Below are 576,716 nucleotides of genomic sequence, written 5' to 3' on the forward strand. Positions count from 1 at the left end.
TGAGTTTTTTTTTTTTTTTTTTGCGGTACGCGGGCCTCTCACTGTTGTGGCCTCTCCCGTCGCGGAGCACAGGCTCCGGACATGCAGGCTCAGCGGCCATGGCTCACGGGCCCAGCCACTCTGCGCCATGTGGGATCCTCCCTGACCGGGGCGCGAACCCGTGTCCCCTACATCGGCAGGCGGACTCTCAACCACTGCACCACCAGGGAAGCCCAACAAGACTTTATTTTTAAAGTGGGTTTGTTTCTGCAGATCTAGGATGATATTCTTCAGAAAGAATATATTCCAGGCACTCGACAGCACTAGCAATCTGGTGTTATCTGACCTTGGCACTATTGACATTTCAAGCTGGATAAGTCTTCATTGTGAGAGCACGTCCTGTTTTACAGGATGTTTAGTAGTATCTTAGCCTCTTCCCATTAGACACCCATGACACTTCTTCCCAGTTAAAATACCTCCAGATATTGCCAAATATCCCCTGGTACTTAAACCACCATCTTAACCCAAAACAAGGGAATTTAATCAGGTTTAAACATAGTGGTCCCTGATCTCTACTTTTGTCCCCCTAATTAGAGTATTATCCCGCTTTTACAGTTGTCTTCAGTGGAGACTAGATCCAAATTTGACATGGGGATGTATATGCACACACCCATTCCTGCTGCCTGGAGAGCACCCTGCCATATGTTTAGAATCCCTATACCCATAGTTGCAGGTAAGTCCTATCTGTACTGCATGGTTCTCACATGGGCCATTCTGCCACATAGTAGAGGCTCTTTTTCTTTGCCACACCAGGACCCTTTTTACTATGGAGACATTTATCTTGAAATATGTTTTACAAATCGGTCTTCAGTTCTAAACTTTAATGACCAAGTCTCAAAGATTGAGTGTTGACTATAAATGCCCAGCCATTTTCAGTCAAGGAGTGTTTCCTTCTTGGTATATTGTAGGTCTTGAAGACAAGAGCTTATAGGGTGCTTTCTACGAAAGCTACTCAAAGAATCCTAAACTCTCTGGGATTTATAACTGGGGATCCTAAAAAGCACCTAGTTCATGTAACTATACTGTTGTGGGATAACTAGAACTGAAGAAATGTGTCCCCTCTAGAGGAATGAGAAGGGCCAAAATGAATCCACTCAAGCTCAAACTAGGTAAGGCACTGACAAACCTTGGGTTGAGGAGATGGGACAATTTTTTTTCCTATTGTGAAGTTCAAGAGGGGATGGTCCCAAGAGGAGCAAAAGCAATACTGATCCTTCTTATGAGAGAAGGAAATATTTATTTTTTTATCAATAATTTCTGCATTATTTCATTTTACCTTTGACAAACTTAGGCAGTTAGAGATTTTTTTAATCTCCATTTTTTAGAGGAGGGTCTGAGGTTTAGCGTGCTGTAACTTGCTTCAGGTCATCAGGTTAGTAGGTGGCAGAGCTGTGATAGAAGATTGAGTCTAACCTTAAAGCCAATGATTTTTTAATTTTCTTATGCTTTGCTGCTCCTACGGGTTTCTTAGGGTCATGACTTCTCATCTGGGGGCCTGTAGATTAAAATATGTATTAAAAGGTCATCTAAGTTACCATTGAGTCTTAGGTGGGGATCCAGTGAAAAGAAGGACTCATATCAGAAAGGGCCTCTTTGGTGAGACTGTAAAATAGCCACTGGGAGAGCCTTATGGGGACAATGGTCTCTGACCTGTCACACAAATCAGAAGTAGGAGCTGAACAGCAGGGGTGTGCTGACTTTCTAGGTTAGCACACTCTCTACTTCTTAGGCCCACATTCATCTGTGGGACACATTCCCTTAAATTAAATAAGCCTTCAAAGGTGGCTAAACCATTCTATTATTTGGAACTAGGCTGAAGTCTTGGAAGATCAGATGAAGTAATGGATAATTTGATAACTTTTGATGTCTTCTAGAACCTGAAGTATGAGTAAGGGCATTTTCTTTCTACTTCTGGTTCTGGCCAGCATAAGAAAACTGAGTACAATCATTTATTCATTTGTGGTTCTTTCACTAACAAATACTCTGAACAGGGGGATTTAATTTCACTAGCAAATATCTTCAAAATTACTCTAAATGAGGTCCAATGGGATCTCAATTTGGCCTCAAATCAAGCAGTGGACATACCACAATATTGGTAGAAGGCTCTGGGAAATTCTAGCACTGTATGGTCCAGTTTGTTTAAACAGTCTTTTCTGTGGCTAGGACACTTTAACCTTGTCAGATATATTTCCAGACTGATTCATTGCAAGGTTACTTCAGGGTAACTACTCAGAGGTAGATTAGATGGCCACTTTTCTTCATCTCACAGTATTCCTCATGTGGTTCTCACCAACTCCTATTCATTTTTGCCTTCTGTTATACCCTACTTCATCTCATCTATAGAATTAAGCAAATTCCAGAAGGTGGCTATTAACAGTTCCTTGAAGGTTATATATACAGCACCGTTCAGTTAGTTTCTTTGGCTTTTACAGAAGTGCTATTGTCTCTAATACTCTTCGGTTAGATATGTTACTTTATTGTTAAGTTTGAAAGAGCAGTGATGTATTAAAATCTGTCTACACATCCCCCTTTTTCCTGAATCAGCTAATTCTATCTCTGATTTTAGAGATAGGATAGTGGCTGAGAGTGTTTCTCTGGAGTGTCTGAATTCTGGTTTCTCCACTTAAAATTACATGGGAAATTTAACAACTTCTCCAAGCATTAGTTTTCATCATTGTAAAATATACATAAAACATCATTTTAACCACTTGTAAATGTATAGTTCTGTGGCACTAAGTATATTCATATAGTACAGCCATTGTCACTTTTCATTTCCAGAATGTTTCCATCGTCCCAAACTAAGATTCCATATCCATTAAACAACTACTCCTATTCCCTCCCCTGCCCCAATCAGCTGCCTCGCAACCATCATTCTATACTTTCTTTCTCTATGAATTTGACTTCTATATGTATTTCATATAAGTGGAATCATATGCTATTTGTATTTCTGTGACTGAAGAACACTTAGCATTTTGGGTTTGAGCGTTCATCCATGCTGCATGTCAGAATTTCCTTCCTTTTAAAGGCTGAATAATATTCCATTGTGTTAATACCTACATACTATTATAAGAGTCAGAGCTCTATTCTGGCAACTGAAAAAGTGATTTCATTTACTTGCTAAGACACAGCTTCAGCAGGGGTCAGCATCTCTAGTACTGTAATAGAAAATGCAGGCTTATGCTTTTGGAGTAAATTTCTAGGCTCACCTTTGATTCCTTTTCTCCACCAGTGTTTACAAAGTCTCCCAGTTAGGATCTCCTCATTTTCTTTAAAGGTAAAGAATGCTTGGGGAGGGGGATCAAGATGGTGGAGCTCACCTCCCCTAACCCCCCAGTACCTCAAAAATACCTCTATATGTGGAACAATTCTTATGGAAAACTGGAAACCAGCAGAAATTCTGTACAGCCAATGCTGCAAGAAAGATTTCCTCGTGACCAGGTAGGGTAGGGGGGGAAAAGCCAGTAGGTTGGGACCCATGCCCCTGGGAGGAGACTTAGAGAAAAAGGAAGATCCCAGGGGCAGACCTTCACCCTGGGGAGCGAGTAGGTTGAGCCACGACTGGGCATCCCTGTCCTTTGTGAGGAAGCAAAGCCCCCGTGGCTGCTGCGATAAGCTGTGGGACAGACAGAAGGACTGGAGAAGCCTAGACTCCACTTGAAGAGTGTGAGTGTGCTGGCTTACCAACAGGGCGGTGAGAACACTGCACTGGCACCTGCCACCTTGCCACACTCCCCAGTCCGGGTGGGGTGACCACCCAAGCCCCCACTCACTGCACATCACGGCTTGGCCCAGGATCTAAGGTCCTGGGAAGAGACTCAATCTAGTGATGCAGAGACAGCCAGGGGACCTGGCGTGTGGTCCACATGGGGCGGCAGTGACGACCATTGTTGGTATATGCTCAGGCAGTGCCATCTAAGCAGTGCAGACCTCCGAGAGCAGCACACCACAGTCCCCACTCCCAGCAGAGCTTTCATGGCCCACACCCACTGTCCATGCCACAGCTTTGCCCTGGATCTGAGGCAGAAAAAACTCGATCTAGGGATGGAAAGGGGACTTGAGGTGTGGTTCAGGTGGGGCAGCTGGTGTTGGTGCTTGCTCAAATAGTACCCCAGAGCTCTGATGGCAGCACAGCCACTTTAATTCCTGCAACCACAACACCCCAACTCCCACTCTTAGCCTAACAAATGCTCTGGTTCTGCCCACTGCATGCCACAACCTGACAGTAGATCTGGGCCGACCACAGAAGGGGAAAGGATGCCACTGTGGGCTGATTCTGAGCAGAGCCACAGATGCTTACAAAGGGAGTGCATCCAACCTCTGTGAGCACATGAGCCTCACTTCACCACTCTCCTCCTTTGGGGCAAAGCCCCCAGGGCAGGAACAAGGGAAAACATATATTAAAGGGAACAGAGGCTGCTTGAGCCCGACTGTCAGGACTTCCGTCCCAGCAACTGGGGAGCAGACTTCACTCCTGCCATGGAGTAGAGAGGAAGTCCTGCTTCATACCCTGTGTAGGCTTTAGCCCTTCTTACACCAACCACACCCTCTATCAAGGTGACACTGGCCAGCACACCTGAGGAAAGGCAGGGCTGGCATTCACAACCAATCCAGCCCTCACACCAAAGATAGTAGGCACACACAGTCTACCTAGGAATGCTCCCACATAAAAAAACCAAAAACCCTTCCACACAATAGGTAATTGTTTCACCTACATTCATAGAGACAGAGAAAGTTAAGTAAAATGAAAAGGCAGAAGAATCAGACCCAACTGAAAAAGCAAGAGAAAAACCCCTGAAAAATAATGAAACAAACAGTCTTCCAGATACTGACTTATAAATGTTTAAAAAATGCTAATTGATTTTAAAAAGATTATCAAAATAAACCCACATAATCTTAACAAGGAGCTAGAAACTATAGATGACCCAATCAAAAATAGATAATTCAATTTCTGAGATAAAAAGCAATCTAGAAGCAATGAATAGTTAACTGAATGACACAAAAGAACATGTAAGTGATCTGGAAGATAGAAAAATGGGAATTACATAATCAGAATAGCAGAAAGACAAAAGAAAGACAACATACAAGGTCTATGGGATAATATAAAATGTGCCAACCTATGCATAATAGGGGTTCCAGAAGGAGAAGGGAATTGAAAATGCATTTGAAGAAATTATGGCTGAAAACTTCCCAAACCCAAAGAAGGAAATGAATTTCCAGGTATAGGAAGCACAGAGGGTCCCAAACGGACCCACACCAAAACATATCATAATTAAAATGGCAAAAGTTAAAGACAGATGATCCTGAAGGCAGCGAGAGAAAAATTCATTTACGAGGGAACCCTCATAAGGCTCTCAGCTGATTTCTCTGCAGAAACTTTGCAGGCCAGAAGGGAGTGGCATGATATATTCAAAATTCTGAAAAGGAAAAACCTGTAACCTAGGATACTCTAACCAGCAAGATTATGATTTAGAATAGAAGATAGATAAAGAATTTCTCACACAAGCAAAGATTTCAGCAAATCCTACCCTGGAGAAAATGCTGAAGGGTCTTCTCTAAATGGAAAAGAAGCAAGAATCTATAGAAAAGGGAAACTCCCAATAGGAAAGGCAAAAATATAGTAAGGATTGGAGATCACTTAAATAAGCCAGTGTGTGGATTAAAAAGCAAAAAAAATTTGTAAAAGTGACTATAACTATAATAAACAGTAAAGCGATAAGCATGAAGATGTAAAATAGGACCCCAAAACCATAAAATGTAGATCTTTTAGAATGTGTTTGAACTTAAATGATTATCAGTTTAAAGCAAGTGGATATAGTTATGTGTAAGCGTATATGAATCTCATGGTAACCACAAGTCAAAAACCTAAAATAGATACACAAAAACCAAAAGGAAAGGAACTCAAGCATAATACAAAAGAAAAGCATCAAACCTCAATGGGGAAAACAAAAAGCACCACAAAAAGAACTAGAAAACAAGACATAAAATGGCAATAAGTACATACCTATTAATCATTTTAAATGTCAATGAACTAAATACTGCAATCAAAAGACATAGGGTGGCTGATTGGATTGAAAACACGACCCTTCTATATGCTGTCTACAGGAGACTCACTTCAGGGCAAAAGACACAGATTGAAAGTGAGGGGATGGAAAAAGATATTTCATGCAAATGGAAATGACAAAAAAAGCAGAGGTAGCAATACTCACATCAGAAAAAATTGACTGTAAAACAAAGGCTATACCAAAAAAGGGCATTATATAATGATAAAGGAATCAATACAAGAGGATATTACACTCGTTAACATACGCACCCAATACAGGAGGACCTAAATATATAAAGCAAGTACTAACAGACATAAAGGGAGACATTAATAGGAATACAATAATGGTAGGAGACTTTAACATCCCACTGACATTAATGGACAGATCATCCAGCGAGAAAATCAGTAAGGCAACAGAGGTCCTGAATGACACAATAGACCAGCTGGACTTAGCTGATCTACAGGACACTACATCCTAAAAAAGCAGAATGCGTTCTTTTCAAGTGCCCATGGAATGGTCTCAAAACAAGCCTCAACAAATTTAAGAGAAATTATGTCAAGCATCTTTTCTGACCACAACAGTATAAAATGAGAAATCAACTACAGAAGAAAAACGGGAAGAGAACAAACATGTGGAGACTAAACAACATGCTACTAAAAAACCAATGGGTCAATGATGAAAGTAAAGAGGAAATCAGAAAATATCTTGAGACAAATGAAAAAGAGAACACAGCTTTACAGATCTATGGGGATGCAGCAAAAGCAATTCTAAGAGGGAAGCTCATTGCTACACAGGTCTTCCTCAAGAAACAAGAAAAAAAAAAAACAACCTAACTACCACCTATTGATAAAATAATTAGAAAAAGAAGAACAAAGCCCAAAATCAGCAGACGGAAGGAAATAATAAAGATCAGAGAGGAAATAAATAGTTATCCAAAAAAAAAACAAAAACAAAAAACACCAGTAGAAAAGATCAATGAAACCAAGAGCTGGTTTTTCGAAAAGATAAACAAAATTGATACACCTTTAGCCAGGGTCACCAAGAAGAAAGGAGAGAAGACCTAAATAAAATAAGAAATAGGAGAAATAACAACTGATACCACAGAGATATAAAAAGATCACAAGAGAATACTACAGTTATATGCCAACAAATTGGACAATCTAGAAGAAATGGACATATTTCTAAAACATGGAGCCTGCTAAGACCGAGTCAAAAAGAAACAGACAGTTTGAACAGACTGATCACTAGAAGTTAAATAGAATCTGTAATTTAAAACCTCCCTGCAAAGAAAAGTTCAGGGCTGGATGGCTTCACCAGGGAATTCTACCAAACATATAAAGAAGAACTTATACCTATCCTTCTCAAACTATTCCAAAAAACTGAAGAGGAGAGAACACTCCCAAGCTCATTCTACGAGGCCACCATCACCCTGATATCAAAACCAAAGACACTATAAAAAAAGAAAATTATAGGCCAATATTGTTGATGAATATAGATGCAAAAATCCTCAATAAAATATTAGCAAACCAAATCCAACAATACATAAAGAGGATCATATACCATGATCAACTGGGATTTATTCCAGGGCCACAAGGACGGTTCATCATATGCAAATCAATGAATGTGATATACCACATTAACAAAAGGAAAGACAAAAATGATCATCTCAATAGATGTAGACAAAGCATTTGACAAAATTCAACATCATTCATGATAAAACCTCTCATCAAAGTGGGTATAGAGGGAACACATCTCAATATAATAAAGGCCATTTATGACAAACTGCCAGCCACACTCAGTGGTGAAAAGCTGAAAGCATTCCTGCTAAATTCAGGTACACAAGACAAGGATGCCCCCTCATGCCACTTCTATTTAACGTAGTATTGGAACTCCTAGTCACAGCAATCAGCCAAGAAAAAGAAAAGGTATCCAAAGTGGAAGGGAAGAGGTAAAACTGTCACTATTTGCAGATGACATGATACTCTGTATAGAGAACCCTACAGTCTCCACCCCAAAACTACCAGAACTAATAAATAAATTCAGCAAGGTTGCAGGATACAATATTAATACACAGAAATCTGTTGCATTTCTATACACTAATAAATCCCATTTAAAATTGCATCAGTAAAATAAAATACCTAGGAATAAACTTAACCAAGGTGGTGAAAGACTTATATGCTGAAAACTATAAAACATTGATGAAGGAGATTGAAGATGATTCAAAGAAATGGATGAAGAAATTGAAAGATATCATGTGCTCTTGGATTGGAAAAATTAATAGTATTAAAATGGCCATACTACTCAAAACAATCTATAGATTTAATGCAATCTCTATCAAAATACCCAGGACATTTTTCACAGAACTAGAACAAATAATCCTAAAATTTATATGGAATCACAAGAGACCCCAAATTGCCAAAGCCACCCCGAGAAAAAAGAACAAAGCTCCCAGACTTTAGACTATACTATAAATCTACAGAAATCAAAACTGTGTGGTATTGGCACAAAAACAGACACATAGATTAATGGAACAGAATAGCATGGAAATAAACCCATGCATCTATGGTCAGTTAATCTATGACAAAGGAGGCAAGAATATACAATGGAGAAAAGACAGTCTCTTTAACTAGTGGTGTTGGGAAAACTGAACAGCCACATGTAAAGCAATGAAATTAAAACGTTCCCTCACACCATATACAAAAAGAAACTCAAAATGGTTTAAAGACCTAAATGGAAGAACTGAAACCTAAAACTCCTAGAAGAGAACACAGGCTAAACCCTCTTTGACATAAATTGTAGCAATATATTCTTGGAGCAGTCTCCTAAGGCAAAAGAAATAAAAGCAAAAATAAACAACTGGAACCTAATCAAACTTAAAAGTTTTTGCACAGCAAAGGAACTTCAATAAAATGAAAAGACAACCTACAAAATGGGAGAAAATATTTGCAAATAATGTGACTGACAAGGGACTAATATCCAAAATATACAAACAGATCATACAACTCAATAAAAAATTCTAACAAAAATGGGCCTTAGACTTGAATAGACATTTTTCAAAAAAAGACATACAGATGGTTAACGGGTACATGAAAAACTGCTCAACATTGCTAATTATGAGAAAAATGCAAATCAAAGCAACAGCAACATATCACCTCACACTGGTCAGAATGGCTATCATCAAGGAGTCTGCAAATAACAGATGTTGGGGAGGGTGTGGAGAAAAGGGAACCCTCGTATCCTACACTGTTGGTGGGAAGGTAAATCGGTGCAGCCGCTGTGGAAAACAGTATGGAGTTTCCTTAAAAAACTAAAAATAGAACTGCCATATGATCCAGCAATCCCACTCCTGTGTATATATCAGGAAAAAATGAAAACTCTAATTTGAGAAGGTACATGCACCCCAATGTTCATAGCAGCACTATGTACAATAGCCAAGACATGGAAGCAACCCAAGTGCCCATCAGCAGATGACTGGATTAAATAATACTGCACACAATGGAATATTATTCAACCATAAAAAGAATGAAATACTGCCATTTGCAGCAACGTAGAGGGACCTAGAGAATATTATGCTTAGTGAAATAAGTCCGCTAGAGAAAGACAAATACTGTATGATATCACTTATATGTGGAATCTAAAAAATAATACAAATAAATGTATATATAAAACAGAAACAGACTCACAAACACAGAAAACAAACTTGTGGTTACCAAAGAGGAAAAGGAAGGTGGGGGAGGGAAAAATTAGGGGTATGGAACAAACAGATACAAACTATTGTATATAAAATAGATACACAAAAAGATTAAGGTATTACACATTATCTTGTCATAACCTGTAATAGAATATAATCTGCAAAAATACTGAATCACTATGCCATACACCTGAAACTAATACAATATTGCAAATCAACTATACTTCAATAATAATAAAAAAGAATGCCTGCATTCAGGGGAACAAGACAAACATTTCTGTGCTCTAATATGCAGGCAGAGGGAAAGAAGATTTGGGGCAAACAAGTAGGGAAAAATTTGAAAAAAATCTAAAATTTAGTTTTACAACAAAAATAAGAACAAAACCAGATGGAAAGAACAGGGCAAGTTACAGAGACAGATTGTATTATCCAAAGATAGTTGCACCAATATATTTCTCATCTTACATGCTCTTCTTACAATATGGTTTTGACATTCCTTCATCAGGAGGTGGGTTCTTCTTCCCCATTCCTTCAACTGGGACAGAACTTCGTAAATACAACCAATAGTATACGATGAAAGTGACTTCTAGGCCTTGGTCAAAAAAAGCATTACATGTTTCACTTTGGATCACTCAAGCAGACCTGTGGAGAGAGAGGCACTGAGACCCCCTAGCCTAGAGGGCAGCAACAACTTGCCAGCCAAGTGAGTCAGCCACCTTAGAGGTCCATGTTTCGGCCATCCAGGTGACTGCATACCCAGTGGATATAGCACTAAAACCATATGCGACTCCAAGTGAGAACTGTCCAGTTGAGTTCCTCTCAAACTAACAAAAACCATGAAAAATAAGTGATTATTGTTTAATCAACACCAAATGTGGGGGTATTTTGTTATGTAGCAGTTGATAACTATAAAGTTACCTTATCTTACTGAATACCTTTCATCTTCACGCAATGATGGGCACGAAGCAAACGTTACTTGGAGAGAGACTTGGAGGCATACAAGCATGGCTGGTGCAGGCCAACTTTAAAGTCTTATTTCCATGAATACATCATATCCAGGTGAAAGTAGGCAGGTAGAGTCTACAGGGAAATATTTAGTCTCAGGAATTTATGGCCTGTTAGTTGGACCATCAGCATGTATACTTAAAATTCAACAGGTATCATCACTATGCTCAGCAAGGGAGAGTAAACCTCTGTTAAACCAAAGAGGAGATTCTTCCTAAGGTGGAATATTTTTCCTAGGTCCTCATGATACACAAGCCTCCACCCTCTCCTAGGTGCTTTAATTCAGAGCACAACTCTAATAATGGTTTCTACAAACCCTTAGGAGCATTTGGACCGTACTTTCCAAACAACAGCTCTAGAACATTTCTCCATAAAGGAGTCTTTTAAAGAAAAGAGTTTAACTTGATGAACGAGTTGAGCACTGGGAAGGGCTTTCGCCTTGGGGTCAAGAGATCTGGATTCTAGCCTTGATGTACTTACTAACATTGAGTGTAACTTTCAGCAAGTCCCTTGAATTTCAGTAGTTTTCACTCTGTGAAATGGAGATTTTTATCCAGTGTCTGAAGATTTTTGCAGCTCTATGACTCTGATTTAAAAGATTTCCTAGTGATAAAATGTCTCCCCAGATAATAACTATGTCTGTTCATTAAGTCTGCCTGTACCCACTGAGGCATGTTTCAGCAAACTTCTAGAACTCAACAGTGCATGGCATTCAGGAATACCGAACAAATGAATCAATTAAAAAAACACACAATCCCACTTCTGTTTCACAGAGGAGTGTTTTGCTGAAAGTCTTTTAGTCCTTTCATAGATATCTGCATGTTTCTTACCATTGCTTGAAAAGAATTTGTACCTTGTGCTTAGTGTTAGAATACAACACAATTCTATTTCTGTTCCGTTTCCCTCCTCTTATCATTTACCATCCCATAACATGAAGTCACCAGTCCTTGTGGTTCTCCACCTTGGGCAATTTATATTCAGGCAGTGTTGCTTTTGGGTCAGTATAGCTGAGACCATGCTTGGCTGGGTTTGTCTGTTCGGTGTTAGCCTTGAATGCCTAGCTAGCTTACGCACTGTTGGTGTGCTGGACAGGAGAGAAAGAAGAGAGTGTGAATGATGGACTTACTGAGACCCAGCTCTTGCAGCTCAGTAGTAATACTGCCCTTGAGCAGTAACGAAAGCTAGAAATGACTGGTATTCTCCACGTTAGAGCACTGCTAGGATACTGTCTTAAACACCTCCTGCAAACAAATCTGCACTGCACACCAGACAGACATGAAACCAACATTTATTAAAATTCCCTTAGCATATTTACAATTGGAAGACATGAATGCAGTTCTCTGTAGATTCCAAAAAAATAGAGTTCTATCTCTTAAATTATCAGAGGTATCAACAGATTAGGATAAATATAATCTATCACAGAGATAGAATTCTTTGAATAGACAATCTACATTTTCTAACCAATATATATTATGTACAAAAATACACTTGATGTGGGGACCAAGTAGTGTCAAGGAGGAAAACATATATATATATATATACACACACACACACACACACACACACACACACATTTTCATTATGTACAAATCAATATTGGTTCCTTCACCCTTTCTTTTTAAAAATAAATACTTCATTTGGTTTGCAAATGACATTTACAAATTCAACTAAAGAGCATTTCTCAGCTTTGACAAAATTAAATATGCAAATTAGAAATACATATTTTTAAAAATTTAAAGGGAAAAAAATACCTGAATCCAATTAGCTTATTACCTTAAAAGATATCCAAGAGCGTGTAATGTAAGGTTTCATGTCTCTAAAGTGCCTTCTCATTTCTCAAACTGTCTTCATTATTGCTTAAAATCCTTTAAGATTACATCTACAGTTTGGTTTAATAATTAAACAGAAAAGCCAACTTTTTTCCAGGTCAAATGGTTGACTATTTAAGACATGCTTATACTTTCTTTAAGTGCTTTCAAGAGTGTAACAGTTACTGTTGATCTGAAAATAACCACAAATTGTCAACATCCTGATCCACATTCCTGAAGATGCTTGAATCATTAGTAAGAATTGAGGGGCGATAAAGAGCCTATGATTCAAAATGTTTGCACAGAATTCACTTTGTCCAGCAGCACAGAAAAGTTACTTGAGAGTCAACACTTGAGCCTTAAAACACATCATAGTTGGTGACCTGAACTGATTTACAATTTATCAAAAGAATGGTCCCTAATTAGACAGTTTTAAAGTAAAAATCTCTGAGAAATTAAGAAGGACTGGAACCATGCCTCTCCTCAACCTTCTTAAAATATAAAGTAGAATAAAAAGAGATGTATTTTCCATCTCTTTTATGGATTTTCCCTCTTTGCCTAAGTGATGAGGTGGTGCTGACATTAACAAGAGGCAGTCACAACGCTGTGTCTCTCTTGGTGACAGCAGAGCTCCCTGTCCAAAGGGCTGGGGGATGGAGCACAGGGTGTGAGAGGAGGGAGTGAGGGCTCAGGGGGGACTTTCAGGTGTCTGTGGGGGAAAGGGGTGGAGAAAGCTGGGTCCTGGAGAAACGGTAAAAGTAAAGTGAGGAAAAAAATCGCTGTGGGGTGTGAAGGAAGGGGAGGCTGATGCAGAAGTATTGAAAGGAGAAAAGTGAAATGAAGCTTGATGCCCAAATGACTTTTAAACAGGCATAGAGGAAATAGGAAGGTCCATGGACAACAGACCCCATGGAAATGAATCTGAAATTCATTGGAGTTAGTTCAACAAGCACAGGCCAGTCTCAGTGGGGCGCCTGCTTTTCCAGAACATTGTCAGGCACGGACCAATATGAGATACTGGGCACTCCCATTCCACTGCCCTCATACATATTATGCCCTGAGCTTCCACTGAAAGGCTGCCCATGATACAACCATGGCAACGGTCACCAGCTCCCTAACAATGCATTATATCAGCAAAACATTGCACCCTGGCCTCATTCAAATTTTCCTTCTCCCGTCTCCTGTTTTTCTCCATTATCCCATTGCTTGTAATCTCACAAGGCAAAATGAAGACACATAACTGCATGGATCAAATTAATTTTAGGAAGCAGGGTCGAGGGTGTTGATAAGAAAATTAAACTCTAAAGGACTTGAAATAATTTACATTTCTGTTAGGCCTGATTCCTATTAGGATGCTGACTGACTTCACTTAAGGTTCTGGGCATTCAGGCCAGTACTGTTTTTCCAGGCCAAAGCACTATCCCCCTAAATCAAAGTCCAGGGGCACTCTGCTTCCATGCTAGTCTAAATTAAAATTGAATGAAAGGAAAAGACTATGATGAATCAATGACATGTTTCCTCCAAAGAATCTTAAAAATTATTCAATTTCTAACCTTTAAAAGTTTCTGCCTTTTAAAGAATATCTTCAATTGTTTCTTTAAAGGGAAGCCCTTTTTTTCTTAATGCTTATATTCTTCAAAGATTATATATCCTACTAACAGTAGGGTCATATTATTTGCATCTTGAGGAATTGTAGAATTGTAGAATTGTAAAATTAATACTTGGCATAGACCTATCCCTTTGGTAGATCCCCAAATCCTATGTGTGTCACTCTGGGCAGAGAGAATTGTCACTAGACTTTCCCCCTCACCCACTGATTTGTTTCCAAAGGAAATGAACATCTTTAGAGGATTATGCAGAGGGCAATCTCAGTGGGTTGACACTACCTTCCTTCATGCCTTGGTGGTCAGATCTGAAGAAATAAGATTATAGGTAGGGACAAGTTGCCAAGAGGAAAGGGAAAAAAATAAGCTACTTATAGTTTGCTCAAGCCTATCTAAAATGGAGAGTTTGAATCTCTTAGTCTCTTACTGGGAAGAGTAGTATAATCTTTGTGTGCTATATACCCATTTTTATATACCTCATAGAAACCTGGAATTTGGAATCCATCCCAAGAGTTCCTAGAAAGCTGTGCATTCCTAAATACACCTACCATCCATGTCATGGTGTGGTGGAGAGTAATTTCCCTTATACTCAGTGGTCTATGCGACTAGACTCTTATTTTGGAAAGCTGACGGAGATGAGTAAACAAAAATACGTTCGTTTCTCGAGACAAGAATGGAAGCAAGCCCTAGAAGAGAACAAGGAAGGGAAGTACGTACAACTTTGCCAAAGATGTTGACAAACCACTGGGCATGCATGCCTGAAAACATTAGATTTCTTACTTGATATACTAAATACAACACACAGGCAGCTCACACTATACATGGGGAGAAGTACTCATTCTCTTTTAAGACATTCTTACAGCTTCCAAGACAAAAGAGCCCCTTGGTGTCTGCACAGGTAGAATCTAGGGAAATGCTCAGCCTACAAAACAGCTTAAGGGTGGTAGAAGGTTGTTTACTCCATGGGGAAGAAGGCCAAGCTGCTGTGGGAAATTGTGGGCTCATTTGCATTTTGCTAGCCCAGTGCTATCAGATTTCACACAAAGCATAAAAAAAAATAGCCCACAGAAGTCTATGAATCAGCTTTCTGAAATGGAGATACACTGGAGATTCTTAGTATATTTAAGAGAAGATTAAAAATAGAAAATTATATGTGCATATGGAATGTAGAATAAATTAATGGCTTTAGCTACCACTCTCATTTAAAATATTAAGATTAAATCAGCCTTCCCCAGATTATAGCATGAAGAAGATATTCATGAACAAGTACTTCATAGACATAATATGCCAGAGCTCGTTTGAGCGCTGACTGAAGTGAACCATCATACTAGAGAAGGGAAGACAAGAAGGAAAAGGTCCTCTATGTTACTGTTTATCTCCAGGGTAGTTGGGAGAGGGGCTGGGGGTGGAGAAGAAATGAATTGAGGATAGGATAGGATAGCTTGAGGTTATCCTGTCCTCAAGCTCCATTGAGGACAGGATAACCTACTGAATGAGGCTTGATCTGCTTCCCTAATCTCTTCACTGGTAGAAACTGCATGGGCGCCTTAAGAGAGAGTAAACTTGCTGCCATTTTCATATCTTCACATTTCCAAGTAAGTTGTCAACTACACAAATTTCCCAAATGCTAAGTTTATATCACAGTGTTGATTAAGGGTCTTGGAACAAATAAGGCTACTGAACTGGCTTCCACGTTGACATGTTAATACTCTCTTGAATTTACTACTTCTCAGCAAGCATTGATCTGGGAGGATTTGGTGGATTGCCCACTCCTTGGGAGGGGAAAGGAAGAACTATGAAACTAAAATTAAGTGCCTCTAACAAGGTGCCAACAACTGACAGGTGTGCAGAAATGACACAAAACGAGCCTCTCAGTCACATACAGCTGTGTAACTGAGCCCAGTGTTGCCTGGATTCAATCACTCGTGGACTTATAAATACCGTTATGGGAGTCTAAAGGAGCCAGACCTGCTGAGGCCTGTTCCAAAAGGTGCCTTTAAGTGACTTCTGCACCAATAATAGACAAGGTTCCAAGCAGCCAGATTATCTCTCTCCATAGCTGGAAAATGGAAACAGGTCCTGCAACTTATTTGCATTTTGGAAAGGTTAAACACTGGCCATTTGTTTCAAATACTGTTAAGTCCATCCACACAGACTTGTTTCTCTTGTGTTGCAGATCTCTTTATGATAACAAAGTAGCTGACATGAATGAAAATTCACTTCTTTATTCAATCCACTCTCTTTAGTTGTGTTTCTAAGGTAAAAACCTAACCTATGAAGCGTGGTGTTCATGGGCTTCTGGATGTTCCATACATTTATAAACTGCTTTTATGAGAGAACGAGAGAAAGGAAATTTTCATAGTCTAGCACTTCTTTCACTATATTATACTATTTCTCTTTGTACGTGGCTTTTCCAAAAATAAACTGCTCAGAGCAATACTTGACTCTCTTGAATTCACACTCTAAAACTCGCCTGGTTTAGGCTGAAGTCTCAAGTGGGCAGTTAAGAGCTCTTACTTTGTCCACGCTCATCAGCCCTCATAGCTGTTCAAATCCTTATGTGCTTAGGACTTCTATAACATTGGGTTTCACAATATGTCTGTTTTTTGTTGTTTTTATGTGTGATTCAGGAACTAATTAATTTGTGGATTGCTAAATCTGCTAATGTTTTTTTTCCCCTTCCCCCTTTTGGTCATTCTTTTTCTGATTAGAACATGCAGGATCAAAGAAAAATGAAGCTCAAATCTAACGAGAGTTCTTGTTAGCAATTTTTAGACTATTTAAACTAATATATAAAATTGGATATTTGATATTTGTATCAGGTATTTGGGGGGAAAAAGCTGTATTTTTTGCAGTTCTTCCTTCCCCTTAACATAGAAAGCCCCAAATTGGTTTTATCTTTGTTTGGCGAGGGTGCAGTACTACAAAAGAGATCAATTTAGAATGTCAGGGAATGAAGAGGTTCCCATGTCAACGTTACAGTCTGGGTACTGGAAAAGAGCCTGCAGGTCTGTACTGCTAATTCCCCTTCCTACACTGGCCGTCTGTGTGCTGTTTGCTGTGCTAGTGTATGAAATGATCTGTGTCAGTGACACCAGGCAAGAAAGAAGCAGAAATAGAAATGAGAAAGTATGATGTCCAAGAAAGCAAGAATAGAAGTAAAATGAAAATTCCTCCATACAAGTGGTATAATCTAGAGAGAGATGTGCAATCCCAGTCCAACAAGCAAATCTTTACCAGAAATACACTTACGTCTCTTTTGCTACATCCAATCATGGTCTTGGAAGGACTATACCCATGACTTCTTCATCTTGCTGGAGGTTTCCAATACCACCAAAGAGTTTTATTCCTTCCTTTAGTTCTTCCAGGTTCTCCACCAGCAGCATAGGAGTTTATCATTTAGGGAAATGCCTTTCCTTATAGTACTTATGAGAAAAGGAGGTGCCTAAGGGAGGCGGAGCAGGCGTGCAGCTTCTACTATTCTTACCGGAAAGAAGAGGGGGTCAGAGACCAGAACCCAATCTGGCATTCAGTTCCTCAACGATGTTGCCAATTTGTTTTGGCTAGGACATTTAAAGATGGAAGACCACCACTGGATTTCCTTATTCTACTTCCCAGATTTCAGACCTTCTCTCTTCATAGTTCCTAGGTAGTTGCAGTGAATGTTTAAAGAGGTATCACAGACAACAACCAAAGATTCAAAAGGTAACTGTTGGGCAGCAGGTCCATCATCTGTGACCCCTGGGCCTCGACCATCATCACATCATCCACTTCTTCTTGGCCACCTCTTCCCTTCACCACGCCCCCTCCCATAAGCTGCCTCTTCTTGGGTTAAAAAACCATACAGCACACCTTCTCCTCACTTGATTATTGATACCTCGCAGGCCTATGTTTTTAACTAACGTGTTTATATCATGCTTTCGTGTCATATATGATATACTTGTGTGCTCGATGATTATGCCAGTTACTCATGCAGGAATCTGAACTGCTGTCTGCTGTGTCCTCGGATTTAATGAACCTTGGCTAGGAAGAGATGATGTTGTTATAAGTTAAGGTTTCTCCGAGTCTGACTAGTAGGTCAGGTGTGAGTGTCTGGTTAAACGCAGAGTAGAAATACTGGCCACTGTCCCTCTAGTGCAGGCAGGGCTATGCTTAGAGCAGCCAGAAGTGCGCACCCTGCTAAGTGGTACCCCAACTACTACTTCTCCATGAAAAGTTTAGCGACACCTGTTGGAGTTAATACAATCTCAACTGCGTTTTGGACGGATTGTTCTCAGGGCCTCCAGGTTGTTTTAGGTGGCCCACCTTGAACAAACTCTTGTGAACCTTTACCGAGCATCAAGTCAAGTTAGAAATGAGGGTGCTGTCACAATGCAGTCCACGTGTGGACTTGGGAAGGGTGTCCAGATACCTAATGCAGGATGCAAACCAGGAGAGAATAATACATTGGACTCACTAGGTTTCCCCAACAGAGGTAGGCAAACGTTGCTCTTTAGAAATAGGTATTTGACTGCCAATTTCTAGTCTGTCCACTAGGATGAAATCCAACCTGGGCTGCATTTGTCTAACTCTCAAATTCAGTGTTTCCATTCATTATTCTTCAGCACTGGTTCCCTGAGAGCAATGTTTTTGTAGGGTTATAAAGCGACAGTCCTGCTTACCTCCAGTGATTTTCTTGTGAGCATCCTACTTAGAGACCTGAAGAGGGCTACAGGGACCCCGCTGAGAGCCTCCTGCCGTTCTCTCCCATCAAGTCTTTAAGGAGCCATTAAGGATCTAGACTTCTGTTGTTCTCACTAAACTCAAAGTTGATTCCCAAGGCATGGGCAAAACAGGCGCTTTTTCTTTTGTATGATAATACTAGAAGGACTGTCACAGAGCACAGGGTAGCTGTAAGTAGAATTTGTTTTAAATCGAGGAATTCCTTAGGTCATCTTCACCATTAAGTGAAAATGAAGAGAAACAATCAGTTTCAAAGCAGCATGAAAACAAAGCAGTATGAAAACCTCGCTCACAAGCAACTTCTTTTAGTCATGTAAGTTCTTACCTGCTCTGCTATTTTGCTTGTCTCATCCTTCTATTATTTTGGGAAAAAAACCAAACCATATTATTATATTCCTTTCCTTTGAATTGTTAGAAAAGGTGATTAGCACCTGCATGAATATGGCTTCATGACTTGATTTGATCCTGATAGTGCATTCTTGATTCCCCGAATGGGCATTCTATTAGAATATGGTGCTGCTTTAATTGGCCAAATCTATTGCGGGGTCCCTGAGGGGGCTGATGACTAGCAGGCATGTCCTGGGTAGACACTCAGGCACCTGGGAAGATGGTGGGGTGTAAGGGGCAGGCCACACATGGCAGGCGGATGGGGAAGGGTTTTAAAGTTTCTGCTCATCTCTAGACAGTCCTCCACCAATTGGAGGAGAAAACTTGCGCCTCTCTCCTTTCAAGGCTGAAACCTGATAGGCTTTGATCCTCATCTCAGTTCACCCCAAGTCTCCTCTCTTCTCTCCTCACAAGATAGACTAGAAGAGTGGTGGCTTAAGGAAAAAATTTTAGGAGAGAGGTCCAATCTGGTTTCCCTGTGACTCAAGAGGCAGTGATCACATGAGTTTCCAGGGTCAGAAAAAGCTGCTTATGTACGATATTCCACACAAAGTTCAATATCAATGTAATCACCTTCTTCCCATTTTAATGTAAAGAACTCTTTTTCTGCCCTTAGATTTTTGTGTTTTTTTTTTTTTTTTTTTGAAGTTAAAACCCCCTGCTTCACCATATGTCACATGCCTGTCAGTCAAGGTCATGATAAAGGGCTGCAAGTAGCATCTGCTCTCCTGTCTAGAAACTGCCTCCTGGGGTTGGTGGGAGAGGTCCAGCCACATCCGGTCCCAGAACACAGTGTACAGCTCAGCTGTAGGTTACCAAGTTGTTATCCACGCATAGATGATTTGAGGTGTGAGATGTGCTCTGATACTGGGTCACTTGTCCAAGCAGGTGCTTTGACCCCAAGTCTGTCCCCACTCAGGTATCACAGTTTCTTCTGGGACAGAAGGGGTGGAGAATCCCTAGTGGTCCAGGAAACCCCAATGAACTGATATGAAAACAAAAGAATGGGTCTCACTAAATGGCTGATGCCAACTCCCTGTATCATAATTTGTTCTCCAGGATGAAGTTTATGGCTATTTAACCCCCTTCTCCATCCATGTATATAATTCCATTTTCTGTTCTGTTACATAAAAAAAGCAATGAGGGCTTCCCTGGTGGCGCAGTGGTTGAGAGTCCGCCTGCCGATGCAGGGGACACGAGTTCGTGCCCTGGTCCGGGAAGATCCCACATGCCACGGAGCGGCTGGGCCCGTGAGCCATGGCCGCTGAGCCTGCGCGTCCGGAGCCTGTGCTCCGCAACGGGAGAGGCCACAACAGTGAGAGGCCCACGTACCGCAAAAAAAAAAAAAAAAAAAAAAAAAGCAATGAAAAAAATAACCGTTTTTCGAGTGTGGGAAATAGAGAGTCTTGGACCTCTTAAAGTAGTTTTGGTAAGTTTCAACATTCAACAGCGAGAAGGGTGCTTCAGGATCTTGCTGCAATAGGATCAAAATTAAGATCAATAATCAAACCAGCAGTATGTAAAGACCAAGCCTTGAACTTGCTCAAGGCAACTGTCACAAAACATCCTTCCCTTCTGCTGTCACAAGTTTATATACATCAGGTTTGGGTTAGAAAGCTTGAAACCTCTGCTTTAAAAAAAAAATTGGAAAATCTTGGTAATTTTTCTGGTCTCATAACAGAGTGAACTTTGGACCTCTAGAAGAAACAGTTATCAAATACTTCTTCAGCAGTTTTTCATTGTTCCTATGGCTTAACAAGGGACTTCTTTAAGAAGGCACGGGGTGCTCAGAAAGAGATGAGCAAAATAAACATTTAGTGACATATCTTTCGAGAACTTCTTGCAACACTGGTGTTACAAAGGATCATGCAGAGTGCTACGTCTCACCGTCACTGTTCTCCTGTGTCTCTGTGTTAGTTGGTGCTCACGCTGGCTTCCTTCTGACGCAGTCTTTCTTTCTGTTGTTTGAGAAAAAAATCGAGTTTAGTGTAACTCCTTTTTAAAAATTTTCATCTTTCTCAAATTTTGGTACCTTTCTCAAATGTCAGTCTAGAATGCCAAATAGAGTTGTACCAAATGCCCTAGAAATGAGAGGATTTCTATCCTTTTTCCCAGAAACCCTCAGTTTCCTACCCTTCCCACCCTATCACCTCACAAACACACAAAATAAATAACCAGCTAGTCAACCAACTATATCCATCTAAAACACCGGCCTTTACAATGCCAGGCTGTTCCGTTCTGTTCTCATCTTCTGGGACAAAGGTCCTAACTTCGTAGTGTTACTCAAAGACTCCTCCCATTAGGGAATGCTCAAGAAATAGTTTCTAGGAAGTCTAGATATGAAAAACCACTCTTTCCAAGTCAGGCGTGTCTGCATATGACCAACTTGGCAGGACTGAACAGAGGCTATGCAGAATGGAGGATGATGAGATTTAGTCTCTGCAGAATGGCAGAAGCTCCCATTTTGCCAAGGATGCTCTGCTCTGTTCTTCCTGAGCTTCCTTCCCAGGGACAGCCTTCTAATGACGAAGGACATGAAAGTCTGATGGCAAGATAAACAAGAGTACACAGAACAGAAACACAGACCCTCACTGTTTCTAGGACTTAGAAGTAAATATATTAAGCATAGTAAGACATGTGGGTGTGTCTGGCCTTCAAGGTGGACAAATACATAGAAGGCTAAAAAAGAGATGGAACAAGTACAGTCCTTTGCAGAGAGCAGGTGCAGAGAGATGCCCTTTGAGAACAGGTCCTAAGCTTCTTGTGACCTAGGAGATGTGAAAATGCAATGAATTACTAAATTGGCCTAGATGTAAACTTAAGATAATTTTTAAACACCCATCCTGTTTGGATACCATGCCTGACTTGTGAAATTGAATCAGGAATCAGTTTATGAGCTCTTCCCTAACTTCCACCAAAACAAACAGGCGACAAAACAAACCACCCCAAGAAGCAGAGGCTCACAGCAGAGAGCTTACTCGCCACGGAGGTCACCAATGAAAGAATGCCACGGTCCACCCACTGTTTCCCCTTTGTCTACAGGCCTGAGTCCATTCTCTCTGCCCCTGAAAATAAGGCTTGGCTGTAAAAGTTAGGATAGAGGCCCAGATAGGAGGCCTGGAGAAAAGGGCAGTGTCTAATGAGGGAGGAAGACAGAAATAAGAGTTGAACCCACTGCCAACAGAAGATCACGCACAAATGGGCGCCACAAACACATGGTCAAAGGGGCACAGAGGATGTGTCCATTCAGGTAGGAGCTCTGTGAACTAACCATGGCTGTCCCTGAGCCAGCTGTATGGCCCTGACTTTTCCATTTCTCACTCATCGACTTCACTCAACATTCCTTGAGCTGCTGATGGGGTTGTGATGAGAATATCATGGTCAGTCAATAGAAATAACCTCACTTTTAACTTATACCCCACTTAGATGGTCAAAGGATTTAAAGCAGCCGGCAAAAAAGTACTAGTGGAGAATAAAGAAGCAAAGTAACTTCACTAAGGTTTTACAACTAGTAAGTGGCTGATCTGGGATTTGAATCTCTACATCTAAATGGGTTCCTAACCCATTTAGCTTTTCCAGCTGTAACACGGAGATTCCTTGTAATCCTTACTGAAAATGGGACTGTGGTGGACGACAGTTTCCCCTCACAGCTAGGAAGACAGACTAGCCTGCTTAGCTTCTAGCCCAGGGAGAGCTGTCGGGGGACCCAGAGGCTCGTTCTGGTTTTGGCTATCCATCTGTGAAGTGATCCTAGGTGAGCTGTATCTTTCTGCATCTCAGTTTTACCAACTATCAAAAGAGGACAATCCCTGCCCGTTTCCTTAACAGGGAAAAGGAATTGGTGAGGGTGAGAATACTTAAACATTTCAGGAGAACACTGCTTTGACATGAGGGGGATCATGGCGTGGGGTGCGGTGCAGAAGGGTGTGAAATGGCAAGTGACTACATTTGGTTTATCAGGAAATGACCTTGTTTGAATTTGCTGGAAGAGCGCTCGAGGCTGTGTTTGTTCCTCAGTCTGTCTTCCCTTATATTCTTTCTTACCCATATGCTACTCTGGGATGGGAATTGAGAATCTGGATACTACTCATTTCTCTTGAGTTTTACCCTTTAAATTCTGACCCACTCCTGGGTGCACCTCAGTTATAATGAAAAATCTTGAGGTTGTGAATGAAAAATGCATCTCACCAGACTAGCCGTGGGGTTAATTTTCTTTGTCTCCACTTTCTTCTCTGCTGTTAACTTGCTGACTGATTCCTGAGCCATTTTCAATCTGAAATGGAAACAGGGAGGGGGGAGGGGAGAGGAGGATAAGAAAGGAGAAGAAAAAAGGAAAGAAGAAAGAGGAAGAGGTTAAACAGAAATCCAAATGCTGTTGAATTAACCAGTTAGCAGTTTGAAAATATAAGGAACGGTTTTCAGTGCTTTTCATTACTAAATTCAAACTTTGAGAAGGTGACTCTTCTGGGTTATCAAAGCTGAGTTTCCTTCATTGGCTGAGAGGGTCATCAAGATGTCTTTGGGAAGTCTGTGCTTTTGCAGCCAATGCAGGAGGAGTTTCTGACCTACGGAATACTAGATGGATTCACTGTACTCTTGGGGCACACTTCAAGGCTCTCTGGCTTGTGATACACTCAGTAGGTAAGATGAAGACAATTTTGAAAACTGAAATTTTGGAGAAACATATGAAAACTACAAATATTAAAATTCACCAGTTCACATTAAGAAAGTGAAAAGACAACCCACACAGAATGGGAAAAATATTTGTAAATCATACGTCTGATAAAGGACTTGCATTCAGAATACCTGAGTGACTCTTACAACTCAAATAAAAAGACAAATTACCCAATTTAAAAAACAGGCAAAGGATTTGACTAGACATTTCTCCAAAGACATACAAATGGCCTGTAAGCACATGAAAAGATGCTCGACCTCGTCAGTCATCGGAGAAGTACAAAGCAAAACCACAATGAGATGATCACAGCCACTAGGATGGCTGGAATTAAGAAGAAAGACAGTAACAAGTGTTGGAGGTGAGGATGTGAAGAAATTGGAATCCTCCTACATTGCTGATGGGTCTGGAGAATGGTACAGTCACTTTGGAAAACAGTTTGGCAGCTTTTCAAAATGTTAAACATAGTTAGCACATGACCCAGCCATTCGACTGCTAGGTATATAAATACATGTGTACCCAAGAAAATGAAAATGTATGTCCAGACAAAAAATTTATATATAAATGTTTGTAGCAGCATCATTTAAAATAGCCAAGAGTAGACACAGCCCAAATTTATATTAGCTGCTAGATGGATAAACAAAATGTGGTATATTAACACAATGGAATATTACTGAACCATAAAAAGGAATGAAGTGCTGATACGTGCTACACTGTGGGTGAACCTCAAAACATTAAGGTGAATGGAAGAAGCCAGCCAGTGACAAAAATCCACATGTTATGTGATTCCATTTATATGAAATCCACAGAGACAGAAAGTAGATTAGCAGTGCCAGGTGCCGGGGGTGGGGGGTGGGGGAGAAGGGGTGTGACTGCTAAGGGGTAAGGGGTTTCTCCTAAAACTAGGTAGCAGTGATGGCTGCACATCCTTGTGAATATACCGAAAACCCACAGAACTGTACACCTTTAAAAGGGTAAATTTTACAGTATGAATCATCTCAATAAAGCTGCTATAAAAATTCAATTCCACAACATGATATTATTTCTTATCCAGCTCATCAATTCAACAAAGTAATATTTCTTATCCATCAGACAGGCAAATCAAAGTCAGGCAATATCAACTGTCATTGGGGATATGAGGACATGGGAACTGCCGAACTGTGTATGAGGGTGTGTAAATTGGTACAGCTGGCTTTGGCAGCATCAACTGAAACTGAAAACATACATACCCTGTGAGCTATCAATTCCTCTTCTAGGGAGATACCCCAAAGGAACTTTTATAATTAGACACACCTTTCACTGTGACAATATATGCAATAATGAAAAACTGAAAACAACCTGGTGATCAAATTCAATAGGATAATGGATAGCTGATAAGAGCAAATAGTAATAGCTAACATTTATTGGGTGCTGACTGCATGTCTGGTACTGTTCTACCTGCTTTATTTGAATTAAACCATTTTAATTCTCACAACAACCCTGTGAGATAGAAACTTTCACTACTTGTATTTTACAGGTCTTAAGCACCATGCAATGATGCTTGTATATTATATTCATTTAACGGAATATGGTATAACTGTGAAAAGGAATAAACTAGATCTGAATTCACCAATTATGGATATCAGAAACATGATATTGAGAGAGGGATGAATTCTGCAGAGTGACACAGTGAAGAGGCCATCTAGCCTGGTGGTTAAGTGCTCGGTTCCAGAATCTGACTGAGATGAATTCTCAGCCCCACTACTTATTAGCTGTGTGATCCTGGGAAAGGGACCTCTCTGTGCACCTAAAAAAGAGGATAACAACAATAGTGTGGGCTACACAGAGTCATTGAAAGGACTGAGAAAGTGCTGCTCCAGGCACTGTGTAATCACTCAACATGTGTTCACTACTGTTGTTACTGTGTATGCAACATGCTACCTTGTATATATATTGGGGAATAGTGCCCACAAAACAGTGTTGTTCACAGATGCCTGCACAGTGTATATGAACATACATGTAAACATCTATTTATATTTATATGCAGACTGGAAAGATACTAGTTTCATGATAGAGGTTATCACTAGAAATACAGAAGGGAATGACACTGGGAGGTAGTATGTCTACTAGAATTTCATTTCTATCTATAATACTTCATTTTTCCATTGTAAAATCTTAAAGAATATGTGGCAAAATGTTAACAATTCTAGGTGGTGGGAATATGGGTGTGTGAAATTATCCTTAATATGTTTCTTTATTTTAAAAATGTCTTCAAAAATATTTTTTAAGTACCAAATATTTAAAGACCCACCAAATCACAGACATTTAAAAAAAAAAAAAGAACATGCTTTTTCTTCAGGACCTCAAATACAAACCTTTCACTATATATATATATATATATATATTTTTTTTTTTTTTTTTTTGCGGTACGCGGGCCTCTCACTGTTGTGGCCTCTCCCGTTGCAGAGCACAGGCTCCGGATGCACAGGCTCAGCGGCCATGGCTCACGGGCCCAGCCGCTCCACGGCATGTGGGATCTTCCCAGACTGGGGCATGAACCCGCGTTCCCTGCATTGGCAGGCGGACTCTCAACCACTGTGCCACCAGGGAAGCCCTCACTCAAATTAATCACATACCCGCTTAATATTGAAAAAGTGGCTGAGTGCCTTAGCTCTTTACTTATCTAATTTTGCACAATTTGCTTGAAACACATGCTTCATAATCTAGTCTCCCTGCCCACATGCACAAGTTAGTTCAGTGAATTCAACATGCTGACTTGTGCATCAGAAAAGAAGTAAAAATGAGACAAAGATGAGCAATGATTTATATAACCCAAGAAATACATCTATGAAGCTGCCGTGAGAACGGGCACTTCTGGACAGGGGCATAGGTCTGAGCGTATATACCACACTGCCTACTAAACTTTTCTGCTTGCAGCAGTAACTGTGACTACACCCACACAAGAAAGGAATACGCTAGAAGGATCAAAGCCAGGTCAGACTACATTGGAGACTGACTACTAAGAAATCTGCAAACCAAGATGATGGTGCTGTCAATGAGGCCACAGCTTGTAGCATCTACTTTTCTTGGCGTCTCTCTGGCAAGATTTGTTTTCAGAGAGAGCACTTATTAGTGACCCTTTAATCCATATTCCAATGGAATGGTTTGGAATTACTATTTCTCTCTGGGCTCCCTAACTTTTTTTTTTTTTTTTTTTCAGTACGTGGGCCTCTCACTGTTGTGGTCTCTCCCGTTGCGGAGCACAGGCTCCGGACATGCAGGCTCAGTGGCCATGGCTCACAGGCCCAGCCGCTCCGCGGCACGTGGGATCCTCCCGGACCGGGGCACGAACCCATGTCCCTTGTATCGGCAGGTGGACACTCAACCACTGCGCCACCAGGGAAGCCCTGGGCTCCCTAACTTTTAGGGCACTTTTGGGAGTCTTCTTTTGCTTAAGTAGTTCCTTTTCACCTTAGAATTCTGGTCTCTTCTTCCAGAGTTGGTCTTCTACCACACTCCTGGCTCAGCATCGCCTCCCCCAGTCCCCAATTTCACTTCTCAGAAGCCCTTCAATCACTTCCCACGTTCTCTCAGTATCTGGGGCGATGGTGGTCGGGGATGTGGAGGCCGGGAGCCAACCTAAGGTCCTGTCCACACTGCTAACCTTTTCCTACTGGTCAGTGGCTGTCCCGCAGACTACAGGCTGCCATGCATACCCCAGGCTTCCAAGGACAATTCTGATCTTGGTGACTCCATCCTGCTCTTCTCTAAATGTTCTCATTCAATTATGATGTCTCCCTCTCACAGGATACTCTTGAAAAATCATAAAGGATTGGGAGAAAGCATAGCTTGGTGGCAAGTAGCTTCAGCATCAGCGAGGCTTGATTTTAACTCCAACTCTGCCAGTTACTAGAAAACTTGGAGCAAGTTAATCAACTATCAGTTTCCTTATATATAAAATGGTATGATACATATAGCACATATATATGTATATATATATACACACACAATATTAACTCCGTGGTATTATTGTGAGGATTAAATTAATATATCTAGTAAAACCTCTAGTATAGCTGGTATATAGCAAGTGGTCAATAAAGGATAACAATTATGGAAACTTCCATCACGGATATAAAGGATTACTCCTTAAGAATGCACAACAGTAGTTTCTGACTACAAATAAAACAAATGGAGCTATTAGCTAAGTACTATCTTGTAGTAATACCATTTAGACGTGTCCTGAAGGCAAACCAAATCAACTAATGCTATTACCCCGAGGTTTAGCAAACCAAGGGAACTCAGCTCAGTTTTTCTGATCTGAACACAGACTCTAAAAGTCATAATGAGAAGCTACACTTTGGTGCAGGCATGATGTAAATTTTTCAACCAAATAAATATGAGAAACGATTTCAACTTCAAAAGGAAGATTCCATCTACTTCCTCCCATTTTTCCAGGTTTCTTGGAGGTATCATAAGTAAAATTTAAATTTCAAATAGTATAGAACTTCTGAATACATATATATTTTTCATGTTAACCTTGTTTTTTTCATAACCAAAATAACACTTGTTCCTTATAGGAATATTATATATCTATACACAGAAAGATTATATTTTCAGTTTATATTATATATTTAAAAGTATAAAGAAAAAGTAAGACTCACTGGCCATTTAAATACTTCTCTGAGAATGTAGTTAAGACATAATGGGACCAGTTAACGAAAATTATCACATACAAACCTCTCAGCTAGACAGTAAGATACATGAGGGTAGAGATGGTGGCTATCATTTTTATTGCTGTGTTCCTAGCCCTTGATACAGTAGCTGGCACACATATACATGCCATGAATAAATAGAGACCTAGAGAACAAAATCGAAAAAAAATCCTTTACTTTCCTGAAGTACTGCTCACTTGAATTTCTTGAAAATGCTGAGCCATGAGGCTGCCCGGGCGTGCAACCTGCATGGTCGTGTGGGGCTTCCTGATTTAATGCACTCCCGTCACTGTCTTGAAATTATTAGTATATGTATATATATATTTTTGGCCGCACTGCACGGTATGCAGGATCTTAGTTCCCTGACCAGGGATCGAACCCTGCAGTGGAAGTGCACCTGCAGTGGAAGCACAGAGTCTTAACCACTGGACCGCCAGGGAAGTCCCTTGAAATTCTTAGTTTTTGAACAAGGGGAGCCCCATAAATTATGAGGTTGGTCCTGTCTCAGACTTTCTAGGACATTTAAAGTCATTTTATCATTAAAATGGAACATTTTCCAACCTTGTATTTCCAAGGCACATTTACTACATAAAGAAAGAGAAATCTGGTTGGATAGAGTTCATACCTCCTGCCAAGGTTCATTTATTTCACTGTGTTGTGAACATTTTTATGCACCTGCTTTTTACACTAGACTGGAGCTTCTCAAAAGCAGGGATAGAACTTCACTGTCTTTCTTTTCCTTCGCATTTTGCACAGTAAAATGGCATATAGTATATGACCATAAATAGTAAGTTAATGAATGAATAAATAATTATAAGTGATGAATCTCTAAACTGTAAAAATTCAGGTGTCAAGAATGGTTATGGGGGAAAACACTCATGTCCATTCAGGTGCATGAAAATATTAAGTCACTGACTCTCACCAGAATGAATGCAACATCACCAGTGCTCAAAACTGATCCTGCAAAATACAAACCAGCAAATTCTCACGAGATTCTCTATATGTCCTTAACATTAGAGGGCAAAGCTAATTGTGGCGGGCAAGGCTGTTTGTCAATGGCTTTTGTATCACACAGTACGAAACTTACCCTTGATGAAAGACAAACGCTTAAATATTCTGACAGTCTGGCTACGTTACGTCCATTGTTATGATGGAGCATATAGGCAGGTCTTAAAAACTGCTTTGACCTGAGAGATTGATGGTTGGATGACTGGGTGGTCAGTCCGTCAGTCAATCTGTCTGTCCACCTGTCTCTCAAATGTCCTTCAAAAACCATGGGCAAAGTGTCCTATACCTGCTGAAGAAGCTACAGCAAGCTGCTATGGTTGATCACATTAAATTCACCCAGCATCAGTGTTCTGATAATGATGTGGGAAGAGACTTGCAAAGTAGAGGTCAGCAGTGTGATCACCCTTGGAGGGTTTAAACAGATGTAAATTCAGTTTCCATCAACCACAGGAGGTTTAAATAAATGCGAGCTCCCGTGTGTAAGGCAGAGACTTCACACAAGAATACAAAGTTCTCACCTCCCTTACAAAACCGGAAGGTGTGGCAACACTGAGTGGCATTTCTGTGCGGCAACACCTCAGTCTGCAACACTTGGCATCACTCCCTATCCTGTCCTCAGCCCGAGGCTGTCCAGTGGTACCATCTACCAGCTTGTTTGCACAACTGGTTTTCTTATACCCGGCACACACCACTCGTTTTTGCTGCCCGCCTGGACTCTCTAAGCTTCGGAGTTTTGGCCGGAGACTTGCTGGAAGGCTTCTGTGATAGTTCAGGAGCCCAGGGATGAGGACCCAGACAATGAAGTAGTCTTTGAAATGATCTAGTTCCCTCTGATCCATCCTACTGATGAACATGGTCTCCATTATCAATGCGTAACTCTTAAGAATGTCACCTCCCTTCTCAAAAACTCTCAGTGACTCCCAATCAGCTTCAGCTGGGGTAGCAAAGGTTTCCTATAAAGGGCCAGAGAATCAATATTCTAGACTTTGTGAGCCATATGGCCTCTGGAACTACTCAATGCTGCTGTTGTAGCGTGAAAGGAGCCCTAAAAAATACACAAATGAAGGGCAATGCAATGTCGTGTTCTAAGAAATTTATTTACAAAAACCAGTTGTGGGCTGGATTTGAACTATAGTATAGGATCCAAATTCCTTACTCTGGCAATCAGAACTCCCTGTTTCGAACTTAGTTTACTGGTCTATCTTACCTTTTCAGACCCAGATCTGGTTCAGTACTGTCCTTGGACAAATCACTTAACCCTTCTGAGCCTCAACTCAATTTCAAGTTAAAAGTGGAAATAATACCATACCTAAATAACACAACTGCTATGAAAATAAAAGAAACTTATTATCTGTGATTACTTATCAAGCATCCTTTCCTTCACCTCACTCCACGTGTTCCCCGTCCTGTCCCAACTTCTCACTCTTCTTTCTACCAAGGCTTTTCTCACCCCTGCATCTCGCTCTTACTGTTCCCTCAATGACTTTCTTCCTCATTTCCATGTGTTCAAATTCTTCCCATTCTTCTCGTCTCAGCTTAAGTGCCAGAGTCATGAAAGCTTCCTTCATCTCTCTTAGTCAGAAGTAATTGCTCTTTTCTCAAGTGAAAGGGCACTTTGTGCCTCTCTTATGGCACTTAGGAACTTTTCCTCTTAGGACTGTATAGGTGTCTTATTTCCCTCAAACCACTGGAACCACTTGAGGACAATGATCACGCCTTCTGCATACTGGGTCTTCTCCCTGATCCTACATCTAGCACTGTGCCATGCAGCAGTCAGTTGTTAGCAAATATCTAAGTGAAAGACAAATGACGTGCGTTGACAGCTTTTCTCCGCTTTACCTCAAACAAGCCTAAATGTTTAGTAAATACCCAGAAGCTGTAGGACAATTATCTTTTGCATTTAGCCTTGGGAAAAAAATAAAACGTAAAAGCATGGAAAAAATCTAGCTCCAGTTATTGATTAGCTGGTTGAGTCCTAAATATGGAAAAAGAAAGGGTGCTTAAGGCCACCCAAATGTGCTAAATATTTATGCATGTCAGATTACATACATATTCCAGGATTCCTGAAAGTATCCACATTACTTTGCCCCCAAGGAGACTGAGGCTCAGAGAGGCTATACAACTTTCCCCAAGTCTGGAATTTGCCTCTCTCACTTAGGAGGTAAGAACTTTGTTGCATGCAATCAAAGAGAACTGGTTGGACAATTTCTAGCTACAGCCATGCTCGATCTCTCCCTTGGCTTCATTGCTCATGGACTTGTCTTTGGTTCTGGCCTAGATCTTGGTTCTGTTTTTGTTTCGGGTCTAAATATTTACGCTAGACTCTCACACATAGTTGCTCATGATCACTCATAGGCAAATACCTAGACTTGATTTCAAAGGTTACATCTCATGCCCTCTAAAAAAAAAAATTCTGAAATATAGGGAGGAAGACATACAAGTAAGTTAGAGAAAGAAAATAACTACTTTCAATTTACAAATGCTTTAATAAAAGTGATTTCTGAAAACCTTTTCTTCCTTTCCGTTATAACACATCCCTAGAGAGTTATTAAGGGCCCCAGTAAATTTCAGTTGCTGCCAAAGTCTACTGAGGAAAGACGTGAATATGAGATAGGACAGTGACGTGTGTCCTCAGATGGTCCTGCTTAGTCCTTGTTCTACAGAAATGATTTGCAACCTTGGTTGGTTGAGGAGGGAATTCTGCTTCCAGTTAGAAAGCTACAAGAGAACATTATTCCCATCCTCAATGAAAAGATTGGGATAAGGTACAAAATCACACTTTTTCTTAACCCTTTAGAGAGCTGGGATCACAAGGCAGCTGAGGCAACTGCATCCCAAAGAGTGATACGCCTTTCCATTTAAAGGCTCAGGCTCCCCACATGACAGCCTCCTTTTCTGGGAGATCTGGGCATGCTTTGGGGTTTCTACAGGCTAGATGTGTATTCCTGCAGCTGAATCAAACCAACTCGGAACACAGCCTTCTGTGAGATTGAAGAAATACGATGTCTTTATTCTTTAGACATCCAGTATTTCATTGGCTCATGAGGTACAAGGCAGAATATACTGAAATCATCCTGAACTTTACAATAACAGAAGTGCCTTCATTTTTAACCATAGGGATTGGGCATGCCAGCCAACCAAGAGGTAAGTGAGATATAGGAGGTGGGGTAGAGTGTTCAGGCTGTTTCGTACTCCTTGTCACTAATGGAAAAACCAGTAACTTAGAGCAGCATTTTCAAACTGTCTTCCAAAGAGCCTCAGCAAAGGTGCCTCAGGAAAAGAAGGAAGAGTTAAGGATTCTCTTAACCCCAACATCTGCAAGCCTCCTTCAACCAGAAAAGCTTAATTTAATCTGTTTTATATATTGGGGTTTCATGAATGTTTTCACTTGGATAAAAAAAGCTCTGCTATTTAGGAAAAAAAGTCGGAAAACGCTATGTATGGAACTCAGCAGAACCCACTGAATCTCTTAGGTGGGGAAGAGAAAAAAAATACCCTTCCTGTTCAGGAGAATGAGAGCCAACAGAAGTCTTCTTCCTAAAGAACTGCCCAGGGATATCTGGGAGATGAACAGCTGATTAAGAAGACAAGGCCTCTTAAAAGAATGGTTCTTCTGACAGCCATAGCCACCAGATTTCAGCTCAATTTCAGGGCTCAAATCAAAACACAGCCAGTTCTGCCACTCTCTTCTGCGTGGTACTTTCCAGATATGTTCTAAGCCTGGGAGATGGACAGTCTCTGACAAATACAGACAGGCACCGTGGGGACAGATTCAGAGGAGCCAAAGTGTGGGAAAACTAAGTGCCCAGGGGGGCACCTACTTACTTCCCTGTCCTAAAGTCAGGAATTACCTTACATTTCATTATGGTTCATTTTCTTTGTGATCTTTCTGGGAATTTTAACTGATCTTCCTGATTTGGGTCCTATTCTACTCTCCAATTTCTATTTGCTCTTACTACCCTAGAATGAAGATGAAATGAATCCAATTGATTACACCCTAAGGTTCCTCCCAATTTAATTCTGTGACTGCAATTAACATTTTCTTTGGGTCATCTGTTCTTTCCCTTTTCCTTTCTTTCCCATTCCAAATAACTGTCTGAAGTGTAACAAGACTGTCAACCTGTTAACTTTGGAATAATTCTTAAGTATGAGGCTAGGTTACATTTTTAATGAAAAAAAGTTACACAGGCAACTAACGGATGTCTGGACACAGCGGATCTCAAATCATGGCTCAGGTTGGAATCTATGCTCTAAAGAGTGGGGTTAATTTTAGTATTTAAAAATGAGTAAATGTTCTGGAAAAGGCAGAACTATGGAGACAATAAAAAGATGAGTGACTGTGGGGCAAGGAGAAGACATGACTAGGCAGAGTGCAGAGGAGCTTTAGGGCAGTGGAAATACTCTGTATGATATTATAGTGATGGATTATATTATTACGCAATTTGTCCGAACCCACAGAATGGACAACACTAACAGGGAACCCTAAGGTAAAAACTATGGACTCTGGGTAATTACGGTGTGTCAATAATATTCATCTTTGGTTAAAAAAAGAAAAAAAGTATCATTATGATGAGTGATGTTGATAATGGAGGAGGCTACGCATGTTTGGGGACAAGGAGATACATGGGAATTCTCTGTAGGAAATCCACCTACCTCTCAATTTTGTTGTAAACCTAGAACTGCTCTAAAATAATAAAAAAATATATTTTTTAAAAATGAAAAAAAAACAGGGCTTCCCTGGTGGCGCAGTGGTTGAGAGTCCGCCTGCCGATGCAGGGGACGCGGGTTCGTGCCCCGGTCCGGGAAGATCCCACATGCCGCGAAGCAGCTAGGCCCGTGAGCCATGGCCGCTGAGCCTGCGCGTCCGGAGCCTGTGCTCCGCAACGGGAGAGGCCGCAGCAATGAGAGGCCCGCGTACTGCTAGAAAAAAAAAAAAAAAGAAAAAAAACAGGTAGATGGCCCCCACAAATTACCATTCTGTTTTAAACGCCCGTTGGTTTGTTAGAAATCCTCTAAATGAAAATGACCAATTCATTTCAGCAAGTGGAAAATAGACAATCTGGTTATATTACCAGGGCATACTTGTTAATAAATCACTCAACTCGTGTAATGTTGACAATGGGACTGAGGAAGCAACTTCAGGATTACAGAAGTAAAGTTTTGCCTATAGAGCCACTAGCTTCAAAGAGGAAGCTCTGTTAGCCATCCAGTACAGTGTGACCTAAAAACATTAACCACTGCATGACCCAGACCATGTACACATCTTCACTGAAGATATTCAAAGTCAATGGCTTTGGGAACATCAGTGTCATGAAGGCAAAGAAAAGGGAGGCACTGCACGAATATAGTTCATAAAATGCATGTTGGTAAAAGCATGAAATCTGACCAGCTGTAATGTAAATCTGTTTACAGAAGACTTAATATCAGTCATCGCTAAAGAGGTCAAAATAGTCTAGAAAGGGAACAGGGCAGGCTTCTGTGCACCCGTATGTGTAGTAATGGGCCTCTGAGTCAGCATGCTACAGGGAATAACACCCAAGTTCCCTAAAAAAACAGGATAAATAAAAGCTGAAGGTCCAAATCACTATGTCACTAGGCTTATCCTAAAATTTAAAGACATGTGAACCAGAATCTACCAAGCATGAGAACTCTTCCTTCTGGTGGCTATTCTGAAATACACAGAAGAACATGATCAGCAAAGAAGCATGAGAAAAACATGTCCTTGTCCATGGCCCTGTAAACTGTGGCCTGGGGCCCTTTGAAGGGTAGATAAGGTTTTGTGGGATGGCACCTACTGAAGATCATGCTTGTAAATAAGTAACTTGCCAGTCTGGCTTCCCAATGTGGGTTGACTTTACGAATCATTATTAGGGGCACCTTCTTCTATAAGTAAATGGTACTATTTTTATGGTCTCCCTTTAGGAGAAGAAAATCAGAGGCGGTGTATAAGAAGCTGCAGAGATGAAATACCAACTGACTATCCACTCTTTTCCTGTGATCTCCTTATAGCCTTGAACTAAGTAGCATCAGGTCAAGGAGCAAAGAATACTATCCAAAGAGACTTTGGGGAGGTGTGGGAGTGGCCTTATTGCTTAAGAAAGCTCAATAGCACATGGTTTTTTGTATTTTAGATGGAGAAGGTTGAGGGCAACATCCCAGTATTTTCCTCATTAGGATTCCCTGGTGTTAACATTGTAGGGGTTGTTTTTAACGTTGTGCTTTTAGAAGGTGTAGCTATGTCAGGCTACCCTTCCGGCCATTGCCTAGGAGCCTGGACATTAGAGGGAAGGCGTGTGAGCTTTGTGGGGTTTCTTTGCATCTTTTGATACTCCCAAGCCTCCACAGGTACTGTCCTCAGTTCACTGAGTACATTGAGGTTGTTTCTCCACAGTTGGGGAAAAGGGGGTTAATATCCAGCTTCAGTTCTAAATAAGTAAATGCAATCAGGGAGGCCTGCCAGGGGCCCTGGGAACTGCCCTTATTTCTACCCACCTTGACAACAGTCCCTCACGAGGTATTTCTGAATTCTTGATATAACTACTACACAGCGATAACAGTTATGAAAGCCAATGAAATAAAGTCACTCTTTATTGTCAGTAAAGAACCAACAACGCAATATATGTGTAACTGAATCACTGTGCTGTCCACCTGAAACTAACACAGTGTCGTAAATCAACTATACTTCAATTAAAAAAAAAACCCAACAACACAAAGACTAAATTCATTAACTCCTCAGTGTAAAGGGACATTTCTTCCTCACTGCTACAGCTGATGGAAACATCATGGACTCGTCTATGTGGAATGCTTGCAAAGGGTAAGAAAATAAAACTCAGAGAAGACAGCCATAGACAATATGAAATAATGGGTAGCCTCAAAATCATTTATCTCAGGCAGGCCAGCAGGGCCACAGACTTGGACAGACACACACTCTTCTATGCTTATCCCCTCTTCAGAGTCTGACCCTTGACCTTGACTAACCCTTCCATCCCTGTGTCCCCCAGGCCAGTCTCACTAGCAGCCATGGTAAGACAGACCAGCAGGAAAGTAAGGCAGGTCTTAGACTTAAAAGACTTAGCTCCTTACACATCAGAATCTAGCCTCTCAGTGATTCCATGATAAATTAGCCCATCACTTCCACTTCCTACATTTGACAACTTTCCCTACCTCATTCCTAAGATATTTTTCTATTTACAATGAAGGAAGTCCTCCTAGAGACCACATTTCACCAGCTACACAATCAGCCACTTGATAGCTTTTGCGGGTTATCACTTGTAGTTCCCAAACACACTTTGACTTCAAATGATTAATTGCAGAACAAAGACCGCTTCCGTTTGCAGAGCGTCTCCCCCAGGCCACAGGGGAGTGGAAGTGGTGGTGGGGGGTGGTCCTGGACTTGCCCTGGAATGCATGATCAGTTAAAGCCAATCACTCTGCACTTGGTAGACGAAACACCCTGAGCCGCCCGGGCGATTTAGGTGTGGAGTGAGAGGTAACAGCATTGCGTTTCCTTGTTCGGGGAGAGGCGTCTGGGAGGCAGCCTGGAAACTCAAGCCGGCCCTGGGACATAAATCTGCAAGTTTAATTGCAAGCATTGCTTGTCTTTGGAAGACATTTCCAATCCTGATAATGAAGATATGCACGTGCTTGTAGATGCCAACTCCCGCCCCCGCTTTGGTTTTGAAACCTTTACCACCTACCAAGTCTCACCAAAAACTGGAACTGATCAGAGCCTGTTTGCAGGGGTGACTAAAACGAAAAGGGGGAGGAAGCAGGGGAGATTGGGTGGAGCAGGCAGCCTTTCTGGTGCCCCTCAAATCATACTACCCAGGCAGCCCCCTATTCCATCTATTCTCTGCCCAAGGCAGGAGCTGTCAGGAGTCCCACAGATAAGCAACTTAGAAGTATTCTAGCTGAATGAAGGAGACTTACTTTGGGTTTCCATTGCTGTCTGCCAAGCTAGGGAAAGAGCGCGTGGACGGATGCTCTCAAAGGTTCTTATGTGAGCTCTGAAGAGGTGTGAGGCTTGACACAGCCTGAATCCCAAAGACCTTCACTCCCTTCTTTGTTTCTTTCTTTCTTTCTTTTTTTTTTTTTTTTTTAAGACAAATTGAAACTAATACAGGCAAGAATGGAGAAGGTGATTGTTTTACCCCATTAACTAGTCTTTCTTGTTTTGAACATGTCTATCCTCTTTAACCAAGCTATAAAGATTTTAGATACTTGAGCAAAAGCAACCCATATGGGATATGTTTGGAGAATTCTACCATCAAAGTCTAAATAAATAAGATCTCTCATCTATCAGCAGTAGACAGCAAATTCTGTAATCAATTTCAACGTGGCAAATGAAAACACAGTGACTGTTTATTTGTTCGACAAATATTAATTGAGCACTCACTACGTATAAGGAAACATAAGATGCTAGAGAGAGAACAAAGAAGTATGAGGCATTGCCCTTGTCTTCTACAGCTTATGATTTATTTGAGGGGGAAATGTCTATAAGAAAATGAATGAAAAAGAAATCGCTAATGCCAAAATTAAAGCGATAGTAACCATCTCCCCCTGCCCCAGTTTTGGAGGAAAGATAGCTCACAGAGATTGGGGAAAGCTTTATGAAGGAGGCATTGTGATCACCAGATTAAACTCTTCCAGAATAGGGTCTCATAGCTTGTACAGCACTTAAGAATGAACAGGTATTTTGAAAGTACGTGCTTAAATTAAGCTGATTAAGTGGTGCACATTTATGTTATGGGAATGCAAAATGCAAATGAGATGAGAGACAGTGTGTACTCCGAGGATGCACAGGAAACACAGCAATTAGGCTGGCCCCTGAAATCATACTATGTGATTCCTCCAAAATGTGTATTGAGCCTTCCAAGCCCAGGCCTTTGCCATGTGATCTCCAGGATGTCCTTACCCCTTTCATCTCTAGGTAGCTGAATTCATCTGCTCTGTCAATGTCCAGCTCATTTCCCACCTAAAACCACAGGAAATAAGGGCTGGAAGAGACCTTCACGATCACCTGAGTCTAATAGTTCCTAAACTTGGCTGGACATAGTAAGACTCCCTTGGGAAGATGAACTTCTTCCTCCCATCTCCAAAGCTGACCTGATAGATTTCAGCAAGGGATGAAGCCAAGGTATTTACTGAAGCAACCAAACACAAAATGTAGAATTCTTGCTCATCCTCTCTACAAGGAGCTTTCTAAAACTGCAGATCCCTAGGTTCTAATCCTCTGGGATTCTGATTTAGTAGATCTGACTACTTTTTTACAAAGCTCTCCAGGTGACTTGGAAGATCTGCCAGATTTGGGAGCAGCTGACATCCAACATTCCCATACTGGCTTCTGAATCTCTTCTACAACTTTTGTGGAGGGTGGCCCTGTTTATGGCTAACCATCTTCCCAAAGCCCTCCCTGGCCTCCTCATTCCTTAGGAATCATTTCCTCCTCCAAACTCACACTGCCCAGGATCTTCAGTGCTCAGTATCATTTTGTACTATGTTGTGAAGTCCTTTCTCTATCAGTAAACAATTAGCAGGCTCCGTGCTGGAGAATGCACCATAGAAGATACGATAAGGAATGGGTTTATGTCCTAAAGGTGGAAAAAGACATGTAAAGTGCTAAAGTAACAAGTTGGAAGGAATTAAGTGCAAAAGGATGGTAAGAAAAATATGCTATTCGAGACCAGAGAAAGATGTAATTCTTTTACTTAGGGGTATTTCAGAAGATTTTTAGGGGAGAGGTTTTGGAGGTTGCCCTTAGAAGATGACTGTGTTTTGACCAGCAGGAAATAACTGGGACAATGCAATGTAAAGAAATTACCCAGTGAGAACAACAGGCAAGAATGTGTAGATGTGAGAAACACTGAGTCAATATCATGGGTATGTGGGGGATGAGGATATGGGAAATGAGGTTGGAAAGTGAGTTAAGGCAAGTTTTTGGAGGCTCATGCTCTAATTTGGGAGAAATACAGAATACTTGAAAAAGCTCAAGCTTTAGTGTCACATAAGACCTAGGTCATTATCCCCATTCTGTTGCTTAGGAGTGAAACTGTGATGTTGGTAATTCGTGTACTCTCTCCTCTGCTTATCTGCACAATAGTAATACACTTTTTCAGGGCTGTTGTAAGGCCCCAAAAGTTAATGAATATAAGTACCAATCATGGCTGATTTTCTTCCCTTTATTTCAGAACAGAATATGCTTAAACAGGACATGTTCAAAGAAATAGATGTGATCTAACTTCTGTTTTAGAAAGATAGCTGGATACAATATTAAGGGCCAATGAAGAGGAAATAGAAAAACTATAGGCAGAGAGAACAGTCAGAAGGATGTAGCAATAATCCAGGTGACAGATGAGGTCCCGAACTAGGCAAAGCCACTGAGAAAACAGGATGAAAAAGAATAACCACTAAGGAGGTAAAACTGAGAAGTTAGCCAGGGGTGGAAAGTGAATCTTGGAGCATTAAAGACAGTTCAGGTTTCCAGCCTGCCTTTGGCTACTAGGAGGAGGAGAAGGGTGCAAATGAAATTTAGGGACCCTCAGAGTAGGCATACTGAATTGCAGATGAAAGTTGGGCAGCCGGTGGGAGCGTTTAGCGTGAAGTAGGAGATTTGAGTCTAAGACTTAGAACTAAGAGGTTGTTTCTGGGCAGGAGGACTTGGCAAAGAGGTGACAGGTGAAGCGATGAGAATGGTTGGGATTAACTAGGGATAGAGTACAGAGCAGAAAAGAGGAACAGAGATCTGAACCCTGGGGAAAGTCCACACTTAAGGAATAGAAGAAAAAGACGAGCCGATGAAGGAAATAGAAGAGTGGAGGTCACCTTTGCAGAAGGAAACCCAGAATACCCTCAGAGCATCTTCAAGATGGAAGAAACTATCATCAGTGTCAAAAACTAGTAGTGGCAAGGAGTTAGCTGTCTGATTTCACAAATGGGAAAGGTGGCAAAGTCTGCCACTGGTCTCAACATCCATTTCTTCTGCTCCCTTTAGTAATGGAACCCATGAGTCTTTAGCTGGGCCCATGGCTCCCAGATAAACTTGCATTTCCTGGTCTCCCTTGCATATGGCTGTGAGAGACTAAGTTTTGCTCAACGAAATACGTGTACCTTCCAGGTCCACCCCCCTTTAAAGGAAATGGTGTGCCCTCCCCTTTCTACTGGCAGGAACTCAGCAGCAGTGGCGCTGGCGGACGTGATGTGAGCCATCTTTACACTTGTGAATAAGGACCACACCTAATGATGGTGGCCACAAGAGAAAAGGAATCTGGGTTCTGAACTTCTAAACAATTTATACTCAGATTGTTAGGCAAAAGTAAAATAAATTTTTCTTGTTTAAGCAACAGTTACTTTGGTCTTTGTTATGGCAGCTGAGGCTTTATTCTTACTGATACAGAAAGGAGTGGATGTGTGTTATGGAAAAATAAATGAGGAAATGTATATAAACTCTTCTTTTAAGAAGATGAAAGGAACAGGAGATTGCTAGTTTCCAGAGGAAAGAGGGTCAAAAGAGGTGTTTTAATTTTTAAGAATCAATGATCCCATAATTTTTACCATTTAGAAGTCTACTATCTCCTCTCCTTACTCATGGCATATTTTTTATTTTGCAGAAGTAGTTTTAAATTCATTGCTTGGGAAATAAGCAGGTTTTATTCTTTGTGATTATGATAATCACACATTCTGTTTATAAGTTAACTTGTTGGGACATTTACTGTTTGTGTATTTGTACAGAACTGCCTTCAAATGTGACTTAGGAAAATTCAAAGTTTTGCCGAGTAACTTGGGGGTGATTATTCGTATTATTAAAGGGGTCCTTTAAGATATGAAGCTCCTTAGCAGTTAAGTGTATATAAATCATTTAACCACATAACAGAGGGCTAGGGTAACTTGTTAGACATTACTGTAATGATCATGATTGAATAAATAAAAATTTTAGTTTATGGAACTTTTTCCAGGAATAACTATCATATAAAGAGAGGAATTCCTGCGATGTCTACACTGCAATCAACGGCTTCTTTGTGGGTTGAGTGATGGCCTCTCTAAGTCCCCAGCTCCTGGTCCTAAAGTGACCTGAGCAGTGAGCCCTGAGAACAGCTTTGGGATAACTCCACAACAGCTCTGCTGTCAAGGGTATGGCAGTTGCATAATTAACCATAATAACTGCAAGTAATACACCTAAAACAAAAACTCTGTTGTTATTTAGCTGAACTAAAAAAACCCAAACTAACCATCCATTCCCCCATGGTGTAAATTATAGTTATGTATATAATGAAATGTCTTATTTGCATTTCACATAAAATTCACCAAACTCCTTATTCACTCATTACTTACCCATTATGGGTTTTTAAATGGTACTTTTAAAGTCTGCTTTGGCTCAGGGTTGAATTATTTGCCAAGACTTTATTCCTGGAGTCATGAGCCCCCTAGGACTTCTTTACCTTTTGCAAATTCATAGCTCATTTTGTGGGGAGTAGTCGTTTGGGGCCTCTATGTGTGCATGTGGGGGCATATGTGGGGAGCAGTCTTAACATATTCTAAATAGTGGAAAACTTCATAAGGAAGGGTTGTATATCCCAGAATAATTAAACAGGAAAAAAAAAAAAGAAAAAGAAAAAGCAGAAAATGAGTAAAGAATAGTCAATAAAGGTAGCAGCAAAAATTAGGTTATCTCCTTACAACTGTGCATATACTTGAATAATCTGTTGATTTAATAGGTGGAAGAAATATGTGTTGCAAAAATTCATTGACTGGTTTGGCTGTCAAGAGACACAAATACAAAACTGCATGAAAAGGTAAAATTGAGGCAAAGCTGCCTCTCAGAATAAAAATCTTGATGAACTTCCATAAACCAGTAAATGCAATGTTGGATGCAGATGAAAAGATTTTTGTGTGTATACTTTCAGTTAAAAAAATGTGGTCTTCAAGACCAACCTTAGTATTTTAGGGGAGGAACTGGGAGTGTAAGCCAAGGAAGCTGTAGACATTTACCAAGTCCAAGAGGACAGTGAAAATTCTCCCTGCCCCCAAATCTCTTCCCCACTCACCACCAGACCTTGGCTTGGAACGTCTTTCAGTATAATCCCCTATGAGCTCAAGAGCAAAGGTGAGGGGCGTTATCTCAAAAATAAAAGTTTCTCAAAATATTAAAAAAAAAAAAGTAGTTTCTAGATTCACAGAGATTTTGAGCTAGAAAAGATCTTAGTGAACATTTGGTTCCTGCTTCATCCCAATACATACATTTTACAGATATGATATTTGGGTCCTCCAGGCAATAAGTGACTGGCCCAAGATCACAAAGCAAATTAATGGCATAAAAATGCTGGGTTTCGGGGCTTCCCTGGTGGCACAGTGGTTGAGAGTCTGCCTGCCGATGCAGGGGACACGGGTTTGTGCCCCGGTCCAGGAAGATCCCACATGCCGCGGAGCGGCTGGGCCCGTGAGCCATGGACGCTGGGCCTGCGCGTCCGGAGCCTGTGCTCCGCAGCAAGAGAGGCCACAACAGTGAAAGGCCCGTGTACTGCAAAAAAAAAAAAAAAAAAAAAAATGCTGGGTTTCAACTCTCTCTCTAGAGGTCTTTTTTACACTACTGAGCACTGCCAGTAAGTACTCAGCAGGGGTAAGAGAAGGACCTGGTATACTTCACTGGAGGATGAGTTCTAGTACTAGGGGCACCATGAGGACTGAGTGTGTCACAGACTGAAGGTCGAGGGAGCGAGGTGCTCTGGATTTGGTCCTAGACTCAGAAGTTTTCTATTTTGCTTAATATTGGCATACACAACAGCAAAGTTTCATGCCATTAATATACCATCATACAGTAGCCTGCTCTTCTACTGAGAGTTAATCTGCAGGTAAACCATATCCCCAGTGAAATACTATGTCTATTCTACTCAAATACAGAATTGTGTCCTGATACCAGCTTAATAATAGGGGGTTTATCATTCATTTTCAAAGCACAAGCACACAGGACGTTTTTTATCAGTCACCTGTGTGTTCAGACATCGTTCTGGATCTCATGAGGGGTAGTTGTTACCCTGCTATGGAGCTGCATCATTTCGATTTTGCATCAAGCTAATGTGCATCCATGGAAACCATACTAAGCACAACAAGAAGTAAATATTCTCTATCCCTTAAAATTGACCTCAAGTGACGTAAAGTAGTTTTCAAAACTTCCATTTCATTTGGAAATGAATCTGTCTCTTTGAAAATACTATTACTGATCCTTAATTTTTCTCAATGATTTTTGGGGTTTTAGTTGGCCTTCAAATACCTCTCAAAATCAAGGGGATGAAATTCCTTTGGATGGGATCCCAAAGTATAGTTTTTTTTTCCCCCCTAATAATTACAAGCTATGAGGTTTTCATTTGATTATGAATTTAATTTTTGAGGATGTCTTCATATTATCTAATGCTACCTCCTGACATTTAGTATTGTTGGGATTTGTTGGAGAAGTACAATAAAAAATGACAATATCAAACATCATTAAATATGGGTCAAAACAATTATATTGTTTATCATTTGACTGTAATAGAAGAATTCAATTCACTTATTTCACCACAACGAATATGTGATTCCAATCGTTTAAAAGCTAAAACCCTTAGCAGATAGAGAACAACTGAAAAAAATCCTCACTTCACGAGAAAACCCTGGATATTAACCAGTTTACTGAACTGGATGAACAGTAATATATATAATGCGCTAACATTTCTTAACAAAAAGATTTTTGTAAACAAGCTGCTTCCACAAATACTTTATGAGCCATCATTAACTTTCAGAGATGTTGTTTTAGGTTGGAAACCTTGGTGATCCATCTCACAAAGCACGGCTGGAATGAAGAAACCCCTGAAATTGCTAAATGAGAAGACCTGAAAAGGGTCCTGGGAAGTCATGACCCTTTAAAGGTGTTGGTTTACAGAGTGTGAAGTGGGCAATTCACCAGCTATACCCAGGAAGCAGCACAGCAAGTGCCCATCACTAGGAATCAGAGAACAGGTCATTCTGAAGGGTGGTTGGAACCACCGCAGGCCCACAATGAGTGTGGTCTAACTTCTGTGATAGGGAAAAACTCCTCCATTTGGAATACGGTTCAGGATTTCAATAGAAGATTATTCAAATGAAAAGCAATTCGTTACCATCTCTGTTGGTTTTTTGGGACCATTTTTAGGGCTCCAGCAACAAGGACACATTCACTAAGGGCTAGGATCAAAATCTCAGGTGTGAAATCTTTAGCAAAGGCTGGACATTCAGGGCCCTCTGAGGGGCTCCCTGGCCTTCGGGTGTGGACGTGGAGAGCTGACTGGCCAGCTGCTACCTTGTTAGAGAGAGAGGAACTTGGCTCTGTCACTTTTCCTCTGAGGCTCACAAAACACAGAATGTATTCCACAGAAGCTTATTTTAGCTTAAAGGGCTAAACAAGAGATCGCAGGGTGAGAACAATGAGTGGGATGTCAAGATTTTTAGGGTTTTTTTTTTCATGTTATTATCAACAATCTATTTTCTTAACAATGTCACTTAACTTTTCTCTGCTTCATTTTATCCCTATAATGGATATACTCAGTTTAACTCCCAAGTTCCAAAAGAGTTAATGGTGGGAAGATGTGTTGATAAATATTTTTAAAGCTCTCTGACTTCCTTAGAAAGAAAGCAGGCTTGTGAAAAAATTCCCTGAGAAAATATTTAGAGATTCAGTAAGACTGAGTCAAGAAATCTCTAAATTATGAGCCCTTTAAAGTAGCTTTTTAAGGTAAAACATATTAGTGTACTGCGTGTGTGTGTGTGTCTGTGTGGATATATTATGTGCACACCGTTTCTCTGATTACAAAGTAAAGAGCAAGCATAACTGAATTTTGGAATTTCAGGTTCTCAATGTTTAGTGAGATATAGATGCTACAATTAAACCACTTCCCTTCATTTGCAGAATTTGTCCCCGACTCCACTTTGAATGACACTCTCATACATCTGTTCTGCAGGAGAAGTAGCAAGACCTGTTTGAAGTTGAAATCCATGACACCCTTTGTAGAACAGTGGCAACCTGATCAAAACACCGATCAAGCAGAAATGCTTTTGTGTTCTGATCAACAGAGCCAAATTCAGTCTCTCTCTAAGGAGAACGCACGCGCACGCGCGCGCACACACACACACACACACACACACACACTCTCCCTATGTTCAGGGCTGAGGTTTTCCTTCTACCCCCAACTAATAAAATCAGGAGGCTGCAATGAGGCGAGCGGCACGCAGTTTGATGTCCTCAGCAGGATACGGGGAGTCAGAAGTGGCGCTGTAAATCCAGAGCGGGGCTTCAACACCGTGTTAAGTGTGGCCCGACTCTCAGAGATTTCCCTTTGATGCAAGTTCAGTATATTAATGGGAAAAGCATTCACTTTTATTTGTCTGTACTGTCTGCGACAGCAAGGCTGCCTCATTTAGCCTGGGCCAACATGAAAATACACAGAAAAGCAATCTGCTGCAAATTAGCACAGCTCCCCTTTCATTTACTAGCTAGTAATTGGAAGGGGTTAAGAAAGTGTAATTTATCAGATCACGTGAGTGTATTTGCTTATGCGGACAGCAAGCCTCCCCCCAATTTTCCTATGAACTCTGAGGCAGTAATCCTTCCTCGACATCCACTTGATCTGAAAGGCGATACTGACATGGGTGAGATGCACACACTTCGTTAGGTTTGAGAAGGAGGTTTCCTAGACCCCCGAATGGGGTGTTAATCAATCTATTAGAGCCTTACCTTTCTTTAGATATGTTTTTACTCTCCCGTTTCCAAATTGTCTTGAAGTCACTGCAGAACTCATACCACACCATAAACACGTAGTTGGGTGTGATCTCCTTCTCACCAGACTTTGGCTTCATCCCAAAATATCCTACTGTTGTTTCAAAACTGCAAAAGTAGAGAAAAAAAACAGTGAGGTAGAGGGTGAGAGGCTGTCAACGCTAATACCCATTAGGGGAGGAGAGGGGACACCGGGAGAGTTTCTCCCACACACTTCTCTTCTCTAGCACAGAAGCCCAGGCTTGAGTCACTGCAGCTTATCCTAAGCCTCAGTAAGACCTACGTGTTCAAGCCAATTATCTAAGAAATTTAACATGATTGGGGATACTCCTGGGCACATCTTATCTGTATAAAACCAGCATGTATAATTCCAGGGTGTATGTAGGTAAAACTTTTGGGGTTTGTTCTTCATCTCAAATCCATGTCATTTACCTGCTCTTTGTGTTAGGTTGAATGATTACATGGAACACTAATGACATGTTGGTTCTGTATCACCAGCAGTGGACAGTTAGAGAGCCCACGGGGAATCATCAGTCTGTTGACTGCTCCACAGAAAATCAAGAGACTGTTCTATCTTTATTCTGGCATCTACTGGCTTTATAATCTTGGGTCAGTCATTCAACACTGGGCTCTCAGTTTTTTCAAGGGTAAAATAAGAGACTTAGACCAAATGATGTTTAAGAAAGCTACATTTTAAAGCTTGATGTGATACAGGAGTACAAACCATCAATGTACAAAAATACATATAATTGAGGCTATAGCAAGGATTGGAGGAAAAAGCATTTTTGATCTTAAAAAATGATCTCTAACCCAGTTGGAAAAGAACCCAGGTTTTACAAGGGTGATTCCCAGATATCACTAAGAACCTCCTGACCTACCCCTTGGAGGTTCGTTCCCAGATGACTACCCAGGCCTCCCAAGCAGCCCTTCTTGGAGGCACTAGCTTTGTAGCAATTTATAGCTCTGCCCTCATTCCTTCTCCCCACCCACTCCAAGCCCCACAAGCTCATTTGCCATGAGCAAGAACACTTAAATAAATGGCCCCCTTTTCTAGGGTGTCGGAAACTAATCAAAGCTGGCATGGCTGGCCAGGTTTATTACTCAATGCTCTATCATCTGTTCAGACACAGCGTTGTTTTTTCTTTTTTTTGTGGCCATCCTGAATACTGAGTTTCTAACGGAACGCTATTCAACGGCGATTGTAAAACCCTGAAGCCCCATTACTATTATGGAGCATACTTTCAACTCAGTCTCAGTTATTGGGCACTATGTATCTCATAAGATTTTATCACATTTCACAGATGAACTGTTAATTGATTCCATGGCTATGATTAGGTGAGATCCAAGCTGGAGCTGCAGCTCTGAGTCCCATAAATTCTTTGTGCTTCTGTAAATAATAAATCTGTTTTTAATGCAAATTAAAACTACTGGTCAGGGAATTTTGGCTCCCAGTTATTAAAAGACTAGAAGTGCATAGGTGGAGAAAGGCAATAATTGCAGTAATTTCTTGAGGGACTTCTCTTATAATTCCAAACACACAGATTTTGGAGCAAAACCAGAAAGTAGCAATGTCCACTTTTGCCCAGGCGTGACTCCTAATTTTGTGGCAGTCAAAACGCTGAATACACTTTTTATTTCATTCAAAATGAAAATTACATTGATTGTAGCATGGAAATGCGTAAGCAGAGAGTTCTGTAACCCAAAGGAACAGGCCATGAATTTCTTATGGAGTCACGGGCCTTTAGAACTGGAAGGGACGGACGTGTCAGCCTGTCCAATGTTCCCATCTTACAGCTGAGAAAACAGAGACCCAGAAAGATGGAATGACCTTATTCATCGGCAGAGTTGGGTCCCCTGATTCTCCGTGAAATGCTTTTTCTGCTCTACCCACCCCCTGTTGTTCATACTCACTGACCCAGGCATTTAAGAAATAAAATAGTCATGTTTTGGTCTCTTTCCATGTTAGACACCGTTGCCACCTAAGTCATACGTAATGTGCACTACCCCCAGCAAAGCACATCATTATTCTTCTCTCTTCATTACGTTTACCTTCAACACAGAAACATATTTACTTGTGCAATGAATAGAGAAGAGAAAGTCTTCACTTTTAGTATTCAGAGGAGCAAATTATCTTCCTGATTTCCAGCATGACATAGTGAAGAGCACAGAAACTCCGCTCACTGCTTCAACGCCAACAGTTCTAGCGTTATTTGGAGTGTAGACTGTGAGACCAAGATGTTGCAAGGATGATACAGTTTCAGAGAATGACAGAATTGTTTGGTGGGTTATCACAGAGCTTGAGAAAAGCATGTCATCATCCTGTGGGCCACACTTTTCCCAACTCTGAATTGAATGATGTACCCTCACCACCTCTCCCCCAGGGAGTCTGGGAGGCCCTGCTTGCTAACCCTCAAAGAGTATGAAACCTAAAGGAAATAGTGAATTTCAGCATTTTTCCCCCCTATGTGTTTAAGTGAACCTCTTCAGGAGAATCAAAGCAAACAGAGTTGCAGAGGATGGCCTGGCTTTGGCACTCTGCAAGTTTAACGAAGTCACTCTGAGGATGTGTGCCTTATTGGATTTCAGTGTGATCCCTTTGTTCCAGGAAAAGCCAAAAGCTAGAATATGAACCTACAACTATCTGATAAGGTCTAGACTACGTTCCTCCCCACCCACCCAGTCCCGCTCCAAACACAACTCTCTTCCTTTCAAATTTAATTTTGATTCACAGAAGACTGATTATTGAAAACCTTCTGAAATTTGGGCATGAAAACTGCTGTTATTTGACAACAATATTGGAATTTTCTCCAAGAGACAAAGGGGCAATCGTGCTGTTTGAAATTTCTGTTTCTCAGCAGATAACTAAAATAGCTTTCAACATTGAAAAGATTTATTTCTCATCATATGTTGTGTTCTATAAAACTTTTCTGCTTTACTCTCAACTGTTCCCTGACTCCTTTTCTCTCTGCTATAATTCCTTGTCTGATTTCTATCTTTTCGATTCAGCTAAACATTTTGAGAGTTCAGCCAATGATTATATCAAAGAGCCCACGGCAAAGGGAACGGTTTTACTTTTGCAGTGTTGAGATGCCAGGGCGGAACATATCCGCTTATTGCCCCTCATGCATGCCTTTAGAAAACTGCTGAGGAAAAGCAAATATTCCTTAGCCTCAGAGTAAATTGTTTCTCTTGAGAATACAACATAAGAATTTCCTAAATCTCACTCGAATGTTGCAACACTGACCACCAACCTCCTTCAAGACTGTAACCAAACAACTGTGGTTTCTACGTTAAAGATGGGATCTAACATATTTCATGTATGACATGAAAGCTAGACTACCTTCACCACAAAGTCACGGAAAACGCTGACAACCGAAATTTATGACCCCCCTCAGCATAGCTAATGCACAGCAGCAACTTCGGCCCCTCTCACACGGGGCCCCTTTTCCTGAAGCAAGAATCCTGAAGAAGAATTAGAAATTTGACATGCACCTTAGAAAGTGAAATTTTGTTTGGCCTGATACCCATGTGTTGATGGTCCTTTCTATGCATATGGGATACTTCTATAACACAGACACACCAGCTTTACACACTGACGAAGGGAAGCTTACTACAGGGGTAATGTAAGCTCTATAGGGGATAAGGCCAACAAAGGGGCACAACCTAAAAATCTATAAACAGAATCATGTGATTGTCTTGATTGTCAAAGATTATCATGCAAAGATGATAATCATGATCAAGAACATGTCTGCCCTTAGAAAGATGCAAGATTTGCCCTCGCCTTGCTTCCTTCTGCATATTTATTCTATTGGCACTTACAGCGGGAAGCAGGGCAAGATGTCAGTGTCTGTAGCACTGACTATAGGCTTTCAGTACCCTTGGAAATTGTGGTGAGATGGGAGGAAAAACGTTCATTTCTAGAACTTGTTCACTTGCATTTAATGAACTCCCCTCCTCACACATTTGTAAAGCTCATTTTCCTTTATCTACTGTTTCCTGTCCTTATCTCTTATTTAATTTTCTAGTACTTGTAGAACTGGTCCCAGCAAAATTTACCTCAGTTCTCAGCCCTGAATATGAGAAAGCCTCAGTGTATTCCCTCCTCACCTTTCTAAGAGGGAGGGAGAGCCAAGCTGACTAACCTGGTCAACTGAAAAAAAGAAAGACCCCCATGAGGGATCACAGCCAATGATTACTGGGCTCTACCAGGTGAGGTGGATGGTTCCGCTTGGGTGTCTATTAAGAGAGGGAAGAACGTAGAAGAGGCCTGAGGTAGGTGGGAGGTTGAATAGAAGACCTCTGGGGTCTCTTCCCCTTTTCTGTGCACATAGAGAGGAAAGTCCCTTCTCCCCATTTGTCCCTTGTTTACAATATCCTCCAGGATCTGAGGAAAGACATATGTCTCTTAGGTGTTTGTAATAAATGGTTTAATCTAGTTGTAACACTAAGAAGGATCCCACTGTTCCCAGCATCCGTGAAGTGTTTAGGAGCAGAGTAGTGGAGGAGAGGCAAACAGATGGAAATGGTGTCCTGACTCCTGAGGCAGGTGAGTCACTTCTGGATGATTCCCTGCTTCTTGAGGAAAACTATTCCCAAGTCCTATTCCTGGAGCTTTCACTCTAGCTCTCCCTAGACTCTTATTGCTTCTGGATGCAGAGTCTTAGCAGATGGGGTCCAAAGAATGGCTAGTCATTCATTTTGCTAAGTGAGATAAGCCAATCATAAAAGGGAAAAATTCTGTATGATTCTGCTTACATGAGGTACCTTAGAGCAGTCAAAGTCACAGAGGCAGAAAGTAGAATGGTGGTTGCCAGGGGCTGAAGGAAGGAGAGAGTGGGGGAGTTATGGTTTAATGAGTACAGAGTTTGTCTTCAGAGAAGATGAAAAAGTTCTGGAGATGGTTGGTGTTGATGGTTTGTGATAATAACAAAAGAATAGCTAGGCAAAGAAAGACTTGGCACCAATTCAGATCTGCTTACCTTTTCTGTGCATTCTCCAAGTGACTTTCTTCCATTGTATGCTCTTTTTTGGCTGTGAAAGAAATAATTACGGTTAAAATAGTATTTTCTTCCAGCACATCCTTTGTGTAATCTTCTAACTTTGATTATACCCATTCATTATCAAAATAAATCCGAATTCAGGGGTTGGAAGGCCCTACCACGTATCCTGGCAATTGTACTCAATTTGCTACATCCACTACCACGGCTTTCTTGATAACAGCTATAGCTAATGGTGGCCATATAATTCATGGTTCTCTCTGGGATAGTTTTGAAAGGGGGGACTATTACTAATTACTCTGGGCAAAGGCTTAAATTGTAACATTCCTGGCCAGACTGGATCACATGGTCAGCCTAGCTATACCTGGCCTCTTTGGGAGCCTTGGCACGTGCTCAGCACTCCCCCTTTCCCCACAACAACCACTACCACAAAACAAACCCAGTACCACCTGCAGTAGTTCTGCTCAGATTCAAAGGAATTCACTGTAATCCTTGCATACCCTGTCTCTACACCCATGGTCTAGGGAAGCCTATGGTCTCTTTTCTGAGAATGTTTTTAAATGCATTGAAAAAATACTTTAAATTACTAAGGAAATCAACGATGCTGAGGTAGAATTCTGAATTTACAGATTAAGAACCCACACTCCGTAGGGACCACAGGGAAACTGGGAGGTTTCATTTGGGGGTGGTTCTTTTACATATTCTTCTCTCTGATCAGAAAATAAACATTGGGGTGCATGTGTCTTTTTGAATTATGGTTTTCTCTGGGTATATGCCCAGTAGTGGGATTGCTGGGTCGTATGGTAGTTCTATTTTTAGTTTTTTAAGGAAGCTCCATACTGTTCTCCATAGTGGTTGTATCAATTTACCATTCCCACCAACAGTGCAAGAGGGTTCCCTTTGCTCCACACCCTCTTCAGCATTTATTATTTGTAGATTTTTTGATGATGGCCATTCTGATCAGTGTGAGGTGATACCTCATTGTAGTTTTGATTTCCATTTTTCTAATAATTAGTGATGTTGAGCCTCTTTTCATGTGTTTGTTGGCCACCTGTATGTCTTCTTTGGAGAAATGTCTATTTAGGTCCTCCACCCATTTTTTGATTGGGTTATTTGCTTTTTCGATATTGAGCTGCATGAGCTGTTTCGTCAACAGAGGAATGGATAAAGAATACATGGTACATATATATAATGGAATAGTACTCAGCCACTAAAAGGAACGAAATTGGGTCATTTGTAGAGACGTGGATAGACCTAGAGACAGTCATGCAGAGTGAAGTAAGTCAGAAAGATAAAAACAAATATCGTATACTAATGCATATGTATGGAATCTAAAAAAGTTGTATAGGTGATCTCATTTTCAAAGCAGAAATAGAGACACAGATGTAGAGATATGGATAACAAGGGGGAAGGTGGGGTGGAATGAATTGGGAGATGGGGATTGACATGTGTACACTATTGATACTATGTATAAAATAGGGAACTAGGGGCTTCCTTGGTGGCGCAGTGGTTGAGAGCCCGCCTGCCGATGCAGGGGACACGGGTTCATGCCCTGGTCCGGGAAGATCCCACATGCCGCGGAGCAGCTGGGCCTGTGAGCCATGGCTGCTGAGCCTGCGCATCCGGAGCCTGTGCTCCACAATGGGAGAGGCCACAACAGTGAGAGGCCCGCGTACCGGAAAAAAAAAAAAGGTAACTAGTGAGAACCTACTGTATAGCACAGGGAACTCTACTCAGTGCGCTGTGGTGACCTATATGGGAAGGAAATCCAAAAAAGAGGGGATACATGTATACGTATAGCTGATTCACTTTGCTGTACAGTATAAACTAACACAACATTGTAAAGCAACTATACTCCAATAAAAAAAGTAAAAAAAAGATAATACTGTCATATATGATAATACAACTCTTACACGAGACATCTTAAAAATGTCTAGAAAAATCATCAAGTCATAATCTCTATGAGCCTTAAGATTCCTTTCATTTAGATACCCCATGCTCTTGGGTTGGAAGAATTAATATCATGAAAATGGCCATACTACCCAAAGTAATCTACAGATTTAATGTGACCCCTATCAAACTACCCATGACATTTTTCACAGAATTAGAATAAATAATCCTAAAATTTCTATGGAATCATAAAAGACCCAAAATTGCCAAAGTAATCCTGAGGAAAAAGAACAAAGCAAGAGGCATAACCCTCCCAGACTTCAGACAATACTACAAAGCTACAGTAATTGAAACAGCATGGTATTGGCACAAAAACAGACATATAGATCAATGAAAAAGAATAGAGTCCAGAAATAAACCCACACACCTATGGTCAAATAGTCTTTGACAAAGGAGACAAGGATATACAATGGGAAAAAGTCTCTTCAGCAAGTGGTATCGGGAAAGCTGGACAGCCACATGCAAATCAATGAACTTAGAACACACCCTCACACTATACACAAAAATAAACTCAAAATGGCTTAAAGACTTAAATATAAGACACGATACCATAAAACTCCTAGAAGAGAACATAGGCAAAACATTCCCTGACATAAATTGTACCAATGTTTTCTTAGGTCAGTCTCCCAAGGCAATAGAAATAAAAGCAAAAATGAACAAATGGGACCAAGTCAAACTTACAAGCTTTTGCAAAGTGAAGGAAACCATATACAAAATGAAAAGACAACCTACAGAATGGGAGAAAATACTTGCAAAAGATGTGATCAACAAGGGCTTAATTTCCAAAATATACAAACAGCTCATACAACTCAACAACAAAAAAACAAGTAACCTAATCGAAAAGTGGGCAGAAGACCTAAATAGACATTTCTCCAAAGAAGACATACAGATGGCCAACAGGCACATAAAAGATAAAAACTACAATGAGATCAAAGATCAAAACTACCTCACACGGGCCTCCCTGGTGGTGCAGTGGTTGAGAGTCCGCCTGCCGATGCAGGGGACACGGGTTCGTGCCCCGGTCCGGGAGGATCCCATATGCCGCGGAGCGGCTGGGCCCGTGAGCCATGGCCGCTGAGCCTGCGCATCCGGAGCCTGTGCTCCGCAACGGGAGAGGCCACAACAGTGAGACGCCCGCGTACCGCAAAATAAAAAAAACAAAAAACTACCTCACACCAGTCAGAATGGCCATCACTAAAAAGTATACAAATAACAAATACTAGAGAGGGTGTGGAGAAAAGGGAACCCTCCTACACTGTTGGTGGGAATGTAAGTTGGTGCAGCTATTATGAAAAACAGTATGGAGGTTCCTCAAAAAACTAAAAATAGAGTTGCCATATGATCCAGCAATCCCACTCCTGGGCATATATCTGGACAAAACTATAATTCAAAAACATACATACAACCCCAATGTTCATTGCAGCACTATTCACAGTAGCCAGCACATGGAAGCAACCTAAATATCCATCAACAGATGAATGGATAAAGAAGATATGGTACATATATACAATGGAATATTACTCAGCCATAAAAAGGAATGAAATAATGCCATTTGCAGCAACATGGATGGACCTAGAGATTATCATACTAAGTGAAGTAAGAAAGAGAAAGACAAACACCATATGATATCACATGTGGAATCTAAAATATGACACAAATGAACTTATCTATGAAACAGAAACAGACTCACCGACATAGGGAACAGACATGTGGTTGCCAAGCGGGAAGGGGTATGGAGGAGGGATGGAGGGGGAGTTTGGGATTAGCAGATGCCAACTAGTATATATATAATGGATAAATAACAAGGTCCTCCTATATAGCACACAGAACTATATTCAATATCCTGTGATAAACGTAATGGAAAAGAATATTAAAAAATAAAAAAGAACGTAGGGGAAAAAGCCTGGGCCTGTCTAAGAGGCAAGAGACCATTGTTTCGGGGTGCGCGAGGAGAGGGGACTCAGAGCACTGCCTAAACGCGCTCCAGAGATGAGCGCGAGCCACAGCTATCAGCGCGGACACCAGAGACGGGCATGAAATGCTAAGGCTGCTGCTGCAGCCACCAAGAAGCCTGTGTGCAAGCACAGGTCACTACCCACACCTCCCCTCCTGGGAGCCTGTGCAGCTTGCCACTGCCAGGGTCCCGTGATCCAGCACGCCTCAGGCTGTTGCAACGTCGTGTTGGCCTCTGCCGCCGCAGGCTGGCCCTGCATTCTATAAGCCTCCCACCACCCCGCCCCCCGCCCAGTGAGCCAGAGTTCCCTAATCAGCTGCTACTTTAATAACCCCGTCCTGTCTGGTCCTGTCTGAGCGAAGAACAGACGCCCTCAGGCAACCTACACGCAGAGGCGGGGCCAAATCCAAAGCTGAACCCCAGGAGCTGTGTGAAAAAAGAAGAGAAAGGTAAATCTCTCCCAGCAGCCTCAGGAGCAGCATATTTAATCTCCACAATCAACTTGATGTACCCTGCATCTGTGGAATACCTGAATAGACAACGAATCATCCCATAATTGAGGCGGTGAACATTGGGAACAACAATATGTATTTCTTTTTCCTTTTTCTCTTTTTTTGAGTATGTATGTGTATGCTTCTTTGTGTCATTTTGTCTGTATAGCTTTGCTTTTACCATTTGTCCTAGGGTTCTGTCTGTCCGTTTTTTTTTTTAGTATAGTTTTTAGCACTTGTTATCATTGGTGGATTTGTTTTTTGGTTTGGTTGCTTTCCTCTTTCTTTTCTTTTTTAATTACTTAAAAATCTTTTAATATGTTTAATAATTATTTTTTATTTTAATAACTTTATTTTATTTTTCCTTCCTCCCTCCCTCCCTTCCTTCCTTTCTTTCTTTTTTCTCCCTTTTCCTCTGAGCCGTGTGGCTGACGGGTCTTAGTGCTCCGGGGGGTGTCAGGCCTGTCCATCTGAGGTGGGAGAGCCGAGTTCAGGACATTGGTCCACCAGATATCTCCCAGCTCCGTGTAATATCAAATGGTGAAAACTCTCCCAGAGATCTCCATCTCAATGCTAAGACCCAGCTCCACTCAACGAGGAGCAAGCTACAGTGCTGGACACCCTATGCCAAACAACTAGCAAGACAGGAACACAACCCCACCCATTAGCAGAGAGGTTGCCTAAAATCATAATGAAGTCACAGACATCCCAAAACACACCACCAGACATAGCCCTGCCCACCAGAAAGACAAGATCCAGCCTCATCCACCAGAACACAGGTACTAGTCCACTCCACCAGGAAGCCTACACAACCCACTGAACCAACCTTACCCACTGGGGACAGACACCAAAAACAATGGGAACAACGAACCTGCAGCCTGCGAAAAGGAGATGCCAAACACAGTAAGTTAAGCAAACTGAGAGGACAGAGAACACACAGCAGATGAAGGAGAAAGGTAAAAACCCACCGGACCAAACAAATGAAGAGGAAATAGGCAGTCTACCTGGAAAAGAATTCAGAGTAATGAGGGTAAAGATGATCCAAAATCTTGGAAATAGAATGGAGAAAATACAAGAAACGTTTAACAAGGGCCTAGAAGAACGAAAGAGCAAACAAACAATGATGAACACCACAATAAATGAAATTAAAAATTCTCTAGAAGGAATCAATAGCAGAATAACTGAGGCAGAAGAATGGATAAGTGACCTGGAAGATAAAATAGTGGAAATAACTACTGCAGAGCAGAATAAAGAAAAAAGAATGAAAAGAATTGAGGACAGTCTCAGAGACCTCTGGGACAACATTAAACACAGCGTTTGAATTATTGGGGTGCCAGAAGAAGAAGAGAAAAAGAAAGGGACTGAGAAAATATTTGAAGAGATTATAGTTGAAAACTTCACTGATATGGGAAAGGAAATAGTTAATCAAGTCCAGGAAGCGCAGAGAGTCCCATACAGGATAAATCCAAGAAGAAACATGCCAAGACACATATTAATCAAATTATCAAAAATTAAATACAAAGAAAACATATTAAAAACAGCAAGGGAAAAACAACAAATAACATACATGGGAATCCCCATAAGGTTAACAGCTGATCTTTCAGCAGAAACTCTGCAAGCCAGAAGGGACCGGCAGGACATATTTAAAGTGATGAAAGGGGAAAACCTACAATCAAGAATCAGATTTGATGGAGAAATTAAAACCTTTACAGACAAGCAAAAGCTAAGAGAATTCAGCACCACCAAACCAGCTTTACAACAAATGCTAAAGGAACTCTTCTAGGCAGGAAACAAAAGAGAAGGAAAAGACCTATAATAACAAACCCAAAACAATTAAGAAAATGGTAATAGGAACATAGATATTGATAATTCCCTTAAATGTAAATGGATTAAATGCTCCAACCAAAAGACATAGACTGGCTGAATGGATACAAAAACAAGACCCATATATATGCTGTCTACAAGAGACCCACTACAGACCTAGGGACACATACAGACTGAAAGTGAGGGGATGGAAAAAGATATTCCATGCAAATGGAAATCAAAAGAAAGCTGGGGGCTTCCCTGGTAGTGCAGTGGTTGAGAGTCCGCCTGCCGATGCAGGGGACACGAGTTCGTGCCCCGCTCCGGGAAGATCCCACATGCCGCGGAGCGGCTGGGCCCATGAGCCATGGCTGCTGAGCCTGCAGGTCTGGAGCCTGTGCTCCGCAATGGGAGAGGCCACAACAGTGAGAGGCCCATGTACCGCCAAAAAAAAAAAAAAAAAAAGAAAGACGTTAAAATAAAGACTATTGCAAGAGACAAAGAAGGACACTACATAATGATCAAGGGATCAGTCCAAGAAGAAGATACAACAATTGTAAATATTTATGCACCCAACGTAGGAGCACGTGAATACATAAGGCAAATACTAACAGCCATAAACGGGGGAATCGACAGTAACACAATCATAGTAGGGGACTTTAACCCCCACTTTCACCAATGGATAGATCATCCAAAATGAAAATAAATAAGGAAACACAAGCTTTAAATGATACATTAAACAAGATGGACTTAATTGATATTTACTGGACATTACATCCAAAAAGAACAGAATACACTTTCTTCTCAAGTGCTCATGGAACATTCTCCAGGATAAATCATATCTTGGGTCACAAATCAAGCCTTGGTAAATTTAAGAAAATGTGAAATTGATTCAAGTATTTTTTTTTTGACCACAATGCTATGAGACTAGATATCAGTTATAGGAAAAAAAAATCTGTAAAAAATACAAACACATGGAGGCTAAACAATACATTACTAAATAACCAAGAGATCACTGAAGAAATCAAAGAGGAAATTAAAAAATACCTAGAGACAAATGACAATGAAAACATGACAACCCAAAATCTATGGGATGCAGCAAAAGCAGTTCTAAGAGGGAAGCTCATAGCAATACAATCCTACCTCAAGAAACAAGAAACATCTCAAATAAACAACTTAACCTTACACCTAAAGCAATTAGAGAAAAAAGAACAAAATCCCCCCAAACTTCACAGAAGGAAAGAAATCATAAAGATCAGATCAGAAAAAAATGAAAAAGAAATGAAGGAAACAATAGCAAAGACCAATAAAACTAAAAGCTGGTTCTTTGAGAAGATAAACAAAACTGATAAACCATTAGCCAGACTCATCAAGAAAAAAAGGGAGAAGACTCAAATCATTAGAATTAGAAATGAAAAAGGAGAAGTAACAAGTGACACTGCAGAAATACAAAGGATCATGAGAGATTACTATAAGCAACTACATGTCAATAAAATAGACAACTGGGAAGAAATGAACACATTCTTAGAAAAGCACAACCTTCTGAGACTGAACCAGGAAGAAATAGAAAATATAAACAGACCAATCACAAGCAATGAAATTGAAACTGTGATTAAAAATCTTCCAGCAAGCCAAAGCCCAGGACCAGATGGCTTCACAGGCGAATTCTATCAAACATTTACAGAAGAGCTAACACCTATCCTTCTCAAACTCTTCCAAAATATAGCAGAGGGAGGAACACTCCCAAACTCATTCTACAAGGCCACTATCACCCTGATACCAAAACCTGACAAAGATGTCACAAAGAAAGAAAACTACAGGCCAATATCATGATGAACATAGGTGCAAAAATCCTCAACAAAATACTAGCAAACAGAATCCAACAGCACATTAAAAGGATCATACACCATGATCAAGTGGGGTTTATCCCAGGAATGCAAGGATTCTTCAATATACGCAAATCAATCAATGTGATACACCATATTAACAAACTGAAGGGTAAAAACCATATGATCATCTCTGTTAACAGATGCAGGAAAAGCTGTCGACAAAATTCAACACTGATTTATGATAAAAGCCCTCCAGAAAGTAGGCATAGAGGGAACTTAACTCAACATAATAAAGGTCATATATGACAAACCCACAGCCAACATCATTCTCAATGGTGGAAAACTGAAACCATTTCCACTAAGATCAGGAAAAAGACAAGGTTGCCCACTCTCACCACTATTATTCCACATAGTTTTGGAAGTTTTAGCCATAGCAGTCAGAGAAGAAAAAGAAATAAAAAGAATCAAAATAGGAAAAGAAGAAGTAAAACTGTCACTGTTTGCAAATGACATGATACTATACATAGATAATCCTAAGGATGCCACCAGAAAACTAGTAGAGCTAATCAATGAATTTGGTAAAGTAGCAGGATCCAAAATTAGCAGAACATAGCAGAACATATAGCAGAAAACTATAAGACACTGATGAAAGAAATTAAAGATGATACAAACAGGTGGAGAGATACACCATGTTCTTTGATTGGAAGAATCAACCCTGTGAAAATGACTATACTGCCCAAAGCAATCTACAGATTCAGTGCAATCCCTATCAAACTACCAATGGCATTTTTCACAGAACTAGAACAAAAAATTTCACAATTTGTATGGAAACACTAAAGACTGAATAGCCAAGGCAATCCTGAGAAAGAAAAACGGAGCTGGAGGAATCAGGCTCCCTGACTTCAGACTATACTACAAAGCTACTACAAAGTAATCAAGACAGTATGGTAGTGGCATAAAAACAGAAATATAGATTAGTGGAACAGGATAGAAAGCCCAGAGATAAACCCACACATATATGGTCACCTTATTTTTGATAAATGAGGCAAGCATATACAATGAAGACAGCCTCTTCCATAAGTGGTGCTGGAAAAACTGGACAGCTACATGTAAAAGAATGAAATTAGAACACTCCCTAACAACATGCACAAAAATAAACTCAAAATGGATTAAAGACCTAAACGTATGGCCAGACACTATAAAACTCTTAGAGGAAAACATAGGCAGAACACTCTATGACATAAATCACAGCAAGATCCTTTTTGATCCACCTCCTAGAGAAGTGGAAATAAAAACAAAAATAAACAAATGGGATCTAATGAAACTGAAAGGCTTTTGCACAGCAAAGGAAACCATAAACAGGATGAAAAGACAACCCTCAGAATGGGAGAAAATATTCGCAAATGAAGCAACTGACAAAGGATTAATCTCCAAAATTTACAAGCAGCTCATGCAACTCAATATCAAAAAAACAAACAACCCAAACTAAAAATGGGCAGAAGATCTAAATAGACATTTCTCCAAAGAAGATATACAGTTGCCAACAAACACATGAAAGGATGCTCAATATCAAAATCATTAGAGAAATGCAAATCAAAAGTACAATGAGGTATCACCTCACACCACTCAGAATGGCCATCGTCAAATATCTACAAACAATGAATGCTGGAGAGTGTGTGGAGAAAAGGAAACCCTGTTGGTGGGAATGTAAAGTGATACAGCCACCATGGAGAACAGTATGGAGGTTCCTTAAAAAAACTAAAAATAGAACTACCATACAACCCAGCTATCCCACTCTTTGGCATATACCCTGAGAAAACCATAATTCAAAAAGAGTCATGTACCACAATGTTCATTGCAGCTCTATTTACAATAGCCAGGACATGGAAACAACCTAAGTGTCCATCGACAGATGAATGGATAAAGAAGATGTGGCACACATATACAATGGAATTGTACTGAGCCATAAAAAGAAATGAAATTGAGTTATTTGTAGTGAGGTGGATGGATCTAGAGTCTGTTATACAGAGTGAAATAAGTCAGAAAGAGAAAAACAAATACCGTATGCTAACACATATATATGGAACCTAAAAAAAAAAGAAAAAAAATCGTTATGAAGAACCTAGGGGCAGGACAGGAATAAAGACGCAGACGTAGAGAATGGACTTGAAGACACGGGAAGGGGGAAGTGTAAGCTGGGACGAAGTGAGAGAGTGGCATGGACATATATACACTACCAAATGTAAAACAGATAGCTGGTGGGAAGCAGCTGCATAGCACAGGGAGATCAGCTCGGTGCTTTGTGACCACCTAGAGGGGTGGGATAGGGAGGGTGGGAGGGAGACGCAAGAGGGAAGAGATATGGGGATATATGTATATGTATAGCTGATTCACTTTGTTATAAAGCAGAAACTAACACACCATTGTATAGCAATTATACTCCAATAAAGATATTAAAAAATGTATACATATGTATAATTGAATCACTTTGCTGTAGAGGAGGAGAAAATAACACAACATTGTAAATCAACTATACTTCAATTAAAAAAAGATTCCTTTCATTATGGCTACAATGATGCAAAATGAATGGGAAAAATCAATTGTATCTAGGGCCTATGTTGTGATACTTCATGAAAGGTATTAAAGGATTTTAAAATATCACTTTAATTAAGCCTAGCTCTGCCATGTGCTACCTGTGTGACTAGGCAAGTCACTCATGATCAACTGTGTAGTTACGGCCTCATCTGTCTTCTTAGCATAGCCACAGAGACCACCATCCTACAGCTGTTACAAAGATTAAATGAGACAATACATGTAAAGCCCTTAGCACCTAAGACACGCTCAACAAATGACGTGACAGGTATTACTGGCACCTCATCATCATTCACTTTATCACTGATGATAAAATGTAAATTTTGTCAAGTTACTCCCCTGCTCAGAATAGCTTGCCATCTCTCTTGACATAACCCCTGAAGTCTTCACAGTGGCCCCGAGGCCCTGCCAGTCTAGCCCCTGGCTCCCCTGTGACATTCCTCCTCCTTCCCATGCTCATTCCTTTCCAGTCTGGCTGGCCAGCTGGCTGATGGAGCACACTGAGCACGTGCACTGGGGATCTTTGCACTTGCCTTTCCTCCTCCCTGGGGCACCCTGCCCACAGACTCTGCATGACTGGGTCCCTCACTCCATTAGGTCTCAGCTCAAACATCACCTTCTCTGATTCTGCTAAATTAAAGACCATCCCTTGCCATGTATCCTCCCCACCCTTTTCCCTATAGCCTCTGTCTACTTGACAGACTATGCAGTTACTCATTTGTTTATTATACGACATTGAATGGAAGCTTCAAGACAGCAGCCACTTCACCTGGCCTGTTTTCTTTTGTGCCTTAAACACGGAAAAGTGTCCACATATTAAATAAATTATTTTAGCTAAAAATGTATATATTAGACAATGGTTGCTTAAACAGAGAGATATTAAGTTTCCTAAACATAAAATTTTATATTCAGAATATGAACATAGGCTAAAGAAGAATGTCAGGCTAAAGTTGTATAGTATTATCTCTAAGTCCAGTAAATTTCAACAAAAATATTTTTTATATTAAAATGATTTGGCTTGGATAACGACATCCTTCTCGGTAAAGTCATAGTCATTGCTATCTTTTGTGCTATGATTCCCCCCATCCTCCTAGCAGGAATCTCTGTGAATTAGTTGGGTTCTTAGTCAATCAGATACAGAGAAGTGACTTACGTCTCTCATAGGCTACCAAGTTCCCCCAAATGTGAAACAAACTACTGGTTTGTTCTTATCCAGTGATTATTAATTATGCACATGGCCAAACAAGGGGGAAAATTCCTTTAAGGCATGAGTGATCTTCCTGGAGCACAGCTGTTGTTCTCTGTCACCAGGTGTTTCTAACTGGCTACTTCCACTTTGTGCTAAGCAGACTGTGGTCAACCCGTCATTGCATATAAATTTAGAGAGAAATACCCTCTCCAAACTGAGTTAAGATGAGATTAAGATTGTGCAATAGCTCTATGAATATGGTTATTTGGGAAAAAACAGCATCCAAATGTAAAAAGAGGTATTACTAAGAGGCAGTGCATTCTGCAGAACCTCTGAGGGTTTGGGGGACAAGAGCCTTCAGGAAAAGGAGAAGAACCTAGAGATCTCAAGTCTTCCTAAGCCAAGGGCCTATGTACAGACAGAAAAGGCAGTCACCCCCCTGGTGTGACCTTGAATCTCCACCAGCCTAAAATATTTCTCCTGCCACAATGTGTGAAATTTCCAACCATGTCATTATACATTTTAAGTCCTCAAAACGCTCTGAGCAAAACAAAAAAGACATTACCTAGAAGGAAAATGTTTAAAGACTGGAGTCACAAACTCAAGTTCCAACATCACCAACAAATAAGGTAATTGTAGGCTAAGTGTAAGAACCTTAACATTCCAAAATTCTGTCTCTAACTCTTCAATACTGGAACTGACACAATCCCAGTGCAGGGAAGCCACCAGGGAGTGGGAGAGAAATGGGAAGGCCATGCCCCATTTAAGGGAGGGAAGGCACTAGCCACTGCTAACCGATCTTCCACCTTTTTCAGAGAAGCTAGGTTTTTGGTTTTTTGTTTTTTTTAACATATATATATCTATATATATAATTTATTTATTTATTTATTTGGCTGCGTCAGGTCTTAGTTGCAGCATGCGGGATCTTCATTGCAGCGTGCGGGATCTTTTCATTGCGGTGCAATGGGCTTCTCTCTAGTTGTGGTGTGCGGGCTCAGTAGTTGCAGCGCGTGGGGTTAATTGCCCCGCGGCATGCAGGATCTCAGTTCCCCAACCAGTGATTGGACCCATGTCCCCAGCATTGGAAGGTGGATTTTTAACCACTAGACCACCAGGGAAGTCCCACAGCTAGGATATTTTAAACATACGTTCCCAACTTTAGAAAGATGTTTCAAACATTCTGTAGGAGAAAGATCCCATTCCCACTGGCCGTATCTGGCTCTGCAAGCTCTAGTAGCTACAGACATCATGACATAGGTGGGTCTGTTCTTTCATTCCATGTGCCAGACCCTGTTCTAGGTACGTGGGATCCCCAGTGAAGAAAGCAGACAAATGCCCCTACAGAACTTTCATTCTAGGGGAAGACAGACAATTAAACCTGAGAGAATAAGATGCAGTATAAGTAATTTTCGATCAGGGGTAGCAAAAAAAGAAAAAAATTCCAGAGTACAGATTGTTGCCTATAGAAGGAGACTCTACGTGGGTTACTGAATTAGGGGTGTGTAGGCAGCCAGAGCATGCCACAGAGGTACCTGGCACAAACAGGGAGAAACAATGTTTAAATTGAAGATGGTACGTCTTAGATGGAAACCGTCCTTACCCTACAAATATGACGAGTCGTGGCCCTGAAGCCATGTGTGGAGTTTCCTTAGTTTTTTATGCAACAATCCCATGGATAGAGTATATACGTGCTTCTTTTTCAGTTTAGATTTGGTGCTAGGTGTGGGGTAGGGGGGTGGGTAGGCTTCTAGAAGAGTAAGTTTGGAGGTGTTGTCAGATACTGACACAGCACTAGGGGAGATGGAGAAATAACAGGCATCCCCGACCTTGCTTTTCTCTCTTGTCTTTCTTTCTCAAGAAGCTGTTTCATTGTCTGCAACAAATTATTTTTCAAATCAGGGGAATAAAAGAGTTGCTTAGAATGTTGATAGTCTCACAGTTTAAGGCAGTAAGAAAAACAAACCAGAGTACTAAAATGAGATGTTTCGCTTAACATCAATTCTGTTTTCCCAAGTTCTTTATCAAGTCTAGGTATACACTGTGATGATGGTGATTTACCGGAGGGGCCAGCAGAGAGTGGAATGGTAAGTTTGCTTGGTGACCTACCTACAGCGTACTATAATTTCCCTGTCACTGATAGAACTGTGTTGCTTTTCTTCCATTTTAGTTTTCTCAAAGAACAATATTTCTCACAATTCTGTGTTGCAGGGAGAAAGCAACACAGCTTCTTTAGAAGGTATTTTTTGTTTAAGAGAGATTTATGTGGATTGTACTTAATGCAGCCTTTACTGATAAAGGCCATTTGCTTTTGTGTAAATCTTTAATGCCTTGGCATTTTGTTTCCTGGTTCATTTGATGGCCATTGTCTCATTAGTTATCATAAAATTGCCCCACAATAACAATTCTGAAATTCATAAGTGCTGTGGCCTACCAAGTGAAGCAGAAATGGCCCTTTCTATTCAGTGTTTGTGGCCCCAAAGAATGCAAATCAGAACTCAAGAGACTTAAAGGCTGAGTCTTAAGCCCAGCTCTGCCACTTAAATGTCATGGAGAACTTGCTAGTGTCCTGTGTTCCAGTTTCCTCCTCTGGAAAATAATGATAACACCTACCTCCCACATAGTTATGAGGGCTACATGAAAAGGGCACAGTGCTTGGGTGAATCAGAATCATTGCAGTCAGATCTTTGACGGTTCCTTGTCATGTAGAGGCTGCTGGGGATTCAAGCTTCCACTGGGATGGCTGCTTTGGCCAAGTTAAATACAAGTATAGTCGAGTGGACAGAGCTTGCGTTTTGCGGCAGGTGGACCTGAGTTGAATTTCTGCTGTGCCACTTATTAACTGAAAGACTTTGGGGAAGTCACTTAACTGCACTGAGCCTTGCCCATAAAATTGGAATGATAAGATTTATCTTACAAGGTGGTTGTAACTATTGGACACAATGAACACGAAAGATGAACACAGTGACAAACACACGCCAGGTACCCACGGATGGCTGCCATTTATTACTGATTGGCTAGAAGCAAATGCTAGTAGCCACCACTCCAGCTCTCTGACTTTGGGATGAATAATACAGAATTTCAAGCAAAATGCTCTTTTCTTGCTTAAGAATGTCAACTACCATTCTCAGTAGACAATAATTCTCCCTGTGATCATTTTCATGTCAGATCAGGTGTCCTCTGCTCAAAACCTCACTGTTTTCCCATTTTACTCACAAAGCTGATGTCCTTACCCTAAAGCTTTTTCACAGGAGCTGTTCCTGTGAAACAGAAACACAGGAATGTTCCCTATGTCTGACCTAAAGTTATTTTATTTGTTCTTTCAGCTCATTTTGTTTTATTTACTCCTCAGGAGAAAAAGAGAGAAACTGGTTGATAAGTCTGCACATACTGGGAGTTAAGGGGGTAGGTGTGAGGGGAAAGGTACTTATGATTATTCTCACTTTTTTTTTTTTTTTTTGGCTGCGTTGGGTCTTCGTTGCTGCAAATGGGCTTTCTCTAGTTGTGGCGAGCAGGGGCTACTCTTCATTGTGGTGCGTGGGTTTCTCCTTGCGGTGGCTTCTCTTGTTGCGGAGCGTGGGCTCTAGACGCGCGGGCTTCAGTAGTTGTGGCATGTGGGCTCAGCAGTTGTGGCACACGGGCTCTAGAGCACAGGCTCAGTAGTTGTGGCGCACAGCCTTAGTTGCTCCGAGGCATAAGGGATCTTCCTGGACCAGGGCTCGAACCCGTGTCCCCTGTGCTGGCAGGTGGATTCTTAACCACTGCACCACCAGAGAAGTCCCCTCACCTAATTCTTTTCACACTTAATGATCATAGGTTATGCAATCTTTGATCTGATTAACTGAGTTACTTCTCCAATGCTAAAGGAAAGATAATGATAGGGGTCTGTTTTAACAAGGTAAGTTTTCTGAGAGCAAAGATTCCTTAAGTTCTAGGCTCCATATAGTGACCTGCAGCAGGTTCCCTGCTTGCACAATATATCCAGTTCTCGGCATTGCTACCAGATTGCCAGTTTAAAAGGCAAACTACATTATACCACTGCTCTGCTTAGTGTTCACTAGTGGCTCCTCCCCTCCACGTCTTCTGGGATGCACTTAACTCACAAGGTACAGTAAGCCCTCCACAACCTGGCTCCTGCTGCTTCCACTATGTGCCCCATGCTCCTGTGATGTGGGACTCCTCGCCGTTCCTGGTATTCCTCCTATTTTCTTGTGCCTTTATCATTTGGCATACTGCTTCCTCTGCTGTTTAAATTTTTTAAATTTTTTTATTGAAGTATACTTGATGTGCAACATTGTATAAGTTACAGGTGTACAATACAGTGATTCACAATTTTTAAAGGTTATACTCTTTATAGTTATTATAAAATATTGGCTATATTCCTTGTGTTGTACAATACATCCTTGTAGCTTATTTTATACATAAGAGTCTGTACTTCTTTTTTTTTTTGCGGTACACGGGCCTCTCACTGTTGTGGCCTCTCCTGTTGCGGAGCACAGGCTCCGGACGCACAGGCTCAGCAGCCATGGCTCACGGGCCTAGCCACTCCGCGGCATGTGGGATTTTCCTGGACTGGGGCATGAACCTGTGTCCCCTGCATCGGCAGGCGGACTCTCAACCACTGCACCACCAGGGAAGCCCGAGTCTGTACTTCTTAATCCCCTACCCCTAACACGCCCCTCCCCCGCTTCCCTCTCCCCATTGGTAACCACTAGTTTGTATCTGTGAATCTGTTTCTTTTTGTGTTATATTCATTAGTTTGTTGTATTTTTTAGATTCCACATATAAGTGATAACATAGAGTATTTGTCTTTCTCTGTGTGCCTTACTTCACTAAGCATAATACCCTCCCAAGTCCATCCATGTTGATGCAAATGGCAAAATTTCATTCATTTTTTATGGCTGACTAGTATTCCATTGTATATACATGCCACATCTTCTTTATTCATTAATTTGTTGATGGACACTTAGGTTGCTTCCATATCTTGGCAATTATAAATAATGCTGCTGTGAACACTGGGGTGCATGCATCTTTTCAAATTAGTGTTTTTGATTTTTTCTGGATATATAGCCAGGAGTGGAATTGCTGGGTCATATGGTAGTTCTATATTTAGTTTTTTGAGAAACCTCCGTACTGTTTTCCACAGTGGCTGCACCAATTTACATTCCCACCAACAGTGTAGGAGGGTTCCCTTTTCTCCACATCCTCACCAACATTTGTTATTTGTGGCCTTTTTGACAATAGTCATTCTGACACATGTGAGGTGATATCTGTGTTTTTTTTCTTTTTTTTAAGATTTTCTTTTTTTTTTTTTTGATGTGGACCATTTTTAAAGTCTTTATTGAATTTGTTACAGTATTGCTTCTGTTTTTTTTTTTTTATGTTTTGGTTTTTTGGCCCCGAGCCATGTGGGATCTTAGCTCCCTGACCAGGGATCGAACCCACACCCCCTGCACTGGAAGGTGAAGTCTTAACCACTGGACCACCAGGGAAGTCCCCTCATTGTGGTTTTGATTTGCATTTCTCTGATGATTAGCAATGCTGAGCATCTTCTCATGTGCCTGTTGGCCATCTGCAGGTACTCTTTGGAAAAATGTCTATTCAGGTCTTCTGCCCATTTTTCAATTGGGTTGTTTGTTTTCTTAATGTTGAGCTATATGAGCTGTTTATATATTTTGGATATTAACCCCTTATTGGTCATATCACACTTGCAAATATTTTCTCCCATTCAGTAAGCTGCCTTTTCTTTTTTGTTGATGGTTTCCTTTGCTGTGCAAAAGCTTTTAAGTTTAATTAGGTCCTATTTGTTTATTTTTGCTTTTATTTCCTTTGCTTTGGGGGCTGGATCCAAAAAAATATTGCTACGATTTATGTCAGAGTAGTCTACCTACATTTTCCTCTAGGAGTTTTATGGTTTCTGGTCTTACATTTAGGTCTTTAATCCATTTTGAGTTTATTTTTTAATATTGTGAGAGTAAATGTTCTAATTTCACTCTTTTACAAGTAGATATTAGAAAGAGAAATTAAGGAAACAATCCCATTTACAATCACATCAAAAAGAATAAAATACCTAGGAATAAACCTACTCAAAGGTGTAAAAGATCAGTTCTCAGAAAACTGTAAGACACTGATGAAAGAAACTGAAGATGATACAAACAGATGAGGAAAGATATACCATGTTCTTGGACTGAAAGATTACTATTAAAATGACCATACTATCCAAGGCAATCTACAGATTCAATGCAATCCCTATCAAAAATACCAAGGACATTTTTCACAGAACTAGAACAAATAATTTTAAAATTTGTATGGAAATACAAAAGACCCCAAATAGCCAAAACAATCTTGAGAAGGAAGAACAGAGCTGAAGGAAACATGATCCCTGACTTCAGACAATACTACAAAGCTACAGTAATATACACAGTATGGTACTGGCACAAAAACAGACACAGAGATCAATGAAACCAAATTGAGAACCCAGAAATAAACCCACGCACTTATGGTCAATCAATCTATGACAAAGGAGGCAAGAACATACAATGGAGAAAAGACAGTCTCTTCAATAGATGTGCTGGGAAAACTGTTTCCTCTGCTTTGAATGCTTCCTCCTCCTGCCTTTCTCCTTCCTAAACACTCCCACTGTAAATGTCTTTCCTTTCTTCAAAAACTGAGCTTTACAATGACCTCCCATGTGAAGCCCTCCACGTGGCCCTCTCCTCCATGGAGTGGTGAGCACTCTTTCTGCGGAGCTCCAACAGCACTGTGTTCACAAACGTGGGACACAGTACTGGAATCATTGGCTGGCAGTCTGCTTAACTCTACCAAACTCCGTGCTTCTTGAGGGCAGCGACCTAATCTTTTCCATAGTGTTTCTCTCAAGTAAAACCTAGTAGCTACTCCACTTATCTGACAGATGGATAAACTGACAGCAAGGGACCCAAACTAACAGAATACACTCCCTGCTCACTATCTCCCTATTGAGGGACCAGGGCCCATTTCCTGGCACAGCAATTTCTAATCTTCCATTTTCTTTCTGCAGCAAAATGAAAGAGTCCAGTAGAATCAAAGGGCAAGAAAATACTGTTTTTCATCCTGTTACCATATATCCTGTTTTAGACTGATACATCATTTAGATTGATATATCACAGGCACAAAGAACATAAACCCTTGAGTTTCATTTATATCAGACTGAATTTTCTGAATATAGTAATTACAAAAATGTAAAGTTTTTATAAGTAAAATGACACTTCCAGAAAATAGACTAAGAACATTCATCATCTAGATATACTGAGATATCCAACATTTTATCCCCATGAGTGTGGCATTCATGCACTGAAAGTGGCAGAAGGAGGTCACTCTTCAAAGAAAGTGGGGGTTTTATGCCAAACATAATTAAGTCATATTTATGGATGCCCACCTGGGAGGTAGTAAATTGTGAAATGAGCAGAAGGGACAGAGGTTGGAGTATCTTCCTAGTATTCTTTACACAGTCTATTACACTTTAACATACCATGGTTTATGGACCTGACGTGGTTGGTATAAACCAACAGGACGCACAGTAAAGAAGCTGTTTTTATTACAGCTCTACAAATAGACGAGCTGGTGACACTCACGAGGAAACAGAGGGGCCACACTCCACTTCATGTGGTATCCATCTGATGTGATGAGCATGGCAGCCATTTTTCATTTCTTAGAAAATTGCCCTGTCATGCACTTTTCAGGGGAAAAGAATGCTTTCACCCACGGAGGCAACAGCCCACTGACACTGGAAAAGAGGGATGGCTTTTTAACATTTATTAGAGAGGAGAAAATATAAATATATGGAATCACTAAGTTATGGAGCGGTCTTACCTTTACATTTTTTTCTTTTGGTATGCTTGCCCACAGAGGATGAGATCCTCCTAGTTGGTCTTCCTATTTTATTAGTTTTTTTTTTTTTTTGGCTGTGACTAAACTAGAAGAATGATCATTTTTGGTCTGTCACAGAGTTTACATTTGCAAAGGTCTAGCTGGACAGTAAAGTTGAAGTGCCTAAGAGACCATCTCTGAGATTTTCTGTGTAAACTGGTGTGAGGTTGTACAAAGGCATGGTATCAAGGTTCCCAACGTATGGGTAAAAAAAATTGATTTCCAGGTCACCTGTCTAAGGCTAAAGTGAATTAGAAAACTCAAGCTTTTGATGAAAGTACCAAGTAAAAGACATTGGATCAGAAGACTTTGAAGAGGTCTTGAGCGTCATAAAATCAAAGGGACCCAGATAAAAGGAGTGTGAAAAGTCATCTAGTCTAACCCTCAGGCTTATGTTTGAGCTGGGATCCTCTTGTGTTCAATCAGTCTTGCCAGGGCTCATCATTTTCATCTGCCATTTTCAGTTGCCTTTATAACTAAATCTAAATATTTTTATGGGCATCAAAGGAAAGCAAAATAGTAGTATCACCTAACTTGGGCACCTGGGGCCTTTCTCAACCAAGGTTCTTCATTTGAACTGCAGAACATGGAAATGATTTGAGCAGCTATTTTCTCAGTCTCCCCCCACCAACCCACAACCCTCATACGCACATAAGTGCTACCGTTCTAAGTTCATAGGGATATACAAACTCATTACACACAATGGTGCCCTTAGGGCAATAGGGCTTAATTCTCTCATCAGTGGTTGGAAAAGGGTCAGTCTTGATGAAATCAAGCTTACAGATGACTTATGATCTTAAGTCATTTAAATTTTAGTATTTCTAAACCCAGGCATGATAATATTCAAATACCTCATAAAATATCATAGTGGAATAATAATTTGAATTAGAAAAATCTCCCTGGTTATATAATGGAAAGAATTATACTATTCTTTTATATTCTATGATGACTGTAATAATTATTTGTGTAGGTGATGAGTAAAGTTTAAGGGACCACAATATAAATCTAAGTGTTCATCGGATTATGCATCTGGTTTTTTCTCTAGAGCAACTATTGCAGAAGTAAACATATTATCCATTCACAATTCTAGGAAGTAATCAGGTTATGAGTATCACTTGGGATCTAAATGAAGTAAATTTATCTACCATTCACAAGTCAACCCACTGTGAACACATTATGACACTTTTTTTTTCAATATATCTCCATCTTAGATGAGACTTTTGCCCAATAGGTAAGTCTTTCACCCACTCACAATACTGACACAACACTCAACTTTAGACTTTAGAAGGAATTCTGTTCATTATTTTTAAAGGCAACCATTTAATTAGCTGCTAATATTTTACTACCTTTTTTCCTCTGCTTCTCTGTAGTTCAGTGAAATCTCTAAAGACTGTACAACTGTCTGTACACAGCAATTTTTTTTTGGTTTCAAGGTGATACAGATGCAATTACTTGAGAAAGTTGATAAGACAGTATCACATACAACCTAGCTATAACCTAGTCCAGCAATTTAATTTTATAGAAATGAGAAAATGGATACCTGAGTTGATGAAGTTACTCTGCTGGGTCACGTTAATAGTGGCAGAATCCAGGTCTCTTGACTCATAATCTAATATATTTCCAATGACCCCTGCTGCTTTCCAAGGGGGGTAGTGTTTTTCTCCAGAATTCTCAAACACCAAGGTGGTATATTGGGGCTGTGCTGTACTGCACATTTTCCATAGGAATATATACATCAGAGAGTAAGTGCCAAGACGGAATTTCAGCTTTCACTCTAAAGTTCCTGACTCTTGATGCTTTAAAACAGACGATGGGGGTAAAATTTTAGAATGATCTGTGAGAGGCTCATTAACATTAATGGGAGTCAGGTGGTTGCATTCTCAAACAGGGCCTGAGATTCTCCACGTTACCTCATCTTCTAGGCCCATACATACCTTTAACTTATCAGCATTAATAAAAGTGACATGTCTTTTGCAAAGATGTTTTTTCTTAGTTATTTTTCATAGATAGTTCTAGACAAGTGTATATATAAAATATGATTTTTACTTAGAGAACAATTATACATAAATCCTGTTTCCTATAGTGTCTACCTTTTCTCCCTGCCATCTCAATCCCAATGGGAAGGCTCAGACCTTCTACAATGCTTTAGAATTTTTTAGGGGTCATGGAGGAATAGTGAACTCCATCTATGGGCTCATCATTCATGAAGCAGCCACCAAATGAATCATCATTTAGGAAATATTAGGAATTGCAAAGAATCTAGCTTTGTGAAAAGAGGCTGCCCCATTCTGGTTCATCAAGAATCTTGGTGAGATTTCAAAGACAATGGGGTCCAGAGTCTCAAGGCTCTAAATAAGTATTTGGTGACAAACTGCAGGTATACTAATATTGGAAGAAGATCTCCTTTCCCAAACAACTCTGTCCTATTTTGGTATTAGCACTAGCCTAAAGGTGCATAATTTTGGGAAGATATGGACTGTGTGTGCATTTGTGTTTAACTTTGTATTCAAAATGCTTAGCACTTGAGACTATAAGCTTACTATTAATAAATCAATGGCTTTTTGCTCCATTAATTGGTGAGAATGACTACAAAAGGAGCTGCTAGTTCGAATTTGTAAGGAGGTTCATGAGCAAAGTGGTAACAGGCTCCATGCTCATTTTTCTCTGATTTAAAAGTAGTGCACTCAAAAGCAAGGGCCTCATTTATTTGTTTGTGTATTTCATAGCATTTTAATACTTGGTTTTCAACAAATCTTTCTTTAAGCCCACATTAACAAATCGGGGAAAAAAGTTCACCAGTTGGCTTCTCTGGGTTTCCCATAACTTCCTTTGATGACTATCCATGTACTTAGAGTTGTCACTTGATTCTTTGTACTTCAACTTATCCATCTGTACACTGGATAAAATGAAACCTTACAATTAAGAACCCTGGAGCGACCAGAAACCTAAGAAATTACCTAGTGTAAACCTCTCATGCTATAGTTTAAAAGTGAGCTAAGTTAAACAAGAGGATAATGAATAAATAAATATTGGATTTTATGCTAATAGGACAGTGTACAGGACTGTGACCTCTTCAGCCCCCCAGCCACAGCTAGTGGGACCGAAGGACAGTCAATCCACTGGCTGATCAGCTGCTGAGGAAGCAGTTTAATATAACTGACTGGTGGCAGGGATGATGATGATGATGAACATTCACTGAGGCATATTCAGTTGTGCCAAGGGATTTACACATCATTTAACCTCTTCAGTGAACATGTCAGGTGGGTTCTATATTGTAGATAACAGTGGAGTCAAAGCTTCACACTGTTCTATTACTTATTAGCTGTTGGCCTTGGGCAAATTATTTAACTTGGATAAGAATGAGTTTTCTAATCTATAAATGGAGGTAGTAATAGGACCCATATTAGATAGTTGTTATAATAATTAAATGAGACATTTGTAAGGTACTCAGCCATTGCACCTGGCACATTAGCTCAGTAAATGTCAATTATTACTACAATCATTACTGTCACCACTACAGCAATTATTCGTCCAAATGACGCTTGCTTGTTCAACTTTCCTTGGGTTCCCATGAGACTTGTCTGAATAACTGAACATCCTGTTTTTTCTTTAGTGACATTTGAATTGCCACAATAAACTCCCCAAGACCTGAAGCAAACGTAGTAGATCCAAACACCCAGAATCATGCTTTCAAAGGATATCAAGAGAAAAAGCTATGACGTGGTTACAAGTGAAAAAATTCAGAATATAAAGCAGTAAATATGCTGTGACTAAAATTATATTAAAATGTACATCACAGAAATAAATAACATATCTATTAAAAAATATCAGGAGGTAATACTACAGTCGCTATTTCTGCCTCTCTGGTTGATAGGTTGTGTTTCCTTTGTTTTTTAATTTTTTTTAAAGAATTTGCATCACTTAATATAATCAGATAAAGGAACAATAGATGCTATTTGGAAGCAGCAGCACAGCACACTGAAAATAAGTGACTTGCCTAAGGTCCTACAGCTAGTTTGGGGGAAAAAAGAACGAACTTGTTCCCTTGTTCCAGTTTCCACTATTCCACATTGTTATCCTTCATAGGTTCCTACTTAAAAACTATAAAACTGTCATATCACAACAGAGTGGGAAATTAGAGAAATAAGAAGTTATAACTGAAAAACAAGCATTTGAGTGAATGTTATATTTAAATGCATAGTCACCTATTGTACATTAATGTCACTTATTTATACCTTACACACACACACACACACACACACACACACACACACACACACAGGTGAAATTCTACCATCTCTATAAAGTAACCATCCTACATATTTTTATGAATTGTCCAGAAATATATCCAATATGATGGGTGGTTTTAATCATATTTTAAAGAATAAAACTCAGATAAAAAGCTGTTATGGGGCTTCCCTGGTGGCGCAGTGGTTGAGAGTCCGCCTGCCGATGCAGGGGACGTGGGTTCATGCCCCAGTCTGGGAAGATCCCACATGCCGCAGAGCGGCTGGGCCCGTGAGCCATGGCCACTGAGCCTGTGCGTCCGGAGCCTGTGCTCCGCAACGGGAGAGGCCACAGCAGTGAGAGGCCTGCGTACTGGAAAAAAAAAAAAAAAAAAGCTGTTATGCATGGTCAGAGATCTTAATAGCTTAAGACGGATCTTAACTAATCAAAAACAAAGAGAGGAAAAAAAGCCAAACTCACATATCAGATAAAATATAACGTGGCACCCATACCTTTACAAAAGAAATTTCCTCTTCGTCTAGATTTATTTATATGAAACCTCTGACATCTTTATAGCAAAAAAACAAAAAAACAAAAAGGATGTTTGTTAAATGATAGAAGCTCTCCCTCTAGAAAAATAAGTGCTTAGATGTTTAGCTATGAATATGAATGGACCACCAGAATGTCCAGTTAACCATCATGGAACACCCATTGCTACCGTTAAACCAGTCTTCTTTTAGGACCTTGGCAAAGCTAACTGCACTAGGAAACTGCATTTACAGGGCCACAGTAGCTGATAAAAGGCTCACTTCCCTGATATCTGCTATTGCTTTGAATATCGAAATACTTTCTTATCTACTTTTCTTTCTTGTGGTCAAGAATTTGTTCTAGCTGGGGATTTAAACTGACCCACTAGAAGTGGTCCCCAAGAACTACCATAACTTCAATAGTTGTGATGTTACAAAGAATCTAGGTGCAGGGAAAGTAAGCAATAGTGTTTCTTGGGAGATATTTCCAAGAAGAGAAAATAGTGGGAGAACTGGGATTCCCTAAGAAGATACTGTAGAAGATATCTTTCCATATTAAAGCACATTTAATTTGTTCCGACTGTAAAAGTTACACAGAAGGACCATTAGCTCAGGTGGTCATCATCAGAGTCAGTAAAAGGAAACAAAGAAATGAGGCTAGGTTTTAAGACTGACCACACTGCTTATAAGGCTACTGAGGTGAAAGTGCTGATGGTGAGCTTAACAGAATTCCAGGTGGCTCCTCTGGAGTCATCGTTCAACAATAATTTTCACCCTCCTTTCTGTCGTTTTTATGTTTTCCTCAGATTTTAAATGAATAAATCCTCACTGTAGAACATTTGTATATTTGAGGAAAAAAAGAAATAAGAAAACAAAAATAGTGTGTAAGTCTTTCTCTATGTAATGGCCTCTTGATATTCTGATTCATTTCCATAAATGTAGGTATATATTTATGATCACCTACTCATTTGTGCTTTTTTACATAGTTGAGATGATACTGAATATATAATTCAGTTGCTTGCTTTTTCATTTAATGTGTCAAAGGATAGGTCAACTTTTAAATGAATACTTTTATAGATAATTTGTAATTACTGAAAATAACTGTTGAAAAATAAGCCTTTATTCCAAAGCAGGTATGGAACCTATGCAAATAAAACAAAATAAATTTCTAGAAATGCAAGATAACATTTCAAACTAATTTTCTGACAGTATTTCTTAAGTGAGATCTTGTAGGAGAAAAATGCTTGGTTATGAAGCACTATTAAAATATTACCAAGTATAATTAAAGCAGATTTTTATCTTTTGATTCAACTTGGAAATAATCCATTGTTTTACCCTTTAGTCTTCCTCTTTTTGAGGCTTAGTAGAGAAATGTTTTAGATGGCCACAAGTATGAAAATCATAAATGCTGCAAAATAAGTTAAAATTTCTGTCCACTGTGCTTAAACCTAATATACCTGTTCTGTGTTTGGAAAATACAGGATAAAGAAAATATCCTCAACAGGAAAAAATATTGAGGGTCAGTAAATGCTTGGAAGCAAGTGAGAGACCTCTGAGCATATGACAAGCCACACACACACACATCTCATAGGAAAGAGGTCTCCCTGAACATCTGAGAGAGGGGGAAATATCTGGTCAGTTGGAGAAGTGCCACTGTCTCCCTTAGGTGGGAGCCTGAAGCTAGGCGTGCCAATAGCATGAAGCTGATTTCAGAAAGGAGAAAAAAAAAAGAGAGAGAGAGAGAGAGATCATGAAACCAGAGGCTTGAAATGTTTTACTGGAGAAAAACCATGGCATTACCTCCTCCTGTGGGATGATAACAATGATTTATGAAGCTGAAGTCATTTCTTGTGATTGTGCTTCGGGGAGATTGGTTTCACATGAGCTGGGAAGTCAGGCAATGCAAGCTGAAGAAGAGCCCCACATGTTCAACTGAGGCTGGGATCTGCCCTTTTCAAGGGGATTCCAGAGCCCGGCGGAGGGGGAGGAAAAGCGATTGCTTTCTGATCCATGAACCACCTTCTTCCCTCCCACAAGCTCTTTAGGTAGACACACGGCTCTCTCATTCTCTCTCTCCTTTTAAAAGTATTACTACTTCTACTATGTGGGAGTAGAAGCTCATTGTAAATGCGCAGCAGGATAGTAGCAAAGCCGAGATTAATTCCCCGTGGATTTATAAGGGTCGTTCTCACCCAAGATGACTTGTCCCGTTTCAGAGGTGCTTATGCTGCTGTTTTTATGGCTGGTCACTAACTTTATTCTGGCATATGGTGGCTGGCGCCATGACACGGAGTGAACATTTTATACCTGAATTAAAGTGGATATTTGACAGTTTCTGTCAGAAAGTTCAGAGCAAAGAATTTGTGGGACAAGATTTATTGCATATTTTATATGGGACACATCTGTTTCTTTGCTAGCTTTGTTCCTCCCCTTAAAAAAATTTAAAGAAGTTTTCTAAAGAAATATAACGATGGATAGAAAAAAAGAATTCCAAAAGCTGGAGAAAAATATGGTCAAAAGTTGGGTGTTTAAGAGCTAATTTAAAAAACAAAGCAAAAAACAAAAAAAGAACCACTTCTTATTTGGAGAGGGAAAAATGACTCATGGTCATGAATAAAAGCTCAGTGAAACAATGCTGTTATCATTGGCAATTATTTTATGGTTGGTTTAATGCCATTTATATAATGAAGTTAAAAATATAAGTGCATAACCTACCATTTTCTGCATACTTGAAACAGGACTAGAAAGAATAATCTGGCTTTGATGTACTTTTAAAGATTTCACCATTCCAAATGGTGGACTAAATAATAAAAGTCCAACCACATCGGTGTTGAACAAAAAAATTGCAGATATTTAAACATTTAAAATGGATATGCCTAAAGATAAACGCAGACAATTTCCAACCCAAATCCATCAACACAATGTGAAGGGCATATGTAAACTTCATCGTCATCTAAAAACTCTCCCCATTGTAGCAAGTGAGTGCCATAACAGAGATTTGTGATTACATAAACACTGGGCTCAACCTGGAACCTTGTATTAACAGACAGGCTACTTTTTTTCTTTTAACTGTGACTAGAGAGCTTTTAATTCTGAACACTGCAAAACTGAAAAGAAAACTTCCAGTCCTAAAGGTTTTGAAAAATTAATTTTTAATTGCTTTAGGTAATAAGCATTCTCCTTGTAAAAATATTAAACATCAGAGATAAAGTCCTCTTCCAGAGCCCCCTGCACCCCATCCTCCGTCACTCCCCATCCCTCCCACGCTCGTTACCTCCCGAGACTCAAGTGCTGTTACTGGCCTGAAGTATATCCTTCCAAAACTTTCTTCTGAGTGTCCCTGTGCAAATGGGCAAGATTTTTCTAAGTCAGACAGAGAGAAGAAGACTTGCTCGGCTCATCGGGTATGCAAGGTTTTAATTTTGGCTGAGACTGTCAAACAGTCCTCCACAGAGAGAGTACCATGTTACACTCCTAACAGCCAATAACTCATATTTTCAAACTTTAATTTTTGCAAGTCACACAGATTTGAGTACAAATCCTTATGACATATATTGCAAGCACTTTTTCTTATTCTTTTGCTTGCCTTTTGACTTTGTTTACAATCTTTCATTTATAAATTTAATTCTGAAGTAGTCAAATTAATAAATATTTTCCTCATGTCATTTGCTTTTTAAATCGTTAAAAAAAAAAAAAGGCCTTTGCTACTCCCAAGGTCATAAAGCTGCCTTGTATTTTCTTATATACTTTTTGCCTTTGTCTTTTTAGATTTAGTTCATTAATCATTTGGAATTGTGTGGGGCAGGACTCTTATTTTGGAAATGGATAGGAACCAGTTCAAACAGCACTGATTTCCTAAAAGATAATCAGTGTAATGCAAATAGTGGCAGTTTCAGTCTTGTCCCACGTGTCATTTCTTTTTCCTTGACACTGCCCTCGTTAGAGCTTTCAGCCTCTGGGTAAAGTTGACCCATTCATGTTCATGTTTATGGTGGATTTATCTCTGTCATATTTATTTTAGTACTTTTATTTACCAAACTTTCTAGCTATTTCCTTTTCCCCACTTCCTAACTTTTTTTGTCAGATTCACCAAACTGTCTTTGTCTCATTTTTCCTTTACTGGTCTGTTAACGATTAATTTTAACTTTTTGATTGGTGAATATGTCTAAAAATTTCAACACCCGTAACACAAGTATCTAGAGCTGCTAGGGTTTCTTACAGCTCTGTGCCCTAACTCTGAAAAATGTAAAAGTGGCCTGGCTTTTCCTTTCTCCCCCTGCTAAAACCTTATGGCCACATTCTATGCCACATCCCATGTTGATATCATCTGCAATTTTACTTCCAGATTACCAAAAATAAATTTTTTATAGTTAATATTTAACCATAATTTTACACATTTATTTGTTCATTATACCTTTTGCCACTCCACTTCTTCCTGGATTCATTTTCTTATTGAACAGTGCAGCCTCAAGAGTGGATTTATGAAGAGTAAACTTCCGAGGCCCTGTGTGTCTCAAAAGAATTCACTTTTCTCTTTCACTTTGAGGATGGTTTGGCTAAATGTAGAATTCTAGCTTTAAAATTATTTTCCTTCAGAATTTGAATTTATGGCTTCATTGGCTTTTTTGCATCCAGTGTTGCTGAGAAGTTTGTTGTTTAGCTCTCAGAATTTTTCTAAATCCTTGTTTTTCAAAGTTGCTTATAAAGAGCAAAGGGTGTGTATGTCGGTGTACATTTATCTTTTGTGGCTCTGAAGAGCCCTTTCAGTAAAAAATGCAATGTCTTTCTTCATTTCTAGGGAGTAACCTCACATTGTTTCTTTCTTCCTCTCTTCTCTTGACTTGTATTAAATAGATGTTAGATTAAATAGATGAAATTTCTAAGAACATTTTCTATATCTCAACATTTCTGCATACTTTCCATATATTTCTGTTTATGTTCTACTCTAGAAAAAGTCCTTGATTTGATCTTTCAATTCACTCATTGCTCTTCAGTGATGTCTATTCTACCACTGTGTGCATTCACTGATTTTCAAAAATTCCATCAACCAAAACTTTCATTTCTCTGTTCTCTACTGGATTCCTTTTTATGGAATGATAGCCTTTTCTAATTCTCTGAGATTATAGAGCAGACATGTTCTGAAGACCTGTTCTGCCTACCCGTGTATTTCCTCGGGTGTAAGGTCTTCTACTCGCTGAAAGGCAAAGTTTGTTGCCTTTCCTTAACAGTTGGTTCTAGATTAAAACAAAACAAACAAAACAAAACATTCTCACCACTGGGTGCAAGAGTGGGATATTATGCAGCAACTTGTATTGTAGTTGTTTTGGGGAGATTAGAGGATGGGCAGGGTAAGCCTTCATATCCCGAGACGTCATCAGCTACCCAAGGCACTGCTCTGTCTCTCCTACTCAAGAGCCCCTTTCCTGGCCCTGTCTCAGAGGTACATACTTCCTACTGTGGTTGCCTTTTCCAGGGTGTGGCCAAAGGAGCTGCCTCTACAGAATGAGAAAACTCCTCCAAGGGTTGTAGTTCTGAGCAACTGTTTACACTTCAAAACTCAAAGTTTTATATTTCTTTCCCCATAGCTTTATGACAATAGACTAGTTCATGCATGCTTTTCTTAGATTTTAAAACCAAATAAAACGCCAAAGAAGCAACTAGATTAAAAACAAAAAACAAAAAACATTACAATTATTACCATAAGTAATGATGTGGGGCGTAAATAATCATAATTAACGACTTAAAAAAAATCATACCTATTTCGAAAGAGCTACATGGAAACAAAGCCCCTGAAACAAAGGTGCTATTCCAGCCCTCAACTGGAAGTCTAATCACGAAGATGGTACAGAATGCTTTACCGGTAACTTTGCACATTTGCAAAGCATTCTTCACAGAATGGGCTTACCTGAACTTACAAGAGAGAAGGCACAGAGCCTGGAGCTGTGACATTCTACTGCAAAAACAGTGGAAGGCCGTGTTAGAGCTGTGTGCCCCTGCCAAAAGCCACGTGCTTCCTTTTTTACAGTTCTATAAAATGGCATCTGCGCATAAATAAGATTTCATGTAAGTGCTGGAAGCCACACGCAGTTGGAGAACAAGGGCTTGGGGATGGCAACACACACCGTCGCCAACAGATACCATATTGTAGTTGCAGGAGGACTGGGGTAGAAGTAAGGCAAGAATTAAAAAAAAAAATCCTTGGCCACATTATTATTAATTATATTATTAAATAAACGTGAGCACCATTTGAAAAGGGACATGTCCCATTTTCTTCACCCCATGAAATGCAAGTATCCTTGGATCTGGAGTCCAGCAGTGATGTGCAGAGGCTCAAATTCTTACGTGGTTACCTTAGGTCCAAAATATCATACATTACTGATGCATTAGCTACACACAGGTAATGCTTTATAGTTACCACACATTTTCAGAAACAGTGGTTTTGTTTTGTTTTGTTTTTTAATTATCATGAAAGACAAAGTACTTATCAGTGGCAAGCTAAACAGGTTCGTGTTCAGTATCGGTCAGTATCTCACCCACTCTGATCACTTTTTCCATCCCTTTTGTTGGCTTTTCTTCTTCTTCTTCCTCTTGCACTCTACATATATTCAGCCCCCAAGACTGTCTCTTGGTTCTCCTCTCTTCTATCTTTACATGATTAGCTAGACACACAACTACCTACCATTCTTCTGCTGATGAATCTCAAGTTTATACTGTCAACTCCAAACTACATTCTCGACACCAGTTTTGCATTTCTCCTGCCCTGCTGGACACCATGACATGAATAGCTGTCCGGGAATTCAGATGAGCCCCACCGTAACACAAACCCGTTCCTTTCACAGTCTTCCACCCCTCGGTAAATGGCATCATCGTTCACCAAAATGATCAAAACCTGGGAATTATTTTGGCTCCTCCCTCTGCTTCAACTCCAAGGTTGAAGTTGTTGCCAAATCCCTGTCTTTTCTATTTGCAACACATATCTTGAATTCATCCCTATCTTTCCATCTCAACTTCCACCGCTCTGGACCACAGGACTATTGTTTTTCACCTGAGTTACTTCAGTAATCTCCTTATATATACTCTTGCCCCTTTCATTGATTTTCTAGAGAGCAATCAGAATCATCTTTTAAAACACAAAGGCAGTCATGTCGCTTTCATTTGACAAACTCTTCTAAACCTTCCCACTGAATACTGAATAAAATCCAAATCCCTTCTCATGGCCTCCAGGGTTCTGCATGGGCAGCTTGCCCTAGTTCCAGCTGTACTGGCCCATCTTAGCTTCTCAGTATGCCGTGCTCTTACCCACCCCAGGCTGCCTCCCATGATATTCCTTCTGCTCGTGACAGCTGTACTCCTTCACTTCCCATGACTAGATCCTTCCCTGGCTTAAATGTCACCACTGCAGAGAGTCCTTTACAATCTTTGAAGGTAGGTTTCTTAAAACTCTGCCCCCTATCAAACCTAAACATTTCATAATTTGTAGTATCCACTGGGTTAGTTATTTGCTCTTTTGTCTCTTTCTCTTGTTTATTGTAAGTTTCTTTATTTTGTTCATGACTATACAAACTGTGCCTGGCACAGAACCTGACATACTGTATGCTCTCAACATGGGCTGAATGAATTTGCTATTATTCTATGCATTGCAATTGCCCTATGGTATAGGCATCTGTTCAGGATTGGCTCTCCAGCCTAGGCTATGGGATCTGTAAGCCAGGGAGCTGTCTCTTGTCCTTGCCTGGCACAATATCCAACATACCGTGGGCCTATACAGAGGTATGAAGAGTTACAATTAGGTACTCAGTAATCTTTTTGCAAATTGTATTAGACCTGACATGTGAAATCAACCTGGGAGTTGCTGTTTAGAGTAAGTAGTCTTGAGAGGTAAAAAAAAAACATTGGTAATAAGCAAAGACCAAGGAATTAGTGGATAAGGTCTGTTTGGATAACAAAAGTTGAGTGACGGAAACAAATTTGTAATAGTAGTCAGAAATAACTCAAGGAGAGACCCAAGGGAGCTGACTCTCCCTCTGGATGTCAAAACCTATCACCAGCTTAGCAGTGTGGTCCCTGGAAAAGGAGTGTCTCTCAGAGCATCCCTTCCCTCCTATGTCAAGAGGGCCTGTTGGCTGCTTATTTCACAAGGATAGTGGGAGGAGAAATGAGGTGGCGGAATGTCAAGGGCTTGCAGTGTACTGGAGACAAAGCACTCTAAGGAGAATGGGAGACCCTCAGGGGGCCCTGCTTACTGCAACCTGCGAGGCTAAATGCCAACGGTGAAGATGTTGAACAAGATTGAAGTTGAATTCCCTAGGAAAAAAATGTTTCCCTGATATTAAAAGAAAAAAAGAAAGAAAAAAAAAAAGGAAACAGACCAAGAGGGTATACTCAGAAACTGATGGGAAGAGTTGATGCCATCAGATCAAACTGAAGAAAGGTTTAGTAAAAAGAGAGCAAAAACACAATCAAAGGATCCCAGGGAGACACAGACCAAATTCATGAGAAACAGGGAAGCAGTGAGAAGCACAAGGGTGCTCTCCCCGTTGACATTCTTCCTAATTCACTGTTGAATCCAAATTTCTTGACAATGGACTTCAATACTTTGTTCCACTTCTAAGTCAGGCCAACCTATGAGTTCACTTTGGAATTTTTGTGTAGGAACCAAGAGAGAATGACCTTATATTAGAACACTAGGTGATGAACACAGAATGGTTTCATTGAAATGTTCCAGGTAGTTTCCAGATAGCAATAAGCTGTAGAAATACTATTCTGTATGCCCATCCCAGTCTTCTTAGTGCCAGCTCTTTCCAAAGTTATTCCATTCACTTTGGAATATCCAAAGTATTCCATTCTTATCTCTTTCAACTACTTTCTAGATTGACAAGTTCAGAAAACCCAGATGTCTGACTACAACGGATGCATTTGCCCTGTCCTAAAGCTAAATAAAAGTAAAAAGAGAATGAAAAGAGAGGCTGAAGGGATGGCATTTCCCTCAGGCTTGCTGCCATGTCTCCATTAGGCTCTGGGTTTGTGTTTATTTTTAAAGCTCTCTTTTGTGAGTAAATGGTGTGAGACAGAAGTCTTATTTCCAAGGTTCATTTTACTGAGTGGCCTGTAGTCAGTCTTTCCAAGAAGAAAGATGGAAAATTATGGTCCAAGCAGCATTACTGTCCATCAAGGGACCAAGGAGAATTCTGGACCTCATCCACTCAACTGCTTAAACTATCATTTATAAGCCACAAAATGACTGTCCTTGGGTCTCAGCAGCATTATTTTGGGCTGAGTTTATGGCCCTAAGGCCTAGCTAATCACAATGATCTAATTTTACATTCCCATCACTTTCACATATGGATGATCACTAGTGCATTATTTAAATAGAAAAAAAGAATGCTTGCGGAATCTTGTCCTTCTAAATGGAAAACACAGTATATAAGAAAGTAGAATTAGTTTTAACATTTGCACCACTTCATAACAGAAGAGTCTTAGTCATTCCATGTTATTATCTTGTTTATCCTTCCAAAGTCCCAATGGAGAAGAAGAGATACACAGATTCCTGGCTCTTTTTTATAGTGGAGTTCCAGACTGATGTGACTAATAATGATAGAAAGAGAAAGGGGTGTGGATAAACAAAGCATGGTTCATTCATGCACTGGAAGAGTCCATAGCAGTTAAAAGAATTAAATCCATATTTATTGATATGGATAGATTTTCAGACAATCCTGAGTGAAAACTTAGGATGGAGAATGATAAAACCTAGTATAAGGCATCCTTTCTATTGTACTTTTTTTTTTTTTTTTTTGCGGTATGCGGGCCTCTCACTGTTGTGGCCTCTCCCGTTGCAGAGCACAGGCTCCGGACGCGCAGGCTCAGTGGCCATGGCTCACGGGCCCAGCCGCTCCGTGGCATGTGGGATCTTCCCGGACCGGGGCATGAACCCGTGTCCCTTGCATCGGCAGGCGGACTCTCAACCACTGCGCCACCAGGGAAGCCCTCTATTGTACTTTTTACAGCTTTCCTGAACACAGTCAGGAGTTCTTATTCTTAAATTGGTAAATCTTGATCACTGAAAGTCATCCAAAGGGAATTTCAATTCTCTAACTTTTTATCATTTAGAATTTTCTTTCCACACTGGGTTTTTGCGATCGTGAACAGAGTCTAGTCTGGCTGTAAGATCTAACAAACTGGATAACAGTTCCTCATAGGATCAACTGCATTCTGCAGAGGATGATCCAAAGAGGCTACCAGTCTCCTCTGAGAATGAAAGATAAATATTTGTGGTTACAGTAGTGTCACGATTCTCAGATAAAAGAAGGGATTTAGGTCTACCACTTGGCTCATGTTCTCTCCTAACCAAACCACAATTTTTTCAGTAACCTAATGACATTTTGGGGAGAGAAAGCATGTTCTCTGACTACTAGGAATACTGACACAATAAAGGAACACTTTCATAGTTTTATTTAAGTCTTTTATTTAAAGATTTCAGAATTCCTCCCTATGCTACTTTACGGCATTTCCAGTGAAGAGGGAAATAGGTAAAACATACTATTTCTTGGAAGATGACCTAAGGCAAACCTCTTTATCTGCCGGCACCTTTATACATGTGCTACACATCAAATGCTTTGTCATCCCTTAGAGAAAAGGCCTGGTGGATGGCAAGCATGCTCATAATTGCTTTCTTATAATACGTGATGGCTAGCCACTTGGTCACAAACCCAAGTAACGATTTGTAAGAACACAAAGAGGACAGCAGCCAAACTGAAGAAAACTTCCTTCTTTGCTTCCTCAAGGTTTACTCTAACTTAGCATTGATGTAACTAGCCAAATATCCAAGAACAAAAACTTGTTATGCAACATCCAGTCTAAGACTGTACAACAAGTGATGAGACTATCAATTCTTCCCACTAAGTTAAAAAAGACACTGAGGCAGAAGTTCTGTCAACCTCTGGCTCTTCAGAGCAAAGAACCAGGAGGACTGGACGAGCCATCTTCTACCTTCCAGCTGCTAGTGTTTCTAGATGGTGAATAACACAGGCCCCAGCAAACGGGAGCAGGGAATTGTTTTCTAAGAATGAAAACTTCTTTCCAATTTATATTTTCAGGAATATTAAGAACTCCATACGCAGCTACTGAGGAAGACTGGGTGGGAATCAAGTCAGCAGCCCATGCCTTCTGAGGCCAGTTTCCTGGGACTGGTTTTCTTCTCCCTGTATTGTATGAGCTGAAAGCAGATGGATGCAGTCATATTCCAAGACACCTTATTTGGTGTCGTTATGGACTGGGCCTATTGTCTCAGCTTACAAAAAAAGCAATAAGGATCCTTAGACCCCTGCCAATTCATGTAAATCACCCTTTCATCTGCTTAAAGGCTGGGATCCATGAGTGATGAAAATAGTTAGGACTCTTCTATTGCTGGCATATAAAACCATGTTCTACATCTAGATCCAACTCTCCAAGGTCTGAGACCTCAGTGGTGAGAAGAAAAAGGGATTTAGACAAATACTCCCATAGAAATGAAGGGTGGCACATTTCTCCCAGGAGGCAAAGTTAGGAAGTATTGAATCCAAATCCTGTACTTATGTTGAGACCTGATGCTGACTGAAAAGAAGAAATAACTACATAAGGATAACTTTTCTCTGCAACCCGTTTTAATGTTTTCTTTGTTTTTAAAAGCAACTGGACAAGTGAAGGGAACTTTGACCATTCTCTAGGCAATATAGGTTATCCAAAATTTCAACAAATCTGGAAGGCTAAAGAAATGGACTGCCTAACAAATGACAACAGAAATGAAAACCTCATAATCCTTGTATCTGACTAGGCACTGACCATTAGATAAACACAGATTTAAAAAAAATCACCCTGGCTATACACTCACTGTAGAGGGTAGTGAATGTCTTCCATTCTCATGAGTTTGTTTTTTCTTTTCCCCTTGATAACATTTTTGGCCTTGTTCTTTTGGTTAGATAGTGGTAGGAAGAGTTTGAGTTTCCTTTTCTTTTTAAAATTGAAGTACAGTTGACTTACAATGTTGTTTTAGTTTCTGGTATACAGCCAAGTGATTCAGTTTTATATATATATATATATAAATATAAAACTAAATATATATTATATATATATATTCTTCCCATTATGTTATTACAAGATATTGAATATAATTCCCTGTGCTATACAGTAGGACTTTGTTGTTTATCTATTTTATATATAGTTTGTATCTGTTAATTCCAAACTCCTAAGTTATCCTCCTTCCCCTTTCTACTTTGGTAACCATAAGTTTGTTTTCTATGTCTGTGAGTCTCTTTGTTTTGTAAATAAGTTCATTTGTATCATTTTTTAAGATTCCACAGATAAGTGATATTATCTGATATTTATCTTTCTCTGACTTACTTCACTTAGTATGATAATCTCCATATCCATCCATGTTGCTGCAAATGGCATTATTCCATTCTTTTTTATGGCTGAGTAATATTCCATTATATATATATATATATATATATATATATACCACATCTTCTTTATCCATTCATCTGTCAGTGGACATTTAGGTTGCTACCATGACTTGGCTATTATAAATAGTGCTGCTATAAACATTGAGGTGCATGTATTTTTTCAAATTAGAGTTTTCTCTGGATATATGCCCAGGAATGGGACTGCATGATCATATGGCAACTCTTTTTTTTTTTTTTTTTTTTGCGGTACACAGGCCTCTCACTGTTGTGGCCTCTCCCGTTGCGGAGCACAGGCTCAGCAGCCATGGCTCACGGGCCTAGCCGCTCCGCGGCATGTGGGATCTTCCTGGACCGGGGCACGAACCCGTGTCCCCTGCATCAGCAGGCGGGCTCTCAATCACTGCGCCACCAGGGAAGCCCCCACACTGAATTCTTAACTCGTCCTCACTGGGGTCCTCCTTTGACATCAAACAAAGCTAGCCTGTCTGAGCTCAGTTTCCTCATTTGTAAAATGGAGATAATAACAGTGCTTTCCTCAAGGTCTTTTTGTTTTTGTTTTTTTTTTAATGACAACTAGAAGAGACTATAGTTAATAACATCAAATCTGGCTGACAGCGTTAAATAAATGTTAATACTAATTTAAAACTATTTTTTTTATTCTTAATAATGCATCACAAATATCATAGGAACTTGGGAAGTTTCACTAGGAGAGGTGGGACCTTAGGGCAGTTCTGGGAGGTGTGTGTTAACGTGGGCTAGGAAAAGGGAAACAGCTAGGACTCCAGGCTCAAGCTGATGCTTCTATTTCTCCATGAGCAAGTGCCTAGATGAGGCTGGAGAGGAAGAGTGGCTGGTGGGGGTGTGTTGGTGTGGGTGAGGGATGTTGCAGGGGTCACGGGGACAAGCATGGGACCCGCTAGACTGGAGGAAACATCTTTTGTGGGAAGCTTGGACAAGTGGAATAGAGAGCATGAATATAACCTCTCAGAGAGTGCGGCAAATAATCCACTCATGCAAATAATCCCCAAGAATGCAGCATTCTTTTTACTGACTTCTGATTCCCTGGGGTGGGAGGGTGAAGAAGGAAGGGATGCTTGTTCCTGGTGTCAGTAAATAAAATCTTCTGGTGGGGAAGTGTTTCGAATATATTTGCAAGAGAAGTTCAATGCTCTCCAAAGTGGACAAAACCAGCACCAGAGATTTCCACGTACCTGCCTGGAAATACCGGGCTTCAATTTATGGCCAACTTGAATCTTTGCAACTCTTTAAAACAACATCACTCCTGAGGGATTTCGGGCTCTGCTGAAAAAGTTTTTTCTGTTCCATAGGTTAGCCTAACAATACTGAGTTCATGAGACCACTTACCATTTAAAACACAAACTCAGCTTTTGCATGTTTTTAAAACATCCCTATAACTATGGGTTGTTTAAAAATAGCTATACCCCAAAGAGTTTATTTCCAACATCTGACATGATTGCATTTCGCAGTGATTTGTTATGTAAATAATGGTAGCGGAGGAGAAATATGAAAAAACATTGCCTCTTCTCAAAGCCCGATGGATTTAATGCTTTTGTTAACTCTGGATTGCAAGTCTGGGGGTTGTTTGTTTGTGGTGTGTAAAATAAAATACTATATGCCTGCCTCAGCTTTTCTTCTGATGTACAGCAATTTGTAAAGGAACTGTTGTTCCTCTATGGCTTCCCTAAATTTTCTTCATTGTGCTCCAGTGTGGAGAGGGCTTTCAATGTGGTGGCTGTTGAGATGATAATGTGAGTATTGTCAAAGCAAAGGGGAGAGCTTTTTAAGATGACTCACGCTGTGTTTGAAACTGCCGATAATTCAAGGCTTGATGGTAGGTATGTAAGTCATTTGCTGAAGATTCTATTTCTCCATCTCTGACTCACAGTTTCCTGAATATGGTATGCTTTGTGTATGTGTGTGTGTGTGTGTGTGTGTGTGTGTGTGTGTGAAAAGCAGGAGGTAAAGCAACTTATTACTCTTAGATTAGTCAATGGGAGAAAAAGCAAGGGACATATTGTTTTGCCTCGACTCTGTTTTTCTTCTAGAATATTATCTTTGTTGTCCCTCTAAGGGCTGCTACCCCTTCTAGAACAATCCTACTCTCTAATTCTTCTCTTAGGGTATAAGTAGGAAAGACATAGTGAGGAAAAAAGAAGTTTTAGTCTTCAGCTAGTGTAACGGATGGTGATGACAGGGTTTGGGTTATGGGAATGGCTTTTGAAACAATGGCTGTTTTGTGAGAGGCTCATCTGGAGAAGTGGGACATATCCCATATTGATGAGGGAGAAGGCCCACAGAAAGCCAACTGCACCAAAACAGCCTCAAAAGCCAAGGGCAGAGGAAGTGAACCTTCTGATCCAGGTCATCCAATACGCCCCGAAATTAGCCCATAGAGGAGATGATGCCATAGCCCAGGGAATGGTTTGCCACCCACATCAATGACCCAAAAGTGTAATGGACTTTGCTTCATAATTATAACTGAGTTAAAGGGATTAACAAGTTTGACTATTTCTCTGAAACCTGATGAATTATCTGAGCATCTCTTTTCTGAAGGTCTGCAGACCTTCTTTATGGAAGTTAGTGGAAAATGGTATTTTCATACTTCTCCCTGTAATATGATAAAGCAACTGCTTAAAAAAAAACTTTTAGTGAATAATCTTAGATTTTAAACATTATTACAGGCCTAACTCAAGTTCCATCTCTGAAATCAGTAAGGAAGGGAACGTGGGCATCTTCATTGAATTAAATATGAACTTTCTTACTCCATTCTCATTTTGAGTTCCTTCATAAGCCCAGATCTTATACTAAAAAGCAGATACTTCTCATGCTGTAGAAGCATTTTGAGAGTGAAAGACCTCTATAATCTCCACTCTGACCTTTCCCATGTTTTTCTGGTTCTCAGAACCTCCTGAGATTTATTTCCAACCCAGTTCTATCTCTGTTAGTTGAGCCCAGACTCCAACATGCCTGTTTTGCCATACTCTGATGAAAACCAAATTAAACCCTTGGATGGTAAACTCCTCTTTTTAAGTTCCTATTGTTTTTCCTTCAGGACAACTAGAAAAATTATATTTATACCATATCAACCATGATTTCGAGTTCAGCTCAGGAATCTCTGACCCTTGACCAACATGCTGATGAAACTGCCTAACTCATCTGAATCAGTCTCCTCCTCCCACATGGCTTTTCGTCTCCCTTGGGGTTTGGTAGTTGCAAACTGAAGAAGTAAGACCTTAATCATATACAGATATGTTTCACATTCTATGTTAACTCTGCTCCCTTGCCCTTTTTTTCAGACTGCCTCAAGGAGAAGAAACCTACAAAACAAACAAACAAACATACACTGAGGCCAAAGGCCCAAATCAAGACTATTATTAGTTACCCCAGACAAAGAAACCCAACTGCCATTACTTGGGCTCTACTCAGCTGGTCCGCCCTCTCCCCCAAAGGTGGCTGAAATTCACTTCCCTCGTAACCCTCTCCCACTCCCACCATTATTATTTTCAGCCATTTTTTCTTACCTTTTTTTTTTTTTCTTTCAAGAAAAGGCAGCAGGACTTCCCTGGTGGCGCAGTGGTTAAGAATCCGCCTGCTAATGCAGGGGACATGGGTTCGAGCCCCGGTCCGGGAAGATCCCACATGCCGCGGAGCAACTAAGCCCATGTGCCACAACTACTGAGCCTGCGCTCTAGAGCCCACGAGCCACAACTACTGAAGCCCGTGCACCTAGAGCCCGTGCTCTGCAACAAGAGAAGCCACCGCAATGAGAAGCCTGTGCACCGCAACGAAGAGTAGCCCCCGCTCGCCACTACTAGAGAAAGCCCACATGCAGCAATGAAGACCCGACGCAGCCATAAGTAAGTAAGTAAATAAATAAATAAATAAGAAAAGGCAGCAGTATGAGCAGATAAGGTAATCCAGGTAGCACCTTTCTCTGAAAAAACACTCTTTCATCTTTTTCTTATTTCTACTGATCCTGTAAATGGAATCACCATTCAAAGGGGGAGCCCCTGGTCATCACTGATCACCTTGGTTAATTTTAGGACAGATGTTTCATAGTCACTGCATAGAAAAGTCTAAGGCTTTTACTCATTTAAACCCTTCAAAATGCTAACACTGTGATCCCAAAAATACTCAAAGTTTTGCCATAAACAAAATTGCCATGCAGTTGGCATTGTGGCTTTTGGGCATCCTCAGGGGAAAGGCATTACCTTTGTTCAGGCCTGAGAATTTGAATTATGTAGGATTGATTTGGAAGCAGAGTGGCATCAGGGAATCCAGTCCCTTTCTTCCTACAATCCCATGGCCGCTGGAAAGGCCATGAGGAGAGGGCAGGACGCACGGATGTCACCCAGCCTGCCTGGGATGCGTGTCAGTTCCTGACCACGTAATCACAGACACTCAAGCACAAGGGAAAGCAAATCATTCAGATAAAATGAAAACTGACTGACTTTAAATAAAAGGCATCCCTTCTTTCAGTTTATTTTTTCTAAATCATGACTCTAAAACAGTAAACTTAGAATTATTTCTCTCTTCCAAACTGAAATATCACTTTCCTTCCTGGCTCAGACCACCAACCAGGTTTCTGCCACTGGAAGTGGGGAAAGTACTGAAGAGCTTGTGAGGAAGGCTGATCGAATGGAATGCCCTATTCTTCCAATTTCCAAACCAAAGTCACTTGGAGACGCAGACACATTTTGTTTGCGCGGTCTAAATTGCAACCTCAATAAACTTGGCAGTTTTCTCATCATGGGCTGTGATTTCCATGATGTGATGATTTGCAAGGGTTTTGTTTTCAAACAGATGTTATGGGTAATTCCATGGGACTCCTATTTCAATCCCCTTGAATTGATAACCTTTCCTTCTTAAGTGTGACCTTGGTGTTCAGATAACCTTGGGACACAGACAAGGAGGATTCCCAGTGGTAAAAGTCTGTCTGGTGCAAAGGGGGAAGGAAGAAAGTGAAACTTTCAAAATGATGGAAAGAAAAAACAAAGCTTTTCACAAGCTGTCCTGTTCACTGCCTTTTTTTTTTTTTTTTTTTTTTTTTGAGGAGTATAGTAATGTTCACGTCCTCTCCCATTTCACTGGTTCTATTTATTGTAATTTATAGCAACAGTAATTCATACTCTTAGTTTTACTTCAGCAACTCTTTCCCCCTTACCTTTGGATTCAATATTAAAAATGACCAGATGCTCTTTCCCCAGAACCAAGTCCTTCACATTTTTTTATCTAAACTATATATATACCTCACAGACTTTGCACTTAATGAAAATAAAACTATCCCCCTCGTTTGGTGAAGAAGATGACACACCCATTATCCGAGCACATGTCTCCCTTGGTCTCTTTATTGTAGACTTAATAAGAAAGTCTCAAGCTTTTATCCACCTCAGAAACACTGATGAACAACTGAACAGACATTTTTCCAAAGAGGAAATGCAGATGGCCAAGAGGCACCCAAGAAGATGTTCAACATCACTAATCATCAGAGAAATGCAAATCAAAACCACAATGAGATATCACCTCACACCTGTCAGAATGGCTATCATCAGAAAGAACACAAAAAAGGACTTCAGTGAAGCAACATGAGAAAAAGAAGAACTGTGTAGGTCCTGCTATGATAGGGCCTTCTGGGGACAGGATGAACAATGACAGGGTGAAGCTTATGCCCAGGCTGCAGGGCGACACTCCAGAACACGTCGTGCCTTTCTAATCCTCTCCTAAGCCCCTCACAGAAGAGTGCACTCACAAAACTAAATCAAACGGCAACTTGGTTTGCTCTCTCCACAACCCCCCTGCCCCGGGCTGGAAAATAACGCAACAGTAGTAGACAAATGCTTTAACGTCGTAAAAAGTCCGTGTTGAGATTTATTTCTCTCTTCAAGTGGAGAGAGAGTCTTCTGGGCAAGTTTGGGTCTGAGATAAACATGCAGTTGACCAGGATACACGAGAATGGCTATGGAACTAGTAAGGAATGATGTGATTTAAACACAGAGGTCAGACTCCTCCTCGAGCTGCTTTCAGTCCTGCAGTGGCAAGTCTGTCACCCCAGGGCCACTTCTGGTCCCCAGTCTCCAATCTCTTTATGTGTAGTTTAGCTTTCTCTTCAGCCTCTTTACAATAGTTCACACTGCTGATATCAGCTCCTTGGAATTCTCTTCCTTAGCTTTAGTGCCATGTACTACTTTAGGTCTTATCCTTTTTTTTCTTCCCCCTTACGGTATGTTGCCTGCCCTCTCTCAGTTCCCTCCACTGCTTTCTTCTTCCTCTCCTCTCATTCTCCATTTTCAGTTTCATTATAGCTTCACCACTCATTGCCTTGTGGCTGTTTCCCAACGAAGAGCGCTAGACTCGAGTATCCATCACCTGTTAGACACATTATTCAGGTATATTCCCAGTATGTTCCAGAGTGAAGTCAAGATCTTACAGTCCATGTTCATCTTCCAGTGCTCACTTTTTCTTTTAATGGTACTCTGTTCTTTCTGTCACTAAAGCTCTGAGTCTCACTGTCATCTTAACCTCCCACATCTCATGACTCATATTCATTCCTGGAAAAATATTTAGTGTGTACCCACTGTGTGCCAAGCGCTGGGATTACAGCAGTGAATACAACTGAGGTGGTCTCTGCTCTGCCTTCATGGAGCTTACATTCAATCAGCACCAAAATCCTGGAGACTTGGCCTCTGTAATGTCATCCATATTCAACTTCTCATATCTTTTCCCATAAAATGCATCCTAATTCAGATTCTTGTCACTTTTCTCTTAAATTACTGCATGGCTTCTTAAATCATCACTTGGAGTCACTGTCCCTCCTGCCACAAGGTCACTGTACATGTGGCCGGTATCATCTTTTTATTTTATAGCTCTTATCACATCACTTTCCTGCTCAAATCTTCAATGGCCCCCTAGCACATAGAGAATAAAATACAGACCTTTCGGCTTAGCATTCTAGATTCTTCACAATCTCCACACATTTTTCCATCTCCTCCTACTTTTCAAAACTTCCCAACTTTGTTTCCTGCTACTCGTAGATATACAGAATGTTGAAACCTGATAGGACCTTTGGGATCCCAATACTTTCACTTTGTAGAGAAACAGAGGCCCAGAGAAGTCAAGTGCCTAAGTGAATCAGTGGAAGGAAAGCCCAATGTGGAATGGAACTCAGAGGTGGTGTTGATGGGCAGAACTTTGGTAGATGGAAGACTCCTGGTCAATCCAGCTGTAGTGCATAATTTTTGAATGTTCAGTTTTTAGACTATATGACTACAAACCATCTCTACCAGGTGATGCGATCTTCAATGCCTCTCTTCATCTACTTCCTCTGTATCTTCCTCACACGTTCCCCAAAGTGATTCTGCAGATGACTGTACCAAGAACACTTCCCAGTTCCACCAGCAGCCTCTCACCTTGTTACCTTCCTCCAGGTCTAGCACAGGCTCATCAGAAATCTGATCTAAGCAAGATAAGTGCACCTAGGGCAGGGTGGTCAGGGGCACAGATAGAATTGCATCGCCTCCTGATCTCTCCTGGGCAACTGGGGCACTGGGTATAGAATGCACCAGCTACAATGAATCTATTTACTGCAATTTGTATATGCTCCTTGGAGTCAATTCAATTCCCTTGGAATATTCTTCACATTCCACACATCAACCCTTAGCTCATAATCCACCTTCTTTCCTGATTTGTCTCACCTCTGAGTTACATGGCACCTTTTATGCATATCCTTGAAAGCACCTCTTTTGTTCATTCATTCATTCAAAAATATTCATACGGTGCCTACAGGCAGCACTGTTAAGTAGTGAGCAGGACAGAATCCCTGACCTCAAGAAACATACATTTTATGGGAGCAAACAGAAAACAATGAAACGCATGCTATTTCAAATGGAAATAAGTTCTAGGAAGCTACATAAAGCAGAGAAATGAGAAGAGAGAAGAGCAGAATCTGAAGAGCTGTTATTTTATCAGGATGTTCTCTTTAAAATTTTAGCAAGGACCAGAAATAAGTGAGGAAGGCAGGGCTTCCCTGGTGGTGCAGTGGTTAAGAATCTGCCTGCCAATGCAGGGGACATGGGTTCGAGGCCTGGTCCGCAACTAAGCCCGTGCGCCACAACTACTGAGCCTGCGCTCTAGAGCCCGCAAACCACAACTGCTGAGCCCGTGTGCCACAAGTACTGAAGCCCACGTGCTTAGAGCCTGTGCTCCCAGCAAGAGAAGCCACCGCAGTGAGAAGCCCGCGCACCACAAGGAAGAGTAGCCCCCACTCGCCGCAACCAGAGAAAAGCCCGCGTGCAGCAACGAAGACCCAAAGCCGCCAAAAATTAAATTAATTAATTAAAAAAAAAAAAAAGAAGTGAGGGAGGCAAGCCATGTGAATATTTGGAGAAAGTGCATTCTGACGGGAGGAAGAACCAGTATACTTCCTGCAGCCCAAGAGAGTGGCCAGGCTCAAGATCAGCAGGAAGAACTGAAAGATCAAGGCAAGGAATGGTAAAAACTGAGGACACTGAGGTGGCTGGAGTCAGATGATATAGGGTTTAATAAGGACCCTGAGTGACAATCTTCCATTAATTTTAAACGGATGTGAGTGGCAAGGCTGGAAGGACTGTTACACCAGTCCAGGAGAGAAAGGATGATGCTTGAACCAGTGCTGTAGCAGAAAAAGTAGAGAGGAGTTGTCAGATTCTGGATATATTCTGAAGGAAGAGGGGACAGGATTCGCTGATGGATTGGTTGTTCAGTGAGAGATCAAAAAGAGTCTAAGTGTCCAAGATTTCTGGCTCGAGCATCTTGAAGAATGACGGTTCCATTTATTAGGGGAAAGCAGATGTGTGAGGGCGATGGGGCGGAGTGGGAAATCAAAGTTTGGTTTTGGACACTAACTTTGAGACACTTATCTGGCAGCCAAGTGAAGACGTCAACAAGCAGTTAACCATGCAAATCTGGTGTCCAGAGGAGGGGTGTGGGCTAGAGATATAAATTTGGGAGCGGTCAGAATAAAGGTAACAGTTATTTAAAGGCTTGATGAGATCAGCTGGTACCAGTGAGCAGAGCTAGAGAGAGAAGATGTCCCTTTGAAGTTTAGAGATCAGGAAGATGAGGAGCCAGCAGAGAAGACTCAGGAGCATTCGTGAAGTAGAAAGAGGGCAAAAGAGAATGCTGGCTGTAAGCTAAAAAAATAAGGAGTTTTCTAAGGGGTGGGTTGCTCAGTTCTACCCAATGCTGCTGAAAGGTCGAGTGAGAGTTTCTGTCAAAGCTACAGGGTCCTTGAGGCTGGAATTCATACCTGATTCATCATTTTTTCTCAGGGCCTCACACACAATAGGTGGCTTATCAATGCTGAACAACTGGAAAAAAAAATAGTCATGATCGGTCACAGAGAACTTCCTAGTCCATGAGCAGATGCCCAGGGCAAAACGGGGAAAAGATGACCACTTCCACAGCTGTCATGCTTGAAAGCATCACCTAGCGCTCCTGCCCCATCTACCTGGCATGACCCAGAGACAGCCCTAGTCTGAAGAACTTCAAAGGTTCTAGGAGGTGGTGTGGAGGGTTGAGAAAGGAATGAATGAAAGAGGCAACGTGGTGAGAAAAAAGAAAAAAAAGACCAGAATGGTTGAATGACCCTCGGCCAAGACAGGGATTCTTGGATAAGAAAGAATCTGGAGAGCGTGTTACCAGAAACCAAAAACATAAGGGGGGAGGGGGATGCAGAGAGAAAACAGAAAGCTATGAAAGAAGGCAGAGAAAACTGAGGTAAGAGGGGAAAGAAAATTAAAAGCAGAAGGAGAGAAAGAAAAAAAAAAAAACCTGAGGAGGTGATGCCAATGTCTGGGGGAAGAACAAAGGAAATACAACGCCATCGGCTTATGCTGAGGACAGCCTGGGTACCGAGGGACTGGTGTCTGATTTCTGTGCACCTCAAGAAGAGACAAATGGTAAACTGTGGGGCGGGGGGGCAGGGGAGGCCGTCCGCAAAGCCTCTGGGCATTTTAAGCCCAAGAAGAAACACACTGGCCAAAGGGAAATGCTCAAGTAAACACAAACGACAGCAGCCCCGGGGTTGCAAGTGACCTGACTGCATGTTTGACAAGGCCACGGGCGGCCAAGCAGCCCAGGAGGCTCCAGCCCGTTCCTGCACGGCCCCCCGCCCCCCAAGTCTGCGTGCATCACACACACATGGCGGCTTCAAGGGGCAAGGAGTAAACGCTCTCAACTGGGTGACCTCTCTGTCAGCATTTGGCTAATTAAGGAAAGATATTACCTACAGATCTCTATGTCTTGGTCCTATTTCCTGCTCATTAAAAAATGGTTTAATGAGAAAAAAAAAATCAAGGCAACGGAATCTAAATTTTTCTTTTTTTTCCCCCCCAAATGAGCTGAATGGCAGCAGTTGCTGTTGCCAAAAGTGCTTGAACAATAGGATTTTGACACGAAGACTGAAATCTAAACAGCATGAAGAAATCTCGAAAGCCGGGCAGTCCCCATTATCTCATGCTCGCATGACTGTCGTCCAAGAGATGAGGGATGGTTCTCTATTGGTGCCAGCGGTGCGGCGGGTCAAAGCCTGACAGAGCCACTAATTGCCCATCTGCTTGTTTACACAGCCTGTAGATGGTGACTGGACGAACAGCTCATTTCCCTTGAAATGGGACCAAACTGGGGGGGAGCCTGTCATATGTGACAGAGGAGGAGCAGGCAGAACTCTCATGGGAACGCGACTCCAGATCAAAGCCAGGGGCCAGTGAGCCCGGTTCGGGCAGCGGGCTTTCCCTGAGTAGCGTCAGAACCACGGCTTTCTTGTTTTCTTATGTTTTAATTGAAGTATAGTTGATTTGCAATGTTGTTTTAGTTTCAGGTGTACAGCAAAGTGATTCAGTTTTTTATACACACACACACACACACACACACACACACACACACACACACATATATTCTGTAAGATGTTACGGAAAAACCCGAACAATTTGGCAAATCCAAAATATGTGTGTGTGTATATATATATATATACACACACACATACACACACACACACACATATATATGTAATATGTATATATATGTGTGTGTGTGTATATATAGATATATTCTTTTTCAGATTCTTTTCCCTTCTAGGTTATTACAAAATATTGAGTACAGTTCCCTGTGCTCTACAGTTAAGTCCTTGTTGGTTATCTATTTTATATATAGCAGTGTGTTTATGTTAATCCCAACCTCCTCTTTCTGCATCCTATTCCCCCACATCACCACTCCCTGGGGTCAGGAGATGTGGAGATACTCAGATGCAAGAATCAATTGGAGAGAGTCAACTGCAAGCAAAGTTTCAAGGCTTCTGCAGCTAAGATAAGTCTGTTCCAGTGAACTTCTTGGCCCTTTCGGACTGAGCATTGGCCACACTGGAGAAGTGCTCACCATTTCAGTGTCCTCCTAGATCCTGAATTGGACTGTGAGCTACTTGAGGTCCAGGACCAAAAGCGCCATGGACTCCACAGCAGGACACATCACACGTGAAGAGCCAAAAGCTGGGAAACACCATGGTGGTGAATAATGATGAGCAACTCCTAGCATGGTTTATGCATTCTTCTCTTTGCCTCCATCAGAAGGTTGGCCTCTTGAGACAAGAGACCCAGACCTCTAGTTGTGCCCTCGGCTGACTGTGGAAATCGGTAACGCCTAGTGCCTATCAGGGTTCCAGAAACAGGACTGAGAGGATTCTCTTGAGAACTTATTTCTCCTCAAAATGAGAATGAGCTTAAGAAATAATCTATCTCAGGCTTCCCTGGTGGCACAGTGGTTAAGAATCCGCCTGCCAGTGCAGGGGACGCGGGTTCGTGCCCCGGTCCGGGAAGATCCCACATGCCGTGGAGTGGCTGGGCCCGTGCACCACAACTACTGAGCCTGCGCGTCTGGAGCCTGTGCTCCGCTACGGGAGAGGCCGCAATAGTGAGAGGCCTGCGCACTGCGATGAAGAGTGGCCCCCGCTCTCCGCAACTGGAGAAAGCCCTTGCACAGAAACGAGGACCCAACACAGCCAAAAATAAATATAAAAAATAAATGCTGAGACTTTCCTAATGAATTAAATAATAATAATAATAATAATCTATCTCCTTACTGCCCAGCCCTAGGTTTCATTCTAACGTGCAGCGATATGGCCATGAAGTGGGAAGCAGCGATGAAAAATGTTGCCCCTAATTATACAGAACTTTCCATAGGTACACGGAGGACTGTAGGTTTGGATGGGGGGAGACCTACATTGGTAAGTCAACCAAATTTCAGATTTTGCCCTCTGAGCATTCAGAGCAACACATCTTAGAAACTTGACAGACTAGTGTTGAACTAATCTGAGAAGGGACCAGTCCCCCGAGGGAGGAGGACCAGAGCCCTGGCGTCCAAAGTAGATGGGCGGTGGGGGTGAGTGACAACCTGAGGTCTGTGGGCAAAACTTAGGGTCCCAGCCTAGATGGGTCCCACACACCCATCTCCTCGGCCTTCTGCTTGTCACTGCTGCGGCCCAGCCCTTGGTGAGAGTCCCTGTGGCTCAGACTCTACACCGGGGTGGCTGTGGCCATGGGGAAGGGGGTAGAGAACAGCTAGAAGAGGAGATACATCTCTTCCTGAGAGGGCTGAGGACTAGGTCATTTTTAGGATTAGCATATGCTCAAGAGGAACAGTGAGACTGTTTGAAAATCTAGCTGGCAGTAGCTCTCTTTTTCCCAGATCACCAGTAGAAGGGTGGGAACATTTGGTACCATCACCTTAAAAATTCTACTAAGGAGTTAACAGCATGGTGGCAGCCTCCAATTTCTGCAGATAATTACGTGCAAATGACTAAAACCATTTTGCCTCAAAAGTTATAGTAGCCATGTGAAAGGCATTTTAGATCATGTGGGATTTGACATGCAGCAAGTTATAGGAATTCCGGAGGCTTGGTTATTTCATTCAGCACCAAGGCAAAGATGGCTGCTTGCGGGGAGAGGCAGACGTGGGGAGTAGAGAAACCCTTGGGATGACTAGGAGGTGGGATGTATAAACACAGTACAAACACGAGGGGCAGTTGTGCCAGTGGGTTTGCGTGTCCCACGCATACAGAGCAATAAGCGGACAGTCACTTGTACAACTGGAGTACTGGAAAGAGAATGCACACAACTGGTTAAGTTCTAAACAGTGTGAGAAATAGTTGTTTAAAGAAGAAAAGATGACTCCTCACTCCACCCTCCCCAGTCTTTGGAAGATACACATAGACAGGAGTGTCACACAGTACAAAGGGCTTGCATTACACAGAAACTGTTGCTCAAAGAGGCACTTACACATAGGAACAAAATTTAAAAACAAAACACCACCATTTATCACAGTTTATCCAGCCAGTGGTTTTCTTTATCCCTTTGGCTATTACTTGAGATATTTCTGCTTGGAATGTTTGTTTCCTGTTTCCCGACAGCTCATTGATCTTGGTTGAGTTTGGATTATCACAGTTTGTGGGAAACAATCTAGGCTACTTTTTTAGCTTGGTCCTCCTTAGATGCCTCTTGGATGTTGTCCATTTAATATTTATGAGAAATACACACACACACACACACACACACACACACACACATATATGGTATTCTAATCTCACAGTATACATAGCGTGTCCCTGGAGAAGAGGTTATATCAATTCAGGGGAACAATGTCATTATTTTAAATTAAGACAGGTGGTGTTGCAAATCAATCCACCTGGAACACGTAGTCAAAACTCATAAACTTGAACATAAATTTCAGATTTTGGTTTCTCATCTATATTTTCAGGAACAGAAAACTGGTAGATAAAATAGCAATTGAAAAAAATATTTGCAATGTGATTTAGGAGTGGCTCTTAATATATATTCCATCCCATCTCAATCAGAAAGCATTTTTTATAATTTTTTTTTTTTTTTTTTTTTTTTTTTGCGGTACGCAGGCCTCTCACTGTTGTGGCCTCTCCTGTTGCGGAGCACAGGCTCCGGACGCGCAGGCACAGCAGCCATGCTCATGCGCCCAGCCACTCCGCGGCATGTGGGATCTTCCCGGACCGGGGCACGAACCCATGTCTCCTGCATCAGCAGGTGGACTCTCAACCACTGCGCCACCAGGGAAGCCCCAGAAAGCATTTTTAAGCATATCTATGCAGACTGCAATTGGTCACATGTACTTTCTCTGTTATTCAGTGGTTCATAGTTAAGATGGTTAACGACGGCAGCCCTGACAAGCACAGAAAGAACTCATATGAGTACAAAGGACAAATCCTGATCCCACGTGACCACAATTACCTGCTGTAGCTAAGGAAAGTCTTCATAGGTCTGTCTTTAAAAGATTCTTAACCCTCTTAGGGAAAAAGCTCAACTCTATGGATTCATATTAGATTAAAATATTCCAGCAGATGCTCTTCTGGTAGTGGAGGACCGCTTGATCTTCTGTCAGAGGGAGCATTGCTAACCTGGCCACTGAGGGACCAGAGAGCAAAACATAACCCACTAGAGAAAGGCATACAGAACCTATCACTGGGCTTTTAGAGTGGACAATTTTAATGAAGGCAAGAGTACAGGAATGGAAACACCCAACTTCCCAATTTTGTCAAATTTCTGATAATTTATTCTTTAAAAGGTATAAAATAGTTAAATCCAGACCTTAAATCAAGCAGCATTTATACTGACAATAAGAATGTGGCAGCTTCAACTTTTTTCCTCTCTCATGTCTGTGCTGGGGAAGTTAACTTTCGTGGTTTTTATTTTAGTGCACTGAATGATATTTAAAAAAAAAAGATTATAAGGTTGTAGGAAAGGGCCTAGGAGAGTAGGTTATAGGCCATTTGTCCCTGGGAAAAGGAGGGAGGAAAGTCTTTACCGCATCAAGAGCACGAAGCGTTGAGTTCTCAGGGGACTGATGTGTTAGGGCTCCAATTCCAAGGAGAATATCGCAGAAGAAGCGGAGTAGAAACTGCAGCAAATGGGAATTGATATTGAGTCCCAGGAAATATACCCTGATAGTGATGGTTCTTATGTGCTAAAATAGGTGCATGAACATGTGAATCACTTGGTAAGGTGGGTTTGTGAGGCTACTATTTTTGAGGCTGTTTATTTCTTCCCTCATAGTGACACAGAGAAATAAGGCCGTTTCCTCAGAGGGAGGTTGAGGAGAGAGATGAAATCTCATTCCCTGGAAAGATCATCTGTCCTGAAGAATTAAAAGGACCAGAGCAAACACATTTCTATTTTGCCATCTGTCTGACCCCTAAAGGCAATATTGATCCCTGTTCCTAGGGCAAGCACTAATGGTCAGCTTTGCAGATCTTGGTGGACTAAGTTAACTAGTAGGTACTGGCTTTTGCTTCAGAGTCTAGATATCAAGGGACATGAAACTGAGGAACAGTCAATTACACTCTGTGGTCACTTGCCTCCAGAATGGCCACCATCAATTCTTTCCTTCCCCATACATAAGCACTGCTCTCCATTGAGAGGTGGGGTCTATTGCTTCACTCTCTTGAAAATGGCCTGGCTTGGGACTTTTTTGACCAAAAGTGACATGATGTCTTATCCCTAACCTTTAAGAGGATTAGTAGTTTCTGGGTTTTTTTGAGGGGGAACATTTGCTCTGGAAAGAGCCAGCCACTACGTAGGAAATCTAACCACCCCAAGACTACCATGCTGTGTGGAGGCCCAGGCCATGTGGAGAGATTGCATGGACTAGGAGATGTCCAGCTATCCTCCACCTGTGTTATCCATCCCAGCCCAGGATCCAGACATGTGTGTGAAGAAGTCATCAGGTGATTCCAAATCTAACCATCTTCTGACTCCAGCCTCATGGGAAACTCAGAGCAAGAAGCACCCAGTTGAGTCTAGTCAACCCACAGAACTGTGACAGGCAGTAATAAACTGGCATTTGAGGCTACTAAGTTTTGAGGTGGTTGGTTATACAGTAACAGATAACCAGAATATACCGTGTGGATTTCTAATGCCAAAAGGCTATAATCTCTACTTGCAGATATAAATTCCAGAAGCAAAGACTGTGCTCATCTTGCTCATCATTGAATCACCAGCAAGTAGCACAGTGCCTAGAACATAGTAAGACCTTATCATTGAATGAACAATTTGAACAGCTACTATATCTGCACTAGTAGGACAAAAAAAAACAACAAAAAAAGGGAGCCCATTATCAACAAAGAATCTTAGATGGAACTGAATCTGACTCTGCTTAAGACAGGTAAGTCACAGCAAAACACAAGGGAACATAAGGGGACGATTATGGGAAGGCAGAGAGCAAATATTTATGTATATTACTGTGTTAGATATTGTACTAGGTGGCTGACATATGTTAGCTGATTTGATCATTACAGTAACCTTATGGTATTGGTGTTACTACCTCTATCTTTGAGATGAGAGAACTCAGCCTCGTTTGGATGAAATAAGTTTCCCAAGGACAGACAGGGAAGGGATCTGAACTCAGGTTTGTGTAATTTTAAAGCCAGCCCCCTTTTCACTACAGTCTCCTGGGAGACTACCACAGAAACAACAAGAAAACAATTCGAAAGAGATGCAAAACCCATCCCTTGAATCTTACCCAGGGCTAACTAGCTCCATTAATTGCTGTCAACATGTTGGAACCTATTTCATCACACGAAGCTCAGACCAATTACCGTTAATGCCACAGCCATGACTACAAACTGGAAACCAATGCCAGAGGAAGCTTAAGTTTAAGAAAGCAGATGATCATGCACATATATTATGTTAGCAATTAGGCTTAATCCTAGAATCATGAAACCAAAGGGACAATATTAAGGAAAAAATAGCAATTTCAAATAATATTTTTAGTGGATTCCTGCATTCAACCTACTTGAATATATTATACTCCCTTAGAATTATTACATTACCATTACTCATCCCACATTTCATTTATTTCAGCTAGGAACTGGGATGGGGTGATGAGCTCAGTAGGCAGATGGTTTGTTCATTTCAATGAATAATTTGAATGTCAACAAGTCGGTAGATGATAAGGAGAGAGGGACAGAGGGGAAGTGGTAAATAAAAAAGGTCCTGGTGAGATGGAGTGAGGATATGCTATCACGGACCAGCACTTCAAGAAGCTAAGCACTTAGCTTTTGATAATTTTATTAAAGGACATAAACTGACACTGCATATTTCCTATAGTGGAAAAGCCATTGTTTATCTCTGTTGAAAACAGTTATGACCCACTCAGATACGCATTTTTTATTTTCAGAAGAAAACTAGTAGAAATCAATCAAAACTTGAATATAAAAGCTGGTGGAGAAAGGTAGATATAGCTCTTCTCAATTCAAAAGATTAATAAAAGGATTAAGGAATTAAATGATCACATTTTCTAGCTTCAGCTTGCAAACTTTCAAAGTCTCATCTTTCTCCCACCTGCTAGAGAGCAGAGTTTGAATGTTCCGATAATTAACAGTGATCAAGGATAGTTAAAGTCGTTTACTCTAGTGGTGCTCAGTGTCATTTTCAATCACTTTAGCCGCTGAAACAAGGCACTCAGACTCTTTGTGAGTCGCAAGGATCATGTGTTTGCAGTTCAACTCAGTGGCCACTAGGTGGTAATATTGTTGATTTGGGTAGCCAGGAAGTTAGATCCGTAAGGCATGTCATCTTTAATGGAACTATGTAAATACTTTTTATCGTTAAGGTATAACTCTAGACATTACAATTATACTATAAAATAAAATATTTTAATAGTAAAAGAATACAGTCCTGTAGAAAAGCTCATGCGTATCTGGTACCTTTTAACTTCTGCTACCTTTTAACTTCTGCTAACTCTACTTACCTGATTCTTCCTCTGATTACATACATAATGATCTACAAATTATAACAACAACAGAAAAAGCTTCAGGTCCTAGGGAAATCCAGCTCATAGTCAATGCTTTTGACTTACTTTTAGAGAAGAGGACAAGATGAACATGATTTTCCTTCTGATACATAAGACCTTTTGCTGTAATTATTTATTATTTGCCATTTGAATTTGGAACTGCTGCTATTCTCACCATTGGGAAGTAACACTTCTGTGATTGATTTCCTGAGCTCCACCCTCCGAACCATTTGATAAAATTGTGATGAAATGCCTAATATAGCGGTAGCCGACATAAATAGTGCCAGGCTCTGTGCTAAGTTCTCCGCATACATTATCTCATTCAGTCCTGGGTTCCTACTACTGCTGCCACAATTCTTCTAAAGCAAAATGAACTGAGCTGAAGAAACAGACCTGTATTATTTGAAAGAATGAAGAGACCTTTCCAGAGTTGTGATTATCTGCAAAACCACATATTATATAATATGTATTCTGCACAGTAACTCCCAGAAGGCAGTATAGGTGTTAGGTTCTTCCAGCATGAAGATAGTAACTGAGTAATTCAAAGAGAAGTCATCTGATAACAGTTGCAATCAATCACTGATGAAAACCTCAATGATAGGTTGTCAAGAATCCAAAGAGGAAGGGCTGGCTGAGCTGACAATTACACAAAGCAATTTATCATGAAAACAACTATTATGCACGAATGCGGAGCTCAATACTGATTCCACAAAATACTGAACTACTTTTTTTATTGTCACTTTTAAAACTACTTTTATTGTCACCACAATTCTTTCCAGAGTACGAATGAAACTTCTGTTGTTACTGCTGGGGAGGTGAAATGGGGTCTCCATTAGGACTCCAGGAATTGGAGTTGCTGCTGTTAAGCTATAGTGGACAAGTTTGCTACGCTCACGTTTTTCTCATTTAGATGGTAAGAGAAAATGCTTATTTCTAGTTAGCCACCACGGTCTTGGGACACAGAAAAAAGAAGTTATTTCCCAAGTTATTAGGATGGCATAGTACCAACATGGGGATTAAGATCACACTGACCTTGAGTAAGTTATGAAATTCTCAGACTCAGTTTCCTTATCTGGAAAGTTAGGGATAATATCAATAAAATCAGTATCAAAGGATTGCTGCAAAGATTAAATGAAGCACTGTGATTTAACTGTTGAAGTCAAGAAGCATTCTGAAGACCAATCAAGATGGTGGAGTAAAAGGACAGGGAATTCATCTCCCGCCACGTGCACATCAAAAATACACCTACATGTGAAACAATTCTCACTGAAAACTAACTGGAAACTGGGAGAAGGACTCCTGCACAGCCAAGGCTGAAAGAAAGATACACATGTAGCTGGGTAGGAAGGGAAGAAAAGTGATTGGGTTGGAACCTGTACCCTTGGAAGGGGACACAGAGGAAAAAGGGAGATTTCACAGGTGGACACCCACCCTGGGAAGTGAGTGGGTCAAGCCACAGACTGGATGCCCCAGTCCTAGGATCCTACCAAGGGAGATGAGTCCGTTTGGCTCACTGGAGGACTGTTGGGATAACAGCAGCTTGGTGCTGAATCTGGGGCAGCCACAATGGGGAAGACTTGACTGTGGGGCGTGGAGGCAGCCTGGTTCTGGGGGCGGAGCCTGGGTGGGGTGGTGGCAGCTAACTCAAGCAGTGCATCAGAAGCAGCTCAGATCCCTGATGGCAGACGCTCCACCACAGCTCACCCTCTGACAATACACACTGAGAGTCCACTGTGGGCCCCAGCCTGCCCGCAGTATGGCTCCACAACAGGGTGGCAGAGACTAGGGGCAGTGACTGGCTGTGAGGGACAAAGGCGACTTGCACCCGAGGCTGCGTCTGAGTGGAGTGAGGGAAACAATTCAGGGCGCTGACACAGGCACAGCATCAGAGATAGCTCGGACCTCTGTCTGCGGCTGACATGAGCTGAGAGCCTGCATGGGCTCCACTTGCTTCAGCACTGCTTCTCTCTGGGGCAAGGGACTCGGTGCAGGGAGAGGGGAAAACACACACTTAAAAGGAACAGAGACAGCTTGGGCCTGAACCTCGGGGCTTCTGCTCCAGCAACTTGGGATCAGACCCTGTCCCTGATAGGGAAGTGATGGCCACTGAGCAGAGGAGAAGTCCTGCCTCATACCCTGCTCCAGCTCTAGCCCCTCCATCTCCAGCCCCATTCCCTACCAAGGTGATAGCTACCAGCACACGCTGAGGAAAGATGTGACTTGTGTCCATGCACATGCAGTCGGTATAGGGATGTTCCCACATAAGAACACATCTTCAAGACTGCCACACGTAACTGTTTCACCTAAATTCATAGAGGCAGAGAAAGTTAAGTAAAATGAAAAGGCAGAGGAACTGCTCTCAACTGAAAGAGCAAGGAAAAAATAAAATAAAACCCGAGGGCTTCCCTGGTGGCGCAGTGATTGAGAGTCCGCCTGCCGATGCAGGGGACACAGGTTCGTGCCCCGGTCCGGGAAGATCCCACATGCCGCGGAGAGGCTGGGCTCGTGAGCCACGGCCACTAAGCCTGCGTGTCCGGAGCCTGTGCTCCGCAATGGGAGAGGCCACAACAGTGAGAGGCCCGTGTACTGCCAAAAAAAAAAAACAAACAAACCTGAAAAAAATAATGAAACAGAAATAAACAATTTACCAGAAAAAGAATTCCAAGCATTGGTAATAAAACTGTTGGCTGAATTAGGGAAAGAACAGATGTACAATGTGAAAATTTTAACAAGGAACTAGGAAATATAAAAAGGCCTGATCAGAAGTGAAGAATTCAATAGGTGAATTGAAAAACACACTAGAAACAATGAATAGCAGACTAAGTGATACAGAAGAATGCACAAGTGATCTGGAAGATAGAATAAAGAAAATCGCCCAATCAGAACAGCAGAAGGAAAAACAAATTTAAAAAAATGAAAACAGTTTAAGAGATCTCTGGGATTACGTTAAGCATACCAACATTCGCATTACAGGGGTTCCAGAAGGTGGCCAGAGAGAGAAAGAGATTGAAAAAGTATTGGATAAAATTATGGTTGAAAACTTCCCAAAACCAAAGAAGGAAACAGACACCCAGGTACAGGAAGCACAGAGGGTCCCAAACAAGATGAACCTAAATAGATCCACACCAAGACATATCATAATTAAAATGGCAAAAGTTAAAGAGAGAATTCTAAAGGCAGCAAGAGAAAAACAAAAAGCCATACACAACGGAATCCCCGTAAAGCTATCAGCTAATTTCATTTTTTATAATTTATTTATTTTTTTATTTTTGGCTGTGTTGGGTCTTTGTTGCTGTGCGTGGGCTTTCTCTAGTTGCGGCGAACAGGGACTACTCTTCATTGCGGTGCGCGAGCTTCTCATTGTGGTGGCTTCTCTTGCTGTGGAGCACGGGCTCTAGGCGCATGGGCTTCAGTAGTTGTGGCTCACAGGCTCTAGAGCGCAGGATCAGTAGTTGCGGCACACCGGCTTAGCTGCTCCGCGGCAGGTGGGATCTTCCCAGACCAGAGCTCGAACCCATGTCGCCTGCATTGGCAGGTGGATTCTCAACCACTGTGCCACCAGGGAAGCCCTATCAGCTAATTTCCGAGTTGCATGATATATTAAAAGTGCTGAAAGGGAAAACCTGCAACCTAGGATATTCTACCCAGCAAGACTATCATTCAGAATACAAGGAGAGATAAAATCTTCTCATCAAGGAAAAACTAAAGGAGTTCATCAATACTAAACCTACCCAATGTTCACTGCAGCACTATATACAATAGCCAGGACATGGAAGCAACCTAAATGTCCATCAACAGAGGAATAGATAAAGAAAATGTGGTACATATATACAATAGAATACTACTCAGCCATAAAAAAGAACAAAATAATGCCATTTGCAGCAACATGGATGGACCTAGGGATTGTCACACTGAGTGAAGTAAGTCAGACACAGAAAAGCAAATATATGATATCACTTATATATGGAATCCAAAAAAAAGGGTACAACTGAACTTATTTACAAAACAGAAGCAGAGTCACAGATGTAGAAAACAAACTTATCGTTACTAGGGAATCAGGGGGGCAGGGATAAATTGGGAGATTGGGATTGACATATACACATTACTATATATAAAACAGATAACTAATAAGAACCTATTATATAGCACAGGGAACTCTACTCAGTACTCTGTAATAGCCTATATGGGAAAAGAATCTGAAAAAAGAGTGAATATATATATATGTATAACTGATTCACTTTGCTGTGCACCTGAAACTAACACAACACTGTAAATCAGCTATACGCCAATAAAAATTAAAAAAAAAATACTAAACCTACCCTAAAAGAAATGTTGAAGGGTCTTCTCTAAGTGGAAAAGAAGAATCTATAGGAAAGGGAAAATCCCACTAGGAAAGGCAAATGTATAGTAAGGACTGAGGATCAACCACTTAAATAAGCCAGCACAAAGATTAAAAGACAAAAAAAATTGTGAAAGCAACTATAACTACAACAAACAAATAGGGGATAAACATGAAGATGTAAAATATGACACCAAAACCACAAAATGTGGGGTAGGGGAGTAAAAGTAGATCTTTCAGAATGTGTTTGAACTTAAATGACTCCCAGTTTAAAACAAGTAGATATAGTTATAGGTCAACATATGTGAACCCCATAGTAACCCCAAATCAAAATCCTACAATAGATACACAAAAAATAAAAAGAAAGGAACACACGCATACTACCGAAGAAAACCATCAAACCAAAAGAAGAATCCTTCCAACTGCCTGTCTGAACTGAAAACCCAAGGGAGAGTAGTTTCAACCAATTGGTGTTTCTCACAGAGGGTGGTGGTGGGATAATAACCACACTGTAAAAATAACACAATATATTTATCAATGCTTTATAGTTCCTATGGTGGTTTCACATGTACGCTGTCTCATTTAATCTTCATAATGATGCTATACAGTAGATATTATTATTATTATTATTATTTTATTTATTTATTTATTTATTTTTTGCGGTACGCAGGCCCCTCACTGTTGTGGCCTCTCCCATTGCGGAGCACAGGCTCCAGATGCGCAGGCTCAGCAGCCATGGCTCACGGGCCCAGCCGCTCCGTGGCATGTGGGATCTTCCCGGACCGGGGCACGAACCCGTGTCCCCTTCATTGGCAGGCGGACGCTCAACCACTGTGCCACCAGGGAAGCCTCTACAGGAGATATTATTATTACCACTTTACAGACAAGAAAGAAAAAGGTGAAGAGAAATTTAAAAACTTGCCCCAAAACACACAGAGAAGTGGTGAAGCTAGTGTTCAAACCTAGGTCTTCTAACTTCAAGCACGATGCTCTTTCTGCTACATTCAGAACACTTTAAAAACAAAAAGCAAACAGTTTTAACCAAAAAGGGTATATGAAGCCATGATAGGAAGATTAAATAGTGTGATTATGGCTCAGTATCATAAATGAAACTTCAGAAGTTACTAAACCCTGCTGCTGGGGGATACAACTTAGTCTACTTCAAGTTTTTCTAAAACAAGCCAGTGAAATATGGAAAGAGAATTCACAAGTGGACAAGTTGGTCTAAACACAGAAAGAGCCTGGCTCACTCGGCTCCATTCCCTACTTCTACGTGGGGCTGCTTCTCATCAGCAAAGAGTTATTCTAATTGTGGCTCCATAATCTCAAAGGATCTTGGATTCTGCCACAATGAAACGGAAAGGAAGGGATCACATCAACACCAACAATACCATCATGAGATGGGCCCTAGTGATGCTATAATACTTAATAGTTAAAGGCCCTACTCAAGGTTGTAAGAATTTTAAGGTACGGTTCCTGTTCCACTAAAGCACCTTTGTCTCATAAGCTTAGAGCTGTTGTTGTCATGTGTGCACACATACACGTGTGTGTTCCTAAATATCTGCTGCTCTAGAGAAGACCTATATAAGTAAGAGTTAATAATACTTACCCCACACTTCCGTCCAAATCCAACCACCACCATCTCTCTTTTACCTGTATGTAGCTCAGAGACATTGCTTAAAAATAGGAGACGAAGCCTTTCTTTCCAAATACCCACAGGAGAGGTCATATCCTGATAATGGTCTTGAGACAGAAATGCCTGATAACTCGTCCTACTTTGGTGTTAGGTTTAGAAGATGGTCTGTGCCAGGGTAATCTGAGATATAGATTCTTACTCTCTCATCCTGTATGTTTAGGAAAGGGTACATCAAGACACCTAAGACATCTATATACTGAAGAAGTAAGAGGACCCAAACGAACTGGAGAATGCATTATGGCTCAGGGAACAAAAGATGAGGAAAAGATCCAACACCCTCCATATTAGAGCAAAGAGGTTTCTTCATGGACACTTCAGTTACAGGCATCACAAAAGAGTGACAGAACCATGAGCAAGATGAGAGGAGGCAATGTAAGGCCAGGAGAAAGAATTTGAGGGACTGTGTGTGTGTGTCTGCTGTGGAGGGGTGCTGAGGAGGAGGACCGCAAGGAAAGAAAGCAAGGTACTAGCTCATAGATCGGGCTCTCCATTCACAAGAGCAGGAAAATACAAGAGGCCCTCAAATGTCCTTCTAAGTCAACCAGTCCAGCACCCAAAGGAGGGAAACAGGCTGTGAGTGGGAGCATTTAATTTCCAGTTCTTTGGAAATTGAACAGAAAGGGCTAGGTTCAGTGGGCTTAGGGACCACAAATGGTACCACAATGGGGAAACCCTAAAAGGGGAAGCAGTCTTGAGAGAAAAAATTTAATTGCAAAGTACCATACAGCTGTTTGTTTAAAAAAATTATTTAATTTATTTTGAAGAGGAACACGGTGATTAAATACCAAGATTTATAAAAAGTCTACATAGTACCTTTGAACCCCATCCATCCATTTTCTATCCACTAGAATATGGATAGAAATGAATCTGTTTGATTATTTTCAGGAGTAATATTCTAAATATTTACCAACAGACTGAACAACTATAGTGAGACTGGTCTGTAGTTTTCTTTCTTTTTTGGGGGCAGGCAATCTTTTTCAGGTATTTATATCAGTAAAAAGAATTTAGACATTTTTCTTCTTTTTGCAAAACTTTTCATTGGAGAGAAAGGAAAAGAAAAAGAGAACAAAAGTTACTGAAAAGACAACTTATTGGATGCTTGGCCAAAAAGAAAAATTGAGTAGATCGGTGCTTTGTGACCACCTAGAGGGGTGCGATAGGGAGGGTGGGAGGGAGGGAGACGCAAGAGGGAGGAGATATGGGGATATATGTATATGTATAGTGGTTCACTTTGTTATAAAGCAGAAACTAACACACCATTGTAAAGCAATTATACTCCAATAAAGATGTAAAAAAAAAAAAGATTTAAAGGGGGTTGAGTAGAAGGGAGAAGAGAGAAAAGGGGGGAGAAGCAGAGAGGGAAAAGGGGAGGGAGAGGAGAGAAAGGGGGAGGAAAGGGACAGAGGGAGGAGGGAGGAGGGAAGGAGGGGAAGTGAGTGGGAGAGGAGAAGATAGAGAACTGATGGGGGGGCAAATATGTGCTCTTGACAGAAATTTCTGGAAAAAAAAAACTGATTCAAACTAAATCCTTTCAGATAAGAGTCTACTTAAGAAGCCTCTGATAAGATGGCTTTCTCCACTTTCCAAGTATTACTGCTCTGTTACTTCAGTGACCTGGAAATCACAACAGATTATCTTAACTCTTGGCCATCTGATGTTATCTGGAGCCATCCCTGCTGGCACTTTTTTGAGTAGTGATGTATATAAGAACTCATTTTGGCCCATGTAGAGTGTGTGTTCCCCCAGCCACAGTTCTTCCTTCCACAAGTCCTGTAAAGAATGTAAGAATTATTTCCTTTCACAGGTCACACTGTCCAGATCAATGACCTGTCCTGATCTCTGTAATCTTAAGGCGTGAATACGGTGACTCAGATGGTTTTCTTTCTACATTCTGGGGGTTGAAGTGATTACCTAATAACCTGCTCTTATTCTACAGTTTATAGAGGTTCAATTACAGCCTTTATCAATCTACTCTGAGCTAAGTATTTATGAAGAATGGATTTATGTATATCTGCAACATAGAAAGATGCTTTGATATCCAGGAGACCTGACCACAGGCATGCACTGTAGACCAAAGATGCATCTTACCAGATTCTGGCACAAGTTACCAATACTAAAAAGGATTTAAACAGGAAACCCATGTGGGGCGGGTGGGGGGAAGCCTGCAGGCACTTTACAAGACTCAGGTTGTTTGTTCATTAATTTAAAAAATAATTATTAACACCGATTATGGGCCAGGCTAAGCCTATATTATGTTGAGACAAGAAAATGCATAGGACCAGACTGACACAGTCCCAGCTATCACGAGGTATGCAGCTACATAGATAATTCTTTTTGCATTCAATGTGCAAAACCAGAGTTATTGTTTTTTTTTAAGCTTGGTAAATTTATCTACTCACTTTTTACTAGAAAACAGTTTCCTGATGTTAAGAATATCTTTAATCTCAGCCGGTCAAAGAACCTCAGAAGATAGTTGGATAAATTAGGACTAACATGGCTTATTCAGATTTACTTTGATTTGGATCCACTCACGGATGCTAAGTAAAACTAACGGAGAATGAGATAAGGCCAAGTGTGGGACAGTGTTGGTATTAGCACCAGGTTAGGTTCCAGCCCTCCCTGCCAAAGCTATAAATACAAATGACCAATTTAACAGCATGAAAAGACCACCCTAAAGATCTATACCTGGGATCTAATCAGTTGTTCTGTGCCTTCTCTCAATTACAGGATCCCTGCCACGTTTATGGGGACTTTTAATGTGAGCATCCCATTTTTGAAGGCCATATCATTATGACCATGTTTGATCTGAGGGTGGAAAAACATGAGCTCAAATAATGCCTGCACAAGGTCACTCTGAACGGAGCTGTAAACTGGAATCAATAAGAGACTACTGTGGAAAAGAAAAACCATGTCAGGGAAAGCGCTCAGATGCCACGGAGACTGCAACTCTGAAAAGGGGTGCCGTTAAAATTACTTTCGATTCTGCGCGGAAAGTGAAATTAGTTAAGAACAAGTTTTGTTAAATAACACTATTTAAGGGCCTTTGGAGAAGGGAAGGACGATAAAAGACAGAAGGACAGGCACATCATCGCCGCTTGAGCGTGGCAACAGGATATGATTTACATAAGAAAATTAAATCATCATGATGGTTAGAAGAACTGAACTGCAGCTCATATGAAAATTAGCCTAACCATGAATCAGCTGAGTCACAACGCATGTGTATGACTTCTCAGGCATGAAGAAGGCAATTGCTTAAGACTTTACGAGTGATGGACCCCTAATTGAAAACTGGCTTTCCTGCCAAATACTACAGAAGTACAGAAGTATCTTTTCTCATTTATGATTACTATATTGTACCCTGTGCTCAGATACTCCACAACTTCTCCTTCTCTACCCCTTCTTTGGGGTGTCTCATTCACTCCTATGACTTAAACTGCTATCCTCTATAAAGTCTCACCCAGCACTCTCCTATGAGCCCAGTATTCTACCTGTGTGTCTCAAATGTATGTCCAATCAACATGTCCAAAGTTTATGTCATTGTATTCCATCCCAAATGGGTCCTCCACATCAGTATCCAGCCAGTTATTTGAGCAAGGAAAAGGAGAGTTATCCTTTTCTCCTCTGTTTTTTTACTTCTCATAGGTCATCTAGTCCTGTAACTCCCAAAAGCCTTACTGATATGTCCCTTCCTTTCTTATTTTTACTGTGAGTGCTTTTGCTCAAGTTCTTACCATCATTTGCCTGGACTGCTGGAGAACAGCTTGACGGACTGGATTCCAGTCTTTTACTGTCCCAACTCTTCCTTATATTGCTCTTAGTTATAATGTATTTCTTTTTCTAAGTGTATTTTTATTTATTTATTTTGTTTTATTTTTGGCTGTGCTGCACGGCTTGCAGGATTTTAGGTCCCCGACCAGGGATCGAACCTGCGCCGTTGGCAGTGACAGTGTGGAGTCCTTCCTAACCACTGGACTGCCAGGGAATTCCCTATAATGTATTTCTTTTTTTTTGGGGGGGGTGGTACGCGGGCCTCTCACTGTTGTGGCCTCTCCCGTTGCAGAGCACAGGCTCCGGATGCGCAGGCTCAGCGGCCATGGCTCATGGGCCCAGCCGCTCCGCGGCATGTGGGATCTTCCCAGACCGGGGCACGAACCCGTGGTCCCCTGCATCGGCAGGCGGACTCTCAACCACTGTGCCACCAGGGAAGCCCTAATGTATTTCTTAACAACAACAAAAAGCAAAATGATCCCAACACACCAACATCACAACAAACAAATCCAACATGACCATGTCGCTCCCATACATACTATTTTTCAAAGGCTCTCAGTGGCCCGTAAGACAAAGTTCAGATTCTTTAGCAAGTCACATTGTGACTTGCTCCTTTTGGATCTTGTGTTCTTTCCATACGCCCTGTGATATAGCTACACCAAGTCTCTTGCCATTCCCCAAACACGTCATGTCTTTCATCCTGAGATTTTCAGTGTTTTACTCTGCCTGGAATGCCCTTTATAACTCGTCTGCTGAGAATTCCTAATCTTAAATTTCCTCATCTGGACAACAGGGTGATAATAGTGTTTACTTCAGAGAGTTGTCATGAAGACAAAGTAAAATGATCTGTTCCCCACGGTGCCTGGTATATAGAAGCAACCACCAAATGTTAGCAGTCATTGTCTCTGCTTGTCATTGACATCACTGTCATCTTTGGTTTTTTCAGATCTGAACAAAAACATCTCCTTTGCTCAAAATATTCCCCCACTTACCTGGAAGTGTTAGTCATCCCTCCTCTCTGCTCCTATATGCCCAATTACAGTACCATCTTACATCAATTTCAAAATTGATGGAATTTTCATATTTTAGCATCTCTGATACTGGGGTACCTCGTGTCATCTATGACATGTCATGGTTTAATCGGCAGCAATTTTTGTTTCTTAGTAGTACTTGGAATAATGGTGTTTCTTATGAGTGGCATATTAGATGATACCTACACTTATGATAACTGCCGTAAATACTTGATCATCCAGAGTGGATAATGCACATCTATAGTAGATGAGAAATCTCACATTTTCTATGAATCTGTGAACCATCTCCATAAAAAAAGGGACTACTACTTGGAACTCTACAGTAGCCAAGAGATATTTCATTTGTATATACTGTAGTGTAGCAAGGCACCGCCTCCTGAACCACAGAGGGGTAGCCTGATGAAGTAACATGCTGTCACCTCCTTCAGTTAAGCACCCCTACCTGAGAGCCAAACAATGGCCAGACCCAGAGCAAAAGTGGGGAGAGGCTAGCTTGTGATACTGGGTCCAAATAACCTAGGATTTAAGCTGAGAAGGTAAAACAATAACGTGGAGAGGAAAGTGAAGGAATGTGATGGGAAAGGCCAAGGGATCTTACTTCTAGATAGCCCTGTCCAATAGAGCTACAATGCAAGCCACAGATATAATTTTAAATGTTCTAGTGGCCATGCTTAAAAATGAAAAGAAACAGGTCAAGATTAATATTATATTTTACTTATTTAACCCAATATATTAAAAATACTATTTTACCATGTAACCAATATAAAAAAAGCAGAAATAAAATATTTTGCATGTTTTTTGGTACTGTCTTCAAAATCTGGTGTGTGTTTGATTTGTGAAGCACCTCTCAGTCTGGATTAGCCACGTTTCAACTGCTCAGCAGCTGCATGTGGCCAGTGCCTGACACACTGAGCGGCACAATTCTAGACTGTTCTTTGACCAATTCAGTTAACTAATGAGGCAACAGTAACACAGGTATTTCAACAGTGGCTCTTTTCACCACATGACATTGGCAATGTTTAAGATTTATTTTTATATTTTAAAGTTCATTTTAGAATAGTAATTTTCCTCCAAATTCTTTGTGTCTCATTTTGGCTGACTTTGTTTTAACCATAATTTGAGGCTATTCCTATGTCCTTCCCATCTTCCCTTCCCTCTGTTGGTTAAAGGAGAGGTCACTCTTTTATTCAATTACAGACCTTTCCCCAGTAAGATGGTCCTTGAGAGAGGGACGAGGGGTCTATGGCTTATCTTAGGATCTCCAGCATCTGTCACAGTGCCTGACACATAGTGGGCTCTGACGAAATACCTTTGAATACCCATTAAGAGGTGAACTAAGCTTGACAATAGTGGTTCTCAACCTGGGCTGCACACTGGGATTACGTGGGGAGTGAAAAAAAAGAAATGCTGATACCTGGTCCCACCCCTAGAGATGCTAGTGGTAGGTCTGGAATTTGGCCCGGTGTTGAAATTTTTAAAATCTCCCCCAGGTGATCCTAGTATGCAGCCAGGGTTGAGAACCACTGCTCTAGGGCATTCTTAGAATAGCTTATTGTGGCCACATCCTTGCTTTCCTGACTCAAGGTCCAGTTTGCCTCAACACAATTCCCTCTCTCAGAACAGATCACAGTTTTCTTAAGAAACCTGGTAGAGAAGAAGCTAAAACAGAACTCCCAAGAGTGATTTGCAAATTCCTTTTCCAAGGCATCAAAGAAGATTTTCAGTGTTCTAAATCTTTTCATATTTATCTTCTCCCAACAAAAAGAAAAAAATTCACAACATAAGTGTTTTAAAATGCTAGCTAATTTGAAGAGAAAGGATCCTAAGGCCATTACAGTATATGAGCCAATAATACCCAGACATACTCATTGCAGAATTTTCTAGATATAGAATAATAGCAATTAAATATAGAAATGGATAGCTGAGATATGGAAGCAACCTAGATGTCCATTGACAGATGAATGGATAAAGAAGATGTGGTACATATATACAGTGGAATGGAATATTACTGAGCCATAAAGAAGAATGAAATAATGCCACTTGCAGTAACATGGATGGACCTAGAGATTATCATACTAAGTGAAGTAAGCCGAAGACAAATATCATATATTGCTTATATGTGGAATCTAAAAAAATGATACAAATGAACTTATTTACAAAACAGAAAGAGACTCACAGACATAGAAAACAAACTTACGATTACCAAAGGAGAAAAACAGGGGGGAGAGGGATAAATTAGCAGTTTGGGTTTAACATATAACAAAATAGATAAACAACAAGGACCTACTGTATAGCACAGGGAACTATACTCAATCTTTGGTAATAGACTATAAGGGAAAAGAATCTGAAAAGGGATATATATATATATATTCACCATGTTTTATATTCACTGAAACTAACACAATATTGTAAATCAACTGGACTTCAATAAAAATAAAAAAAATTTTAAATTTAAACAAATAGAAATGGGAAAAAGAAAGGAATGGAATTGAAATACACATGAGCCTCATTTCAAGTTCCCTATGCATATGTCAAAAGTAGAAATTATTAATTGGGGGTCAGCAAAGGGAAATATTTCGTGCTCTTCTTTAGGCCATTTAGGTTATATTTACATAAAATAATCATAAAGCAATGCATCTACTTTAATAAATCACATATAAAACCTAAGTTTAGCCACATAACCCGTAAGTGTTGGTATTACTATCTGCTCTCAAAATGATACTTGGCCTGATGGCATTATGGCACTACTTCCATCATATATAAGGTTCAGCTATGGCCAAGACAGAATTCTGACTTCTGCTTCAACACAAATGAGACCTCATCCAGGAGGAGGGAGCAATGAACTCTGCACCAAGAGACCAGCTGGAATGAAGTTTCTCTGACTCATGGACTGAGAATTTCCCTGCCAATTTCCAAGGTGGTTTGGCCATACTTTATGGATCTACCCTGCTTAATGGTCTTTTGTTGATGGTGTGATATCATGTAGCCTTAGTAATAAATAGAAACAGCATGCTGATATACCCCTAAAGGTTCCTACCTGCATTTCCTCTGGCTTTCTAGCAAAGACAAAAGACCCCTCTAACTACCCCACACTTTTTTTTTCTTTATTGAGATAGTATTGACATATAGCATTAGATTAGTTTCAGGTGTACAACATAATGATTCCATGTACGTATATATGGTGAAATGATCATCACAATAAGTCTAGTTAACATCTGTCAGCATGCAGAGTTACACATTTTTTCTTATAATGAGAACTTTTAAGATCTACTCTCTTAGCAACTTTCAAATATACAATACAGTATTATTAACTACAGTCACCATCCTGTAAATCACGTTCCCCATGACCTATTATTTTATAATTGGAAACTGTGCCCCACCCTTATTTTTGTTTTATATCTAGGCTGAATTTGAGAAACCAGAATAGGAAATATCCAAAAGGCGTTAAACCTTCACGTTCACTACCAGGGCTCAACAAAAGTTCCCTAGTCCTGCCAAAACCATGGAGGAAGGGATATAACTCGGTAAGATTTTTAAGTCAGTACTGGGTCTCATGCATATCACTTCCACCCACTAACCCCAGAGGGTTGATGGTTGCCAAGTGATTGGATGTGTGACATTCACCTGGCCCCAATTTTCCTTTCTGAAAAGAATGGAAAATACAACACAAGTTTCCAAGTTGCTATACTCGTAAAACCAGAAAGATAATCACCATCCGCCTGCACAACTGCATAAGCCTTGCATGGACATCGTCTGTCAGTTAACAGGGACTGAGGATCCTCTGGGGATCCATGAAGAGACAAAGAGAGAAAGCCTTCTCTCGCAAAGTTTATAGAAACAGGAGTGACGTTAAAGGATTTAAAATCCACAGCAGATTTAAAAGGTGATATAAAGGTTACAGGACAACTCCATCTAAGTTGAGTACGGCTCCACCATGGGAAGATGGTCTAATGGAATCATCGGAGCTGCCGGTGCTCAGGCGGGATGCACAGGGCAGTAGGTGTCAGAGAAACATGGAGAAAGGAAGGACGTTTCAGAACGTCACACCTCCTACCTTTCTGGAAGAACTCTTTGAGTCTGTCCTTGAACGGCTGCAGATACTCCTTTGGTGACTCCTTACACACCACTGCCATCTGTTTCTCACTTGCTGTGAAGAGAAGGTGGCAATTAGACTTCCTCGAGAACACGGATTTGCTGAACTTGTGCTCTGTGTTCTGCGCTTGGGTATTAATAGTGCAAAATCCTTATCCATCATGGTTTATCCAAATTACAGGGGAGAGAGCAGAAACAAACAAATAATTAGCTCACTTTACACCTTTCTTCAGGCAGGGAAATGCATCACCTTCAAGTTTTTTTTTTATTTTTTTTAGAGACACGGCAAAACCTCTGACTTGGGACAGGTGAATTACTCCACTTTTGGTCTCTCCAAAATAGAGGCAAGAACTACTCAAGGACTAGTTCTAGGGAATTAAGGGCCCAGACCCTCTTCAGATTCATACTCTAAAAGTGGAGCTTAAAATAGATGTTGCAGAAATTTTCACCAAACTGGCGATTCCTCAAGGTGACACCCACATCCCAGCACGAGAACTAACCCCAGGTTAGGGAGGACCGAATCTCTCTTCTCTGCCGTTCACCTCCCCTTCCCATTAACACATGTGAAACATTTTATACGTAATTTACTTCAGACAGGTTATCTGGAATTTACAAGAGGTTGCTCTTTTTGATAATCAAGGCCCCTCAAATTAGACAGTTCTGACTTGGTGACATGGAGACCACAATAAACCATAGTTCACCATCATAAAAAGCAGTTAACCCAGGCAAGAGGCATTTTCTCAAGGTTTCTGTATGTTTGTGCCAGTGGCAGAAATGCATTGGGTAAAAAAAAGGCTTCATTTCTCCAAAGCTAGAGCTGAGTCATGATCACTTCTGTCTGTTGATCATGGCCAGAAATTACTGACATGTCCTTATTCAAGAGAATCTATTAAAGCATTAGATTTTCGCCTGGAAATCATGCCACCTGGTTCAAAAAATAGAGAGAGATATATTCTTGGAGGAATTTACAGAAGCACAGAGGTAAGGCATTTTGGACGAAGATGGTTAGAAAGGATTCCTTTATTTATGTTGGGAAATTTGTATACAAGAACTTGGTGTTTCCAAAACTAGCACCCCAGAATGTTTACTATGTAAGGCAATCCACAAGCACATCAGCACTGAAGCACAAAAAAGGCAAAAGAGGTCACTCAAGGGTCCCTCGAAATTAGCTGCCTGACACTTTCTCTTACAATATTGCCAACTAGATGGCTGAAATACTAGGCAACTCTAGGAGACTACCAGATTGTGCTCACGATGAAAGCATGATGTGAGGGAACTCTGTCAAGTTCAGCATCAGCTACATTCCCAGAATCAGCTCCAGGGATCCCCACCTGAGATCATGAGGCCGATCACAGGACACAAGGGCCTAAGTTTAGGCTCTTCCTATTGACAATGTTATTTTCTAAAAGTTCTTAATAGAGTTTATTTTGAATATCTGTGATTAGTTATTCTGATAACCATACCAGTGCTATCTAGGAAACCCTGTCCATTGGGACACAAAGACTCATTTCTTTTTTAAAAATGATCTATCTTACCTGGAACAAATTCCTAAAAACCAGCCGAAACCATCATTTCAAAACACTCCTTTTCCCCCCCCTACATTTTTACCTTTATTTTTCAGTGTATTTGTCCTCTCTACAATGACTACTTAATAATTTTCTACTATTATCAGATTTCCCTTTACCTCTTTCCTAGTAGATGGGCCTGTGGCCAAATGATAAGTACCTCCCTTCCCACCACTATTCTGTTCTCAAAATAATGGCTTTGGGCTAGAGTGATGTCAGGGACAGAGAGAAGAGGGACAGGGTATATAGAGCTGGAATATATTTCGGAGGTAGAACAAATTGCTGTTGCAGTCGATGTAAAGTTGAGGGAGAGGAAGGATGAGCAAGGTGTGGCTGGAAGTGCCATTTACTGAGATGGGGGAGAGGTGAGTGTATTATTTCTTTTGTTCTGTTCTTTTCTTTTGTTTTAAGGGAGAGGAGATCAAAAGTTAACTTTGAAACTTGTTTTCCCTGGTCTCTGTGAATTACAAGGCAAGATCATCCACTGAAAACAAAGAGGGAAAGTTACACAAAAAAGATGAAACTCTTAATGGGTTCTTGTTGCTCATTCAACTGAATTCAAACTCCCAGGCCTGAGATTTAAGGCCTTTTCCATGATGGTACCATTCTACCTTTCAGTTCTATTTCCCCATATATTTGACCAATGAAATCAAAATTATGCAATGTTTCCAACTTATATAAACCAGTGTTCCCAGTTCCATGCCCTCATTCATGTGGTTCTCTGCCCATCCTGCTCTCATCCCAAACATACCTTCTACCACATTTGGCAAAGTCCTGTTCATCCTAAAAAAGTTTCTCTGAGAGGCTGCCACCACCATAAAACCTTTCCAATCCAAAGATTTTGCATCTTTCAAACATCTACCTTCCAGAGAGCATTTATGTTTTACCTTTAATTATATTTAGTTGTGTATTTCTATTAATCCCTGCAAAGCCATCGTGCAGGATTCATTTACTCATCTCCAAACATCTCCAGAGACCTCCATGCATACCTGGCCAAAGCATCAGATCTCCTCCCCTTAACTAGCTTCTTGTGCAGAGGAAAGTGGAAAAAAAATTAGCAAAGCTGACCCAGACTCCGAGTGGGCTCTCCAGGGGTGCAGTATGACCTCCTTGTCTCTTTACTCTTTTCCTTCCTTCCCAGGAAGGTACATCAAGGGGTCCTAGTCTCTTCATTCACAAACCCTGTGACTGTCCCAAGCTGATGTGAAAGGGCTCAGTGTATTTTAAAGACCCTCCCCACCCCCAAAACATCCACCACTTCAAGCTGTAAGGCACAAGAAGGTAGTAAAGATCATTCTCCTGACTGAGCGGTTATGACAGCCGGCCTAGAAGCAGGAGATTGGTCAGACACACTTTGGAAGAGGCCTGCTTTCAAGAATCTACATTTTTCAACGAACTTTCATGACCACATAAGCTTTTCTGATGATATCCAGCCATGATTCTGAGAACACAGGAAGCCATATTTATTCTCACAATATAAATTGGGAGAGGCTTTTAAATTCTTTAGTCCTCTACTACATTCAAATTCCAACAATTCCATTTATAGAGAACTATTTTTCACGAACACAAATAATATATGGTGAGGCCTGCATTTTGGTAAGAGGACATACTTGAAGCCGTGACAGTAATTTCTTCAAGGTTATTTCTCCCTAGCAAACGCAGAGCCCAAGGCAGAGCTTCTTTTCCTAAATACACAAGCAAAGCCTCCATCTCTGCCTGAATTAAAAGGGCTGATCACTGCAGCTCTCCCTTTGTCCTATCTGTGCTGACAGAGCCCATGGGGTCCATCAAACTGCCCAGATTTTATGAGGCCAGGTAGTGGTATGGCAAAGGGCTCGTGCTTGGATCGAGACCTACCTGAGTGCAGGTGGGCTATAGCTTTTCTCATCTGCAAAATGGGGACCCCTTTCCTCATAGGCAAGATATACGAATTGTGAGATAATGCATGTAAAGTGGTTTGCAAAATGCCTGGCACTAGCAAGTGGCCTCGTATTCATTATTTGTCACTTTTATGCCTTTGGTTGAAACATGTCATAGCCAGAACAGCAAGAGAGTCATGGCTAGGGATTATGTGCTACAAATTCTACACTCTATTTACAAAAATATGCCCCAGTGCAAATCTTCTGTTTGGAACAAAGAGATAATGATTTTCCCTTGCTGATGTTCCACCACCCACTATGAGAATTCAAGGAAGAAACTGCTGGAGAAAGATGAAGCAAAATGTGAAGCAAGTGCCCTGGGCCTCCGAGCTTCATGGTTTTGAAATAAGAAACACTGAAACCAGCGCAAAGGAGAGCAGCTCCCCTGCTGTGCCCGAGGCCCTCTCTGCACCCCAGTGGGCACAGCCTCCCATGTGGCCTGTTAGAATTAAACTTCTCCACACGATCAAAGCAGAGGGCTGCCCTCTGACTGACTGAGCACAGTCGCACATTCAATGGCCAGGCAGCTTGCCCGCTCCAACTTATTAACTTGGCTTATCCAGGATGCATTCTAGCAGACAAACAGGAGACCTGAAGACTAATTAACAATGACACTGGAGACTGGCAGTGCATAAAGGAAAGAGGTCCCTGACAAATTCCCAATGTCATTAATTGTCCAACCAGAAGATGCTTATGCAATATTGCTAGACCACCAAGGTTGCCTCAGACACAGGCTGTGCCAGGAGTTCCAATGTTAAAAGCCAAAGTCACCCAGGTTCTTTCTCTCTCTCTCCTTTTTCTATTAAATTTGACAGAATTAAAGTACATATTAATTCCTGAAGTTAGTTACTAATAGGTGATCATTGTGAGAGATGAAATATTGAAAACCAATACATAATAAAATAATTGACACTAAATTGAGAGTATTCTCATTTAAAGGCTAAGAGCTTGTGAAGCATTTCAAATATAAAATACAGCATATAAAATATAGCCAATACTTTATAATAACTATAAATGGAGTATAATCTTTAAAATTGTGGGTCACTACATTGTATACCTGAAACTTATATAACATTGTACATCAACTATACCTCAATGAAAAAATTAAAAAAATAGGTTAAGTGCTTGTGAAGCATTTTAGAGAAAGATACAGCTTTGAATGTTTTAAGATTTCAGATACTAGACTGGTTAGGTCATAAGTGGTTGTCTGTTTTTTTGGTTTTTGACCTTTAAGAACAAGGAATAAAGTTTATTGAGTAACTGAAAAAGCATGGGTAGGTTATAAGGATACAGAGGCAAGGCCCAGATATAATTCATCAAAATGTAATACATGTTTAATCATTTTAACAGCTCAAATGTATATGCGCATTTTTAGGAATATATGGCGCATTTCTCTTGCTGTATGAGTTGAAGGACCTATGGGCTTGGTAATGAAGTCAGAATACATTTTTAGAGAAAAGGAAAGATGTATCTAGGCTCTGCTTTTTAACTCTGGGATTCTCTCTTTTCTCTTCTGTTGACCTAATTCCTACCCAACCCCTCCATGGTTCTGTGCCAGTTCTACCTGTTCTTCAGTTTTATAAGAACTGTCCTTTCCCCGAGCACCATGCTCAAAGGACCACCATAGAGGATTGCTGAAGCAACATAAAGAACTGAGAGACTATGAACAACTATATGCCAATAAAACGGACAACCTAGAAAAAATGGACAAATTTCTAGAAATGTACAATCTCCCAAGACTGAACCAGGAAGAAACAGAAAATATGAACAGACCAATTACCAGTAATGAAAGTAAGACAATAATAAAAAATAATTCCCAGCAAACAGAAGTCCAGGACCAAATAGCTTCACAGATGAATTCTACCAAACATTTAGAGAAGAGCTAACATCTATCCTTCTCTATTACCCAACCCCCCCAAAAAAATGCAGAGGAAGGAATCTTTCCAAACTCATTCTACAAGGTTAGCATCACTCAGATATCAAAACCAGACAAAGATATAACACACACACAAAAATTACAGGCCAGTATCACTGATAAATATAGATGCAAAAATCCTCAACAAAATATTAGCAAACTGAATCCAACAATACATGAAAAGGATCATTCACCATGATCAAGTGGGATTTATCTCAGGGCAAGGATTTTTCACTATTTGCAGAGTGATCAATATGATACACCACATTAACAAATTCACGAATAAAAACTATATCATTATTTCAACAGATGCAGAAAAAGCTTTTGACAAAATTCAACACCAATTTATGATAAAAAAAACTCTCCAGAAAGTGGATATAGAGGGAACATACTTCAACATAATAAAGGCCATATACTGACAAGCCTACAGCTAACATCATACTCAATGGTGAAAAGCTGAAAGTACTTCCTCCAATATCAGAAACAAGACAAGGATGCCCACTCTCAACACTTTTACTCAATATATTATTGGAAGTCCTCACCACAGCTATTGGGCAAGAAAAGGAAATAAAAGGAATCAAAATTGGAAAGGAAGAAGTAAAGCTGTCACTGTTTGCAGATGACATGATACTCTACACAGAAAATCCTAAAGACACCACCAGAAAACTACCAGAGCTCATCAATGAATTTGGTAAAGTTTCAAGATACAAATTTGATACACAGAAATCTACTAAATTTCTACACACTAACAGTAAACTCTCAGAAAGAGAAATTAAGGAAACAATTCCATTTACAATCACATGGAAAAGAATAAAATACCTAGGAATAAACCTACCTAAGGAGGTAAAAGACCTGTACCGAGAAAACTATAAGACACTGATGAAGAAATTGAAGACAACACAACAGATAGAAAGATATACTGTGTTCATGAACTAGAAGAATTCATGTTAAAACAATCACACTACCCAAGGCAATCTATAGACTCAATGTAATCCCTAAAAAAAGGGCACTTCCCACAGAACTAGAACAATAACTTTAAAATTTGTATGGAAACAGAAAAGACCCCAAATAGCCAAAACAATCTTGAGAAAGAAGAACAGAGCTGGAGGAATCATGCTCTCAGACTATACTGCAAAGCTACAGTAATCAAGACAGTATGGTACTGGCACAAAAACAGAAATATAGATCAATGGAACAGGATAGAAAGCCCAGAGATAAATCCATGCACATGTGGTCAACTTATCTTTGATAAAGGAGGCAAGAGTATACAATGGAGAAAGGACAGTCTCTTCAATAAGTGGTGCTGGGAAAACTGGACAGCTACATATAAAAGAATGAAACTAGAACATTCTCTAACACCATATACAAAAATAAACTCAAAATGGATTAAAGACCTAAATGTAAGACTGGAAACCATAAAACTCCTAGAAGAAAACATAGGCAGAACATTCCTTGACATAAATTGTAGCAATATTTTTTGGATCTGTCTCCTAAAGCAAAGACATTAAATGCAAAAATAAACAAATGGAACCTAATTAAAAGGTTTTGCACAGCAAGGGAAACCACTGACAAAACAAAAAGACAACCTACTGAATGGGAGAAAAATATTTGCCAGTGATATGACTGATAAAGGGTTAATATCTAAAATATATAAACAGCTCATACAACATCACAAAACCAAACAACTCAATTTAAAAAATGGGCAGAAGACCTGAATAGACATTCTTCCAAAGAAGAAATACAGATGGCCAACAGGCATATGAAAAGATGCTCAACATTGTTAAGCATCAGAGAAATGCAAATTAAAACCACAATGAGATATTCCCTCACACTTGTCAGAATGGCAATCATCAAAAAGACCATAAATAACAAATGTTGGTGAAGATGTAGAAAAAAGGGAACCCTCATACTGTTGGTGGGAATGTAAATTGGTGCAGCCACTATGGAAAACAATATGAAGGTTCCTCAAAAAACTAAAAATAGAACTACCATATGACCCACCAATTCCACCCCTGGGTATTTATCTGAAAAAAACAAGAACACTTATTCTAAAAGATACACGCACCACAATGTTCATAGCAGCATTATTTACAACTGCCAAGATGTGAAAGCAACCTAAGTGTCCATCAACAGACAGATGGATGAAGAAGATGTAGTATATATACAATGGGATTCAACACAGCCATAAAAAGAATAAAGTTTTGAAATTATGCCATTTGCAGGGTATTATGTTAAGTGAATTAAGTCAGACAGAGAAAGACAAATATACAATATGATATCATTTATATGTGGAATCTAAAAATATAAAACCACCTAGTGAAGATAACAAAAAAAAGAAACAGACTCACAGATATGGAAAACAAGCTAGTGGTTACCAGTGGGGAGAGGGAAGAGGGGAGGGGCAAAATAGGGGAAGGGGATTTAGAGGCACAAACTACTATGTATAAAATAAATAAGCTGCAAGGATATATATATATATATATATATATATATATATATATATATATATATACACACACACACACACACACACACACACAGAGAGAGAGTACAATATAGGGGATATAACCTTTAAAGATTGTGAATCACTATGTTGTACACCTGAAACTTATATAATATTGTACATCAAGTACAGTTCAATAAAAAGAAAGTGATTTAAAAAAAAGAACTAAGAGACTAACACAAACTAAAGCAAATGTTTGTGGTAACATCAATGGGGTTTATGTGAGAGATACAAATCAGGGTTAGATTATAAAGGGCATAGAACGCTAGGAGTTCATTCTAAAGAAATTCATTCAATAAATATATCAATTCACCAAATAGCTATTGCATGCCAACTATGTGCCACAAACTGTACTCGGTACTGGGGATACATCAGTGAAAAAAAAAAAGACTAAAACCTATGCCCTCAGACATTGTAGTGAATAGGTCACCAACAAAATTTCTCAATGGGAATGGCACATAGTAATTATTGTTTTTCGGAATTTGAACTGCACGCAAACACGTGAATTATATCCTTTCATACTGTATTTCAAGGCCTGTCTTTAGTAACAGCAGGACAGTATAGTGTTCTTCCTAGTGCTTTTCACATCAAGCAACATACACATACATACACACACACACACACACACGCACAGAGCTTTAAGTTTTCTGGACCAAAACATACGTTTAACAAAATAAATTTTAAAACAAATTCAGAAATCAAAATAGCAGTATTAGCATGATGAACCTACACAATGTTTTTTCATGGTACTGGCCTTGAACTGAATGGTTAGGGGATTACATTAAATCCAATGTATTAAAATAGAAATAAAAAGGCGTTGATCTGGCTGCAATTTGGGGACTTCTATGGAGGGGGAAAATCATACATAAAATCAGTAAAATATTAGGAATTTTAAAAATTTGCTTGTTAAAGGTTTGGTACAAATGAGAATGCTACTTTGTGGCTATATTTTGTATGTTCATTTTTTTTTAAGGCTACAAAAAGGAAGATTTCAACTCAATTTAAGTCAAAAACAAATGACAAAAACTGGAAATAGAAAGTGCCTATTTCATGTTCTTGGGTTCTGATGCTGGATATGGGGGGCATTTATGGCTGAGCATGGTGGGGTCATGAGTGGTGTTATAGGAAATTCTGGGGCTAGGGTGGGGTGCAGGGCAAACAGAAAATCTACCCTAAAAAAGAATTCTGTATAGATTAGATTTCAAAGGGAACCAACTGCTAGATTCATTTTCTGCTAAATAGACCCCCAAAAACCCAAATTTCTGGGCTGAAATCAGACAAATGTGCATTAATGACCCTTGTGTGGACAACCTGTATGTAATCAAAGGTGCCTTCGCCCATTATCCTTTGTTTGGGGATTCCGTTGATATAATTACCATGTCCAAATTATTCCTCCTAGTGACTCTATGCATCCAAAGGCAAAGATCTGTATCCAAAGTAGTCAAAAATCTTGAATGGGCAACTGGGTATTAGGAGTAAAGATAGAGACCTTAGATGCATGGTACCTGGGTTAGAATGTTACCTCAGAATAATGTAGAGGCATAGATGGATTTACACACACTAGTGCTACTTTGTATCTGTACATGCACTGTGTCTATGCCTCAAAAGTCAATTAGAACATTATGCTAAGTGAAAGAAACCAGTCACAGAGGACCACACACTGTATGACTCCATTTGTACAACATGTGCAGAATAGGTAAATCTATAAGATAAAAAGTAGAGTATGGGGTTGCCCAGGACTGGGGGAAAGAGGGGTAGAGAGATTAGGGGGCTAAGCGGTATGAGGCTTCTTTCTGGGTTAATGAAAATTTTCTAAAATTGAGTGTAGTGATGGTTGCACAGCCCTGTGAATATAACAAAAATCACTGAATTGTACACCTTAAAAGGGTGAATTATATGGAATGTGCTTTTATCTCAATAAAGCTGTTAAAAAAAGCTAATTCAAAACTCTGAGCCTTAAACTGGAACTATATGAGCAGGTAAGTTAAGAATGTCCTATCTGCTTCTTTTATAAGGTAGAATCATTTTTCAAATCTTAGGTGCAGCTATGTCTTCGTTATAACAGTTATAATATTTATTAAGCCATAATGTGAAGTGGAAAATGAGTTTTGAATACACCTGTACTTGAGAAATCAAATATATCAGTTTTCAGAAGGTACCAATAAACGTTATCAAAATAGAAGACCTAGTAGACAAATAATTGGACTTAAGAGAAATACAAGCAAGGCACTGAAAGAATTTGTTAACTTTTAATAAATTAAAACAAGAGCTTTGGTATATTTTTAATTGTGGAAGACAACTATATATATAGTATATAATATATACACATATAGATCGAAAATTAATACATTAGAAAAATTTTCTCTTTGAACTACTCTTAATCTAAAGATACATTTATTTATTCTTAGTTTTCCATACTCTTTACGGCTTGGAAAGTTATTTAATACCTCTCTGACTCTTAGTTCCTTGATGTATAAAATTTCATGAGGACTAAATGAGAGGTACATGAAAAAGCACTTTGTATACTGAGCAGTAAAATGCTACCCAAAATATTCTTTATCCATTTAAAATATTCAAACAGTGCTAAGCCTAGCTAGATAACATACTGTACATGGCTTTATTCTTCCCGTTTCGTTTCCGAGAACAACGAAACAATAACAACCCCACAAATTCTTTGAACAAGTTGACTTTCCTAATATTTATGTGTTTAGTAAACAACAAATCACTATGCTATAAATAGTCTAATCTATTTCACAGCCAAACCATCTTTAAGAAATTGCCCATACTCACTTTTTCCATTTCTCATTCACTACTTAATCCTGGACGCATTGAAATTTACTTCACCCCCATTCTGACATGGAAAAAAACACCCTCAAGTCAACATTGAATCTACCCTATTGTCACTGTCTTTTTTTTAAAGAAAAAAAATCTCATTTTAGTTCACTGCCCAGCAGGATTCCACTCTGTCAACCACTTTCCCTTCCTGAAACAGTCTGTCCCCTGGCTCTGGGTCCTGCATCCCTGGCTTTTCTCCTACCTCTGACTGCTCTGTCTCCTTTGCAGCCTCATCCTTCTCTACTCTGCCACTAAATTTTAAAGTTCTTGACTATTTCTTCTCTTCTCATGCTATGTCCTCTAGCTAGACAATTTCCAGGTAAACATTTCAGTCACCACCTCTAGGACTATAACTCCTAAGTGTACATGTCTAGCCCATAGTTTCACCTCCAAAAGAGCTCTTGAGTCCATCACTCTCACCAGACTGCTGAGACACCTTCTTAGCTGTTCTTCCCACATCCACCCTTGCCTCCTCCTGATCTGTCCTCCACACTGGAGTCAAAGTCATCTTTATAACACACACACCTCTGATTATGCCAATCCCCTGCTTAAACCCACCAGGGGCTTCCACTGCTCTTAGAGACTGGCCCTTCCCTACACTCACTCCCTTCCCCCGCCACACTCTGCTCCAGTGGCCCTCTCTCAGATCCTCAAACATCATCAATTTCTTCCCATCATCAGGGCGTTTTTTAGCCAGTGATATTGTCCTCCATGCCCTGAGTAACCAGGGCCTGGTTAGTGGTTAGTCATCATTTTCATCTCAGCTCAAAGGTCACTTCATTGGGACTGCTTTTTGACCCTCCACTCTATACGAATGAGGTCTCCCCCATTATAGTCTCACAGCGTGGCATACTTTGCCTTCGTAACTATACGATAATCTTCACGATTATTTGAATGTCTCCCTCATTAGGCAGAAGCAGTGTACTTTGCTTACTGTAACTTCCCTGGCATCTACTATGATGTCTAGCCCACACAAGGTACTCAATGAATATTTGCTAAATAAATGAACAAACTACCAAATGAATACACTTACATGCACGCAGTACAGATATTAGTGTCTTGATAGAATCTGTCTCTAGTATATACATCCACAGATACACAAAAATGCATCTTTATATGTAAAATGCACCTAGATAGATAGAGGCAGCAGCCGGGGAAAACACACGTAGACTGAATACCATGTCATTTTCATTCACATTCATTCAATCATTCAGATATGAGATACATGTTTTTAAAAAAAATTCAAAACCTCAATTCAGAATTCTTGGAAAGGGGATAGTCATTATTGGAAACAAAAATCTTTGATAAGTTCTTGGAGCCAAACATCCCAAGAGCTCCAGATGAGGGCTTCAGGGAAATGAGATGTTGTTGTCTTTCGTAACAGAAGAAGAGGAGTTTGGATCTCTCTCAGAAGGAGAGATGGATACAGACATTTATGGGTAGGATGAGAGTATAATTGAATTGGAGAAGTCTGGCTTCTGGGTCATCCCCGCAGCTTCAGTAGAGCCCCACTGAGCTCACAGTGCTTGCTGTTGTGAGTGAGTGTGGCCTGTGAATAATGAGGAGGGGCTGAATTTTACACAAAGTTTGGACCTAGTGCAGAACAAAGACACCTCACAAGAAGGCATCCCTCTAATCCCCTTCCCTTCAAATCCTATGGACATCTTTGTTTTTCCACAGAGATGGGATTTTGGAGTAAGCTGCTCTTAGATCACAGGAGACAGGGTGGCTTCTAGCCCTACTATGCATCTTTACAGGTTATACATTCATGTATAGTCATACATTCAAAATATTGAGTATCTGCACTATGCAACTGGTAAACACTGGGGACAAATATTTAACCACACCTATCGGTCACCTGTCCTTTCAAAATGTTCATAAGAGTCTAATAACACAGAGAGACAGGGAAATCAACAAACTGTAATACAGGATAGTGTCATGGGACACCAGGTAGGAGCTTCCCTTTCAGATTGGAATTGGGAGGTGGTGCCCAGGGAAGGTTCTCCAAAAGAGATAACTTATGAGTTGAATTGCAAAGGTCAAGGAGGAGTCAGCCAGCCAGCCCAGCATAATGAAGGAAGAAGGAAGTCGTTTCAGAAAGAGGAAATATGAGGAGGAAAAGTAAAGCATTACAGAAATGCATGGGTCATTTGGGATAAGCTAAATGGTAATAGGATGACTGGACCTCAGAGACACAGATCTTCTCTTTCCTGGATCTCTAGTGTTCTGATTCAGAGGAACTGGATTCAAGGAACTGGATTAAAAGGAACTGGAACCACCTTGACTAGGGAAAGGAGGACAGAAAATGCCGTAGACGTAGGAGGCTTGAAATTTTATGTAAAGTGATCAGGAAAAGTCTCACTGTGAAGACATTTGACTGGAGACTTGACCAGAGTAATGGAGGGAGCCAAAGTAAGTCTGAGGAGGAAAATCAAGAGTGTGGATTTAGGACATGTTAAGTCTGAGATGTCAATGAGACACCCACATTATATATAAAAGTCTGCAGGCCAGGCTGCATGGCTGGGATAGAAATACACTCCAGGAAATCACAGGCATTAACACTGGTATTTAAAGCCATGGAAGCAGATGAATTGCTAGGGAAAGAAGAGAAGAGGTTGCTGCAAGCAGTGGAGGAGAGGCCAGCAAAGGACAGAGGGTGAAACCGAGCAGGACCCTGCAGGGTTCCTGGGCATGGAAGCCTTTCTGTCTCCGTCCAGCCTCCATGACCTTCCCTGAGTTCGGAAGGGCAGATTTGAACAGGTGCTAAGCAGGGAAGGGGAAGGATGCAGAGACAAGGGAGGGGCAGCCAAGAAACAATAGTGCAGCCTTGGGGCAAGGTCCTGGTCCCTCAAGGGATGCACATAACAATGTCTTTAAACTCTTTAAGATGTCAGCACTCTTCATACCAGAGAAAGACCACCTGAGGCTACATTAAAGGAACCAGAGAAGCTCATCAAGAAGATTACCTGAGACCAGATTAGAGGAGTGCAGGCCCTGTACATACCCTAATCTTATTAACTCATCAAATCCTCCCTGGTTGGGACATACAATTTTGGGGGGCATGAGCTGCTTTGTCCCCCTTTGCCTGGCAAAGCAATAAAGCTATTCTTTTCTACTTCACCCAAAACCCTGTCTCTGAGATTCGATTAGGCACCAGTGTACAGAGGCTGAAATTTTGGCAGCAAGAATGAGCAGGAAAGTAGAAAATCAGGAGTGTGGAGTCACAAGATCCGAGAGGAAACCATTACTGCAAGAAAAAGCAGTCAGCTCTGCGCAATACTGTTGAAAGGTCAAGTTGAAGACAGAGAAGGGACCACTGATTCTAGCAACAGGGAGGTCACTGGTCGTCTCAGAAGCAGTTTCAGGGAGTCGGGGGTGGAGGGAGGAAGCTAAATTGGAGAGAGGTGAGGTAAGTGAAGACAGATTCTATAGCCACTGGTTTATGAAGTTAAGCTAGAGAAAAGAAAAAAAAATAGCAAAACGGGGAAGATCCTTCCATCCAAGAAGATAGTCTCTAGCGCTTCTCTGATCAAGAGTGGGTGCCCCTTTCCCCAGAGAAATGTTGTGTAAAAATAAACCCACCAGGAAGCTTGGGTCGAGGGGAATCCCATGATGCTGATTCACTTCACAGAGGGAGGCTGTCCAAGATCAAATTTACCTTAATGTCCCATGATCATGAGTACTCTCCATGAAAAAATTTAAGCAGAAGTGACAAGGCCAAGTGAGGACATGCCAACATGCTTTAGGACTTTTGGAAAGACTTGCAAAGCTGGGCCACTGACTACAGCCTTTGCACGGAATTGTCTCAAGCACTATTCAAAGGTCCCTCCTATCGAACATCACAGCTGAGTCAGAATTTCCACTGTGATGATTATGTGGTCATAGATGCTGCCTTGGCCTGTGAGACATTAGCATGAAAAATATTCATTAATCACCTACCCATGACTAGGCCTAAATATAGATGGATTGGGCGTGCTTTGATTTATAGAGTGTTAAGTGATCCATCCATTTATTTGAAAACATCCCTTCCCGTGGCCCCCATGAAAATCGCCACCATTAGAAGCCTTCCCTTGAACTAAAGATGCTACCTCCAGAAGATCTCTTTAGAAATGCATATATATATTAGCTGAGAAAGCAAACAATATCAAACAAAAAAGGGTAGATTTCAAACAAGAGACAGGGAAATTGCATTATAATGGAAGAAAAAGACACGATCAGCAAGGTTCTGATCTCTAAGTAGATGGTCTAGTGGGAAGCCTCGGGCAGGCAGCAAACATGAAGTTTCTGAGCATCTGAAGGGGAAGGGAACTCATCCTGGGGAGGAGACCAGCAATTAACTTCTCTTAAGTATTATGAAGGTAATACACATAAAGAAACGCAAAACACACTTACAAAAAAAAGTAATAGGCAAAGCGAAAGAGCGGCATGGACATATATACACTACCAAACGTAAGGTAGATAGCTAGTGGGAAGCAGCCGCATAGCACAGGGAGATCAGCTCGGTGCTTTGTGACCGCCTGGAGGGGTGGGATAGGGAGGGTGGGAGGGAGATGCAAAAGGGAGGGGATATGGGAACATATGTATATGTATGTATAACTGATTAAATTTGTTATAAAGTAGAAAAAAAAAGTAATAGGAAAAAAATCATTCATGGTACCATGACCAGAACAGCCACCATTTAATACTTTGGTACCTTCTTTTTAGTGTCTCAGCCTCTGCATCACCACCGCCCCCCCCCAACCTCCATAATTTTATGGAGGTTGCTTTTATATGTTATTTTTATATACTTTTATTTGATAGAGAAATTTATGTACCTTTATTCTTTCTATTAAACATATCAGGCACACTTTCTCATATTATTTCACAAAATTCACAAGCACTGTGTTTAACAGCCATATAAAATTTCATCAAGTGGATATGCCTTAGTTCATGTAACAGTGCCCCTGCAGTTGAATACCGAAGTCCTTTCTACCTTATTCTTATAGTGAATTATTCAGGCTTTAAGTAACATCTGTGCCCATAAAAACTTATTCTGAGTTTAAGATTAGTTCTTTAGGATAGATTTTACAAGTGGAATTAAGGGTAAAAATTAAAAAAAAATTTTTTTTAAGTCCTTGATACATAGTGGCCAAGCTGCTTTTGGTACAACATGGATTGTACCAAAATGGGAAAGAAGAAGGAGAGAGATTTTTGAAAATAAAATTGTACCTTCTCTACCACTCTGCAGAGGTGGCTGGCTACATAGGAGCTAGAATTGTGCCTGTCACTGTAATATAAGGACTATGGTCCTTGCAATTGAAGTGATTATATTCTAGGATGGAAAACAGTGAGATGACCATCCATGCATTGAGGTAATTTACTCAAAGGTGAAGATAACTGGTGACCTACAGAAGTTAATACAAAATAATCTAGAATTAACCACAGCATAAGACTGGGTTTGAGGCCTTTCCCTGACAGCAGTTTTGAAAAGTCCTATGTATCACATTTATTCTGAATGTCAATTATACTATTGTCAGTGCCAGTGGAGCAATCTGAATTTAGGGGGTGTCTACAGGCAAAATTAAAATTTGCCTCAAACACTCGTATTTTTTGAGAAACATACATTTATGTAATTATGAACACATAAATTTAAGATGCTCGGACCTGTAGATCAAGAATATCACATAATGATCTGGACACTTGATTACAATTTAAGCAATTTGTGGAGAATAGACGGAACCTATGTTTTGGGGCAACCAAGTGAGTATTGCTTTAAGGAGTAACTTTAAGTGAAAATCAGTGGATGAAAAGTAAGAGGTTGCTGATGGGATCAGCAAAGGCAGAGCCAGGCCCTGTTGGGTAGGATGCCTCCTTCTCACAGCAGTGACACTTTAGATAAAGCCATCCATCTTACCCGGTGCCCAAATCAGGAAAATGCTTTTCCGTAGAAATGCTTAAATTAAAGATACTTCCTCTGGAGCCAAAATGCTGATTTCATGCAATTTTCATTAAAATTAAGTGATGAATTCACTCACACATATAAATCTTTGAAGGCAACAGCAATTCAAGGGGATCAGTATGTGAAAGAGGTAGCAGTGCAGATCTTAGGACTGTTTCCTCCCAGCAGTGCAACAGCTGGCTACGAAGAGACCAGGGATTGTGATAAATAAGCCCATTAGCAAAGAGGAACCTGTCTCCACGTTGCTCAATCAGGACAGCTGTGAGCCTTCCGCAGCCTCTCTGACCTCCAGGCCCACGTTCCCGTCTCAGCCTTCACTAGTTAGTCACACTAACTGTAATTTTCTACTCTGCAAAGTGTTTACATCTAAATAAATCTTGAAGAAATAAAAGAGAAAAGATGGAAAGGCATAAGGAGAAGGGAGAAAGGGATGGAAAGTTATTTTAAAACATACAACCTCAACTGGTGGATGGATTCTGGTATCTAATCTTGGCTACGGGAATCATTGGCAAAGCATGAAGTTGGCAACTACTGCTAATCAGTTTGCCACTGTCTTCAGATTTAATGCAATATCTGGCTCAGACGTTTAAAAAAAAAATCCCCTATTCCAGCTAAAATATTTACACAGTCCTATGTGTCTCACTTAATGCCAGTTAAGCAATCGTCTTTTAAAACTCCGCAGACACTTGTAAATCTGTCGGGAGAATTGTGGCCTATAAACAAGGCTTCATATAAAGAGGGCTGCATTGTCAATTTGCTGGGAGTCAAGATTTCTTAGGACGTGTTTGAAATTAAAGTTGAAAATCAGAAATAGTTTAGAGTGGGTAACAAAGTGGCCAATCGTCTCGCTGGCGGGATGCTGTTAGTAGTATTAACGGGAAGCCTCCAGACACTGACCTCAGCTATTTAAAGCCCTGCTCTCCTATAAACCTGTCATTGATCCTACCTCTCTGTTGAGTTATGGTACAGGGAAAGTTACTGGTCCAGCAGTTCTGGTCGTCTGCATCCTAGGGCCTGTCAGGTTAGAGAAGGTGAGTTGGTGAGGTCTGACACAGGAGGCTACTATATGGTTACATGTGACATGAGTGTGTATTAAGTGGGGAAGGATGGGGGACTCTCAGAGGAAAAGGGAAATTCTGGGTACGGCTGATGCAGGGAAGAACAAGACAGCTGAATGGTGACAAATAAATAGTATCCCCTGGGAGAGGCAAAGTAAAACAGGTTCTAAAATGTCTATTGAACTCCCCTACATCTTCAGCCCTGATGTTAATGAGCCTAAGTGATAAAATTTAAAGGCGAGGGAGGCCCATCTGAGCTATCTCCTGCTGGCCTGGGGGAGCCGCAGCATCTTAACCCTCTCTTCAAGATGAGTCAGGTACCTGTGATAAGACTTTGAGCAAAGTGAACAATCATTTAATTCCTCCTATTAGATTAAATACCTTTTTACTCCACGTCACTGACTTGAACATGTCACTGATTATGACTCACACTTTTATAACAGCTTTAAAGAAGAAAGATAATACATTAAAAGTACATATCAGTTTAAAAACCTAGACCCAGGGAGAGGGTTCAAGATGGCCGTGAGGGAAGAACTTGAATTCACCTCCTCCCATGGATATAACAAATCTACAACTGTATGTGGGAGAATTCCCTCAGAAAAGGACATGAAAATTGGATGAACAGAGCCTCCACAACAAAGGATTAAAGGACAGTATCAAGACAGTATCTTTTACCTGAGGAGCGAGGGATTCAAGCTCCACGTCAGGCATTCCAACCTCTAGATCCTGCATAGGACAGACAAGCCCCCAAACACCTGGCTTTGAAAACCAATGGGGAACAGTCCAAAAAAACGACAGGACTGCATGGAATGAGGAAACCTACTGTTAAAGGATTTGCATGCAGACTCACTGGACCTGAAAATCAGTGCAAACACACCAGACTTATTAACAGCACATGGACCACAGGTGAAGGTAACGCACTTACTAATCTTAAAGTGTCTGCCAGATAGACAGGAACCAGTTTCAATGCTCCCCTGGGACTGAGACACTGGCAGAAGCCATTTTTGTGAACTCAGGCGATGATGCTGATGCCAGTGCTGGTGGGTACCATTTGGAATTCTCCCTCTAACCTGTTAGCACCAGTGGGTGCACCCTGCTGAGGCCTGAGACGGACCTCACAGCTGGCTGGGTGATAACCCTGCCCACCAGTGCCCCACAGCAGCCACAGTCTGACCACAACAGAAGGGTACATGAAGCCCACATAAGGGATACCCCTTGAGTGCCAATCTATGGTGGCTGGGTGGGATTGTGCTTCTGAGCTCCACAGGACATCTCCTAAATAAGGCTACTCCTTCAAGACTGGGAGAGACAGATGATACACCCAGTACAAAGAAACAAATACAGAGTATTAGGCAAAATGAGGAGATAAAGGAATATGTTTCAATCAAAAGATTAAGATAAAACCTCAGAAAAAAACCTAAATGAAACAGAGACGAGCAATCTACCCAATAAAGAGTTCCAAGTAATAAAAAGGCTTACGGAACTCAGGAGAAGAATGTATGAACACAGTGAGAACGTCAACAAAGAGATAAAAAGTATTATCCCAACAGAAGTTTTAGCTGAACTGAAAAATACACTAGAGGAGTTCAACAATAGACTGGGTGAGGCAGAAGAACGAATCAGTGAGCTGTAAGACAAAGCAATGGATAAAGGTTAAAAGACACTTACAAAGCAAGCATGAAGGTTAAAAGACAAAAGTAGTAAAATTAACTAAAATTACAAAAATTAGTTAAGGGATGCATAAAGAGGCATAAAATGTGTCATCAAAAGTATAAAATGTGTGTGTGGGGGAGAGTAAAAAGTTAAAGCTTTAACAGGTGTTCAAATTTAAGTTGCTACCAACTTAAGACAGGCTACTACTTGGATGTTATAGGTGAACCCCACTATTACCACAGGAAAAAAACTTACAGTAAATACACAAAAGAAAATGAGAAAGAAATCTAAACATAACACTAAGGAAAAACACAAAGGAAAAGAGAGAAGAAGAAAGGAAGAGAGAAGAACTACAAAAACCAGAAAACAAATAACAAAATGTCAAAAGTGTAACTGTACTTACTGTACTGTATTGTAAAAGTATCAATAATTACTTTAAATGGACTAAATTTACCAATCAAGATAAAAAGAGTGGCTGAATGAATTAAAAAACAAGACCCATTCATACGCAGCCTATGTGAGCCTCACTTCAGAAGAAAGTACACACACAGACCTAAAGTGAAGGGATGGAAAGAGATATTTCATGCAAATAGAAATGAAAAGAAAGCTGGAGTAGCTATACTCATATCAGAAAAAAAAAGACTTTATAACAAAAACTAATAAAAGACAAATAAGGACATTACGTAATAATCAATGGGTCAATCGAACAAGAGACTGCAACATTTGTAAATATTTATGCACCCACCATAGGAGCATCTAAACATACAGAACGGGCTTCCCTGGTGGCGCAGTGGTTGAGAGTCCGCCTGCCAACGCAGGGGACACGGGTTTGTGCCCCGGTCCAGGAAGATCCCACATGCTGCGGAGCAGCTGGGCCCATGAGCCATGGCCACTGAGCCTGCGCGTCTGGAGCCTGTGCTCCGCAACGGGAGAGGCCACAACAGTGAGAGGCCCGCGTACCGCAAAAAAAAAAAAAAAACAAAAAAAAAACTTTAGCCAGATTTATCAAGGAAAAAAGAGAGAGGGCCCAAATCAATAAAATCAGAAATGAAAGAGGAGAAGCTAAAACTGATACCACGAAATACAAAGGATCATAAGAGATTACACCAACAAACTGGACAAGATAGAAGAAATGGATAAAACCTAAAAACATACAATCTTCTAAGACTGAATCATGAAGAAACAGAAAATCTGAACAGACTGTTTTCTAGTAAAGAGATTGAAACAGTAATCAAAAATCTCCCAACAAACAAAAGCCCAAGACAACACAGCTTCACAGGTGAATTCAACAAAACATTCAAATAAGATTTAATGGCCATCCTTCTCAAACTCTTCCAAAAAATCAAAGAGGAGGGAAACCCTCCAAACACATTTTATGAAACCAGCATTACCCTGATACCCAAACCAGACAAGGACACCATACAAAAAAAGAGAAAATTACAGGTCAATATCCTTGATGAACACAGATGCAAAAATCCTCAACAAAATTCATCAAACTGAATACAATATGTTAAAAGGATCATACACTGTGATCAAGTGGAATTTATTCCAGGGATACAAGATGGTTCAACATTTGCAATTCAATCAACATGATACATCAACATGAACAAACTGAAGGATAAAAACCATATCATCACCGCAATAGATGCAGAAAAAGCATTTGACAACATTTAATATCCATTCATGATAAAACCTCTCAACAAAGTGGGTATAGAGAGAATGTACCTTAACATAATAAAGCCCATATATGACAGATCCACAGGTAACATCCTACTCAGATGTGAAAAGCTGAAAGCATTTCCTCTAAGATCAGGAACAAGACAAGGATACCCACTCTCACCACTTTTACCCAACATCATACTGGAAGTCCAACCCACAGCAATCAGACAAGAAAAGGAAATGAAAGGAATCAAAATTGGAAAGGAAGAGGTGAAACTGTCACTGTTTGTAGATGACACGATACTCTACATGGAAAATTCTAAAGACACCACCAGAAAACTACTAGAGCTTATCAATGAATTTGGTAAAGTTGCAGGATACAAAAATAATTAATATACAGAAATCTGTTGCATTTCTATACACTAACAACCAACTATGGGAAAGAGAAATTAAGGAAATAATCTCATTTACAATCACATCAAAAAGAATCAAATACCTAGGAATAAACCTACCTAAGGAGGTAAAATACCTGTATTCGAAAAACTATAAGGCACCGATGAAAGAAACTGAAGACAATACAAACAGATGGAAAGATATACTGTGTTCATAGTTGGGAAGAATATTGTTAAAATGACCATACTACCCAAGGCAATCTACATATTCAATGCAATCCCTATTAAAATACCAAGGGTGCTTTTCACAGAACTAGAACAAAAAATTCTAAAATTTGCATAGAACTACAAAAAACCCTGAGAGCCAAAACAATCTTGAGAAAGAAGAACAAAGTTGGAGATGACATGCTTCCTGATTTCAAACTATAGTACAAAGCTACAGTAATCAAAACAGTATGGTATTGGCAGAAAGACAGCTACATAGATCAATGTAACAGAATTGAGAGCCCAGAAGTAAATACACATATGTGGACAATTAATTTACAACAAAGAAGCAAATAACACAAATAGAGAAAGGATGGTCTCTTCAATAAATGGTGTTAGGAAAACAGAACAGCCACGTGCAAAAGAATGAAACTTGTCTCTTATACCATGTACAAAAATTAATTCAAACAAAACTGAAGACTTGAATGTTAAGACCTGAAACCATAAAATACCTAGAAGAAAACATAGGTGGTAACTTCACTGACACTGGTCTTAATTATGTTTTGTAGATCTGACTCCAAAGGCAAGGGGGACAAAAATAAAAATAAAGAAATGGGATTACATCAAACCAAAGGCTTTGTACAGCAAAGGAAATGATCATCAAAATGAAAAGGCAACCTACTAAATGGGAGAAGATATTTGCAAATCAAATATCTGATAAGGGATTAATAGCCAAAATATAGAGAACTCATACTACTTAACAATAAGAAAACAAACAACTTAATTAAAAATGGGCAGAGATTCTGAACAGACATTTTTCCAAAAAAGAGATGCAGATAGCCAACAGGCACATGAAAAGATGTTCAACATCACTAATTACTAGGGAAATACAAATCAAAACCACAATGAGATACACTTTACACCTGTTAAAATGGCTGTTTTGGAAAAAATAAGAAATAACAAATGTTGGAGAGGATGTGGAGATAAGAGAAGTTTGTACACTGTTGGTGGGACTGTAAACTGGTGTAGGCACTGTGGAAAATGGTTTGGAGACTCTGTATGGAGAATCAAAAAATTAAGAATAGAAATACCATATGACCCAGGTATTCCACTTCTGGGTGTTTATCTGAAGAACACAAAAACATTAATTGAAAAAGATAAATGTACCCCTATGTTCACTGTAGCATTATTTACAACAGCTGAGATATGGAAGCAGCCTAAGTGTCCATCAATGAATGAATGGATAAAGAAGATGTAACACACACACACACACACACACACACACACACACACAATGGAATACTACTCAGCCATAAAAAAGAATGAAATTCTGCCATTTGAGACAACATGGATGGACCTTGAGGGTATCACACTAAGTAAAAAAAAGTCAGGGAGAGACAAAGACCATATGATTTCACTCATATGTGGAATCTTAAAAAAACAAAACAAATGAACAAACAAAATCAAATAAAAACAAATTCATAATACAGAGATTAGATTACTGGTTACCAAAGGGGAAGGAGGTTGGGAGTAGGGGAGACAAATGAAGGGGATCAACAATATGGTGATGGATGGTAACTAGATTTGTGATGGTAATCACTGTGTAGTGTATACAGATATTGAATTACAGTGCTGTGTACCTGAAACTTACATAATTTAAAAAAACCTCACCCCCAGCTTAAAACACTCAATTTTGGGGGTAGGGGTAGGGGATTAGCGGGAAGTATTTCTTGGATTGAAGCAACAAATGAGGTATTTGTAATTCCAAGGTATAATGCCTTGAACAGAAGGTAGCAAATATCTGTTGATTCTTTTTACAATATCACAATCAGGAAGGGCTTTGCAAATGTTTTTGTGAATCTGGAACACCAAATTCTGCTCACTTTTCACTCCTATCAGATAGTGGGAAAGTTTAATCACTGTTCTTAGGGGCAGATTCCTGCTCCTGGGCAGAAGAGAAATCCAAAGAGTAAGTAGGAATAAATTTCTCCCCTAGAAAATGAGGGTAACACTTGTTCTTAAAATGTGTTTACAGATGACTTGATATTTCAGTGAGTTTATTTAAAATCAGCAGCTAACTCAGTGCTTTGAATAAATATTTGCTGAACAAATGAACTGATTGAAAAGGTCAAACAAGGTCCTTCTCACATTTTCAAGAATTTTTTTCTTTTGGATACCCGGAGATTTTATGAGGTTTTTAAAGGCTATCAAAATAGTCAAGAAAAAGTGTTAAAACACAGTAAAATTAGCTGGTTTAGCATATTAGCCATTATAGCTTTTCCTTGGGTTTTCCTCTTTCTGTAAGTTATGGCACAGGGAAAACGACTGGTCTAACAGTGCCTGGTTGTCTACACTGAGTCGGACATAATTGTCTTTTATCTCTGCACCCAATAGTCTGTGAAAACTATCAACCTCTCAACCTGCATGATGGAAAACAAATGGCCCTTAATGGCCAAGAGTGTCTTGAACCTCGGCCTGTTTCATGCGTGTTATCTCATTATATTCTCATAAGAACTCTATGAGCTTGGTCCTGCCATTACTGCTTTTTATTTAGGTGAGGGTGGGTAAAGTCATACAAATATTAAGTGGCTGAGCCAGAATTTGAAACCAGGGGTGTCAGACCTGCTGGCCTCATGCTATCCTGTCTCCTACCCCAACCATCTACAGGCAGACCTCAGAGATGTTGCAGGTTCGGTTCCAGACCGCTGCAGTAAAGCAAGTATCACAATAAAGTGAGTCACAAAAATGTTTTGGTTTCCCAGTGCAAACGTCAGTTATGTTTACACAGTATACTATAGTCTTTTATGTGTGGAATAGCACTATGTCTAAAACGATTTCTCTGCAGCCGGCAGTGTTGTTTGATAGCATTTTACCCAGAGTAGAACTGTTTTCAAAATTGGAGTCAATCCTCTGAAACCACACTGCTACTTTGTCAACTAAGTTTGTGTCATACTGTAAATCCTTTGTTGTCATTTCAACAGTCTTCACAGCATCTTCACCGGGAGTAGACTCCATCTCAAGAAACCACTTTCTTTGCTCATCCAGAAGAAGAAAACTTTAACTCTTCATCTGTTCAACTTTTATCATGAGATTGCAGCCATTCAGTCACATCTTCAGGCTCCACTTCTAATTCTAGTTCTCCTGCTAGAATTTCCACCACATCTGCAGTGACTTCCTCTACTGAAGTCTTGAAACCCTCAAAGTCATCCATGAGGGTTGGAATCAACTCTTCCAAACTCCTGCTCATGTTGACATTTTGTCCTTTTACCACGAGTCACCATGTTCTTTATGGCATCTAGAATGGTGAATCCTTTCCAGAGGGTTTTCAACTGACTATGCCCAGATCCATCAGAGGAATCACTATCTATGGCAGCTATAACCTTACGAAATCTATTTCTTAAATGGTAAGACTTGCAAGTTGAAATTACTCCTTGATCCATGGGCTGCAGAATGGATGCTGTGTTAGAGGTATGAAAACAACATGAATCTCATTGTACATCTCCATCAGAGCTCTTGGGTGACCAGGCGCACTGTTTATGAACAGTAATATTTTGAAAGAAATCTTTTTTTCTGAGGGTAGGTCTCAAAAGTGGGCTTCAAATATTCATTAAACCATGTTAGAAACAGATGTGCGATCATCAGGGCTTCGTTGTTCCACTCACAGAGCACAAGTAGAGCAGAATTAGCACAATTCTTAAGGGCCCTAGGATTTGGGGAATGGTAAATAAGCACTGGCTTCAAATTAAAGTCATCAACTGTATTAGCCCTTAACAAGAGAGTCAGCTTGTCCATTGAAGTTTTTTTTTTTTTTTCCCCATTGACTTCTCTCTAGCTATGAAAGTCCTAGATGACATCTTCTTCAAATAGAAGGCTGTTCTGTGTACACTGAAAATCTGTTAGTTAGTGAAGCCACCTTCATTCATTATCTTAGCTAGGTCTTCTGGATAACTTGCTGCAGCTTCTACATCAGCACATGCTACTCACCTTGCAATTTTATGTTATAGAGATGGCTTCTTTCCTCATGAACCAACCCCTACTAGCTTCAAAGTTTTCTTCTGTAGCAGCCTCCTCACCTCTCTGATTTCCTAGAATTGAAAAGAGTTAGGTCTTTGCTCTGGATTAGGCTTTGGTTTAAGGGAATGTTGAGGCTGGTTTGATCTTCTATCCAGACCACTAAAACTTTCTCCCTATCAGCAATAAGGCTGTTTCACATTCTTATCATCTGTGTGTTCACTGGAGCAGCACTTTCAATTTCCTTCAAGAAATTTTCCTTTGCATTTATAACTTGGCTGTTTGGTGCAAGAGGCCTAGCTTTGGGCCGATCTCGGCTTTCAACAAGCCTTCCTCACTAAGCTTAATCATTCCTAGCTTTTGAGTTAGAGAGACTCTTCCTCTCACCTGAACACTCACAGGATATTGTGGGGTCACTAACTGGCCTAATTTCAATATTGCTGTGTCTCAGGGAATAGGGAAGCCAGAGGAGAGGGAGAGAGAAGAGGAAGAGCTAGTTGGAGCAGTGAGAACACACACACATTTACTGACTAAGTTCATGTCTTATATGGGCATGGTTCATGGTGCCCCAAACAGTTGCACTAGTAACATCCAAAATCACTGATCAAAGATCACCACAAGAAATACAATAATAATGAAAAAGTTTGAAATATTGTGGGAACTACCAAAATGTGACACAGAGACATGAAGGGAGCAAATGCTGTTGGAAAAATGGCGCCAATAGACTTGCATGACCCACAAACCTTCAATGTGCAAAAAGCACAATATCTGCAAAGCACAATAAAGAGAAGTGTAAAACAAGGTATGCTGGTGTAGGGAAGTTCTAGAAACAATGTGGAGTACCTATGAAAATGCTTTGTAAAAGGTAAGGAACAAGACAGTGAAAGCTAAAACTCACCCGTCCCAAAGCTTCATTTTGAATGGAGAAACAGAAGGCCAGGGGAGGTGAGGCGGAGGTTAGGTTATTAAGTGGCACAGAGGGGACATCAACCAGGGCTGCTGATTCCTGGGTCGGTGGGGGGAGCGGGGGGGTCACTGATCTTTCCATGGTTACCTAAAAGGTAGAGTCCACGACCTCTGTCCATCTAAGAGCCACCCCGAGGTCCAGAAATCTGGGAAAGATAAGGACGTTGGCAAAAATTCCAATCCCCTTTACTGGGGCTAAAGAGGTCTCCCTCTAACTTCACTCATTTGGATGTCTGACACAAAAAGAATCCACTTGTGGACTGTGAGTCTTCCACAGGGTCCAAGATACACAATTTACTTGGGCAGGAAAATATTGTGACACTCACAAAACCACCCACAAATCTATTTCTGTAAAGAAAATGTTTTGACCTGACATTAGGTTTATGGTAACGTAGTTTGAGCGCTGGCTTGGCAATCAAAAGACTCAAGTTCCATGCCTGGCTGGGAGATCCTGGCCACACTGCTTCCTATCGTGGAGATCTGTTCTCTCTACTACATAGGCCTGCCCTACCCACTCCAAAGGATGGAGCTCTACACACAGGTAAGGTATCGGCATTATATTAATTTTGTTTTCTTTTTTTGAATGGGAAATATAAAAAGCATTCCAGGGCTTCCCTGGTGGTGCAGTGGTTGAGAGCCTGCCTGCCGATGCAGGGGACACGGGTTCATGCCCCGGTTCAGGAGGATCCCACATGCCGCGGAGCAGCTGGGCCCGTGAGCCATGGCTGCTGAGCCTGCGTGTCCGGAGCCTGTGCTCTGCAACGGGAGAGGCCACAACAGTGAGAGGCCCGCGTAAGGCAAAAAAACCCAAAACAAACAAACAAAAAAAATTCCATTAATGGACTTGCCAAATCAGTGCTCTTTTCTATTCCTCCTCCCTGATTCCTACAGCACACAGTCGCAGCTGGAAGGCTATTCTCTGGTTTCTCTGGGCAATTCTCCCCACCACTGAGTAGAATCCTTATAAAGAATAGTTGTGTTGTTTCCAAACCTGTTTATGCTAGTTGTTCTCTTCACTGTAATTACATAATTTAATCACTTGATGGTAAATTGTAGAAATACGACTGAGAAAAAGTATTATTTCTAAAGATTAAAGTGGAAGAAGCCAAAATATTGCTGTTAAATATAGGTGTGGGAGACCAGTGGAGATTGGGCAGTTATAGTACCTAAGTGCAATGTGGAACTCAGGGCTGGACTCTGGAACACAAAGAGGACAGTAATGGAAATACTGATGAAGTCCAAATAAATACTAGAGTTTAGTTAACAGAAATGTATCAGTGCCAGTTTCTTAGTTTTGATGAATTTATCACTATAATTTAAGATGTTAATAATGGGGAAACTGGAGAAGGGCTATATGGAAACTCTCCATGCTATCTTTGCAACTTTTCTGTAAATCTAAAATTATACCAAAAAGAAAATGTTCATTTTTAAAAAGGTGTCGGCAAGACAGTTTTAAAAGATTGAGAACAATTATAAGTATCTAGAAAGATTTGGTGGTGATATTTTCAAGAGCCATGACTCCACTTAAAACATATGAAAGGGAAAAAAATATGAAAGGGAAATCACAGGTGATCTCTTTATAGATGTGGCATATGTAGGAAGACCCACAAAACTTTATTGAACAGATCTGTAATTCAAGAAGAGGCCTCAGCCCTGCATCAATAGACAAATGATGCTATATTTAGCTTGTTTTAAATGAAAGGTTAAGGGATGCAAGTATCATTTTCTGTCATTCCTGATTTGGGCCATCTTTTCTCCATTAACTAACCACATTGGATAAGAGTTCTACTGTATAAAGCTTACTTCTAGGTGGTATCGATGCTAGAATTTTTGAGGCATGGATTAAGGCGAGAGCAGATCCTTGAGAGCCATTTAGACAGAGAATACCTGAGACCTCAACCTGATATAATTTTACAGTTGACTTTTATATCCTATAAATGGTCAGAAGTCCAGGGACTTTTAGCTGTCTTAATGAAGTCTAGGGAAGAACTTAATAACCCTTACTGAATAAGGAGAACAGCAGAATGCACTGAAATAGCATAGTAATACTCATTATCTTAGAAACTCCGAGTTGGAATGTACTTTCAAAATCATGTAGTATAAACCCTTTCTAACGGCACCTATCCTACCCATTTATCATAACAGAGTCTTCCAGTTGGAAGTGTGTGAGGGACCCACTACCTCATCAGTTCTCCCTTTGAGTAGCTTTAAAATGTTTCCCTAAAGCTTCTGCCTTTTTATGATTGTTTGACATCTTTGCCCTTAAAGAAATCATCTAATTCCTCTCTTACAGCAAGGTCAGCAATTAACTGAGTGAGCTGAATCTTTTCTACCATTCATTCATTTGCTCATTCGCCCACTCAACAATTATTGGCTGAGCAACAACTATATGGTAGGTACTGATCATCACAGTAGATATAAACACCAAAAAGGCCTCTTCTATTTACAAAGAAATAGAAGATAATAAATTGGGCGCTGTAACAGAGAGGGACTATTCAAAGTGGCTGCTGTAGTTTGGGTGGTCAGTGAAGGCCCACGCATGGGAACCTTCAGAGGAAGGGCATTCTAGGCAGAAGGAAAAGCTACTGCAAAGGTCCTAAAGCAGAGACAAGCTTATTGGGCTCGAACACAAAGAAAGCCTGTGAGGCTGGAGTTTAGTGGGCAGGCAGGGATGGGGTGGCATGAAATGAGACAGGAGAGGTAGAAGTGGTTGAATCTTGGAGAAACTTGTGAGGCACAGCTACAAGTTTTGAGGCTGGATTTTATTCCAAGAGCAACGGCTATGAAAAAACAAAGTGGCCTGACCCGTCTGGTGTTCGGAGGCTGGATTAAAGGGAGGGCAGGCGTGGAAGCAGGGAAACCTGTTAGGAATCTGTTGGTCTGGCCCATGTGAGAGAAGGGGGTAGAGTTTGGACTAGAAATGTGGTGTGGAGACAGAGAGCATTAAACGGATTCAAGGCACGTTTTGAAGGCAGAGTCAACTGGATTTGCTCGTGGACTGGATATTGGATATGAGGGCATGAAAGGAACCAGGAATAAGCATTATATATCTTGCTTATACGCTGGGGACTTCCTTCATAGAATCCTGATTAATGCTCTCAAGCAACCAGTGTGGAAGGCTGGGATACCCTCCTCCTTACACAAGGATACGGAGACGGGGAGGGATGAAGCCAGCCAAGGATTACACAGCTTGTGAAGCAAGGATTTGAATTCAGGACTTGTGACACAGACTTTTCCATGAGGCTAGCTTTTCTTTCAATGTTTTGTTTCTTGCCCAAGAAAAAAATAATAAATTCTATTAACTGTGTTGACTTATAAATAAAGGGTAGAAACAGAGTGAAAACTGAGAAGAAGAAATCAGGACAACATAACTCATGCTTCCCACCTAGAGATGTCACAATCAAAGGACAACACAAACGTCTTCCATTAATTAAACGGATGAATCAGGTTTCGGTTTCCACATCCTCTCTCCTTCCGCAGAACTTGTCTTTGAAGGCATTTCATTTGGGAAATGTGTGACCTTTACCCACGGTGCTGCACTTAATTGAATGCTTTGCATCAAAAGTCGCTACGCTGATCAACATCTTACACCCACTGCCCTTCTGAAATCCTTACCCCAGTTCCTGGGTCTGTTTGGTTGAAATCATTTTACAAAAATAAATCATATCAAAGTTTTTCTTTTATTATTTCGAACACTTTGCTTGCAAAACTAAATATTTTTAACACCATGGCAACACGGCCAGGACTCTGGCTAATGTATCCAGGGCCGTACCAGAGTCCAGACTTAGCAAACTCCTGCTGCAGACAAATGGGCTTTGAAGGAGAAAGAGCTAATAAATTAGGCATGGTCAATAATCGTTCCAGTCGCGTCTTCTGGAGCTTCCTAAAGAGTGATAAATTAGCCAGGCTTGTCCTAATGGATCAATTCCCTCTCTCCCTTCTAGGACACACCAGCGCGAACTGAGCAAACTGCAAACTGCACGGCTTCTCAATGAGTTCAGATATTACCTCCCACACCTTCCCAAGTACTTGCTCATCCGCCTGCTTGTCTGACCCTTCCGATTTCACTGAGTTGGACAGGCTGGGATGATCAGCTCTGCTTTTTTCCAGCGGAGGCTCACAGAGGTTAAGTGATTTTTGTCAAAGTTGCACGGCTGATCACGTGGTTAGGAAGAGGCAGAACTACATTTTTCAACTGCATCTCCTAAATCCCGGCCAGGACTACCGGCCAGAGGCCAGTACACATCAGCCTCTGCTGTGGAAATTTAAACTATCACTTACAAATGTTTTGGTTTATTGTTATTTTTTGGTTTTGGTTTTGTACGTTTATCGAAGTTACACATGCACATAGTTAAAAGAATAAATGTATTCTACGCATTCTATGAACCAACAGCCCAACAACTTCACCCAATTCTTCCTTCCCAGAGGCAACCATTTATACCAATTTTACCTGCTGAATCCAGCACTTAATTGCATGTCTCTAACAAGCTTCGATCGGCACCTTTTGATTTTTCTCTTTACGCCCTAAAAATGATGGCACTCTTCCCTCCCCTCACACCCACCATACATGAGCTGCCTCTCAACATAGCACTACCATGACTTGCTTAGACCAGTACTCAGTGTTGCCATTATTATGACTTGGCAAAAACAACTCCAGCCCCAGCTGACATATGTCAATTTTGATTAGCCTGTCCTAAACATCCCCCCCGCCCCTGCAAACTCCCTCACCTTCAGAATGAATGATTTTTTCCCCCTAATTTGCTGTTTTCTATGTACTTATTACTAAAGGAATGCCAAACTTGTTGCTAGCTGTGTAAATCTTGTCAAAACATTCAGATATAGCAGACGCGTTAACTGTATATTCCTCAAGAATCTTCACCACGATTCTTTTGATCTAATTAATCTGGAATGTTTGCTCTCCATGCCTGGCTGGCATCTTGGGCTCTCTGCCTATCCTGGAGGATCCCTTCACTTCTCTTCTCTGTTGGATTTTCCATTTCCTGTCACCGTCGCATTCCTAATTCATGGTAATGCACATTCTCTAGTAGCATCCTGAAGATGGATGCATGGGAAATATGTTTTTCTTTTAGAATTTACATGTCTGAAAGCATTTTTATTCTGCCCTCATATTGGATAGATAATTTGGTGAATATAAGATTCTGGATTGGGAATAATTTTCCATCAGAATTCTATTTCTAGCTTCTAGCATTGCCGTTGTAAAGTCTGAAGCCATTCTTCTCCCTGATTCTCTGAGTCATTTGCTCCCACATCCCACTCTCTACCTCCTCCCCTTCTAGAAGTGTGTAAGCTTTCTTTCTATCCTGAGGATTCTGAAATGTTCATACAATGGTATGGATCTGTGCTAACATCTCTTTGGGCCTTTTAAAATTAGGAACTTGTATCCATCATTTGGGGAAATTTTCAAAAATGATTTCATTGATTTACTTATGAATATATATGAATGTTTATGGATATATATATGGATTTATGTATAAATCTGTGGTGTGTATGGATATTGTGGGAAAAACTGGCTTGCTTCTCACCTTTCTCCACTCCTGGGTTAGAATTCAGCTGTCTTGTTTGGCTAATTCATTTACCACTTGTCCACCTACTTTTTTAGCTTCAGAAATTTTGTAGTTATGGTTTTCTCTCTCATTCTGTACTCTTGAGTTTATGTTTTAAAAGAACTCTCTATACTATTATTTTAGTAATTTTCAAGAGGAACTGAATTCCAATGTGAGTGTTCAATCCAAATGAATGTTCAGTTGGCCATCTTTCCTCAGAAGCCCTCCAAAAGGTTTCCAGTCTTTCTTTGCTCCTTACTACAGCCATATTGCCTATGGACCACGCTTAAATGAGTAATAAATATTCACTCTCATGATGAGATCTAGTTTTCTCTTTTTCTCTTAAAGAATATTATATGGAGAGAAAGCCATTTGATAATGCTCAGTGGCAGAAGTCATTTATCCTGCAGAGTCAGGGCTGGTCCCAAACACAGAAGCAACAGTCTGCTTTGCTGTGTGAGTTGACAAGTCCTGGAAGTTCCCTCACCTTCTCATCTATGTCAGAACCCTGCTCCATGCAATGTCCACAAGTGGAAGAGACAGTAATGGAGTCCAAACCACACAGTGCCTTGGGATGGCCCTGTAGTACCCTGTTATTCGTCTGGCTAACCACATCAGACTTGTCTGCTTATCTTCTAGGTCGTGAAGGGATAAAACATAGGCTAGGTAATTAACTGCCAAAGAGAGAGACAGAGAGTGTCAGAGGAACCGAAAGAGACTGAGAAATCAAAAGAGACAGGGAGGAGACAGGAGGATAGAAACTACAACAGGTAGATGAGTTGAGTGGTTATGAGTAGAGATAAGAAAAAGCCTAAATTCAAACTTCAAGCTTTACCACTCCGATCGTATTGTCAGTGCCTACAAACAGTAAAAGAAAGAACGGTACAGTGAAAAGGGTATAAGCTTTGTAATCAGATAAACCTGCTTCAGATCTCACTTCTGTCATCAGTAGCAAAGCTGCTTTAACTTCCTTACTGTTAAAATGTAGGTAGGACTTACATCAAAGTAGTTTAAGAAACAGAAATGATGTAAGCAAATATGCTGGTATTTAGTAAGTGCCCATTAAGTGGTAACTGCTGTCGTTAGTGATGGTGGAAAAGGCCATGCACCATATCCTTGGACATGTTTACTGCACCTGTGTCCACGGTCCACCCTTGCAGGGAAAAGGACTTGATCACTGAGATTAATACTGCCAGCACATCATGGTAATAAAAAGTGAGCTAAAAACTAAAACTACAGTGACGTACCACCTCACACCGGTCAGAGTGGCTATCATTAAGAGTCTACAAATAACAAATGCTAGAGAGGGTGTGGATAAAAGAGAACCCCCAATGTAAACTGGGGCAGCCACTATGGAAAACAATATGGAGGTTTCTCAAAAAACTAAAAATAGAGTTGCCATATGATCCAGCAATCCCATTCCTGGGCATATATCTGGACAAAACTATAATTCGAAAAGATACACGCACCCCTATGTTCATAGCAGCACTCTTTACAATAGCCAAGACATGGAAGCAACCTAAATGTCCACCGACAGATGAATGGATAAAGAAAATGTGGTGCGTGTATATATATACATATATACAATGGAATATTACTCAGCCATAAAAAGAATGAAATAACGCCATTTGTAGCAACACGGATGGACCCAGAGATTAATATAGTAAGCAAAGTAAGTCAGTAAGAGAAAGACAAATACCATATGATATCACTCACATGTGGAATCTAAAATATGACACAAATGAACATATCTATGAAACAGAAACAGACACACAGACATAGAGAACAGACTTGCGGTTGCCAAGGGGAAGGGGGAGGTGGGTGGGGAAGGGAAGGGTTGGGAGTTTGGGATTAGCAGAGGCAAACTATTATATATAGGATGGATAAAAAACAAGGCCCTACTGTATAGCACAGGGAACTATATTCAATATCCTGTGATAAACCACAACAGAAAAGAATATGAAAAAGAATATATATATGTATAACTGAATGAATTTGTTGTACAGCAGAAATTAACACAACATTGTAAATCAACTATACTTCAATAAAGTTAAAAAAATAGCTAACTTTTAGCTGGTTTTATTATTGCTTTTAAATTCTGTACAGAAATGCCAGATAAAAGATGGGATACCAAGTTAAGTGTGAATTTGACATAAACAAGGAATATTTTTTTTTAGTATAAGCATGTCCTGTGCATTATTTAAAACACAGTTTTAAAAAGTCTTGTTTGTCTGAAATTCAGATTTAACTGGGCCTCCTGGATTTTATTTACTAGATCTGACAATGCTAAGGGCACCCCCATATAGCATGCACTGGGGGTGGAATACTCCACTAAAGGCCCCTTCCCCCCACTGCTTGGTACTTCCCAACTGTGTCTACTGCAAATTCAAAGGAATAGCCACTACAGGCCTTCTTTAAATGGTCTCTTTTGCTTCCTGAGGTAATATCAATAGGCCATCACTTTTCTTAAGTTCTGTTTGGGGCTCAACAGTACTGACTGACTAAATCTGCAGAAGGGCATACTTTCATCCAAGTGGTGGACAGATCCGGACCGGGGAGGCACCAACATGGCTGTGAGGGAGACAGTACAAGAGGATGGTGGCGCGGTGTGAACTTGCATTAAAGACCTGGGCAGTGGAGCCTGGACAGGACCCCTCCTCCTCCCCGCAGTGGAACAAACTTGAATACTCATTAGTAGATCAGCAATACCAGTTATTAGCATTTCTCCTCACTTCTCACAGTCAACTCTTGATTAACTACAGTAATAGGAAGCAGGAAGGATACCACACATAATCCCAAATCAAGGGCAAGATGAAGTGCAAGTTCTGCTAACCAGCCCTCTGCCCTCCCTCCATCGCTGGAGATACCAACACTCCTGTAGGCAGCTTCCCTTCCCGACGCCATCAGCGCTCAGAGTCCCAAACCCACCTCACCCTTCATCACCTCACTAATACTATCGCATCAATGTATTTGCCCAGACACTTAATTTGTTCATTAAGTACCTAAAGATGAGGACTGTTTCCACCTTGCAGAAGAAACAGTAGGTAGTCTACTGCTTATCATGCAGTTTCAAATAGGAGAGGTTTTCCAACATGTAAATAGCATAGCTGACTCATACTGATTAATGTGAAAACTAACGCATTAATTTTTTAAAGACTATCACTATTCCGTGACCTCGCTAATCTAGCAACCTACAGTTGAGAGTTGACTATAACTTATGTTTTTGAACTTAGTTTTAATTGTATGATTTCATATGCATATCCAAATCACTGAACTATTGCCCCCACACCAGTCCCTGCCCAGGGCCATGAGAAACCACCACGTAAAAATGTTCTCATTTCCTGTTTTTGTATGTGTAGGTGTATGGTTCCCTCCCTAATTCCTCCTCTTTCAGCTGCATTATATTGGTATTGACTGTGTGCCTCTAAATAAGATAAATGTTCATTTTTCTGTGGGCTTTTAGAAAGGAGTGGAGCTAAATGAATAAGTTCAGTCTGCCATCTTCATCTGGAAGACAGACTGATTACAGTTTTAAAAAAGCTACCAAAAAAACCCTCCCGATCTCTTTCTTGAACTGTTACTTTCATGTATGTATCTTGCAACTTAGATTTGAAGGTAGAATATTTAGGTACAAAAGAGGTTCATTTGGATCCTTCTGGGCTAATCTGGTCACTCCACTAAAATAAGGACGTGGGGACCGACTTATGCCTAAAGAGGTGACGGGTGTACTTCAATGTCGAGTTAGAGATGTTACTACTATTCAAACTTAGAATGAAGAGTTCAAGGTTTATTGGATGCCAGGACTGTGCATTTCACATAGCATCTCATTTATAGAAGGCTTATAAGAGTTAACATTGCAGGATAAACATTTGAAGGATAAACATTTATGGAGTGATAACAGATATCAGAAAAGTCAACAGAGACTCCTTGTCTTTCCAAAACTGTGTAAGTGTATTCCCAAATATTTCTAAATGGTACATAAGAAAGGACATGTTCGAATATATAGTCTTAAATATTTAGAGAAAAGAACATCATCAGAATTACCTTAAAACACACACACACACACACACACACACACTTGCATCTCTGCCAACATTCTCAAAGAAGTTTGATTATCTTACACTGAGGGTTAACTACTGATTACATTTTCCCAATTCATATATGCAATAACAGGGCCAATAATGCATCATTTTCAAGGCAAGACTTAGTATACAGCTAGCTGATTAAATATCCTACCCTTAATGATATGGGATACTAAATAAGTCTCGTTAGCTACTAAGGGCAATTTATTTTAATCTTTAAACTTTTCACAATAGGCTGACTTCTCAACACCTATCTGAAGAGTTCCTGTCATTTCCAATGAAAAAATTCCGCTTTCCTGCTTGGAAACCCAGAAGGAATTTTTCATAATGAAATACAGTCACAGGATCATGTTATACAAATGTGGATTTGGGAGCAGTGTTACTAGAGTAACTGTAACACTAAAGTTGTTCATTTTGGCTTTGAAGCCTCAAGACATCAGAGAGAATGTGACCTATTGTACTGCATTTGTTTACGTGGATAACAAACCCAGTTAGGACAATGCAGCCAGGGAGTATGAAGAGAACTATTATAGAGCAAAGACCATACCTATTCATCACAGTTACTCCTATTAAGGTCACCCAGGAATGACCATTTAACCAACAACTGTGTTCTTTATATTAAAAATCAACCGTAATATCAACATGCCTTCTTCTTAAACAATATTTTACAGAATGCATATTCTACAACAACATACTACGTAAAGTATATTCAGTGCAAGAAAAAAAGACAATGTTTCATGTTTTGAGAAATCCTGGTTTAAACGGTTAAAACCGTTTCGTTGTTTTTTACTACAGGACTTCCCAGAGCCTTTAATAAGCTCATATGCACTGTGTCCCTGTGATTTGTTTTTAGTATAGAGCATTCCCAGGTTTATCAAACTACAGACTCTTTTTTCAGAGAGCACCAATTCACATTTCATGCAATACTGGTGAATGCCACTAGTTGGCAAATCCTACACCTACAGCCTCGGCAATGGGGTGCACGTGCGTGCATAACTGGTATTAACTGGCCCAATCAGAAAGGATGCATTGCATGCTGTGTTTGTTTCTTATTGCTATTATGACAAATTACCACAGACTTAAATGGCTTAAAACGGTACAAATATATTACCTCATAGTTCTGTATGTTAGAAGTCTGACATGGGTCTCATTGAGCTGAAATCAGGGTGTTGACAGGGCTGCATTCCCTTCTGGAGGCTCTAGGGAAAATCTGTTCCTTGCCTTTTCCAGTTTTAGAGGCTTCCGACATTCCTTGGTTCACTGCCCGCTTCCTCCATCTTCAAAGCCAGCAACACTGCATCTCTCTGACCATTCTACTGTACTATCTCCCGCTGACCACAGAGAAAGTCGTCAGCTTTTAAAGATTCATTTTAAAGATTTGCGTGATTAGATTAGGCCCACTTGGATAGTCCAGGATAATCTCCCCATCTCAATGTCGGCAAAGTCCCTTTTTGCCATGTAAGGTAACATATTCACAGATGCCAGGGGTCAGGGGTCGGACATCTTTGGGAGCCATTACTCTGCCTACCACACATGAGCTGGTAAGAGTACCTTCAAAGTTCTGGCTAGCAAACAAGGTCAAAGAATGAGAAAGGGAGCAGCTGTTGCTGTTATTTGCTCTCAGATATTACTTATAGCATCAAAGCATCAAGGAAATCCAAATTATTGTCTGCTTAAGGGATGCAGAACAGTAAACAAGATATGGAACACATTCCTAAGCACCAAGGGTTTGGTTTGTAGTGCTCTGGAAATTAGCTTCTCCACAAACACAGCCAGCTGGCCCCTCAACAATATGGGCCTGATTCTACAAGGTGTCTGTTTTCCAGTAAAAGGTATATACCCCTAATCAGCTTTATGGAAGCTTTCCTTACTAAGGGACTGTGCATTCATTACCTCCTATGATGTTGGTGTTATAACTGCCCTATTTTACAGGTGAGATAATACTTTTTATGGTTATGTTACTTGACAAGATCTTGCTTGCTTTCACCAAACCAGTAGAAAGTACATATCTGACTCCAAAGCCTGAGTTCTTAATCCTGTGCAGTACTATTCACTTTGATAATCCATCTCTCTTAGGTCTCCCCACTCCCCATACCCCACACACAAACTAAATTCTTTCCTAAGTCCCTATCTGATCTGAGGGTCTACATATATGGGCTCTAGGCAGTGTGTGTGCACGCCCTTGCACTCATGCGCACACATTCACTAACTCTTTCTGTCATTTGTATCCTCACGAGGCTTTATGCCTTGAATAGGTATCTCTCTGTTGTGATCTCTGATCAGATACGGAGACTTCTGGGCCAGCAACAGGGCAAGTTGTGAGTACACGCCTTAGAGTCATATCTAGTTTCAAAATGAGGCTAGGTCACCATCTGTGAGGTAACTTGGCAGGTCACCTGAGCACCATGAACTTCAGTTTCCTCCTCTTGTAAGAGCTGTATAGCAATATCTGCTTCACGGGGTCATTGTAAGGATTGAAAGAGATGGTCTGTGTAAAGCACCTGATAATAATCACGCAATAAATTGTAGCAGATACAATTATCCTCAATTCCTTGCTATGTTTATCTACATAAAAGTGCCGTTAGAAGTTCTGGTCTCTAGGAAAGATGCTCATTGACAACCTCTACTGCTGTTGGTGACATCTATACAGCCAACAACCATCGTTTAATTCCCACCTGATTGTTAAGGTGTGGTCCTTCCTACCCCAAATGATTTTCTTTTAAAGGACTATGCCTGCCTGGAGATTTAGGGCCTGAGCCTTCTTGAAATTTGCTAATCACATCTGGTTTAGCTTTAGACATTTTCTGGGGTTTTGCCAGCAGCCACGACACTTTAATGGCTACAATAAACCTCAAAGCCTCATCAAATCTTTGCTGTATGTGTGAAAATTATGTCCACTTCAATTAAACATTCCATCTCAGCTCACACCCAGGCCTTGTGGAAATGGAGCTGAAGACTGAACAGGGAAGTGAGATGAAACGGGCCGCCACGACTCTGGCCATCTCGCCAGATGGGATTTGGAAGGACAAGAAATTCATTAGAGAACCCATGGTCTGTATTTTCTTTAAATATTTACTAGGTACCTTTCATGTATTAAAAACACGGGCATCTCTAAAGATTAGCAGGGCATTTTTTTGTTTAAATATTCAATGTGTGTGGGACAGCGCCGGTTTCCTCATTTGCCTTGGTGGTACACTTCACGTCTTTGTGGTGACGTCCCACGCAAAGAAGAAAAATAACTGAGGTAGCGTTCAGTCTTCCTTCATAAGGCAGCTCCTCCAGCTTCAGAAGGTCTTGTATTTCCTTAAAATTGACTGGGGAAAGTGTCAGTTGAGTACTCAAGAGATCTGGAATGATACCATGGATCTCCCTAGAGAAAATAACGTACATCCAGTGCAGAGGTTTGGGGGCACCCCTGCCTCTACACGGTCCTTTGAATTCACTCTTCTTATCCCTTTGTTATTTATCATCAAACACACAGGGATAGCAAAGGGAGTGGGCTGAGCCAGGATGCCTGAGAAAGGCAGCCGTGGAGTGAAGGCAGGCAAAGAGGAAAGATCCAACATAGATCAGGTTTCTGCTCGAAAGACCATACGAGAGGGTCTCACAAGGACCAAGGGACGAGAGAGGATGGGCATTCAGGGATGGTGGCCAGGGACCGGACAAGCACAGGTCTTCTCTGCTACTGCAAAAGCCACCCTGAGGACTGGCCTGGCCCGAATTCTGCCACTGGAGAGGGGTAGAAAAAAACTGCGACATGATGCTACTCCGCTTTCTTAGAATAAAAATCAAGCTCCGCAACTCAGTCAAGGATAAAACTGCCCCTTTTTGAGGAGAGGGAAAAGAATGATCACGAGTTCACGTATCACATTCCTGAACGAAGCATTCATTTAAATTCACGCTCTCGACCACATCGACAGGAGGGGAAAAAAACCCCTGCATGTTCCTTTAAAAATAATTTACAAGGTAAAAATATTCACTTGTAACCACTATCCTTATTTAAGCAAGTTCTATGCCCAAAGTAAAAATAAATGGCTCTCCCTGCCACCAGGAGCAGATCTTTCCCACTTTACTTCCATTTCCAAGCTGTCCTCTAAGACTTAGATTTCTGAGCACTCTTTCACAATAAACATTTTTAAAATGTTTATTTTATGTCTTGGTGTAAAAATATTCCTGGTGCAAGCTCTTCATTTCCTCAAGCTCTGCTTTTGGCGTGCTGGGCTCCATTTCCACATTAACACGCTCCCTAAATCCTCCACAGAGCTCTTCAATTGGAGTTATACAAGCTCCAAGGCGAGTATTTATATTCTTGGACAAGGAGATGTCTCCACAGTGAAAACACAAGACTCTAGAAATGCCAAAGGAAAATTCCTGCCCAACAGAGACATATTTTCACCTTTTAAAAAAGCCAAAAAGGGCTTTCAGCATTTTGCTTTGGATAATTAAAAATGTAAATTAAACTAAAACAGACTGTTTACTACGGGTCTTACCATCATTAATAGACTCATATACATAAACGAAATATATAGGGATGTGTGTGTGTGGGGGGGGCGTGCACGCCACAGGGAGAGCAAGAGCAAGAGTGAGAGACAGAAAGGTAAGGCAGCACATAGTAAACTAGCTTAGAAAATGCAATGCATGAGATCTTCTAATCAGACCCGATCTGCCTCTCACTGGCTGTGCGAATATAGCTTCTCAAAGCCTCATTTTTCTCATCTATAAAATGGAGTTAGTGTAGTTCCTGCTTATTCGGGTCATTAGAAGAACTGTATGAGAACACAGTAAGAATTCAAAAAAAGGGTTGTTATTATTTTTATTAAAATTATATCTATTACATGTTGGAAAATGTAGATATAACTATATATATATGTATTATATAATAAGCACTAATTTACACTAATGAAAGAGAGAGATGTGTAAATACACTGCCTCCAAATTGTGCACAGAGATGGAAAGTGTCCTGAGGTAGTGTACCATAACTGAACTCTCACCATTCCACTCCCCGAGCCATACAGAAATCATCCCCTTAAATCATTTTTTAAAATCCTGTCTATTATCATAACAACAGAACAGTGTGCCTGTTACCTTCTAGTTGCCTCTTCAGTTTTCTCAAATCTTTTATAAGGTCTTCAAATTTGACTTGGGAGGCCAGAAAGAAATCTTGTGGTTCGGGCAGGGGGAAAACACTCTTTTCTGTTCCTGCTTCCTAGAATATACGGTAAACAAAAGTACATTATACTTCCCAATTGTCACTTTCAGTTGAAATTCAAAGCATCTTTTTCCGGATGGTTGGATAAGAATCACAGCAATGCTCCCCTGCTATTCCTAACTCTGGACTTGTTGCTTTGAAGTGCTTGCGTGTCTTTCACGCTATCATTTTGGTCTTATTGGCACTGAGGTTGGCTATGGCTGTAGCTATGGCATGGGCTGGGCTCTATTTTGCCTCCTGAATCAAAGAGAAAATGGTCAGGTATGTCCTAATCGTAGACCCTCTACTCCCATGGAAAAATGGCACAGGAAGAACACGTGAAAGTACTTAAACTGAAAGTCCCTGTTGAGTTTCGCATGGGAGCAATTAGATAACTCATCTTTGGGGTATGCCAAAGGGTGTGAATTGGAACGTACTGGATAAGGCAGCACTGAGGTGGGAGAAACAATCACCATCACTTATGCCCTTACCTACCTTTCTCTGCAGCTTAAAGCTCGTGGGCACGCGCGCGCGCATGTGTGCGCGCACGTGTGTACGTGATCAAATTCTTCACGTTTGTAAAGATTCTCTTAATGTTGTTTGGCTTATCTTAGCAGATATTTACGAGGGCATGGTTGGGTTGGGTTTTGACAAGCTCCACAACTGTACCTAATAGAGGATCTCAGCTGAGAAACATCCAGAGGGACACGAACTGTAGGCACATGGGGAGACCAGCAGAGCCTCAACTGTCTTTTCCAGTCCAGCTTGCTTTCTCCCCGAGTTGTTTAATACAAGCTTTGTGTCTTGCATGTCTCAGGCCATCTTCGCTTATTCTTCTCTCCACACAGGCTACTTTGCCAGCTTTCCTTCACATTCCATCTTCCCTACTGCCATTAGGACCAATTCCAAACTCTAAAACTGCTTTACAAGGCACTTTCTGATCTGGCCTCTGTCTCCATCTCCAGCCTGATTTCTCCCTTCCCCTATCGCTAACTCCCTCTCCTAAACTTTCATAAAATAAAAGAACAGGCCACAGTCTCTTGCTTCTAGGCTTTTGTCTACAAACCTGTCCCTTTCAAAAACTCTTCCCCAGCCCCTCCTCACACCTCCTTGTTCATACTCCTCTTTCTAGTCTCAAAACAGGTAACACTTCCTTAAAGACCTCCCTCCCCTAAGCTCAGCACCTGGGTGTTTCCAAGAGTTCCCTGCTAATTCCTGTTATCACAGCACTTTTCAACATTAATTTAAAAATTGCCTTGTTAGCTTGTGTGTCTTCCCCACTAGACTATAAACATTTTGAAGGCAGGAACTGTGCCTTGTTCTCGGTCAAGTACACACCATCTGGCCTACCAATAAAATCTGGTTGGCACCACTAACAGAGAGCTTATAAAATGCTATTCTGGGGCTTCCCAGGTGGCGCAGTGGTTGAGAGTCCGCCTGCCGATTCAGGGGACATGGGTTCATGCCCCGGTCCGGGAAGATCCCACATGCCGCGGAGCGGCTGGGCCTGTGAGCCATGGCCGCTGAGCCTGCGCGTCCGGAGCCTGTGCTCTGCAACGGGAGAGGCCCGCGTACCGCAAAAACAAACAAACAAACAAAAAAACACGCTATTCTGGGAAGTGTGCACCTTGGGCAGGAGTCATCTATCTTATCGTCCTGTTTTCTTGTGGTTTTGAGAATTCCCTGGACCCTACCCCCCTTCCTTTAAGACCTTTGGCCTCAAAGAGAAGGTGGTTTTCCTCATTTGATCAGAACAACATTTTACGTGATCAGTGTACTAGTTTTCACCTTCCTCTACTTATTTTACTGTTTTTTTTAACAAACCATGGAAGCAGTACCCTCCTTTGAACGCCAAGATGGAACAACATCTAAGATGCTTGTCACAAAACTCCATAGTAATCTATGGAAGAACTCATGCATATTTCTTTCTATTTTCCAAAACTTTTTATCGGATTCAGTCCTGGCTTCATCTTTTTTTTTTTTTTTTTTTTTTAAGCTAGAAAAAGAGAAAATGCTACTGAGCAAATCGGCCTGGTAGTAGCTCTTGTGAAAGCCGCTCAATTAGAGTTCACAAGACATGGCCCTAGAAGGGTTTCTTTGAACTTTACATAGACCTAGACTTGGACCAAAAACCAGGCATGAGTGGAAGGAAGCTTGGAGCAAGAGTCACCTTTCTTCCGCTAATTGCTCATCATCACTAACCACAAAAATCATCACTTATGCTCCTAAGAGGGAAGGGATCATTTACTAAATCACGTAATTCTGTACTCTTGTTGAGTGAAATTCATTTTACACAGTGAAAAACTGGGAGAGCACCACACAAATGTTGACTTCTTCTTTTTCCTAAACTGGACCATCCCGTGTTTGAAATTAATCTTACTTTGAGATTCCCCTCTGTGAAGTCGATTCCACTGGGTTCAGCCCTCTTCAGTAGGAGTCAAACTCCATCGGCAAATTTCATCCTTCCTACACGGTGCATCTGTGTAGCAAGGATGGTTGAGGCAGAGACTACGAGTAAATCTGCTTATGCCAGCCTTGAATTTGAACTGTCACCTCAAGATCCTTCAGGATAACTCTTCTGCCACCCCGGTACCTGCCTTCAGAACTTTGGGTGCACGCATATTGCCTGAAGCTCAACACACCTACCCTGCTCTACCAGAAAGTAGCTCTCGCCTCATTGCATCTTGTTTGTTACAGATGCTACTTATTACATGCTTGTGGATATTTACAGTACGTTCAACTCAGCAAGTATTTATCAAGCACCTACATTACAAACATGAAAAAAGAGACAACAAAGAGTTCTGGACCTCAAGGAGCAATGCCGGGAAGCTAGGTAATTGCTCAGTGATATCTATATATAGGGGAATAATAAACCTGGTGGTAGATACATTGACAACAGTTAGGTAAACCCACCAGGAGGGTAGGAGAGATGACTAAAGACTTCATCAGTGCTTAACTTGTCTTCTGCATGAAACTGTAGGCCTTTTGAAAATGAGGCCCTGGAATCTTTACTTTTCTTCCCTTGGTACCTAGGAAAAACTCTGCTTATGTGGATAGTTAAGCGGGACTCCTGACAACATTTTCCTGAGACTTTTTCCATTTATTGACTGCTAGGTTTCTCAACAACTTATAATAGTACCTCTTTCTTCTCAAAGCTAGGACTCCTTGTTCTCGATTTAATTAGAAGGAATAAAACACAGAAAATTGCGCTCAGGTGGATTCTCACAGAAATTTTTATTTCTAATGGCCCAATGTAATCTAAGCAGAGAAGATGGATTTCAAATTCCACGTCTTTAACTTGTTCATAGATGAACACTGCTGATAAAGTATTCGGTATTATTGCATCTTAAGTTCCTAACTTTTGGTCTGCATCCCAGAATCTAGTTTCAAATATAACCAATTACTGAATGGATATGGGTTTCACAGAGACCCTCACAATCTGGTCAGAAGGCACTGAGATGACCGGGGGTCTCTTTGAAGCTGTGTTATACAGTGGATTAAGAGTCAGTAGACTTGTGCCACTGAATAATGCTTCTCTTTACAAGAGTCAACTAAACTCTCTTGGCTCCAGTGTTCCCATCTGTAAACCAAGGAAGCTGGAGAGCTCTCAAATTCTATGTTGGACTTGAAATTCATCCATCCATCCATCATCCAATTTCTGAATGCCAGCAATGTGCAGGAGCTGAAACCCCATTAGTGTAGTTTTCCACATAACGCTATTTCTTACCTGATCATAGTAACGCAGGTAATATTTCACAACATAGTCCACCAGATTAATCCCATTATCCTAGGTTTAAAAGAGAAGTTTAAATGAATACCATTCACATGAGACTCTGCCATATTAGATAGTCAAAGAGCTGAAATCTCACTCTGTAACTCTAACACTTTTAATTTGTGATACCTGGTCCTAATTCTGTTTGAGACTGGCGAGACTGTCCTCTTTCCTCCTTGTCCCATTCATTTTTATGGCATCTATACAAAGAAATGACACTACATTCTTCCTTGTGGGGTGGAGGGGGAACCCAAAGAGGTAATCCATAAGGCCTCTGAGGTAATGGCTAAGACAAGCACCAGCCAACCAAAAGACTGTCTCCATACTTTCAGGCATAAAGCCAAGAAGGGAGGGGGTAGGGGAGTGCTAAAGGGAACCAGAGAGTAGAACAGAAGACCATCCCTCCCTTCCCACCTTTCAAAAAATGTGTGTTCTTACTGGCGTGAAAAACAATCAAGGCGGCTTAAAAGGAACACCCTGCCACTTTATGACCCTGGGACTCCAGGGGAGAGCAGGCCCTCCCACAAGGCAGCCTTTGTGTCTTGTTCACGTGGGTCTAATTCTAATTTGCCTGTGTGTTTCCCCTCCCTCCACTCCCCCTGCCCCCCCAGGGGATGCCTAGATATGGGCTGGTTGTTTCTAAAGAGGTAGCTCTGCAGGGTGTGGAGCCAAGTGATAATCAGGCTCAGGGGGTTTGACAGTAGACCCCCAGCCCAATTGTTGTGGACCAGAGAATAATTCAAACGCTCAGCTCCCTTGGTGAGTCAGCATTGCTCTCTACTTAGGAGTGAGTAAATTACAAGTAGCTAACACCAAATTCAAGCAGAATCAAGCCTTGTGCTATGGTGAATACTGTATGCTATCTGCTTTATTCTCTCACGGCAGTTCAACATCTAACTGTGTGCTTTCGAGCAAATGAACGTTGGGGATTTTGTCATCAAAAGAAGATGAAACATGAAAAACCTGTCTTTATTCAAAAGAAAGCAAAGAAAAAAAATGTACTGTTGGGGGAAGATAGAGATGAATGGAGCAACTGGGAACACTTTTTTTAAAATTGAAGGTATACAAGGAAAATAATGACAGATCACAGACCTTCGTTATGAAAAATAAATAAATACCCGACTTTTGACGTCCTTGAGTTTGGGCAGAATTTCTAAGCTATATCCATCTGCTTGTCCCCGAGTCCTATTTCCTCCATTCATATAGTTTCCAAAAGCCAGAATGAGAGCCAAAATATCCTTCACACTCTTCATTTGCAGCAAGCCCTGGGAAGGCAAACACCAATTATTATGCGGCTGAACTCCAAATGCACCTATGTTCATTCAACAACAAATATTCACTGAGCACTTGATAGGCTGTTTGCTGGCCTGTTACCAACTGGATTTATAGTTGGTGAAATGGAAAATACACTTCACTAAGCCATAAGTGTCTTAAAAAATATGTTAACAGCCATCATTTTTTTATCCTTTCAATGAATTACAAACTGTGCATGTTCTAATACTGAATATTAAATATTAGTTTTTATATTTCTATTTGAGCCGGTTTTATTTTTTAAATACTTATTTTAAAGAATTTAGAAATTGAAAAAAGACAGTTGTTACAGTTAGGCTTTGTATTTGACGGCTTCTAAGTAAGAAGGGGTTTAAGATCATTTGAGGATCTGGTTTTGGACTATGTATCTACATAAACAGCACAGTTAAATGTAGGGTAGATACAATAGCAAGCCTATACTTCCTTATCCCTGGAAATAATCCTCAGAGGTGAACTACAGAATCCTCAGAGGTGAATACAATAATGTATTTCAAGGTCATAGGCTATGTTTATTAAGTGTTTGCTGATTTGTCTATTAACTTTTACTATTTGTCTATTAACTTCAAGCTGCTTCGGGTTTTCTTCAGCTCCCCATCTCATTTGTTTTTCCTCTCTCTCTCATTCTTTTGCTCCAAGTGCAAATTTTCAAACTGATACTTTTCCCCTTCTCTACAGTTTTAGTCGACTTTATTTTCCTTGATTTTAGGGTAAAGAAAGAAAACCAAGTGCAGCTCTAGGACGACCTCTGCTCCTGCCTTGTAGGGCGTTATTAGAGGGTGTATATTATATACCTTGGTAATATTTATGCTTTCTTTAGTGAAATCTTTTATATTTTAGAAGGAAAAAACCCCATGCCTTCAGATAAGCAACTAAACATTACAGTATTTGTGGGGGATCATCATGTGGAGAAGGACGTGCGTCATTGGGAGAAAAAGCCACGTTCAAGAATTTAACTTTATAGCGAACACCAGTGTGGTAAAGCCAACAAAAACTTATCGGCCCATCACTCATTATCATAATCATTGATTTCATTTATCAAGTCTCTAGAATATTTTTATTTTACTATGTAAACACATTTCAGATGATCCAGTGCATTGGTCTAAGGCAAATCTCTTTTTGCAATCTAGACAGTCAGAATGGAAAACACACTATACTATTTAGGTTGGTTTTAAGTGGCCAGAATGTACATTGGGAGGTATTTGGAATATGTGAGAAGAAATCTGTAAAAGTGTCGTTTTTTTCTCCCTCTTTCTCCTCTGTCAATCTGCATCTCCTTCTTTCTTACTCACTCACCTGCATGCACGCTCACACGGGATAATCATCACAGTTATACTCAGGAAAACACACAATCTTAAGTCCACAATATTTCTGCAGAGGGACTCGAGTTGATCTTTCCCACTCCCCACTCCCTCCTTTACCCCCAAGGAGGGCAAAGCTGTCTTTGAATTAGACAGCAAACATACCTTAGAAGCTCGTGTGATGATCTCTACCTTTCGGTGCACGGCAGTAATGCCCTCAGAAAAGACAGATCTGAAGATTATACACTGGGCACGTTCAGCAAAATTAGGGATCTGGGCTAACTCGTGTAAAAATCTGTAAAAATTAAGAATGAATCATCTGACTTCACATATAATCGCAAGGAAAATAAAAAGACAGCAAAAAGAGATTCATCATGAGAGCGTTCCTTGTTTGACAATGTTAACTGAACAATTATAAAAGGCATCAAACAGGCAAACTCAGGGGACTCCAAGGGTATGTGCTCTACTGTTGACAACAAAGCCACTTTTAAAAATGGGCTTCCATATATCACCTCACACCTGTCAGAATGGCTATCATTAAAAAGAACACAAATAACAAATGTTGGCGAGGATGTGCAGAAAAGGGAACCCTCGTACACTATTGGTGGGAATGTAAATGGGTGCAGCCACTGCGGAAAACAGTACGGAGGTTTCTCAAAAACAACCTAAATATAGAGCTACTATATGACCCAGCAACTCCACTCCAAAAAAAAAATAAAACAATATCCAAAAAAACAAAAACATGAATTTGGAAAGATACATGCACCCCAACAGTCACAGCAGCATTATTTACAACTGCCAAGATATGGAAGCAATCTAAACATCCATTGACAGATGAGTGGATAAAGAAGATGTGGTATATGTATATATACATACACACACATACATATACATACACAATGGAATACTACTCAGCCATAAAAAAGAATGAAATTTGCAGCAACATGGATGGACTTGGAGGGCATTAGGCTAAGTGAAGTAAGTCAGACAAAGACAAATACTATATGATATCACTTATATGTGGAATCTAAAAAATACACCAAAATAGTGAATATAACAAAAAAGAAGCAGACTCACAGATACAGAGAATTAGTGGTTACCAGTCATGGCGGGAGGGGCCATATAAGGGTAGGGGAGTGGAAGCTACAAACTACTGGGTATAAGATAGGCTCAAAGATATACTGTACAATGCAGGGGATATAGCCAACATTTTGTAATACCTGTAAATGGAAAATAACCTTTAAAAATTGTATAAAAAATTTTAAAAATTAAAAAAAAATAAAATGGGTTTCTATAATGGTGAGCAAGCATATGGTGTATAAACTAAGAACAGAAAGTTAATGCAAGCATACTGAACCATGTGAAGCTATCTGTCTCTTGCTACCCAAGTAAGACTAAACCGAAATGGAAAGCATTAATCTTTAGTGTTTGGGGAAAAAAAAAAACACAATAGACTCCCTTTATAATGCAGCATTCTCTAATGGTGTATTAACACGGGCTAAGTAAGGGGAAGACTTGAGACACATGTCTATAGACAAGTGAAAAAATAATCTCTTTCTGAAGTTAGATTACTACTTTTTGTTGTTGTTGTTCAAACAATTATAATAATCTATAATGATTCTATTCTGCAGGTATGTGTTTACTTTTCCACAACAACTTACCTACACAGACAGGACTTCATAGCTCCATGCTTGGAACAAAGGAGGCACTCATTAAGTGGGCACAATCTAAAGTTTCTTAAAAACTATGGCAAGACAGATCTTAAAAGCTAAAGTTGAGTACTGACCTACACACAGAAGCTCACTGTCTGAGCAGCTGGGCACTGGTGCCCTTTGCAAAATTAAGTTGGAAGAGCTACATATCCTCTAGGCCAACCACCCGAGGTAGGGGTATACACTAAAATGGGTGGAAAGAGTTGGACATGAATTCAGAAAAGGAGAGAATCCACTGAAAGCTTTTAAATCCATTTGGGGGTTGAAACGATGATTAACTGATAGTTCTGAAAGTCTTGGTCAAACCATAACATCATTACCTTGACATTCTGTAACCTCTTACCAAGGATGCTTTTACCTAGGAGCAAAGGTGGAGCCCCCTTCTTTCTATAACCAAAGAAATTTCCTTAGCTAATACTCTGTGCCTCTTTTAGGGACACTTGGGCTTTAATAAGATTCTAATAATCAGCTGTTTTTCTTACTTATCCTACAACCAGATCATAATCCTTTTTTTTTTTTTCCTAAATGACACTGAGAGGAAGCAAAGAATGTCCATAAAAGAAAACATACCTTTGCTTTAAGGTTCTGTAACTCTGATTATTATGAAAACCATGTGATGGGACATAAAAGTGGAAACCCAAAGGAATTCTGAATTAGGACAAGATGAAAAAATTACACTCTATATGTGAATTGTTTCTTTGTAAAATTAGTATTAAACCACTGATTCATTTATGACTGAAATCAGGGGTATCACCAAGTTCTCACAAACATGAGCAGTAAAAAGCCTGTGGGACTGGAGGCATTGGGTCCTGTAGTGAGTCTTGGGAAGTTTTACTTATTCAGATGCTGCTGAGAGCTACCTCAAGTGTAGCACCCTGCATTTCTCCCTTTCCAAATGCAACCATGAAATACTATTCCCTAAATAGGACCCAGATCCCTGAATGGGTACACTTCCTCGTTTAAATGAACACAGCGAGTGAAGAATTGATGGAGAGAATATACGGATCAACACCCCGGCTTACCAGCAAGATCTTAGATGAGAAGAAGGAAATGCTATATAAGCAATTACTTATAACTCGTCTCCAAAAAAGGAGGTTTAGGACCAACATGAGGAGATGAGCCCCTAGGCTCAAGCAATCTGTGTTACCCAGAAAAAAGAGTAAAATAGAACTACAAGGTTCCCTGGGATCAAAGCTTTACTGGAACTAGGGTTTGCACTAGGAAGGCTCTCCGAGAATCTTAAAGACCCAGTGTTCTGTGTATGGAGAAGGGGCCGAAGCACATATCCAGAGTGGGAGGGAGGAGGGAAATTCAGATATTTCCCAATACTTTTGGATAGAACTGTAGGGAATGTGTCACCCAAAATACCAGTGCATCAGTCACCAAGAATTTTAGTATCTTTAGATGTGTATGAAGCATTTACAGTGTGTCAGGCACCACGCTAAGACCTGAGAACAGAATTTAACTTCAACACAATTCCTTCTTGATCACCTGAGAAATAAATCCACAGTTACCACGGGTGTGATGAGTGCTCTCGGTGATGGGGCCTAAAATAGGAGCTATGGAAGCCATACGCAGGGCATCAAAGTCAGAGCCCTGGAGGGCCCATGTCAGCCAAGGTCTCCGGGAGCCCTCTGGTCCTTCTTACACATGTAAGAAACTGCCAGCGAGAGGCTGGACAGGCTGATAATATTCGTGGGTAAAGGTGAGAAGAAGCTAAAATGGGGCTTTGTGTTCTAAAATAAAGAGTTCAAGCTTTTTCTGAATGAATGAAGGGTTTTAAACAGAGGAGTGAAACTTTCAGCTTTTTGTTTTAGAAAATCGCCCTTGCGATGGCTCGGCTGATTGATTGGAAGTGATAGCAGATCTGAGGCTGGGAGCAGCTGGAATATTCTAAGGGGGAACGGGAGAGGGCCTGCAGTGTGGATGCTGAGGGGCAAATGGTGAGAAAGCGACTGAGGCTGCCAGACCCAATGTAGCTGACCCATCCCACGGGATGCTGAGAAGAGTCCAGGATGACTTGTGGGTTTTGGGCCTGGTCACCTAGTAGAAGGTGAAGATACAAAACACTAGAGAAGCAAATTTGGGAAAAACAAAGTCTCGAGGAAAGCACCATTTCCCATTTATCTGAGAAAGTACCAGAAGTACAGGTTACCTCAAAGGCTATGAAGTATCTAATATCTTATCTCCCACATGTGGGTTTTATACTCTACCCATAAGGGCAGGGGTAAGCACTCTTTTACACATCCCCAAGGAGAGGGTCTTGGGCATTATTAGGCCATGGTACTTATGAATATTTAGGGACTGATTTCCTTTTGGACTAGTCTAACTTTATACCCTAGGGCCAGAGATAGAAAGGACTAAATACCCTCAAGAGCCACAGACCAGGGACCTTCCTCTTCTTTCCTTAAGGCGGGCTGATCTTCCTAGGATGGACTGTGACTACAGCCGGTACATAGCAGAAACATTCTGCACCTCACAGTATGTGGGTCACACATCCACAGCAACTCGGCTATCAGGTGGATTGATGCAATGGGCCCACTGTTTTCAAGGGACTAAGATGTGGTTTATCACTCCTCAAAGCCCTGAATGATATCATGTCAGGTGTCTGTGCATGCTGTAGCCTATGTTCCTCCATAGAGAAGGATGCTAACAGAGCCTTGTTTCAACGTCAATATGTCTTCTTTTGGGGGATCCCAAGGCAGCTGTGGGCCTCAGTGGAGCATCCCAATAGGATGCTCACTTTAGGCCACAAAAAGCACACATCAGGCCTAATCAAACCCAGTAGAGCCTCCCCTCGCCTCACCACCATCCCAAGGAGAGTGTGAACAGACTTGAGGACCATTGCTGAAGGGAATGGTTCTCAGACAGCCTGGTCCCAAGCAGATGACACCTCTGTGGGAAACGACTTTCTAAATCTGGCCCTGCGGCTCAAGAAAGCTGATGAGGTAAGTGAGGAGGGCAGCCTCTCCGGGCTCTGATTTAAAGCCTGGGCACCACAGGAATCTTAGGCAACTGCAATGCTGAAACTATAAATGATTCATATTTTCCAGTATGCAAAACATGCTTATAGTCAACTCACTTGGAACTCATGGCAAATCAGTTGCCAGAAAATCAGACTCTGGCATGAATCAAACAAATGCTACACTGTGCAGGAGGTCAGGAGTAAAGGTGAAAATCACTCAGCCCTGGAGGCCCTACCTCTCTGGGCCTCACCTTCTAGCAGCTGAGCCCAAGCATATCACCAGGACAACAAGACCATCTTCTTTGCTGTCACTAAGAGCTTAGCATGTTCAGGAAGCCCTTACAATGACCATTTACAAACTTTAAAAACACTCTTCCATCCAGATCATCAGTAGAGAAAGCAGGAGAACTTTAATAAGTCATCTGTTAATTACCTGCTGCCATTATTCTGTGTCCTGGCAATTAATCTCGAAAAATAATGCTAGAAAGGCATTAACACAGGAAGGAAAAGGGGAACCCTTTCAGGAGCAGGGACCCACGGTTCATTTTACCAAGGGGGACATTCCATAGTTTAGAGCAGGGGTTGGTGAATTACAGTCCCCAGGCCAAATTCAGCCCATTATTTGTTTTTGTATGGCCCATCAGCTAAGAATGGTTTTCACATTTTTAAATGGTTGAAAAAAACCAACCATTTAAACATTAATATTAATAATATTAATCAAATACTAACCAGAATATTTTGTGACATGTAAAATGATATGAAATTCAAATTTCAGCGCCCATAAACTGTGACTGGCGCACAGCCACGCCCATTTGTTTATGCATTGTCTGTGCTTGCTTCTGTACAACAACGGTTGACTTGAGTAGTTCCAGCAGATTGTAATGGCTCACAAAGTCTAAAGTACTTACTACTGGGTCCTTTATAGGAAAAGTTTACCAACTCTGGGCTTGGAATATCATTGCTTAACATGGCATAGTTGGCACTACCCAAATGCTTGATATGCCCTCTTGTCCCTGTTATGGACTGAATGTTTGTATCCACCCCCCCCCAAATCCCTAGGTTGAAATCCTAACCCCCAAAGTGATGGTAATAAGAAGTAGGGCCTTTAGGAAGTAATTAGGTCATGAGGGATGAGCCCTCATGAGTGGGGTTAGTGCCCTTCGGAGAAGAGACACAAGCGCTTACTTCCCCTCTCTGCTCTCTGCCACGTGAAGATACAAAGGGAAGTCTGCAGCCTGGAAGAGGGTGCTCACTAGAACCCAACCATGCTGGCACCTGGATCTCAGACTTCTAGCCTCAGGAACTGTGAGAAATAAAATTCTGCTGTTGAGAAGTCACCCAGTTTAGGATACTTTGTTATAGCAGCCCAAACTGACTAAGACAGTCCTCAAATACTCCTCATGGCCTTGTGTCTAAATATCCCATTATTAGTCACTTCATTTTTGGTTGTCAGCACCTTAGTGGGAATGAATTTATTATATTAGGAAACAAGACTTGGCAGTGGACCACAGGATGGGTCGGGGTGAGGGTTGGTAAGGACGGGGGGCTCAAGTCGATGGAACAGAAGGGCAGGGAAGCCCATCTGCATTGATTCACAATATTCCTAGGCTTCATGAACTAACTTTGGGTGTGTGCTGGGGGGAGAGCCCTGGCATATGCTCCATGTGACAGCCAGTCATCTAAGGGTCCCCAAGTTATCATAAAGGTTTGTCAATAACTGAGTAAACCTAGAAATTCCTCACCCAGTCACTGAAAGATGTTTTTTCTGGACCTGAATACCCTGGCTTCCAAGGGGAGTGGGGCATTTTAGAGGAACCAAGGGCAAGGCGTGAAGGTTTCAGTATAAGCGACTGACCCTTGAATGTCTCTGGGGCTTTGTTACCCTAAACCCAGTCAATTTCCTCTGTTTCCTATTCCTTGCCTCATCTCCAGGCTGAGAAGCACAGCCTGCATTGAGCAGGAAGCACTCAAGGTAGCCACAAGCTAAGCAGCCCTCTGTCCACTCGGGACCCATCCCACATTCTCACAGAGTCCTCAGGGCTGCAGAGCCCCAGAAGGTTATCTATGGTTTGCAGACCCCAAGAGCCCAGCCAAGGACAAGAGTCATTCAGTTATGCACTAGAGTTCTGGGCTTTCAAAGTGTGTGGAACACCCCAAACTAGAGAGCAGACACCTCCAGATAGTGACTGGAGAGAAGCACAAGCACAAGCACATGCAAAGGGAGGATGAAAAAGTCACATCTAAATTGGGCAGAGCAGGTAGAGGATTTGGGGAGAAAGCTGGCACATTCAGGCTACATTTACTGGATACAATATTTAGGAAAATCAATTTGAATTCTGTGACTCTGACATCATCCCTTTTAACTGCATCAGCAGAACCTTAAACAGAGCAGTAACCTCTCCCTTCCTCAGTTACCCTTTGGGCCAGAATGTTTAGTCTAGGAGGAATTAACAAGTTGCTAGGACAAGAAAAGGGGAGTCATGAGGGGTGGGGTGAGGGGTTGAGACATGATATCCAGCAGCACAAATCTCCCGGCTGCCGTTCCCGGCAGTCAGGTCATTCTGCTGCATGCAATAGGTCACAGGAATGACGCTGCTGTGACTTAGATTGGCACAGTTGAGATTTGGTTATTCAGAGCTAGGAAGATAGGGACAGCCCTTCTCCTTTTGTTAACAGAAAAGTGTTTAAGCATCCTTACTGCTCAGGTTTATCCAGTAGCTTCAATTCTTCCTCTTTGGATGTCTCATAATACTTTCTTATTCTAACGAGTTCATCCTCTTGGGCTCTCTGTGTTGAAATAGAAACAAAACACACACAAAAAGTGAGCAATGAGAATCTGTCTAAAGCAGTGTGTCTCAGAGTGTGGTCTCTGGACGAGCAGCATCAGCACCACCTGTCGCTAGTTACAAATGCCCCTTGTTGGCCCTACCCCGGATATAAGACACTCCAGAGGTAGGGCTCAGCAAGCCCTCCAGGTGATTCTGAGACATGCTAATGTTTGGGAATTACTGGCTAAACTAAATGATCATAACAAGTGAACTTAGCTGGATACAGAAGCCAGGACATTTGATTGCTAACCTTTGAATCCCCTGTGCCTTTCCCTGTAAGATAGGATAAGGGTCAAGTTGTCCTTAGCATGTGCTTTCTTCATCCTCAGAACCAAACAGCCCTCCTAACTTATGTAGGCTCCTGATTTTTAAATTTCTGGTCAGCAGGTTCTCTCTTTCTGAATTTTCTAAGCATTCGTTGTCTGCACCACTGATTTTGGCATTTAGTCCCATACTTTCTCAATTTGCGCAACTATGTCAGTTGTATGTAACTTACCTCTACTGTTAGCTAACAAGTACCAATCATGTGCACAGTCCTGAGCCCGAGGCAACAACTAAAAGCATCCTAGAAGGCACTTTGCCTTTTACAAAGTCCTCCGACATCAAGTATTGCATCCTTGTTTCAAAGATGACTCCACCGAGGCTTACACTAAGTACCTGGCAAAGAGCCTGACTTGGAACACCTTTCTTCCACAATACCATGATGCCTTCCAGGTATTCAACAAATGTGCCATTAGCTCCCGATGGCCTAGGATTTGTGCACCTTCTTTATTAACAAAAGCCTTCCTGATAGAAACATGGGAAGTTCCCACCCAGTGGTACCAAACAGTTCCTGATATATACAAAGGATGTAGAAATGTGAAGGGAACTGGCAATCCCGCTAGGCTGGATTATCACACTATGGAAATTTTCTCTGAGACACTTAAGGTCCCAGGGGACCTAAGTATTGAAATGAAATCGTTTTTTGAGCTCGGTAATCATAGCATGTTATAGAGCTCCGGGTAGCTTCCTGGGAAACAGCATTACTTCAGTAAAGAGAATCTGTTTCAGTCTATGTTTTCAAATCCTAACAGAGTCAGTGAACCAGAACAGTTAACAATTATGGGAATTGTGACTCTCCTGTGTCATCTTCTCAAGAAAGCCTGATAATTATGCTGGTTATCTCCACATATAATCCACATTTGAAGACCATATATGTGTACAGCGCTGTTTATTTTCAAAATACACTGCTACTGGGGGCTTCCCTGGTGGCGCAGTGGTTGGGAGTCCGCCTGCCGACGCAGGGGACATGGGTTCGTGCCCCGGTCCGGGAGGATTCCACATGCCACGTAGCGCCTGGGCCCGTGAGCCATGGCCGCTGAGCCTGCGCGTCTGGAGCCTGTGCTCCGCAACGGGAGAGGCCACAACAGTGAGAGGCCCACATACCGCAAAAAACAAAACAAACAAACAAAAAACACTGCTACTGCTGCATATATTGAATTCTCTTTTAATACTCACAAAAATCATGTCGAGCCCATTATCATCCCCATTGTACTGATAAACAGGTTTAAGGAATTTAACTGGCCTGAGGCCACTCAGCAGTAAATGGTAGAGCTCGACCTCAAACCTGAGAGTATCTCACTCTAAATCCAAAACACACACCCACCATCCTATACTATTTCCCACGATCAATGCCATCAGTTCACTTGGGCTAAAAGTAATCATCCAAGCTGGTAACAGCATCCCCATTCCTCAGAGGATGACTCTGGTGTACACCAGTGTTAAGCTGGTAACTTAGCTTCATGCACTCTGATTGCAAGCCACAGGGTTGGCCTGGGTTCCACGGCACAGAAGCGGCCTCCACGTTGAACTGCCTTCCCTTGCAAAAGAAATCTACTAACCCAGATACCACAGTGGGCGGTCAAGAACCTAGTGTTTTCCTCACGGTCACTCTCACTTGAGTTTGCATTTCTGTGCCTTAATCTCTTCCATGCAAAGTCACAATTCCCACTGCCAAAGAACATGAATGGCTCAGTGACTTTTCAGGTGGAAGGAGTCACATATAACCATTTTCTAGACATTAACTTTTTTTTAAGTTAGTTAAGATACAAAAATCTGGAAACTCTGGCTCTGTAGGTGTTTGATACTCACGTTTTCATATAAGGCCGCCAGGGTTTCCAGATCAACCACAGAATCATCCACGTTAAAAATGGCTGCCGAGCCCCCAAAGAGAAAAAAAAAAAGGATAAGAGGTTAGATTGGACTCCCCTGCACTCACATTGACTCCATGTCTAGCTTCCAAGCAATGTAACATTGCCCCCTCTTACACAGGTTGTCTTTCAGCTCCCTTTCCTTTTGCACCAGGGGCCCCCGAGAAAGAAACCGAAATGGTTCCGATCACTGGCCTGAGCCTTGGCCCTGCCTGGTTTAATTCCTCAAGCCCTGCATCCTTTCTGCAGTTTAATTTAGGCTCCACAGGAGAAGTGTTTGTGCTTTAAAACTAAATCAGTTTGTAGGTTTGAAACACAAGGTTAAATCTTTCTTCCCGGCTGGTAATTGAAGAGATTTAGTACCTGATGCACCAGAACTGACTCTTGCCCATTACCAGGAAGAGAGAGAGAGAAAAAAAGACGATGTTGGCAAATTAAATGAATTCAGGCATGTGATTTCAGGCACCTTTCCATGGCCGCTGCAAACATCTTGTTTGGATTAAAGAGACAAGAAAAAGCAATAATTGCATCAATGGCAAATTAAGATTATGGAAACCTCCCATGAGCCAGTTTTAAGGCAAGTTCTCATTCCCATGGTTTTATTTGGATCCTACTTGCTGTTCTGTATGTTAAATAAGTTATTTAGCTGTTAACTAATATGCCTGTGATTTCATCTAGAGAGATTCCTTCCCATATATACCAGCAAACAAACATTGAGATTTTAAAGCCTTAATGGATTTGGCAATCAAAGTGCTTGAAATAGGCAGCTCCACATCTTTAAATAATTATTCAAAACTAATAAGGTTTGTTCCCTCAACCCCACCTCCCTTCTCTGACTTTACATTGTGAAATTAACCAGCACGCTAGTAAATTTTCTCCGTGGCAGGCTAATTAATTTTATTAAACCAACCAGTAATATTTAGAATGCCTTAAAATTCTGCTCGTCAACCACTGTTCTGTTCGTTGGCACTACACCGCGGTTTTTGGAGAAGGTAGGGATCAAGGTAAAGGGCAGGTTGCTTTCAAATTGTTTTGCTTCTTCTGTGGTTTAGAATCACATGATCCCCTTTATACAATTTTAATAAACTTAATTAACGGAGCTAAGATCATGTAACTTCACAGAACACCGAGAAATGTACTTAAAATTCCTTCATAGGCCACCTTCTCTAACTTAGAGGAATTAATCATCAAGCTATTCCTCAGCTACGTGGGGTAGTGAGAAAAGAGGAGGTTAATATGCTAGTGACAAAGTCAGTCGTCTCAGATTCCACCAAGACAAAGGAAAATTACCCTTCTGAAAAGTCCAATCTGAAACCACAAAAGAAAAATGTCGTTTGAGCAAAGAAGGCAAGAATTTACCCTCCCAGGAACACTGTGGGGGGGATAATATGAATTCACTAACTTATTAGATGGACCAAGCATTTTTCAATGTCTGATGCTTTAAAAAAACAAAAAAATGGCCAGGAACAATGTCTAGTTTATGTAAATTCTAATAGTCTCCTATAAAAATCAGCCAACAGGAATGCGATAAGAAAAGGTAAAATTCTAAAAAGAATTTATCAGAAACGTTCACTCCTAAACTAGGTACTGCACATGAACTGCAAGCTTACATATAATCAAGTAATCTTACCTAATGGGAAAGAGAATGATCTGTTGGCTTCCTTTCCTAGTGAGTAAATATTTGAGTTTCAGAAGTTAATCAGTCTGGGTCCCAGATACACAGTTTGATGGGTTATACCCTCAGCCAATTCCCCTGCAGTATGCCAGGAAGCAGAGGAAAACACGTAGGGAGGATGGGACTGGAGAACAAGCATGGGCTCTGGCGACATTCATTCGTTCATTCACCCATCCCTTGAATAAATGCTTGTTAAACGTGCACCAAGTTCTAGGAACGGTTCTAAAATGCTGTTGATTACACAAATCAAATGTGTGTCTGACACGTTCAAAGCACTTGATCTCATGAGATTTAGACTCTACCTTAGGGGACAGAAAATAAACAAATAAACAGTTACAGATAATGATATGAAGAAAGCAGAGAAATGAGCAACATGACAGAGGTTAAGGCTTCTTTGAAGAGGTGACATTTAAGCTAAGAGCTGAGCAGGTCAGTTCTGTGAGTGTCTGGGAGAAAAGCCTTCCAGGGAGAGAGGTAATGCAGAAGAATATTTCTAATCCTGATGAAGGAACAAGCTCAAGGTTCAGAAAAAGACCGAGATGACTGCTGTGGAGGGAGCAAAACTTACTACATGACCCTGGCAGGTTCAGCTCTATGAACCTCAGCATCTCCATAGAATGGGTCTAATTTCACTTACTGAAAACATTAAGTGAGGTTAAGATGTATGCTTGGCCCAGAGTATAAAGCATGGTGTGAAATCAGAATGGTACCTACAAACTGACTATTGTGATGTTAAATATACACACTGTGGATGTGTTTTAATGCTTGTTAATGCCTTATCTCCTTTAACATCTGGAAAGCATCAGAGAAAGAAGACTGCCATTACTGAGTAGTTTGTGTTATAAGTGAAACTTTCTAGAATTCTGGAGTGTTTCAGATAGGAGCAGTTGCAATTTAAACCCTTTTGGTCCTTCAAAACCCTGCTGCTGGACACCCAACTTCAGGAAGCATTAATAGAAAATTTACATGCACAAAAACTCTAATTACAAAAAATAATGTATCCAATGTCTTAAGGGAAATATAAAAAGCTAACCTTCGGGTCCATTTAGAAAGCTAACCTATCTTTACCTCTCATTTCCATCTTTCCCACCAATCCACGCTTCATCGTACCACCCAAGTTTTTTTTTTTTTTTTTAAACACAGGTCTCAAAATTTTACTTGATGTTTAAAATACCTCAGATGTCTTCCTTTAAATATTGGGTGAAGTCCTAAGGCCTTGGCCTGATTTTTAAGCCCATTCCTTTCCTAGCCCCGAGCTACACTTCCAATCTCATCTTTGGGGGAGGAATGGGGGAGAGGAAGAAGTAGATTGAGAGATTAATTTAGGGCCAACGCCAAGTATTCCACTGAGATTTCTCCTCTTCCACGAGGCTCTTAAAAGTAAAATAAAACTCAGTGGTGGAAGCAGCACTATGAAAAGATCATCTGGTTGAGCCCAAGAGCTTAAGGAAATTAAATGATTTCTATTATTTCTATCTTATAGGGTGGCCAGGGAAGGTTAGGTTATTGGCCAAAGGGTTGAAATGTAAAAAGAGCCTAAGTCCTGTGACTCACAGGAGAGCTGTCTTGCATGTACATAAATCCTGCCTCCTATTTACCATGAATAGTTTAAGTTCATACATAGGGCCAGAATCCATACCTGAGCATGCTATTCCCCAAATATGGGACAGTGTATTAGAGAATTGATTCTTTTTTAAAATTTATTTAATTAATTAATTTATTTATTTTTGGCTGCGTTGGGTCTTCATTGCTGTGCGCAGGCTTTCTCTAGTTGTGGCGAGCAGGGGCTACTCTTCATTGCAGTGGCTTCTCTTGTTGCAGAGCACGGGCTCTAGGCTTCAGTAGTTGCGGGGCATGGGCTTAGTTGCTCTGCAGCATGTGGGATCTTCCTGGACCAGGGATCGAACTCGTGTCCCCTGCATTGGCAGGTGGATTCTTAACCACCGCACCACCAAGGAAGTCCCTAGAGAATTGATTCTTGAAGGCGCTCACCATCAAACTTAGAAGCATCCCATGAACACATTTAGTTAATTGAAGATTGCGTTGTAGAAAGAAATCAGTCCTTTATTAAAATTTTTTTGGAGTTACCTAGGATCAGGTAGCCCCCTCCACTTCGCACTTGTAAACACACACTCTCTCTGTTTCTCTTTCTCTCACACACACTCACAAACACCCTCTTTACTGTAAAAGTTGAATAAGCAAATACCAGCCTACACAATTCTCCAGTGCGCCTCAAAGCTCTGATACAGTAATTCCAAGCACTTCTAGCTGTTGCTTCCATCTGTATGGGTCTCATTACACCGACACTCCTGCAGGTGGTGTCAGAAAGGTGAAGTGCCAAATCCACAAAGGGGAGACCCCCAACGATTCATTGCTTCTGCAGTATCAATCATGGCTGGTGGTTTTTACTTTTATCTCCCTCTCTCCTTAGTTATCCCCACTCCCACTGTCAGTTAAGTTAGAATATTTCACCTACACTTCACAATATGTCGAAAGGAAGTAGACACACGCTGTGAAAAGCTGGTAATTTTATTGGGTTCCTTTACCTTTAAAAATCTGTTACTTGGGCAAGTCTGGTTTCTGGGCTCCTTTTTTGCAGGGAAATTGAGGCAAACGTTTTTATGTGGTCCTCTGGTGCCTGCTCTGTACTCCGAGAATTATATACACAAGGATCATTAGAGTAGGGTTTCGCCCATTAAGATATAATAACCGTCAGCAGGGACAAAAAGCAGATCAGTATCACAAATTCAAACTAACAGGCGCACATAAAAACTATGTGTCTGCTTAAGGCACAGGCACGGGGTCAGGGTCTTACACAATAGGTAAATTCCCTCTCTGGTTTGGAGACAGCTTTTCACAAGACCAGGGTAAGGAGAAAGAACTGGCAAGAATTCTTGCAGCCCTCCAGGCATTTTTAACCCTGAATGCTTTTCTATCCCCAAGTGCACCTCATCCAAATAAACACAGGACAGCGTTTGCTGTTTTGAAGGACTTCTAATTAGCACAAAACAAGTACTTACTTAAGGGCACTGTTCTTATTGACAGAGGAGCATCTCTGGGCAAGAAACACGTGGCAGACTGAAGTAGGAGAGGCACACTCCTCAGTCTGTTAGATTAGCCAAAGTAAACCTGGTCATCCAAGGTGCAGAAGATGTCACCGAAAGATGGCTGCTTTACCAGGCTTTGGCTGATGTTGGTTTTAAAAATAGCCTCTACTAGCCCATTGTACGTTTCTTTCTGTGTCCTTCAGTAGTTGACATGACACCTATTCACAAGTGGGTGTATAAAAATCCTTTGCAAATGGGCTAGATTTATTCTCAGCCCAAGAAAGCAAAGATGCTTATTGGATTATCAATAGAAATTATTTTGTTAGGGCTTCCCTGGTGGTGCAGGGGTTAAGAATCCGCCTGCCAATGCAGGGGACATGGGTTCGAGCTCTGGTCCGGGAAGATCCCACATGCCGCGGAGCAACTAAGCCTGTGCGCCACAACTACTGAGCCTGTGCTCTACAGCCCGCGAGCCACAACTACTGAGCCTGTGCCCTACGGCCCGCGAGCCATGACTACTGAGCCCGTGTGCCACAACTACTGAAGCCCACGTGCCTACACAGCTCGTGCTCTGCAACAAAAGAAGCCACTGCAATGAGAAGCCCGCGCACTGCAACGAAGAGTAGCCCCTGCTCGCCACAACCAGAGAAAGCCCACGCACAACAACGAGGACCCAATGCAACCAAAACTAAAAAAATAAATAAGTTTATGAAAAAAAAAGAAAAAGAAATTATTTTGTTAACATGGTTAGCTCCCAAGTAGCCAACATAAAACTCACCTGTTTCGACCAAATGACTGATATTTTTAGGGTATGATAAATAATTTGTAAGGAAAAGAGAATGGAATGGGAAAAGTAATATGGAAGGCCTTGGGTTTTTTATTTTATTTCTTTTTTTTTTTGGCCACACCATGCGGCATACAGGATCTTAGTTCCCCGACCAGGGATAGGATCAACCCGTGCCCCTGTATTGGGAAGCATGGAGTCTTAACCACTGGACCACCATGGAAGTCCCAGGCCTTGGGTTTTTTAAACTCTCAGGTAATCTACCCCTCAAAACTGCCACAAACCAACTCCTCTGACCTCTCTCAAGAGAAAGGCAAGGATGTGGGGTCATGGAAGGAAGGAGGTTGTGGTACAATCTGAAAGCTGAGGGAAGGCAGAGCAGGAATATCTCCCCACAGCCTCACCTCCCAACAACGAGGCCACCACTGAGAATGAAGACCAAGCTTGTGATGAAACTGGGCAAGAGGTGAAAAGAAGGGGGCTGGGCAGAGAGGAGTGTGGAGGGTGGAAGAACCACACAGAGGCCAGGACAAGAGCTGCACAGAACCTGCCCCACTGAATGCTCTGTACCCAAATCTCTTCATGATGGTCATAGCTCTCCTACAGCCCTTCCTCAATACACCTCACTCTTTCCCTACTGACCACCATGTTCCTCCTCCGAATGGCACCAGGCACACCTGTGCAGACACAGGTACGGGCCAAGCCTCATTCCATGCACGTATCCAGATGAAATGCTGAGGGCAGCAATTATTAAGCAGCTTAAAGGCATCTTCTGTGCACTCTACCAGAGGGTGGGAAAGTAGGCAGACCATACTGGAGATGAATACTTCATCACTTAGTAGCTAGCCTTTATCGGGTGCTTCCTGTGAGTCAGGCATTACTCTAAGTGTTTTACATTTAATCATATGAGGTGGCTGCTACTGCTGTCCCAAGTTTTATAGGTAATGAAACTAAGGCACGAAGCCACAAAGCATGATTTCCTAAGCTCAGTTTCATAACCAATGACGGGACTATGATTGTACTTCTTTTAGCCTTTATAAGTGTTAGACTAGAAATACTCACTCCACCTAAAATTCTCACCACCTTAAAAAAAAAAAATCAGTGAACCAACTACCCACAACAGTCCATACAGAAACCTTTGCCTCTGAATGGCGTCACATGCTTTTTACATCAATCAGCAGTCTCCCAGTGGGAACCACAGACAGCCCATGCCACAAAAATGTCGTTTGTGTATTGTACAATCCATAACCTCACCATTATTTAATTATTGCTGATATTTAGTTCGATTCTAGTATGCTACCTTAATATATACTTCAATCTTTGTTAACTATTCACAGTTATTGACAATAATCAATACTGTGGTTCCCATGGCAAAAAAGAATTTCTAGAACACGGAAAAAGAAACCCGGAACTTGAAAAGGCATTATCTTAGAAGAAAATCTACGGTAATATAAAGTCCAATTTTCTTGAAAAGATATTAATAATTGCAATTTTATACTGCATGCCAGAACCAACTAAAAAGGGAAGTGAAGGCACAGAGAATGAAGAAACACAAACAAAAGTTGCCTCCAGACACATAAAGAATAGCAACTATAGAGGGAATACATTTTATGATCTTATCTACATTGCCAAATGCTTGTTAGTGTGTCGTGTTAGTTGGTACAGACCTTTACTCGAGCTTTGATGGAAACAGGAGGCAAGTGTAAATGACACAGTAAACAGGAGCTGGCTGGCAGGTGAAAGAAATGACAATCCCAAAAGGGACACATCTAATCTGTTCCCAAAGCTCCAAATCACTCAATCTTATAAAGCAAAAACCCCAATTCTTGCCTAAGTCCAGGCATGTACTCTGCTGCAAGGTGCCATTTTATAGGTGCAATTAAAATTGTCCATGGTTCAAACCTCAAAGAAGGGCACAGGCGAAGAATTCACAGAACTTCCCCTCCGTCGTCCCCTCTATTCTCTGTAGGGCAGTGGAATGAGAAACAGTTTGGGTTAAGCTGCTTCTGTTCTTCCATTAGTTCTGGTTCTTTTAAGCCAAAATTACATTCCAGGCAGATTGGATGGTCTCAGCCAGTTGCCTGAAGGTAAAGTACAAAGAAATGCCACCCTCTGCTTTCTGGATTCAGCTCTGAGAGTGAAGGAATGCACAGGGGTTCAGAGAGAGGTGGGTGGGAACCCTGCTGCTCAGGTGTTTTAGACTTGGTGGGAGAAAGAGAAAGCTGGGAAAGGAAATACAGTAGCGTTAGAACTACTGTTTATATTCATCCAAAAACTGATCTCTGCCAGTGCTTAATAAGTTGCTTGACCCTGGCGCCTTCCTTTGGTATGACAGTAGGTCGTGACCACCTGTCACCTTTGGTGGGTAAACTCCTTCACACGTACCTTCCTCAACTTGTTCTTTTACTTTCAACATACCGGGATTTGGTGGCGATGGTGAGAGGGCAATTAACTAACGTTTTCTGATTCTAAAATCTGGCTTTAACTAAACTTGACAAAATAAACAAGGTGGCTTCAAAAGATTCCTGCAGAGAAACCCCAGACTGAAGATAATCCATCAACGGTAAGAAAAATGGCAGAGCAGAGGCTCTGATTGCTAGTACAAGTCCTTCATCCGTCATGGAATGAATTAGAAGCAAGAACAGTTGAACCGGATTTGCCAAGATGTTGACCTCCATAAATTATAATAGAATTTATCCATAGACTGTTTGAAATGTGGGTTTAAGTCCACGATTTTTAATAATAAGCCTCACCCTATTTATATACTGAGCCTTGAGATATTAGCTGTTGAGAACTTAAAGCCATCAAAATCAGTAAGATAGTTAGAAATATTAATCTCATTTTAATTTATATCATTGCATACATTTTATAATGTGAATATTAGTTCTGTCACACATTTACATGATGTACACGTTCTTTAAAACATATCTTGAGAAGCATGCTCTAAAACTTTTTACTGGCAGGGGTGCACGATAAAAATTTTGGTCTCTGAGTATAGGTCTTCCAGGCTAGAATTAGAATATTCCTCAGGAAAGTCCTAGACAATTCATGGTGAACTTCAGATGCCTGGTGAAATTCATTATGTTTTAGACAATTGGCATAAACCTTGACAGAGATTTCCAGAAATTATTAGGCAAAAGGGAGCAAAGTCCAGTGGGCATTCTCAGATCTGGGTTTTAGACTCTGGGCATACAACTAACTGAAATCCTCTTACATTTTGATTTGAGATTTCCAAACAGAAAGATAGTCTTTGATGCAGCTGAACCTCCAAACTGAGATTCTGGACTAGTAGGAACTAAAGTGAAAAATGTTTTATTTTCATGTTAGATTAAATATTATAAATATGAATTCTGAGTGTACGGGAAATTCCAAATAGATGCCAGGAGGTTTCTGGCACTTAGTCTGTTGCAATGCATACGGAGGTTTATATCAAGAATAGTCAACAGCAATTTTCCATCTCCCCTGGGAAAAGAATAAGAGGAAATCACTAACGTGGAATGAAGACACTAATTTGCAATCATGTAGGCAGTCACTGTGTCCAAGGATGCCAAATGCTTTAAAATATAAGTCATCCAGTTTAGCAGATGGAAAACCAGCAAGAAGTAAATCACTTATTCGGAATCGCTCCTGGACCAAATACAAGTGCAGTGGTATTATGATCAGTGTCCTGAAACTATTCTTCCTCCACAACCAAGGTCTTGCCTTTAGTCACGCAGTGCTTTTAAACTTCAGTCAGTACAGGGATTTGGCTTTCTCCCACAAGATGTTCCACAACATTTGGGTAGAGAGAAACAGGTGAGGGTGGCTACCTTTGGGGGGATGTTCTATCTCTAACTCAGCCCTATCTACTTAGCGTCAGGCTAGAATTTTCGGATGCTCACTGAAAACTTTTGCTGAGGGCTTCCCTGGTGGCGCAGTGGTTGAGAGTCTGCCTGCCGATGCAGGGGACGCAGGTTCATGCCCCGGTCCGGGAAGATCCCACATGCCGCGGAGTGGCTAGGCCCGTGAGCCATGGCCTCTGAGCCTGCGCGTCCTGAGCCTGTGCTCCGCAACAGGAGAGGCCACAACAGTGACAGGCCCGCGTACCGCAAAAAAAAAAATAAAAGAAAACTTTTGCTGAAATGTCGCCAGTCATCTCAGACTCAAATCATCCAAAACAGAATTGACCTTTTTGCTTCTACCCATGCTTTCTCCCCTGTATTTCCATTTTATGTTTTTGGCACCATTATTCACATTCTTGTTGAAACCAGCAATCCAAGGTACATGTAAGACTTCTCCATCACTGTGTGAATCTGATGGGACTAACCGTAGCAATCCTCCCTCCAAATATCCCTTGTATATGGTCTCCTCTACATTTCCACAGATACAACCTTAGTTCTGGCCTTCGTCATTTATTATGTCAACAATCACCGCCCCTTTCTAACAGATCTAGCCACCTTCAGGACTATTTTTGTTTATTCATTCAACAGACCCTTGATGATCCTCACCTAGGTGCCCGGCACAACAAGGTGCTAGGGACACATCAGTGAGCAATCTCCATCTTGGAGCTTACATTCTGGTGGTGGTGGATGTAAGTGAGAAGTAGATGAACAAATAAAATATTAGCTGCTGTGCAGAAAATAAGAGAATTAACTTAGGGTGACTTAAATTAGGGAAGAGGATCTGGGAGGGCCTCTTTGAGGTGTGTGGCTGAACCCCAGCAAAGAGAAGGAGCAAGCTATAAAGAGTGGGGTGGAAAAGCATGCTGTGCCTTCAAAGACACAGAGGAAGGAAAGCACTTGGCCTGTTTAAGGAACCAGAGGACCACTGTGGCTAGAGTGCAGGGAGAGAGGAAGGGAGCACGGCCAAGTGCAGGAGGAGGTACGGCTGTGGCCAGAGCATGAAAGGGCTTGGGGGCCAGTCTTCCATGGCCTCAGAGATATCTCTGCACTCAAAATCAGATCACAGCACTGTCCCTTTTAAATCTGAAATTCTGTCTCCCTGTTACTGATGGGATAATGTTCAAATTTCGTCTGATGATATTCAGGGCCCTTCCTGGTCTGGATGTTACTTGCCTTTCCAGCACTTTGCCCTGAAACAAGCCACATTCACATGTAACGTATATACTCTAGCTGTGCCTCTTTCCACATGTCTTCTTTCCTCAGTTGGAAAAGCTCCTTCTCTATGTGACGACCGCCATTTCATCCTCTAAGACTCATCTTAAGTTTTACAGGAGGAGCCAATATATTGCTGTTATTTCACAGGAAACTCTATACTGTGATCTTGTGATACTTTGTACATCTCTCCCACCATCCTGTGAACTCTTGAGAATGTGAGAGTCTGGATCTTATGTGTTGTGGCAGCCATAGTGTCTGAAACAGAACTGGCATTCAGTACATGTTTACTGAGGGAGGGTGGGAGGGAAGGAAGAGGGAGGGAGGGAGGGAGGGAAGGAGGGAGGGAGGGAGGGAGGGAGAGAGGGAAAGAAGAATGAAGAAGTTTTGCCCAAATGCACTGGAATGGAATTCATGACATTCTGATTTCATCTAGTCTAAGGTTTAGTCTATTCTTTAAAATCAAATTAAAATCAAAAATCACTTACTGAATGACATTTACATATGATACATTAGCCCACTTATTGGTAAATGATGCTTAATTATCAGAGAAATTCTGAGCAAAGAAATGCTACATGTCATAAAGGAACAAGCACTGGCTCTGCTACTTGCTAACAGTTAAGGCCTTGAGGTACTGCACCCCCAAATTCCACTTTGAATATACATTATAGGCAGTGTCTAATGGACAACAGAGAAGTGCCCACCTTACAAATGAAGAAAATAAGGTTGCTTTTTAGGAGCTGAACAAGTAAAAACTGGATTATCCATCTGTGGGAGGTAACTGTGGGCTGAAACACCCAAAACTATTTTCAAGGTGACCAGCAAAAGGGAAAAAGGCATAAGCAAATATCTAATGCCAAGTAGAGACAAGTGACATGGACATAACAATGAACAGATACGATAAACATTTTTGTCATGACAATGGAAAATTCTCTGATCTTCTCTGAGTGAATATACTAGCTTTCCAGTTTATACATCAGCTCCATGTAAGTTTGCAGTAAAGTGCAAGTTAGTGCACCTACCTCTGCACACTGACAAAGATGAATATATGACCAGAAGGCTGAAGACCAGTCTCCCAACTGTGGTCACCTCACCATGGTTGACATGCTGTATGACCTTGCCTGGCTGCCAGCTGGCCTGCCCCAATCAGATCTCACGACAGCTACCCCTCTTACGTTAAAACAAACGTTTAGGTCAAGGTCAGCACAGGGAGTCCTTTCATCAGGATGACAACACAAGGCCAAGTGCATTCCATTCACGACCAGACATGGATTCAGAATGAAATGTACCTGACACAGCCTGGGCTCCTAAGTGACCTTCAGATGCCAGTGTCAGTCAAATGATTCTAAAGAGAAATTAAGCTCAATTTATATTGCTATATTCATCTGGAATGCATTACTAAATGAAGACATGAAATGGAGATAATTTTTTTTAACTTAGGAGCCAACTCTGTGGTGGATAACAGAGATGCCCTGAAGCAAGAGAAAGAATTAAAGTGGTGTCCATGAGTCCTAGAAGTCTGTGATGCTACAATCAACATTTCCAGTGCTAAAATGTAAGGTCACGTCTACTTCATATAAACATGTTCTTGTCCAGAGTAGAATATTGGAAAAGGGCTCGGTGAACTAATCTCTTATTCAAGTCACCATGAACATTCAACCCAACAAGGTTGGAGTGCCATGGGAAGAAGGTTTACAGTCCTGAGATGGTAACTGGAATAGCACATGGCCGGAATGAGTCTGATCCATATGGCAATCTGATGTGTACTACAACAGGACATGACTAAAAAGAAATGAATAAAGTCCAAGGTGCTGTTGACATTGTAAAGCTCATATCCATAGTGCTACCTGTCATGGTGATGAAACCAAGCATACTTGATTTTTACCAGGCTTATAAACAGTACCGTGGTTTAGGACAAGACTCTGCCACTATACCTGAAAAACTCCTTTCTATTTCAATGATTGCATCAAAAAAGTGACTCTCCTTGACAAAAGATTATAAACTTCCCTACCGATATTTTTTTGGTTTTATTTTTTCATTTGTGTCAGCATCACAGTTTTCTGGGTGAATTTCAGAAATTCCATTCTAGAAGATCTAATACCTAAAGCCACTGAAGAATTCTTTTCTAATTTTGATGGTGGACCTTGCCAGCCACCCTCTGCCCCAAACTCAAATCAACTAGTGCAACATTGTCTGAGGTTTAATATTCACACTTATGTATTCAGTTCTACTATTAAGCTTAAATATTAAAAACAGACAAGCTTATTTGAATACTCTGTGACTGTCATCTGATTCAGGATATGTTTAGTTTTATGTGGAATTTTAAATGTTTGTAATAAAGCAAAATTTTAAGCCCTTAACAAAGCTTTTTTCAGAGGAAAAATAATGTATGAAAGTTTCTTAAGTGCCTTTCAGTTCGGGACCTACGGGTCTTCTGCTGTGTCTCAGAATAAAATAACTTTGAGGCAACACCAACTAAAACCTGAAAGGAAGTGTGGTTTCAGAGTGTCTCCTGTTACACCCAAGCTAAATTCTACTGAAACCATCTATGAGAGATTGTATTACCACTCAGAAAATATTATCAGTGACATGTCAAAATGAAGATTTACATTTAACTGATGACCGAGAAAGGGGGAGCGTTGTCTTCATGCAAGACGCGGATTTCAAAAACCTCAGAAGGTTTTTGGGTTTACTTTTCTAGGGCCTAAGAAAAATATATACAAGTAAAATTCCCTCTCTAAATGTCTTACTTCAAACTGAGCCAAAGGAAACCAAGTTGAAATCGCATCATTTGAAAAAGAATAGGGGATTAAGAAACAGTGACATAACTGAGTGGATGAAGGAGAGTGTTTCTCCATAGAAGCATTCCTGCTAATGAAGAAGAAATGAGGGAATTAGGAGATCATTATTCAGCAAACTTCTAATGAAATAATGAATCTAGGCAAAGATCATTAGTGCCCACCAACATCATAGAGAGACACCAGATATTATGTACCTCTTGACAGAGTATACAATAGCATCTGTGAAGTACTCTTCCTCCACTCAGATTAACTCTCTAGATCAAACTAACAGTCTGCAGGAACCACAGGGGACAGAAGAACATAATAAAAAATAGGCAACGCAAACAGCAAAATCTAAAATGTGGGAAATTCTACAGGATATTCTTCTTTTTTGAAGAAACTGGCTTCTTCAAAAAAATAATTACGAAAAAAAACAAAAATAGAGGATAGAAACCTCTAGATCAAAAGAAACCCCTAAGAGGGGACTTCCCTGGTGGCACAGTGGTTAAGAATCTGCCTGCCAATGCAGGGGACACGGGTTCAATCACTGGTCTGGGAAAATCCCACATGCTGCAGAGCAACTAAGCCTGTGTGCCACAACTACTGAGCCTGCGCTCTAGAGCCTGCACGCTGCAACTACTGAGACCACGCACCACAACTACTGAAGCCCGCGAGCTCTACGACCTGTGTGCTGCAACTACTGAGCCCATGGGCTGCAAATACTGAAGTCCGTGTGCTGCAACTACTGAAGCCCGCGTGCCTAGAGCCCACGCTCTGAAACAAGAAAAGCCACCACAATGAGAAGCTCACGCACCGCAACGAATAGGAGCTCCCACTCACTGCATCTAGAGAAAAGTCGGCGCACAGCAACGAGAACCCAATGCAGCCAAAAAAAAAAAAAAAAAAAGAAACCCCTGAGAGATGGACACATCTAAGGCAATGCATGAAATCTGTTTGGATCCTCATTCAAACTAACTGTAAATGAATGGACGAATTTACAGACAATCAGTGCTATTAGAACTACGTACTTGATGACATTGAGAAATTATCGCAAATGTTTTTAAATGCATGATGATGGCACTGGAGTTACGCTTAAACTATCCATATCTTTTCGTGGTGTGTTACCATTTTAAAGGATGAATTATAAACTGTCTGAGATTTGCTTCATAGTAATCTAATGGAAGGAAGGTGCTTTAGATGAAACAAGAGTGGATTAATGGTTTTGTAGCTAGGTACAGGGTACATGGGATTCACCGCAGCATTCTAATTTTGTATATGTTTGACATTTTTCACAATAAAAGCTGGAAAATTTTAAAGTTGGGAAAAAAACGATGAATAAGACTTACCCTGCTGGATATCCTTCATTTCTAAATGCAAACTAGATATCAAGATTCCCACAGTTTGAGATCGTTTTCCATCCAATAACTTGATGATCTGGAATTTAAAAAAATTAACACAAGCTCAAACAACCAGGCAATCTTTCAGAAGCACACCGAAAACCTTCGTAGTTTTAGATAGTCTGGTAAACTAAACTGATGCTACAGTCACTCTATTTTAATACTTTAATTTGAATATAACTTATCCACAAGTATAGATATTTTAGAAAATAAAGGAAAAACACCACCCCAAATTCCACCAATCTAATACGAGCACTCAAATCTTTATTTTACTCTGATCTTTTTTATCCAAACACATCTTAACTAAGTTGTAATTGCAACACATGTACAAGTTTTTATCCAGCTTTTCCACTTATCATTGGCCTGTTTCCACGTTGGACTTCGTAAGTCACTTCACAGCCTCCAGCCTCCTTGGCTGTAGTGCAGCATCATCTGCTGAGTGGTTTAGGGGAAATATCATTGAGATCTCTGACTCCACTGTTTACCAGTGATATGGCCTCGGAAAAGTGACTTAACCTCTAGGAATTCAACTTTTTCATGAAGTAGGGCTGACTGTACTTAGTTTGTACATTTATTCTAGAAATTAAATGGCATAATATAGGTAAAGCACCTAAAACAGTTCCTGACACAGACTTATTATTTAAATAAAATTGCCCTAGTCAGGATGGTGAGGTTGCTTTGTATTTGTGCTATGATTAATATAAATAATACTTTGTACATACAGATTTAATTTGAAATTATTTAGAAGTGGTCTTTTATAATAATGTATGTATACAGAAACTTTTATAATCCTTTTAGAAACTCCAAATACCTCATTGCCAATAATTTCAACCCCTATGAATATTCCATGGAGAGCTCATCACAGTTTTGTCTCTCTCTAAACCAAATCAGCCCCAAAGAATGTATTGCACAATGGCCACTAAGGGAAAAAATTTATCTTTTTTTTCTCTCTTGTGGCAGGGCTACAAAAATCAATAGGAAATATGCACAAAACATCACCAAATCTTATGTTTTTAATGAACTTTTCTGGGTAAAATACAATCTAAAGAGCTATGCTTCCTCTCCCACCTATGTACACACAAACTTACCAAAAATGTAGTGAAGACAAGATTAAACAGTAACACCTACATTTATATTGATACTAACTAGCTGAGCTGCTTGCTGGTTGAACAATAAGGGATAACAGGAGCTTGCTCCAACCAAGACTGTCTATTTGTCCAACTGTCTAATTACCTATTGATTGATGCTGAATCAATTATCGCCAGCCCTTTATCTTTCTCTGCTCAGCATGGCTACTCTTATCTTACTGTTAGGCCGAAAGTACAGTAAACACTAAGCTTTCATCAGGATAAAAGGAAAATCTGATTTTCAGCCTAATGTGTTTAATCATTTCAACATTAGCCTTAAAGAAAGATTCTTGGAGGATACAGAATTGCAGTTTTTAAAAGAAATAAAGAAGGTACTTGGTATTTTTATTTATTTTTTATACAAAAGCAAAGGAACAAGATATTATGTATATCAAATATCTTCTTAAAAAATGCAATTTCTAGCTTTTCCTTAGAGAACACAAATTTAAAGTGAAACAATTTTTAAAGTCCAATACAAAATTAAGAAAAACCTACCGAAGCTTCGTGTAAATATTCAGACATGCATTCATTCATTAACAAATATCTGCTGTGCATCTGTTACATGCCTGGCACTGCTCTGGACTCATGCCCTTGACGTCATAAATTTTGTAGAATTTAATGATTTTAAATTGCTGAGAAGAACTAAAAAGGCAAATAAAACCATGACTTGAACTAACTGCAAAGCAAATTCAAAATAAGAAAAGCTTTGGGAATTGACTAGATTTATCCTTAAAAGACCAAGATAATGACTGAGATGCAAGCTTGGTCATGGCATACACATCAACGTCAAGGAGACAGGCACAGGAATCAAATTTATGACAAGAGGAAAACTGGGCTGCAAAAATGTCTTCAAACCAATATTCACCATGCTATCCAGTTAGGGTTCTGAAAACCCTGGGTAACACATTCTACCTACAGGAAAAACAAGGTTCAAATTCAAGGTTTTCTAATAGCTAATTAAAAGAAAGCAAGAGAGGGCTTCCCTGGTGGCACAGTGGTTGAGAGTCCGCCTGCCGATGCAGGGGACATGGGTTCGTGCCCCGGTCTGGGAGGATCCCACATGCCGCGGAGCAGCTGGGCCCGTGAGCCATGGCCGCTGAGCCTGCGCGTCTGGAGCCTGTGCTCCACAACGGGAGAGGCCACAGCAGTGAGAGGTCCGCGTACCGCAAAAAAAAAAAAAAAAAAGAAAGCAAGAGAGTAACCACAAGAGAACAGAGAGAGAGGGAGGGACTGAAATTGAGATTGAGGTTCTGTCTGTCATTGGATAAAAGCAAGCAGTCATCATCAAAAAGTCTACAAACAATAAATGCTGGAGAGGGTGTGAAGAAAAGCGAACCCTCTTACACTGTTGGTAGGAATGTAAATTGGTACAGCCACTATAGAGAACAGTATGGAGGTTCCTTAAAAAAAACTAAAGATAGAACTACCATATGGCCCAGCAACCCCACTCCTGGGCATACATCTGGAGAAAACCATACTTCGAAAAGATACATACACCCCAATGTTCATTGCAGCACTATCCACAGTAGCCAAGACATGGAAGCAACCTAAGTGTCCACTGACAGAGGAATGGATGAAGAAGATGTGGTACATATACACAATGGAATATTACTCAGCCATAAAAAAGAATGAAATTCTACCATTTGCAGCAACATGGATGGACCTAGAGATTACCATACTAAGTGAAGTAAGTCAGACAGAGAAAGACAACATATATCGCTTACATGTAGAATCTAAAATGATACAAATGAACTTATTTATAAAACAGACATGGACTCAAAGACTTCGGAAACAAACTTATGGTCACCAAAGGGGAAAGGTTGGGGGGAGGGATAAATTAGAAGCTTGGGGTTAACATATACACACTACTATAATATAAAATAGATAACCAACAGGGACCTACTGTATAGAACAGGGAACTCTACTCACTATTCCGTAATAACCTATATGGGAAAAGAATCTGAAAAAGAATGGATATATGTGTATGTATAACTGAATCACTTTGCTGTACACCTGATACTAACACAATATTGTAAATCAACTATACTCCAATATAAAATAAAGATTAAAAAAAAACTAAAAATAAAAACAAGCAAATCCATCCCCACTTCATTGTTCAACCAGGCTGCCCTGTGGAAAGGATGTTACCATCCTTACAATTCTGTTTAATAACCTGGCACGGCAAGTGTTTGGAAAGAAAGTGTCTGTTATCTTCGGCTGGACTGAAACCTTAAGAGTTTTCTGAAATGCAGTGCTACTTCCTAAAAAGGGGATAGGCAGTGCTCAAGTCAGAGCATTTGTATTCTCTTCCCTATTTGTGTCAAATTCTCTGTCTACCTCTAACTAGACCTGTAAAAAGAGTCTCTCTTCAATTGTGGAATAACACCAGGTTTCTCAAAACCAGCTAAAATGGTAGGAACACAATGGACACGGAATGGATATATGCCCTAAGCCCTCGTCGTTTCTTTTGTTTTCATGACTGAAAGGTTTAGTTTTTTTCTTTTACTACAGTAGAAAAAAAAAAAAAAGAGAGAGAGAGAGAGAGGAAAACATGAAATCTACCATATTAACAACATTTTAAATGTACAGTACATCACTGTTAACTATATGCACACTGTTGTACAGCAGATGTCTAGAAGTTTTTCATCCTACATGTTGGAAACTCTATACGCCTTGAACAGCTATACTCCATTTCCTTCTCCCCCCAGCCCCTGGACAGCTTTCTGCTTCTACAAGTTTGACTGCTTTAGATACCTCAAGTAAACAGAATCATGCAGTATTTGTCCTTTTGTGACTGGCTGATTTCACTTAGAATAACATCTTCGAGGTTCATACATGTTGTAGCATGTGATAGAATCTCCTTCCTAAGGCTGAATAATATTCCATTGTGTTTGTGTGTATATATATATGTGCGCATATACATATGTGTATATATGTATTCCGTTGTGTTTGTGTATATATATGTGCATATTGTACGTGTGTGTGCATATATATAAATATATCCATCAATGAACATTTAGCTTAATTCTACTTCTTAGCTACTGTGAATAATGCTGCAGTGAACAGGGGAGTGCAAATATCTCTTTGAAATCTTATTTTCAATTCTTTTGTATAAATACCTAGAAGTGGGATTGCTGGAGAATGTGGTAGTTCTATTTTTCTAATTTCTCAGCATCTTTACCAACTCTTGTTATGTTTTTATTTTTGATAACAGCCATCCTGCTAGGTGGGTTTTTTTTTTTTTTTTTTTTTTGCGGTATGCGGGCCTCTCACTGCTGTGGCCTCTCCTGTTGCGGAGCACAGGCTCCAGACGCGCAGGCTCAGCGGCCATGGCTCACGGGCCCAGCCGCTCCGCGGCATGTGGGACCTTCCTGGACCGGGGCATGAACCCATGTCCCCTGCATCGGCAGGTGGACTCTCAACCACTGCGCCACCAGGGAAGCCCAAGGTGTGGTTTTGATTTGCATTTCCCTGATGTTAGTGATGTTGAACGTCCTTTCACATACCTGTTGGCCGTGTGTAGGTCTTCTTTGGAGAAATGTCTATACATGTCCTTGCCCATTTTTAAATTAGGTTTATAAAAACTGAGTTGTAGGAGTTCTTTACATATTTTGAGATACTAACCCTTTACCAGACATACGGTTTGCAAATATTTTCTCCCATTCCATACATATCCTTTTCATTCTGTTGATTGTTTCTTTTCCTGTGTAGATGCTTCTTAATTTGATATAGTTCCACTCGTCTATTTTTGCTTTTGTTGCCTGTGGTTTGGTGTCATTTCCAGGAAATAACTAGCAAGACCAATGTTATGAAGCTTTTCTCATGTTTTCTCACAGGAATTTTACACTTTCAGATCTTACATTTAAGTCTTGAATCTATTTTGAATTGATTTTTGTTTATGCTGAAAGATAACAGTCCAATTTCATTCTTTTGCATTTGGATATCCAGTTTTCCCTGCACCATTTGTTGAAGAGACTATCCTTTCCCCATTTTTTAGTCTTGGCACTCCTGTTGATGATCATTTGACCACATTCATGTGGGTTTATTTCTGAGCTCTCTCCTCTGTTCTGTTGGTCTATGTCTGTCTTTATACCAGTAACATCCTGTTTTGCACACTGTACAACAGGCATACCTCGGAGATACTGCAGGTTTGGCTCCAGATCACTGCAATGAAGTGAATATCGCAATAAAGTGAGTCACACAGATTCTTTGCTTCCCAGTGCATATAAAAGTTATGTTTACACTATGCTGTAGTCTATTAAATGTGCAAGAGTATTATGTCTAAAAAAGCAATGTATATACCTTAATTAAAAATAGTTTATTACTAAAAAATGCTATCACCTGAGCCCTTCAGCAGGTGGTAATATTTTTGTTGGTGGAGGGTCTTGCCTCAGTGTCGATGGCTTCTGACCGGTCATGGTGGTAGCTGCTGAAGATTGGGGTGGCTACAGCAATTTCTTAAAATAAGACAGGAATAAAATCTGCCACATCCATTGACTCTTCCTTTCACAGATAACTTCTCTGCAGCCAGCAGTGCTGTTTGATAGCACTTTACCCAGAGTAGAGCTTCTTTCAAAATTGGAGTCAATCCTCTCACACCACGCTGCTACTCTGGCAACTAAGTTTGTGTCATATTGTAAATCCTTTGTTGTCATTTCAACAGTCTTCACAGCATCTTCACGAGGAGTAGACTCCATCTCAAGAAACCACTTTCTTTGCTCATCCAGAAGAAGCAACTCCTCATCTGTTCAAGTTTTATCATGAGATTGCAGCAGTTCAGTCACCTCTTCAGGCTCCATTTCTAATTCTAGTTCTCCTGCAATTTCTACCACATCTGCAGTGATCTCCTCAAAGTTATCCATGAGGGTTGAAATCAACTTCTTACAAACTCCTGCTCATGTTGATATTTTGACCTCTTAGCATGAGTCACCAATGTTCTTAATAGCATCTAGAATGGTGAATCCTTTCCAGAAGGTTTTCAATTGACTTTTCCCAGATCCATCAGAGGAATCACTATCTATGGCAGCTATAGCCTTACAAAATGTATTCCTTAAAGAATAAGACTTGAAAGTCAACATTACTCCTTGATCCATGGGCTGAAGAATGGATGCTCTGTTAGCAGGCATGAAAACAACATGAATCTCATTGTACATCTTCATCAGAGCTCTTGGGTGACCAGGTGCACTGTCCATGAGCAGTAATATTTTGAAAGGAATCTTTTTCCTGAGCAGTAGGTCCCAAACGTGGGCTTAAAATATTCAGTTAACCATGTTGTAAACAGATGTGCTGTGATCCAGGCTTTGTTGTTCCATTTATAGAGCACAGGAAGAGTAGAATTAGCACAATTCTTAAGGGCCCTAGGATTTTTGGAATGGTGAATAAGCACTGGCTTCAACTTCAAGTCACCAGATGCATTAGCCCCTAACAAGAAAGTCATCCTGTCCTTTGAAGCTTTGAAGCCAGGCTTTGACTTCTCCTTCTCGAGCTATGAAAGTCCTAGATGGGATCTTCTTCCAGCAGAAGGCTGTTTCAGCTACACTAGAAATCTGTTTAGTGTAGCCACCTTTATGAATTATCTTAGCTAGATCTTCTGGATAACTTGCTACTTCACCTTGCACTTTTACCTTATAGAGATGGCTTCTTTCCTTAACCTTCATGAACCAACCCCTGCTAGCTTCAAACTCTTCTTCTGCAGCTTTCCCACCTCTCTCAGCCTTCAAAGAATTGATGAGAGTTAGGGCCTTGCTCTGGATTAGGCTTTGGCTTAAGGGAATGCTGCAGCTGATTTGATCTACCTAGACCACTAAAACTTTCACCGTTTCACTTTCTTATCATCTGTGTGTTCACTGGAATAGCACTTTTAATTTCCTCCAAAAATTTTTCCTTTGCATTCGCAACTTGGCTAACTGGTGCAAAAGGCCTTAGCTTTGGGCATATCTCGGCTTTCGACATGCCTTCCTCAGTAAGCTTAATCATTTCTAGCTCCTGATTTAAAGTGAGAGATGTGTGAATCTTCCTTTCACTTGAACACTTAGAGGACATTGTGCGGTTCTTAATTGGCCTAATTTCAATATTGTTGAGTCTTAGGGAAGAGGGAGGTCTGAGGAGAGGGAGAGAGATGGGGGAATGGCTGGTTGGTGGAGCAGTCAGAATACACCCAACGTTGATTCAGTTCCCCATCTTACGTGAGCGTGGTTCATGGTGTCCCAAAACAATGACAATAGTTACATCAAAGATCACTGATCGCAGATCACCATAACAAATATAATAATAATGAAAAAGTTTGAAATATTGTGAGAATTACCAAAATTGGACATGAAATGAGTAATGCTGTTGAATGGCACCAATAGAAATGAGCAATGCTGAGACATGAAATGAGCAATACTGTTGGGAAAAATGGCACCAATAGACTTGCTCAACACAGGGTTGCCACAAACCTTCAATTTGTAAAAATCACAGTATCTGCAAAGCACAATAGATCAAGGGTGCCTGTAGTTTGTAAAGCTTCTAATTTAGGAAGTGGAGGACACTACCAAACAAATTACAAGAAAAAAATCAGAAGTAAAAAAGGGGCTAAAAAGCCCATAAAGAGTAGAATACATATTTTAAAATATTCTTAAGTCCAATATGCAAAATGACTAAAAAAACAAACAAACAAACAAACAAAAAACACGGAGGAAAACAACACATTAGACTTAATAAACAGACTCAGTGGGAGTTCAGTCAGCTAGTAAGTCCCGTCCAAGACTTCGGTATATATTCAGATCATTTCTGAGGTCGCTTGAGGTTGTATTTCTATAGGACAGACTTATAGAAATGGTTCAAAGAGCATGTCCATTTTACATTCTGATAAATATTGTCAAATTGTTTCTGATAGGTGCCATCAATTTATACTCCTGCCAAGTATTTGAGAGTGACAGTTTTCCTGTTCCCTCACCCACTCTGAGTATTATCAATTTTCAAAATGTTGGACAATATGATAGGTAAAATGTTTTTTCACTATTTGGCATTTTTAACGATTTAATAGTAAGGCTAACCATCTGATTACTGGTCACATGTTCTTGTGAACTGTCTTTGTATCCTTTTTGCTGTTTTCCAATGACTATCTATTGGGCTGGTTCAATGCAAAGAAATTTAAATAATGACATAGTTGAACAGCAGGAAGAGAGACTTACACAGAGACTGCTGTGGATAAGAGGCATTTTCTAAGGGAAGAAGGGGGAAGGGAACTACCTTTTACTGCGCCCCTACTAAGGTTTTATGTGCCTCTGCACACGAGCCAATCCAAATGGAGAGTTGTGAATTGGGGGCAGTGAGCACCATGATATTGTAAACTTTTATTCCTTTAGTGGCCCCCTGTGGATTTCCAGAAAGGTAACAATACTATAGGCTCAGGAGTCCTGTAAAGTCAGTGCAGTCACCTCACTGCTAGGGCATTAAAGCAAGGGGCACAGAACTAGAAGCACACTTTGTTCTAACCCAATTCTCTTTTCTGATATTTGTGATCAAATGTCATTACTCCTTACCTAGATTTTTACCTATTATCTGAGGCATTTACCTTCACAGCAGAGTAGGTAGGAAGAAAACATAGAGGAAAAAAGACAAGATTGAGAAAACTGATGGAGAGAACAAACAAGGAAAAGAAAGAGGGAGGACAAAGGTTTTTTGTTTTTTTTTAAAGATGTTCAGTTAGTTATCAACCAATAATTATTATACTGCTTTTAAAATATTCTTTTTTAGAATCATGGTCAAGTTTCGAATAACCAGATGCAATTTATGGAGAACCTTCCACTAACGGAAAATTCCTCTTGTTTTTCTTTTATTGTATCATACGCATTCTTGCTAAGCTAACTTCTAGACAGATAAACTCAACTTCAAAATTCCTCTCTGAAGAGAAAGAAAATATGAGAGGAAGATAAACTAATCTTGGGTATTCTTCCCAATTCACTAGCTTCTCTAAAATATCATGGGCTTGAAAGAAATCACAGTCAACTATACCTTCCCTATTTGCATTACTGAACAGTGAAGACTGGAGATCATAATGATTATCTGGAAAACTTTTAGAATCCTAAATTGCCCGAGGCTGCCAGATATTTAATAGCCTGCCTTTTTTATAGTAGGAACTTTTCTATTGAATACATTTAAAAAATAACCACAGGACTTTAAATACAAAAAAACCCATAACATATCAAATCATTTATTAACTAAAAATTTAATTAATCAGCACCAACCCATTCTTTAAGCATTCTGGTTGTTATTATCCTGTGGGTTTTTTTTTTTTGTTTTTTTTGTGTGTGTGTGGTACGCGGGCCTCTCACTGTTGTGGCCTCTCCCGTTGCGGAGCACAGGCTCCAGACGCGCAGGCTCAGCGGCCATGGCTCACGGGCCCAGCCGCTCCACGGCATGTGGGATCTTCCCGGACCGGGGCACGAACCCGTGTCCCCTGCATCGGCAGGCGGGCTCTCAACCACTGCGCCACCAGAGAAGCCCTATCCTGTGTTATTTTAACAAATGTTTAAAGTTGTCTGGCCCAAGTCAAAGGTTCCCAGCAATGCAACAATCTAAGTAGAAATACAAATAAAACTAAGAACCAGAGCCATAAATACAACAGTCCTGCCCTCTAGCTTTTAGCTTGAGCCTTCTGGGCTGTCATATTCCCTTGACCAGCTATGGACAGTGACAGGCATCATCATCTGGTGACTGGTCATTAAGAGAAAAATCAGGAGACCAGCCTTCTATTTCTAGGCCTGCCCTATCATCCCACACCAATGCTGAGACACAAGTCAGTCCAATTCAGCAACACTCACAATATGCAAACTCCGATGTTGGTGCACTGCAGGGCTATAAAGATTAAAAATAACATATATATACACACACACAAACACATACACGTATGTATGTATATGTACATATATATACATCCTTGTTCAATGGGAGTTCAAAGACCGGTTTATTTATATGAGAGAACTCCACATAAATAAGTCTGACATAAGGGAGCTATTTACAGGGATCAGCTAACATGGAGAGTTTCTAATTGTTCTTAGGTATATGTTACCTAAAAAATGCCAGGATGCATTGAAAGTGGGGATTTTAAGTGAAATGGCTGTTTCGGGCAGAGTCTTCCTCTGGGTAACCTGAAAGCATTTCCAGAAGCGTTACACTCAGTGCTTTTTTCCTGAAACGAAAGTCCAGGTCTCACCTCTGGAAAACCTCTCCACGAGGGAGAGTTGAGAGATGAGAAGCTCTGCAGACCAGGACCTGCAACCAACACTATAACCTAAGCTCCTCTTACCCACGCAGAAAGGGCTCCTTCCATGCCACGTGGCCACTGGGGCCACTGGGGGTGAAGGTTCTGCATCAGGCATTACGACCAGCCAGCAGGAGGGGCTTTCACACTGCAGACCCTCAGGCCAGTCCTCCACATTTGACTGTTGGATATTGGTAGAATTCCTGACTTTATTAGTCCATAGCTTCATAATGTGAATGTCAAATTCATGGTTTTCCACATGGATGTGGAACAGGTAGGCAGAATTATGCCTTGAAGCTCTCAATGTGACCTCCTTCCAAGTGGGTCCGGGGAATAAAATGCCCATTTCAGTCTGTTCGAGAAAGATATTTCAGAAAACATTTATGAGAGAGTATGAGTACTTATAAAAGTTTGCTCATCTACTGAATATTCTGTTTTAAGTGGACTTTAGAATCACTTAGCTGTTAGCGTTGAAGAAACCTGCAGATGTTGCCTGACTTACCCTCTTCCTTTGGAATGGCCCAGATATTTAAGGATGGACCTTACTTTAGAAGAAAGCTCACACTTTAAGAAATTATTACAGTTACAGGCATATAACAGACACATATGTATAGCCATTTTCCATCAAACAAATAAAACGCAATCCTACCTCAGCTAATTGTAAACACAACCTAAATTTTTCATCCTATTCCTACTCTATGACTGCTCCCCATACCCGTTTTTCATTCTTCTTTGTCTTTAGCTGCATATTACTTGATTTGTTATAATCCTTAAAATCATTTTCTAGTATTAAGTAGCTTTTGGCACCAAAGCATTTCACTTTATGTCTGACTGGAATTCCTCATGCTTCCATTTCAAACAATCTTGTTCTGCTCTCAGGGAAGGCAGACAATGGCTGGTCTCACCATCCTCTACACAAAGCTCCTTCATAAACCTCAAGCCCATCTTTTTTTTTTTTTTTTTTTTTTAAACAAGCGATGCTTTATATCAAAGCCTTAAAAATCAGTTTTTGAGAAGCATTAGCAAGCCCTCAGTTTATCTTGGTCCTATCTGGAGTCAGCTGAACTTGGCAACACATGGCCTTCTCCTAGGTATAATTACAGTCTGGAGGAGAATGCAATTTGTGCAGCATTCCACTGACCTACAAGCTGACCTTGTGCAGGGGCAAATTCACAGGTTGTGTGAAACCCTATTAGACATGCCTAGTTTAAGGCAAAGCCTTTCCAGACCCCCGCCGCATGCTAGGATTAGGGCCTGTCACACATGCGCACTATTACATCGCCTAAGGACCTCTCGCCATGCCTTCCAGAGAGGGGAAGGCAGGCCCACACCCCACCCTGTCTAAACCTGCACCTTGAGCCCGTGCATCCAAATCATTATTATTTCTTACATATGTGGATTTTTAGAAAAATCTGCCTCGTTGAATAAGAATGAAGACAGGAATGGGAAGACAGATTTGCTCCAGTGGAAAAACCACACCCTGACTGCTCAACTAGAAAAGTCCTGCCAGACAGACCAAGAAAGAATTCCTGCCAGGTCCAGTGGGATTTTCACATCTTCATAAAATCCATATATATCTTTAGCTTTCTGCCTGAGCTTGGCAGACGTGGCCAGAAATAAAAATAAAAATAAATGGTCTGGATAGGCCATGAATGCTGGAAGCACGCTTGGCCAAGTGAGTTCGGCACAGCTACAAAATAAAGAGAATCACAGAAGCCTTCTTCTTCCAGGGAGCCCTCCCTGTCTGAAAAAGAGGAGTCATTTCCACACTCATACCTAAGCTAAACACCAAACACATTGAAACCTAAAGCAGATCAGGTGGGTATTCTGTTCTTCAGCTTAGGCCACACATTTGAACTTTCTCAGTTTCAGTTGCGGGATTTCCATCTCCAGTGAAGTCGGTTTTATCACAGAGCCTGGAGGACAGGCCCCACGTCTAGTTAAATACAGCCTCATGTGTTATCTCCAAGGAACATCTTTCGGTCACTTCAGGCAAATTAAGTACATGTGAAATTTGCTGCCTTTGCCTTCCTCCACCAAAAACAAATAAATGAAGCATCTACATACATGGGTAGATATTTACTTTCGAGACAGTGATATGTATCACATCTCCACGGGCAGGACATTTTCGACTATAGAGAACAAATGAGTCCATGGCTTGCCTCTCTCAGGGAGATCAAACAACACAGTGGAGAATACACAGAAAGGAGACAATCTGACTCTCCAAAGCAAAACTCTGAAAAACACTATTTCTATTTTTGTGCCTTCAGACTGGCCATATCTTTTGCTTATGCTTCATATCAACACTCACCAAATTCCACTACTTGGCAAAACTACAGACATTCGGAGGCTGGCACAAAGCACATGTGCTACTGATGACAAGTCAGCTTGCCTCCTTAACAGTAATCCTTTGCATTTCTAAGGCACTAGCTTCCACACGGACCAAGGTACTTTCATAATGACTGCTGCATTTATCTTGAAGACATTCGCATGGACTAGGTTGAAAAGCAGGTAGAATCCTATGGTGGAGATGTAGAAATGGATGCACCTATCCTAAGGGCTTTAAGCTTGGGTGACTGAGCTGATAATATGCTCTGGGTTCCTCCAAATCACGAATATAAATCAGTATGGAGGCTGGATTAGAAGGCGGTATCTTCTGGGGATGAGATGTATATATCAGGGAACCCCTAGGTTTTAACTTTTACTGTCATTTAACTCTCACCCATTCACATACTCCCCAAATTAGAAATCCTTATTTTATAAGTAATAGAAATCTAATTTGGAAGACAGAGTGTTTCCCAATGGACATTCCAAGATGTAACACAAGATGATACACGGTCATGAGGCATATGGCAGCCCGTGGATGTAGGCCGTATAAGCACCCTCTCCCCTCTCCCGAAAAGAAAATCATGGAAATAAGCAACTGACACAATCCCACTTCACAGCTGTGGCCAGCCTTGTGCCCTCCCTGACACTGCTAATGTGATGGTGACTGGAGATGAGACAGGTAAGCAACTACTTTTCCCAGCCAGTACCAAGAGCTAGGGCCAGCTGGAGGGGAATAGCAGGACCAGAGTTGGCAGCCATCTTGCTCTCTCCTCAGGGAGAATGTGCGTTCCCTTGGAAACATGCATTTGTTTCTTGGTAGGTGCCCAGGAAAATAAATGCTGACTCAGGTTCCTTGTCCCTTCTTCTCCTGCACTCCACCCCCTGCCACTCTTTGGCATCACGCCCAGAGGAGCTGGTTGGCGGGCTCCATGGTGCCATATTATGAAATGTCACCTGACTTGGTGTAAACAAGCCCTGGCCACTGATGGCCAGCGTGGGTGGGTATCCTTCTGGGTAGTGGCCTGCATCAACTGGCCTGATAAATGTCATTAAAATAAGCTTTCCACACGCAGCCTGATATCTGTGCCACCAAATGTTTCAAGGGAAACTAAGCTGCACTGTTCTGTCAAACCGTTAGGTCTGAATCTCTTCCATGGCCTTATTTTTGGGGACACGTAAAATTGCTCAGATGAAATTTACTTTAAGGATTTAGGCTCTTCACCAAGAAATGTGAAAAGGCAAATTGTCATCCTGTCCTGCGTCTGAGAACATATTTGGCATCCCATTCCCTTACTGATGAGACAGAAAAACCCTTTTATTGCTTTTTGGGCTAGTGAATTCTGTTCAGAAAGCAAATGGAGAGAGAAGGCCACAGCAGGTGAAGGCTGCGGTGGGGCAGGAAGTGAAGGGCACAGTGGGATTGGGGGGCGGGTGTGGGCAGGAGGTACCTGTGCTGGTTTTGGAGTTTTCCTGTTATGTAGAGAACAAACTCCAAAAACAAAATCACATGCATTTACTCTTGCTCAGCGACTCAGGAGAGACATCAGTGCATTAACTGTCCTGTCTGCAGACAGGACCAAAACTACTGTCACACCAAGGTACAGATGAGAAACGTCGTCCTATGATTTCTTAGTGCTCAGGTCCCCTTAAAGAGTGCTTGCCTTAATAAATATGAAACAATTCTAAAACTGACAACTAACCTGGTGAGAAGTAACTAGACAGAGGGCTATACAGCAGAAAAGAAGAAAAAAGAGAATAGAAGAGTATGAAGATATCAACTTCTAGTGAAACATAAAACAAAAACACAAAAATATTCAAGACTCTGATGATGTGAATACTAAGCTTTGGTGGTCAGAAAGTGAGAGGAAACAGGGACTCTCTTTGGGACAGATGTTAATGTCAGGACAACCTGGGAAAGCTCAATTCCATACCTTCAGGTGGGCTCCTGTCATCATGGCTCAACTTTCTCAAAGCCAGGAACTTATTCCATACATGTAACTCACCCTTTAACAGCAGGAAGAAAAATTTATTTCCTCTGTTTTAGGAGGGATGGGAGCACAGTGGTTCATTACTCCTGATACACCAGAGGCATGATGCCACAGGACCTTTGAGTCATGTTTTACTTGTTTTTTTGTTTTCATTTCTTTATTACAATCTCACTTCAAATTCCTGTCTCAATAACCAATCTGCATGCCTAGCAAAGACTGGGAGAGTAAATGTTCCTTCTCTTCCCCCTTCCCACCCTACTGGAACTAGCACTGAAGAGCAAAGGGAAAGCTTTCTCTCCATGACTCCTAAGTTGCATGGGAAACATCTCCATCCTATATACCTCTATATCCTGTAGGCAAAGCCCTTAGAGAAGTTTGGTGGAGACACTAAAAAACTGTCTGTGGTATAAGGCAATTAACAACCTCTGGGATATCCTCTAGAAGTTTAGGGTGCCTGTGAATTAACAGGGACATCCTGAAAAATACAAAATCTCATTCACCAGGTATGGATGAGACCTGTTTTGGATGGAACTGTATTCCCCTTAAAAAAGATATGTTGAAGTCCCAACCCCTAACACCTCACAATGTGACCTGATTTGGAAATAGGGTCATTGCAGATGTAATTAAGATGAGGTCCACACTGGAGGACAGTATACTTCTAATCCAATATGACTGGCATCCTTTTAAGGAGATGGCCATGTGAAGACACAGAGACACACCAGGAGAAGGTCAAGTGTTGATGAAGGCAGCTGTATGCCAGGGAATGCCAAAGATTGCCAGCAAACCACCAGAAGATAGGAAGCGGGGGGAGAAGGATTCCCCTACTGGTTTCAGAGAGAGCATGGCTCGGCCAACACCTTGATTTCAGACTTGTAGTCTCTGGCACCGTGGAGACAATAAATTTTCGTTGCTTTAAGTCACCCAGTTCATGGTAGTTTAAGTTGGCCCTAGGAAACTAATACAAGGAGTCAGAATGTTTTATTTATAATAAGCTTCCAGGTGATACTTATGCTGCTGGTCCATGGATAACACACTTTGAGTAGCCAGGTGACTGCAAATGAATGAATGAATGAATGAATGAAGTATTTTGTTTACTATCACTGGCACTCAGCACAGAGCCTGATATATGTTTGTACATTTATATAATCCCTAATTCCTAGAGTTTTTTTTCCTGCTAACTAACTACTTGGAAATGTACCCCTTCCTCTATCAATTTCCATGGAGTCCTCTTTCAAAGCTACCTGCTCAGTCAAGGAGCACGGCTTTCTCAGATAAGGCAAATCCCAGGTACACAGACAGCCATACTGCCCTCCAAAGGATTATAAATAACAAAGTTTATAAGACCTTTGGGCTTCCTGCCTTATTTATATAATTTTTCACTTGATATTAAGACACTGAATCTAGTCTCATACATATTCTTGGTGGCTCAAATAGGGCTTTTCTCTCAAAAATCTAGAGTGTTAGGCTTTTGAAAAGAACACATGCTAATAATTACTCCAAGCTGGTTAGAGATAATGGGCAACAGAAAAGTTATTATCTTCAATGTCATCGTATGTCTTTGATATGATAATCATTGCATTCAAGGTATCAGAAATGATGGATGGTCTTTGATTTCGAGTGTACCATGATGCAAATTACCTGGCTCTTTCTCACTCCTGCTTGGAAGGTGAAGAGCTAGTGACAGTGGGCACTCCTAGCTTCAGGGCCTCCAGCCACTAGACAGCAAAATCTGTGACAAAACTCAAAGAGAAACACTTCCTCTTTAAAGATACCTAGGGCTACTTTCCTTTTTCCTTTTATGGACATACTTCATCTAGAACAACCTCGCACATAGTTCTAATTTGCAGCTATTGCTGTAACATGCACTATTTACTACCTAAGTCATTTTACCCTGTTAACTTTCTGGGTAACAACAGATGACAGAAGCACCGCATTGTTTCTAAGGAGGCTCCCTGAGTTCCTTCTATAAACATAAAATGACGATTCCAGGAAATGTTAGTAAGAAAGGAAAGATGAAAGAGCATGGTATACACATATTTTAAAACTGCTACAAATTTTGGTTAAGGCTTACAGTCTATAACCCAGCACATTTCGCCTAAAATTAGTCTTTATCATCCTCCCTACTCTCACGGCCCATCTGTCACGGAAAGAAAACACATTATATTCTTCAGTCATCCATGGGAATGGAGTAACATCACGATCCAAAATATTTATTTGCCATCATCCATGAAGAGTGAGCCTCTATATCTATCTTGGCTAGAATCATGAATATATGTTCCCTGAGGTTCCCTCATATGGACAGGTCACCTTCTGATAGTATGAGTGCAACAAGCACACAGTAGGGGATTTGTCCAGGGTCCTCCAGATGTCCTACTTCTACTCCTGTGTTCTTTCCCTAGCAATACATCTCATTCCAGCAAGGATGTGCATGCCTCATCCATCATGTTGAACAAGGCAATAGCCTCTAAGATGTGAAAATCACAGCTACTTTGAGTTTTAAGGTAGCAGAGTAAAGGCCTGTCCACTTCCCTTTCTCTTATAAAATCAACCCCAAATGATAAGACTGAGGATCAGAAACACACAATCTACCTCCAGTGAAACTAGCAGACCCCCCTGATTTCCAAACAGAAACATGGAGGCAAAAGTATTTGAAAGAGGGCTTCCCTGGTGGCGCAGTGGTTGGGAGTCCGCCTGCCGATGCAGGGGACACGGGTTCGTGCCCCGGTCCAGGAAGATCCCACATGCCGTGGAGCGGCTGGGCCCGTGAGCCATGGCCGCTGAGCCTCCGCATCCAGAGCCTGTGCTCCGCAACGGGAGAGGCCACAGCAGTGAGAGGCCCGCGTACCGCCAAAAAAAAAAAAAAAAGTAGTTGAAAGAATGGTAAATTCCATGGCAGAGTGACAGAAGGACAAACCTAACTGTCTGCAGAGGAAGGCAGAATCTTGGACATGCATGAATTAGAGGCACCACATGCTGGGGAAGGGTGAGGTAGGGAGCTAAAAATAAGGGGATTATTTAAAAGTTAGTATATGGTGCAACTAGGTGCCAGGTGTATAACCCCATTTATCATTATCTGGAAGTATAGTTTCTAGACAAATTCAACCAGACAGACTTGGGACTTGTGGACATCAGGCACAGGAGAAGTTGGGATTGAGGTCTTGTACTGGAATGTAGTCACTTTCAGAATTCCACATCCTTTCTTGGATTCTCTCTCAGAAAACTGGCAGTCAGGCTGACACCCCAGCCCCCAGAGTCAGGTGCCTGGAGAAATTCCACCTGGAAAAATGGATCAGTCTAAGAGCAAAGATAAACAGATCCTGTCATTCAGGGCCCACCCAAATGAAATGGCTGGTCTGCAACTGTTTACCCTACTGTGAGACCCGTCATTGGGCAAACCTCATCCATTCATACTGAGCTTCCATCCAGGTTTATCATGCCTTGATCTTATACATAAAATAGCAGCCAAGGATCACCAATTATTTGAGATAATCCTCTAATGTGAAATACAGAGGTCACAAACAAAAAAATGTAAAAAAAGAAGCTTGGAAGAAGGGACAGATGGAAAGTAAAAAGCAAAGGAAAATGTGAAGAAACTATAATTTATAAATTCAGAAAGGTAACTGTATTCTTTAAAAAATGAGCTTCTATAAATTCAAATAGAATTCCGAAACACAAAAACCCTTGTCTACCAAAATAGGAAGTCCATGGTGACTGTTTAAAATTGTATTCACAAGAGACAGCAGAATACCAGACAGATGGCCAGAGAGGGCATTGAAAACTGGTGCCCCTGGGGTGCAAGGTGGGAGCGGAATGGGGGGCAACAGCAAATGTTTTTTTTAACAATTTTAAAAGCTGTGAAATATTATAGAAAAGAGTAGCATGTGCACATTTATGTATAAAGGACAACAAAAGTAAACCATGTACAGGCGTACACCTTACCAAACAGAGAACTGTTAACACCTTCAAAGGCCCTCTATCTTCCCCTACAATTCACCTCCAAAGGGACCATGTTTTCTAAATTGTATATTTATTCTTCCCTTGCTTTAGAAAAATGGTTTTGCCACAAATGTATGATTTCATAAAATTTTTTGACTTTTTATGTTTTTAACTTCAGACCAATGGAATCATTCTTTTGTGACTTGCTTTCTCCATTGAACATCGTGTTTAAGAATCATCAGTGTGGGGCTTCCCTGGTGGCACAGTGGTTGAGAGTCCGCCTGCCGATGCAGGGCACACGGGTTCGTGCCCCAGTCCAGGAAGATCCCACATGCCGCGGAGCGGCTGGGTCTGTGAGCCATGGTCGCTGAGCCTGCGCGTCCGGAGCCTGTGCTCCGCAACGGGAGAGGCCACAGCAGTGAGGGGCCCGCGTACCACAAAAAAAAAAAAAAAAAAAAAAAGAATCATCAGTGTGGATGCATGTGGCTGTAGTTGAGTCTTTTTTATAAAAGCTGTGTAGTATTCTGTGATACTCCTCCACTCTAATGTTGATGGCCATTGTTGTCATTTTCAGATTTTTGCTATTATAAACTATGCTTTTACGAACACTCTCACGTGTCTGCTGGTACAAAGTTGCAAAAGTTTGAGCAGAGGCTGTACATGAGTTCACGTGAACTAGACAGAGCCAAACTGTTTTCCAAGCATATAGAACAGCTGACCTTCCCATTAGCAGCAATCAGAGTTCTTACTGCTTCACACCCTCCCAACATTTCACAGTTATACTTTTTGATTTCTGTCTAGCTGGTGGGCCTAAAATGGTATCTCTGCATTTCCCTAGTTGTTGACTTGTTGATCATCTTTTCATTTATTTAGTGACCATTCACTCCATGACAAGCCTGGTCATATCTTTTGCCCATTGTTCTATTGGAAGGTAACCATTTTATTACTGACTGGTAAGAATTCTACATATATTTTGGGTAGTAATTCTTCTTCAGTTAAATATGTTACAAATGTCTTCTCCAAGCTTGTGGCTTATCTTTTCATACTCTTTGTGGTACCTTTTGGGGAGCAAGAGTTTAAAAATTTTTAATGTAATTTTATTTAATGTACTTATTTCTTATTTGATATGCTTTTTGTGTCTTTTCCATGTGAGGTTAAAAAATATGCTCCTATATTCTTTTTTTTTTTAAAAACTATTAACTTTTTCCTTTCTCATTTATGTGCTTGATACATCTGGAATTGATCTTTATTCATGACATGAGGGAGGGAATCTACTTTCTTTGGAGAGATATATTTTTTTTCCAATTTTTAAAGTACTTTTTTTAATAGTCACTTTTGCCCACTGATCTGAGAGACCACATTTGTCATATATTAGTTTCCAGATATGCATGGATCTGCCTCTGAACCCTCAATTCTTTCCATTGATCTTTGTTTTTTTTCTGTGCCAATTATTACCACACTATAGCTACCTTACTGCCTATTGCTTTATTTTTCTTGATATGAGGTAGAATAAGCATCCTAACTGGTTTTTCTTTGTCAGAATTTTTAAATTTTTTTGAATTTTATGTTTACTGTTCCCTTGCTTTTTAAAAAACAGTTTGCCACAAATGTATGATTCCATAAAATTCTTTGGCTTTTTATGTTTTTAACTTCAGGCTAATGGAACCATTTTTCTGTGACTTGCTTTTTTCACAAAACATCATGTGTAAGATTATTTTGAAACTCTGCTCTTCTATACAAATTTTTAGAATAAGCTTGTCAAATTCCAAATAATCCTACTTAGATTTTGATTGGAATTACTTTGAAACTAGAAATCAACTTGGGGCTAACTGACAACTTTATATTGGTCTTCCTATTCATGAAAAGACTATGTCTCTCCTTTTATTCAGGTCTACTTCAATACTTTCACTATAATAATTTTTTATTCATTGCTGGATTCCATTTACTAATACACTGTTTAGGATCTCCACATCTATATGAGAGAAATTGACCTGTAACTTTTCTTTCACTTCCTGTCCTTGTCTGGTAGTGCTATCAAGACTATATTCTAGCTTTGATCGTAACATTCTCTATTCTCTCAAGTATTTTGTGTAAGAAGAAAATGCTTCGTGTAATAAAACCATCTGGGCCTGGAACTTTCTTCATAAGAAGATTTTAAACTATGGACCCAATTTCCTTAATATTTATAGAACATTCCAGTGTTCTATTTCTTCTTGACTCTGTTTTGGTAATTTATATTTTTCAAGAAAGTTTAAAATTTTATGTTATTTTCATTTATTGCCAAAAGTTTGGTCATGGTATTCTCTTATACATTTCGATCGCATCTATGGTTACATTCACTTTTACTTTCCTAGTATCTTTATTTATGTTTGTTTGTTTTGCTCAATCATGCCTAAAGTTACCACATTTTGGTTTCAAAGAATAAACTTTTGACTTTACTGATCTTCTACATTGTATTAAATTTTTTTTAAAAATTTCCATTCTGATCTTAAAATGCATTAGGTTGAACCATATGAAATTCTAAATATTTGATCACATTTGACCTGCAAAAATGGCCTTTCCTGTTGTTCAACCTAATTTTTCCTTCAAATTTCTTTGGTTTGTTTTTCTTTTTCTAGCTGTTAATTTTGGATGCTTTATTTTTGACCTATCTTTCTTTTCTAATATAAACACTCATGACCATACATTTTAGTGGTATCCTTTGAGTCTTAAAAACCAGTATTGTTTGAATTATAAGGGTTTTCTGAACCCCATTATAACTTCTTTCTTGATCCGTGAGTTATTTTCAGGTGTGAATGTAAATGTTAAAAGGCAAGGAGGTTTTTGTTACTGACATATTTAAATTATCTTTTTGTTATTGGTAAATTATTTCTAACTTAATTTCATTTTGGCCAGAGGATGGTCTGTACGAAAAATGGAGTGAAATTTGTTGAGGTTTTCAGGACCTTTGTTTTTCTTAGGTCTTTTAATATTGCTCGACTCTTAAAATTAATCCATGCATTATGCTGTTGGAAATAAACTATAAGTCAATTCAATCTGATTATTAATATAGAAACCAACCTAAAATATCACACTTTAAAGAGCATCATCATCACCTAAATCAGTGATTCTAGACATGATTTTATTTATTTATTTATAGCCTATCATGTTCTAAAAGGAGTTAAGGAAGCACCCTTATGTTGCCTCCCAACAGCCGCCATACTTAAAAATTGTACTTCCAACATAGATTACTATGAAAGCCAAATAAAAATAGTACTGGAAAACGCTGACAAATTTTATCATCTTTTTGTTGTACTGTGTGGTTTTCTCTTGGCACACCTTGAGGATGTTCATCTCTGAGCATCTAGCTTAAATTCATTTGTTTTAATTACACAGCTGTGTCCCAATGGGACACAGACAGACAAATGAGAGGGTGAGATGGATCTCTGCTAGCCCTCTGGGGGTTCAGGAGTCATCCCTGCATAAGAGATGAAGCTTCTGGTTGGAATCCAACCTCCCGTTCTCTTTTAGGGGTGACACTAAGGGATTTTTCATTGTCCTTATTCCTACTCCTGATGGTCATGACGATGGTGGCAATAGTGTGGTTGAACCAGCAAATATTTATGCATCAGACACGCAGCTAAACACTTCACAGATTATTTTAACTCTCACAATCACCCTTTGAAATACGTACTATTATTATTCTCACTTTACAGATGAGGGAGTGGTACGGAGGAGCCTTAGAAAGATGAAGGGACTTACCCCATGGATAAAGTGATGACTCAAAGAAAAAGCCAGGCTTGTGTGGTTTCCAGAAAGCCCTGCTGAACCACGATGCTACCACCTTCCATACTTAGACTAGTCGTGACTCTTGGTGCCCTGGGTGTGCAGGAGGAAGCAGCTGATTGGAAGCCTTGAAACTGGCTTCCTGGTGGCTCTGAGGCAAACACACACCAAGATCTTAGTCAATTGGTGTGAACTCCCTGTGCTGGCCTGTGAGTCTTACTTTCTCTTCCACATACCTTCAGCCTCAGAAGCTCATCCCTTCCACTGGTGGCAACTGAACGGCTGTGTCCTACAGAGCTGAACTGTTCAGATACCTCCACATCCCAAGAGCATAAGTAATACACAACAAAAACATCACATGGCCCAGTTTCTCCAATGTCTTACTAAATCATTCTAAACATCTCGTATGCTTTAGGCATTTTGCTGCTTTTCTGAACTACATTCTTCTCTAAGCAACCATCTCAGTGTCTCATTTTTTCCATTAGTAAGATGATTATAGTACAGAGTGAACTATTTATAATGAGGCCCAGCTCAGGCACTGTGGCTTTCAGTTGGCTACATTTTAAATCCATCTTTCTTTGTTAATTAATGTGCCTTACCCAGTGTTGTAAGTAACACTCATTTATGTTCCTGAATTGAGCAGGGAGGAAAAGAACCACACCCAGAGTGAAAGATCCAAGGTCTTCAGAATCAGTACGAATGCCATGACAACTTGAAAGCAAAATTTAAAAGTTAGTTTTTGTGTTTGTTGTAAACTAAGGAAGTTGTACAAGAGAGTCTACAAGACAGTCAAAAGTGATGTGATAACTGAGTCCTGAATTAACCCCCTGGTCCTTGCAGCTCTACGCTATGTTTAAAGACCACGCCCCCACCTCCTAGGACATTTTGCACATGCAAAATGTCTAATGTGACTAATAAGGTACCTAGCATAAAAGTTAATGAATGAAAATGAAAACACTAAAACTCAGGTTATTTAGTAACCAGGGCCTGGAGCCAGGTCCCAATTAAACCACTCTGGTGGTGAAGGGAGGGATGAAAATGCCCAATAGGTTCCATCTGGCTGCTCCTGTGGGTCAGTCTAGAGCCTCACGGCCCTTTCAAATCAGCCTCCCCACCTTCTCCTCTCCCTTACGATTGAGGGGCTAAGGGCAGTCCTCCTCACAGGGTACTGGGGAAGTCCATGTAAAAAGGGCTTGGCAGCGAAGGAATCCAGCTGCAAGCAAGCACCACTCCCCAGCTCTTCCCAGCCCAATCCCTTTTGTCATTCATTTCTCTGGAGGGCCCCTAACCCTCCAATCCCATTTGTACCCCACCGAGGAGATCTGATAATGGTCCTGGCAGAGCTGTGGCTTTTCAAAACTTCTGGCAGGGGCCTCGCTGACCCATAACTTGCCTACACACATGACTTCTTCTCATACTGTCTTTGTAAATTGACCATGGCTAACCTTGCTGCCCTAATCAGATCAATCAGAATAACATTTCTTTAGCTGCTGCATGCTGGCAGCCTCCTGGGCTGAGGCGTGACTCTGAGTCAGGCTCAGATACTGAAGGCGGATTTTGGAGTTTCCAATGGTCTCAGGTTTCCTCAGCTTTTATCACAGTTGGTGAGCTTTGTTGGGCCCGTGTTTACAGCCATGCAAATTAGCCTCAGCTGGAGAGAAACCAGGTCAGGCCTAAAGGAAATCAAGCTCTGGGCTAAAAGGTACTTTATCAAAAATTGTAAGTGTAGCCATAGTACTGGGGGCAAGCCAGACTGTCCTAGGAAACACGTGGACGGCTGTGTCTGGTGAAACCTGAACTCTTGGCTTGGCCTCTGGACCCTGGAAACGTTATGGAGAGATGGAGGGGAGAGTGCCACACCAGCAGAATGGGGCTGGCCAACTCGGCCATTGGCTGATGCCGCCAAAGACATTTTCTGTTAAGTAGAGACAAGTGTGAGGAGGGAAATATTGCATCTTTGGGGGAAGCAACATTGTGTTTGTGAGGCTGGTTTGCAGTATATCCCACATTACTCACTGACGAAGCAAGGTCCCAATCTGAGGTTGCATTCTACTCACACACTCGTATACACTGAGTTTTAAAATGCGTGTGTGAAGGTGTCCACGTACAGATATGATCTGATACTCTGCATCTGGAAAGCATCTTTAGAAACATCCGCTCCAGAGGCCATGACAGTTACAGAAACTAAGGCCAGAGAGGTTACATGACTGGACACACAACTGCTAACTAGTTACCTTCAAGACCAGACCTCTGGCGCCTTTCCATTGCAGGTTTCCCCATCAGATTCCAGCCCTTCAATACCCCAGTACATAGAGAAACTTGGCTTATTTTAAAATAATCCTCCAATACGTTTATGTCTCTTAAGACTAGGGGATTATTAAAATCCTAACAATTACTCCCTGAGCTCCCACATACCTGTGACTCATACACCGTGGTGCTGATGGTGTCAGGCAGTCTGATCTATGGGTCTGAGCGCAGAGATGTTGGTCCACATGTGACGCCTCTGTCTAACTGCCCTCTAATAAATAAGACAAAAGCTGGTGGATCTTGAGTGTCCCCATTTGCAAAGTAGAAGTGATGACCCTATCCCTGGAATTCATCTAATTAAAGTTTACCTTTTGACAGATGAGAGATCTGAGACCCAGAGAATTTAAAGAACTTGCCCAAGATTCAACAGTTGGCTAAGGTCAGAGCCATAAGTAGAAACCGGGTCTACAGACACCAAAGCCAGAGCTCTTTTCACTAAACAATGACCAGGAAATAAAATTCAGACTTCTCCAAGTGAATATAAAGTCAGGACTTGTAGTTAAATTCAGCCCAACAGACCATTTGTCAAGTGATTAAGAACACAGATTCTGGGGTTGTTGCTGGATTCATCTCCTTGCTCTGCCACTTAAGAGCTGTATGATGCTGGGCAAGTTACATAACCCCTCTGAGTTCCAGCTTCCTCATCTAAAAAATGGCAATAATCATAGAACCATCTCACTGGGTTCTTGTGACGACTGGATAAATTTTTTTTTTTTTTTTTTTTTTTTTGCGGTACGCGGGCCTCTCATTGTTGTGGTCTCTCCCGTTGCGGAGCACAGGCTCCGGACGCGCAGGCTCAGCGGCCATGGCTCACGGGCCTAGCCGCTCCGCGGCATGTGGGATCTTCCTGGACCGGGGCATGAACCCGTGTCCCCTGCCTCGGCAGGCGGACTCTCAACCACTGTGCCACCAGGGAAGCCCCACGACTGGATAAATTAATACATGCTAGGCACTTAGCCAAAAACTGCTCACCTAGCATTAACCATTATTATTGCTACTGAAATCTTGTTGTCATCTTCACTTGAAAGAGTCTACATAAATACAAGGTTATTAAGACTTCTGTTCATGTTAAGCACATACCTATGGATGCACGTGTATGTGTATGGGGCTGTTTTGATCTTTGTGTATACTGGAGATGTGTGCACTCTGCAAGGCATTTATGAGTTCATTTTGGAAGCACCCATGTGACCTGGGTTTGTGACTTAAATAAACATATAAGATCTTTGGTCGTTCTTATTTCCTCACATACTTCTAGCTTAAAACTGGAGGCCAGAGAAGTCACTGCCACCACCAAGGTCCCTGCACTGGCACTCAGCCTCAAACCATTGTCTACCTCTGGCCAGTCATAGTCTTAGAAAACATCCTGAATTAAGCATAAATGAATGAGGTCCAGGAAAATATAGGTGAGATTTCCAAAATTTTACTCAACTAGGAGTAAAGAATAAAATACATTAAAAAACCCCCAAATATTTAGAATTGTTGTCTCATAGGATATCTTGTAATATCTAATCAAACTTCTTTATTTTCCAATTAGAGAACCCCAAATCTATATTCAAATACATCTTCCCTCCCTTTAGACATGGACAATTAAAAAAAACCTCGTGTGTGTGTGTGTGTGTGTGTGTGTGTGTGTGCGCGTGCGTGTAGTGGGGAGGTGATTCCAGAATCAGTCCCAAAGGGGCTAAGTCTAATACTTCATAAATTTTTATATTGCAGTCATTCATTCTAAGCAGTGGAACTATGCCTACTAATGATTTCTATTCTACTAATACCTACAAGCCTTTCTAATATTCCTTTGGCTCCCAATACTTTGAGTGGATAATTTGCTGTGAAATTTGGCCCCATGGTCCACAATAAAGAGATTTTACAAGACGGAAGAGGATACTCGAGGGGTAGTTACACTCTTGTAGGCTCCATTGCTCCGGCTCTAGGACAGAGGCTAATTTAGCTCTGCAGAGCTCAGCATTCGAAGGTGTCCTCTTGTGGTATGGGTAGGAACTGAGCACCGTATGATCCTGCAGCTGGCTTGCGGTACAAGTCCAGATTAAGTTACTGTTTAACAGCCAACAAGAGAAACATAGTCTAACTCCAAGAATAATATTCAGATTCAACATTCTGAAAGAATCATTGATATCCATACTTGACAAGCTCTAATGACTTATTTTTTTAAAAAAATAAGTAAATAAAGTGAAAGTACAACTTAACTTTTTGGGCTGTCTTATTTCCACATAAAATTTACAAGGCAGAATTTTTGTAAGTTGGTGCTTGTCATGGAGTAGAAGCTCCCGTTTGCTTTCAGTAGATTTGGCCAGTCAGGGGCCTTTAAAACCAAAGAACAGGAAAGCCCAGATCATTCCAGATATCACTCAAGGAATCTGGACATAGCACCAATGACCTCAAGGTCATATATTGGTGCAAACAACACACGGGCAAGTGATTTCACTCACTGCCATAAATGATAACCCCTAACCTCACTGCTCATTTTTCAAACAAATGAGTAATAGAAAGGGCTTGGAAAATGCATTCCCATTCCTGGGGAAAAAAAAAAATAATGCACATACCTTACCAGGGCGGCCCAGAGAAATTATCTTTGTACACAAAAGCTGAAATTATATAAACTTGGAAGGCAACAGATTATGAAAACCCTATAAATTTATGTTCTCCTTCCACTCATCTCCCCTCCCCACTAAACTGAGACACCAAGTCTGGGATTTGAGAGTTACAGCTATGATCCTGGCCAAAGTGACCCAATTACAACTGAAAGCTTTTGGCTCCAGGAAGTTTCAATAGACCAGTGTCTGTGGGACCATCACCACCCCTCCCTACCCCCACTCCCACCAAGTGCTCAGGGAATAGCCATTATGTCATTAATTCTTAAGAAATATCTATTAAAAAGGCCAAGGGAGTGGAGTAATTTTATGTATCTTACAGAGGAGGGAACAAGCACGGACATTATTCATAATTTCAAGAGAGGAAGAATATTGGCAGGCCATGCTGATTTTCTGAACGTTGTCAGGCAAGTTTAGAAAGCAACTGGAAAGTTTATTGGAGTAGCTACTTCTCTGACAGGCACCAGGACAAAGAATCTCAGACAGATTCTGTCTGATGAAGGCAGATTTCTGGCTCCTCGTCAAGGCACTGATCTACCTTTCCCTGGAACAAATGTAACTTAGAGATAGTAGAAATATGGGCATATTGACAGTGAAAACTCTTATTTTACAGTGCAAAAAGACTATATAAACCAAGGTAAGATGAACTACTAGGTGTCTGTATATGCTGTTAAAGGAGCTGGAAAACAGGAATGGTCTAGAGATGACCATTTGCAAACAGTTTCAGGAAGGGACACACTCATGTTTGAAGACCCTCAACAAGCTTGTGGGAATAAGCGATGTTCAAGAATTTCTTTGCAAAGCTTTCATGTCTGTTCATAAACGAAGAGATTAATACATAGTTCTAGAGAATACTTCAAGTACTTTCACAATCATGATTTCATTTTATCCTTGTAATGACCCTGTAAAGGGTTGTTACTCCCTATTGGGTAGAGAAAGAATCTGTGTGGAAAAGTTAAACGACTTGCCCTGAAGGTTATCAGAGGGCAAAAAAAATAGGAGGTAGTACTAAGTGCTGCTGGTACAGACAAGAGCTGATGTTTTGAGTTCTGGTTCTCAATTTGGTGAATGTTATGTCTGTGGTGGCAGAGTGGTCTCATGCCACAAATGAAGATGGCACAGGCCTGAGTATGCAATACGAATCTGTCATAGTTAGTATTTAACTTATAGCTAATATTTAAAATGATTGATGGGGGTCAAAGGAAAACAGCTCCAAATCTACATATTGTTTCATATTATTTCGTACTTGGAGTTATACATAGTATCTTTTTATTCAAAGATTTGGATTCCTACTGGAAGATCCTGAAGAAGACTTTGGATAATTTCACAAGGTAGGACATATTTTGGATTTGCACAAGTGTAGCTGGATTTTGTTGCTGATTCTAAGAATGGCTACTCTCATTTATAAATGTTAAAATCAATCATCCCAGTAAAAGCTGTTACCAACATTAAGTGCAGCCAATTCCTGTTTAAATTCAGGGGAAGTGAAGACATATGCTGAGGCTCTTCTACATCCTCTCAAGTGTCCGTCATTATCAATGTCTTCCTAGCTAAAAGCGTACAAACCCTAGAAGTCATCTTCATCTTTCTAGGTCTTGTTTCTCATGTGCCACATGAGGGCACTGAATTAGATGATCAGGAAGGTTTCTTCTAATTCTTAGACTGTATCATACTAGAAAACAGGATCCCAGCCCAGTTTAAGAAGATATGTATCTGTTTGCTTTAAATCAGTGCCAGTGATGGGAACTTTAAATGCTGTTATAGAAGATGAAACTAGAAACTTGTATCTGAGTTCAGCAGAACGGTAACAATTCCGACAGTTCTGACAAGGAATGTGGGACGTGCAGAGGGATGCGGACCAGCTCCACTTAAGAGATGCTTGCGGGGTTTCCCTGGTGGCGCAGTGGTTGAGAGTCCGCCTGCCAATGAAGGGGACGCGGGTTTGTGCCCTGGTCCGGGAGGATCCCACATGCCGCGTAGCGGCTAGGCCCGTGAGCCATGGCCACTGAGCCTGCGCGTCCAGAGCCTGTGCTCCGCAATGGGAGAGGCCACAACAGAGAGAGGCCCGCATACCACAAAAAAAAAAAAAAAAAAAAGAGAGATGCTCACGTCTGTCTCAATGCTGGCAGAGTCCCTGCGGCCAAGATTCAGAATGCTGGATTTTTAAATCTCTGACATATACTCCACTTCAGTCACCATAAAAAGATCTATCTGGCAAGTGTTTCCTGGTCACCTTGTATGGGAACCATTCTGTGGTTAGGCTAACAAAGCTGGCCTCCAGGGCTGAAACTCCTCAGTTGCTCACAATCACTAAAATTCACTTTCATCTTCATTCTCAGAGAAAAGAAAATAAACATCTGACTTTCAGAAGAGACCAAGGGATCCATCTTGATATTGGAAATCTGGCCACGGGCACAGAAGGAAGGCGCATAGGAGGCAGGTTCAGAGTTTTCTGGCATTGACTCAATTCGTTTTTTTCTTTTTTTCTTTAAAACTTAGAATCTCAGCTCTAGGACACAAGCTCACTGCAAACTCCAAGCACCCTCAAGACTGCTACCCTTAAAGAAAAAAAATAGAGACTACACGTGTGCACAGAGTCTTTGGGGTAACAGCAACCTCACTGTTCAGAAAGATTAAAGAGTTTGAATAAAGGATATTTTCCCCCTCAGACAGAGAAACAAACACATCAAGTACTAACTGCCTCAGTGAAAATCCTTTGTTGAAGAGGCAAATAATTATGAGATAAGAAATAAGAATAAACTACCAAATGCTTTGATGTTTTAAAAACAAATACTTCAATGTTTTAAAAATGCTCATTCACCAAAACAGAAACAATTAGCTTTATGAGTAAATAACATGTAACCAAGCATCCAGAGAGAGAAACACAAGGAGTAATAACAATTTTAAAAGAAAAAGAGAATGAAAGTAAGTTTAATATGATATTGGGTAAGAAAACATTCAGAGGATTTCCTTGATGGTCAGAGAAGGCTTCCTGAAAGAGGCAAAATGAGGCCACTTTTGGAATACAGAGATTCTGCTTTTGCCTTTTGTATAGAAACAATTAGTCTTCTGTTCCTATAGATGGCATTTAAAAAGCCAGCTGGCCAGCAAAACCCTTATTTCCATCTCATAGGAATCTAACTGCACATGAATATATTCTATAGTCTATCAGTTTACTTCTTGCCGTAACTCAATTGTTTCATGCGATACGTCCTCTTAAAAGATTTGCTCTGATATTTAATCATTATTGGCATCACATTTTTCAATCAGGAAAACACAATTCCAATGAACTTGTGAAAAACCTTGACCATGATTTCCATGTATAATTTAAGTCAGTGGGCAAACGTGATTTGATTCACAGAAAACTGCATCCGGACTTTTGCCATTTCCCCCCCACAAGGCACAGCTCATTTCACAATCATGTTACTTGAGATATGAACCAATGGATGAACCTCACTATATAATATAAGAATGAAGAGTTGATGAAACTATCATTCAGTATTACACACCTTTCAAAACACTTCTTCAAACCCTCTTAGATTTGAATTTCACAGCATCCTGGTGGGTCAGGTAGACTCAGATATTGTTAATCTTGTTTTATAGGGAAGAGAAAATATGGCCTGGAGAAGTGAGATGACCAGCCCAGGATCACATCGCAAATCAACAGCAGAACCAAGTACTATACGGTTGACCCTTGAACAACTAGGGGTTAATGTGCATATAGCTTAGAGTCAGCTTCTGTATCCGTGGTTCCTCAGCATCTGCGGATTCAATCAATCACGGGCTGTTTCGTACTGTAGTGTTTACTATTGAAAAATATCTGCGTGTAAGTGGACCCATGCAGTTTGAACCCGTGATGTTCAAGGGCCAACTGTTTTTCCCTAATACCATCTATGCTATTATCACAACACTAATGCAGAGAAATAGCAGCAGTGGCAGCAACAGTAGCAAAATGAGAGCAGCAATTACTTGCTGAGGTTTGACTGGGTGCCAGGCACTATGGTAGCACATATATATATATATATATATATATATGATGTCATTTGATCATTACTCAGAGCAATATGGATGGATGTCATCTCATGTGACACTGAGGGGACCAAGGCAGACTGAAGGAACTTTGACTTGGGGCATGCAGCCAGTGCATGGCACCGTGGCGACTCACCTCCACATCTGTCTGATGGCTTGTGAATCCTGACCTTGTCCTCTGATGGCTTGCTGGTGGCCTCAGATTTCTAGCCCTCAAGTCTGCTCAGAAGTCACTTTCTCAATGAGGACTACCTTGAATACTGCGTTCAAACCTGTAGCCCCCATCCCTCCCTCACCCCAAAAAAGTTGATCCTCCTTACTCTGCTCTACCACATGATTTGATTTTTAGTTTCTGATGTTTATTGTTAATAGAAGCTCCAGAGGGCAAGGATCTGTTTTCTCGTTTGTTTGCTTTTCTTCACCAACATACCCCAGGTGCTCAGACAGTGCTATCCACGAGAACTTTTTGTAACGATGGAAACGTTTTATATCTGTGCTATATTGTAGCCACTAGACAGAAGAATAAAACTGAAAAGTGGCTGGTGCCACTGAAGAGCTGAATTTTTAAGTTTATCACAAATAGTCACATGTGGCTAAGGGCTCCCCGACCGGATAGCGTGTGCCTAAAACAAAATCTAGCACAGATAGACTCCCAATAAATATTTGTTCAATGAATGAAGTTCTAAATAAGTGAAGAAGACATTTTCCATATAGCCTACAGACTACTTTTCACTAAATTTTATGCATTTTTTCAATAGAATTAGTGGCTGAAAAAAGTCCAGATGAAGAAAACAGTTTGAAAATTCAGACAGCGTGACCAAAATAGCAAGCACAGATTTCTCAAACTATTGGCTCCTTTCTGTCATCTGTGACTCAAAACCTTTCAAAACATTTTTTGAAAACAGAGGGGAAGGAAACCAGCAGCACATAATAAATTCCCATGTATGACAAATATATATACATATATATATATATAATTACAAAGATTACTGTAGTCACTCAGTACCTTTTTGATCTTGTTTTTTTTCTCATAGGACTCTGACAGAGGTTTCTTCTTCTGCTGAGGTGTGTCTTTGGAGAATAAATACTCAAATTCGCTAGTATCCCGAATATCAGGTTCTTCTAAGGAATCCCACAAGGTTGGTGTAGAATTTTGGCTTAAAAGAGAAAATGGCAAGTTAAACTTAAGAAACAAAAGAGAATAGAATACAGTGAAATCCTTGATTCATTTTTTTAACTCCTTAAAAAACTCTAATAACGCTTGAAGAAAAGCTTTTTACAACTACAGATTTTTTAAGTCAAAATATACTAAGTATTAAAGCAAACACACATTTCCGAAACAGAATGGTCCTTAGATATAACCAAAGAGAGAGAACCAAAGAAACCCCGTGGGATCAGAACTCCTGGGATTCAGATTGTTGAGGCATGGAAACTGCCCCTCCCTCCCTTTGTGTCATTTCCATGACGGGTAGAAATGGGCATCGTATAAAGATTGAAACAATAACCAATTCTGAGACATTCATAGGATAATTCTTAAACAGAATGAAAATGGAGTGCTTGGGTGAAGATGTGCCCTCTTCTGAATTTTTTTCTATTCATTTTAAATATGGTTCTCAGGTTTAGCTTGGGTTAACTCAGCGTAGGACCCATATACATGAACAGGCTGTGCTCATTTAGAAATACCTGATTTTATAATACACCACCCAACAACAGGATTAACAATAAAAACAAAGCAAAACCCCTACTGCACCAGCCCCCGCAGAGATTTCAGCAAAAGCAGCCATGGGCAGACTGTGTTTTGTTTGTTTGATTGGTTTTTTTTCTCTCTCTAAAAACAGGGATACCCTAGTTTTGAAACAAAGAAAGGGAAGAAGATATGGGAAATCAGGTTCAGAACAACTGCCTCGGAGAGCAGCCTTAGATGGTTTACTATCCAGGCTCCTTTCAGCCAGAACACATTTTCTCCCAAATGTCTACTTTCTTAACTTACTTTCTCGTCTTATTTTTAAACACTTTTAATGCTCATAGACATTTAATAAAAAGTCTCATCTACACAGCAAACATACACATCAAATGTGTGTGTATGTTATGATCCATAATATCTACAAGTACTTATCTTTGTTTCGATATGCATTTTCCCAATGAAAACTAAAAGAACTATTACTACATGGGGTGGGCCACACAAATTTTTTGATACTAAAAGACAACTTTTCTTTTTTTTTTTAATTTTTTAATTTAATTTTATTTATTTTTTTATACAGCAGGTCCTTATTAGTCATCCATTTTATACACATCAGTGTATACATGTCAATCCCAATCACCCAATTCATCACACCACCATCCCCACCTGCCCACCGCTTTGACAATTTTTCATATTTGAAACAGTTGGCAACACTGGCTTTTCAGATCTGAGTGTTCACATTTTGCTATGTGCCTGCTTTTGCTGTGAAATATGACATTTGGGTTCTGGCCCATAACAAAACTGAACATTTGCTTCTCTCCACTTTTTTTTAAATTATGATTTTTCTAATATAATATTTGAGGCATTTAAGAACATATATGTGACATATGTAAGTTATAATGTATAATAGTATAATGAATACCTGTGAAATCGTCACCCAAGGGCTAGAACATTTCCAGTGAGGTACATCCATCTATGTGCTCCTTCCTCAGCACCGCCCCCTCCCTCCCCCCCGCCCCCCTTAACTTCAATTCGAAACATGAACACCTTTAATGTTAAATGCTTTTCTCAGCTGCGCTTGGGAAAGGGGATATTGGTGGGAGAAGAGAGCCAGGAAATTCTGGAGCATGCAGCCTCAGGGCTGCTGGTCTGGGCCTCAGGAAGGTTCTGGGAAGCTGAGGAGAGGATGCCTAGAGGGAGGTGATGTGACCCACAAAGCCGATTATTCAGACCCATCCCCCCATCTCCTGCACCTGTACTGCTTGGCTCCCCCTCCAAGGACTCTGAGCTCAGGTCAGTATGACTAGTGCTATAACCCACTTATAGTCTGAAGTAAATAGGCTTTGGCAGTCAGGTTGAACACCTCATCACCATCTAAAACATTGTTTCTATGGGAAAAGGCATTTCCAAATATGAGTAACAGAATTTTGGAATACCACCTCTCAGCGGGTTGGGGGCAACTGGGCTGGTGGGGCAGTAGCAAGGACTTGCTCACAATGGACCGTCTGCCATCATGGCCAGCTCTTTTCTGACCACTGAACACACAGTTTGAGCTCAAAAGAAGAGGAAGAGGAAGGCAGGAGGAGGTGGGGGAGGAAGAAGTGGGGAGGGGACAGATGAGGGAGTAAGCAGGGAGGAGGGTGCAGGGGGCGGAGGAGAAGACACTTTCTCGCCAGGAAGATACTTATTAGGAAGCCGAAAAGGTAGACAGATGAGGATTTCTTTCTTCCTTTTTTATTTTTTTAAACTAAATGGCTTTTCCCTATTCTAGATACCAGAAAACAGACATCAAAGAAAGCAAAATGGCAAAAGTTAAAAACCATGTTAGTAGTGAAAAGCAATCTAAGTGGATGAGAGGCAGTGTGTATATACTAGAGAAAATTCATATTTTATTCTTAGTTCCCCAGAAGACCAAGACCAAAATTGATTACGTGCTCATTACACGAAGTGCTTACCCCTCTGGCTGTACAAAATATCATCTCCTGTCAAAGAACACATTCCATATAATTTTACTTTTGTCCATAATGAATAGTACACAGGGTCTTCAGACCATTTCAGTTTAAGAGACGTATTCATGCTCTGAGGTACAAAAACATTTTAAGGGACCCATAATAAGAGAGACTAAACCCCTGCGCTTGGAACTCAGGCTCGAGGCTGACATGTTCACCAAGCAGGGCTCTCCTGATGTCCCAGGTCAGGGAAGTTGGAACATTCATCTACTTTTCATTTTGCTCAAAACGCAATCCCTGGTGGTGGCACGACTCCAAACTCCACATGCCGTTCTCCCTCCACCCCTGGCAGTGTCCACATTTCCCCTTTTTATAAGAACACCAGTCATTTTGGATTAGAGGTCCGCCCTACTCCAGTCTGAGGTCATCTCAACCTAACTAATCACATCTGCAATAGCCCTATTTCCAAATAAGGTCACAGTATGAGGTACTGGGGATTAGAGCACTGGCAAATCAATTTGCGGGGAGGCAATTCAACCCATCGCAAAATTGAAGCCCTACACTTATTGCGAAACTAATAAGAGCTTGAGCATTCAATTGTCCTCTTTCTCAAAATGGCCAACTATGTAAGGAGAGAAAAGTACTATGATTATCTCCAGCTTGTCTTTGTTGTTTTAAACAGTGGATGAAGGGCCCACATCTCCCAGTGGTTACTGTTACACCACTGGTATGGTCTAGGTTATTGTTAGCCCATGAAGTCTTATGGGAATGAAGCTGAGGCAGGCTAGGGAGACCCAGGTGTGGGACAGCTCTGTGTGCCCTCAGAACACATACTGCCAGGGCTGACAGGTGGGCTTCATCACCCTGGAATGGCTGCACATTAATTTGAGAACACTAATAAGGGAACATGGCTGCAAATAAATATACTGAGAAATTATTTCTTAGGAAATGTCATCTGAGTCTTGAATGGGAGTACTAGTACTTTAGTTAATGGTACGAGCTATTTCAGGACCATCTGGAATGGTTTTTTAACCACTCGTTTGGGAAATGTAAATATAGAGTATTATATTTAAGTATAATAAATAAATAAATTTATTAAATAAATAAATTTGCCCTTAATCTTTGGTGAGAGGAAAGGGACCAAATATGAAGTATACAATCAATTTAGTTCACCATATGCTTAGTGTCAAGGTGTGCCCCACCCCTCCTAGAGTGATTTCTAGTTGCTTTCTCACTGTGAATTGCAGTTTATTTTGTTCAGTATACTGCCTTCCCCAAGCGAAATGTTATAGAAATAGAAAAATTCACCACCACATCTTGAGTTGGGGAATTAAGTTCAAAAATTTAAGTGTAAAAATCTGTTCTATATTTGCTGTTCTTTGCAAACAATGAACTTCGCACCTAGAGAGTAGTCAAGAAGCAACTCAACATCTTTCTCGTTGTCCTTTTGATGCTTTCCAAAATGGGGCAGAAGAAATCTGATCAGATCTGTTTGAATGGAAATTTCCAAGCAACCATCTCTTGCTGCCTTACAGACCCACTTTAACAACCTATGCAAATGGAAGATGCTTTTTAGCTACCTACCCACTGGCACTTTCTCTGGAGGGCAACAAGGTATAAAGATGTGAGGGCACTCAGCAGCGAGGGGTAACAGAGTTCAAGCAGAGGGAGCTGATATTTTAAGACTCCTCTCTGACCTAAAGAGCTAATGATTCAGCTATGTCCACTTCTTTTAATAAAAATTGAAAAATTACACCTACCTGTTGAATATACACATTATAGGGTTGATGATACCATCTAAAGACAAGACAAATAATCTAAAACTCTTCAGTGAACCTGAAGTATGGAATCAGGCTCAATGTCTTTGTGATTACTCACTAATTGCAGAGATGTTGGAGAGCCCTGGGCTCTTCTCTAGTCTGGGAAATGGAATATATACCTTCGAGAAGGGTCTGACACAGAACACGTCGTTTCTCCCAGCGTCAATCCATACAGAACACAGAGAAGACCTAGTGGAGACATTCTCCTCAAAACATTCCAGCCTTGTTTACCCAAGGCATTCACTACCACATCTGAGAACGAGTGCCACACTACAAAGATACTGAACCAACAGGAATACAACATCGCTTGTCCAAAATCCTGCAAATTCACAAGCTTCTCGAATGGGCCAGGGGAGTTGAGCTTACCTCTTATCACTTATTTGTATCCTAGTCCAGTACAGAGGCTTCATGGGACAACTGGGTTCGACGGCTGGCTTCCGAGGACACTGGCTAGCAGAAGGGTTGACTCCGAAGAAGAGTCCAGGAGGAGGTGGAGGCGCAGGTCCTGGGGGTGGCGGAGCAGAAGGAGGCCCCCCACTGTTGGGCGGAGCGGTGGAGTGAGGAAGTGGGGGGGGTGGCGGAGGTGGGGGAGGTCCAGTATTCACAGGTGGTGGTGGAGGTGCCAGTGGCAAAGGTCCAAGTGCGGGTGGGAGGGGAGGAGGGGGAGGGATGGCTGCCAGTAGGGGTGGTGCGGGAGGGGGAGGGGGAGGGGGAGGGGGAGGCGTTGCCTTCTGCTGACTCGATGAGATGCTTTCCGCAGATTGAAGTGGTACACTGGTGTCTCTGCTGTCATTTGGGGGAGAGAGTTGGCTTAAAGAGGAGATACTCAGCTTTTTGGGTATTATTTGGTTACTTCTGGTTGTCCTGTCTTCACCTTCGCAGGGTTTGAGGAAAGTCTCTCTGTCTGTCTGGATGCACACATTTCTGAAAGTCTTTGGAGCGCAGTCATCGTCGGTGGAGACACACACATCCCTCATCTCTTCACATCCTCCTCGCCATCGGTGTTCTATCTCGTATTTGAGATTTTCAATGGTTTCTTCTAGTCTCGCTGTTATCACCGCATGCTCACCCCGGATATGAAAGGCTTGAAGTTCGAACTGAGCCTGTAGAGATATCAGTGGGAAAGAGAGCAAAAAATTTATCAAAAACAATTATCAGAAATAAAATATTCAATAGCATCCCCACACCACCATAGCACAAGGCCACATAAACACAGGGAAAGACAGAGACGTTCTTCTGCGAATCCAACAGGGTGTGAATTCCACCTTGTGAATTTTCCAAGGACTTAAACAGTTGGAGTAGAAGCATAATTTCATCCAATCTGAGCTCACAGGGAACAATAACCATGGATTAAGGGTAAAAGTAAAACTGTCATCTAAGAATTTTCATTGGTTTTAATATCAAATGCAAAACAAACTTTTAATAAAGATTTGAACATGCCTAGATATATCTGTTATGACTTTTGGTTTTGGAAAAAGAACAAAAAAAAAAGGTTTGGAGATACTTTTGGCTAGGAGCTGCAGTTCTCACAGTTTTCCACAGAATGTCTCACCTCTGGGGTTTCCAGGCCAACACAGCAGAAAGAAAAAATTCCAGAAGAAGCTATGATGTGTGTGCATTTTTTTTCAAGTTTCCATATCAAAGCTGCCCATGATCAGTATTTGAGTTTGTTTTATAATCATTCATAATTTAGTAATAAATGCATAGAAAATGAGCTTATTAAGGTTTGCTTTTTTCTTTTCCACATACTCTATATTTTCAACTATAGTTTATATGAAGCCAGCCTTTTTAATGCTCATCTTCTCAGTTATGTCAATACCTCGAGTCTACAGTTTTTCACTTACCAGCACAAACTGGCATACTCTTGGCTATTAACTAGTCCATTTCCCAGCATTCAAAGCCATTTAGCTTACTAAAGTTAACTGGGAGGTAGTCAAATTTACAATTTTATATTTGAGTTTTTCCAAAATCCAATTTAGCAGTAATTAAACATTTTTGGTGAATTTATTTAATTTCTGCCTTCCCCATCAGACTACAAACTCCACAAGAAGAAATCAGGGACAGTATCTGCCTTTATTTCTGTATCCCAGCAGCTAAAACGGCAAGTACCCACTACTGATGAGATGGATGGATAAAAACCACTGCAACAGGGCTTCCCTGGTGGCGCAGTGGTTAAGAATCTGCCTGCCAATGCAGGGGACATAGATTCGAGCCCTGGTCTGGGAAGATCCCACATGCCGCGGAGCAACTAAGCCCGTGCGCCACAACTACTGAGGCTGTGCTCCAGAGCTTGCGAACCACAACTACTGAGCCCGTATGACACAACTACTGAAGCCTGCGCGCCTGCAGCCCATGCTCCACAACAAGAGAAGCCACCACAATGAGAAGCCCACGCACCACAATGAAGATTAGCCCCCTCTCGCTTCAACTAAAGAAAGCCTGCGCGCAGCAACTGAAGGCCCAATGCAGCCATAAATAAATTTATTTAAAAAGAAAACTGCAATAGTTGTATTCCATCATTGTCCCAAGAGTCTTCCCTATGGCTAATAAGACTTTCTTCACTGTAATTTCAGACCACAAATGTCTAGAACACCAACGGGTATATAAGTACAGATCCGTTTTACATTAAAAAGGTAAAGAAATATTTTCAGTGGCCTAAGTCAGTCAAGGTCATGACACAGGAAAATTCTCCATCTTCATTAAGATAACTTTTAACTGTATTTTTACTAGTTTCACCTTTTGCTTCCTAAACCAAACCCCAAATAACTGTGGTCAGAAGAACTAGAGACAGGTTTTTCTAAAGCTGAACTTCTCATATGTGGACACGGCAGCTGCAATCCAACTCTGAAAAAATTGGCAAGTTCAGGGTACCATCTATTTCTTTGCAACACAGAGGGTTAAGCAGCACCTGAGTTCTGGATTCAAACCACCTGGTTCACATCCTGGTTTAGCCTCTTGCTAGCTCTATGTCCTTAGGCAGGGAACACTGTGTCTTCAAGCCTGAGTTTCCTCAAGTGTATAATAAGGAAAGTAGCAGACCATCTCTAGGGTTTTTATAAAGGTAAAATGAAATAGTTCCTATAAAGTGGCAGGCATTATGCCGGGAACACTAGTTCTGAATAAATATTACTGTTGGTTACTGTTGCTAAGGATAATATTAGAGTAAGAGACTAACAGGTTTCTAAACATTCTTCAAAATTTCCAAACAATGTCACCTTTGTGGAGTGACAGGCATAAAACTAGGAAAAGCTTAAGCAGTCAGGACGAACAACGTACTACAAATACAAACGTTTACCCAAACTTTCACGAGTTCTACTATCAAATGGCTGAAAGTACTTTCATGCTTCATTCAACCCTGAGATCAAGATGACCTTTGTTTGGATGCCCTACCCATCTCCATCGCCCTCTGCCTCCCCTGCCCACCTCCAGCCACATTCCAGCCCTGATTCCCACCTTGGATTATCACGCATATTTAAATTTCATTTTAGCGACTAGTTTAGTTCTGCCACAGCAAACTAAATCTTGAATGTTGTTCCTGACTAACCTTCTTCCAAGCAGGTTAACAGTCAGGTAATATTGATGAGCCAATAATTGCACTTAATCTTCAACTTCTCAATAATATGAAAAAGTTGCAAAGACATGTTCCACAGAAAAACTTTCCTTTTATCACACAACTGGACTGTATCTACACAAAGCACCCCACCTCTCAACCAATGACCTTCTGAATCTGCTGAATCTGATGTATACATCTATATATACCATTCTGGTGGCTCTGTAATTTATTGTTTAGTGTGGTGGGTAAAGCACCAATTGGTTAGGTTACTTAACCTCTCTAGACCTCAGTTTTCTTATAAGGAAAATGGGGGTAATAACAGAACCTACCCTGCAAGGCAGTTACGCAAAGTAGATGAGTTAATACATGTAAAACTACACATAGAGGAGTGTTTAGAACACAGGAGGTGCTATAGAAGTTTGCTGCCATTGTTATTTTGTCTCTTGGCTGCCTGACACATCACCTGCTTTCGGCTCTCAGCATGTTCCCCAGCACCAGGCTCTATCCATCTAAAGCAAAAATAAAGATGTCAAAATCCATTTTTAATCCCTTCTAGCTGTCGCCCTTTCTTTCTCACACTACCTCTTTTTCTTCACAGCAGAGTTTTGTCTCGTTTTGTTTTTTTAAGAAAACACACAACTCTTGCTGCATCTATTTTCTTATCCATGCTTCCTTTAACCAATGACAATTGGTTTCTGCCCCCACTACCTTCTTAAAACTCCATGATTTGAGTGTTACGTCTGCTCAGCACTTTTCAGGGATTTCCGCCCTCTCAGCTGCATTGTTAAACTTGACTGCTGCCTTGCCTTGAAATTCTCTGCTTCCCTGAACTTCGATACTCTCTCCACCCACCGCAATTTTCTTCCTATTTCTTGGCTCTCTCCAGGCAATCTGTGGACTCCTTTTCCTCCAGTCATCCCTCAAATGTTGTTCTCCAGGTATGTCCCTTGACATTTCATCCTCACACTACACAATCTCTCTCGGTCATCTTGTGTACTCATGAGGTAAATTACACTCATTGACTATATACTGCAACTTCCAAATTGGTATCTTAAAACCATAATAATTCCAACTATCCTCTGGAACTGTTCTACCTGAATATTCTTAATCAGCCACCTCAGACTCAACACGTCTGAAAACGAACTCATAATTGTCAAACCTCAATTGCCTCCTCCTCTGAAATTCTTCTTTGCAATTAATAGCATCATCATCCTCCCAACCCATCACATCCAGAAACCTGGATATCATGCTGGATTCCTTGCTCTCTCTCATTCCCAACATATTACTTATCAATGAGTTTCATTAATTTCTCTGATTCATTCCTTTCCGTCTACCCCCACTGCCTCAACTCTTCACTGGGTCCTTCTCTACCTGGACAGTGGCACAAGCCACCTCACTAATTTTCCTGATTCCAGTTTAGCCACATTGGTTCCATGATGATTTTTTTTTTTTTTTTTCCGGTACGCGGGCCTCTCACTGCTGTGGCCTCTCCCGTTGCGGAGCACAGGCTCCGGACGCGCAGGCTCAGCGGCCATGGCTCACGGGCCCAGCCGCTCCGCGGCACGTGGGATCTTCCCAGACCGGGGCACGAACCTGTGTCCCCTGCATCGGCAGGTGGACTCTCAACCACTGCACCACCAGGGAAGCCCCCCTCATTCATTCTTTATCTGTCCATATGTAACAGGGAAGAACAAATCTGACTTCATATTAGATCTATTCCTTTTGCTTTCACCTTTGGGCTTTGTTGCACATGCTTAGTCATGCTGGCTCTGCACCTTTTATAAAAGAGTGTGGCCTATAGCCTGAAATATACAGGATAGCCTATTCTCAGGGCTCTAACCTTTAAGAGTCCATTCATGTGGAGATAAAATTTTCAGAACAGAGAACGGCATTTGTCTGTTGGAGGTTTACAGGAACATCATGACCTGACCTACATGGACAGCTGCAAGAACAAAGGATTCCGATACCAAGGAGTTTGCAACAACTAATCATGCCCCTCCCTCATCTTGCCTTTAAAAGTGCTTTGCTGAAACCCTTTGGAGAGTTTGGGGCTTTTGGGGCACAAGCCACCCATCTCCTTGCATGTCCCTGCAATAAACCTTTCTCTGCTCCAAACTTGTTTGGCACCACTGTGTGTCGGACACACTAACTTGCGTTCAGTAACACATATCTTGTCAATTATTTCAAATTGTTCCTGGCTCTATTACAAATAGGCATCTCAAATCTGCACATATCATGAATCAAGCCTTCAGGAAAGTTATTTTTTAACACTATTTTACACTCCACTTCCTGTTAAGTGCCACTTCTACTTTGCACATGGAAATCATATATTGTTTTCCCTCCTTTGTCTAGAGCCATAACTAGAAGGACTGTTAACGACTTGATGAATAAAACACAGAGAGTAGAACTTTCTGTTGAATAATCACGTACCCCCAGGCAGGACCCTGGAAATCTTTATGGAATGTCAAGCCCAGACCCTCACAGCCGAAATTACAGATAAGGCTGAATCAAGGGAACATAATGCTTTTAAACCCTATTGACTTTCTTTTCAGTTTCCTTTACTTTCACATTGAACATGGTGCTTGTACACGGTATACAAAACAATTTACAAACCTTCCGATCATTTTTAGATAAACGTTCTTTAGGACATATGAAACATTATGAGTTTCCCTCTCCCCAAACCTCCCTGCTAAAAATCTGTTTTTCTGCATTCACCCCAACATATCATTTGAAAGGAGACAGGTCTAAAGTTTTGACATCTTTCCAGCCTGCCCCAAGCTTTATCTCCAGACTTCATCTAAATTTTATCTATCTCCCTTTAGTTTTAACTTGATTGCTTCTATTGCTTTCATTTTTAATCACATCCTCTTCCCACCTGCAATAGTCTGTCTATAGTCTATATCTATCTCCTTCTAAGCAATATGCAAATTCACAGTCTTTAAGAGAGCAATCACAATTAAACCACTCTGTTCCAATCACCCTTTTCCTTGATTGACACTGTCTTTATCTGTTTAATGTAGTGGTTCTCAGCCTGTTCCCCATCAGAAACACCTACAGCACTTTGTAGAAAATATTGACGGGCAGGACCATCTCAAAAGATAATCATTCAATTGGTCTGAGATGGTGGTGCCCTTGCACTGGTATCCTTAAAGCTCCCCAAGGGATTCCAATGGGTAGCCAGAGTTGAAACCAACAGTAACTGTTCTTAATCTTTATTCTGCTCCAAACACAGCTGAGATAGTATGGCACTACAATATTGGTAGAATTTTTTTGGCAACGACTTTTAACTTGGGTCATTCCAGAATCGCCAAAGGAACATGTGTTATTTGAAAAAGGCCCTTGCTAATTCTGATATATCCCTATGAGGGAAATATCCCTTCATTACCCATATTGAGAACAGTTGTTTCATGCAGCAGAGAAGCCTACATTCTTTTCATGGTACTCATGGCTCTTCAAAATCTTCCCTCTGCTTACTTTTCCAGATACTTCTTTACACTTTCCCTGTGTTGCACCAGTACAGATTCAAACATCCCATCAACTCCCACATCTTTATGTTTTTGCACATGCTGTTTCCTCTCTGTAAAACACCCTTTCTCTCCATTTTCACCTAGTGAAAGCCCCGAAGGAAAACTCACTCCATCGCAATTGAGCCTTCTGGCTTAAACTTTCCTTGATTCTTCTTGACAAAAGTTTTCCTTTGACTTTGTTGCCAGAGAACTTTCTAGGTTTACGTTGCATTACAGTCATTTATGTTTATCTTCTTTGCAAATCTAAAAGCTCCAGGCAGTTGGGGACCATGGCTTCTTCGTGTTTGAACTTCCAGAACACTGCACTCTGCTTAGTTAGTGATCCACAAATGCTTATTGAATTCTTTCTTTAGCTTTAAATATTAAGACTTCCTTGTGCCTCTGTATTACCCACCCAACTAGACTCAAAGTTCCAAGAAAATGTAAAACAGAGAGACATGTGGTCCCCTTCCTCTTTGATAGGCCTAAGCACAACATGGACTATGAAATTTCATTGTTGTTATTACCTAGAAAATTCAGTGTGGGTATTTCTATAAATTAATGTTGATCCTTAAATTTTAACAATTTTAAAATATTTGGTGTGGATAAGTGTTCTCTCCACAATAAGCTTAAAGGCTATTCCCATAAGCATAGTAAACTATGCAGTAGGACTGAACCATATTTGTGATCCTAATCTGATTAGGAATTGGGCTCTAGGAAACTCCTGCAGCCTCCTCAGGGGCTGGTGCTCCCTTCCCCTACAAAATCCTCATTATTTTTTAATATCCTCCACATTACCACTGCTCAGAGATATCATCGCAGGAACACATTGTCCTGAAGCCCAAGGAATAGATGGAGACTTTGCTTGTCTGGTCCCCACAAATATGCCTGTTGAAAAGAAGGTGGAAAAGTGCCTACTGATGAAAGACAGCATACCAGTGCCAAGCACTGTGCAAAAAATCACCCACCAGCATTTTGTTGCTACGAACAGTCTCTCCCAGTGGTGCTGCCAGGGGCCATTAAAAATTCAGGTTATCTGCTGTACAACTTGAGTAAGTCAACCTTTTCCAGGGACTCTTCCAAATTCTAAATTCTTAGGTTGGGGAAAGCAAGACAATTCCAGGGGACTCACTTCAGGAAAGTTCTAAAATGCTAATAATTACCACACCCAAGACTTTACCATATCTCTTTCTCTTCAACTTCCTAGAATACAGACAGCTCTGCTCATGAAAGCTTCATAAGGACGCAAAGCATAGTATCATCTAAGCCATGTGAAGAAAGTCCTAGCTCTCATTATGAATGCAAATCAACACAGGTCAAACAGACTCATTAAGGTACTCTGAAAACACACCAGTGGTTCAGTATGCAGTTCAGATAAAGTTGGGCATTACTTCTGAAATGTGATACTTATTCCAAGGATTCTGAAATATACTTCAAAAATAAGCAAATATAATTATGGACAGTCATCCAAGGAAATAGTGGGGAAGTAAAAGAGATAAATACTGAGATTCCTAGCTGGGAAACAAAACAACACCTGAGGGTGGCCAGAGTGCTTTTGTGACACAGAAGAAATAAAATCATGGAGGATTCTGATAATGTTTTATTTCTAAGTTATTAATATCACTAAATTTAGTGTGAGTCAGAGAATGGATATACCTTGGGATATCTATGGAAATGATTTTCAGGCTTTATTTTTTCCAGAAAGTAATTCGAAACCTAATAAGCAAACCCAAGACTGCATACTTTTAGGCAAAGAGCCAACATACTAATTCCTTCTCTATTAAGAGAGAGGACTTGGCATTTTATGTTGTATTGTTATTGTCACTACTGAAGCTACAGCTAGTCCAGTGAGGTATGTACGACCTATTCTAGAGTACACGTGAGCTTAGAAGCAACAGATGGTAAGACCTGGCCCTTAATACTGTGACAAACTGAGGTTCTTCAAGTAATCACAGCAATCACTTTACTACTTCTTTCTCAATTTACTCACTGTCTATGAGGGGTCACCATCCTATGGCCAAGGCCCATCTGTACACTACCATCATTCTGGAAACTGTCAAGCAGATTCCCCAATTAGGTTTGCTTCACGTATTCCCAACTTTGTCTTTTTCTTTTTTTTAATTGAAAAGGGGTAGGAAATGAAAAAAATATTAGATAATTTAAATAGCATCATCAAATAGGAGCAAGTGTCAGGGGCTAGTTGTTGAGTTCTTTCAGGTGTTAAAAGCGAAATTTATGTCTAAGACTCTAGGATTATTGATTAGAAAAATAGTCTCCACATCTTTACCAATGAAACAGAAAGCTCTCTGCTCACAAGAAGAGGTTCAGGGGAATGATTGTGACAAATATCCTACTTGTAGGCTTACTCTGCATAGGGACATTGTCTGAACCAGATAGACACTGAACGAGTCTTCTCTATATCAAAGTGAGATGAGACTCTGGTCTCTCTACCATCTAATAGTCAAACAAGTTTTAATGAGCATCTACAATGCACCTGATCTTGCAAATGCATATAAAGAAACAATCCATACTTTGAGAGGCTCATGTTCCAGCTGAGAAGAGGTATTTGTGAGTTGTTTCTAATTTTCAGAACAGCTAAGCTGCTGTGGATTTTATACTCTTACTCATACATGACTTTTTCATTGACTACTGAAGAAAACCAAGGACCATACAGGCCGATTTGTCCAGCAAAGATATCCCCGGTTGTCTGTGCTTTCATCATCCACTAATGAGCCACTCCAGGCCCACTCATAGCTAACCTCCCTGAATATATTTTCATTAGTAAGCAAGGAGGTATTTGGCTTCCTACCTTAATATTTCAACAAGTGACCGATGATGTGTGCCTAGGTCACAATCACCTTCTCCCGGCCACTTCTAGTCTTCCCAGGGATTAGTCACTTGATAAATCTGCCATTGAATGGGTTTTAAATTATAGGCTAATCAACAGGGAAAACAAACAAGAGGTTTACGTGTTTTTCATTAAGATCTGGACTCTGGCCTAGGACGCCTCCTTTGGAGGAAGCTAGAAATTTCCAAAAATTGCTCACCTCAGCCAAGAGGCATACTCATTATACAAGACATAAGTTGAGATGCCAGAAAAGGGCTCACAAAATTGAGTATAATCTTCATTTCTCTAAGTAATGGACCCAAGGAGAAATATTTTCTGCTCCAATTGGAGAGGCTAGGTCAAGTTAATGGAAAAAAACACTAAAATAGTAATCAGAATGACTGGGTTTAGTTCAGCATAAGACTTCTGTATGACCTTAAATTTGCTTCTTATCTATGGCTATTTTCTTCATTTGTAAAACAAACAGGTCAGAAAAAGATCAGGAGGCTTACTAACCAGGTTTCTAAGGATCCATGGAGGTGTGAGCAGTTCTGCAAAGACTTAGTTTTGTTATTTTAAAGGTATGTTTAACCTTATAAACAACGAATTAAAAAAAATACATATGGTTACACCAAAACCTACATATTTGGATACCACCAGCACACCTAGTACTAAGGCACTTAATTTTGGGGATTTCTTTGTTTTTTAGTCTTTGAAATATAAAGTTTTCTCTGACATCTTTCTGAATCTATTCAGATGTTTTGAAAATGGTTTCACTGATCAGGAAAGTTGTAACTCTGCACTGGTCTCTTTCCTTCCTTCCTTCCTTCCTCCCTCCCTCCCTCCCTCCCTTCATCCCTCCCTCCCTCCCTTCCTCCCTCTCCCTCCATCTGTCCCTCCGTCCATCCATCTGTCCCTCCCTCCTTCCCTCCCTCCCTTCCTTTCTTGTTTAAATTCAGGTTTGTACATATACATGTAAGTATATTCTACAGCACATGTGCACCATATTCAACTGTGCACAGCCAAGGCTCAGGCTAATCTGCTCTGTGCAGGGCCCTACCCTGGCAAAACAGTCCATTGTTCAATAACAAGCACATGAATGGGCAGAGTAACAGATGATTTTAACATTTAATTTTATACTTGGTGCTTTTTGACAGAGTGATGTTTATGATTAAAACTAATTCCAGCAGTTCTTAATTGTTAACTGATTCAACTGTAAAGTAAAAATTTCCTACAATTCATGTTTCAATCTTCACAATTATTTTAATTGAATACAGCCCTAGGATAGTAAGGGAAAATTTTTTTTTCCAAAAACTGATTCCATTTTTAACTAGTTTGTAAAATGTGATTTTTGAGACTTTTCTGTTAGTAAAATAAAATTTAGAAAGTAATGAGATGCTGTGGCTAATATAAGACTCAACATTGAAAACCCCGAAATTCAAATTCGTGTTCAAATTTTTGCGATAAATATCTGCAAACTACGTATCTGACAAAACACTTGTACCCAGAACATAGAACTCCGTTAAAATGAAAATAAGAAAACAACCTCCCCCTTCCAAAATGGGCAGAAGATTTGAATGGACAGTTCATGAAAGAAGATACACAGATAACACATAAGCTCATAAAAAGATGCTCAACGTGATTAGTCATTAGAGAAATGCAAGTTAAACCTCAATGCGATACCACTTCATACTTATTGGAAGGGAGAGAGGGAGGAAGGAAGGAGAGAGGGAGAGGAAAACTGACCCATCTGACAACGCCAACTGCTGGGGAGGATGTGGAGCAACTGGAACCCTCGGTTCGCAAATGGGAATGTAAAATGGTACAGCTACTCTGGAAAACAGTTTGGCTGTTTCTTAGAAAGTTAGATATACACTTGTCATATGACCCAGCAATCTCACTGCTAAGTATTTACCCAAGTGAAATAAAACCGTATGTTAACATGAAAATCCATATGCTAATTTTTTTAGCAGGCTTATTTTTAATCAACTGTGATAGTTAATTTTACTGGGATGTGGGGTGCTCAGATATTTGGGCAAATATTATTCTAGGTGTCTCTGTGAGGGTGTTTTTAGATGAGATTAACAACTGAATCAGTAGCCTGAGTAAAGCAGATTTGTTCTCCCTAATGCAGGTAGGTTTTATCCAATCAGTTAAAGACCTGAAAAGAACAAAAAGGCTGACTCTCCTCCTAAGAAAAAATTCCTCTTGCCTAAACGCCTTTGAACTGAGGAATTGGCTTCTTCCTGCCTTGGGACTGAAACATCAGCATTGGCTCTTCCTGGGTCTCAAGCCTGCCGACTCACCCTGCAGATCTTGAGAATTGTCAGGCTCCATACCTGTGTGAGCCATGCCTTATAATAAATCTCTTTCTTATATGTACACCCTATTAGCTCAATTCCTATGGAGAACACTGACTGATAATACATTGCCCCAAACTGAAAGCCACCCAAATGTTCTTCAACTGCTTAAAGGATCAACAAACTGTGGCACGTGCACAAAGTGGAATTCTAATCAGAAACAAAGGGAATGGACCACTGGTAGATGCAACAACATGGACGAATCTCAAATGTATTACGTTAAGTGCAAGGAGCTGGACTCAAAAGGCTACATACTGTATGATTCCCTTTATATGACATTCTGGGAAAGTCAAAGCTATAGGGGCAGAAAAAGCATCAGTGGATGCCAGGGTTCTGAGTTCAAGAAAGGAGTTGTCGGACTTCCCTGGTGGTGCAGTGGTTAAGAATCCGCCTGCCAGTGCAGGGGATGCGGGTTCGAGCCCTGGTCCAGGAAGATCTCACATGCCGCAGAGCAACTAAGCCCGTGAGCCACAACTACTGAGCCTGTGCTCTAGAGCCCGTGTGCCACAACTACTGAAGCCCGCGTGCCTAGAGCCCGTGCTCCGCAACAAGAGAAGCCACTGCAATGAGAAGCCCCCGCTCGCTGCAACTAGAGAAAGCTCGCGCGCAGCCAAGAAGACCCAACACAGCCAAATATAAATAAATAAATAAATTTTTAAAAGTAATTAGTTAATTTTAAAAAGAGAGGAATTGTCTTCCAAAGGATACAGGGGCATTTTCTATGGTGATGGGAACGTTCTATGTCTTGATTGTGATTTGGTTATGTGACTGCATGCGTTTGTCAAAACTCATACACTAAAGAGTGATTTTTATTGTATGTAAAATTCTATCTCAATGAAAAAAAGCATCTTGAAGATTGACATAATAAGTCATATGCACACATTTCTACAAATTTAAAACTGCAAAATAAATACATTATAAACAAAATGTCACTTATCAGTTGGACTTCCAAGCAACATTTTGTTTATAACAAAATGTTTCTCTTTTGAGAAAACACATGTCAACAGACAGTAGAGTGAAATGAGTCTCTGAAACACCCAAAGAGGTGCCTAGGTCTTAACAAGACACATACGTCCAAATTCCCGAAGATAAAAGTCTAACTTTTCTCATCGATGTTATACAATTTTCACCTCTGTGGCCCAATTTCCAGAGCTTTCTCTCCCTAGGTCAGGCGATGGGATGGGGTGAGTGGTGGTCATCCAAGATGGCACGGCCACGTTCAGCAGCATTCTAACCTTGTAGCTGCGTGAGAACGCGGCCAGAGGAGAGTAAATGACTGAAAGTTCACAGCGTTAGGTAGGATGTTACGGTGCCTTGAATACTGTGATGTCTCGTTTCTGCCCCTTTCTCCTGGTCTACCTTCTATCCCATTACTTACTTATAAGAGTCTGATTTTCTCATTACAGTTCATTAATAAGCACTTCCAAGGGAACAGGGTTCTAAATTTTTACTTCTGTAAGGAAAAAGGACTTAGCATCTTCTATTCCCAGGCCAACATGAAGAGTTTTCTTTATGAGTGTTTTTCATGAGCCAGTCTCCAAAGCAAGGATGAGAGTATTGGGTTAAAAGTGTTGCCTTGGATTTTCATTTTCTTTTAAGCAATAGATTGATCTATTTTCTTCTTTAGTTGCAGAGATACCACCTATCAAAAAGAGAGTCTGTTCCACAGTGCAATTAGAACAGTTTCCTCCTATACTTACTGGGTCTCCAAGACACAGGAGGCCTATTATTCCATCAATGTTTGTAAGCTGAAGATCACCCTTCAGGTTCCTATTCTGTAAAATGAGGATGATATTACCTGTCTTGCTTCCTAATATATTTTTCACGGGAAGTGAAAGAAACTCAGAATAATGTGTTCAGAACAAATTAAGAAATACTCTGACTAAAAAACATTACAGAGTTTATATAACATAAGATAGAACTAACAGCAACTAGTTGGGTTTACAGCGCACTGTCAGCTGGAAACTACTAACATAACCCATACGTCTCCCCATGTATAAGTTTATATGTACGTTTAGACGGTGGCCTTAGAGAACAGAGTGTACATGATGTGGTTAAATAAAAGTCAACCTTTCTTCTTAATAAACTGCATTAAGTGGGATCCATCTACCACAAGAATAAACATCAAAATAAACTAGTATTGTATCATACAACAAAAATTAGGCTATCACTTATGTATTAATACAAGACACACTGATGTTTATGCCAAGATTTTTCTCAATTTTTTTTAACATATTCATTGATAGGTACCTCTTTTGCCTTTTTACCCCTACCTGAAAAGTGCTCAAGTACTCCTCTGTTTTCACATCTACCCAATCCCCTCCAACAAAAATCAGAATAATTGCCTTAAGTCTGCCCCCTCCTGAAGAAAAAAACTCCTATTGTGTTCACTGACAAACAATGCTCTAAAAGCTTTGCAGCTACCTGCTGTCTTTACATCTTTGTCATACTCTTTGTGTAATTTGTCAAAAACCTGGTTTAGGTTGCCACCATTTTACTGAAAATGCTCACAAAAATCACTAAGGGCTTCCTAGGTTACCCAGTTCAGTGGATTTGTCCTCGTTCTTCCTTTGTGACTCTCCAGCTGAACTTAAAAATGGCCTCTCTTGAGCTTCCCTGGTGGCGCAGCGGTTGAGAGTCCGCCTGCCGATGCAGGGAACATGGGTTCGTGACCCGGTCCGGGAAGATCCCACATGCCGCGGAGCGGCTAGGCCCGTGAGCCATGGCCACTGAGCCTGCGCGTCCGGAGCCTGTGCTCCACAACGGGAGAGGCCACAGCAGTGAGAGGCCCGTGTACCGCAAAAAAAAAAAAAAAAAAAAAAAAAAGGCCTCTCTTGCCTTCTCTGACTATACAGCTCCCTGGTCCTCTTTCTACCTTTGCAATTATTATGCCTACCATGCTACCTTCTCTCCCTCTTTCATCTTCTAAATGTGTCAATTTTATGAGGACTCATGTTTTTGTCTCTCTTGTTCACCAGTACACTCCTAGAACCATGAGTACTGCCTGGCCTGTGGCACTCAGATAGCTGTTGAGTGAATGAATGAATGACTTTTTCAGGATCCCTAACTGACTCTTAGAAGTCCCTAAAGCCATTGTGCCTATGACAGCTACATTCAGTGAGCAAAAGGGAGACAAGGCGGAGGAACTATTGAGTAGTACCTAGGCAGAGCCTGTTACGTATATGACGAAAAACTCTCTGATTTGTATAATTATTGCTATTACCCCTCAGCAATGTTCTAGCTGATAAGGGCACAGCTGATGGAGACCACGTTCTTTCCAACAAACCTCATGAAATCCTAGCACTCATAAGTCTGACATTACAGGTCCATCTCCGTTCAAACCTGGTAACTTTGTTTCATTCAGTGGACCTCCAGACTGTTATCATATAATACACACAGGGCCTAGATGAGAGCTGACAAACAAACTGACCCCAAATCAGTCAAAACAAACATTCTACACCAAAGGCATTCATAATGCTATCACTGTGAATACCCATACTATTATTGGTAAGGGTTTTTATAGCTCCAAACAAATCTCCATTTCGAAATAATTGAGGAACCCACAAACATGTTTTATTCCATGTGTATCCAAGAGTTATGAGTTATTTTCTAATCTTCCTTCACTGGGACACACACCAAAATGGATGGAACAGGGTCCATAGAAATCCCTTGATCAACAAAAAGAACCTTGAAATAGCATCCATAATAATGTGGGTGACCAGTTTATTCTTTATAATGGCTAGGCTTTTTTTTTTTTTTTTTGAGTTTCTGTCTATATTCGGCCCTCTGTATCTGCTCATGGATATGGAGGGCTGAGTGTACTATCCCAGTTTCTACAAGGGACTTGAGCATCTGCAGATTTTGGTATTTTCAGGGGGTCCTGGAACCAATCCCTCAGTTACTAAGGGTTGACTGTATAAGCAGTCAGGCTTGCAGAACATCTCCAGTCACAGATCTATCTAGAAAGCAGCAGATATTTCTAGAGCTGTGCTTTCTTCATTTGGAACATGTGCAGTTGAGGATGTAGATGGGCTGACAGCCGTATGAGTGACAAAGTTCATCCGTAGCATCTAAGCTCATAACCTTGAGAGCAGAGAGACCCAAAATAATGGTCCTTTTGAGTAACTAGAGAATTCTAAAACTCCACACAGGAGGTTTCCTGACCACAGGGCATCAATACCCATCATTTTTGGAAAGCTTTGGCAAAGTATCGCACTGATTTATTTGAACTCACAAAGATCTGATGTAATATTTAAAAACAGATCTCTTCTTCGTGTAAACACGAATTAAGAAAAATGTAAATCCCCCATCTAGGTTTATTTTTTTAATATGGATTTTAATTATATATTTAGAAATCTGGAGCGCTCAAAGCCTTAAACAGTTAAGATAATAAATGGAATTTGGCAGAACATTTGTTCTGATTACTAGATGTTTAATGATACTTGGAACGTCAAGATGCATGTGAAATTACACTCAAGTATGATGCACACAAAATAGCTTGGAAAGGATCAGATCTCATTTTGACTTGATTCTTTTCTCCTGGAATACAGACAAACCACATTCTTGTTTTCTTCCTGCATTCTCCCCCTTAGATTAAACTGTATTACTTTTGACTGATACTCATCTCTGTAATTTGCGCTTTTTGAAAGGATAATTGTTACAAGAATTACATTTTCAGTTTTTTCCAGTAATTGGAAGATGTAACTTTAAATCAGTAGTCTTATTTCCTAGCTGATCAAACATGGAATGTAATTCATGAATCGTTTTCAAAATAAATGTTTAACTCCTCCATGCAAAGTTTAAATGTCACTTCGAATTTAGTTTGACTCAGGTTTATAGATGGTATAATTTTCTCTCTCTAAGAATTTTTCTATTTTAAATGTTACAGCTGTCCATATTAAATGTGTGAAAAGACAGAGGCACTATTACCTAAAAAACACATACATAATTTCTACACAAGTCATTCCAAAGTTAAATACTAAATATGAAGGTTAATGATGATACAGGGCCAGCTATATAACGTCTGTAACAGACCACATGACTGCTGCAGTGTTTCATACCATGAACATGCTGCTGTCTCATGGAATCTATCTGCTACGAGAGCTTACACATGCCAATTTTGTGCCATGCACCCTTTGTGAAAAAAAATGAACTGGCTCAAGTATCTACGCCAGTCATCCATTCTAAATAATTACAAACTACTCACATTCTAAATATTTAGATTACTAGGAATCTCAGTGTTAGACCATCACCTTTCCCTCACTGCACTTCAGAGCAGTAGAAGGCTTTCTGATTGCATGTCCTTGAACACAATATTAATACACATATGAAATGGATTAGAATGGCTGAGGTGTTTGAAAGGAAGGAATTTTGATTTTTATAGAGATTGACGCGAAGATCATTTTTCTTGGTCCAAATTTACTTTGTTAAACATACCCCAATCTCAGCTTGCCAAGTGTAAAAGCAAAAGCCTATTTTCTTTCAAATCATTTTCTTTTTCGTACTTTTTCTCTCATGTGTTTTTCAGATTTCCCTATCAACACAGCACAGGTAAGATTAAAAGTAGAATTAAATCCAAATATGATGTACCTATAAGGAAAACAGTTAACAGGCCAGTACTAAAAAATTGGGGCTCATAAAGAAGGAAATATTTAACTTTATTTCTGTGTGTGATTGGTTTCAAAAGCTGATGGGTGGCGGGGGGTTGTTAGCCATGCCAAACCCTCTAAGCAACACTTACAGTTTCCAGTCACAGTAATGGTGTTTTTAAAAGTCCTTTGGTATGGGTGGTGCTTGGTTGCAGGGTTTAGGGATAAAATGTAAAATCACTCCAAGAGGTATTTCTGACAGCTGGCAGCCTCTGTGTCTCTACCTTTATCATTATCATCATCATTATTATTATTTTGGTAATTAGGCTGCTACTGAGCAAGGAGTGAGTGATGCTGTAGGAGTCCAATGTTTGGGTCTAGGTTATAATAATTGAACAGAGTCCATCTGCACACACTGATCCATAATAGCTCACAAACCTAGAAAATCTCACCTGAGAATAATAAAATACTCTCTCAAGCTCCTATTCATAAATCCTGAATGCAATTCTTAATCTTGCAGAGATAAAGAATGAGCACAGGAGAAAAAAGTATTAGATAACCTTCTGACCTTAAAAAGCAATAACTTAAAAAAGTTGAAATTTAATTAAATATTTGGAAGAGGTGGCCTTACTTTCCTCCAACTGATCTGTACATTCCTAAAAGAACCATGTTTAATTTTGTTCATGTGCCTTAAGATTTTGGTTTTAAACAAGCTATGTTAAATCTCAGGTAGCATATGCTCGATACCACATACCATTATGGAATACATGAGGGTTTTTCTGCCCATCTCTTAAATTGCAATGAACACTTTCTCTGCCCTCAGCAGAGCAATCTCTGTATGGCTTAAGTGACAGAGCATTGGACTGGGAAAAGACCTGACTTCCAGCCAAGGTACATCTATCAGCTGCCTTCATGGGCTTGGGCTCTATTATTGCTAGTAAGTAGTAACCAGAAGGTGAGTCTCAATGGGTGGTCAGCTTCCTTGGCTATAAGGAACCCTGTCCTGTTGGGAGCATGTTGCTTCCCTTAAGCGCATTAGGAAAGAAAAGGATGAGAAGCATTAAGCTTGATTCAAAGATCAACTCCTTCAGCCTTTCAGTCTCATCCATAAAAGGAAAGGGTTTACAAATTACCAAAAACTCAAATGAATCCATGTTGCTTTCACTTAAACTATTACAAACGATCAATCACCATAACCTGTCTAGACATACAAAGTCTGATAAATGTTCATTTAAGACAATGAGAAATAAACACCATTCTCCCAGTAGAGAGTCATAAACTTTCCAAACTGGCTTAAAAAAACCTCCCGGGAACATAGTTTTCCAACTATAGTTCTCCTACATCTCTGAATTTGAAAAATACTGCCTGTATAATCCCCCTCATTTAAATCCAGTTTCCACTACAGAGAAAGAAAAAGAGAAAACCAACCAGTGGTTAATTTATGCACTAATGCATGCATCACTGTGATGGAAGATTCAACTGTTTGCTATTCATTGAAGGTTTACGTCTATCACGTGCTTTGGCACTGGGGGTTGGAAGGAAGGAAGGGGCTATAACCTCTGCTTTCATGATTATAATAGGAGAGTCTGATAATTGCCTAAGTCAGGGCTAAAGACCCTAAGGTTTCAGAGGAGGAAGCCTTGGGAAGTCAGAGATGGTTTCATGTATAATAGGGAACACTTGCTGGGCCATAAAGGAATGGCAAGGCAGAGGGGCAGATTGTGAGCAATCGAAGCAAAAGAAAAAGGCAGAGTGATGGGAAAGTATTGGGAAAAAGCAGAAGAGAAGCCTAAAGTTGTATGTTTGAATCTGATTTTAGAAAGTCTTAAATACCACCACCAAGGACTTGAACTCAATCTGATGGACAATAATAGTAGGCTATTAAAGGTGTGTAAGAGAGAGGAACAACAATCTTTAAGCAATTTATAACACAGCTTGAATATAGGAAAGATGTGATGAATTAGGATGACAGTGGCAGGGTGCCAAGGCATGAGCGTATATAAGGGACCATGGAGCTAAAATTAGCATCATTTGGCAATCAACTACACGCAAAAGCTGAGGGTACAGGAGTTGCCAAAGATGCATCAGAGATTTCTAGTCCAGACTTTGAGAAGGTGGATCCTTTAATTAGGGCAGCTAAGAAAAGACTGTTTTGTGTTGTGTTTATATTGTGTAGGGGGAGGTCAGAAGGAGACAAGGAGATGAGTCCTTTCAACCCTGGGGTTCTTTGCATTTTTGATGCTGAGGCTTTGGAAATTTTAAATGTGAGATATTAAAGACATTTCCCAGTCTAGGTTTTCCAGCAAAAACTAGAACTTTCCTGGAGCTGGAACTCAGGAAAACAGTTGAATCTGAATAAATAGGTGTGAAAAGCCTTTACATAGATACATCCTTGCAGCAATAAGTGAAATCTCTCAACACAACATACAGGAAGCCAGGGAACTCAAGGCCACCTTTTGGAGAGTCGCACTTGAGGGTGCTGCAGAGGCAGGGCTGATGGGCAGCAAAGGAGATGAAGAAACACTCAGAGGAGGAGGCATAACGGAGAATTCAGCGTCTTAGATGCTGGGGGAAGAGATCAAGCATTTCAGCACTGACATTCTAGAATCAAGGCCAGTGGAGACCCAGAGGGAAACAGCAGCACTTGATGATTACTTATCTGTGGTCTCAGCTGCTTCAGTACAGGTAGCAGAAGGCAAGTGGTAGGAGAATCTGAAACACGTAACTAATGTTTGAGAACTTGGCCGTTGAGAGGACGGATGGAAACTTCAAGAAGCAGGAGTCAAGTGGAGGGATTTTAAAGTAGAGAAGAGCTGAATATACTATTACAAATAGGGGAAGGCACCTGCCAAAAAGGGAACAACGAATGAGAGAAAGCGGAAGAGGTGGTAGAGGGTGACATGGAAGAGACTGGGAAGGAAAATATCAGGTGTCTCTGTTTCTTTCCCTATGTACAGCGGCCAAAGTAAAAAAAAAAAAAAAAAAAAAAAGAGGCAAAGAAATAAGGGCATTAATAGCCTAGACACAAAGGCACTCATTCTCTATTTTCTTCTTATCTTAAAAGAAGTGCCTCCCTTTTCCCCCAGAGCTAATTCAACCTCTTGGGTCCCTGATTTCACCCTCTTCCACATGCTCGGGAACATTTTCTCATCACTTTGCTGCTCTCCAGCCAGGCTCCCTCCCCTGTACCTACTCAGGTCTCCTGTTGAAAATGCAGGGCTGCTTGGGCTGGTTCCCCATACAGTCGATGCCTAGCGCATATCTGTTCTTACTGCAGGAGAACAGCTCCACAAATATTCCCCTATAGAATCAGAGCATCACTGTGGTGAAGGTAGGATCCCCATTTTACGGGTTGTCCCAAGTCAGAGTTGTACAAAGTAGCCGGGCTGTGCCTTAAGACTGGGTCCCACTCTCAAGCCTCGTGTTCTTTCTGCCGTGCAGAGCTGTCTCTAGACACTTGTCAAGATGCCGGCGGTAGACTCTGTTTCTGTCTAAACATTACAAAGTACCTGGCTTGCTGTCAGAGGCCAAACTTTAAATGGCTGAAATAGCTTGATAGATTGTGTGAAAATTTTATGGTCCTTCCGTCAGACACCATAATTTATTGTCACATAATACACAGTTAGAAGAACCGAAAGAAACCATCCCACAAGGGCAAACAATGCGGAGGCAGTGGCCCTTTGACACGCTAAGGCCACAGGCATTATATGGATCCAATAAGAAAGCTGCTTCTATGACCGAGAAAACAACCTCTTGATCTTGCAAAATGTTTTTGGACACCTAAAGGCTCTTTTATGACTGTGGCTGATTAAAATGAAAAGCCTAAACGACTGAAATGTTCTTTTTGATGAGTTTTTGCCATGAACTATGGACCTTGTAGTCCAGTGAGATTTGAGCCCTTTGATCCTGGGCGCTCACATAAATTTAGTCATAAAACAACATTGGATTTGATTTTACTAGTGTGGCCAATGTTGCCAGATTTGTAATGCAATCTTGTTTTCTCCCCTCCTCAGTTTTAAGCCCATCCACCATTGTTTTATAGCAGAAGCAAAGGACTTTCCATTTGATTTTGGCAATCAAGCCTCAAAATTGAGCCGCTACTCTAGAATGTGGGAATTCCACAGAGAAAATAATGATGCTGTACTATATTAATCAACTTTGGAATCAATGTTATTTTATGCGCTGAGAATATCAAAAAGGAAAACCCTTTTTTTGCATGAAAATAATTACAGATTTTTACTACTTAAAAGGGTTAGGAGATGATGTGGTTGAGAACTGTAAGTATGAAGCAGGAAAAATAGGATCAGACTTAGCATCCATAAATTTCCAGCAGGACTAACTGAAAATTAATTTTTAAAAAATCAAAAGACCCTCCAGGTTACTTATTGAACAGCGGACCATATCTCAGCTTTCAAATTTCGTTTACCTAAAAAAAACTGGTACCTGTGGGAAAAGTAAAGATTCAACAAAACATTTGTTTAACAAAAAGACATGCAATCAATATAATGCAGAGGTTTAATTCATGTCCTTTGCTAATGTTCTAATTATTTGCCTTTGTATGTGTCTGTACCACAATATAATATTCCTGTAACTTCTAATTTTAGAAGTGAAAGTTTTACTATGAAAGGTCTCTGAGGAAACCAAAATACAAATTATTTTATAAAGACCTGTATTACAGAGGCCAACATGATCAATAGTGGGGCAGCATTATTCATTTTTTATGGACTTAAACATAGAACAGTTTGGGCTCACTTAGGAAGAACCATGAAATATTTAGTCTGTTCACTAGACCAGGAAATACTAATTAAAGTCGGATAAACAGTTTTCAGTAATTTTTTATTCATAGATTGCCTGAAGGCCGGGAAATTGCTCACCAAGATTATTCTGTAATTGACATGGGACACAAGAGTCATGAGAGGTCTCAACAATAAGGTCTAACTTAAAATGGTTACCGTAGAGTATACAGGTCACTATCCTTTGGGCAATGCCTCAGGGCATTCTCAGTTGTAGTCTCTCAATCCCTGCCTGACCCCAATGAGCATCTCAGGATATGGTCCATCCGGAGGAATGTAATTCCAGCACATGTTCACTGCCTTGCCTTTTGGTGCTAATATACTGGATTAAGCCATATGAAATTGCTGTTTTAGAACCAAAATAGGTCAAATATCAACAATTTCATAAGACTCAACTTATAAACCCCATCCAAATTTGAATAAAGACCCTCTTTATTCTATGTTTTCTCAATTTTGTGAGAAAACTTTAAATTATGTATATTATATCTATTTGCAACAGAAAGGGGTCATGCCATATGTAGTATTAAAAAACAGAACTATATTATATACATACCCACTAACAGCTTCCAAAGACTGTATAAGAAATTGTCACCTACTTGTCGAGAAAAGTAATTGTCCTGGTGGTGTGTATATATTCAGTTATGATGAGAGAAGGGTATGCAGATACCAAGAAAGAACTTTCTCATTTCACACTCAAAAGGGTAGTATAGTGTCAGCACCTTCTTCCTCCCTATTAATTAATTCATTCAACAAATATTTACTGTGTACTTATTATGTTCAAGTAGTGGTCTAGGTACCCAAGGAAAAAAATTAAGCTATGCAAAACAGAGAAGCAACAGTGGTAGTTTTAGTAGTTCCAGTTTCAGCAGAAGCAACCATCAGCACTGGTAGAAAGTCAGTGCTTTTTGTCAGAGAGTGTGAATTCTCCCACCCATGCCCCTGCCTTAGTCAAAGCCAGTATCACCACCTACCCGCAAGACGGCCATGCTTCCCAACTGTCCTGTCCACTTCCACTCCGGCTCCCCTACTATTTATCCCGTGCAACAGCAGCCAGGGGGGTCTTTTGAAAACACAAATCTATCCTATTCATATCACACACTTCTCTGCTCAGACTTAGTAGATTCCCACTCTTCTGAGGATGAAATTGGAAAGCCTTAAGAAGACCAACAAGACCCTTCCAGAATCTGGCCTCTTGTTCCCCTCCACAGCCATGGTTTTCAAACTGTGGTCTGTGATCCATGAGTGGGTTAACAAATTAATGTATGCCTTATCGCCAGCATTTTTAAAATAAGAGAGTTGAATATACCAGAATACATCACATGAAATAATGTCTGCTTAACAGAACCCTTATTTCACACACACACAAACATGTAATCTGAGTTTTGATGTAAAATTTATTTCTTAGTCCAGGATGCAGTTTAAAAACTTTGAAAAATCCTACTCCAGAGCTTCTCCCCCAGACTCTCTCGTATTTGATACTGCCCTCTGGGCACACTGGCCTCTCCACAGTCCTCAAACCAACCACACTCCTCTTCACCCTTTGCGCCTCTGCTTAAATGTCACTTCCTAAAAGTATCCTTCCCTGACCCCTCAAATCTAAATTATAGTCTATCCATAGCACCTCGTTCTGTATTTTTCCTCACAGCACTCATCATATTAACTGATTATTTTAACAACATCTGTCTCTGACTGGACTACAGGCTCCCTGCAAGAAAGTAGGGATCATGTCTGTTCTGTTACCTCCAGCACCTAGCACAGTGCCTGACACCTAGTCAGCAGTTTAACATATAGTGAATGAACGAATAATAGAGAGACCTCTAATTTCTTTTCGATGAGTCCTTTCTCAGAGGAAACACAGATGCTCAATCTCAAAAGGCACTGCTTTTTTGGTGGCTCTTTGTCTTCTGTCATATAGAATGTGCATGTATATTTATGGCCATAAACATAACACATACGGCTTCTGTTATTACATTAAGCATTATGCCTATGAGTATAGAGCTATCCATACATATTTGTGTATGCTGTTCTGTGAAAAAAAACTAAGAGCGATTTTCTTTTTCATGTGTTGAAGGCAAAGCTCTAAACTGGAAAGCTCCTTTAATCATCAACAGAAAACTTGGAGCTTTATTAAGAGAAAAAGAGTTAAGGTGACCTCCAGTGGTGAGACTGGGGGATGGCTTCCAAAATAATTGTAATACACAGATAACCGATCACACAGATCTATCTATGCAATACCTTTCTCAATTAATACTTTGAATTATGCATATCATATCTATTTTCAACAGGTAGGGGGTCACTGCACACAGAGTGTTAAAAGAAAATAAGCGGAACTGTATTACAGACACACGGCAGCTTTTTTTTTCTTTTTTTTTTTTTTGCAGGAACCCCCTAAGTTTTAGTGTTTAACAGCTCAACTGACCAAGGTCCAAGATGTGAAGTTACCATGTTCAGGAAACAGGGTGGGCAGGGGAGGGAAATCACTCTATAAACTAACTCTATAGTATGTGGTAAGAAGAATGCACACTTTATAATTGCCACTCATAAATAATTAAAGAAATTGCCACCCATTTAAGGCAATCAGAACATCTGAGACTTGAGAATTCTCTTAGCTGAGATCTAAGATCGGAAATTTGCAAATTCCATTGAAAGGAGATAATTTTAAAATGCTAACACTGCATAGTCTTTCCCTTCATTAGCCTCTGAGTAATATGAGGGACTCAGTTTACGCTGCCTGTTATTCAGCCTTAACTGTACATTTTGTTCTTTTAACTAAACAGTAAATCCTCTGAGAACATAATCCATGTGGGGATTAAACAAAATAATCCAGGGTATGTGCTAAGTAGAATATCTGGCATATGGTAATATGCAATAAGTGTTAGCTTCTATTATTAAGTGATGGTTTGTTTGTTTGTTTTAATAAATTTACTTATTTACTTATTTATGGCTGTGGTGGGTCTTCATTGCTGCGCGCGGGCTTTCTCTAGTTGCGGCGAGCGGGGGCTACTCTTCGTTGTGGTGCGCGGGCTTCTCATTGCAGTGATTTCTCTTGTTTGTGGAGCACGGGCTCTAGGCGAGCGGGCTTCAGTCGTTGTGGCACGTGGGCTCAGTAGTTGTGGCTCGCGGGCTCTAGAGTGCAGGCTCAGTAGTTGTGGCGCACAGGCTTAGTTGCTCCGTGGCATGTGGGATCTTCCCGGACCGGGGCTCAAACCCGTGTCCCCTGCATCAGCAGGCAGATTCTTAACCACTGCGCCACCAGGGAAGTCCCCTTAAGTGATGTTTTATCTCTAGCACATTTCATATTTGACAGGTGCTCAATGAGTATTTTTATAAAAAAAGATAAACTATAAAAAGCAGAGTTATATATATAAAATTGTATTTTAAGGAGTTTATCCTTAGAGCAAGAACAATTTTGAAATGCAATACCTTATAGCAGAGACTTGGGGGGCCCTAACTCTTGGGGTGCTTTCACATATTCAGATATTTCTTTCATAAAATCATGGCAGTAGTAATATTTCCTTTAACAGGCAGTAATGGAAACGAGAGCATCACACTTATATCACAAAAATATTAAAAGCAATGCTCTTTGGAACATTAGGTATAACATTAATCACAGAATTTTTTTATATATATATATAGGTGCATGGTTTATATTGAGTAAACGTTACTGCCAAAGAATACACATCAACAGCCACTGGCTTAAAGTGAACCGAACAGGCTGCTCCTTAGAACAAATAAATAGTTATTTATCAGTCATCTACCACTGCCATTGTACCTCCAGTCCCATACTTAGCAATCACAACAGATGCAATCAGCATCATATCAACCAAGTTACAATGTCACCATGAGCACAGTTTCAGATGAGAAACCGAAGCTCCGAAAGGTTAGATCATTTAAGACCACGCACCTAGCTGGTAATGGAGATAGGATTCAACCCAAGGAAGATTCCACACCTGTGTTTCTACTCAGTTGTCCTGCCTAGAGTTGTGTAACATTTCATCCAATGAGTGGTTAGTTGACTTCATTATGTGGGTTTATTTTTCAGCAATTTCTGCTGCTAAGGTCCATCATTCTTAAGGCCTGATATTCTACCCAAGGAGAGATCAAAGGCAAGGGTCAGTCCAGAACCAAGGTCATGGTACAAATCCTCTCTAGGCAAAGACCTTCAAGGTGGAAGAACTTTCAGAGGCTCGGTGTAGAGGTTGAGCGCCACTTCACAGGGTTGGTGTAAGAACTCATTCAATCCTCATACAAAAAGACTGGAACATTGTAAGTGCTCACTAAATATCAGCTATTATCACTCCTTCAATAGAAGCAGCTGCAGTGAAATGATCAAAGCACACACACACACACACAAAGACATCATAAATTCACACTCTAGATTCCAAAGCCCACATGAGGCTGGACTTGTTAGAAGAAGCACAGGTGCCCATTTATCACATGTGGGCACATCCTACAAATAGGTGACAGCACAGGGAAGAGCCACATCGCCCATCTGCTTAAGGACTCAGTAATGCTGGAGCTCCGCTGGAGAAGATAGGTTTGAGAACAGCTGAGGAACTCCTATATTCAAATTGCAGAAATCAACGAACTGAGTAGCTGGCAAGATGCAGAGAAGTTTTGCCATTGTATTTTCTTACTTAATTTATGGTCTCAGAAATTGATTTCTCTGAGATTCAGGTTTCAAATCTCTAAGGTGAATACAGACACATATCAAGATTATGGTGACAAATACTAGAGGCTCTTCCTCAAGCTGGGCTCAGGACCAGCTACGAGAAATGCAGTTCTAGGTGCTCTTTTCTTCTATCCTTAGGTAGGAAGAACAGCTCGTCATTTCTGAACCCAGTGAAATAAGAGGTCTCTGTTGCTCTTTTTTCTTTCTTTATAAACATCACATAAATGTCTCCATTTTTTTGTTTTTTTTACCATATAAAGAGCTTGTACAGGATAAAAATAAGGGATGATCTGCAGAAGTCTTTGCCACAGGATGAGGGGAAGAGGGAAAATGAAAAGTTAGAAAACCATTATACTAGAGAAAGTGCGTCAAATCAGTTGACAAGTGGACAGTGGAAACAGAGTAGATTGAGAAACCAGACAGATCTGGTTAGGAGATCTTGCCATTCCACCAGCCAGCCATGGAAACGCAGGATAGCACTTAACTTCTGAGCCTCACTTGTTTAGAAATTATGTATATAAAGCACCAAGTAGAATGCCTGGCAGTTTGTACTTCATATTCAACAATTATGGTCCTAACCATCTCCAATTAAGTCAGAAAGCAAAGGGTACTCAGCATTTAAACTCTGAAAATCAAACAAAGTTTCTCCCTACTGCTTCCTAAAAATGTAGTAGAACACCAACCATACCCAAGTTTTTGCACGAAGAGCTATCTCTTGCTCACCCTTCCAACACAGCTACCCTCTCTATTCCATCAATAGCCCTTTCAAGGAAGGACAGGAGGAAGAAAGAAAGGGAATAAGGAAGGAAGGAAAAAGGAAGAGAAAAGAAATGTAAAAGCCCACAAAGGTCTAAAAGCTCAAAGGATGTTTGCTTTGGTACGCATGAAACCATGGAGAAAAGAGGGTGAGGACTTTCTTACTTAGCCTCTCCAAGCTCTATACCGGGAGTCACCAACGTGGATGTCTACAGGGCCTGGCAATCAACATCAGCAAGACAACAGGGAACTGGGGAAGAGTTGTGGCAAATTAAGAGTACACGTGCTCATTTAAATTGATTCAAGGGTGACTTTTTAAATGACATTATGATGAGCAAACTCACTCCTTTGGATTGTGTTTGATGGTGCCATAAAGTTAAGAACTCTTTGGCTCTCCTAATGCTACCTCTAAAACAACTTTCTACTGAAATACCTTGAGTCATGAAGAAATTTCTAGCAACGTCCAGTCATACTGCTCAGCAACTATTCATCGTATTATGACTCACTGCCCAGCACTGCTGCAGGTAATGTGGGACCAGGGGACCTCAAAGACTTCTGGGATGAGTTGAGACAGACACACGGGCCCACTCTTCCCAGGCCAGAAATAATTGAACTTCAGAAGGAAATGTAGACTACCTGGTCCTATACTCTTACTTTATGGGTAAAAAACCTATTACTCACCCAATGGTACACGACTGTACAAAACACACAGCATTATGAAGCAAGGCAGGACAAGTGTGGGGAGAAGGAAGCACTCCCCACAGGCTCAATGTACTCCATTCACTTCCTCCTTTCTCATGAAGAGTCAAAAAAGCAAAAGCCTATACCAGAAACTAACACAACATTGTAAATCAACTATACTTCAATTTAAAAATTTTTTTTAAAAAGCAAAGGCCAACATTCAAAAAGTCACTGGTCCAACATCAGCCTGTCCCCTAAAGTAAAAACTATTGAAAACAGAATAACTATCTGGGCCCACATGAGTGACTCAAGTTCAGAGTTTAAGACTTGGTGGGGTTTACAGCAGCACTATTCACAACAGCCAAAACATGGAAACAACCTAAATGCCCATCAACAGATGAATGGGTAAAGAAGACGTGGTACACGTATACAATGGAATACTACTCAGCCATGAAAAAGAATGAAATAATGCCATCTGCAACAACATGGATGCAACTAGAAATTATCACACTAAGTGAAGTAAGTCAGAAAAAGACAAATACCACTTGATATCACTTATATGTGGAATCTAAAATACGGCACATATGAACCTATCTACAAAACAGAAACAGACTCAACTCACAGACATAGAGATCAGACTTGTGCTTGCCAAGGGGGAGGTGGGTGGGAGAGGGATGGACTGGGAATTTGGGGTTGCAAACTAAATATTACATTTAGAATGGATAAACAACAAGGTCTTACTGTATAGCACAGGGAACTAAATTCAATCTCCTGGGATAAACCATAATGAAAAAGAATATTTAAAAAAAGAATGTGTGTGTGTGTGTGTGTGTGTGTGTGTGTGTGTGTGTGTGTAAAACTGAGTCACTTTGCTGTACAGCAGAGATTGGCACAACATGGTAAATCAACTATACTTCAATTTTAAAAAAAAGAAGACTCAGTGGGGATGTTTGGAGTCCATGGCCTCTGAAGGAGGTAAACAAAGCCAGCATCAGCCTCAATGATACAAATGAAAGTAAAGCACACACTCTTCATTCTACAACCAGTTTCCCTCTATCAGCAAATGCAGCTTGAAAAAATAATGGAGTTATATGGGGCAAGACAGCATCTTGAAGGCTGAGACAAAGGGCTCCTGGGCTAAGTCAGCTAGGGAATTAATTGCTTTGTGTTTTCCATCAAAGTTCAACTCCAAATATACCTGCAAGCTTTTAGGTAGCCAAGGCCCAAGAAGCATCTCAACACCAGCAAACCAGCAAATCTACTAAACTCCTAGCATTGTACTGTATATACACAATGAAACAATAAATTAAAATATTTCCCAACACTTTATCTTCTTTCCTGGCATCTCAGTAATGAAATATCAGCACTTAGGGGAATACCATAATGGTTTAATGAAATCATCATATTTGCAAAAGTTTTATCAATCTACAAATTACTCCCCTTCCCTCAAAGTATTCTCCATAAATTAATAGATTTAAATGTGTTGTGTTGATAACAAAGAACATAACAGATGGGAAAGGCTCAGGATGTACGTGTCTTTATAAATTTAGCTGTATCGGCTCAAGTTTGTACTCAATTTTGTTTCAACAGCAGTGTGTTTACTATTAGAAATGGACCAGTGGGGTGGGTTGGAGAGAGAAAAGTAAGGAAGTCTACAAGTTCCTCTTAGTGGAGGCCAACATATCATTTGGTTCTCTGGGGGACCACGAGGTAGATGCAAGTTAATTTCTAGTTTGGCGCCCATCCCTGGATCATTTCACAGTAGGAGTTACCAGATTAGAAATGTGCCTGTGTTGCACAATGAGCAGGGGCCTGCCAGAGGCCATTGCTCAGTCAAGTTTCCCCTTAGTGAAGGACTGTGCCTGTGATGAATGGGGTAAATAGAAAAGGTTCCCGTAAAGGAAATGTGACTGTTGGCTAGTTCTTTTTCTTCTGTCCCACAACCCAAAGAACATTAGTTAAAAACAGATAAAACAATGTGTCATTTCCATGGCACTTACTTCCAAACTGCCGAAAGTGCTGGTCAAAAACAATATTCTTATATTATCCAATCTCCTCAAAAGCCAGATGTGAGGCATGCATTGTTTTTTTTTCAACTTTCAAAATGGAGGAAGTCAAGAGCCAAAGAAGTCCTACCCATATGCCTCATGCTTTTCTCCTGTCAGAAAGAAGAACTGGCCCTCCTAAAGAAGCTGCATTTACCATTCTGAGAGCTGCATCCCCTCACTGACTCAGGCATCCTAATTAGCACTGGGACACTCGAGGGCAGAGTGTCACTGAACACCCAAACAGTGTCCCACGGAAGCAAGCAGAGCTGAGAAGAGACACCCGGGTTAGAAAGGGGAACCTCCGGAAGAAGCTAAAAGGAAAACAGGGGAGGGGGGTGTAAACAACAGGGCTTTGGAGACTCTGAGTTACATAACCCTGAGGCTGAAAGGACACTGTGGTGGACAAATTGAAATTTTTTAAAAAGTATGCTTGGGCCAATAATAAAAATTCAAAGGTACTATTAGTATATGGCCTGGTCCGTCCCTTATTTTATAAATTAGGAAACTGAGTCCAAAAAACTGCCTGAAGTTCACATTGTTCTTCGTCCCCAAAGTAAGACCTCAGTCCAGCCCTTCTGTTTCTAGATCCAACATTCTTTCCATTAATGTTGCATTGATTAATAGAAAGAGCATCGGCTTCAAAGTCAGACAGATCTAGGTGGATTCAAATTCAGGTTCCCCCACTTACTAATCTAGGACTTCTGACAATTCATGGTCTCTGGGAGCCTCAGGTTTTGTCATCTATAAAATGGGGACAAATCTATTACTTTGCTTATATTTCTACATTTACTCTTTATGATACAAACACCAAATGCATATAGCACAGGGAGATCAGCTCGGTGCTTTGTGACCGCGTGGAGGGGTGGGATAGGGAGGGTGGGAGGGAGGGAGACGCAAGAGGGAAGAGATATGGGAACATATGTATATGTATAACTGATTCACTTTGTTATAAAGCAGAAACTAACACACCATTGTAAAGCAATTATACTCCAATAAAGATGTTAAAAAAAAAAAAGAAAGAAAGAAAAAGAAAACCACAATAACGTCCCTAAAAGTGGAACTAGTTTGGGCCACATTTTTTACCATGATGCAATGAAACAAAGATTTAATAAGAATGAGTAAGTGAAATAAAACAAATGACTTGAAAATTAAAAAAAAAACAAACCACCAAATGCATAGAACAAAGGTCGGCACACAGTGAGGATTTGATTACATTTAGGTGCTAATGTTTCTGAATCATAGGTTGTTAGATATTTCAAAGAAATATCTATGTATCATCTATGTGCCAAGCACTTTGCTGGGTTCTTTCAAAGACAGAAAAATAAAAAAACTGCTCCCCCCAGGTGCCTACAATCAGATTAATAAGCAGGGCCTTGATAGCATGAAAAGGTGATGAGACCACTCAAAGGATTTCACTTGAACTCAGAATGTGCCTTGTACATTGAGATAAGATTATACGAATCAACTTAGAGCAGTTCAGAAACATCAGTTACTTGGAGGAAAAAAGGAATTATGTGAGAAACAAGCTATACATTCCTCCATCCCACATCCCCCTCCATTCTTCTCTATTCATGGTAAAGCTCTAACAGGGGAACAAGATATTTTTCAAATTTATTTGACCATGAAATACTTTTGTCAAGGAGCATTTCAGAGGCTCACCATTGATTAGAATGAGCTTTGGGAAAGCACGGCTTAGACCCCCTGATATAGAGCACAGATGCCGAAGAACAGCTGTAAGATCATGGAAAAGTCACCCTCAAAGAATAAGTCAAAGTCCCAGGGAAGTCCTCAACCAAAAGAGCCTGAGGACCACTCTAAACTCAAGCTGCCTAATTACAAGGAGACCTGTTCAGGGCAAAAGGAATGAGAAATAGTATTTACTGAGCATGTGTTGGTAACCGGGTATACGTCATATTGAACAATCCTAGAAGGGAGGCATCATCAAATTATCATAATTTTTAAAATTTTTTTAATTGAGCTATAGTTGATATACTATATTTTATAAGTTACAGATGTACAACGCAGTGATTCACAATTTTTAAAGGTTATACTCCATTTATAGTTATTGTAAAATATTGGTTATATTCCCTGTGCTGTACTATATACCCTTGTAGCTTATTTATTTATTTATATTTTTTTAGTATATAAAATTGAATTATTTATATAGATTATATTGCTTTATTGAGGTTTTTTTTAATTATAAAACGAGTACATATGCATGTTGAAAATTCAAGGAATTCAGAACTGCCTAATTAACAAAGAAAAAAATCCTAACCTGGCAACCACTGTAAACATTATGGGAAATAAAATTTTCAAATCACTATTTATGAGCCCACACTGGCACACACACACAATTTTTATGATAGGAATCATACCGCTAATAGACAACTTGATTTTTTTTTACTCAATAATGTTTAATCTATCTTAAATATCAGTACTACATTCTACAGTGTAGTGAGCATCTGTTGTTTTTTTTTTTAAACATCTTTATTGGAGTATAATTGCTTTACAACGGTGTGTTAATTTCTGCTTTATAACAAAGTGAATCAGCTATACATATACATATATCCCCATATCTCCTCCCTCTTGCGTCTCCCTCCCACCCTCCCTATCCCATCCCTCTAGGTGGTCACAAAGCACTGAGCTGATCTCCCTGTGCTATGTGGCTGCTTCCCACTAGCTTATTTATTTTATACATAATAGTTTGTACCTCTTAATCCCTTACCCCTATCTTGCCCCTTCCCCTCTTCCCTTTCCCCACTAGTAACCACTAGTTTGTTCTCTATATCTGTGAGTCTATTTTGTTAGATTCACTAGCTTGTCTTATTTTTTTAGGTTCCACATATAAATGATATCATACAGTAATTGTCTTTCTCTGTCTGACTTATTTCACTTAGGATAACACCCTCTAAGTCCATCCATGTTGTTGCAAATGGCCAAATTTCATTCTTTTCTATGGCTGAGTAGTATTCCACTGTATGTATATGTGCGTGTGTGTGTGTGTGTGTGTGTGTATATCACATCATCTTTATCCATTCATCTGTTGATGGACAGTTAGGTTGCTTCCATATCTTGGTAACTGTAAACAATGCTGCTATGTACAGTGGGGGGTGCATGTATTTTTGAATTAGTGTTTTCGTTTTTTTCAGATATACACCCAGGAGCGGAACTGCTGGGTCATATGGCAGTTCTGGTTTTAGTTTTTTGAGAAACCTCCATACTGTTTTCCACAGTGGCTGCACCAATTTACATTCCCACCAACAGTGTAGGAGGGTTCCATTTTCTCCACATCCTTGCCAACATCTGTTATTTGTGCATTAATATGATTATTATTGCAAATGCTGAAACTGAGAGAAGTTCCAGAGACGTTGATTAATTTTCTAATGTCACAGTGCAAGGAGTTGAACTGAATCCTGACTCAAAAACCTGAGTTCTTTCATACTCTCGTCACGCATAAAATAGTATCACACCTGGTTCTCTGACTATGATAAGACAAAGATCAACTATGTAGAGAAAGATTTTCCACAAGAGCTGTGATAGTGACTGTCAAACCTTGCTCCTAGACAATCCTGAAGGAAAAACTCTTCATTTATGCCGTGGTAGAATTAGTTTTATCACATGCCTTAAAAGGACAGGTGTGAACTATGTTTCTACCCAATGGCCATGAACTTGTTATGCAATGGCTACCACAAGCAAAAATTTCTCAAATAAGTATCTGTAAATGTAAGGTGCCACTTTTTCAAAAATAAAATCAGTAACGCAGAATTACTCAAAACTGAAAACTGAACTAGATGATACTGGATATCATGAAGTGATCATATACTCTCTAAGACAGAGTTTGCTAAGTAAAGGGCATATTGAGGAAAATTTAAGAATTTTGCTGGTTATAATCATAAATGACATGAAATAGTCAAGCTATGGAAAATGTCTGACCTGCCACCACTCTCCTGCTGGAGCTTTCAGTAGAAAAGTCAGCCAAGTGCTTTGAGTTGAAGGTATATATAAATTGATGGAATTTGGAAATGGATTCATTCAAGTCATCAATAATTTCTTGCTTTTGAACTACAGGGAGACTATGTATATAAGTTGCTACACGTTTTGCAAAGCTGGTCTCAGGACCAAGCCCTTTCTAGAGCGCAGCCTTCCACAAATGTGGGCTACAGAGCATGCATGAGATTAAAACTCCAGACTCCCCACTTACAAGCCTTGGGACTCTGGGCTGAAAGTTTCAACTTCCAATCAAATCACTTAAAGTGATAAGGATTCTATTTTCCAGATAGGGGAATTGAACAATTAAATGACTTCCCTACAAATCTATGGTCTAAAACAGAATAGCAAACTGAGTTTAGGTTCTCTGTTGAACCATGCTGTTTCTTTAAAGTCTATGAAAACAGTCTCAAAAGACTAAATGTCATACATATCAAATCTTGTATATGGTGATAGAATGGATCACTTTTCTTGTATCCTTTAAGCATGGAATCTTACTTATTCTAGAAAGGCATTTTGAAGAAGTCCTGAAACACGTCTGACTTCTCCGTGACCTGTTAAGTGGAGAAAGAAAATCTAACAGGCAATGAAGGCTGCAAGTGGAAATCCATATAAAGAAATGAGTAAGGAAACAGCTGCTCATCAATTATCTTTAACCAGTCCTGTGACAGGAGATGTGACTTTGTTACTTTGTGGAATAAAACAGGTGGAGATGCTATTATTCAGCAAGTACCCCAAGAGAACAGCCAGGCTGGGTTGTTGTTTTACAGATTTGTGTCTGTTCTGACTGGTTGGTGTTGCTACCCACCTAGTTATTTTCTACGTCTCCCAGAGAACAGAGGTTCATGACAGCATAACGGAGCCAGGCAGGGAAAACGACCCACAATGGGACAGTGGCAAACCAGAGAACACGTGTCCTCGTTGAAGTGACGTCTGCCCCTTAACCCCAGCAGGTTAAAGCCATACAGGAAAATAAGCCCAACACTGCCAGCTTTTCCCATTTTTTTTTAAGAAGCAGCTAGAAATCTCTCCATATTGAAACTATTCCTAATTGAATCTTTAAAATTCTCTGTTTGCCAACAAGACACTTCTCTAGGTCAGATGAGGAATAAGAGTTGCCAGCTTCCTATCGAGAGCTGTCAGACTGCTGGACTAGTTTCCAACTACAGTTCAGCGTACAGATGGGGTACACTGCCCCATCTGTACGCTGATGGCAATAGCGTGCCATTTCCACAGGGTTTCAGCAACTTGGTATAAGTCATCAATATGGGACTTTTTTTTTTTTTTTAGTTTACTAACAGCATTACAAGAACATAATTATTTCAGAGATACTTAAAACTGAAGGTATAATTAGGAACATTTTTTAACGTTTACTACTATCAATCATATCTTGGTCTAACCTTTATTTTAAGTGGAGATCATGATCCCAATACTTCTTCCCCCTTCCATTTACTCTTCTCTTCCCCTTCTCCAACCTTCTCCTACTTTGAGATGTGAGATCATGGGACTTTTGTGGAGATGAAAAGACATGAAATAATGCACAGAACATGCCTAGAAAAATGCCCAGCAAAAAGGAAGAACCCGGAGATTTTAAGTACCTGGGGTTCCTGTGAATATTATTTAGCTGTCAAAGTCCTCCCAGGGCTGGTCTACAACTTGAGGAAGGTACTGTTAACTCTTATAGCTGAGCTGTTAAAAAAACTTCTCACAGAATCACTTCTGTACCACCCTCTTTAGCAATCTGCCACTTAAATAAATCCCTACTTCAGCTTCTCTGAGACAGCTGAGAATCTTTTGCACACCAGAACAAAGGAAAAAAGCAAGGTCTCTGTAGAACATTTGGCAACAAAGGAGATAAGGGCCTCCCCCTCTCTTTGTCCCCTAGGAGTCAGAGGTACTTTTCCACTTTTTTGTTTCTTTGTGAAATGGACTCATTCTCTCCTCCAAACTACTCAAACCAAGCTGGAGAGGGGTGGCCTGTATTCATACCCCATATGACTTATTTAATGATCTTTTTGCTACCTGCAGTGACTTCACATACAATCCAGTACACCATCACAGTTATTTTAAAAAGGATATTATCACTTAATGGAAAGAAGAATATTTGATCCACACACTCACTGACTTAGCATGTAATGAGTTAAGCACTATACAACTACCAGGTTTGATTTGAATTTCGCTAATATTCTCTCCTGAGATATGGGGTCAACCTCAGCCATCAGTAAACTAGAATCCGAACCTGATTCAATATTTAGTTATGTGAAATTAAGACTCTGAAACTTCCTGTTACAGGCACAGCAAGCAAATACCAAACATAGGGAATGATAATGAGTGGGACAAAGGAAATGATCCCTCAGACTTTCTGGGATTCACAAAGGAGATCAAGTCAGCAACTTCCAAGCATTCCCTGGGGATATGGAATGGCTGGCCCAGCACAACTCTTCCTCCTACTAGGGCCACTTCCTTAAGTGCTTTAATCTGCTTGACATCACACTGCAGACATATGCTAAGCGACAGACAGATACGAACACATGGCTGGGAGGATGCCCAACAAACTAATTCGCATTGTGCGCAGGAAACAATTTTTCAAAGCCTTCTTATAAACAGTAAAAGTCTAAATACTCTTATCTTCTTGCCTGCTTTCCAAATAAAACCATCATTTTCTCCAATCAAATCCTTTTCCCAAATGCATTTGTGGTATTTTTTTTTTTTAAATAGGAATTGAATTCTATTAAAAATGGAGTTCAAGGCTTTCGTCCCCAGGATAAACTCAAGGCCCAGTGGCAGGTGCAAGGTGCAGATGCTGTCTAGGTAAATATGTCAACAAAAGCAGAGTATTTACTTCAGCACATGAGAAAACCGAGTATCAGTCTCAAATAACCAGTTCAGTAGAATCAAAGAGATATACCTGTAGGTTTTCAATTTCTTCTTTGTGCTCCCTCTTCAAGTGTAAAATAGCAGCTTGGTATTCTGTAAGATCACAAAAGAAGCCAATTACAAAGAAGCATAAAATTATGCACAAAATTCAAGTGAATATTTCCAAGATTCCAGAGGCCCTCCTACAAGTCAACTGAGTAAATAAATACCATAGTTTGACATTAACCTGATAAGAGATGATGAAAACGGGGGCAAAACAGAGCAAGAAGCTCAGAATAGAAGGGAGATTTACTCCGATTTAGCAAATCCTGAATTATGAGACGTCCCAAATTAAGCAGATCGGATAGGGTTAAGAAAAAAAAAGGTATAATAAGTGTTCCAAATAAAGACAGGGCCCCGTGTTTGTCTTTAAGGAGGAGTTAAAGCCCCACAAAGAACAAATACAGTCATGTTAAGAGCAGACACAGAGGAAATAAAAGAAAACTTCTCTACGTGAGATTACAGAACTCTATTTTTAACTGTTTCCAAAAAAAAAAAAAAAAGAAAGAAAGAAATCTCCATTTGAATAAGCAAGCACCCAGGGCTGATTTTAATCTTTAGATCACTTCAGAAAGTCAAGACCATTTGTCACGTGGATGAGAGACTCTAGGGTGAGTTGAGGTTGAAAGGAGGACAAAAATAAATTTCTGGTCCAATTTTCGTCTGAGTCTAATAATGTTTATTCCAACAATAAGTCGTAAGTGTACACAGGAACTTCTGCCAACCACTAAAACTACCATCCCGCTGGCAAAGCATGAAGCACCCGGGACGACTTTATTTCCAGCAGGACAACTAAGAATGTGGGGTCGGTCACAGCACTATACAGGCTGCAGAGAACCACAAATCAAAATGCTAGAAGAAAAAGTTGCTGTGGGATAAGTCACTTTTTTTTTTTTTTTTTAAACACAAATGTGTTTGGGGCTGTGATTATGAGTAAGAAAGAAGTCATTTAGATGTCATTTAAAAATGTATGAGAAGGCATGCTATTTCTTCAGATGGATTCCAGGAATTCAGGCATGAAAGTTTAGCTTTCAATTCAAAAGCCGATGACACACTACTATATATAAAATAGATAACTAATAAGAACCTACTGTATAGCACAGAGAACTTGTCTCAATACTCTGTAATGGCCTATATGGGAAAAGAATCTAAAAAAGAGTGGATATATGTATATGTATAACTGATTCACTTTGCTGTACAGCAGAAACACAACCCTGTAAATCAACTATATTCCAATAATTTTTTTTTAAAAAAGTGGATGAGGAAAATCTCTGGGAAAGCTGTGAGAGAGAGAGGAGTGTTGCTGTTGATAACTATGACTAACCACACCACTACTCTGATAGGAAATGTGTTCCACTGAACTATGACCCCTCAGCAAGTTCTGTGGGCTCTACATCCAAACCCTACCTTCAATCAAACCACTTCTCACCAACCCCACAACCACCACTATGGTCCAAACCACCACCATCTTTTCCCTGGACCACCGCGGTAATATGCTTTCATTCCCACCACCACCATTAACTCATTCTCCTCACCAAAGCCTGAATGATCTATTAAAGGCATGAATTGGACCATGTCTCATTCCTGGCTTTCCACTTGGAGTAAAATCAAAACTCCCTGTGGCAGTCCATAAGGCCTTTCATGACCTTACACCTGCATACCTTCTACATGCCACCTTCCCCTCTCATTACATGCCAGGCTCATTGGCTTTCTTGCTATTCCTTGTTTTCTACCTCAAAATCTTTACTAATATTGGGGACAATAATGATGGATTGCATTTACTGAGCACTTACTATATATCAGGGCTTATCTAAGTATTTCATATATATTAACTCATTTTGTCCCCACAATAACCCTATGATGTAGGTACATTATCCCCATTACAGATGAAGAAACTGATGCATGGAGAAGCAGCTTATCCAAAGAAGCTGAATAAGCTGCAGAGCTAAAATCATGCATAATTCAATGGGTGAATGTATAAATAAACTGTGGTATATCCATAGAATGCAATACTCCTCAGCAATAATAAGGAATGAACTACTGATACATCAACAAAGATGAATATCAAAGGCATTATGCAGAGTGAAGGAAGTCAGTCTCAGAAGGTTAACTATTGTTTAATTTCATTTATATAACATTCTGGAAAAGGCAAAACCATAGGGATGAAGAACAGATCAGAGAAGCAGTGGCCAGAAGTTAGAGATGGGGGGAAGGTTTGACTACAAAGGGGCAGCATACAAAGGAATTTTGAAGGTGATGTAACTATTCTCCGTCCAGATTATGGTGGTGGTTACATGAATCTATACATTGGGTTAAAACTCGGAATCAGAATTTTCATACCAAAAAGAAAAAAGTTAACTCTATAGTATGTTAATTTTAAAATATTACAAGTATTTAACTTTTCAATGTTTTCCCTAAGAGATTCAGCATAACACAAGAATACCTGTTACTACCACTTCTATTCACTGTTTTCCTAAGGGCACTAGCAGATGCAGTAGGACAAGAAAAAAAAGAGAAACACATGTGCATACACACATATTTTTATATATAATAAAGGAAAAAATAAAGCCATTATTCACTATGATTGTGTATTTAGAAAATTCCAAAAGATTCTGCAGATAAAATGTTAGAATTAATATGTGAGTTTAGTAGAGTTGCTGGATATTAAATCAGTATACAACAATCCTGATATTAGCAACAGTTTAACAAAGAACACTTGACACAGTACCTCTAAAAGCATAAAGTGCTTAGAACTTTACCAAAAATATGTAAGACTTCATATGAGAAAATAGAAACACTATATTGAAATATATTACCAAGAAAGACACAGAAAGTGAGCAAGCCATGTTTTTGATAACTCAATATTGTAAAGATGTTTATTTTTTCCAAATTGATCTACAGATTCAATGCAATCCCATTCAACATTTCTAAGGGTTTTTGTTTTGTTCAAACTTAAGGAGCTCATTCTAAAATGCTTATTGAAGCACAAACGTGCAAAAAGCCAGTAAGGGCCAAGAAACTCCAAGTAAATATCAAAGTAAGACAACTTGCCTTACCATCTAAAAAGAATTACCTTTCCATATCACAACCTAATTAAGGTGGTGTGGTACTAAAAGAGGAATAAGAGACAGACAAATAGACTAGAGAGCCCAGAAATATAACATAAATTTATGGTCACTAGATATGACAGAAGCAGCACAAAAGATCTTTCTTTAGAGTAAGAGTAGTCTTTTCAATAACTATTGGCTGGAAAAAGTGGATATTCACATGAAAACTGGATCCCAACTTTATACCATGTAATGAGCTAAACTGTAAAAAATGGAACTGTAAGTATTTTATAAGATAACATAGCATAATATGTTTATAGCTTCAGGGCAGGAAGGAATTTAGGATTCAAAAAAGCATCACATATAAAGGAAAAAAAACTAATAAACGACTATATTAAAATTAAGAACGTCTTTCCATCAAAATATGCCATAAAGAGAGAGAAAAGACAAGCCATGGAGTGGGAGAATATACTTGGAACAAATAAAGATCTAGTATAAATATATGTAAATAGCTCCTAAAAAACTATGGAAAATGAAAAATAGACAAAAATGTCAATAGACACTCTAAAAAGAGGACATACAAGTAACAGATGAATTGAATGGTGCTCATTCTCAATAGTAATCAGGAATCAAGCTGGACAAAACTGACTGCTGGTGAAGATGTGGAACAATGGAAACTCTCATACCCTTGTGGCAGGAGTGCAAAGTGGTACAATCACTATGGAAAATGTTTGACATTTTCTAATAAAATTGAAGATATTCATACCTCCTTACTCAACAATCCTAGCCCTAGGTACACAAATGAAAAAACTATACAAGGAAAGCAAATACTATTAACAAAAGTCAGGATAATGGTGGCATCCAGGAGAGGAGGAATTGAGTTGGGCTATGATGGAACAAGCGTGTTCACTGAAAAACTATCCTTTAACCTCTAGGCCTTCTGTACCATTTTCTTTATGTATACCTAAGATAAAAAGATAAGAAAAAAAGGTCACCCTGGTTATAATAATTTTCTCATATATCATATAAAGAATATCATATAGGCATAAGAGAGTCTCTAGATGGATCAAATAAGAATAAAACAATTTAGTAAGTGTGCGTCTTGTAAACATATTGAGTTCTAACCTATATGATGATCAATATTTAAACCTTAATCAATTCCAAGTCTCTACAAAGTAAACAAAGGAAGCTTAGCTAAACCAACCTTCCGGCAAAACTGATGCCCCTCGGGAATAACGTCTACAGCCTAAACAGAAATCACATAGAATATATTTGGAAATGATTCATTTTGTGTAAATTGTACCCGTAAGCGTGTGACAGATACAGTTATGACTAATCAACAGACTGATGAAGATCACTGCAAAGCTAACACCCAGGAAATCCTGATTCATCTCCTCCTCAAACAAGTATTTGTGCCAACAGTCCCAGTGTGACCGGTGGCAAGAAAACACACCTCCATTCTTGACAAGGATGACAAAATACAATCTCTGGGCAGCACACAGAAGGAGGAAGTTAACGCCCTCACTAGTGGAATGCTCACTTTAAGGGTTCATAAGAGAATGGTAAGAGAATATAAAGGTTACAGAATAACGAATCATAGTTGGTTGGTAGTTTTCAGTTGTGTCTTGTTCGTGGCCGTCCCCTCCTCCCTCCACATTTTTTGGGTTTGCAAATGCCTTGGAGTGGACCAAGGCAAATCCTCCCTGTCTCTTGGGGGTGAAGATGGGGAGGCAGAGGTCTCCACTCAACACGAAGGATGTTTTTGTTTCTTAAAAAGAGAACTTGGTAATTCCCTTGCAGTCCAGTGGTTAGGACTCCGTGCTTCCACGGTAGGGGCCACGGGTTCAATCCCTGGTCAGGGAACTAAGATACCGCATATCATGTTGCATGGCCAAAAAAAAGAGAGAGAGAGAGAGAGAACTCAACCCTGAAATTCAGTAGTTTGGGGATTCTATGAATGTGTGAAAAGGAGGAATAGAGATTTGGACTATCAGGGCTTGAAAAAGGCAGACTTCTTTGAAGCCTCATTAGCCCCAATGGAAACTAACAAATGGATTCAGATAATCTAGCCCACAAAAAAGAAGTCTGAAGAATGTCTTTTAAGAAAATACTATATAATATGGAAAGACAGAAAAAGGAAAAGGGATCCTGACTGACAGGATTCAACATTTTGGAGGAAAATAAGTAAGAACTTCCCTCCACAAAAATATAGTTCTTTCTAGTCAGGTACTTGATCTAAATGGTAGTGACCCTTTTTATTGTACAAACCTTTGTTTTTGATCAGCTCACAACAACAAAATGTCCTTTCTGCCAGATACCATTACAGGGTTGTGTTCTCCACCTCACCAAGGGCAAAGTTAAAGATGATCTGTCTAACGTGGGGGCATGTGGGAACCACTGCTGCAGTTTATCACTGACTGAATGAGCTTCTCTTAATTACTTAAGAGTATAGATAACGTTACTGAGTGCTGTTTCTCAGGAACTGTTGTAAGCACTTTACAGAGGTTAACTCATGCCATTTTCACATCACACAAGGTGGATCTTATATCAAGGCCCATTTTACAGACGGGGAGACTGAGGTGCACAGGTTGAACAACTTCCCCCCCAAACCACATACGAGTCAGTATCAATGATGTCATTCAAGCCCAAAGAACCTGTGCTATTGCCTCCACAGAGTTTTTGCTTGCTTGTTTCCTTTATTTGTGAGTTACTGCTGTTCTTATGGTTGGGTAAGCATCATCAGGTATAAACAAAACTCAAAATGCCTAAGAACTTTAAAGGTTGTTGGCTTTATCCAATTAGTAGAAGCACTTGTAAACTGGGAAATTTTTCCCTAACTCTTTAAAAGGGGCATGGGGTATTTTTAATCACAGGGAGGTTTGATAAGTCTGAGGTCAACATGAACAGTGTGAGTCATGATGGATGGTTCCAGCAAGTTATGTGACTATGATTTGTCCATCTTCTCCATGGAGACTTCCAGGCCTGTAGTCACCAGTTTGTGGTTAAATCTGGTTTTCATTTATACTCTCTCTTTACACACACATCCTATATATCCCAGTCCCTCCCTACCATACACACATGACACTGGCAAAACTAGATTATGCACACAGCTGGGGAATTAGAGAATTTCTGATTTCCCCCCAAAATGAAAACCGCAGCTCTATTCCTGCCCACGGACTCTAACGTGTGCACTGTGTGTGTCTCACATCAGCTTCACCCACTGCCTTATATTGTTCAGAAACACGTTCAAGTATGTACCTTCAGTTTTAAAGGACGCTTCCTCTGAATTATATTTGGAGACTACTCAGTGTTTCCAAAGTTTTGCATGCACACTAGTGAGGTCATTTTTTTTTGGTAATAGACAGCTGGACTTTAACAGCTGAATATTTATTTTATGTGCATTAGAAAAAAGTCAAACTAGCACATAAAACTCAAGCTATCATGAGTATTACTGCTATAAGACAGTGTTGATAAGACACTGCTATAAGATAGAGCTTAGTCCCTGGACTAGCAGCATCAGCATCACCTGGAACTTCTTAGAGATGCTAATTCTTAGGCCTACCCCAGATCTACTCATTAAGAAACTTGGAAGATGCTTTAACGAGCCCTCCAAGTGATGAGGCACACTAAAGTTTGAGAATCACTGCTTTAAGATAAGGTTAATTTTATTTAAGTAAAAACAAAGCAAAAAAATCAATTGGTTTAAAGAAGAAATTAAAAAATAATAAAAGTAGTGTAAGTATATGCCCCAAATTAAGGAGCTGGTGAGACAGGCTGAGACGTGGGACCCTTTGCTGCAGTGCTTGTACCTGGACAAACGTCTCCTCAAGCAACAGAATACAAAGAAACTATAAGTGACTAAAAATAACTGCATACATGCACAGTTGGGGCAAATTATGAACAAGATACCAAAAGACCAAAAACCCAGTGGCCACTTCTAAGGAGTCGGGAGCAAAAGCAGGGTATTGCACATGCACCCTGCACACAGCACCACCAAGGGGTGGGTAGACCACCAAGGCCACTCCTCCAGCCTGACCCACCAATCCACCCCTACTCTCACCCCATTTAAGGGCCAAGCTCATCCTCCCTCAGGGAGCAAGGGAATCTGTTACTTGTTTTCCCTCCCTCATGCTGCAGCAGAAGTCCCAGTAAAGCCTTGCCTGAGTTTCTCATCTGGCCTCTGATCAATTTCTATTGATAAAGGAGGCCAAGACCCCTGGTCAGTAACACTGGTACATAATAAATGACATTTCCGAAAACATGCCAGTTACTGACAGATGAATAAACACACAAACAAACTCATCCATGAATGAATGCAGGAACTTCCTCCAGCCATCTCTAACATTAATGAAAACTGCGCTGGTCATGGAAGGCAAAGTCATCACAGACCATTTGCTCCCATATCTAAGAAAAAAGTCACATGTGAGCCCTCATATTTAATAAGCAAAGTAGGCGGCCTGGTCTGGGTGCACAGTAGCTTCTCCACATCAGTTTCCTCACTGGATGCCCATCAACAACACACTTCACAGTAACTGTACCATCTGGAAAAGGGATGGCTGTCTTGGTACCCATCAGAAACAGCAGAAACCAAGAGAACAAAGTGGGGTGAAATCAAAGTCAGCAGCTGCCAGCCAGTCCGCACAACAATACAATGTCAATACAGCACCTGCTATCAGCGGGCCTTCAACAATCACACACGTGCTGGGAAACGTTTAATAAGGAGTCTAACTTCATTTTCTGATCTTTGCTGACAGCTTCTTAAGCTTCACCTCTACCTTTTCCCCTGTGCCCCACATCTGGGCAATCTGATTAGAAAGCCTTTGACACTAGCAAGAAATTCGAACACACAAGCCACTGCCCGCAAGCAGAATCCTCAGCCCAGCCCTAACCGTCTCCGCCCCGTGAACACCATAAAACCCCACGCCACTCTCCTACCCTTCCTCTCTCAAGGCATCTTCCAGCTAGCTTGAGAGGCCTGCCCTGCTCTCCTCTGAAGTTTCATTATGCTAGAGATAAACCTTCCGTGTGTGTGTGTGTGTGTGTGTGTGTGTGAGTGTGTGTGTGTGTGAGAGAGAGAGAGAGAGTGAGAGTGAGAGAGAGAGAGAGGGAGGATAGTCAATTTTGGCATCTGAATCAAATTTTGGGCAGAAGGTCCATCCTGCCTCTTCCAAAAGGATGAGGCCATGTAGAAGTTACGTAAATCAATGCATCTACGTACTACGTTGTTCTATATACGTATAGAAGGGAGATGACTAGTTCCCATATCAGAAAAATACAAGATTTGACACTAGAAGGGAGAAATCCCATGAACTTAGGAATTATCATATTTCAACATCTCTCCTTGTTCAAGAACATTTAGGATGTTTTCAGGCAGAAATATAAAAATGCCAATATTAAAAGATGGGAGAAAATCCCAATCCTTCAAGGCCACCAGGTTTGCTTGGTAGCTCTTTCATCCATGTGTTTAGTATCTCTATAAGCCCGGCACTGAACTAAGCACTGGGTATGAGAAAGTAAATGGCACACACTTCTAGCCTTAAAAAGCTTCTCAAGGCGTACATCTTTGAAATGTCTAAGAAGCTTCTGGCACTTATAACTTCGGTATTCGTGCATTAAGACTTTATTTTCTTAAACGACTTCATCTGAGTTCATTCAATTATTTTATATGTAGGTGTGGAAAATTAGGGCACCATTCGCAAATATGCATCCACTTCCACCTCCCCTTTCTGCTTGGGATGTAATAGAATACTTCCTATGGCTTTTGGCTTTGGCAAGCAGAATGTGAAATGACACAATGTAAGGAGCATTTACATTTGCTTGCACACAGTCTGGCTTGCTTCCTGCACTCCTGCTATTTCACAAGAGAAGCACTCCTGCTATTTCACAAGAGAAGGACATACCCTAGGCAGCTACTACTGACTCAGCCTGGGTCCCAGAGAGAGAGCTGTGCAGACCTAAACCCTCGCCAGAGTCGGCAGCCAAGCCCAGTCTATGCACAGCCTTAAAGAGGCCAGTCTAGCTTAGCTGAACCACACTGGACCTTTATACCCATGCAAATAAATGCCTATTATTGAAAACTACTGGATCTTAGCATGGTTTGTCACACAGCATTATTGCAGCAATAGCTGATAAACACATATGTTGCTTCCAGCCAAGTTTACTATTTAGAGGCTCATACCATTTTGGAAGCTTTAAATAACTGGAATGGAGTCTCCCCAACCCATATAGACAGAACAGGGCTTGGGGGAGAAGATAAATGGAGGGGGAAAAACACAACACATTTATACCCTTTAATACTCATAAAATGAGCTCAGAACAACAATTTGAGTCTCTTTGTCTTTGGGTGATGATGTAAAATATGTACAAAGGTCAGCGAATTCATGGCTATGTTTCTTTGACATTTACCTGGGTTCCCAAGGTAGGTATTCAGGACCCGGCAGCATTTAATGGACAGCTCGCCATGGGGGAAACCAGTCATTAAATCAAATTCTAGACGCCAACGCTTGGATAACCTGCCTTTTCACTTTGCCCTCTTCTCTTCCCCTTATTTTCTGTTCTGTTAAAACGGAGATACTAAGCCATTTTGAACTCCAGGAATACAAGCTCAGTAAACTTTATTTCTCCCTTTCTATCTTTGTAGTTTTATTTTTTTATTATTTTTTTATTCAGTTACACATATATACATTCTTTTTTTGAACTTTTTATTTTATATTGGAGTATAGCCAATTAACAATGTTGGGATAGTTTTGGGTGCACAGCAAAGTATACATGTATCCATTCTCCCCCAAACTCCCTTCCCATCCAGGCTGCCACATAACATTGAGCAGAGTTCCCTGTGTTATACAGTAGGTCCTTGTTGGTTATCCATTTTAAATCTATCTTTGTAGTTTTGAAAGCTACAAAACAAATCTACAGAGGCACACAACTTGTCAGTATAAAATTTAGGCTGCAACTGAAAGTACCCAATGCCTGCCACTAGGTGGCAGTCATTATAGTTCATATTGAAACTCGAAACTTGCTACCAAGTGGCACAGTAATAATGCCTTAAAGATTTGGAGGCGGGGGCGGGGGGGGCAGGGAGGAGGAGGATGGGCCAAAGCTGTGAAATGAACATTTTTTCTTTGCTATGAAAGATGGACTAGTATGGCTATGGTAGCTATATGAGAAAAATTAGAACAAGTAAGGGGCATTTCCAACCAGGTTTCCAAAAAAGTTGTGACCCAACAGACTTCAGTTGTTATAGGTTCACATTTTTTAGTTCCCTCCTTAACCTGCATAGCAATGACATTCTAAAGTAAAAAGCAAGAAAGTTAAGAGTCACAGGTGAGTACTAAAACAGTATAACATCTTGGAGAAACAAGAAATGGACTAGAGCAGCAAAGTGGTGCTCTGGGCCTGAAGTTCTGGGTCTGCTGAGCCCCAGCTCCAGAGGCGGGCAGGATGGCCTGGAGTTAGGTGACTGCAGAGCAGCAGGGCTAACAGGGCTCTCTGTGGAGCAGGAACACAGTGCTAGGCTAGGCTTGCTGCTTAGAAAAAGGGACCAGGTGGGGTTCCTGGATGGTAAAAGGAACCTAGAAGTAGTTGCTGTCGACTGCTGCCTGGGGGCTTAAACGGGAGGCTATAGGCAGGGATTGAGACCAGACTCCAAGCCCTGTCCATCCCTGTCCCCAGTGACTAGAGCTTCAAGTCCCTATCACCACCTTGGGCTGGGAACCCCAAAACACCATTGTTGGACCAACTTCTGGTCCGGGAGTCTTGTAAGGACCAGGTGAGCCACGTGTAAAACAGACAAGTGTAAAGAGGAAGGGAAAATTTCCTTTTAGAAAAGCATCCTATATACCATGAGCCTTCAAACGAAACTTCCAACACATATGAAGAAACCCTAAATATCAAGACAGGCAACAAAATCAACAATTTGAAGGGAAAATTATACAAATTTTAAATGTTAAACATTTAAAATATTTTAGTAATGTTTAAAATCCTTACCAAGATGAAAGGGTAACAACCATTATAAACAATAATAGCATAGTAAGAAAAAATATATAAAAAGAAGTAACAATAGGTAACTACAAATTTAGAAATAACAGAAATGTAAAATATAGTCATTGAAAAGTTTAAGAGCTGGATAAACCCCGGCACAGTCAAGAATTTGTGAATAAAAGATAATACTAAATAATTAACTAAAAATGCAGCATGAAACAAAAAAAGGATAATAAGAAAGAATTGCAATTAAGAAACTCTGGTCCTGATTAATATATAACAAGGTAGACCATAAAACAGTACAGAAAAGAAAGTGTGTAAATAGAGACATGCACATATGGAAACTAAATGTGAGAACTGTGGGTGTACTGAAATTTGTGAGGGAAGGATAGACTATTTCTAAATCCAAATTTAAGAAAAATATTTATCTTTTAAACCATACATAAGAATCAATTCCAGTGGATTGAAAATCTAAATGTGAAAAGCATGACAGAAAACACTTTGGAAGAACAGAGTATCTTTATGACATTGAAATTCAAAAAGATTTCTTAAGCAAGACTTTTTTTAAAAAAAGGAAAACATGTTTTAAATTCAGTTTCACTAAAATTACCAAAACTATGTATGTTAAAAGATGCCCCTAGAAAGTGATAAGCCACACACATGGAGAAGACATTTGCAAAACATAAGAAGTACAAAAGATTAGCATCCAGGATAAACAAGTACTAGAAAGAAATGAGAAAAGCAACAAATAGAAAAATGGGCAAATGGATAGTACATTCATGGAAGAAGAACTCCAAATGACTTTTTATAAACATATAAACAGACACACAATCTCACCTGTTCTCAGGACAATGCAAATTAAAACTACAATGGGATGCCATTTCACACCTAACAAACTCGAAAATATTAAAAAGTCTGCTAATACTAACTACTGGTGAACAAGAATGAGAATTCCACACTGCTGATGGAAGTATTAACTGTTACAATCACTTGAAAATTCATTTTGACAACATCTACTAAATTGAAAGTTACACAATAAATAAAATAAATAAAACCAGAAATTCTACTCCAAAATTTAACCCAAATGGGGTGTTTACCATGAACACAAATGTTTAAAAGAACACTTGAGGAAGCACCATTTTTAGTAGTGAAAAATAGAAATAAATTTCCATCACAGCAGTACCGATAAACAAATATTGAGTGATATATACACTCAAAGTAATACTATGCAGACATTAAAATGAATGACCTGGAGCTATACATACCAACACAGATTAATCTAGCAAATATAATTTTGAGAGAAAAAGTTGCCAAAAAATACACACAGTTGGATGCCACTTTTAGACTTTTAAAACACATAATTGTATTATACATTATTTAGGGATTTTATTCCTAAGTATAAAGAAGTACATGGGATTAATAAACAGTTTTACATAAGGGGAAGGTAGAAGGCACACAGGAGGCTGCAAATGTATTTCTAATGTTTTATTTCTTAACAGAGGTGTTGGGTATGATCATGATCTTGAATGTAACTAACATCTTAGCCTTGAAATACATAAAGCAAAAACTGACAAAATAAGTTAAATGGTAGGAGATAAGTAATACCCCTCTATTAGAAATTGTAGATAAGCAAATAAAAACATAGTGACTGACACAAGTAACAACCTTGACTATCTATGTCCCAGAACCCAACAAAAACAACACATCCCCTTTTCAGACACATGATATATTTGCAAAAACTGATGATTCATAGAGAAAATCTCTCAAAAAATTTCAAAGTAATATTATTATACAGACCATGTTCACTTTCTATAATACAATTTAATTAAAATCAATAAGAGGATAGACTAAAAAGTAAACCTAAAATTAGCAAATCTAATTAACCAACTTGTGAAAATAAACCAGGTAACTAAGCAGGGTTTATTCTAAGAATGCAAGAATTATATATCATCTGAAAATTTATCTGTGATATCTAACACACTAATACACTAAAGGAGAAAAACCATCATATCTCAAAATCTCAAAATCTCAAAATGATACAGAATGACACAGAAAAGTATCATGATAAAGCTCAACAGTCATCCTTGATTTTAAAAAGAGAAAGAAAAAAACTCTGAGCTAATTTAGAATAGAAGGAAATCAAATTCAGGACATCAAGAATTTTCCAGCACACTTCATATGTAATAGTGAAACTTCAGGAAGCAAGATTAAGAATATCCATGGCCACTCACATTTTCCTGCATGTACTACAGGTCTGGGGCTATGCAGTTAGAAGAGAATGAGACATAAAAACTGGAAAGGAACAGACAATACTAGTATTATTTTTAATGATATGACTGTCAAAGTTTATATGGTAATACCATTTGTACCGGGTTTAGAAAACCCATGCTATACACTGTCTAGGAATACACAGATGACACCATTCACAAGTGACCTTCCTGTAGTTGTGCATGGTGGTCAGCCCCACAAAAACCTTGGGAGAGTGGCTGGGGAGATGGGCAGAGAAATTGGATTAAGGGGGGTTACAAAAGCGGTCTCAACCCTGGCTTCACAAGTCTGAAGAAAATATGGCAAAATGTTTAAGTATAGATGATTAATATACAAGAGCTCATTCTACTTCCCTATTTTTCTATTCGTTCAAAATTATGCAGGATTCTCTTCTACAAAAGATAATGGATGTGTTCAAAAATCTCATATATATATATATATATATGTACTTTTTTCTACATAAAACTTGGTTTAAAGTCAGTGAGAAAAATTGCCTACCTCAAACAGAATGCATAACCAAAGTCCTAGTAAAAATACATTCCTCATGGGGCATGTACAAGCATTAGATGATTTGACTGAAAACTTTGGGTGAAGTTCTCCAGGCTTTAGTTTGTTCGCCAATAGGTTCTCCACTCTGTAACTGACAGAGCCCTTTAAGGCCAACAAAAGGAAACTCAGGAGAAGGGGAGGTGAAGGTCAGTCTCTGGAGAGGCAGGTGAAAGCCAGCCAGCTTTAACTTGACTGAAAGTGGAATTTTCTAGTAAACCAGGCCAGACAAGTACCCAAGAGGGCAGGGCACCTGCCCAGGTTTCTAAGGACAACAGGACACTTGTGTCTCCCACATGGTGGAAAAGTACTCCAAAATACAACATACTACACCTGCCACTGGGCTTAAGTGCCTTAAGTATAAGGTCTTGATTTGCATTGCTTCTACCAGTCAGAATTTAAGAACTGCTTTTTCATGTCTGTATCTATTTTCAAGTCTCTCTCAATTCTAACACCAAAGATGAGAAAACCTATTAGACATATAGGAAAAACAACAAAATAAGAGTTTGGGATGGAAACTGAGTGGCAGCTTCTCTGCAGGAATATGGTAAGAAGCAAGGTCACAGTGAGACCCAGCCCAGAAAAACTGGACAGCGCGACAGCGCGACAGCCCTAGAGTCTAGCCCATACCTCCACAGGGTTGCCAGATTTAGAAAATAAAAATGCAAGATGCTCAGTTAAAAGTGAACTTCAGATAAACAGATCATTTTTTAGTGTCAGTGTGTCTCATGAAATATTTGGTACTTATACTAAATAGTTATTGTTTATCTGAAGGTCACATTTAACTGGACATCCTATATTTTATCTGGCAACCCTAGTCAGGATCTTTCGGCCCTCTTAAGGGGAACTGTACACAACAGGCCAGGAATTTCTAAAAATTGGAGACTACGTGTACACACAGGTAGAAAGAGAGTCACACTAGCATCTTTTAGCTAGCCAGAAACACTGGTTCTAGACATTTCAGTCTGGCTTGCCTTCTTTAAAATCTCCTGAATTTTGTTGTTTTAGTTTTACAATGGAAGTGTGAGTTTTGTTTTCTTCCCAAGTAATCTGATCTTTTCAAATGATTTTTCACTGAAAGTTACAAGAAAATCAATTACCTGCTTTTCAAAGTGAACACAATGAACAGTGACACCAAATGAAGTGGACACAACACACACAACGCTAATGCACACATTACCTACCTTCCCTTCTTGTAGAGAGTGAGGAATACCATTGGTAAGAGCATATGAAGACAAGCACACACTGATTCACAGGCAAAACACAGTTGCCCCTCAAACACACACTTCTGAAAAAGCAGTCACACCCAGCTGACTACCTCTGATCTTGCTACAGTGTTACTACAGTCAAAAATCAGCCAAGATAAAGCAAAGACACAACCAGCTCGCTTGTGAAAGCCAAACTTCTACATCAGCCAACCAACTTAACCCTTCCCGATAAAGTCTCTAGTCGATGGTTCTCAGCCTCGCCTACATGTTACAAGCACCTGCGGAGGCTTCAAAACTACTGAAGCATAGATCTCAGCCCAGAGGTAGATTTAATTGGTATAAGATGCATGTTAGGCACTGGAATTTTTAACAGCTTTCCAGTTGATTCTGATAGACAGCCAAGGCTGAGAACCACGGCTACTGTTAGCATGATCCTCAAACAATGATGTCTGGTGAGGCTAGAAGGTGATGCCTATATCTAGACTGTAAAAAGCATGCCCCTCCATCTGCTGCTAACTCCAAGTTCTCCTCCATCCAAGCTGATGCACCGAGAGCCAATGCACAAGACTTGGGCTCTTCCTTGCCCTCCTGTAGTTCCCCTGAAATTTTAGCATCCAGAAATAATGTTCAAAGGGCAAGATTATATAGAAGAGACTGCAGATGGAAATAAAAATGGCAAGATCTTCTGGTCAATCCCATTTTACTGGTAAACCCCAAAGTAACCTGCCAGATTATCATTCTAGAAATGCACCATCTGGGCAGCATGCAAAGGATATCAGCTCAATTCACAGAAATGTGCAGTTTTTTAATTGAAGTATAGTTGATTTATAATACTGTGTCAGTTTCAGGTGTACAGCAAAGTCATTCAGTTGTATAAACATATACACACATATTTTTTCAGATTATATATATACACACACATATATCTTCAGATTATTTTCCATTATAGGCTATTACAAGATATTGAATATAGTTCCCTGTGCTATACAGTAAATCCTTGTTGCTTATCTATTTTATGTATAGTAGTTTGTATCTTTACTCCCATACTCCTAATTTATCCCTTCCCCTTTCCCCCTTTGGCAACCATGAGTTTGTTTTCTATGTCTGAGTCTGTTTCTGTTTTGTATGTACATTCATTTGTATTATTTTTAGATTCCACATATAAGTGATATCATATAACATTAGTCTTTCTCTGTCTGACTTATTTCACTTAGTATGATATTCTCTAGGTCCATCCATGTTGCTGCAAATGGTATCATTTCATTCCTTTTTATGGCTGAGTAATATTCCATTATATATATACACCACATCTTCTTAAACCAATTATCTGTTTATGGACACTTGGGTCGTTTCCATGTCTTGGCTACTGTATTGTAAATAGTGCTGCTATGAACACTGGAGTACATGTATCTTTTCAAATTAGAGTTTTCATCTTCTTTGGATATATGCCCAGGATTGGGATTGCTGGATCATGTGGTAGCTTTGTTTTTAGTTTTTTGGTTTTTGTTGTTGCTTTTTTTTAACATCTTTATTAGAGTATAATTGCTTTACAATGGTGTATCAGTTTCTGCTTTATAACAAAGTGAATCAATTATACACATACATATGTCCCCACATCTCTTCCCTCTTGCATCTCCCTCCCTCCGACCCTCCCTATCCCACCCCTCTAGGTGGTCACAAAGCACCAAGGTGATCTCCCTGGGCTATGAGGCTGCTTCCCACTAGCTATCTATTTTACGTTTGGTAATGTATATATGTCCATGCCACTCGCTCACTTTGTCCCAGCTTACCCTTCCCCCTCCCCGTATCCTCAAGTCCATTCTCTAGTAGGTCTGCATCTTTATTCCCGTCTTGCCCCTGGGTTCTTCTGACCATCTTCTTTTTTTCAGATTCCATATATATGTATTAGCATACGGTATTTGTTTTTCTCTTTCTGACTTACTTCACTCTGTATGACAGACTCTAGGTCCATCCACCTCACTACAAATAACTCAATTTCGTTTCTTTTTATGGCTGAGTAATATTCCATTGTATATATGTGCCACATCTTCTTTATCCATTCATCTGTTGATGGACACTTAGGTTGCTTCCATGTCCTGGCTATTGTAAATAGAGCTGCAATGAAGATTTTGGTACATGACTCTTTTTGAATTATGGTTTTATCAGGGTATATGCCCAGTAGTGGGATTGCTGGGTGGTATGGTAGTTCTGTTTTTAGTTTTCTAAGGAACCTCCATACTGTTCTCCATAGTGGCTGTATCAATTTACATTCCCACCAACAGTGCAAGAGGGTTCCCTTTTCTCCACACCCTCTCCAGCATTTATTGTTTGTAGACGTTTTGACGATGGCCATTCTGACCGGTGTGAGATGATACTTCATTGTAGTTTTGATTTGCATTTCTCTAATAATTAGCAATATTCAGCATCTTTTCATGTGCCTGTTGGCCATCTGTATGTCTTCTTTGGAGAAATGTCTATTTAGGTTTTCTGCCCATTTCTTGATTGGGTTGTTAGTTTTTTTTGATATTGAGCTGTATGAGCTGTTTGCATATTTTGGATATTAACCCCTTGTCATTTACATTATTTGCAAATATTTAGAAATGGGCAGTTTAGTCTGGCAGCAAAGCTTCAGGTGCTACTGGCTGATACACCCAACCCACTCTTCAGAGTGAAACCTGGTCAGGAAACATACATCCTTCATCCCCAGAAGCCCCAGTCAGAGGTACAAGGCAAAGTCTTGATTAACTCTATTACAGAAATGAGATACTCCTTAAGTTTCTCTTCCTTCCTACTGATAATATGATAGACCAGGGCTTCCCTGGTGGCGCAGTGGTTGAGAATCTGCCATCCAATGCAAGGAACATGGGTTCGAGCCCTGGTCTGTGAAGATCCCACATGCCGCGGAGCAACTAGGCCCGTGAGCCACAACTACTGAGCCTGCACGTCTGGAGCCTGTGCTCCGCAACAAGAGAGGCCGCAATAGTGAGAGGCCCGCGCACCGTGATGAAGAGTGGCCCCCGCTCGCCGCAACCAGGGAAAGCCCTCGCACAGAAACGAAGGCCCAACACACCCAAAAATAAATTAATTAAGTAATTAATTTAAAAAAAGAAATGATAGACCAAACCACAGGAAGTCATTTTCACTAGTTCAAAACTAAAATAGGAAAAGGATAAATTTGCCATCATAAAAGGTAACATGCCTTCCAGGTTTCTATGACAAATGAGAATTTTCTTGTTTTACTGAGGAAATGACATTATCAGAAATAGTCTCTTCCTGCAAATTAAAGCTGGTTCAGAAAACCATACAAAACTTAAATCATAAAATCATGGAATTTTTAAAATTTTTATACAATTTTAAAGGTTACTTTCCATTTACCGTTATTACAAATTATTGGCTACACTCCCCGTGTTGTACAATACATCCTTGAGCCTGTCACACACAAGAGTTTGTACCTCCCCCATCCCTACATTGCCCCTCTCCCTTCACTGGTAACCACTAGTTTGTCCTCTATACCTGTGAGTAAAATTACAGAAACTTTTTTTTTTTTTTTTTTTTTTTTTTTTTTTTTTTTTTTTTTTTTTTTTTCAGTACACGGGCCTCTCACTGTTGTGGCCTCTCCCGTTGCGGAGCACAGGCTCTGGACGCGCAGGCTCAGTGGCCAGGGCTCTCGGGCCCAGCCGCTCCGCGGCATGTGGGATCCTCCTCCCAGACCAGGGCATGAACCCGTGTCCCCTGCAGCGGCAGGCGGACTCTCAACCACTGCACCACTAGGGAAGTCCTGCTGCCAATTTTGATTGTAAAATGTCAATTGTAAAATTGCAATTTTAGATGTGGATACTGTGTATCATACATTAGGTGAAATACATTTTGAACTCATTGAATTCTTATAAAAGTTTTATGTATTTTATGTGGGATGTATTGTTATTATTGCCCCCATATTAGAGATAAACTGAGACCCAGAGAGATGATGTCCTTGCTCATGTTCACATGGTTAAATAAGGGGGCTCTGAACCCAGGAAGCCTGGCTACAGGATCTCCTCTGAATACTAGCCCAGTTCCATCAGTATTCATTGACGAGGCCCAACAAAAAATCATGGTAACACCACCCCAAGCTTTCCACTCTCACTACCAGAAGGAGCCAGCATTCTGGAGGGTCTGCAGCTGATGCAGCCTGAGGGCTTGGACTTCCTCACAGGACTCACATCCCACAGAACAGATGTGACTCAGGCCCAGTCCTCTGCAGAGGATCTACCCCAATTAGCAGTTTCCTGAAATTCATCCCTCATGGTACCAGCGAGTCAGCACCAACTCATCCCCACACGTTAACAGGTTTTTTCCACTTGGCCGTTACCATATCCATTCATCTTTAGTAATATTTACTCTTCCTCTTCCAACTGTCATCATGTGCCTCATTTCGTGAGGGTGACTCCTAGAGCCCCATTCACAGCTGCTCCTAATAGAGAAGCCACAGCTGAACAAGTACCCAGATGCATCCAGCCCTCGGATTACACAGCCTCCGGCTGCTCTGCCCCTTTGGCTCTCTCAGCCAGCAAGCTGGGAGCCAGGCTCGTGGATTCACGCACTCCCGTCATAGCTCACTGCCTTAGTTACTATGGTAACAGATGTCAAAGAAATACAAAGTCAGAGTCACTGTTTCCATGTCCTGTAAACATAGGAACAAGCCGTTCAACCTTGCTGGTAATCAAAGAAATATTAATAGTGTGTAAGATACTGTTTCTGTTCCTCTATTTGGAAACCATTTTTAAATCATGAAACCCAATGTTTAAAAAGCAATCAATAGAATCATGAAGTGTTAACATCGTCATCAACAGAAATGGACTGCTGCTAGAACCAGCTAGTATGAACATTTACTGACTGTCTTCTATGAATTGGGCATTGTGCTAAGAGGTTTGCCTTATGTACTCTAATCCTTAGAGGGAGACACGATAGTATTCCATCTTGTAGGACGCTGGGGGTCACTGGTTAAGAAAATAAAATGGGGCTTCCCTGGTGGCGCAGTGGTTGAGAGTCCGCCTGCCGATGCAGGGGACACGGGTTTGTGCCCCGGTCCGGGAAGATCCCACATGCCGCGGAGTGGCTGGGCCCATGAGCCATGGCCGCTGAGCCTGCACGTCCGGAGCCTGTGCTCCGCAACGGGAGAGGCCACAACAGTGAGAGGTCCGCGTACCGCAAAAAAAAAAAAAAAAAAAAAGAAAAGAAAATGCGTACTATCTTTGAGAAGGTCAGTTTGGCTGTAGGTATCCTCTCGTAACTGAGACAGCAGACTCCGGACCCAGGAGGCCTGGTTTGCATCCTAGCTCTGCCACTTACAAGTAGTGGGATCTGGCTTGAGTTATTTCACACCTTCTGTGCCTGTTTTCTCACCCTTAAGTAAGGGTAATGATAATTCCTACCTCACGAGGCTGTTGTAAAGATGAGTTAATATTTGTACAGCACTTAGAGCAGTGCCTGGCACATAGGTGTATGATACATATTTTTAGCTGTTAGTGCTATTCTTATTTCATCTTCACTCTTAACTGATAACTTTGCTTCCTACTTCCTACTTTGCTTCACTGAAAAACTGAAGCAGCCAGAAGAACCTCTGCATCCTCCCACCTACCAGCATTGATACCCATATTCTCTGCCCTTGGGTCTGTTACTAGAGATGACTTTTCATGCTCTTGGATCTGTTCACTAGAGATAACTGTTCATGCTCTTGGATCTGTTACAACAGATGACTTTTCATGTATTATCAAAGCCAACCCCTCTGCTAGTATATAAGATCTCTATCCTAATCATTCTCTTAAAGAGATCATTCCAGGAAGTCTGCCTTCTTCCTACCTCAGATTTCCCCTTTCTGTTGGAACCTTCTCTCTGGCATACAAAAGAGCTATTATGTCTCCCATCTTAATCAGAACAAAATGAAACCTTTCTTTTGATCCCACATGCCCCACCAGCTACTACTCCCACTTTAGTTCCTTTTGCAAAACTTTTCAAAAAAGTGGTCTCCATACTGTGTCCAACTGCCATTCTCTTAAAGCCACTCCGAATTAGACTTTTGCCCCTAACCCCTTCCACCAGTGCCCTCTATGCTTCTAAATTCAGTGGTCAATTCTCAGTCCTTACTTTTCCTGCTCTACCATTTGACACACTCCCTCCCCCCCACCCCCACTCCTTGATACACTTTGTCTACTTAGCATCCAGAACTCCACCATCTCTTGCTTTTCCTGCTGCCTCACTGCATACTCTTTCTCAGTTTACTTTGCTGATTCCTCCTCTTCACCTCAATCTCCTCCTGCTGGAGCTCCCCAGGGTCACTCACTCCTGGTTCCCCTTTTCTATCTACACTCAGCGTCTCACCAGTCTGAGTTTTAAATATCAACTTTTCTATGCACAAATGACTCCCTGATATATATCTGCAGCTCAGAAGCCCTCCTCCCCAACTCCACACTCATATAGCATCCAAATGCCTGCAAACACTTCCTTGTATATGTCAGATCGACACCTCAAGTTTCACACATCAGGAATAATGCCTGGTCTTCCCCCTACCAGCCACAGTCCTCTCCTCCAGTCAATGGCCATTCCATCCTTCCATGGCTCAAATCAAAAACTCTGCTGTCTTCCCTGACTGTTCTCCCGCACATCCAACCTATCAGGAAATCCCGATGGTTCTGCCTCCAAAACAAATCCAGAATCTGATTATTTTTTACTGCCTCCTTTGCTATACCCATAGTCCATGCCACCATCCCCTGAGCAAGCACAATTTCTTGCCTGGATCACCATAATGATCTAATAACTGTGATGTGGGTCTGCCTGGCCCCAGACTCCCCTTCCCCGTGCCCCAGTCCCTAATTCAACACAGCAGCCAGAGTGGGGTTTTCCAGACAAAAAGAAAATCAAGCCTCTGCTCAAAATTCTCTCACAGCTCCTGCCATTTCACTCTCAGCACAAATGCCAACATCAAACAAGATTCCACACAGGCCTGCAACACTGCCTGTCAGGGGTTCCTTCATCTGTTTTGTGCCATGGACCCCTTTGGCAGTTGGCCGTGTCTATGGATCCCTTCTCCAAATAATATTTTTAGATGTATAAAATGAAATACAATGGACTACAGAGGAAACCAACTCAGTTTTAATTTTAATTGTGATATAGTGACACATGTACTCCCTTTATTAATACATTAAATAAGGGGATCTAGTGGCAGGTCTAATCACTAATATAATTTTGATGTGATGTGGTGATGAACACAACCATATTTTAAGATATCTGCAACACCTATCATGTGATATGATAATATCTATGAGTTCTATTGCTGACAAGGTCATTGGTTCTACTAAGTTATTCTAGGTTTATGGTCTGCTGAAAAATGTTAAATTTCAGTTAGATGTTATTGTTAAAAATAAAAGTGAAAATTTTTCCCACCCAAATTAATAGACCCCTGAATTCTATCCCTGGACTCCTTAGAGGTCCTTAGACCCCAGGTTAAGAAGAGATGACTCTACATTTCTTCTCAAATCTCCTTTTCTGGCTAATTGCTTAACAGCTGCAGTTACCCAGACCACACAACACCCATTCTGTACTCAGAGCCTTTGGACTGGAGCTTCCCTTCCCCTGCATTCCCTTAACTCTTTCTCTTTTCTTATTTCTTTGCTCAAATGTCACAGTCTTAAGGAGTCCTACCATGACCACACTATTTAAAACTGTAACCAACCCTTCCACTACAATCCCAATGCCTCTCATCTGGCTCTTCTTTTCCATAGCATTTATCGCCATCTAATCTACAATTTATTTACTTTATTTCTTTATTATCTCTATTTACCACTATCGTCCTCCCCCACTCCCTTAGAAGGCAAGCTCCTATAAAGCCGGAATTGTTTTCTTCTTGATTCACTGATGTATTCAAATGCCTTGAACAAGTCCTGGCATATAGGAGGTGTTCAGGCAATACTACTTAAATAAATGATGCATTTCAAATAAAATTACTGTTGAATGTATATTATGTGAATTATTTCCTCTATACACAATTCCATGTAAGAACACATTATAGCATTTTATCCTTTCATCATCCCTCCATATCCAATATTTCTTTCTATTCATTCCAAAGTGGATCCTCATTTCAGTTCTTAGAAATGTCCCTATATTTACTGAAAAAGGATGGGGCATGGTGTGAGCTGGTGTAAGGTGACATGCCTATCAGTTTAACGGTGCAAAACCAAGGTTCAAATATTGGCTTCTCTCTTTACTAGCTTTGCAAAGCCCAAGAAAAGTATATAATTTTTTCTAAGCTGCAGTACCCTCTTTAGTAAACTATGAATAATTATCTACCTCATAATATTACACTAAGGATTACAGTTATTTAATCCATGTATAACATTTAGTTCATTTCCATAGGACCTGACAGATGTAAAACACAGATTCGTTATTAGTTATTATCACTGAGAAAGGAAAATACCCTCTTGGAGTACAAGCAGCAGAGTATCTATTTATGCCATTTATGAGTGTCTGGCATCCCCTCCTCTCAGAAAGGATAATTTAGAAGAGATTTCTAAATTGTAAAAGCAATATAAGCATGTTTATATTTAAGAATTGGAATTCAGAAAACATGAAAAATCCACCCAAGACGCCACTGTTAGTATTTTGCTGTACTTCTTTCTGTTCTCTGTCCTACACATCTTATCAGGGTTGTAACCATTCACACCTAGTTTTTGTTTTGTTTTTTAACATCTTTATTGGAGTATAATTGCTTTACAAAGGTGTGTTAGTTTCTGCTTTATAACAAAGGGAATCAGCTATACATATAAAAAATATGGAACACGTCACGCATTTGCACATCATCCTTGCGCAGGGGCCATGCTAATCTTCTCTGTATCGTTCCAATTTTAGTATATGTGCTGCCGAAGCAAGCACCACATCTAGTTTTTAAAATGACTTTGAACTCTGTAGTAACTGACTTATTTCTGATCCTTATTAAGAATCCTGAATAGCCAAAACAAACTTGAGAAAGAAGAATGGAGCTGGAGGAATCACTGTCCCTGACTTCAGACTATATTACAAAGCTATGATAATCAAAACTGTATGGCACTGGCACCAAAAACAGACACATAGATCAATGTAACAGGATAGAGAGCCCAGGTATAAACCCACACACTTACAGTCAATGAATCTAAAACAAAGGAGGCAAGAACATACAATGGAGAAAAGACAGTCTCTTCAATAAGTGGTGCTGGGAAAACAGGACAGCTACATGTAAAAGAATGAAATTATAACATTCTCTAACACCATATACAAAAATAAACTCAAAATGGATTAAAGACCTAAATGAAAGACCAGCTACTATAAAACTCCGACAGGAAAACATAGGCAGAACACTCCTTGTTATAAATCGCAGCAATATATTTTTGGAACTGCCGCCTAGAGTAATGGAAATAAAAACAAAAATAAACAAATGGGACCTAATTAAACTTAAAAGCTTTTGCACAGCAAAGGAAACCATTAACAAAATGAAAAGACAAAATGTGGAATGGGAGAAAATATTTGCAAACAATGTGACTGACAAGGAATTAATTTCCAAAATATACAAACACCTCATACAGCTCCATATCAAATAACAAGCAATCCAATCAAACAATAGGCAGAAGACCTGAATAGACATTTCTCCAAAGAAGACATACAGATGGCCAACAGGCACATGAAAAGATGCTCAATATCATTAATTATTAGAGAAATGCAAATCAAAACTGCAATGAGGTATCACCTCATTATCACACATCAGTCAAAATGTCTATCATCAAAATGTCTACAAATAATGAATGCTGGAGAGGGCGTGGAGAAAAGGGAACCCTCCTACACTGTTGGTAGGGATGTAAATTGGTGCAGCCATTATGGAGAACAGTATGGAGGGTCCTTAAAAAAGTAAAAATAGAGCTACTGTATGATCCAGCAATCCCAATCCTGGGCATATGTCCAGAATAGATGAAAACTCTTAATTCAAAAAGATATATGCACCCCAATGTTCACAGCAGCACTATTTACAATAGCCAAGACATGGAAACAACCCACGTACACATAAGCAGATGATCAGTTTAAGAAGATATATATACATATATATGTGATGGAATATTACTCAGCCATAAAAAAGAATGAAATATTGCCATTTGCAGCAACATGGATGGACCTAGAGAATAAGTGAAGTCAGACAGAGAAAGACAAATGTTATATGATATCACTTATATGTGGAATCTAAAAAATAATACAAATAAATGTATATACAAAATAGAAACAGACTCAAAGACACAGAAAACTTATGGTTACCAAAGGGGAAACAGGGGGGAGGGATAAATTACGAGTTTTGGATTAACAGATACACACGACTATACATAAAATAGATAAACAACAAGGTCCTACTGTATAGCACAGGGAACTGTATTTAATATCTTGTAATAACCTATAACGGAAATAATCTGAAAAATGTACACATATATATATATATACACACACACACATATACCTGAATCACTTTGCTGTATACCTGAAACTAACACAACATTTTAAATCAACTATACTCCAAAAAAATTTTTTTAAATAAATAAAGACATTGATTCACTTTAGAGAAAGAAAAGAACAAAGCAAGACAGAAACCACACTCCCATCTCACTGACCTCCCAGAGACGCAGCTCAGAGTTCTGGATGACCAGCTCATACCTGACACAGAAGCAGGATGGTCCTCCAGGTACAGCACAACAGGACAGAATGTCTTTGTTCCTGGTAGTGACACTGACATTCCCACTCTCCTTCAAACACCCTACAGCTGATCTGAGTTTGGGTGAGGAGGGGAAAGAAAGTGTGAGGAGGTTGGGGGAAGAGTCTAGAAGCTTCTTCCCTGAGACTCTAGAGAGATGGGCTGACTCCACAGATGCGGGGGTGGGAAGGGAAGGGAGCAAGTACTCTGAGAAGGCTCATACCTGAGGGAATTGGCTGGTTCCTTTATAACTTTAGGCTCCGGTTCTAGCCACTAAGAACCAGGCAGTAAGCCACAGGGAAAGGAGCTCTGCGATGCCCTCGGTAAAGGCAAACAGCATTGACACGTTTTGCAGAAATGAATCTGCCACTTTCAGTTTCTTTGGCACACAGAACTAAATAAATGTCAGCTATTATCACACACATGATCATGCCCGGATCACATCCAGTGAGCTACATTTTTAACATGGTCACAGGTGATTCTGAGGCAGCAGTTTTCAAAGTACAAACCAGAACAGTGCTCTTCAAACTTACACTCATACACCCACTACAATTTTTCTAAAAAAATACCATACTCCTCACACATTTTTAAATTGGCATCTGAAATTTGTCACTGTAAGTTTAAACAGTTGCAAAAACAAATTCTGGACAATTTATGAATACTGATCTTAAAAATGTAACGATTACTCTTTTAAATGTAGTTCATAGACTCTAATAATACCATATTTGCCATTCAGCATTATCTGTTTAAAAAGGCTGTGAACAAATGGCTTTAACATTCAGGAATTTTACCTGGTTCCTTTTCCTCCTTTTAAACATTTCAATTTCTTTTCTTTTTAACAGAATTTATCCAAAAGTAATAGTTTTATGCTTCAATGCCTATTATTCACCTTCTCATAATTTCCAAGGAATACAAATGTAAAAATGATTTTTAAAAATTTTCTCTGATCACAAAAGTAGTTCTGGGCTGAGTTATAAAAATATTTTATTAGCACCTAACGTATGAAAACATATTGAAATGTGATAATTATTAAAAATTAAAATTTAATTGGAAATGTATCTTATTGGAATGGATAGGATCAATTTTTTGGTCCTCTAATAAAGGCTTCCCAGATACCATTATTTGAAATTATCCTTTCTTTGACACCCTGGAGGTTTTTACATCTGAGCAAGGTAGAGCAAGATTTGCAATAGGTGAGATACCTTCCCTTTATAAATTGGGTAGGCGATCCATTTAAATTAAGAGAGTACTAATGAAAGCTGAGGATCTGGAAGGTAATTTGCTCAAAATTATCCATGCCTCTACCCCTTGGAGGGTCCTTCTGCATCCCCCAGTTTAAAGACTATTGATCTAGCACTATATCCAAAATACCTATGCATCTTGTGAAAAAGGCAGATTCATGGACCCTACTCCAGATACCTGAATTAATAGGATCCTCAGATTACTTTTCCCCTCACTAAAGATTGAGAGACGAATTGGGATATAAAACAAACACATAAAATGTTAAATGATGTACAATTTAAATAAAAATTCAACAATAGACAACCTATCATAGGTAGTACCTGATGGCCAAAGGATTCGGAGACACTCATGAGAGGGTGGGATAGTCAAAGGCTTTTTTTTTTCTTTTTTAAAGGCTTTCTAAAGGAAGCAACGCTGGAACTGGGGGAAGGATGGGTAGAATGTGAAAGATAAAGAGGCAGAGGTAAATGGTTTACCAAGTTTGAAATGTAAGGTATTGACTTTGTTGACTAGGAAGGAGCAATTAATGCCCTCAAAAAGTGACTCATCACAGAGACTCCCTGGTGGGACGGCACTGGGTTATTGCGCCTGAGTGGTGCAAACATAATTACTTACTGTTGAAGACAGAAATACGTTGAGAATATTAATTTAGTGAAATTGGTTTTAGACAACTTGTTTCATGTGAGTTTGTTTCAGGCAAATTGATCTAGAGTTGAACACATATTTTATCTATGGATTGGGTAATCCATAAACATAAGGATAACTATATATCACTATTAAGTCCCACGTTCATTCCAGGCTGGGCAAAAAAAAATGAGTTCAAATTCAAATTATTTTATTCTTCTAGTAGCCCTGGCAATAGGCTTAGCAAAAGGTATAAGCCATCACCGAAAATGAAACCAAGAGCACCTAGGCTTTTTATTAACTCCGATTCCGTTATCACTGAGTATCACAAAGATTTTTTAAAACGCATCTGTTCACAGGAAAGTAGAAATCACTGACTGCCCCTATCATCTATCCTTTGGACCACTATAAGGACGACTCCAAATTGGTCTTCCTACTTCTCCACAGCAGCCACTCACCTCCCTGCCAGATCCATACTCATCCTCAATACCTCTAAAGCAGTCTGACAACACCTGTATTTGGTTCTGTTACTCTCCTGCCTAAAACCTTCACGCCATATAATTTCTCTCTCTCCTGAAGACCTGACGTCCTCAAAGTCTACAGACATAATGCCTTTGCATATCATTCCCCTTGCCTCTTATCTATCAGTCATAATAAACTACCTGCTATTCTTCAAACAAGTCCTGCTCCATCCTTCCTCTGCCTGTTTGGTCTAGCTTGCCTCCACCTGACTTATCCAGCCTACTATCTTCCATGTCTGCTCAGGAGGCCTGTCCTAGTTCCCCCAAATAGGATTGATCACACTCTCCTTTGTGTTCTATGATATGCAATACATTCTTCAATAAGAGTATTAGACCATTTTATTGCACTTATCTGTGTACATTTCATCTCTCTCTCCCCCATGCTACTCTCTGTCACCTATCTACTACCCTGCCACCAAAAAAAAAAAACAAACAAAAAGAACCAAGTTGCTTGAGTGAAAGGATCTTGCCTGATACATCTCTGAATTCTAAGCATCTATCAAACTTACCCATATGTAGTAGATGCTCAGTAATTATTTGCTAAATGAATGCATGAACATATTATTATTTGTAATACTGGAATTAATAATCAATGAATTAGACACTAATAATGCGCTAGATGTTACTAAATAAGAGGTAGGTATGATCTAGAAGCAACAGTAACTCTGATGTCACCACCATTTACCTGCAACTTCTAAGATTACAACACAAGATAGAATGAATATGTGTTCTAACTAAGTCAAGGGAAATCCCCTAGGAGTCGCCCTCACTATGCCATGTAACTCAACACACAATAGCAACTGTTTTTCAAGGTTCATTTCCACTTATCTTGATTGGTGCTACACTGAAGAAGAAATCTTAACGCTGAGGAAAAAAATAACATCAGAGAACACAGGGGGCAGACCTAAAAACCATTTGGTTGTTGTTTCCATTTTAACAAATCCAGTGCTCCACTGTGGAGTCACTGTATACCTTGCTATTAAAATGTCCCCATAGTTTCCCTTATCTTGAATTCACAAAATTCATTATATTTGTCTAAGATCTTTCCTTATTTAAAATGACCAGAAAATCAGCAAATCAAATTCAGCATTTCATCATGATGAAATAATGCAGAGATGGTTGCACACTAATGAATCTAAAATGCAATTACTGGATAATCAGATTAAAGAAAATCACATGAATCACACAGTCATTTCAGTAAATATATCCCTCATACATTAAACTCAAACTAATTTTTGTGACATCAACACTTAGAAGCCCAGATATATAAAGAATGTTCCTTAACTTGATAAAGATAATTGACCAAAAAAAATCTCTGACCAACATAATTTTTAACTGGAAAACATTAGAAGGAAGCCTATAAAATCAGGAATAGCACAAGGAACTCTACTAATCACCACTTTTCTAGCTTTGTTTTGGAGGCCCTAGGCAGTAGAAAAGGTCTACTAAAAAAAGATGGGTAACGATTTGTGTTTTATTTTCTAGTGTTAAAAACCTGATTAAAAATGGGCAAAGGATTTGAATAGATATTTTTCCATAGAAGATACACCAGTGGCCAAAAGGCACCTGAAAAGACACACAACATCACTAATAATTAGAGAAATGCAAATCAAAACCCAATGAGACACCACACTGATTAGCGTGGCTTATATTAAACAAATAAAAACTCAGAAAATAACAAGTGTTGACATGGTGGAGAAATTGGAACTTTCTCACTGTAGTGGGAATGTATCACTATACATTCAGCAGCTATGAAGAACAATATGGAGACTCCTCAAAAAATAAAGATAACATTGCCATATGATCCAGCAATCCCACATCTGGGTATACACCCAAAGGAATTCAAAGCAGGGTCCCAAGGAAATATTTGTACATCCATGGTGATAGCAGCATTATTCACAATAGCTCAAAAGTGGAAGCAACCCAAGTGTCTGTTGACGGATGGATGAACAAAATGTGGTACAGACCATAGAGTGGAATATTATTCAGCCTTAAAAAGGAAGAAACTCTGATATATGTTACAACATGGATGAATCTTGGGGACATTACGCTAAGTGAAATAAGCCAGTCACACAAATACTGTAGGGTTCCACTTACATGAGGTACACAGAGTAGTCAGATTCATAGAAATAAAAAATAGAATAGTGGTTGCCAGAGTTTGGGAAGAGAGGAGAAATGAAGAGTTGTTTAATGAGTATAGTTTCGGTTGTGCAAGACAAAAGAGTTCTGAAAATCTGTCACACAAACATGAATATACTTAACACTACTGAACTCTACTTAAAAATGGCTAACACCGGGCTTCCCTGGTGGCGCAGTGGTTGGGAGTCTGCCTGCCGATGCAGGGGACACAGGTTTGTGCCCCGGTCCGGGAAGATCCCACATGCTGCGGAGCGGCTGGGCCCGTGAGCCATGGCCGCTGAGCCTGCGCATCCAGAGCCTGTGCTCTGCGGCGGGGGAGGCCACAGCAGTGAGAGGCCCATGTACCGCAAAAAAAAAAAAAAAAAAAAAAAAAAAGGCTAACATCTATTCACCTATTATGTAAACCATTATGTGCTACATATACAAAGTGTTAATAAATGTTTTCAATGAGTAAAATAATAAAGACTTTTCATGGTTAAGATGATAAATTTTACTTTATGTACATTTTACAATAAAAAACACAAGCTGTCATGATTTGTCTACAAAAATTCCAAGGCTCTCAACTGAAAAAACTAGTAGAACTAACATGAGTATAAAATCAGAATTAGAAACATGAAAATCGCTTTGTTATACCAACAAAACCATTTTAAAACATGACAGATGAATCTTATTTTTAATTAAGTTTGCAAAAATTAACTTAAATGGCATGAGCTATAAGAAAACTGTAGAGCTTTACTGAAGAACATAAATGAAATTCTGAATAGCCAGAGAGATAAATTATGTTCCTGGATAGGAAGACTCAGTATTACCAGGCCTCTCATATTGATCTATGATTTAATATAATCCCAATGGAAATTCCAACCTCATTATTTCATAGATCTTGAGAAACTGACTTTCAAGTTCATACATAAGAGTCTATGTCTACAACTACCCAAACAAAATTTAGAAGGAAAAAAAGAATTGAGGTAATTTGAAATGCCAGATATTTAAATAACTTTAAAACTATATCAACTTCAAAGACACAAAATTGGCACAAGGTCTAGATAAACATAAACAAAAAATATTAAAGGATCTAGAAATAAATCAGCATATAGAAAGGCATTTATATATGTGAGAGTTAGCACTCCATATCTGCCAAGCAAGAACCAACTATTTATTAAATGTTGGGGCAAATAGTTATCAATCTGGGAAAGACAAAACTAACAGTAGCTTACATTATTTTGGTTCCACAATGAGCCGGGCACTGTGCTAAGGTCCCTAAATGCATTATTTCATTGACCACCAAAAACAATTTTTTACAACAATAAGGAACCTAAGCACAAATAAATAGGAATCATCTTGCCCAGAAAAAAGTAATTAACTTGCTTCAGTAACTGCTGAAGCCTAAAATTTGACTCCATGACATCAGATTCCATAACCTAAGCTCCCTACAGCACAGTGCCACCCTTAACAACACATCCTTATGTATGCCACACACAGAAACAAATTCTAGACTGAATAAAAATCTAAACATATATGCATATTAGTTAAAAGATACATATTGTTCAACTTTAGGTTAGGGAAGGCTTCCTTCAGACCAACAACAATAACAACAACTCCAGAAAAGATATAACTACATAAAACATAAAATTTCCATATAATGAATGAAGGCAAAAGGTAAAACACATGGCAAGCTAAAGACTGGGATTGCGATATATACAACAAAGGACTAAGTGCCTTAATATATGAAAACCTGCTTTCAAATCAATAAGAATAGAGATTAATGACCCAATTTACAAAAGGGGAAATACAAGAAAACAAGTTACAAAAGAAGACAAAATGAAAAGATGTCCAACTATGCTACTATTGAGAAATACAAATTAAAAACAGTAATATGCAATTTTTAACCTTAGATTGGCATAAACTAAATGAGTGTTGGTGAAGTGTGAGTAATGGACATTCTTGTGTTAGTTGAGTATATTTAGTGGGTTCAGTATTTTGAGAGGGCAACTGTGTAGTATCTACCAGTGGTTAAAATGAGTAGCAACTCAAAAAAAAAATGAGTAGGAACCCTAACACACAATTCTGCTTCTATCTTATCAAAGTACTCACAGGTAGGCACAAAATAGATGTATAATAATTTCATTAAAGTATTGTTTGCAACACTGAAAGATTCTAAGTGATTAAAAGGTTCGTAAATCAGGAAACAGTTCAATAACTTATATTTATTCTTTTATTGAAGAGAGATTCTATCTAACAAAAAAGTCAGAAAATGGAATTTTAAAAAACATGTGCACAACTGCATCAAAATTTTAGAATACTTGGGAATAAATTTAAATTTAAGGGAAGCTAAAACCTTCACAAAGAAAACTAAACAGACATCGAAAAGACTATATTCAAATAAGTATTTAGGGAAAGATACATATTATGTTTGTGGAATTAAAAACTCATTGTAACGATGTTGATGCAATCAAAACAATAACGTCAAAATTGATAAAGTAACTCCCAAACGCATATGGAAATGCAAACAGCTGAGAATAACCAAGGTAAAAGGACACACTAGTAGATCACGACTTATTATAGTTGTGTCATTAAGACAGTGTTACCAAAAAAAAAAAAAAAAAAAAAGACAGTGTTACAATGTTAGATAAACCTAGAGAATACTGGAACAGAAGAAAGAGTCCAGGGGAAGAAGGTGGGTTTTTTAGTTAATAATTCCAGATAATTTTAATATAGGAAAAACAAACTTGATCCCCACCTCAACTCATACACAAAAATCAATGCCCAGTATATTGCAGGTCTAAATGACAAATAAAGAGCACTAATTCCTTCTTAAGATAATTTAAGGGAATATTTTCATGACTGAGTTAGGAAAGGATTATTTTAATAAGGCTCAAAATGCCCTAGCCATAGGACAAGAATGATTATAGTAAAAATGAGAATTTCTGTTCATCAAAAGGCACCATTAAGAGAGTGAAAAGCCAACCCACAGAGTAAGAGAAAATATTTCCAACACAATTAACCAAAGGGCTCATATCCAGCATATAAAAAGAACTTCTCTACAAAATAATAAAAGATAGTCTACTGCTTAAAAAATGGACAAGTGATCTGAACATGCACTTCACAAAAGAGGATATCCAATGGCCAATAAACATATAAAAAAGTGCTTGACTGGGGAAACACCAATTAACAACAGATTGGCTCGAATTAGAAAGACCAATCAAACCAAATGTTGGCAAAGATGTGGTGCAACCAGAACTGTGATGTTTTGGTGATGGCAGTATAAATTGATACCATCACTTTGGAAGAGTGTTTGGTATCATCTACTGACACTGAATACAGATACACCCTATGATCGGCAATTCCACTCCCAAGTATATACCAAGGAGAAATGTGTTCCTTTGTGTACCAAAACACGCGTACAAGAAAGTGAACAGCAGCATACTCATAACAGCCCAAAACTGAGGACAACACGGATGTCCTTAGGGTGGATAAATACACTGTGATATATTCATACAATGGAGTAGTACAGAGCAATGAAAACAAACGGATTACAGGTACATGCAATAACGTGTTTGGTTCTCACAAGCATAATGTTGAAGCAAAGCAGCCAGACACGAAATGAATCCATTCATGTTAAGTTCAAAAGCACTGAAACTAATCTATAGTGTTAGAAGTCAGAACTATGGTTTCTTTGGAGGAAAACGGTAATTGTGGTGATAGGAAGGGGGCAAGACAGGGGCTTCCAGGGTGTAGGCAAGGTACTGGGTTGACCAAAAAGTTCGTTCAGGTTTTTCTGTAACATGTTATGGAAAAACCCGAAGGAACTTTTTGGCCAACCCAATACTATTTCTTGATTTGCATAGTGGTTACAAGAGTACGTTCACTTTGTTATAATTCATAGAGCTATACATCTGTGATGAAATAAAAATTTGTATTCTAAGGCAAGTTAAGGAAAATTTACACATAAAATTTTTTCTTTGAGCTCTGGCCTCCTCTCTCCCCTCTACTGTGCACTGTGTATCTGCATTATGCATTGACCAAAACTTCCCATCTACAGAAACACCTGCTCAACCATAAAAAGCAACCTTCTCCTAGCATCAACAAGATTACTCCTCTGAAAACACCCTTCCTTCTTCATCTTGTAGGAGGTTATGATGACTCATGACCCACCACTCGCTTTGTACACATAGATCTGGATTGTGTAAACTGTCAGTAATACATCATTTAATGTACAGCCCTATGTCTCAAAAACATACATAACTGTACTTTTACCTCAAACGGGCAAAACAGTTCTCAGAGCTTTCTGAGAGTCTGTTCCTGGGTTATAAGCCTCAATTTGGCTCAAATAAAATTTTCCATTTCTTTCTTAGATTGAGTGATTAATTTTTTCATCAACCCTTATAATATGAGCAATTTTCCACATGTATGTTACACTTCAATATAAACTGTTTTTTAAAAAGCCAATTGTGGGGGGCTTCCCTGGTGGCACAGTGGTTAAGAATCTGCCTGCCAATGCAGGGGACATGGGTTCGATCCCTGGTCCAGGAAGATCCCACATGCCGTGGAGCAATTCAGCCTGTGCGCCACAACTACTGAGCCTGCGAGCCACAACTATTAAGCCCACATGCCTAGAGCCCATGCTCCGCAACGAGAAGCCACAGCAATGAGAAGCCCGTGCACCGCAACGAAGAGTTGCCCCTGCTTGCCACAACTAAAGAAAGGCCACGTGCAGCAACAAAGACCCCACATAGCCAAAAATAAATAAATAAATAAAAATAAGAATTAAAAAAAAAAAAAAGCCAATTGTGGGAATTCCCTGGCGGTCCAGTGGTTAGGACTCCATGTTTTCACTGCTGTGGGCCCAGGTTCAGTCCCTGGTTGGGGAACTAAGATCCCACAAGCTGCTTGGTGCAGTCAAAAGATAAATAAATTTTAAAAATAATAAAATAAGGGCTTCCCTGGTGGCACAGTGGTTGAGAGTCTGCCTGCCGATGCAGGGGACACGGGTTCATGCCCCGGTCTGGGAAGATCCCACATGCCGCAGAGCGGATGGGCCCATGAGCCATGGCCACTGAGCCTGCGCGTCCGGAGCCTGTGCTCCGCAACAGGAGAGGCCACAACAGTGAGAGGCCCACGTACCGCAAAAAAATAATAATAATAATAATAATAAAATAAGATAAAAAGCTAATTGTGATGCCATCGAACTTCATATATTATCTCATTTTATCTTTACAATAATTATTTTAAATTATCATCATTGTCCTTTTTTATAAAGAGGGATATCAACTCAGGTCACAGCTAGTACACGGCAGAGCCAAACTTCAAACTCAAGTCTATTTGATGCTCAAACCCATGAAACCCAAAGTAAAGGAAATCCCAAAGTTAAGCATGTCCCTAAGATTTCCCTAGTTCAATTTTCCTTTCTCTCTGAGACAGTCTTCTACCTTTCCCATCTTATGTTCTCATCCTTCATCTGGGGAGGAATGCTCAAGAGTTTAGCTATTGAAACTTCGCCTTTAGTTATTTCTCAGAAATACGGTCATTTGTTCTTTCTACCAAAGAGAAAAGCATTTACAATGTCCCAGCTGCCGTCTCTGGCGGAGGGATCTGAAGGAGTGAGTGCCCTTTCTTTGCTGAGCCAGTGGGAAGGTCCAGCACAGTAAAGGTAGATCAGTGGAAGGAATTCAATGGGCTGCAAGTGAAAAGGTGTGGCAGGGCAGGAGGGGAGGGTGCTGAGGCTGGAACTGTAGAGTGGCTGCTTGGTGGAGGATCCAGAGAACAAGCACCGGGCAGCTGGCGACAGATGAAGATTTGAGGGAGAGAAGAAAAATGGGGCCACCTGGATAGAAATTCTGAGGAAGAAAAATACTGAAAGGAGGTATCTGTGAAAATGTGGCATAGGATATGGCATATCAAATTTCAGCCTCATCTCCCCAAAAGAAGCTTCAAAGTGGATTTTAGTACTCATTTTCTCTAAAACAATAAAACTACTGAAATACACAACCGTTAAAATAAAAATATTTGTTCATGTATCTCCTAAAATCAAATACATATGCACCCTGCCCTTCAGCACACAAACTGGGCCCAGCAAAGAGCCCCACCTGAACTTTGCAAGAATCCACAAACCAGAAGCATTTTTATTTGCGTTACATTGCTTAAGTGAGCCTCAAAAGCATTAAAGATACCATTAAAATTCCCCTTTTCTATTTTTATGAGTCAAAAAGCAGCATGAAATGACCCAGACAATTTCTGTGGATGTGTCTGGTGAGCTGGTATGGTACTCATATGCTCTCCTTTATTATTCAGATGGACTCAGTGCGGTCTCATAATTCTTTGTTTTATAATAAGCAACATAATTCTTAAATGCTCCTGTTCCCGTGTGCTTTCCTTGCTGGAGCTTTAACTGTCAGTATATTGGCAGAAAAAAACAAACAAACAAAAATCCATCACCCTCCAATGCCCGCCCCCAATGACTTCCAATTGTCATTTCAGCTCTCTTATTAATTACGTGTATCTTTCAGCAAGTCATAACCTCTTTGGCTCTCATTTGTAAAACCAATAGGATGAATTACATGATTTCTAAGATGTCTGCAGCTCTAAATTTTTAATATTCTAAAATTTCAGATTCTATATTTTAATCTCTTAAAATATAGAATTTTTCATCTCTCTTTTAATCTCTTTTCCTCTGAGCTAAAGATCTTTACTAATACTTCCTGGAATACAGCATATGATTCCTGAGTCGCTGGTCCATACTTCGGGATTCCCTCTGCGTAATATCAAGCCTTAGTTCCCATTGGTGTTGGGGAAGTCAATCTCCCTCCTCACAGCTCCCAGATATACAGTAAGTAGAAGCCTGACACACTCGTGTCGCCTCTGGTTTCCCAGTACGACCTCTTTCTACAGCTATAAGATGCAAGGTTTTCCTGGTCTTTAATCTGTACAGCTTCCAATTTCTGGGCCATCATCATAACTCCATGCAAGTGATGGTAACATACCACAAAGTCCTGTGAAATATACAATGACTAAACCTATAGCCTAGACTGTGAAAGAAGACACTTAGGATAATCTGTCTAGACACATGACATTAAAGGCAAGTCCATTCATGGCTAATGCAGCCTGTTAGCTGTGAATGAATAGGTTTTTTAAAGGTACTGTAGGCCAATAAAATATGCCAAGATATTTATAGCTCTCCCTGGCTGGTGAGGCAAGAATGTCTGACTCACCAGGGAGGGTGGCACACAGCTCTATCACTTTTACCAAGGGAACCTAAATTAGACACAAACCAGAAAGTAGGCAGATCTTTATTAAGTTGAGGGATGGGTTACCTAAAATACTCTAACTAGGGATGTCCCTGAGCCACTCCAAGTTTCGAGGCGGTGTGAGTTATCCCCAAGAGATGCCACACACAGTGACAGCTTGCCTGCTCACAGTAACCACGATGCCTCAACCTAGGTTCTCTTTACTACCAAAGCCGCAGCGCTCGCCCTAAGTAGGGTGGCCCATGTGCCAGCCCCTAGTCCAGCTCTGATGTGCAGCCAGTGGTGAGAAGGGCTTTTCCAGATGCATGCTGAAAGTTCATTTTTGTTTTGGAAAACATGAGAGCTTTCCTTCTTTGCCCTTTTTTCTTTTTCTTTCTTTTCCCCATGGGTAATTAAGTCACTGCCAGTTTCCCAAATGGTGCCATTTTAATCTCACAAACATTAGCTTCATCTCCTCTCAGGATGCTGAGGCACAAATCATGATGGTATATTTTTTAAATATCCTAATAAATAAGGAGATGTTTCAGGCCATTCGTTGTAACACAAAATAGGAGATGAAGAGGAAAGGAAGCCCAGCTCTAGGTTGAGCGTTTGCAGCAAAGGTTCTTCATCTACACCTGAGGAGGTGGCAGGAGATGGGGGGATGTGTCCACAAATGATTATGGGGTGGGGGGAGGGTCTGAAATACTGTAGATGCAAAATTAACTGCAGGGTCTTCTTCCACAGCTTTCTATCATCATTAGGTTTTTTAAGGAGCCTGAGAACACTAAGAATCACTAACCAGAGTAAAACTGAGGGACGGACCCCTGAGATCAGTTGGTCCAAATGTGCCCTTCACTCAGTCTAGCCCTGACCTCAGGAGGGAAATCTACAGAGTATCTAGCATGCATGAGTCACTAGATTCTAAGGAATGCATTTGACTTTTAGGAAAAATAAATCACAAGATACAATTTCATATCATGTATTTTTTAAAAAAAGAATATGCCTGGGAGTACATTTAGAAAAAATACAAGATATATATCTATATCCATACACCTGTGTATCTAGTTTATTAAGTGAGAAAAGAAAACTTGAATAGTTTTATAAGATATGTTCCTGCGTAGAAGTACTAAGCATTTTAAAGATCTCAATTCTCATTCCCACCTTCACATTAATTTCTAAATTAATGCAATTCCAATAAAAGTCCCAAAGCAATCCTTCTGAAACTTGACCAAGGAGGCTAAGGCTTTCTGGAAGAATAAATAAGAGGAAAGCTAAAAACATATTTTTAAAAGTATGCTTGAGAACTTGAACAGATTCTGAGATGTATTATAATGCTGCAATAATTAAGATACTGGTACAAAACACAAAAAGGGAACAGAAAGCCCAAGACAGTCCTAAACTTATCATGGAGAGGAATAATTACTCCAGAAGCCTGCTGTACAATTAGCTACTTAGAAAAACAGAAGCTGTCTTAGCTCCCTACCTCGGGCTAGGCACCGAAGTAAGTTTTCAACATGAAATGGAAAACAAGAAGACAAGGAAGGAAGAGGTGGAAAGAAATCACTTAAGAAATTTAAACATAGAGCTGATCTTTGAGTAGGGGAGGTCCTCTTAAGCCAAAAGAAAAGTTATACAATAAAATGAGGGTAGATTTGACTACATAAATATTTAAAACTTCTATACCAGAAAATACAAGTAAAATAAAAAGCAAATGATAAGAGGGAAAAACATTTTCAGTGTTTTAAAAGTACTGATTTCATACTGAATAACTTTAGATAAAAAATTAAGTTTGGCAATTAATATGCACCAAAAACCTGAAAAAGGCATATACACTTATATATAGCAATTCCACAAGGAATGTGTTCTAATTAAAGGAAAACACCTATGAACAAAAACATTTATAGTATTGTTATTTTCATTATTATACATAATAACTTGAAAAAAATGAAATCTCTATAAATATAATTATTGTTCAAATGTAGTAAAAATCAAAGATAGTCACATTTTCAAGTATAAAAAGCAGTCTGTACAGTGTGATAAAAATTTTAAGTATGGGACTTCCCTGTTGGCACACTGGTTAAGAACCCGCCTGCCAATGCAGGGGACACGGGTTCGAGCCCTGGTCCGGGAAGATCCCACATGCCACGGAGCGACTACAACTACTGAGCTTGCGCTCTAGAGCCCATGAGCCACAACTACTGAGCCCGCGTGCCACAACTACTGAAGCCTGCACGCCTAGAGCCCGTGCTCCGCAACGAGAGAAGTCACCGCCAATGAGAAGCCCACACACCCAATGAAGAGTAGCCCCCGCTCGCTGCAACTAGAGAAAGCCCACGCCCAGCAACGAAGACCCAACACAGCCAAAAATAAATTAGTTAATTTAAAAAAAAAATTTTTTTTTAATTTTAAGTATTAAATTCACATAGGCCTATCATAATTCAAAATGGTGGCAATGGGGGCTTCCCTGGTGGCGCAGTGGTTGAGAGTCCGCCTGCCAATGCAGGGGACACAGGTTCGTGCCCCGGTCTGGGAGGAGCCCACATGCCGCGGAGCGGCTGGGCCCGTGAGCCATGGCCGTTGAGCCTACGCGTCCGGAGCCTGTGCTCCGCAGCGGGAGAGGCCACAACAGTGAGAGGCCAACATACCGCAAAAAATAAATAAATTAATTAATTAACTAATTTAAAAAAAAAGTTCTTTAAAAAAAAATGGTGGCAATGATCTCTCTATGAAACACATTATAGAGAGTTTGTTTTGCTCTGTGATATTTCTGGATATTTCCAAATTTATTTTATTTTGTAATATTGGGAAACGTTGAAAGCATATGGAAGATTTTCTGAGATCAGTAAACAAAGCCTTTACACTAAGGTGAAGCAGGTGTGCAAAGAGCAAGGCTCTCGAGGATAGCCATTATATTTTCTATGAACTGACTGCAGTAGAAAACATAACCCTCCCACGGGATACAAAGCAGGAGTTTTTCTTTGTGCCCTTGTATCAGACGCCTGTGTGGTCAGGTGCCAATTCTTCGCACAGACTGATGGGCTTTAGAACCTTCTTACACCGCCAACTGACTCCAGGTCAAACTGTGCTGAGTATCTTCTATTTGCCTCCTAGATCCACTCTCCCCCTTTCTGGGTCCTTTTCTGGGCTCTGTTGTGTGGCCTAAAGTGGATCCCGGTCCTCTGACTTCTCTTTGGATTTGGTGAAGGGCAGAGATGGCAGGAGACCAGAGAGCAGGAGAAGGAAGTCAGGGCATTTATGCCCACAATTTCCTCCGGCCGCCAGGTCACCGTGGATTGGATGCATCCCTCCACTGAAGGCCACCGCTCCCGTCTGGCAGCCCTCTCCACACCACTCGGCCTCCCTCTGACATTCTGGGTTTTCCAGTAGCTTCTCCTGGCCCTGCCCCTTCAGGTCTAGGGCTGCAAACACCTCCCGTGATTACTAGCCCCAGAGAGCTCCTTCATCTCTCACTGCTTTCCCCAAACCCTGTCCACACCTTTGTGGACAAACTCTCAAACAAATCATCTTCACCTGATCCCTGACAGGACCCTGGCTGATATGGTAATAGTATAATTATCCAAAGAAAAAATAAATATGGCTAAGTGCATTTATTCTTCACAAAGCAAAAAGAAAAAAGTGACCTAATATGGTTTAGAAAATTCTTTTATTCAAGTTTGAGATAAAAGTTTAACCCATGTTACCTCTATGATTATTCTATGATACCTAGATCTTTATAATTTCCAGTCCTTTTTTTTTTTTTTTAAAGACTTTGGGCATGTTACTAACCCTTATATAACCTGACCACGTACAAGACAGCATGTTAGAGGACGAACAGATCACTGGTTCTCTGTTTCTCATGAGATAAATTGCTTTTGCAGCATTAAATTTAAAGGCAGACATTTACATTTTTCTTTTAGATTCCCTTGTATTGTTTCATAGCACACCTTTTCCCTTGGCTGTGATTGGGTTTTACTTGGCCCCAGGCTTCACAAGGTAATCAAGTTTACTCCATTCAGATGTTTCTGGTCTGCAGCACAAGAAAGTGGCAGGGACTCAGCTGAGTTGATTAACCATTTAAGGACGCAAGGAGGGGCTTCCCTGGTGGTGCAGTGGTTGAGAGCCCGCCTGCCGATGCAGGGGACACGGGTTCGTGTCCCGGTCCGGGAAGATCCCACATGCCGCGGAGTGGCTGGGCCCATGAGCCATGGCCGCTGAGCCTGGGCGTCCAGAGCCTGTGCTCCGCAACGGGAGAGGCCACAACAGTGAGAGGCCCGCGTACCGCAAAAAAAAGAAAAAAAAAAGGACGCAAGGAGCCCACTAAAAGATTCTTCCTAGAAAAGCAAGACTATCCCCCAAGCTTGTTTCGAGAGCAAGCTCCTATACCTAGAGGAGGAAAGACAATTCTGAGAACAAGGAGTCTGTCACTCAGATTGTCCCCAGCCCAATTCCAAGGAATAGAGGGAAATGCTCTTTTCACTCGTAATAGCTGTGAGGCATCCCAAACACAAAGCAGAACTGCATTGATAATAATGTATGAAAGCACGGCACAGGACTTGGGAGAAAGTAATTCTTTCTCATTTGAGCAGAGCAATTCAAGTACAGTGTAAATGAACACAGGGGACCCTCCCTGCATGGTAGAAGTCAACTCCAGCACCTGTGCAAGTCCCTTGAGTGACAGCTCTAGTGAGCCCTAGTGCCTCTCAACTGGCACATCACCAAGGCTCCAAGAGCTCACAGAATGGCAGTGGAAGTGCCCTTAGTGGTGGACACACTATCATCAGAATGGCATCAGAGGCTCTAGTGGAAGCCGAAGGCTTTAGCTGCCAAGAGAGTTAGTTGCAGCGTCAGCAGCTATAGATGATGCTGATGACTTTGGCAGTGGCAGGAGTGTGCATCCTAGGCAGTGGGCACCAGCAACAGTGGTCAGCTACCCTCACATGGCAAAGAGGACTCCAGAAGCCATAGTTTAAAGGGACAGCTTCCCTTAGGTCAGCTCTTTCTTTTTTATCCTTGAACAAAAGTGAGTTTACAGTATTAGGTGATCTCCTAGGCCCTCAGAAAAAGATCATCGAATGATAAACTCTGAATAGAGGGAAACACAAGCAGTGGCACATCCAAAGCAGCCGAGGGCAACACAAGGACAGTGAGAGACTCATGATGAAAATCACCATCTCTTTGCCAGCCCTGCCAAGGACTGGGCTTCGATGTCAACAGCACAGAACTCCAATAGCACACTTGAAATATAAATAGTCATGCTCTCCCCTTTCACTAATTTAATGAATTATACATGCCAGGAAAAATTAAGAGCACTGACGATGTAAAAGCATAAGACTTCAAACACCTTGAAATATTTTGGAACGAATTTTTCTGTCTCTGTGCTCCCTACAGAGTGGCAATTTTAATCTACTTCCCTAAGGGCAGGGAAACCAATGGAAATACCACAAAATATGTTAAGTTATAAACCAAATGCTTATAAGACTCCAGATTAAAATATGTTAAGCTACAAACCAAATGCTTATAAGACTCCAGATTTCTCAACAACAGAGCTCAAGAAAATCACAAGGAAAATGTTAACTTCCTAAAGATTAGCAGTAAATGGTAAGACAACCATATGTTGGCTGAGTAATGGGGTAAAAAGAAGTTTCCTACAGGCATGGAGTATCTTCTTTGATAACCTCCAGAGTGTATCAGCAGAGTGATTAGCGCTACAAGACTCTCAAGACAATGAGCACCAGACCTGGCTGGGAGCACGGTAAGTAAGACACAGTATTGCCACCCATGGGAACTGGCTGGGGACCTAGGTGCCTTCTCCAGACAACAGCCAGCCTTCTCTCTGTCGCAAGCTGTCATCGTGCCATCAGAACGAACCCAAGAGAACTGTCATTATTCATCAATTCCTCCCTCCTTTTTTCCCCATCTCATCCGAGACCTTAGACAGCTTGGAGAACACGCATTTCATTACAAAAAAAAGAGAGAGACTGGGAGAGCTACTGACTTTGAGTGTAATGATAGCACTCCTCTGAGCTTCTGGAAATGGAAGGGGACAGAAGCAAAGACTAAGGAGTCTCTGTAGAGTATAAATGCCCCCAAATATGACTTGAAGTAGATTGAAAAGCTGTTTATGCCACTTCCTTCTCTACTCAGCAAATGCTCATCGTCACAAAGAAGATGGCCACCCCAATATAAACTAGGAATAAGAACTTATAGGATTCCGGTTTTTCATTAAAGCGAACTTCAGGACTTTTCACTGTTCAAACTGTGCCAGATCATAGGAAAGACAACTTGGTAGGTGGTACAATATTGCAGTCATAAGCAATCCGATTTTGGAAAAATCAAATGTAGAGAAGAAGAATGCAACGCTATGTACATTTTCACCAAGGCTGTAATAGCTTTCTTTCTGTAATTCAAGCAGGTCAGAAAAAAATGTCATGAAGTAGTTGATGTCTTGGGGTAGTCAGAAGTTTGCAATTGTGTAAATGGAGGCTAAAGCAATCAGGGTGTAGAACTGAGATTCATCTGTGTTCTCAATCACTGACTGTAATTTTATCGTCTTACAAAAAAACCTGTGTATTACTAAACCACCCAAACTTTGATCCACTTATGTCATCAACCAATAAGAACTGAAAGAAGTATTTCTGTATAACCATACAGACTGGTAATATACACACATACTTAAGACAACCAGCAAAATCTAAGTCTGTGTTACGTAATCTTCAAATATCAGGAAGAAGACAAAGAGGTTTCATCAGAGATACATAGAGACACACATATATACAATTAAGATATATCCTCCTCTCATTCTTTTTTTTTTTTTTTAGATTTCACATGAACCCTTCACTTAAAGAGTAAAAATATCTAGATTCCCATTCTACTTAAATATATTCAAGCAAAGCTCCTGGGAAGGTTTCCAGGGAGTCAGATTGCTTTGAAATTGGCCATGCATTAAATAAAGCTTTGTCTAACAGAAGTGAAAGAGTAACTGATATGGTATCTGTACGTTCACTCTGCACAAGGTTCCTGTGGCTCAAAAGCATTACTCAAAGACAAAGAACAAATCAGATTACAGCTCTGGAGTCTCGTACTCTACCTGTGCCAGCAACCCTGCCAGCTTACATGACATTCTGTGAGGGCCAACCACCTGCTTCCTGAGGAATCTGTAATCTACCTTCTCCATTAGTTCCCCCGAGGTTCTCCTCCTTTACACATGTGCCCCCCTTCACTCATTCCACGGCGTTCACCTTTCATCTCTAAGAGATTCATTAGTGATAAGTGTGCAAGGGTTCACTTTAACAGCAAAACCAAAAAGAAAAGCCTTCAGCATTACATTTTATAATGAAACAAAAACTTAAATTCTGTGAGTCTACTGAGCTAGAACTAAAAGCCATTGCAGCAAGAGATTCATTCCTGGTACCTGGCTTCTTTTCCCATTACCTGCTTCAGTGTACTTCAATCCCACTTTTTCTTCTGTGTCTTTTGTCTTTGGGGGTGGCCAGACAGCTTGGAGTCTGCCAGGAGTCCTATCGTCCTGCTCGGTGGGGCTGTGGTCAGGCTGTTGGAAAAGTGGGCAAACAAAAGAGTAGGTTAAATGAAATGTGGCCAGAGCCAATTAATCCCTGAGAACAACTGTGCTAACTCTGAAATTAATTTTAATGGCACATTGCTCTCATTCACTGTAACTGAAACATCTCACTCCAACACGATCCTTTTCTAGAAATGTCAAGTGATCAGTTGGGGTGGAAAGAGAAGTAACTCAAGGCCAAGTATTACACAACCTTCAATAGTTGATTTTTAGCATATAACTTTTTTTAAAATCACAAGTACACTTTGATCTGAAGATACAAATATACTATAATAGGCTACATTTATAGGGATGTTTAGAAATATATTCCAAACTCCAGTTATTTATAATATAAAAACTAGTTTTGCATTTTCTGTGAACATTACCTGTAGGCCAAGATACACTTCTCTAAGATGTCCACATTGATCATTTCTTTTTTTTCTTTCCCACACACACACAAAAATGAATGAGCTGGCTTTCACATTCAAGCTATTTTTATAGAGGTTGATTTTTACAACTAGGAGAATGCTATGTTGTATTTAGTTTTTAACTGCAACCTAAGATAGTTTTTCCAAAGACCTTTAAATTTAACTGATGTATGAGGGAATGATAATTGTATGTCAAATTGATACTAAGCAAGAAATTCTATTTGTTGTCTTTATGAATTTTAAGATCCACAGGACAAGTGCTTGCTAGTCCTTACAAATTACCTGAATAGTTTTTTAATAATAGTAACAGCTTTCACTAATTAGATGGTTACTAAGTGCTAACTTCATTTAATCTTCGCAACAACCAAATAAAGGTTATTTCCTTCATTTTGCTGATCAAGGTCACCCAGCCAGTAATTGGCAGCTAGAATTAAAACCCAAGTCTCACACTAACCCAGTGCGCAATCAAGATGCCTTGTAACCAACACAGAACATTTTAATCACATCACAAACAGGTATTTCGCCAAGTGGCAGACTTTCAAAGGAAAAATACATTTTTCGCAGAGGTATAACTAAGTGGGGAGGAAATCTGGGCTATAGTTCTAGATTTGCATTGATTCCTCATGCTGCTTGGTTTTTAGAAGCACATTTCCCATTAATGTTTAAACTCAGAGTGACGGTTCGCTTTCTGACCTGCACATCTTTACTTATACCTCTCTTACAACAACCCAGAAAAATATAAGGAAGAAAGAAAACGCTTCTGTCCAACTCCATACTCCTTACAAGGACAACTGGACTATAATCATCTTTCACCTAGAAGAGGGTCACTAAGATCGGTATATGAGATGCTCTTTGATAGGAAACCTGAAAAGAAATATAGCAGCATCACATTTTATGACAAAACCCAAAACCCAACGCTACGTACGCTTTTGGAATCCGAGGGGCCATCTGCTGGCCTTGACCTCGACCGCTCAAACACAGCTCTTAGGGACTCCTTCTCATGCCTCATCTTGCGCTTGAGAGCTTCCAGCTCAGAGGTGTCAGCTGTGGTCCCCTTTTTGGGGGGACGGATGAATAAGGCTTTAAAGGCCTCCAAGGCAGTCTCTGGCGGCTTTGGCTTGACCTCTCCTCCCTGGGTCTGGGCTTCTCCGGGGCCGCTCTGGCTCTCCTGGGGGGTACTGCCACTCATCTCTTCCCCCCTGGGCTGTTCAGGGTCTTCTGCCTTCAATTCGGCTTTGGGGACGTCAATGTTGAGCAGCTGAGAGAGCTGCTCCAGGAGAGTGGGAGCGGCCTTTGGATCATTTGTTTTCTCTCCCATCTTCACCGTCTGAGGCCCTGCCTGTGCTAGGGACCTCTGGACAGGCTGGGTCAACTTAAGCAAAGCCAGGTCCCCGTCCTTTGGTTTAATTTCAGTGATGGTCTCCCCAACCTCGGCTGGGGCTCCCTTCTTCAGCACACGAAGCCCACTAAAAAAAGCTGGAAGCTGGAAGGACTTCTCTCCAGGGACTTCTTTTTTAGAAGGGGTATTCTCAGTGACACCAACACTTGAGTTCTGGTCTGTTACCACAGGTAGAACTTTGGAACCTCCTTCTCCAGCTTGTCGCTGGCCGGGGCTGTGCTCTGTCTGAAGGCCCCCATCGTCGGGTTCCAATTTGCAGTTTATCTCCTGCAGAGTCCTTTGAGGACCTTCTCCACTGGGCTCTGCATCGCCCCTTTCTCCAGTGGCAGTATTTTCCCTCCCATCTCCTGGCTTTTCTTGGGGCTGCTCAGATAAAACACCACCAGGGGACTTTGGGCCATTGGTGTTGCTTCCCTCTTCTGGCTCCTGGCCTCCATCATCAGAGTCAGAATCACTGGTGGTGTTCACCAGGGTCCCGCGAACCAAAATGACATTGTCTCTGCACACACTCAAAGCAGCCAGTGGAAGCAGCTCTTGACCAGGCAGAGAAATCCCTGCCTCTGCTTCTCCCCGGCTTCCCTCCAACCCCGTCTCTGTCTCCACCCTTGGAGTCTTCCCATCATTTCCGAGGTCAGGTGGAACCTGAGTCTCTGCCTCCGGCAGATCCAAGCCACTGCTGGGCTCCTCCAGCTGAGGCGTGGGATCCACCACTAAACTGCGGAAGGCTTTGAGCACCGCATCTTCCTCTTCAGGGTTCACAGATTCCAATTTACTCGTAAACCCAAACAGGGATTTCATAGAGAACTTGGTCAGGATCGACTGGGCCACGTCAAGTTCGGCTTCGGGTTGTCCTGGTTCTGAGCCATCACTGCCATTCGGAGCATTACCCACGTCCTCCATGTCCCAGCCGTGCCCTGGGCGGCAGATTCTCACTTCTGCGACCTTCCCCTGCTCTCTCAGTTTCTCCACTCCACCGGCTCTTAACTTCCAGGACAGAGAACGGCAGAACCCACCAGTGGGACTCAGCCGCGGAGCGAGCACACTTGGCCGGGCTCTGGTCCCTCCCGAGCCCTCCTTCCGGTTTCCGCGGTGATGGGGCGTCCGGGGCAACTATAAAAAGTCCGCGGAGCTTTATGCCCAGAGGCAGCCGAGGCTGCGCACCTTACTACACACGGACTGGGGAGGCTGCTCCTCTGGGACTTCCGTATTTATTCCCGGGGACAAAAGGCTTTTTGTCGTAGGGAAAGTCAGCCTGCCCCCACTCACCCCAGCCCAGGACTTTGCCACGAGCTCCGCCCCAGTGCCGGCCGTTCTCCTGGTCGCTTTCAACTTCCTCATTGGTGAGCAAGTGAGGCTCCAGAAAGTGCTGAGCCGGCAAGCTGATCCTGACGGCCTTCAACCACCCCCGGAGCAGCGGAAGAAATTTAAAAGTGAATCAGCAGCAAATGACTGAAATACTTCTTACGGGCTCTCTTTTGCCATCTAAATCACGGTCAGAAGCTTGTGCCATCCAGGCCAAAAAAAAAAAAAACCCAAAAACAAAAAACTAGCAGTGCACACAGACCAACAGCCACTCACAAAGCCCAAAGCAAAAAAAGAAAAGAAAGAAACAGATCATCTCAGGATGCCCAGGACTCTCAAAAGCAGTTAATTTACTGCCCTTGAAGCTTGCTTTTCTTTTCTTTTTTAAAGTGCTTTCTTCCGCTTCCCTGCAGGTTTCATCTGGAATGCAGATTTTAGCTGCCCCAGCCGGAGAAGGAAAACCAACTCGACTGGTTTCAGATTACTGCTGTTTTAGCTCTACCCTGGTGTCTCAGTGTTCTACAAACAGGTACCTAGGCAAGCACACCCACCACGCCCACTGTCCACCAGCCTTAGGGTGGCAGAGTAAACAGCCCCAGCCAGCCTGGCAGGAACGATTACCCTCCACACTCTCTGTGCCAACCTTGGGCTTCTGCTCAGCAGCTCTGACTTCCTGGCTTCCTTATGAATCCTGCGGGCCAAAGCCTCTGTGCTTCAGCCATCCAACCAACAAATTGAAACCTGGGGTGATACAAAGTAACACACAACCTGCCTTGTTAGGTAAAGCAATTCACTGAAGGTCCCCAAGGAGCCCCGTTCCCCTAAAGGGAAAAACACCTGAAAGGTCTCTAGCAGGTCTCTGTCACAGACCCAATTTGCCTAAAACAAAAACAGGAAAGACAAAACCACCACCAAACATCAGCTCAATGTAGTTTCCAATGGTGATTATATGCTGAGAACCTGGCAATGAAGAACATGGAAAAATTGCAGCTCTGTTTCCCAGCAGCATACCTGCTGCCTCTTGGGGCAGCTTCCTGTCGTACCTGAAGGTCTCAGTGTTTTTCAAATCCCATCCAGTCAGCAGGCATTTAGTAAGCACCTGGGATGGATAAGGTACTGTGCTGGATCAGAAGAACCAAACTGGCTTAATAGTCATCATGGTTTAATAGTAATCACCGGCTCTCTGAACAAAGCTTCGAGAAGATTGAGCCCAAGTGTTAAACGCAAACAAATTCTGCAAAACAGAAGCTGTAGCCACAAGCAAAACAACTGTCTTGCTTTATCCGCAGCAGGGAATGGCTGTGGCTTCCTCACTGCTAACTTGAATTGTGTTCCCCACTAAGTATTAATACTAAGAAATTCTGATCACAATGATAAATTTCTAGCATGATGCGTTCAAAAGAAACCCTCACACAAAAAGGGTACATACGATTATAACCCATCAACTCCTATTGGAAAGTTAAGACAGTACTTCCTAATCCCTGATTTGACCTTGTATCTAAACGGATACTTTCCTGTTTGCTCCTGATCCCAGTATATTTGGGGATTATTAACTAGGGTACAGTTAATCAAAAGGCCACCACAACACACAGGAAAATTCATTGGTGACATGTATGTCTCAGAACAAGCTTCCTGTCTCAAGGAAATGCCCGTTGATAAAATCATACTTCTGCTTCTTCAAGACAGAAAAAAAAGGAATCATCACATCAGATCATAAGATCAGTCTTCTGAAGAACTATGTAGAACAGCCAATATACAGGTGAGGGGAGGAGACATGGCACATATTTGGTGTTCTTCAACTGAGAAAGCTCCATTTTCTCAGACATAGTTATTGATTTCCAGATTTCCAGAATAAGTTTCTAAGCACTTTCAGCAGATTTGGGCAAAATGGGACATAAACTGGAAGGGGCTGATGGCTCTTCTACAGTACAGCATGGAGCAGAATTACAAAGTTTTAGCATCCTCTCAATACCCACGGACACCAATACAATGTCATGGAAAGTGTGGGAAGTCTTGGGTCCCAGGGAGATGATTTGATCCCAGTCCCTTGACTCGAGTTAGGTAAGGTATTATTAGGTTTGTTTTAAAAGTGAAGCAACCATGGTCAAGAGAACACAACCAAGCCAAGGTTCACAGCTAGTAAGTGGAGGATACTAATAATACCTAACATTTATTGGGTGTTTATAAGCACTGTTCTAGGTGCTCCATGTGTATTAACTGATTGGTACATCTAGCTATGAGGCTGTTATTATTTTCTTTTTCATGTTTAGAAACTGAGGAGCAGAAAGATGATGTAGCTTGCCCGTGTTCACAGGTGGAACTGGAACTTGAATCCAGGCAATCAGGCCCCAGAATCCACAATCACTCTTCCAAAACCCTGAGCTCTGCATCCTGCCGTAATAGGACTCCACACACGCCTGCATCTTGAAATGTGCAAGAGTGTCAGCCCAGTTAGTTGGTGGTCTCTCACTAGGACATGTATTGTACTTTACCCTTTGAGATGATACAGAAGGTTGACTTCACAAAAAGAAAAAACAATATGAGAATGACCATTCTTTTCCCTCGTTGTAATTTAGGGGGGAAATCTAGAGGGGGTGCTTAGAAAAATCAAGCAAAAATTCCTAGCTGGCTTGTCTACTGGTCACAGACAAGACATACAATCCTCGGGACTCAAACCTATCAAGAGGCTTTCCATCTTACCCGTACAATTCTCCTTCATTTAGGAAGCTTAACTACCACAAAGATGCATTCATCCAACAATCATTGTTAAGCACAAGGCTCTGGGGATATAAAGATTAAAAAACTTCAGCCCTCCACCTTCATGAAACATGAAGTTTAATACAGGAAATCAGCCAAGAAAGAGGTGATTCCTGTTCATAGACTGTAACTGAGTACTTTATACCCCAGACTCAGTCTAAACAGCAATAGGTGGACATAAGACAATTCTGAATGAAAGAAGCAGTGACCATAAAAATATGAAGATGAGTAAGAAAGAGAAGCATGGTAGTTTACAGAGATCTTTGAATATTGACTCTTTCAGGCCACTGGTTCTCATGGCCATGAGAAATGTTACAACATCTGGTCATTTAGGGAATGGAAAAATGTTTCAGACCATAGTGTTCAAATAAGCAGCCTACAAATTTGATCTTAGTTGGGTGGTCTTGAAAAATGAATCCATTTAAGGCTTTAACATTCTCGGGGTGGTGGGGGGAGAGAATAACTTCTCTTGCACATTATTTCTCTCTGTCTTGTCCTGTGATGCATACTTATTAAGTACCTACTACACAAAACCAGTGACATCCAAGACTTTCTCCTTTTCAACCTCACCTGACTCTCTTTTGTTCTAACCTCAAAACACTTAAGCTCTCTAACAGCTACACCTGTGCAAAAGGCAGATTAAAAATAATCTGCCTTGGACAACTAGTTGAAACAGGCATGATGAATATTAGGTAGGATTTAACCCACGTGTTGCTCTTTGTAACTACTTGTTAAAAACAATCACTACCCAGCTACTTGAAAATTGAACACTATTTGTGTGCAGAATTTACTACCAATGAATTCTCTGTGTTCCTCCAATCTCACCATCTTCTCAGATAGAGGCTGGAGCTAATTTTACCTCATGGCAATGGGAACATTAGTCCAACAAACAATCCCTAGTGAGCTAAGCCTAAAAAAATGGTTGCAAAAACAACAACAAAAAGGGCATATCATCTCCTGGAAGCAGTAGAACCTAGCTTCTTGATTCTAATAACAACTAGAGGAATGAGCATTAAAATTTTTTAAGTCAATTTGCAGAAATTGGACACTGCCTAAAAGAAAAACTTCCTAAAGCCCCCCACCTCACACACTTACTCTTTGCAGCCCTCTGCCATGTCACTCAGCTTAGAGAATGCCTTCTCACATTCTCATAAAATCCCAGAAAGGCAAGGGAAAAGTAAAGCAAGTGAGATTAATTTCACGGTGTTGGGCTAAATGATTCTCGTGTTTCTCCTTATCCAGTATACTTCAAGTTCCCGGCCTGCATTTAATGACTAACGGCTTCCAGCTTCTAGGGGTTCAACTAGGTTCATGTGACGATTGCTTGAAAAAAATAGAAAACAGTTAAAATTAATAAGAGTAAGTAAGATTGTGGAAACTATTTCTGTGGAAGGAAAGAGTTCAGAGCAATGGGCTGAGTAAAGTAAGTAAACTATGAAGATATAAGTGGGGTTATGGACAGAGATGGGTTTTTTGGGTTCCAGAAGTGTGTTTTAACTAAGTGAAGTCTGATATAAATGGTGACAACTGGGGCTTCCCTGGTGGCGCAGTGGTTGAGAGTCCGCCTGCCGATGCAGGGGACGTGGGTTAGTGCCCCGGTCCGGGAGGATCCCGCATGCCACGGAGTGGCTGGGCCCGTGGGCCATGGCCGCTGAGCCTGCGCGTCCGGAGCCTGTGCTCCGCGGCGGGAGGGGCCACAACAGTGAGAGGCCCACGTACCACAGGAAAAAAAAAAAAATCCTTTAAATGGTGAGAACTGAGGACATGATGACCACACAAGTACTCAAAGAGACATTTGTTAAATGAATGAGGTGTCAGATGAGAGGAGTATAAGATTATGGAAGAAGCTGGGTAGAATCAAATTGTTAGGAGGCTGAAGAGGTCTTTAGAAGGACTAGAAGTCAACCAGCCCAACATTCTTCTTCTAAAGATGGAGACATTTGAAGTCAAGAGAAGCTAAGTAACTGGTACCAGCTCACGCAGCTCAAGTGCAGCCATTAAGGTGGGAAAAGAGGCGTCCCAACTCCTGTCCACCCCGTGTCACATCCCCCTACTGCCTTGGTATTTGATCTTACCTTCTTCCTGATCAGCATCTTCTTTAAGCTCATTTTCCACATCTTCAAAATGGAGTTATGAGGCCAAATGAAAGACAGGGCCGGAGACCTCGCTAGGCTTCTCCTTCTATTTCAGGCAGTGCTTTCCCTGCCTTCACGGTGTGGATTCCCCCAGCCAACTACTGCAACCCTCAAAACAGCCCCTCTGGCTCAGCCTCGGAGAAGCCAGCAGCTGTTTTTACTGATTGATTCAAAAGAAAACAGGCTGCACCTGCCAATGGCAAGGCCAGGGCTCAGTGATTAAGGCCTTTTTCCATCGAGCAGACTTAGTGCAAAATGTTTCTAAGACTGGTTCCCCTGAGCTGTATTCAAAACTTCTGTGGAAGTGGGTTGAATGTCGGTAACAAACTAGAAGACTCTGAAAGGGAAGAGGGGAGGCCGAGGCACACTCGTGAAGCTGAAGAAGAGAAGAGAGCAGTGGGTACATCATCTTGCAATGATCAAGGAATGAGGGCAGTGCGCACAGTTAAGAACCTGGCCCTGGGGCTTCCCTGGTGGCGCGGTGGTTGAGAGTCTGCCTGCGATGCAGGGGACGCGGGTTCCTGCCCCGGTCCGGGAAGATCCCACATGCCGTGGAGTGGCTAGGCCTGTGAGCCATGGCCGCTGAGCCTGTGCGTCTGGAGCCTGTGCTCCGCAACGGGAGAGGCCACAACAGTGAGAGGCCCGCGTACCGCAAAAACAAAACAAAACAAAACAAAAGAACCTGGCCCTGGGGCCTGGGCTAACACCCTACTCTGCTCCTGCAAGAAACTTGACCTTGGACAAGTTACATAAGCAACCTGTGTCTCAGCTTCCTCACCTAGAAACTTGGAATAAGCAAAGTACCTACTTCGTGGGTTATTAGAAGCATTAAATAAACTAATATGTTTCACACTCTCATCAATGCCTGGCACGTAGTAAGTACCATATGGATATGACATGTTTTCATAGCAAAGGAATAACTTTCTTAGGGACATCAACCAGCAACCAACAGAATTTTTTTTAACCTTGTCAATATGAAGCAAGTATTTACCGATGAAGTGACGGCCCAAGAAGGAAGCTGCCCTCCCAGTTCCCTCACATATGCTCTTGGACAGAGGAGCCATTTGGTCTGAGCAGGATTGTTCCTTATAGATAGGCCTACTAAATACAACGGCTCCCCATGCCACATCTGTGCCATGAGTGAATTGAGCTCCAAAGAAAATTCTTTCAAGGGGTCCCTTTGGGTGTTTCAGGGCCAGTGCTCTCTGGATTATTGTTTTCCATCTGTATCACCTGAAGAGAGCAATTAGCTTAAAGAGTTCCCAGGTGGCTACTGTAGATGGTGACAGAGTTCACCTGTTCTTTATTACTTTCCCGCGTTCCAAGATGATTTTTAAACCAACTCAATCATTTCAGAAAAAAAAAAAAAATCCATGAATTTGGATTTTCTCCAGAAAATCCTTTTCTCAAGAGTCTGTTGACATATGCTGACGATGTGTGGTCCCTTAGCACTGAGACTTTCCCTCCCTTTGGGGAAGGAGGTTCCCAGATGATGACTGGCCTGGGAGAGAGCCCAGGGCGTTAACAGCAGAGCAAGGACCACTTTTTGTTGTTGTTTTCAGGCCAACTCATTATACTTCAAAGGTGTACGCACTTCACTTAAAATGTCCTTACTCTTACAAATACGAAAATCAAGCTTGAAATAGTTATTACATTACTGCTTAGGGTCTTACTGGCAGATATTTCTAAGACTGATTCCATCAAGCAGTATCAAAGAGTCCTTGGAAATGGATTCAATGTCCATGACAAAATAAAATATTGTAAGAGGAAAAAAGGAAAGGCTTTGACTTACTTGTGAAGCTGAAGAAGAGGAGGGAAAATAGGAGCATTCTTTAAGGTACAGAATTTCCTGGGACATGTTTTTGAAGAGTTTTGAGCTTTTCCCAAATGAGTAATAGTGATGTCCCACAGAAATAACCACTACAGAAGGCACGGAGTCCATGGAGAAAGCATTTCATTGTGGCTAAAGTTGCTCATGATGAAAGTTGTAGATGAAGATCTGGAATCTCAGAAACTGTATATATCTCTTGCTGTCTACACTCTTGTTCTTCCTGAGTGGTGAAACTAGACAGCCACTGGCTCCGCTGTAACTGGACATCTTTATTTGTCCTTCCTTAATTTTTTTTTTTTTTTTTTTTTTTTTTTTTTTTGTGGTATGCGGGCCTCTCACCGCTGTGGCCTCTCCCGTCGCGGAGCACAGGCTCCGGACGCGCAGGCCCAGCAGCCATGGCTCACGGGCCCAGCCGCCCCGCGGCACATGGGATCCTCCCAGACCGGGGCACGAACCCGTATCCCCTGCATCGGCAGGCGGACTCTCAACCACTGCGCCACCAGGGAGGCCCTAATTTTTTTTTAAGTAAAAGTTATCTTGAGAATATGAGTTCCAACACCAAAGATATAGTTATCATTGTTAAATACTTTTAAATTTAAAGGAGGCAAAAGAAAAATTAGGGAAGATGAGGATTTACCTAAAACAAAATGAAGGTGGATGATAAGAACATGCATGAGAGGAGAGAAGGGGGAGATCTAGCATTTTTTTAGGGTGTCATTGTTGTCCCAAGTAGGTACCATGCAAGTTTTCTAATACCTTAATCCTCCCCATAACTCTATGAGAAAGGTGTCATTGACCCCATTTTATTAGTGCTGTTCAGTGCAAGTTTCTGTAATGGTGGAAATGTATCTGTGTCATGCAATCCAGTGCCACAGGTGGCCTCTGAGTGCTTAAAATGTGCCCAATGTAACTGAGGAATTAAATTTTAAATTTTATTTAGTCTTAATTAATAGCCATAGGTGGCTAGTGACTACTGTTTGGCCACTGCTTTAGATGTTAATACTGAAGTTCAGAGACATTAGGGCAATTCAAAGATTACACAACCAATGAGTGGCATTAGCCAGGATCTGCCCTGGATCAACCTGATTCTAAATGTACCTTCTTTTCATTATAATAAATCAAAGAGCTATAGAATTTTGTAACAGTTCTCTTTCACATTGAAACATCAGTATGGGGGCAAAATAGATGATCACCTGGTTACCGGAACCAAATGGCCACTGCAGTTAGAAGGAATTGGCAGAGAGCAGAAAGGACACAAATTAGGAGCCCTGATTTGATCAGTAATGATTCCTTGAAGTTAATACTCACATCATTAGTCACGTTAAAAGAAAAATATGGAAACCAATGTAAAGGCATTAAAATTACAAAGTAGAAAGTAAGCTAGGCATTGTCACAACTATGGCCCTATTCTTTTTTTTTTAATATTTATTTATTTACTTATTTGGCTGCACTGGGTCTTAGCTGAGGCACACTGGATCCTCGCTGCTGCGTGCGGGATCTTCGTTGTGGCATGTGGGCTCTTAGTTCCCTGACTGGGGTCAAACCCGGGCCCCCTGCATTGGGGGCATAGAGTGTCAACCACTGGACCACCAGGGAAGTCCCTGTGATCCTATTCTTTTTTTTTGCAGTACGCGGGCCTCTCACTGTTGTGGCCTCTCCTGTTGCGGAGCATAGGCTCCGGACGCGCAGGCTCAGCGGCCATGGCTCACGGGCCCAGCCGCTCTGCGGCATGTGGGATCTTCCCGGACCAGGGCACGAACCCGTGTCCCCTACATCGGCAGGCAGACTCCCAACCACTGTGCCACCAGGGAAGCCCAATCCTATTCTTAAACACAGTTAAAGAGAGGGCAAAGAAAAAGAGGAGAGGCCAGAGTTATGGCTTTGAAGTGAGATGTATTTGGGTTCACTATGGGATATTACTTACTAGTTACACGCTAGATGTGTCACTTAGGCAAGTTCCTTAACTTCTATGAACCAGTATTTATGTGTATAAAATAGGGAAAATAATAACTCATAGGATTGTTCTAAGAATTAAATGTGCTAATATTCCTAACCCGGTGCTTGCTTGATTCACCACAGACACCCAATAAATAGTAAGCATACTTTATGAAGCATGTATAGTTACAGGCATCAATGAAGTGGGAGAGAGGAATCACGTTTCCATAATTTTGAAATATATTCACTATTGCCTCCATTTTGTCCATCATTTTACTTTGAGATTTAAACAAAACAAGTATACACAGCGCTACTGTCATTTTCAACCCTTTAAAAAGTATCATGAAATATTCTGTAGAAATGTTATAATAGTTCCTAGAATCACAGTCACTTACTTTCTATAGCTGGAAAGGGATGTTTATAATGTTCCTACACAGGACATTTATGTAGTAGTTGTAGTTCGTAATGCAATTCAGAAGGAATAATAATCATAAATCAAGATGGCTTAATTAAAACATGTAAAAATCAAAAGGCAAGAGAAAAATAACTGGGCAGTAAAAACTGGAGCCTTATGTTAGCATAGAAGTGCTCTCAAACATTCCCTAGGCAAAGGCTGCTGCATTTCAAATTTTAAATGGGTCATATGGGATGTAATTTTAACCACAAATTCCCATTTTTATCCTGGAGAGAAAAGAAAGAAAATACTTTTCTGAATATGCACATGGAACATAATGGTATATGTAGAAAGAGATCAGCATTTAAAGAACTAATGTGAAGCTCACAGTCTAAGCAATGCACACAGAACTGCAGTTTTTGAGACAGAAAAGGGAGGCTGAAAAAAATGAAACTCATTCAAAGGGAGCAAAAAAGCAAACAGTTGAATTTTAGAGAAGCCAAATAAAATACTTCAGTGCAATATTCTAATTCATTTAAATAAAATTCATAGACAAATTTCTCACCAATTTTATAAAAGTTCTAATCTGTGGTTTCTCAGACTCTGAAAGCATAATATAAAGTTTTCTTTATGTAGATGCTTCAAGAGTCCAAATTTTACATGAACAGCTATTCTGTTTCATGTCAGAATAGACAGGGGAAATGAGGACAGTAAGTGTTATCAAGATCAAAGAAAAGTGAATTTCACAGTTCCATTAACCATTAAGGTGTTCAATGGTTAAGACAAGCTTATTATTCTTTTTGTTTTATAAAGAAATCTGGGATGTTACTAGATTTGTCATGATCTTGCAGTTTATAGAGAGGACAAGTAGATGTCAAGGGAAGTGTGAGAAATGGCCTAAGAACTGAGCTTTATGATTGGCATAAATTTAGGTTTCTATTTACATGTGATAACAAGCTTCCACACCAATTGCAAAATTGGAACTAATTTGAGAGAGATAACTGGTTACATTTCATGGGCTTTAGGAATAAAACTAGATGACTTTTTTTCAACTGCTTTATCGTGACTTAAAGTGGTGAGGAGTTTGTGAGGAAAAAAAGGCGATTTTCCAGTTCTATCAATAATTCATCCCTCCCCACTGTTCTTTTTACCTGAATCATTTCTTGATCATTTATCATACAGCCAACAGACACACAATCTCTGTCTCTTTCTCTTTCACACACGCACACATATGTACTCATATATACAAATAAACACATGCCTTCAGAAAACAAGCTAGCTTGATATTTCTAAATTCACTTCACTTGCAAATACAAACCCCATTGTCTAGAATATGCTAATGATGTGGGGAAGTCCACCTGCGGCCTTTAGCTTTAAGCTCTCATTGGCTTCCATGAAAACAAAACAAGGATGTGGCCCTTTCCATGTACTTCAGAGGCACTGTGTCTGAGAGCCCTCTGCATCCATCCTTTGCTGTCAAAGTCAATTGATGCCACAGAGTTTGCCTTTTAGAAGTGAAGGAACGTGAGGGCCTGAAATCTGCTCGTGTTCCCATCAGTGTTTCCCCATCAACTGTAAAGACCCAAGGTCTGAGGCATCCAGTGTCCCAGGTGAGCAGTTGCAGAATCTTCACTGGATTGTTCTGTGGGGTGATTTTGGTTGTGGTTCTAGCTTTCTAATTCTGAGCCTGGTTCTCAATCCTTCTCACTGATTATGAGAGCTAACTCATATCCATGAAATGAATTTGGTCCTTCAATTAAAAGCAAAACAAAAACAAACAAACAAATCAGAAAAGCATCCAAACTAGTGGAGAGGTAGAGGGGCTTAACATTTAAGCACCCAGGTCCAGACTCGGACAGACCTGGGTTCAGATCCTTGCACCTGACTTTACTGAAACTCTCTCCTTATTTGTATCAATACAATAGGTATAATAATACTTCAAAGAATGGTGCCTGGCATTGAGGAAGTGATCAATTCATGGCAGTTTTGTTATTGGTTTATGACACTTAAGGTTTGGTGTGGACTTGGTAATTATATCTTTCCGTTCATAAGATGTAATTACTTGGAACCCAATGCAGTGTCCTCCACAGACAATTAAGCTAATTCAATAAGGAGCATCCCGGGACCCATGGGTGGGGTGATGGAGATGATCCTTGGAAACCAGCATCACCAAGAAGAGTTCAGGGCTTGTGTTTTAAAAGCTGCGTGCAAAATCCTACTTTCAGAATTCATGCAACCGATATAGAATTCTGACGACTGCTTACCTTTTCTGCTTTGCATACCTTTTGTCCATCTCAGGCCACACCTCTTTTAGCGTTTTTTTTCTATCCTGCCCAGGTCCCTTATTTACAGACATTTTACAAACTATCCTCCATGGTGAATAGTCATCTCAAATGGAATCTTTAAGAAACTGCACTTGTTGTAAGAAGTTAGGCCCCATTTGCTCTCTGGTCTGTCCAGATTCAGTGGCCTTGACATGTCTGGCTCAAAGTGCACTGGCAACTGAGGAGCATGGCTAATGACAGTTTCTAATAATGGAATATAAGAAACTGCCCTTTAAGGCTAACTGTGTAATGTTCATGCTCTGAATGGGCACTCTAGGGTGACTGAGGGTTTATCACATATAGATGCTACCCCAAGGCAATTCACACATTTGGTGCATTTGGATGTTGCTCCCAAACTGACACCTAGGATTGCCAGATTTATTAAATAGAATACAGGATAACCAGTTAAATTTGAATTTCAGAAAAACAACAAATTATTTTTCACTGAATATGTCCTATGTAATATTTAGCAACCTCATGACCTAAAAGTGGAACTGACTGAGCATTGGGTTCTTTCAAGAACTTTCTAGGTCACCCAGAATGGTCTACGGGATTTGCTAGAGCAGGATGATCACCCAAACAGAACCTCTCTACATAGCAGTCTGGCGGACATTCAGCCAAGGGGCATCAAGACAGCAGCACTGGTTGCTTAAACACTGAAATATATACTGGTTGGTAAACAGATGCTGCTCGGAGCCTCCCTGGTGTCTACCTTCCACCAGCTCCACCTCCTGCCATTCCTCCAAGGAACCCTTGGACCTTCTCACAGTTCAGTAACTAAAAGATGAATGTAACATGCAACAACATGGATGGACTGCAAGAGCATTATGCTAAGTAGAATAAGTCAGACAGAGAAAGACGAATACTGTTATGTTCTCACTTATAAGTGGAATCTAAAAAAACCCAAATTCATAGAAACAGAAAAGAGACTGGTGGTTGCCAGATGTGGGGAGATGAAGACAGAGGAAAATGGGTGAAAGGCAGTCAGAAGGTACAGACTTCCAGTTGTAAGACTGATAAGTCCTGGGGATGTAATGTACAGGATGGTAGCTATAGTTAACAATGCTGTACTGCATGTTTGAAAGTTGCTAAGAGAGTAGATCTTGAAAGTTCTCATCCCAAGAAAAAAAAAACTTGTAACTATGTGAGGTGATGGATGTGAAATGAATTTACTGTGGTGATCATTTCACAGTATATACATGTACCAAATCATTATGTTGTACACTTGAAACTTAAACAATATTGTATGTTAATTACACCTCAATAAAACCAGGGAAGAAAAAAAGGATTGCACTGGAGAAACAGAAAGAAATGATATAAGCCTTCAAATAGAGTTAGGAGCTGATAAATTTTGGTCTCACTATCAGAGTTGTGACATTGTTCCTCGTATTAAAACAAAGATTCATGTTGAGAATATTAAGATGTATTTGTTTTTCTTTGAACTAATTTCCATCTTTTTCTTTGAATTTCTTGTATTTCTTTGTATTTCTTTTAAGTAATTTTCATTCCTCACACACCACACTGCTTGGGTTGACTTATGCTCCTTTAATAGAATCAGGAAATGTAATATTATAGCTAAAAGGAACACTGTTTCATCTGTTCGTGTTGCTCCCATCCTGTCAGCACACACTTGTTAAAGAAACTGAGGCCCACCGAAATTAACCAGTGCCCAGAATCCCACAGCTAGCTAGTGGTTGAGCCAGCAGTGGAAGTGAAGTGAAGGAGACCTCCACCTCTTGTTCTAGACCAGAGTGGGCCAGATCTGACCCACTGCCTATTTTTGAGTGATTCCTTTAAGAATGATCTTTACATTTTTTAATGGTGGGAAAAAAATCAAAGATGAATAATGTTTTTGATAGGTGAAAATAATATGAAATTCAAATTTCAGTGCCTATAGACTTTTTTTTTTTTTTTTTTTTGGCGGTACGCAGCCTCTCACTGTTGTGGCCTCTCCTGTTGCGGAGCACAGGCTCTGGACGCACAGGCTCAGCAGCCATGGCTCACAGGCCCAGCCGCTCCACGGCATGTGGGATCCTCCTGGACCGGGGCACGAACCCGTGTCCTCTGCATCGGCAGGCAGACTCTCAACCACTGTGCCACCAGGGAAGCCCTGTCTATAGACTTTTATGGGAACACAGGCACACTTATTCATGTATGTATTCTCTACAGCTGCTTTTGTTAACAGGGTTGATTGGTTACAACAGAGACTGTATGGTCCCAAAGCCTAAAATATTTCCTCTCTGGCTCTTGACAAAAATAAATAACTAAATAAAAATTAATGCACAGCTAAATAAGGGGCCTTAATAGCACCCTCAGCCCTAATGCCTGGGGCCATTCCAATTTGTGGATGCCAAATTCCCCCCAATTATTAAATGTTTTAGCTATCACCCCTACATACTAATGAAATGCTGCATGTCCACAGAAAAAGACTGATTAAAGTAACTTCTTGGGTGGACCTTCAAGATGGTGGAGAAGTAAGACGTGGAGATCACCTTCCTTCCCACAAATACATCAAAAATACATCTACATGTGGAACAACTCCTACAGAACACTACTGAACACTGGCAAAAGACCTCAGACCTCCCAAAAGGCAAGAAACTCCCCCCATGTACCTGGGTAGGGCAAAAGAAAAAAGAAAAAGCAGAGACAAAAGAATAGGGATGGGACCTGTACCTCTGGGAGGGAGGTGTGAAGGAAGAAAGGTTTCCACACACTAGGAAGCCCCTTCACTGGCGGAGATGGGGGAGGATTGGGGGGAAGCTTAGGAGCCACGGAGGAGAGCCCAGCAACAGGGGTGCAGAGGGCAAAGCGGAGAGATTCCCGCACAGAGGATCCGTGCCGACCATTACTCACCAGCCCGAGAGGCTTGTCTGCTCACCCACCAGGGGAGGTGGGGGCTGGGAGCTGAGGCTCGGGCTTCGGTCGGAGCGCAGGGAGAGGACTGGGGTTGGCTGCGTGAACACAGCCTGCAGGGGGTTAGTGCGCCACAGCTAGCCGGGAGGGAGTCCGGGAAAAATTCTGGAACTGCCTAAGAGGCAAGGGACCATTTTTTCGGGGTGCACGAGGAGAGGGGATTCAGAGCACCACCTAAACGAGCTTCAGAGACGGGCATGAGCTACGGCTATCAGCTTGGACACCAGAAACGGGCATGAAATGCTAACGCTGCTGCTGCAGCCACCAAGAAAACTTTGTGCAAGTGCAGGTCACTATCCACACACCCCCAGGGGCCTGTGCAACCCGCCACCGCCAGGGTCCCGTGATCCAGCGACAACTTCCCCGGGAAAACACTTGGTGCACCTCAGGCAGTTGCAAAGTCATGTTGGCCTCTGCCGCCGCAGGCTCACGCCACATTCCAATTATAACTACCGTGCCCCTCCCTCACCCAGGCCTGAGTGAGCCAGAGCCCCCTAATCAGCTGCTGCTTTAAAACTGTCCTGTCTGGGTGGGAACAGAAACCTGAGGGCAACCTACATGCAGATATTGGACCAAAACCAAAGCTGAATCCCAGGAGCTGTGTGAAAAAAGAAGAGAAAGGGAAATTTCTCCGTGCAGCCTCAGGAGCAGCGGATTAAATCCCCACAATCAACTTGATGTACCCTGCATCTGTGGAATACCTGAATAGACAACGAATCATCCCAAAACTGAGGTGGTGGGCTTTGGGAACAACTGTAGACTTGAGGTTTGCTGTCTGTGGCTGACTTGTTTCTGATTTTTATGTTTATCTTAGTATGGTTTTTAGCGATTGTTATCACTGGTGGATTTGTTTATTGGTTTGGTTGCTCTCTTTTTTTAATTACTTTTTTATTTTTTTATTTTAATAATTTTTAAATTTTAATTAATTAATTAATTAATTTTTATTCATTATTTTCTTTCTTTTTTTCTCCCTTTTCTTCTGAGCCATGTGGCTGACAGGGTCTTGGTGCTCCAGGTTGCTGTCAGGCCTGAGCCTCTGAGGTGGGAGAGCTGAGTCCAGGACACTGGACCACCAGGCACCTCCCGGCCCCATATAATATCAATCAGCAAGAGCTCTCCCAGAGATCTCCATCTCAAAACTAAGACCCAGCTCCACTCAACGACCAGCAAGCTCCAGTGCTGGATGCCCCATGCCAAACAACTAGCAAGATAGGAACACAACCCCACCCATGAGCAGAGAGGCTGCCTAAAGTCATACTAAGATCATGGACACTCCAAAACACACCACCAGCTGCAGCCCTGCCCACCAGAAAGACAAGATCCAGCCCCACGCACCAGAACACAGGCACCAGTCCCCTCTACCAGGAAGCTTACACAACCCACTAAAACAACCTTACCCACTGAGGGCAGACACCAGAAACAACAGAAACTACGAACCTGAAGCCTGCGAAAAGGAGACCCCAAACACAGTAAGTTAAGCAAAATAGGAAGACAGAGAAATATGCAGTAGATGAAGGAGCAAAGTAAAAACCCACCAGACCAAACATATGAAAAGGAAATAGGCAGTCTACCTGAAAAAGAATTCAGAGTAATGATAGAAAAGATATCCAAAATCTTGGAAATAGAATGGAGATTATACAAGAAATGTTTAACAAGGACACAGAAGAACTAAAGAGCAAACAAACAATGATGAACAACACAATAAATGAAATTAAAAATTCTCTAGAAGGAATCAATAACAGATTACCCGAGGCAGAAGAACAGATAAGTGACCTGGAAGATAAAATAGTGGAAATAGCTAACACAGAGCAGAATAAAGAAAAAAGAATGAAAAGAATTGGGGACAGTCTCAGAGACTTCTGGGACAACATTAAACACACCAACATTCGAATTATAGGGGTCCCAGAAGAAGAAGAGAAAAAGAAAGGGTCTGAGAAAATATTTGAAGACATTATAGTTGAAAATTTCCCTAACATGGGAAAGGAAATAATCAAGTCCAGGAAGCACAGAGAGTCCCATAAAGGATAAATCCAAGGAGAAACACACCAAGACACATATTAATCAAACCATCAAAAATTAAATACAAAGAAAAAATATTAAAAGCAGCAAGGGAAAAGCAACAAATAACATACAAGGGAATCCCCTTAAGGTTAACACCTGATCTTTCAGCACAAACTCTGCAAGCCAGAATGGAGTGGCAGGACATATTTAAAGTCATGAAAGGGAAAAACCTACAACCAAGATTACTCTACCCAGCAAGGAGCTCATTCAGATTTGATGGAGAAATTAAAACTTTTGCAGACAAGTAAAAGTTAGGAGAATTCAGCACCACCAAACCAGCTTTAGAACAAATGCTAAAGGAACTTCTCTAGGCAGGAAACACAAGAGAAGGAAAAGACCTACAAAAACAAAAGCAAAACAACTAAGAAAATGGTAATAGGAACATACATATCAATAATTACCTTAAATGTAAATGGATTAAATGCTCCAACCAAAAGACATAGACTGGCTGAATGGATACAAAAAGAAGACCCATATGTATGCTGTCTATAAGAGACCCACTTCAGACCTAGGAACACATACAGACTGAAAGTGAGGGGATGGAAAAAGGTATTCCATGCAAATGGAAATCAAAAGAAAGCTGGAGTAGCAATTCTCATATAAGACAAAATAGACTTTAAAATAAAGACTATTACAAGAGACAAAGAAGGACACTATATAATGATCAAGGGATCAATCCATGAAGAAGATATAACAATTATAAATATATGTGCTCCCAACATAGGAGCACCTCAATACATAAGGCAAATGCTATGTAACAGCCATAAAAGGGGAAATTGACAGTTACACAATCATATTAGGGGACTTAAACACCCCACTTTCATCAATGGACAGAGCATCCAGAATGAAAATAAATAAGGAAACACATGCTTTAAATGACACATTAGACAAGATGGACTTAATTGATATTTATAGGACATTCCATCCAAAAACAACAGAATACACCTTCTTCTCAAGGGCTCATATGAGGAACATTCTCCAGGATAGATCATATCTTAGGTCACAAATCAACCCTTGGTAAATTTAAGAAAATTGAAATCGTATCAAGTATCTTTTCTGACCACAACGCTATGAGACTAGATATCAATTACAGGAAAAAAACTGAAAAAAATACAAACAGGTGGAGGCTAAACAATACATTACTTAATAACCCAGAGATCACTGAAGAAATCAAAGAGGAAATCAAAAAATACCTAGAAACAAATGACAATGAAAACACAATGACCCAAAACCTATGGGATGCAGCAAAAGCAGCTATAAGAGGGACGTTTATAGCAATATAATCCTACCTCAAGAAACAAGAAACATCTCAAATAAACAACCTAAACTTACACCTAAAGCAATTAGAGGAAGAACAAAAAGACCCCCCCAAAGTTAGCAGAAGGAAAGAAATCATAAAGATCAGATCAGAAATAAAAGAAAAAGAAATAAAGGAAACGATAGCAAAGATCAATAAAACTAAAAGCTGCAACAAAAAGAATAAAATACCTAGGAATAAACCTACCTAAGGAGTCAAAACACCTGTATGCAGAAAACTATAAGACACTGATGAAAGAAATTAAAGATGATACCAACAGATGGAGAGATATACCATGTTCTTGGATTAGAAGAATCAACATTGTGAAAATGACTATACTACCCAAAGCAATCTACAGATTCAATGCAATCCCTGTCAAAGTACCAATGGCATTTTTCAGAGAACTAGAAGAAAAAGTTTTACACTTTGTATGGAAACACAAAGACCCCGAATAGCCAAAGCAACCTTGAGAAAGAAAAATGGAGCTGGAGGAATCAGGCTCCCTGACTTCACACTATACTACAAAGCTACAGTAATCAAGACAGCATGGTACTGGCACAAAAACAGAAATACAGATCAATGGAACAGGATAGAAAGCCCAGAGATAGACCTATGCACATATGGTCACCTTCTGTTTGATAAAGGAGGCAAGAATATACAATGGAAAAAGGACAGCCTCTTCAATGAGTGGTGCTGGGAAAACTGGACAGCTACATGTAAAAGAATGAAATTAGAACACTCCCTAACACCATACACAAAAATCAACTCAAAATGGATTAAAGACCTAAATATAAGGCCAGACACTATCAAACTCTTAGAGTAAAGCATAGGCAGAACACTCTATGACATAAATCACAGCAAGATCCTTTTTGATCCATCTCCTAGAGAAATGGAAATAAAAGCTAAAATAAACAAATGGGACCTAATGAAAATTGAAAGCTTTTGCACAGCAACAGAAAACATAAATAAGATGAAAAGACAACCCTCAGAATGGGAGAAAATATTTACAAATGAAGCAACTGACAAAGGATTAATCTCCAAAATTTACAAGGAGCTCATTCAGCTCAATATCAAAAAAACAGACAACCCAATCCAAAAATGGACAGAAGACCTAAACAGACATTTCTCCTAAAAAGACATACAGATGGCCAACAAATGCATGAAAAGATGCTCACCATCACTAATCATTAGAGAAGTTCATATCAAAACTACAGTGAGGTATCACCTCACACCAGTCAGAATGGCCATCATCAAAAAATCTACAAACAATAAATGCTGGAGAGGGTGTGGAGAAAAGGGAACCCTCTTGCACCGTTGGTGGGAATGTAAATTGATACAGCCACTATGGAGAACAGTATGAAGGTTCCTTAAAAAACTATAAAGAGAACTACCATATGACCCAGCAATCCCACTACTGGGCATATACCATGAGAAAACCATAATTCAAAAAGAGTCATGTACCACAATGTTCATTGCAGCAATAGCCAGGACATGGAAGCAACCTAAGTGTCAATTGACAGATAAATCGATAAAGAAGATGTGGCACATATATACAATGGAATATTACTCAGCCATAAAAAGAAACTAAATTGAGTTATTTGTAGTGAGGTGGATGGACCTAGAGTGTGTCACACAGAGTGAAGTAAGTCAGAAAGAGAAAAACAAATACCATATGCTAATACATATATATGGAACCAAAAAAAAAAAAAAAAGTTCTGAGCAGGACAGGAATAAAGACGCAGACGTAGAGAATGGACTTGAGGACACAGGGAGGGGGAAGGGTAAGCTGGGACGAAGTGAGAGAGTGGCATGGACATATATACACTACCAAATATAAAACAGATAGCTAGTGGAAAGCAGCTGCATAGCACAGGGAGATCAACTCCATGCTTTGTGACCACCTAGAGGGGTGGGATAGGGAGGGTGGGAAGGAGACGCAAGAGGGAAGAGATATGAGGATATATGTATATGTGTAGCAGATTCACTTTGTTATACAGCAGAAATTAACACACCATTGTAAAGCAATTATACTCCAATAAAGATGTTAAAAAAGAAAAGTAACTTCTTAATGATGACCCTGCAAATCAGGTTCAAAACTGAAAACGAGCAGTCCTCTCCAACATTTAAGGCTGATCAAAGTATCATAAAGTGATACACGTCTCCCTGAGCTTAGCGTTCACAGCCCCCCAGAGGAAAGAAGTCCTTGCAAGCTGGTGTGGTGATCAGTAACAGGATGCAAACTTTTACTAATCAGTAGAACCCTCCCAAGCAGACATCTTAGAATAACAATATTCAGAACACAGGAGACAAATTGTAGCTTCTGAAGAGGGGGTAGGGCTTGCAGGTGAGGAGTCTTAGGGACCAAGCTATAAAACGACTGATGTAGAAAATAATCTAAAGAAAGTACCCCAGTTTTTAAAAATTATAATTAATGGAAAACTAAGAAAGATGTAAACATTTATATATATTTTATTGTATATTTATGTAAATTATATATAAACATATATTATTTATACATCATATATATGTAATATATAAATATTATATTTGTTATACATATATTGTATATAATATATATAATTTATATACGTGTGCATAAACACACAGACACACACACCATTAAAGGCTGGTTCAGGAAATAGACCTTGTTTATGTGATATATTTCAAAAGCCTAAAAATACTTATAGACAATAAATCAAAGTTTATCCTAAATATTGGAGGGGAGGGGTATAAGAAAAATTATTTATGTGGTAGTGCTATTTATTTCCAAATTGTAGTACTATCCCAAAATAAAAAACAACTTTAGGGAATTCCCTGGCAGTCCAGTGATTAGGACTCTGCACTTCCACTGCAGGGGGCACAGGTTCGATAGCTGGTCAGGGAACTAAGATCCTGCATTTTGGCCATGACCTTGGCCAAAAAAAAAAATTTTAACATCCAATAACAGAGAAATGGTTAAATAAATTTTGAGATACAATGTAGAGGAACATTATTCATTCACTGAAAATATATCCAGGAGGAATTTGTAGCAACATGGACAAGCAATGTAAAAGTAATAGGTAAAGAAAAAAAAAAAGAAAGTAATAAGGATATAAAACCTATGCTTATAAGTTAAAAAAAAAAAGTTCCTCGCTGAAAATCCGTCATACACAGTGAAAAATAGAAAGAAAATTTATCAAAACTTTACAGTTGTTGTCTGTGGTTGCTGAGATTATGAGTTATTACTTTCCTTTCAATTTAACTACATATTTCAAATTTTGCAAAAGGATTGTATATGATTTCTATAACTGAAATAAAGTAAAATTAGGAAATAATTTAATTCACCGAGTAAAAGGAAAACCAGAAATACATAGTTTAGTCAATGTGCTAAAAAACACATAAACCCAGAATTTTTTAAAAACACAGAAGAAAAAGAAAGTGGTCTTTCAAAATCCATTTCAGCACTGTGACACTCCAGGCCTCCTGCTGCGGCAAACTCAACTTAATCTGGACGGTAGATGTCGCTGTTACACTTCTTACTTTGAGCACATCTCAATATGCACAGTTTGCTTTTTCGGGAGAGGCATGTAAACAAAAACTACAAATTTCCATTTCATCTCTTGAAGGGCTGTAGATTTTACATCTTACAGCTTCATTCTAAACCTCCTTTTACAATAACTGAGATGTCGAATGCTTTTCTAAAATGACATACAATGACTATGGTTTTTGAAAAGTGCAAGATTCTTCTGCTCTTGGTTGCTTGAGAAAATTGCTACCCATATGAACCTTACAGGCCACACTCATCAAAAACATACTTTCAGGCTTGAAAATAACGAATTGGAAGTCATTCAAAGAAATCAGGGACACAAGACTATCAACAGGCATTAAAGTTAATAGAGCAAAAAAAAAAGAAAAGTGCCTGTTAGATTCCTAATGCTCACCCCCATCTCTGACTGGAAATGGCGAGGTGAGGAGGGGCGGTGACAATTGTGACAGTCTGGTCAATCCTATCAGGCCACCTATGGTGTGGAAGTAGCTAAAACCCAGCCCACTGCTTTGTACAGATCAGTCAAGGCCTCTGTGTCAATGAATCCATGAATGAATGGGAAAGAGAAGGCTGTTTTTCTAATGGCTCATCCTCTATTCCGCAGATTTCCTGCCAAATTGTTCACCTGTTATTTGAGCAGCTGCAGAGAAAGAAACGTTTAGGAATGTGGAAGACAGGCTATTTGAATTTCACTGGAGGATCCAGATCCTATCAGTCAGCTACCACATGTTCTCGAATTTTTAGAAAAATGATATTAAGAGCAGCAAATGGGTTCTCCCACAATGAGGTTTAGGCAGCAAACTGATGTAAGCAGAGTACTCTGTAAATGCTCAGATAAACTGTAAACACAGTCACTTTCTAGCGCACAAATTTCAGCTCACCGATATATAACTGTTTTCTGCAACTGATTGATGTTTAGACGACACTCACACAAAATGTAGCTTCAGCCGCTTTACAAACACACTTTACATTAAATGCATATTAAGTGAGCTTCGGTCAATTGCAAAGAATCATAGCACAAACACAAAGATTTCTACTTACATGGAGATCCAAGTACAATTTGCTTCTGTTGGGCTTCTCTTTTTCTTCATGGAGCAGAAATGGACAGGCTGGTCCTGCTCTGTAGGCCAGGACCCATGCACCTCCATCCCTGCTGGGAAGGTCTTTAGCTGCTGTCTGCTCACTGAAGCAGTCCCGGGGGAAGCCCTCAGAAGGGATGCCTAGACCAAACAGAGCAGACCATTAGTGACACAGTGGTGACCAATACATCAAGCCAGCCATATCTGGGGACTCCTACCTGGGCCACTTCATACCACCCATTACTTCCCTTTCTAGTTAATATTTTTAGAGTTTGCTTTTCTCCAAAAGTGTTTCTCTTGATTACTTTTTCTGTCTCACACTAACAATGAATTCAAATATATGCCCTCATATCCAATTGAAAAAATATGTCTACTGGCTGTACTCCATGCTCCCTCTTCTTGCTTACCCATCGGGCTCTACAGATCATTCTCTTTCAGAACAGAATCAGAGGAATGAGCTGCAGGACGGAAGTCAGGAGTCCTGACTTGGACTTTACTACTGTAAAGTTGGCTGTTGGCTTTACTACTAAAAGGTCTCACCTGAGCCAAGTCACTAGTGTGTGTTCTTCCAGGGCAGGAACTGCCCCAAGTTCATCTTCATTTCTGGGGATAGAATTGCCATGCACGATGCATGCAAGTGCATACTGGAGCTTGGTCAGTGTGTTGAATGAGTGACACTGCATGAGTATACTACTTGGAACACACTACTTGGAACTCACTTTCTCATCTCCAGAATGAGGGCATCAGGCTAGTCCTTATCTGAACTATGTTATGATGATAATAGTCAAGTATGTGCCAGGCACTCTTCTTAGCCCTGTTCTTCGGTTTTAAAAAGAACTCTATAGATAGGTATCGTTAGCGTCCCCATTTTAGTTGGGGAAATTGAAGTCCAAAGAAGTGAAGCGAATTGCTCAAGATCATAAGATCAGTAAATGGTAAAGCCAGGAATTGAACCCAGGCAGCTAAACACTAGAGGGCGTGCTCTTAATGACTAGATTCCATGGCCTCTGCCTGGCATTCTCAAGATGGCGGTACCTGTTCTACAATAAAAGGACTTCGTGGTCAAGTGAGTGTGAGAAAAGCTACATGTCATATCCCCAGAGCCACGATTCATGTTAGCATATTAAAGACCTGGAGATGTCCTTTACTAAAGAAACTTAGCTCTGTATAAGAGTGTTTTCCAAACTTACATGACCACAGAATCCATTTAAAGGGACACCCGTTAAACACGTTGCAAGCCACCAGCGTTCCACTTGAATATAGTTTGGAAACCATGAGATGACCTCTAAAGTCCCATAGAGCAGTTGGCTCCATAGCTCAGGGGTTAGAGCACTGGTCTTGTAAAGTCCCATAGAGCTCTCAGGTTCCTAGACCTTTTCTAATTCCTGGTAAGCAACCTTGGCAAAATATTAAGCAACCAGGCAGAAGTTAAGGGTTTAGGCTCAGTGCACTTCTGCAACAGAGATAACTGTTGGATATATGATAGGGTGTTTATTATACCTAATCCTTGTAATAGTGTCTCTTTGGCAGGGACCCAAAACCAGCCAACGACTTCCGCCACGTGGAACACCTGACTTACAAGTAACTTGAGCTGAGAGTAAGTCCGCTAACAAACGGACTGTGGGATAACACGCTTCTCCTTTATATTAGAGTAGCATTTCAGAAGAAAGAAAAATTGAAAACAGCCAAGGTTTTGCTTTTTGTTTGCCTGTTCCGTGGGTTGGTTTCTAATCACACTTTAAAGTTGAAAGGTGATGCAGGTCACAGTATCTCTACAGTTGCCCTCTGGCAGGCTGTCCACAAAACACTTTGCTGTGATCACTGAGAAAATGAAGGTCCAGGGCCTTGGGCATCAACTCTGCAGACATGGGCCCCAGAAGGTTACAACCAGGCTCTTTCTTCACCCAAGTGAGATGTCTTAGAATGAGGGTCTTTTCAGGAACTTGGCCTCATTTTTTCCATATGCCCCTTTCTAACTACTCTTCTCCAGACAGACTTTCTTCTGGGCTTTTGTTTAGGGCCTCATGTGCTACAGAGTGCCCCCACTCCTGCTCAGAAGACATAGAAAAGGACTAATGCCTAAAGAACCTCGGAGAGGAGGGAGACTGCTAAGTGCTTATCCTCCACTGTGACTTCATGGCGACCCCAAGAGGAGGGCAGTGCTGGCCATGCTTTAAGAGATGAAGAGATTAAAGCTCGGACCCCTCTTAACTTCCATCTATAAAGCTTATCCCCCTCCTAGAATATTTCTGTTCAGATAACTTCCATTTATATAGCTCATCCTCCCTCTTAGACCATTTCTATTTATCTTTGGCAAGAAAAGAGGAAATAAGCCTTTTAAAATTTATGGTGTACTCTCACCAGGTACCTCATCTTCAGAAATGTATTAATTACTAATCACATCCCTCGTTTTAAATCCCTCCACTTTCCACTTTTATTTCGGAATAGCTGCTGGCTTTGGGTACAGTTTACACAGATTGATAAAACAACATAAAACATGCTACATACATCACAGAGAACATGCTGTATAACACCTAAGGTAAGATATCTAGATCATCAAAGGCACATTGTCTGGCGAGTAGAAGTTCATCATTTAGGTATAAGAGAGTGGTGAAGCCCCACAATTACAAGGATCTTGTGTCCTTAGATAAAATACAGACGCACATGCAAACGTACCCACACACCTGCCGTGGCTGTCCACCACTGCATGAACAGGTGTGGGATGCAATCCAGCTCACTTTATGCAGAGGAAAGACAACGTGAAGTTTAGAAATGATGAAAAGTCACTTCAGTTTAGAAGTAGTCTTAATTTTCAAGAATCAGTTTCTAATACCTAATTTTAACCAGACAATATCCCTATGAAGCAAACACGCAAGGTAAAGCCATGATGCGTAGTAATTTGGGGAAGGATCGTTAGGACGGGAAAGACCAAGGGCAGAAATAAGTAACAAAACTGTTCTTCTCAAAAGTCTGACGAAGTAGGTGAGGGCACTGGACAAATTCACCATTACAAAGGACATAAACTCATAAAGTAAGTCTTTTTAAATTAATTTTTTAATTGAAGTATAGTTGATTTACAATGTTGTGTTAATTTCTGCTGTACAGCAAAGCGAACATGTATATATACATACATATATATACATTCTTTTTTTATATTCTTTTGCATTATGGTTTATCATAGGATATTGAATATAGTTCTCTGTGCTATACAGTAGGACCTTGTTGTGTATCCATTCTATACATAAAGGAGTGGAAAGTTGGGGTTAGCAGATGTAAGCTATTATGTATAGAATGGATATACAAGGTCCTACTGTATAGCACAGAGAACTATATTCAATATCCTATGATAAACCATAATATAAAAGAATATAAAAAAGAATATATATATTCTTTTGTATTCTTACTACATATACATATATATATGTATATATAGTAAAAGTCTTTGAATGGAGAGTTTTAATAATACCAACTCAAGTTTTTTGAACAGTCAAAAATAAAGCACATGTCTATGTCTATTAAAATAGGTAGTGGCCACACTGCTCTCTTCAACTGAATACATTTAATAAAGAGAGATAAAAATTACCTGAAGTTAGGTAAGTCTATTCTGTCAGAACAGTCAAATGTCATTTAATTTTCTGATGCAAATAGATTTTGAGGTGTTAGATTTTCATTGAACATTTTATGGAAAGCTTAAAACAGTCTTATCAACTTAATCATGTCTTCCCCTTTCATGTGCCTATACTATAAATCTAATTTTTCTTGAATATTTATTAGTTATTTTGTTTCTCAAAAACATTTCAACAGCTTGATGGACCACACATACATACACAGGTTAATTCCACAGCTGACCACCTGTTAATACAACATACAGCACAGTCACAGTACAGGAAGGGCAACTTACCTCAAGACCACTTTGAAAGTCTGTGCTTTTCCCAGATGAGCTGCACTTCCTGATGCTAACCTACAACATCAGACTAGGATTTTGCTGTCAATTATCAATACAATGGAAGCAGACAGAAAGGAAAGGTGATGTACCATTTAAAACTGGAGGCAGTCTCCATAGCTCATCTTCCCCCAATGGAATAAGTCTCCCTACCTGAGGCACATTGGTTTATCGTTCCCATGTCTTCACTTCCTTCCTACATTGTGATTATGCACCAAAGGCCTTTTCCAGTTGCCTTTGTAGCTCCTCCCACTGGCACAGATGTTGTATATTTCCCCGGGTCCATGGACATTGGGTCCATGGATGTTGGATCTGGCCCTGTGACTGGCTTTGGCCAATTGAATGTGGGCAGTGTGACAGTGTGCCAGTTCTGAGCCAAGACCTTAAGAGGTATTGTGTGATCTTACACCCTGCCTTGTGTTTCTACCATCACCACAAGACATGCACGTCCTAGGGAGCCTGGACTTAAGACACATAGAGCAGACCCAAACCCAGTCCTGCGGCCTGGAGCCAGACACAGCTGAGCCCAGATCAGATCAAGTGAACCTTGCCAACTCTTAGACCAATGAATGAGAACAATAAATGTTTGCTATGAGCCGTCAAGATTTGGGTTTTATTTGTTCAAATAGCTGCCTTATATACTCCATCATCTGCCCCCACCAGAAACACTATACCTATAAAAACTTTAAACCATTTAACCTGAGAGCACTTAAAGGCTACAATAGTTTTATTTTATAATTTGTACTAAAAAGTTATTTACTATATTAGGTTTTGAAAAAAATCAGGTGAAAATTCACAGCATACCCATTTCCTCATTCATACCACAATCCACACACAAACTACATTTCATTAAAAATAATAACCTTATTTACCAGGCACTTGCTTTAATTATCACACACACACACACACCAACTTCCAAAGAGAAGTTTGCAAACATACTATATAATCAGATTTGGACAAAAGTCCCTAAGGAACAAAATTATGTGGATTTCAGCCTTTCTTCTCTGATTTTCCCATCATACTGAGCCCTCACTTGACAGCAGTGATGGAGTGTTATGCCTCCAAAAGAAGAAGAGGGAAAAAAAAAAACCCTCAGCCTGAAACTCTCATGAGTTTTTGTTCCTATGCTGTAGCTCTCAAGGCCATCCATCATACCTGACTTAAATCCAAAGAGGTGAAGTTTTCTCAACTGTGAATATCAGAACTGATATGTAAAGGGAGACAGGTTGTCTTCCATTATGTTATTCAAACATGTACTTACAAGCAAGAGAGACAGCAATCTAGATGTGTAGCTAATGGAAAGTGACATTGTTAAGTACTTGTAAAGAGGGTGTGTGCTTGTGTGTAATTATTCATGTCTATATCTAGGAAGACAGAGCTTTGGCAAAAGTAAATTCTCATGGCTGCTATCTGTCAGTTAGAGATCAACCCTCAGCAATCCCACCGTCCCCATTTCCATTCTTTGTGATATTTAATGATATAATGTTACTAAACCAGCTAGGTAGCTATAACTCTGAGAAAACATCTTATCTATCCAACCCAGCCTCTAACTCTCCTCGTGAGAAGTATGTAGAGAGAGAAATTATGAGCAAGGACAGACAGGTGGAAGGTGTACAGAGGTGTGGAGGGCTGTGGGTAGATCCAGCAATAGGACAGACAGGGGGAGTAGGCATGTCAATGTCAGAGCCTATGAAGAAAGCATTCAATTCCATCAAACAAATGCAGTGTTATTTGAATTTCTAAAATGATGGGCAAATTCAAATAAAATACAATAGAATTTAGAGTTACAAGGATCTTATGTATCTCCCCACCTACTGCCCATTTTATAGTTGAGGGAACAGAAATCCAGGAAGATTGCGATAGTTGCAACATACCCAGCTAGCGGCAAAGGCAGAACGAAAATCCAGGTTCCAGGGAAATCTTTCATGCTATTTAGAGAAGGACATTACTGCCAATTCCCAGATAGGAATATTGAGGCCTGAGGAAGTAGGAGATGTGAACCATTTGACAGGTGGGATGGATTCCTAACTGTGACCTTTACTAATTGTTTGACCTTAGTGGAATTACTAAACTTCCCTGAATCATTTCCTCATTAATAAAATGAACATAATAAGAATATGCCTGATATTTAGCTGTGCTCAAAACTGTTTTCCTCCAGAAAACTTTTCCTGGAGTGGGTGTGATGAATTGACGGGGTATGTAAAAAAAAGAGAAAGCTGTTTACAGTGAGGGCATATTACACACCACATACTCATGTTAAGGACTATTTTCTTGTCAAAGAAGATACAGAGGAGAAAAATTAAGCTCATAAGAATTCACAGCAGCACTCCAGTGCAGCAGATCCCAAATCTGTTCAAGTCCTAAAAATAGAATTCACATCATCAAATGCAATAGCCCCCAGTAAGTGGCTGATCATCTCCAAAAAGTACAGCTCCTCAGGGAACTTCATAGACATCCTATGACACATCTTCCCCAAAGGTCAAACACAGGAGCCTAGAGCATGAATGAAACTATTTATAGGCATAGCTGTAAATGAAATCGCTTTTTAAAGAGGTACATCAATATCTATTTTTATGATTATTACATTAACCTCTTTCCATGATCTTTTCCTATAAAGAATACAAATGTTAGATGAGAGGCAAATAGTACTCAAGCCAGGAAACTGAACTGTGACTATAGTTATACTGGATATTTTAACACCTGAAAACAGGGGCATGTACTTAAAGTAGCACAAATGCTGCTGAGTCACTCTGCCTTAGAAAGGATACAAGGTAGGAGCAGGTGCACCTAAGTAAGGTTTGGTGCAGAAAAGATCAAGAAAGGATCAGATCTGGAAGGTTGTAATGTTCACTGAGACATTAAGAACCTCTGTCCATTCACAGATAGTAAATGCTGAAGAAATTGATATTGGTACTTCAAATGCCTAGGTTATCAACACATTTTGGTAAGTTTGGTCATGAGGAATATGCTTGCTTATTAACAAAAAATACTGAAGAACAAGAATGAAAACATTTCTTATAGTATTCACTATAAATAAATTTGAATAGCCTTTTTTTCTTTTCATGTCACATTGTTCCAGTTATTATGGGGATAGTTGCACCAATGGGGAACCCAACTCTTGAAGAGATTTGACATAATTACCAATTATATTAATAGCTAAGGCAGTACAAAATACTAAGGCTTGAATAATAAAATATATAATAAACAATTTTTTAAAAATCTCTTTCCAAAAAGAAATGATCTTAAGAAATTCACCAAAAAATGAATATACATAACAAGACTGATACAAAGAAAAAAAGAAGGCACATATGCCAATGTTAAGGGTAAACATTTAAGAGATTAAGAACAAAATATGGCTTTGAGTGTCCTTATAAAGCAAGAATGAAAGAGCATTTAGTTATTTCACCCCTATTATCAGAAGGAAGAAACACTGATTCTACAGGCTGACAAAGGTTTTTCTAATATTAAATTCTGAGAGAAATTGCTATATTACAGAGTTAGTTCCTACCTGAGCCTTAGCCCCATCCCAGCTGTTTGACCAACAGTTGACTTCACAGAGCCAATGGGGCTGGTCTAGTTGTCTATCAGTGACCTTTGTCCTTCTAACCAGAAAGGTTTGGCGATTACCTTGACCACTTAGTGATTTGGAACTGAAGTGATGAGTTCTTCAGCAGACTAGCTAAGTAGTGGCATCCTAGAAACAGCAAGTTTTTAAAATGAACCCTTCTGCCAAGGTGTCTTAGGCAACATAGGCAACAGAGTTTTTCTATCTCCCTTCTTCCCCCAGGCATTAGTACTGAAGAGGAGCCTGGCACTTTATCCCAACAACCTTAGCTGAGGCCTGATTATCACTTTCTCTCTCCACAAATTCATTTTCTTAAGGGTAAGTAACATGCTACAAATGGGACATTTATTATGCATCACACACTTTATATATGTTACATATTACTAAGAATCTTCAGGATAGTCCTGCAAGTTAGGTGTAAAGTATTAAAGATGAGAAAACTAATGAAATAGAGACATTAACTTTGCCCAGGGTCAAACTGTAAGTAGGAGAATTAGGTTCTGAACCCAGAGCCTGGAATTAACCTCCTGTCATAAACAACTGAAAACTAAACAAAATATAGGAAACAACTATTTTTAGATATTTGATAGCAAACAACGCAGTATTATAATCCTGGAAAGAGGTACAACAAATGAAGTGAGCCTCGTAAATTGCCTTGGTTTCCAGCTAAGAGGTGATTTCTGGACTGAAAATAATTAATAGGGCCCCAGTGGCCTATGGGGCATTGTCAAGCAGTCTAATATATTGAAAATTAGAAGCAGGGGTCTAAGAGAGACAGAAAAATATTTAAAGAAAAACTGGCTGAAAATTTTTCAAATTTGATAAAAATTACAAGCCCCTAGATCAAAGAAGCTCTATGAACCTAAAGGTAGATAAACACAAAAGAAAACCATAATAAGTAAAATTGCTAAAAACAAGTGATGAAAAATATTGTAAAAAAGAAAAAAATTATGTTTAGAAAACCAAAGAAAAGAATAATTACAGACTTCTTGTCAAAACATGCAAGCATTAAGAAAATGAAATGACAACTTTAAAGTGAAGAAAGGTAAAAAGTGCTGAATGATAAGAGATTTTTAAAAAGTCAACCTAGAATTTTATATCCAGTGAAAATATCTTCCAAGATGAAAGAAAAATAAAGTCTTTTTCAGAAAATTAAAACCTAGACAATTTATCTCCAGCTGACTTAGACCACAGGAAGTGTTAATACATTTTTTCAGGCAAAGGGGGAAAAAATCAGAAGAAAATTTGGAAAACACCAAAAATGATAAACATGTGAGTAAATACACAAGATGTTTTTCTCATTATTGAAGTTATTTAAAGATATAATTAACTAAGCAAAATAATATATTCTGGGGTTTATAACATATGTAGATATAAAATGTTGACAACAGCACAATATCTAAGAGAGAGAAATGGAAATATTCTGTTTTAAGAGTCATACATTTATATGAAGTGGCATAATAATATTTAAAATAGATTGTGTTAAATTAAAGTTACATATTATGAACTCTACAGCAACCAGTTTTTTAAAATGGTATCTCCAACAGTGGACATGGACACAAAGTGGAATCCTAGAAGTACTTGATCCAAAAGAAGACAGAAAGATATGTAAAAGGGAAACAAAAAAACGGAAGGTAGACTAAAACTCAACCACACTGATAGCTACATTAAATATAAATCACTTAAACTCTCCAATTTAATGCCAGAGTTTATCAAACTGGATAAAAAAAGCAAGACTCAACTATATGCTATCTATAAGAAACTCATTTTAAATGTAAAATTATAAATAGGTTAACAATAGAAGGATGGGAAAAGCTGTATCATGCAAACATTAATCACAGAAAGCTTGAGTAGTTATATTAATATCAGACAAAAATAAACTTCAAAGTAAGATATATTACCAGGGATAAAGAGAGAAATTTTATAATGATAAAGGAGACAGTTCATCAAAAAAAGATATTAACAGTCCTAAATTTCTTTGTACCTAGCCATAGAACTTCAAAATACATAAAGTAAAACTATCAGAACTGAACTGAGAAATATATATATATTCACAATTAAATTTGGAGATTTCAACACTCCTCTCTTAGTAATTAACAGGACAGGTTGACAGGAAATTGACAGGAATATAGAAGAATTAAACAACACTGCCACTGATTTTACTTAACTGATATTTATAAGATACTCCATCCTATAACTACAGTATACATTTTCTTTTCAAGTGCATATGGAATTTACCAAAACAGTCCACATACTGGGCCATAAAATAAGGCAATACATTTAAAAGAATCAAAATATATATTCACTGACCACAGTGGAATTAAATTAGATACTAATAACAGAAGGCTATCTGGAAAATCCCAAATATTTGGAAATTAGACACCATACTTCAAAATAACTTCATAGGTCAAAGAATCACAAGGGAAATTAGAAAATATTGGGGATGCAGCCAAAGCAGTGATCAGAAGGCAATTTATAGCCTTACTTACCAACAAGTGACTGCCCCTCTCCCACTTTGGTCAACATCTTAACATTTATTCTCTGGACTGGGGGATATCAGGCAGAATTGATGTATGGTTAACTCACAGAAAACAGAGAACTGCGTAACCATCTGCTTCTTAAATGCTAAATGCTAAGGTTTTAGCTTTTTTCACCCCACTAGGCTTCAAGAAAACTGTTAGTTTCTAGGGCTAGGCAGGTACTGGAATATTATTCTAGGAGAAACATGACTAGCTTAAGAGAAAGAACATGGAGATAGTAATATTGGAGGTTCCTTGATAAACAGCTATCCCATATCATCCTAGAGTGAAGCTCAAATCCAGTATCCTTTCATGGGCACTCAGAGCTTCCAAAAAGCTTTTTGATCTCCAGACCTTAAGCATGTACAACCAATGACTATGAGACAGCTGAGGAGAACATCTCACATAAAAAGCAAGAAAGTGGACAGCAAAAGAAGAAAGAGGTTGTGTCACTTCAGGCCTGCTGGATCAAGATTTTTAAAGGTGGCTTCTTTTTTAGCAACCGTATCTTTGCCACCTGGCCCTGTTCCATACCTCCAGTTCTTGCCAGCTTCCTGTAATACTGTCTCTGCCCTTTCCCCCTTCAGGCCTAGGGCTGGTAATGACTTTTTGCTGCTGCTAGTTTCTGGGAACCTCACAAACTCACACTGGTTTTCTTAATTGGTCTGGACATAATCTATTCATTAAGTTATTTTCAGTTTAAACCCTTTTGAATATACCACCTATTTTCTGCCAGGACTCTGACTGATAGAGTAATTGGAATCAGGAATGGGGTTTATTTCATACCTTTTAGCATGCTTTTGTATTATTAAGGCATTTGGGGTACTTGCTATCTGATGCTTCCCATACCCAGTTAGCATAATAGCAGCAATGTAATAGGCCAGTATAATATTTTAAGAGCTATCAAAATGATCAAACTCCTTTCGATTTTATGACAGAGAAAAGGTAAACTGTCATACATTAAAGTAAGCCAGTGACAAGTATACTGCCGTCCCTTCCAGATGAAGATGAATTGATTGGTATGAAAATAAAGCATTTCTGTATCAATAAATGCATATCAGCTCTCAGGGGCTGTGCTGATATACTCAGGAAGTATACCATATCTGACACAGTGCTTGCAATTTGCATCCCCATGTAATTAAGCTTAGAATAATACAGACATTCTCTGAAAGCCATCTGTTTTCTCACTAGCCAAAAGAGAATTTAAATGGGAGTATGGTATGAATCACCATCCCTGCATCTTTCAAATCTCTGATGGTGTCACAAATCTCTGCAATTACCCCAAAGATACAGTATATGCTTACAACTAGAAGGAAAAATTTGGTGCTCATTCTCCCAGAATACACAGGTCTGCGGACCAAAAGTAGAAGTGAGAGAGGCCCCCTCACACTACTACACCTAATTAATCACTTGCATAATTTTTACTTCCTATCCTTGCAACCTTGGGCTTGGTGGGTTCAGAGATCTTAGTGACCAGAGGAGGGAGGCTTCCACTAGGGAACTTAGTCATGGTTCATGAGACAGGAAGCTGAGAGTGCTTCCTGACCATTTTAAGTTCTCACACATTAGAAATGGATTTATTTGATTTCAGTGCCTCACCAAATGAATGTCTTTTTTTTTTTTTTTTTTTTTTTTTTTTGCGGTACGCGGGCCTCTCACTGTTGTGACCTCTCCCGCTGCGGAGCACAGGCTCTGGATGCGCAGGCCCAGCGGCCATGGCCCACGGGCCCAGCCGCTCCTTGGCATGTGGGATCCTCCCGGACCGGGGCACGAACCCGCGTCCCCTGCATCGGCAGGCGGGCTCTCAACCACTGTGCCACCAGGGAAGCCCCAAATGAATGTCTTTAGTGGAATATTTTGAACTGGACCTAGAGTATTAAACTTCCGCAACCAAAGAAACAGTAATAAATGTTAAAATTGCACATTTTGAAAAATAATCTAGAATGAATGTCCTCATATAAATATTAAAACAATACAAGGAAACTACTGTGAAATAAATACTCTCAAAGATTCCTGGTGAGAGAATAAGTTGGTATACATCCTTGAAAAGCTATTTGGCAATATATATCTGAAACAGGGATTGACAACTATGGCCCAGCAGCCAGATACAGCACACAGCCTGTTTTTGTACAGTCCGTGAGCTAAGGATGGTTTTTGCATTTTTTCCATTTTTGAAGGAGGGAAAAAAGGAGAAAGAGGCGGCGGCGGGGGGCGGGGATCAGGAGGGGAATAGGGAAGGACAGGCAGAGGGGGAGGAGGAAGAAGCCACAGAGACCCTATGGTCTACAAAGTCAAAAATATTTACCCTTTGGCTCTTCACAGAAAAAGTTTGCTGACACCTATTCTAAAATGTTAAATATGTTCTTACCCCCTTTTTTTTTTTTTTTTTTTTTTTTTTTTTTTTTTTTTTTGCAGTACGTGGGCCTCTCACTGTTGTGGCCTCTCCCGTTGTGGAGCACAGGCTCCGGGCGCGTAGGCTCAGCGGCCATAGCTCACGGGCCCAGCCGCTCCACGGCATGTGGGATCTTCCCGGACGGGGCACGAACCCACGTCCCCTGCATCGGCAGGCAGATTCTCAACCACTGCGCCACCAGGGAAGCCCTGTTTTTGCCCTTTAACCAATAAAAATGGACTTGTGTGACTCTATCCTAGAAGAATAATCATTTTGTTATTCAAGATCTATTACAAAGATATATTACAAGATGCCCATCAAAGTATAATTTATAGTTTAAACAGTGGGAAACTAAATACCATAAACACTATATACACCCTTGCTGTTAGAGTTATTACTCTTTATTCGGTGCTGAATTAGATCCTGTGGAAGGCAAAAAGAAACTTCATTTCTCCAAAGGGTTCACTTTCAAGTTCAAATTAACAGTTCAATAATATGTTCTCATATTCTATTTGATTCATTTTGAAATATTTCAGTTGTTTCTCATTCTCCCTTCAGCAAGTATATCTCCAAAGGAAAAAAAAGAAGAGAAAAAAGCAAACAAAACCTAAGCCACCAAAAAGAATTTCATGTTTTCCTGCCATAAAGTATTAGAGGACACAGGGTCTTTTCAGAATGTTTTGTTCAGCTAAGTTATCATGGTTTCTTCTCCTTTATACTTTGAATCCATTTAGTCAAACATAAAATTAACCCTAATCATCTTCAATTTAATAACTTGTTTTTACATTTTATCACTATCTGAAAATTGCCTTTTTTTCTCCCCCATGAGGGGACTGCTATAATCTCAAATGTGATTTTACTATGTGTTGGAGCTACTGTCTACCAGAAAACACAGCTCCAATTTAAAATGCATGTCAGTAGAAACATCAATTTACTAGAAGGAAATTAACTTCATAGGCAAATCTTTCAGGAAAGCAATTGATCCATAAAGTGAGCTAAATCTATACTAAGAATAGAATTGAGTTCATCAGATATTTTTCAGCCCAGAAGAACTTATCAATACACTCAAGTTCATGATAAATATTCCCTGGAATGATTCCACCAAACAAATAATAGAATAGGAACCTCTGAGTCTAGCATTGCTGAGAAATTATAAATAAGCACAAGACTGTCAATAATGGCTTCACAAGAACAAAGAGGATTAGTCTGAACTGTATTGTGCTGACCAGTATTTCAGGTGTAAGGTTTTTACTGTGGGTCTACATATGATTTACATACATAGATGTGGATTTTCTTGACAAATGTTCACAATTCATCATTTAAAATATTAGCCTGAGGCACTGCAGTGACTCGTTGCTAATGAAGGGATGCACCAAATCATTTATTTTCTCTTCCTTTATTTGAAATGACAGTCATGTCTATCAATGACAGCAAGGCAGAAAATTCCTAAGGAGAGCCACGACCACCCTGGTATGAGGTTAGAGGAAATGATATATTAGAGAATGCAGCACAATTAAAACATGAGATGTACCCAAGATGGTTCTACTGAGAACGAGAGGAAATGAAAACACAATTACTCGGGAAGCTGGTAATATGCAGCAGCACATTACCATTACCATTACCACTCCTGCAGCAATGTCTTCCAGCTAACTGTATTCTAAAATAGTTCTATAATTTGCCATGGAATCAAGGATAGTGTGAATTAACTGAAAGGAGAAAACAGTAAAGGAAAGTTGGATAATTTGATGTAGATTAATAAAGGTGTTACTTTGCTGAAGGGATTTGAGGCCGTTTTCTTTGCCGAAATTTAAAAAATTATTTCTATTTTTAAACCAATGCTATTTTGAATCTTAGTATTTGCTCCACTAAAAGAAAAAACAACAAGAGTGTTGAAATCTCACTGTGATGGCTTCCGTGTTAAGCAGAGTTAGACTGACCCTCTCCGAGGATTCTGAGAGACAGTGGAGGTGCCCTGTGAGCCAGCACTTTGTAAGCTGGGGAGCTCTCCAAAACATGAAGTCCATGTTCTATTCTGGTGATCAATAAATGATGCTATCTGTCTCACTGCCTGTACAGGGGACTAGAAACTGAAGGGTTAAGAGTAAATGAGTGTAGGACCAGTGGTCTGGGTGCTCAGGATGTTTCATTGCCAAATGCACTGGGCAGGGGTCGGGGGCAGGAGTCATCTCTCAGAATTGGAAACAGATTTCCTCTGGGCTAGTCTGAGCTCCTCCCAGCAGGAAAAGAACAGGCAAAAAAAAAGGGGGGGCAGGGGTTTTGATTAATAGCTAGCATGATTTATCCTATCAGAGGGAAATAGGATTGTTGGGGATTCTGTGGGTATGAGAGGAATCTGGAGGCCAGGTTAGCAGGAGACTCTCATAATGTTATCTAGGCTGGACTGGTGAAGGTTGAGACCCCTCAGAAATAAAGGTTCAGACACCAGAGGAATTTAGACCCACTGAAATGCTGGCTAAAGGCAAGAACAACTTGAAATGGGTAATGAATGGGGAAAGACTCAGTGTAGTTTATAACCTTGCGATTAGGTAAACAGGGAATCTTGACTAAACCTGTATTTTCTTACATACTCTTGGGATATCTAGAGATTGATGAATTCTTCCTATTTATTCTTTCAATTAATACTATTAACTTTTTCTCTTTCTGCCCCCTCCTTGTTTAGGGGTTCTCACTAACATATAGGGTATATTAATTGCAATAAAAATATTCATTTGATTTATAAGTTGCAAAATATTTAAATGGATCATGATGGGACAAGAGGAGAAATGAACACTATTCAGCGACTGTGAACTCAAAGAACAGGGTCCCCATGATATCACTTTTGGATCCAGTAACTGTACAAGTGTGTTATCTCCTATAAAGGAAGAAGGGTTGTGGTTATACATGGTAAAATTAGAGCAAAGTTATTGAGGACCTGCTTGGATGTACAGATATAGGATAAAGGAGTAAAATCTCTAGTAGCATCTCTAGAATGTTGGCCTGTCCCTTCACTGTTCTCGCTTTTCTGGGAACTGCTCTGAGAACCTAAGGCAGCAGGGAGGGTGGGGGGAGCTCTGAGCAGCAAATGTGATCTGGACTTTTCAAAAGAGATGGGTCAGGCTTCCTTGGCGGCGCAGTGGTAAAGAGTCTGCCTGCCAATGCAGGGGACACGGGTTCGAGCCCTGGTCTGGGAAGATCCCACATGCCGCAGAGCAACTAAGCCCATGCACCGCAGCTACTGAACCTGTACATTAGAGCCCGCAAGCCGCAACTACGGAGCCCGTGAGCCTAGAGCCCATGCTCCGCAACAAGAGAAGCCACCGCGATGAGAAGCCCGGACTGCGATGAAGAGTAGCCCCTGCTCGCCACAACTAGAGAAAAGCCTGCGCGCAGCAACGAAGACCCAATGCAGCCAAAAATAAATAAATTTTAATTAATTGATTAATTAAAAGGGTATCATTAAAAAAAAAAGAAGGGACTGGTCATAAAATAGCTATCTGACCCAAGCTAATGCTAATGTATTTTTTTGCATAAATAAATAAATAAAACAGGAAAAAGAGACTGAGAGTCAATTGTATCCAGGTCATGTAAATGATAGAAAAGGTCCATGAAATCTTGCTTATGAGCAGAGATTTATGGTTGCCACCCGGCCCAACACTCAATTAATCAATTTTTCCTTAACTTCATAAAAATACCATAGTATTTTACAAATAAATTCCTGTTTTGATTAAGCTAACCAGAGTCAGTTAGTTGAAATCAGTACTTCACAAAGGCTAAACAATAAAAATACCAAAAATTTCATTTGGTATTGCCTCTGTGGCTGAAAAAACAAAAAGTGGGGGTCAGCTTTCTTTAACAAGTACTTGATTTTAGGAAAATGTATAAATCTCATCATTTGACTATATTAGCCTTCAAAGGAATCTTGAATCCTACGGATGCATCCCCAAATCCTCTATCTTACTGAACCCAGTGATCAATTCTCAGTCTTCCTCTCATGCAACTTCTCAGTAGCATCAGGCAGAGGGGAACACACATTTTTGTCAGTTTTGAAATTCCTTTCTAGAAATCCCATCCTTAGCACTCTTCCAATTTTCATCCTAGTTCACTAGTCACTCTTGCTGGCTCCTTGCCCTCCCTACTTCTACATCAACATTCTTAACCTTAGTACTATCGACATTTGAGGTCAGATCATTCTACATTATGTGATGATGATCTGTGCATTGTAAGATATTTAGTAGCATCTCTGGCCACTAACCACTAGTTACCAGTAGCGCCCTGCCCTCCTCCCCCCATCAACTGTAACAACTAAGAATGTCTCCAGACATTGCTAGATGTTACCCAGTTGAGAGCCACAGCTCTCAATGTTTCAACACCCCAAAGATCTGTACTGCACCCTCTTCTCCATCTTCACCCACTCCCTTGGTCATCTCATTCAGCCCCCAAATTTTACATACCACCTAAATTCTAATGGCTCCCAAGTTCATGTATCCAGCCAGACCTCTCCCTGTCCTGTCTCACACAGGCACTGACGATTCACTACATGACTAATACAATCCTAAACTTGTGATTCTCCTCCAAACCTTGCTCCTTCCTCAGTCTTTCTCACTTCACCAAATGGCATCAGTGTTCACTCAGTTTCTAAGATTAAGAACCTGCTTCATCCCTGGGACTCCCCTGGTGGTCCGGTGGTTAGGACTCGGTGCCTTCACTGTTGTGGCCCCGGGTTCAATCCCTGGTCAGGGAACTCAGATCCTGCAAGCCACACACCCCACCCCCACCCCGCAAAAGAACCTGCTTCATCCTCGAGTCCTCTCTCTCTCTCACATTCCACACTGTTAAGAACAAGACCTATTTGATGAAACACCAAATGGTATCCTGCATCTGATCACTTCGTATGTCATTACCACCCAGTCTAAGCCACTATCTATTCTCATCTGGGCAACTGAAATAACCTCCCAGCTCGCCTCACTTTTCCACTCCTGCCCCCCTAATATTATCCCAAAGCATCCAAGGGATCTTTTAAAATGTCGCACAATTCCTCAAATCAAAATCCTCCAATGGCTTCCCATAAAAGTTAAAAAAAAAAAAAAAAAAAAAAGGCAAACTCCTGGCCTTAAAGGACCTCACCTGACCTGACCCGTCTACCTCTTTCTCTCCATCTCCCTTATTCACTTCATTCATTCTGCCACCTCAACCTTCTTGTCGTTCTGTAAGCTAATCTCACTTGGTGAGATTTATACTTGGTGTTTCTTCTGCTGGAATTCTGTCCCCCAGATCATCATGTAACTGATTTCCTCACATCATTCAGGTTTCTGCTCACATATCCTTCCAGCAGAGAAGCCGTCTTGTCACTGCCCCTCTGCCAACATTTTCTCTCTGAAATATTTTATCCATAACACTTATCATTACCTGAAACATATAACTAAGTCTCAGACAAAGTTGGCTATAGCAATGCCAGTTATCAAATCAGATTTTCTTCTCTACAGATGGCACTATGGTAGTCCCTCTTTTAAGAGAAAGAAAAGAAAAATGTTAGTATACTACAGATATTACTTCTCAATTATAGTTAACTCTTAAAGCCCCGGAGGTATGTTTGTATATGTTACATTAAGAAAATAAAATAGGTTTCAGCTTGGATGCCCTGATACTGGGAGGGAATGGCCAGAATGCAACATTGCCAAGAATTCTGAGGCCATGTTCAGGCTCAGTAGGAGTCTTGTGATTGAATAGCACTATTTTCCCTGACACGGTGGGGGGGGGTGGGGAGAGTAGTGGTACGTGTGCCATGTTTTTGCCCATCCTTTGACTAAGCCCTCTGATTCTTCTTTTGTCGGCTCACTTTTTGGCAGTTTTTACTCATTGGCATCCTCGTCAACTTAACGAAACAGGTAACATATGAAACCCAACCTTTGGTAAAAGATTTGATGGCGGGGGGTGGGGGGAACACATAAGGCTAAAAGATATGCTGAAATTATCAGTAGGTGTGAATCATCTCTATATCTTTTAACTCCTGTTAAGTAGAGAAAGTAGATAATACCATACAAGAGAAAAGGAAATGAATTCAAAGATCTTTTCACAAGAGAATGGGATTATTTTACTTTCCTAGCTGTTCAAGAAAAGATAGATTCAAGGATGAAATTATGAGATACAATGATGAATAATTAAGCAAGGACAGGCCTAAAGAAACTGAAGATAAGGAGAAAAAGGGAAAAAAAGTGAAAGGATAAGAAAGGTCACTCTACAACAAAAACTTCCCAATTATCCAAACTCCTCTCCCCATGCTTAAGAAAGGTCAACTGATAGCCCTTGGCTTATGACATGTAACTGTATCCCATTCCTCTTTTGATCTTCTCACCGAGAGGGATTTAATTGCCCTTTCCTTGATTCATTAGATGGTCACTTCAAAGAGACCCCAAAGAGGCATCATTTGCCCAAACAACTCCCCGGTCTTAGTAAATCCAGACAAAAATCCAAAAGCAATTTATCCTAAATTTCACACATTATTGTCTTCGGCCCCTGTCAGTGACCTCAGCCTACAATATTCATTACCACTCTGCCTTCCAATATGAATCCTTCAGATGATCAATCAGTTCCCAGAACAGGGAAAGAGTTATCCAGTCTAATACTGAAGATGTCCTAAGATCCACAATTAGCCCAAGAAGAAACCAAATAACCTAGTAAACTCACCATAACTTTAATACCATTTACATCTCATTTCTTACCTCCAAAGTCAAGAAGGGGTCATTCAAGGAGTACTAATACTCTGTCTAAAGAGGGCTTTAAGCCTCTGTTCAAGATGAAGATGGGTACTTGGTTTAGCAGCAAAAGTACTAAAACATTTTATTGAATTAAGAAATGTCTCAGGCTTCCTTGGTGGTGCAGTGGTTAAGAATCCGCCTGCCAATGCAGGAGACACAGGTTCGAGCCCTGGTCCGGGAAGATCCCACATGCCGCTGAGCAACTAAGCCCATGCGCCACAATTATGGAGCCTGCACTCTAGAGCTCGCGAGCCACAACTACTGATCCCGCGTGCCACAACTACTGAAGCCTGCACACCTAGAGCCCATGCTCTGCAACGAGAAGCCACTGCAATGAGAAGCCCACGCACCACAACGAAGAGTAGCCCCTGCTCGCCGCAACTAGAGAAAGTCCACATGCAGCAACGAAGACCCAACGCAGCCATAAATAAATAAACAAACAAACAAATAAATACCAAATAAACCCCAAATGTCTCTAATCACTCTAACATGTAAATAAGATTTGTGAGGTCCCTGTGAAAAGATAACATGCAAATCCATGAGTTTCCATGTACTTTTTTTTAAGACTTTAATGGATAAATGGGCAAAGGGCAAATATGATAAATGACCACTGAATACGGAGAAATGTTCAACATCGCTAGTAATGAAAGAAATGCAAGTTAAAAGAGCAATAAAATATAACATTCCCAAATCAAGTCAGAAAGATAAAACTGAAAATATGCAATGCTGGTAATAGAGCAGTAAAATTGGCACTCCTCTCTTAAAAAACAGCATAGTGCCTATCATATTCAATAGGTCAGCCCCAGCAGTTGACATGGTGCCTGGACACAGCAAGTTTCCGTTAAATATTTGTTGAATAAATAAATGAAATAAGTCCATAGTTACTCTGCTGGTGGGAGCATACTGAACAAAATTTGGAGGAATAATTTGATCATAAATATTAAAATGCAGATAACAGTCATCCTTTTGACACTGTAATTCTCATAGGAATCCACTATAAAGAAATTCTTTAAAAATGCAAACATCCTATGCAAAAATGTTTGTCACATTATTAAAACATTGAAAGATTATAAACAAGCCAAACATCCAAAATTAGGTAAATGATAGAAAATGGATGGCCCAATTCTCTACACAGAATAGTTCACAATAATTGAAACAATATTTATGAAGTGTTAGAAAATATAGGAAAAGGTTCAAAACATGTTAAGCCAAAAAAATTATGTATCAAGTGTAGGAATTTTATTTAAGTATAACAGAAAAATTGAACAGAAATGTAAATTTTAACAGTAATTTTTCTATGGGTTATGATGATGGAAGGTTTTCTTCTATCCTTATAAATCTTTCAATATTTTTCAATAATGATTATAGAATATTTTTATAATTAAAAAAATGAAAATTCTGTATTAACAGAATAGGAAGATCACTGCTTTCTGAAGAGGGTTATCCTGTCACACACCCCACATGACATCTATAGGACAGGTACCCAAAGCCCTTCACATCGCTTCTCGTCATCTCTTTTTCATTTTAATGTTTGATTATATTCAGGATAGATTTTTATAAGTGCACATCAATAAGGCATTTTGATGATTAACAAGTCGTTTATTTTAAAATTTATTAAATCTCAATCAAAATCCTTCTGCTACTCATTTAGCCATTTTCTATTTGCCATTAATGAATATAGAGACAACCTGTCAGTACTTTCAGTCAATTAAAATTGTCTACATTAAAATAATTTTAATGTCTTGGTATATAGTATATTTTTATTAACCTTAATGAAGTTCTAGAAACAACTCCTTTGTATTTTCTTAAAGTTGTCTTTGTATAGCACCTAAAATAATAGTTATTCAGAGTAGATGAGATAATACGTGTGAATAAGTGGTATATAATTATAAACTGCTATTAAAATGATAGTTTTAAATTTCTTATGGCATGACATTTCTTACCTTATATGTATTTTTTTTCAGGGAAGATAGATGCTTTTTATTTTATTTTGTTTTGTTTTTTATACATCTTTATTGGAGTGTAATCACTTTACAATGTTGTGTTAGTTTCTACTGTAGAACAAAGTGAATCAGCTATATGTATACATATATTCCCACATCCCCTCCCTCTAGGTGTTCACAAAGCACCGAGCTGATCTCCCTGTGCTATGTAGCTGCTTCCCACTAGCCATCTATTTTACATTTGGTAGTGTATATATGTCAGTGCCACTCTCTCACTTTGTCCCAGCTTACCCTTTTCCCTCCCCGTGTCCTCAAGTCCATTCTTTATGTCTGTGTCTTTATTCCTGCCCTGCCACTAGGTCCATCAGTACCACTTTTCTAGACTCCACATATATGTGTTAGCATACGGTATTTGTTTTTCTCTTTCTGACTTACTTCACTCTGTATGACAGACTCTAGGTCCATCCACCTCACTACAAGTAACTCAATTTTGTTCCTTTTTATGGCTGAGTCATATTCCATTGTATATATGTGCCACATCTTCTTTATCCATTCATCTGTTGATGGACACTTAGGTTTCTTCCATGTCCTGGCTATCGTAAATAGTGCTGCAGTGAACATTGGGGTACATGTATCTGTTTGAATTATGGTTTTCTCAGGGTATATGCCCAGTAGTGGGATTGCTGGGTCATATGGTAGTTTTATTTTTAGTTTTTTAAGGAATCTCCATACTGTTCTCCATAGTGGCTGTATCAATTTACATTCCCACTTCCCTTTTCTCCATACCCTCTCCCGCATTTCTGTTTCTAGATTTTTTGATGATGGCCATTCTGACAGGTGTGAGGTGATATCTCATTGTGGTTTTGATTTGCATTTCTCTAATGATTAGTGATGTTGAGCATCTTTTCAAGTGTTTGTTGGCAATCTGTATCTCTTCATTGGAGAAATGTCTATCTAGGTCTTCTGTCCATTTTTGGATTGGGTTGTTTATTTTTTTGATATTGAGCTGCATGAGCTGCTTGTATATTTTGGAGATTAATCCCTTGTCCGTTGCTTTGTTTTCAAATATTTTCTCCCATTCTGAGGGATGTCTTTTCATCTTGTTTATGGTTTTCATTGATGTGCAAAAGCTTTCAATTTTCATTAGGTCCCATTTGTTTATTTTTGTTTTTGTTTCCATTATGCTAGGAGGTGGGTCAGAAAGAATCTTTCTGTGATTCATGTTATAGGGTGTTCTGCCTATGTTTTCCTCTAAGAGTTTTATAGTGTCTCAGCTTACATTTAGGTCTTTAATCCATTTTGAGTTTATTTTTGAGTATGGTGTTAGGGAGTGTTCTAACTTCATTCTTTTACATGTAGCTGTCCAGTTTTCCCAGCACCAATTATTGAAGAGGCTGTCTTTTCTCCATTGTATACTCTTGACTCCTTTATCAAAAATAAGGTGACCATATGTGCATGGGTTTACCTCTGTGCTTTCTATCCTGTTGCATTGATCTATATTTCTGTTTTTGAGCCAGTACCATACTGTCTTGATTACTGTAGCTCTGTAATATAGTCTGAAGTCAGGGAGCCTGATTCCTCCAGCTCTGTTTTTCTTTCTCAAGATTGCTTTGGCTATTCCTGGTCTTTTGTGTTTTCATACAAAGTGTAAAAATTTTTTTTCTAGTTCTGTGAAAAATGCCATTGGTAATTTGATAGGGATTGCATTGAATCTGTAGACTGCTTTGGGTAGTATAGTCATTTTCACAATGTTGATTCTTCCAATCCAAGAACATGGTATATCTCTCCATCTGTTTGTATCATCTTTGATATCTTTCATCAGTGTCTTACAGCTTTCTGCATACAGGTCTTTTGACTCCTTAGGTAGGTTTATTCCTAGGTATTTTATTCTTTTTTTTGCAATGGTAAATGGGAGTGTTTCCTTAATTTCTCTTTCTGATTTTTTGTTGTTAGTGTATAGGAATGCAAGAGATTTCTGTGCATTTATTTTGTATCCTGCTACTTTACCAAATTCATTGATTAGCTCTAGTAGTTTTCTGGTGGTATCTTTAGGATGTTCTATGTATAGTATCATGTCATCTGCAAACAGTGACAGTTTTATTTCTTTTCCACTTTGGCTTCCTTTTGTTTATTTCTCTTCTCTGATTGCCATGGCTAAAACTTCCAAAACTATGTTGAATAACAGTGGTGAGAGTGGGCACCCTTGTCATTTTCCTGATCTTAGAGGAAATGCTTTCAGTTTTATGTATTTCTGATGGGATATTTCCCTCCCAATCTATGAGCTGTTTCATTTATGTACGTTTTCCATGATGTCTGCATGGTGTATGCCCTCTACAAATTATATTGATTTTTTTTTTTAGTATATGTTGTAAAATGCTTTAAACACTACACAGGTAATTTAAAATACCAAAAGATGTTAATGGACCCTGTGAAATGCAAACCAAAACCACAGTGAAATATCATTTCACATCCACTTGGGTAGCTATAATAAAAAAGACAGATAATAACAAGTGTTGGCAACGATGTGGAAAAATTGATACTCATACATTGCTGGTGGGAATGTAAAATGGTGCATCAGCCAGATATTTCCTCAAAAGGTGAAATAAAGAATTACAATATGACCCAGCAATTCCACTCCTATATATCCAAGAGAAATGAAAAATATGTCCACACAAAAGCTTGTACAAAATGTACTTGTTATGTACAAAATGTTCATAACAGCATTATTAATAATAGCTAAAAGGTAGAAAACAACCCAAACATCCCCTACTTATGAATAGATAAACAAAACGTGTTAAATTTATACAATGACTGTTATTTGGCAATCAAAAGGGTAAATCTTGGAAACATTATGCTAAGTGAAAGACGCCAGCTACAAAGACCACATGTTGAATGATCTCATTTATATAACATTTCCAGGCAGGAAAATCTACACAGGCAGAAAGTAAATTAGTGGTAACCTAAGGCTGAAGGGAATTGTGGGGAGAATGACTGGTAACGAGTATTGGGTTTTGGCGGAATGGTGAAATGCTCTGAAATTGATTGTGGTGATAGTTGCACATCTCTGTGAATATACTAAAAACTGTTGAATTGTATACTTTAAATAGGGGCATCATATGGCATGTTATTACCTCTCAATAAAGCTGTTTTTTAAAAAAGACTGTGAGTTACCATTTTCTATGAATTGGTAGTATATGTTAGTGTAATTCTGGGGAAAGAACTGTGGCAGTAACAAGATATTCATATCTTTTTACTAATACTTCTATGAATTTACATTAAAGAAAGCATTTAATGGAACTGAAAAGCTATGTGAAGAAAGATGTTAACCACAATATTTTCTATTTGCTTCAACTTGGAAACAATTTAAATATCTAACAAGGGATTTAGTATTATGGTTTATCTACATGATAAAATATAATCATCCATTAAAATTATAAAGCTATAATTAATAATACTGTATATAAATATCAAAAGTTCAAAATAATTTTAGGTAAATATGGAAGTATACAAAATATTAAATAAATAAACTTGGTCATGTAAAAAGACCTATCTCTATGAAAAGAGTTGAGGTGGTTGGATTATGGAAGATTTTTATCATTGTCTTTGTTTACTGTAGTATTTTTCTTTTTTTAAAATTTTATTTATTTTATACAGCAGGTTATTAGTTATCTATTTTATACATATTAGTGTATATATGTCAATCCCAATCTCCCAATTCATCCCACCACCACCACACCCCTGTAGTAGTTTTCTTATATAATCCTTTCAATTTAAAAAAAAATCAAAATTGTTATTGCTCCATTAAACCAGTGGTAAGCGCAGCAACCCAATAAAATTAAAAGGTTCCCTGGAGACGCCTAATGAAAGACCACTGGGTACGTGTTGGGGAGAATTTCAGGCACCAGTGTTTAATTTAAACTCTGTCACAAAAAGCAATCCAGTGATATTAGAGGCAACCAGGTGGTTACGAAAACTCCAGTTCATTAAGTGACCAGCACATATTGTAGCTGTACATCTGGTATCTTTTTTCCAGTATTTTTCTGGACTGTTTCCAGTACATGGTAACAGTCATCACTCCTCAATCACTAGAAGCTTAAGATGTCATCCTTGTTCTCCTAGAGCTCACACCTGAAAGTTAAGTAATAGCATAAAACTTAATTAATACTTAAGTAATACGAGTGTGCACACAGATGCCATGAACGTGGTTTGCCAGGAAGTGGTAGGAAATGAAGGGCACTCAGAGCAGAGGTACACCAACCTCAAAGGCTATTGCGACTGTGTTTACCCTGTCAGAAAGGTTTAGCTTCCTCATCACAGCTGCCCTCAGCAGGTGTACGGCAGGCTGTACAAGGAATCAGCTGAACGCAGAGTTACACTAATGGAACCTTTGCTTTTTCGGCACGTTGACAACAGAGATATAAGTATTCACAGTGCCTCAGAGCGTGCAAGGCACAAGGGAACAAAATTCTTACGGGTAAAGTACAATCAAAATGTTTAGCACCCCCAAGGCACATGTACCCCTAAATATGCTATGTTTCTAATGCCTACATTCACTAGTGTACATGCCTCAGTCCCAAAGCTTGTCCTGTATCCTGTGCAATCATTTGTTAATGGATTACTTACTTTCTGATATAATCTGCCCCAAAGGACAGGTGGCTCCTTGACATGGATTCAATCAACTTCCACATAGGAATTGAACAAAACGAGTATTCCCATGGTTTGTGACTTAGGTCCACTACAAACTTTGAATTGTCTATTGTTTTGAACTACCCAAGCGTCTTATCCTTTCAATTAATAGTTAATAAAAATGAAGCAAAACTGTGAAGCCAGTCAAATTTAAGATCCCTCCCAACTACCCTTTTCAAAATGTACTGTTTTATTCATTATCAAGGTAGAATTTGCTTATATTGAAGATTTAGAAAGTATCTATGAGTAGAAGGAAAAACAGGCAGTCACAGTCACCCTATTCAGAGATGACTATCACACTATCTCGGTGGATTTTCTTCTAGTCTTTCTTTCTATGCATAATTTCTGTTGGTATTCTGTTTATTTCTCTAGGCAACTTGGCTAGGAACATAAGTATACACACTTATGAAGCCTCCCGTCTCCAACGACAGCTTGCATCTCCATGAAGCACAGCCCTGCTCTCCCACCTCCAGTCAACACCTGGGCTCCTGCAGAAAATAGAAAATTCTATCACCCTGAGGGACCTTCCTCCACAGCCCATGCCCCACTCCAACTTAAATAGCACCACTGCCCACCTGCCGTTATTCCTCTCCCCCTTCTATCCAAGGAGCCCCTTGGATAATGACACAAGCCACAATCAAACCCAGTTGTGCCACACCATGCTGGACACTGCCTACAGCCCCACCACCAGGTCAGTCCCTCTAGCCTGGACTCCTTCCAGACCATCTCCCTGAGGTACCACCTTCCTTCAAAGCAGAGCCTTCTTTAATAATAAAACCCTCACTGAAAACTGCTTCTACTGTCTGTTTAATGATTCTCATTACGCTTTGACCGACAAGGGTGAGAAATCAGATAAATAGCCACCTGCCTGCTCCTGAGCTCAGGAATTGCTCCAGGCTTGGCCCTGTGAGGACCAAGTCCAGCTCCTCCCTGAATGCTCTGCGTGAATGGTCTCCTCAACTGGTTTCCAACTTCCCTTGTCTTCTTGCAGTTCTGTTTTAGAATGTCAACCTGGTTTCACTCTGTACCTGGAGGTCCTGCGGGACACCACTGCTGGTGCCTGCCCTTCGGCTCGATGCTCTGCAAGTGTGGACAGGAGGCTCCACACGCTCTGCCCAGGGCAGGCCTGCAGAGTATTACTACTGTGAGCCCCTGCTTGTCTGAGGAGGAGGAATCAAGCAGCCCAGGGTGTTAAGTAAAGCACCGTAAGAGCCTGACACCAGGGCGATGACATAAGAAGGAATAACTGCTCTCTGGCTTCCTGGACATTTGAACCTCAATATAAATATACAGAAATCACGAAAATCTGAATATTTTCCAAGAACTGTTCAGAAAAGAGTTGAACACGTAATGTGTGGTCCTTGATCCCCAGACACCTGTCTCTGTCACATCTGTGCCTTTTCTGGAACAAGTCATTGTTGGTTGAACCTTTTGAATCATCTGACTGCTTGTGTGCACCCCAAGGACACCACGCAAACGTGAGTCCCTCCTTGTCTCATGAGGAAAGCACTTACGGTTCCCTTCCCTGACACATGACCAACAATGTTCCCTTTCTTGGACGCAGCTAGTAAATAAAGAGTAATGGCTGCTGCAGTGTCTGACCTACACTACCAAGTCTATATTTCTCATCACCTGACTGAACGCACATCCCAAATACCTGTAAAGCACCACAATTAAAAGAATGAAAATGATCCTACTTTAGCTGATAAAGGGAAGATCTTTCACTTCTGCAAATTATCCTTTTTGTCTCTCCCTTAATTTGCCATCCGTGTTTGATTAAAAAGATGCAAATCTCTACAGCTACCATTCAACCAGCCACTGAAAAGTTTAGGGGTCTGGTGGCTGAACATACCTTGGAAGGTAAGTGACTCACACTCATCTTTAATTCAATGTAGGATCAGTGTATCGATTTCACAAGTAATGTGTATACCGTCATCGAAACAATAACCCATTCAGTCAAAATACTGATTAAGCACCTACGGAATCTTGTGATACAAAGATAACTAAGGCAAGTCCTTGCCTTCAAGGAGTCCAATATCCCATAGGGAAAATAAAGAAGTAAATAAATCCTTGGAATGTGTAAGCATTAAAAGGAGGGTACTAAGGGAATTAAGGTGATCCTAAAGGGCTGTGGAGGGCGGGGGCAGTCCTCAGGGATGGGCTACTTTTCAGGGGAAATAATACTTGATACTTGAGGAATGAAAAAGATTTAACCTAACAAACCAGAAGGCACAGTGTACATAAAATAACATACGTGCTCAGTAGATGGCACGTTTCAATATGACTAGAAGATTTGCCACTTGTGGAAGAGACAGGCAAGGACCAGGTGGAAAAGGCCCTTGTGCAGAGCCTTGCTCAGGAGATTGAATTTCATTCGCAAGTCATGAAAATAAGTTGATCAGGGAGAAACTTGTTTGGCCAGCCCTCCTCACCACCTCACCTCCGCCTTTTATTTGCAAAATGGTTCTCCCACAAGCCACAATGCACTGAGCACCTGTATCAGGTAATTGTCTGGAACTGCTTACCTGTTTCCTCCAGACCTGTTGTTCTTCCTCACCCTTCCTTGCCTCTTAGATCGCCAAACTATTCTCAGCTTCCACTTTGCTGCTTCTGGCCATGCTTTTAGGTACCAATTAGGAGTTCCCTTTCTGCATGACCGCTTTACTCTTTTCTTTTTTTAACTGAACTATGGTTGATTTACAACATTCTGTTAGTTCAGGTGTACAACATAGTGATTCAGTATTTTTGCAGAATATATTCTATTATAGATTATTACAAGGTAGTGGGTATAATCCCCTGTGCTATACAATATATCCTTGTTGCTTATCTATTTTATAAATAGTAGTTTGTATCTGTTAATCGCATACCCCTTATTTGTCCCTCCCCCCTTCCTTCACCCCTTTGGTAACCACATGTGTGTATGGAGGCTCCTTAAAAAACTATAAATAGAACCACCAGATGATACAGCAATATCATTTCTGAGTATATATCCAGAAAAAATGAAAACACTAATTCTAAAAGATACACGCATCCCAATGTTTATACGCAGCACTATTTTTTTTGAATTAATTTATTTTATTTACTCTTTTATTTTTGGCTGTGTTGGGTCTTTGTTGCCGCGCACAGGCTTTCTCTAGTTGCGGCGAGCAGGGGCTACTCTTCGTTGCGGTGTGCGGGCTTCTCATTGTGGTGGCTTCTCTTGTTGTGGAGCTCGGGCTCTAGGACCATGGGCTTCAGTAGTTGTGGCACTCGGGCTCAGTAGTTGTAGTTCACAGGCTCTAGAGCGCAGGCTCAGTAGTTGTGGCGCACGGGCTTAGTTGCTCCGCGGCATGTAGGATCTTCCCGGACCAGGGCTTGAACCCATATCCCCTGCATTAGCAGGTGGGTTCTTAACCACTGTACCACCAGGGAAGCCCAGCAGCACTGTTTATAATAGCAAAGATGTGGAAGCAACCCAAGTGCCCATTAACAGACAATTAGACTAAGAAGATGTATTATATACACAAGAGAATATTCCTCAGGCATAAAAAAGAATGAAATATTGCCATTTGCAGAAGTGTGGATGGACTTAGAGAATACTATGCTTAGTGAAACAAGCCAGACAGAAAAAAACAAATACTATATGGTATCACTTATGCATGGAATCTAAAAAATAATACAAATGAATGTACATACAAAACAGAAACAGACTCACAGATATAGAAAACAAACTTGTGGTTGCTCTTAGCTCATTGTGTGCAGGTGATTTTATCCACCCTAGCTTCAGGGTACAGGCATCCCCACCACCTTAACCTGGGGCCCTCAACCAGCAGATCCATCTGCATTGTTACCCATTTCAACTGAATTTTCTCACACACTGCTTGTAATAATAATATCAATAAGCTTCTTCGGTGGCTTTGGGGTATGTTAAAGAGCTTTCTTGGGGTGAATGGGGATTACAGTCTCACATTAAAGGCATATTCAGGAAGACTAAAGATCTAACCATAAAAATGGGGATCCCAAATTTTAGCTATGGCCCTGGTGTCTAGTTAGTGCTATGATCTTCCTTAGCCCTATTAGTAGTCATTTCAATCCCCATTTTATAGAGGAAAAAATGGAGAGCTAGGACAACTTTCTCACTGGAGTTCAACCTATAGACTAGGAAGCCTAATTTTCTACTTTACATCTGGTTGGGAAAACCCTCTACCTATACTAAAGTATCCTTGGCTCACACCAATTCTTGCTTCACCCACGGACAAAACTTGGAAAAACCTAGATATGCATTCAGTCTCCCAGGATTAAATTATTTCTGCTCATTATTTGGCACTGCATTCCAACCTCTCCCAGCAAAACTGCCTGTGATAAAGCAGTTATAGATGGAGAATTCATATTGAAGACTAAATAGGATTATAAGCTGCAAAGACAAATAATACCAGGTATGATTTTTTTCTCACATAGAATAATGAGAAAAGTACAGACCTTGGACTCAAAAAGGTTACTATCCATCCATTTGGGTAGGCCCTTCATCTGCAAAATGGAGATAACAGAGATTCCCCAAGAGTTTTGTGAGGATTAAACAAGAGGAAACATTTAAAGTATTTTATAGAGCCCTCAATAAATGGTTGTTCATACTTTTATTACCATCAATCCTACTACTATTACTTTTACTACCACAACAAAATATGGCACTAAAGTCAATGACCCAACTATAAGATGAGCTAATGGATGGTACCACAGGGACTGAGAAATAATCTTTTTGAAATTAAAGATAGTTTCAGATCCAGGTATATCACTTATACCTGGAGGAGTAAGTACAGTCTAAGGAGAAAATAAAAGATCTAATTTGGGGACTATTCCAGCACTCAAAGGGGACAGGTCTTTATTAGTAGAGTTTCTGGATGGCTAATACATGAAAAATGTTTTAACTATTGAATGCTGGCAAAGAACTTACTACCCTCCACCAGCTCTCACCAGCCCCCACCCCATATTCCCAAAGAGAGAGAAAGAAAACAAACCCAGGTGCCACTGCTGGAAGCTATATGCCCTCAGATTCTGGCAGTAACAACAAAAGCTTTTGTAATTTCCTGCCATAAAGGAGACAATGCAGAATCCTCCATCTACTTTAGTGAAGTTTAAAATCTGGAGGTTATAGAAATCACAGCTGCATTTTGATTACTGGCATTCTGAGAAATACAGGGGCTGTGAGAAGCACAAGGTGCATTCAATTCTTGGAGTACTTTTTTTTTTTTTTTTTGTGCGGTTCGCGGGCCTCTCACTGTTCTGGCCTTTCCCGTTGCGGAGCACAGGCTCCGGACGCGCAGGCTCAGCGGCCATGGCTCACGGGCCCAGCCGCTCCGTGGCATGTGGGATCTTCCCGGACCGGGGCACGAACCCGCGTCCCCTGAATCGGCAGGCATACTCTCAACCACTGCGCCACCAGGGAAGCCCTGGAGTACTCTTATTTAACTAGGATATGCTATTGAACATCTTTTCTCCAAAACAAAGTATTTTACCTTGACAATTGCTGTTGGAAAATCTCAACTACAGATTGAGCTGTTTGCTCCTTGTACCTTGGGAAATTTATTAAGTCCCCTTCAGAGACTGAAATTTATAGATACATAGAAAAAGAAATTAATCAATGTTTTGCAAGTGATTCCAATAAGTAAACAACCTTAATTTCTGATGTGTGTTTCATCTACATCTACTAGAGACAGTCATCACACTGTAAACAGCACAGCATTCTTGCAACATTTTGATGAGATAGGACACACTTTATGTCTTTAAAGGAAGAACCACTAAAGCAAACAATGGTTATAAAACATACTCAGGGCCATATAGCAAATCAGTGTTTGAATTAGAAATAAAATTTGGATTTACCCTGCATTCCAATGCCTATCCTTCATCTATTCTAGGTTATTGGTGCTGAGATGGTCGTAGGGAAGGGGAATGAAAAATACTCCTTCCTGTTACTAAAAAGAAAATCTTTGTTGTCCTAAATCAAAATGATATAACACGTTGTGAATTTGGACAGACTTTTTCTAAAACTGATTCTGATTTTGTCCTAAGATGAAATCATACGAGTTCTGAGTAAATGGGAATACATGTGTATGTATCTCTTTAAGAAATGCTTAGCTCACAAAACATAGCTTGCAAATTTAAATTATTTGATTCATTTATCCTGTATGGGAAACTTTAGTTTTTCTGTTTTAATTATCAGTTCACACTAAGCAATTATAACTAAAGAATTTTCTCATTTGCTTTATTAACAACTTTCCTCATAGTTCAGTACCAACTCCATTTGGAATGATTGGTGATCCCCAATCTAAACACAGAGATTCTCAAGGGCAAACTAAGAAGTCCATCTAAAAGATTAGAACAAACCAGAAAAACAGGGATTATGATGTCAACTAAGCAAGCACCAGCAGACAGAAAGAAACAGAAGAGCAAAAAAATGTCAATATCTCCCTTAAGGCTGAAATTATTTTACATAACTTATCTTTCCTAGGTAATTTCTCTAATTTGAATATAAAATTAGGAAGTATTTACCTCATTGCCACAAAACTTGTTTGATAGGAAAGAGGGACAGTTCTTGTAGAATGAAGAAATCCAAAACCTCTCACATCTTAATGTCTATATTCGATATTAAATGCAAAGGGTATTATTTAAACAATGTCCACGTTAAGGATTAGATACAAAGTGTTTTCATCTACCTTGGCTAAATAATACAGATTAAATTTTTCTTGATATTGATACAGCATTTTATTACAGCAACCCATCTTTAAAGAACCTGTATAAAATCTTCATATTTCAAAAATACAAATTCTCACATTTATACTCCAAAGTCCTTATGATAAAAATAACCTATCTAGAGGAAGACTATTTTTAAACCTTCCTTTACTAAGTAAATTTAAAAATAAACAAAAAAAGGTGCTAATCCTTAGTTTTGTTCAACATAATTAAATCAATATATTCAGATTTTATATAGATATTTAAAATTCAGATGGTATGATTTTAAAAATTTGAGATCAGCAGCTCTGCAGGTTACAATTGGAAGATACCTGAACCAACTTGTCATGTGCCAAACCATGACCTTTCATCAAAAATTCTTCTTTCATAGTTCAGCCCGTAAAAATGAGCAAATTAAAAGCACCTATTAAGAAAAACTTCAATTCTGATCATCTAAATAAATTTCTCTCTTTCCCCACCTGCAACCAAAAACGTGGACTCTTGCTTTCAAGCTTACCTTCCTCTGGGGTTACTGACGTCCAGTGTCGGCACTTCCAAATCTTGGGGACTGAAATTGACTGCCTGTGTCTTGGGTTATAGTGGTAGCAGGCACCCATGGTGCCAAAGGGTGGGGACCCTTCAGCAAACATGATGGGTTCTCAGGAGAGCTGGAGAAGAAGGACCAGGTAGGTAGAGGGTGTACTTCCCCTGCTCCATCGTAGGAGCAACTAGTACAGAGCTACAGGAAGAAACTCTGCCCAGCATAAATAAGTCAAACTTCCTTGCACACAGTGGGCCAGACAGGTCTCACCACTTTACAGTCCTATGAATGATACAACTTTTTTACAAAACCAGCAATATTCTTGAAGAGTTTCATTTTACTTTCTTCTTTTAGGACATAGGAGAAGTAATCCTTTTGCTTTTCAAAATATGGTTCCAGTTAAACATAGAAACAACACTTTTTTTTTTTTTTTTACTTTCAAGTTTTGATTCAAAACAAAGTCCTCCTCTTCTAAGAACTAGTGATTCTACTGTATCTGTCTTCAGCATGTGTTAGGGATTTTATTTTCAGATTTTGAAAGCTAATCTCCTTTCCGGCCCCCAAAAAATGACCTTCATCACTACATTTAGCCTTGGATGTAAACCTGAACTATGAAAAAATTGCTGTATAATTATCTTAATGAGACTTTGTGTTTATATCTTTTATCTAAAGAGCTCAAAGCATTTTGCTAACATGATTTTACTAAGCTTCACAACACCCTACTCAGGAATGTGATGGTAAGGATTAATACTATCAAATTTAACAGGTGGGGAAACTGAGAGATTACCAATTAAATGACACAATTTGAGGTCACAATGCTAGCTGAAGGCAGAGTTTGATTCAAGACTCTGACTTCGCTTTCCAAGGACATATCAGACTGACTAACAGAGAGCTTCATGGTGAAATGAAAACTCAATTTCACTTCTCAGAATCTGTTCTTTTGTTCTAAGGCTTTACAGAACATAAAAATAAGGCAAATAAATTTTATTTTATCTTTGCAAATTTTGGCACAGGTGTGAAAAATAGGTGTGCTAACTCCATTCACTTTATTCCCCTCCTTACCCTTTCCAAGGGCCACCACCATCTTCCCCATCAATGGACTAGGCCACACACTGGTGCTCATACAGAATGTTTATTTAGCCAGTGCACTTTTTTCCATGCACTGGGGGAAAGAAGTTTTCAACGTTGGCCATCCTGTGCATGTTCACTGTGACACAGTCAAACAGTATGGAATTGTACAATGTGAAAGTAAAAAAATCTCATATTGGTACTCCCAGAGGTTACCATTGTTATATGTGGGGATACATGAATATACACATGTAGTGATAACCAGACATAATTGTTCTACAGCTTGTTTGGCTTTTTTTTTTCTATTTCCTTTTATCTTTTTTCCTTTTATTATTTTTTAACATCTTTATTGGTGTATAATTGCTTTAGAATGGTGTGTTAGTTTCTGTGTTATAACAAAGTGAATCAGCTATACATATACATATGTTCCCATATCACCTCCCTCTTGCTTCTCCCTTCCACTCTCCCTATCTGCCCCTCTAGGTGGTCAATTTCCCAATATTCCTCGGTCATCACTCTTTTGTCAGTTTGTGTATATTTACACCATTCTTTTAAGTGGCTACATATCCATTTTTATGGATATATGTACAAGAATACACAATAATTCATTTTACTCAATCCCCTTTTACTGGACATTTGGGTATTTCCTTTGTTTTTCCTTTGTTTTTGTTGTTTTATAAACTGCAATAAATATCCTTGTGTGTTTAACTTCATGTGTTTTTTAAATATCTCTTTTGGATCTACTACCTACTTTTCATATGATCCAGAACTCTTGCTTATGAAAATATACCTGTCACTCTATACGCTGAGTTGCTGATTGAATTGTGAGCCTGCAGCCTTGAATGGAAAACTCAGTTCCCCTCTTTCTTCCCATCACTGCTTGGCAGAGGTTTTGGCTTTATCTGCAGGATACTTCCCTGCCTTTACCCATATGACCCAGAAAAGTGAACTGGAAAACATTCCACACGGGACAGATGGAAGGAGAGCCATTACAATGACCCATCTCTGATTCACAGCCTGATTTCTCCAAGGCCTTACTTAGTTCAACAGAAATTTAAATCCTGGCTTTTGACCAATAGACAGAGTAGTGGTAGGTCCTATGTCTTGGAGCAAAAAGTATATATTTTATGAATAAGACTTAGATCATATGCCTAAGTCTGAGTTTGAGTGGTCACAAGACTGAATACTTCATGCCTCTGTTCCCTCAGATCACATGGGAAATTCAATGTCACATTCAATTCAATACTGATATCATTTCAATGTTTTGGACTGTCTGTAAAGTGAGAGCCCAAAGGGAGTGCTTTATTCCTTCACTTCTAGTGGAGTTTACACCAGTATCACATATATTTCCACGTGGATATCCTGTGTCTATTATCTTACTTCCCAATAAAGCATTATAGTTGACAAGCATTACTTTTCTATTTTAAAAACTGAAAAAGGAAAAGAAAGCAATAGACTTAGAGCCACAACAAGACAAATCTAGAACAAGACAAATCTAGAATATAACTAGATCACCATCGTTTTTCCTATGAATTCATTTATTTGTTCACTTACTATGTATTGCAAGCAAACAATGTGAATAAGACACAATCCCTGCTTTCGAGGAGCTGACAGTATAGTCAGGGCCATAGACTAAAGAAAATAGGCAAAAAAAATGACTAATATTCTGGAAGTTCAGGAAAGGATTCCTGGAAACTTTTATAGCTAACTACACAAAGTAACAAACAACAACAACAAAAACACCAAAAAAACTGCCTTGCCAACAGAATGAAATGCAATGTTCTTGGTCATATGAATCCTAAAAGATTCTGAAAGCCCTTAGCTCTCATCACCAAAAAAGTGGATAAGCTGAGAAGTCTTATTCTTGTCATATTCCAATTCTATTTGTTTCCATCGCTTCTTAAAATATTGTTGTGTTCTCTAAGTTCAAGTAACCAAATAACTGTGCTCTTCAAGAAGAAAAAAAATAATTTAAATTCAGTTATTTATTAACAATTTTCTCCCCCAAAGGTACATACAATAGTAGGAAGGTAAGGTAGTTCAGAATAGGTTTTATAAAATTAATACGGGCTTTAGACTATGCACACACATTAGGCTCACTCTTTAAATGCTTATTCCACAGTAAATTTCATGCATGCCTTCTGGGCATCCTGAGTTTATAAAACACAACAAGATAAAAAACCAGGTCAAAAGTCCTGATACCACCTAAATAGTTCCACTTGATAATCCAGCAATATTCGAATCTAAGGGCCACTAGTAATATAAACAATGTGTGAGAGAGAAACCTTAACGTCTGTGTGAAATCCACGAATGCTGAATTGACTCCTGCTGGCCTGTCCAGCAAGTATGCTCCTCCAAAGGGCTGAGAATCAGGGTCTTGGTTTCAATTGCTGCCATGATTTTGCTATGTAATCTAAAAGAAGAGGGAACCACTTATATTTCTTATATGTAGGGGTGGTAAAAGATTGGCATAGTACAAGCTCTCCAATCTTTTTTTTTTTTTTTTTTTTTTTTTTAAGATTTAATTAATTGTTTAATTAATTGCTACTTCTCCTTCCAAAGGTCTAAGCCACATGGAAGGACCATATTGCTCCCTTGAAAGAACTGTTTCAAGCTCTCCAATCTTAATAAAGGAAACTAACATTTATTTAGCATGTACTACGTACCAGACACTGAGCTAAATGCTTTACAGATGTTGCTCAAAACTCAAGACCCAGGAGATCAGCCTCATCCTTACCACAAAAAGTGAGAAAGTAAGAGGTGGGTCTGCAAAGGAAAAGTGGGTACTATTACCAGACAGGGGAAATGGATGCCATGTGGGAAAACATATTGAAACCCACTGTAAAAGTTCTCATGTACAGACATGAGACAGAGGTAGTCAGCTTCTTGCTTTGCTATTACAGCTTCTCTGTGCCATTCATGGCTTTTGACCAATGAGGGGGGCCCCTCGGCACATTTCACCCGCCCCTGTCATTCTGCTTCTTCATCAGCAATGCTTTCCATGGCCCTACCACTGGGCAGGAGGAGGCAGCTGTAGTGGCCTTTTGACACACCACCTGAGACTGAGCATTGGGATTTCTTTAAAGCTTCCAAGTGATCCTAATGTGTAGCCAGGGTTGAGAATCACTGGAGTAGAAAAGCCCGTGGTCTTCACCATGGACACATACAAATATTACTTAACTCTTATAGTATCTGTTTTGCCTAGTCTGATAATCTGTGTTCTGGAAGACAGATCTGAGACGGTTGCTTTCATTTTTAGAAACTGACCCACAAAGTTTGGAGGGAGAGGGAGTAATATCCATAAATCAGACACTAGACTCAACAGCAGTCTTTTGCCCCCCTCATTATGTTCTTTGCACAAGATCAATTCAGTACTAGATGGGGAGAGAAGGGCAAAAGTGGGCTTAATTTTTATTTCTCAGATTTTGGGGGATGGGGGTGGGGAGGAGAAACAAATAACAGAGACTTGCTTGCCACGAGGGAAAATGTTAAAGGTCCTACATGCCACTCTCATCTACTGAGGCTCTGCCTTCTTTGAAATCTGAAGTGATGCAATGAGCTTTTATCTCTGGAATATACCAAATGCCTTCTCAAGCCCACTTCTACCCTGTCATAGAATTCTGAGATAATTTAAAGGGATCATCGAGTTTCTCTGTGTCACCCATCTCTCTAAAATAGCATGACAGCATGATGTCATACAATAAGATTACATCCAGGGAGGCCATATGATATGGTGGAATGCAGAGTTTGAATCTCTGATCCAATACTTACTAGCTGTGGGTACTCAGCTTAAGAAAGTTAACCTAAATCCAATTTTTATCATGCATAAAACAGAGGCAATAAATAACCTTTCTCAAACACTCCTGAAGGGGTTAGAAATAATACACAGAAAGCATCTGACACATAATAAGCTGTCAATAATTGTTAGCTATTATCATTTAGGAAAGAAATTTTGTTTTACAATCCAATCTTGAAGATTAGTTCTAAATGAAGAAAGTCAGATTCTTCCTGGATTACAAAGACAAAGACACTAGGACAATACATGTAAATGATTACTCAAAGGAAATATTAAATGAGGTTTACAAATTAGTAATGTTTGCTGGTCAAACAAATACTTCTCGAATTTAAATATCTAAATTAGAGTTAATTGAGTATAAGATAGGCTCAAGGATGTATTATAACAATACAACGCGGGGAATACAGCCAATATTTTGTATAACTGTAAATGGAAAGTAACCTTTAAAAATTATATAAAAATAAAAATTTTTTAAAAAGAAAAGCTGTTAACTGTTAGAGGCAAATTGACAATCATAAAAAGCACAGAGGATTTTTAGAGCAGAGAAATTATTCTGTATGATACTATAATGGTGGATATGATGGTGTCATTATACATGTGTCCAAACCCACAACATGTACACCACCAAGGGTGAACTAATGTAATCTGTGGATTCTGGATGATCATGATGTGTCAGTGCAGGTTCGTCAATTGTAGCAAATGTCCCCATCCAGCGGGGGATGCTGACAGGTGGGGAAGATCTTGGCTGTACATGTGGGAGGGCAGGGATTAAAGAGAAATCTCTGTATCTTCCCCTTGATTTTAATGTGAACCTAAAACTGCTCTAAAAAACAGTCTGGAAAAAAAATTGAGTACTAAAAGCTGTTACATGTTAGAGGCAAATATACAATAAATAAATAAATAAATAAATTACAGTTAAAAAAATACAAACATGGTTCATTAAATGGCCAACTTTGTAGGTGAAATTTTCGTAAAAGCTCCCACAGTTTTGGTGACTGAAGCTTTCTTATCTTCACATGAGTTTATCAAGGAAGTGCTTCATTACAATTAAATGTCTATATGTTTAACTTCTTAAGTGTGATTGACTGGTTATTTATAACCCATTGAAAAATGCAAAATTTCTTGCTAAAAAACATCTCTTTCTTCTTTTTTTAAATATTTTAAGTGTTGATTTTCACTTTTTTTTTTTTTTTTTTTTTTGGCTGCACCATGCGGCATGCAGGATCTTAGTTCCCTAACCAGGGATCAAACCCGTGCTCCCTACAGTGGAAGCATGGATTCTTAACCACTGGACCACCAGGGAAGTCCCAAAATCCATCTATTTTTAATAATTCATGGTTAAAGGCTCTCCTTTGCAATAAATCACTAAGCTGGGACAGTGGCTTCTGAAGATCTGCATACAAGATAATAATCATCATCATAATAATACCAACATCACAGTGCAATTCTGAAAAGCAGAGGAGATAACATAGATGAAAGGGCTTTACAAATGCTAAAGCCCTGTGTAAATGTTATGTTTTTGCAGCTGCGGCTGCCACAGCTGCTGGCTAAAAGTTCATCCCTGGTCATAAGGAGCATCCGTCCTCATTGGAGACACTGGGTGTGATTAAGCACCAAGGAGAAATACAAAGAGTTCTAGATTCAGAGGAGGACGAGAAGGCAGAGTGATCAAGGAGGTAACACCTTGAAGGAGACAGGAGACAGGTTCCGCCTCACCAATGGGCAAGAGCTGGATGGAGAAGAAGCTGACACATACCATGGGCAGGCGGTCTGAGAAGCAGCACGGAGTATTCAGAAACAGAGCGCCTTGAGGCACAGAGTCTGTGCAGGGGAGCCGAGTGTGAGATAAAGCTAGAAAGGATGGTGGGTGCAGATGGTGGAGAGTCGATTCCTAAGACGTCCAGAATTTTTTCAAGACAAACCAACCCTACATCTACTCTTATTATTCGCTGAGTATGTATATTACTTACATTCAATGTTATTATATATCAACCTCCAAAACTCATTAAAAAGGCCCATGGATTTGGCTGAGGGTTCTTACGCTTCTGCTCGTTCTGCGGCAGGCCAGAGAGAGAAAGGGAAGAGAGCCGCAGACCCTGGCAGCACGCCGGAGGGGAGACGGTTCAGCAGACAGGAAGAGAGGGCAAGAGAGGAGCCACGTAGGCTACAGGCCGGTTGGAGCAAGAACCAGGGAAAGGAAGGAAGACAAATGGCAAAACCGCCGATTTGCAGGGCCGTGAAACCTGAACTCTCCTGGATCCGCCTTCCTGGAGAGTCCTCTGGCTCCGGAACTTTGGGAAGGAAAACTGATACCCATAAATAAGTGGCTGTGTAACCACAGAGTGGGATAGATGCTTCATCTTGATTAAAGGCAAAGTGGTTTTTCTGACAAAGAAAAACTGTGGCTGGGTGATTCTGCAGAGAGGTTACCTGCACGGTTACACGTGGGAGTTTGAGAAAATCGCAAGATGCATGTTGCAAAAAGATACATGGAGGTTAGGAGCTGGGTGGGGAGAGGTAAACAAGATGGAGTGCTGTCAGCAAGGAGCAAGGAGGAGATTTCACATTTTATGTTCCCTCAAACAGACAGGAGGTCAGGCTGGAGCTGCTTTCCCTTGGGACTATGGTCTCAAAATAAATCAGATTGTTGGCTGGATCATCTTTACCCAACCACAGATATCCACTGTTTTCAGTAATGCCATGGTTAATGCTCATCTGGGTCCAACCCGGACCCTAAGACCCTCTAACAACTCGATTCTGTCCTCCACTTAACCACAGTCTCAAAGGATGGACCAGAACAACTAATAAGTTGAATTAATAAGTGAATGCAGATCTGTCAACAAAACAATAAAAATAAATCAGATTGCTTACTAAATGAAATCCAGTGTAACTGTCTCTATAAATGGAATAAAGATTTTTTAAGTACTCGTGAACCTTTTAAAACAGAAGTCAAATCTGCAAGCGTCCTAAAGCTACTCGACCAGGATAAAAGTTGAAGGAAAAATGTTTTCAAATCAAACCCAGCTCCATTCCAACCAAAGCTCCCTTCTCATTCACTTGATCAAGCTCCTTATTGGGGCTATGAAGCTTCCTCCTCAGGTCTAGGCTCTGCCAAGCCCAGGAGATGATTTCAGGAAGGTTTTATTGTAGTGATGCTTACAAGGATGCTGCTGCTATGTCCACTAGCAGCCTCTGTGGAGAAGTAGGTGCCACAAATCCAAGACCCTCTCCCAGGTCTCCCTGAAGGTTAATAAGAATGTGCTGCTGGGCTTCCCTGGTGGCGCAGTGGTTGAGAGTCCGCCTGCCGAGGCAGGGGACACGGGTTCGTGCCCCAGTCTGGGAGGATCCCACATGCCGCAGAGCGGCTGGGCTCGTGAGCCATGGCCACTGAACCTGCGCATCCGGAGCCTGTGCTCCGCAACGGGAGAGGCCACAACAGTGAGAGGCCCGCGTACCGCTAAAAAAAAAAAAAAAAAGAATGTGTCACTGAGGGACCTCACACCTCTGCTCATTCTACAGGAGGATTTGGAGGGAGAAGGGGAAGAGGCAGCAACAGGACAGGAGAGAGAGAGAGAGAGAGAGAGAGAGAGAGAGAGAGAGAGAGAGAGAGAGAGAATGAGAGAGGAGAGATCATGGCAGAATGTCTAGACACGGGGGCAGGTCAGGAGACAGAAGAAAGGTCAATGAGGACAGATGGAGGCTGCAGGCTTATTGGAACAGAATCCAGGAATGAGGCAGGAGGAAGAAGGAAAAGGAGGGCATGGTGATGGGACCAGGAGAGGAGCATAACTGAAGTAGAATGGAGCAACAAAGAAAGCAAACAACGTGCCCTGGAAAAAGAGAGTAAAAGGCAGATTAGTGAACAACCAAAGACCATCGTTTCTAACATCCTCAGACACGGGCGATGAGATGCAGATCAAGTGAAAATTTGGTTCATGACTGTTGCTCAGACAAGACCAGCAATGAGGGCTCTGACTCTGGGCCACTGGTTTTTGAAGGGTCCTAAAGATTCACCAGCCTCTGTCCGTGCTCTCATAGTCTGCCGTTTGTGCATCAGTGAAAATGCTCTTTCTACCTCCTAAACGGAGAATTTATATTCCTACGACATTTCAAGGTCCATTTATAAAACATCTCACTGAAGTTATCATGGTCATTACATGGAGGCATCATGGTATTTTATGTAAGGACATATTTTAAAGCTCGAGTAACACAACTCTCAGTGCAAACAGCAATTAGGCAACACCACAGTGTGATCAGCTACTAGAATTTTGGAGCAAGAATTGAAATTACTTAGTGAAATCTGGAAGCTGTTGGTTATAAATAATTGCTTTACACATAAATAATGTCATTTTTTTTTCAAATGAAAAAATATTAGTAAACCACTCATCTTAACTGAGCTGAAATAAATCTGAGGCTGGAATAGCAGTGTGTATGAATAACCATGGTGAGATCACCGAAACCCTGTTTAAAACTCAGTAACTTCCAGAGTTTTGTCAGTAGCTGTGCCCTCCCTCACAGCTAAATTGAAATACTTCTTATTTCTAACATACCTTTCAATTGACAGGTCGAACGAGCATTTTCCGATGTCTACTTCATTACACGTATTATTCGAGACACACCCACGTGCATGATCTCATCTAGTCTCACAACTGTACTGCAGTAGGTGTTATTATCCCAATTTTCCAGATGAGGGGACTGACGCTGGGGGTGGTTAAAGTCACACAGCTGGGAACTGGCAGAGCCAGGATGTGGACCCGGGGCTCCGACCCCAAGTCTGGCACCTCCTGTAAGATACCAGACTGCCTCCGTTCCTATGTCTGGTCAGAAAGGACTTGACTAGCACCCAGAAGGTGGGATGCCAGAATATAAATGTTATCTTCTTATTCATCTACAAACATGTCAAGTATTTCACAATAAAACATATGTATGGAGTAATGTAATGGACTGAATTATGTTCCTCTAAATTCATATGTTGAAGCCCTGACCCCCGCCCCCAGTACCCTCAGAATGGGATTGTATTTAGAGATGGGACCTTTAGGGACTTCCCTGGCAGCCCAGTGGTTAAGACTCCACGCTTCCACTGCAGGGGGTGCAGGTTGGATCCCTGGTTGGGGAACTAAGATCCCACATGCCGCGCAGTACAGCCAAAGAGTGAAAAAAAAAAAAAAAGAGAGATGGGACCTTTAAGAGGTGATTAAGTTTAAATGAGGCCATTAGGGTGGGCCCTAATGCAATCTGATTGGTGTTCTTATAAGAAGAGATTAGGACACACCAGGGGCACAGAGGGACGACCATGTAAAGATGGCAGTCACCTGCAAACCGTGGAGAGAGGCCTGAATACCCTCCCTGCCAGCACCTTGATCTTGGCTTCCAGACTCCAGAACTGTGAGAAAATAACTGTCTGTTGTTTAAGCCACACAGCCTGTGGCATTTTGTTATGGCAGCTGAAGCAGACTAATACAAGTTCCTATGATGTGCCACACACTGTGCTGAGTGCAAGAATGTTACAGTAAGTAAGACAGGGTCCCCATTCTCAAGAGCTTGCAGTCTTGTAGGGGCTTCTCAGAAGCAAGCAGGCAATTAGAATGAACACGCACGGTAAGTGCTACAAACGGGCAGGTGTTGAGTGCTGGGGAGCACGTGAGAAGCTCGTGTCATCTGATATATGGTATGTATATGGGAGAGGATGTCTGGCAAAACTTTAAAGAAGGTGATGTCTATGCTGAGATCTAAAAAGATTTCTCCCTTACACCTGGAAGAGCCTCCAATTTCCATTGACCAAATAGCTTTCTCTTCTTATTCCAATTCCCCCAAATTCAGAAAACATTCCTCTTATGCCAGTCAGCTACTGCTCTGCTAGCATTTTGTTTCTACTTCAAAAACTAAATATATATACGCTTTTTTAAATGCTTAGGTCTAGGAATTGGTTTCATGAAAGCATTTAGAAATGTAAACAAAATTTTAGATGAAAAGTTGTGTGCTGCACTAGTCTCTGATAACAAAGGTTGACACAACCTAAGAATGTAAGAATAGAATAGTTTAAAAAATTATGCTGAATTTATTCAGTGGAATATATGTGAACATTAAAATTGATTTTAAGAATATTTAATGGCATGGGAAAATGCTGTGATATAATATAAAGCCATTATAATTTTTGTTAATATAGATATGCAGTTTTAAAAGTTCAAAATATTAAGTGGTTATTTCAGGCTTATAGAATTGGACAGTTTCTATGTATTAGTTTTTAAAATAATTTCTATGTTTCCAAAGTTCTCTAGAATTATAAATATAATTACTATAATTATATATATATATAGACACACACACACACACACACACACACACACACACACACACACACACACACATTTATTTATTTTTTTTTGCTGTACGCGGGCCTCTCACCGTTGTGGCCTCTCCCGTGGCGGAGCACAGGCTCTGGACGCGCAGGCTCAGCGGCCATGGCTCACGGGCCCAGCCGCTCCGCGGCATGTGGGATCTTCCCGGACGGGGGCACGCACCCGTGTCCCCGGCATCGGTAAGCGGACTCTCAACCACTGCGCCACCAGGGAAGCCCCACACGCACACATATTTTTAATGAGAGAAAAGAAATGTTATTTTTCTAGAAGGCTTGGGAAATTATCTGATTCTTTCAACCATACTGTAGTTCTTCTAGTTTTTAGAACCAAACTACCTGCATTAGCTTTATCATACATCAATAAGCTGTTATCAGTTTAAAAAATTATACTTGTACTAAGAAAACCTAGATCTGAGTTTTAGTTCCACCTCTTACTAGCTGTATTTCTCAAGTGTAAGTTACTTAAATTCTGGGCCTCAATTTCTTCTTCTTTAAAGCAAACAATAATTGCGATGACCATCATAGGGCAGGTGGGAGGATCAAATCAGATGTCTGGGAGAGTGCACTGCAAACTATAAAGAGCTATAGTAAAATGAGGATGAGGATGGTTATTATTTTTATTGACTTATATGGTGCTCTTTTGAACAAGTCAATGTCAGTTGAAGATGAAAATAGGTTTTGAAAAACCTCTAATCATAACTGGTCATCAATATAAATATTTGTTCGTTCTGTGTCAGTGTGGCCCAGACCATGTTAGGTAGGCTCCTATGGGGCAGGGATCACATATATTCAAGATGATTTCTCATAGATTGTGAATGGAATGCCCAATGCCAAGTGCCTACCTCAGAAAATATCCTTCATAGACACACGACCAATGTGAGCTTTATACAGGCAGCTGATAAGTCATTGTAGGCCACCTCCTCAAAGCCACTGCCTGAGTGGCCAGGAGGCCAGGCTAACAGGAAATCCACGAGGGTGGCAGGTCAGAACATGGAAAAGTGGGAAAAATGCAGTCGACACTTACTAGGTAAAAGCCCCCTGGCAGTGATCCAGCCTCAAGTGACAGAAACACCTCTACCTTGACACTAAGTGTTATTTAAATAGATGTGAGAAAAGCTCTTTCAGATCCTGGGAGAAAGATACTGATCCGATCACATGCAGCATGTTATCAAGATTTTCCCACACCTGCCTAGACCCTCTCCGCAAGAAACAAAGGTTGAAGGTAAGGACACGCAGGTCCTCGGAAGTACCTGAGATGACTTCTGCCCCCCAGGGCAGTCGTTCAGACCAGGTAGGAAAGGACCTGAAATCATATTTTCCACAGCTGGGTCAGAAGAAAGAAGTCTAGAATTTTCTTTTTCTTCTTTTCTCCCCGCCCCACCCCACTATCTCTCTAACTCCCAAACTTGCCCCTCCTTCCTTTTCTTCCTATCCCCATCTCCTTCCTTCCTGGCTGTAAATGTTTGTCTCAACTCTGATAGTCCAAAATGTGGAGCAGCTGAATACTTTCAATAAAACGGCATTTCTCCAAAATTGTTCTATACCTTCAGCTTCTCGAGCTAAGACTATAACATCTTTTTCTTTCTGCTCTTCCATACTCTGTTTAGGAGAAGTGGGTATTTCATTTTTTTCTTGAGACTCTATCTACCTTGATCCACAGCAGTCTACCATCTCAAGTAAAGAGGAAAGAATCAGCGGGTCTTTCTATCTCTTCCTAAGGCAGCCTCATTGTGTCATTTGTAAAAGGAAGCATAGACCAGGACTGGCATGATATGCATACAAATACACCCAGGGTACTCATCACACTTAAGAGTAGAGGATAACATGGCAACAGGAACATCCAAACTTGCAGCTTTTCAGTCTATCATTCTTCTTGGTGTGGCCTTAACCTAAAAAGAATTTCTGGGGCCCTGGCAATCTATTTTCTAGGGCAACCTTTAAATTCCTTAGCTAATTCCAAGCAGCACAGCCACCTGAACTTCTCCACCACTGTCTTCCTCTCCTCCCACGTGGTGTCTTGCCCAGATCTGCATCTCTTTCACGACACCCTAGAGGTGTCTTCACAATAACCCAACCTGGAGGAGTCCAGGGGGCTGTTGGTCTGTGAGCACACACCCCCCTCTACTGGACAAAACACAAAGACATGTACATGGCTGGGAAGGGACCACAGAATTCCCCAACAGGAACATCTAATTCACTGTCCTCACTTTGTACAAGAGAAAGACATGCCATAAATCAACAGATTCACAGAAGGAATTGGAGGCAGAAGCTCTAGCTCTGTCTTTCATGGTAAGTGCCATCATTACTCTGTGTTCTTCAATAGCTTGACTCACAAGAAGAGAGGACTATATGACTGAGTTCATGGGGGGGTGGGTCTCTAGGTTCTGAGTTAAAACACTCTCCAAGGTGCAGCCATCGATGAGGAAGCAAGGTGTTGGTCGAAAGAGCCCTGGGCTGGGAGTCAGAGGACATGGTCTCTAGTCCCAGTTCTAGCACCGATGACCTCTGTGATTCTGGGCAAGACACATAAAAGTCTCTGGGCCTCCCTGTCCTCATGTGTGAAGTGAAAGAGTTAGAAGAGATGAGCCTCTAAGGGAGCTTCTCACAATATGAACCCATGAGGTCTATGACTGTACATGAGCAGATGAAAGAGGGCAAAAAGGAAAAGGAAAGGAAAGCACATTAACTGGAATGCTGGAGACCCCATCCCAATCCTGGCTCTGGAAGCAACTAGCTACTTGACCTTAGGAGAGTCACTTCATCTCTCTGGAACTCTGTCTTCTGCAAAGGGATGAAGCTAGATGATCTTGGGAAGAAGATTATAGCTTCTCAATCCCTAAGTTTCTACAATTATGAGTAATGATAACTATGGGCACCGATGCTGTCTTCAAAGGATCCTGAAGCCACAGGGGCATGTTTATACATCTTTGGGCAAAGTAGGGAGCCATTAACCTTCCTACTTGTTTTATAGTAAGTATAACTAAGAATAAATACATCAAACTACTTGCTTAAGAGTTCATAAGAGCTCAAGCAGATGTGCTTCCTTCCAACCTGTGTGACGGACAAGACATTAGTCCAAGGCACTACCATCAAACCACAAAGCTTATGTAAGCCATGCTACAAAACAGCCAGGAAGCCACTGCTTTCTGTGAATTAATAAGTAGACCTAACAAATTACTAAACTAGATCACTAATTCTACTCATTTTAAATGGGGTTGTAGGAATTGACACGAAGTTTAAAAGAAGAGTTGAAACCAAACAATGGCAATGTTTGTTGCCAATGTTGGGTGGCCTACGTATGGCTCTGGAAGCAGTGGGAAAGGGTGGCGCTGAGCTAACAGTTCCAGCCCACCTCACCCCAAACTAGATTTTTATTTAGATTATGCAATCAATAATCTAAATAAAAAGAGTGCTCTTGCCATGCAAAGGCAGTTTCAAAACAAGTTCTCTAGCTGCACCAGCATCCCACTTTATACCTGGCTCCTCTTATCCAGGCTTTCAGGATCCACTGCAGACATTAGGGGAAACAGCAGTGGATGGGGAGAGCTTCATGACCAACGGTTGGATTGTCAGCCACAAGGTCAAGTGGAAGGGCACTGAAAGGAAAAAAGAAAACTGTGACCCTGGAAGAATTGTTTAATAACCCCTCCGACATTCAGCTATCCTGTCTTTCCTTAAAAAAACTTAGAAAGTAAATACATTTGAGTCACAATGTTCTGCACTAAAATAAAGACAGCCTATGCATTTGAAATACCTTGTTTACTGAGTTTCTCCCTTCAAATTATCTTCTGATGCACCTCCCCTCCTCTATTTGATCCTCCGAGGAATTTTAAGTATTAAAATCCAAAGGATGTGCTGGTTGACCTGCACACACCAAGCCCAATAAGCACTTTAGATGTTAAAGAGACAACTGTTTGAGGACCTTATCCCAGAAGTTTTTCAACATAATTTTTATTTTAAAAGGCCAGTGACAAGTTTTGAGAATCTTCAGAATTGCAGTCCCTACCCTTAAGTCCTCTCTTGTAGGGCTGTGTCCTTGAAAATCAGAATATTGATTTTAAATTGTGGTACAAACTGAACACCAATGGGAAGATCTCACGAGAAGATAAGCAGAGCACAGAATAACCCAGTTAGAGAGGAGAATGTGTGCTCTGTCCGTCGGCCTTCCCTGGTGCTGCTTCTCGCTGGCATCAAGTAGGAAAGATTCCTTTCACACCTGACACAAGTATGCACTGTCCTCCTGAAATATGAGAATGCAATCCCCTGAGGAACAAGGAGGCCTCTTGGCAGTGGTGGGTGAAGCTCAGAAACCGAAAAACTTAGCTGGCAAGGCCTGCCGTAAGAAGTGACTCTCTGTGGAATGCCATTGCAATCGGCTAGTTTATCTTCCCAGGGTGATGCAATATTCTAAAATATATTACTTAAAACCGGATAGAATTATCATTGTGCATTACATACCAATACTAAGTTCCTCTTCTATGGACCATAAAACCACGGAACAGACTTAGGCACCACCTATTCCTGAACTGCCTTGTTTTTGCCCTTCACACATATGCCCTGCGAACATAGTATAGAACCTACCGATAACTTTATATTTTGGTCCTCATCTCTCTAGGTTGGATGTGAGCTCTATGAGGACAGGGATCAGCCTTTATTTTTGGTCTGTTTTGTCTATCGCTGTGTCCACTCTACCTAGAATGGTGATGAATCCATCATAGGTATTCAATCAATATTATTAAGTGAAGAAATGAGTTTTGTGTGCCTCACAGATATAAATACAAATAATCACAGTGACAGAGCTGTGTTCACTGTTACAGTTCAGAGAAGATGGGTCCATGGCCACAGGTGATTCAACATCAGTCTTGCACAATTTCAAATAGGAATTGAAGGTAAGTGCCTACTTCTCAGCCTCTGGGAATAGTTCTTAAACTGCTGCTACCTAATTGCATACCGTGATAGTTCAGGAAGGCCACGTCTAAGCAAGTGATTTCCTTGACGAACAATTTATAGTTATTTCCTTCTGAAAACAGAGCAAGGGTCATGTTAAGGGCTCCACAGTGTTTTGCATCCAAAATTGGGGAAGGTCAATACAACCCTATCAAAAGAATGCTTTCTCTCTAATTCTTAGCACCTATGTTGAATGCAGTTTATCTGCTATACTGAATGGGAGTCCGTTAAATCCTTCCTGGAAGAAGCTAGGAAACAGACAATTAAATAAGTAAATGATATAAAAAAATAGGTAGAAATATACCCACCCATCTCATGGGGGCTTTTACGAGGCTCTGACGATAACGCATGTGGATATTCTGTGTAAGCAATCCCATGTACCCGCAGACGTGACTTCAGTTGGTGATTCCTGTCCACGGTTTTCTTTAGCTGACACCACGCTCGCCTTGCCCGTACCCTGCTGCAGCGAGACCCTTCACTGTCGCCACCACCCTGCACCTAAGCCGCTCCCGCACATTTGCCTCTCCTGGTTGAGAGGCAGAGACAGGCAGGGTAGGAGTTTCGGAAGCATTCTGGAATTCTACCTTCTTTCCCTCTGCCCATTTTGGATGAGAGGGGTAGCTCTGTATTTCAAAGAAGAAAAAAGAAACCTACATGATTCTGAACTAATGTCGTTCCCAAGGAGCATGACGCTGGTCAGAAAAGTCCTCCATTCATGAGCCAGTGTTTACTGGTATTACCAAGGACATGTCCTGGTATCCACATTTCTTCCCAGGGAGGCTTCTGGTTTTTGGTCATAGTTCACTCAATAAATGAATGTTCCTACCGAAAGTGGACAATGTATGTCCTTCCCAGGTACCATGTGAGATGCTTGCACATTTCTTTATACTGAGGAATGGCTTCTCTATGGGATCACGGGTCTTAGGGAAACTAGGGGAGCCCCAGGTACTGCAGCCTCTTAAAGGGCCCCCACCACGGGGCCCACTCAACAGGTTACCCTACTGCTCTGATTCCAGTGTTTCAGTCCCTTCCCTGCCACCAATGACAGAAGGGCCAGGGATGAGGGAGGGCGATCAGGGACATTTGCAGCTGGTCAGACCTGGGCTTGAGTCTGGGCTCTGCCACTTCCTGGCTGGGTGCCTCTGCAATTGGCTTCCCTTCCCTGACTTTCTGTCCCTCATCTGTAAAATGCGGATAACAGCTATTGCAGAGACTGTGGTTTTAATTAAGTGTAATATTTATCAAGTATCCAATTCAGTGGCTGATGCATAAGTGTTCAACAAACAGCCGCTGTTGCAGTTACTGTTGTTTTTAGCCAGTGTCCATGTTCTCTTTGCTACGGCCCAGGAAGGGCCAAGATCACTAGAGGAAAATGAAAGGAATGAAGGAACATGAGAAGAGAAAATAAGCAAGTGCCAACACTCAGAAAAGGCCTCCAGGAATGGCTCAGGCGGTGGGAACACTATCATTGATCACCCGCACTGCAGAATTAGGTTTCTATCAGGCAATCAATCTAAAAAGGAGAAGATAGAGGATGCATCACCGCCTGCTGGCGGCTGGACTCTGCAGCTGTTGCTCTTTCCCCCCACAAGCTGCCTCCTGTTTCATTCTTCTTCACTCTTGCCAATGCAACGTGCAGCCTATGCACACATTATGCTCCTATATCCCCATCACTTCCTCCTTTGCCATCCTCTCCTCAAGACGAACACGTGTGCCCCCCGCCAAAGCCTTGCCCAGGGCCATACTGCCTTCCTCTTGTCTCGTCCCTCCATGTGAACACAGAGAGCTTGAAATAGCCTGGAAATTCTGCATTTTCATGGTTTACTAGCATGACTCCTCCTAGCAGTGAGGATACCATTGCTGTCTGTCAAACTGGATACACGGCTTTGATGATTCTAATCAACAAGAGTTCTTGAAGTATGAGATCTACGAATTAGGGCTCCCGAACCCACTCAGAATTTACCCCGCTATGTCTATGTCCCTCCCTGTATGAGGAGGTCATGGGCATAGCAGTGAGGGAGGCAAGAGAACGGGCTCAGGGGCAACACCAGGAGTGCAGGTCCCAAACTCTGCTGGGGGCCTTCGCCATCTCTCACCTAACCTGAAAGGCACCTCTCATCGCAAGTCCCCAGAGATCTTCTTCAGGAAATGTCACACTCTACTCTACTCTGTTGGAGGGTGAGGTGCTTGGGCTTCAGTCATCCCGGAGAATGTCGCAGTCCTCTGAGGTGGCAAATGGATGGAAGCCAGAGAAAAAGGGACGGAGCGGGGGCGGGGGGCAGGAAGAGAGAGCTCACCGTCAGAGCGCACTCCAGACTCGAGAAATGCTGCCGAGAGCCTGACCACTCACCTGAACGCTCAGACCATCAAGAAGAGCAGGGTTGGGCTTCCCTGGTGGCGCAGTGGTCGGGAGTCCGCCTGCCGATGCAGGGGACACGGGTTCGTGCCCCGGTCTGGGAAGATCCCACATGCCGCAGAGCGGCTGGGCCCGTGAGCCACGGCCGCTGAGCCTGCGCGTCCGGAGCCTGTGCTCCGCAACGGGAGAGGCCACAACAGTGAGAGGCCCGTGTACCGCAAAAAAAATGGATATTTTCTTACACCAGTGATTCTCATAGTTTTGCTGGTCCCCACCCCCCAGAGTTTCTTATTTAGTCGGTTGTGGGTGGGGCTGAGGATTTTCATTTCTAACGTATTCCTGGGTGATGCTGGTGACGCTAGTCCGAAGCCACGCCATGAGAACCACTGTCTTATATACTCACAATGCCATTATCATACCTAACAGGTTTAGCAGTACACCTCAGTATTATCAAATATCTATCTATATTCAGTTTTCCTGCTTGCCTCAGAAACGTCTTTTTACAGATGGCTTATTTCAATCATTTTTCAAAGTCCATACATTACATTTGGTTGCTATGTCTCTTAAGTTTCTTATATATATTTGCAGACCAATCAGTCTCCCCTCCCCTTCTTAACCTGTCTCTTTTGTTTACTGCCTTATAAACTTATCAAAGTTGCTAAGAGACTAGATCTTAATTGTTCTCACCACAAAAAAGAAACAATAATTATATGATGTGATAGAGGTGTTAGCTAATACGGTGCTGGTAATCATGCTGTAGTATATAAATGTATCAAATCAACATAATGTACACCTTAAACATACACAATTTTCTAGGTCAATTATATCTCAATAAAAAAAAAGAAAGAACCCAGTACAGTCCCACCTACATATGGACTTAGCTGTTTGCTTGCTCATGGTGTTGCTTCATTTATCCCTCTAGTTTCCATATGTCCTGTGAACTGGAAGGTAGCCCTGAATGTCTGATTACCTATAGATTCAGCTCTTTGGTAAGAACTCTCCATAGCCCCACAGACAGGGCTGTGTGTGGTAAAATCAAGGTTTAAATCTTAAACTCAGATCTGAAACATACATTTCTATATGTTTGGAACATACATTTTAAAAATCTCACCTTAACTATTTTTAAACCACTTTGAAATAATTCATAATGCTCTTTATGCTAAAGCAGATCTTCCTCCCTTGAAACTTTATGGATCCCTCTTTTTTCCAAAAGAAAGAAATAATTTCTCAGATTCCTCAGTAAGCCACACACCTGGGACCCAGTTCTTTTTTTTTTTTTTTTTTTTTTTTTTTTTTTTTTTTTTTTTTTTTTTTGGGACCCAGTTCTTGATCACACTGGTCAGTTTAAACATTCAATCCAACGATAATAAAACCCTACCTAAGTTAACATTTATTCCATGAAACACCTGCAATCTGATGAGGAAAATCATTTAGTTTCTAAACAACCAAGGATGCTATTTGTAGCTACTACTGTCTTGAAACCCACCTCTAAGCTACTCAGGTGCCACCAGAAGTGTCCTCTGGCACACACCAAACAGGAGAAGACTGCCTCTCAAACCAACAGGCGGCATACCGGTGAGCAGAGGAAAAAAGAAAACAGGCTGTTTGGGGATGAAATGGGATCTGATGGATAAAACTGACAAGAATGAGCCAGCAGTAGAATTCTTCTTGAGAATAAATTCCAATTCCTAACATCTAACAAGCATATATAGCATTCTAAGGCATTTAGGCAGATTAGACTTTTATCAAAATGGTTTATATTGACAAAATGACCTTCTCAGTCATGAAAGAACACTTACCTAATTGAGCAATTTTTTAAAAATTCAAAGGATAAATACAAAGAAGACATACTATACTGTCCTGGAGCTGTATCTTCACCTAATCCCATTGCTTTTCACACACAGGTGTGAGACGGTGGGAAAAGCACAGACTCCTAAGGGTTAAATGAAATTCCGTGTAATTAGCCTAGCACAGCTGGGGATGCTGTAATTAATGTTAATTCCTCATGTCTCATTCACTCTATTTTATGAACCTTATTGTTGGATTTTCTAGAATTCTATGCCTAGGGAAGGGAGTAAAGAAGAACTGGGTTCTGGCAGTCAATTGATTATTGAAGAATAGATTCTTCTCATCTCTTCCTTCTCCTGTTTAAATGGAGGAATAAGAAAGGTGAGAGGACGCATCAGTCAATGTAAATAGAGATACAATAAACTGTGTACACTGGAGGAAGTTTTGCAGTCATTTAAAAAAAAACTTTAAGTTATAATAATCAACTGTGACCAGTAGTGGGGCATTGATCAAAAACTTCATTTTAAATAAGAATTTTCATGGGCAGGAATGAAATGCTTCAGTAAGGCAAGGTCATATTTGTTGAACCAGTAAACAGTACTGCTGGAGAAAAAAATATTTTGCTATCAGCATTTTTTTAATATTCTTATATTCGTAAAAAAACTTTGGTATTGATGTAATGCACAACACACTTGGCTGGAAATAATCCTTATTAAAGCAGCATTCTGTAAGAGCTACCGTTTATGCTGGTTTCACTTGTCCTAGGCATCAAAATATTATTTACAATAATTAGGTAAGGTCTCTTAATCTGTTATAACATTGCCCAGGGCAGGGACTATTCTTTAAGCTATGAATTCAAAGTGACAATAAAATAATTAATTGACAATGAAGAACTATATCCAATTCAGTTGCATAAATACATGCAACACATTATAAATGATAAATGATACAGTGGGTTTTGATGGAAAGTTCTAAATCTTCTTTATAAAAAACTAATTGAAAACCCATTGCCAGTGTGTCTATGAGAACAGTCTCAGTTAAGGTCAAAGCTAGTGAAGAGTCTACTTTATCCATTGTTCAGGTACTGTGATCATCCCTTGCTGTGGTCCCATGCCAGCCTTTACTGGTTTTAGTTGCTCCTTTGTACGAGAAACATTATAAATATGGGCAGAAAATGATCAGTTTCTCCTTTTGAAATTGATTAAAGTTCCTGTTAAGTACCAAATCTTTACCATAATTTGGAAGGAGGTTTTCTCCCTCCCATATGCTCTATAAAATGCTCGCTCACTACCAAATTTATTCACTACTGGATTTATTCATGCTGGTTGGGTACTGGGAATGCAAACATGAAAAAGACAGAGCCTGTACTAAAGAGATTCGTAGTCTCCTGATTCCAGCTTCTAGAGAATCTGCCCATTTTGCTATGCTGTTTCTATAAAGAAGAGTACTGGGGAAAAAAAGGCAGAAGAATTTGTTGTGGAAATGAGAAACATACTCTCCTATCTTCACTGGCACATCAAATTATGACCAACTGTTTTGAATATACAATCAAAAAGTAAGTTTTTTAAAGCACATACTGCAGGACAGTAACAGCAAGGTACTTAAAGCTTCAATTAGATCAATAGGAAACGTAGATGTCAGCACCAAAAAGAAAAATTTTATTAGCTGTCACAGTTTCTTTTGGCATACCCCAGTGACATGGTGGCTTACAGTGTGCCTGACTGTGCCTGGCACCTTATTTATTCTTCATAAGAACCCTATGAGGTACATTTTGTTATTATTCACAATGCAGAGCAGAGCAAACTGAGACTAAGAGAGGTTGTATAACTTGCATTGGACCATAGCAGCAGAGTTCAGGCTCAAGCATAGATGTGACTACCCATGTTCTTCCACGATGCCTCCTTCAAACTGTGCATCCATTCAATCAAGTATCACATGGTTTGAACAACTATAATTTATTTAGTTTCTATAAATCATAGTCTTAGCAAGTATGTGAAGGAGAGAGAACACATATATGCAGATTAATGAATGAGATTCCCAGGAACCTTTCAGAAAGACAAGACAGCATTTTAGTCATAGATCACTTTTCAAAAAAAAAAATGAAGAAAACCTTCTTTGTTAAGCAATACTTCAAGCATCAGTTAACTTTGCAAGACAAGCAAAGTCTGGGTGAATTCTCAGGGAATCAAAATATTTAGAGGTAAAAGATCCTCAAAGATTTATTGTCCTCAGAGATTTGTTCTATGTTATTCATTTTTACCAATGAGCAAATGGAACTCCTGGGATACTACTAATTATATTTCAATTATCATATAAGATTATTACATGTAACAAATTCTTTATTATGTTACTTAATTAGCAAGTAAATTTTTAATTTATTTTTCAAACTTTTACCTCTTACTCCATATTGACCATAAGCCTAAATAATTATAGTGCTCTGGAATTAAGTTGCTTTATCCCTTTGAGTCTAGGTGCTAATGAAAGTTAATTATTGATGGAACAAAGGCCACCAGGCAATTGCTTATTGGGGAAATTTCAAGGGCTCCAAAGTAAATACCTAAGTAGGGATTGTAACAGAAATGCCCTGAAAATCCAAATAAGTTTCTTGTTACCTTCAAATTGGTGGTGGGGACAATATAGGGAGAGAAGAAAAGAACCAAAATCGAAGTTAGAAGATCTGGACTATTCTATCACTAAACAGTTACAACTCTTCAGATGGAACCTCACTTCCCTTACCTGTACCATGAAGGCACTAGGCCAAAGGATCCTTCCCAACTTTAATATTTTATAATCACTGTTTAGAGGTGACAAATACCAACTAAGTCATATACTCTCTTGTGGAGTTTGTAGAACTGCTCCTGGTTTTTAAAAATGAAAGAAGAAAATTTTCAAATGCCTTGAGGTCATATGATTCCAAAGACTTAGATTTCCTGAGGGAGATAATTTATTTTTTAAAATATGTCAACATATTTTATCTCTCTAGGCAAAGTATACTTCTTTCATTTTTTCAGGATTAAAAATAAATCCTGGGGCTTCCCTGGTGGCACAGTGGTCAAGAATCCACCTGCTAATGCAGGAGACACGGGTTTGAGCCCTGGTCCGGGAAGATCCCACATGCTGCGGAGCAACTAAGCCCATGTGCCACAACTACTGAGCCTGCACTCTAGAGCCCACGAGCCACAACTATTGAGCCCACGTGCCACAACTACTGAAGCCTGTGTGCCCTAGAGCCCATGCTCCGCAACAAGAGAAGCCACCGCAATGAGAGGCCTATGCACCGCAACGAAGAGTAGCTCCCACTCTCCACAGCTAGAGAAAGCCCGCACGCAGCAACAAAGACCCGACACAGCCAAAAATAAATTAATTAATTAATTTTAAAAATAAATAAATAAATAATTCCTGATAATACCACTAAAGCAGCAATATGCCAGGAAGAAAAGCAATAAGAAACAAAGGAAAATAACATTTAGTTCGTCCCTATGCAACTTTCTACCTATGGTAAAAAGAACCAGCTTATCTGCTATCCTCTTTTTTTTTTTTTTTTCGGTACGCGGGCCTCTCACCGTTGCGGCCTCTCCTGTTGTGGAGCACAGTCTCCGGACGCGCAGGCTCAGCGGCCATGGCTCACAGGCCCAGCCGCTCCGCGGCACGTGGGACCTTCCCGGACCGGGGCACGAACCCGTGTCCCCTGAATCGGCAAGCAGACTCTCAACCACTGCGCCACCAGGGAAGCCCTGCTATCCTCTTTAATTAAATTGAGGGTGAGGACCACATTTAACCATATGCTCCACTGCAGGTAATGAGAAATTAAAAACTCTTTTCAAAAGTAGAGTTTATCTGGAATGCATTTTAGTGGATACATCAAAAAGAAAGCAAAACAACCATTGCAGAGCATTTGACTTTTCAGCCCTCATTTTGAGGGGGTCTGATCTTCAGAAAAAGCCACTGGGGCAAGGAACTTGTTCATTTGTCTGTCTAATACATATTTACTAGTCAAGTGCCAGATACTACAATAAATGCCAGAGGCACGCAGAGAAACATCCTATGACTCCTGCCATCCAGGGGCTCATAATCTAGTTAGCGCCAGAGACTCACATGCAAATAAATAATTATGACAATGCTAAGTGTTCTGAAATGAAAGAAGCACAGAGTACTATATGGAATATATAAGAGGAAATGCTGAACTCTAATTAGGAAGGTTAGGAGAGCTTCTTGGAAAAGATGACATTTGTGCTAGGTCTTAATGGATGAGTAGGTAGTTTCTCACGGAAACAGCACGTGCAAAGGCATAGAAGCAAAGAAAGGAAGGGAGGAAGGAAAAGGGAAGGAAAAGTATCATAAAATAAATTTAAAATAGTTTTTTCCAATCGGACGTGTCTGAAATAGGATCTTACTTTCATTGTCATTTTCCTAATTGCTTCTGAGGCTAAGCATATTTTCACTCATTCATAAACTCACTCATCATTCAATTTTAAGTGAATTGACTATTTTCTTCTCCTGGGTAGTTTGCCTTTTATTTACTAATTTATATGAATTCTTTATCTAGTCTCTTTGTTAGCCATAAGTGCTGCAAATATCTTCTCCCAGCTTTCCTTATTACTCTTTAAAATTGGTATCATTTGTCATAGTCAAATGATTTTAAATTTCAGATTATTTTAATACAGACAAATTGACCAATAATCTTCCTTATGGTTTGTGCTTTTAAGCAACCCTTTCCTAATCCTTGCATATTTTCTACTAAAAGCTATCAAGTTTTGCTTTTCACATCTCAGTTCTAGATCCACCTGAAATAGATTTTGTGCATGGAGGTTTATTTTTTTCTTTCCATATGGCTAACCAATTGGCCCAGCATCGTTTATTGAATAATTTATCCTTTCGCAGTCTTTGTAACGTCAGCTGTTGCAGGCAGGAATCCCGGGGTAATGAACTGAGAGGAGATTTCCATGCAGAAGGTTTGGCGGAGGGTGCTCTTGGGCACACACCTATTAGAGAGTGAGGGATGCAGGGCTGGGCAGAAGGAGATGCAGCCACAACAGATGCCTAGGCTGATCACACATGGAGCACTGAAGCTGGGATGGCTCTTCAGAGATGTTTCCTGCCCAAGTTAAGGATTGGGCTTTGGATCCCTCACACACAGACTGGTCATTGGATAGGGCTGCCCCTGAGAAGTGGGTGGAATCTCTGGTGAGGCAGCTCCCTAAGGCAGAGGGCATGGCCTGGGGAGGGACTCAGCTGTCAGCCACCAGCCAGCAAGACAGCTAGGTAGCTGAGGGAACTAGGGCTTTGATCTTGACAGGGGGATCTGCGTGTCACACACAGCATTCACTACACGGCCTCTGTCAGGTACCCCCTTTCCAATTTACTGTCTCACTATTCTTTTGGATTCTTTTTCCTATGAAAAAATTTGCAGATAGGTCTCCATCCTGGTCGCCTGCATGTAATCCAATGTGTCAACAGCCCCCTTCAAATGCGTACCTCTAATTACACCAAAACCTCCAGATTTGTCAGACTGTATAGAGTACAGTAGCACATTTTCTCCCTTGATATGAATATCTATCGCTAATGTAGCCTGGCTTTTTATTTTAAACAGCCCCCTTACCCAACTGGCTCAAAATCAATATGTTGTCAGCTAAGGCTGAAGCCGAATTCGCCTATGTCCTTTACTTGTAAATGGATATTTTAAACTAAATGCAGGATGTTTCCAGTATCCTCTTGACTTGAATCTTGTTCCGTTTAGCATAGGAAGAATTTAGCACGCCTTGCTCTGTCACCGAACACCTCTCTCCACCTCAGTTTTTCTCCAAAGTTGATTAAGAATGCCAGCAAGACATTGAAGAGAAAAGATCTGGACAGGACAGGGGGCGGTGATGAGTCTGTGACATGCCAGTGCCAGTGATTCCCTTCTATATTTTGACACAGGTCCATTCATCAGCACTCTATGACTGGTCGCAGACCCAGCATGTTTCCCAGTCACTTGGGGCAGGAACATGCCGGTGATCCTTGACTCTGTTTTCTCCTTCAACTGCACATCCAACCAAATTTGTCTAGTTTTGAGTCCACAGTATTTTGGAATATACCCCTCGTTGCCATGAGCACCAAGACCATCACAGAGCTGTTTGATTCTTAGCTCTGTTTTCAGCTGATCACGTTCTCACCACTGCCAAACCTAGTTGCCTTGAAATACAAAGCTGAGAAAGTTATGACCTTTTACTGGTTCCCCACCTGGAAGAGATGACAGTAAATAGTGTCCCCGGGGGATGAGGAAATAAATGCAGCTTCTCAGGATGTCATCTGCAGAGAATGTCCATTTAACTTTGGGCCTCTTTGGCATAGAGACTATTAGTATGGCTAAAAATAACTGAAAAGTGATTTCTCTTTTCAAGGCTGCTATCTGTAATCATAAAAGGAATTCCTTATATTTGTAAAGCACTCTGATGTATGTTTTCTCATTTAATTCTCACAGCAACTCTGAAAGACTGATGTTATTAATCCATCGTTAAGTATGAGACTTGATGAGGTGGTATCTTACAGTCACATTGCTAGTAACTGACAGAGGCAGGATCTGAACTTGGGTTTCCTGATTTCAAGGCAGGGTCTTCTTCCCCCACCCAGCTCAACTGAACAGTTGTGTGAATGATGGTCTATTTAGCCTGAGAAGGAAAAAAGGTATCTAAAGGCAGGTGAGTTCTGAAAGGGCAGCCTCCAAATCTCTAAAAGAAAAATACTGCTCAAAGGACAGAAGGAAGTGATTTTCCTCCAGTAACACGGAGGCTAAGATTTAACAGCTTCTGCAGCAAAGAGGCAAATGATTTCCTGATTCAGGCTCTTTGTGAGATTAGTCATACATTATCGTATGATTTTCTAAGATATTTGCTCTTAAAGGAATTAGAAAGATGGCAACACAATAGTAGCGGTGCTCTTTAGAATAAAGCTGCAGATGCGTGATTGTAATATCTTAATTACTTAGTAGATGAAATCCTGTAACTCCACCAATATTTGCTGATAACATAAAACTGGTAACAAAAGCTATATACTGAAAGCCTAATGGATGCTCAAATACAATTTGGAGAAGTAGCATCTTAGACCACATGACAGCAGCTGGCACTTGGCAGGCATCAAGAGTTATTTGAAGACATCTGTATTGAGGCAAGAATGGCTCATATTATGATTAATAGAAAAAAAGTTGTAATCACAGCAACAAATGTCAGACAGGGAAATATTCAAGGATAGCATTCTATCTTCCTGCATGAAATCAATGTGCAAGAATTGGTTGGAAGAACGCTAATAAAAAAAATTAAGAAACTTTTCCATGTTTATAGATCCCTATATCTGATACATTCTATAATAATTATTCAAAATCATCATAGAAATGGCTAAGTGGGAATTCAATTATTTCTCAAGGATAACTCATCTATATCATTTCCCTCTAATAAGTATTTCCCTCTAAAAGATTCTGAATTCATCTAATGTAGCTAAACATCAGTATAACAATTTGTTTTTAATCTTGGTCATCACTAAAGTGGTTAAGCACAGACAGCTTGGCCTCCAACCTCGGAATTTCTGATTCAGCAGGTCTGGGGGATGGGGCCCAAGAAACAGCATTTTAACAAGTTTCCAGTTGTGGCTAATAATGCTGCTTGCTCAAGGACCACACTTTGATAACCACTGTTTCTACACCACACTGACTCTCCCATAAGTTCCTATCGTCACACCTAATTTTGCCATTGGTGAATTTCTTGTGTACAATAAACAAAAATTCATTCAAGAATTAGTTATTGAGCCAGCATTTATGTAATACGTGCTGTAAGTGATACCAGATGTGATGCCATATATTAGAGATACAAAGATGAATAAAGCTTAGTCTTTGCATCCGTGGAGTTTATATTCTAGAAAGACACATAAACGAATAATACGATATAATGTGATAAACATCATGTGTAAAGTTCTATGAGAGTAGAATGAAAGTATTCATTCTACAATGAGAGGAATCAGAAGGCTTTATAATGGAGATAACATTTAGGACTTTTTAAAAACTTTTTAGTTTCCAATAATTTTCGACTTATAGAAAAGTTAAAAAATAGAGTTCCCTATACTATTCATTCAGTTTCCCAGTATTATGCAAACATTGACGTTTTGCATAACCAAGGTTAGGATGAATTTTGAAGGATGCATGGGAACTTATCAGGGTATCCCATATATAGAAATAATATATGAATAAAACCATTGAGACAGGATATACTAAAAATGATATCTAAACATTTTTGGAGAATTATATGCTAGACACTCTGCCAAGCCCTTTAAATGTTTTATTTCACTTAATTCTTAACAACCCATATCTACTATGTGGATACTATTATCACTCCCTCTATAAATGAGGTAATTGAGGCCATTGCCAATCTTCTAGTAGGTAACAAAACTGGGATTTAACACTAAAATGTTGAACTTTAGCACACACACTCTTAAGCAATATACTATGATTATTATGATCTGGAAATGAAAACAGTCTATTATGGATTAGGTTCCATTAGGGAAAGTTATAGGGACAGGATTCTGATAGTGGAAGCAGAAGACAAGACCAGAAAGTGAATGGAAACTCCTAGATAATGGAAGGATACGGTGGTAGGCAGAATTCTACAATAGTCTTCTTGATTTCCATCTCCTGGAGGAACACGCCCAGAATAATCCCCTCTCCTTGAATGAGGGCAGAACCTATGAATATGATGGCATATCATCATGTCCATGACTCAGTTAAGTTATATGGCAAAGGCAAAGGAATTTGCTGACGTAATTAAGGTCCCTGGTGTTATCACACTGCCCACTGGTTCAGGGCCTCAAATTCTCATGCCATTACCTAGGCCTGCCCATTCCTTTCCTGGCCTTGACTTCTGCATCCACTCTTGGAACCCTGTTCCATAACTCATTCTTTAAGGTTCCTGCTCTGCTAGGTAATAACAGGAGCTTTATCGGTGAATTAATACGACTTGAGTTTTGTGCACAGATTTTGGAAATCAATCACCTGGCCTCAATTTATATGTGTATTATACACAACTATTCCAACAACAATGCTTTCACTATTTGAAGCTTGAAGGCAAACTTCAATGGTGGGCATCAGGCACCTAGCAGGTGAGCCTTTTCAGACCCCCTGAATCACAGCCTAGAAGAGTTAAATGTTACCTGCCCAGCCTTCTAGTTCACCAGTGTGTTGGGTCATAAAGTGTATCTTGGTGCAAGTGTGCTGGTCTTTGATCATGCACCATGAAACATGGTTAATCTGTGACCAGCAAAACACATGAAACAGTAAGCTGCCTCTGGCTTCCATTTCAAATTTGATCACTTGACCACCCCTGAGTGACTGGCTTTGAGAAAAGTTAAGCCTCATTTAAGGTTAAAAAAAAAAAAAAAAGGTCTGTTCTGGTAAAAATTGATAATGTTGTAAAGTTATTTCAATGAAAAGAACAGTCTACTTGTTCACAAAAACACTTGGCTTTGAGGACCCAGGTTTCATTTAATATCATTCCCATCCTCTGGGTACATTCAGATTCCTAAACCTATGCAGAGATTAATAGTTTTAAGGTTACTTTTTAAAAAAATAAAGTAACCTTAAATAAATAAAAATTTTCTACCCAAAACATGATAGTAATCACAAAATAGGGCATGAAACCAGTTTCATTCTGTTTAACTTGGGAAAAAATTGCTCCTGTTACCAGTTTGCAGACCAAGTTTTCTCATCTTTCATCCATCCATTTATTCACCCATTCAATAAAAACATTCACTGAATACATGCCATATGTCATTTACTAAACCTGATTCCAGGGACATAATGATGAATGTGACACCATTCCTGAATCTGAGAGGCCTTTTTCAAAAATAAAAATAAGGAAATGTCTATTTTAATTCTGACATGTTCTATCATCAGCAGAAACAGGTTCCAAATGCAGATGAGACACCAAGAGAATGGCAGGGACAAACCCACTCCACTCTGCTGTATGATGTGGCACACCAGCTTAAGGAATTTCCCACCATTCTGTCTAACTCGTCTTAGCGCAATTTGTCACTAACAGTCACTGCCTTGTCACTTGTACATTGAAGGCTGTTTTTAATTAAAGTCAACAACCATAAAAATCTACCTAAACCAATACATATTGACTACCTGGTGGCATGCTACTTAAGGAGCTGCAAATCTTCCAACCAGAATATAAGGCAGGAAAAATCTTGATGGGAACTCAAGATTGACAGGCAGAACAATGAAAGAATATTCTTTCTTTGAAATGAAAGAATATGGAAAATATGTACTAACATAATAAGATGCAAATAATCGAGGTTCAAGACCCAGCGTCTTGACAAAAATATGATATAGTAATCAGGAGAGAAATTGACAAAGCTTTGTAGAGAGAAGCTACGACTTCAGGTGGTTCAGAAATAATTTGTAGAAAGAAAGGGGACCTTTATTTTTCTTTTATTTTGCTATATCATTCTTTTTTTTTAAATTCACCAATTCTGATAAGTCTTTTTTTTTTTTAAGATTTTTGCTTTATTTATTTATTTTTTGGCTGTGTTGGGTCTTTGTTGCTACGCGCAAGCCTTCTCTAGTTGAGGTGAGCGGGGGCTACTCTTCGCTGTGGTGCATGGGTTTCTCATTGCGGTGGCTTCTCTTGTTGTGGAGCATGGGCTCTAGGCAAGTGGGCTTCAGTAGCTGTGGCACACAGGTTCAGTAGTTGTGGCCCACGGGCTCTAGAGTGCAGGCTCAGTAGTTGTTGCGCATGGGCTTAGTTGCTCCGCGGCATGTGGGATCTTCCCGGACCAGGGCTTGAACCCGTGTCCCCTGCACTGGCAGGCGGACTCTTCACCACTGTGCCACCAGGGAAGCCCACTATATCATTCTTTAATTTACAGTTTCATATTGGAATGACATTAGTATTAGAAATGAAATTCCAATTTCTTTTTAATTACTTTAATTAAAAAAAAAAAAACTCCCCTGATCCAAAAGCTATTGAGTGGACTAGTTTTAAGCTATATTCTGGAGAGTGCATCAGACATATCATGTATGATCACCATCTTCAACTTTTTTACAAATTAGGTGAAAAATCCAAAATTAACCTACATAAAACAATAAGAGACTGGAGGAGTGGCCAAGATGGCAGAGTTGGAAGACCCTGAGCTCACCTCCTCCCATGGGCACACCAAACTTATAACTATTTATTTACAGAGCAACTGTTGATGAGAAAGGCCAGAAGCCTACAACTAAAGATAAAAAGAAGGAACCACAATGAGATGGGCAGGAGGCGTGAAGATTTGGTATAGTTAAGACCTGTACCCCCCGGTGGGTGACACACAAATGGGAGGATAGTTACAACTGCAGAGGTTCTCTCCAAGGAATGAGGAGTCTGAGGCCCACATTGGGCTCCCCATCCTGAGAGTCCTGCACCAGGAAGATGAACCCCTAGAATATTTGGTTTGAAGGCCAGTGGGGCTTGCTTTGGGGAGAGACAGAGGGCTGTAAGAAATAGAGACTTCACTCTTAAAGGGCACACACAAAATCCACATGCTCTGGGACCCAGGGAAGAAGCAGTAATTTGAAAGGAGCCTGGGTCAGACCCACCTGCTGATCTTTGAGTCTCCTGGAGAGGCAGAAGGCACCTGGAGCTTACCCTGAGGACACAGACACTGGTGGCAGCCATTTGGGGGAGCCTGTTCTACCATGTGGACACTGGTGCTGACAAGTGCCATTGTGGAGTCCTCCCTCCTCTAGCTTGTTAGCTCTGAGACCTGACCCTGCCCACCAGCCTGTTGGCACCAACACTGGGGCATCTCAGGCCAAGCAACTAGCCAGGGAGAGACAGAGCCCCACCTACCAGCAGGCCTATTATCTTAAGACTCTCTGAGCCCACAGAAACCCCTGGATCCAGCCCTGTCCACCAGAGGACCCAGGACCTGACCCCACACACCAGTGTGCTGGCACCAGCCCTGGGATCCTCTGGACTCTGGTCCCACCCACCAGCAGGCCAGTGCAAGCCTTGGGACCCTCAGGGTCCCTGTTGCAGAGACCAGAGAACCCGATTCCACCCATCAGTGAGCAGGCACTAACTCTGGAACCTCCCCCAGCTCCACACACACACACCCTGGCCCCATACATCAGCAGGCTGACAGTAGATCCAGGAACACCAGCCCCACAACCACCTACCCCAGAACCTGATTCTGCCCACCAATGGGCCAGCACTAGCCCTGGGACCCCCCCAGGGCTCAGCAGTTAGCTGCCTCATGACCCAGCCCTGCCACCACCAGCAGCCTCCATACAAGGCAGGGCCTGGCAACCAACCAAACCAGGAGGCCAGAGAGGCCTACCAGATGACCCACAGTAGTCAGTCCACCACATCAGAAGGACCCGCATAGCCCACATAGGGGGCACCCCTGGATCTTATAGCTCTAGAGACCAGAGGGGAGTGTGCTGCTGGGCCCCATAGGACATCTACAAAAGATCACTTCTCCAAGGTCGGGAAACATAATCAACCTACCAAATACACAGAAATAAAAATAGCAAATCAGGCAAAATGAGGCAACAGAGGAATATGTTCCAAATAAAGGAGCAAGATAAAAACCTCAGAAGAACTAAGTGACGTGGAGATAGGCAATCTACCTGATAAAGAGTTGAAGACAGTGATTGTAAAGATGTTCAAAGAACTCTCGGAAGAAGACTGAATGAACAGAGCCAGAAGTTAGAAGTTTTCAACAAAGAATTAGGAAATACAAAGAAGAACTGAACAGAGACAAAGAATACAATCAATGAAATGAAAAATACACTAGGAGGAATCAACAGTAAATTAGATGATACAAAGGAATGGATCAGTGAGCTGGAAGACAGAGTAGTGGAAATCATTGAAGTTAAACAGAAAAAAGAATAAAAAGAAATGAGGACAGCTTAAGAGACCTCTGGGATAACATCAAGTGTACTAACACCACATTATAGGGTTCCCAGAGGGAGAAGACAGAGAGAAAGGGGTAGAGAACATACCTGAAGACATAGTAACTGAAAATTTCCCTAACCTGGGAAAGAAAGCAGACATCCAAGCTCAGGAAGCACAGAGTCCCAAGCAGGATCAACCCAAAAAGGACCACACCAAGACATATTCTAATTAAAATGGCAAAAATCAAAGAGAAAGAGAGAATATTAAAAGCAGCAAGGGAGGGGCTTCCCTGGTGGCGCAGTGGTTGAGAGTCCGCCTGCCGATGCAGGGGATGCGGGTTCGTGCCCCAGTCCGGGAAGATCCCACATGCCGTGGAGCGGCTGGGCCCGTGAGCCATGGCCGCTGAGCCTGCGCGTCCGGAGCCTGCGCTCCGCAGCGGGAAAGGCCACAACAGTGAGAGGCCCACGTACAGCAAAAAAAAAAAAAAAAAGGCAGCAAGGGAAAAGCAACAAGGGAACTCCCATAAGACTATCAGCTGACTTTTCAGCAGAAACTGCAGGCCAGAAGGGAGTGGCACAATATATTGAAAGTGATGAAAATGGAAAACCTACAACCAAGAATAATCTACCTGGCAAGGCTTTCATTCAGATTTGATGAAGAAAGCAAAAGCTTTACAGATAAGCAAAAGCTAAAAGAGTTCAGCATCACGAAACCAGCTTTACAAAAAGTGTTAAAGGAATTACTTTAAGTGAAAAAGAAAAGGCCACAACTAGAAACATGAAAAAAATCAAAGGAAAAATCTCACTGGTAAAGGCAAATATACAGTAAACATAGTAAATCAACCACCTACAAAGCTAGTAGGAAGGTCAAAAGACAAAAGTAATAAAATCGTGTATATCCACAATAAGTAGTTAAGGGATACACAAAACAATTAGATGTAAAATATATTGTCAGAAACAGTAAACGTGCTGTGAGGGAAGTAAAAATGCATCATATAGGTAGATAGATAGATAACATAGATCAACAGATAGCTATATATAAACCTCATGATAACCACACACCAAAAATCTGTAATAGACACACAAAAGAGAGAAAGGAATCCAACAAACAAAACAAAACAGAAACAGAGTTATAGATACAGAGAACAAACAAGTGGTTACCAAGGGGAGGGGGATGTGGGAGGAAATAAATAGGTGAGGGAGATTAGAGATACAAAATAATGAGCCCAGGGGTATGAAGTGTACAGTGTGGGGAATATAGTTAATAACTATGTAACATCTTTGCATGGTGACAGATCGTAACTCATGCTGATCAGTTTGAAGTGTATAGATATATTGAATTGCTATGCTGTGTAACAGGAAACAACATAGTGTTGTAGGTCAATTATACTTCAAAAATAAACTAACAAACAAACTCAGAGTAAGGGGCATGGAGGAATTGGATAAAGGCAGTCAAAAAGTCAAAACTTCCAGTTATAAGATAAATAAGTACTAGGGATATTATGTACAACACGATAAATATAATTAACACTGCTGTATGTTATATATGAAAATTGTTAAGAGAATAAATCCTGAGCTCTCGTCACAGGAAGAAAATTCTTTTTTCTATTTCTTTAACATTGCATAGATGTTCACTAAACTCACTGTGATAATTTCATGATTTATGTAAATCAAATCATTATGCTGCACACCTTAAACTTACACAGTGATGTATGTCAATTATATCTCAGTGAACCTGGAAGGAAAAAAAAAAACCAATAAGAGACTAATGTCACTTCAAAAATAGCAAGTGACTTAACAGAAGCAAATATAGAAGCTTTGAGAGCAAATCAAGAAATTCACAATAACCAGTTGTGGCCTATTATTTGTAGCATCATTTCATCACTGGAAAACACCAAAAAGAGTAGATTATTAAAATCCTTTCTGGGGACTTCCCTGGTGGTCCAGTGGTTAACAATCCACCTGCCAATGTAGGGGATGCAGGCTCGATCCCTGGTCGGGGAACTAAGATCCCACATGCTGCAGGGCAACTAAGCCCACGCGCTGCAACTAAGACCCGATGCAGCCAAAAATAAATAAATAAATATTAAAAAGAGAATCCTTTCTGACCCAATGAGCCAATAATGATCTGTAATTATAATAAAGCTAACATTTTCTAACGTGTTCGGAAGCATTTTTCGTTGACATTATTTTATTTGATACTCAAAACAACCCTGTGAATTTGATCCTCCTAGCAAATGCAGTCAGGGGAGTAATAACATGGTGCAAAATCAGAATTTCTCTGGCTCTACCAATTTGGGGGCTTCCCTCCCCCTACACACCAATTTCTCCAGATCATTCCAGGAAGCACGTGATCACATGGATCCAATCCTCTTCATCCCTCATCAACACTGCTGTCCTCACTTATCTGGCTGCTGAAGGTGTCTCTGGATGCTGCTAGAATTGTCAGCGGGTTGCTGCAGCTAAGGTACCAGGTGCGTTGCTTAGGCACTACTGACTACCTTCCCCACCTCCCCTCTCCTCTCTGGGATGAGGTCAAATCCGGTTCCCTCCACCGTGTGCCCTGTCGCATCCTGCCCCGGCAGCACCTGAAGCGGGACCCCTTCACCCACAAGTTTGTTACACTCTACTATGCAGACCCCGCCTTCACTCTCTTAAGGACATTTTAGTCAAATTACTCTTTAAATTTTCACACTGCTTTCCTACTGCTCTCCTCTCTTCCTACCATCCAGACACGAGTCAGCAGAAAATCAGGAGGACACAACTTAGGCCATTTTCAGTGTCCTCCCTCCCACCCCGACCCCAAAGGTCTGGTAACCTCTCCTGTGCCCCAAATCCTGCTTTCCTCTGGAGGGGCTCTGCCTGCTGACCATCCTCTGGGCACTCGAGCAAAAGACTCATGACAGGTCTAACCATTTAATTCACCGGATATGCCCAGACCTGTCTGAATCCTGGGGAGACCGTGCTGAGGCTCAAGCCTCACGTGGTGTTTATTCTCTCCTCAATTTCTCTGGGCTAAACTCGAAACCAACAGCTTTCATCAGCCATAGGATTATTTTGGGGTTCTCCCTCCAAATGCAAAACTCAACCTTAAAACTTTAACCTAGGTTTCAAACAAACAAAAAACCCATATCAGAATATTTTAGGAAAAATATGTGAAACCTGGATGATCCAACTTACTGCCTCAGAGTGAGTAAAACTGTGTCACACACTACATGAAAATCTGAACCTCAATGTCTGAAGCCCACCCTCACTTGCCTGGCATGAAGTCCAGTCTTTTCTCAGGCTCTTCCTCCCCAGTTATGCCTCCAGGGGTCCCTCAAGGTTTCTGCGCTCGAGAGCCTGCTGCTCTGGCTACCCTTCTGCTCTGTGCCTCTGTCACTCTGTGGCCACTGGGTTGCTAATGACTTGGGACCACGGAGGCTGGGGCTGTGCCCTGCTTCTGGCTAGCAAGAAAGTTTCTACTTCTCCTCAGACTCAAAGACATAGAGAACAGATTTGTGGTTGCCAAGGTGGACAGGGGGAGGGATGGATTGGGAGTCTGGGATTAGCAGATGCAATGTATTGTATATAGAATGGATAAACAACAAGGTCCTACTGTATTCAATATCCAGTGATAAACCATAATGGAAAGAATATGAAAAAGAATGTGTGTGTGTGTATATATATATACATATATATACATATATATATATATATATATAAAACTGAATCACTTTGCTGTACAGCAGAAATCAATACATTGTGAATCAACTGTACTTCAGTAGAATAAGAATATTTCTGTTACCCTTGAACAGCTCTTCCACACTGCAAAACTGTTGGGCATCTGATGACAAAGTTCTTCCTTCCCTTCATGCTAAAGCCCCTTCTCCTTAGAGCTTAAGGGCCCTCTCAGGAGGACGAGAAAATGTGCACAGACTTTTGGCCCAGGCTTGCTGTCTCGTGATACTTCTCCTTCCATTGTCCACTGTTCCTCCCTAAGGTTCAATAGCCTTCAAGGTCCCCACAAGTCCCTCTACATCCTATACATATCTGAATCCCAATTCTAGTTCAAGTTCTGTCCTGTAAGGCTCTGGGCCAGAAAGAAAGCATCTGGTTCAATGTAGTAGAACAATCCATGACTGGGAAAACCTGCTAGGTCCTTCTGTGAGAGGGAATGAACTCCAGAACTTGCTACGGCAGGAGGGTGAGATGCCAAGGCACACAGAGGAACTCTAGGGGGATGGTATGGCCTAATATCACAGCCCAGAGGCCACGAAAATATATTAAATATGGCTTTATGCCCATTTAAGAACTATCTAACAGAAGCTACTTTCTTGTAAGTGATCAGAAAGAGGATGAAGTAAGATAAGCAGTAACAGTCATTTACCTGATACCGTAAAAGCCAGCAAGAGGGAGACAGTGGCCCCAGGGTGGAGTTTGCTGTTTTCAAAATGCACCCTCTTCCAGGAAAGCCCAGGAGGAATGAAATAAAACACACAATCTCAATATTCAGTACTTTGCTCTATCAATTTGATAAAATGCTTCTAATCCAATTACAACTAAAAGTTTGAGTCTTTTTTTTATACCTCAACCAATGATGCTATGAGCCCGAATGGTTGAGTTATGTAAATAAAGTATGCGATAAATTTTTCTTCAAAATTTAATACGTATTTATAAAATGTTTTTCTCTTTTAAGATTTTTCAGTAGCTATAACTTTTAATCGCAGTGTTAATTCTGCCGTTTCTGTGTCTTTGGAATTACTTTAGATTGATGGATATGGCCTAGGGCCATAGACTGCCACCCGTGCTTTAAATCTTGTGCTCTGACTCCAAGAATAGAAAAGAAACAAGTAAAAACCATTTCCAAGAAGGTGCTATCCTCAAAGCACAATTGGACATTAATTTGGGAAAAAATTCACATATGTAGAACTGGCTTGGAGTTTCAAAACATCAGATTGTGGTCATGGTCCTGGCCTTTGAAACATATTCCCTTTCAAAAAACAAAATGTGAATGAGAGAAACACTCACCATTTATTTAGATGGAAACTGACCTCAAAATACAAATTGTTCATTAGTAGAAAATCTATTTCATATTTCATATGCTAATTAGTTATTCTTAATTTGAGATAATTGTGGAAGATATTTTAAAATTCTTTTTGTGCTTTTCACAAAAAGCAATCGAGTACAATGTGCTATCAATCACTGTTAAATATAAGAGCTTTGTTTTTAAAAACTAGATAATTTTTTCTGAATCCACAGGCTGAAAACTATCACAAGATCTCCCAATTATTTCTTTTACTTCCTCAAGTTTGTACTTTTAGCAATAAAAGAGACAGTCAACCAAATTAAATTTAGAGGTAGAACGGTCATACGACAAAGAAACGAAACACTGCAATAATCATTTATTATCAAGATAACCACTGTTCAGTATCAAAACACACCGCACATACACATTCTTTGTTACCCTGTCACTCTTTTAAAATACCACTCTTTCTACATTTCTTGTTCTTCGTGGCTCAGCCTATCTGTTCCTCTTATACCTCCAAATCTACTCTGACCCTTCTCCATCCTTCCCTGGGCCCTGGAAGGCTGAGCTTGGAGACATCTACCCACTCCCTTTTACTCTGCCTTTTGGCTGGTTCAGTTCGAGAAAGCTTCCAGGCAGAAGACCAAAGGAGAGTGAAGCCAGGGTATTTATTCCCACAGCTTCCTCTCTGATAAGGGCCTCTACCACAAGCCACCGTTCCTGCCCTGTGGTCCTCTCCTTTAAGCTCCCCTGTTTGGGTTCCACTGACCCCTGCTTCCCTTGCTCCTTCAGGCCTGGGTGCTTGTTCCCTGTCAGGACACTGTCTAACCCAGGAGCCTTTCTTTTCTTTTAATTTCTTTTATTTATTTTAACAACATTGTGTTAATTTCTGCTGTACAGCTAAGTGATTCAGTTATACATATGTATACATTCTTTTTCATATACATATATATATATGTTCTTTTCCATTATGGTTTATTACAAGATATTGAACACAGTCCCCTGTGCTATACAGTAGGATCTTGTTGTTTATCCATTCTCTATATAATAGTTTGCATCGGCTAATTCCAAACTCTCAGTCCATCCCTCTCCCACCCCACCCACCCCTTGGCAACCACAAGTCTGTTGTCTACATCTCTGAGTCTGTTTCTGCTTTGTAGATAAGTTCATTTGTGTCATATTTTAGATTCCAAACATAAGTGATATCATATGGTATTTGTCTTTCTCTTTCTGATTTACTTCATTTCATATGATAATCTCTAGGTCCATCTATGTTGCTGCAGATGGCATTATTTCATTCTTTTTTATGGCTGAGTAATATTCCATTGTATATATGTACCACAGCTTTTTTATCCATCTATCTGTCGATGGACATTTAGGTTGCTAGCCACGTCTTGACTATTGTAAATAGTGCTGCTATGAACATAGGGGTGCATGTATCTTTTCAAATTATAGTTTTGTCTGGATATATGCCCAGGAGTGGGATTGCTGGATCATATGGCAACTCTAGTTTTAGTTTTTTGAGGAATCTCCATACTGTTTTCCATAGTGGCTATACCAATTTACATTCCTACCAACAGTGTAGGAGGGTCAGAAGCCTTTCTTAACTGCCTTCTTCTCTTGGTCTCTGGATACTGCTCCCTCCTTATATAATCCTGCTTCCCTGACTTGTCCTTCTTGGGTGCTGCTTTTATAGCTCTCTAGCAACCTACATACCCCTTTGTAATAATGCTCTAGTCTCAATACTGAGCTTCTTGCTTCATTAAAGGACATGGGAAAGACACAGAAAACTGTGGTTCAGCTATAATCCTACACCCCCCAACACCCATACACACACACAACCCCTCTAGGTGGGGTATTTATTTTTTTCTTTAAAATGTAGTTCATTAACTCTTTAAAAATCACAAAACTGACACATTTACCACAACCAGTGAAACAATGTAAAAATATGTAAAGGAAAGAAGTTAATGCTCTTCCCGAGTGCTTTTGTTTTTTTGTTTGTTTGTATTGGGGGTTTTTGTTGTTTTTTTTTTTTGGATCCTTCCCCTTCACCTTATTCCCCACCTTCACCCTGTCTTGCCCTAGATAAAGAATGTGAACAGCCTGGCCTGTCTTTCTTTACACCTGCCTCCATGACATTCAAACTTTCAAACCCATACCAAACATATATACTCATATATAGAGAGGGGTGAAACTTGTCTTTACAAAAACAGAGCATATTCTACATTATTTTGTAACTTGCTAGATATCCAGTTCCATACTTTAAATAGCCTCATAATATTACGGAGACTAAATATACTCTAATTTATGTAGCCATTTCTCTACTGATTGACACTCCATTTTTTTTCCAGCTGCTTTGACCACTATACACAATGCTGCAGTAAACAACCTTATGCATATATTTTTACTAGTGCATCTATTTATGTGACCTAAATTCCTAAAATAAGGTTGCTAGGTCAAAGTTACATATAGTTTCAATGACAATCCCCTTACTTTCTCAAAAGTGTGCAGCAATGTATTTCCTGTCAATTTAAGTCCTATATATGTTTTATATGGATATACTATGGTATATGCAATTTTTTTTTCTTTTTTTTTGCGGTACACGGGCCTCTCACCGTTGTGGCCTCTCCCGTTGCGGAGCACAGGCTCCGGACGCGCAGGCTCAGCGGCCATGGCTCACGGGACCAGCCGCTCCGCGGCATGTGAGATCTTCCCAGATTGGGGCACGAACCCGTGTCCCCTGCATCGGCAGGCGGACTCTCAACCACTGCACCACCAGGGAAGCCTGGTATATTCAATTTTTAATCTTTTTTTCTTAACATGAATTACAGATAATTGTCTACACACTATATACTTTCTGTAGTAATCTTAAATGGCTGGGTATAGCCATTAAAGTTGTGGAGCTTCTTTAAAATTTGGGGGGGATTGTCTCAAACCTCAGTATTAATATAGGGAGAATTTCTATCTACTCCCCATAATACATGCCCAAAGACAAATCAAAGCTTTGACAGCAGCATTAGATATAATAAAATCTGTTACAAATATGCCTTTCAACCCTTAATCAGTTGACATTAACTACATCTTTTGATGGGCACAAGCACTGATAACATGATTCACAATATCAAGAGGAACTATGCCTGGGGCACATGCCTCCATCACCACCTCAGTGACTTCAAAGGGGAAAGATCATGAGATTGCTGAGGAGCACACTGAAGCACTGGGGATCTTCCTGAGTATGGTGAGCCCAGTTACATGTGATTCTTTTGGCATTAAAAGGGTCTATTTCAGGGCTTCCCTGGTGGCGCAGTGGTTGAGAGTCCACCTGCCGATGCAGGGGACACAGGTTCGTGCCCCAGTCCAGGAAGATCCCACATGCCGCGGAGCGGCTGGGCCCATGAGCCATGGCCGCTGAGCCTGCGCGTCCGGAGCCTGTGCTCCACAACGGGAGAGGCCACAACAGTGAGAGGCCCGCGTACCGCAAAAAAAAAAAAAAAAAAAAAAAAAAAAAAGGGTCTATTTCAGATCAAAGGTAAAAGAAGGCCAGAAAAACAGAAGGGAATCCCAGACCCAAGGACACTGCTATTCAGGTTAGCACAACTAGATTCCTTCAGGCTTGAGAAAATACCACATTCCACAAAGGCTTGGGAACATCCTACAGCTGTTTTCATAAAACCAAGGTGATGGTCAGGGTGGGGATGGGGAACTGGGGAGAGGAGGGCCATGAGAAGACAAATCTGGCCACCATTCATTGTTAGCATATTCTCTGTTTGATCACATCACCACCAGACAAGAAATTCCTGTGCATAGACCTTGGAAAGAAGAGTTAGGAAAATTACAAAGCCAACAGGAGGTAGACCAATAGCCTTCATGCTGTTTCCTGTGTGGATGGTAGTGTTGGCTTTCACTGCTTGGTCCTGTGAGCAGGAGAAGCGGATTTTACTCTTTGCTGGGAATTACTACTTGCCCATAACGCTAAAGAGTCTTCCAACTGGAAATGGATCTGATTATTTTTGCCAGACTTAATCTCTTACTTGGGCAGTTAATGAGTGCTTTCAATAATCTTAATCACCATCACTTCAATAAAATACCTAGACGTTATTTCCACAGGAAATAAATGTTCATAGACTGTAAACTCAACCTGGTTAATAGCTAACGTGGGAGAAAGGTGGGAATTGGACTCAGATAAAGGGCTACTGTTGGGTGATGGTAAATGAATGATCCACCCTTCGTCTGGGGATGCGGGATGTGGAGGGAGGAGAAATGAAGTGAAAGACAAAGGCAGCTGGAAGTAGCAAAATTCTCCCTGTGTGGACTCATCAGCTGCAGGAAGTCACTGAAGGATCCAGAATATGATGAGGACTCGTGGCCACAGAGAAGGGGGATTAAAGGAAAAGCAGGAGACAGGAACACAAGATACAGATCAAAGATACTATCTGGAGAACTCCCTCCCTTCATGCTTTTCAAAGAGGGATGATGATAAGAGATAACGTTTGAACATTCCTGGAGGAAGGTCCCAGCAAAAGAGAACTTATCCATGACGGAAAAAAAGGCTTCTCCCTGCTCCTATTTCCCCCTTTCCAATGCCTTCTTTTGTAACGTTAGAAGCACAGGCAGTCTCCCTATCAAGGAATCCATGTGATTCTAATGACTGACTGGCTCTTAAAATGCTACAAAGATCCCAATGGAAGGCTGGGGCCAAAGTAAAGGGAACGGTTCTGCGCAGTGGTGTGGAGAGGTCATGGGAAAAGGGTGACCATCTGTTGAACATGCCCCTCAGTGAGCTTAAGGTCAGTCATCAGAGAAACTGAATGTCCTCTGTGTGCCTACCTTGAGTCAGATACAATGGAGCTTTTATAATATTGTTTTTGGGTTTTTTTTTTAATAGAAAAAGGACAATAAAATAAAAAGATAATTCTAAATCGGGGCGGTGGGGGTGGGGAGAAAAGATTTACTGAAGCTCAATGTATTATTTAATGCACAGTTTCTGGAGGAGCGGCACACCAAGTCGTAGGATTTAGTGTGACTTCTAAAAAGAGCTTTCAGAATTGAGGCAGCTCTTGCATGCCCATCTCTCCAGAAGTCTCTATCTAATCGTTGCAGAGAGCTTCCTTTCGAAGTATTTTGAAGGCTTCAGCATTCACAGGGAGAAAGGATTTTCATCACTAGGATTCTATGACACATGATATAAAATCTACAATTCTATGACTTTCCTGATGAAGCAGTTTGGTTATATTAGGAAGTAGCAAGTCTCATCAAACTAAGAGCAATACTTACAAACACAAAATGAAGAGCATTTACCACATTTTTAAAAGAAACACACCCTGGATCAATGATATAGAGAAATTTATAAAATGGCAAGAGTTCAAAATAAACAGAAGCTTTTGAAATTCCTCTTTCCCAGACAGATATTTTTATCTTAAAAATTGCACATGATGTTTTCTCTAAACTTTAAGAGACTATATATCGTATTACGAGCCTAGACAAAGCATTGACCATATGCTGTGAAAGGACCACTGAAAAAGAACCTAATACCTACACAATGGCATACATGACCCTAAACATCTGGCCACGCTGGCCTGGAAAATGTAGTGAATACAGGAGTGGCACTTTTATACACCATCTTTTTTAGTCTTATTGATCCTAATTATAGAACCACCAAAATTATTTTCATATAAAATTTTAAATCACATGAAACATACGAGCCAAACTGGCTCTTTAGTACCTTTTGCATAAGACATGATGTTATACCAGTAACAGCAGAAACCCATACATAAAACATAACTTCAGAATAAACATTACTTCGTGTTTGTTTGGGAAATAAAAAACTGTTAAAGAAAGAAAATCTGAACCAAGTTTCTTCAAGTTAGAAGGAATTCATCGCTCTTCTAGTATTAAAAAAAAAAAGTTTTTGTCATAAAATAAGGGTGCTTATGAAAGTGATTACTAAAAAAACCCCCACAAAAACCCAAAACCTCTAACAACAGACAGATGAGCAAAGACACAGCATGCTTCTGCTCTTCTGCTTACAGGATCCCAACAAATCCAAGCCACCCCAGCAGCATGAACAGCAGAATTTAGGTCAAGGGGCCACTTAGCATCAAAGGCAGTGACAAGTTACTACTTCTCTCTGCCCAGTCCTGTTTCCTTTGAGAGTCCTGTATTAAGCAACCATGGAGGAAGCTTTAGAGCATTCCAAAACAAAAAATTTAAAAAGACATTTACAAAGTATTGCTTCTGGAAGCAAATACAGCCCTGACCCCATAAGTCAACACCATCCTCACCATCTCCACACTCTTGTATACGACTCCCAGCTGTCCTGTTACAAGGTGAATTAACTACCAGGCCGAGGAATTTTGATTCATCCTTAATTAGCCAGTGTCTGAATAGCACGAGCAGACTGACAGTTTGGGGTCGCCCAGGAACACATGTAAAGCATTTTAAACGGGGACTAACCTGGAGGTGACCGGTGCTGGGGCTGAGCTGCGGTCCTCCCAGGCCCCAAGCTCTTTTCCAAAGGTTCCCCAGGCACCAACCGAGGTTGGCCCGCTCTGAGGGAGGTCGCGTTGGCTCCTTTGGTCTCCGTGACCTTTGCAGAGAGTGGTGGCTCCAAGGTGTCAGCAGAGGGTGACCCAGAGAAAGCACGGCTCTTTCTACCAAGAGAGTCATCAAGAGCGGCTTCCCTCTCAGCAGGCAGTGAAGGGGGCCGGAGGATCCTGTGATGCTGCTGAGGGCTGGGGAGCCTTGGAGAGAGAGGCAAGGGAACAGGTGACATCCATTTGTGCGTGCTGGATGGAAAGGATGAATTATTAAGTACCGTGCCGAGAGCTGCCAGTGCTGGGGGCGGTGGCCTCTTCTCATCACCTCCAGGGTCCACACCGCGGGGCAGATCCAGAAACAAGGTTTTGTGGCCACTCAGAAGCACCCCAGCTCCCCTCTTGCTGCTGGTTTCTGGGAGGGTATGGGTGGCTGTCGTCCCGAAGGGAAATCCCAGCCGTTTCCCCTCGATGGCTTCATCTAATTTCTCGCTCTCTATCACCTTCAGGAGGACCTTGTTCACAGCCCCCTCAATGCTGGCTAGGGGACACTCCTCAGCTGATGGCTGCCATGACCTGTCCCCTCTCTGCTCCTTGCCCCAGCAGCTGGCACCCCAAGCCCCAGCCTCAGCTTCCGGGAGGGTGAGCAAGTCTGCACTGGGTATGAACTCAGTTTGGGCTGTTGGGCAAACGGCAACCCTTTCCTCACCCTCAGGATGCGTTTTAACTACTCGCTGCACCTGAGCAGACAGATCCTGGACTTTGGCCACCACTTTGGAAATAGGCTTCTTCCTGCAAGTCCGTTCAGCAGCCTTCTCTGTCCGGCCCCCCTCTGCCTCTGGATGTTTCTCGGGCTCCTTGTGACTTTCGGTTGAACCTGTTTGCAGGTGCGCCAGCCTGCGAGGGCCCCTCTTTGGCCCCCCGGCACCATCATCTCCTGGCTCTGTGGAACTGCATTCAGGGGGCAGCCCGCCTTTTCCATGCCCCGCAACCTCAGAAGCCTTCTTGGAGCTCCCCAAGGCAGAGTCAGCATCCAGTGTCCTGGGGGTCTCTGGGGTGAAGCTCCCTCTCCTCTGTAGGGAAGAGGTAAGTGCTCCATTCGGAAGCAAGCTGCCTCTCTCCTCTAGGAGCCAAAGATGAGGCCTTGTCTGAGAAAGAGGAAGGGCATTGCTGGAACAGATCTGGTCCTTCCCCATCAGAGGAGGCAATCCCTGGCCCCCATGCCCCTTTCGTCTTGTCCTCTTCTGCAGGGAGTTTTGAGAGAGCCCCTCAAAGCTCTCTCTCCTTCCACCAAACCTCCAGGCCTTTTTGTTCCCGTGGGAGCTCCTCTTATTGAGACAGCCCACGGCGGGCTCCCCCAGCCAGTGGCCAGCACTCTGGAAACAGTCGTCCTCGGAGGCCAGGCTCACAGAGAGCTCCGGCAGCTTCCCCTCCTGGTTCCCCATCGTAATGCCCAGGATGTGGTCTGAGCTCAGCATATTGGCCAGCAGTCTCTCCCTCTCGGCCGTGAGTTTGTACAGCTCAGTTAGAATGTCTTTCGTGGGAGTTGGCTTGAAAAATATGTCGCCTGGATGTTCGTTCGGCTGCCAGCTGAGGCTGTTGATGTCGGACCCCTCCCTGACGTGGTAGCAGTTATGAAACCCTTTACTGGATCTGTCTAGAGTTATGGTGCCCTTGTATGAAAATCCTCTGACTTCCCCCCTCGGAAGATAGAAGCTGATGTAGCAGAGTTCGGTAATGGGCTTACGCAATTGGAGGGTGCAGTGAGTGCCTTCCATTATGCCTACCTAATTATTCATGCCTCGGAGATGCTGGTCTGTGGTCAGGCTTCCCAGGCTCCGGTGGTGGGCCATGTGATGGTGGCTATGCAGGGAAAGCATCTGACAGTCATCTCCAGCAACGAGACGGCCTGTTAGAGGAACGGGGGAAGAAAGCAGCTAGTCTGACGGAGTGCATGAATCACACAGCAACATAAATCAAAGCATAACCTGGACTTATCCTTCCTCTCTGGCTGACCTCAAGCAACTCAAGGCATCAGCCAGGAGGCTGATTGCAACCTCCTCCCCACTCCCAGCTCACCCTTGACTAGCAAAGCTTTGACACAGCTGAGAATGGGAGAGTGCTCTAATTTTAGCCCCAAGACAAAAGTCCCTTCTCCCCACATGGGAACTTGATGTATACCCTAAGCAGGGTCTCTTGACTTCTCAAGGCTTCAGTTTAGGTTCTTCTATAAAACAGAGCTAACATACCTCCCAGAAATCCTGAGCAAAGGGGACTTTGAGATCCTTAGAAAACATTACTCTCCAAGAAGTACCTTCTAAGATTTGAGATTAATTATCTATTTAACTTAAAGCAGTGGGGGAGGGGGGGAAGATATTAGGTCACAAATTTTGAGTCTCTTCTGGACACAATTCATATATTTTGCCAAAAGAGTGAAAAGTGAAAATTTTAAATTCTGAAATTTAAAGAAGTAACCCAGAAGCCTTAATCAAGTTTTTTTGTTTGTTTTCCTACTTCTTGCCTATCTGAAGCCAAATGGAATGGCAGAGAAAAAGGAAAAAGCTGTAAGCCACTGCTGGTCCTGTATGGATTTCCAATGTCTTCACCATCAAAGTGGCTGAAGTGTCACATGGGCAGTGAAGGTGTCCGCTCCCTCGTATGATGTGAAGTATCCCAGGGGTGTCTCTGTGGCTAACATCCCTCCACACAATCATGAGCTTAGAATGCTATAATATGATACTTCATTTCTTAAATGAAGGCATTGCCCAGTCTTCAATATTTCCAAGCTTAAAAGAAAATTCCCTGGGAAGGGTAACACAATAACCATTTATTAACCATTGATTTCTCTAGTGATATCTCAGGTCTTTCCTAAATGGGTCTAAATAGTAAAAAGCTACATAAAAGAACATTTTGAGTGAAGGAAGAGAGAAAGGAGGAAGATTTTTTTTTTTTTTTGCGGTACGCGGGCCTCTCACTGCTGTGGCCTCTCCCGTTGCGGAGCACAGGCTCCGAACGCGCAGGCTCAGCAACCATGGCTCACGGGCCCAGCCGCTCCGCGGCATGTGGGATCTTCCCGGACCGGGGCACGCACCCGTGTCCCCTGCATCGGTAAGCGGACTCTCAACCACTGCACCACCAGGGAAGCCCAGAGGAAGCTTTTTAATAGAAACTTCTTAACAAAGACAGATGAAGATAAAAGTAATAGAAGGTAAAAAGAAAAACATGCAAAAATCCGGTCAACCCAGAAGTTCCAGGAGGGCTCAGGGTACTCACAGAAAGGGTTAGAAGGGCATGAAGAGAGGAAGCACAGAGGAGATGGGAGGCCAGCAGAGGCCCTGCCTCTTTCATAATTTTCTGTGGGATTGTTCTCATTCAACTAGCCTATCTCTAAAACTTTTCTAAAACGCTCATTCCTTGCCTTTCCTAAAGACACACATGTATATAGATACCTAATACTTATTGGTACAAACTCTCTGAATATATCCAAGAACTCACTTTGGAGGTGGTTTTTTATTGGGGGTGGTTTTATAACAACCAGTTATAAAAGCAATTGCACAGCTGCCAATATCCACTGTTCATGAAGCCAAGCATCACCAGTTCAATTTAGGGATTGTCAAAAAAGCTGAAGTGAAGCTGCAGAAGTGCTATTTTAAGTTGCAGAAAGATGGGAGAGGCCTAGTTTTGCCTTCAAGCATCACTCTCCTGTAGTTTTTCTTATCTTCTCAATTTCCCTGGATTAGGAGAAGTGCATGATGTGGGAGAAGGGGAAGAGTTAACGTTTTTTATAATCTGTCCAAAGTAGCAGCACGAAGTTGATGCCATGATTTCAGCTGAAAACATGATTGCTTATTCTAAAAGCTTATTCTCGGGCTTCCCTGGTGGCGCAGTGGTTGGGAGTCCGCCTGCCGATGCAGGGGACGTGGGTTCGTGCCCCGGTCTGGGAGGATCCCACGTTCCGCGGAGCGGCTGGGCCCATGAGCCATGGCCGCTGGGCCTGCGCGTCCGGAGCCTGTGCTCCGCAGCGGGAGAGGCCATAACAGTCAGAGGCCTGCGTACCGCAAAAAAAAAAAAAAAAAAAAACACTTATTCCCTAAGAGAGGGAATTTTTAATGTATTGAACATATACATGTGCACACTTTTATTTTGTTATCTCATTTAATAAACACATCTCCCTTTTACGATGAAGAGATCTAAATTCAGAAACATCAAGGATCTGGTCTAAGGTCATATGGCTCAGAAGAAGCAAGGATAAAAATCCAGGTCTGTCTCATTTCATGGCTTTGTACGTAAAGTGGCTCCTCATCTACTGCCTTCTACTGATGAACTAGTTTTCCAAGAAATCTGAATAGAAGAGTTCTTTTATTTTGCTAGCTTGGTGTTACACTGTTTCTTCAAATATGTCTCACATCTTGCTATTTTTACCACTCATTGGTTAGTTTCGGCACCTCTGATCAGACAAAATGCTTTTCTCTAAGGCTGTCCCTTAAACAACATAATCTAGGGTCAGGGAACCAGAAATTCATTACATCTGTACCTGTCAAGCAGAACTCAATGAAAATTCTAATACAGAAAATAAAGAGAAGGAGACTCATATGAAGGCTATACCTTTTGTGAAGATTATAGACATATAGTGCTCTGCTATAGGGTTAACTACTTTTTTCTCCTTGTCTTTATAAGTCTTGATTATATACATGGAGAAAATGTCATGGTTAGTATTAGGTATGTTAGTCATGGTTGGGAAACTAAAGTCAAAGTTTAGGAAATTATGAGATTGGATTTTACAGCAATAAAGCCACAATTCAAGGCATGAAACTACTATTAAGAAAAAACCACTTCACTGTATTGCGTCTTCCACACATAAACTTTAATACAAAATGCTCTTTCTGGTGCCATGTCTGGGACCAGGGAGGGGCAGAAGTGAGAGAGAGAGAAAAAAAAAGAAACAGGGGTTTGCTCCATGCTCTTAGGACTAAATTTTCTCTGATCAGGGCACTGGGGACCAGAAGTATGGTAAGAGACTGTACTGAACACAGGCTAAGGAGCTTGAACATCCCAGGAGCCATGGGGAATCACTGAAGAATCCTAGGCAAGGCATGCTGTTTATTTCGATTTGTATTATAGAAAGATCACTCCAGAAGCAATGTAGAGACTAGACCAATAGGGGATAAGACTAGGTTATAGGTCACTAAAAGACCCTTTCAGTATTTCAGAAAGAATTGTTAATAGTCAGAACCAGGGCATTGGTAATGTGGATGGAGAAGAGAAAATCAATTTAAGAAGATAGAATTGAGGGCTTCCCTGGTGGCGCAGTGGTTGGGAGTCTGCCTGCCGATGCAGGGTACTCAGGTTCGTGCCCCGGTCCGGGAGGATTCCGCATGCCGCGGAGCGGCTGGGCCCGTGGGCCGTGGCCGCTGAGCCTGCGCGTCCGGAGCCTGTGCTCCGCGGCGGGAGAGGCCGCGGTAGTGGGAGGCCTGCGTACCGCAAAAAAAAAAAAAAAAAAAAGAAGATAGAATTGATAGAACCTAGTGATTAACTGGATATGTGTAGTAGAAAAGAGTTTATTTCCATGATTTTAGATAGGTGATTGGGTAGAAATATGGTGCCATTCCCAAAGATAAGAAATGCAAGATGGCTTTGGGGGAAGATGATTAATTCAGTTTTGGAAATTTTGAATTTTAACATTCAAGCACATGTGCATGAAACTGCTAGATGCAACATGGTAGGGCTTAGGAAGGAGACATAGACTAGAGTTACAGATTTAGGAGTAACCATATAATATATAAGGAGTTCCAGTTCTAAGTAAGATAAAGTAAACACACTCCATCCTGTCTCAATCACTGAATACAGCTTAAACACCTGTACAGAATGCACGGAGCAGTTATTTGAGTACTCTGAAAAGTAAATAGTAGCAAGCCAATTGGAAAAGAGGACCAAACTTTGAAGTGTCACCCAACAGTAAAGCAGTTAAATTTGCCCATTTTCTCTCCAGTAGTCCCCTAGCCTGGACTCAAATCATCCTGAAAGATGGAAGTGAGTGTCAGCACAAACAGAGAAAGTTCTAGGGGAAACCTTCTAGTTCAGAATCAGAAGTAGAAAAGACATCTCCTGCCAGTGACAGCAGCAGAAGTAGGAGCCTGTTGGCAACTAAAACTCTAAGAGATGAGAATGTTCCTCTTTGATCAGAGGAACTGTAGTCCCAATACAGTGGGGCAAACCCTGTTCCTTTTTTCGTCTCTTTGTTCTGCCCCTCCTTAGCCCCGGATGTCAGCACAGTTGCAGGAAGTTTGAAGCAGAGGTGGATAAATGAAGTCTCAGATTTATGGCTAGAGGACTGAAGAGCCCCAGAGAGCCCCAAAATATGCAAAGCTTAGTAAGTGACCCAATCAGTTGTTTATAAACTCCTGAATTCACCCCCAAGCTGTGTATGTGTGGACCTGATCCAAAGCAGCATTCAAAAGACTTTGAAAAAAAACTAACAGATGGACCTTAGGACTAAGAGATAGACCTCCTACAATGGCAACTAGGTGGCACATGAATGAGACAGCTCCAAAGAACCCAGCAAAAGCTTTGAAAATGGAACTGATATTAAAACCACAACAGGGCCTCCCTGGTGGCGCAGTGGTTGAGAGTCCGCCTGCCGATGCAGGGGATACGGGTTCGTGCCCCGGTCTGGGAGGATCCCATATGCCGCGGAGCGGCTGGGCCCGTGAGCCATGGCTGCTGAGCCTGCGCATCCGGAGCCTGTGCTCCGCAACGGGAGAGGCCACAACAGTGAGAGGCCCGCATACCACAAAAAAAAAAAAAAAAAAAAAAAAAAAAAAAAAAAAAAAAAACCACAACAAACAGAAGGCTCATCGGAACTTTCAGCCTGAACTAAACCAAGTTGGCTGCCTGAAAAAAGGGAAAATGAGAATTATCTGACGAAGACTTAGAGCAGCTGTAACAGAAGTGCTCCAGCAAGTAAGAGTTAACACTCTTGAAATGAGTGGAAAGAGAGAAATTCTCAGCAAAGAAACTGAAGACATAAAAGAGAATCAAATGGAAATTTTAGAACTTAAAAATACAGTAATGAAATGAAAAAACTTATTGGGTAGGCTCAATAGCAGAATGGAGATGTAGAGGAAAGAGTCAGTAAACCTGAAGATAGATCAATAGAAATTACCCAATCTGAACAACAGGGACAGAGAAGACTGAAAAAGTGAATAATCAGAGCCTCAAGGACCCATGCTACAAAAAAAATGACCACCATTTATCTCACCAGAGTCCTAGAAGGAGAAGAGAAAGAGCCTAGGACAGAAAATATATTTGAAAAAATATTGGTGAAACACATAAACCTACAGATTTAAGAAGCTCAGTGAGCCCCAAGCAGAATATACCCAAATCAGTTTATCCCCAGACCCAACATTCAAACTGCTGGAACCTAAAGACGAAGAAAAAAAATCTTGAAACAGCCAGAGAAAAATGATGCATTGCTTATAGAGAAATGACTTAAGTGACTGCAGATTTCTCATCAGAAACCATCAGGGCCAAAAGGAAGTGTAACATTTTTAAAGTGCTGAGGAAAAAAAGACCTGTCAACCCAGAATTTTATACCCAGAGAAAAATTCTTCAAGAATGAAGATGAAATAAAGATGAAGGAGAAGTAAGAGAATAAGTTGCCGACAGACCTGCTCTAAAAGAATTGCTAAAGGAAGCTCTTCAGACAGAAGAAAAATGTTACCAGAAAGAAACTTGTAACATCAAGAATGAAGAAAGAATAATAGAAATGGTAAACATCTGTGTAAATATAATATTGTTTTTCTCTTGAGTTCTTTAAAAGATGTTTGACAGTTGAAAGCAAAAAAATATGATATCATTCAGTGGGGTTGCAATGTATGTACATATAATATACAAGACAACTACAACATAAGAGAGTGGTTAACAGAACCTCCATGGTATGAAGTAAAAGAGTATTTTAATTCTAAGTACACTGTAAAGAGTTCAGCATGTATATTGTAATCCCTAGAGAAAACATTTTTAAAAATATACAAAGATATAATCAAAAATACAACTGGTATATTAAAACAGAATAATATTAAATAACTAAAAATGAGAAAAAAGAAATGAAAGAGAGGAACAAAAAAGGCAACAAACAAAAGTAAAAACAAATGGAAAAAATTGGTAAACCTAAATCTAAACATGTCAACAATTACATTAAATGTAGATGGTCTAAACACAACATTAAAAGACAGATTATCAGAATGCAAACAATACAGAGTTAAAGTCACTGAGTTGGGTGAAGTTACTCAAGAAGAGTATGCAGCCTGAGGAAATCAAAGGTTACAGAGTATAGTACTGGATATTCAAGGATATAGTACAGGTATTCAAGGAATAAATGGAGGAAAGAGAGACTTCAAAAGAAACTGAGAAAGAAAAAGGTAGTAAGATAATTCCCCATTTTTGTATCAAAATAAATTAAGGTTAAATAGTTTAATTTCTTATTATGTTTTTATTATAAGTCTGTAAACCCTAGATCTAAAATCTTTCAGTGTAGTCAAACTGAGGCCATGGTTCAGCAGTTCATGTTAGATTAAAAAATAGGTCTTCCATAATACTAGCAGGCCTTTCTTCCTCCCTCCCCTTAGAGTAACAGGAGTCACATACCCAGTTATATCCTTAAAGTCTTAGCTTCAGCTTTATCCATCAACCCTTCTTAAAGACCTGTTACATTTTCCTTCTATGATTTTCTTTGCTACATTTTCTTTGTCAGAGAAATACTGAAAAAATAGTGAAAGTCACAACCGTGGTATCATACCATGATGAAGACCATGTCAACTAGGGATCAAACCATAGGGTATAAAAGATGAAAAGTGTGACTTTGGGGTCATAGATATCAACATCGGCCGTGTGGTTTGTGGCAGGATACTTGGCAAAAATAAGTCCCCATTCTTAGAATCCTGAAAATTTTTTTTAAATGTCACAGAGGTTTCTCTGCTTCCAAGATGAACTATTCTACCAGATTCTGGGGGTCCAAATCCAGATGCAAATGTTCATGCCATGTGTTCATAATTTCTGAGTTTCCAATGATCATATAAACAAATAAAGAAGGTACTCCTAGTATCTCTTTCACTGGGCTTTATCATTTAACAAAAAATTTCAAGCAAAAACATTATCTGCAGTGGAAGGTAGGAATTGAGAATTGTAGTTTAATTATAAGGTAGTGTCAGTTGAAAAGAACAAGTTTCTCCTTTGAATGCACAAGAATACAGGTTTTGATACACGAGTGACACAAAGACAATCCAACTGGCTCGAATTTGGCAACCACAGTGCATCTTATAGGAAACTTATGGAAAAGAAAAGATAATTTCATGTTTTCTGGTCCTAGGATGGGTTTTAGAATCATTTGACCAACAAATTTAAGACAGATTACTGCAAAGAAATACAAACATTTTCAAACTTACTTCCCCATTCTCTTCCACAGTTTGAAATTATTTTTATCAAAATATCTCATTGTGTACATCCTCCACTATCATCAATGAATAATTATAGCACTGCCTCTGGAGCATGCAATAACTATCCATGGTTCTTCCCAAATCTCCCTCTCTCAACCAAAGACAGATTGTCAGAATTCAGCCATCAGTCTAGCATCCCCGCCAGTATCTGTATCTGGATAAACACACCTCATGTACTTTCGTCCTTCAAATTTCAGCTCCTTTGTGACATGAGAAATTTAATCTCTAAGTTTCCAATCCACTAATTCAAAATACTACTTGTTGATACCTACTAGATGGCCAAGGAACTATAAAACTCCTCCTCTTTGAAGAAGTCTGCCCTGAGCAATGAACTTCAACTTCAGCACTCCAGTGTGCTCCACATCAAAAGAAGGCTTCAGAGAAGGGCAAACACTTCTCTGTGACAATCCACTAGCAAGTCAGAGTGCAGTACAGTGCTGAATCATTGCACCTGTTTTCCATCTAAGAAACCAGAGGAAAAAGAATTGTAAGTCTTAGGAGGAAAAAAAAAAAAGCAAAATAACAAGGAAAGCACTATGGTGTGGGGTTAAATATAATTCTATGCTGAGTTCACAGGACTATTTCAAGCAGCACTGCCTCACTCTGCTTTGACTAAAATGCAGCAGCTCTGCAGGTGCCACATACTAAATTATACATCTTAATTTGCTCTACCAAGTGACCTTCTCTGGTTGTGCTCAGTGTCAAAGCACTTTGTTTCCTGGGAAGTCTTCAGGTCTTTCATTTCCTCTTGCAAACTCCAGACAGACATTCTCTCCAAGACAACACTGCTGGGGTGATTTCTTCTCCGACTCTTTTTCCAATAAGCAAGCACATGATTTTGCTCTATCCCAAATGGAAAGATCTGTTGTGCCTCACCATAATAGGAAATTATTGCCTTTAGCAGATGCTATTCAATACTCATAACATATTTCACCAATGCCTAAAATAAGATCCAAGAATTAGCTGCAGTCATTCTATCTGCTTACTACAGATTTCCTAATTGATTCTGGACCTAAAAGGCCAATGAAAAGCTTTTTTTGCTCAGCCATTGGCACGGCCATGCCCTGTGACTCCATCTGAGCCCAATACTGCTAAGATAGATTATCTATAACTTCCTTTTTTTTTTTTTTTTTTTTTGTGGTATGCAGGCCTCTCACTGCTGTGGCTCTCCCGTTGTGGAGCACAGGCTTTGGACGTGCAGGCTCAGTGGCCATGGCTCACGGGCCCAGCCACTCCGTGGCATGTGGGATCTTCCCGGACCGGGGCACGAACCCGTGTCCCCTGCATTGGCAGGCGGACTCTCAACCACTGCACCACCAGGGAAGCCCTATAACTTCCATTATTTAACGGGAAATTGTCCATTTGTCCATTCAGATTCACACTCTACCCTTCTGCACATCACTAAGCACTAGGAGACAGACTTTTTTGGACTCAGTCAAGATCAACAAGCTCCCCTGCAATCTGGCTTCTACTGGGTTTAGCCACTGGAAAACACTAGCAGCAGATCAGAAGGTAGAATGGGAAAAGGGTCAGGATATTTACTCCCTGGCCCCCTCCCTCCTCGGCTATGGTTTTGCCATAGGTGTGTCCTCTACTAATGAAGACCACAGCTCCTCTTGGGGAGCCCTCCTCCAGCTACAGTTACTTCTTCTGGGTACCAGTTACTGCTCCCTCCCATTGCTCATCCAGGCCTAGGTAGCTTTGAATTCTGCCTCTTACGTGTGATTTTGGACACATTAGTGTCAGCCTGTCTTCCTCCCACCCACCCTAGGATAGAGTGCAGTGTTACTGTTCTTCAGATAGAAGATATAAACACAAACGTAGGTCTGCAGTAGCTTTCTAGCTCTTCTCCCTCTGAAGGATTTTTTCTCCAAAGAATCTACACACTGCAGGAGTAGCAGTACAGAAGTAATAACTAAATTACTACAATACAAAGCAGAAAGAGACCCATTCAACAGACATCAAACAAAAAATCAGAAAACGTTAAAGAAAGGAGAGAGTACATCATATTTGTAGGATCAGGAAATCCTTCAGGAAAAGCATTTGAAATTGCCCCTCACTAAAGGGTAAGATTTCAACAGGTAGAGATTAAGAAAAGGGAATTCCAGGGCTTCCCTGGTGGCGCAGTGGTTGAGAGTCCGCCTGACGATGCAGGGGACACGGGTTCGTGCCCCGGTCCGGGAGGATCCCATGTGCCGTGGAGCAGCTGGGCCCGTGAGCCATGGCCGCTGAGCCTGCGTGTCTGGAACCTGTGCTCCGCAACGGGAGAAGCTGCAACAGTGAGAGGCCCGTGTACCACAAAAAAAAAAAAAGGGAATTCCAAGAGGAAGAGCATTATACAAGACTGCAAAATAAGATAAAGTGATGTCACGTTGTAAAAAAAATTTGAATCCAGGTTGGTGGGAAATTCATGCTTACTTCATAGAAAAAAAACCCATTGATGGGTTTTGATCAGGAAAGTAATATGTTCACAACTAAACTTAAGGAAGATGAATTTAGCAATAATATCAGAACAGAATGGAGTAGAAAGAGATCAGAAAGAGCATCAGTGAGGAACTCAGGAAAACAGCAAATTCTGCAAAGAGATTGAAAAAGAAACAAATTAGAAGGGGAGATTAGAGGAACAGTTTTAGATAGGAATTTTAGCAAAGTAATAGAACACTAAAATATATTGCAAAGAGCAAGAGAAAAGGCAGACAGTTAAGAGAAGGTAATGAGTAATAACCTGTACTGGTATCAAGGCTTTGACTTTGCTATTAATTTTGTCTTGTTTTTCAAGACAAAGGAAACCTAAGCATGTTTTTATGCTAAGAAGTAGTGAAGAGGGAGATATTGATGATACAAGTGAAAGATGGGATAAAATATGGGACAATAGATAAAGGAAGGCCCCAAAGGATGAAGACATGGGCTCAAGATCAAATGAGGAGGGTCAGCCTTGAAAAGGAGAGTTGTTGCATGGTCAAAGACTAGGGTTAGATAAAGAGAAGAAGACAATTATAAGCAGAAAGTAGTGAAATTGAGAGAGTTTACCACAATGATTTTTGTTTTCTTCATAAAGACTATTATTTTATGATTTTCTTTGTATTCCTACAATGTCACAAGAAGGAAGCAAAATACTGCAGAAGCAAAATTTCTGCCTTTAAAACTCTGATTTGACTATGAGTCAAAAGCACACCAAGCTGGGCCTTATTATAACATACTGGCGAATCACTAACATAATTAAATAGAGGCCAAAGATTGGTCAACAGAATTATTTTGGTCAATAAATTTCTAGCCAAAGTCACAGCTGGTTTTCAAAGAATAAGAAAAATGGCTCCTTTTTGCATTTGTTTCTTTTTTTGACCCCTAAACCAACCCACTCATATACCCAGATATAGTACAAGGTATGAGCATTGAAGATTCCCCCAAAGACTTCAGAGAATCCTTTCTTCACCTCTCCCTTACCTCTTCCAAACTTCACTACATAAAGATAAACAAATATCAGCTTACCACATGATCTCCATGAGAATATAACATATTGAGATCCTCAACGCATCTCTGGGCTCATATCACTATCTGGTTTATATAATAATCTATGGGAGATATAGGAGTATACAGAGAGAATAAACTCCTTCCTCATGATTATAAAAAAGAATCTGTACATATGAGATTCTTACTCATTGAATGCTTAAGCTTCAAAGGTCAGTGTTTGATTGCACAGCATCCCTCAAAAATGGGCTTGGTACATTCTTGGTAAGACAGATAGCTTCCTTTTCAAAAATTAGGAGTGTCTTTTTAAATATGTGAACCCAATTTGTGGAGTTTCCTTTTATGAGAACTTTAAATCAGGAACAATCATCGCATATGTTAAGTTGAATCTGCATTTCCAAATTAAGGACTCTGCTCTTTAACAATGACTTTCCAGTTATGCAGAATAAGGGATTTAAATAGGCTTTTACATTTTATAGAGGAGTAAGGACCCAGGCAGGGTGCTTTGAGGGCACTCTCTTGTTTAAAGATCCATCACAGAGCACAGCCCTCATGAAAGAAGGGAGGAGCATGATGACTGTCAGAGATGAAGCTACTCTGCTGTCTCTCCCTTTCTCCTATAGTCCCTCTGTTGGAAAAAAAAAAAAAAAACTTAACTGTCTCACATTATGCGTTCTAATTTTATAAAATGCCCCAAATACTTTCATACGTCACCATAATACGAGATTTGTATAAAACTTCCGCAAGAGAAGTCGTGTGGCTCCAACTTCCTTTTGAGACATACAAACACTCTCTAAGGCCGGTATGACAGATGTTGTCATTGTCACTTACATACAGAGAGGCTAAAGGAGACCAGAAAGTTCCAAGTGGCTTGCCCCTGGTCACACAGCTAGTGATCAACAGAAGTGGGACTCAAATCCAGGTTTCTGGATTCCTAGTTTGGTGCTCTTTCTACTACCCTACTACAGCTGAAAACCATTAAAAAAAAAAAAAAGACTAAAGAAACAAAATGCCATAAAAAATTTATTGTTGGATAGAATTTTAAATGCACTGTAGTACTACATAGAATTAAGCAAGTGGGCTCAAAGCCACTCTTTGGTAAGGGTTTCTCATGTAAATATGATCTTTAGAAGAATTCTATGTCTGATTAAATATTCAGAATCCTACAGAGGAGTATAATTTATAGGCAATGGTTTCATAAGATGCATCTGCTTCCTTTCTGTGTTGTTGCTTTCGTTGAGGAAGACATATTGGTATCAAAGTTTCACAAATCCTAATGCTTACCATGGGAATCAAGGAAGGCCCTTATTCATCTTAATCTAGTATCATTTCATAAAATCTGCCATATGAGTTAGTTATTTTGAGATGAGTTTTGCATCATACCAGTAATTCTCTATGTAGCAATGTTTAAACAAAAGGCTCTCCCAAGAAAGGGACAGGGTAACCCAGCACAGCATTCCAACCCAGTGTTTATGTCTGTTTCAGCAAAGACAGCTGGCATCATCACTGCTGTCTGGCAAGCTCATTTTCCTTAGTTGACTAATGAAGAGGCAGGAAGATAACACTTTGCGGACAAGCAGTAAAAATCCACAAAAATTAAAAATAGAGGTGTGGGGCTTCCCTGGTGGTGCAGTGGTTGAGAGTCCGCCTGCCGATGCAGGGGACACGGGTTCGTGCCCCGGTCCGGGAAGATCCCACATGCCGCAGAGCGGCTGGGCCATGGCCGCTGAGCCTGCGCGTCTGGAGTCTGTGCTCTGCAACGGGAGAGGCCACAACAGTGAGAGGCCCGCGTACGGCAAAAAAAAAAAAAAAAAAAAAAAATAGAGGTGTGGTAATAAGATAGGTAGATTCATACTCAGTCGAGAAGGAGGAAGAAAAGGAAGGGGAGGAGGAGGAAGATGAGATAAGCCAACATTTCATGAGTTCTAACCCAGTGCTAGGCCCTAGTTAAGTGCTTCTATGCCTCATTCATTTAATTCTCACAGATCTATGAGATCTACAGATCTATGAGAGTACTAACAATACTCCCTCTATACCCATGAGAACCACGTAAGCTTAAGGAACTTACCCAAAGTCTCAAGAATTGCAAATTGAATCCAAGCCTGAATGTCTTAAAGGTTTGCATGTAGAAGTTACAAAATACTGCATTTTCCAAAACTTCATGGAGAGATGATGAATCTGTTATGGGACACTCGCAGGAGACCTCTAACACCTCTACATAAGGATTACTTCTCTTCTCTTTGTTAAAAGATGGTTAAGAGATTACGGCGATCATGCAAGTTAACGCCATGCCCCTCAGCCAGAATGTTAATTATCCATCTGGCAGAAAGGAAAAAGAGCATGTAATGTTTGCAAAATTCCTACTGAGAATTCTTCTTTGTCCTAAAAGTATGCTAGTGTTCATGGTCTAATGCTTCTATTAGGGCCTAGAGAAAGACTTATCCCACAATGCCCCAGAGAAGGTGAGGAAGGTTAAAATTGGACATCACCATTAAATTTGCCTCAGGTGAAGTTAAGAGAATTGCGATTGAATGTCAGTAAGTTCTGACTGCAGGAGGTGTAATAAAAAATGTCAGAGCACCCCCAGACTTTGAAGCAGTCCCGCTTGTGATTAGGAGCTTAGCTGTGGGTATGGAAACTTGGAACTATGTCTGCTCAAACATTTAAACCAATCCCACCTTTGGCAGAAGGCTGGAAACTTCTAATGGGAATATTTAAACAATATCTAACTAGTCCCTATCTTCTGACTCCTGAATTTAAAAGAATTAAAGTGTCATCCCTAATTTCAACAGGTCCTAAGACAGAGATTTTCCACATCACAGCAGCTACAGTTGGACCCAAAGGTTTGGCAATGGGAAAAGTACCATCTTGGGCTCAAAACATATCTTCCTTTAATAAACTGTGTGGCTCTGAGAATTCCCCATTTGATTGCCACTCAGAATTTCACTACTTTATGCAAAAATCTCATGGCCACAGTTCCTACAGCTGGATGTCACACAGGGGTCTAACAGTTTTCACACCATTTGCATATAATTGTAAAAGCATTTCAGGATGATTCCACAAGTTCATTCTCAACAATCTGTCAACTGACCTCAATTGAAAGGCAGAAACATAAAAAGCATATTACTGTATCAGTAGTCAAAGACTGCACCTATCCAAATGGCAGGCTTAGAGAGAATAAAGGTGAAGATAAGTATATACTTATGAAACTGATGGAAAGCTGAAGTTTTGAGGTATAGATGGTTGCCCAAAATAACTTGTTACAGCAGTCTCATGCTGCTTCTAGAAATCTCCTGTGTTCCTGGAATTCAAGTAACATGCAAAAAAAAAAAAATCCTTTGAAAAACATAAAACAACTTAATAAGACCATTTCTGAATTTGAGATGGCTAAAACTTCAAGGCTGAACAAATAAATGTATGCCATAAAAAACAGAAATTGAATGTTGGGACAAATGGCTAGCGTTCTGATGGGAGTGTTTATGGTTTCATAGTCAAATCAGAGTTTTAAAGGCAGAAATGTTGCTTCTGCAGTGTAGACTAGCTTAGTGCTTTCCTTCTGACATTGTGACATTGTAGGAATACATAGAAAATCATAAAATTATAGTCTTCATGAAGAAAACAAGAAATCTCTCAATTTCACTGCTTTCTATCTAACAGAAAGAGTGATAGATCCCTCCGCCTTACCAGCACACAAGGAAACCCCTGGGAACTGAAGGACTCTGAGCACAGTTCTAATGTCAGAAAGAGTTTACATTGTCTGTGACAAGTTTCAAAAACAATTTGAAATAAAAGCAAATATATAATAAGCATGGCAAATAGGTCTGTGATGGTAATAAGAATGTAGAATTAGAAGGACACAAACGCCTGGAGTTCCATAATTTTTTTTTGTAGCCTTTTATAAAAAGTTGCAATTAGCCCAAATTTCTATCTCACAAATTGCAGAGTAAATCTGTGAATCAGATGAGGCCACCAGGGAGCACACTATTAAATACTCTTTTATCATCAGATTAAGTAAAAATGTTCTCTAAAGTGGGCATGTACTTGCATGATAAATCAGTTTTCCAGTTGGGGGAATTCTGTATGGATTAAGAAGATCAGCATTTACCAAGAAAATCCTTCTTGGGCTTCGCTGGTGGCGCAGTGGTTGAGAGTCCACCTGCCGATGCAGGGGACACGGGTTCGTGCCCCAGTCCAGGAAGATCCCACATGCCGCAGGGCGGCTGGGCCCGTGAGCCATGGCCACTGAGCCTGTGCGTCCGGAGCCCGTGCTCCACAGCGGGAGAGGCCACAACAGTGAGAGGCCCACGTACCGCAAAAAAAAAAAAAAAAAAAGAAAATCCTTCTTGGGCCTGACATCATCATGAGAAACATCCGCTGGCTGCATTGGGGGCCTATTTGAGACAAACGGATTTACAGCATTTGAGTTATTCTTCTAAAAAGTATGTTTTGGAACATGAAATATTTCAGTAAATACCAACATTTTATAATATAAATAACTTCTGGGCATGTAAATTTAATTCCACCAATGGGTCTTGGAATCTAATTATTAATGAAGGGAAAATGAACTATGGGGTTTTCTTAAATCTTGATGTTGGGAGACAGGATGCAACATTTCCCCATTCCTTTTCTTCAGTTGCAACTGCATTCCCAGACCCAAAATGTCACTCTTATAACCATAATTACAGTTAGTTCTTCTTCAATTCTAAGGTGTTTCAGTAAAATCTGTACAATGAACACATTCACAAATGCAGTTAGAAGGGTGGTCGTTTATACAATTGTGTGTTTATATCACTAGCTGTCATCATAATGCATGGATATGTATAGTGTGCAAAGCATAATGATTCAAATGGGAGACGCGTATGATGCATCTAAGGTGCTCACAGATTTTACAGTATCAGTGAAAATTTGACACCACTGCCAAGGTACAAAGAGGTGGAACGTATGGATTTATGACTAAATGATCAGTGCACATACTAACTCGAGGTTCCATGGTGAACTTAGTGCAGAGGCCACTGTATACTTAGTAGCCTGGAAGCAGGATGGCAAGATGAGGAAAGCACACTACATATCGTGGGAGTGTTATGAGGATTAGCATGCAGTGATGGGCCACAGCCAGTGTACAACAAAATGCAACTTGTCACCAAGCGATGGGAAGGAAAAGGGAAGGAGAGGAGACTGACTCTGGTTATGTGGTTTGACACTGAGTTAGAAAGTCTGCCTTGGTTATCTCATTTAACTCTAGCAATTACCTTCTGCCTCATAAGGTTGTTATTTTCATTTTATACATCATAATAAATGAAGTTCACAGAAGGACGTGGTAGAGTTGGGCTTCAATGCAAGGTCAGTGTAACCCCAAAGTCCACAGTCCTTTCAGTACAGAAAATTCGAGTAGGAGGGGCTTGAAGACTGGCTCTCAATACTCTAGCTTATTAGAAAGGATTTTAAACGTTGGGAAATGGAAAAGAGAAAGCAAATCATTTCAATAAAGCTGGAGGAAAATATAAAGGATGGAGAATGAAGGAATGTGACCTTGAGGAGGAAGAGAATAGGGTGGGCGCAGGGAGCCATATCACTGAAATAATGCAGTTAGTACAAGGATGACCTTCCCAGAGATTTTCCAGTAAAAGAGCAACACCACACATCCCACAGGAAAACGATGGAGCAGCTGAAAAACATCAGTCTAAAGCTGTCGTGTAGCAGAGTGACCAACCTGCGGCTGGCCTGGGATATCCAGTCCACCTTTTTGTGAAACTGACAGACCAGGAATCCCTCATGAGTTTATTATATGAGTGGATATACAGAAGAGGTTTGGGGGGTCAGAGGGACAAGAGGCATGAAGGGGACATATTTAGTTATAGGAATCTGGAGAGAGAAGGGAAATTGTAGGTAAGGGACAGGGGGAGAGGGAGAGAAAGATGAGGACAACAGACAGAAAGGGACAATATCTGACCCACAGAGGAAAGGAGGTAGGAAAATCCTTTGTGTTCATAAAAGACTTTGTAAGACTATGAAACCAAGCAGTGCTGCTTCAGGGCCCAGGTGAGAGAGCGTGGCCAGGGTTGGAAAAGGAGCCATTCTTTCCCATGCACCATCTCCTTCGGTGCCCTGAGAACTCCAGGCGGCCATCACAGAAGCCTGTTGTGCTCAGCAGGGTGTCTTTTTAACAGAGGGGACCAGCAGAAGAGGCCAGGACAAGGGGCAGCGAGGACAAGGCTGTGGGACAGTATGACTAGTCTGATGGCCGAGCACATATGAGGCTCCAGGAAATAACTGGGGATGTTTTAAGAGGTGGAAGAAGTCCTATGTAAACAGGAAAAACTAAGATTTACCATATTTAAGTGTTATTATTGTGGCCTCACTTCAACCCATAAACAAGTGATTGCTGGGTTATTAAGTCCACATAGGGTGAAGAAGAAGGAAATGATACAGAAAAGGATAAGGAAGAGAAGAAACTCAATGATAAATATGGCTCCCACCCAAAAGAAGGGAAAATCAAAGTCATCCAAATGGAGTGGGTTTCTTTGGAAGGCTTGCTATAATTGGACATTTTTAAGTGCATGTTGTTGACTATTTGATAGAGATTCTGAGGAAATTAAACCATTATAAATCCAGTACCACAGACCTATTAGTCTACCTTAATATCTACCCCTTCTCAGAGTTCAATCCATTACCTGGTCTTCTTGGTTTTACCTCCATGACGACTGGGTACTTGGATGAGTTGGACTTCAGAATACTCCCATCCTGAGCTAGTATTATTTTTTGTATATGTACCATAAGAATATTATGGTACATGTTCTTCTTGGAAAGGCAAAGAGATTTTGCTCTTTTAAGCTATATTCCATAATATTCCACATCATAAAATTTTCATTTCCAACAGAAATAGTAGATCCCAATAATCATTAAAATGTTCTTGGTTCAGTTCATTAGACCACTGAATTCCATAAAACCCAGAATTTGATCTACTGGTATTTGAGGGATCAATCTAGTATATCTAGATTCCTGTGAGGCATGAGATCAAATGAGCAAATATCATGTAGTTTTGCATGTTCCCAACTCTCATACTATATGAACGTTACCAATGGCAATATCCCTGTGTATGGCTAACTGACCCATATTTGGACTTACAGAATGGTTGGGCAATCAGAAACATTTCCACATTCCGCACTGTAGTGCTTCAAAAAGCAAACTGTAACGGTTCGACTGTGTCATGATTTCTGTTTCAAAATCTAGGAACGGACCCATGGGGCTAGATCAGGAGCCTGTGAAACTGAGCAGATCTTTCAGATGGAGAGAATTTTTCCTACCACATACTTGCTTTAATTAATAAAACTAGATTCCTTTCAGAGGAAAGAACTATTTTTTAAGAACTAGAGTCTCAATCATAGAGATTGTCTAGGTTATTTCTAGGGAGGGAATTGACATTATAGAAGAAAATTCCTCAATCTTCTAAGTGCTTTATATTTCCTTCTTTCATTACTTCTTTTCATAAGAAATTCAAGAAGGCAGGTAGCCCTTATTTTTCCATATCTTCTCCTCTTTCCTTTGTTTTTAAATGAAGAAATGAGTCCTCAAAAGCTAAGCTTAGAACACTTCACATCGTGCTTGCTGTGGCCTGGGAACTAGAAACCAGAAGATAAGTATGGCCCCAGTGAGGTCAAAATTTAGTTCACATCAAAGCAGAGAGGCCCTGGAAATACCTACCTGCCTACCCCAAACACATATACTCAGCCGTATTCTCCCATAGATGTCAAAAGCATCAAGAAATTCTTACCCGTATAGCATCCCCCTCAAATGAGAGGTCCTGCCCCAATTGGAATGTTTATTTATTATTGTCAGAGTTGAGCTGAGGCTACAGTGCCTTAAAATCCCACAGCACCTTATACTTTTTCAAAGAATCTCACATGCATAATCTTATTTAAATAAGCAACTTATCTGATCAGATGTGAGAGATAAGTGGGCTTCGCTGAGGGAGGTTTGAGAGAACTACCTGGCTGGAGGGTCCCCAAAACAAATGGCACATTTTCCATTTAAAAAATCATTCCTTGGAGGCCAACTATATGTCAGACATTTTCCTCTACACTATTCTGGATGGAGACTTTGTCTTTGGCACCTCTAACCAGCCTCCTTCTGCTTCCCTTCCCCTTGCTCGTAATATATTTTCTTTCTTGTCCCTAAGAAAAGTCACTTTCAAAATATGAACAGATACAAATCATTCAGCTTTTGACTACATGAGTTAGCCAACACAGTATTTTCATTTGCAGGCTTGCCCTGTCAAAGGTAATGACAGGCTGTAGAGCCAACTTAGGGAATTCAGCTTCACTTAAATAGAAGTGGTATTGATTCAGTCAGAGGTCTTCCCAGCACTGACAAAATCCTAATGCTTCTGCCTGCAGCTAAGACACAACTTAGGGGTACCAAGAGTGTTTGTAAGCTTTGGTTCTCAAGCAAAAGCTTTAGATACCTAAGGTAAATAGCTTTAGCTCTTTCAATAGCTAATTACTATTAAAAAGTTAATTAAATAGGTAATTACTTGTTCAGTGATCACTCACCATGTGCTGGGCACTCTTCTTAGGGCTTTATCTGTTTTAATACATTTATTTTCACACAGGCAAAAAAGTCTATGAGGTAGGTACTATTATTTATCCCTGTTCTTGTAATGAAGAAACTGAGGCACAGAGAAGGTAGGTAATTTTCTTAAGGTCTCACAGCTGGTAAGTGGCTGAGCTGGAATTTGAACCCAGATGGTTTGCCCCAGAGCCCTAGCTCTGAAAATCCCTTACAGGGCTGACCAGGGACACCAAGCCTCATTCAGAAGACCACTCATTCACTAATTCCTCTTCTTTTAGTCATAGAATATGGAGCACTCACCCCATGGTACAACGGGTCCAGGACTGATCAATCTTCATGTGAGAGAGTTTCCGCCCGGGCAGCGCAGACCGAAGAAAAAACAATGAATCCACAGTCAGAAGGTTTGGGCTCAAATCCAGCTTTGCCAGTTGCTAACAGAATGATCTTCTGTAAGTCACTTAAACCTCTCTTCACCTCAGGGTCTTCATCTGTAAAATAGCTTTTTATTCTCCCTATTTTCAGTGCAATTTCATAATCCCCCTGCAGAGAAATGGAGCCCACTCTCCAAATTACTTTTCTAGGTAGAATAAACTCAGGGCACATGTGGAATCAGAACCTAGACATCTAGAGACAAAAGATACCACAGGACGGTAAGGAGTGGAAGTAAGCAAAGGAAATAGCGTAAGAAATTTACAAGTAGGGGGGAAAACCATACTTTTGTCAGTCATGCAAGAACCAGAAGGAAAGCAAGGGAAGGGTGGGAAACAAGTAGGACTGAATGTAAAATTAACATGGGTGAAAAATAGAGGAATTAATCAAGGCTTATTATTTCCACCTCTATTATAAAAGAAAATTCATTATTAGCTTGAGTGAGACCCAGGACACAGTGATATCTCCACCCAGAGCTTATAAAGCCTTTTCTCCTTTGGTCCAAACCCTTTATTCGGCATTTAACATGTACCAGCTGAAGAGGTGCTTTTTTTTTTTTTTTTTTTTTTTTTTTGCAGTACACGGGCCTCTCACTGTTGTGGTCTCTCCCGTTGCTGAGCACAGGCTCCAGACGCGCAGGCTCAGCGGCCATGGCTCACGGGCCCAGCCGCTCCGCGGCATGTGGGATCTTCCCGGACCGGGGCACGAACCCGTGTCCCCCGCATTGGCAGGCAGACTCTCAACCACTGCGCCACCAGGGAAGCCCTGAAGAGGTGCTTTAATTGCTCTCTCCTGGCCCATGCACAAAGGCAAAACTCTTCAACTTGAGGCCCTTCTCGGGCTCTTACCAGACTACGATGTATCCATGTCCTGCAGTGGGGCTCAAATCTGTTTGGCTTTCTCTGTTAGAATGTTTGGCTTAATCACAATGGTGCCCATGAACTCAGACTTCAGATGTCCTTAGGTTCCTCGCCTCACAGCTCTAAGTTTCAAGGCATCCCTCCCTTAGCACAGCTTTAGGACCGATACTGCCTTGCTTCAAATCCCAGCTCTTCCACTCAGCATGGTAACCTTAGCTATGTACTATGTGTTTCAATTTCTCATCCCTAAAGTACAGGTAATAATGACACCTGGTAGACCCACTGGCATTGAGAACCTAGTGTCTGATACTTGGTAGGCACTATAAAAGTAATTGCTATTATTATTTTGTGATTCAGACCCACGTTACCCAGGAATAGACTCCCAACGCACCCTGTCTCTAATGGCCAATTAACCTTCTGTGACTTATTTTTCCTGTTTGATCAAAAGCTCTCTAAGGGAAGGGACTGTCATCATCACCATCTTTGTATTTCTTACAGCACATGCCTTAAAGATGGCAGATATTCAGTAAATAGTGGACTAAAGTATCATTATCTGAAGACATAGGTCCAACCTGTGTCTCTGCCTGGAAATTCAAGCACATTATTATTTGTAGCCAGATAATGATCAATGATGGCTTGAGCTTTGCTTTCCAAAAACACGATTAAAGTGGACAAAAAAATCATTATCAGGAACAAAACTGGCTTTCCATCATTAAAATGTGTATCAAGCAGAGAAAAATATGAAAAATACAAAAAGTCAGATTAGAGAGTAAAAGACTAGATTAATACCAAAATTTCCATTAAAGATCAAAGTGACAGTTGGAAATATAAAAAGTGAAGAAAAGAGATTTTTTTTTTGATGCTCCAAGATTTTAAACAAGGGGGGAAATGAATTTATGAAACCTTGACTAGTACCTGAGAGAAGAATGAAAGGTATGATTTCAGGATTCCACCATAAACCATATGTGTGTGTGTGCATGTGTGTGTGTGTGTGTGCATATATATATATATTTTGTTGTTCCCTTTGCCTGAAATTTTCCAGAATCTTTATGACTCAGTCTCTGGCTGCCTCCGGGTATCTGCTCAAATGACAACTCATGAAAAGGCTTCCTAGGTGACTCGACACGAAAAAGTGCCCACGGCCAATGTCACTCTCCAGCCCTCACCCAGATACGTCTCTCCCATGGAACTTACCATCTGCCACATTACACATCCATCAATTACTCAGTCTCTCCCCACATACTGTAGAACAAAACCACCATGAAAGAGGAGTTTGCTCCCGGCTATGTCCTAGCCTTGGGCGGTTAACTAGAAAATCATGGGTATTCAATAAAGGTCTGTCCAATGAGTGATCCATTTATTAATACAAATATTAATAACTACATATATAGAGTGTTTAAGAACAGTGCCTGGCACATAGTGGGCCCAGTTAGCTATTTATAGTGGGAGTAGCAGTAGCAACATTCCTCCCTCAATTCTTTTGGATGGTTTAGTAGCAAACATCTTCTGCCTCCAGGGGCTAGAAGAAAGTGGGAAGGGTGAGATAAGGGGGTGGGGGGAGCAGCTCTGAAATCTAAGCATGGAGCTCTTTACTTTCTTTAGGGGGCAACTGGGGACCACGAAAGTGCTCTGCAGTACAGCATGGTCAGAGAGCAAGCTTTAGTGGGGTTGGGGGGCTAACAGCATGCGTGGGAAAGCAAGGCTAGAACCAGGAAACTGCGGGTGAAGAGACGGTGTAGAAGCCCAGGGAAAGGGTACAGCTTGACAGTGAGCAGAGGTTCCAGGTGTGGCAGTGACTTAGCCCCACTTCTTACCTAGATTGACCTTCTCTTGGGCAGGCTCCAGGCTTTGAGATGTCAAAAACGTGATGCCACTCAGCCTGTATAGGAAAAATAATCGAGGCTTACCTAAAGCAATTTGCACATTAGGGAAGTGTGTGTGTGTGTGTGTGTGTGTGTGTGTGTGTGTGTGTGTGTGTATTGCTGTGTTGCCCGTATATTTGGGGAGGCCAATTCTAAGGGGCTTTCAGAAATAGGGATTCATGGTGCTGACCTTTTCTCTTCTGATGTGAGTCTAGGGAAGAGAAGATCCTGCATCTTTCATGAGACACCCGTTATCTCTCACCTGAACAACTGCCCAGCACTGCGTGACCAGCTGGGTGGGCTTGCCCATGAATGGGGGAGTTTCTTGGATGCAAGCCTTTCAGTGCTAAACCCAGCCAGGTACCCAGGAAAACCAGCACCAGTTGGCCACCCTCCCACTGCAGTGCCTCCCAACTGGTCTATGCTCACACTGCAACCAGAGCAATCTTTTGAAAACAAAATCTGACCTTGTCTCCTCCTCAACTAGTCACGCAGTCAAAACCCTTCAGTGGCAATCTTGCTCTTAAGACAGACTGCAGCCCTTAACATGGCCGGACAGGCCCTGTGCGAAGAGGACCCCACCTGTTTCTACAACATCATTTCATACCCTGCTGCAGCCACAGTTCCCTTCCAGTGGCTCACGTGCTGCACACTCCCTCCCACTGGGTGGGCTCTGCACATGCTGTTCCCTCTGCTCAGACCCTGAATGACATCCCTCTTTCACCCAGTTAACACATAATCATCTTTCATATCATGGTTCCATCACTGTCACTTGTTCAGAGAAGTCTCTCCTGACTTTGATGAGCACACAAATCCCCTTCTCTGTGCCCTCCAGTGTGGTAGCCACTGCTCACCCATATCCTTACCCACACCCTCTCAGCGGTCATCCCCACACCCCAAGAGCTCCTTGCTGCAAAACCCTGTGACTTTCTGCCTGTTGGCTTTTGTCTGTCCGTGAGCGTCCTCCCCCGCACTCGGAGACTGGAGTGCGAGGCAGGAACAGATCAGGTAGACCTTGGGGGCTGTGATATAGAGTCCAAATTTTATTCTTAGTCCAATGGGAAGGTATTTGAGAATTTTAAGCAGGGGACAGACATGATCTAATTACATTTTTAAAAGGTCACCCGGGCTGCTATAATATGGAAAATTGACTGTGAAAGGGCAGGTGAGGAAGCAGAGAGAGAGACGAGTTGGGAAGCTGGTGCCGTAGGGATCGCTGCGGAAGTGCAACTGAAAGCATAATGAAAATTACAGCAGTTAGAGCCTTCAAGTTCAGGGTCAGCTCCAGACCAGCAGCTTACCTGAGAAGGCCCTCTGAAGTCTGTTTCACACAAGTTGGTTCTTGGGGAGAGGGTCAAAGATCTTACTCTTTTTACGTATGAAGTAGGGATGAACACATACTAATATATAACCAGATATGCAGTTATCTGTGCTATTAACATGTCATGGCAGGGGTGGAGAGAGCAATTAGAGAAAAGTCTAAAAGAGAAGGACAATGAAAACAAGGCTGAGGAGCACTGTTCTGGAATATCAGACAGGTGGCAGGCTTCTTCTGAGGACCAACAGGTGCTCTTAAGTTGGCCTGGAATGGCCCCTGGCCTCCTGGACCAATAGCCCTAAAACTTCCCTGTCACCTCACATTTCCTCAGAGCTGTACAGACACTGACTAATTCACCTTCTCAATGGGAAGATGGTCCAGTAAGATACAATGGACTATTTGTAAGTCAGCCTTTCTAAACACAGATACTCCTATTTGGACACTCCTGAGACGTACAAGTGAAGGAAGGAAGTTTCAGGAATTGAATAGGGTAATGCAAATACTGGGCAGGATCTCCAGTCCTATGTTTAATGTTTCTCTTTCTTCCAAGACTCCGCCTACCTCTCCCCCAATGAATTCCTATGCTGCCAGCACACCCAAGCACAAGTGTCCCCTCCCCTGAAAATCCAGGGGGAAAAAAAAATGATTCATTCCTTTGAGCTTCCAGAGCACTTTGTAAACATAATATGAAAGGCTACTCTTTCTCAAGCACTTGTGGCAAGTATTACACTATACATTTTACCTGAATCATTTCATTTAATATTCCCACTCTTAATCCCATTTTACAGATAGGAAACAGAGGCTCAGAGAAGGGAAGGAGCTTGCTCGATGTCATACAGCAAATAGATGGTAGAGTGGAGATTCACCACCAAGCAGCATCTTAACCTCTGGACTGTATATACACTATTATATTACTCATCCCACTGTATTATAATCAGTAGTTCATATGCCTCTTTCCTCTATGACTTCCAACATAAATGACCAGGTGTCATGAAAAAAGAATGAGTTTTACAATTAAATCCTGTTGTATAACTTTGGGATATTACTGACTGTGACTCAGCTTCCTCGTCTATAAAATGGAGACAATAAATTCCTACCTAATAGATTTGTTGTCAAGACAAAATTAGATATAACTTTTAACTCACCACAGTTCCTGGCACATAAAGTCCCATTTAACTGAACAAGTATTAATTGCGGGCCTATGGCATACCAGGCTGGGCTCTGAGGTTAAAGAAGTAATAGAAGCACTTTCAAGGAGCCAACACTCTAGGACTTTAAAATACTTTGGCTGCTCTCAGTTCTTGAGGGCAGGGAATATGGGCTCCTCAACCCTGAATTTTCAGCATTCAGCAATGCCTACCACCAAATGGTACTCAACAACTTTTTGGGGATGAGTGATAATGGTTTACACAGCTTTGGAGACCCTAAGTATTGGGGATGATGAATGATTGTGTCCAGTTAGTGGGTGTCATTTATCAGACAGTAGATAAAATAACTGAACTGAAAGTAAAGCACAAAGATATCACTCCCAGGACTTCCCTGGTGGCGCAGTGGTTAAGAATCCGCCCGCCAATGCAGGGGACACGGGTTCGATCCCTGGTCCGGGAAGATCCCACATGCCGTGGAGCAACTAAGCCCATGTGCCACAACTACTAGAGCTCATGCTCCGCTACAAAAGAAGCCACCGCAATGGGAAGCCCGTGTACCACAATGAAGAGTAGCCCCCGCTCGCCGCAACTAAAGAAGGCCTGCGCGCAGCAATGAAGACCCAAAGCAGCCAATAAATAAATAAATAAAATTTAAAAAGAAAAAAATATCACTCCCAGAGCCTGTATGCATTCAATCATTTAAGCACAAAACAATTCTCAAAATACATTCCCATAGCAAAATGGAATCTATAACCTGAACAATATAGAAATAATAATAACACTCTGGAGGTGAGGAAGGGAGGAACTTTCAGAAGTGTTAACCTTTCAAAAAAGGAAGTCAACTGATACTGTCTGAGGAAGAAAGCTCATTAAATGGTAATATAATTAATAACAAAGACTCCAATTTCTTAATAGTTTTCATGATACTTTAGCCATAGAGAGATTTTTTAAAAGAAATAATGTATTTTGAAAATGGGTAAACTTATTTGAAGCTTGACCATCTTTAGTTTTAATTGTTTCTTTTAATTGCTTGAAAAATTTTTTTAATTAATCATTTTGTTATAAATAGCATCTCTATTCATCTTTATAAAAGTATTTCTACCTAAATATCCATCCATTCTAATAGATAGATCAATAGATAGATATCTGAAATGATATTCACTAAGGTTAATGATGGGAATTGTAATATTGGAGATGAGTTTTTAAAACTGTCATCTTTGTAACTTTCTGCCTTATTTGAAATCTTAATAATCAACATATATGATATTTTTTAGTGTGTTTCCTAAAACAGGGGGAGAGAATATACCGAGTGTAGTTAATTCTTCCTGGTGGGAATATGGATCATTGTTATCTTCTTCTTGGTACCTTTTGTATTTTTTACATTTCCAAAAATGAGTTTTAAAAGAGTTGCACAACAGAGTCTGCGTTCATGATTATGTTTCTTTCCTTTTAAATTAGACTCTAAAATAGGTAGAAAGCATATTTTTTACTTATGTTGGAAACGGTGTCTTTAAAATGACTTGAGAATCCAATTTGCAAAGAGAAAAGACTGGATTCTTTTGAATGCTCTTTATAAATGTAATCCATTTAAATAAACAGAGTACAGCGCTAATGAATGGTTATATGTGTGTTTACATTTTCAAAGGTTTTTATATGAAGAGTAAGAGATTATGAAAGAGATTATGAAAAGCTTCATGATGTCAGACTATGTCTGATGGAGTCTGTAAGACCAGGATTTCAAACTAAGTGGCTTTCCTTGTCCCTTCTTGTTTAAGACATGATTACTGAATGTCAACATCTGCTGGCTATGGTAAATGATAAACTAGAATAACCCAGTTCTTACCCTCTAGTTAAGAATAATAATCTAAAATACACAAAGGGTCACAGAGTTGTGAAAGGGACTAGATTATATGAGTGTTGTGGAGCGTGGTGGATAAAATCTGAGCTGTTTAGGTTTAACAGAATGTGCTATGGTAACATTTTTTTCATTTCTAAAGGTTTGGGGGGGAAAGAGTTGGGATTCTGATTTATTCCCTAAAATAACACAAGGAATCTACTCAGTTTTTTATAGCTTAGAAATTTAGAGACAATGCAATTCAGTATTCCCTGGGTTTTGTATGATTATGTTAATATCACAGAGAGTTTTTTTCAATTCAGTGAAGCACCTGGCTGTGAAACCGTTAATCACTGTCAATTCCAATTTAGAGAAGAGAAAATACATTTTCGTTTCTCTTACTTTTTGGAAATGTCTTCCTTCAATGACAGCTTGTAGCCTATAGGGTTTTTTTTTAATAAAGGAAGGAAGAAAATTTTCATAAAAACTATATTTGCAAAGTGCTTTAAATCCTATTGCATTCTGTCAAAATGTGGGTTGGCATTTTTCAAGCCGAGGAGTTAATAATATTTATATGGAAAATGATGGAATCTTGGATTTAAAGGAAATTTAGAAGTTATCCATTCCATCCCAATTCTGGTTTCTCTCTTTCATCGTAACCTTTGTGAACGGCCATCTGATCTCAGCTTGAATTCTTCTATGGCAAATTGTTCTCTACCCTACAAGGAAATCTCATAGCATGCCAGACAGCTCTAAATGTTAAAAAAAAAAAAAAAATCCCCTTATTCTGAGTTAAAATCCATTTCCATTAATACCCTTCTGTGGATGCTTGTTCTTACTTCCAGAGCTGAAATGAGTAAATTCAACTTCTATTCCAATAGTCCTTTAAGCACCTGAAAGCCAGTCCTGTTTCCTGAGACATCTCACCCTGACTAAACCACCCTAGTCTCTTCAAGAAGCCCTCAGGGGTTCCCTGGTGGCGCAGTGGTTGAGAGTCCACCTGCCGATGCAGGGGACACAGGTTCGTGCCCTGGTCCAGGAAGATCCCACATGCCACGGAGCGGCTGGGCCCGTGAGCCGTGGCCGCTGAGCCTGCGCGTCCGGAGCCTGTGCTCCGCAACGTGGGAGAGGCCACAACAGTGAGAGGCCCGCGTACGGCAAAAAAAAAAAAAAAAAAAGAATCCCTCAAAAGGAAACGCTTTCATCCTTGAAAACCTTGCATACCATCTGACTGTTCTTTAGTGTGCCAAAGGTTCCACTACAGAGCCGTGCACGCAGTTAAAAACGGCTCCTCAAAAAATGCCGAAAGTTGTTCCGGGATTACAAATGTTAATTCTTGCAACGGTCACTTTAAATCATTAGATGAACACATCTTAAATATCTAGATTCTATCTTATCTCTTTGTCTATCTTGAGCTTCAGTTTCCCCTTCACCATGTTTCTCTGCCTCTGCAATTTTGAAGAGCACTCTTAAATTACTCCTGGTTGCAAGCAACTGAAACTGATTTTGGCTACCTTAACAAAAAGAGAAGCATATCCAATTTCATGAAATTCATGGGCAATTTCATGAAATCAGAGAAAGAGTAGAAAAGCCAAGAGCAGGAAGAACAGGAAGCAGAGCCTTCCAACATCCACTGGGACAGCGCTCAAGGGCCATCCCTGGAGCACTTCTCTGTGACTTAAATCCACCCACTCCTAGTCAGTGCCACCCTTCAATCCTAAACTCTAATTCTTGGGGAAGAGACTCCAACTGGGCCAGCTTGGATCAGATTTCTATCCCTGATTTAAGCAGTCCTGACCAGGGACATGGTCTTGTGTATACGGAGCCCATGCTTGTATATTCATTGGGGTCATTTTCAGAGAAAGGAAAATGAATGAGAACAAGACAGATACCCCAAATTACTGTCCTTCTAAAGGAAAGTAATATTCAGAGATATTAATCTATGTTCCTTTTTCTTTTCTCCTTATATTTTCCCCTTTTGCTTGACCTCCCCCAGTAAGGCAGGTATCAGAATTGGGGTTCATTGCATCAGGAGAGGCACGTGGCAAGGAGAACAAGAGAAATAGCCTTAGAATACTTCTGGATTTTGTTTTCCAAAATCCCAAACACTTAAAAGAACATAGGGAATTGCTTGAAGGAGGTTAAAAGGAATGAGGCTTATGGACATGGAGAATCTGGAAGAAACATGGAGGATTAGCCCTGATGGCTGTTGGCAAAGGAGAGAGGTAGGCTTATGCATCCTGAAGGAGGAGGGATCCAGGCCCTGCTTCCTGGCAGTGTCCCCAGGGAGGTCACAAGCCCCTGAGTTGTGTGTGGTACACCTAGGCAGAAGGAACCATAGGATTGTCACCAAAATAATTCTGCGGACTAAAGATGACCTGGGCAACAGCAACTGAGAGAACCACATGAGCAGAAACAATGGGTGCTACAGTGTAACCTGTGTGGTCAGGTGCCTCAGTGACCAGAGGGTCCCCTCTCCCTATGCTGCCCCACTGTCATCCCCCAGGAGCCTTGACACAACTCTGGGAATATGTGTCTAGGACCCTAAGAAGGACTGAGAATAAGTCTTTCACCTTCCCAGAAGGAAGAGGCATGAAACAGACAGGAATATGGTTTGTAAAAAAAAAATAAAGAGATGAGATATTTTTTATACCTGTCTTTGTAGATGGAGATTCCCATCCGCTACACTTGAATGGAAAAGACAGGAGCAAAATGAGAATTGAGTAGCTCTGTTTCCTCCCTCTCTGTGAAGTCTGACCTCATCTTATTCAAGCAGCAGGATCTACACATCATGCACTGACTGCAATGTTAAAAACCTTCTCTCCTAAAAATTGCCATAGCAATTTTTTTCAATCCTCGTGTTCATGACCTTGGTTTTCCTGATGCTGTTCTCTTGGGTTCATGCCATACCTCTACATGTGTTGTCTTAGACAACATAGCCCTTCTCTCCTCTTCTGTATATTTCTTCCTTCTCAGATGTGGTTTGAGCACAAGCTCCCTAGCAACCACTTTGGAGTCTTCAGCTACCTCCCCCTTTTGCTTTGTCATTTGCCCAATTTGTGACTATGATACCAGAACTTTGTTTATCTTTTTACAATATTTTCTTTATTTTGATAAGAATACAACGTGAGATCTACCCTCTTAAATTGTTAAGTGTACAATACAGTATTATTGACCACAGATACAGAATTTTGTTTTTCTTAACTAATTCTGCCTTAGTTAAGATCCTAAATCTTGCTAACAGTGCTGCAAGTTAGCAGTTATTGATGTATGTTTTAACCCAAAATAATATTTTAAAAAAGACCAAGCCCCCAAAACTGAGTCCGAGAGTTGACTATCCTTTCATTTTTGAGGTTGGCAGGGCTATTTCTTCCTGAAGAGAGGTGGAGTGATGTAATGAACAAAGCCCAGGGAGTCAGGTGACCTGGATCTATTCTTGGCTGTGCGACTGACCATAAGTGACCTTGGCCAAGTCACTTTTTTATCTCCCTATCTCAGTTTTCTCCACTGTACAACTAGAAAAATATCTTGTCAACCACCTAGAGAACAACTTGGGTACAAGATTTGTAGAGTAAGAAAGAAGAGAATGCTGCTTGAGGAAACAGTAAGTTTATTTTTTTCCATCTGTCAATTTCCTTAACGACACTAGGGTATCATGGAGTTTCGGTTCTTCAAATCATCGTGAAAATTCAAATTAACCTATGTTTTCAGAGCTTAAAAGAAATCAGGACCAGCTTAAGACAAATCAGAAAGTGACCTTAACACAAGGATAATGCCCCTTATTACATGTGATGTACTCTATTCATATTTATTTGGGGGTTGGGTCGGTAGGAAAGAGTGGATTCATAGGCCCAGTTGATCTCCTGTAGTAGAAGATGCTACCTCAGAAACAGAGATAAAAGGATATGAGGACACTGGCAAATGGGGACAGGATGGATGCCAATTCTGCAGATGAATTCTGTTTTCTGCAGACCTGTGGGCTTTTAAAAAATTATGTGCAAAGCTTTCCAAATATGAACTAGGCTTAGAAAATTTTCTAAAGTGGCTGCCTTTATCTAAAAAGAGAAAGGGTAATCATTTTAATGCCTAAAAACAGCAACCCTCACTTTTTACTAAATCCATACCCAGAATACTGCACTATACTTATGGTGTATTCTGCTTGGAAAGTTTGAAAAATTCTAAAGCCAGGAATGTTCTTTGTGGCTTATGAGGGCACAGACAGAAGGTGGAATGCAAGTCCAGCAGGTAGAGTAAATAGTACCCAGGTTCCATTTACAGCCATACCCGTAAGCAAGCATGGTAACCTCTCCTAGCCCTGATTCACTCATCTAGCCAAGAGGCATAGTACCACGTACCTACTGCACAGAGGTAACCAAGGGAAGGAGCTTAAATCCCCTGTATTAAGCACAGGATGGACACAGAGAAGCACATTCATATTCACCGCCTGCTCTTCGAACAGACTTTGAGAACAGTTTTCTCAGAATAGAGCATCAACCAGCTATATGGCTCCATGGGGTAATGGTGAGACATTGACTTCCTTATACTCAACGGGGCTCAGACCATAGGGATGAGCTTTCAGTCCGTCAGCAGGTCAGAGCTGCAATGTACCCGTTGAAAACACTGACAAAGATTTTAGTTACTGCATCCTAGGGACTGAACACATTCCATGTAATTACATTTGCCCCGCTGTAATTCTCACAGAAGAAAAAGATCATTCAACGTTAAGACAGCGACTGTCATTCCAAAATACTTTCCGCATCCTAGCTCAGCAATCTCTACAACAATGAAGAGCAAAAAAGCAGCTCTGTAATACTCAGAGAAACCGAAAACACCGGAAAGAGCTCTCAGGGAGCACGAGGCGGCACCGTGATCATCTATGTGCTGCTCAGAAGGGTTTTCTCTTGGCCACAGGTGATGCCGTTCTTTCAGAGAATTTCACTGGAACTTCTTTTGTGCAAATGTCAGAGCTCGGGGAACTGGATGGTTTACCAAAATTACCATGCTGAGTGGATCCCTGGGGTGAGCTTCTACCCATAAGTAGACAGTTTCTCCCTCTCTCTGAAACATCCATCTTTTTCCTTCTGTTTCACAGAGGAAATCACTGAAGAAAGCATCTGAGCATGGATGAGTGTGGACAGACACTCCTGTGGGCAAAAACAAGGCAACCACAGCAAAAGAAGAGCAGCCACACCCTGCTCTGTTGGTTGGATCGCTAACTACTGCTCTGCAGGTCATCTCGTGTTCTCTGTGCTTCTTTCACAAAAACATGCACTACAGCGCTCCTACTGGGATGTTGGTATTAATACCTTGACAGTAGCAACATAATGGTGTCTCCTGCCCTACATTTACAGACTTAGCTACCCCCTGCCCCTCAGTCAGCCTTCTGACTGCATCTGCTACTTATCCTTTAATGCCTACATTCTGATGACCCACGTGAATATTAAAAAGTCCTGCCTAGGCAACTTTCATTCCAGTTGCTGGATAGGACACTCAGAATGTTCAATGGAAAACCCAATGCCATCACCAGAGACACTGAAACTGTAAACTAGGAAATTCATCAAATTGCCACTGCCTGTCCTCACTCCACCATCAAGGAGGATTTGAGCGCAGCATCTAGAAATCTTCTTGACCAACTGCCCGCTGGACTCAAAACCGGGGTCTGTAGTTTGTTCTCACCATTAATCTTTGTTTTCTTTTTGTTCCCAGTGAAATGCCCATTACTAAGTGCCTCATTTCTCACACCACAGGGAGGCCTAACTTAGGGGGCACCTTATTCCCATCTATACCATCAACCCCTGAAATGAGACACAGCTGCTTAACTGGACTGACCTGTTTCAAGACTGAGAGGCTGATTCAATGAGCTAGGGCAATGGCTGAAATCTGTCCTTCGCTGCTTTCTCGCAGATTGTCCCAATCTATGGTGTTGTTTTTGCTTTCTCTCTCCCTTTGTAGATGTCTTATCTTACAAACCCTAACCAGAATCTCTCTACAGCTACCTGCTCGATTTTGAGATATAAAACTTCCTGGAAAAAGGGAAGTTTCAAAGGGCAGAATGAGCGGTACCAGAATATGCTACTACAAAATATGCCTCTTGGGCATATGGATTATTTTGAGTTAAATACCACTGAGTAGCAGCAGATGCAGAAAAGCTCTAAAAACAGTGCACAAGTTTTCCTTTTGTAAAGGGAATTTACATTTATAAAAGAAATTTCTATTTGTAAAAGCCGTCTCCTTCTCCCATGCCCTAAAGAGAACTCTTAACTGTTACCAATGGAGAAGTCACAGACTGAAATCCACATAACAAACCTTACTAAACAACCCTTGTTTACCATACCTTTCCGGGTCACTTTCCCATAACGTGCCTCCTGCACCCAGAAGCCCCAAACTCCTCTTCCTTTAGCCGAAAATGATTTTAAGCCCAGCTTCTAACCACCGCTTGGAGCTACTCATGTCTGGGGTGCTCCCACATGTAAGCTCCACGCACATGCTAATAAACTTGTTTGTTTTTCTCTCGTTAAAAAAAAAAAGTTCTGTCTACCTCCAAAATATTTCCCCCAATAGCCTGTGACTCAGAAGACCAAGGTAAAAAGTGCTTAATTTGAAAAATGCTCGTCTTTAACAATGGTCTATGACACTTGAGAAAGGAGAAATAGATACAGCCCTAACAAGATGGAATACAATACAGGTCAGTTTTAATTAAGGTAAGGAAATAGATGAATTGGTTTTTTTTTTTTTTTTTTTTTTTAAAAAGTAAGAACAGAAAACCTAGCCAGTAGCCCGCTTCTTGCAGCAGTGAATTACAGAGGGCATTTCAGGAAAGTGGTGAGTTGAAGCGGCCTAAAGAGAGACCAACTCTCGCCCCTCCCCAACCCCCACAGGTAACTATGGTATTAGACATTCAAAGCCTAAAGAAATACAGAAATTCAGATTATTCAGGGACTTGTTATGCATCTAGCCAGACATCTTGAGAAACCTAAGTGGGAGGGAATGGTCCATTTCCCAGAGGCTTGATTTCATATGTTGACAAGGTAAGGTGGTTTGTAGCCTCCTTCCCATCTTCCCACTTTAGTAATTATATTACAGGGCATACAAATGACTGCTTTGTCAGCACTTCTGTGCAGACACTAAACACAGGGATGTTTCAATTCCCTCCCAAGGCCAGCCTGTTGGTGCAAGCTCATATTTGCTCCATGAGGATACAATTCCCATGGTTTAGCATCTCTACAAGATCAAGCAAATCAGATTAGTGCCTATAACTTTAAGAACCCACAGGCTGGGACGTGCTGAGAATAAAGCTGATTTTTAACACAGTGACTCTAAAAATAATGGCTCCTGTTAAACAAAGTCCCAACGAGAGGTTATGAGTAATCCCCAAACATGACCTAACAACAGTGGAATCACTGCATATTATTAAATATCCCTGATAAATTTTCACAATCATACACGTAAGGTTTGAATAGGAAAACCATTAAAGCAAGATCATCTAAAATACCACTGCCTGGGATGACACGCATGAGACCAAAGCTTTAACATAAAATGACTGAAGCACCGTATGTGAGGTAGGAGAGGAGTGTTTCTGAATCTTCTGTCAAGGACGTTTACCATTATCACATCAAGTTCCAGTCTGCTCCCATTCCACCCATATTCCTCCTTTGGAGACAGCTCTACCAATTTTATGTCTAAAGAGGAAGGAAGGCTAGGATAGGAGGTCCACCCCCAGACAACCATAGGACCCAAGGGACCCCATCCCCTTAGCCAAAACCTTCATTCTAAACAGAGTTAATCAAGTCTGTGACCAAGGACTGATGGATCACAGTTCTTCCCTGGGGTTCACTTTGGAAATAGAGAAGAAGGGGGTTATCCTTAGGTTACAGAGCTAGATGGATATGAATCTAGAGCTTATGAAGGCACTAAGAGGACAAGGTCTGTGATGGGAAGGAATAAGGCTAAGACAGAGAAAGAAGAGCAGAAATTAAAGAATCAAAAGAGATAGAGACAAAGAGACAGAAAACAAGCTAGCAACAAGAAAAGCTTCTGAATCTCAGGAGCTGGGGCAGACCAGCTTCCTCACTAAGACTTTAGAGTCTGGTTGTGGCTCCGTTATATTAGCCAAAAATGCTCATTTTTGCTTAGAATTCTTTCTGCTGGGTTTCCATCCTGCACAACAAAAAATACCATAGCTAATATAATTGACAATACACTCTAAATTTCAAAGCATCCCAAAGAGCAGATAAGACTGTTAACCTCTCCTTCTATATAAGAAAACTGAACCACATTGATATTCAGTGACTGCTTGCTGTTTTCTACATGGGCAAAGAAAAACATATTATTCTTAGAGAATAAAAATATTGTAAAACACGAATTCTTCCATGCTGGCAAGCTAGAGTTTCTTCAATTACCAGGGGCATTTTTGATGTAGTTTTGCTTCTCCTGGGCAGAAGCCAATGCATTCACTAGCGATTCTGTAAAAAGCACAATTTACCAAGTCAGTGCACTGAACACCCACGGAGAAAGGAGCAGCCTAGGACAGGCCCAGAGGTCCAGAAACCTTCTCTAAAGCTACATCTTTAATGTATTTTAATAGAGCTTGCTAAGCATCTGCTCAAGCTGGTGAGAGAAATATCTGTCCAAACACATGCCACCTCTCTAAGATAGAGTCTTAGGAGGACCCCAAAGACTACCATCCCCCACTGGGATCACCTTTGAGACTTAAAAAGGAGGGAGAAAGATAATGGGGTAAAAACGTACATTTTAAGGACAAAACACTGGCCTTTATTATCTTTGTTGGCAAGTGTTATTAATAAGAGTTACCATTCATTCTCCACTTACTATGTGCCAGGAACTACTGAGCATTTCAGCAACAACCTCCCCTATGAGGCACGTAATATTATCCCCAATTTATAGACAAGAAGTTAAAATTCAAAAGGGTAAGTGATTTGCCAAAACCCACTCAGCTAGTAAGTGGCTGATCCAGGACTTGAACCCATGTGACAGGTTTATGAGTTTAACCATTATGATATATCGCCCTCTGACTTTTATCCATTGTTTCCCTCCAGTGAAGCCACTGCTCCTTTGTTCCTGCAGATATCTAAAGGCATTTAATTCATGGGTCCTACTGCACTATAAACACAACTGAGAAAAAGGAGACTAATGGTTAGATATCATTGACCAAGAAGACCTGGGACTTTTATATACTTTTAAGGTACTTCCTTGCATAATGACAGTCAACCTGATATGCAACTCTCAACCTTACTGTTTTCCCTCCTGAATAAGGGTTAATAAGCCTGTGATCCAAATGATCTTGTAGTAAGCCCTAAGAACAGCTGAGCAACGGCTGTTGAATACCAACGGTGTGCCCATAAGATGCTACTTGGTGTAGACAACACAACCTAATTCTCTCTCCAGGAACTTAGATTCCCCCAAGAAGGCACACAGCACATGATGGCACATACCCCATATGCAAACATGGATCACGCTTTAGTACAAATAGAGCCACTGTGGAATAAAGTCAGATGTTAAACTACTTGACCTGGTCCTCTTAAAGGCTTGGGTCGGGACATTCACCTCTCCATAACTGAAGCACCCATACTGCACAGGGCTGTACCACTGGTCCTGGACTCTGCATTCTGCCCATCCGGAGTGTATGAATGCCAGTGTCAAATGCTTCAGGAGTCAGCTAGCAGCAGTGTGAATGATTAAAACAAAGGGTTTTCTGTGGCAATCTCAACAGCAAAGGGGGATAAGGAAACTCCTCCCATTCACACCCTGCTCCCAGCTACTTGTGCTTGAGTCAAAGGAGGACTTGGCTCCGGCCTCAGGGGGGCAAGGTCATTGCTTATTATTTGGGGGTCAGCACTTACATGCCTGAACAGAGACTGCTTTTGCAGAACTTGGAGAGCTCTGATGGAGGAAGAGAAATGTTGATGGTGATGGTCGTGGTGTTGTTGATGATGATGATGATGATGAAAGAAGAAAACAGTGATGGTGAATGCCACCTATAAATATAAGCACAAAGCAGCAACAGATATCCTTCTGGTCACCGCCAGTCATAACCATGAAGCAGCTTCCGTTCCCAAACCAAGCCCACTGAAGTATTCCCCCTCAGAACTAAACACATCCAGCTTCAAAATAAAGCGCTGCATCCCTCCCTCCCCCACCCGCCCTTCCACCCTCCCTGTGCCAAGCTGCGAATGAGACAGCCCCAGCGGGTCAAGAGGGCTGGGAGTTAACAGACAGTTCTGCAGTGAGGAGCTTTAGGAAGACCCGGCTGGGGGGACCAACAACGCACTTCGGAACCTCTTAGTTGTGGAGCTGGAGGAAGGGACGCAGAAGGGGAGGAAGATAAGGTAGCCGGGCAAAACAGATTCGACGCCTCTTTCCGAGAGCCCTGAAGCCCCAGGAGGCGGAGCAGGCAACCTTTGGTCGGGAAGGAGAAGAGGCGGGGCACACCGCCAGCAGGACAGACAAGGTTCTCTTTACCTGACCAGGTGCAGCAGCGGTAGCGGCTGCAGCGAGGATGCTGCGCTCGAGTCCAAAGCCTGAGCCTGAAGCCGCCGCCGCGCCGGCCTCCGTCGAGGCCCCGCCCCAGCCCCACCCACAACCACGAGGCCCCGCCTCCCTAGCACGCGCCGGCCAGACGGGCTGTTTAGGGGAGGCAAGCTGTGGACTGATCGGCAGGGCTGACGACCAATGGGAATGCACAGCGGCTCCTGGGCGGGCGGATGGCAAAGTGGGGTGGGAGGTGACCGCGCTCAGTCAGCAGAGCGGCTGAGCCTGGCTAGGGCGGGGTGAGGTTATTGGGCAACGCAAATCCAAGCAGCCGGGTAGGAGGTGGTGGTCGCAAGGCTAGGTCTAAGGTAGACAGCCAAGGCAACAGCCAATCCCCGGCCCCAGGCCCCGAGCTTGCCTGCTCCCGGGCGCCTCTCAGAGCACACGCCTTGGACTGCTTCGAAGCGATGGGGGGAAAGGCAGCAGGTCCGTGGCACCCACGGTTCCTGAGATTCCCACGCCTCGGAGACGCCGCAAAGTTGTGCCACTCCCGTGGTCAGGTCAACAGCCTCTACCCTTGCACCCCCAGCCTAGCCATTTTCGATCATAAGTGCTAAAAGGAGCCAAGGAGGAAAACTCAGGAAACAGAAGCCACACGTAAACACAAACTCTTATGTTAGTCTCCCTCACGCTCCCAATTCCGCTCCACATAGCTCTTTAGCCAGAACCTATGGCAGGTAAATTACTTTGACTACTTGCAGTTAAGAGCTAAACAGGTTTGAGCGAAAGTGTGAGCTAGGGCCTTGGTGAACCGGGAAAGGAGGTTTGAGTCCAGATGTCAAGAGGCCTGGGCCTCACAATGGAAGCTACCTGCTTGCTGGAAAACCTTGGCGTTCAAGATCTGGTTGCCACTGTTGCTGTGCAGTTAATCGGTGTACAGTTTGATGCCAGGGTAAACTTTTTCCCCTAAGTAAGTGTGTAATCGTTACTGGAATGAACTACCTTCAAACGTTTCATAAGAGGATTTGAGGCCTTAATGATACAGTGATTTGGTCTGTGATTTGGGTGGCATTTCTGTCTGTTCCAAGTAGGTAGGCAAGAAAGGGCATTGCCTTCAATCTACTTCCTGATAAATGCAAAATTTATCATCCTTCTGACACGTAAGAAGAGAAATCTATCCTGAACAGATTCTGTACAAATAATATTCTGTTAAAATCATAAATAAATGTGAAAAAAATGGGTAGATATTTTAAAGTGACTTTTTCCTCAATTTTTTTTCTAGATAATAGTTTATGGACACTTTGATATATTCTTACTCATATTAGCCAAACACTAATAGGCACTTTATATATAGTTGTCTCCTTCAAGCCACACATCTATCTCATGTAAATTCCACCTTTTAGATGAGAACACTGAGGCTCAGAGAGGGCAAATAATTGTTCCAGGTTCATATAATTAGTTAGGAATAGAGTCAATACTACATCAATATTTCTGTTTAAAACCCGTTATTATCAATTAGAAGAAGAACAAAGAGCATTAAGACAACTCATTACTTTGAAGCTTTTGTTTTGTTTTGGTTTTTTTACCTGAAAAACTATACTAGAGGGACCCAATTCTCACACTTCTTGAAACTGCGACTTCAGAAGCACTTCCAAGAGTGAAGCATCGCCTCTGAAATGTGTTAGGAGCAATTGCAGGTCAGCTTTGCTCATAGAAAAGAGATGTGATTTGATATTGATGGGTAGGAAGTAAATTTTTCCAGGGCTTGAGTCTAACTAGATTTTAACAGAAGTAGGAATCTTTAAAAATAAACCAATAAAATAACATCATGGCCATAAGAGTTTAGTCCTAGAAAGAAAAAAGAGGGTATAACCCAAAGTCTTATTTTAGCATTGTTTCTAAAGCTTTCTGAAGAGATTCATATTCCTCTTCTAACCTTCTAATCAAACTTGGAAATATGTAATCGCTCTAAGTTTGGGAGGGAGGGGTGTGTAGGAAGTGGCTTAAAGAGAAAGAGAAGAAAAATATTTTTCCAAAAAGGTTATTTTTTTTCAAAAAGGTTATTTATAAAGACAAAATATAAGTAAGTTAAAGGTCATAGATAATAGATAGGTGTATACTAATTAACAGGTTACTGATATAGACATTTAGAGTTGTACATGCTCCCCTGGTTTAATAAACAATTACTAAGTGCCTAATATGTGTTAGTGGCTGTACTAGACTCTGGGGATATCCATTTCAATAAAACCCATTTCATGACCTCGATGAAACACAACTTAGTTGAGGACACACAATTTGGATTAGGCTTGAAGAGATCACTTTGTAAATATCATCACTAGTCTTCACAGCCACCCAGCAGGGTAGGTATTACCCTCATTCCAAAGATGAGAAACTGAGATTAGAGAGAATGATAACTCACTTGAGGTTACATAGTTGAGAAAGTCTTCATCGCAAATTCTTCTGACTCAGAGGCCCACATTTTTACAGTACACCATTCTGCCTTCCTAAGGGAAGAAACTAGCTCTAATAATCCCCATAGAATGCACCCCTCTCTGAAATATGGGGTATGAATTTTTAAATACTGAATTTGGTCAGTTTGTTTATCAAAGCACTCTACTTTCTAAATGGAACCAAGAAAATATAAAAGACAATTCCTGCCTACTTGGGCTTCATGTAATATTTACATGTCCTCTTTTTAAGCCCTTAGTGGTATGTAGAAGATTTTCATGTAACTCCCCATCTATTCCCAAACTCTCTTTATTACCTCTTAGTTCACTTCTAGTGAAATGAGATAGTGACATTCACTCCAATATGTGGTCAGTAGACCAACAGGATCAACCTCACCTCAAAGCTTATTGAAAATGCAGACTCTCAGGACCACCCCAGACTTACTGAATTAGAATCTGCACTGTAATAAAATATCCCAGGTGATTCCTGTGCACTCAAGTATTGTTTAGCTTGTGTGAAATGCGTTTAATAACTCCATCAGCTTACTGCCCGAAGAGGACTGCTCCTGACCTTGGACTGGGGAGGGGAACATCTGCAATGCACACGTTCACTTATGCTTCTACCATGACCTCTAGCAGCAAGAAACATTACTAGTGCTCACAGATCATTAACTCTCAACTCCTCTCAAAAGATTAAACCATCCTTTTCCTACAAGAAAGGGAGAAAGAGAAACTTAAGCCAGGCTCTAGACTTAGATGGATCCTCCATATACCTGCAGCTTCTCAGTCCTACTGCTGTGACTTTCTACAGCCAATGAAAACCACAGATATCGGTTCAACCACTAACTGCTTCCCTTCAAAGAATGAAACAAACAGGTCCTTCCTCCATTAAGCTCCAGCTCACAAGCCACTTCCTCCCTGAAGCCTTCCCTCCTCCCCTGTCAGAGTTCATTTCCAGCTTTGGGCTTCTGTAGCATGTTGTTTGTACTTCTTTTATCCCCTTGTCCCTCGTAAAGGGCTGCAGATATGTTTGTTTCCTCCTTTGGGTTCAAAGCGACTTGAGGGAGAGGATTGGCTGTGGTTTACCACTTTATCCCCATAAAGCCTTGCATAAAATAAGTGATCTGCTGTGTTTAATTGCATCTCTGCCCTTCCCTGAAGTAGGTGATTTCAATGTCAAAGAAAAAGCAGAAGAGGTGTTTGAAAAAGAAACAAAGAAGCCAGACACAGAGAAAAGGACACAGACATTTTGGTGTTCCCTTTGGAAGGACTCCAATCCAGGCAGGGAACAAAGAGATGAGATGTAGTAGGTGGCATCATCTGTGGCCTCAAGAGTCCCACCTTCCCATTATGTGACCAGACGGGAGCAAGGAGTTTCTTCTACCCAAGAGCTGATGTCAGGGAATGGACATCTGTAGAACCCATGTATGGATATGCCAAGGGGAGACCAGCTGGAACGAACATGGGAACTAGACACCACAAGTGAATTCTGGGAGCTGTGATGAGAACATGGATAGGAAGAGCCCCCCAGTGAGCACTCCCAGGGGAGTGGACTTGCCCTCCCACAGAGAAGGACTGTGCTCTGTCAGGATACGACAGCATAACAGATAATTCTAGAAAGGATCCAATATTTCCTTACACTGTGTGGCCCAAATCACGTTAACCAATCTGGACCTCATTGTCACGGACAGGGGATGACACAGTCATCCCAGAGTGTCTGCCATAGGACCACTAATTTTAATGTTGTTCTTTGTCCTGACTGAGCTAAATTTCTACATGCAACATTCTCCAGGATAGATTTTGTGTTTATTTCAACCCGGGGCAAAGCTGTCCACAGGAAACGTTAAACCAATGATCGCATCCCTCTGAAATGTAGGACACAGGGAGCAAACCTAATCTCCAAGATGTTTCCACCTCATTTGCCCTGGGCTGTGTAATCAGCTTTTCAACTCAACACCGGATAAATGCATTTTGCCCTCTGCCACATTCATCCTAATATAGATGCTATTATTTTGTCAATCAGTAATTACTCATCACCCCCAAATTTCCTGAAACTACTTAGTGCTGCTAAGATGCCAGTCTCCCTAGCATATCCAGGGATCTAAGACACAGAAAAACAAGGCTTTGTGCTGCAACTTTGTTACTTAATATGGATTCACAGTCTGAGAAAAGATTAATCAGAGCATGGGAAAGCCCAGAACTCAGATAACAATTGAATGTTACTTAGACACCTGTTCAGACCACCAGAATGATAGCTATTCAGACTGAGTGGGCTCTGTCCCTTCTGATGCATCATCCGTATTTATTTATTCTCCAACTCATTCCGAAAAGGATTTGAAATGACAAATTATCCTTGGAATGTTGCAATGTGTAGGTGAGCATTGTGGAGGCTGGTAAGATGTTTGCAGACTGGCAAGATTTTTTTTAACTTGCCTACAGAAATATTAAAAATATCTCAAATGCCACCTGAAGTGCCATATGGAGAAATTACTCTCACTAAGATACAACCATTATTGCATTTATGCTGTCAGCTGGTAGGAAGAAAGTAAGAGCTTGAGTCTCAAGCTGAAACCATTAAATCTCTTGTATTAATTCCATGGGAAAACTCAGGCTTGACTCAACAGGACAAGTCATAATGACTATAGTTCTTCTGAATAAAGGGAAGTGGAGTGATGTGTGATTGTTTCATGCCAAGAGATACAGCCTCAGGGGGCTTCCCTGGTGGCGCAGTGGTTGAGAGTCCGCCTGCCGATGCAGGGGACACGGGTTCGTGCCCCGGTCCGGGAAGATCCCACATGCCGCGGAGCGGCTGGGCCCGTGAGCCACGGCCGCTGAGCCTGCGCATCCGGAGCCTGTGCTCCACAACGGGAGGGGCCGCAACAATGAGAGGCCTGCGTACCGCAAAAAAAAAAAAAAAAAAAAAAAAAAAAAAAAAGAGATACAGCCTCAGACACTATAGCAGAACTTGCACTCAGTAAAATCCCACTGTCTCATCATTACCTGGCAAAACAGGCTTACTACACTGCTTTGTCCAAGAGTCATCTGCTGAGTCATGGAAGCCACCAAGCTGTACCTCTGAGGGCAGGAGAGAGATAACAGCAGGAATCCAAATCCACTGCTTTGTGCCCAGTAACCCAAAGGTGGTGGGCTGGGAAGACTGTCCCTAGCTGGGGCAGAATTTCAGACAATGTAGCATAATCCTGTTCCATTGCTCAGGCTAGCCTAGAACAGTAGCATTCAGAGAAATCAGTGCCAAAGGCAGCAGGCTCTGCAGAGAACAGCTGTAGGCTCAAAGGAAAGGAAAAGCTTTTTAAAAGTGACTTTGTTTTTATTATAAAAGTATCACATGATTGTTGAAATTTGAAAAATACAAGAAAGCCCAAAGGAGAAAATTAAAATGGATTATAATCTCATCATTCATTTATTTAATTCAGCGAGTATTTATTCATATATTTAATCCACAAGTATTTCTTGAGCCCCTTCTAAATACCAGGTCCTTTTCTAGGCACTGGGGATGGAAAGGTGAACACAAACCTGCTCTTTTTGAGTGTATAGTTCATGAAGGGAGACAGATGAATAATATAACCACACAAAGGAGACTATCAGGACTTACTAGGCTAAGTAGCACAAGGAAAGGAATACAGTCCTTAAAAGCAGATTATAAGAGAGTCTGTCCAGACTTTGGGGGATTGGGGGAGAGGAGTGGTGGTCTGAGAAGGCTTCCTGGGGAAGTGACTCTTAAACTGAGGTGCGCAGGATGGCAGGAAATGATTAGTGAAAAGAAGGATGAAGAACCACGCAGGCAGAAAGAATAACATGTGGGAAGGAACATGAGGTGTTTTGCAGAACTGAGAGAAGCCTGTGTGGATAGACTCAGAGCTGGAAGGAGATGGGGACATGAGACTGGAGAGGCAGGCAGGGTCAGACCCCACAGGTCACTGTTGACCTTCATCTAAGTTCTTCAAATAGTTTATTTATGCGTATATATATGTATATGTGTATATGTGTACACATATGCATGTGTATACATGTATGTGTATGTATATACACATATATGTGTATACGTATATATACATATACACAACATATGTGTATATGTGTGTGCACATGTGCCCGCGTGCGTGCGCGCGTGTGTGTGTGTGGTTTAATCATCACCATCAAATTGCCAAACTTCCTTCCATAATGTATGCATCAGTTTATTCTCTTGCACTGGATATGACTGTCAATTTCACTTCATCTTCAGCAACATGCACTATCTTTTTTTTACCTTCAACATTTGATAAGCAAAAAGTATATCATTGAAGTTTTCCTTTAACAGTGAACAAATATTTATTGCCTTCCTCTCAGTGAAATAAGTATGCTATTGTCAATGTCAGTCAAAGGGAGCAGGAATAGCCCCTCTGTTGGAGATATCTCTTGCAAACGTTCAGCCTGGGTACCTAATGGACCCTCATCAGTCATCCTTGAGCAAAGGAATTAAAATGTGAAAGCAATCCATCAAATTAGTGTTTCCCATTAGTCTTAGAACGAATGAAAGCATGAGATTAATTTCCTCCTGGCCAATCACATAGGACAGCCCTGAGGGAAAGAGGGAAATCAGTTAAGACCTGTTGAGAGGAGAGAAGAGGCAGGTCTGGACTTGACGGGGAATGAGCCAATCTGAAGGAGGGAAAGGAATAGTGGGAATAAAGGGCCCCACGAGGAGGCTGCATGCCAAGGAGAAAAGGATGGCCAGTAGGAGAGTGGGGCAGCAGAGAGAAGCGATTTGAACACACGTTTGACAGCTTTGCCATTCTGCCTGGGGATCATTACATTCATTAGCATGCATCACATGCGAAGACCCACTGGCCTCCCTTCTATCCCTAAGTCCCTTCTGCACAGACAGGTCTTGATCTGGGAAGATCAAGACTGTGATTGAGGGTGTGTGAGGGCTGCAGGGGCTTATACCTAAATCAGATGTAACATATGTGGCATCTTCTGGGACTGAAATCGCACAGTATGGCTGGCAAAAACCACAGCTGTGGGAGAGGACCAGGGAGGTATAGGGGGGAGGCAGGGAAGTTGACTTATTTTCACCCCCTGGGACACCAGAATCTTGATAGCTGTTGGTCAGGAGGGACTCAATCCAGAGGACCCAATACAGCAACACTGGAATAGTTGTTTAACTTAAGAACTTTATGAAACAATAAGAAGAGAAATTGAAATTTTTTGTAAGTGAAGTTGCCTTTATTTTGTATTTATTTTATTTTTTAATATTTTCAGCTGCGCCGCCTGGCTTGCTAAACAGGTGAGCTCCTGGTGGGCTCGGATTCTGTCTGATGCCATGTCAGAGGGGTTTTACTTTTTTTTGAGTGTGTGTCTGCGGTGGTGGAGTGGTAAATAATCCTGCCTCTCTCCCTCTGAGCTCAGAACTGATAGAGGAAATAAGCAAAGGTGCCAGCCAGGCTCCTGGGAGGCACCAGTGGGGCTGGGGATGAGGCAGTGTAAGAGTGGGAGCCCTGGCACACCTGGTCCTCCCTGGCAGGTCCCCTCCTCTCACCTTCTCACTCTGGCCTGTTGCTCCAGGTGCAACAAGTATCTGAATGTCATGCTCTCACCCAAGACTGGCCCTGTGCCACAGCAGCGCAGTGGCATTACTGGTTAATTATTTCATACCCCAAATGTGTAAGCTCAGACACAGAAGCTTTATTTAAAACACACACATGGGCATGTGCATACTCACACACACCTACACATACACACACACATACAGAGAAATAAATAAAAATAGATCAAACTAGGGACCAAAAATGAGCAACCAGAAGTGTTTCAGTGGGAGTGTACCAAAATGCATAAAAATTAAGATGGATGGGTGGGTGGGTGGGTAGAGGGATGGTGGCTGGATAGACATGCGATAAAGCAAAAAAGCCAAAAGTTTCCTGTAGAAACTGGGTGATGAGTGTAAGAGTATTCACTGCATAATTCTTTCTTCTTTTCTGTACATTAAAAAATTAAACTAAAATGTGGTCAAGGGGAGTGTAACTTGTCATATTTTGTTTGCATGCGTAGTCTGCTGAAAATCAGGGGATGTAGTAAAATCCAGATTTTTAGCTTTCTGTAAACAAATCTAAACTCTGGTAATACTGAACCTACTTGCCAAGTGGTGGGCTGAGGAGCATCTGCCTTTTCCAGGGCTGTGAGCTCACCAGGTCTCCGCACCCTTACCATTTCCATTGCCTTATGTCCCCCCTGAGTCACTCAGTTAGGTTTCCTGCCCAATCCTCAGAGGTAGCTGAGTAGCAGTCCCTGTCACAAATAGACACAGCAGTGGATTGATTATGTAAGGATTATTCACTTCATCAAAGTGTTCTTCCCACAATTCCTCGAGATTTTTGACATGAAGACTTTAAGGGTCTCCTAGAAGTATCTATAAATTTCCTGAAATTATATGTGTCTGAAAAATAGCATGCCTATATCCTTATTTTCATTTTTCTGGAGAGATTGTTCATAGCTTTTTATTAGGTCCTCAAAGAGATTCATGACTCAAACATAATTAAGAATTTACAAAGGCATTCTATGAGTATATTTTAAATGATTCAAATTTAAAAATGCCTTCTACACAGACCCAATCAGGTACACTGTTACCTTGGGACCCCTGTTATCCTGGGTAATAAAGTACCTGTGTACCCCTTCCTGAACCAGAATGGGTCAGGGATCTGTGTGTATGGGTGTGAGGGAGTGAGGGAATGAGTGTCTAGAGGTAAGGTGAGATTTATTGAAGAGGAAGGACAGCACATAAAGAGTCCCGAAATACTGTGATCCCAGCATTTGAAGTCTACTTTCATGTGCATTCTTAAGGGCTGGTGATCTCCAGGAAGTTCTGCATCTTATGTGTACATAGTTCCAGTAGAACAAATTAATTTGGTGAATTGTTTCTTGGATATTAACAATTTTAAAACTTTCTCCTTTTCCTCTTCAAGTCCTTTCTCTAAGAACAGCCAACAGTACCTTGCTTCCCCTCCAAAACTTGACACCAGGATTTCTTGGATTTGTATAGACAGTGATAGTTTATTATTCTAAGTCACTGCTTGCTCACTCATCTCTCCTTCCCTGCAAGAATGTGAGAAGAGACAGTTGTAGAAAAAGTTCCTTTTTACACTCAATGATTCTTCCATCAACTTGCCTGATCTTTCCATAATTCTGACTGAACACAAACCACAAACACAAGTTAGAAATGGATTTCATGGGCTTCCATGGTGGCGCAGTGGTTGAGAGTCCGCCTGCTGATGCAGGGGACACGGGTTCGTGCCCCGGGACGGGAAGATCCCACGTGCCGCGGAGCGGCTGGGCCCGTGAGCCATGGCCGCTGAGCCTGCGCGTCCGGAGCCTGTGCTCCGCAACGGGAGAGGCCACAATAGTGAGAGGCCCACATACCGCAAAAAAAAAAAAAAAAAAAAAAATTGGATTTCATAAAAAAAAACATGTGTTGTGGGCCTACCATATTTCAGGTAATGTGCTAGTCTCTAGCACTAACAGCAAATATGACTCAGTCCCTACATTCAAGGAACATTTGCTATGAACACTATTGCCTTGTTTTTTGTATAAGTTACAAGACATAAAAGTCCTTAAGACTATATATCTATTTGATATATAGCTTCTTGCTGAGAGTTCTTATATGGATTATCAAAATTTAGTTTTACTATCCTGAGGTTTTGCCTTTCAGAACTCTCCCTAGTCCCTTTTTCTTCAGGGTTGGTCACTCTGAACTTGATCTCATGAACATCCTTCCCAGCCAAGGGGGTGTTCAGGCAGCTGTGACTGTTTCCTGGATCCTAGGCTTGGTGACTATGGGTACAGGGGGAGGCAAGGCACAAGTGATGCATCCAGGGCAAAGAAAACATTGGAGCCAAGTAGAGGTCTAGTAGGGGCATCAGTCAACGGTCATCAGTCAATGGATGGGGAGTATAAATGGAAATCTAGAGAAATTCTTATAGGTATTGTACTTGAGAAGCTTCTCATAGGGAAAAGGATTTGTGGCATATTTACACTTAGATCTCTTATATAAACAATTCTCTATGCCTTTGGGTACCCCTCAATCAATCATTAATATTTGTCTTCTCTCCATTTCTACTTTTTTGTATATTAAGCTCTTCAATTCTGTCACTGACAATCTTCTGAATAATTCCATCTCATGGATTCTAGCTTCATTGCATCTGAGCACATCTATAAAAGTCAGAGTCTGGAATCACATGTAGATGAGTTCCCAAAAAAGGATATTGACTTTTCCAAAATTCTTCCAGTGACAGACCAAGATAAGAACTTACATCATAAATTTAAACATAACTTTTAACTTTTTATTTTATATTGGAGCATAGTTGATTATCAATGTTGTAATGGTTTCAGGTGTACAGCAAAGTGATTCAGTTATACATATACATGTATCTATTCTTTTTCAAATTCTTTTCCCATTTAGGTTGTTACAAAATATTAAGCAGAGTTCCCAGTGCTATACAGTAGGTCCTTGTTGGGACTGACATGTACACACTGCTATATTTTAAATGGATAACCAACATAACTTTTAATAAGTGACTCTTCTTTACTTAAATGAGCTGGAAGGGTCTTTGTAAATCCAACAAACTGATAAGACACCAATATATCACCCCATCTAAAGCTTATGTTTATAGCCCAGCCACTCAGAGGGGCCTTTTGACATAGGTACCAACTATCTCTGTAAATTCCACAGCAATGCCCTCCCACTCTATTCATCTACCAACTGGGGAGCTGAGGCCAGTGAAAACTGACAACCAGATCCATATGTAACCACAAGGGACCCAGGTTATCACCTGAATCTGCACTCCCCAACATCCTCTACCCACCCCTCCCCAAATCATCTACCTATTCTTAGTAAAGCTCTCATTTATCAGATTCTCTGGGTCAAACAGAACCAAGAAGATGGACCTAGATAGGATTTATCAACCTCAGCACTATTAACCTTTGAGGTCAGATAAGTCTTTGCTCGAGGGCTGCCATGTGCATTGAAGAAATTTTAGGAGCACCCCTGGCCTGTACCCACTAAATAGATGCCAGGAGCACCACTCACCACCCAACTGTGAAAACCAAAAATGTCTCCACACATTATCAAATGTCTTGTGGAAGCAAAATCACAAGTGCTTTAACATTAATTCTATCATTTAATCTCACACCAACTCTTTAAAGCTCAGAGAGAAAATCTGGGATAAGATTTCCAAACTGAGACTAGAGTAAAGAACTTCCATTTCCATGACCAGGGTCCTCTCTACCATCCCACCTGTACCCAAAATGAGTGCTAAAATGCAAATGGGCCAAGGTTCATTGGATTTTTCTGTTCGGTGCTAATCCTGTTTTTTAAGAACCAGAAGTCACATTCCCAACCTTCCAGATTGCTCTCTCCTTGATTTGCTTACTGCTTTAGTAACTCAGCTTCATCTCTGGTAACCGAATTCATTCACCAACAGATATCACTCCTACTTATTAGATTTTTGGTCTGTTGTGATTTCACAACAGACCTTCTTTAGGATAAGCTGTTCAAATTAGTTTTTCTCATTTAACACAGAAGCATCTAATGCCTAGACACTGGAGTCATGTGAGGTGTGAGGATACTCCTACCCAGGAAGAAGACAATGCTGACTACTGAGCTGGAACTTAACGATTCCCTGTGGAAAACGGAAAGGAGGAGCGAGGGCAAGGCCCGCATAATGGAGATCAGATCTTTCCTTTCATCCATGCTTGCTCTAGGGCACTGCCACCTCTAAACCAGCAGGTGGCTTAGCTTTCTGCTATAGTGAAAGGAGAATGTGTTTGTTCCTGTGATACTGATATGCCAGCTGTTTCACTAAATGTGATCATTAACAAAAATGCAGTTCTTTGTGTGGCATCAACTCTTTTTTTTAAAGTTGAAGTATAAGGGCTTCCCTGGTGGCGCAGTGGTTGGGAGTCCGCCTGCCGATGCAGGGCACACAGGTTCGTGCCCCGGGCCAGGCCTGCGCGTCCGGAGCCTGTGCTCCGCAGCAGGAAAGGCCACAATAGTGAGAGGCCCGCGTACCGCAAAAAAAAAAAAAAAAAATTGAAGTATAGTTGATTTACAATATTGTGTTAGTTTCAGGTGTACAACAAAGTGATTCAATTATATATATATATATATCTTTTTTTCAGATCATTTTCCATTATAGGTTACTGCAAGATATCGAATATAGTTCCCTATGTTATACAATAAATCTTTGTTGCTTATATATTTTATGTATAGTAGTTTGTAACTGTTAATCCCATACTCCAAATTTATCCTCCCCTCTTCCCCCTTTGGAAACCATAAGTTTGTTTTCTATGTCTGTGAGTCTGTTTTTGTTTTGTATATAGATTCATTTGTATTATTTTTTTAGATTCCACATATAAGTGATATATAATATTTGTCTTTCTCTGTCTGCCTTGCTTCACTTAGTATGATATTCTCTCATATTCACTTAGTGTGATATTCTCTAGGTCTATACATGTTGCTGCAAATGACAATATTTCATTCTTTTTTTAATGGCTAATATTCCACTGTGTGTGTATATATATTATATATATATATATATATATATATATATATATATATATCATATGGGGTGATATATTGGTGTCTTATCAGTTTGTTGGATTTACAAAGACCCTTCCAGCTCATTTAAGTAAAGAAGATTCACTTATTAGAAGTTATATTGGTTATCCATTTAAAATATAGCAGTGTGTACATGTCAGTCCCAAAAAGGACCTACTGTATAACACTGGGAACTCTGCTTAATGTTATGTAACAACCTAAATGGGAAAAGAATTTGGAAAAGAATCAGAGAGTAAGGGACAAGAAAAAAGTATAGGCTGGACAAATTTATAAGAGCAGAGTGGAGAGGATCCCTGTCGTCTTGTGAAGTTGGAGATCCAAGGAAAAGGAGCTGGTGTTTGGGTTTAAAAGTGTTACGTGTTTTTTTATATAACCTTCAAATTAGATCATAGCTCATGTAAAAAATCTTATTTTAGTTGTCTGGGGAGCTCACTGAGTCCATTCCCTTGACTTTGGAAATATTCTGGAAAAATTTTTTACAATTTTGTATCTCTACTTGTCTCCTTTTGAATTTTTAAGTAAATGGTATATGAAGATTAACCTTCTCAGCCACATTTTGTGCAGAGTTTTTCTCTGCACCTCACATGTATCTACTATGTTTTCAGAAATGTGATTCCATTATGATTTACTTTAGCCATTTCATCATGTGTTCTGCTTTCACATTTCATACTTACATAGAATTAAGAAGAATAATTTTCTATAACAAATTTATTCAGACTTCTAGTTCTTATTTTCTTTGCATTTCATCTACAAATAAGTCAAACGCGCCAGAGTTTTCATTTTCCTGGAGCTTAATATCAAGCCCCTGCTAGTGGAATATGTATACCCATGACTGTGGATCTTTGGCTCCTCCATTTATCTCCCCTGAGTTTTAACTAGAATTCAACTTAATCACGAATAACAGCATGGTCATCAATTATGGCTAATATTTGTTGAAAACCTACCATCAGCCAGACACTATATTTAATAGAAGAAGCAATTGGCAATGTGCTCTGAGCATCCCTGCGTGTTCTTCTGGGTGTGCCAAGAATGCAAAGCTCTGACCACTCCTTAGTCAGGCCATTTCTCAGAGTTGTACTTGCAGCACATAACCTTGAGGTCTGAGGTAGGGTCTCCCCCTGGACAATGAGCAAGTTTGCTTTTGCTTTTAAGAAAGTGGTAAATCCCCAAACTTAACTTAGTGGTAAATCCTGCAACTTAGCCCATTGTGTGTGCGAGTGTCTATCACAGGCCCTGAGTTGCCCCGATGGGACTTGGGGGACATAGAGAACCAGTCCAAATGAGCAGGAAGCTCTGGCTACTACGAGTAATAAAGTTTTTTGTTTTTGACTTAGGAGTCTTGTGTCTTCTGCCAGCATCCTGCAGCACACTGACTTGGTAGCTTATAAGTAGGGTAAAATTACAGACCCTGCCTGTACAGTTCCCGACAAAGTTTTGTATGTTATCAAATTTAACTCTCATGAAGCCCCTATGAGACTCTTTTCTCCCACTTTCCTGAAGTTATTCTTGACAAAAAAATTAATCAATAGTCAATCTAAGAAAGAAATGGAAAATTTTATTTGTGTCAACTTGAGGATTATAACCCGGGAGACAGTCTTTCAGAAAGCTCTGAGGACCATTCTGAAGAAGTAAGGTGAGGAGGGCAGTATAGACGAGATTTTGGTGAAAGGGTGTGTGCAATCAAGCACACATCTTGGTAGAAGGTTACTGCTATTTGTGAGGAACAGATATGTTAGTTAATGGTTTTACTGGTTTTCTGTGTATGGGAAGATGCAAGAAACTTGGCTCATAAAATGTTCTCCCAAAAATAGCTAATCATCTGAGGGCCGGTTCCGCCAGTTTTCCCAGAGCACAAAGTGCCTCATCCTGAACTTTGCCCTGCATTCCTTTCAGGGTTTACTTATTATAGGTCAGCGACTTCAATGACTTGATAGAACTGGATTGTGAGCAACATTCTTTATTTCACAATCCCCTCCTTTTTGTTCTTAATTTCAACCAAGGTTTGGGAAGCATGTAGTCACCAATTTGTCCCATGGCACTAAAGTATTTAAGCTAAGAACTTTAATTAGGTGCAGCCCAGTATCTCCCCAGATGGTCTGATCCAATAGGTTCCACACCAGTTGCTATCTTTAAGGGAATTTATATATCAGCATTGTACATAAAAAGTTCACAAAGACATTTGCACATACAAGGTGAGTGGTTGGTCATCATGACCTCTTACAGGATTGAGAAAGGAGTATTATCTTCTAAGCCATTACATCGCTGGCGCCAGAAGAAGAAAAATTGATCTTTAAGGTTGAGCAGGTATGTCTGCCATTAGGGTGGTCTGGTTAATGTATAATGCAGATGTACAATGCACGCTAGAGGGAAGAGAAGAGGCCCAAATGAGCAGAAAAAAAATTCTATTTGGACTTTTCTTATCTGGCCTTGAAATATGCATTTTATTTCATCACTATGAACACTCTACTGATCACATTTTCCTTCATCACTAGAGTCCATTGTCATTCTCTTGTCAGCACCCTCAACTCCATATGCTTCACCTGCAACCATGAGGTAAAACACACAAAGCTGTTCAATCCCAGGTAAACTTCTCTACACCTGTGCTGTTAAGAGCAGTCCTTTCATCTGCAGACAGGGAGATTCACCACATCCAGCCTCAGCTGAGTCATCTCTGACTTCTCTTTGTTTGTCTAAGGAGCGTTTCTGCCTCACGTTCTCCTCAGATGCTAAAACTTCACTCTTTCCTGAAATCTCTTCCTCTAATTCCTTAACTTCAATGTCCTATTTCACAGAAAGCATAGATATTCCTGGGAAATAATTTCATCAACTCCCATACACAAAGACCATTAAAGGTGTGTTTGTGAACATGGTCCCCACCGCTTCCGTTCTTAAAAACTCAAGCTTTTCAAGTCAAATGCTTCCCTGTAACCCATGCCTTTGATCTAGTCTCTGCTCACCCATTGGAACAGCACATGAAACACTGACAAGCTTAAACTGGTTTTGCCTCCTTAAGTAGGTTGTTGGTTAATCAAGCCGTGAGTTATTTTACAGAGACAGCACTGCACATGTGCAAGATGGGAATCCTTGTCTCCAGTTTGACCCAGAACCAAGAATCTTCAGTCTATGGAACTCAAAGAATAGAAATGTTAGCACCAAAGCCTTTTGCAAAACAAGTCTGTTGATGGGCATTTAGGTTGCTTCCATGACCTGGCTATTGTGAATAGTGGTGCAACAAATATCGGGGTACATGTGTCTTTTTGAATTATGATTTTCTCTGGGTATATGCCCAGGAGTGGGATTGCCAGGTCATATGGTAATTCTATTTTTAGTTTTTTAAGGAACCTCTGTACTGTTTTACATAGTGGCTGTATCAATTTACATTCCCACCAACAGTACAAGAGGGTTCCCTTTTCTCCACACCCTCTCCAGCATTTGTTGTTTGTAGATTTCTGATCATGCCCATTCTAGCACCACTTAAATTCTTAAGGTGGGTTCAAACCATGTGACTGCAATATTATTCTTAAATAACTGTAAGATGCCAAGTGTTAACTATGGTAAGAGTTGACATTTGAAGAGGCTGGTGAACTAATAGGTAATTTATAACAAATGACCTGCAAATAGGTTATGTCAGATCATTTGCTACATAGAGAAGAGCAAAATATTTTTTTCAGTTTGAGGTTAACTTATTTGCATCATTTTTGACTATTTTTATTGTGTGCTTGTTGTGTATCCTGGGGTAGTATGTATCATAGCCACCACTGTTGTTTAATTTCTTTAGAAACTTAGATATTTAGCTTAAACTGCAAGAGTCAGCTATTCCTTGGCCCCATGACATCCCTTGGCTGTACTCTGTATTTAATCATTTGGCAACACCTTCCCCCGTGATGTCTGCCAAGCACAGACATCAAATGTACGAGTGGAAAGGACCTTGAAGATTACTGAGTTTGACACCAAAATTTTACGGTTGAAACTAAGATCCAGGGATGCCACAGGAATTACCCAAGGCCAAGCAGCAGTTATTAGGAGAGATTAAACCAGAATTCAGTTTCTTTTAAGACTTAACAATAAGTCTGCTCTTATTTCTACTTCCCTGGCTTTGCATGGGGCCACTCAAAATGTGGAGCAAATGTTCTCTTAACTGCTGTTCCATTGTCTAGAGCCTCCTTCAGCTGGAAGCAGTGTGGAGAGGTGCCCACTGCATAGTGCTGAGCATTTGGGCACTGTTTTCAGAACCTGACTTTGACCTAAACAGCATATGTGCCCTTGGGCAAAACCCTTCCCTATTGGGCCTAAATTTCTCCTTCAGAAAAAAAAGAAAGTGGGGGAGTTAGAACAAAAGACTCCTAAGATCTCATTCAAATCTCGTTCTGTACAAATGCATAAAGTAAAACTTGAGTTATGGCTGTGAAAATTTGTTTTTTAAAAATAGAGATGTGGATGTACTATATCCTCAAGGCATTTAAAATCTCTCTACAGATATTCAAGGAGATTTCTAAGAATTACAATTTATCATTTAAGTGGATTGTATTCTTATTTCTAAAAACAGGACACTCAGTGAACTTTAATAACATCAGATTAGAATCACCAAACTTACTATATATCCACTTCCAAAATGCATTTTCACCCAAGATTTTAGTGACCCCTGAGGACTAAGGATTAAGAGAGAAGGAACTGGCTCTGATTTAATTAGGACTATTTCCATCATTTGAAATATTTGAAGAAAAAAATGGTAGAAAGGATTGTGTGTCCAGGTCCTCCAAGCAGCAAACACTAACATGTGATTAAACAGGCAAAGGTGTTATTAAGTGACATGCTTATGAGAGAAAATGGGGAGGGAGCCAGAAAAGGGTGGAAGAACAATCAGACTATGACGCCAGTTTGACCACAACTAAAGGAAAGAGGGGAGGAAATTTGGGTGGAAGCATCCTGGACTCTCAGACAGTCCCAGGAAGGTTCTGCAAGGCCATCAGGGGCCCTTGAACCAAAGCTGGCCATCAGAAGAGTTCTATCTTTAAGAACAGACTTGCCTCAGTCTCCCTCCTGTGTTCAGGGAAGGAGGATAGAGTATGGGAATCCATTCAGAGTTGGGGTCCTTGGTTGATTAAGTTCCCTTAATTAAGGTCTTTGAAGCCCATGCTCAAGGCCTCCACAAATTTATATTCCTCTGACTTTTTAATATCTTAGAAGTCTTTGCTCCGGGTACCAGTTATCATTTTACTGGCTTCCTCCTATAGGTAATCCATAAAAAGAATATGAATTCTAATTCCATAATTTCCACTTAATCCCTCTGGAGTTAACTTTTTCCATACATAATGTTGGCTTTCCTTATCGATCTCTCTTTTAAAAAATTACTCTGAAACATGATTGAAAGCATCTTGCAGAAAAATTTATAAGAATGCTTTGGGCTACAGAAATTGTCACAAATATATTCTCACTTATTTAGTAGGTTAGAAGGGAGTGGAGTATTAAGATAATATTTTCCTTCAGGTCTTAAGAGCTGGACCTGGCCTGATCTTTGCTCACAGCCCCAAATTCTGGGAACCACAGAGGGAAGATGGAGAAGATTCATGAGAAGGATCAAAAAGGATGCATCTTAACATATCCACACTTAGCCCTCCCACATGTCAACCCTACGTGTGTGGGAAACCTTGCCTAAAGGGTGTTAGAGCCTCTTACTTAGATCTGTACTGTTCTTGGGCCACGCCACTCCTGTTCTGGGATACAGTTTCCCTTATATTGGAGAACTTATTTCTAATTGCAGGAAACGTGTATGCTCTCAGGCCGTCAGTCATGGGTCAGATTTTAAATCTAGAATTCTCACCTGTATTTAGAGTACATTGCTTTACTCCAATTGCTCTCTTTTAAATGCCTGCTGCCAGTTTTTTGTCAAATGGGAATGTGTTGCAAATGGATGTAAGCCAAATTGGTCGTGCAAACTCTCTTAGGTTCTTTTTTAACAAAACAACAACAACACAAACTGAAAACGTAGTAACTGAAAAGTGTGAGGTGGCCGAGGATCAGCAATCCTCAGTGGCTGGAAACAACCAATTTGCAATCAAGCCTGTGGTTCCATACACAAGGTATAGACTACATGCCTCACTGGATTCTTATAGTCTCTGTTCATGTGTGAATAGGGAGTGATTTAAAATATTTTGGCCAGATTTTCTTTCATTAAAAATAAGGGGGTGGGGACCAGAGGGAAGGCAGCAGAAGCAAGAACTACAATCCTGCAACCAGTGGAACAAAAACCACATTCACAGAAAGATAGACAAGATGAAAAGGCAAAGGGCTATGTACCAGATGAAGGAACAGATAAAACCCCAGAAGAACAACTAAATGAAGTGGAGATAGGCAACCTTCCAGAAAAAGAATTCAAAATAATGATAGTGAAGATGATCCATTCTCAGAAAAAGAATGGAGGCAAAGATCAAGAAGATGCAACAATGTTTAACAAAGACCTAGAAGAACTAAAGAACAAACAAACAGAGATGAACAATACAATAACTGAAATGAAAACTACACTAGAAGGACTCAATAGCAGAATAACTGAGGCAGAAGAACAGATAAGTGACCTGGAAAAGAGAATGGTGGAATTCACTGCTGCAGAACAGAATAAAGAAAAAAGAATGAAAAGGAATGAAGACAGCCTAAGAGACCTCTGGGACAACATTAATCGCAACAACATTCACATTATAGGGGTCCCAGAAGGCAAAGAGAGAGAGAAAGGACCAGAGAAAATACTTCGAGAGATTATAGTCAAAAACTTCCCTAACGTGGGAAAGGAAATAGCCACCCAAGTCCAGGAAGCACAGCGAGTCCCATACAGGATAAACCCAAGGAGAAACATGCCGAGACACATAGTAATCAAATTGGCAAAAATTAAAGACAAAGAAAAATTATTGAAAGCAGCAAGGGAAAAATGACAAATAACATACAAGGGAACTCCCATAAGGTTAACAGATGACTTCTCAGCAGAAACTCTATAAGCCAGAAGGGAGTAGCATGACATATTTAAAGTGATGAAAGGGAAGAACGTACAAGCAAGATTACTCTACATGGTAAGGAGCTCATTCAGATTCAGTGGAGAAACCAAAAGCTTTACAGACAAGCAAAAGCTAAAAGAATTCAGCACCACCAAACCAGCTCTATAACAAATGCTAAAGGAACTTCTTTAAGTGGGAAACACAAGAGAAGAAAAGGACCTACAAAAACAAACCCAAAACAATTAAGAAAATGGTCATAGGAAAATACATATTGATAATTACCTTAAACGTGAATGGATTAAATGCTCCAACCAAAAGACACAGGCTCGCTGAATGGATACAAAAACAAGACCCACATATGTGCTGTCTAGAAGAGACCCACTTCAGACCTAGGGACACATACAGACTGAAAGTGAGGGGATGGAAAAAGATATTCCATGCAAATGGAAATCAAAAGAAAGCTGGAGTAGCAATACTCATATCAGGTAAAATAGACTTTAAAATAAAGAATGTTACAAGAGACAAGAAAGGACACTACATAATGATCAAGGGATCAATCCAGGAAGAGGATAAGCAATTATAAATATATATGCACCCAACATAGGAGCACCTCAATACATAAGGCAACTGCTGACAGCTATAAAAGAGGAAATCAACAGTAACACAATAATAGTGGGGGACTTTAACACCTCACTTACACCAGTGGACAGACCATCCAAACAGAAAATTAATAAGGAAACACAAGCTTTAAATGACACAATAGACCAGATAGATTTAACTGATATTTATAGGACATTCCATCCAAAAACGGCAGATTACACTTTCTTCTCAAGTGTGCATGGAACATTCTCCAGGATAGATCACATCCTGGGTCACAAATCAAGCCTCAGTAAATTTAAGAAAATTGAAATCATATCAAGCACCTTTTCTGACCACAAGGCTATGAGATTAGAAATCAATTACAGGGAAAAAAACATAAAAAACACAAACACATGGAGGCTAAACCATACATTACTACATAACTAAGAGATCACTGAAGAAATCAAAGAGGAAATCAAAAAATACCTAGAGGCAAATGACAATGAAAACACGACAATCCAAAACCTACAGGATGCAGCAAAAGCAGTTCTAAGAGGGAAGTTTATAGCAATACAATCCTACCTCAAGAAACAAGAAACATCTCAAATAAACAATCTAACCTTATACCTAAAGAAACGAGAGAAAGAAGAACAAACAAAACCCAAAGTAGGTAGAAGGAAAGAAATCATAAAGATCAGAGCAGAAATAAATGAAATAGAAACAAAGAAAACAATAGCAAAGATAAATAAAACTAAAAGCTGGTTCTTGAGAAGATGAACAAAATTGATAAACTATTAGCCAGACTCATCAAGAAAAAGAGGGAGAGGACTCAAATCAATAAAATTAGAAATGAAAACAGAGAAGTTACAACAGACACCACAGAAATACAAAGCATTCTAAGAGACTACCACAAGCAACTCTATGCCAATAAAATGGACAACCTGGAAGAAATGGACAAATTCTTAGAAAGGTATAACCTTCCAAGATTGAACCAGAAAGAAATGGAAAATATGAACAGACCAATCACAAGTAATGAAATTGAAACTGTGATTTAAAATCTTCCAACAAGCAAGAGTCCAAGACCCGATGGCTTCACAGGGGAATTCTGTCAAACATTTAGAGAAGAGCTAACACCCATCCTTCTCAAACTCTTCCAAAAAGTTGCAGACAAAGGAATCCTCCCAAACTCATTCTATGAGGACACCATCACCCTGATACCAAAACCAGACAAAGATACTACAAAAAAAGAAAATTACAGACCAATATCACTGATGAATATAGATGTAAGAATCCTCAACAAAATACTAGCAAACAGAATCCAACAACACATTAAAAGGATCACACACCATGATCAAGTGGGACTTATCCCAGGGATGCAAAGATTCTTCAATATATGCAAATCAATCAATATGATACACCATATTAACAAATTGAAGAAGAAAAGCCATATGATCATCTGAATAGATGCAGAAAAAGCTCTTGACAAAATTCAACACCCATTTATGATAAAAACTCTGCAGAAAGTGGGCATAGAGGGAACCTGCCTCAACATAATAAAGGCCATATAAGACAAACCCAACATCATTCTCAATGTTGAAAAACTGAAACCATTTCCTCTAAGATCAGGAACAAGACAAGGATGTCCACTCTCACCACTATCATTCAACATAGTTTTGGGACTTCCCTGGTGGCACAGTGGTTGAGAGTCCGCCTGCCAATGCAGGGGACACGGGTTCGTGTCCTGGTCCGGGAAGATCCCGCATACCACGGAGTGGCTGGGCCTGTGAGCCATGGCCGCTGAGCCTGCATGTCCGGAGCCTGTGCTCCACAACAGGAGAGGCCACAACACTGAGAGGCCCGTGTACCACAAAAAACACCAAAAAACCCCCCCATAGTTTTGGAAGTTCTAGCCACGGCAGTCAGAGAAGAAAAAGAAATAAAAGGGATCCAAATTGGAAAAGGAGAAGTAAAACTGTCACTCTTTGCAGATGACATGATACTACACATAGAGAATCCTAAAGATGCCACCAGAAAACTACTAGAGCTAATCAATGAATTTGGTAAAGTTGCATGATACAAAATTAATGCACAGAAATCTCTTGCATTCCTATACACTAATGACGAAAAATCTAAAAGAGAACTTAAGGAAACCCTCCCATTTACTATTGCAACAAAAAGAATAAAATACCTAGGAGTAAACCTACCTAGGGAGAAAAAAGTCCTGTATGCAGAAAGCTATAAGACACTGATGAAAGAAATTAAAGACGATACAAACAGATGGAGAGATATACCATGTTCTTGGATTGGAAGAATCAACATTGTGAAAATGACTATATTACCCAGAGCAATCTACAGATTCAATGCAATCCCTATCAAATGACCAATCACATTTTTCACAGAATTAGAACAAAAAATTTCACAATTTGTATGGAAACACAAAAGACCCCGAATAGCCAAAGTAATCTTGAGAAAGAAAAACAGAGCTGGAGGAATCAGGCTCCCTGACTTCAGACTATACTACAATGCTACAGTAATCAAGACAACATGGTACTGGCACAAAAACAAAAATATAGATCAGTGGAACAGGATAGAAAGCCCAGAGATAAACCCACACACCTATGGTCAACTAATCTATGATAAAGGAGGTAAGGATATACACTGGAGAAAAGACAGTCTCTTCAATAAGTGATGCTGGGAAAACTGGACAACTACATGTAAAAGAATGAAATTAGAACACTCCCTAACTCCATACACAAAAATAAACACAAAATGGATTAGAGACCTAAATGTAAGACTGGAGACTATAAAACTCTTAGAGGAAAACATAGGAAGAACACTCTTTGACATAAATCACAGCAAGATATTTTTTGATCCACCTCCTAGAGTAATGGAAATAAAAACAAAAATAAACAAATGGGACTTAATGAAACTTAAAAGCTTTTGCACAGCAAAGGAAACCATAAACAAGACTAAAAGACAACCCTCAGAATGGGAGAAAATATTTGCAAACAAATCAATGGATAAAGGATTAATCTCCAAAATATATAAACAGCTCATGCAGCTCAATATTAAAAAAATAAACAACCCAATCAAAAAATGGGCAGAAGACCTAAATAGACATTTCTCCAAAGAAGACATACAGATGGTCAGGAAGCACATGAAAACCTGCTCAACATCACTAATTATTAGAGAAATGGAAATCAAAACTACAGTCACCTCACACCAGTTAGAATGGGCATCATCAGAAAATCTACAAACAAGTGCTGGAGAGGGTGTGGAGAAAAGGGAATCCTCTTGCACTGTTGGTGGGAATGTACATTGTTACAGCCACTATGGAGAACAGTATGGAGGTTCCTTAAAAAACTAAAAATGGAATTACCATATGACCCAGCAATCCCACTACTGGGCATATACCTAGAGAAAACTGTAATTGAAAAAGACACATGCACCCCAATGTTCACTGCAGCACTATTTACAATAGCCAAGACATGGAAGCAACCTAAATGCCCATTGACAGATGAATGGATAAAGAAGATGTGGTATATATATACAATGGAATATTACTCAGCCATAAAAAGGAATGAAATTGGGTCATTTGTAGAGACGTGGATGGATCTAGAGACTGTCATACAGAGTGAAGTAAGTCAGAAAGAGAAAAACAAATATCGTATATTAATGCATATATGTGGAACCTAGAAAAATGGTACAGATGAACCAGTTTGCAGGGCAGAGACAGAGACACAGATGTAGAGAACAAACGTATGGACACCAAGGGGGAAAAGTGGTGGGTGGTGGTGGTGGTGGTGGGATGAATTGGGAGATTGGGATTGACAATATATACACTTATATGTATAAAATGGATAACTTATAAGGACCTACTGTATAAAAAAATAAATAAAATAAAATTTAAAAAATAAAAATAGTGTTTCTTGATACTTAAAAAAAGGTGGGGATAATGAAGGGGTGGAATTGAGAAAATGCAGTTTTATTTTATAATTTTTAATATTTCCAGATGACACTTCATCTTGCTTTGCATGTCCCACTTTTATAAATGCATTGTACAGAATAGATATGGTTTCAGTCAACTCTGTAAAATATTATTATGCATTATATTGCCCTTTGGACTTCAGAAATCATTTGGAAATCCAAAAAAAAAAAAATTTTGGCCAGTCACAAAACTGCATACCCTTAATTTCAACAGTAAAAGCCAAATTTCTAATATTTAAGCTATTAACTAGTCATCAATTTTATAGATAAACTCATTTTTGAAATTTATTTCATTACCCAAGCTTCTGGTGTTGATTGGGTGATGGATAAGAGAAGTGCATGGTGTTGTTGCCTTTAGAACGTAGGCCTTCTCATTAGATGCTTGCTGACGCTCAAGGCCAGCTGCATTATGACTGGAACAGCAGCTAAAGCTGGGCTGTAGCTTAACCTAATCTGATACAGACACATCACACCATCCATGCTGAAGTAATCAGATGATTTCTTTCTCTTTATGGAACCCTAAGGCTCTTCTTTCTATCATACTTCTGTCTGCTGCAGGGATATGAGCTGGCCTTAGTGTATTCCCACTGTTGATAAGAAATGCTTTCCCTTCCTTCCCACCTCATCTCCCCACATCTCGTCTTTCCTCCCAGCTCCACTCTGAGTAAAGCCAGTTGTTTCCTGCCTCAAGGCCTTTGCCCTTGCTCTTCTTTCTTCTTGGAGTGCTTTTCCCTTGGCTTTCAATTGCCTAGCTGTTGCTCATCCTTTAATTCTGAATTTGAATGTCAGAGAATTTAAGGTAGAGGACCTTTCCAGTGTACCCCATCCAATTCAGCTTGCCCTTTTCCCCAGTTACTTTTTATAACATCAGCCAGAATGTTTTCTGCATATATCATCTTTCTCATCTGTTTCAATTTGCTTGTTATTTATTGTCTTGTTAATAGTCTGTTGCTTTAATTGTTTCTTATTCATTGTCTTATTTTAAGGGCCAAGAGGTTGGGTACCATGTCTACCTTGTTTACCACTGTCTCCTTGGTAACTAGAGGAATAGTTGCCCCTAGTAGGTGTTCATTAAATATTTGCTGAAAGAACATATATGGTCTCACCCACTGGGCAGGAGAGATGGACCACTAAACATTTTTGCTCATAGCAGCCAGGGTTTTCCTGTTAATTCATTTCAGGTTACCAAGGGCATTTTGGGGTCTTCAAAAAACAAATATTCTTTTACATATCACTAGAGCTTTCTTCCTTCACACCCAACAAACTCCCTTCACTCCCTGTCTGTGAGACTAGGATTGCTCAGTTTATCACTCTATGGCTTGTATAGGTGTTTTCCCACCACTCATCTAAGTTTTTGTGCCAGTTAAAGATGATTGACTCTGAGCTCCAAATTCATCCTTTTTGCCTGCTCTGTGAAAATAGATCTTGGCTTCTCCAACATTGTTCCTTTACCAACTGACCAAGTGTCAACCTGTCAAGAGAGGACACCGGAGAGACATTGCAAGAGGAAAAGGTTTTGCTTCCTGGTTCCTGGTTTGCTAGGCACAGATTCAGCAGAGCCTAGTAACCTTGTAGAATGTCTGTTTCCTAAGGCTGTAGACAGGAGGCACTGAATAAATATAGTAGAATGACACTGGGTTCCTCATCTTAAGTTCTAGCATGAGAATTCAGCATCTCAATAGAACTGTCTTGTCTGCACGGCCTGGTGCCATATCATTTGTTAACAAAGTTTCTTCTAACTTAGCGAAATCTATTGACAGTGTGGCAGAGAATATGTACTCCTGGTTCCTCCAAAAAGTGCCCAATTTGTAAAGAGCTCTGAAAAGCACAAATCATTAAAACCAATCTATTAAGAGGTGCTATGCCATAAGATGTCCAATAGACACTACAAAAGAATATGAGATAAATCAAAGCTAAAGCCCTTCATCAAAAGTGGAACAACTAGGGCTTCCCTGGTGGCGCAGTGGTTGAGAGTCCACCTGCCGATGCAGGGGACACGGGTTCGTGCCCCGGTCTGGGAAGATCCCACATGCCGCGGAGCGGCTGGGCCCGTGAGCCATGGCCGCTGAGCCTGCGCGTCCGGAGCCTGTGCTCCGCAACGCGAGAGGCCACAACAGTGAGAGGCCTGCGTACCGCAAAAAAAAGAAAAAAAAAAGTGTAACAACTATAAGTAACACAGCAAGTGCAAAGTGACATACTGCATCCATGAACAGATGAATGGATAAACAAAATGTGGCATATACACAAATGGAACCTTGAGGACACTATACTAAGTGAAATAAGCCAGATACAAAAGGACATAATAGTATAATTCTAATTATATGAGGTATAAAATCAAATTCATAAAGACAAAAAGTAGAATGATGGTTGCCAGAGGCTGGGTGCAGAGAAAATGGGGAGTTATTGGTTAATGGGTATAGAGCTCCAGTTCTGGAGATGGATAGTGTTGATGGTTGTGCAATATTGTGAATATACTTAGTGCCACTGAATTATATATTTACAGATGGTTAAAATAGTAAATTTTATGTTGTGTACATCTTCATGAAATAAAAAAAATTTAAAGTGAATTCCAAAATGAAAACCTAAAAGGGCATCTTGCCTTGATACCTTCTACTTCCAACAACACACACACACACACACTCACTTCACCCTGATTTTGTGAATATCATACTTTTTCCTCTGGAAGAAGGCACAAAATAGCTCTATAACTGTGGGAAGCAGTCAGCCATGACAGCAGGCTGCGGATGTGCCAGGCATGCCGCCGCTGCTCGAAGGGACTGTCCCTACTTGTTCCCTTCCTTGTTCCATTCCATGGGAGATAAATCACCAGGGCCCAGAGATCAGAGAGAATGTAAAATGAGATAAGCAAAGCTGTCTCCCCCCTGGACATCTAAAGACCAAATGGTCAGATGTGCAGGTTATCTTGGATGATTCTGGGTTTATGGGTTTTCTCCCAGGGGAGTTAACCTTGAGCCGAGACAGTCATTAGATCATGTCAACTACCATCTGGCAACCTTCCCTTTTCTAGTCTATATAATCTGCAACTGTAACACAATAAAATTTGCCTTGCAACCATCAGTTGTCTTGGTCCTTCTGACCCCATTCGTCAGTGCTGTTTCAGTTCCTTACCCCTTCCCTTCTGGCTCTGGTCGGTTTGGTCTTCTTTGTCCGGCTCGTCCGCGGCAAGTGGCGCCCGAACAGGGACCTGAAGCATGAAGGCAATTAAAAGAAAAAGAAAGTGCAGGTAAGAGAACCCTTATGCAAAATATGTGTGGCCACGAGTAAAAGTGAAACTAATAGCGGCATAAGGCAATAGTCAGAAGTAAAATAAGATGGGACAAAAGGGCTCAAAGGAGCGTGAATTATTTGCTCAGGTTTTACTTTCGATGCTTAAAGCTCGGGGTAATAAAGTTTCTACCTCACAGTTGACTGAGTTTTTACAGCATATTTATGATGTATCTCCCTGGTTTACTGATGGCGGCTCTGTTGACATAGAAATCTGGCAGAAAGTTGGAGAAGATTTAAAAAATTATTATGAGTCTCGAGGGCCTGCTCATACTCCTGTTGTTACATTTAGTGTGTGGAATCTGATAAAAGAATGTTTAGATGCTTCTCATGATAGTGTTGATTTGAATGTAAAATCAGAAAAACAAAAGGCTTCTTCAGAAGATAAAACTGCCTTAATGGCTTCTGCACGGCCACTTCCTAAATCTAGGGAACTTGTTAATTTTAACATATCAGATGAAGGGGAACATTTCGATTTAACGGATGAGGATTTTAAACACGAAAGAGAAGAATATCCTGAGGATGATTTTCTAATGGCTATGATAGATAAGTCAGTGAAAAAGCTGCAGATTAGTAAGGACTGTCTTCCTCAAAAATCTACATCTGTAAAAATGCTCAGTCCCTTGCAGCGCGCTGTACAAGGAGCAATCAAACGAGAAGATCCTATTTTCTGTTGTCCTTTCATAGAAAGATCTGATCCTAATAATCCTCAGCAAGCTATTAGGGAACATCAGGCTCTTCCTTTTAAAGTTTTGAAAGATTTAAAATCTGCTTGTGCTCAATATGGGCCCACTGCTCCTTTTACTACTGCTATGGTTGACACTATTGCAGGAGAAGCTCTTTCCCCCGCTGATTGGAAGTCTATTGCATGAGCTTGTTTAAATGGTGGAGGTTATTTAATATGGAAGTCTGATTTTTATAAACGGGCTGCTGAACAAGCAGACAAGAATGCTGCCCATAATATTCCTGTGGATTATCATATGTTGGTGGGTGAAGGACCGTATATATCGTTTCAAGATCAGTTGACTTATCCGTTTGTTGCATATCCTCAAATAAATCATCTGGCATTGCAAGCCCGGAGAAAACTACCTTCTGCTCATAAAACTGAAGATCTTTCAAAAATTAGACATGGACCTGATGAACCATATGCTGATTTTTTAGATAGATTGTTACAGGCGGTGGGGAGACTCATTGTGGATGGACCCACTGGTACAATTGTAGTTAAGCAACTTGCTTTTGAAAATGCTAATAATGCATGTCAGGCTGCAATTCGACCTTGGAGAAAACGGGGAACATTGGAGGATTATATTCGCCTTTGTGTGGACATTGGACCTGCTTATATACAGGGTGCTGCTATGGCTGCAGCATTAACTAAAGTGGGGTTAGAAACAATCAAAAGAAAACAAAGACTAGTTTTAAATGCGGAAAGGCAGGTCATTTTGCTGGAGAATGTGGATCTTTTCATTCTAACCCTAGTCCTTCCTTCCCTACTCAAAAGCCTCCAGATGGTCCGAAAATCCCTGGTTTATGCCCTAGATGCAATAGGGGAAAACATTGGGCATGAGATTGTCGCTCACTGACCCACAAGGATGGGACACCACTATCGGGAAATTCCTCCTGGGGCCTTCCCCGGCCCCAGCAAACAATAGGGGTGATGTCTGTGTATCCTCCACAAATTATCAATCAGACATTAACCAAGAACAAAAACATACAATATCTTCGCTCTCCAGAGCAACACCAGGAAGCGCAGGACTGGACCTCAGTACCTCTGCCCGATATGTATTAACTCCTGAAATGGGTCCTCAAACCCTCTCTACAGGCATCTATGGACCTTTACCCAAGGGTTGGATGGAACTATTATTGGGAAGAATTAGTGTCACCATGAAAGGTTTAACTCTTATGCCAGGAGTCATAGATTCTGACTACAAAGGAGAAATAAAAATCATGGCACAAACTATTAAAAATACAATAACTATTTCTCCTGGTGATAAAATTGCACAATTGTTACTTTTTTTTTTTTTTTTTTTTTTTTTTTTTTTTGCGGTATGTGGGCTTCGCGCTGTTGTGGCCTCTCCCGTTGCGGAGCACAGGCTCCGGACGCGCAGGCTCAACGGCCATGGCTCACGGGCCCAGCCGCTCCGCGGCATGTGGGATCCTCCCGGACCGGGGCACGAACCCGCATCCCCTGCATCGGCAGGCGGACTCTCAACCACTGCGCCACCAGGGAAGCCCCACAATTGTTACTTTTGCCCTTTGTACCTCATGGACAAATTCTACAACATCAAAAGAGAGGAACAAAGGCTTTTGGATCACCTAATGCTGCCTGCTGGGTTCAGAAGATAGGGGAAGAACATCCAGAAATGAAATTAACCGTTAATGGAAAGGTTTTTTCAGCTTTGTTAGACACTGGAGCTGATGTCTCTGCTATGACGCAGATGCACTGGCCTAAACATTGGCCCGTTAGTCCTACTATTACAGAACTTCAAGGAATAGGACAAAGTTCTTCTCCTGTGCAAAGTAGTCGGTTATTACTATGGCAAGATAGTGAGGGCCATTCAGGATACTTCCAGCCTTATGTTTTGCCTGGGCTGCCTTTAAACCTCTGGGGCCGAGATATATTAAAAGAAATGGGAGTATTCCTTTAAAGTCCAAATTCTCAAGTCTCTAATATGATGTTGGATCAAGGATTTTTCTTCCCACAAAAAGGCTGGGAACAAATCAACAAGGAACTGTCTATCCTATTGATGTGAAAATAAAAAATGATAGACAAGGTTTGGGTTTTCCTTAGGGGCCTTGGATTCTCCTCCACTCACTGCTGATCCAATTCCTTGGCTGACTGATGACCCTGTATGGGTGGACCAATGGCCCCTCACAAAGGAGAAATTAAAAGCTTCAGAACAATTAGTACTGGAACAATTACAGTTAGGGGATTTAGAAATTTCCAATAGCCCTTGGAATACTCCTATTTTTATTATCAAGAAAAAATCTGGAAAATATAGGTTAGGATCTAAGAGCTGTCAATAAAACTATGCTAATAATGGGAGCTCTTCAACAAGGCCTACCCTCTCTGACAGCCATACCATGCAATTATCATCTTTTAGTTATAGATTTAAAAGATTGTTTTTTCACTATTCCTTTATTTCTTGAAGATAGAAAACATTTTGCTTTTAGCTTGCCTTCCTTAAATTTTAAGGAACCTATGAGGAGATTTCAATGGAAAGTATTGCCTCAGGGCATGGCAAATAGTCCTACATTATGCCAAAAATATGTAGCTCAGGCCTTGACTCCTGTGAGAAAAATGTTTCCAACATTATATCTCATACATTATATGGATGATGTACTTTTAGCCACTAATAATATTTCTTTATTAGAGACTGCTTTTCAATTTTTACAACAATCCTTACAATCATTTGGCTTTGTCATTGCCTCAGAAAAAATTCAAAGACAATCTCCATTTTTATATTTGGGAAAATATATAGATAACACTACTATTAGGCCTCAAAAACTGCAAATTTGAGTTGATAATTTAAAAACATTAAATGATTTTCAAAAATTACTTGGAGATATTAATTGGCTAAGGCCTTCCTTAAAACTTACTACTGCTCAAGCCTTTGTTTGATATTCTTAAAGGCAATTCAGACCCTTCATCATTAAGCTCCATGACTCCAGAGGGTTTCCAAGAATTACAAATAGTTAATAGAGCTATCAGCTCTGTGCAATTAACTCGAATACATACTCACCTGCCAATTTCTTTAATCGTTTGTCCAACACCTCATGTACCTACAGCTGTTTTATGGCAAACTGCTGGGATTATTGAATGGATTCATATGAAAACCACACCCTCTAAAGTTATTAACCCTTATTATGAACTTATTAGTAATTTAATAATGCAAGGTAGAACTAGATGCTTACAACTTATAGGAATAGAACCTTCTCAAATTATTATCCCTTATTCAGTTAGTCAACAAAATTGGCTTTTTCAACATAGTAATGAATGGGGACTTGCTCTTGCAGGAGTTCCAGGAAACCTAAAATGTCATTATCCTGCTGATAAGATAATTCAATTTAATAAAAATAATCTTTACATTTTTCCTTCTATAATCCAAGAACAGCCTATTCCACATGTACCTTTGGTTTTTACAGACGGATCCTCCTCAGGAGTTGCTATTGTAGTCATTGACGATTGAACAAAAATTGATTGAACAAACTTCATTGACTTGAGCTCAGCGTGTTGAACTACATGCTGTTATTATGGCTTTTGAGCATTTTCCTTCTGTGTCTCTTAATCTGTTTTCTGATAGTAAATACCTTATTGATCTATAACTTCTTTTGGAAACTGCTACCATAGGACATACTAATGACCCTGAATTATCATCCTCTTTTCGTTTGCTTCAACAGCTTATTCGTTCCCACGATGGTCCCATTGCAGCTCTACATATCCGTGCTCATTCTAACTTGCCTGGTCCATTGACTAAACTTAATGCAACTGCAGATGTTTTAAATCGATCTAAACATGATCTTTATCCTGTGCATTTTCCTCCCAAGAATAGAGTTAAAGTTACCCCTCCTCCTCAATCTCTTTTCCCTAAAGCAGGACATATTCCGATTTACCGTCCTCCTCCTTTCCGTTCGTCATGCTGTCAAGAATGGCTAATGGGGCTTCCCTGGTGGCGCAGTGGTTGAGAGTCCGCCTGCCGATGCAGGGGACACGGGTTCGTGCCCCGGTCCGGGAGGATCCCACATGCCGCGGAGCGGCTGGGCCCGTGAGCCGTGAGCCATGGCCGCTGAGCCTGCGTGTCCAGAGCCTGTGCTCCGCAACGGGAGAGGCCACAACAGTGAGAAGCCCGCGTACCACAAAAAAAAAAAAAAAAAGAATAGCTAATGTATTGCATTCCCTACTTGCATACTATAAATAAACATGGGTTATGTCCAGGATGCCCTTACGTTATGGTGAGTTATGATCAAACTCCTTTACAAGCAGCACAACAATCGCATGCTTTACACCATCAGTCGGCGGCTACATTACGCAAACAATTTTCCCTTACTCGTGAAGCCGCCCGACAAATGGTTAAGCAATGCCCACAATGTCTACCTCACCTTCCCGCTCCACATTACGGTGTCAATCCTCGTGGGTTATTACCTAGTCATTTATGGCAAATGGATGTTACTCACATCCCCTCTTTTGGGAAATTGCAATTTGTTCATGTCACTATTGACACTTATTCTGGCTTCCTTTGTGCTACCGCACAAACAGGAGAAGCTACTAAACATGTTATCACTCATTTATTACACTGTTGCTTTCATGAACCTTCCCAAAATTATCAAAACAGATAATGGGCCCGCTTACACTAGTGCTGCTTTTGCAACATTTTGTAATTCATTACAAATTACCCTTATTACAGGCATTCCATACAAATTACCCATATTACAGGCATTCCATATAACCCTCAAGGACAAGATATTATAGAACACGCAAATAGATCTTTAAAGTTAACTATTGAAAAAATAAAAAAGGGGGAATTATATAGAACAACACCACATAACCTTATAAATCATGCTTTGTTTATTTTAAATTTTCTCACTGTTGATAAATTTGGCCGTTCTGCAGGGGAGAGGTTGGTGGCTGAGCCAAGACTGGCCTCTCAATCTCCGGAGGTCCTCTGGAAAGATCTGTTAACCAGCACTTGGCGTGGTCCCGATCCTGTGTTGATTTGGGGACGTGGTCACGTGTGTATCTTTCCCAGATCAGCGCCTGGACCTCGCTGGCTTCCTGAGCGCTTAGTCAAGCAAATAGATGGCTCGCCACAGCTCACAACTAGTTTAGAAGATGAAGAAGCTCTGCATCTCTCCCGAAAATTTGACAGTGTTGATTCCGAAAAAGAAGAAGAAGAGACCATTTGCCAGGATGACTCAAAGGAGTGATGTTCCAACCTGGGGACAAATTAAACAATTGGTTTCACGAGCTCAAGAGTTACTGAAACAACAGAATAATCCTGTTACACCTGTGACTTTATTTTTGGCTATGTTGGCAACCATTTCATGTGTTCCCTCTGTTAATGCAGCAACTTACTGGGCCTATGTACCTGATCCTCCACTATTACAACCCATATCTTGGTCTGAAGCAGATTTTCCTGTTTTTTATAATGATATGATATTTGGGCCTCTTACTGGGAATATAAAACCTATCAATATGTCTGTAAACTATACTAATTGGTTTAATTTGTATCCTTTTTGTTTAAGCCCACTGAATTATGAATCTGGTTGTATGGAAGTTATTGGCTTTGAACACAATGAAAAGTATGGAGGAAAAATTATGTCATATGTCTCTCAAGGCCAACCTACTGTTGTACAATTCTCTGGTAGTAATATCACTCTTTCTTGCAAAGCCACTAAGACACAAGGTGATTTAGCAAATAACATCTATTGGTATAAAAATCATCAAATGTTACAAATTTCAGGAAAGATTACTTATGCTAGCCCCAACGATCCAACTAATCATTCTATTGTTATAAGCAATATCACTAAGAGCGATTCAGGAAACTATCTATGCATAAAATTGTCAGTAGAAGGGCAAGGATTGCTTGTCATTGGTCATAAAGTTACAATTGAAAATAAGGTAACTAGAAATCAGTTTCCCTCTTTTATTGCTAACGTTTTTCCTGAATCTAATTTTGAACCTTGTAATTTTACATGGAATAATTCCCAAATTTGGTGTACAATTGATTATAGAAAGGGCTCTTTACTTGTTTCTTCTGTTCCTGTTACTAATGAACATTTAATATTTCACAAAAATTGGAATTTATGGAAATTTGCTTTATCTTACTCCAACAAACCAGGAATAAGTTGTGTTGCATCTCCTTATGCTTTGTTAATTGGTTCTATTAACCTAACGAATTCCTCTAATGGAGGTTATAACATTAGCTGTACTAACTGTATTTTTAATAGCTGCATATTCCCTTCTGCAGAAACCCAATCTATATTAATACTAAAACAACCTATGTACGTAATGGTACTTGTACATGTAAATGAAACTTGGTATAAAAATACTGGAGTACAGGCATGGGTGGAACTCTCTAAAGCCTTGCAGAGAAGGAGACACTTTACGGGTGGCTAATAGTAAGTTTACTTGCCTTGGCTGCTCTGTCTGCTACCGCGGCTATTGCTGGTCTTGCTCTTTCACAGAGTATTAATGATGCTCACTTTGTTAATCAATTATCTCATAATACCAGTCTTGCTTTATCTTTACAAAGTCACACAGATTTACAGATTAATAGCAAGTTAGATGAATTTAAAAACACAGTTTTGGGGATTGGAGATCAGATGGCAGCATTAAAATTGAGGATGCGTTTAGCTTGTCACGCAAAGTATACATGGATTTGTGTTACTCCTTATAAGTATAATGACTCTATTTGGGAATGGGAAAAAGTAAAAATGCATCTGCTGAGTGTTTGGTCAGATAATAATATTAGTCTTGATCTTAAGAAGTTAAATGCTGAAATTCAGGATATGCAAAATGCACATCTTGATGATATTTTGCCAGAAGATGTAATTCATACTTTACTGGATCATTTAAAGTGGTTAAACCCTCAGTCTTGGATTACTGGAGTGTTGTCAGGATTTATTACCCTGGCCATAATTTGCCTATTATTGATAATAATCTTCCCATATCTGTTTTGTATCCTCATGCAACAATATACTACTCTCGGCACTAAGCTTCATGGAATAATTTTGCAGCAAAAATTAAAAAATAAAAAAGGGGGACCTGTGGGAAGCAGTCAGCCATGAGAGCAGGCTGTGGATGTGCCAGGCATGCCACCACTGCTCGAAGGGACTGTCCCTACTTGTTCCCCTCCTTGTTCCATTCCATGGGAGATAAATCACCAGGGCCCAGAGATCAGAGAGAATGTAAAATGAGATAAGCAAAGCTGTCTCCCCGCTGGACATCTAAAGACCAAATGGTCAGATGTGCAGGTTATTTTGGATGATTCTGGGTTTATGGGTTTTCTCCCAGGGAAGTTAACCTTGAGCCGAGACAGTCTTCAGATAATGTAAACCACCATCTGGCAACCTTCCCTTTTCTAGTTTATATAATCAGCAACTGTAGCACAATAAAATTTGCCTTGCAACCATCAGTTGTCTTGGTCCTTCTGACCCCATTCGTCAGTGCTGTTTCAGTTCCTTACCCCTTCCCTTCTGGCTCTGGTTGGTTTGGTCTTCTTCGTCCGGCTGGTCCGTGGCACATAACATCAGTATTGTGCTGTTTTACCCAATAGGTGAATTACTCACATGCTTTAAGGCAGTGCTATCTAACAGCAATAGAATGCAAGGCACATGTGAAAATTTTAATACTTTAGAGGCCACATTAAAAGGTAAAAACAAACAGGTAAAAGTAATTTTAGTGTTATATATTATCTAATCCAATAAATCTACAATATTATATCACTGCAGTGTGTAATCAATACAGAAAATTACTAGTGAGATATTTAATTTTTTTTCTTTTTCGCGGTACGCGGGCCTCTCACTGTTGTGGCCTCTCTCATTGCGGAGCACAGGCTCTGGACACGCAGGCTCAGCGGCCATGGCCCACGGGCCCAGCCACTCTGCGGCATGTGGGATCTTCCCGGACCGGGGCACGAACCCGTGTCCCCCGCCTCGGCAGGCGGACTCTCAACCACTGTGCCACCAGGGAAGCCCAATTTTTTTTCTTTTTTAACCATTCTAAGCCCTTGAAATCTCATTTATTTTACACCTCCCTCACATCTCATTTTGGACTAGGCATGTGTGGCTAGTGGCTACCATGCTGAACAGTGCAGATGTAAGGGCTCCAAACAGAAACTTTTAAAAGTAAAGCACGTTTTAAAGAATTTCATATTTGATCTTTCTACAATGCAATGTAAAAGTTACCACATGGAAAATCGTATCTCATTTATTTTGTGATTTTCGAATTAGAACTGAAAATGCTGTGTGTTGTTGATGTCATAGTTTAATTAGCAGTATCTTTTTTTTTCTCCTAGTGGCACATGATATAATGGTGCATCTTCTAATTCGTGACATTTCAGATTTTAAGAAATACAAATCTCAACCCTCACAGTCTCTGGTTTTTCCTCCATAAAACAGGGCAACAAGAGGACCTGTGGAATAGCGTTGTTATGAGGATTAAATAAGTTAATGTAAGTAAAATATTTAGCAGCTTCTAGGTGCTGCCTCTGTTTCTTGGCTCATGGCCCCTCCCATATTCAAAGCCTTTGCTCTGACCTCTGCTTCTGTCATCATATCTCCTCCAACTATGACTCTCCTTTCCTCTTTCACTTGAAACAACCCTTGTGATTACATCAGGCCCACTTGGAAAATAGAGGATAATCTCCCCATCTCAAGATCCTCAGATATGATCCATTATTCATATCTGCGAAGTCTCATGTGAGTCACACATTTATAGGTTCCAGTGAATAAGATGTGGATATCTTGGGGGACATGATTCTGGCTCCCACACTTGGAAAGGGTAAGGTTTTGCTTTACCCTGATCTCTATACTCTATGCAATAGAAAAAAAAATCACTATGGTAAAGAAACTATTCTTATCAATTTGAGGTAGGTGGCAGCAAATGTAGACCCAGTTGGAAGATGCCAAAGCAGCTGTAAATATGAAGAGAGAATGATCAGATGGGTGGCTGCATATTGAGGTGAACTCTGTCTTCCCACATAGAGATGTACCTGCTTCTTCTCACTTACTTTCCCAATTTGGAAATAACTGTCCCCACCTTTCTCTTTGCATAAAGAGCCCGGACGTTACTCTAAATGCTTTTAGAGCAGTGGCTCTCAGCATTGGCTGTATATTAGAATCACCTGGGATGAGGGTGGAGGGCTTTTCAAAACTATCAATGACCTTAAATGAAATCAAGATATCTGAGGTTGGGGCCCAGGCACTACTATTTTAAAATATCCCCAGATGATTCTTATGTATTCCTCTCTAATGGTCTCTAATGGGAGTCTCTGTTGTAAAGGAAGTAACTGAATTGCTCTTCCACGGACTCACAGAATGTTCTTTCCCTTTTTCTCCTCTTTACTAAATAATGTTTCACTTTGGTCTGAGTATCTCTAGAATCACTGGCCTTGAAGGTTTAAGAATTTAAGTGTTGGATGAGATCATTGAAATGAGATGACTACTGATTGACCCATGAGCTGGACCTGGGCAATCAGAGGCTCCTCACCCCTCCCCTGTCCTTGGAATGTGTATTTCGTCTGCTCCCCAGCCCCCCACTCCAAAACTAGAAGATACCTCAAGGACATAGTCTTGAAAATGCAAGGTGTTGTTGAGACCATCTGGACGGTATACACGACTGAACCCCCGCTAAAGCCGCTACATAAACTTTAAGATTCTGGAGGGTGGGTGGAGAGATCTACTCATCTCGTGACCACCTAAGACAAGCCTCATATGTAAATTTCTTGCTTATTAAACTGCCATTTACCAATCTGGAGTGATTCGCCTCTTCGGTCTCTCCTTGCCCTTCGCGTAGGGGGACGCCCAGGATTATCAGAGAAATTCTCCCTCCAATCTTGTCAATATCTAATCCATTGAAGACAAATGTTTACTGAATCCGCTGTGGAACTCTTTCCTGCAAACCAAATGTAAGTGAATAATTAATAACATTTCTTAAACAATTAGTAATCAAGTAAGCTGCTGCTAATATTTTCTCTCCTGGGAGAATTTTCTTTCCATGTTCAAAGGATTAGTGGCGCTCTACCCTCTCCCTGGGCAGTTTAGATCAGTTTATTTAAAAGCCTGGGGAGGGCTTCCCTGGTGGCGCAGTGGTTGAGAGTCTGCCTGCCCATGCAGGGGACACGGGTTCGTGCCCCGGTCTGGGAAGATTCCACATGCCGCAGAGCGGCTGGGCCCGTGAGCCATGGCCGCTGAGCCTGTGCGTCTGGAGCCTGTGCTCCGCAACGGGAGAGGCCACAGCAGTGAGAGGCCAGCGTACCGCAAAAAAAAAAAAAAAAAAAAGCCTGGGGAGTATTTGAATCACCATTTCTCATCTTCCCTCAGAAAGCCCTTCCTCCTCTATCTCTGAGGGTAGAAATCCTATCTCTCTGTCAAAGCTTATATCAAATGACACCTCCCCATCCTTCCTTCCTGCTCTAGGTATAACTATCTCCTTTGAGCCTCCTTGACACTCTGTATCCTCTTAATGGTACTCACCTCACTTTGCTTTGCCTTACAGTTACTAAGTACTTTTTATTAGTTGCTAGTAGATTATAAACTCTTTCAAGGTAGAAATTATATAATCAAATACACAATTCTGCTGTGCCTATTTTTCCTAGCACAGTAGTGTAGGTAGGAAGGACATGAAAATTTGTTGACTTGACATTTTTTCTTATAAGATTGGTCAGTGGTGATCTTCCCAACAGGACAAAGCCCTGGGGAGAGAGTAGGTTTCTCATTACATAGGAAGTCACGGATCCACTGGGCTCCATGCTTTTGTTGACTTGTCAATTTCCTAGACCAGAGATACTCAGACCCTGCCTAGAGAAGCAGGTGGATCTTTTAGCACCTTATCTCAAATTTACCTCTTATTTATTTCCAGACTGAAGCACTGACTGTGAACTGTACAGAGTTTAAAGTGTCATGTGGTTTTGTTTAAAGTTGACTGCAAATGTAGTTCCAGGTTAAACTGGCCTGGAAGGTAGAGAATCTCCTAACCACCTACATTTGCAGCAGGAAAATTCTAGCAAAAGGAGGGATCAATAGACAGGAAATCCACTCCCCTTTTCATTAGACCCTCTTGGATGTTTCTCTCTGCTATGCCCCAGCCTTCACCTCCGTCCCAGCTCACCACCCCCTGAACTGTAACTTTTAGTAGCTGCTGAAAATCACTGCCTTTGCTCATTTCACTCCTCTGCGAATTAGTTCAGTGCGGCTGAGGATAGCCTCAGGCTAGATCCAGGCTTCACAAACCTGCCAACAAATGTCCCAGAAGAAAAGTAAATTCTGAGCTCCAAGCGGGGGCCAGTCTCCCACACACTGATAGCAAATGGTAGACAACTGCATGTTAGGGCAGCTTTGCTAGCTGAGAGCCTTTAGGACAGCAGCAGGGAAGTCTTCTACCTGTCCGAGCAAGTGGAGGGAGCAGCACCTGCCCTTTCGTGGTTCCTGCAACAGAGCTGGTGGCTCTTGAGCTCAGGGACCATAGAGCCCTCAGTTTCAAACTCATTGAACTCCCAGAGGAAGCAACTAACGTTGTGCTTTCAAGTTGGCACGCACACACAGGGGGCGAATGACAATGGTGTAAAGGCAAGGATTTCAAAAGATCTGATGCAGTTCTAACTGGTGAGTATATATGGAGGGTGGGAGAAAGACCCACCAGGAACAATTCAACTGGGCTTTGCAAGAGAGCAATCTGCAGGGGACAATGGCACCCCTGGACAGGTCTGGGTTCCCTCCAGGTTCAATTATTTTATACTAAAACCTGTAACCTGGGAGTGGTGTGGCTATGTGTGAGAACTAAAGCTTTCACTTGGGCTCTCCAAGGGGTATTTCAGGCAAAGCTGCTCTTGGTAGAGTCATTATCCTAATGATTACTTAGAATAATGACTAATAATGACTAAGGAACAGCTTCCCTGTTCCTCCCTCGATACAACACCCTCACCCACCTTCAGGTGACAGCAGCCTTAATATTTCTTTCAGCTCCTCCCCTCCCCCTGTAAAACTCAGTTCTTCCACTTTGTATTTAGACTAAGGTATGAATGGCCCTCAGTGCCTTGATAAAGCATTTTTCCAAGGCATTTTTTAATTTTAATGGGAATCATTAAACTAGAGGGATAATTCAGCTCCAAAGGAAAATTTAAGACCGTGAAAGGGATGATACTGGATCTCTATAGTAACTTTAAACAGACTACAGAGGAGAGAGGAAAATAAGTAATGGAAAAGTAACTGATTACACTTACTGATTCAACAGTTCTAGTACTTGGCAGATTAATATTATATTTGAAGATGACTTCAAGGGTCTTGATCACTCTTTCTTACTTGCCTTTCATGTTTCCTGGGGGAATCCAGAGGTGGCCTGTGAGCCCTGGCTCTACCATTTACTATCTGGATAATCTCAGGCAGTTCACCAAACTGTGAAATGGAGACCATAGGAAGTATCTAATGCAGTATCTGCAGTACAGTTGATGATCAGTAACTGTGGTTATTGATAGTTCTGAGCCCCCATTAAGTCAGTGTTTATAGTTCAGAAAACTTCAGAGTTACATCTAAACTTGATGTTGATCCACCACACAGTTGAGTCTTTGAGAGCATGATTTATTGCTTATTTCTTCAACTGTTCCCACTTCCTTCTCCACATCCCAGTGCACTGATTGTGCAGTGCCTGGCACATAGTAGGAACTCAGGAAATGTTTGTTGAACTAGAACTTTAAACCAAACTTCTTTTTTTAAATTAATTTTTATTGGAGTATACTTGCTTTACAATGTTGTGTTAGTTTCTGCTGTACAGCAAAGTGAATCAGCTATACATATACATGTATCCCCTCATTTTTGGATTTCCTTCCCATTTAGGCCACCACAGAGCACTGAGTAGAGTTCCCTGTGCTATACAGTAGGTTCTCATTAGTCATCTATTTTATACATAGTATCAATAGTGTATATATGTCAATCCCAATCTAAACCAAACTTCTTAACTCCTTCTTAGAGTTAATAGAAACACTGTTTCTTCTCAAGAAGAATTATAGAAGCACCACCCTCTGAAAACTCCTGATGATGAAAAGTGATGGAAGCAATTTGAGGCTTCCAGAGGGATTCCCTGGGGAAGAGGAAAGGCCAGGAAAGGGCTAAGATCACTGGGAGAGCTGAAGCCTCACAGGCTTACAGAAGGTTAGGAGGAGGGTTGTTTCTCACTCATGCAAAGACCTGAATGGACTAGTTCGTAAAACCAAAGAATGTCAGCACAATGGTCTCGGAAGGCACTCAGAAATCAGGCCCAGAGAGGGTATGGTGACTTGTAGAAAATCAGCTACATAATAGAAAGGCTGGGACTAGGTTCCAACGCTTGCTTCCTTATTTGGTGCTTCTTTCAAGACAACACTAAGGTTTTCAAAAAGATATTATAAAGTGCTTTTTTTTTTTAAGACTTTTTTTTTTTTTTTTGAGGTACGTGGGCCTCTCACTGTTGTGGCCTCTCCCGTTGTGGAGCACAGGCTCCGGGCGTGCAGGCTCAGCGGCCATGGCTCACGGGCCCAGCCGCTCCACGGCATGTGGGATCTTCCCGGACCAGGGCACGAACCTGTGTCCCCTGCATCGGCAGGCAGACTTTCAACCACTGCGCCACCAGGGAAGCCCCAAAAAAGACATTTTTAATGTTATGTTTGGAACAGGAGAGATGAAAGGGGTAGGCTACTCCTTAGGGCATGGGGTGTAATGTTAAAAGGTAAGAATCCTATTCCACATCAGCCTTCTCAAATATCAAGGAAATTGATATTTAGCATGCTAAAAAAAGATAGTCCAAAATAGTTAACAGGTAATCAGATTTTAAGATAGGTGAGAAGATATAAGGAAAGTGCTTCCAGCCTTCAGACCCAAAGACATTCTGTTTCAGAATACTGAAAGAAAAAAAAAACTTGGCAGCTTCTGTAACAGTTTCCTGGGGGAGAGTATAATTAGCCATTTTAAAGCAAGGGTTAACTAGCTGCCTGGGGTCAACAATTACTACAAGGCCAAAGGAGATTTCACACTCAAGCCTCTCTCCATCCAAAGTTCAGCAGTTTCTCTTCTACCAGGTGTCTCTGGTCATTAAATGGGCGAGTTAATTCCTCCATAGAATCAGGGTTTTGAATGATTGCAACAGACCGAAAGGAAGCATCCCAACCAACAAATGAAATTTAATAGGGCAAGTGGTTAAGTCCTACATGGTTTTTAATATGGTTTTATCAGTATTTTTTGTTTAATCTGTACAAATACAAAACAGAGAAGATATAGGATAAAAATAATTCATGTCCCAAAAGGTTAAGAGTCTCAGTTGACTCCAAGCTCATATCTTTGTGTGATACAGTTGCCAAAATGGCTAGTGAAATCTTAGGCAGCATTAATAAAGTCATACTGTTTAAACTAAAAGGAGAATAGGGCTACTGTACTGTGCCAGTCAGACCTCATCTGTAGTATTCTGTTCAGCTCGGTAGGTGCCAGGGAAGGGTAAATAAGATAATACAAGATCTAGAAGCCATGTCATGTGACAGCTTAGAGGACTTGGGAATGTTCATTTGGAGAACAGAAGGCTGTTCATTTTAGTGACTAAAATAGAAAGGCGATCAATTTGCTGTGTTGCTATATAAGATTAACCGCGAGATGAAGGCAAACTTTAATATAAGAAAAGAAACTCGCGCTGTTGAATGCTCTGCATGTGCCCTTTGTTGTGCTAGGTGAGTTAATTATTTTGTTAAAATCTTTCAGAAACTGATGTGGGGTTTGGGTGTGATAAACTCCCAGTTGCTGTAAGTGGGATGTCCGGCTTAGCACTGCTCATTTAAAGCAGCAGTAACCTCTCTTCTGCTTCCCAGACTTTTGAGTGCCAACCAGGCCCTTCTGGAGCCAGCTTCCTACTTGGAGGCAGGCTCTCCGGGTGGCAGAAAAGCCTGCTGTGCTTCTGTAACATGGGTTTCCAATACAACTTTAAGGTTTCAAATCCCCAGTGAAACGCTGACTGCAAGTGAGGGGCTACCTAGTCGCAATTTTCCTAAGCCAGTATTTCCTAGCCAGTCTTGAATGTTGGGACGGACCCACATTTGTCTAGAACGTGTTGGTGGGAAGGGCTGGGTAGTAGGGGAGAGCCTAGGTCTTCCTTTTCCTTATGAGGGACTGTGACCAGACATGGGAATGACTCAGGAAATAATACTCTGTGGATACATCTCTTGGCCAGTTGCAGGCGTTTTCTTCACATACACCTTTAGTTTAGAATCACCCAAATGCTGAAATCCTCCAGCCTAAGGCATGCCTCTGACAGTGAACAGTGGATCAGCCAGGGTCTTGGCAGGAACCAGAACTCAGCTCGGACGATTCCAATGAAGAGAGCTTAAAGAAGGGACCATTACAGAGGTGTGAGCAGGGAATCAGCAAAGGAACCTCAAACGCACCAAGGGGCACACTCCACGTTCAAGGCCACATACTTGCTCTCTCCCTATTGGCCGTACTACCCCCCTGGTATCCATATGCCTCCTTCATCGCCTTCAGGTCTTGGTTATAACACTACTTCTCAAGGGAGCATTGTAACTTCTGCTCATCATCATTCCTGCCCTCCTCCCCCATCTAACTTTTTAATATATCCTAGTATCATCTGATATTTTTATATTTTAATTATTTATTATCTGTATCTACCCACTACAATGTGAGCAGAGATTTTTGTCTGTTGCATTCATTGCTATAATCCCAGCACCTGGAATACTGCCTGGCCCAAGGAAGAGGTTCAACGAATCTTGGTTGAATGAATGAATGAACACTAACTGTACTTATTAGAGCTCAGAGAATTGTCCAAGATCCATCTTTCTGCTTCAACTTGCTGATCACACTCCTGCCCTTTGGAGGGAAGCCTCTGAAATGCAATAGAGCTTGTATCCGGCCACAAGAGGGTGGTGTTGATCAGCTTTTCATTTCTTTAGGAGCCTTCTGAGAACATTCACCCTTTCCTCCTTAGACCCCCAAAAGAAAACGTGGGATAGTGTTATGTCGGCAGCCAAAGCAAACATACAGTATGTCTCTTCCACCCTGACATTGCTGTGCAAGTGAAATTCAGTTAAAACCTTTGTCAGGGACTTCCCTGACAGTGGCGCACCACAGTGGCGCAGTGGTTGAGAGTCCGCCTGCCAATGCAGGGCACACGGGTTCGTGCCCCAGTCCGGGAAGATGCCCATGCCGCGGAGCGGCTGGGCCCGTGAGCCATGGCTGCCGAGCCTGCGCGTCCGGAGCCTGTGCTCCGCAACGGGAAAGGCCACGACAGTGAGAGGCCCGCGTACCGCAAAAACAAACAAACAAACAAAAAAACCTTTGTCAGGATTGGTCTTGGAAGGAGGAAAGTTAGCAGAAAGCAAGAACCTCAGGAATGCACAGGAGGAAGGAGCTGCCAAACGAAGGTGCCTCCACCATTGAGCTCTGGTACCCAGTAGACACCACCAGCTGGTCACACAACCTCGTGTTTTGTGCCACATCCTTCTACCTCCCTTCCCTGTCTACTGCCAATGCCCAGTTGGCCGTACCAGCAAAAGAAAGAGCTCTCATAATACAGGTCTAGGCTCATGGTTCCAGGTGTTACCCTCCAGATATCACAGAAGGGAATTACAAATTCTTCAAGGGATCTTTATAAAGACACTGTTCTTGGGGCCATGAGGGATGATACAGAATCAAGGGGTCAGAAGCCCTGCCGTCAAGACACACAGTAACAACACTACAAGGCACAAGTGGGCAGGGCGGTAAGGGAAGCCCAGAGAAGGTGCCAGCAGCATTCAGAAGAAGGCAAGTGGGGCTATCTTGGGTTGGGAGGGGTCAGAGGAGGCATTATGGGAAGGATGGCATTTAAATTACGATTTGAATTTATTAAAGCACTTGAATTTTAGGGTAATTTTCTTCTCAACTGAGAATGAGTAACCATCGGAGGACATGTGAAAGGTCAGCTTTTCAGGATACCCCACTCCTATAAGGCATAGCATAATATAAAATAAAAGAGCTTTAGGGAAGATAATGCGTTGTTATCTTCCCTAAAGGACTCACAGACCAAATTCACAGACCAACACAATGAACTCTGATCAAACATATTTTTTATTTGAAAGAGAGACACTCTGGAGAAAAAGCGAGGGAAGAGAATGAAATGAAGAGGTCAGATGTCAAAGCAGCAGCTCTGAGTCGAAGCTCCACTTCCTTCCTGGCCCATCCCCCAATTGGGGCCACAGCCATGCCCCCCTCTCCGCTTGGGTGCAGTGTGAAGCCCCCAGGTCACTCCAGACTAATGTGGTAGAACTTCTACCTCTAGAGTGAGGAAGGGAAATAAGATGTCCCTCAGCCTCTTCAAGGTGTCTCTGCTCATTACCATGGGCAGAGCATCCACAAGGAGGTCTGGGTTTATGTACTGCAGGTAGAAAAGCACATAACCCAGCAGCCTAATGAAGATCATGACCATGAAGACAAGATACCTGAAATGCCTGCAAAGAGACATTCATCGTTAGCATGGGGGAAAAAGATAGCCCAGGATCCAGACGCAGGAGGTGAACTTCACACTTATAAATAACTGATGAATTGCTTTCTTCAGGCCAACCTAATGGGGAAGTGGGGAATGGAGACACAAAGGGTGAGGGTAGGGGATAGGTGATAACAGAAAAAGATTGATGTGGTGGTAAGGAATTGAATACAGCCCTCCTGACATTTAAGCCCTCCAACAGAATAGATGTCCACATAGAAGAGTTGAGGGTGCAGAAGAATAAGGCCTTCCAGGTACTTTATACGCAGGCCTTTGTGGAGCTTGTCAGAAAAGGTCCAGGACTGTCACACTTGTGAGTCTCATGATCAGTGGCCCTCTTCAGGCCCAATATAGAAAGCAGTTCTAGAACTTGAAATAAGTCTGGGCCATCTCTAATATTAACATCCACATAAAATGGTTAAGGTTGATTTTTTCTAAACATCAAGTGCCAAAAGAAACCAACTTAAATAATAATAGATTGTGTGTGTGTGCGCACCTGTGTGTGTGTGTCTTCTTGTGTACACCCAAGAAAATTCCACCTGGAAAACTAACTAAGGCTTTCAGTCTTTAACTATATTGAAATGGCATAAATTGAAGCCTTTCGGGGTCCAAGGTGTCCTGAGGCTGGTATTGGCCCACTAGTGGGTAAGGCTGGGGCCCCGGGTATCTCAGGGCTGGTACTGGCCTGCTGGTCAGTGGGCTGGGTTCCAACATGGCTGGCTGCAGGGCCATGGTGGTAGCAAGGTAGTGCCCGCCCACTTGTAGGTAGAGCCAAGTCCTGTGTCTCCGGTGGGTGTGGTTGGGGTCTGTGGCAGCTGGGGAGCTCAGGGAGGCTACAGCAGGCAGCCTGATGGTGGGTGGAGCTGTGTCCCTGTGTGGCTAGCTTCTTGGCCTGGGTTATCCCAGAACTGGTGCCAACCAGCTAGTGGGTGGGCTGGGTCCCAGTGTTAATAAACTAGACAAAGGACTCCAAAATAGCAGTTGCCCACACCAGTGTCCTTGTGGTAAACTAAACTCCCCCAAATTTTCAGTGTCTATGTCCCCAGCTGAGTCCCAATTTCCTCCTGCCTCTTTGGGAGGCTCTCCAAGATCAGCAAGTAGGTCTGATCTAGGGACCTTTCATATTACGATTCCTGCCCTGAGCCTTGGAGTTGTGAGATTTTGTGTATGCCTTTTAAGAGTGGAGTCTCTGTTTCCGACAACATTCTGAGTCTCCCCAAAACAAGTTCTACTGGTCTTCAAAACCAAATGTTCTGGCATTCATCTTCCTGGTGCAGGACCCCAGGCTGGGGAGCCAGATGTTAGGCTCAGACCCCTTGCCCCTTGGGGAAAATCTATGCAATTATGATTGTCTTCTTTTTCATAGGCCACCTGCCCTGGGTGTGGGTTTTGACTATACTTCATCTCCACCCCTCCTACTCATCTTATTGTGGTTCCTTCTTTATATCTTTAGTTGTAGAAGATCTTTTCTGCTAATTTTCATGTTGGTGTCATTGGTAGTTGCTCTGTAGATAGTTGTAATTTTGGTGTGCCTGTGGAAGATGGTGAGCCCAGTGTCTTCCTGCTCTGTCATCTTGGCCATTCCTGCCATTGTTATCTTTTAAAGGGTTTATTTTTAAGAACAGTTTTAGGTTTACAACAAAATTAAAGAAGAGGTACAGGACCCATCTATTCCTTCCCCGCCTATAACCATCACCTCTCCCATTATCAACATCACTCACCATATGGTATTTTTTATTTTTTTAAACAAGTATGAACCTACACTGACATATCATAATCACCCAGTCTCTACTTTACCATAGGGTTCACTCTTGTTGTACATTCTATGGGTTTGGACAAACATAATGGCATATGTCAATCATTACAATATTATATGGAGTATTTTCACTTCCCTAAATATCCTCTGTGCTCTGCCTATTCATCCCTCCCTTACTCCATTACCCTTGGAAAACACTGATTTTTTTATTGTCTCCATAGTTTTGCCTTTTCCAGAATATCATACTGTATGCAGTCTCTTCAGATTGGCTTCTTTCACTTGCAATATGCATCCAAGATTCCTCCATGTCTTTTAACAGCTCGATAGCTCATTTCTTTTTTGCATTGAGTAATATTCCATTATCTGGACATACCACAGTTTATTCATCCTTCCACCTAGTGAAGGACATCTTGGTTGCTTGCAAGTTTTGGCAATTATGAATAAAGCTGCTATAGACAAACACCTATGCCCAGGTTTTTGTATGGATGTGTTTTTAACACCTTTGAAATACCAGGGTGTGCAATTGCTGGATTGTATGATATGAGTATGTTTAGTTTTATAAGAAAACACCTAACTGTCTTCCAAAGTCCCTGTACCATTTTGCATCTCCATCAACAATGTATGAGAGTTCCTGTTGCTCCACATCCTCACCAAAATTTAATGTTGTCAGTGTTCCAGATTTTGGCCATTTTAATACGTATGCAGTAATACTTCATCATTTTTTTATTTTGCATTTCCCTGATGGCATATGATGTGGAGCATCTTTTCATATGGTTATCTGCCATCTGTATATCTTCTTTGGTGAGGTATCTGTTAAGGTCTTTGGCCCATTTTTAAATCAGGTTGTTTGGTTTTTTATTGTTGAGTTTTTAGAGTTCTTTGTATATTTTGGATAACAGTCCTTTATCAGATGCAAATTTTTTCTCCCAGTCCATGGCTTGTCTTCTAAATCTGTTGATGTTGTCTTTCACAGAGCAGAATTTTTAAATTTTAATGAAGCTCTGCTTATCAATTATTTCTTTCATGGGTCATGCCTTTGGTGTTGTATCTAAAAAGTCATTGCCATATCCAAGGTCATCTAAGTTTTCTCCTATGTTATATTTCAGTAATTTTATAGTTTTGCATTTTACATTTGTCTGATCCATTTGGCGTTAATTTTTGTGAAGGGTGTGAGGTCTGTCTAGATTCAATTTTTGCATGTGGATGTCAGTTATTTCAGCATACTTGTTGAAAAGACTAACTTTGATCCATTGTATTGCCTCTGCTTCTTTCTTAGAGATTAGTTGACTATAATTGTGGGAGTCTATTTCTGGGCTCTCCATTCCATTCCATTAATCTATTTGTCTGTTCTTTTCCTAATACCACACTGTCTTGATTACTGGAGCTTTATATTAAGTCTTGAAGTTGAGTATCCATAAAATAACTTCCTGGGATTTTGACTGGCATTGAATTAGATATACAGATCAAGTTGGGAAGAACTGACATCTTGACAATATTAAATCTGTGAACATGAAATATCTCCCCATTTATTTAGTTACTTGATTTTGTTCATCATAATTTTATAGTTTTCTTCATATAGATCCTGTACATATTTTGTTAGGTTTATACCTAAGCATTTCATCTTGGAAGGTGCTAGTGTAAATGATATCATGTTTTTAATGTCAAATTCCACTTGTTCTTTGTTGTTATATAGGAAAACAACTGACTTTTGTATATTAACCTTGTATCTTGCCACCTTACTATAGTCAATTAGTTATTAATTCTAGGAGTTTCTTTTGTTTTGTTGTTATTTCTATTTCTTTCAGATTTTATACACAGATGATCATGGCATCTGTGAACAAAGATAGTTTTATGCCTTCCTTCCCAATCTGTGTACATTTCATTTCTTTTTCTTGCCTTATTGCGTCATCAAGGAATTACAGTATGATACTGAAAAAAAGTGATGAGAGTGGACATATTTGCCTGTACTTGATCTTAGTGGGAAAGCTTTGAGTTTCTTGCCAGTAGGTAGGATGCTAACTGTAGGGTTTTTGTAGATAGTCCTTATCAAGTTGAAAAGGTTTTCCTCTAGTCTTAGTTTGCTGAGAGTTTTTATCATGAATAGGTATGGGGTTGTCATTATTTTTATTTTAGCTATTCTAATAGATCTTCAGTAATAGCTCACCATGGTCTTAACCTGCATTTCCCTAATGATTAATGATGTTGAATGTTTTTCATGTGCATAATTTGCCATCTGTATATTCTCATTGGTGAAATGTCTCTTCATGTTGCCCAAGATGTTGCCCATCTTCTACTTGGGTTGTTTTTCATTGTTGAGTTTGGGGAATTCTTTATATATTTTAAATATAAATCCTTTGTCAGGTAGGTGATTTGTGAATATGTTCTTCCAGTCTGTAGCTTTCTTTTCATCCTCTTAACAGAGCTTTTGCAAAGCAAAATTTTAAAATTTTAATGTCAGTTTATGGATTTTTCTTTTATGGATCATGCTTTTGTTGTCATATCTAGAACTCAAAAGCCCTATGTTCCCAAGTTATTTACTATGTTTTCTTCTAAAAGTTTTATAGTTTTACATTTAAATCTATAATCCATTTTGAGTTAATTTTTTTCCTGCAGAGGCTTTTATTTTTATTTACTTTTTTAACATCTTTATTGGAGTATAATTGCTTTACAGTGTTGTGTTAGTTTCTGCTGTATAACAAAGTGAATTAGCTATATGCATACGTATATCTCCATATCCCCTCCCTCTTGCATCTCCCTCCCACACTCCTTATCCCACCCCTCTAGGTGGTGCAAAGCACTGAGCTGATCTCCCTGTGCAGTGCAGCTGCTTCCTACTGGCTATCTATTTTACATTTGGTAGTGTATATATGTCAGTGCTACTCTCTTACTTCTTCCCAGCTTACCCTTCCCCCTCCCCGTGTCCTCAATCCCATTCTCTACGTCTGCATCTTTATTCCTATCCTGCCTCTAGGTTCATCAGAACCTTTTTTTTCTTTTAGATTCCATATATATTTGTTAGCATACAGTATTTGTTTTTCTTTTTCTGACTTACTTCATTCTGTGTGACAGACTCTAGGTCCATCCACCTCACTACAAATAACTCAATTTCTTTTTATGGCTGAGTAATATTTCGTGTGTGTGTGTGTGTGTGTGTGTATACATATATGCCACATCTTCTTTATCCATTCATCTGTCAATGGTCACTTAAGCTACTTCCATGTCCAGGCTATTGTAAATAGTCCTGCAATGAACATTGTAGTACATGACTCTTTTTGAAGTACGGTTTCCTCAGGGTATATGCCCAGTAGTGGGATTGCTGGGTCATATGGTAGTTCTATTATTACTTTTTTAAGGAACCTCCATACTGTTCTCCATAGTGGCTGTATCAATTTACACTCCCGCCAACACTGCAAGAAGGTTCCCTTTTCTCCACACCCTCTCCAGCATTTATTGTTTGTAGATTTTTTGATGACGGCCATTCTGACTGGTGTGAAGTGATACATCATTGTAGTTTTGATGTACATTTTTCTAATGATTAGTGATGTTGAGCATCCTTTCATGTGTTTGTTGGCAATCTGTATATCTTCTTTGGAGAAATGTCTATTTAGGTCTTCTGACCATTTTTGGATTGGGTTGTTTGTTCTTTTGATATTGAGCTGCATGTGTTGTTTGTATACTTTGCAGATTAATCCCTTTTCAGTTGCTTCATTTGCAAATACTTTCTCCCATTCTGAGGGTTGTCTTTTCGTCTTCTTTATGGTTTCCTTTGCTGTGGAAAAGCTTTGAAGTTTCATTAGGTCCCATTTGTTTATTTTTGTTTTTATTTCCATTTCTCTAGGAGGTGGGTCAAAAAGGATCTTGATGTCATTTATGCCATAGAGTGTTCTTCCTATGTTTTCCTCTAAGAGTTTTATAGTGTCTGGACTTACATTTAGGTCTTTAATCCACTTTGCGTTTATTTTTGTGTATGGTGCTAGGGAGTGTTCTAATTTCATTCTTTTACATGTAGCTCTCCAGTTCTTCCAGCAGCATCTATTAAAGAAGCTGTCTTTTCTCCATTGTATATTCTGGCCTTCTTTATTAAAGATAAGGTGACCATAAGTGCATAGGTTTATCTCTGCACTTTCTATCCTGTTCCATTGATCTATATTTCTGTTTTTTGTGCCAGTACAATACTTAGTAATCAATACTTGTCTTGATTACTGTACCTTTGTAGTATAATCTGAAGTTCAGGAGCCTGAGTCCTCCATCTCTGTTTTTCTTTATCAAGATTGTTTTGGCTATTCAGGGTCTTTTGTGTTCCCATACAAATTGTGAAATTTTTTGTTCTAGTTCTGTGAAAAATGCCATAGGTGGTTTGATAGGGATTGCACTGAATCTGTAGATTGTTTTGGGTAGTATAGTCATTTTCACAATGTTGATTCTTCCAATCCTAGAATATGGTATATTTCTCCATCTGTTTGTATGATCATTAATTTCTTTCATCAGTGTCTTATACTTTTCGGCATACAGGTCTTTTCTCTCCTTAGGTAGGTTTATTCCTAGGTATTTTATTCTTTTTGTTGCAATGGTAAATAGGAATGTTTCCTTAATTTCACTTTCAGATTTTTCATCATTAGTGTGTAGGAATGCAAGAGATTTCTGTGCATTAATTTTGTATCCTTCTACTTCACCAAATTCATTGATTAGCTCTAGTAGTTTTCTAGTAGCATCTTTAGTATTCTCTATGTATAGTATCATGTCATCTGCAAACAGTGACAGTTTTACTTCTTCTATTCCGATTTGGATTCCTTTTATTTCTTTTTCTTCTTTGATTGCTGTGGCTAAAACTTCCAAAACTATGTTGAATAATAGTGGTGAGAGTGGGCAACCCTGTCTTGTTCCTGATCTTAGGGGAAATGGTTTCAGTTTTTCACCATTGAGAACGATGTTGGCTGTGGGTTTGTCATATATGTCCTTTATTATGTTGAGGTGAGTTCCCTGTATGCCTACTTTCTGCAGAGTTTTTATCATAAGTGAGTGTTGAATTTTGTCAAAAGGTTTTTCTGCATCTATTGAGATTATCATATGGTTTTTATCCTTCAGTTGGTTAATATGGTGTACCACATTGATTGATTTACGTATATTGAAGAAACCTTGCATTCCTGGGAAAAACCCCATTTGATCATGGTGTATGATCCTTTTAATGTGCTCTTGGATTCTGTTTGCTAGTATTTTGTTGAGGATTTTTGCATCTATGTTCATCAGAGATATTGGCCTGCTGTTTTCTTTTTTTGTGACATCTTTGGTTTTGGTATCAGGGAGATGGTAGCCTCATAGAATGAGTTTGGGAGTGGTCCTCCCTCTGCTGTATTTTGGAAGAGTTTGAGAAGGATACGTGTTAGTTCTTCTCTAAGTGTTTGATAGAATTCACCTGTGAAGCCATCTGGTCCTGGACTTTTGTTTTTTGGAAGATTTTTAATCACAGTCTCAATTTCAGTGCTTGTGATTGATCTGTTTATATTTTCTATTTCTTCCTGGTCCAGTCTCGGAATGTTGTGCTTTTCTAAGAATGTTTCCATTTCTTCCAGGTTGTCCATTTTATTGGCATAGAGTTGCTTGTAGTAATCTCTCATGATCCTTTGTATTTCTGCAGTGTCTGTTGTTACTTCTCCTTTTTCATTTCTAATTCTATTGATTTGAGTCTTCTCCCTTTTTTTCTTGATGAGTCTGGCTAGTGGTTTATCAATTTTGTTTATATTCTCAAAGAACCAGCTTTCAGTTTTATTGATCTTTGCTATCATTTCCTTCATTTCTTTTTCATTTATTTCTGATCTGATCTTTATGATTTCTTTCCTTCTGCTAACTTTGAGGGGTTTTGTTCTTCTTTCTCTAATTGCATTAAGTGTAAGTTTAGGTTGTTTATTTGAGACGTTTCTTGTTTCTTAAGGTAGGATTGTATTGCTATAAACTTCCCTCTTAGAACTGCTTTTGCTGCATCCCATATGTTTTGGGTTTTCGTGTTTTCTTTGTCATTTGTTTATAGGTATTTTTTGATTTCCTCTTTGATTTCTTCAGTGATCTCTTGGTTATTAAGTAGTGTATTGTTTAGCTTCCATGTATTTGTACTTTTTACAGATTTTTTCCTGTAATTGATATCTAGTCTCATAGCATTGTGGTCTGAAAAGATACTTGATATGATTTCAGTTTTCTTAAATTTACCAAGGCTTGATTTGTGACCCAAGACATCATCTGTCCTAGATAATGTTCCATGAGCAGTTGAGAAGAAAGTGTATTCTGTTGTTTTTGGATGGAATGTCCTATAAATATCAATTAAGTCCACCTTATTTAATGTGTTATTTAAAGCTTGTGTTTCCTTATTTATTTTCATTTTGGATGATCTGTCCATTGATGAAAGTGGGGTGTTAAAATCCCCTACTCTCATTGTGTTACTGTTGATTTCCCCTTATATGACTGTTAGCATTTGCCTTATGTATTGAGGTGCTCCTATGTTGGGAGCACATATATTTATAATTGTTATATCTTCTTCTTGGATTGATCCCTTGATCATTATGTAGTGTCCTTCTATATCTCTCATAATAGTCTTTATTTTAAAGCCTATTTTGTCTGATAGAAAAATTGCTACTCCAGCTTTCTTTTGATTTCTATTTGCATGGAATATCTTTTTCCATCCCCTCACTTTCAGTCTGTATGTGTCCCTAGGTCTGAAGTGGGTCTCTTATAGACAGCATACATATGGGTCTTGTTTTTGTATCCATTCAGCCAGTCTATGTCTTTTGGTTGGAGCATTTAATCCATTTACATTTAGGCTAATTATCAATATATATGTTCCTATTATCATTTCCTTAATTGTTTTGGGTTTGTTTTTGTAGGTGTTTTCCTTCTCTTGTGTTTCCTGCCTAGAGAAGTTCCTTTAGCATTTGTTGTAAAGCTGGTTTGGTGGTGCTGAATTCTGTTAGCTTTTGCTTGTCTCTAATGATTTTAATTTCTCCATAGAATCTGAATGAGACCCTTGCTGGGTAGAATAATCTTGGCTGTAGGTTTTTCCCTTTCATCACTTTAAATATGTCCTGCCACACCCTCTGGCTTGCAGAGTTTCTGCTGAAAAATCAAGTGTTAACCTTATGGGGATTCCCTTATATGGTATTTGTTGCTTTTCCCTAGCTGCTTTTAATATTTTTTCTGTGTATTTAATTTTTGATAGTTTGATTAATATGTGTTTTGGTGTGTTTCTCTTTGGGCTTTCCTGTATGGTACTCTCTGTGCTTCCTGGCATTGACTGACTATTTCCTTTCCTATGTTAGGCAAGTTTTTGACTATAATCTCTTCAAATATTTTCTCAGACCCTTTCTTTTGCTCTTCTTTTTCTGGAATCCCTATAATTCGAATGTTGGTGCTTTTAATGTTGTCCCAGAGGTCTCTGAGACTGTCCTCAATTCTTTTCATTCTTTTTTCTTTATTCTGCTCCCTGCCAGTTATATATACCATTTTATCTTCCAGCTCACTTATCCATTCTTCTGCCTCAGTTACTCTGTTATCGATTCCTTCTAGAGTATTTTTAATTTCAGGAATCGTGTTGTTCATCACTGTTTGTTTGCTCTTTAGTTCTTCTAGATCCTGTTAAATGTTGTATTTTCTCCATTCTGTTTCCGAAATTTTGGATCATACTTTATTATCAGTACTCCGAATTCTTTTTCAGGTAGGTTGCCTATTTTTTCTTCATTTATTTGGTCTGGTACATTTTTACCTTGCTCCTTTGTCTGTAACATATTTTTTTGTCCTTTCATGTTTTTGTTTTTGTTTTTTTGATGGGTGGTGCTCTATTCCTGTCTTACTTGTTGTCTGGCCAGATACGTCCAGCACAGGAGTTTGCAGGCAGTTGGATAGAGCTGGATCTTGGTCCTGAGATGAGGACCTCCAGGAGGCCTCCCTCCATTTGATATTCCCTGGGGTCTGAGGTTCTCTGTTAGTCCAGCAGCTTGGACTTGGAGCTCCCACCACAGATGCTCAGGCCTGACCTGCGGCCTGGGAACCAAATCCTGCAAGCCGGACAAGTGGTGTTCCTCCCATCCCCTTAGGTGTCCGTGATCCCCCAGTGGTGCCTGGTAGGTGCCCTAGTTGTGAGAAGATGCGAATTCCGCATCCCCCTAGTACATCATCTTTACTCCACCTCCCATTTTCAGTTAATTTTTGAGCGAGGTGTATGTTGAGGTTCATTTTTTTGTCTGTGAATGCCCAATTCTTCCAGCACAATTTGTTGAAAAGACTAACCTTTCTTCATTGAATTGTTTTTGCACCTTTGTCAAAAATCTATTGGCCAAACCATGGTCTTTCAATAGGTTCTGCTGGTTAGATCCAGTTGTGGTGATACAACATTTAGCTCCTAGGCAAATGCTGTTGTAATTGAATATTTCTTCTTTTTCAGAGGCAGGGTAGAAATATACAGTTAAATCTATTTTTTTCTGGGCTTTTCAAGTAACTCTATTAGCCCTTAGTGAGCACATATGTATGATTAATTAGTAAAGTGTATTTGGATCTTTCTGTTTCATATAACATAGCTTGAAATTGTGGGTCCCCATAGATATAAACTTTTACAAGTATGGCCCATACTTTTTCCTGGCACAGTGTATAATCCATGAATGTGAACCATTTGCTGTTGAATAAATACTCAAATTCATGCCTTCTTGATATAGTTCCATTCATGTGATCCTAGCAAATAGAAAGAATGATATATGTATCAAGATGACAAAGACCTTTTTAACACTTCAGTTTTTTAAAAATGAATCTAAAAATTATCAGCTCTTTAGACTTCCTATGGCCCTCCCTACACCTAGCAGTACACTTGTAATGATGTGGTGCATCGGCTCCCTAGTGGGAGCTCTAAGCTTCAGCGGCTTAGGGAAACAAAGAATTGATGGCTCCTATTTACTCTTTTGAGTTCTGACTTTTTATTCTCAACAGCTTAGTTTTACTGAGAACTGCTCCTGTTTTGTTCCAGTACCTGAGGCTATAGAAGAATTCTATGTTAATTTGCATGGCTGCAGAATGCAGTTTTAACCTTTTTCTTAGAAATGCCACAAGTCAGTAGGATTTGTGTTGTCATGCTATTTTAGTTCTTTACAAATATCACAACATGGCAAAACAAATTGTTGCAGTGTCAGGAATTAACTTTGTTTTCTGATTAAGGAGTATTCATTTTCATTCATTGGATTGTATGCCTGGAAGATCAGATATGTAGATTTAATACATTTTAAAGATATTGCATTCTTCACTTTATATGCAGATATGTGAAAAATGAAATCTTTTGAGATTTAGAACAGATCCACTTAATTTGCATTTTGTATAACTTTTCATAACATTAAGATTAAGTTGTCAATCAAAACTAATAGAATAAAATAAAAATTTCCTACATCATTAATAGAGAGTTGTTCACAAGGTAATGGTGGATTTGTACAATTTGTAATCAAAATTTATGATACCAGGATGAAAATATAATAAATGACTTGATCACCAAAAAATAAGTGTGTGTGTGTGTGTGTGTGTGTGTGTGTGTATCCCTTCCAGTCCATCATGATAAAAAACTTTTTTCATGATATTCTTAATATCTGGGAGTGATCTATTCTCTAAGAATCCCTGGGTTATTTTTAGGACAGTGAGATCATTTTAGATCAAAATAATGACAATATCAGATTCTTGAAAACTCCAAGATCTGTTTTCTCCTAAGGCGACCTATAATAAAGTGTGTTGTTGAAAACTTTGCTGGTGCCTTGCCTTTTATATTAGCTGGATTCACAGAAAAAATGAAGATCTCAGTTAGACAATGTTACTTATGGCCTAATAATTTATGTGCAGCAACAAGAATCTTATACACTGCCAGTGGGATGTAAATTGGCACAAAACCATGGAAAACAATTTGGAGAAAACCACCTCTTCAGCAAAACCACTTTTGGAAAACTGCAAATGGCAAAATAGGACATTCACTCATCCTACAAGCCAGTAATCTCACTATATAACATATCCTAAAAATTTCTTGTACATATACTCTAGGAGAGAATGTACAATAATTTTTATACAGCATTGCTAATAATAGCAAAACACTGGAAGCAACCCAATGTCCATCAACAGTATAGTGGAGAAATAAAGTTGTGATATACAGCAGAAGAAATAATTTATGATTATACTCAATAACATGGATGAATCCCCTAAACATAATGTTGGCCAGAAGAGACAGATTGCAGAAGAATGTATGCATTCTAATTTGAGATAGACAAAGTTCAAAGTTGATTAAACTAGACAATATATTTTAGAGTACATATGTAGGTAATAAATATATTAAAAGAAACAAGGGGATAGTTATCACTAAAACTAAATAACCTAACTATATAACCAGTAAAATTCATAATAGTGGTTAATATTCTGGAGGAGAGAGGGGATGAGATCAGGATAGGGTAGAGGAAAGTTCTGGAGTATATTTTGTTGTCTGGCCTGGATACATGAGTGTTGACTACTAACCATTCCTTAGACATTACACATGTGTTTGTACACTACATTTATTCTCTACTTCAATAAAACATGTAGAGGAAAGGTACTTTAGTTTCATGTTTTTAGTGTCTGAGTTGCCTATATCCGCAGGAGGTGTAGGGGTTGGAGGATGGAGAGTTCACAGGTAACAGCTGAAGGAAACAGAAATGGCCCTTTCACAAAAGGCAACCCCAAAACAGACTTTCCTTTCATCCAAGTCTAGTCTAGCCCTGTTTGAAACAATCACTCTGGATCTGCCAAGACAGGAAAGTAATGGCAGGCATGGATTTAAGCAGAAGTAGGAAACACCTCTTTCCAAAATGGCGGACTTGGTTCTGGGGCTTAGAGTTTGCAAACTGCCAATGGTGGGGAGGGGCTCATATGGACCATGGACATGTGTTTATGATTGGACCCACATGTGTTTATGATTTTTAAGCTAGTTGGTAGCAACTTCAAAACAGGAGATTTCACATGAAAATCTTAAATTTCAGTTCCTCTTGAAAAATCAAACCTGATAGCATTGGGTGCCCATTTAGATGGAATATTCACTCTTCAGTTCAGCACGGTCTTCATCACCCCCCATTGGCTGACACCGAACTTGCTCATTTATGTGAGTGGACTGACCTCTGAAGGCATGAGCAGTACCTGGTTTGTGGGTTCTGTGACCACAAAAATGTGATCCTTTTGCTTCTAGTACTCCAGAAACACGCCTGGGTATGGCAGAGGCCATAGGAATGCCCATGGAGGCTGGATGCTAGGTGATGTGGTCTCTGAAGCAGCAGTGATGAGGGCCCCTGCATGGATCTGGCACGGAGGGACGGGGTTTAGCGGATATGGCTCAGGCCTCACAGCAGCTGGATGGGGAGATTGCCAGCAGGGATCATGATGGATGGCTAACTCTTCTCTCCCATTTTCCTGGATGACGAAAGTGGAGGATCCTGGTATAACCCAAGGAAGGGTGGGTGGCGAGGGGAGGAAGCAATAGAAACATATTGATATTGGCCATATCATTGATCTTGACAAGGTAGGCTGAGAAACGGATTTGACTTGAAGAAAAAAAAGAAATATGACCTTCTGTGCACCTTGATTACTGTGGGAACATTCATTCATGCCTTTTATGTGGTGTTTTACGATGACCTATTTTGATGGGAGTTAAAAACAATATTAATGTCTAAATGTTTCCAGTCCCTCTCTCTCCTCCCATTTAGAAAAGAGAATCTTGTGTTTGTTAGTCTATCTTCTCTCTCTTCCTCACCCTCTGTTTATCAGTCCCAGTACAGTTCCTATACTTGCAAATGCCAGAGCAGAATCAGAAATGGGTGAGGAAAAAGCCCAGATGACAGGAGGAGAGGGGAAATGAAGGAAAGAAGCCAAAATGAGTTCATAATAAAGCGCAGGAGAGAGGGGAGGGGGTGGAAAAGAGAGGGGACTGGGTGGAAAGAGGCTGGGAGGCAGCTTGACAGGTGAATCAGCCTGAGGACCAGGTGGTAAGCAAGAAACCGGTGGAGGACAGGAAGGTAAAGACCAGCATGCTTCCATCGTGAAATAAGTAAGACCCCCTCCTTAATATTTAAAATTTATTTGATATTTATGACAGACACAATTTAAAGATTGGAATCGCTATTTGGCAGTAGGTGGGGACTGGGAGACTGAATTCTTATTTGAACCTGTTGCCGTTACTTACAGAAACGGGGCAATGAGGATCCAGGACTCATAAGGGTTACCCCATAGCATGGAATCCAACAGACCCAGACTCTGTAGAGGGAAGGTAGGGACTTTGAATTAAGAGGAGGGACCTGTCCAATTTTAGAACTGGGCGGGCAAATGAGCAGATCCCAGTGGAACAGACAAGATGTGGGCAAAGTCCTGAATCCAAAGGGAGTCAGTAAGCCTGGTGCAAACAGGGATGCGATCAATCAGAGCTACAGCAGAAGCTGAGCGCTCTCTCCATTTCTCTACTGCCTGCAGGGGCAGGAGGCTCTCGTGGTTGGGAAGGAAGTCAGATGAAGTCAGGGAAATGCTGAGCTGAGCTGCTGCTGGGTCACTAAAAGGTCCTAAAAGGGAGAATATTTGGTTAAACATTTTCCACTTATTTGCCTCACCTGACCATGTCTCACTGTTGATTGATGGGTGTTTATTTATTTGGAATATAAACAAGTGTTGATTTTTATGATAGCTGTCATGTCAGTCATACCATTCTAAGTATTGGAATTCAAATATATTCCAATTAAACTCATTTAAATTCTATGCATATTTGCATAATGCCTATTGTTTATATAGTATTTGAATTTTGCCAATTGTGCCAATAGTGTTCTTTACAGCATTTTTCCTATATCCAGGATTGCATCCAGGATCACACATTGCATTTACTTGTCATGTCTCTTTAGTCCCCTTTCTTATGGAACAGCTCTGCCTTCTTTTGTCTTTCATGACCCTGCTAGTTTGAAGGGTGTAAGACAGTTGTTGCATAGAATGTTCCTCATAGTACGTAATAATCTTCTTAATACTAAGAAAGATAGAGAGAGAGAGAATCTTAGTGCTGAAGGAACCTGTGAAATTATTCCACATTGCTTAATTTTACAGACGAGAAATCTAGTGTATAAGCTAATTTAAAATTAATTTTATTTTATTTAATTTTATTTTTTTATTATTATTTTTTTTATTAGTTTCTGCTTTATAACAAAGTGAATCAGTCATACATATACATCTGTTCCCACATCCCTTCCCTCTTGCGTCTCCCTCCCTCCCACCCTCCCTAAAATTAATTTTAAAAGAGTAATCCAGACATTATAATCTCATAAGGCAGTTGGCACATAAAAACGGTTTGATGAGGGCTGTAGTATATTCAGAAGATGCCATGAAGGAATCAAGAGCCTGAAGGCTGGTGGGACTTAGATAGAGAGAACACAGAGCATCAGGTGCCTCATGAACAGGACTTCTCTCAGTGAAAGGGACCACTTGGTTACCTTTTCCAAAGACAGCCATAATAATAGGTCTTTCTAGGACTTGGCCACTTCCTTATCAAGTGAGGAGTCCAAGTCCCTTCCTCCTCGAATTTGGCCAAACTTGTGATTGTTTTCATAAATAGAATGCAGTGGAAGTGACACTGATTGGCCTCCAAGGCTAGGTTAGAAAAGCCCATGCAGCTTTTGCCTGATTCCCCTGGAATTCAGCCACCATGCTTTGAGGAAGCCCAAGCAGCTCACAGAAAGGCTCAAAGTATTAGGCTCACAGGCCTTGTTGAGCTGCTTGGCAACAGCCAGTGCCAACTTTCCAGCCATGTGAGTGAGAAATCTTGAAGGCAGGTCCTCCAGACCCCAGTCAAACAGCCCCACCTAACACCATGGAGAAGAGAATAGCTGTTCCTGTGGGCACTTGCCCAAGTTGTAGATTTGTAAGGAAAAAGGAAAATATTGTTGACATGTACACACTGCTATATTTAAAATGGATAACCAACAAGGGCCTACTGTATAGCACAGAGAACTCTGCTCGATATTATGTAACAACCTAAATGGGAAAAGAATTTGAAAAAGAATAGATACATGTATATGTATAACTGAATCACTTTGCTGTACACCTGAAACTAACGCAACATTGTTAAGCAACTTTACTCCAATATAAAATAAAAAGTTTCAAAACATAAATAAATAAGAACAATTAAAAAAAGGAAAATATTGTAACTGTCTTAAGCATCTAAGCTGTGTTTGTGGTTTTTTGCTACACAGCTGTAGATAAACAGAATGCTGGCTAACCTTTGGGTGTCCTGTGAGGAGAAGCCAAGAAACCAGGAGTGAGGTGCTTAGAATCCTTCAGACACATGGGCTTCCCTGGTGGTGCAGTGGTTAAGAATCCGCCTGCCAATGCAGGGAACATGGGTTCGAGCCCTAGTCTGGGAAGATCCCACATGCCGTGGAGCAACTAAGCCTATGTGCCACAACTGCTGAGCCTGTGCTCTAAAGCCCGCGAGCCACAACTACTGAACCCGTGTGCCACAACTACTGAAGCCCAAGCACCTAGAGCCTGTGCTCCTCAACAAGAGAACCACCACAATGAGAAGCCCATGCACCGCAACAAAGAGTAGCCCCCGCTCGCCGCAACTAGAGAAAGGCTGCACACAGCAACGAAGTCCCAATGCAGTCGAAAAATAAATAAACAAATAAATAAAATTAAATTAAAAAAAAAAGAATCCTTCAGACACAAAACCAAATATAGGGTTCCAGTTCAAGCATACTACAACTGCAGGCACCCGACCAAAAGAATTTAAACAGAGGGCTCTTTGCATCTACTGGACCTCATAAGCAAGACACAGAAGCCACCCCTGAAAGGCTGCAGCTGAGAAACTCTGAGTGTCATCCCAGGCTCCCTGCGTGGCCCCAAGGAGCTTTGTTGGATTAACCATTCAGCCTCCTGCACTCCATACTCATGCTTCACACTAAACACCACATCTCATCTTTGTCCTGCTTCTCCAGTTTATAGTGATTCTCTTCCATCCGCTCTCTGCCTCACCCTGAGTGCTTAACTCCAGGTTTTTTAAACTGGGACACTTGAAAATGTGAATGGTGAGCAGGCCCAGAGTCTGCAAAGGCAGTCAGAGCCATTGTGCCTAAGACCAACCCACTGCCACAAGAGCCATTGCCCCAAGAACCCAAGTCCTAAGGCTATCTCAGGAAAATAAGAGCTACACTACGGTAAAGACTTCCCAAATGCGGGGTGGGATTTTTCTCCCACAGGTCAATAGTGGGCCCCTTGACAGCCATAGAAAGAGCTTTCAATCTTTTCTAATATTTATTAGTGACTCGTTTTCCTTTTCTGTACGTCTAGGGAGTAGTTGAAAGACTTCATTGCAAGTGATAAGCTGTAATTAGGGACTTATGGTTTCCCTAGAGTTTAGGACCAATAGCTACAGAATCTTATTAGAAAATGTAGTTAATGTATTCCCATTACATTTTCACTTACTAGTGGGGAAACCAGAATAGTGATGGGAGGCTTTTCACAAAAATGAAAAAAATATAATCTTGGTTATAAAGGGCAAATGAAACAAAGATGACCATGGCTAAGAGACAAGGTTAACATCTGATTATTGAAGGGAGGGATAATATTTCACACAATTCTGTCCATGCTGTGAGAGTAGACATTAAAGTTACTGTACTAAGACACATCCCCATATCCCCACCAACCTACCAAAATGACAAAAATTCCACAAATGAAGATTCACTAATTTTCAGTAAACCTTTTTGCATTTAGAATCAACCTGTTAAAATACTACTATTCCTGGAAAGAGTACTATATTGGTTATGACCACTTATTGAGGTTTTATCTTGAACCTTTTGAAATAAAGAATTGCTGCCTTAAAAAGCTAAAGCAAACGTCCTGAGTGAATGAGCACGCAGGACAGATACTTTGGATGTGAAAAGGAGTTTAACAGCTTTTCAGGAGAGCTGGTCTGTGTGTGATGCATAAAGTCGAAGTTGAAGAGCAAGTCTTCTCATCTTCCAGGGTTGGCCCTCATCTTTGGTAGCAGAACTGTAGTAAACTAGATTCTAATTACTTAAAAATAATGACGAAATTAAATGTAACCAAAGTTTACCCCTCTCTGTCTTTTCTCTTTAGCTGAAAGTCTTCTGCACTTGTTTCCTTGGCAAATGCCTAGTGTTTTCTCAAGGTTTAGCTCCTTCGTGAAGCCTTCTAGAAATCCCCAATCCCTAGAGCAATTAATTACCCTATCTTATTTAATCTCACAGAATTTTGTGTATACCTCCATTATAAATGTATAACCCCTGTTAGAACATGAGCTCCTAGAACTTTGATGGTCCCTAAACAGAAGAGTGTCTAAAGGTTAAGATATGTAATAAGCACTGTGACACCTGTAATTTCTGTGCAGTAGGAGAATTCTTTTCCAATTCAAATGCAACCCATATGTTATTTTTCCTACAGAGGCTTCAGGAACATTCAGAATAGAGACAGAAAGCATCAGCAATATGCAAATCGAGAAACTATTCCCAGTTAATGAGTATATATTGGCAAGCATTTTGCCAAGTTTACTTAACAAAGCAAATCTCCTAAGAAATAAAATCGATGAGACCCTGTTTTATAACATCTGAACCTGTACATCTGCACATCAAAAAACAGAACTCTGAAATTGGCAACAAGTGCCTTGATACAAGGAAGCAGCTGTTTAAGGCCAGAGCAGCACGGAGCAGGAATAGTTCCCAGGAGAATCTGAACAAGCAGAAAAGGGTGCAGAGCCCAAGAGGAACAATTCACTAATTTGCAGTAAAGATAGATTGAAGTTAATCCCCAAACACCACAATGTAGCATTTTTACTTATTCTGTCTATCGATCTATCATTTAGTTATTGAGTTAAAGGAATGGTAAGTTATTGTTTATCAGTGTGAGTTCAGGCATTCTCAATCCTTTGATTAACTTTACAAAAATTAGAAATAATTTCTCAAATATTATAGACAGCTACCTCAATCGATTCCACCTTTCTAAAAATTGCAAAGGTAATCAATATCCTGGTGCTCAGAATGAGCCCACCAGATACGTATTTTTCCTTATAGAATTTTCCCTTAACAGGTTCATTTCTGTCTGAGTGTGCTATACACACTACAAGCACACATTCTCCCTTATTTTGTATTCCCAGGTACTAGTACAATGGCTGACATAGGTTAGGCATTCAATAAGTATTCTGTCCTGTGAGTGAGTCAAAAGGGTGCCATATCTCCTTTCAGCTAAACCCTAAAAGTGAAGTAGTTGAGTGTTTTAATGGTGGGTACATAATCTATCTTGCTGTTGATGATAAATGTCATACAATAAAATTATTGATACAACACATTTAAAAAATGTGTTCTTGCAGAGCAGATGGATCTAAGCGGAGTCAAAGAGAACTCTGAGATATTATTTTCTCACTTCTGGTTTAGCTTGGAATCCAGAAAATAGTGGTAATGAAGAGAAAAGGTATGGGGTTTCAGTTCATGCAAAAGAGCATTCTTTTCCAAAGGCACATCGGGTCAAGTTTGCACATCTTATTTATCGGAAACTTCCAATGCTGTATCTCTAGGCCAAAGTGAGCCAAAGAACACTTTTCCCAATCAAATTCAGATTGATTTGGGTCAATATCTCAAAACTAGAATCTGAATGAGGGCTCTTTGTGTCAGATTTTAGTTAGGCTATTTAAGCCATAAAGTATGTACTATCTTTCCTCATGTATTCCTCCCAAAACAGAAAAGTAGATATTTCCTTTTCTGATAAAGACATATGCCAAAGTCATAATGGCTGCTTAAAATGGGGAAGAAGGCAGAAAAAAATTTATTTTAATTAACACTTGGCAGATATGCATTGTTACACATATTTTTGATTAAAGTATTTGGGGGCTTCCCTGGTAGCACAGTGGTTAAGAATCCGCCTGCCAATGAGGGAGACATGGGTTCGAGCCCTGGTCCGGGAAGATCCCACATGCCACGGAGCAACTAAGCCCGTGCGCCACAACTACTGAGCCTGCTCTCCAGAGCCCGCGAGCCACAACTACTGAGCCCGTGCGCCTAGAGCCGGTGCTCCGCAACAAGAGAAGCCACCACAATGAGAAGCCCGGGCACCGCAATGAAGAGTAACCCCCACTCGCTGCAACTAGAGAAAGCCTGCGCACAGCAATGAAGACCCAAGGCAGCCAAAAATAAAAATAAGTTTAAAAAAAAAAGTATTTGGAACTAGACTGAACGTCAACACAATCAGTAGTTGTCACCATTTGTATTGACACAGCAAGGTAAAATTGTTACTCTGGGATTGAGGAAAAGTAATGAATAGTGACAGTAAAGTCTTTTATTATTTGGTAAGTTGAATAATACAGAGAAAACTCTTTTCAAATTAGAGTCAGAGAGGTGGCGCATGCAAACATGATCAACTTGAAGGACTGAAATGATAAATATTTGAACTCTCTTTAATTTGATTAAAATACCCTCTTTTAGTCCTTAGGAAAGATCTGGTCTTTGAGAGACTATATTTATCATTCTCAGGCAATGCTTTTGTGCAGTGACTGTAAGTAATAGAACAGTTCTTAAGCTAGAACCAGAAGTATGCTAGCTTGTGGGAAGCCTAACTGAATTCAAACCAAGAGGCAGGAGGGCTCAGAAATGACCTGATAGTGGTAAATAGAACCCCTGTCTGGTGTCATACGGTCTGACTGGCAGACAGAAAGGGATGGGTCAATTTTCATATTTTATAATACTGTGCTAATTAGACCCATTTTATTATATGGGATGGAGCCTCAGTCACTGAGTTTTTTTAAAAAATGGCAAATCCTACAGATACACAAGAAGCAAGCCCCGAAAGTCATCAGGATCTGAGACAGGTCTTTTAACCACGTAAGCCTTGCTTTTACTCTTGGCTAGTGAAGGCTGCCTCTCACGAGGTCTTGCTTTACTGGGGGGTATCTGTTTTATCATCCTGCTTCCTTATTTTTAGATGAAGAGACTAGTTCCTCTGCCTAACGCTATTGTAATGATTAATGAATATTACTAAAAAGCACTTAGAGCAAGCATGCATTTCTTTAATCCATTCATTCTTCCTCTCTCCTCAGAGTGTTTCTCCTTCTTTAAACCTCCCACGCTTCCTGCCCCAACTTCATTCTCAGCTGCTGGCTTACTTGCTTTATATTTCACTGCGAATCCAAAAGCAATAAGAAGAGAATGTCCATAAACCCCACCACGACCTCAACCTGCTAACAAGTGTCTGTGCCTGGGTACTCTGCCTGCCATCCTGGTACCACAGAGGAGGTCTGTCTGTGCATCCCTCTGCTCATACATTAGGCCCCCTCCCTCTCTTCTACAGAAGGACACCATCCCAGCGATGCTTCTCTCTCTTCCCTGTATCATCATTTCCCCCTCTCTAGTAGATCATGCCCACCAGCATACAAACAAAGTGTAACTGATCCTGCCATGAAAAAATCAAAATCAAAAGCCCTCTCTGGACCCTCACATCTGCCTCTGGCTACCACCCCATTTATCTCTTTCCCTTTAGAGCAGAACTTGCAGAAAGAATTTTCTATTCTGTTTTCAATTCGTCTTCTCACATACTGTCTTGAAACCACTCCCACCGAGCTTTCATCTCCCCACGCCTCCACCAAAACTACTGCTGCTGAGGCTCTTAACAATTCCCACACCTCCAAGCCCAGCTGCTCTCCCCTGGCTATCGGCAGTATCTGTCACGGTCGACCATCCCCTACTCCTGCACTTTGCCTTCCCACTCCTAGTTTCCCCCCATCTCACTGGGTTCTCAACCTCAGTTTCATATCCTGGTGTTTCTTCACCTCCCAGATCTCTAAATAGTGGTGTTGAGACAGGAAGCGGGCAGAGCACAACCATTGAGGACACGACATAAACTGGTTAGAACCAACCAAGTCCAAGATGGAAGTCGAGTCGACTTCCAGTAGACCTTGAGCCTCAGTATACGCTCATTGGAACACATCAGCACAAGCTAAATGACACACCCACAGGCGCCGTGACAGTTCCAAGGCCAACCATAAAAGGTCAAAATGTGGGTGGTAGCCCAATTCCTGGAAATCCCCATCCTTCCCCAAAATAGCTGGAATACTCTTCCCACTCATTAGCCTATGAAATTACCCATCCCTATAAAAACTGACAATCCCTTACCTTGGGGCCTCTAACCTTCCGAGATGGCCCACACTCTGTTTGTGGAGTGTGTATCTCCCTGAATAAACCTTCTTTCACTTAACTATGGCTCACTCTTGAATCCTTTCCTGTGCAAATCCAAGAACCCACACTGGGTGGCTGTCCCAGGGACTCATTTGAGACCTGAGATGTGACCATCCTTTCTGTCCTGCAACAGTGTGACCCATGGATAGTCGTTAGACCTTTTTTTCTCTACCTACTTCTCCCTAGTTGGTCTCTTTGTATGTCACATGCTGGCATTCTCAAATATATGCCTGCAGGACAGTTCTCTCCACTTTCATGCCTAATAGGCACCTCAAACTTATATCCAACTGAACACCTGATCTTCCCCCGTACAACCTGCTTCTCCACGGTTTCCCTTGTCACAGGAAATGGCAACTCTATCCTTCTGGTTGCTCTGTCAGCCTTGGTTCCCCTCCTTCTCTGAACCCTAGTTCTAACTGGTCAGCAAATCCTGACAGATCCATCTTTAAAACATGTCCAAAACTTGCCACCCATCAATGGAAATTCTAACAATTTCCATTGCTACTGACTCTGTCCCAGCTTCCATTGCCTGCCCCCCTGGGGTGTTACAGTAGTTGTCCGGCTACCCTGGGCCCCAACACTCTGCTCTCAGCACAGCAGCCAGAAGGAGCTTCTAAAAAAGAAATCAGAGTATGTCACTCTTCTACTTCCCACACCCAAGGACTCAAGTCACTACATTTGACTTGAGAGGAAAGGCTGAAGTCACTTCGGTGGCCTCTAAACAAAACCCAACACAAACTAGCCCTTCCCTCTACCCATTAGCCTCTGACCTCATCTCCTCTATTCTCCTTATTCCCACACTCCAACCCAGCCACTCTGGCTGCCAGGGCCTTGGCACTGGCTGTTCCCTCAGCCTAGAATGCTTTTCCACGTGGCTCACTGCCTGACCTCTCTCTGGTGCTTATTCAAATATCACGTTCTCCAAGAGGTCTTCCTGACCATTTAAAATCCTACTCTCCTCCAGCCCACCCCCCTTTCCTGACTTATTATCCTCCATAGCATTTATCACTATTTAATATTCTACTTATCTCACTTGTTTGAAAAATTGCCTCCACATGAGAATGGAAGTTTCGCGAGAGCAGGGTTTTGTTTTGTTTTGTTTCTACGTTTTCAGTGTGTGGGAAAGCGCTTGGAACAAAGTAGATCCTCAAGAAATATTCAGGGGCTTCCCTGGTGGCGCAGTGGTTGAGAGTCCGCCTGCCAATGCAGGGCACACGGGTTCGTGTCCCAGTCCGGGAAGATCCCACGTGCCGCGGAGCAGCTGGGCCCGTAAGCCATGGCCGCTGAGCCTGCGCGTCCGGAGCCTGTGCTCCACAAAGGGAGAGGCCACAACAGTGAGAGACCTGCGTACCGCAAAAAAAAAGAAGAAATATTCAAACAGTGATTGGCACAAGATAAATGGTCCATGAATGTCATTGATAATTATCACCTGCTCTCAAATGATCAGTTTTGCTTTCCTGAGCAGGGAGAAATTCAAGGGGAAATTTCAGTTACAAGAGAACGTAGGCTAAGCAAACTCCCAGGGTGTCTGTGTTTTGTGGCACACACCGCTGTCTGCTCACACTACTGCCGTGGCATTCAGCACATCTGAGTTCCACCCTGAGAAGCTGGTGAACTGTGTGCTCTGCCTGCCCCGCTGCCCTGTCCCCTGTTCCTCACCCAGAGTTAGGACCGACCCCTGTATGGAGAAGGGAGGAGTCAGGGGGTTACCATGCTCAGAAAAGATCAGAACAACAATGGATGGAAACAGAAGAGTCTGGAAGAATCATCAGGCTGTTAATGGCAGTTTTCTCTGGGAGGGTATCTTTTATGTTATGTATTTTGCTTGTCTGAGTTTTCTGTAATAAACAGAAGAAAAACGTTTGAAAACTTTGTTTTATGAAAATGAGAAAGAAAAGTTACATTTGGAGATTCTTCTGCCAGCACAGTGTCTCTAAAATGTCCAGATTGACAAGTGCCCCAGGATTGGAAGCTACTGCCCTGAGGGCAAGTGTGCCCCTAGAGAGGGCCTGAAATGCATCCATTCCAACCTCAATGGGCAGGAGGCTTGCCTGACTAGCTCTGCTTGCTGTGATGCCATGATCACCAAGCAGCATTCTGATAATTTAGTATCCCAGGAAAATTGCCTACCGGGAGAGGCACACAGCATTTGTCTTCTGAGAGTTACATTTTCTTCAGTAAAAATTAATGTATTAGCTTTCTGGATTCGGTTTTTAAGATGATGAAATTTTTTGCTGAGAACAACCTCAAAGCCATCTTATTCAGAAATCTTGTTTCAGTCTGGTTAACACGTTTGCCCTCATATGTCCTTGGCTGGAGGCAAGCCCTGTGTCTCACCTGGTAATGAGAAGTGGATCTGAATTTCAGGTAACAGCTGAAACCAATGATGGGTGCCTGGTGAAAGATCAAATATTTTGTTGAAACTATGGTGAGCAAGAGAAGGGAGACTCCACTGAAAGAAGCAAATGTGCCTTATGATAATGGGGAAGTAACTAAATCTCACTTTGGTGGATGGCTAACATTTATTTCATGCCTGCGGCTGCACATTTTAATCTTCTCCTTCTTGGAGAGTGAACATTATTTATGCCTGGCAACGGACGATGTCTCTTCAACTTTATTTGCATAAAGATCTCCTGGGGATGTTATTTCACTTGGAATCCCAGGCTCCACTCTCAGACTCTGCTTTTGGCCAGCACAACGGAGAGTGGCCCTAACTCAGGGCAACTCAGTTATGCACTTCAAATCCAGCAAGGCTCAGCCTCCTCTCCTTGTTCTGCTTTCCTCAGTCTGCTTCTGCTCTTCTTACCTCCTGAACTCTGGTCTGTTTGTCCTGTAGCTTCTCCCCCCGGCCCTCAGGACTGATGCCTGTTAAGCCTTCTTCAGCACTGAGCTTAGCTTCTATCTTTAGTCCATCCTTACTCCTCGGAACCCATGGTTTGAGATCATCCCAACCCTAATCCTAGGCCCATGATGGAATATACAGTGGAGAAAAGACAGCCGCTTCAATAAGTGGTGCTGGGAAAACTGGACAGCTACATGTAAAAGAATGAAATTAGATCACTCCCTAACAGCACACAAAAAAAGTAAACTGAAAATGGATTAACGACCTAAATGTAAGACCAGACACTATAAAACTCTTAGAGGAAAACATAGGCAGAACACTCTATGATACAAATCACAGCAAGATCCTTTTTGACCCACCTCCTAGAGAAATGGAAATAAAAACAAAAATAAACAAACTGGACCTAATGAAACTTAAAATCTTTTGCACAGCAAAGGAAACCATAAACAGGATGAAAAGACAACCCTCAGAATGGGAGAAAATATTTACAAATGAAGCAACTGACAAAGGATTAATCTCCAAAATTTACAAGCAGCTCATGCAGCTCAATATCAAAAAAACAACAACCCAATACAAAAATGGGCAGAAGACCTTAATAGACATTTCTCCAAAGAAGATATACAGATTGCCAACAAACACATGAAAGAATGCTCAACATCATTAATCATTAGAGAAATGCAAATCAAAACTACAATGAGATATCACCTCACACCAGTCAGAGTGGCCATCATAAAAAAATCTACAAACGGTAAATGATGGAGAGGGTGTGGAGAAAAGGGAACCCTCTTGTACTATTGGTGGGAATGTAAATTGATACAGCCACTATGGAGAACAGTATGGAGGTTCCTTAGAAAACTAAAAATAGAACTACTGTACCACCCAGAAATCCCACTACTAGGCATATACCCTGAGAAAACCATAATTCAAAAAGAGTCATGTACCACAATGTTCATTGCAGCTCTATTTGCAATAGCCAGGACATGGAAGCGACCTAAGTGTCCATCAACAGATGAATGGATGAAGAAGATGTGGCACATATATATAGTGGAATATTACTCAGCCATAAAAGAAACAAAACTGAGTTATTTGTAGTGAGGTAGATGGACCTAGAGTCTGTCATACAGAGTGAAGTAAGTCAGAAAGAGAAAAACAAACACCATATGCTAACATAGACATGGAACCTAAAAAAAAAAAGTGGTCATGAAGAACCTAGGGACAGGATGGGAATAAAGACGCAGACCTACTAGAGAATGGACTTGAGGACATGGGGAGGGGGAAGGGTAAGGTGGGACAAAGTGAGAGAGTGGCATGGACATATATACACTACCAAATGTAAAACCGATAGCTAGTGGGAAGCAGCCGCATAGCACAGGGAGATCAGCTCGGTGCTTTGTGACCACCTAGAGGGGTGGGATAGAGAGGATGGGAGGGAAGGAGACTCAAGAGGGGAGAGACATGGGGATATATGTATATGTATAGCTGATTCACTTTGTTATAAAGCAGAAACTAATACACCATTGTAAAGCAATTATACTCCAATAAAATTGTTAAATAAATAAATAAATAAATAAAATAATGAATAGTGAAATCCCTGGCAGTCCAGTGGTTAGGACTCTGTGCTCTCACTGCTGAGGGCCTGGGTTCAATCCCTGGTTGGGGGACTAAGACACCACAAGCCATGCAGTGTGGCAAAAAAAAAAAAAAAAAAAGAAGAAGAAGAATAGACTAGGACAAAACAGAATAGATTAGATGTGTTACTGAGTCCAAGCTCATATTTCTCACTGCACAACAGGCCAATAAATCGAGAGATGAGTTGTAGGGGCAAGACGTAGTGACTTTATCTGGAAAACCAGCAGACCAAGAAAATGCTGGACTAATTTCACAAAGACTCATCTTCCTTGAGTTAGAATTTTAGCTTCTTTTATACTAAAAGGGGAGAAGGTAAAGTCCTGGATCCTCAGACTCTAGAAGGGATGTATTAATTTCTTTCTGCCTACGGCCATTCACAGCTGGGCCTGGTCAGGATATTTCCTGTGAGCTAAGCAAAGGTGTTTTAGCTTAAGGCTCATTACCTGGGAGGCAGGGTTCCCAGAGACGAGCCATCACATATAATTTAAGCTTATAGGCAACATCCCTTTAGTGATTAACTTGTAATAGAATAGAAGGTTCTTCCCTATTACAAGAACACATCATGGAAAATAAAATATATTTCTTATTATGGGTTACAGTTAAAAAATAAAAAAGGAAAAACCTTGGTTTAAAGGATACTCATGAATCATTAACATGAAAATTCCTCATCAAACACTGATTTTGCTTTCCATACTGGAAAAGTGAGTGATTTCTCTCTTTCTTATGATCATACACTCTCCTGGGCCCATGGTATCTCAAGTTCTGACAGTGTGTGGGTTGCTATTGCTATGGTGATTTTGATATTGCTTCTATCCCCTTGCAATTCCTTAACAAACATGGCCCTCCTTATTCTCTACACTTAATTTGAGATTTAATTAGACAGGGTTACAGACCCCTCTTCATTTAAGCAGTATTTATTCAAAGATTATCTTGTAACATTTTCAATTTAATTCCTTAATGTAACAGTGGAGAGGAATAGAAATCTGTAAGACTGATTTTAACTGTTTATCAAATCATTCAGGAAGGATTCAAAGGTGATCAAAAAGCCCAGATAACTTGCATTTCTTATCTTGGCAATGGAGCTTCAGAGGAAGAAGAGAATGAGCAGTGCACTCTGTGTTACTGGGTAGCTGGTGGGAGAAGCACCCCACCCCCTGCCCCATGTCTCCATTTATTCCCTACTATCAAGTATGGCTAATTATATATATTATTTTTTTTCTTTAAGTCCAATACTCTGTGGCCTTCTATCTCTAAGCAATCTTGAGGCTTATTACCACACGAGGAAAAAGTTAATACGGTGTAGAAAGGAAGACCATTTGAATTTCAAATCTGAAGGGTTTTACTTAAGCCATTTAGTAAGTTCAAAAGTCTTAAAAGCAAAGATTTATGGAGGTAGAGACGGGATGTCTGTGGCCCAAACCTTGCTTCCTTAACAGCTCCGTGCCAGGTGGTCTTGATCTCTGAGTCTTAGGGCAGGGGAAGCCAGTAGATAAGATGGAGAAGTGATGAGCCTGAACTTTTCAACACCTCCAGGTTTGTGAAAAGAAGAAAGGAGGCGTTGTCTCCTCTTCTGAAGCCCAAGCCTTGAGCGAGTGGGTGTGTGGGCACATTAAGGTGGGTATTGAGGCCTCCATGATCCTGAGACTCAGTGCTGCTTCCTGGGAGAAGCCTGGAGGAGGCTAGGGCTTCTTGGGGAGCCCTGGTCTGCTGCATGGCTCCACATCCCATGCGGTGAGAGAGTGATGGAATGGGGTGAGCTGATTGGGTCAGTGAGCATGGGGCCCTGCTCCTGGCTCCCCACTGGCATCATCTTGCCTGGGGAGATGTCAGTGCCCTGCTGAAGGGATGGAAAGTGCTGGGGGAGCCAGGGAAGCAGCAGGATGAAGAGGTTCCTATGAGAGGGGTCTTCATGTAGGAGCAGGTGGCTGGGACTGCGAACTCCAGGGATGGGTACAAGGAAGTGACCTGAGAGGGCCATATGGGACCAGCCACACTGCGGTGATTACCAGTTAAGGGTGCGCATTAGACAAGCCATACTATAGTAAAGACCAGCAAGCCCCCAGAGGATGTCCACAGCAGGAACCCAGTAAAATTTCCTTATAGATCTCTTAGGAAGGAGTTCACGTATAGAGCAGCACTCTGGAACCTGAGAATTTACCCAGAGAGACCAAGTCATCCAAAATGTATGCTTTATACCAGACCCACTAGGAAACTGAACTTTGAATAATCTGATACCTATGAGGGTGGGGGCTTCTGGAAAATTAACTACATCTTCTTTGTACATATGAGTATAAAGTCTGAGTTACTTGTAACCCTGCTACGTTGGCTGAGAAAAACACACATGAAAATCCCAAGAAAATTCTTTCCTTCAGTTTTGCTTTATTGCAAACTATACTTAGTCAGGGAGGCAAAGGGCTGGGTGGACCCAGTTTACCTAAGTCACCCAACTCCCCATCCATGAGCTCAGGTCACTGTCCACCCTTTAAAGTTATGCCCTGTGGATATTTGTCTCACCCCCAGCGAATCACTCCCTGGACCTCTTCTTCTTCCCTAACTGCTGGTGACTAAACAGTAAGGCATGTATGACCTTCCATAACTGGAAGTCCAGAGAGTTCAGGCTTGTTTGACTCAGTGGCCCAATCATTCTACGAAATCTCTGGTTTTGGTCCGCTCTCTCGTCTATTATTATTAGTGTTGTCTTAACCCTCAGACTGGGAGAAGGTGACTGAGGCAGCTCCAAGAGTCACATGCAGACGTAACAATGTCCTTAGGAAGCAAGACCATTTCTTCCTGTGCTTCCCAGAAGCCCTCAGCAGACTTCTCTCAAGTCTCATTAGCAGAATTTTGTCACCCACCTGTTCCTAGCCAAATGCTGGCATGGGTGATGAAATTACAAGATGAAATTAAACTATCCTCAATAAAATTGGTATTGTGGGATCAACAACAAATACCCACTCCCTCTTCCCCATTTTTCCAGCTTCAGCAACGGATGATTAATTTCTTCCCAGCCCTTGAAGTCTTGGGTACTTTTTTGGAGGGGGTGTCCCCTAATTTCTTCTGAAAACTTCAGGCTGTTAGCATCATACCATCCATGGTGTTGAAGCTTCTGATGCTGAGAGGAAGGAGCTTTAGGTCCTGAGGGTGGAGCAGAGTGGGAACTCCACTGAGGAGATCTGACTCCAGCCAAGAGCTCACCCTACTTATTTCTCTCTTTCTCTTGGTACCATGATCATTTAAAAAGAAAGAAAAAGGGATCTCTCAGTGTGGGAGCTAATCTTCCACCTAACATTTGAAGCTTATTGTGCCAAGAGAGTGAGCCTCTGCTTCCTGGGTGCTGGCTTGCATCCCACAGCTGTCTCCATCTAACTTCCATTGCTTTGCCCATTTAGCTGCAGGTTGTGATTTCTCCTTACCAGCTCGACTGAAGCTGGTTGGCGATAGCATCATACCATCACACCAACTGTTAAATATTTATTGGAGTAGAAAATGCAAAGCCTCAAAAAACAGGCAGGAAGAAGCGGGATCTGTAAGCAACTGGGGACCACAGAAATCAGTTCAGAAGGGGGGAGAGAGAGCACGATGCCATGTCTGAAGTCTGTGAGGCTCCTAAGCTCCAGACCACGCAGCTTGCCTCAGTTCTCTCTGGTACTTGAGCTCTAATAATTTGGAGCCAAAAAGGAAATGACTCGCACTTTATTTGCACAGGGTATAGCTCACTTTATAGCTACAAACTCCGCTGTAATCATTAATGGTCAACTATCATTTTAATTCCAATTACATAGCTACAAAACATTAGCTCTATTAGAAGGTACCTATATTAACTTAACGATCAGAAGAAAACATTCACAAAAACTTATTTTTTCCAGTTAATAATGTAAAACCTGTACCTTACTGAAAAAGAATAAAATGCAAAAACACACCAAGAGAGAACTATAAACTGGCACAACTTTCTGGGGGGAAATTTGGCCTTATGCTTCAAAAACCTTTAAAATGTTCATTTTCTGGGATCCAATAATCTCTATCACTTCTATGAATTTATCTTAAGGAGATGATTACCTCTCACAGACTCATACACAGACTAATGCCCATGGATTCAATGTGTCTTTAGTACGTGAGAAACTGGTAGTAAACTGTATGGACAGTAGTAAAGGATGGATTAAATAAAACAAAACAAAACAAACAAACAAAAAACCAAAAAAAAAAAAAACACACACCAGGAGTAAAACAGCAGTAATTCCGATGCCATCACTGGTAATAATCTGCTTTGTTTTAGTCTGATAATTTTTCTATATGCGTGAGATTTTTCTATACACAGACACACATGCGCGCGCACACACACACACACACACACACACGTCCATTATATTCATTGGGAACATACTACATGTCATTTTATAAATTGCTTTTTTTACTTAAAAGTATATCATGGGGCTTCCCTGGTGGCACAATGGTTGAGAGTCTGCCTGCCGATGCAGGGGACACGGGTTCGTGCCCCGGTCCGGGAAGATCCCACGTGCCGCGGAGTGGCTGGGCCCGTGAGCCATGGCCGCTGAGCCGTCACGTCTGGAGCCTGTGCTCCGCAACAGCAGAGGCCACAACAGTGAGAGGCCCGCGTACCACACACACACACACAAAAAGTATATCATGAACACTTTTCCATTTCATTAAGTATTTTGCTAAAAAATGTATTTTGTTTTTTTTTCTTAATAACTCTTAGTCATCATGATGAACATACTATGTTTAGGGAACTTGGGGGAGAGCTGGAGGGAACGTTAGAGACCACCTTGCTCATCTTCCTTGCTTATGAGTGAGGACATTGTGACCCAGGCAGATGCTATGACTTAAATACACAGAGAAATTAGTGAAAAAAACGGACAAGAGCCCAGACCTGTAGACTTCTAGATTTCATTCTAACAAACTGTTCTACCTGATGCCTTTCATCTTCTCAAATTTTCTGACCTTTTATATAAAATTGGGACCACTCACTTGCCATCAGCAATGGTTGTAAGCCATATATATATATATATTTTTTTTTTTTTTTTTGCGGTACGCGGGCCTCTCACTGTTGTTGCCTCTCCCGTTGTGGAGCACAGACTCCAGACGCGCAGGCTCAGCGGCCATGGCTCACGGGCCCAGCCGCTCCACGGCATGTGGGATCTTCCCGGACCGGGGCACGAACCCATGTCCCCTGCATCAGCAGGCGGACTCAACCACTGTGCCACCAGGGACGCCCAAGCCATATTTTTTTAATTGCCAGCAGCACATCAGTCTAATAATCTTAAGGTTGTAAGCTACGTTGATGGCCCAGAAAAATGTCTTTTGATCAGGGTCTGAGGAAGCATTCCTCTTCATAAGCCTTTCTTTGGGGGAGCATCTTGTCCCAACATGGTTTCCTATTCCCCTGAGGTCATTGTTAATTCTGCGTGCACAGTGGTCCCTTTCCACCAGACTGAAGCACTTTCACCCCTCTTTCTTCCTGCCCAGCCCTGTCCCCAGCACTAGATGGGAAGTGCCACCATATATGCAAATAGTCCTACAGGGACCAGGGACATGAATGGGAAAGATACATTTAGAGAGTCCAAGGTGAAGCCTATGGCTATACATCCTGGAATTTGGCCTAAAATCTTGACCTCACCATCAAGAACTGCCAACCATTTGACATAATGCAGCTCAGTGCCCTTCCTGTCCAAATAATACGTAATGAGTGTTTTCATTTTGTTATCATGGTTGTAATGCAGATTCCCTGCTGTTGGATAGCCACCTGTGTGGAGTGCTACTCATTTAAAGAATACATACTGGGAGTTTGCTGGTTGCCAGTCACGAAGGAAAGTGGTGCATCAGACAGACATGGAGCCTGCCTTCAAGGAGTTAGAGCCCGGTGAGGATGCCCGCGTCTGAACAGGTAAATACAACATGGTGTCATAAAGGCCATGCACGCACGACAGGAGTGGGTAGAGGGGGCTGTGGCAGCACCAGCGGGACACTTAACCAAAACTGGGGGGGAGGAGGCAGCCGGGGAAAGCCTCCCAGAGGACAGTTTCTGGGTTGAGCATGGAAGGACAAGCAGGAGTTGATCAGAGAAGAAAGCAAGGGTGGGAGGAGTTGGGGGAGATACGACAATAGGGGGATGATGCATGGAAACTCACAAGCGGCGATAACAGCTCAGAGTTTCCTATCCTTAATGAGACCGTGGAGGGCTGCTTTTGTGCTTACAAATGTTCATGGCACCCCACTCCTGCCCGCACCCATTCAAACCCAGAAAGAAAACATGTAGTGCTTGTCACTTAGTAGGCATTCAACGGACCAGAATTTTATTTCTGGTATGTTTTACTGATAGCATTCCTAACAAACTTAGCTGTACATTGATACTTAGACACCACTAAATTGAGAGTTTTTATTCCCCCCATGAAACAATTATATTCATATAGCTAAATGCTGGTTTAAAGGAAAATCCCAGTTGTACATCATCTATACTTCAATAAAAATAAATAATACTAAAAAAGAAAATCACAGCAATTACTTTGATCTACTATGCCACAGAGATGGCCCATGGTACATAGAGACACTTGCCACTGGGCTTTTTGTTTTTATTAATGTCCCATTTTAATAGGTTTTTATCTCCTCTCTTCCCATGAGATTGTCAGCTGTCCCTCCTCCCAGATGTCAGTGGCCTTGCCTATAGCCCTCCTCCCCTCCTCCAGTCAGACGTGGCCTTGAAAACCATATGACCATGTCCTTTAAAAGTGCATGTGAGGGCTTCCCTGGTGGCGCAGTGGTTGCGAGTCCGCCTGCCAATGCAGGGGACAAGGGTTCGTGCCCCGGTCCGGGAAGATCCCACATGCCGTGGAGCGGCTGGGCCTGTGAGCCATGGCCACTGAGCCTGCGCGTCCGGAGCCTGTGCTCCACAACAGGAGAGGCCACAACAGTGAGAGGCCCGTATACCGCAACAAACAAACAAACAAACAAAAAAATAAAAGTGCATGTGATATAAAAACATATAGTTTTTGAGTGAGGAATTCTTCTCTGAATAATACATTTCTGCCCTTGGGAGAAATGAACTTTGGGGACATTTATAATTTTCACTATTCCCAATCATTTTTCACTCCTTTTCAGTTGTGTTCTAAAGAGGAAAGCTTTCTAAATAACTGAATTTCCCATAGGTGAGGACCTTTGCATTCTGAATACTGCCCACCTCATGTCTATTTCCTGATCTGTGGGCCTGTAAACATCCAGTGGGGATGCATGTACCAGGGAGTTACCATGATGGGTCAGAGTTGTAAGGGGGGTGGGGACAAGAAACCATATGATCCACGGATTAAGGGTGGTTTATAAGAGGAGGCCAGAGAGGCCAGAAAAACCAGAGTTCAGTTCTAAAGAGGGCTTCTAAAACATCAAATCCAAGGGGTGAGTGAAAAGCTGCAAACCAAATAGACAAGAGAGTGGTATTTACCCATCACTTTTTGTTGTGATTATGCTGTGTGATAAACAACCCCTAAATTCAATGGTTGTAACAATAAACCTTCATTTCTTTGTCATATATCTGTTAGGTCATTTGTCGCTTTGCTTGGCTTGGCTGGACTTGGCTGGGCTTCTCTAGACTTGGGTGCAAGTTTTTGAGTCCCACTGGAGCAGCCATTAACCAGGGCATTTGGTCCTGGCAGAGGACAGGAGGACAAGAGGGGAAGCAGAAATAGATGATACTTCTGCTCAGAACTTGCACCTGTCATTTCCACCAGATGGCCCAGTCCAGAGTCAACAGGTGGGGAAGTCCACGTGGTGAACAAAGAAGGGAAGGAAGAATTGTGAGCAAAGAGTACATTTCACTATGATAGTTGATAAGAGAAGAAACTTTTGGGGAAAAGCTAAGAGGGTGGAGGCTTAATATTTCAGGATATCGAAGGGCAAGCAAGAAGGCATCAGCAAGCTCTGGTCGACAGGGACCTCTCTTATTGGGCCTGGTCACCTGAGTGGCCTGTTAATGACATGGAGATGGGTGGGATGCCAGGCTCTATGAGATGGCCGTGAATCCGAGAGGGATGGCCAGCCCAGCCCAGCACGTGTGCTCTTATGAAAGCTTATCTCACAACTAAGCGGTTTGCTTCTTTCACCTTTCAGCATTCAGTACTCTTTATCTTCTTGGGGATGGATGCAGTTCTTTTCTGGCTTGTTGCACAAATACAAATTTACCAGATGGGTCACAATTAAATTTAATTGGATACTTTAACAACAGCAACAAAATGATCAGCTTACCTATTAAGTGTTCAGGAATTCTAGTCTCAGTCCTAGTTATGTATTCCCCCTCATGCCTCTTTCCTAAAACTATAGTTTTTATTTTGCAATCTCGTTGGTAACTCTCTACCATGATCATCAAGTAAATGTTTCCAGCTGTGAAGGTGATACCATTCTCTCTGGCACCTTGACGTGAAAATTCCAAGTCATCTGAGCTCCAGTATCCTATCTATTGAGTTGCCAATATGGGCACCTTTACCTGCAGGATGCTTCTTGCTTCTTTCTCCTTTCTATTCCTGCCAACACCTGGCACTTATTACGTCTCATGTGGACAATTGCACTAGCCCCTTGGGAGCCTCCTAATCAGTCAATCCACTGTACTCCATCATTACATTATGGATTTTATTTTTCCTTTAACTTTTATTTTGACATATTTTTGGTTCTACAGAAAAGTTTCAAGAAAAGTACAGAGAATTCAAGAATACCTTTCACCCAGATCCTCCAAATATTAATATTTTATCACATTTTAAAATTCTTTCTCTCTCCTCCAGATAGATAGATACATACATACATATAATACATACATACATACACATACACCCCACATATGTGTAGTTGATATATACATGTGCATGTGTGTATATATTTCTGAACCATTTGTCAGTTGCATTTGGCAGATATATGTCCTTTTACCCCTAAATGCTGAAGTGGACATTTCCTAAAAACACAAATATTCTCATGTATAACCATAATACAGTTATCAAAATCAGGAATTATACTGACACAGTACTATTTTCTAATCTATGAACCTTATTCAGATTTTGCCAATTATCCCAATAATGTCTTTATAGCTAAAAAAAAAAAAAAAAAGCCCAAGTCACCTGCTGCATTCAGTTGTCATGTTTATTTAGTTTCATTTATTCTGGAATAATAGTCTTTCTTCACCTTTCATGGTATTAATACTTTAAAGCATACAGGCCAGTTATTGTACAGAGTACCCTTTATTTGGATTTTTCCTGGTGCTTTCTCACTATTCACATCATGCTTTTTAAAGCTTCACTGAGGCTCAGTAACCCTCAGCTACTATCTGTTACATCCCCAGCAAAGTTTGTATCCTCTGTCCCAAAGGATCTGACTCTCCTCCTTTCTCCAGTCTCACTTTTTATAACCAGCCAGACTGGACTATACAGTCTACAGTCATCTGTGTTCTTAAGCTGTTCCTTCTCTCTGCTATATGACACTACATCATTCTCTCTACTCCCATTCCACCAACTGATACCTACTCTTCCTCTTTCAAGGATGAATATAAATACCACCTAAAACTACTCATATTTTCTCCCCAGTCATGGAATCATCTTCTCCCTTTACTGAAATTCTCTAGGCTTTGATTAGAGTTTTATGTTGATCTCCAGCAAAATTAGGATGAGTTATGAAACACAAGTCTATGCACACTTAAAGGAAGGAAACAGTATTGCTAGAAGCCGGCTCCCATCAGTGAGGGCAAGCTGCATCAGCATAATCTCATTCCATTTCGTGATAAGGTTGTGAGATGAAGGCTCAGGGGAGCAATAGAGAATCTCCAACTGGGCAATGCATGTGACCAAGTCTTGCAGTGTGAATCAGGGGAAGAAATATGACCTGCTTATTACTATTGACATACAGATTCCTGGCCTCTGGAGCCCTCCTCTCCCTAAACCTGGTGCCACTGATTCCCCACCTGCAGGTTCAGCCTTAGGTGGTCTAGATCAAGTCACACTAGTGATCCGTCCAGCTCTGACTCTAAGTTGCATTTCAGGTTGGCTCTCTTGCTTCTAAAACTAAGTCCTGACTTCTCCAAGTTCCAGTAACTAGATTCAGTTCTTACTGGCTTTCTATGCCCCAGTACCCATCTTTGCTACATTCTTGGTCCTCTTTTACCTCCGGGACCATGCTTTGATTTTACTATATCTTCCCCTGGGAATTGGAGTACTGCCCATGAGCTTGACTAGTAGCTTGGGTTCTAGTAGATCATAAACTGTATTCCTGATGTTAAATGTCCCCCTGGACTTCCAAATATCCTCCCTAACACTCTGTCCCACTCACCTTTTAGATAAACCCATTATATTATGTAATTTTCATTCTCTGCCTCCCCTCCCTACTTGACTACTTGCTTGTTATCTGTTACCATGATTTCCAGATACTGCCTGTTGGACTAGGTTCCCTCCAGCATTGTTGTGTGGATCTGTCTTTTGATGCCTGGTCTCCCCGTTGGCAGGTACACTTTTATATCTGGATCCTTTCCAAGTTATCCTAGCCTGACCTTCCTGGCAATAGGTAACCATACTATCTCTCATCACTACAGCGTGTTAGCTAATTAAACAACCATATGTGTAGGCTGTTGATTGCTGGATCAATGTCAGTTTGGCAGGAGGTCTCTAGAGAATACTGAAGGGCTCTAGACTTGGTGCTGCACTGTTCGACGTTTTTTATTTTTATTTTTTAATCAAGGACGAGAGGAAACTAGAAGAAGAATACTCATCAAATTTTCAGATGATCTGTAGCCTGGGGAAATAGTAATTATAGACCTTTGATATTCTGAGAATATTCTAAGACTACTATGAAAGGGCAAAACAAATAATATGAGTATTAAAATGAATAACTGTAACGACTTTTTCTTAGGTTCTAAATGTAACTTCTCAAGTACAGGAAAGAACAAATCTGACTTCCAGTGATTTACTCCTGACAATCCAGCAATACAGAACTACAAGTAGCTCCTCTTTACATCATGCTGTTTCCCATTCTCTGGGCCTTCACCTGACTTTTTCTTCCATCGAGAAAGTCCTTCCCTATTCCCTTCATTTACCCAACTCCTTCTCATCCTATAAGACTCAGACAATCACCTCTTTCAGAAGTCTTGCTCCTCTTCTGTGGTTCTTGTGGTTGGTCCCTCATTGTACTGATCACATTATGTAGCAGGTAGATGTCCTGTGACCATCTCCCAAAGGAGGCTGTGAGAACTCTGAGATTTGGGTGTAGACCTCCTTTATCATTTATACCTAGTGCTTAGCCCAGGCCATGGCAAACAGGAAATATTGATTAAGTGAAGATGCTGGAACAGTCTTGGTCTTTTTAATAGCTTTCTCTTATTCTCTGGGCTCACTCCTGGAAGACCTAAAATTGCTTCGAGTTACCAGTCTGGATTCCACCTCTGAAACCTGCTTTGCAACCTTGCCTGTTCCTGCTTGAAGCCATTTCACTATGGATCTTGATTTTCATTTCACCTTGCTTCTTAGATGTTCAATTTCTATTTTTTGCCTTGCTTTCTGGCCTGCCCTCATTCAGGACTCCCTTTTCCATTTTCCCCTAAGCCTGGACCTCCAACCCCAGGACCAGGGCCAGCCTGATTTACTCCTCTGTCCACATGCTCAGGTTCTGTTCAAGAGACCCAACAAGTGCAAGACGCATTTCCTTAACTAACCCTCCCTCACTCCCTCTCCCCTCCCACCACACACTATAATTCCCCTGGCCAGGATGGTGGCTGGAGCAGCAAGACCTGGGGCTTTAGTTGACTTCAGGTGCTACAAAACCACATACTTTTATATAGTTCATTAGTATCAAAGAAGTGTAAAAATATCATGAGATGAAGTGGTCCCATTACACTTCGAATAGATCAGATCCTATATGGGCATCACATTTAAAGGCAATACAAATTTAGTTCTTCCAAAAGAGGCAAATCAGAGTGCAGAAAGATTTTCAGGCTCTGTTGTGGAAAAGAAACAACCTATGAGGAGGTGTGTTTAATGTTAAAATATCTATCATGGAAAAAATTTTTTTAAGAAATAGTATAGCTTTCCAAGTAAAGATTAAATTAAGTGAAGAATTTTTTGCTTAATATCAGGAGGATTTTTTTCTCACTTAAAACTGTTCAGGGGCTTCCCTGGTGGCGCAGTGGTTAAGAATCTACCTGCCCATGCAGGGGATGAGGGTTCGAGCCCTGGTCTGGGAAGATCCCACATGCCGCGGAGCAACTAAGCCTGTGCGCCACGACTACTGAGCCTGCACTCCAGAGCCAGTGAGCCACAACTACTGAGCCCGGGTGCCACAACTACTGAAGCCCTCGTGCCTAGAGTCCATGCTCCACAACAAGATAAGCTACCACAATGAGAAGCCTGTGCATTGCAGGAAGAGTAACCCCCATTCGCTGCAACTAGAGAAAGCCCACGCGCAGCAACGAAGACCCAAGGCAGCCAAAAATAATAAATAAATAAAGTAAATACTAAAAAAAAAAAACCACACAAAAACCAATTGTTCAAATGCAGGGCTTCCCTGGTGGCACAGTGGTTAAGAATCCGGCTGCCAGTGCAGGGGACATGGGTTTGAGCCCTGGTCCAGGAAGATGCCACATGCCATGGAGCAACTAAGCCCGTGTGCCACAACTAAGCCTGCGTTCTAGAGCCCTCGAGCCACAACTACTGAGCCCACGTGCTACAGCTACTGAAGCCTGCGTGCCTAGAGCCCGTGCTCCACAACAAGAGAAGCCACCGCAATGAGAAGCCTGTGCACTGCAACGAAGAGTAGCCCCTGCTCTCCGCAACTAGAGAAAGCCTGCTCACAGCAACAAAGACCCAACACAGCCAAAAATAAAAATAAATAAATTTATTTTAAAAATTGTTTTTGACTTTTTTTTCAAATTATGGAATTTTATAGCAGACATTTAAGGCTCAGATGCATTTTTATCTAAGAAATTAATGTTTTTAGGATGCCATATTCCTTGTAAGAAATCTTGAGACATAAAACCTTTTTGTAGCATGGATCGGAATACATTAACTGAATAACATGGCTTTAGTTCTACTACCTAAAGTCAATGAAATAAATAAAAAATATTCACTTCCTTGTTAACTATCAACAACAGAAGCTGCAGCGTAAATATGTATATAGCAGGGGTCAAATCAAGAGATCATTCACTTATTTTAGAGTGGTAAGAGTTTACCCTTGCAGTGGACATCTACTGAGTTATCTGCCCTGGCCCCCAAACCCATCCTATTCACACTATTTACAGCCACAGTTATGTAAACCTGGATGGGCCCCTGACCAAAGCTCATTTACAGATTCTTCCTTCAAAATCTGAGTTTGAGATGAAATGTTGGGCCCTCTCCTTGTAGCTGTGTCCATAATGTATCCACTTTGATGCTCACTTCTGCCGTATTTCCCACTGTCTTTTAAATAATCAGAGGAAACCTTCCTCATGTATTCATTGTTTTTAATTCTCTTTATAATGTGTGTGCACATATTATTGGGTCAATGCTGACTGCAGTCTTCTGGAGAGTATTAGCATTGAGTTAACATTACTTTGGTTAACATTTAGGTTGCAAGTAATATTGAAAATATTTTAAGGAAAAAAAGAGGAAATTTATCTTAAGACTGTCAGAGTATCTAACGAAATCCAAGAACACTGAACCAGATAGCGACAGTATCAGGACGAGAAATTCAATTATTATTATTTTTCTTATCTCCTGGTTATTTTCAGTAATTGTTGGCCCTTGTATCTTTTCAGGTTCACTTCAAGTAGGTTTTGAAGTTTGTCCCGGCTGAGAACATCTCTTTCTAAACCAGAGTGTTTTAGTTGCCATTAACAGTGAAACATTATTTATCAGACTCTGTATCAATCTCAGTAACAGAATCCCTATTAATGACACCTCTTTTTAGATAATAGTCCAATGATTATTACTTAGGTCCTTCAAGATCCCAAATTGCTTCCTGAATTCTTTACAAGAAATTAAACAGGAATCATAATTAATTTGTATTTTATTATTTCCTTATTCTGTAAAAATTGTGAGTTTGTATTTGCTACATATGAAAACGCTATTTTCCAGAACATTGAACTTAAATCAGAGGGATGGCAGAGGATAAACAAACTTTATCGAAGCTGGATTAGCTCCTTGCCGCCAGAGGGAGACCTAACCTAATTATGTGGATGCCTGGTCTCAGGAAGGATCTGGAGTGAGCCCCAGATTGTTGACAGGGAATATCACAAACAAGAACACACATCTGGAAAATTAAAATAAGCATACACATGCCCACAATCTTCCATTTTTCCCTATTCATACTTCCTTGTTTCTAAATACTTGTTCATTCATTAATGACACATTAATTGTTTGCTACTTGATATTTTTATGTCTTGCCTTGGTTATTTTTAAACCCTGCCCATGCCTCACTGCTGTCTGAGGTAATAACAAAAGTGTTTCTTTTTTTTTTTCTTTTTTTTTTCGGTATGCGGGCCTCTCACTGTTGTGGCCTCTCCCGTTGCGGAGCACAGGCTCCGGACGCGCAGGCTCAGCGGCCATGGCTCACGGGCCCAGACGCTCCACGGCACGTGGGATCTTCCCGGACCGGGGCACGAACCCGTGTCCCCTGCATCGGCAGGTGGACTCTCAACCACTGCGCCACCAGGGAAGCCCCTACAAAAGTGTTTCTTTAGGTCAAAGGATTATTTAGAAAATAATGCACTATAATATCTGCAACTCACTGCCTAAAATTGAAGGGTGGCCCTGGGGCCACTCCTAATGCATGGGGACTACTCCTTCTTAAAGATGCACTGAGACGTTTGTTCCATTACCTCCCGTGTACGTCCCGTGTTGTTACAGCAACAGAGTTCTCATGACTTAGCCCGAATTCCTAATTCTAATCCACATCCTCCTCCTCTGTCCAGTAGTGATGGAAACAGCTTGTTAAACACACAGAAAGTTTTGTCATAGCCTTTCCTTGGTTTTTTGTTCTTCTAGTTAAATAATATGCATTCTTTTTAGCTTCTTTTCAGGAATTACCTGGCATTGCCACTTTCCAGCTTTGCCCTCTTCTGAAACAAGCAAATTGGTTGATTTCAGGTTCAGCACTCTCTAGTCCCCATCCCTTGCATTAGTTTGCCTCTTAGGGTGCCAAGTGCATCATTGGTCAAGGGGTGGGTGTTTCCTTGTTTACTTTGGTTTTAGTTCAAAAACACACCAGAGCCAGCCATTTGGTGTGAAATCATGCTGCTTTCTTCTCCTTCAGCAGAACAGGAGGGCAGTCCCCAAGCCCGTCTCCAGACAAACAGCACATCGTTACCTGAAATCAGCCCTTGGATTCTCAAATGCAGCCACCAGGCAAGTCACAGTCCCCTTGCTGCTGAAAGGTCTTTTTTGGGCCGGCTGATGACAGGGCTCAGCCTGTGGCCGCCTGGCGGGGAGGAGCCTTTGAAGTTAGGCGGCTGCCGTCCTGTCCAAGGCACGCATGGCTCACGGCAATCATCCCTAATAATATCTCATGAAGACAATCTTTCCTGGTTAACAAATCAGTTGACCACTGCAATCTGTGTAACGGGCTTCCAAGAGGTGTGTCACCCTGCAAATATGTGGGCATTAAGGAGTATGTTTTCCTGGCTCCAGACATGAAAACCAACTCTGTGCTGACAGTTAACCAACAGTCCGAGGACCCGTGGCAAACATGTTGCCCGGTCAACACCGTGCCCTTTCCCTCCCGCAAGAGAAGCTCCTGTTCCAACACAAAGAGGATCTTGTTGTATTGAAGGGGGTTGTCCCAGACCCACACACAGCAGAAGGTCAAATCGGAAGCACAGTTTCTTCAGTGAACCAGTGGCTGGCCTCCTTCTCCTCCGTCTTTGGGCTTTTGGTAAGAATGAAAAAAGAAGCAAGACAAATCTGTGTTTTCCTTTCCTATCCACAGCAAGCACTGTGGGAAACAATGGGTCTTCTACGTGCTTAGCATATTAAATATTAACCACAAAGTAGGAACAGAAATTCCATTTTCCAGCCCCTCTACTCTGCCTAACACAAAGAAGTGTTAAATGTATAAGAGCAGTAGTAGTTCCCATTTTTTCCAGGTCTTTCGTGGTGCCAGGCCGCTCTGCTAAGCACTTGGCATACATTATATCATTTAATTTTCACCACAACCTTTTCAACTCATATTACTAGTATTCCTATTTTACAGATAGGGAAACTGTAGAGTGTAAGAAATTTGCTCAAGATCTCACAATCAGTAGGATGAGCTTTGATTCAGCACTTGTAACTGTACTTTAGTCTGGACTTGAAAACTGTGCAAGATAGGACATGTACACAGGCAGTACACCCTGGGTTCTACATCACCAATCTCTAATCTATAGTTCATCTAAGATCCATGCTGTAAATATTGGTGTCCTGTCCTGCTAGTTTCTTTTTTTCTTTTTTTTTAAAAGTAAATATGACTTACAAAATTTAATTTATTAATTTGGTTGCACATACATATTTATAACCACATACTATTTAAATTATACATTAATGGAGAAATATTGCCTTTTTCCAGTCTGACATATCATTACATAATTTTATTCATTGCATGTTCATTATCTCCAGAGTCAATTTTTGAGTCAATTCATTTTTTCCAGGACACGTCATCTTCATTTCCATCTCAGTTGTTTGAGATACAGCCCACTGTCACTGGAAAGTTTATCCCAAGCCACGAATATCCATTAATACAACATTAGGACAGCTGTTTTTTTTTTTTTTTTTTTTTTTTTAAATTAGTTTCTGCTTTATAACAAAGTGAATCAGTCATACATATACATCCGTTCCCACATCCCTTCCCTCATGCATCTCCCTCCCTCCCACCCTCCCCATCCCATCCCTCCAGGCGGTCACAAAGCACCGAGCTGATCTCCCCGTGCTCTGCGGCTGCTTCCCACTATCTATCTACCTCACGTTTGGCAGTGTATACATGTCCATGCCTCTCTTTCGCTTTGTCACAGCTTCCATGCTGTAAATATTGGTGTCCTGTCCTGCTAGTTTCTTGAACCAAAGGAAAACTTCATGTGACTCCATGGAGTGAGAAAAGGCTGCAGGCTCCAAGCTGGGGTGGGGAAGGGGGACACTGGGGGGAGGGGGTGGAGCTCTCAAACTGCTCATGTTTTAGCTCTTGAGGTTGACATTAAGCTTCTTGAGCTGTATGAGAGAATTCCTTACTCCAAATTAATACATTCTGTACAATTGAAGATCAACAATCATCAATCAATGCATTTAATAGAGTGTGTATTGGGTGCTCACGGTCCTGCTAGGCTCTGTAGAAGATAAAGAAGGAATATGAAACATGGCCTCTGATGTGGATTTGACCATAAAGGAAAGGGACAGGCTTGAGGCTACATGTCACTCTAAATTGCTCCCTATTCCTGGGGATGGCCAGTTACCCCCAGGGGCACACTGTGCTTCTTGGTCCAGCAGAAACATCATCAGTGATCTATAGCTGCGGTGTCTCAAGCATTTTGGTTTTAGAATTCTTTACTCTCTTAAAAATTATTGAGAACACAAACAGCTTTTGTTTATGTACGTTATATCTAATGATATTTCACATATTAGAAATTAAAACAGATTAAATTTCTAAAAATAGGTACATATTAACTGATTTAAAATAACAATAATAAGCTCATTGCATATAACATTTTATGCAAAATAACTGTTTCGAGAAAAATGCCATCATTATACATTTTTCCAAATCTCTTTAATGGATGACTTAATAAAAGAGAACATTATTATATATGCTTTTTCATTTATAACCTGTTGTAATATGTTGTTTCTTTTTCTTTTTTTTCAAGGAGTTGTTATTTTTTAATATGCAAAGGCTTTTTATATAATCATCATCATAATAAAGTATAAATATATATCCATGATACATGTGTTACGTGCTGCTCGACTAATAATCTGGATGCTGGGACTACCTTGTAATTTAGGTTTCTGTGTGCTTTTCTCTATTTTCCTAATTTTCTTTATTGATATGTTATTTCCCACACATAATGCAAAGTGTTACTGAAGTTAAAAATAATATCTTAGGTAGTTTCCAAAAATGACTTTTCCATCAATTATGGACAGAGAGATGGATTGGATAAATACCAAATATAAAACAGCAAGGCTTGCATTTATTTGACTAATGTTACTATGTTAGGTATATCCCCAGGCCATGGAAGCCTGGGGTATGGTTTACTTACAAGATAGTAATAAACCCTTCACACTTGGGAGTGCTTAGGAAACATAACTTTTTCTCAAAGGTTCACACTCCTCTTAGTTTCCAGGTGTTCCATATGCATCTATATTATATAGTTGAGCAGTGCCAGAGCAGCTGCTCGGGGATGTGTATGCCACATAATGCCCCATTCACTTGTATGTTAATGCCTGGACAGTATGCCTGCAAGAGCAGAGTGTTGCATTCTTAACATCAAGAGCCATTCTCGCATTTTGATAATGACTTTAAATATGTTAAATATGTTGTTTCAGTTGAAGTGTATGAAGAAAATACAGCATCTCACAGATATGTAGGTGGAAACAGAGGATCTAGTAGACTCCCTGAGAGTGTTTTGGGGCCCTCTCGTGGTCCTCAGACCACACTTTGAAACCAGTGCTTTTTTTTTTTTTTTTTTCCGCGGTACGCGGTCCTTTCACTGTTGTGGCCTCTCCCGTTGCGGAGCACAGGCTCCAGACACGCAGGCTCAGCGGCCATGGCTCACGGGCCCAGCCGCTCCGCGGCATGTGGGATCTTCCCGGACCAGGGCACGAACCCGCGTCCCCTGCATCGGCAGGTGGACTCCCAATCACTGCGCCACCAGGGAAGCCCGTAAATGCATTTTTGACTTAAGATATTTTCAATTTACAATGGGTTTATTGGGATATACGTGCGTGTGTGTGTGTGTGTGTGTGTGTGTGTGTGTGTGTATAAAGAAACTGGCTAATGTGGTTGTGAGAACTAGGCAAGTCTATCAGGACAAGAAAGCTGGAAACTCCTGGGCAGGAGTGATGTTGCAATCCACAGGCAAAATTTCTTCTTCCAGGAAACCTCAGTTTCAACAGATTAGATCAATCCCACTCAGATTATACAGGATAATCTCCTTTACATAAAGTCAGTGGACTGTGGATCATAATCACATTGACAAAATATCTTCACAACACCACCAGATTAGTGTTTGATTAAATAACTGGGTACTGTAGTCTAGCCAAGCTGACATAGAACTGACCATTCTACCACATTATGATGAATTTGTTTGATCTCAACTTCTTCCTTCCTAAAACCTTCTTATAAATTAAAATTTAAAAGCAACCTATTATCTCCTGTAAAAATAAAATACAGTGTGTGAATATATATATATATATACACATTTTATGAACAAAATTTTCTTTAGAAATGCATAGAAATATCTAAATTAAAATTAAAATTTATATTGTTTTTTCTGGTTAAAAATAAATAAATAAATAAATAAATAATAAAAGCAACCTAGGGGGACTTCCCCAGTGGTCCAGTGATAAAGAACCCACCTTCCAATGCAGGGGACTTGGGTTCGATCCCTGGTGGGGGAACAAAGATCCCATATGCCCCACAGTGTAGCCAGAAAAATAAAAATAAAAACAACCTAGGGAATAAGAAGGACTAAGGATAAGAAAAACACAGCTCAAGAAGAAAATAAGAGAATAGGAAGAGCAAGCTGTTCAGGTGAGAGGGGAATGGAGAAGAGACACAGTATGGACAGAGAGAAATTGCCACAGAGAGACATAAAAAAATCAGGGTGGGAAAGACAAAGGACAGGAAGACAGAGAGAGGGAAGAGTGACTGTTCCTGAGTTAAACTGCTCTCATCACTAATTTTAAAGAAGGAATTGGAGAAATAATTTTTATTCCCAGCTTTCCATTTTCTTTACCCTTAGAGCTGAATGGCAGAGTTTGCCAGGTAGGGACACATAACTCCCAAACCTGAAGTGATCTGAAAATTATTAACTTTAGATCCTTCCTGGAGCTGGTCCCTGGGCTAGAAATTTCCCATCTCTATGCTCTTTTGAATTTGACTCTAAGGAAAATGTGTCCCTTTCCTCTCTTGATCAGTGCCTTGGGCTCTGCAGTCAGACTATGTGGAAGGCATCCTTGAAGAAGCCCCCACTGATCCTGCCCTCTGGATTATACACAACTTTTGTATTATACACTCCTTTTGAGAGTGGGTTGGACCTAAAAAATCATTTTTAATGAATAGAATGTGGCAGAGTGGTGGGATGTCACTTCTGAGATTAGGTTACAAAAGATTGTGACTTCCATCTTGCTAGCACTTTCTCTCTCCCTCTCTTTCCCTCTGAATCTTCTGGCTTGCTTGTTCTAATGAAGTGAGCTGCCATGTTGTAAACTTCCTTATGGAGAGGCCCATGTGGCAAGGAACTATGGGCAGGCTTTGGCCAACATTCAGAGAGGAGCTGAGGCCCTCAGTCCAATAGGCCATGAGGAATTGAATTCTGTCCATAAACACATGAGAGATGATGGAAGTCAATCCTCCCCCCATTGAGCCTTGATATGACCAGCCCTTGCTGACACCTTGAATGCAGCCTGTGAGGGACCCTGAGTCAGAAGAACCAGCTAAGCCCTACTCGGATTCCTGACCCACATAAAGTATGAGACAGTAAATGTTGTTTTAAGTCCCTAAGTTTTGGGGTAATTTGTAATACAGCAATAGATAACTCATACAGTCTGCCTGTATTTAGATCCCATCACTGATTAGCTATGTAACCTTGGGCAAGTAACTCGAATTCTATGCCTCAGCCAACTCAACTGTAAAATGTAGACAATAATAATAATACTGACTGTATAAGACTACTGTAGGACTAAATGATTTAATTCATATAAAAGCCAAATAGCGCCTGGCACACAGTCAATATGAGCTTACTACGGCTACTGCGATTAGTACAATTATCATCATCATCATCATTAAAAGTTTTGGGAAGGATCATTGTGTATATCCTTCTAGAGAAACACACAAGGTCACCACCAGGCAATTAAGACTAATTGCTGCTCCTTAGGGAGTTATTCTTACATTTTCAGCATTAACTTCCCAAGCTCATGCTAGCTTCATGCGATTCTATATTTGGAATGGCATGTCCACATACACAGGTGGTCCCAGAGAGCCCAGTGCCTCAAGGAGCCCAGGATATCCTAAAATATTTCTGAAGTATTTGGGAAATGACCTCTTCAGCCATCTTTTCGTATCTGAACCCTTTCATCATGGTGTGATTTTACCCAAGGATTTTTAGCATACAGGCATGGATTTATCTGATGAAAAAATGGAGAAGACCTCTGGCCTCAGGGATTGGCAAGCCATCACTTAACCAGAACTCTTAGAAGAGCTTACAACTGCCCTTCCTAAGATTTACTCTGGAATCTTGCAGAACTTTTTTTCTGGGGATGCTGACAGGGAGGTGGGGGATGGGTGTCTACAAGAGGGAAAAGCCATATTAAAGGATCATTCTTGGTCATTTCTCTTTCCTTACCTGTAAATGAAGAATAATATTTTACTCTCTCTACTTTTCTGAGCTGTCTTATTAGAAATGAATGAATGAATGAATGATGATATCTTTAACACATCTGTTACAGCGAAAGGAGGCTTCAGGTAATGAGTACCTTTGATTTAAAAAAAAAACAAACTGCCAAAAGGTAACAGATGGAATGTTAAGTACTAGCTGAATGAGCCTTGCAATTTTTGCAGAAATGGGGCTGAACTCAGATCTCAAGGAATTCTTCTTCTCCTAGATATCCAAGAACCAAGGCAAGGAAGTTGTCACTCAAATGGACATCAATCTACTCTTTTTTGTCCCTTCCCAATTTGTTTTCTGTAAGCTTGCAGCAGCTGCTGGGAGAGAAGTAGACTTAGAAGAGGTGCCCATAGCTGTGCTGACTCTGAGAGAGAAGAAAAAAACCTATCAGTATAAGTGCTTTGAATCCCACTACTGGGCATATACCCTGAGAAAACCATAATTCAAAAAGAGACATGTACCAAAATGTTCATAGCAGCCCTATTTACAATAGCCCAGAGATGGAAACAACCTAAGTGTCCATCATCGGATGAATGGGTAAAGAAGATGTGGCACATATATACAATGGAATATTACTCAGCCATAAAAAGAAATGAAATTGAGCTATTTGTAATGAGGTGGATGGACCTAGAGTCTGTCATACAGAGTGAAGTAAGTCAGAAAGAGAAAGACAAATACTGTATGCTGACACATATATATGGAATTTAAGAAAAAAAAATGTCATGAAGAACATAGGGGTAAGACAGGAATAAAGACACAGACCTACTAGAGAATGGACTTGAGGATATGGGGAGGGGGAAGGGTAAGCTGTGACAAAGTGAAAGAGCGGCATGGACATATATACACTACCAAACGTAAGGTAGATAGCTAGTGGGAAGCAGCCGCATAGCACAGGGAGATCAGCTCGGTGCTTTGTGACCGCCTGGAGGGGTGGGATAGGGAGGGTGGGAGGGAGACGCAAAAGGGAGGGGATATGGGAACATATGTATATGTATAACTGATTAAATTTGTTATAAAGCAAAATAAATAAAATAAATAAATTAAAAATATATATATATAAGTGCTTTGGATCAATCTGCAGGATCTAATTTGACTATCCCAAATTTCAAGTAATTAAAAGAGTTCTTTGTCTCCTCTGCTTGAACTGGAGGCACCAAGCATAGTGATTTGGTCTGGCTTTGAAATAAGACAGACTAAGACGTAAATCCAAATTTAGCTTAAAAGGTATTCCTTAACCCCCAATCTTAATCTCTTCATCTATAAAATGGTGATAAAATTGCCTATCTCACAGAGTTGTTGATAGCTATTATTATGATATGAGCGATAATGTTTAAGATGGAAGATCGGTGCAGGGGTGGAGAGAGAGATTGAAAGCGGGACCTACCTCTGCGAATGCTGGTTTAGGGAGAATGGCATCACTGCTAGCATAAAGCACTTTGCATATTCCAGGATAACTGAGGGATGGTGTGAAGCAGCAGTCCCAGCCCCCAGGCCTTCAACAGTGTATTGCTGCCTCCTGGAAATTCTACTCTGCCTTGTTTGTTAGAAGAACTGAAAACCAATCATCGTATAGGGCTGAGCCTAATCCTATTTACTCAATGGAGCCCATTCTGACTGCTCCAGCCCATGGCAATCTCACCCTTCCAAAAAGCTTCTGCTCCACTCACTGGACACTGAGCAAGTCCTAATTTCCATTGCTGCTTACCTTACTGTACTATGTTTATAGTTTGTCTCAGAAACTTTGCAGATCCTTGAGGATGGAAAGGGTCCCAGTAGTAGGCACCGTGAACTGTGCTCCACAAACCGCTCTGTGGATCTCTAAGATTCTGTAGAGGTGACTCAGGTCTGTCAGCTGGGATGAGAGAACTGGGCTCCCAGTGCAAATTTTGGACTCATCACCCTCACTGTCTCCTACCAGCTTTAGCCAGAAGACCCTGGCTTTCATCCGTTTTGCTTTTGGACTTCAACCATGATGATGATGATGGCGTATTTATTGAGCATGCCAGTAGACAATGTCCCCAAGTATCTCCTTAGGCCCTACCATTGTAGGGGATTTGCCGGCCCAGTTTCCAGCTGCCTGAAGGCTTTCTCTGGCAGCCAGAGAATTCACTCCCCTGGGACAGCCTTCAACACTGACTGGAGATAGTATGTAAATACCTCAGGTTCCTTGACCTTCTGGGGGTGACTCTGAGGTGGGTGTTCCTTACTGACTCCCAGAGTTCCCCAATGCGATTAGGCTCCACTTTCTCACAGTGGAAACTGGCTTGATAACCTACCCCTTACTGGCTTTCTTCCCTTCCCCATCTCACTTCCTCACTTATAGGTATTTCCTGGGATCATCTCCCAAACCCTTGTCTCAGGGTCTGCTTCTGGGAAAGCAGACATTAACTCAGCATCTGTTCATTACCAATCACTGTTCTAAAAGCTTTACAGATACTGACCACTTCAATTCTTCAACCATCCTATTAGCAACTTTAAATTTTATTTGCATTTGCAAATATGAAATTGAAGCAAGGAAAGGTCAGGTGTCTCACCTGAGTTGATAAAGCTAATATATGCTGATGCCAGGATTCAAAGCATAGGGTTCCATAATGAAGAGACTTTGTAATTTGCTGATCCATGTTGATATCCTGCCCATTCGAGAAGAATCACAGCTTCCTCCAGAAGTCCTTGGCAAAGCTCATTTTCTCCCATTAACACCTGAATCTTGTCTTCGCTTTTATTTTTTTGGTATGTGGGCCTCTCACTATTGTGGCCTCTCCCGTTGCGGAGCACAGGCTCCGGACACGCAGGCTCAGCGGCCATGGCTCACGGGCCCAGCCGCTCTGCGGCATGTGGGATCCTCCCGGACCAGGGCACGAACCCGTGTCCCCTGCATCAGCAGGCGGACTCTCAACCACTGCGCCACCAGGGAAGCCCTTGTCTTTGCTTTTAAATATTTTAAGTCTAGATAATCTTGGTCTGTGGTTTGAAGGTGACTCTATGGGAGGCATTGTTTTTTTTAATTGGAGTTGAGTTGATTATCAATGTTGTGTTAGTTTCAGGTGCACAGCACAGTGATTCCGATATACATATACATATACCTATTCTTTTTCAGATTCTTTTCCCATATAGGTTATTACAGAATATTGAGTAAAGTTCCCTGTGCTATACAGCAGGTCCTGGTTGATTATCTATTATATATATAGCAGTGTGTATCTGCTAATCCTAAATTCCTAATTTATCCTTCCTCCCACCTTTTATTTTGTTTCTTACATACCAAACTCTGTTGTGGAGGTCAGAGCAGGGGCGATGCAACAGGGAGAAGCAATGTGTCCTGATATCTTGACTGAGTGGTGTTTATTATTTCTGCTGGTTCCCTTGCCCGTGTCACTGGAGGAATAAGGCCTTGGTTCTAGAAATCATTCCTCCAAGGCTGGTAGTACCGATAACACAGATGTAGATGTTGGGAGGAAGGAGAAGCTAGCTGGTGTGGAAAACGAGAGTTCGTGGGGAAGGCTCTTCCGCAGGAGATGAATTCTGTTTTAGTCACGTTGTGTTTGAGGAAATGGTGATACACACAGTTGGAAACATTCAGCATGAGGTTAGAAAAAGTGAGCTTGGAACTTGGAAGAGGTGGTAATTTAGATCTGGGCCTAGAGGTGGTGGTGGATGAAGTCATAGGAGAGGATATGACTTGCATTTATAGAGGATGAAGGAGGCTCAAGGATGGAATATTGGGGAACGCCCATTCCTGATGAGGAAGAGAAGTCATCAAAGGGGGTGGAGAGGTAAGAGAGCCAAGGTAGTGCTTCCCAAGGACCAAGAAGGGGAATAGTATTAGTTTCAAGACACAGTAACTAATCAACAGGGCCAAATACTACAATGGTCAAGAAGGAGATCAAGGGCCAAAATTAAAATGTCATGCTTGGGATGTCTCTCTTGACCTTGGAGGTCAGAGACTAGAATGTTGAGGTAGAAACTAATGAGAGGAAGGGTTTGAAAATGTGAAAAGTGGTGTGTAAGTCATGCAATTTAGTAAATCAATCCTTTGCTTTTGTGAAGGGTATTCGAGAACCACCCAATCCCCAAACCTTCTCAATACACTGTTTTAATGTATAAGTGTTTAAGTGAGGAATCTTTAAGGTCGACCTCAATCTTAACTGTCTGGGTTTGTTTTGTTTATTTGTTTGTTTGTTTGGTTTTAAAGACTAGTAAATCATTCCTTAGGGAACAAATACTCTAGCTAGCCACTAAAGAATTACCACACAGGTATTATTGATTTTTAAAGAATTAGACTGTAGTCAATTTACTTAACATCACAACTTAATAGAAGGCAAAATAATTTTATTTGATGATTAAGAAGATATTCCAGGATCTGGCTGTACCTCTGGGACATCACCCTGAATTCCATTACAAAGACAGCTGGGAAAACAAATGCTAGACAAGGAGCCAGGAGGTCTGGGCCTAGTCCCAGCTTTCATCAATTCAGCTCACCTTAGAGAGCCTCAGTTTTCTTATCTTAGAATGAGGAGGTTGACTTTATCAGAGAGTCCCAGACCAGTACTGGTCTCTGATGATGTTTGCATCTTCTCCTTTGCAGCAAAGGAAGGAGGGAAGCAGGGGGTGGGGAGAGAAAGAAAGAAAGAGAGAGAGAGAGAGAGGAAGGAAGGAAGGAAGGAAGGAAATAAAGAAAGAAAGAAAGAAAGGAAGGAAGGAAGGAAGGAAGAAAGAAAAGAAAGAAAGAAAGAAAAATTATGTAGTGAGTGTTACATTGCAACTTGAGTTTTTTATGAAGTCAAATTTATTTATTTTTAATTATAAGATTTGTCATTTCTACTGTATGCTAAAATGTTCTTTTATAAAACAATGTGCTAGGCATTAACAGATTTTTAAAATATGTTTACATAGCAACATAAAAAGCTAGCAACCTCATGGTACTGCTGAAAAATTTCTCTAGATTTTTACTGGTCTATGGACCCACTGGGCTAGAATGCTTATTTCCTCTTCAATTCTAGGTTGAATGTGTCAAGTAGAGTTTAAAATCTCTGACTTTTATTTATTTATTTATTTTCACATCTTTATTGGAGTATAAATGCTTTACAATGTTGTGTTAGTTTCTGCTGTGCAACAAGGTGAATCAGCTACATGCATACATATATCCCCATATCCCCTCCCTCCCTCCCACCCTCCCTATCCCACCCCTCTAGGTGGTCACAAAGCACCAAGCTGATCTCCCTGTGCTATGCGGCTGCTTCCCACTAGCTATCTATTTTACATTTGGTAGTGTATATACATCAATGTTACTCTCTGACTTCATCCCAGCCTCCCCTTTCCCCCCGCAACCATGTCCTCAAGTCCGTTCTCTACGCCTGCATCTTTATTCCTGCCCTGCCACTAGGTTCATCAGTACCACTTTCTTAACTTCCATGTTTATGTGTTAGCATACGGTATTTGTTTTTCTCTTTCTGACTAACTTCACTCTGTATTACAGTCTCTAGGTCCATCCACCTCACTACAGATAACTCAATTTTGTTCCTTTTTATGGCTGAATAATATTCCATTGTATATATGTGCCACATCATCTTTATCGATTCACCTGTCAATGGACACTTAGGTTGCTTCCATGTCCTGGCTATGGTAAATAGAGCTGCAGTGAACATTGTGGTACATGACTCTTTTGGAATTATGGTTTTCTCAGGGTATTGCCCAGTAGTGGGATTGCTGGGTCTTATGGTAGTTCTATTTTTAGTTTTTTAAGGAACCTCCATACTGTTCTCCATAGTGGCTGTATCACTTTACATTCCCACCAACAGTTCAGGAGGGTTCTCTTTTCTCCACACCCTCTCCAGCATTTATTGTTTGTAGATTTTCTGATGATAGCCATTCTGACAGGTGTGAGGTGATACCTCATTGTAGTTTTGATTTGCATTTCTCTAATGATTAATGATGTTGAGCATTCTTTCATGTGTTTGTTGGCAATCTGTATATCTTCTTTGGAGAAATGTCTATTTAGGTCTTCTGCCCATTTTTGGATTGGGTTGTTTGTTTTTGTGATATTGAGCTGCATGAGCTGCTTGTATATTTTGGAGGTTAATGCTTTGTTAGCTGCTTCATTTGCAAATATTTTCTCCCATTCTGAGGGTTGTCTGACTTTTATTTGGATCTCAGATGAGAGCAACAGGAGGCACCCAGCAGCACTGCCAGTGTCTGAACTCTTATCAGAGTCTGGGAGCTATCTGCCATACTTGTCAGCAGCAGTGACATATTGAGAAGAAATTTCAAAAGCAGAGCTCTCATCCCAGGACACTGGAGCTCTGAATGCCAATGAAAAAATGTGCATCCTTGTAGAGTAGAGAGAAAGAAGATGTGTTTTGATAAATTCCTTAATCACTGTAAAGGAAATTTCACCAGCTCAAAGATACTGGAAATGAGACCCGCTCAGCACAGGCTGGAGAGACAAATTAACCCGGAAGTTGACTACGGAAACATTACTTTAGAACCAGAATAAAAGTTATTTATGTCCATTTTTACCTCCTGAAATGTGGGTCTTACCCTGGCACCTGAAATAAATGACACAAAACTCCATTCATCTCCTTCCCACTGTGTATCTGCCTATTTCTGCAGGAACTCTTAAAACTGTAGCAGGTCAGAGCAAATTGTCGCTGGCAGCAGCTTCAATATATCTGTGCCACTAAACTGCAGGCAGGAAGAATTAAGATGCAGAAATTAGGAATCAAGGGCATTGAGTTTAGTGTAACTGAGACTTATCCAAGTGTAGGTTCATAGATCTCAATCTCATAAAGCCCTAGGCAAAACCTGAGGTGGGCACTGATGATTCTACCTACCAAGGAAGCCATGAATTTCAATACACCGTAGCAACAGAATACATTTCTCATTAAAGATGCGGACATAATACAGTTCAGAACAAAACTCCATAAGAAACAAACAACGAAAAGCAGTGTTGGTGTTCCCCATGAACTCGCAATGAGTGAGATTTGCCCAGAATGTTTTGCTTATTGGGGCAGGAAATTGTTTCCTGAAATCAGAGGCGTTGTGTCTTTTTTGGTGAGAAGAGGCCTCTTGAAAGTCAAATGAGAACGGAACTTTAAGAGAGGCAGGCATACAAACAGACCTGAAGGGCAGGCATTGGAAATCAATACAGAGGAAAAGGAAGGGGATGGATCTGCAAGACAGATCTCAGGATTTTCTTTTCTTTTTCTTTTTTTTTCAGACGTGGGAATTTTTGTTCCCCGACCAGGGATCAAACTGTCACTTCTTGCTGTGGAAGCATGGAGCCTTAAGCACTGCACCACCAGGGAAGACCCTCGTGATTTTCTACTGAGCACTTTTACAAGACACTTTGATAAACATTTGCTAATCACCAAGTCATTTAATCCTTAAAGTACCCTTGAGAAGCAGGTCTTTTCATTCCCATTTTCCAGAAGATGAAATAGGTTCTGAGAGTTTAAATCACTTGCTCAGTCATACAATCCTTAAATTGTAGAGTCTTAGCCAGGACTCAAACCCTCATCTGCCTAATGTAAACTTTGTGCTATACACTCAGGAGAGTGTAAATTTGAGGTTAAACAGTGATTGACCTGAAGGCAAATGCAAATGAGCAATGATACTATTGTGGCTTAATCTATTGCTTTAACAAAAGGTTCCTGCTGGAGATGCCCTGAGGATGAATCAGCTCAAAGGATGGCATAGGGTGCGAGGATCCACCTCCCAGGCTTCTGCAGGTGTGCCCAGCTTGCCTCCATCTCTGCTGAGATTCAGTCAAAATGCCCCCTGGAACAGAGCCCCCTCTTAATTTTAGGAGACTTTCACTAGAGTGGCATATTAACTCTGACCTTATTATGTAATCTTCTAATCTTAAGGTGTCAGAAAAAGAATAAAATAAAGACATTTTCCATGTGTTAACTGCAGGAGGTCTTCTTAACTGTGAATCCTTACCTGTGTTCAGCAGTTGTGATGTGTGACTTTTATGAGAGAGATAGAACAGATATCATCAGAAAAAGACAAATATTTTCCTGCATCTGTCCCCTTGCTAATGAAGAAAGGAATTCAAGTCAAGGCTTTTTGGTATGGCTTCCAATTCTTTGACCAAAGGAATTCATCAACTTAGTAGCTTATCACAAATATCTTGGAAACAAATCATAATCATTACTTAACATTAAAAAAAAAGACTAATGTAAGTGTGTACACCATTATTCCTATCGGTGCAGAATCAAAAGCAGGTGTCTTTTTTAGGAATATTTCTGTTCATGGGCTTAATTGGTAACAATACCTTCTTGCCCTCCCACCAGTAAAAGACTTAATTGGTAACAATACCTTCTTGCCCTCCCACCAGTAAAAGACCTTCACAGTTTAAATACTTGAAAAAAAAGCACAGAAAGGTGTTTTTTTTTCTCTTTGCTAATGGAAAAATAAATAAATCTTCAGTCAATATATAGATAGTACTCATGTGTATGGTGTTGGATCAAAAAAGATGGCAGCTAGCAGAGGTCAGCCCCCTCCTCACCTCTACAGTTATTCCATCATCGCCTTTTATACTTTCCCCAGGTGGAACGTGAGTCAATGCAGGCCAAAGTCATGAGCATAATTAACTGGAGAAATGTATTTTCAGCAGATGGATGACCCCTATAGCTGGGAGGTGAGGCTGAAATGGATATTGAAGACAGATTCAATGTTGTGTAGAGTTTAATATATCTCCAATAATATGGGTGAAGGCTATCTTTACCAAGTGTGACCTCTTAGTTTCTGTGTCTCCAAGAATGGTAGGTCTTAGTTAGTCACCAGGCTTGGGCCTGCCTTCCCTATGGTTAAACCGGCAAAGTTTTATGAGGCTCTTGGCCAGAGTAAAGGGGCCAGGGTCTTTGACTAGCAAATAGAGTGAGACTAACTGGCTCTCCTGGAATTGAATCCACAACCCTGGCCTCATTAACACCACTTGAACAATTGACCACCATGAGTAATAAAGCCTAGCAAACGAGATACTGAATTCTATGACTATAGCCATTTTTCATTATTTTAAAGCTGTATCAATCTTTCTGGTAAAACACATATAAGAGGCCCTGTTATGCGAGAAAATCCTCAGAACCAATACTTCATTGGAGAATTTGCCAGAGGGAAAAATAAAATACATGAATTTTATTTCAATAATCAGGCTTCAGATTTTGTCAGGCCTTTAAAAAGTATATACGTAAAAGGTACAGAAGTGTTGAAAGGATAAAAATTAGAAATTTCTTGTTCGGTCCTGCAGGCCTAGGGGCTGTTACTACGTGCTCTCCAGCTGCTGGTGATATTGGCTGCACGGTGCCCCACATTCAAATGCTGCTGGTTTCCAGGGCTGGCTCTGAACAACTCAAGCATCCCAATGGTATTTTATTGCTCTGTGGGCACCTCACTGGACTTTTAATAAATGGCAGAGAGCTTTCAGGGGTTTAGAAACCTGAGAGGCTTGGCTTTTTCCAATGAGACTATAGTAGCTGCTATGTCCTCTAAGACCTGAAGTCCAAGCTCTCTACAAAGAGAAACTGGTTTGGGGAGATACCCAGTTTAAAATACAGGTCGTGGAGGAGCAAAACTGATATGTGGGGATGTAGGGTGGTGGGGAGGGGTTGTATCAAACTGATGGTTTCTATTTTGCTGTTCTAGAAGCAAGGTGGCACAGTATAAAAAGTACCGAAAAGTATTAGGCTTGGAGTCAGACAATCCAAGTCGGAGTGACAGCTTTGCCACTTACCAGATATATAAATTGACAAGCAACTTAATCTTAGTTTATTCTGTCCCAGACTTCATGGAAGGACTAACAAAGCCCAATATCTGAAATCAATCAATCAATCAATCTATCTATCTACCTATCTACCTATCTACCTATCTATCTATCATCTATCTACTATCCATCTATCTTACCCATACTAGTTTCCTTTCTTTCCACTCTTTCAACTAACCCTGCGGACAAGGGCTTCAGCTGTCATATTCAGTGTTATATCTGCAGACCTGGATGAATTAAATCCTAAAGTGGTGAGACAATTTGATCACCTGACTACACCATCATTACTGGTAAATTTTGGGGAAATCTTAGAGAATGGAAGAGGATTTCACATGGAGGTGAATGTTCTACTTTCCCCAAAACATAGGCTGAAACTATAGGCTGAGCCCCGGAAAAAATCCTAGACTGGGTAATTAAAAAGATCGCTTTTGTGCACAGTAAAGCAATGTAAGGACCACCCAGAATCCAAGCAGATGGACTCAGTGTCAGAGCACCCAGAATCCAAGCAGATGCACTCAGTGTCAGAGCAAGGAGTGTCGTTCCCACTTCCTTTTGTGGTGGGGTTATTTGACCGATAAAGCAGGTAGTGCCTGTCCTACCCCACGTATCTTGATTTCAGTAAAGTGTGTGAAAAAGGCATTTGTAGTCTCATGGACAAGAAAAAATGTGGGCTGCAAAATAATATATTTAGGTAGGTTCTTTACCTATCAAATAATCATAGACAAAAGTATGAAACTTGACCCGAGAAGGTGTCTAGAGATATGGCAAAGTTATGCCATACCATAGTTTAATGATAATTAGCACTTTGGATGGCATAACCTAGATTCAAAAATGTCTTAAAGGACCATATATAGACAGAAATAAATAAAATGAATTAGAAGAGAAAGAAATATTTTTTAAAGCTGGTACTTAAGTACTTAGACATGACTAAAGTGGGGAAGTCTTGACTTTAGTGGCTCATGTGGGAAAGAGAAAAAAAAACTACAGAAATTCTAGTTAAATGCAGACATAAGGTGTCATTGGTGCTGCTCCAAAGCCAATCCAATATTAGGCTGCATGGACAGACTGTCCAAAACAAGGGAGGAGAGCCCTACGAATTAGGAGGAAGAAGACAAACTGGAATGCTTATAACTAGGCCATCAGAGGTGATGGAGGCTCTGAAAACTGTGCTACAGGGGATGGCCAGGGGAGGAGGAATGTTTAGCCAGGAGATGGGAAAAGTGGATGGTGGGTCACAGAGGTGAGCATGACAGGTGCCCTCCCAGTATGTGAAGGGCCACGATGTGCAGATGGTTTGCTTTACCCTAGGCAGGCTTCAGAGGAGGCACTAGGGCCAAGGTGCAGCCTCTGGAAGGAAGCAGTTTGGGTAAAATATAAGAAAAAAACACACTATTTTTCTTAGCATCTCTGATGTCCAGTAGAAAATGTGAGACTGGAGTCCAGGAAAGAGGTCTGAAGGTAGAGCCAAGAGAAAGGCCATCAACACAGAAGCTGCAAAATTGGTTGGGGTTTTCAGTGTCCTCTGCCACCAGTAGCCCAGAATTGTCACACATACATCTTCCGGGTTCCTCTTCATCCTAGGTGCACTGCTCTTCGTAGCACCCCTTCTCTTGAAAGCTTCTCTCACCCTGGAACTTCTTGGCCAGCAGACAGAAGGGGGCATCCTGTACCCTCAGCTTTAGAAAGGACCAGTCTGACAGCCTCCCACTTCCGGAAAGTGACCTAAGTCCGGGTGAGATGTCAGCAGTCCAAGGACCTGGAAGCGGTCCCACTGTATATACTATTCTCTATCTTTCTTAGAGTTCCCAGAGCTGGCACCCTAAAATGCAGAGTAAGCTTAGGAGATGAGGGGTAGTCAGAGAGAAGGGGTTTTCATGCCACCTGACCTCTGAACTGTGGATGGAATCCCTGGAAGCTCTCTGAGGTCCCGCGAGATGTTACTCTGTCCAGCAACAATGGATAATCAAGGGCTGCGGTAAAACAGACTGCTTGGATTTTGAAGAGGCGATGGGGCTCTCTTAAGGTGCAGAAAGGGCTATTCAGGGAATTGCAAACTTTGTTTTGAATGGACAGACACCCTCACGGCACCGTTTTCTCCCTGCTGCTCAGAAGAGCATGGGCACACGCCTCTCAGCCTTCCGCGGCTGGGGCTCCGAAGGAGGCGCTCGGGTCGGAGCAAAACATTCGTGTGGCCCCCGGCCCCACCGCGCCACACACACACGAGGGGAAAGTGGGCAAAGCGAGGGGGTTGGCGCCCAATCTGGGCACGCTGGAGCTAAGCACCTGGCCTTTGTTTGCAAATCGGCGCGGGGTAGGGGCACCCTCCCGTCGCCGCGGGGCGCGCGTCTCCGCGGAGCTGGCAGAGCAGCGCGGCGCGGCGCGGCGCGGTGCGGGGGAGGCCCCACGGCCCCCGCCCGTGTGCCTGCGCCGCCCCCCGCCCGCTCCGTGCGCCCGGCGCTGCGCTCTACGCGGGCCCCGCGGCCGCCGCACACTTGGCTGGGGCGAGAGGCGAGAGGGTAGGCGGGCTGCCTGGCTGGCGTTGGCGCTCTGCAGTGCAGTGTTAGCCCAGCTCCCTATATGGTCGGGGATTAGCTCGGCGCTGCTGAGGCTGAGCCAGAAGCCGGAGGAGGAGGAGGAGGAAGAGGAGGAGGAGAAAGAGCGCAGCAGCCGCGGGCGCACGCCGAGCGGCTGCCGGGCGAAGCAGAGGCGCCGGAGGCTGGGGCACCGCCGACGCCTCGGGAACCATGGCCGAAGGGGGAGAAGGAGGCGAGGACGAGATCCAGTTCCTGCGGACTGTAAGTCTCCGCGGCGGGGACGAGGCGGCGGGCAGGTGGGGAGGAGCGCGGAGCCGGGCGAGGAGGGGCTGCGCTGCGCCGCGGTGCCCGATGCCAGGAGCCCGGCGCGTTCTCCGCACCCGCGGGGCCGCGAGGGGGCTGCGCGGGAAGGGGCACCTTCTCCCGCCCGTCCCTTCTTCCCCTGACCCCAGACCTCCACCTCCACCTCTACCGCTCTCCGGGCAACTTGCTACTTGATCCGAAACCTTTGATGCCCAAACTTCCAGCCAGGGTTTGCTCGCTGTTGTTCTGACCCGGATGATCAGAAGTGGAGGCTCTCGCCCCAGAGTCGACCCCGCTCTTTCACCCCAACACTCCACCCCAGCCCCCTGTCGCCTCCTCCACGCACTGGGGAACCGCCAGAAGGAACCAGCGGGGCAGGGGCGAGCATGGGGCACCGAGAAGTGCGCGCAGGCGCTGGGTCCCAGTCCTGGGATCGCTCGGAAGGGAAATCGCCCGGCACTGCCCCTCGCACGTTCAGCCCCAAGCCGGCAGCTGCTGCTGGAGCGTTGCTTGACTGCGCCGAGTGTAAGAGCCGTGGCTTCTGCTACCCGCTCTTCCGAGCCCCGCAGGACAGGGAAACCCCGGGCTCTGGCTCCGCGTCACTCAGGTCCCCTCCCTGGCACCGGAGGGCGCTGCTCCGCTCCAGATTTTAGGGGAAGTGGCGGGGTTGGGGGCTGGGGTGGAGTCTGTCGTAACCACATCCACCTTGCCCCTTAGGAGTTGATGTGAAGGTTTTCGGGGTGGACGACAACCAGTAGGGGTGGGGACATTGGGGTGCGTCCCAGCTCTGATTTTCGCCAAGTGACCTTGAGCGAGTCGCATAATCCGCCCTTCCAAGCCTCAGTTTCCTCATGGGTAAAATGAAAAAAATACAACCAACATTTCAGGGTGATAAGGATTAAATGAGATAGTGAATGTCATAATGTTTTGTAAACCGTAAATTGCTCTATAAGTGTTAGATCATTTTATATGCGCTGCCTAGCCGTCAGGGATTGGAATCCTTCCTTCTCTCCTTCTCTTCAAGTGCCGCCTTCAAACCTGGTCTCTGAAGATCACAACTGAGCTCTTGTCCATCTTTTGCACCATTCCCTCTCCTTCATGGAGTGCTTCCTTACAATTCCCTTTAGTTTCTCTTCCAAACATGGTTTCTCTTTTGGGGGTGGGACTTGGGTCTCGTTTGGGACCCAGTACCCTTCTGGTACTACCTTCTGATACTGCAGAATTATCCATCTCTTCATCCTGGCTCTGATCTGCAGACCCAGACCCCATCCTCATCTCTCACACTGCACACAAGACAACCACACATACCACTCCTTACAGCCCTTTTGCTGTAAATCTGCCTGTTCCCACTAAAGCCCTGTGAGATCCTTAGGCTATCCTTCCAACAGGTGTTCTTGGTATTGCGTGGATGGCAGCTCAGGTGCTTCCTGCCTTGTGCCTTCCTCAATCAGTCATTTCTTCTGCTTATTATTAATGATCTTCTAGGTATTGTTGATGGAAGAAGCTCCATTCTGACAGACAGGCTCAGTGTTGGGTAGATGACCGAGAGGGTCAAGGCGAAGTCCTAGTGGTTTTCTTGAGATCCGATCCTATGTGTTTCTCTTGGCTTCTGTGGCCATCTTTCCTGACTTTTCCTCTCCATCAGGCAGTGTCACTGTTTTTTTGGTACACCTGTAACCAAGGCTTACCGTAGAGCAGTGGGCTCTTTTAAAGAGCCCACTTTAGGAGGTAGGCTCCTTTTAAAGCCCATTCATGGCCCACTGTGTGGTTCAAGGATCCAGGTTAAGAACCTTTGTTGCAGAGGTACTGCATGTCAGTTATGGCTTCTGTTGAGACCTGCAAGTGACCATGGGGGCTAGTGATTCCAAATGTGGCCTTGATCCTTTTCCTTCTAGTAATCACCTTAAGCATTTTTAGGTGTGTTCCTCAGTAACCCTATGAAGCAGCTTAACTTCTTCAGCTTTGGCTTATTGGGGAGAGAATAGATGATGAAACTGAGGCACAGGAAATCAAGTGACTTGGCCATGGTTGCCCAGCAAGTTACTGATCACTGTCATTCCATAATGTTAAATTAAATTCCCACTAGAGCCTGACATTGAGCATTACTCCAGAGGTTATAGTCTTAAGAATATACTGAGACGAGAACTGCTGCTTTCTGAACCCTGACTCTCTCCCTCTGTATCCATGAATTAGACAAAATTATTTCTCCAAACCTAATTGATGTAAGCTTTTGATCTGCATGAGATTTTGGTTTTATCTTGCTGCTTTTAGAGGTGTCAGGAATTATGGGGCTGTGCTATCAGTGGAAAATTTTCACTTCTGACCAAGACTAGGTTTGAGAACGTAATATTTCAGTTTAAACTCCCCCACCTACCTTTACCTTAGAGTTTCTTTCTTTTCCCAAAACAGTGTCTTTGAAAGCATTTCGGCCATATGTTAGTCATGTAATGCCTCTTCGCCTTAACATTGTCCTGGACCAGAAGGTGGTTGATTTTTGACGATGAAATGGAATTCTGTCTTTGCAACCGTGAACTTCAGAGGGTTGCTACTCCAAGAGCAGGGGCTTTCTAACCTACTTAAAAAAAAAATAGACCATAGACTAGTACTGTGTCAAGGACCCTTGTCAAATTGTTGATGGTTACCGTGTCCTATTTATCATGATAGTGACAAAAATGAAAGCAGCTAGAACTATCGATGACCTGAAATGGACCAGAATTACTGCAGTAATCCCTGTAGGCGTGTGTACTGGGGCTTCAGGCACTAGCTGGGTGGTAGTGTTCATCTTGGTTGCCTCCTCTGATACATTTGAAGCCCACCCTCTCCTAAGTCGGGGGCAGGTCCTACACAAGGGGTTTGGAATGTAAGCACATCATGTTAACTAAAAGCTCCTATACCCCAAACTTGAAAATGGCTGTGTAAAACTACCGATTCTCTCCTGGCCTTCCGAAATCATCTAAGTGATTCGTCATGGCAGTCATCTAAGTCAATGAGAGCGCGTCAGCCAGACGGATAGACCTAAGAATTTTCTCGAAGGCTACAATTTTCTCTCCCACTGCTGCTGGCAGTGGCATCATCCTCCCTTCCGATTGCTCTTGCTGACGTAGCCAGTGTCACTGTCACTGTCAGTGGCTCTGAAGCTGCTCAGAAGCAGATAAACCTGCCAGCCGCCAATCTGAGAGCAAGAAGTTACGGTGAGAAGAGTGACAATTACCCTATCTCCAGACGGTTGGTGGAGCGGCTGGCACTGCTTCATGCTTTGAGAGTGCCAGGAAGAAGATGGTCTCTCCCCCCGATTTTTTTCCCCTTGGACTACAGCATCCGTGAAAAAAGAGAGAAAGGAAAACCTCCAAGCCTCAGCTTGCTGTTTTAAAATGCCACAGCCTTCTCTTTGCCAACGCCCTCTCCACCACAAAGTTAACCGAGACAGAACTCAAAATGAGATGGTGTTCCTTTCTATTAGTTTCCATTAAAGATAGGTCATAGATGCCTCATTTAACCCTCCTTGTAGAAAGTTGTCCTCCTTCATCTAAATTTGCAGCTCTCAAGCGACGGGAGAAGGCACTTGGGCTGAGAACTGAGACTGCTCCTGTGGTCTTGGCTTCCTCCCTACAGGGTGACTAGGACAAATCCCTGAATTTGAGCTGTGTGAGCTCACGTCGGTCCAGAGCACGTGCTCGTGCCAGGTTGGGATGACACTGAACTTTCCTTTGGTGGTTTATAGATTCCTGCTTGCTTCTCCCCTCAGCTGAGTCCATTTACATAACAGCGGCTTGTTGCCAGTGTCTTGCTTTTGGTAGCTTTTCCTCGGGGAGGCGGGGCGAGGAGGTGGACAGCAGTGACTTCTTCCTTCAAGCACGTCTGCTCTCGGGGCGACGGTGCTTGGTGATGGAGGGAGTGCCAGAATGCAGACCCAGTACCAGGTGTGTGTGGTTGGACAGCAGGGCTGTGCTGTGCTGCCGAATCCGGTCTAATGGTTAAAATGGCAAGAAAGCAGAATATTCCCACGCTCTGGGTCTCCCAATATGGCTTCGCACTTTCTCAGTCCCTTTTCCTTTGGCTTTGGAAAGCTGATCTTACTAAGGAGCTGTAGCAGGATAGCTGGACACCTGATATCCCCTCCTTTCCAGGGAAATGCCCTGGGTGGATGTAGAAGGAAGCCAGTTCCTTCTCACAGAAATTAACTTGTGTCAGAAGGTCACATCAGCACGGGGGTGGGGGTGGGGGCGGGGGTGGGGGTGGAGCTTCTCCCCAGAGGCACTAATTGCCGTGACCAGGGTTGTCCTGGGGGATTGGGAGCTGCCGAGCTCCAGGGAATGAGGTGATGGTGACTGTGAACCTGGAAATGTTTGGCGTGCGTTGCAGCCCAGTGTAAGAGGAGTGGGACCAAGAACAGGTCTGCAGTTGAATAAGGTGTGTCTGACGTCTGAATATTTTTTCTGATGCGAATATGATTGTCAAGCTGGATGAGGACACTTCAGTGAAATACATTTTTTTCACAGTTCTTTATTTCTTTTCCAATTCTGAATTAGAGGAAGACAAATATATTTCCTGGGTTCCTTAGGGTTGATCTGAGGGGAAAAAATGTTGAAAAAGAAAGGGTGGGAGGAATTTATCTGGAGAGCAAAATACCCTGGTAATTATTTTTGAAAGATTTGTATTGAAATAGATCTTATTATGAATATCTGTGTTCACTTGCCTCTGTTGCTTTTTTTGTGATCACCTGTTTTCACTACTTGCTGGGAAGGAATTTTATTTCATCATTTGGCTCTTCCTTTACCTCACAACTTAAAGTGAGTTTAGTTTAGAAGCCACTGGCTTCATCATTTTCTAATTGACTTGCATCCTCCTGCCTGATTCTTCCCAATCTCTTGTGTAGGCCCTGAAATGTCTTCAGAAACCAACACTCCAGCTCATTTCCCACTACCCCGCATCCATATAAACTCTTCTTTATTAGCTCTGTCTTTAAGCTACCCTTAATACAAGATTTACCCAATAGCAGTGGAATGATAGAATAAAAAAATTGAACTCGGAGGCAGGAATTCTTATTTCTAGCCCTAGCTCACTGTGACCTTGAATGAGTCCCTTAAGAAAATGGAGATCTTCCACACTGTATCGAGGTAGAACTTGCTTTAGTAGCTTCACAGAAGTGTCACGAGAGGCAACGGTCATTCCAACAGTACCTCAAAAGGGAGAAGAGGGTGTGCTTCATCGGGTATTATCATTGTGTTTCTCCTGCACGAGGAAATCAGCCCTGCTTGTGACTGGATCTTGTCGAAAAGCGTATTTCCCCTTCCTCTAAAATGCTCTCTGTCTCAGGGCCTCTCCATCCCAGAGTCGTTAGACGGTCTCCAATGTTGGTCCAGCCCCAGCATATCTGGGAAATTACTTGACTAAAGCAAATGCCAGCTTCCCTCAAGCTATTTGACTAGAAAACTTGATTGAGAAGACAAGTCAGTTGGTGCAAGAGCCTTCAAAAGCCTAGTTAGGTCCCCAGGATTCCAGCCACCAAACAGAACCTTCAGAGTTACTTTTCGTCTTCTCAGATAATTACCAAAGCTACGATTTCCCATTGGACCACCTTTTCTTATTGAATCCCTGATCTCTTCCCTTCAAAGCTACCCCTCCCGTTTCCTCCCTCCCATTTCTTTTATGAGCCCCATTGTCCTTTCCCCCAGAGCACCGGGACCAGCTTTCTTATAAAGCCCACCCTGCTTTTCCTCCCAGGGATTTTGCTGCTTCAGTCACGTCTGTTTGGAGAGTCAGGGCCTTTGAAAAGTTCCTTTCTGGCCGCACCTGGATGAAGCAGATGCTTTTGTGGTGGGATCCCAGCCAATGCTGAGGCTGCAGGGCACCACTTCTCCCCAGGGAGTCATGTCGGGTCCTCGGGCTTCAGGCTGGCATCCTCTCAGCCATCTTCCTGTTTGGAAGCCGGTGGGGTATTTTAGGGACAAAGACATTTCCAGCCACTGCAGCTTCCTTTGCTTCAGTGAGTTTTGCCATCATAGCACCTCTTCAACTCAGAGAGAGGGAATGAAAAGTGCTGGTACCTTGGTCCTGATCCTGCTACAGGGATGGGCCTTGTGAGGTGCCAAGATTGTTTTTTTCCCTCCTTATGTCATTTCTGATTCCTGATTGTTAGAAAACAAAGTTCAGATCAGCTCTGAGACTGATGATGCAGTATTCAAAAATAAAAGAGCTGTGTCTCCTCTCCTCAAATGCACTTCTTCCCTTGTCTAGCTCAGAGCACATTGCTGACTCTACAGGAATGCTGTGGGCTATTGTCCTTTTAGGCCGGACATGGCCTTACCAGTAGGAGACACTGAGGCACGAGGCCCTGTTTTTCTCTTTGTTGGTTTTTTCTTTTCCTTTCACCTTCCACCTCCTTAGACAGTGAACTCCTCAATGATTACAGGTCTCCCAGCCCCCATTCAGGCTTGACTACTTGAAGAGGTCTTACTTTATTGGATCTGGTGCCCAAGAAGAAGGACAGCAAACATTATATCCTAAAATCAGATCACAGAGAGATTCAGAAATTTTCACAGGAGCCATCCCCTCCGGGGTGACAGCTGCTTGTTGCTGCTTACTTTTCAGAGTGCAAAGGAGGCAGGAGAGAGCTCTAGAGACAGAACCTTACAGGCCATCAACAGTTTTCTACTGAGTTTAGTTTACGTGTGGTTTTATGCCATAGGAACCAACCCATGTGATGAGCAAGGCAGCACAACTTTCAGGAAAGTGTAAGAATGCAAATCTGAGTTGGCATCAGTGTCAGTGTGACCCAGAAGGCTAACATTTTCCTTGGTCTGCCTTTGGGATGAAGCATTGACTCAAGAAATTCCCTCTAGCAAAATATAGAAATGCAAAATTGTTAGCTCAGCAGGTGCCGTTAATGATTAGCATCATTAGCAGAGCCAGTTTCTGAAGAAATAGGAATTGGAGTGGTGACACCTGAGAGTACTTGGGAGCATTCCTGAGAGGGGCAAGCCTGGGTGAGCACTGCACTGGTTCCTGGGGAACCCTGAGTAGGCAGAAGAAGCACCAGGGCACGGAAGTCTGGGTTCTGGGGGTGGTGGCACAGAGACTCCATCTTTATCTACTTATGACCTTTGATCACAGGAGAGGAATCCTTGAGCTACATGGGAGAAAGTGGCCAACCTCATTTCAGGCATTGGGAAGATTGCTGTTTGCAGCCAGGACTGGTGCTAATAAATACTTTGTTTTAGATAATTCAGAATCAGAGACAACAGTTAGAAAAAGAAAGCCTCATATTGCTATAAGATGGGGTGACTCTACTTCAAACAGAGTACTAAGGCAGCGCCTTCCTGAAGAAGAAGAATGTTCAAGTGACAACACTCCATTGTCAGTTATCATATTTGGTGATGTGTTGCTCTTCATTATCCCAAGCAAATGCTCCAGAGTCCCTGAAACCAGATCAGGGACAATTAGAACAATTCCTACAGCAATAAAGGAGAATGCCAAGGAGAGCTGCCTATCCTCCAACAGAGCAAATAGAAAAGGCTCTTACTGGAAGATACCTGCTTCTCAAACACATCAGTGACAGGGCCTGGCATTTATTCTCTGATAATTTCACAGTTGAGTTCTCTAATGGGCCTGAGCAGAGAGAGCTAGTCAGTGGGACTACGGGAAGAAATGGAAAGTTCTCCATCAATGGCACCTAAATGTTCCACAGTGTAAGAAGTATTGATTGGCACTGCTGTACTGTATGCTGTGGACCAGATCCAGACTGTAAATAACACTGGGGCAGTAAGTGGGATTTAGTTGGGTACAACTTCACATTGAACCAAAAGCTGAATCCAAGCAGTCTCATCAAAATAGGGCAGGCAATCCAGGAAAAGTGTGAGCCCCTCAAGAGCCCCTTCATCTCTATCATCCAGGACACAGAGATGTTGCTCTCAACTATAGCAGTGGTCCACCTCCAAGTCGGCCTCTCTTCTGTCCAGGCTGCCTAGAAAAGAGGAGTCCAAGAATAAACCATAGTGATGTCTTGAGCAAATCTCATTTCTTTGCAAGAGGGATTTTAAGATGAAAAACAGAACAGAACATACCAGTCAAATGGGTGAACTCAGAGCAAAAGCATTCGCTTTATTTGGTGGCATTTCCATCACCAGATACCTGTACGATTGTCTGCCCTCCCCTAGGTTTTAGTTCATCCATTTCTGAAGACATGGCAATAATGTATATCTCCAGGATGCCTTGAAAATAGGAGTGAAGAGATTCTGAGTCTCCTCCAGGAGAATTAGATATGTGTATATGGAAGGAGTAGCTTGGAATAAAAGAATGTTTCGTTGCCCCATTGCCTGAAAAGTTTCCTATCCACCTAAAGCGTTGGCCACAGATTATAAACTCCAGGGACACAGAGGTCTTAAATTCAGTCTACTCCAAATCCCTAGGCAGCAGTAGATTAGAGGGCTCACTTTTAAACACTTTTGGGGCCAGGCAGGTAACTAAATGTGTGAATCAGGCTTTATTTGCAAAGAGAGATGGGCCTGATCTACACATTCAAATAAAAAAAATTCTTAAATGTGGCCAGCCAAGCAAAACACATCTGCAGCAGGATCCTGAGCTGTCTGCCAGGTTGCAGCCGTGGTTGAACCCTCAGATTCTGAGTGAATGCGCTCCCTGGAATGCATGAATATTTTTATGAGCAGGATCGGGCTCACAATACACCTCAAGGTCCTTGGATGAAAATGTCAACATAAAAGACAATGTATCATCTGTTACAGTGTATAAGAGAGAGATTGGCAGGCAGACAGATTAGTGGGGTTAATAAATGATAGACTGGATCATCAAAGTGAATGCAGATTGTGCCAGCCTTTAAACACCCTTTAAAACTGTCATATAGATATAGATATCACAAAATATAAAGTAAGCAGGGTATCCATTCAACATTTATTGACCAGCTTGGACCTTGGCAAGTGACTGGGAATTACATAGATGAATAAAACATCTTAATGTTCCACGCCTCCAACAGCTGGAGGTCACGAGGGAGCTCAGTCTGGTTTTGAGGTAGCAAGGATATCACTTCAGATGCATTTCTAACAATTAATTTCACTTTTCCATACCTCTGCGGTACAGAAATTTTCTTATTAACATCTACGGCCTTGTGGACGTTTCTTAACTTCTGCGCCTGTTTTCTCATGGGTTAAATGAGAGTAGTAATAGTGCGTCTCTCCAAGCATTGTTGTGAGGATTAAATGAGTTAATCCGTGTAAGGTGCTTGGAAGAGTGCCCAAAATATAGTTAAGTCCTCGGTAAATATTAGCTATTAATATTGTCTCAACAACCAGTGTAAAACAGCGACATTAGTCACACTAGTTACTCCAAATGTCATTGCACATCCATTTTAAAGTTGGAAAGTACAAAGGGACAACGCCCTGGGATTATTCCATGGTCTGGATTGCTGACATTCTGCTTAAGTATAATATGACCAGGCCTTGTGAATGGAAATGAGCCTCGGATGGACACGGCCCCAAGTGCACAGACTGAAAGGTCAGTTCTCAGAGTGTCTACCGTGCACAGCCTCTTGATGCAAATGTTGATTGACTCTTTCTCTGGCAATTTTTGATTACCTATATCAGTGGGTAGGCAACATGGCTTGCAGAATCCTAAACACAAGCAACACATTGTCCTTGGTTTGGGGAGATGTTTTTTCAACCGATGTCTTAAGTATGGAAATTTGCCTTTCAGGGAATTCGCTGTATTTTTAGCAATTCAAGGTCATCCCACTGTAAAGATCTGGCTGTGCACCTTACCTGATCCCTTCTCATGTCTGTGGATGCAAAACTTGAACCTAAAGTAAAGCTTGATTTTTGTTACGTACTTTAGTGCCCTCTCCTCTGAAGGGTCCTGCTGCAGGCAGTGGCCCAAGCTTCTGATTTTTACCTCCCTCTTCCTCTACCAAACATTATTTCCATTATTTCTCCTCTGCTTTCCATGGAATTAAATTTGGATAATGTTGGTTATTTAATCTTTATCAAGAATTTTCCCTTCCCTGGATGAGGGTAGATGTTTACCTAGTTAAAATTCTCTGGTCCTTGAGGAGTGACAGGAGTAATGGGAGTCTAGGCGTGTGGGCTGGCTGGTGGTTCCTTGTTTTTGATTAGGTTGTAGCCCCCAGCTGGCTCTTTATTTTCATTCATAAAGCTGGTCCCAACAACCGAAACAATTGGGCTAAGTAGATGGGAAGTTATATTTTAAAAAATTAAAGTGAGGGCTTCCCTGGTGGCGCAGTGGTTGGGGGTCCGCCTGCTGATGCAGGGGACATGGGTTCGTGCCCCGGTCCGGGAAGATCCCGCATGCCGGCTGGGCCCGTGAGCCATGGCCGCTGAGCCTGCGCGTCCGGAGCCTGTGCTCCGCAACAGGAGAGGCCACAACAGTGAGAGGCCCGTGTACCGCAAAAAAAAAAAAAAAAAAAAAAAAAAATTAAAGTGAGATTTCCCCCAGCTAATAAAGAATGGGGTGGGGGTGGGGGCTTTTGATTTCTTTAAAGAAAGGAGGAGATTTTTTTTTAGTACTGAATCTGGATGTTTCACTAGCCATAAATTTCACTTTTTTAGTGTTGAATAGAAAACTAAACTCTATGAATGAGCTATTTCATTGAATCTAGCCTCAGTTTCCTTCCTAATCTATAGAATGGTGACTGTCATAATTAATTCACAGGAAGGGGTCAGGATGAAATGACCACACCCTGAGTGTCTCCAGAGCCAAGCCCTATTTTGTTACTATTGGCTGCCTCCTTCCCCTCAACATCTGATAATGTCTGCTGCTTGAGGATGTCCTCAGAAAGCATACTTTATAAAATATAAAATGCTATAAAGATGTCACACATGCGCATTAGAACCTGGGCAACAGTGAAGTCTGATTACATATGTCTGGAGCTCACTATTCTAATCAAATACATTTTAGATCAAAGTATTCTGACATATTTATTTTTGTACATAAATATTATTGTAGTGACTCATAATTAGGCATAATTGTACATGATTCACATAAATGACTATAATTAGTATAAATTTTCCCTAGCTAGACCAATTTTTTAAAATTGCATGTCTTAGTTCTCTCCTATTATCAGCCTTAAAGTTGATGGTCTCTCTGGTACCCCCGCCATTTTCAGATCACCATTATCATCTTTGTCATCAGTGTCAACACCATCGTCACTTGTAGTCTTTGATAAGAGAGTGTTTAAGAGCTCAAGGTAAAACAGACCTGAGTGTGAATTCTCGATTGATCATTTGCAGGCTGTAAGACCCTGACTGTTTCCTCATCTCTAAAATGGGAATATTGATAACTTCTCATGTAGCTTTTGAGATCATTAAATGTGGTAATGTTTGTAGAGCTGTAATGAGCACAGTATCTCATACTATGCATATTTTCTCCTCTGCGCTACAATATATGATGTGATGTAATACATATTCTCATGGTAGGTCCTTCTCCCCAGTGGATGGGGATTCCCTTTGCCAGGTCCCCAGCACCCATGCTCAGCCTGTGCTTCTACGAGCCACCTGGGATCCTGAAGCAGCTGCTCTTCAATGATTCGGGAACTGTTTAGAGGGTAGACAATGTTCTTTAAAACTGTTTATTTACTACAATTTCTAACTCAGTTAACTGGAAAAAAAAATCTAAATAGCTCTCCCACCTGCTCCCTAGAAGCCTTTGCCAAATGAAATCCTGTGGGTGTGCACGTGTTCCTGCTTGGGTTTCTGCATGTATGAAGGTTGCAGTCCCAAATCGTGTTTTTACGGACAACAGGAACCTGGGCCTGACTTCCAGCTGCTTTATAGGTGATGACAAATACGTTTACTGATTCTTGGGCTTTGCTCTGGTCTCTGGCTGTGCTAAGTGCATGTCACTCATGTTCATGTCCTGGTGAACCCTCCAGAATACACATAAGAAGGCAAATAACTCACAGAGCCCAAAGGGCTCTGCATCTAGTTTAAACTCCCCAAATCAAATGAAAATTAAGAGTAGGTTTACTGGGGTTTTAGAGTACAAGAGATTTAAGGTTAACCTCTGTCTCACCCATAGGTTAGGTATAATATGCTGTTGGGGAAGATATGCTCCTTTGCCCCAGACTTCTCTCTCACCATATGACAAGGTGCATGGAATTCCTGACATTCAAGATACTCCTTTAGGTTAAGGCATTATCTCCATGGTATATAGAGTGGTCTGGGAGTGGATTTGGATGTTGCTGTGCCTCCTCTTGGATTATCAGATTACCTAGAAATAAAACCTTGATCTGGTATTATGGCATGTGGGGTTGAAAGAAAAGGAATGGTCACCAGAGTACTGGCAGGTTCAATTCCACAGTTGGTCATGCTGGATCTCCTAGGGAAATAGGGGAAAGAGAGGGTACGTTAACAAAAGGAAAAAAATATGGCACCTAAAGGGTAAGGATAAGGAGGAAAGAGGCCAAGCATCACTAACTTCATAATTTTCACCCCAATATTATTGTGTAGATGTTAGTATCTTAGACCTCAGTGTTTTCAATTAAGAGTGACTTTTACATTAACTGTCTCTTTCGTACTGCTGATTTTTCTTCACCTTTCACACTTATCACCATCTAACATACTACATATTTTATTTTCTTATTCTGTTTGTGTCTCTCCTGCCACTCAAGGATCAGAATTTTGTCCTTTTTTTTTCTTTGTTATATTCTCAGTACTAAGGATGGTGCCTGGCACATAGTAGGTCTCTGAAAATTGTTGAAGGAATGAATACATTCTCACATGCTGGTCTTCCAGCCCACGTCCCTACCTCACTGTGTTCTCACTGCCTGAGTTCCCCTCTCTGTGCCCTTATAGTTGGTGACACTGATGTAAATGTGTTACAGTGAAGATTAAAAACCCCAAGCATATCATGGAATCTTCCAATCCAGGCTTGGGAATATGGGGACTAATGTCTCAGTTTCTGACCTCCATGTTACATGAAGTCAGCTTGTAAAAAGTGAGAAATGAGGATGGCTCTGACTTCACATATATGTTTGCCTGACTCTCAGGACTAAACACACACGGGACATTTCTAGGTCCTTATGGAAATAGAAAATGGGTATAGGACAATTCCATATGTATGGAACATATGTCTGCTGTGTATATCATTGATACCAATTTGATGACTATTGATATTTTTATACTTTTTGTGTTTCTCGGTATTTGCAAACTGATGCTTATTTGAGTAACTGAAGGCTATTTTGATGTCAGTCTACCTTGGAAAAGATTTCTATGTGCTTTAAAAGTCTCTAATCTATACCAGATAGAAACCAGTAACCACTCTGTGTAGCCCCTTTATTTCCATGTTGAGCGCCAGCAACAGCATGTACCACCATCCACCACTGGCACATGAACATACAGATTTGGAGTAAAACTCAGCCACCATTCATATTTACAGATGAAAGGAAGCCATTTTATTAATAGTTCAAATTATTGATAATTCAAGATTGATTTTTGTTTGGCTTTGAAATGGACTTTAATACTTTCATGTTGCTCAGCTTGTTTCTACTTATATACTATCTCTGTTTCCTCCAAGCTCTAGCCCTTCTTTAGAGCCTAGAGGTTCTTCTGGACCTTCTTCTGAGATTTCGTCCTGTAGGGTCCTGAATAAGACTATGGTGAGGCTTCTCTTTCTTATGTGAGTCTACTGAGGTGTTTTTTTTTCCCCCCAGTGTCTACTGAGCTAAATCAGAGCTAATAGCTTTCTAAAAGCATCCTAAGACATTTATAGCTAGGTAATGACCCTTGGCAATCATCTGTTAATTTTTATGTTAGGAAACTGAGATACTATATGTTATCCATCTATCCATCCATCCATCCAACAAATATTTGTTGAGTACATACTATATGAAAGACATGTGCTAGGAACTGAAGAAGATCTAAAGGGGAGCAAAATACATAATCCTATTCTCAAGCATCTTAAAGTTTAGTGGGAGAGCTTAGACATCTAAAGAACTAACAGTAGATTAGGACAAAGATAGAAATTACACAGCCTAGGAGGAATACTTAATTTTGACCAGGGAGTCAGGGAAAATTTGAAAAGAGAGCTAGTATTTGAACTGGGTGGGTTCTGTAAGGTGTTGGTAGATGGAAAATGGGGTTAAAAGCACATTTCAGGGCCTCCCTGGTGGCGCAGTGGTTGGGAGTCCGCCTGCTGATGCAGGGGATACGGGTTCGTGCCCCGGTCTGGGAGGATCCCGTATGCCGCGGAGCGGCTGGGCCCGTGAGCCATGGCCGCTGGGCCTGCGCGTCCGGAGCCTGTGCTCCGCAACGGGAGAGGCCACGGCGGTGAGAGGCCCGCGTACCGCCAAAAAAAAAAAAAAAAAAAAAAAAAGCACATTTC

General features: G+C 40.9%; 2 protein-coding genes across 4 annotated transcripts in view; one reads left to right on the forward strand and one right to left on the reverse strand.

The window, feature by feature from the left end:
- Nucleotides 1-19,264: 19,264 nt before the first annotated feature.
- On the reverse strand, nucleotides 19,265-417,967 carry FMN1 (formin 1; the record flags this gene model as incomplete). The annotated part of the gene is made up of 19 exons (XM_079698811.1): nucleotides 19,265-20,282; nucleotides 21,185-21,255; nucleotides 23,486-23,570; nucleotides 46,404-46,553; nucleotides 51,425-51,476; nucleotides 121,097-121,189; nucleotides 162,484-162,604; nucleotides 166,314-166,373; nucleotides 167,477-167,623; nucleotides 169,133-169,262; nucleotides 176,343-176,431; nucleotides 178,603-178,664; nucleotides 193,387-193,474; nucleotides 225,780-225,930; nucleotides 230,590-231,326; nucleotides 267,903-267,964; nucleotides 312,878-312,995; nucleotides 338,348-338,526; nucleotides 416,110-417,967. The coding sequence occupies 18 exons, from the start codon at nucleotides 417,965-417,967 to the stop codon at nucleotides 21,211-21,213; spliced, it is 4,227 nt and encodes a 1,408-aa protein (XP_079554937.1). The 3' UTR covers nucleotides 19,265-20,282; nucleotides 21,185-21,210.
- A 144,310-nt stretch (nucleotides 417,968-562,277) lies between these two features.
- Nucleotides 562,278-576,716, forward strand: part of RYR3 (ryanodine receptor 3) — a gene marked incomplete at both ends in the record, with an annotated part of 580,399 nt that continues 565,960 nt past the window's right edge. For all 3 annotated transcript variants that reach the window (XM_079701083.1, XM_079701082.1, XM_079701084.1), the window contains one exon: nucleotides 562,278-562,328. In XM_079701083.1, coding sequence (XP_079557209.1) covers nucleotides 562,278-562,328 — 51 coding nt within the window. The remainder of the gene's footprint in view (nucleotides 562,329-576,716) is intronic.

This window comes from Hyperoodon ampullatus, assembly GCF_949752795.1.
Source record: "Hyperoodon ampullatus genome assembly, chromosome: 3".
NCBI classification, from domain to species: Eukaryota; Metazoa; Chordata; class Mammalia; order Artiodactyla; family Ziphiidae; genus Hyperoodon; species Hyperoodon ampullatus.